The 455,000-nt window shown below is 39.2% G+C and overlaps 14 protein-coding genes, 1 non-coding gene and 3 pseudogenes across 57 annotated transcripts in view; 9 read left to right on the forward strand and 9 right to left on the reverse strand.

Annotated features, from left to right (window-relative positions):
- The window catches only part of lnx2b (ligand of numb-protein X 2b), a 26,694-nt gene extending 333 nt beyond the window's left edge, over positions 1 to 26,361 (forward strand). Inside the window, exons 1-10 of one of the 8 annotated variants that reach the window (XM_088344686.1) lie at positions 1 to 162; positions 7,200 to 7,691; positions 9,404 to 9,597; positions 11,231 to 11,433; positions 13,429 to 13,833; positions 14,271 to 14,402; positions 19,806 to 19,980; positions 20,138 to 20,375; positions 22,366 to 22,524; positions 24,817 to 26,361. The exon at positions 1 to 162 is cut by the window's left edge and continues 63 nt beyond it. In XM_088344686.1, coding sequence (XP_088200812.1) covers positions 7,303 to 7,691; positions 9,404 to 9,597; positions 11,231 to 11,433; positions 13,429 to 13,833; positions 14,271 to 14,402; positions 19,806 to 19,980; positions 20,138 to 20,375; positions 22,366 to 22,524; positions 24,817 to 24,952 — 2,031 coding nt within the window. In that variant the 5' untranslated portion in view covers positions 1 to 162; positions 7,200 to 7,302 and the 3' untranslated portion in view covers positions 24,953 to 26,361. Of the gene's footprint in view, positions 163 to 213; positions 265 to 2,768; positions 3,266 to 5,760; positions 5,885 to 7,199; positions 7,692 to 9,403; positions 9,598 to 11,230; positions 11,434 to 13,428; positions 13,834 to 14,270; positions 14,403 to 19,805; positions 19,981 to 20,137; positions 20,376 to 22,365; positions 22,525 to 24,816 lie in introns of those variants that run through there. The other 7 variants (XM_088344685.1, XM_088344687.1, XM_088344684.1 and 4 more) reach the window with 7 other exon arrangements.
- Positions 2,782 to 3,004, forward strand: LOC148359459 (U2 spliceosomal RNA; annotated as a pseudogene).
- A 6,387-nt stretch (positions 26,362 to 32,748) lies between the features above and the next one.
- Positions 32,749 to 45,074, reverse strand: chic1 (cysteine-rich hydrophobic domain 1). Its single transcript, XM_088344692.1, has 6 exons — positions 44,873 to 45,074; positions 42,140 to 42,194; positions 38,377 to 38,532; positions 38,248 to 38,304; positions 38,008 to 38,067; positions 32,749 to 35,155 (listed from the first exon to the last, which is right to left on the reverse strand). The coding sequence occupies exons 1-6, from the start codon at positions 44,998 to 45,000 to the stop codon at positions 35,105 to 35,107; spliced, it is 507 nt and encodes a 168-aa protein (XP_088200818.1). The 5' UTR covers positions 45,001 to 45,074; the 3' UTR covers positions 32,749 to 35,104.
- Positions 45,075 to 48,360: 3,286 nt separating this feature from the next.
- On the reverse strand, positions 48,361 to 59,151 carry cdx4 (caudal type homeobox 4). Of its 2 annotated transcripts, XM_088344023.1 has the most exons (4): positions 58,665 to 59,151; positions 53,184 to 53,329; positions 48,879 to 49,049; positions 48,361 to 48,797 (listed from the first exon to the last, which is right to left on the reverse strand). In XM_088344023.1, the coding sequence occupies exons 1-4, from the start codon at positions 59,149 to 59,151 to the stop codon at positions 48,726 to 48,728; spliced, it is 876 nt and encodes a 291-aa protein (XP_088200149.1). In that variant the 3' UTR covers positions 48,361 to 48,725. The 2 variants fall into 2 exon arrangements, with proteins under 2 accessions (XP_088200149.1, XP_088200148.1); XM_088344022.1 differs by having other exon boundaries at positions 48,361 to 49,049.
- Positions 59,152 to 73,645: 14,494 nt separating this feature from the next.
- kdrl (kinase insert domain receptor like) lies at positions 73,646 to 151,936 on the reverse strand. 5 transcript variants are annotated; one of them, XM_088344697.1, is made up of 30 exons: positions 151,493 to 151,936; positions 135,374 to 135,464; positions 133,331 to 133,539; positions 132,145 to 132,272; positions 129,977 to 130,127; positions 129,762 to 129,898; positions 129,529 to 129,700; positions 129,066 to 129,186; positions 128,812 to 128,981; positions 124,355 to 124,511; positions 118,810 to 118,921; positions 115,286 to 115,394; positions 111,244 to 111,528; positions 110,924 to 111,070; positions 108,379 to 108,507; positions 105,445 to 105,551; positions 104,797 to 104,929; positions 104,623 to 104,727; positions 99,545 to 99,658; positions 98,162 to 98,250; positions 97,925 to 98,087; positions 94,161 to 94,258; positions 93,598 to 93,720; positions 93,385 to 93,496; positions 90,829 to 90,928; positions 84,814 to 84,919; positions 81,164 to 81,288; positions 79,988 to 80,066; positions 78,746 to 78,849; positions 73,646 to 77,479 (listed from the first exon to the last, which is right to left on the reverse strand). In XM_088344697.1, the coding sequence occupies exons 1-30, from the start codon at positions 151,566 to 151,568 to the stop codon at positions 77,302 to 77,304; spliced, it is 3,930 nt and encodes a 1,309-aa protein (XP_088200823.1). In that variant the 5' UTR covers positions 151,569 to 151,936; the 3' UTR covers positions 73,646 to 77,301. The 5 variants fall into 5 exon arrangements, with proteins under 5 accessions (XP_088200823.1, XP_088200822.1, XP_088200821.1 ...); XM_088344696.1 differs by having other exon boundaries at positions 78,746 to 78,852; XM_088344695.1 differs by having other exon boundaries at positions 129,971 to 130,127.
- LOC148359463 (U2 spliceosomal RNA) lies at positions 140,472 to 140,655 on the forward strand. Its single transcript, XR_015851451.1, has one exon. It is a non-coding gene; the product is annotated as a U2 spliceosomal RNA (small nuclear RNA).
- Positions 140,854 to 141,020, forward strand: LOC148359464 (U2 spliceosomal RNA; annotated as a pseudogene).
- A 10,481-nt stretch (positions 151,937 to 162,417) lies between the features above and the next one.
- Positions 162,418 to 178,624, forward strand: tex11 (testis expressed 11). The gene is made up of 29 exons (XM_088344699.1): positions 162,418 to 162,635; positions 165,090 to 165,202; positions 165,287 to 165,371; positions 165,446 to 165,525; positions 165,586 to 165,666; positions 166,161 to 166,280; positions 166,618 to 166,698; positions 166,832 to 166,917; positions 167,004 to 167,061; positions 167,242 to 167,337; positions 167,416 to 167,497; positions 167,585 to 167,663; positions 167,821 to 167,972; positions 168,045 to 168,130; positions 168,428 to 168,565; positions 168,656 to 168,758; positions 168,877 to 168,992; positions 169,172 to 169,257; positions 169,461 to 169,514; positions 169,579 to 169,619; positions 169,694 to 169,771; positions 169,860 to 169,930; positions 170,590 to 170,703; positions 171,824 to 171,896; positions 171,961 to 172,110; positions 172,270 to 172,382; positions 172,448 to 172,564; positions 173,830 to 173,997; positions 177,973 to 178,624. The coding sequence occupies exons 1-29, from the start codon at positions 162,608 to 162,610 to the stop codon at positions 178,042 to 178,044; spliced, it is 2,721 nt and encodes a 906-aa protein (XP_088200825.1). The 5' UTR covers positions 162,418 to 162,607; the 3' UTR covers positions 178,045 to 178,624.
- A 4,832-nt stretch (positions 178,625 to 183,456) lies between these two features.
- dlg3 (discs, large homolog 3 (Drosophila)) lies at positions 183,457 to 285,188 on the reverse strand. 10 transcript variants are annotated; one of them, XM_088344707.1, is made up of 21 exons: positions 284,802 to 285,188; positions 252,648 to 252,701; positions 249,367 to 249,417; positions 247,029 to 247,153; positions 245,505 to 245,674; positions 241,249 to 241,385; positions 240,055 to 240,199; positions 237,222 to 237,366; positions 218,484 to 218,640; positions 216,014 to 216,116; positions 202,377 to 202,491; positions 199,067 to 199,243; positions 198,853 to 198,928; positions 193,223 to 193,268; positions 190,575 to 190,616; positions 190,401 to 190,451; positions 189,185 to 189,286; positions 188,946 to 189,118; positions 186,615 to 186,724; positions 186,446 to 186,537; positions 183,457 to 184,851 (listed from the first exon to the last, which is right to left on the reverse strand). In XM_088344707.1, the coding sequence occupies exons 1-21, from the start codon at positions 285,183 to 285,185 to the stop codon at positions 184,745 to 184,747; spliced, it is 2,562 nt and encodes an 853-aa protein (XP_088200833.1). In that variant the 5' UTR covers positions 285,186 to 285,188; the 3' UTR covers positions 183,457 to 184,744. The 10 variants fall into 10 exon arrangements, with proteins under 10 accessions (XP_088200833.1, XP_088200834.1, XP_088200830.1 ...); XM_088344708.1 differs by lacking the exon at positions 193,223 to 193,268 and adding an exon at positions 196,286 to 196,385; XM_088344704.1 differs by lacking the exon at positions 193,223 to 193,268 and adding an exon at positions 196,286 to 196,385 and having other exon boundaries at positions 237,222 to 237,383; positions 240,054 to 240,199.
- LOC148359467 (disks large homolog 1-like) lies at positions 275,046 to 312,017 on the reverse strand. 5 transcript variants are annotated; one of them, XM_088344716.1, is made up of 5 exons: positions 311,486 to 312,017; positions 308,267 to 308,398; positions 302,450 to 302,538; positions 296,054 to 296,191; positions 275,046 to 279,327 (listed from the first exon to the last, which is right to left on the reverse strand). In XM_088344716.1, the coding sequence occupies exons 1-5, from the start codon at positions 311,499 to 311,501 to the stop codon at positions 279,319 to 279,321; spliced, it is 384 nt and encodes a 127-aa protein (XP_088200842.1). In that variant the 5' UTR covers positions 311,502 to 312,017; the 3' UTR covers positions 275,046 to 279,318. The 5 variants fall into 5 exon arrangements, with proteins under 5 accessions (XP_088200842.1, XP_088200839.1, XP_088200841.1 ...); XM_088344713.1 differs by lacking the exon at positions 275,046 to 279,327 and adding an exon at positions 285,919 to 286,173; XM_088344715.1 differs by lacking the exon at positions 275,046 to 279,327 and adding an exon at positions 286,019 to 286,178.
- LOC148359468 (U2 spliceosomal RNA) lies at positions 288,920 to 289,064 on the forward strand (annotated as a pseudogene).
- A 2,368-nt stretch (positions 312,018 to 314,385) lies between the features above and the next one.
- Positions 314,386 to 338,291, reverse strand: gdpd2 (glycerophosphodiester phosphodiesterase domain containing 2). 2 transcript variants are annotated; one of them, XM_088344711.1, is made up of 16 exons: positions 338,175 to 338,291; positions 328,220 to 328,424; positions 326,794 to 326,897; positions 326,604 to 326,697; positions 326,443 to 326,502; positions 326,259 to 326,357; positions 326,085 to 326,178; positions 324,853 to 324,998; positions 324,499 to 324,581; positions 324,143 to 324,302; positions 323,740 to 323,946; positions 321,243 to 321,391; positions 318,891 to 319,038; positions 318,726 to 318,808; positions 318,626 to 318,651; positions 314,386 to 315,040 (listed from the first exon to the last, which is right to left on the reverse strand). In XM_088344711.1, the coding sequence occupies exons 2-16, from the start codon at positions 328,295 to 328,297 to the stop codon at positions 314,964 to 314,966; spliced, it is 1,608 nt and encodes a 535-aa protein (XP_088200837.1). In that variant the 5' UTR covers positions 328,298 to 328,424; positions 338,175 to 338,291; the 3' UTR covers positions 314,386 to 314,963. The 2 variants fall into 2 exon arrangements, with proteins under 2 accessions (XP_088200837.1, XP_088200838.1); XM_088344712.1 differs by lacking the exon at positions 314,386 to 315,040 and adding an exon at positions 315,120 to 315,593.
- Positions 338,292 to 342,237: 3,946 nt separating this feature from the next.
- pdzd11 (PDZ domain containing 11) lies at positions 342,238 to 348,795 on the forward strand. 5 transcript variants are annotated; one of them, XM_088344722.1, is made up of 8 exons: positions 342,347 to 342,387; positions 342,940 to 343,330; positions 343,444 to 343,540; positions 344,599 to 344,696; positions 345,192 to 345,332; positions 345,539 to 345,637; positions 346,317 to 346,377; positions 347,839 to 348,795. In XM_088344722.1, the coding sequence occupies exons 3-8, from the start codon at positions 343,525 to 343,527 to the stop codon at positions 347,871 to 347,873; spliced, it is 450 nt and encodes a 149-aa protein (XP_088200848.1). In that variant the 5' UTR covers positions 342,347 to 342,387; positions 342,940 to 343,330; positions 343,444 to 343,524; the 3' UTR covers positions 347,874 to 348,795. The 5 variants fall into 5 exon arrangements, with proteins under 5 accessions (XP_088200849.1, XP_088200850.1, XP_088200848.1 ...); XM_088344720.1 differs by having other exon boundaries at positions 342,940 to 343,540; XM_088344721.1 differs by having other exon boundaries at positions 342,940 to 343,540; positions 345,539 to 345,607.
- Positions 348,796 to 348,800: 5 nt separating this feature from the next.
- stard14 (START domain containing 14) lies at positions 348,801 to 368,200 on the reverse strand. The gene is made up of 6 exons (XM_088344718.1): positions 367,839 to 368,200; positions 362,124 to 362,271; positions 360,569 to 360,675; positions 356,563 to 356,680; positions 354,093 to 354,145; positions 348,801 to 349,828 (listed from the first exon to the last, which is right to left on the reverse strand). The coding sequence occupies exons 1-6, from the start codon at positions 368,010 to 368,012 to the stop codon at positions 349,613 to 349,615; spliced, it is 816 nt and encodes a 271-aa protein (XP_088200844.1). The 5' UTR covers positions 368,013 to 368,200; the 3' UTR covers positions 348,801 to 349,612.
- Positions 368,201 to 369,638: 1,438 nt separating this feature from the next.
- rab41 (RAB41, member RAS oncogene family) lies at positions 369,639 to 380,441 on the reverse strand. Of its 5 annotated transcripts, XR_015851422.1 has the most exons (9): positions 380,232 to 380,441; positions 376,762 to 376,820; positions 375,785 to 375,838; positions 374,846 to 374,951; positions 374,153 to 374,264; positions 372,879 to 372,972; positions 372,504 to 372,597; positions 371,579 to 371,645; positions 369,639 to 371,357 (listed from the first exon to the last, which is right to left on the reverse strand). XR_015851422.1 is itself a non-coding variant. In XM_088344738.1 (8 exons), exons 1-8 carry the CDS (start codon positions 380,308 to 380,310, stop codon positions 371,293 to 371,295), a joined length of 636 nt encoding a protein of 211 aa, XP_088200864.1. In that variant the 5' UTR covers positions 380,311 to 380,441; the 3' UTR covers positions 369,639 to 371,292. The 5 variants fall into 5 exon arrangements, 4 of the variants coding, with proteins under 4 accessions (XP_088200864.1, XP_088200867.1, XP_088200863.1 ...); XM_088344738.1 differs by lacking the exons at positions 372,879 to 372,972; positions 374,846 to 374,951 and adding an exon at positions 375,408 to 375,513; XM_088344741.1 differs by lacking the exons at positions 372,504 to 372,597; positions 374,846 to 374,951 and adding an exon at positions 375,408 to 375,513.
- Positions 380,442 to 382,024: 1,583 nt separating this feature from the next.
- arr3b (arrestin 3b, retinal (X-arrestin)) lies at positions 382,025 to 386,638 on the reverse strand. Of its 3 annotated transcripts, none has more exons than XM_088344733.1 (16): positions 386,545 to 386,638; positions 386,423 to 386,452; positions 385,706 to 385,736; positions 385,496 to 385,556; positions 385,385 to 385,429; positions 385,120 to 385,313; positions 384,977 to 385,036; positions 384,691 to 384,767; positions 384,491 to 384,626; positions 384,328 to 384,412; positions 383,918 to 383,990; positions 383,692 to 383,829; positions 383,440 to 383,517; positions 383,334 to 383,357; positions 382,777 to 383,251; positions 382,025 to 382,404 (listed from the first exon to the last, which is right to left on the reverse strand). In XM_088344733.1, the coding sequence occupies exons 2-15, from the start codon at positions 386,428 to 386,430 to the stop codon at positions 383,191 to 383,193; spliced, it is 1,071 nt and encodes a 356-aa protein (XP_088200859.1). In that variant the 5' UTR covers positions 386,431 to 386,452; positions 386,545 to 386,638; the 3' UTR covers positions 382,025 to 382,404; positions 382,777 to 383,190. The 3 variants fall into 3 exon arrangements, with proteins under 3 accessions (XP_088200859.1, XP_088200860.1, XP_088200861.1); XM_088344734.1 differs by having other exon boundaries at positions 386,549 to 386,621; XM_088344735.1 differs by lacking the exons at positions 382,025 to 382,404; positions 382,777 to 383,251; positions 383,334 to 383,357; positions 383,440 to 383,517 and having other exon boundaries at positions 383,688 to 383,829.
- A 3,423-nt stretch (positions 386,639 to 390,061) lies between these two features.
- inppl1b (inositol polyphosphate phosphatase-like 1b) lies at positions 390,062 to 416,592 on the forward strand. Of its 7 annotated transcripts, none has more exons than XM_088344728.1 (28): positions 390,062 to 390,985; positions 393,416 to 393,479; positions 394,633 to 394,663; positions 394,954 to 395,095; positions 395,316 to 395,436; positions 395,535 to 395,675; positions 396,094 to 396,172; positions 396,250 to 396,327; positions 396,414 to 396,554; positions 397,323 to 397,437; positions 397,520 to 397,620; positions 400,355 to 400,457; positions 400,569 to 400,765; positions 402,308 to 402,425; positions 402,507 to 402,603; positions 402,771 to 402,909; positions 403,043 to 403,142; positions 404,216 to 404,304; positions 405,562 to 405,643; positions 405,737 to 405,826; positions 405,907 to 406,023; positions 406,213 to 406,301; positions 406,385 to 406,472; positions 408,489 to 408,641; positions 409,019 to 409,100; positions 409,439 to 410,240; positions 413,514 to 413,629; positions 413,933 to 416,592. In XM_088344728.1, exons 1-28 carry the CDS (start codon positions 390,925 to 390,927, stop codon positions 414,024 to 414,026), a joined length of 3,630 nt encoding a protein of 1,209 aa, XP_088200854.1. In that variant the 5' UTR covers positions 390,062 to 390,924; the 3' UTR covers positions 414,027 to 416,592. The 7 variants fall into 7 exon arrangements, with proteins under 7 accessions (XP_088200854.1, XP_088200856.1, XP_088200851.1 ...); XM_088344730.1 differs by having other exon boundaries at positions 394,957 to 395,095; XM_088344725.1 differs by lacking the exon at positions 394,633 to 394,663.
- A 3,764-nt stretch (positions 416,593 to 420,356) lies between these two features.
- Positions 420,357 to 430,238, forward strand: LOC148359475 (P2Y purinoceptor 4-like). The gene is made up of 3 exons (XM_088344742.1): positions 420,357 to 420,623; positions 425,681 to 426,323; positions 427,366 to 430,238. Exons 2-3 carry the CDS (start codon positions 425,748 to 425,750, stop codon positions 427,864 to 427,866), a joined length of 1,077 nt encoding a protein of 358 aa, XP_088200868.1. The 5' UTR covers positions 420,357 to 420,623; positions 425,681 to 425,747; the 3' UTR covers positions 427,867 to 430,238.
- The last annotated feature ends 24,762 nt before the right edge of the window (positions 430,239 to 455,000 follow it).

The raw sequence follows: 455,000 nt of genomic DNA on the forward strand, positions 1-455,000 counted from the left end.
ATCGGGACAAAACGCTCCCATTATTAAGTATGTCATCTATTTGACGTTTGATTAGAAAACGAAGCTGGCCGATACTGTTTCCCCTTTCTCCTCATTGAAGCCATTATTAAATCAGGATAAACGAGACCAACGTTGACATGGCGACAGTGAGTTATTTATGAGGTGGGTGGTAAACAAACGAGGGCTGTAAACGTCTTATTTTCGCAACTTTTTACTGCAGGACATGCAAGTTCAGCCTGGCGTTTTGGAAGCTTTTGTGTCTAGGTACGGCCAATTGTGTGACTTTATGGCTTTATTACATTTTGCAAGTACAAGGTTATAAAGAGGATCTAGTATCACAATAATAGTTATTCAGCCAATGATGAATTAAATGTTGCTTACGACTTTTCATCAAGTGCCCTAATTCACTGATTCGAATCACCTCTGTATGTCTTGTCTGCCTTGCTGTTTATGGCTTTGTTGCGCCATTTTTTGTGTTCCAAGAGGCTCAATGGTTCAAGTTCAAGCCGTCAAGCGTTTTCTCGTCACTCCTAGTCTTCTGTAAATATTTGTGAAGATTGGCGATTGCGACTAACCAAGCAATGAGTGTTATTGTGCAATTTATCTGTAAAAGTATTTTTTTTTTTTAATTCTTTACTTTTTTAATGAGTTTCTCATCCGATAAGCGATGTCCTGTTAGGTAAGGCAGGTGCCAGGCTGTGCCACACCTGTCGTCATTGTCAAAATCTATAATAACAATATATAAAACTGATATATTTATTCAGTGTTTTTTGAAATTTAACATTACAATGTTTGGATTGTCATTTTCAAAATTGAATTTTCCCAAATTGTATGATTATTATTGATACAATAAATATGTCACTCTTATGATGGTGAGGGTCATAAGATGCAGAGTGAGGCACGCAACTCTTGCCTCATGGCAGAGGGCGATATAGTAAGACCAAGGATTCTGAATTGCCACACACCTAAGCACCACACAATAGAATTAGTGACGGTATTAGCAAGCGAACAAAAGTCAAGCGTTTCACTATTTTAATGGGCTATTTTAATGATAGAGGATTGACGCCTTTATTAAAAAAAGAGTAGGGCATAGACTCCATTTATGAATTAAGGTAAGATATAACACGTTTTTTTTCCATGCTGCAGTTTATGTATTGCTTTGTTGCTCTGTCAATCATACGATGAAAAAGATGTGGGTGTATCTATTTGTAAATCTGACATTGCCTCCAAGACATGAAGCTCACCGCATGTTACTGCAGCTGATTAATTAAATGAAAAAATTTTTTGTCAGTGAGCAGCTTGGGAGAATTGTTAAACATTATCAGCTAATCCATGTCATCCTGAACCCTCGATCACGAATCAGCATTGAAAGGCATAAAAGTTTGATTAAGTATGTTAATTATATTTGGAACATAGACATTCTCATCCCAACCTGAACTGCCTGAACATCATGGTGTGCGAACAACATGCCACCCTACATCTAAACTTGTTTATTATATAACATTATTAAGCTCTTTAAGAAATAACCTGGTTATCTCTGATAATGTAAAACACTATTTCATCTTGCGAGAAATTGGATTGCTTGTTACATACGCAACAATAGATTAAGATGTTTTGAACTGCATCCAAATTGTACAACTTTATGACCTTCAATCAATTGAGTTGATGAATTGCCTGGCATAGTGAAGGTTTTACAGTAGGGTGTGATTATGATCTTCTAAATAAGAATGCTGTTTAAAAATTAAAATAGAAAATATGTTCCTTACTTCAAATTGCAAGTTTTATTTTCTAAAATAATGATTATATTATTGGTTGGATCAACTTTCCATCATATGTATTTTCCTTTGCTGGTGATCTCAGATGTGACACAATATGACTGATGGTCTGGTGAAATAACTCGTCTAGCTCGGCACCCATCATTTAGGTTATGTGAGGATGTGGAGAGACATTTGACTCACTGGTATGTGCCATCACAGAAAGTGGTTGTGCCCAGACTTGTAATCCGTCGTGAGACACAAGGACATTGTCGGACCACCAACATTCTACCCTGTCCGTGTTGTGGAAAAAGCTTATACTGTCACATGATCGCACGTTGCAAATTTTCAAGGCATTTAATAACCACATCAAGCTCAAGGAAGCTGAGTGGAACAATGTGTATCTAGAAATCACTTTTGATAGAAACAATGCATCCAATCAAACCAAATGTGATCTTTCTCTTTTTTGTTTTGTAGAGTACATGTATTCATTCATGGTATGCAAGGTTTACAAGGATGGCAGTAAAGTTTGTTTATATATCGATTTAAAATGGCAGTACAGGTGTCATAATGTACACACTTTTAGAATTTATTAGACCAAAATAATAATTGAAAAAGAAGTTTGTCTCAGCTCAGTCATATGTCCCTTCAAGTTTTGTCAAATTCCGCCAAGGATTGTAAAATTTTTTTGGGGGGGTTTGAACAAATTTATTGTCACTAATAACAGAAAACAATCATGACAATCTCAACAGCAATTAAGCACATTCACAATATTATATTCCAATATGACGTTTTTAACAGCAAGCAAAACTGTTTCCAATGTAAATTATGTTCCTGCGTTTTATCTTCGAAAGCTAACCACTTACATTGTAGATTTATTTTCTTTTTGGCATCATCTTAAAAGATTGACAAGGCCTTGTCATCATGGAATTGACTGTGTGACCTGGAGGACATGTCACTATTTAACCGCCAATTATTTAGTTTGTGAAGGCTAATACAAATATAGAGCAATGGTATTTCTTTAAAATTCCCTACTGTGGTTGTTAAACTGAGTCCTTTATGCGTAACCCAACTGTTTCGGGCACAAAAAAAGCCATACCGCAAATGCGAAATTCACGGTTGTTGAACTGAGTACTATATGCCGACATTACGATTTGATTTTTGCAATCCGGAGATGGAATAAGAGCTTGCTCTGTCCACTCCACGCATCTGCCCGGTATTGCAGTACTTCCAGGAGCGGTGCATTCGCAATGACCGCAGCAAGGCTTTGGGGCTAGGACCTTAGCTCGGCCTTTTGGCTGAGAGTAAGTGTCCCGGCACCTTGGCTTTGTAGCGTATTATTAACTGACCGATAACGGATAATGGCTAAGTAATAAAGAGAATAGAACAATACCCCTTACAAAATCCCTCCCCCCCTACTTCATGACAATGGGAGATCATCTTTTCAATTTTTGAAAGTGATTTTATACAGAAGCCTCCAATTCTTTGACAGTGAGAGAATGAAAACTTGGGTAAGAAATAATTAAATTCTGTTGTAATTATGGTTGGTCATCTTGAATGTGTTCCATGTCACAAAGAGAAATGGGTGTATGACAATCAATGGGTGGGTGATATTTTTAACATACTTCAATTAGAATTAAAGGATTATTTGGGTTGATAAAATGTATTTCATTAGAAATATTTTTGTCATTGATAAGAATGTAGTAACATTTTATACGAGATTAGACGTGGCACTCCAAGATAAACTTAAAAGAGAAAAATAAGATAGAAAATAATGTTAGGATAAATGGGCAAATATTTAAAGGTAGTACTTTTAGACTGGCCGAAGTTGTAAGTGCATCGGAACAATGGTGTACAGACGCTCCCCTACTTACGACCATTCGACTTACGTAAAATGAAAGATATGAACATTTTATTTCGGGATGTCAAAAAACATCGGAACATTGCTGTAAATCAGATTTTGTATTGAGGGCATCTTTTTCGGAGTACAGGACATTACTGTAGTGCTTCTTTCCGCCGCTACTGGCGTGTGGCGCTGTGGGAGGTCACCCAGCATCCACCCGGAAGTAAAAAAAAAATCTGCTTCCTCTTCCTAGTTCGTGTTTAAACATCTCTCCTTCACCTGCCCGTTATCCCACCGCTGCCACCAAAGTCGAGTTTCGTTTTGTATAATGGAATGCTCCTTGTTCATGAAAAAATACTCAGAAATACTTATAGTCTCTTTGGAGAGCGACAACCGTCAGCACCCGTTTATTGTAAACACACCAAACTCTCTCCAAATCTAAACTCTCGCACTTTCATACACTCTCGCAGCAACCCTGGCGACATTCGTTGCCTTACTGACATTCATGCGCACCTCACATTCTACTCCTACACTATCTCCGGCGCGCTAAGAACTTTGACATTTTTATTGTTTAATATCTCATGCATCCATTCAATATGGTTGGTATAAAGAAGAGGCGAGACATTTCTTTTTAAATGAAAGTGGAATAAGAAAGCTTGATGCGGATGAGAAAATGGTCAGAACGCTTTTTTTCGGCCACTTTCTACCACAGAGGAGGACCCCTTGAAGCGCATCTCCAAAAAGTAAGTTAAACCCAACTTTATTTATCTTTATAGAGCATATTATTTTATGAAATTCTTATTTTTTATTACAAAACAATACAGGTTACTTATACAAGCCTTAAACATACTTATATAAACCTTAAACATAAAAAATACGAACAAATTCAACTTACGAACGATTGTCTTGTTTGTAAGTAGGGCAGCGTCTATAATGAATAATAGTTCCATGTCATTAGCAGCAACATATTTCCTACAAAAGAGTAAATAAATTAAAATTGAATACACACTTTTGTATACATATGCAAGATATTCTTCCTCACAGTTTTGTGTGCTTATTTAGGGTGGTGATGGCTCTGCGAAAAAAAAAACTTCTCGGAACATTTTAATCATTTTTTAAGGGATCTAACGTGTCTGCCATAACGCAGCAGGTATCTAAATTCAATAAATGAGCTTTGCTCGGATTGGGGTGCTGTTCCACTTGCTTCATAACTGACATTCGCAGTCTGTTTGAGAACACTCTTAGAAAACACATCAATGAGCATTGTTGTTTGGTAGTTTTTGCATTCTTAAACACATTTTGAAACGACGGTGAAACCATCCTCCACGTAATATACCATAATGCATTACTATTATGTTAGTCAAAATACTTTGAAGCCGTTTAATTCTTAAACCCCTCAGCTGCTGGCAAAAGTTTTAAGTTTTTGGTTGTCATCACTCAGGAATATTTCTACAGGTGTTTATTTGACATCACAACAAAGCTCATTTTGCAATTGTATATTACACAGTATACTGGTACATTAGCCAAACCACTTAATTTAGATAAACTAAAATTACATCATATGTTCATTGTGGAAACAAATGAGCAACTATTGATTTTCTACTTTTATAGTTAGGTGGGATCAGTAAAACTATTGAGGTTTTTCTTGTATTTTTTAACCCAACTTCAATTGTTCAGATTATTCCAGATCGCGAGGTGACTGTGGAACAAATCTTTGGCGATAAACAGGGCTTTACTGTACCAACTTTTCCAACGCCACGTTTAAGGGTCACCTCTTAGGTGTGTTTGTCTTTCTGTGTGCGTGGCCTGTTTGTGTGTGTGTCATTCAGTCACAGTATCCATGAACAGTATCCATTACAATTGCACGTACTGTATCACCTGTACCAAGTGAAAAAAAGACCACAAATCATACATTTGTTGGCATCAGTCTTTTAGTATACTTTACCTGACCAAAGTGCAACATCAGCAGACCTCTACCCAACTTACACCCACACACATACGCTCGTTACTTGCGGGCACTGACGAGAATAACACTTTCCTCTCGGGTCGAGCTTCGCTCTGCTTAGTTACTCCAAATCACCACTACATTCCTTCCACTAGCCGAACACATATTCTTGCACACTAAGACGCACACACAAAACACACATGCACGCCCCGACATTATCGTCACGGTGTGCAGGGGAGGCAGGGCTCTGGTTTCATTGAGGCTGGAGGCAGCTGCTAGGTTAGGGTTTCACGTTTGCATGCTTAGTCTGGTGGCCACTCCACATCGGAGATACCATCTCAGGTGAGTACAATACGATAATATTAACCCAAGATGTAAGGGTGAAGCAACTTCTCCTCAAGAATGCAGTCTTTGAGTGAAAACCCAAGGTAGTTTTCTGCCACCGTGAGCAAGTCTAAACAAATTACAAAGCAACATTGTGCTTTCAACTCCATGTGTTGATCTTAAGCCATTAACAGCAGCTTTGCGAGTTGTGTTCCTTTCCGAATAAGTGTTATAACTTTTTGTGTGGCTGTTCCATTTAGGTGAAAGGTTCTGTTTACGACAATATTGACATGCAATCCATTTCAAGGTTTCAAACAGAGCACCGAAAATAATAAGTCTTGTGTGATTTGTAGAAAGTCATTTTGTTTACACCTCATTTCTTGATATGTTTCATATTTTTTATTTTTCATAAAGATTTACTGTAATTAGGTTGAGTTTGATTTGCTGTTGGCACTTTTAGGTGAGCAGTTCAGGGTAAAAAGTCACTCAAATATTACTTGCAAGAGCTGGGTTTTGTACAAATTCACTCTACCCCGCAGATGTGGCAATACAAGTACCAGTTAATCAACCTTTATTTTTGTAGCACCACTAAAACATAAAAATACACATCGAATAATTAAAGGAAACATTTCCCCATGCAAATATTTGGAAAGCTGACATTTATCCCTGGGGCATTTTTTCTTGACGAATATTAATTGGATTACTGATAATGGCTCTTATAGCTTTGGTTTGTAATATTCCAGTTTGTGCATGTTGTGGTTATAAATCTCAAAATTGCCATAATGGTTGACAACCACAAGAGATGTGTCTCAAACCCCACAGTGGTTGGTCTGCTTTTGTTAGGTATGTTTGTTGTTTTTGTGTGTCATATAAAATCATCATAACAGTGCAGTGAACTTGTTTTTAGATGTGCCAGAAGTCTGTTTCAAGAATGGTTTTCCATTTAGAATAACTGTTTTTTTAAATGGGTGAATAGATGAAGACTTAAGTGTGTTTATGAAGAGCTGATTGGGTGCTAGGAGCCCTCAGTGACAGGACCTGCATTGCTGCCCACTTTGATAGAACCTCTCGCACTCACGTTTACACCAAGGTTCCGTCGGCTCTCCTTGTTTATTTCATAGTTGGCTCGTCCAATGGAATATAGAACAACTCTATTTTTTGTCGCTGAAATGAGAATTCCTTTTGTCCCTCAGGAAGCCCGCCGAGAGGAAGCAGCTGCAGTTCGCTGCCATGTTGTATTCGCGTCGCTGATTTGTCATTTCCTGTAGCCGCCATGAGCAGGAGAATTTCTTAAACTGCCTCATTACACATCAATGTGTTTCTCCCTCTACAGAAGATGAAGACATGGAGGTAACGCGGTCAGACCTTTATCGCATACAGACTGACCAATTTGGCCCGCAGTGACCCTCACCGATTTTAGGGAATTACGAGGGACAATGTCTACAATGCAAAACAAGACTGCTGGATTGTCTTGGGCAAGGGTCTGCAAGGAGTGTGGGCAGCAGCACGAAGGCCAGGAGGGCCACCTGTACGAGTATCCGGACGATGTGGACGACGAGCTTGTGTGCCACATCTGTTTGCAGCCCCTCATCCGGCCCATGGATACCCCTTGTGGACACACCTACTGCTTTGAGTGCCTAGGCAGCTTCTTAAAAGAAAAAGACTTTTGCCCCGTGGACCGCCAAAAGCTGCAGCTGCACCACTGTCGACCCTCAACCCTGTTGGTCAGGAATTTGCTGGATAAGCTCACCGTCATGTGTCCGTACTATGCAGAGTGCCAGCAACAGATGCAACGCTGTGAACTTCAGCCTCATCTTTACAATAGGTACCATTTTTGCATGCTTGTTTTAATAGGTTGGGAAAACATGTTAAGATGATATTAGCAGTATCATTTGGGATGTTTTGTTGGCAATTCAGTTGACAAATTTAAATTGAGGAAACTTAAGCAAACCAAAACATGTACGCCATCGAAATTAGGCATGATCAATTCGTTTGTTTGTTTTTTTTAACAGACCACATATAAGTAGGGATTATAATTATGGAGGACCAATCCTGCTATAAGGTGAAATAAATGTATAAAAAAATAAATACCTATAAATATATGGCATACAAATAAACAAACAAATCACATAATACCTCTATATAAGACAAAGGTGAAATGTATTTATATATGCATTTTGTCATTTAGTCATTTATTTATTTTGCTATTTATATTATGTATTTCGCCGTTATGTTTTGTCACAATAAAATGTTCAAATGAAGGGGCAGATAAGCGATGAATAACCATCAGGTTAAAAGCTCAGCCAACTTGACCCTCCTCCACATTTGAATAACATTTTGTTTTTACGTTATACAACGATAATAAATGGTACTGAATGTGTCAACGATTACTTGGCATTAGAAAATAATTATTGGCTTGTAAAAAATATGAAGCCCCCTCCCTTCTGTCTGGGTTAAAAGGTTTATAGGTGTAATATGCAGCCCATGCCTGCAGCACCTTGGTTGAGCAGTAAAACTCACAACTGAGCTCATATTTCTACTACCATGCCAAAATTAAACTTTTGTCACACATGTAAAGTGAATGCATGCAATGTTTGATATCTCAGTAACTTCCTTGACTCTTTCTGCTACTTGCCAGGCAACTGTCTAGAAATGTATCCAGGCTATCAAGTCGATTTAGCTTCTGCCTGATGGTGACTTTAATACTTAATGGACATGTACAAGAGTGGTATTGATCTTCTCTAATTGCTTCCAGTCTTCTTTGTTATTCGCATATCATACAGTAAATTCACTTTTTTCAATATTAAGTACTTGCATTTATGCAAAACGGCCAACCCAGCAAATAGAGCACTGTATTAATAGGCTGTAGTTACCAATACAGCAGTAGATTATGTAAGTCCATCGCGTGGATTATAAAAAGATAACACATTCTGCTTCACTTCATTACTGAAAATCATAAGCAGAAGATAAAGTCAACCTCTTTGACTGCTCTCATAAATTGGATTATGTAACATGACCAATACAAAGGCACTTCATATCAGACACACAAACCTTGGGGTTCCAGAGTTGAGTCGAGCTGTTAATCAGTTGCCTTGTTATACACGTGGTTAGAGAGGTGATTCTCACGTCTGAGGTCAGCCGAGATAACGCAGCTTGTTGTGGTTGGCAGACAGTCACCGCTCTGCACAAACACTCGGAGGGGACAAAGTTCAGTCATGAGGAACAAGCACACTATAGTATGCAAAGCATTTAATAATTTCTTCCATACATTTGATAAGGATTAGTTAGGTTTCAGAGAAAATGGTGGCCTTCGCCTTTAATTACCGGTACATACTTTCCATCATTGAGTAGACACCCTGTCTGACATCTGTGCCCATAAACATGTGAAACATAGTCTTCACTTGTAGGCACTACTAGCATGTGTATCATTTTGTTTTTGTTTGGTCCACCCGTTTCATTGCACCTAGTTAACGGGCATTCCTTCTTGCTTATTAAAAGCCATGTAATCATCATTCCCATATGTTTTTTTCCTTTAAGATGCCCAGCTTTTAGGAGACTCAGAGAGGAAGCAGAAAAGAGGAAGAGGCCCCCATGGAATGAATTAAAAGGGCATAAAGGTGATGGTGATCTGTCTAATGATGCTAAACACTCTGAATCGCCACCACGCAGCGCCCCAAGAGACCAACCTGATCCTGGACTCATAAACCCCGCCTTCGAAGAAAGTGAGGACGGTATGGAATTTGTTGTCATCAACAAGCTTCAAGTGCATTTGTCATTACCTAATGATGACTAGATAATATTGAGCCAAGATTAATTTAAATGATCTTGCCGGTATCCCCATCCCTGTCTGCGGGAAGTAATTTTAGACACATTAGAGTTGCTGATTGTTGAGTCCTAAGTCTGCCACTGGTGAATCATTAGCACAGCTGCTGGAACATGCAGCTCTGTTAGGACAAACACTCTTACTGAAAAATTTCCACAGGTTTGTTGCACGTGTCTTAAACTGAATTTCAGCCTGTTTTTTTTTTTTTGCATACAATATTGAAGAAAGTGTTATTTTATGCACAAAAGCAGTTAAAAGTAATATTAGAATATAGTTTGGTGCCTCTTTGGCTTTGTTGCTTCTTGTTCTTAGGTACACGCCATATATCCAATATTCTGTGCATGTGAGTGGGGTTATGTCAAATGCATTTAACAATCAATACAACATTGCTGTTTTTAACCCATAGAAAACGATTGCCTAAATATTTCCAATATAAGATGGATCCAGAATATAACATGTAAAATGATTATTAGTTTTTTTTTAGTGAGTTTGACATTAACTAAATCAACTCAAGCCATGTTTAATGGATCAATGTGAACTGTGTGACAACACGTGGAAGCCCTCCCCTCTGTGCTGTGTGTTTTACCTTTTCTTGGATGACAAGTTGGAATTTCATGTATGTCGCTCCTTCTGTTAGCTTTGTTTCATTTATTTACAGTCCCTTTCAACCTTTTTTTTTTAATACAACTATCTGTAGAAACTGACTTATCAATGTTTTTTTTTCTATATTCTTATCACTGATAAGAAGAAATGTACAGTGCAGACCTCACCACAAATGGATAAACTCCCACAAATTAGTTTCTAACCTTGGGTGTTGTTTCTGACATATACCCGTGTTAGTATTTTCTTTGAGAAATGAAAAAACTCTTTTAAGGGAGTATACCCTCTACAGGGTAGCATTTCATTACAATTAAATATTTTAAAATATCATTTAAAAAATAAACTTAAATATTTAAATATTTCGGGATTTATTCATTTTAAGAATTTTGGATGATTATATGTTACAGCTAATGAAAATCCAAACTTAAATACCTCAAGTTGGAAAATTGCTTTAAAAACACACTTGAAAGTTCAGATTGTACAGTGCTTTGGGAAGTCTTCTGTGCCTTGAAAATCGCTATATAAATGCAGACCATTTACTTTGTACTATGAAACGTACCGTAAATTCCGGACTATAGAGCGCACCTTATTATAAGCCCCACCCACTACATTTTCAGAGGAAAACCGATTTCGTACATACACAAGCCGCACCTGTATATAAACCTGGCACTCAGGTTTCCTCTCACATAACAAAAGGATGCAGGGCAGGTCCATAAAAGATTTAAAAATTGTCCAAAGAATGAGCTTGAGTGAGTGGTTGTCTGTCTCTGTCTGTCCTGTCTGCTCGAAGTCAGCTGGGATGGGCTTCAGCACCCCCGTTGTAGTGACGATAAGCTGCTTTAAAATGAATGAATGAATTAATTAATGAATGAATTGGCTAATGCTATGCTATGATTGCAAGGAAGTTTAAGGCAATTCTGTTTGATCAATTTTGTCATTAGCAGACAACACGCCGCTCCGCTCCAGCCTGGTGGCCGAGTCCAATGTAGTGGAGCTCTTCAGAGAAGAGGCAGACGAAGAGCTAGGCCTGCGGATAGTGGGGGGAAAAGACACACCGCTGGGCAACATCGTCATTCAGGAGATTGTCCGCGACTCACAAGCAGCTCGCGATGGCCGATTGGCTCCTGGGGATCACATTTTAGATGTAAGAGTGATTCCTTTTAAATGTGTACTTGTGCTCTTGTACATCCTGACAGCTTGTGTTATCCTAGTTATCAAAATACCAATCTTTCTCAGACATCACCATCCATCCATTATCTGCATTGCTTCTCCTGATTAGGGTCGCGGGGGTGCCCATCTCAGCAAACTTTAGGCAGTGGGCATGGGACACCCTGAACTGGTTGCCAGCCAGTCACAGGGCACACAGAGACAGACGACTTACTCGCTTATCCACCCTTAGGGACAATTTGGATTGGCCGGGAAACCTACACAGGCACGGGGAAAACATGCAAACTCCGCACAGGAAGGCTCGTAGCTAGATTTGCATATATGACCTCAGAACTGTGCCGCGGATTTGCTAACCAAGCCGCCCCAGACAGCACTACGAGTAAACAATTTTTTTTTTTATAAATATCAGACTTTGTATTAAGTGTGAAATTTGGAACACATATAAGTGCATATATTTTCATAGAAAACAACTGGGTTTGTACGTGCTGGAAATCCAAGTTTTTTCAAGGTCTGAGAAGTGCTTGAATTTTGGTTGAAGTGCTTGTCAATGCTTGAAATTGTTGCCAGTCTGAGCCGATTGGCCACACATTAAATGAGAAGGTGCATTAGTACAAGAATTACACATGAATTATGGACATTATTTATGGGCCATGCAAAAAGAAACTCTAAGAAAATGTAAGTTACACATTCCCTTGAATTTTATGTATGGGGAAACATTTCTCCGAAAAATATTTACACACTTATTGTTCAGATCTTCAAATATATTAGCAATATACTCGAGATCTAAAAATAATTTGTCTTGATTAATTCACACGCAAGATTAATACTTCCACATGTGAATCACAGATATTTTTGTGAATCTGCAAAATGCTCGTACACTTTTTGATTTGAGAGTGGACTGATTAGTTGTCCTCCAAACATTATGTAATTGCTTAGTAGACAAAAATGAAACTGCAAAAAAGAAAAAACGAACAAAAATAAAACTGATCAAACTACCATTTTTTTCACCCTAAAACCTTTTTACCTGAGTATTTTGAAAATAAATCAAAGAACTTATATTTGAATGGGTAAAATATTGGTATTTCATCAATAATAATAATAATAATAATATTGATACTGTAATAATAAATAGCAACAGTCAGTCCAGGGTGTACCCTGCCCACTGCTGGAATTCAAGGGAGGGGTTCCAGTGCCCCGTGACCTGACTCCTGGTAAGTGGTTTAACAATAAATACTAATACTGATAATCATACTAGTGATTATACCAATCAACAAAAAATAACAAAATGACGGTCATGTAAAATGTCCTGTTTTAAAATATTACCGTAATAACAACATCCACATTCTATTAAAGACTAGTCTTGATCGCTATAATCTAATTTCTTGTTTGAAAAAAGACTGCTTTTAAAAAAAAAAATTGCAACAGGATGTACAATTACAATTAAAAATACATTGTACCGGTACTTTTTTTTTGCATAGAACAGCTTTTTGTATGTCAAAATGGCTAGAACATTTTAAAGATTAAATCCAATATATTGTATATTATATATGATATGATATGCACATTAACACTAGTCAAGTAATGTGAGGATGATACTCCTCCACAAATTATTCCCAGTTTTGTAAACAGACTTCTTCAAAGAAGGGAATGACAAGGCAGATATTCAAGATAAACTGGTTTCGTCTCCATGGCAGCAAGGCGTGGTTACTAGCGGCCGTGAGTACTTCAAGTTTAATTGTGGCTGGTGTCACTGATTGAAAAAATGTTATGTAGTGTTCTTTCATCAGATCAGTGGATAAGGTTAAAACAGATTTTTTTTTAATACGGTAGGCAGAGTTCGTGAAAAAAATGTGTTTTTCGCTTTCAAACATGAAGCAATTTTTTTCCATGGCCTAAATCTGTTTCGAATTACCATGTATTGGACGGTGCTGTAACACCTGATGCACCTACAATTTCGTTGTGATCTTTCCAGGTGAATGATGTCAGCCTGGCATCCGTCCCTCATGCTCGGGCCGTTGCTCTTCTGCGCCAGCCTTCCCTTGTCAGGCTCACTGTCATGCAAGAGAAAGGTTTTAAACCAAGGGAGATGCGTTCTGATCAGCAACTTCTTCCGTCCAGCAGCACCCAAGGCAACACCACCACTGGTCACAACCCTTGCACCGTACTGCAGGTGACATTGACGAAGAGTCAGCGCACTGAGCCACTCGGTATTAAGCTGATTCGCAAATCGGACGAGAGTGGCATATTCATCCTGGATTTGCTGTCGGGAGGATTGGCTTTCAAAGATGGCAAATTGAAGAACAGGGATAAAGTGTTGGCAATCAATGGACAGGACCTTAGGCACGGTACACCTGAAAGTGCTGCCCAGATCATACAGGTACATTTTTCCCGGATATATTTAGAGCTAGGTGAAATGGCACAAAAAAAAAAAAATCTTGACTGTTATCGTCATTCTGGATGTATACAATTTAAATTGATTTGAACTAATAAACCCCAACCCAACACATTTTTTAAGGAAAGTATCACGGTTCATCGATCCCTTACAAAAAATGGGATGTTTGCCTACAATAAAAGTTGAATTTCATACTAAAGGTTATGAATTTTTCCAAGCATCATTTATTAAAAAAATAAAGCAAAACATTTTTGTTTTACTGTTATGTGGACTTAAAAAAATGTCAAAGTGGGATGCTTTGAAATTCCGAGATTCCATCAATAGATTTGCATTCCACGTGTGAAACATCTGCATGCTCGCTTACCCATTCAGATAAAGACTGATTTATCTACCGGTGAGAGACACGGCATTTTGTTTTGCAGGCCAGCGAGATGCGTGTCAATTTTGTAGTCCTGAGGCAAGGAGAGACACAAGAGGAAGGCGGACCACAAGGCCGAATGGCCAGGAGGGTACCAGAACCTCAGTACTTCAGGCGAGGCTCCACCTATATGAAGGTACAGCATAAAACATCTCCTGTTTCGTATTCATATGTTAGCCATCAAAGTGCACAATTTTACATGTGTACAGTCTTTGGAAAGGACACAAAATGATTTTAAATGTCCTGAAAGTGTTTTTGAAATTTGAACATGGCTGTACAAAACTTGATGTATTGACCAGATACAAGAGGATTTGTTTATAGATGTGTTTTCTGGATCTACTAAGTGGTTAGCATGTTCATCTCACAGTACATTCATTGAGTGGATTTAGGCTAGGTAATTTGTTTTCCTTATAATCCGAATACTGTACTACGAAACATAAAATGGGAGGGAAAGGTTTTGTATTATTTTGTAGGTGTTGTTAGGCATCAACTGTATAACAGCAGTGTAATACCTTTTTCCAGAACTTTGCGTTACCAAACAACCTCTTCTGAATGTGACATGAATAGGGCTACAACTAACGCCCATTTTTATAGTTGACTAATCACAGAATATTTAAATGATTAGTCGAGTAATGGGATAATTATCTTTTTCTCTCTCGTAATTTTAGCATGCTTGTTTTGATTATGCTCAAGATTATAACAATCACAGGAATTGGGTACTATGAAAAATGCATCTGTTTTTGAACATACTGCTAATTCATATGAAAATTAAAACAAATTAGGCTCAACGCTCGGTCAGTAGAGACATGTAGCGAATCCATAAATATGTCCAGTTTTTTAGGAAAAGGCAAATAAATAATACATTAAAACCAAGTAAACATTCATATCCCTATAAACCAAGAACAGGCTCATTACAGCAGTTGAAAAGTTAATAAAACTAATATTAAGGCCATTTTGTGAAGTACATAATTTGTCAAAAGTGTGTGTTTTGCACTATGACGTCTATGTTTGCACCAATGCATATGCTGACTATTTTTTTTTTTTTTTTTGCACTATGATGACTTTGCACCAAATGCAATATTGCACAACCCTTACGATACCAACGGTATCACGACAACACTGTATGTAACATCCCACATGCCGACATTTCTTGTGTAAATACCATGTAAATTATAACTATAGCCTTATCCCCCTTGTTTTATAACCTTATCTTCTCTGTTCCTTTATCTTCTTGGCTCATACCTCACTGTGAATGTATAAAACTGGAGTGTCATGCCCAATTTCGTTGTCACAATATGTTAACCCATTTTGTAACAATGACAATAAAGGTATATTCTATTCTATTCTAACAAAAGAACGTAACTATTCTCAACAGTTTGAAATTAATTGGTTTTAACAACTGACATTTGTTTTTCGAACTGCATGCATTTAATTTCAAATATAATGGATAGGCACAGTCCAACAAAATGCCCAAGCTCTCTTTTCTAGCAAAATATATGCATACAGAATGTACAATGCATGTTATCAAAACCGTACTGACTTGAACGTTATTGAATCTTACCAGTGCGTGTCCGACTCCTTTTCCCTCAAATCTCTTTTAAAGTTCGTAATGATTGAGCTACTCCCATGATACACAATGTCTGCTTTGTAAACTTTGCAAATAGTCTTTTTATTTCCCGCATCCACGCTAAAATGCTCCCAAACCTTAGAAATGTTGGTACACGTACCAGATGTTGAGGCCGCCATTTCTGTATGTTTATGCATCTGCTTGAGTGACTCTGCGCAGATATTATATTCATGTAGAGATTTCTCATTCTGTTGGAACAACGTGTCTGGTGACAAAATATTTCTATATTGTTTAAAAAAAAAAACATTTTCTGCTATTGATTTTTGTCGGCCAATCGTTGCAGCCCTAGACATGAACAATGCAGGCTGTAGTAGTACTCTAAAACCAGATCCTATGTGTGTTTACACACTGTAATTTTGACGCGGGCCGTTTAGTCAGGGCCACTCAGTTGTTTCATATAGCGTGAGCAGGAAGAATAGAATCCCCCACCCTGCTCCAGTTGGAGGTGCAAAGCTTTGAGAGCAGACACCTGCGTCGCAGCGCAGAGATGAAAGCGGCTGTGCCGGGCCTCCTTCTGTCTTGATCAAAAGGCCCTGGGTGCTGCTCAGTCTGCCACCGCGGGGCCGCTGCCTTGTTGTTTTTTGGTGCTCTTCTTTCTATGGGTGGTGAAGGATCAAAGCGGGTAACAGTTAGCTTTCGCCTGCAGAGTGGAGCCTTTTTGTCTTGCTGGGGGGGAAGACCCCCCGCCAGGTGGAGGAAGAGGCCTCGCCACCTCCCCCGAGCTTCCCCTCTGACGGTTTACAGTCTGCCGAGTGTAGCCAAGAGGCTGCCGGGGGCCGTCGCTTTCCACACGTCTTCCCCATTACGAGACGCTCGCGTGGGAGCTCACACGTGGCCTCCATCTCGCATCTCTCGCATTTGTTACTGCCCGAGGCTTTTCAATTAAGTGATTGGCAGCACCATTCCATGAATGTTAGCTAAAATGCCACCACTCTTAATTGGTCCACTCTTGCAAGTGTTTACTGAAATCAAATGTTTTGTTTCGAGCGGTATACGATCTGTTGTCGGCTGGATCCGGCATGTTTTGGAACACTTGCCCCAAAATTGCTTACTTGATGGACTATGTTATCATATTTGTTTTCCCATTTCAAATATGGCCCATATTAGGAATAAGTCTAAATATGCTAGCCCTTTTCTGTACTATTACTGCATCCACCTGTGACACAACGCCTAGGTATTCTCCACAAAAACTACCAAAACACGCTAGCGTTTCCACAAAAACTACCAAAACTTGCTAGTGTTTTGGTCTTCATCCGAGGACACAGATCAGGATAACACAGACAAGACATGCTGTCTTCAAAATTCATTATCGCGAAATTTTATTTGAATATACCGATGAAATATATAAATTTAAAAAGCCATGACTATTTGTTCGCATTTTGCATGTTTAAGAATTTGGGATGACCTTTAAGACCAATGGACTTTCGTTTTATTCAAGAGAAATAACTTCCAAAACAGATTATTTAAAAATCAGTTTGTTGGTGCCACCACCAGTTGAATCACTGTATTATAATTTAAATTATGTTCACAGAAAGTTTTTTGGAAGCAAAATCCACGCATTTTTATCCATTTTAGTGAGCGGCTGTTTTCTCACCTGCTGTTAGTACCTGCTGGGGCTCAGGTAACAATGACTCTTGGCTTTAGGTGAGCCGTGATTGCTTGTTTTCAGACACGAGAATATATGTGAAGTCAATTTAAATTGACAAGGATAGGCAAAACAGTCTCCCACTGGTCAATTTCTGTTTTCCCAAAACTCAACATTTGTCAGAACATTTGTAGGGGTGAAAAAAAACGTTCATTGGGTAGAACATTTTCAGAATATTGATACAGTACTCGACAAAACGATTCAGTTTTTTCTGGGGCATGGCAATAAGGCCAAAAACGAAATCTTATTTTTATCAGTTTATACAGTTACAATTTCAATCTCTTTTAAGTAATAAACCCCAATCAATAAAAATGTACTTAAGAAATTGTTTATTGATTCAAAATACATCCTGTGCTAATGTTTGGGCAGAAATCCAAAATGGTTTTGTTTTTTTTTGAAAGACAAAATCATTCGACAAAACAGGCAATCGTACATAAAATAAATACAGTAATAAATACATTAATCCCTTTATTTCGGGGGTTACATCCCGAAAGAACCTGTGATGGGCAAAATCTGATTTTTTTTACAATCATTATATAAGAGTGTCTGAGCTTTTGAAGTATGACGCATCTCATGTACAGTGTGTTCCAAAAGTCTTTGGTATATTTGTAGTCCCCATTTCTCCTTATCTATGAATGGTACTAAGACAAAGGTTGTGTCATTTTAAAACTAATTACATAAAGTTTTGTAAAGCTATTCATCTTTTTATATTCTTTCAGACCCATTAATGGCGCTCACTGAACAAGAAAAGGCGTTTCTTTGTGCTTTAGATTGATAAAACCGAATCAGGCAATGTTGACCAAACTGCATTTTGCAGAAAATTCGAAAACAAAATAAAAAAGCCAACAAAGAGAAAGTTTATAGTCAAATAGCATGGTAAATTCATAATGGGTGGGTGCTTATGACCAGTTATAAGAACATGATGCCGCTGAACATCAGAAGATCTTATTTGAACAAGTTTGAACTGCTTTCCAGCAGAGCCCCCATAAATTGGTTTGACGAGCCAGAAGGGAACTTCGGTGTCTTACAACAACTATTTGGTGTGTCTTAAGAAGATGACTGCATATGACACCTTAAAAGCTACAGTTAGTCCAACAGTTGAAGGATACTAATAAACCAGCTCATCACGACGTTTGCATTGCACTATGACCAAGGATGGAAGACAACGGATTTGACAACCGGCTTGTTTTTATTGATAAGGCAACTTCATACTCAATTGGCAAAGTTAATAAGCATATTGGGCACCCACATGAAGAGAGAACTAACATAAACTTCTTGACAATCAGTGAGATTCCTCAAAGGTGACCGGGTTTTGTGCTATCAGTGAGATTTGCCAAAGGTGACATTTTTTGTGCTTTGTCGAAGAAAGCTGTCTCAGATCATTCTGCTTTGAAAGAGCTACAGTCAATGGGGAAACGTTCCTAGACAGGCTGGAAAACATGGGTAATGGATTAATTGAGTGAGTCTGGTGACTTAATTTTCCAACCAGATGAGGTTCCACCACACTGGAGCCTAAAGAGCGATTCCCTGAACACAACACTGCCAGAAAGATGGACTGGATAGTCTGGACAAAATAATCACAATCTCAATCTCTGGCCCAACAGATCTATGGATCTCACACCATGCGATTTCTTTTTGTTGGGATTTGTGAAAGAATTGAACTCTATTTCAAGAGACATGGATGAGCTGAAGGCATGAATAACAGAAACGGTTGCATCCATTGACAATGCTGAGATGCGTTTGGCAAGAATCTGCTTTGTGTGTGCATGTGACCAAAGGTGCTCACATTGAATCATCATTGAATCGCTGAACATTTCATGTACATATTGAGATTACAAGCTTTCTGAAAATACCAGATGTGTAATTATATCCTTAATAGTTTCCGAGATATTAAAGATCAAAATGTGCCCAAGACTTTTGCAACACCCTGTACAGATAAATATTTTTTATGCACTGAAACCTACAAACAGAACCTTTTACAGGCTCAAGCACTTGCTCATCAAATAGAATTACTGTGAAAATATTATTTTTTTATTTTTCAAACCAATAACTACAATACCATCAAATAGTAAGAAGCGGGTGGACTGTTTAGCCAATCACAATGCAAAACACAATGCACGATGTAGATCTGTGAAGTAGCGAAACCAAGAATATTAAGTCGCGTTATAGTAAGAGATTCCTGCATAACCCATACACGTTACATTTACGTTCTCCATAACATAAACAAAATGTTTGTACTGAATGGTATTTATGTCCTCGTCATGCAGGACCCCCCTGGTGGGTTTTCCAGCCAGGAAAAAATTGTGAGCCTAAAGAAGGAGCCTCGTCTCTCCCTAGGGATTACCATTGCCGGTGGAAGGGACTGCCGTAGCCGTCTGCCCGTCTACATCACTAGCGTGCAGCCCGTCGGCTGTCTGTATCGAGATGGCACTATCAAAAGAGGTGAGCTGAAAAATATCAGCAATACAGTGTGGAGCCTTTCTTAAAATAATTTATTTTATGCATATGGGCACTTTTCTTTCTATTCCTGAAACCCCCAAAATAGGGTTTTTCTTCAAAAGTCCATAAATTGTATTATGAATTCCCTGTGCCTCCTCAGGCGATGTCCTGCTGAGCATCAATGGAGTGGACCTTACGCAACTGACCTACAGCGAGGCAGTTTCCACGTTGAAGGCACAGGCCTCCCAGCCTCAAGTGACAGTGCGTGTCATCCAAACCATCTCGGACGACTCGCAAGAGGAAAATGAGGCCGGCGACAGGGCTGACACCATGGAGGACACACGAGAAGACACTTTCAACTGGACGCCGCTCTGGACGCGATGGCTGGGATTACCGAGGTGCAACTCACACACTGTCTAGGATGGATTTTTTTTCTTCCGAGCCACAACTTACAAACTTAGAAATTTGCCTGTGGGAAAATATCCTTGTTCTATTACGCATTTTAAAGGTTTTCCCAGACTTTATATTTTTTTCCAATTAGGCACAAAATGTGTACAGACGCTGCCCTACTCACGAACAAAATGGGTTCCGGACGATCATTCGTAATTGAATTTGTTCATAAGTTGCTCCAGTGCTATATTTTGTATGGAATGTATGTTTAAGGCTTGTATAAGTAACCTGTATTGTTTTGAAACTGAAAAATAAACGTTTAATAAAATAATATGCTTATAACGTTACAAAGCAGGCTGACTGAAAAAAACAAGCTGCACATTAGGTGTTGACATTCTGTGGTCTGTGAAGCCCTTTGAGACTCAAATGTGATTAAGGGCTATACAAATAAACACTTGACTATAAAGATAAATAAAGTTAAATTGAAGTTACTTTTGGTAGAGTTAGGCGACTTCCTCCTCCGTGGTAAAAAGTGGACGAAAAAAAGCGATCCAACCATTTTTTTCAACCGCATTAAGCTTTCTTATTCCACTTTAATTTCAAAAGAAACGGCCCGCCTCTTTTTTACACTTTACACCAACCATATAGAATGGATGCACGAGATATTAAACAATAAAAAGTTTCTAGCGTGCTAGAGATACAGTGTAGTTTGTTTACACACAAACTAGGAAGTAGAAGCCAGATTTATTTGGGGTGGATGCTGGGTGACCTCTCACAGCGCCACGCAGCACTAGAGCACTGCCCTCTACTCGGAAAAAGGTGCACACAATACAAAATCTAACTTATAGCAATGTCCAGATATTTTTCGACATCCCCAATAAAATGTTCGTATCCACCATTTTGCGTCAGTCGAATGGTCGTAAGTAGGGGAGCGTCCGAAGTGAAAATTATACAAACATGTTTCAAAGTATTTTCGCCACGGGAGACTCTGGAAATTAAGTCTCCAAGTTGACCCATCTGGGTATTTTGCTCTAGAGCTATGGTGTCATTGAAGGAACACAACACTTTCCAAACGGCAAATCCCTTTAACACAACATGTGAGGTGAGCTCCGAAATAGACAGATTGTAGTGTCCAGTGCTTGCATACCGCTCATTTCTGCTTGGAGGTAAGCGATTGTGGCATTCGTTTTGTGTTTTTCCCGGGTTGTCTTGCGCTTGGTATAATTTTATCCGGCTATCTCTCTGTTACCGCCGGGGCTGTGAATTGCTTTCCTGTTTTGTTTGCTCCCGGTTGGCACTCATTGGCTGCCCACTGTTCTTTGGCTGGGTAGCATGGCGTTAGAGCTGGTTTTGCCATGTCCCTTTGTTTACTTATGCCTGGCTTCACGTTTATCCGCATAGCTCTTGCCCCTTTTCGTTGTGGGTTCTGGTTAGCCTGTCCACGTGTTTTTTGATCAGCCAGCCTGGCATTACCACCGGTTTTGTCGTGGCTGTTAATTCCTGTCCAGCTTTGCGTTTGCCACTTCATTGTTTGGACCTGGTTACCCTGGCTGCTCACTGCGAGTTTTTTGGTCGGCTAGTTTCGTGTTTTTCTGCCAAGGCTGCGGCCGCCTTTCATTGATAGGTGAAAGGCGCCCGTGTTTTTTATTTGCCACTTAGCCTCTTTTGGGTGCTCGCCCTTAGTTGAAGCATGACTACATCCACCTGCAACAGAATAACTTGCCATTCGCCACAAAAACCTCGTAAAGCACAAAAAGCAATATGGCAAATTTGCTTGCTTGGATGCTGGTGTTCCTTCGATGATGTCACAGCTCAGGATGACAAAGAAAACACATGCTGTCTTTAAAATGCATTAGATATTTTGAATAGCCAATTAAATATATATACATTTTATGCAAAAACACTACTTTCTCACATTTTGCATGTTTTAGAAATTGGGATTACCTTTAAGACCTTTTTAGATGTCTTTTTTAACTAATGTTGCTGTTGTCCCGGCAGCCACATGCACTGGTGCAGGGACATTGTCCTGCAGAAGAGCAACAGCGAGAGCTGGGGCTTTAGCATTGTCGGCGGCTACGAGGAGGCTCGCGGCCAGCAGCCTTTCTTCATCAAGACCATCGTGCCCGGCACGCCTGCTCACTTTGACGGACGCCTCAAGTAAGCTCAAGTAGCCGTTTTCCAACTTTTCTTTTAAACTGTGGTTTCGGGCCGTTTTAAATAGTTACACAAAATTTGTTTATTTGATGTGCAACAATTTAAAAAAAGCAGGGAAATTTCTAGTATAATGTGTACATTGTGCCGCAATTAAGACGCGCGTTTGCGGACCGCAGCTGTCGATCTTAATTACCTAGCGCGGCAGCTAATCTAATTAAATTGCCATTAACATATACACACGAGTGTGAGAAAAATATTTTCGAAATAAAACTTAATGTACTGTACTGACTAAAATTTAGAAGCCCATACAGTCACAACAGCTTGTACACATGCTGAGCCATGCGACTCATCTTAAGCTCTCCCACCCCTTATGCACATGACAAAGTGAGGAGGAGACCAAGTATTGCTGCTACTACTACATAAAAAAATCATGATACATAAATGCTTCCAATCTTTTTTACAAGTAGTGTCGGTTGATTAAATGTATTTAGTGTGGCAGCAGATGACTAATTATCAGGTATATTTTTCCTAACGGGCTGAAAACTGTGACGTCAAATCAGGCCGTTATAGGTCCGATAACTGTTAGCTCGATAATTACCATGTACCCTCCCCAAGTTAGTGTCTGCATGTATGTCATAACTAGTCAGAAATCCCATCGTGTCCTCACCCGTGATGGGCCCTCGGAATGCTTTGTTTTGATTAAACCCTCTGATTCCTGTAGTCTAGTCCTAAGCCAGCTGCTAGGCACCAGGCAAGGCGATTGGTCGAGGACGCACCGCTGACACCTTCGCAACCACCTCGGGGAAAAAAAAAAGAATAAGGCGCATCGTATTGCAATCCGCACTGTTTAAAATATAGAAAAGCAGTAGTCTGGAATTTTTAGTACCGTATTTTCCGCACTATAAGGCTCACCGGGTTATAGGGCGCACCCCGAAAAAATAGTTTTTGGTCCTATTTTTGACATACATAAGACGCACCGGATTATAAGGCGCTACAATGGGAACGTGGACAAAACAGTCGGATAGTTCAGTCCAACTTATTACCCCCTTAACATTCCCAAAGCTTGCAAAGACGCAAATACGTGTCGAGAACACGTGCGAATGCGGTGTCCGTAAGATGTCACTCAAATGCATCGTTCCATCATTCGGAAGGTTAAAGTCTTGGTATTCAAGAAATGATAACCATTCCTTCGTATCTATTTTCTTTTTCGCTCGCAACTTTACTGTGCATATGACAATAAACACTTGGAATTGAGTTGAATTTAAAAATAGACACTCCATACCATCCATTATCTGCACCGCTTATCACAGAAACATCGAGTTCAGTCTGAAACAAGATACAATATAAAACCGGGAATAGCTCACCGAAGTCGTTGTGTTCATAATAATGTGCAGGCAATGTCCTCTTATATCCGTGAGGGTAGTAAATCCAGGAGAATACAATATTTACAAATACAGAATAGGAAAAAAATGCTTTCTCTATGCCGTCAGCCACATGCTATACGCATTCATCTTTTTTGGCCAATTGCAGGCTTTGTTTCGCTGTTTAAGCCAATGGCAGCCTGTAAATTATAAAAAGGATCCGCCTCTTGACCTCCGAATAACTTTAGCCAATAGTGATCGAGTCAACTGATGATTGACACGTCTTTTTCGGCCAATTGCAGGCTTTGTTTGCCGTTTGAGCCAATGGCAGTCTGTAAATGATAAAAAGGATCCGCCTCTTGACCTCCGAATAACTTTAGCCAATAGTGATCGATTCAACTGATGATTGACACGTCTTTTTCGGCCAATTGCAGGCTTTGTTTGCCGTTTGAGCCAATGGCAGTCTGTAAGTGATAAAAAGGATCCGCCTCTTGACCTCCAAATAACTTTAGCCAATAGTGATCGATTCAAATGATGATTGACACATTGGTTAGCCAATGAAACGCCGGTAAATAAATCCCAGCATCCACCGCGTACTACTTGGCGTTCGGGGGAAAATCGAGTCGGCGGCTGCAAGTTAGTTGGAAAACTTAATGTTGATCCATAAATAAGACGCACTGTATTATAAGGCGCATGGTCAGCTTTTGAAAAAAATAAAGGCTTTTAGGTGCGCCTTATAGTGCGGAAAATACGGTACACTTTATTTTTCCTGCTTGGAGGGTCTAGGGTTCCTCCCTCTTGCCTTGAAGTAAGCTGAAGTAAAGATTTAGGAAAAATTTTCTATATTGACCAAAGATTGTATTTCATGGTTTATGTGGACAACTCAGACATGCCTGCTGTCGTCATTGATATTTCACCGACGATTGTCTTTCAGGTGCGGTGACGAGATTGTGGCAGTGAACGGCGCAACTACGGTGGGCATGAACAACTCATCGCTTATCCCCATGCTCAAGTTGCAAAAGAATAAAGTGACGCTCACAGTGGTATGTTGGCCCGGGAGTCTGGTCTAGCCACTAAACTCACTAAATCAGAAAGGTCCTGCATACTTGCAGCAGGTATTTTTGCCCATGACGCACCCCCTGTCCTGTGTCCTTCTGACACTTTGGAATTTGCAGAAATACTGAGTTTTCCCCCAAAAAATATTTTTAACTGGCTGCTGTTTAAATACGGTATCCTCTACACAGATTTCTATTTTGGGGAATTCCATATACATATTCACAACTGTGGTTGTGTGATGGGTAGGTTACCCTACCTCCAAATCGCAGTTTTGAGACAGACCAAGGAGGCAAATGGCAATTTTAACACTGTGTTTTGACCAGTACAGTTGCAGTTCTATTGCTTTCTTTCAGTCTCATTAATACAGGCAGAAGTTGTCTTTAAGTGGCTAGTTCCTCCTACAAAAAAGAAAATAGTCACTGACCTTAAGCAGAATCAGATTTTACCTGTAATTATTATTGAAAATGCATTGGTTCACTCGTTGATCGACCTTTAGAATAAAAATGCTTAAAAAGTACAAAAGCATGCAGGGAATTCAATGTTACGTCACTTCTAAGACATTTTGGGATTCTCGGTTAACCAAATGAAAACATTTCTTTTTTCAAAAGTGAATCGACCATTTCCTAATTGTTCCGTTAGTTTGTTCTAAGAAAAATTATGAGTGAAATGCATGTAAGTAAATGTTAGGGAGCAGTGGCAAACTACTTGTTTTTACAGTTTTTTTTTAATCAGGGTGAAAACGTGCTGGCAATCAGGTCCAGCTGGAGGATTTTCAGACAGTTAGAGCATGTTTTACAGTTTTTATTATTATTTTACTTTTTGCGGGCGGGGGTACACACACTCGTCACAGTGAAGGATTCATCTTTGCCCCTTGTGACCAAATAGAAACGACTCCTGACTGTAAAGACCAAAGTGTCCTTTGTCCACTTTAACTGCACTTTTTCAGAACCATCACAATGAACGCTTCTTTAAGAAGTGGTGGGGACTGCGCGAACCATTATGGGGGGTCTTGACTTTTAAGAAAGGTCCATTCAGCAAGGATATCTCCATATTTGTTTGTATCATCCTGCCATCATAATTGTGTTGTTCTGTCTGTTGTGTCCATGTAATTTATTCATTTATGGTTGCCTCCCTATACCGTGAAAATGTAATTTGTTTACTTTTTCTATGGTAAAATAGTACTGCATTTTCTAAAAATGGTTGTATTGTTTTAAATTTGGATGAATTTCAACGAATCTTTTATTGGAAAAATGAAGATTAGAATTGGTCTATGGAAATTGCCTTTGTTTAGTGGAATTTTTTATTCTGCAATTTCCTATCTGAAATTCACCTGTATATGCTCACCCACATTGATGGGGTGATCCCTTTGAATTTATATTCGTCAATTTCATCTCTTTGCGTAAAATAAAATGCACAATGGTGATTAGTGTTGTTTTTGACTTCTGTATGTTGTATGTTTTTTATTGAAGGGCAATATCTCAGTTTTGAGGAAGAAATTAATAAAAACATGGGACTTTGGCCCTCGAAGACCAAGGTGCCCACCACTGGTGTAAAAGACGCTTTGCAAACACTAATAACGCCCTTTGCTACATGAATAACTTTATCTTATAAGTCTGAAAGATGCGTTTTAATAGTAACCAAATTTAAAGGGACAATGTGTAATATTTGACCACTACATATTGCGGTATTGTGTAGTGCAACCAAAATGAGTGCTACAAGACACAAGGAGGAATACAAACTATGGATCCACAGTGTCCATACCGCGTAATATTTCTCCCCCCATGCCTTTTATAAGGATTTTGGGGGTACCCGGAGCAGCAAAAAAATTGCAGTTTTCTGAGGTTGAGCCTCATGTTATGTTGAATATACACGAATTTCTCTATCACGAGTAGTGTAAAAAAATTCATGTTGTATGATAGTGTATTTTAGCTCATTATTAAAACCATCCTTTATCCGCACAGCTTATCCTCAGTAGGATCGCGGGGGTGCTGGAGCCCATCCCAGCCATCTTTGGGCAGTGGGCAGGGGACACCCTGAACTGGTTGCCAGCCAGTTGCAGGGCACACAGGGACAGACAATTTGCTCGCTCATTCCCTCCTAGGGACAATTTGGACCAGCTAATAAACCTGACATGCATTTTTTTGGAATGTGGGAGGAAACCCAAACAAGCATGGGGAGAACATGCACTCCACACAGGCAGAAAGGTATCTGTATTTGAGCCCATGACTTCAGAACTGAGACGCGCTAATCCCTCAGCCTCCGTGCCGCATTATTTGAATCAATAACTTTTATGTACTCAAACAATACGCGGGTGTCAAAGTCGAATGGACATAGGGCTGAATACAAAAAATGACCACAAGCCAAGGGGTGGATTCATTATTAAATCTGTATGAAGTTGCTAATGTTAGTAGCTAATTTTGTGCTCATTGCAGCTAGCAACCATTAAAGCAGTGGTCAGGAACCTATGGCTCGTGATCCATGTATGGCTCTTTTCAAGAGTACACCTGTGGTATTCCAATCCTGCTAATCTTTGAACAGAGTTATACAATTGCAAAGCTGATGTAACGCTTAAAAAATAATGGTCCTGTCCAGTATAAAAAGGGCACAGTTTCCACTCCAGTTTACAGTCAAGGTGTTACACCAACAGACCCAATTTTGGCTGTAAGCTCATTCACTGTTGAGGCACTTAATGATAACAACTCGCAGAACAAACTAAACTCCCCAACCTAGTACAAAGCCATTTGATTTGGTGAGAGGTAGAGGTGGGCGGATCTCTGCACATACAGCATGGGTGCTTCTGTCTCGCACGCGCTCACTGCAACGAGGGGAAATACTGTATAGCTGGAAACTTTTCAAATGCAATATCTTGCGACATATTTACAAAATAACTGCTTACACCTTAGTTCTAAACCCTTGTTTATAAAAATGAGCCTCAACGGTCTTAAGTAGTTGCAGGAGGAGAAAAGTTTAAAGTGGTCTATTTATTGATACTTCCGGTTCCGGTTTCCAACATGACGGCACGTGTTTACGTTGCGGCTAGTTGCTATCCGGCTATCCTACTATTTACCACTGTCCTTCTGCTTTCCTTTTTGGATACATGCATGGCCAATAAGACCTACAGCCGGGAGGAGCTCATCCGACTGGGTGGGCGTCTAAATTTCGACTTTACGGGCACTTTCTATACCACCCATGACATCCCCAATGAGCTCCAAAGGGACTCGCCCTGCTTTCCCGCTCCACCGAAGAAAAAGAAAAATCGAAGACGAAGACGGCGCAAAGACAGAAAACAGAAGCGGGGATGTCGTGCAGGGAAGCGTGTGAAGTTGAAGGAGCAACGACATGAAGATCTGTCTAATCCAACCATCATTCCTTCGTCGATTCTGCGAGTCAACCGACGCCTGAAGCCCAACGCACACGAACGGCATCTCGTGACGATCTCTACAAAGACTACAGCTAAGTTAAATGATTCAAAGCTAAAATGTGGTCTTTTGAATGCTAGATCGCTTGCTCCTAAAGCTTTACTTGTAGATAATATTATTCGCGATTATAAACTTAACTGTATCGGTCTTTGTGAAACTTGGTTACGCCCGGATGAGTATTTAGCGCTAAATTATGCTTCTCCCCCAGACTACGAGAGTAGCCATATAGCACGCACGTTGAAAAAGGGTGGCGGTGTCGCGCTCATTTCTGAAAAAACGCTCAAATTTACTCCTCGTACCTCTAATAATCACAAGTCGTTCGAGGCTCTTGTTATGAGGTCCTCTCCATTGTCAATTTATGTGATAACTATCTATCGCGCACCAGGACCATACACAACTTTCTTAAACGAATTTGCTGAACTTTTGTCTGAACTAGTAACATATGCAGACAAAATTATAATCATGGGGGACTTTAACATTCATATGAACTCCCCACTCAGTTCACTCACTGTTGCGTTTCAGTCTAAAATTGATGCATTTGGTTTTATGCCAACCCATAAAGATGGAAACACGCTCGACTTGGTTCTGACTCGAGGAGTTTCAACCTCAAACATGACGGTGCTATCGTGTACTACAGTTATCATTATTTAGTTACATTTGAGGTGCTAGCTAAATGTAGTACCAAAAATACTGAAGGATTCACTGGACGCAATATAAGCACGGGCACAGTTTCTGAGCTCTCTGATATTCTTCCAGGAGCAGTTGCGTCCTTTCCTTCCTACATAGGCTCTATCGAACCACTCCTAAATGAATTCAATGCCACCCTGGCTAGTGCCCTGGATTCAGTAGCGCCCATCCGGCTTAAATCACGACCTAAAAGACGCACGCCTTGGTTTAATGATGAAACTAGATCCCTTAAACGAGAATGCAGGAAATCTGAAAGAAAATGGCGCGCTACCAAGCTTGAAGTTTTCCATCAAATCTGGTGTGATAGTTTGTTGAAGTATAAAGCGGCCCTGGCCTCTGCAAAATCAGCCTATCTTTCGAAGGTGATTGCGTCACAAAAGAACAATCCCAAGGTCCTTTTCGACACTGTAGCATCACTCACAAGGCAACAGACTACCCCAAATAGCTCCACTCATTCTGCCCACGACATAATGGTCTTCTTTACTAAGAAGATCTAAAGCATACAGGAAGAAATTGCTAGAGACAGTATTAATTCAACACATACTAAACACTCAAATCTATAGATGCACGACATGGTGGCTGTCCAGGGATTTTGTCCCGTTTTAGTGAACTGTCACTCGATAATCTTAAACAGATGGTGAATACGGCCAAACCGACGACTTGCCAGTTCGACCCGCTTCCAGGTTCACTTATTAAAGGTCTCTTTGGCGTTCTTGCACCTTCAGTTCTAAATATTTTAAACATATCACTCTCCTCAGGTTTAGTTCCAGCGGCTTTTAAGTCCGCCGTCATTAAACCCACACTGAAACGACCCAACCTTGATCCAGAAAATTATAGATCTGTGTCAAACCTACCGTTTCTTTCTAAAATACTTGAAAAAGTAGTGGCACAGCAGCTGAATGATTTCATGTTCGAGAACAATCTCTTTGAATCAATGCAATCAGGATTCAGGGCTAACCACTCTACTGAGACAGCTCTGATTAAGGTAACCAATGATCTCCTACGGGCAATGGACTCTGGCGCATCATCACTTTTGCTGCTGCTGGACCTTAGTGCTGCATTTGACACAGTGGACCATAATATCTTGCTAGAACGGTTGGAAAAATGGATTGGTCTCTCAGGAAACGTCCTCTTATGGTTCAGATCCTACCTCTCAGATAGAACACACTGCATTAAATATGGCGAATTGACATCTGAGCCATTTAGTGTTACTTGTGGTGTTCCGCACGGTTCAGTGCTTGGCATTTATATGCTTCCACTAGGTGATTTTATTCGCAAGTATAATATCAGTTTCCATTGCTACGCAGATGACACTCAACTCTATCTCCCGATGGAGGAATCTGCCACACTAAACTGGAAATTTGGAGGCCTGCCTCACTGAGATAAAAGAGTGGATGTCACTCAATTTCCTGCGTCTTAACTCTGAAAAGTCTGAAATGTTAGTTATTGGTCCATCTAAGTCCCGTGACTTATTCTCTAAAACCGCTGTGAACATAGACAATTGCCACATCACACAGAGCGACTCACTTAAAAATGTAGGTGTCATTTTCGACCCCGATCTGTCCTTTCAAACACATGTGAAGAAAATTACTAGAACCGCTTTCTTCCATCTCCGTAACATTGCTAAAATTCGTCCTATACTTTCTCAGTCGGATGCGGAAATCATAATTCATGCGTTTGTTACCTCCCGTCTCGACTACTGTAATGCACTACTTTCCGGTCTTCCGATGACCAGACTCAAGAGTCTTCAGCTGGTACAAAATGCTGCAGCGAGGCTTTTAACAAGGACAAAAAAGTACGATCACATCACCCCAATTTTGGCTAACCTGCATTGGCTCCCTGTTAGCCTAAGATGCGATTTTAAGGTTCTCCTATTACTATATAAAATCATACATGGACTTTCCCCCTTATATCTTTCAGATCTAATTTCCCCCTATGTCCCGGCCCGAAGCCTTCGTTCCGAGAGCGCCGGTCTCCTGGTGATCCCAAGAGCCAAGAAGTGTTCCGCTGGTTCGAGAGCGTTCTCCATCCGGGCACCGGTGTTGTGGAATGCTCTTCCCCTTGAGATCCGATCTGCAACCTCAGTAGAAATGTTTAAAACTAAGCTTAAAACTCACTTCTATTCTATAACATACAAATAACCTAAACTTCTTATATGTAATAACTTGTGAAGCCCTTAGAGACTATTTGTGATTAAGGGCTATACAAATAAAAATGACTTGACTTGATATGGGACACAGGGTCTGGCATTATTAGTATTCCATAAATTTTTTTGAATCATCTAACGTCACACAGTGAAATAAAAGCACGGAAATCTTAGATTTTTTCTGATGAGCGAGTTTAGGGTTTTTGTTAAATTTTGTCTTAAAGTATATAGCGTGGCTCTCTCAAAAAAAATTGCTATTATCCTGTCTTAAGTCAATGCTAGAGAACACTAGAGCTAAGTGTGTGCCCAGTTCACACTGATAGTCAAAATTCAAAGCTAAATAACACTTTAAATAAAAGAAAATTATTAATTTACTGTTTATTAACTTTCAATTTTCCAATGTTTTAAATGGGCAACCTTCGATGCTAATGTTTGTTTGCTAATACTACTACAGCTAGTTACAGCGTCTGTCGGCTGCTTTAGCAAAGCTAGTTGCTGATGTGCCAGTCATAGCTAGCGACCCAAAAGCAATGACAATACAAATATTAAAGCTGAAACGCTTACTGCTAAAGCTAATTTTGTGCTCCCTACTCAAAATAATTATTTTTATGGTTTTTATGTGCATTCATTTTCAATTTAGCATTTTTTTTAAATAGTTTCGAAGATTGATGCTACAAGCTGCCTAAGTGACGCTAGCTGGTATTATTAAGGCACCATCAGTAGCTCATATTTTCTATCTGAGCAAAAATGGGTGAAAAGTATTAGTATTAATAAAAAATCTTACACCACTCAATTGAAATATTTTTTTTTAAATATGACCGGATTGTAATACAATATAATAATGTGCAATATTTTATTAACCAAAAACCCTTTCTTCAAGGTCGGTGAAAAAAATAAAACAATTCTTGGTGTTTGACACAATAATGAATTAAGATCACCTCAAGGGCCGAAGAAAACATTCTCATAGGCCACATCCGGCTTGTGCGCCTCAACTTTGACATCTTCTCTAACCCAAGTATCACCATGAAGAAGACAAATGCCATAATTGATCAACTGTCCCAGTAGGCTATCAACACTAAATATTCTGACACTTTAATTTGGTGGTGGTAAATGTTCCTGCCTGTCCAGTTCTGGCAGAATTGTGCAATTTATTGTACAGCCTGACACCCAGTGGACGGAAAGGCCAACTGTACAAGGCCTCCTGCTCATGTTGTCTCCACTCATTCCTAACGGGTAGAAAGTGTTCATTACCTGTAAACGTAGTTATTGACTTATAAAACAACAGTAAATGTTTCACTTTCTTATCTACTTGATGTTGGCGGGTGTTGCGCTGCAGGCCAGTGTGCCAGACGAGGTCAAACAGACAAAGGACCATAAAACACAGACTAAGCTTGTATTGCTGGACTCATTCGAGAAGCGACGGCCGGTTATACGGCTGCTGATGCTACTTGACTTTTACCTAATTGTCTTGTTAACGGTAACGATGCCATCTCTACGCCTTCCCTAACAAGATTTGGACAAGGCGGGTTTTGTGGAGCGGAGATAATGGACAGCACACTAAAAGTCCAAATTAGTTTTATTTTCTGATTTGTCAGTGTAGGAGTCCCAAGAGAAAACATTTGGAAGAAGAGGGAACAGGCCAACATTTCAGCCTGCAGGTTGGTGTTTGACAATGAGAGATGAAAGAGGCACTATAGTTTTTTTTTGAAAGGATACAGACAAGAAAGAACACAAAAGTAACATCTGCTCTTCTCATAGCACAGTGGGATCAAACTAGAGGTGTCAACAAATATTTTCAGCACATTAAGTAATAAACGAGAAGAATTTGTCACTATAGAAAACTTTTTCACAGGAATATTTTAAATGAATCTGAAAAATACAACTTTGCGACGCTATACATCAGCAACCGACTGAACGGGGCAGTGAACAGACCTAAAAATTGCCCAACTGCTGTAGAAAAACATGTGGCCAAAGCCAGAAAAGGTCTTTTGAGGCACATTGATGTCAACTTCAATTGATGGTTTATGGCGATGTGAAGTCTAACTGGTTGTGCCCTGCGATTGTCAAAGGTTTCTCTTTCAACACCACATTCACAAGGATCACAACTCAGGGGTGTGCGCTAGATCAAGTCCCCGCAGTTATCAGGCAGCCTACAGTAATTGTTAGCGCCCCGTAATCGCGGGGCAAATCCTTTGAACCATCATTCACATTGCATCAATGCATTTCTTGTAAATCAATGGTCAGCAACCGCCGGGGCATGGACCCGTACCAGGCTCTGGGTAGTATGGTACCGGTCTGCACCGAGAGAAAAATCCATTATCTGCACTGCTTATCCTCTGTAGAGTCACGGGGGTGCTGGAGCCCATCCCAGGTATTTTCGGGCAGTGGGCAGGGGACACCCTGAACTGGTTGCCAGCTAGTCGCAGGGCACACAGGGACATAAGACTGACTTGCTCATTTACACCTAGGGACAATTTGTACTGAGCAAATTACCTGACATGCATGTTTTTGGCATGTCAGGTACCGATTGACCCTGCTATATTTGAAACTGAACTTGAACCGGGGTTTTGAGGTTGCACGTATTAATTATAATCAGTGCGGTGCAACTGTCAACAGTGGCGGATGAATTAAACTAAACTTTTGCGCTTGTAGCAAATCTCCATGGAGAATCGTCAACTACAACAATGGTAAACAAAATATCACTATGATAAAACTTTGGCAACGGAGATGGCGGATGCATGGATCCCAAAGTCAAGAAGACAACAGAGAGACCACATCAGACCAACTTACTTGGCACGCAGATTGACGTTAAACGTTTCAATAGCGACCAGAGTGTGTTGCAGGTCTGCCTCAAATATTAGAGGTACCAAGTTCAATTTTAGCCACTGGCCTCCTTGTGTGGTGTTTGCATGATCTCCCAAGGCTTCAGGCACTCCGGTTTCCAAATACATTCACTCCCGTAACCCCTGTTAGGACAAGCTGTTCCGATAATGAATGTGATTTTGGAGCGAAGCTAAGACGACATCTAAATGTTACAAATAACTACACAATTGATTTACACTCATTATTATTATTGTTTTTTTTTTTAAGTGTTATTATCGTTATTCATATTTTAGAAAAAGTGCAAACATGTCCAATGCTGCCTTTGACTATGAAAATATTGTCAGACAAGGAAACGGTCAGTAGTAAAGAAAAGGTTGCCGACCACTGTTAATGCTGGGAGTTTCCCATATGAACTATTTACATACAATTTCATGGGAATAGAAATTCCCCAGAAAATGGTAGAAAGGGTCTACTATGATTAATTGAAAATACTGTCAAAATCTATGGATATTTTGACACAATGTAAACAAAACCGTATACAAAATGGTTAAAGCAAATTGTTCAATTGAACAAAACCAATTTGTGAAACAAAGAATTACGGGTTGATTATATGACAGCTCAATACTGTGGCACGTTTCAGGTTCTAATGAACTACATATATGCTATATATGGCTTACCAGGTAAACAGTTTCATACACTTTAAAAAAAACTTAGAGTAATTAATTGGCAAAAATTACAGTTAATATGTAAACAATCGACGACAAAACAAATTGGATGTTAACGCCATATAAACAGATGTAAATAAAAGACTCAAACATAAAAGTTGTCGCAGCATTAATATTAACCTTCGATGTTGTCTTTTGACGTAAAGAAATGTAAGGCCGTGATGTCTCACAAGATTTGATCCCCCTTTCCTATGAACCAGGAGTGCAGCAGGCTGAGGACGCGTCTTGTTGGCTGTGCAAAAAGCGCTCGAAAGAAAAGTGACAGAGTGGCAAATTTTCCACATCCGGCTGCACTGGATTAGTCGCAGTTTTGTTTTTCTTTCCCAATCCGAGAAGGCACTGAAGTGGAAAAGAGGGTGTAGGTCTTCAATCGGGTCTCAAGATTGGATACTTGGGTAAGAATTCTATGAGAATCACCTGCACACACACAAACAACAAAAACACGGTAGAAAATTACACTTGATACATGAGATCATCTGATTTGCTGCAAAAACAAATGATCCAGGATGAACAAATTAAGCCTGTTAAGCTGAGATGCTCTGTTGAGACTAAGGGACTGTGGATTGTTGCAGTTCAGTCGTCTTTAATGCTAATTTTGACATAAAGTTGGATCCAACATGGCGGCGCGCATGGATGCTGCAGCTAGTTGCTCTCCAGCTAATCTTCTATTTATTACCGTTCTCTTGTCTTTTTTGCTTTATTTTCTGGACACATGCGTGGCCAATAATACTTATAGTCGGGAGGAACTTATTCAATTGGGTGGGCGTCTAAGTTTCGACTTTTCGGGCACTTTTTATACCACCTTTGATATCTCGAACGAGCTACAAAGAGATCCGGGATCTCCCTGGTCGGCAACCCCACTTACGAAGCGACGGAGACGGCGTAGAGACCAAAAACAGAAGCGGGGTAGTCGCGCTGGGAAGTGTGTGAAGCTAAAGGAGCTACATTGGCGAACAATCTTTTTGAATTAATGCAATTAGGATTCAGGGCTAACCACTGCTGAGACAGCTCTGATTAAGGTAACCAATGATCTTCTACTGGCAATGGACTCTGGCGCTTCATCACTTTTGCTGCTGCTGGACCTTAGTGCTGCTTTTGACACAGTGGACCATAATATCTTACTAGAACGGTTGGAAAAATGGATTGGTCTCCCAGGAACCGTCCTCTCATGGTTCAGATCCTACCTTTCAGATAGGACGCACTGTGTTAAAAATGGCGAAATGACATCTGAGCCCTTTAGTGTTACCTGTGGTGTTCCGCAGGGTTCAGTACTTGGCCCCCTTCTTTTCAGCATTTACATGCTTCCATTAGGTGATATTATTCGCAAGTATAATATGAGTTTCCATTGCTATGCAGATGACCATCAACTATATCTTCCATTGAAGGAATCTGCCACACTAAATTGTGGAAATTTGGAGGCTTGCCTCAATGAGATAAAAGAGTGGATGTCACTCAATTTCTTGCGTCTTAACTCTGAAAAGACCGAAATGTTAGTTATTGGTCCATCTAAATGCCGTGACTTATTCTCAAAAACTGCTGTGAACATTGACAAATGTCACATCACAGTTGAGTGACTCAGTTTAAAATGTGGGTGTCATATTTGACCCCGATCTGTCCTTTCAAACACACGTGAAGAAAATTACTAGAACCGCTTTCTTCCATCTTCGCAACATTTCTAAAATTCGTCCTATGCTGTCTCAGTCGGATGCGGAGATTATAATTCACACGTTTGTTACCTCCCGTCTCGATTACTGTAATGCACTACTCTCCGGTCTCCCAAAATCCAGAATCAAGAGTCTTTAGCTGGTACAAAATGCTGCAGCGAGGCCTTTAACTAGGACAAGAAAGTCTGATCACATTACGCCGATTTTAGATAACCTACATTGGCCCCCTGTTAGCCTAAGATGTGATTTCAAGGTTCTCTTGGTATTATACAAAATCATACATGGACTTGCTCGCCCATATCTTTCAGATTTGATTTGATGGATTTGGCTGAACTCTTTCCGATAATGCTTCGTTACAACTGGCACGGTGAGTAAAATTATTGTGATGATTAGACAAAACTTAACGCCTTTTCTTTTTTCATCTACGATCCTAGTAGCGTAGTGGTTACGATTCAATGCTCTCACTTCCGCAAACTGAGTACGCTTCCCATTGCATCCAGTATTAGATAGATTTGACAATTGATTGCTCAATGATGGAGATGTAATACTGTCATACCTCATTAAGACGTTCACACAAATTTTGTGTTGAGTAGTTTTGGCTAAAAAATAATGCGTGTATATGCGAATAAATTCGGTATAGGCGAAAAAGAAGGATTTATTTTTTCTTTCTGTGCGGCCCGGGACCGCTCCACCACCCATTGGTTGCCGAGCACTGTTACTAAGGACTCTTCTCACTCAGGTGACCAACTCTTTAACCTGTTGCCTTCTGGTAGAGAGCCATCAAAAGCCCGCAAAACTAAATGTATATCTTGCGAAGTTTTGTTGCGGCTAAATTTCATTTTAATTTTGTAATTACTTAAGGCAGTCTCAAAGCACTACATTGTAAATATTTCCCCAATTATCCTGACAGTCTCTTTCCTTATTTTTACCCATTATAGTTTTTATTATGGGTATGAGTTGTCTGTTTCTGTGTGCCTGACGTCTGGCTGGCAACAAATTGTGAGGATAAGCAGTGCAGAAAATGGATGGATGGACGTTGAGAATATTCAATAAAGTACTGTCAAACCTTCTGTTTTTCTCCTGTTATGTATTATATGAATAACGATGACTAAAACATAGGGCGGCAGTAGCTCAGGAGGTAGAGCGATCGTTTTAGGATTAAGGGATCCCAGTTCGAATCCCGGCTTGTCCGTGTTACATGCCGAAGTGTCCTTGGGTAAGACACTGAACCCCCAATACCCCCAATAAGCAGGTTAGCGCCTTACATGGCTGCACAGATCACGGCCGCTATTGGGAAATGTGAAGCACAATGTAAAGCGCTTTGGGAAGTCATTGACTTGAAAAGCGCTATATAAATGCAGATCATTTCATTTCATTTCATATGTTTGAGAGCAATTTTTTATCTTGTCGCATAAAATGTTTCACTCCGTCGTTATCAATGATAATAAAGACAATTCAGTTCAAAACAATTGACAACATTTGGTTAGGTGCGGACATTTGAGACTCTATCAATGCATTAAACACAAACTTTTAAACATCAAGTCAATGTTGAAACACATTTGTTGCCATTAAATGTTTTAATCACACTACAGAACTCTTACTTACGTATTCCATCATGTTACTGCTCTCACATTTCCTTTTGCTCAGCTTCCAGTGCAGGCCCAGCTGAACAGAAAAGAGCTGATCAATACACGATATCCCCCACGTGCAAGTAAACACATGCACCCCCATAGACTGTCTGGCATGCGTGAGGTCAAACTGTGGCCAGACATGCTGAAGGGCATTTTTTATGTCCGCGCGTGCACACACACAAACACTTGTCAGGCAGGGAGGGTGGTTAGCTACCTTGTGGTACAATCTGTTGTTCTCCCATTCTAACAGCTTCTGAATGGACCTTCTTGTCTGTGGTGGGAGAGAACACCAATAAGTCGGGAAAGCTTAGTGGCGCTGGAGCGACCGCTCGGCGAGCCTGACCCTCTTATTGAGACAGATGACGGGCCAAAGGCTGCATCCCGCTGTGCAGCAGCAGCACAGGCACCCGCACAGAAGCCACTTGACGTTGACCGGCACGTTTTTCCGCAAACAGGCGTTCACACGACCCACGCTGGTGCGGAATTCCTCCGGCGCCACCTGCCGAAGGATGCAACAATATTAAGAATCGTGTGCCCTACTTTGCATTTACTGTGCAGATTTGACCGCGTCATACATATTGGCTTAATACTTATAAGCCCTAAACTGATTATAAACTGCAAGCTCAAATTGAAGAGCAATACGCAATTAAAATGAACTCATCCACTTCTAGACGACAGCGCAGGGCAACCGTACATGGGAGAGTAGTGCCAGATTGCAACACAGATGTGGTTTTTATGCTGTTGTCATTGGTGGTTGCCACAGAAATGGATCAAATTGCATTCATTTTTTATCGTTTTTCTAAAACTTTAGTGACCTGACATTGCCGCCGATGATGCAGAAGTGTATCGGTTTTGATGAATCACTTCCACTGATGTTAAGTTGTAATGCATAAGTAGAGGACTTACTAACTTATACATTCCAAAAACAATGCATGTCGGGATAATTGGCCGGTCCAAATTGTCCTTAAGTGTGAATGAGTGAGTGAGTTGTCTGTTTCTGTGTGCCTGACGTCTGGCTGGCAACAAATTGTGAGGATAAGCAGTGCAGAAAATGGATGGATGGACGTTGAGAATATTCAATAAAGTACTGTCAAACCTTCTGTTTTTCTCCTGTTATGTATTATATGAATAACGATGACTAAAACATAGACTAATATCTCCTCTAAAAACGTGTAATGTTTGGAGACGTCACCGTGTTTTGTATTAAAAGCGCTTGCATTGTGGAAAAGACCAAACCGCCATTTTCCTCGGTGCCGCCGCACAAAAAAAGGAATGTATTTAGAATGTGGCCAAAAAGGTAGCGGGTTGTAGTCTGGAAATTAAGGTAGTTAGGCGAACAGAAATCAGTATTGAGAGTCCCTCCAAGTAAATTGAGTTTAAGACACCTGCTATATAAACTACTAATTTAAAAAGAACCAGTTAAACAGCAACATTCAAAGGTACCTGTTGTTTGCTTCTTAATATAATATTTTCCGGACTTTAAACTGCACTGTTTTCCATCGTTTGGCCAGGGGTGCGACTTATACTCCGGCGATTAGTCTGGCGAAACTGACGTAGAAGCAGAACGAGGAATGAGGAAGCAGCGTATCGTTTAGGGCAGACCTGGGCTCTACGGTCCTTAAGGGACGCATGTCTTGCCTGGTTTTTGAGGTTTCTCTTCGTCAACTCAGGTGACGCAAATTATGAGCTTGTTAGCAAGCTGACAGGATTCTGGAATCGCCTGTTTAGGAGCAGGGAAACTTTTAAAAAACAGACAGGGGATTGGGCCCTCGAGGACCGGGGTACAGCGGTCTGGTCTCAAGATTTGGAGTGAAACTGATGGTTTGGTGAACTTGTTGGCATGCTAAGGTTATTTGAATAACTTTTAATATGTCATGTCGTTACTGACATTACCAGGCATGTCAGTCATGTAACGTTATTATGGTTGGATGTGTGGTTGGATCCCTTAACCACTAGGGTGTGTCTTGGGCAAGTACAGCCTGGTGGCCCCTTACCGTACGCTTGATCAGCTTGATGTTTCCCATTTTATCTGTATTTTAAATTGCCCAAACCAGGGCCGCACGGCGGATGAGTGGTTAGCGTGTCAGCAGCACAGTTCTGAGGTCATGGGATCGAATCCTCCTGTGTGGAGTTTGCAAGTTCTCCCCGTGCTTGCGTGGATTTCTTTCGGGAACTCTAAGTTTCCTCCCACATTCCAAAAGATGCATATCAGGTAATTGGACGGTCAAAATTGTCCCTAAATGTGGATGAGTGAGTGAATTGTCTGTATCTGTGTGCCCTGCGACTGGCTGGCAACCAGTTCAGGGTGTCTCCCGCCCACTGCCTGAAGATAGCTGGGATCGGCTCCAGCACCCCCGCGACCCTACTGAGGACAAGCGGTGCAGATGATGGATGGATGGATGGATGGATAGATGCCCTTCAAGATGACATGTATGTTTTGGTGTTGAATTTTATCAAATACATTTCCTCCAAAAATTCAACCTATACTCCCGAGAAGTACAGTTAAGGGTGAGAGAGGTGGAATACAGAAATGGTGTTGAGGAAGTTGCAAATTGAATATAACTTTGCGCTTTGTGCATGAATAAAACTAGCATGAACAGACCCTCATCATGAAAAAGTTGTCAATCGGAAGGGGAGGGCTAGCTACCATATTAGGAATCATTTTACGAGTCTGTTTATTTTCAAATGGAAATAATGTGGCGAAACAAACAAATTACAAAAGAAATGTCCAACAAACAGGAAATGTTTACTTTTATCTATCGGCATTATCGTGTGTTTTGGAATAAATATTTTACACAGTTGGATTTTATGGATTGCCCTTGATGTAACAAAGCCATTTTCACAGATATTCTAAGAAGTTGACGAAGGCTGGGTGATGTAATAGTTACGCCGGCTTAATATTTTTCGGGTATCTTGTTTGAGATTGATCGTGATGTTTCTCTAATGATTATTTTTTTAAATGGTCATCATATCTTGAATCCCAAGAGTTTAATATTTCCAATATTTTGCGTGGCGTCGTTCAGTGACTTGTGACATCGTATAGACATGTATTTGTTTTTAAAAAGTCCCGTGGCCCAACGTCGGGCCGTGAGAACGTTAAGGGGTTAAGGTACCGTATATTATTAAAACCTTTTCTGTGTACCATCTTTCTTTGCAAATATCTCATGTTTTATTGTAGGCACATGCGGCTTATAGTCACGTACGGCTATTGTATGTACAAAATGTTTTCTCCTTTAAAAATGTACTGGGTGCGGCTTATAATTAGGTGCGCTCTGTAGTTTGAATTTTACGGTATGTTTTTTCCTTCCTAATTATGAATTTTCTGGCTGGTGAGACTAATAACCCAAAGTGACTTTTAGTCTGGAAGATAAGGTATATTGATTTTTAAGAACGGTTTAAAGATAAATAGCAGGCAAAATTTCCTTTCAGAAAAGTGGTTCTTTGTGAGAAAAGTCCAGGCCGGGGAAGGAGGCCAACTGGATTTTTCTGCTTAGATGCGATCTTAAAAACGTCATCCCCGGCCTTGCAAGTGCCTGTCCAAAGCCTCAAAGGACAAGATAAGCGGCAGAAATGCGGCCTGTGGTCGCGGCAGGCGGGCCAGTGAGCAGGCTGGTCAGCGCCGAGCTGAATGGATACTCATTCCTTGCCCCGAGTCTGTACGCCATAAAAGGGGGTCGTAATCTTTTATGACAGGATGCAAAGGTCTCTTTGCAAACAAGCAAAGAGCTGGGAATAAAGCCCAGCAGGGCCTGATGCGCACCCTTCAATCATCATAATTGTGAGCTCGTCCATCACATGTCGGCCAGTCTCACAATGGCAGAGGTGCGCTTTATGGCCCCGCACTTCCCTCGGCCTCTCGCGTGGCCCTGCAGCCTTTTTGTGCTGCTGCGTCTGACCCAGGAAGCGTTCCCTTTTCTTTGCGCCCCGGCATTATTTCGTCACCTGGAGTCGGACCCCGGCAGCGGCTTACTCATTGACGGCGCTGCACAGGCAAGACCAATCAGCTGGCAGGGAAGTTTAAATAGGGGGCACAAAAGAAGCTTTGCCTCTTTTGCTTCTTCAACCGGAAAAAAAAGTACAAGAAAAGCCAAAACGTGCAAAAGTACCTTTCCAGTAAGAATGGACGGAAACTCGCTATCAAATCTGTTGCTTAGCCCAAACCTGTACACAAGAGAACACATGTGGATTTAGTAAAAAGAAATGTCTTTTTATGGAGACTTGGTTCAGAAATAAGTATAAATAAATACCTACAAAAGTATGCCACGGAAGACCTAAATATGCCGTTCTGTACATGCAATTTATTCATGTACTTATATTTTTTCCATTTATTTTAGTATTTGATCATGTATTGTAGTGTATTTGCTCACAACAAGTTATTCAAATAGGGAACCGGCTCAATTGCTTGTGCTTTTCACCTATTGGTTGATCAGTGATCAGTTGATTGTTCCACTCATCAATCAACCAATAAATGAAAAACTCAAGATGGTTTGAACCACCTTATTTGAATAATATTTTTTTGTGACAAAATACACAACAACAAAAATAAATGACAAAATGCATAAATATAGAAATGAATTGCAGTCAACCCATATGATGTCCTTATTTTAAAGACCATTTTTGGACATTTTTATACAACTTACATAGAACTGTGAATTAAAATGGTAAATGGTCTGCATTTATACAGCGCTCTTCAAGTCACTGAAGACCTCCCAAAGTGCTTCACGTGTGCTTCACACTTAGCCATTTCCACACACTCACACACCGATCACTGGCAATAACTTTGTGGAAGACTTTTTTTCAATTGTTTTTGTTACGGCACTCTTCTATCTCCGAGCATTGGTCTTCGATTCAATTTCTCCTTTGCTTCCCTCAAGCTTTGTCTGATTTTCTTGTTGGCTGCTTTATACTTGACTGCTCCTTTTTTCTACTGCTGGGACAATTCTCTGAAAAGTCATGCCATTTAAAGGTACATAAAATACAATTATGGGGATTTTTTCCTGGGTTTTTAACAACACAGTGGCGGGTCATTTTGACTCGAGGACATCAGGAGGTTTAAATCTTTTATCTAGGTGTTGAGTGATTCATTTATGTGTTCGTCGTTTATATTACATATTTGTAGGTGTTTATTAATTTGAGCTTTTATTTCTACATATGGCAGGATCGGTTATCCATATTTTAGCCTCGTTAGAAAACAAAAAAAAAAACAATAAATGTGACAACACTGCAGAATTTTTTTTCTGTAATGGGGGAAAAATGCAAGAAACTACCTCATTAAATTGGTATTACAGGAAGGTTTTTTCAATTTTAAACAAGGAATACGTTTGTTTATTCCAAACGATATAGAAACCACAATTCAATAATAAGGCTGTAAGTTATTTTTCTGCCAAATGTTTATGCACATTATATGCTTTCAAAACTCCTTGATGTTCCGCTTATTCCAAGTCATGTTGCTGGGAAATTCCGCCCCAAAAAAATTCTACAATACCATACCTGTCAACCTAAACATTTTCCCCATTGTTTATAAATGTTTTGAACATTTAAAATAGTTTAATATGTACAGTATACGCTTTGAAACAATTTTTGTATGGGAAAATAAAAGATACAATTATTAAAGTAGTTTTTTGGGTTAAACCGATCTCATCCCGCACATTTTAGCTCTAATCTGAATCGTTTCAATCAATAGTAGCAGAAAAAAATGTCAGCACGGATTGCGAATAATATCACGGTACACTAGCAAAGGTCTGGGGAGGGATGGGTGCCCCAGGCTGTATTTGCCCAAGACACACCAAATGAAGTGGTGCCCGACAACCTTGGCGGTTAAGTGATCCGTGAACATGAAGACTGGCAAATGTTATCCTCAATTAGACATTTATTCAAACATATTTTTCACTTTCATGCCGACAGTGAACGTTTTCAGCCATGTGAGAAGAGTACCTACAGAATAAAATAAGACAATGGGCACTGATACTCTCTGATATCTTTGTAGCAAATTAAGCTAAATTGCTTCTGTTAAGGAGTAATAACATGTGTAGAAGAGATGGAGTCTGTGAAATCCTACACTGCTAGGTATAATAAGCAATGCGAAATTTACTGCAAGTGGGGAAAGAGTTATAGAGAAATGCTAAAATAATATTTATGTGGTAAATAAACTACTTTAAAGAAAATTATCTTTGTTACTATGATACATACTTTCTTGTGAGTTAAGAGGTGACGCGTTGTGTTTGGAGGAATCGTTATCGGAATTGCGATCAATAATAAGGGAAGATAATATTTGAGGGTGACAGGCAAGCAATACTTTTTTTTTGTTTTTTAATAGTGATCAAATTGATGCAATTTTGACAATCCTAATGAATATAAGATTTAATTGTTAACAAAAGTGTTTCGAAACGCATCCTGGCAATTCGATCAGTAACAGATGACGTCAGCCACGTAGGAGTTAGGTTAAGCGGTCTGGGCGCCCTCCTAGATGTAAACAATGGCACAAAACGATTTTAAAAAACGTCAAATTGACCTTCACATCAAACATGTTAACACGATAAATCGCCAATAATAAATTTGACCGTCACACTTTAAACGTAACCAGCTGTCAACAAGCCCCCCTCGTCCGGTTGGACCACAACAAAGAATAGCATCCAGTTATCGGTTGCCATAGTGACACCAGGTGCTGGGGGACGCTCGTTTTGTGTCGTAAGAGCACCCGTGCGCATGTTTTTGTCTACCAAGTGAGCTAGTTAGCCACCACACGACTATGCAGGCCACTACAAATAACTGTCACAGCAACAAAACGCAACACGGCGACAAAAACTGGCAACAAGATAACGAAACAATGAATAACTCACACTGTGATGTGTCCAGCGCCTCGCATGACGACGGCATCCGGGCAATATCTGGCTAAGCGCTCCTCGATGACGACATGCTCATCTTCGTCGTTGTCTTCTAACTCATAAATGGTATCAAAGTCCGCCATGTTGGGATAGGGAGCGTGACGTCATCCGCGGGGACGAGCGCGCACGCATGCACGCAATAGCTTCGGAGCGCGCACGCATGATAGAAGGTCAGGCAGAAGAGAGGAGAAAATATTTTCCAATCAAATCATGATCATTTTCCGATCACATCTTTTATGTATGGATTGTCAGTTTTTCCTTTTTGTCTTACTTTTATAACCTCGTGCTACAAACGTTAAACATGCTGTGTGTGTGAGTGTTTTATGAAAATACATTTATTGTTTAATTCCGCTGTTTATCAAAAAAAATCAAATGCATTTGTTTGAAGGTGGGGTGCGTCATTTTAGGTGTCCTCAAAAATGTTGAAAGTAATTTCTCTATTAGGTATGTGTTAACAATGCCAACTGAGTTCAAAGAGCCCTTATGCTTTCTTTTTCACCACACCTATTTGCTTTTATCTTACTTACGGCTGTTTGGAACACATTTGAAATCGGAGGTGGGAAAGAGTGTTGGAAAGTTACGTCGTGGTCCTCCTCATTGGTTTTGTTTTTGTTTTTATTTGTTAGTTTAGCATGAAAATGGTTAAAGAAATATGCAAAGGATGCCTGTTCGTTATTTCGACTGTTATACTACAATGTTGATCATTATTTTGACTATTTTGCTCTGATTATATCATTGTTATTATTGTAAAATCATGTTGCTGTTCTTTGATATCCAACCTCTTTAGGGTGAATCTGATTTTGGTAACCTATGAGATTTAATAAAAAGAGGGGGGGTCAGAGTCAAGTCAAGTCAAGTGGCATTTATTTGTATACCCCTTAATCACAGATGTCTAAAAGGACTGCACAGGATTACAATTACACCATTCCCTGATCTTAAACCAACATGCAGGCAAGGAAAAACGCAAAACCTCAGCATGAGAAAAATAAAGGAGGGCCTTTAGAACATATTTGGAATTTGGCATTGTGAGGGTTTTTTTACAGTCGTCTCCTGTTCTCCTTGCAAGTTCAAAATGTATTGATGTCTTCCCTCCTTATTTTATTTATATGCTAAACTATAATTTTATCGTAAGATTGACACCATCTGTTTGTGACAAGCATTTGTTTCGATTGGCCACTATTATGTCTCATCTCATTTCATCTCATTAGCTGCACCACTTATCCTCAGTAGGGTCGCGGGGGTGCTGGAGCCTATCCCAGCAATCATCGGGCAGTGGGCAGGGGACACCCTAAACTGGATGCCAGCCAATCGCAGGGCACACAGGGACAGACAACACGCTCACTCATTCACACCTAGGGACAATTTGGACCGGCCAAACCACCTAGAGTGCATGTCTTTGGAATGTGGGAGGAAACCTTAGAACTGTGCCGCACACGCGCTAACCACTGCGCCGCTGTGCTGCCCCCACTATTATGTATTCTAAAAAGTGATCTTTATTGCAAAAAATGTTTAGTGACTCTGATGCGGTTAAAGAAAGTCTAATCAATGTAAATACTTCTGTAAAAACTCCTTCTTAAAATTTGAGGAGTCATATATCTCTTTAATTTAATCTTTTTGATTGTCCAAGATTTGTATGAACCCTGTACCTTCCAGATGGCGGACAAGGACCCTTGTTAAAGTGTCTTCATCAACAATGACAAAGGAAAATTTGTAAAATGTGAATTTGATAAATGTTGGTCTTTGTTGTGGACTGCTCGCCTCCCTCACATGACAAACTGTGCAGAGCTTGCTGTGTCAAACAAAGCTCAGAAAACTGTGGAGGAGATTCAAAAATAGCTTCTACCTACTAACAACACCCTCAATGCTGGAAAATTAAAAAAGAACAGGTCACCATGTTGCTGCCTTCATCATTTTTATATTTTTGTCGTCAACTTGCGCTTCAGTATGACCATGTTTTTCGTCTTTGTAAAGATCGAGCCTGGAGAAGGATTTGTGCCGCCAGCCTGTACTTGCTTAAAACACACCACAGGAGGTAGTGCCCCAACACCCTAGCAGTTAAGGGATCCGCGAACCGTCTCTGATTGCATTTTTTTATTATTTAACCTGTGGTACCGTAAAAATCGGATTATGAGGCGCACCTGATTATAAGATGCACCCAGCACATTTTTAAAGGGAAAACCTTTTTTGTTTAAATCTAAGCTTAAGACTCACTTCTACTCTATAGCATATGAATAAACTAGACTTTTTCCTGGACAATATCTCTGTATTATTTGTGATAGCAACATCCTTTGCTGTCTGGTAATCCTGGAAGGGGGATACCACATGTGCAATCCCTTCTCAAGGTTTCTACATTTTCCTCATGTTGAGGTTTTTTGAGTTTTTCCTTGCCCTCATGTTGGTTCCAGATCAGGGGATGGTGTAATAATAGTCTGAAAAAATAGTCTGTGTAATAACCTGTGAAACCCTTTGAGACTCTTTGTGATTTAGGGCTATACAAATAAAAATGACTTGACTTGACTTGACTTGTACATAACTAAGCCATGCCTAACTATTATGAGCCTTCATTGAAACATGAAATATTTACAAAGAAAGACGGTAGAAAGAGTTTTAATATCAAACGGTACACTAACCCCTTAACAGACTTTTTAAAAACAAATAAGTGTCTGCACAATGTCATATCATTGGAAAGCTTAAATTCTTGGGATTCAAGATACACCAATTCAAAATATACATATCAGAGAAACATCACAGTCAGTCTGAAGCAAGATATCCAAAAACTAGAACCGGCGTAACTCTCCATTACGTCCACTGGCCTTCGTCAACTTCTTTGAATGTCTGCGAAAATGGCTTTGTTACATTAAGGACAATCCATAGAATCCAACTGTGTAAAATATTTACTCCAGAACAAGTAGGTGTCCGCCTCAAACATTTCTACTGCATTGGACGTTGCTTGTTGTAATCCTTTTGTTTTGCCACATTGTTTCTGTTTACAAATAAATAGACTATCTAAATTATTCCCAAAATGGTAGATCCCCTTTCGATTGACACCTTTACCATGATGAAGGTCTGCTCATGCTAGTTTTATTAATGCACAAAGCGCGAAGATACATTAAACTTGTGTCTTTCTTGACCCATATATTCCACCTGTCTCACTCTCATCTTTACTGCTCAGGTGCCCCTGGTGGCCGTTAGAAAAAAATGCATAGATCGGCCGCATCGTTGCTTAAACCATTGGGTTGAAAGCTTGGGAAAAAAGTCGCTGCTTACAGTCCGAATTTTACAGTAAACATGCTGGTTTCTTGACGTGCAAAATAATAACAAATATATGTTTGTCATTTGATTTTATTTGTTTGTTTTTAACTTTATGCAAGAAAAAAACATGGTCAAATACAAAAAATTAAACATTTCTTTGCAATTTATCTGATTTATAAACTGGTGATTTTGAACTGCACAAATACTGTTAAATTGTTCTATATACATCGTTACCATGGACACACAACCACCTTTCTATACTATCATAATCCACCTCTTGTTTTTTTTTTTTCAGAAAGTATTCCCTGAAATGTCATTTTATGCACAAACAAAAACATCACATCAAACAAAACCATTTATCTAGTTAAGAATTCCCCAACAATGTCAGGATTTTGAAGGTGAAACCCTCCAACCTATTTTACTCTCTTTCTTTCGTCCTTTCATCCAGCTAAAATAATGTAACTATGTTTAAAAAAAAAAGCCTTGGATGTTGTGTGATGAATCCTGCTGCAGCGTGTCGGAGTGCTCCGTTTGGTTGCGCGTGTTTGCCGCCACATTATTGGCTCACAGTCACTTGCTGTATATTCCGGATGGACGGCAATGTGCTCATGGCCTGTGCTTGAGGGGGCTGCGGGTGAGGATGCGGATGAGGATGCGGGTGAGGATGCGGGTGAGGGTGAGGATGAGCGTGTGGGTGAGGGTGAGGAGCCGGGTACATGGCACCGTGGATGTCCGTGGGGCTGAGTGAGCCCGGAACCGGCAGGGGACTGACAGAACCCGGATCGCTGTGCACGGAACCCCCGCTGCCGTCCGACTGGCCCATCTTCTTCTTGATGAGCTTGCGCTCCTTAGCACGTCTGTTCTGGAACCAGATTTTCACCTACGCGCAAGACACAAAAGCACAAGCATATTTTAAAACAAGCACCAACAGGCTCAGAGACAGTTTCCTCCCCAGGGCCTACAGCACCATAAACAAGCTCACAAGACTGTGAAAAATGTATATCTTGCATTCTACAGTATTTGGGAATTTTCGTTGCAGAGGAATGTTATTGCTCTACATTTCATTGCACTATTTCTAATCCTTGAACTTAGCCCAGTCTCTAAACAATATGTTTTAAATATATTTGGACTATTGGTTCTGATAGTCTTTTTTCTTAATCTTCTCTTTCAAATTTTTATTTTGTGTTCCTCCATGTCTAATTTTGATGCATACAATGTTTTACTAGGTTGTTAGCAATATCAATGAAGATAACTCAATTGAATATTTTTTTTACAACATATTTTTGTTACTATTCTCATGTTTTTACCATTGTGTGACCATATAATACAATAATTTTATGATTTTTTTTACAGTTTTTAATTATTATTCTTATCATTGAGTCCTTACATTATATTTATTAGTTCTAACTTTAATTCCATTATTTATTTGTACTTTATGTTTGATGTCTTTTTTAGCTTTTTATTGTATTAATTTTCCTTTGTTGTGACCACCTTATACTTGATGTCATTTAAGTATTTGTATTTCATTGACTTTTTCTTCAGATTTAGCTTTTTAATCCGGTATTATTTTTAACAACTTTTATTTGATGCAGGTTTTATTATTTGCAATGTAATAATTTATTTAAAACATATTTTCAATTTTTTCAGTTTTGTTTTTGTGACTACCTTTTTTGATGTTCTCATTATTTTATTTTGGAGTTTTTTTCATTTTCCATTTTATTTTGGGATTGTATTATAATATTTGGATTTTTTGTACTCCTTATCTAGAAGAGGGCCTTTAAAAAATGGTGATCAGCAGGAGCTAAAACGAGTACAGAAGGAGCTCAAAGTCCAGCTCCGGAAAGGAAAGGAGCAGTACAGGAGGAAGTTGGAGAAAAAGCTGCAGAACAACAACATGAAGGAGGTGTGGTAAGGGATGAAAACAATTACTGGCTGCAGCACCAAGCAGGGTGTGGCTGTGGATATAGATGTGGGGCGAGTCAACCAGTTGAACAACTTTTTCAACAGGTTTAACCACTCCGCCTCATCCTCACCCCTGAGTGCTGCAGCTGTCCTTCCCCCTCCCCTTCTGGACACTAGCATGGAAGACATCCCCCCACTAAAAATAACTGTAGCCCAGGTGTGTGGAGAGCTGAGAAGGCTGCGAACCAGCAAGGCAGCTGGTCCGGATGGAGTATCCCCCCGACTGCTGAAAGCCTGTGCGTCTGAGCTGGGAGACCCTCTACAGCGCATCTTCAACCTGAGCCTTGAACAGGGGAGGGTCCCTCAGCTGTGGAAAACATCCTGCATCATCCCAGTCCCAAAGAAATCAAGACCTGAGGAACTCAACGACTTCAGGCCGGTCGCCCTGACATCACATGTGATGAAGACCATGGAGCGGCTGCTGCTGCACCACCTGAGGCTACAGGTCCGTCACGCCATCGACCCACTGCAATTTGCTTACCAGGAGAAGGTGGGAGTGGAGGATGCTATAGTATACATGTTACACCGATCCCTCTCTCACCTGGATAGGGCGAAGGGGGCTGTGAGGATTACATTTTTGGACTTCTCCAGTGCCTTCAATACCATACAGCCTCTGCTACTGAGTAGGAAACTGACAGAGATGGGAGTTAGCTCACACCTTGTAGAATGGATCACTGACTACCTGACAGGCAGACCCCAGTATGTGAAACAGGGGGGCTATACATCAGACACTGTGGTTAGCAGCACAGGATCTCCGCAGGGGACCGTGCTCTCTCCGTTCCTATTCACTCTATATACATCGGACTTTAAGTACAACTCTGAGTCCTGCCATGTGCAAAAGTTTGCCGACGACACTGCGATCGTGGGATGTATCAGAAATGGGCAGGAGGAGGAGTACAGGAAATTGATTCAGGACTTTGTCCGATGGAGCGACGCAAACCACCTGCACCTAAACACCACCAAGACCAGAGAGATGGTGGTGGACTTCAGGAGAACCAGAACTCACCCGGTTCCTGTAACCATCAAAGGAGAATGTGTAGAACTTGTCCAGACCTACAAATACCTGGGTGTGCAGCTGGACAACAAACTTGACTGGACTGCCAACACAGAAGCTCTATGTAGGAAAGGGCAAAGCCGACTTTACTTCCTCAGAAGGCTGGCCTCCTTCAAAATCTGCAAAAAGCTCCTGAAAATATTCTATGAGACAGTAGTGGCAAGCGCCCTCTTCTCTGCGGCAGCGTGTTGGGGAGGCAGCGTCAAGAAGAAGGATGCCTCTCGTCTCAATAAACTGGCTAGGAAAGCGAGCTCTGTTGTGGACAAAGAGCTGGACAGCCTAACAACAGTAGCTGAGAGACGGGCACTGAAAAAGCTGCGGTCAATCATGGACAATCCATCGCATCCACTACACAGCATTATCTCCAGACAGAAGAGCAGTTTCAGCGACAGACTGCTGTCACTGTCTTGTACTACGGACAGACTGAAGAGATCTTTTCTTCCTCATGCCATGAGGCTCTTTAACTCTACCCGGCAGAGTAAAAGCCCACAGTAAACCACACCACCTACATTGCATATTACCGAATCTTACTGCAATATGTATTCTGTGTAGCACTATTTAGTTTTTCTATATAACACGCTACAGTGGGCATTTGCACGTCACACTGGGTATTTGTATATTGTATTCTTTTTGCTTTATTATTGTATTGTTCTCAGCTCAGGGATGCTGCTGGAAATGTGAATTTCCCTTCGGGGATGAATAAAGTATCTATCTATCTATCTATCTATCTATCTATCTATCTATCTATCTATCTATCTATCTATCTATCTATCTATCTATCTATCTATCTATCTATCTTCCTTTTTTTTTTTTAAATTCATTTCTCTTCTTTTTATTTTAGTATTTTTGGAAATTTCATCTTAAATTTGCTTATTTTTCCCCAATATTTAGTTTATGATGATCATTTTTTTGCCACCCTCTGTTTTATGTTTTTTTTTTCATTCTTGTCATTTTTATTCTAATACATCTTCAATGTCTAATCTTAATTTTTTTTCCCAAATTTATTTTTCATTGTTTTATACTTTTGGGGTTTTTTGGTTTTCCCTTGTATTTGATGTATTTTTTTAGAGTCTGGCATACCTTCCACTATATCACCCTACCTTTAAAGGGACATTTTTTGTTCGGCAAACAATGTCAGTTCATTTTGAATTTTTCTGTCATCAAATGTGTCATTTTTACTTCCACGCCTTGTTTGTCTGGTTCTCTGTTTGTTCGTTTTTTTGTTTGTGTGTTACATTATTCCGTGTATTTTCCATTTTCAGTCGTTGTTTCTCGTTTGAACGTTGTTAAATGTTTTTTTGTTTCTAGTTTCTTTTTTGGACATTCAGGTTGTTTGCTTTTGTGCCCACTTGTTTGTTTGGTACTTTGGTCTTGATTTTTGTTAATACGTTTGGGTCTGTTCATCAGTAAATATCAAGCTTTTGGGAATGATTTCAACATGATAAATCCCCATTAGATGGCAGGAGTTGGCTTTGGGTAAGTGTGAGGCACATTGTAAAGTGCTTTGGGAGGCCTTCAGTGACTTGAAAAGCGCTATATAAATGCAGACCATTTACCATTTATTAGTTTTGAGAACCTCTTCCTGCAGTTCCTGCCTCCCCTGGTTGGATTCCTCACTACCATGAAATCATAAAAGTAATTTTCTTAATGTTTCCATTTATTTATTTTTTTCATTTCATTTAATTTTTTTCAGTTCGTTTTTTTTCATTGCAATTTTTCATATTTTATGACAATAAATTTGTTGGATTTTTTTATTTTATTTGTATAATTTTTATCATTATTATATTTGAGTTTTTAATTGGACCCTTATTTTATCTGTTTTTTTTTAGCTCATTATTTTGTTATTTTTCCTCTTCTAATGTTATTTTAATACTGTACTTATTTATTGTATACTACCTACATTGTATTATTTTATTGTACCAAATAAAATTTCATATAGAAACTGCAAATCTATTTATTTATAGAATTGAGTAATAAAACGCTTATGGCGTGTCGCACCTGTCTCTCAGACAGGCCCAGGTTGACGGCCAACTCGGCTTTCCTCCTAATGGTGATGTATCTATTGAAGTGGAACTCCTTCTCCAGCTCCAGTCGCTGGTGATCTGTGTAAACCACCCGGTACTTCTCCTTCGTCCTTGTCTTGCCTTTGCGGAAAACATACAAAACAACACAGTTATTACAAAAACATATTCCAATTTCATGCTGACTCATTGGAATCAAAGCAACAAAGTGCAATGACACAATCACCTTAAACATTTTATCAATGGTAAATGTTGTTTTGACGTAGAGAAACGAACAAGGCCCGGTCAGACCAGAAAGCGGCTGCCGGCCTCGGGGCTATCAGCTGCTAGCATCAAATCCACAACTGGGCTCTTTACTCTTCACAAACGCAAATGTCCGCTTTGATGTGAATATGCAAGTCGCCAGCAAAGGATTTCTCAACTCTTGCAGCACACGAGTAAGAAAGCAAATGAAACCAGTCTGCAAGGTCCATGTGACTGTCTTACTGGCAAAAATGTTGTACATGTCACTCATACTTGTTTTTTTCTTCAGAGATTTTTTTTAAATAATTGACGATAGTGCCCACGAGTTACCCTTGTCTTCCTGACTCATGTCTGCAGGTAGATGTTGGTCCGTTGTATGAAAAGGAGGGCATGTCCTATCAGGTGATCATGACGGATTCGTGCTAAAATGCTTCGGAGTGGAAATATTTGAGCTCTTTTTCAGTTTTATGTATGAAATGATTGTCGACCTGGTTTTGTAAGGCCAAGAGTAGTTTGGTAGAGTTTATTTTTTCTGCTTGTGCACTTTGAGTTAGGTCAGAACATGCATACAAAGTTTATGGCCACACACAACTAAATGGCTCCTCCATACAACTTGGAATTGGATGTAAGGTGCAGTGCACACAAAAAAATAAGGCTTGGCCATACAATTCTACTTTTCATGTTAGGCTGACCATATGAGGATGCAAAGTACTAAATAAATTAAAACAAGTCCATCTACTGTCACAGTGGTAGGTAAACACATATGGCCTGTTTTAACCTGGCCTGACAAACAAAAGTGGTTGAAAATATTGCTAACATTTATATGTTAATAAAAAATACTACTGATAAAAATGTGTTGTTGTTTTGGTGGCTTACCTTTCCTCAGTTAATCTTCTATATTTTTCATTGCCCTCATCCCCGACATTGGCTAAATTTTTCTCCTGTACTTTCCGTACAACATTATTTATCAACATATTAATTAATTTTCATGCTATCAGATCTCAAACTAGCCCCATAATATTTTGAGTTTTTCAATGCAAATGGTCAAATTTTGTGGTTTAAAAAAAGAGTAATATTATATTACTTTGTTTAAAATAATCAAAGTTTTTGATGAATGAATACATTTATTTTAAAATGTCTTAAATTAAATTGTCCCGTTATAAACAAATATCCAATGACCTTTTTATGTATATATTTACATGGGTGGGTGGTTTGATCCCTTAACTAGGGTCTTAGGAGCACCATTTCCTGCGGTGTGTCTTGGGGAAGTAGAGCCTAATGGTGCCAATCCCTCTCCATGCCAACAATGGGCGCCACCAGGCTGTACTTTCCTAAGATACATAACGGAAAATGATGCCCCTAGATCCCAGTGGATAGAGGAACCTACTGAAGAAATATATATTGCACCGTAGGGCTTTGCGCAACCACTCACCCGCCATGCCGCATTGTATATTTACTGTATATATATATATATATATATATATATATATATATATATATATATATATATATATATATATATATATATATATATATATATATATATATATATATATATATATATATATACTGTATATATATATATATACTGTGGTTAGCACGTGTGCGGCACAGTTCTGAGGTTATGAGATCGAACCTCCTGTGTGGAGTTTGAATGTTCTCCCCATGCTTTTGTGAGTTTCCTTCCACATTCCAAAAACATGCAGGTTAATTGGCCGGTCCAAATTGTCCCTAGGTGTGAATGAGCGAGCGAATTGACTGTCCCTGTGTGCCCTGCGACTGGCTGGCAACCGGTATAGGGTGTCCCCTGCCACTGCCCGAGGATAGCCCCCTTTTTTTCTCTTGGCCTGCAATTTTTCAACCGAATGCAGCCCACAACTCAAAAAGATTTCCCAGCCCTGTGCTAAAGAATTTCCATGTAGCCAACATTTTTCCCTAATTGTACTTATTACTGTCAGAATAAGGGTACTTCCTCTGCACAATTAAAATATGTCATTCTGGTTTTATCTTCTGGATTTGTGGTTTCAATGATTCTCTTCAAGCCCAAATGTGCTGAAATGTAAATTAAAAAAAATAAAAATTATATTGTCAAATTAAAAAATGCAAATCAGTTGTAAAGTGTGACTTTCTAAAATGTCAAAATAATCAAGAGTAATAGTACATAATTACTTTTTATCTAGAATAATGCCTATATTTCAAAATGTCGGTTTTATTGGTTGCACTTTGGCTTCCATAATCTTTGTAAGGTTAACCATGAAATTTCACTTGAAAATAACTTTTTAATTCCGTTTTATTTTCCTGCCCTAGAATTCCCTTGCGTCATCTGATTTATTCCCCTTCAAATTCGATGTCCCCGCCCCTCCCATGTCGCGCGCGTGCCTCTCTGTGCTGTGGCGAAAGGTGATGTGAAGGAGAGGAAGCATCTTGAGCTTGCATATCAAAGGGAGGCCAGGTGGTGACGAGCGGTCACCTCGCGCACGCGCACTGCAAACACGCTAGCAACACCACGTGATATCCCACTTCCGGACGCCATCGCTAACCTGCAGACGCCCTTTTCCCTTTTTTTCTTTTTCTCCTCCATCTCTTTTTCTGGTGCGCAAACTCCATCAAAATAACGAAAACATCCACTTCTACTTTTCAGTTAGGCCGCCGTCATTTTACCAATTCGATTGAAAAAAATTTATTTGGTTTTGGGGAGCAGGACAGGCCACTTTAAGACTCAAACTAGAAATATGACATAACCGAACGCCAAGAAAACAAACAAAAAAAATATTTTACAGAAATCACAATAAGGAAATGTTGATATGTTATTTACAAATAATTACATTCTTTGATTCCACGGGGTAAAACTTCATTTGACATTTTGGTTATTTACAAGGATTCAATTGAGCAATTTTTGAAATGGAATGAGTCAACTTACTCAAATAATATACATTTATTTGCATGTATTTTCCATTTGGTATTTTGGTTCGTTAGCTGTACCGCTTATCCTCTTTAGGGTGGCGGGGCTGAAAAGTGCTTGACAGATACATTTTGTTTTTGCTTTGAATAGTTTATTATTTTATCGTCACCATTTACTCTATTGACAACAAATTCATTAAGGTTCTATTGTTTGATATTTGATTTTACAGTCAAATTGAATTCCAACCGTCTACTTTTGCACAACAAAACTAAAGTATATAAGTATGTATTCAACTTTATTGCAGACTATTGTTAGTTTTTTTTCTAATTTATTTCCAATTCATTATTGTAAAGCTATAACAATAATTTAAACAATTTTACTATACACCAAGTCAATAATTTAAAATGGCAGAATATTATGGGGAAAAATAACATTTAGTTGCCCAAACAAAAAAAGTAATTGGTTTTGTAATGTTATGCAATGAGTAGTTTATTTTTAGACAGAGGATTTTAGAAATATTTTATTTACATTCATAATTTTCCAAAAACGGTGGAAAGTCGACATGTTTTTGTTTTAAAATTTAGGTGTGCTACATCAAATAATTCAAACAAACAAATAAACAAAGCCATATATTTCCTTAAAACAACATTATTTCATCCCCACTTTTTAGGATCACAAGCAGGTCGTTTGGTACACTATTTTTCTTATTTGAGCCCGTTTGCAAGTTTGTGGGGAAGAAGCACCCTTTTCAAGTTGATCTTTGAGTTTACAAGGAGACAAATTGAGGGTAAATGGCTTATGTTTTTCGAACTGGGGACAGATAAAAACCGACTATGGCTTTTTATTCTTTCAATTATGTTGAAATTTACTCATTTGCAAATATTTTTAAAACCTTTCTTTTAAAAGCCATTTTTTTCCTTTTCAAAAAGGGACAATTTCTCCCAAAATCAACGGCATCCAAAAATGGTTTATAAGCTGGTGAATTAGGTCCTTACACATAAAAACCCAGCCAAAAAAAAAAAAAAAAAAAAAACACTGTATAGGAACCAACCTGTGTTAATAGTTTGTTTCATTGTCTTTGCTAAAAAATAAAAAATACGTTTGAAATTTGTCTGGATCTATGTTCTTTTGGGGCAGAAACAGAAATGTATCCAGCCAAATAGTTTGCCAACATATACTTCCCATTAAGAGAAACGGAACATTTAGGAAGCAAATATGGATCCATTTGACCTAAAACAATAAAGTATACATGTCTTATCGAGAAAGAAAAGAAGGTTTTACGTTTCCAAATTTGTTTTCCAGGCAACACATTCTTTAAAGTAAAACATTAAAAGAAATTGTTGCCCTATTAAAACATGTGTGAGATAATTGGCAACTGACAGTAATTCTGAGGCCAAAGATGTTCAGAAAACTCATTATTGTTAACATTTGCATATGCACAACCTAATTTCTAATTCAATTTCGAAAGGAAATATACTTCACAATATCAAGAATATAAAGTGTACTATTACATAAGTAGAAAATCCATTTAAGAATCATAGTATGGCATCTTAACTTCAGGGGAAGAGTGTAGCAAATAAAAACAAATATTAATTCCTCTACCGTTGCCTTTAAGTTATGGAATTAAATACATTGGTTTTCTAAGGTTGTAAAATAGAGACTGAAGAAACGTCTTTGTTAGTGAATCAAATGCAAGCCTTAAAGTTAAATACACTGTATAATAAGGGGTCAAAAACTATGGATACATAGACTAAATTAATATTGGTGCCAGATTACTGCATACGAGGGAACTGTAACTTTATGAATGAACTCATTGCTAATCAACCAAAACGTCAAGACCTTTTGGATGCGCCCCTCCCAAAAAACGGCGTAGTCATCAGTTATAACCACTTTTACTAATGAGACAGCACTGTGCTATTACGGAAAATCCCTTTGGAGATACTTTATGTTGGATGACAAAACACTTTTGAGGACAAAATATGACTTTTTGGCAAAAACCATTGGAACCAACTTGAGAAATTAATACTTAAATAGCTCAAGGGTTATTACGATTTTGTTTATTTAAACATTTAAAACCTGCCTTGTTATTTGGGATAAGAAAAAAAACTTCTGATATCGTTCAAATGTTATTATATCTTTTTTTTAACATTTAAAATATGCCATGTTCTTCGCTATGGAAAAGAATCGTCAAGATCTACATGTGTTTGTTTCTTTATTTGGTTCTTTCTGTATTTGTTTATTGAAGTGATGACCCGTGCAGGCCCCTTTTGGCATTTATTGTAGGAATTAATATCCCCCCCGTGCCCCTCTCACCTGTGGAGGAGGACTGCGCAGTTTTGCTCATCCACTGGTACGAGTTGCGCCTTTCGCGGTCAGGCGACATTTGCGCATTCCCGCCGCCGTTTCCGCCGCCGTCGTCCGCGGCGGGTGGCGGCGGCGGTTGCAGGAGGGCAGCAGCAGGCGGGGCGTGCATGTGGCCGTACTCCGCCGAGCAGTAGGACACTTGCGCCGGGGACGAGTTGTTGACAGGGGCTGCCAAAGGATTGGGGGGCACCATGCCATAGGTGCCCCAGTCTTCTCTAGGGGCCCCGTAGGTCGAAGGGCCCCAGCCTCCACCTGCAGCCGCAGCAGCCTGGCCGTGGCCGTGCGACTCCACGTTGGCAACATGATGATATCCGCTGAAATCAGGGTACTGCGGGGTGGATACAAAATTCTGGGGGGGCAGACTGATGCTGGATCGCCGCACGGGGCCTTGGTGGTACATGCCGCTCTCTTTATCCAGGAGGTAGCCCACGTACATGGCTTTTGCAACAGGATGGGGGACTTGACTGGTAAACAAGCTACGGTTGCATGCTTGGAAAGGGTGCCCAAAAAGAAGAGAATCCTCGCCAATATGAGGGGGGCTCCCCCCTTTCTGCTTACTTCAAGTCCTTGGTGCACTTTGCAGGCCTTCTCGTGTGCATGACGTGCTTGCAGCTTCTTGACAAGATGACACTAGGAAAAAAAGTCTTCAAGCCGGGGCCGCCTTCACGTCAACTCCTTTTGCACATTTGCATCCAAATGAAAGTGACCCCCCCTTGCACCCATACACTTCTACCCCACCCCCAGACAAAGGGGCACGTCATCAGGTGATTGGGGCCTTTTTATGACTAACATGAGAAGCACCAAACAATAACGTTCATTCCACAACAAAAAATGCATGTCCGATATCTTCATCAAAAATGTTGCTTCAGTAGTTTTATTTGTTTGATTTTTTCTTAAGAAAAAGTGAGATAAAATAAACACTAATTGGGAATACACGCTGGAATTAAGTTTCATGCATAGGTTAAGGACATTTGAGTTGTAAATAAAGATCAAAAGAACAAGAACTCTACCCCTGAAAATTTCAACGAAAAGAAAATCAAAAAGGCCAGAATAATACAGCCAAATTAATATTTATTATTTAGTGCCTCCTAATGGTAAAACCGTAATCCTTTGAACAAAAGCAATATTGATTCGAATAAAATGGAAAATTGCATTAATTGTCACATAAATATGTATTTTTGAGAATACTCATAGGTTGAGAAATATGCATTTATTTTACGTATCAAGTGCCTTTCCTAGAGGGAGCTGACATGATTATCCACAATCTTGCTGCTAGGGTAAAAAAACACTTTGGGAAAGACTTGGAGGGGGGGGAATTAAAAAGGAAAAGGGTGCAATTTGGTCACTTTGAGTCTTTGTAGTATGTATTTGTTCTTGTGCTTTTTAGCACAACACAATATAGCAACATTTAGTGGCCAAATTATTTTAGTAATATGGGAGCATAACACATTTTAGGACGTTAAAAAGGAAACAAATTTGTTATTTTAGTTTATTTACATTAGAAAATGATTTGTGCTTTAATGGCTGTCTATATAACTTTTTTTTAAAAGGAAAACTGTAATATCTGGCCGCTAAATGCCACTTTATTGTGCTTCAAAGAATAAGGAATATCATAAATTGTGGAGATCAGTCCAGGTCATCTTTCTCTTGCCCAGCTTTTTGCTGAGAAAGAAAAATGAAAAATAAAAAATGGGGAGATAATAAAAAGCAGAAGAAAAGAAAGAAGAAAAAAGTTAAAAACAAGAAAAGACAAAAAAAGAAAATCGATAATACAGAAATGGAAAAAAGAAAGAAAACAGCAAAACAAAGAAAACCGAAGAAAAGAGAAAATGAATAAAGGGAAAGAAAACGTGAAATAGGTAAGATAGAAAAAAAATAAAAATAAAAAATTAAAAGGAAAAACAAAAAAAGCAGACGGAAGAAAAGAATGAAAAAGGAGCAATAAAAAGGGAACGAAAAAAGAAAAAGTAACAAAAATAAATAAGAAAAAGAAAGAAAAGAGCACGAAAAGAAGCAAAAAGATGAATCACAAAAGAAAGTTTACATTTTAAAAAGCAGTAAATTTTATTTTCTTAAAAGCGTTGGGTGTACTGAGGGGGCGTACAGCTAGTGAACTCCAAATAATACACACTGTACCTTTAAGTATTAACCAACACAGATACAAATCCAAAGTTCTAAATATGTATTTAGAATTGAACGAAATGACAAATGGCCTCCGGACCTTAAAGCCAAGGTCGGCAAAAGTTGAATACAAAGAAGAAAAAGGTGTTGCCCAAAAGCTGTGTTAGCTAAAAGTTTTCATTTGATAAGCAGATCGTCGCGAACCGTTTCCTTTAACGAACGTGCATGTGCACGTTTGCATGTTCCACGCTCCCAATATTTGCTTGCATATTCACTTGCAAACGAGGTGCAAAGTATTGGAGACCCCATTGCCCCCCACACATCTTCTTTTTTGTGACCCCCCCTCCCTCTCCTTTAACACCTCAAGGTCGCACTTCACAGCTAATTCCGGTTACAAGGATGAAGACACCTCCCCATGCACAAAGTCCCCCCACCCCCAATGAGAACGACCTAATCGCAATTCCAATTCGAAATCCAGTGTGCAAAAAAGTGAATCGCGTGGATGAGGACTTGAAAACGTTTTGCACATTTTTGCAAATCTTCCGAAGCCTCCTTCATTTGTCAGCTGACTAATTGGCTCATAAATGGCGAGCGTTTCTTTTTATAGGCTACAAAATATTTACAAGTGTCCACTGATAGACAACACTTGGACTCGTTATCGCTTGTCTTTTTTCAACAGAACGATATTTATTGAGTGTGAGGCGTTTATAGAACGATATTTATTGAGTGTGAGGCTGCTTTGCGATGTTTTCTTTAAACATTTTTAACAGTTGCAAGAAGGGGATAAAACCCCTGTTAAACTGTCACATTAGTAGGCAGACAAGCAATCCTAGGAGAGGAAATAACGAAAAACGTGAACACTACGTGACATTTCAGTTGTAAATACAAATCCAGCAAGTATTTGAGAATCAAGCTTTCTTCTAAACGCTGCTGCCCTCTGGTGTTTTTTTGTTTCTTGAGAAGTTTTTGCCACTTTACCCCCTATATCACAAGTGAGCACAAGGGAGCAGTAACGCTCTTTCCACAACGGCTTGCAGCAATGCTTGTCAAAGGAAGAGAAAAAAATAGAGTTGGAGGGTTACTTTAAAGATGTAATCCGATTCACTTACTAGTTACCTGTTGAAAAAATGTAATCAGTAACGTAATCCGAATACTAAAATATTAAAGTAATTTACCTGCATAACTTTCATATACTTTTGGATTACTCTAATATCTCATCTCATTAGCTGTACCGCTTATCCTCATTAGGGTCGCGGCGGGGCTGGAGCCCATCCCAGCCATCTCCGGGCAGTGGGCAGGGGACACCCTGAAGTGGTTGCCACACGGGGACAGACAACTCACTCGCCCATTCACACCTAGGGACAATTTGGACCGGCCAATTCACCTGAAATGCATGTCTTTGGAATGTGGGAGGAAACCAGAGTGCCCGGAGGAAACCCACACAAGCACGGGGAGAACATACAAACTCCGCACAGGAACTCGGGAGGTTCCCATGACATGAACTGTGCCGCACATGTGCTAACCACTGCGCCGCCGTGCTGCAAAATACAATACATTTGGTTTTAAACAAATGAACATTGTAACCTTTAAAGGAAGAGATCTGCAGGTTCGAGAGCGTTGTCCACTCAGGCCTGGTGTTGTGGAATGCTCTAACCCTTGAGATTCAATCTGCAACCGCAGTGGAACGGTTTGAATCTAGGCTTGAACACACTTATATTCTATAGCATATAAATAACCTATACTTTATGTTGACGATATCTGTGTATTATTTGTTATTGCAACATCCGCTGCAGCCTCGTCATCCTGGAAGGGGGACTACCTCATGTGCGGTCCTTTCTCAAGGTTTCTTCAGCCACCTCATGTTGAGGTTTTGAGTTTTTCGTTGCCCTCTTGTAGGTTTTAGATCGGGGGATGGTGTCATAATAGTCTGTAGTCTGCAATAATCTGTTGAGTGTGCAGCCCTTTGAGACTCCTTGTTATAAAGGGCGTTACAAATAAACATGACTCGACTTGACATCACATGGCAGATAAGATATGGTCTTTTTTAGTCCACATTAAGAGCACATTAAGAACCCAGTATTGTGTTAAACACACAAAAGGTTCAATTTCTGAAATGGGGATGTCCTGTCATCTCTATCTGTCTCATTGGAGTCTGAGATCAAAATTAATCTAACAGAACATCATGTACATGTCAAGTCAAGTCAAGTTTATTTGTATAGCCCTCATCACAAGGAGTCTCAAAGGGCTGCACAGACGACTGATGATTACAAACTAAAGTCTATAATTTCACCATCACCTGATCTAAAACCTAAAAGATTACAAGGAAAAATTCACAACCTCAACATGTGAAAAATGAAGAAACCTTGAGAAGGACCCCTTTCAGCATGACCAGGCTGCAAGGGGTGTTACAATAACAAACAAACAAAATAAGAAAAAAAGTATGATCAGTTTGCAATGGATGTAGTACAGGTATTAACAAATAATACATAGATATTGTCAACATGAACTCTATAAGATAAAAGTGTGTTTTGAGCCTAGATTTAAACAGTTCCACTGAGGTTGCAGATCAAATCTCAGAGGGCAGAGCAATAAGTTAAACCACATGTTCTAGTTTTAATAATTGTTTGATTAAAACACCTAATAGTCTCACTAAAAGAGTACTTTTCAAAGGTAAAAAAATTAACTGTTGAAACCACCTTGAAGGTGACTCTTTTCTTTTAATATTGTAGTTTCTTTTTCCTTGAGGAGAGGAGGTCGGGTTTTATAACGAGGAACCTTCCTTCCTTCCCTCCTTCCTTCCTTCCTTCCTTCCTTCCTTCCTTCCTTCCTTCCTTCCTTCCTTCCTTCCTTCCTTCCTTCCTTCCTTCCTTCCTTCCTTCCTTCCTTCCTTCCTTCCTTCCTTCCTTCCTTCCTTCCTTCCTTCCTTCCTTCCTTCCTTCCTTCCTACCTTCCTTCCTTCCTTCCTTCCTTAATGGAGTGTCAGAAGTGGATGTTTTTTGCAGTTAAAAAAAGAAGAAGCAAACTTCCGGGGGGAGCTGCGGTTCTGCTTTCCACGTGTGACTGAGAGGCGTTGCATAACCCTTGCGGATGTTGTGGATTTTGTGGAAGTGGCTCCAGCATCTCTGCGGGAATTCAAGCGCGCCAATTCCCAAACGCCAACATCTGCTACTATTTTTAGACCCAGCATGTTGCGTGCCGGGCGGGATCCTGCGAACGCATCACATAACTTTCCCCTAATTGAGTCCAAGCGCACCCAAAATAGAACACAGCGAAGCGTGCGAGCGCGTGCCGCCAGTATGAAGAGAATTGGTATATTATCAGAGAACCATTTGGGAACTTTCACATTTTGTGTTGTGGAAGAAGTGACATTTGGAGACGTAGATGAGATGAAAACAAATATGGATGTAGTTAATTCCCAATATAAACCTGTACATACAGCATCTTAAGCCAAAACAATGTACCTGATTTTGAAATATTTAATGTCCCGGAAATGCTGCACGAAAGCAGCATCGTTTGGCCAATTATGTTTGCATATACAGTATATGTATGGCCAGGGTTGTAGTTTACTAGGGCTCCACAAGATGACAGCACAAGTATTTTCTCAAAGTAGAACACATATTTCTCACCACACTCAAAAAATAAAGAAACACAGCCAACAAAGCATGTAAATAGGACAGCTTTTCAGAAAAGACCCCTAGAAAAACAATGTAACTGGGTAAATTGCAGAGTAATTAATCAATGATGCAGAGCGGGAACATTTCCAATTAATCTAACTTTTTTGACACAATTTATATTGCAAAAAACTCAACTGGTTTCCCCAATTTCATCAACCCAATATTTTGACTAAAATTAGAAATAATACAATTATCACATTATTTTCTTTAATTGGACAAACAATCAGAATAGCAGATACAATTGAAAGAAATGAGAAACGTCTATATAGGAGTAAGGACATTTTGCACAAGTTGTTGCTCCGTGTGACAGTAGCAGCTGTTTGAAGGGTTAGCGTCAATGCTAATTTTTGCTATAGCAACAGACAAATTGCTTTTGATTTTGCGAGTTTGAATAAGAGTATGTATATATATATTTTTTAATACATTATGTATTATTTAGCACCTCATAGTTATGTTTTCATAGTGCAGTGGTTAGCACGTTTGCCTAACATGAGAAAGGGCCGGCTGGAAACATATGTTGGCCTTGAGAGGGATGGGTTGGCTGGCCCAGATTGTACTTGCCCAAGACACACCACAGGAAATGTTACCCCTACAACCCTAGTTGTTAAGGAATCCATCCAACCAACCAACCAACCAACCAATCAACCAACCAACCAACCAACCAACCAACCAACCAACCAACCAACCAACCAACCAACCAACCAACCAACCAACCAACCAACCAACCAACCAACCAACCAACCAACCAACCAACCAACCAACCAACCAACCAACCAACCAACCAGTGGTAAAACCACCCATTCTTTAAAAAAAAATATTGATTTGACCATCCATCCATCCATCCATCCATCCATCCATCCATCCATCCATCCATCCATCCATCCATCCATCCATCCATCCATCCATCCATCCATCCATCCATCCATCCATCCATCCATCCATCCATCCATCCATCCACTATCTGCACCGCTTATCCTCAGTAGGGTCACGGGGGTGCTGGAGCCCATCCCAGCTATCTTTGGACAGTGGGCAGGGGACACCCTCAACTGGTTGCCAGCCAGTCACAGGTCACACAGAGACAGACAACTCACTCGCTCATTCACACCTAGGGACAACTTGACCGGCCACTTAACCTGACATGCATGTTTTTAGCATGTGGGAGAAAACCAGAGTGCCCCGAGGGAACCCAAGCACGGGGAGAACATGCAAACTCCACACAGGAAGGTTTTATTCAAGACCTCAGAACCGTGCCCGGACGCGCTTACCGCTCATCCGCCATGCTGCCCTTGATTTGACTAATGATAATAAAATACACGAGCTATAACATAAATGGCCATTTTATGGGTTGTGCAAGAAATGTGCATTCATTTTACATAACATGAGCCTCATCCAGAGGGAGCTAACTTACTTAATAGTTTGCCATTTTCTGCAATCAAAAAAACAAAAACTTCATGAGAGGCTGCGCAAAAAAATGGGAAGAAAAACATAGTTGTCTGGTCACTTTGAGTCTCCTTAGTTTGTACTGTACGTGAATTTTTTAGACGCTCCATTAAACTTCTTTTTTTAATCTTCCTTACGGTTTGGACTGTATTCAAAGCAGGCCTCTTCTTACTTTCACCAATTCCATGCTACAGTAACAAATTGGAAAAAAAAATCAAGGGGCGACCCAGCCGCCCATTCCGCCGACATAATGTGGTCTACCTCAAACACATTTGCTTAAAGTGACATAAAAGCAGATCGCCGCGGTGGAAAACAAAGCAGAAGGGCTCTTTGAACTCACTTAGGAATTGTTAATACATAACTGGTGAAAAAACATTGAACTTAATTAATGCTCCCCACCTTTAAATATTTTGTAGGTTATTACATTTGTGTTTATTATACATAACATGAGGCTCACCTAGCGGTAGCTTACATGATTGTCCGCCGTCATGCTGCTAATGGTACCCCAAAAGAAATGAAAGAAAAACAGTGCTGTTTGGTCCCTTTGAGTCTCCTTAGTTAGTCTTCTTCCTTGTGGTTTCTAGCATCCCTTTAAGTTACATGACACAATACAGCATCTAGTGGTCAATAATACACCTGAGGCCTCATTTCTAAAAGACTGCGTACGCGCAAAATAAGGCATATGCCATTTGTAAGCATCGTTTGGTGTTTATAAAAAACAAACTTGACCAGAGAATTTGCAGACTTTCACGGGAGCCCTGGCCATGCCGTACAGACAAAATGTGGAAAAACGGGAAACTATCACCCAACGGCAGATGGGTGAAATCAAAGAAAGTATCTGAAGTCGATTTGTTTGTGCCCCAGTAATCAAATTCTACATTTCGCATAATACATATGAGAGGTATGTTTGAAAAAACTGAGATGGAGCACACACAACAACATACCCTGACCCCCATCCTCCAATGTTTGAATGCTGCGGCTTTGTGCCAGCGCCTGGAAGTGACCTATGCGGTAGAGACATTTCTTATTTTTTTTGGACAACTCTTCAAATGTGGAGTTTATGTTTTTTAGGACATATTTTAGACCTCCCAACTCCTTGGCCACCTTCTTGATGGCATCGATTGTGTCGCTCTGTGTTTGCAGGACCGCATCTCTCAGGACATGGCTGCTGTGGGAAGACGCACGAGGCACCAGGGTGTGCCTGTCTCACTCCCCCCCAATGGCTGCAGCACCACCAACTGAGCTGGAATACCGGGGAGCTATAAAAAAGTGTTCGAAATAAAAGCTGTTTTGGGAATGACGTCTGATTTACATTTGTCCGGTAGATGTTGCTAGTTTTATGATAATTTCAAAGAGGGGAATAAAATGGCCTGCATCATTTGGCGCGTCAGGCACATTTCGTTTTGGCGCATCTCAGACCCCCTCAGCCTCTGCCGCCACTCCAATCACGAGGCATTCCCCCATATCCCCACCAGCTTCTCCTCCGTTGGGGTGAACTTATAGGTCACCTTTCCCGCTCTTGTTGCGCACACACTCCTGTGGTGTAGGGTGATCTGCTTCTTGGCCTCCACTTTAATGTCACACCATTTTTTCTCTATTGCAGCCACAGTCCAGCCCTCTGAGGAAACATTATTGACAGCATCTGCATCACACTGCCACTCCTCTGCCTTTTTGGCATTCGTAATGCAAATACTGAGCCCTCCAAATAAAAATTATTTATGACAATCCACGTCACCTACAAGAATTTCCACTTTGTATAGTATAAAATTGCCTTTTTTGGTTCTTCTCCCACTTTAGCCATATTTGCGTTTGGTTCATTGAATATTATTCAAGGGTGTTCCCCTGTGCCTTTTAGAGGCATGATGTGCGCCAACTTCAGAGTTGATTGTGATATAAAAAATAAAAACATTGAAAAGTTCCGGCTAGGTGGCGGAATGAATAGTCACACTTTATCAAGCTCTCGGCATCACATTAGATTTACAGCAAGTTCCTTCAAAGTGAAGGTCTTTGTTTGAACAAAGATTTGATGGAAGAGGACGGACAAAATAGACAAAAGGTTTGGCCACACATCAAGAAGGCTTGTGATGAGGGATGGATCGCCTACTTCATGGGAGGCAAGGCTTTTGTGAACAGTTTGGAAATTCATCATGGTCCATGCACATATTCTTTTGTAGGTTCTATCCAAAAGTGCCTTGCCAAGTTCAGTCTTACTCAGTTAATTTTCTCTGGAATGTTTTTGCCATCACTTGTAAAGGTTCCTTCCACACATTATAATTCACTTGTTGGATTGAAGATTACCCAGTGTTAACACATGAGTTTTGGGTTCATCATCACAAAATACCAAATTCTGAGTTTAAGGGCATCATTTAACTTATTTATGAAAGTGTGCTACATTATATTGTTAGCTACGATGTCGTGCTTGTCAGTTCACTTATACCACAGTCTATGACTTGCGTACATAAGATTTGGGGATAAAACGCAACTATAGCACATTTCTCTGTTGCGTTTCTAATTCTATTAAAATCCTTCCGATCTAAGTAAATGGAAAAGTATGTTCCGTCCGGTACATATAGGGCACATTCTGTTTACAGTCAGGGTGTCACACCAATATTGCGCATTTTGAAGTTGGTCACCAAGAAACCCTCTAAATTGAAGTTCATTGTAATATGCATGTTCACTGTTGAGATGTTTTATGAAGAAAACACACTGATCAAACTGTAAATAAATAAAACACAAGCAAACCCCTCCGATTTGATTGAGTGAGCAGTAGAGGTGGGTGAATCTCTGCACACAGCACAAGGCACTCCCTTCTCTCTCGCTCAATGCAGTCTGCGCTGAAAGTAAATACGACGATATCCTTACCATTTGCAGTATTTTGAGACATTTAAAAAAAACCTTTGCTTGCACCTTGTTTGAAACCATTATTTAGGACAATAATTATGGTGCGAGAGACAAATTTTCAGTGGTGTATTTATATTGATATGGGACACAGATTCAGTCATTATTCTTAATTAAAAGATTTGATAAAATCATCAAATGACACTCAGTAAAGTTAATTGTGCTGAAGAATTAGCTTTTGTCTGGAGAGCAGGTTTGGTGGTTTTGTTGAGTATTGTCTTAAAATATATATATATATATATATATATATATAATATAATATATATATATATATATATATATATATATATATATATATAATATAATATATATATATATATATATATATATATATATATATATATATATATATATATATATATATATATATATATATATATATATATATATATATATATATATATATATATATATATGCCCGCTTTGAGACTGGGAGGTCGGTGGTTCGCGCCCCGGCCGAGTCATTCCTAAGACTTAAAAAGTGGTCGGCGGCGCCCTCTGTTGGCTGCGGCTGCATCGGCTCGCTACAACGGGTCAGGTGCAATCGACATTTCGTTCTGTGTACATTGTTACACAGAATGACAATACAAGGAAATTATTATTATTATTATTATATATATATATATATATATATATATATATATATATATATATATATATATATATATATATATATATATATATATATATATATATATATATATATATATATATATATATATATATATATATATATATATATATATATATAATATTGTGGCTCTCTTAAAAAATTAGAAAAAAATATTTTTGCTTTCATGTCTCTTTTGGTCAAAATGGTTCCCGACCCATGATTTGGATTTTTGGCTAATATCTCATTGTTTTGATGAGAATGGAATTGGGGTTTTCATCTGCCCAACACCTTTAATTGACCAAGTCATCTATATTTCTGTCAATTCATCCACTGCGCCAAAAATCAACCCACATTCAAGCTACTGGAAACTCAACTGCTTATTGTTGTAAAATACAAGCTTTCAAACTAAAATAAGGGAATTGATTTCCTTTTACTAGAATAAAGCAATTAATGAAAGCCATTTTAGGATTAACTGGGAGTTGTTGAAAAATGAGAGAGGAAAATTTTGAAAACGTGAGGAGACAGAATCTATCAAAGCTAGATAAGAGAGGGAGATAAAAATCATATCTGGCATAACCAACTTGTCCAGTAAAGATTTTAACTCCACAACAGAAGAAAAATAAGAATTGTCCCTTTCCTAGTTTCGACAAGATGAATCGTATTGCCAAAAAGCAAGAGGACCTTTCATTAGATCTTGTGCTATGTGGCTAGAAGAGGGGGAGAAAAACTCTCTATATTTCCTTAAACATTACAATTTTATACAGTTAGAAATCATTTTAATATTGTCAAATGATAATGCAACTCCAAACAAATTAAGTTTCTGGTTCAGATGGCCTATCGTCTGATTTTTTTCCGTCCCAGAGTTAACTCATCATGGAAAAAAACTCTTGCCACCACACCAGCCAGTTGACTCTGTTGCCAAATGAAAAAAACATGACAGTCAAGCTACCTCCCAACCCCCTCACCCCACCAACATCCTTCCCTTGTTTGTGTGCGTGCCGACGTGTTTTGCAGCTCACTTACGTGTAAACACGACAAATCCTGTTGGTACTCTCAAGGAGACTCGCTCGCGTTCACCTTTGACACATCCGTTCGACGTCCGGGAGGTGGGTGTGGTAGGATTGGAATAGTGAGGGGGGTAGTGGTGAGGGTGAAAAAGTCTACTACTGCTGTATTTCTGAGTTGTCTACAGTAGACAGGAGTTGTATTTCTATCAGTTTTTACATTACATCCCTCAAAATACTATGATATCTCTGGTACCACGTGTTAGCCTACTGTAAGAGCCTCCAAATGAAAGTAGCTCATAAAAGTACTCCAACAACTGTGGGCACGTTACTGAAAAAAAATGCAATGAGATACAATGACATATAAAAAGTAATTCTGTTACACCACCAGATTACTGAAACCCAAAAGTAGCGAGTCGCTCCGACAGAAACCATGTAGTTACTAAGTATCGTATATACTCACATAGAATCCGACCCCCAGAAACTGCTTCAAAATAGCTACATTCGGTAGTAAAAGAAATAGAAGAAAACGTGTACACAAACCTGTGGAAGCGGTGAACCCTTCAAATTTATTTAGTTTGTGCAATATGGTGAGATTGCAAACCGACACAGAGCTGAGACACTCAATATCTATTTTTCTCTGGGCTTCAAACCACTCAAAGATGTATTTCTCCATTTCAATGTGCAGTCCAAGAGGTTCTTTTTTTTCCATGCATGGTGTATGGCAAAAATATTTTGTAGGAATATAAAGACCAAAATTCAGCACATTTTTACTTTAAATTATATGTTCATGTTTGTCCCAACGATTTTAAATGTTCCTGTATTAGCCACGCCCCTCCCCCTCATACTGCCTTCCATTTGCTATAGGTTACACACATACACTGCAGGAAAGAGGTCTAAATCTTGTGGAAGCTCTAGCTCTTGTTGGTAATAGGAATGAGTGGAGAGGTGTTGTAAAAGGATAGTGGGATGTTTGGACGCGTTCTAAGGGATGGGCAAGGCACCTGTATGATGCAGCAGGGGTAAACCAGTGAAAGCTGTCGGGCCCTGCTGTTGAACAATAGTGTGTTGTGTCACCCTGATCCGAGTCACATGGCCGCTTTCTTGTGTCCCGTTTCATCTGGAGGGACGAAAGCATGACCAACTTGGGTGCAGAGTTGCCTAACTAGTTTGGGTGTTTGGGCATTTGGGTTGGCCATGGTCCAAAAATGTTTGTGTGTGTTTTTGCTATTTTTTTCCCCCTTTTTTTTTCTTTGTTATTGTATGTGTTTGCCTTGCTGTCGGTCACCCCTCTTGAGGGTTATGACCAAGGTAGATACCGAGGATTGCATGAGTCATCGTGGATGAAGGAGTAATAGTCTGCAATCAGAGGACACCATGATGCGTGATCTGCCTTTAAAAAGGTGAAAAGTAACGCACAGTGTTGTAGCGACACTTTAATTCCAGAATTTTATCAATAACACCTTAAGATACAGGTTACTGAGAAAAGTATTTGCGTTCCAGGGAGAGATTCCTTTGTAACACATTAGTCCTCACACTGACTCCAACCTTCAGCAGCACATTGAGGAAATGGAATAATGACTGAAACCGTTTTGCGGCCTCCCAAAGGAAGCCTAGCGTGTGGCGTCCGTCAGTCGCACCGTCGTCATCCCAAGTTACTTCCTCCGTTCCGGACAACAGACACCACGCCGACTACCTCTCCGGACTGAGAAATACCATTGTGGCGTCCGATAAAACACAGCGTTCCTGTCTTGAGGTTCGAATTAGTCCAGGGTTAAAAATTTGGAAGCGACAGGAAAGGAAGGCGTCGAAAACAAACGGGAAATCTTGTGACCTCAGACCCCGTCATCTTCACAATGTCTTTGGGACATGTAGGCTTAAACTTAAATGAAATATTGGTGTGTCATATCATTCCAATGGAATGTTTAGGTGATAAGTGTATTCCTTTTTTTCAACATTGAACACATGCAAATGAGTTTGCATAGTTCATTATTTTGATTTATTATTGCTTACTGTTGATTGTTATTTTGACTAGTATGCACAGTTTACATCATTGTCACTATCGGCCAATAATGTCGCTGTTCTTTGAGCACCAGATCCTTCAGGGCGGATCTGGCTTTGTAACCTACAAAGTTGGAATCAACTTTATTTTACTTCTTAAATATCCCTGTGTGTCAGGACCAGAACGGAAACAGGACTCAATTGCGTTACGTTTTTCAAAAGTTTTAATGAAGGAAAGAGGAAGGGCTGCGCCCACGATGCGGTGTTCGCTGGATGCAGGAAGCAAGTCGCTCTCGTATTCGGATTGTGATCTGAAAACGGAAGTGGATCTTCTGTAGCGAGCGATGGTGGTGTCAGGGACGGAAAAACGTGTCGGTAGCCTGGACTGGGAGAGCAAGGCGTGGTCGGGGTGGGAAACGAGTCGTAAGCCAGAACGGGAGAGTAGATGTAGTCAGGATCAAAACGGGCCGTAGACGGAGACAGACGGGCGCAAAAAACGGACAATTGAGAGTCAGGGTCGAAAAAGGCTTACCTAGTATACACGGAGTTTCGCAGACGGATTGACAACAGGGGACTGACAGGACTGGGTTCAAATAGTGACAGGGAGCCAATCAGAACCCGCGGCGGTTGGCGCCAAATGAGCGGGCACAGGTGAATCACATCAGTAATCATGACACTGTGTTTGTCATTTGTATGATATATTAAACTGAAATTAATGTTTTGAACAACTAATGATTTAGGAAGGGAAATCTTGAAAATTATCAGAATAGCCCAAACCTCTGAATATAACTGTACTTTTAACCAGTATGTAAATGTGAACACTTGGCCAGTCTGGAAATAATTACACTGCCAGTTTGGAATAGATATCTGCTAATAAACAAAAGGGCACAAATGTAAGAATCTAAAGGGATAGTGTGTATAATGTATTTCACTTCAGTGCAGAAAAAATAATTATATAATCTAAAAACTACTATATTGAAATCATCAACATAACAAAAGGCACCTTAGATATCACTTCTAAATTGAAACATGATCATTGGTGAGCTACTGTTCATTGGTCACTTTCATTATTCACTTCCCGCAATGACAACACATGTAAGTGGTGATTAAGAACCTTGGTGAGAACTAAACCTGAAAAAACCCAAAACTTAAACTACAGATGAAAAAAAACATAAAGCATTTAAAGTATAAATATATAAATCTTTATTTCTTTCTTTACTTGATATGCTCAGCAACAGTGTTGTGAAACATTTAATCATAAAACTTGTTACGCTAAACAAATGAAGGTGAATGACAAATAAACTACATGGTTTTTAGTTGTTGCAGGTTATTCTATACATTAAAAACAAAAACACAAAAAGATTCCAGATAAGCTTCATTGACATTTGATTTTGGTTAACTGAAAGTTTCCAACATAAGGTAGCTTAAATCGAGGCTAAAGAAATAATTACTCTTGTTGATAAATGAGTGACCTCCCAGCAATAATATTTTTTAATAAAAATAGAACATGGTTTGAATATGAAAAAAATACATTTGATAAAAAGTATCAGTGCATAAACCATCATTTCACATAACAACAACAAAAAATCCCCACGTTTGGATGCATTTTCAATCTTGGTCACACGATCTGTTGAGTTAGCGTTCGGTCCATGCAACCTAATATTTCATTTAACGCTTATATACAGGTCACTTTGATTTTGACATTTCAGGAGAGATGAGTATGATAAATTTAGCATTGACTTTGGATTTTCCTTACTCAGAAGAGAAAATTGTAAATGATTGCTGAGGTTTGCTGAGGATTTTTTGCAGCCTCCAAAAAATTGGTTTTAATTGATGTGGCCATCCAATAAAGTTGAACGGTTAGCACAAATCAGAAAATAGTCGACATGGTCGGTAATAAATCTTGATTTAGAGTTGTATTCATAAGAAAGACAGTTGTCGAATATGTGCCACATCATGTTTTTGCAGAAAACTTTAAACTGTGGTGGTAAACCAGACATTTCATAGGACTGCGGGCCCAATTTGACGATCGCATTTTATAGAGCAGCATTTTTCAACATTTTGAGCGAAGGCACACTGATTTGTATTAAAATTATCTATCATTTTGTTGTATTTAATTTTTTTTTTAAATCTTTTAACAGAGCAATTTTCTTTTAAATTGTAGTCACTGTGGTTACAGGTTACTTCTTTCGGGCAGTAATTTTGCTTGATTTTACTTGATTTTTAACGCTTTTTACAGGTTGTAATATATTTTTGTCTTGCTTTTTGGGGGGAGGAAATCAACACACATAAAGCTTAAAATGAGGAAAGATTATTTTCCAGTGGAATATATATTTTCACCACGTTCTCCTTTTTTTTTTTTTTTTAGCAAAATAAAAATTTTAATCAGACTTTTACTTTATTTGAATTATTTCATTAGTTTTGCAGCCCATCACAGCTGAAATCAAGCAGTGAGCATAGGGCACACCGACCCGATTGCCAGCCAATCACAGGGCGCAAAATAAGTTATTGAAAATACATACCCTTAAACTCTTAACAAGCATATAATTAGTAAATGAAAAGAAAAGAATGGTAATCTGTGGTCCCCTTCTGATACGAATTAATGTTACAGTTACTCGGCTGATCAATGGAAGGAAGTATAAATACTGACCAATGGCATTTTTTCATGCAAAGATAAAATCAGCCTATTTTTTGCTGCACACTAGATAAGGTCTTGCAGCAGACTTGTCTGCCCTTGCACAATAGTGTGCTGCGAGACTGATATAGGACTATTTTGGCATTGCTCTCAAAATGTCAAAATAAAACAAGTTAAATGGACCCTGAACAGTAGGTAAGAGTTAACATTGATTTCTGCTATAACTCAAAAGACATCGGTTGAATTGCAGATAAGGCTTTTGCCACAAAGTAAGTGACGATGAGGAGGTGGACAAGGAAAAGCAAACATGGCGAATCCCATCAGTGAACACAGCAGCAAAAACGTGTGCATGGTGCCATGACATGCAGCTTTGCTTCAACGTCCCTCATATACACAAATTCCTATTCGACAGTGTTTACAATTGCAATAAATACATACTTTGTAATTGGGAATGTTATTATTCCCACATGAAACAAAAAGCTTTTGATAATAACCTAAATATTTTTGCGTGGTAATTTGTAAATGAGGAACTATACGCATGAGCATGCAGGGTTTTCTCAAATGTATGTAAAAACTTTCTATTGCGGCTTGACGAGAAAATCAGAGTATTTTGATAATACTTAAGTAAATACACTGGAATTACCAGAGTTTTTCACAAAGTAACACACTTCACAGTTCATATTTTCCCTTTATAATGCATGGGCATATTGAAAAAAGGGACTAATGTGCAGGGGATTCAGGGTTGCAATAACAAATTTTGCAAAAATTAACATAAAAACTTCATATGAAAAAAAAGACTTTTAGGAATTGTGCACAATGAGTATTTTCACTGCAAAAATACATTCTTATCCCATTGCAAGAAAACGTTTCAAATTTTAAATGTGTTGTTTTTAGTTGGGACAGTGTGTAATGTTGAGTTCTTTAAAATGATACAAAAAACTTTAATTCAGTAAAAATACGGGGCAAAAATACATGAACTATCATGAAAATGTTAGTTGTTATAAAAATGCACAGTTTGAGAAGTATTTATTCCTTTAACACAGTGGAATCAATACTTAGAACGCTGCCATGTTTGTCCGGAATCCAGTCACCACACTGTGCACTGTGGCATTGTGTCAATCTAGTGGTCAAATATTACACACTGTGGTTTTAAATAAAAATAGAAAAAAAACTTTAAAATAAGAAACAAAAACAATAACTAGCATAGTATATTGTGGCTAATTTTAATCATTTTATAAATATTTTTTTTGAAGATTAAAAATAAATACGGAAAATAGGCAAAATAATCTATCCTCTGCTGGATATGATCATCTTTATGTATTCCATTATATACTCAGTAATAGTGATGTGTCACATTAAATTATAGAACTTGTTACACTACGAATATATTAAGACAAATAACTTTGGCAGATGGTAGATTTTTTTGCTGTATGTATTTCAAATCTTGGAAGAAAACATTCTTAAAACAATCCAGATAAACTCCATCTGCTCGATACGATACTGTAGTTTTGCCTACTTTAAAGATTATTTTTCTTTTTTAATTTGAAAATTGACATAAAACATCAAGAAGTGTGAAAAAAGCATTTATAATTAGCGAAATTTTCAGCCAATGAGGTAAAAATATATTTTCTCAAGATAAGGAAAGGGAATGATGGCCAAATTCTAGGCACAGATATGTTAAATGGAAGTACATTATAGCTAAGAGGTAACTAGAGCTGCAATCACAGTGTTGAAAGTGTAAATTCTTTAATGACTTGTAGACAATTATTTGCATTGTAAGCACCTTTCAGAGATGCAAAATGATATTCAATGTTGTTTTGAGGGATTTTGTTGACACAAAGCTATGTTGAAGTGTGGTCAAGAGTTCACAGCTATTTTAATAGTGGCAAAAACAAGTTGTACTAAAATGATGAGAGAATTACGAGGGGTTATTTGTAATTTTCTTAAACGGTGTTTAGAATTGTGAACAAAAAACTTGGTTCTGGTTCTTTGTGCTCATCGCCAGGCCTCATCCTTTTGCTGTCAGGGCTAGAACAGGCTGGGCCATTTCACAGTAGAAAAGCCTGAAATGGAGCTGACGCGAACACCTGAGCCAGTTTTCAATCGCAAAAATTGCCAAAGTCAGTCCGGCGTTCCGCTCAGACCAGCAAAAAGAGAGCGCTTGTCCATCTTCGGTTTCACAGTTGTCACTAATTTCAGCTTAGACGGGCGGTGTGGAATAGCGCACAACATAGTTGTAATCGGGTGGTGGACTGTGACCCTCCAGATCTGCGTCCAAGGCCGAGTCATCCAGGTGGAGGTCCAAGGGCGGAATGCTGGGCGGGTACTTGTCGGGCTCGCTCAGGACTGACTCTTTGCTCCTGCTCATCACCTTCATGCTGCAAACGACACCAGTCAAATAAAAGTGTTTTAGTGGCGAGTTGTGCATTACACACCTAAGTCTGAATCAATCGAACCCACAATAACCATTTTATGGCTCTAATACATTTACTGCAGCTACTGCTGCAACAAATGTAAAAAAACATGAATAATAACCTCATAAAATTGCAATATTATTTAGTAATATAGCCACATTTTACTCAACAAAAATGATTTTTATTTGTGCGCAATATCCATTCCCCTTTCTTTCTTCATGAAGATTTCAATCACTCTGTTATACAGTTATGCTTTAATTTCAGTTCTATCAAGAAGGTCTTTTGTTGATAGATTTCTTGAAACTAATGCCTTAAGTCAAGCCTGTCTTGTCATATTTATTATTTTATTTGATTTAGGACTGAAAATGTTCGTTTGACACCTTTCTGTTGTGATACTATCGTTACTGCCCCCTATCATCAATAGTTTGTGAAACCCCTAACATATCATGCTAGAAGGCCCTGGCCCACCAATTTGAAATCTGATTGGCTGAGTCAACAGTTTGATCCACACTTATATTATGCCTCAGGGCCCGCCCAACGGATTGTAGTGGCCTGATCCTGATATCTGATCCTGACTACAAGTAATGGCTGAAATGTGATTAACGAGGAAAGCTGACAGACATTTTAGCAATTTTTTAATAACTATTCATGGACAACATATAATTAATATCACAGATTTCTTTAGCACAGAAGGCCTTGCAGGCCCACCACTGCGTTACACACATATGCGCACTGTCACCGATTTAAAAAGTATTTTCTATTTCTCAGCACATTCAAGATAAAGATAAAAGAAGTCACTAGAAATTGTGTTTTTCAAGAAGAATCTTTTCCCCTCATTTTCCACTCATAATGATGACGATGATTAATTTGGACACACTGTGCCAGTGACCAATCGGCACACTTCTTTTGAACAAAAGGAGGCGGCCAGAGCGGAAGAAAGACGAATAGTGAGGGCAACACAAATGGGTGAGAAGGGGGAGTTCTCCTTGTAAAAAGTTCAAAAGCGTTCTGACTGTGAGTGATCACTTGCCAAGCAAGGACACACAAAGATCACTGTCAGCATGCCTGGATTTAAGAACAACAGTTTCATTTCTCACATAAAGACCCTACGCCTCTGTGATCTCTCTTAATCCTTACTAGAAACAGAAAGGAGTGCAACACTCAAACGTTGTCTCAAGGTCTTTCTTCTACTTATGTATGCACGTATGTGGGCGTGTGTGACAAACTTACGCCAGGGCCATAATACTGAGAGGTCGACCTGCCAGCGTCTCCAGCTTCCTCAGAGTGTTCATATTGTCGGACGAGAGGCCCATGCCGCTGTCGCACTGCACGCCCTGCTTATCGTCAACACACAAATAACTTTTAGATGCATTTATACTACAATTCACACCTTTGAAACCTAACCACTTTGATGGACTGTCATCTATCCGCCAGTCCATCCTTTTGTCGCTCCATTCATTCATTCATCCGTCCGTCCATTGCTACAATTTTGAAAATTCGAAAATAGAAATCCTTTAGTTATGTACGAGGGTCTACATGAGGAAAGGAGGGGAGGATGTAATCCCCATTTTAAAGGTGAGGTAGGAACAAATAAAATACATCGCTGACATCAGTGACATTAAAGCCATAATAATGAGTGCCAATAGCCAGTTTCTGGTCTTTGCTTGCTGCAAACAGGACAGGCACGTCAGCGTAGACGACAGACGGGACTTGAGATTATAAATAGCAATTGTTAAAAAGACAGTGCTTGGAAAAAACAAATGTCTCCTTTTCTTTCTTGACTTCTCCTGTGACGATGTGAGTCACAATGGAGAAAAAACTCAATCCAAACGAGTTTTGGCCAGGTTTTTTTCCCTCCCAGGAAAATTCCTCGATTCCTTGGGCGATTGTAAGTATCGGTGATCCGAGCGGTGAGCTACCCCAGATAAAGAATCCACAGCGAAGATCTGTTTCAATAAAAAGCTTTGCAACAAAGTCGCAGGAGGAATTGGATTGCTCGTTTGTTCTTGAGTGTGGTCTCATGAACTTTGAGAAACCAGCAATACCCATGAATTTAGGATCCCTTGTATTGGAAAACATCTTACATTCTTATCTAACACCTAAAACCAAACAGAAATACTATTTTACTGTGATTTATGTTGAAAGCTGTGTATTTTCTTTTCCATTATTCATTTAACTGCTGGCTTTTATTCAATTAATTTTGACTCTGGTATTTCCTTTATTATTTTTACCACTCATCAAACTACTCCAGTTGCTTTTCATGCCTATCATCTTAGGTGCTACAGATCCATCCATCCATCCATCCATCCATCCATCCATCCATCCATCCATCCATCCATCCATCCATCCATCCATCCATCCATCCATCCATCCATCCATCCATCCATCCATCCATCCATCCATCCATCCATCCATCCATCCATCCATCCATCCATCCATCCATCCTCCCATTCACCCATCCATCTGGCCAACCTGTTGGGCATGATCACAGTGGCCATCCACAGTCACCAGGTCGAAGGTTTTGACGCTTTCCGGCCTGATCTTGATGTTCCTGACAGAAAGATTTTCCAAGAAAAGCCGTGTCAGTGTTTACGTCTCGGGGAAGCCAAGTGGCAATAAAACTGCTGGAATTTAATGACATAGAGCAACAATGTCTTGAACGGGCGCCATCCTAAATAGCTAAAAGTCAGCGGGAACGATTCGGCAGAAGGTTTCAACTGTCATCGCTGCTTTTCATCAGCTCATAAGTAAAACATACTTTGAACATACATTAATGCCAGAGGGGTTCATGAAATATGACACGACGGGGAAATAAATATTTCAAGTGTTGGTGTAGTGTGGCACTGAATGTCTTTGAGGGCTCTGAATAAATGACTTGCCGTGCAAATGCAGGCTAAGCACAAATATTCTCTAGCAGTAGAACGTAAAGCACATGCCAACTTCCTCGCCATGGGACTCAGCGAAATATGCCTTCCTTCTTACTATTTCCATGATAACTCTCAGTAACATTTTTACTCGTGTATATTTTAGTGATAATTGTACTTTGTTCAATTGGATTCAATTTAAGTACAATTTCAAGTGATTATAACTACACTTTAATGACCTGCTTTTTTGCCCAACTTATTAACACTTCGATCTGCAACCTCAGTGGAACTGTGTAAATCTAGTCTTAATACACACTTCAATTCTATAGCTTATGAATGACCTATATTTCACGTTGACAATATCTATGTATTGTGTGTTATTGCAACATCCGTTTCAGCCTGGGCATCCTGGAAGGGGATTACCTCAAGTGCAATCCCTTCTCAAGGTGTCTTCATTTACCTCATGTTGAGGTTTTGAGTTTTTCCTTGCCCTCATGTAGGTTTTAGACCAGGGGATGTTGTAAATATAGTCTGTAGTTTGCAATCATCTGTGGTCTGTGCAGCCTTTGAGACTCCTTTTGATAAAATGCTATAAAAATAAATATTACTTGACTCTACTTGATTTAATAGAATGTGTATCTTTTGGAAAGAGAAACAAAAGTATTATGTAAAACAGTGGATTATTTGAAGTAGTTTAAAGTGCCAGGGCAAAAAAACCTCATGGATTAATTCCTATAATTGTGCAAGGGTCCAAATCAGGGGTGAAGCCCCATCTCTTCCTTACCAGGTGCCACCAGAGTTGCGCAGTGAACCGGGCCGGGTGGGCGATTCTTCCGTCATCTTGTTAGTGTCCAAGTCTCCAACTTTGGCCAGCAGAGCTGTGTTGATGGGTATGTAGTGTTTGCCTCCCTTAATGGGCCAAACAAACACACAAGGTCTGAGGATTTGCAATAGGTTTGTGGCTGCCTTCCTCATACAAACGCATGCATTCATACAAAGTCACCCAGTGATATGTGAAGTACAGCTTGTAACTAAAATACTAGACTATTTCGCTTAATGGTAGCAACTGTGCATCCAAAGAAGCCCAGTACTGCGAGATATTTGTGCTGCTACACCAGTGAAGTGCAGTCAGGGGAGGCATGTGAGGATCTGCCTCACCTGTCATCAAGGAAAAATCAAATTAAACATTTACATGGTCATATTTATTCCCTGTTGAAGTTATTTCTCATTTAACTTCACAATCTTGGCAGTTTCTTATCAAAATTGCCATCTTTTCACACTGTATTAAGAATATTCTTAATACAATTAGTAAGTAAAACGTATGTAACGCATTACTGCGCTAAGCGTTTGGTGATGCAGGGTGAGGCACGCAATTATCTTGCCTCATGGCAGTGGGAGATAGTGAGACCAAGGATTCTGATTTGGCACACACCTATGCCACAAACAATAGATTCAGTTATAGTATTAGCAAGCTAAAAGAAAGTCAAGTCGTCCAATATTTTTTTACCTTGACAGACTTTTTTCATAGTTACGGGTGCTTTTATTTAAAAGGACCAGCGCATAAACTTTATAAAAAGTTATTACAATAAAAAATTGTTTTCTCTATGCTGTAGTTTATTCATTGATTTTGTCTCTGCCAATCAATTGATGAATGAGATGTTAATTTATTTTTAAATCTGACTGTGCCTCACCAGACACAAACAACACAGCACGTCACTGTATTACACTGAGGGCGTACAAATAGAAATTTAGACTGATTTGAACAAAACACATTCAAAGTTTCACAATTTCAAGGCTTCACTACAGATACTTTCCATTATTTTTTTTTAATTCTCAAAAAGAACCAAACAATTTGTGAAACATTTGTAACACTGTCCCAAGACACCCTGCTGGAATGTTTTGCCTTTCTTCTGTAGCGTTAATAAAAGGCCGATAGTGTCATCGTCATCCGTGCCAAGTATTTGTTCGCGATGAGTGCGACTTCCTTTTGCCGGCTACTGTAAGCTGCTTGCCTTGACCTCCCGCCCTCCTGCCTGCTTTTCGTCAAGCCATAGGACCAGGACATGCCAAGCCCACTTCCTACTGCTTTGTGGCTTTTGCAACTTGCTTTTGTACCACAGATTTTGCAATTTCTTAACACCATAAATTCATTTCTAAATATTATACGTTTGATTATGGGAATACAAAAAAAATGTTATCAACAACTGCTCTGGTGATATATAAAAAAATATAAGAAAACACAAAATGTTAACGCTGTTAAAAAGCACTTAAAGGCACAGTGTCAATTTTAAAACAGAATATGTCGCTGTATTGGGTTGTGCAAACGAAAAAGAGTCGTATACATATCTCATTTATCAGCTTATTTGGGGAATTCATTGCTGCTAGATGTCATTGCACCACTTTTGATCACACTATTCTTAAGACGCAATATATTTTATTGCACTATTATTACAACTTAGGCTTGTCTCAAAGCACTACCTTATGAATATGTTTGCTTATTTACTCAGACATTCCTATTATCTTATTTTTTCCTTTTAAGGCATTGATTTGTTTATCCTCGAGTGCCATGTTTTATCTCGTTTGCAAACAATGTTTGCTATCAATGACAATAAAGACTATTGTATTCTATTCTATTCTATTCTATTCTATTCTATTCTATTCTATTCTATTCTATTCTATTCTATTCTATTCTATTCTAAACACAAGAAGAATACTAATAAAAGCTTGAAGTGACCAAGGCACTATTTTTCTCCACATTTTCTTCCACAAGGTTTTCGGTTTTTGTTGGTAACCCCCCCTTTAGCAGCAAGATGGCAGACACTCATGTCAGCTCCCTTTAAGTGAGCCTCACAATTTGTATAAATAATATAAAAAATAAATAAATACAATTTCTTGATCTAGGAGTATTTAAAAATGCATGTTTAGATAATGATTAAAGATGGGGTGCATAGTTTCAGGTGTCATTAGAAGTTAAAGATTTTCTGTATTACGTATGTCAACTGAGTTCAAAGAGCCCTTGTAATTACCGTATTTTCCGCACTATAGGGCGCACCCCAAAAAATAGTTTTTGGTCCTATTTTTGACATACATAAGGCGCACCGGATTATACGGCGCTACAATGGGAACGTCGACAAAACAGTCAGATAGTTCAGTCAAACTTATTACCCCCTTAACATTCCGAAAGCTTGCAAAGATGCAAATACGTGTCGAGAACACGTGCAGATGCGGTGTCCGTACGATGTGACTCAAATGCATCATTCCATCATTCGGAAGGTTAAAGTCTTGGGATTCAAGAAATGCCATTCCTTAGTTTCTATTTTCTTTTTCGCTCGCAACTTTGCTGTGCATATGACAATAAACACTTGGAATTGAGTTTAATTTAAAAATAGACACTCCATTCCATCCATTATCTGCACCGCTTATCACAGAAACATCGAGTTCAGTCTGAAACAAGATACAGGGATAATATATAGCCGGAGTAGCTCACCGAAGTCGTTGTGTTCATAATAATGTGCAGCCAATGTCCTCTTATATCCGTGAGTGTAGTAAATCCAGGAGAATAAAATATTTACAAATACAGTATAGTAAAAAATGCTTTCTGTATGCCGTCAACCACGTGCTATACACATTCATCTTTTTCGGCCAATTGCAGGCTTTGTTTTGCCGTTCAAGCCAATGCCAGCCTGTAAATGATAAAAAGGATCCGCCCCTTGACCTTTGAATAACTTTAGCCAATAGTGATCGATTCAACTGATGATTGACACATTTTTTTTTGGCCAATTGCAGGCTTTGTTTTGCCGTTTAAGCCAATGCCAGCCTGTAAATGATAAAAAGGATCCGTCCCTTGACCTCCAAATAACTTTAGCCAATAGTGATCGATTCAAATCATGATTGACACATTGGTTAGCCAATGAAACGCCGGTAAATAAATCCCAGGATACACCGCTGACTACTTGGCATTCGGGGGAAAATCTAGTCGGCGGCTGCAAGTTAGTTGGAAGACTTTGCGACTTAATGTTGATCCATAAATAAGGCGCACTGTATTATAAGGCGCATGGTCAGCTCTTAAAAAAAATAAAGGCTTTTAGGTGCGCCTTATAGTGCGGAAAATACGGTACTTTTCCGTCATACTCAACCCTACAAGGTTTTTTTGTTTCTAGGTGTTAGTGTAAAAGGATAACGGTGAAAGCAAGAAAAGGCCTGCTTCAAGTTAAGTGCAAACAGCGATCAAAACCCCCCAAAAGTTTACTGAGGCTGCGATGTTACAAAAATTAAGAGATGTCCAGTAAATAAAAAGGTTCCAAATTCTGTACAGCTCCCTTAATGCATGCTTATCATTAAACTAAATATATATATTTTTTAAATAATAAGGTTATTTTACCACTGGGAGGTGCTAAATAATACACAATGCCCCCATAAAAGATTTTTTTTTACCTGCTGCACGCTGGCCTGTAGGAGGTCCCCCAACTGCTCAACCAGCTCAGTGAAGGTGGGTCGTTCCTGTGGTTCACCCTGCCAGCACGCCAACATGGTCTGATATCTACAAACACACACATGAACAATACTGAGTAAGAGCATACATTAAGCATGAGGTGATGAAACAAGGTGCCAAAATATTTAGCGTGTTCAAGCACACAAATGGCAGGTCCAGTTTAGATGGGGAGTCGCAACATCTGGTGTGGGCCCCAGAGTGAAGTACAGATACTTCGTGACTATGTAATTCGCTATACTCAACTAAAGGATGGTGGTACATGGAGTTTAGAATATTCCACATGAATATAATTTTAAAATAGCAGACGTTGTTATTTTAGGAAGTTACATTAGCAAAAACGCAGAATGTAAATTGACACTAATCCTAAGCAGCATGTCCAAGCACGTAACAATCTGTTTTTCTCCACTTTTTTCTCTTTATTCTTTTTTTCCTCATTCACCTAGTGAAGTCAAGTCAAGCCATGTTTAGTTGTACAGCCCTTGATCACGAAAAGGCTCGAAGGGTTGCACAGACCCCCTTTACAGTATGCCCCAATTTAAAACCTACATGAGGGAAAGGAAAAGATTCAAAAACCTCAGGTTGAGGAAAATGCAAAAACCTTGCTAAGTGGCTGCACATGAGGTAACTATGTCACGCATCATATTCTCTCTCATCTTATTTTGAGTTTCTGTTAAACCGTAAACTTACTATTTGGTCCTTTGAGCCAGATCTGAACCATCTACCTGTAGAACAGGTTGAAATTTTTTAGGGTATTTGTACAGTTCTCTCCAGCTTTCTTTGAGAATTCTATATTCATTAATGTATTCTCTTTTTGTTTTGAGTGTCTACTAAACTATAAACTAAGCAATTGGTCCTTCTAGCTGGATATTATACATATTAAGGGTTTTGTACGATCCTCTCCTGCTTTCCTCACAAGTCCCACACAAATATAGATTCAAAGTTCAAAGTAAAACATATATCTATTTTCCGACCCAACCTCTTACATTTTTTACTGGATAAAGATTTATTTAATTGTTTATCTATTTATCTGCTTTTTTTTAAACAGCACATTGTTCCGAACAAGATTAGCTTGAGACAGTTAAACAACAATCCAAAACAAACAATTTTCAAGGAAACAATATGACATTGCAGATTTACCAAGAAAACAATTAAGCAAATAGAATTTAAAAAAAACAAAAAAAAAAACAACCCAACATAATGATTACAACATTTATAACTCAACACAAGGCGGATAAAGCAAATACGTGTCTGTATGTTGTCACCAGGTACTGGTTCTTTTGGTATCTCGAAAATACCATTTTTCGAAATGCCTAGAAAAATGTGTATAATACTAATGTTTAGTTTTTCAGATTGTGATCAAATTTGACCTAGGATCAAGTAAGGCTTCATGCTATTGTCTCAGCGGTTTCCTAGCTAAGATGCCCATGCTACACTCTTTTGCAGGCATGTGATTGCAAAAATAAATATATCAGGCAAAAATAAAGGTTTTCTATTTCTGTATGTTCCAACTAAAACACTCAATATTATTAGAACTTGCTGTGATTATTTCAGTCGGGGCCAAAACTTCATAGTGTTGCCTTTCAAAAGAGACCAAAACCAAACTGTTCATCAATAGCATTCAATTTACGTTGGGTACGTCTTGGTTTGGGATTTTAGGTGAATTTTAAAGGACTGTTAAGGGGTTAAAATTTTGCCATAAAGTCAGTAACAATATTTTTTTCATTTTCATTCAGAGTATTTCTGGTATTCCTGTCAGTTTTCATAATGAGTGGAAATTAATACAAAAAACAGATGTTCCAATATCGAAGCCCGCTTCCCGCCACCTTTGTTGCGTTCTGTTTGGCATTTGGGTTTTTTTGTCATTTAGTTATTAACAGGTGGGGGCCCTCGCCACACTGACAGGATGTCACAAGTCTAATGCAGACCATACAAAGTGAGTTGTTATCACCGTTATCACAATGAAAAACACATTTCCTGCCTAAAACGTACTGATGAACAAAAGTTGTATGCGCATCAGTCAGAGTACTATTTTCTTCTTTCCCACCGGAATACAACGCAAAATCTTGAATGACTTGAGCATTTGGCGCCAGATTCGAGCTGTTGCAGAAGCATCCCCTGTCATTTTTGGTGGCCCTGTTTTGAAGCCAACAATCACATATTCGCTTTGCTGTGTTATTAAATGTGTTTGTGAGCACTAATTTGTTAAGACTTTTTTACATAGCTTTTAAAAAGCAAAAAATGCTTATAATTCTTTCAGGAAACATTTCTGTTCTATTAGTTAAATGGACATTGTGTGGTATTTAACACCTTCTGCTGGTAAAAAATAACCTTAATTTATTAATAAAAAACAATATTGATTAAAAAAAGGCAAAGACATAAGAACAATTTCTATCTATACGAGTGCATTTGTAAAAGTAGTTTGAGAAATGTTTTATTTAATTTATTCTATTTATAGTGCAGTTGGTCACTTCGAGTCTCCATGGATTGTATTCATCCTTGTGCTTTTCAGCACTCGGTTTTAGCTGCACTACAGAATACAGTGACACCCGGTGGTCAAATAATCCCCACTGTGCTTTGATTTATTTAGTAATTTTATCAAAAATGTATTTCCAAGTAAACTTGTTACTCAATTGGATTATATACTAATTTTGATTATTTTATTTTTATATTAAATATTATATGAAAATACATATTTTAGTCAAAACAATAATGTCAATTTATAAGATTATTTTATGGAAAATGTATTCAGTAGAAAAATAACAATATCAAAATATAGTCTAATATGAGCTGAACTATCCAAAAAATGCTGTAAAACTAAAACAAAAAATCCATTTTTTCGAATAATTGTGTTCAATCTAAGTGTATTACTTGTTTTAATATATAAAACAAGCTAAAAAATATGGTTAAAAGTCCTTAAAGTAAATAGGTATAATGGTATATTTTAAAGATGAACAAAATGTCCTTGTAAGTGTATCCAAAATATAGTTATAATGCAGTGAAATAAAAACAATTCCTCAAACAAAAATCAAATTCTAAGATAATTGTGTTCACTATAAGAATTTTTTTTTTAATTTTAATTCAAAAACATCAATCTACTGGTTCGTCAAAGAAAAAAAACCTTAAAAAAAATAAAAATATGTGAAAGATGAACAAAAATTTTTTTGACGAGGCATCTGTTATGCCTCAGATGCAACACCAAGAAGAGCCCTCGTTACTTTGCAGAAAAATCCAAGGCCACTAAGGACTTAAAAAACAGCAAAGGCCCAGGACCTGATGGCACCCCGGCAGAGGTGGAATTGATCTACTTGCATGTACATCTTCTGATCACCCAAATCCGTAAATTTGAGATAGTACCCCACGACTGGATACTAAAATAATTGTCCTTTTCAAGCAGAAAGAAGACAGAGGAGACCGTGGAAACAGTTTGAGTATATCACTTCTCTCCACAGCAGGCAACGTTCTTGCAAAAATCATGCTGTCTTAGCTGGTGGAATACATCTTAGCGTGTACTTTAACTGAAATGCAATGTGGTTTTTTAAAGTCCAGATAATTGGTTTGCAGAAACCATTGGAAAAATGTTAAGAGCAGCATAGAGACTTTTACATTGCCTTTATCGACCTCGGTAAAGCATTTGACACCATAAATTGTAAAATGCTCTGAAAACAACTCCACAAACTTCAGGCGCCACCCAGGTTCCTCTCCATTCTAAAGCAAGCCAGAGTTGAAATGGGAGGTCAATGTCAGTGTAAAGCAAGGTTGTGTCTTGGCACCAGTATTTTTTAATCTCTTGCTCTCAGCAGTCACCCACATGGTTCCCCATGCCTTGCAGCACCATATAAAACAAGCTTTGAAATGTACCATATCAGATTTCTTTAAAAAATTCTCAACCTGACTTGGGAAGACCAATACTCTGACACGGACATTCAACCGGCATTGTTAATATGGAAGCAGCTCTAGCCCCAAAAACATCTGTGCTGGGTTGGACACACCATAGACATGCCTTGCTACCGTCTCCCATGCCATGTCCTTTGTGAGCAACTGAATGTGTCGAAGCAAGCTGGTGGTGGCAAAAAGCAATGCTACAAAGACTATACAAAAGAACTCCTGAGGCGCTACTTTATAAACCCAGGGCACCTAAAGAACCTAGCTGCAAGCAGACCAGCCTGGAAAGCAGGAACGCAACTGATATGATAAACAACATTTTTATTTAAAGAAATTTGGCAAGAGGTGCACAGCAACAACAGCAGGCATAAATCAACTTGCTTCAAACATCAGGACATACCGGCTCCGTCTTTGGGATAATGACTAGCTCCAAAATCCACCTCCATAGCTACATAAGGTGGCTTCAACGTCAGAAACACAGAGCCTTACCCGGTGAGTACTGTATACAACAACGTATTCTGCAATGTGTCCTTTTCCAGAACAGTAAGACGGTAGAAAAAAGCAATGTGGAAAAAAAAGATAAATATATATAGTTAATTTAAAAATCCAGGGAAATAGTTTCTCATCCACCAGCCTACAACAGTTGAAACACTCAGATACACCATACATCTTTTTTGTTTTCCAAACAGGTTGTCACAACTGCTCAAACCACAGCAAACACATTTACACCGGTCTCAGCCAAGCCAGAGTAGTTAATTGTTTTTGCTGGAAAGAATAAAAAAAAAAAACAATGTCCAAAATGAAAAGCGGATGAACGGAGGTGGACGGGCCAGTGTGAAGCGTTCTTCCTCTGGATGGATGTGAGACCTGTCTCAGGAAAGTGAGACGAAAGCTGTTGATATCTTGATGAATCTTTTTCAAGTGCTCAAGGTTAATTAGGCACAGTGTGTGTTTGGAGCCGTTCCTGACAGTTTCCAGCCACAACTGCATGGATCTTAGATTTATGCGTAGGAAATAGGAGTTAAGATCAGCCCTTGTTCATCTCTAATGCTTTTTGCCAAACTTGATAAATTACAGCGCTGCAACTTTGCCAGGTACAATGTGAAGACAAAGTCCACTTCATTTACTGTGAAGAATATGTGGCAGGTTCAAAATTGTCTACTAAGTACATGAATCCCCTTCCTTTGTTTTACTCTCACAATAAGTGATTTTTTTTAATGTACAAATTCCTTATTCAAACACTTAAACTCCTTTGAAAACATACAGTCTACCCAAACTTAAAAATATAAAGTATCCAATTGAAAATGCAAAGTCAGAGGATGATTCAAAAAGGTTGTATTCTGCAGTGTAAAAGTGAGTAATCCATTTCTGTGTTGACTAAAGGCTGATCCTGTTGTTCCATCCATCCATCCATTCATTATCTGCACCACTTATTCTCAGTAGGGTCGCGGGGGTGCTGGAGCCCATTCCAGCTATCCTCGGGCAGTGGGCAGGGAAACACCTTGAACTGGTTGCCATCATTCGCAGGGCACACTGAGACAGACAACTCACTTGCTCATTCATTCCTAGGGACAATTCAGACCAGCCAATTAAGGTGACATGCATGTTTTTGGGATGTGGGAGGAAACTGGAGTGCCCAGAGGAAACCCACGCATGCATGGGGAGAACATGCAAACTCCACACAGGAAGGTTTGATCTCATGACCTCAGAACTGTGCCGTACACACGCTAACCACTGTGTTGCCTTGCTGCCCCCTGTTTGTTCCAATTACCAAAATAAAAGAACAGTGTGTATATTTTGACTACTAGTTGTCAGTGTATTGTTTAGTGCAACTGAAAACAAGTCCTGAAAAGCACAATGAGGAATAAAAACTTCGGAAACTCAAAGTGTGGCTCATTAAAAGTGAAAATGTTTTGCGCGTGGTTGGATTGTTTGTTTATCACAAGTAATCAAGCAACAAAATAATAACAATATTATTATAAATGTTGAGCATATAGAATAAAACATTGGACTCAAAGTGCTTGACCCCTGTTTTTTGTCCTCTGCAATAAAGTGAGAGTGAAAAGAAGACTCACATTTCCAAGGATGAGTATTCCGGGGCTCTCATCCTAGTGCCTTCCTTCAGTCTGCAGCAAAATTCTTCATCGATTTGGACGCCAGGATATGGCGACGCACCTGCACGAGGTAAAATTTGTCATAAAATTACATCAGGAATATCTGAATTGTAACTGTGTCAATAAAGTGTAGTCAGGGGAGGCAGGTAATGATGTGCTTCACCGGTCCTTTGTGGTAATGAAAAATCGATAAGATATTAAAGGTTTTATTTATTCAGGGTTGAAGTTATTTCTCATTTAACTTCAACAATTTTTGATTTTCTTTTTGAAAATTGCTGAAGTTTCACATTATATTATGTACATTATTAATGAAATCAAGACGTAATGTATTACTGTGCAGATGTATGATATTTTTTGTACCAGTAAACATGACAATGTTGCCAGAAATGTCCCACCACTCAGACCTTTGTGTAGTCTGTTGTCAGTGTTAGGATTTTCAAAAATTAAGATGTCTGAAATTTTGGTATATAAAAAATCCATACATTTCTTCAAGGAACTAAAATCAGTCATTCATTAATTCAAGCTCCTATCTTAACAAGGGCCCATGTCAGCTTCCAGTGGATAGAGGCTACCCTGGACTGGTTGCCAGCCAATATCAGTCCTAGAACCAACATCAAGTAAAAAAAAATCTATTGATTACAATTAGGGGGAATATTCAAATGAGTAAAATGTGATGGGTCTTATTCATCATCTCTATGTGTCAAACAGAGGGGTTCCATGGTGTACTTGACCCACTAATCCTCATATTCCAGACTGAATACAGTTAAAGGTTCAGTGTTTATTCCAGCGTTAGTTTGGTCTGGATTACACCTCGACTGCTTGAAAAATAAAGGTCATTGGTCTTTTTTTCCCATTTTTTTTTTAAGTTATTTTCTCAGGGGTAGTTGATTTGTTAAGATTATTGATTTTATCACAACTCCTTTAAACCCCTTTTCGGACTAATACGCTGAAAATTGTTACCCTGCAGGTGAGGAGAATGATAATAAAACTAATGTTTCACATAGACAAGTCAAATAAATGAATGACTGACTGATTATGGACTAAATAGTTGCACAGCTTCACACGTTCCCCTCATAACGTGATGATCGTGGCTGCAACCTTTTTGGCATGAAAACATTTTGAGTAATCATCACTCAAAAGCAGGATCTGCAGTTTATTTGCTTCCAAAAAGTTACGGCTAGAACTCAAATGTGAAATGTTTGAGCTCAGATCATGTGGAAAAAGAGGATTTTTAGTTAAAGGCTTTTGGAAGACTTCAACATCTTTGAGACATAAAATGATTGCCGCTTTTTCCATACATTGGACTCTTAAAGTTGTCACCATTTGCCTTCATAACATTTTATTAGCACATGTCAAACTTTGGAACCCAGTAATGATGACTCAGACTGATATAAGGATTGTTTAAATAACATCAACTAAGAGGTGAACTAAAAATATAGAAATGTTTCTTTGCAAAAATGATGAAGGCCCCCACTACTCCTTCCTGAACTTAACTTGACCTACTTTGAACGTGCGCTGCATGGAAAGGAGTCCTCAACCATTTTAATTTTTACACTCAATCAGTGCATAAATGAAAGTTGCTCATTTTCTATGATTCTTTTTTTCCCAAGATTTATTCGGCTGATTAACGTTAGCCAGACGTGTACATGTTTCCGCGCACGTAAGGGCATAAAAACAAATGCATCCAAGTGACGTCGATTCAGGCCGATTGGTCACACTTTTGCATTCAAAATGAGTGTGCTTTGGCCTCCAGGTTTTTTTCTCCCTGTTCTTTTTACATTAGCTGTGATTTTCTCTTGGTTTCCCGTGGTGACGTTCGAACATAAAGTATGTCCTGTTGAGTCCCACTATTGAAGTGTTCACCCTTTCTGCAAAAGCCACGCACAATTCCCTCGCAGTGGTTCAACAGCGGGGTTGACGAGACTTGGCGTTTACAATCTGGACGCGGTTACCAGGCAACAGTGTTGAGCAAGTTTTGCAGTGTAGTGGGTCAGTATTTCAGGTACTTCAATGAGAGGAATTGATTTTGTGTATTTTGGTGAACACCGCTTCAAACAAATGTTTTTCTTTCATTTCATTCATCTTCCAAACCACTTATCTTCACTTGGGTAATGGGGGTGCTGGAACCCATAACAACAAGAATAACAAACTTTATACATTTGAAAAGACCTTGAGGTGTATCGTCCATAGAAAATGTTTAAAAAAATAATTTCGGTTCCAGTTTATGGAGGTAGGAATTTTTTTTTATTTTGAGGCCAATTATCTTCAAAAGGGACATTTGAATAAATAACAAAAAAACTCTTTATCCAATGGCCAATGTTTTTTAAGATAAGATAAAGAAAGTAATACTTAAAATTTATCTGGCAGTGCTGGTGGTTATTTATAAAAAAAAATTTTTTTACAGTGTAAGTTCACTTTTATTCCCTTTCTACTAATAATTTAATGCAAATTGGGTTATATTTGACATACCTGTTGTTAGACTGAATAAAACGGAACTGCAGTTTTGTTAATACACACCCAGTGAGAAGATCTCCCACATGAGAACGCCAAAGGACCACACGTCACTTTGAGTGGTGTAGACCTTGTCGAAAATGGCCTCGGGAGCCATCCACTTGAGTGGCAGGCGGGCCTGGAAAGGCAGAAAAAAAATCACGCACACCATAGTTCATACTATCCATCCATAGCCAATGAAGGCCCAGTTAGGAAAGGGAGGGTCCACCAAAGACTCACATCTCCCTTGCGCACATAGTCAGGGTCTTTATAGATGTCTCGGGCCAACCCAAAATCACAAATCTTCACTACGTTGTTTTCGGAGAGAAGGATGTTCCGTGCTGCCAAATCCCGATGGATACACTGAACAGGACAGGGTAAAATAAAGCCAGTTGTGAATGGTGGCCGCCTGACAGCACTGCACCGCCTTCTGTATTTCATAGCAACTCCAAATGTAAAACATGGTCAGGCAGTCAGCGATTGTACAAAGAAACATAATGCAATGCATGACTAAAATTAAAAGTACCCCATAGGAGAATATATATATAAAAATGGCTGCCTTTCAAAAACAGTCAATTTGAAAAAACAGATAACTGCTGGACTACAATTAACAGGTGTGGTGACCTGAGAATAGTATGGAAAAAAAAAAAAATCTAGATTGGACTTGAGCTCTCTGGTCCTTCTTTTTATGCAACCAAACATGGCAATCAAAACAACATGACCATTGCACACAATAATTTTCAATTGCTGTAATTAAATTGGAGCTGTTGCGTAACACGTTACCAGTACATGATTTTGAATACCTTGCGAGAGGCCAAGAACTCCATGCCCTTTGCCACTTGGAAACTGTAACAGATCAAATCTTCCAAAGTCAAAACGCGCTTGTATAAATCCTCGGATTCTGAAAAACAGAGGAGAAAGGTCCTCGAATGAAAAACATGTTTCCCTCTGGATTTATATGAAGTGCAATGAAAGCGAAAGTATGGTATATCATATACAGTCGTATGAAAAGGTTTAGACACCCCTTAATAGTTTTCAAGATTTTCATTTGTAATTCATTGGTTGTTTGGAACAGCAATTTCAGTTAAATAAATCATGTAGCAGAAGAAACACAGGGATGTTTTGCAAAGCAAAATTAAGTTTACACAACTTACAGAAATTGTAAAACAATTACTCAAACAATATTTGAAACTCAACAGAAAAAATACATTTATATTTAGTTGTTCCTCCTTTTGCAGAGATAACAGCCTATAAAGACTTCATATAGCTTTCAAAGAGGGCCTGGATTCTGGTCTAAAGTATTTTTGACCATTCCTCTCAACAAAACATCTTCAGTTTAGTCAAGTTTGAAGGTTTCCTTCGGTTGGGTAGCCTGCTCTAAATCACATCACGGACTTTCAATAATATTCAGGTCTTGGGGCTGAGATGACCATTCCAGATAGTTGTGGTTGTTCCTCTGCAACAATGTTTTAGTAGAATTGAGCAGTGTCTTATTAGAGTAGCCAGCCCCAGCTCAACTTCTACTGTCACTAGTTCTTGAACGTTGTCCATAAGTATCTGCTCATACTGACTGAAATCCATGCGACTTTCAACTATAGCAAGGTTGCAAATACTTGCGCTGGCCACGCATGGTAGAACCACCACCAAATTTTACTGTAGGTAGCAATTGTTTGTCTTGGAATGCTGTGATCTTCTCCTGCCAGGCATTAAAACTATTTTAGATCCATCAGGCCACAGCAGTTTATTCCAAAATGCTTGCTTGTCCAAATGTTCTTTAGAATACCTCAAGCAGATGCTTTGTATTGGAATATGGGCAAAAACATGTTTGACCAAAATCCAGACCCTTATTGGAAGCTAAACAAAGCATTAAAGGCTGTTAGCTATGGAAAAGAAGGATCTACATTATAATGATGTCATTTTTCTGTTTTGGTGCCCAAATTTATGCAGTAATAATTGGTCGGGCTCGGGCCAGTTGGGCTTTCATACCTGCAGGCCTGGGTCGGGTCGGGCTGATTTTTTTTAAGGCCTGATCTTACCTCAAATATAGATCATAAATTTGTCCTCACAGGGCCAGATGCAGGACACCAAAAAAGTTAGCATTTTCCTATCCTCTGATTCTTCACGGTAAAGCTTGTTCTAACTAACTACAGCCTAGCAAATGACACCTTCTCCACCTATATATGCCCCTCCCACATAGTGCCCCGAACCCACACAGCTACTTCCTTCCCTCCTACGCCACTGTTTGGCCCTTCCCACCGAGTCCCAAACATTCCCCTTCAGATTGTTTTGCAGTCTGTGTCCTGCGGGACGCTTCCTTCTCCTGTCCGGCCGTACAATTGGTCCAGCGGGCGGCCGAAGTTGCCCCACTGGGCCTGGAGGCAGATTTGTTTTCTTCACTGATCCTCACTCTTTCCTTCAGGAATTGCATGGCCAACGTGTTGTTCCGGAGGTGTTATTTAGGTTTGATTAGTTGTGTACTCAGGTGGGGCTTTTTTCAAGTGCTCTCCGGACCCCCAACCTGCACCCTACAGCACACATTTCAACTTACCCATTGTGATATGTACTTCCTGCTTCTAAATTATACACTAAATGCAACATTTATTGACCCCGGAAGGCCTCACCTTCCCCATGAAGACATGAGTGAAACGTTTTTGTTTTTTTTCGAACCAGACAATTTATTATTCTAAACTGTGTCAAACTTGCATTGATCGTGTACCAGTATTGAAATGTTGGGGTTATACCTCCCCCCCAAAAATCAGCCTCCTTTGTCATGGTATTGCTCAAATTGGGCTGATCAAAACCCCAATCATTTTACATACATTGTATAACATACTCATATAGTTAGAAATATACATTTTTTTTTTTACACCTAATTGTGGGTATATGTTTATATTTTTCAGAATCCAGTGCTCAATCTTTCATCACTTCAATAGTTACCAATAAAAATACTAACTACTGGCAAAATCATAATTATTCTTTCCTGATCATAAAATTTCCACTAGAGAAATGCTAATGTTAGTGAGGTTGCGGTCATAAGTACCAATATTTTTGTCATCCGCTAAAAAATTTCATTACTTCTACATGATTGGTTAACAGGAATTCCAGGGCAATTGAATTTATTTTATTTATATTATTTTTAGATATCCATCCATCCATGTCCTCACTCAGGTCACGTGAATGTTGGAGCCCATCCATGGGCAGGGGACACCCTGAACTGGTTGCTAGCCAGTCGCAGCGGACACAGAGACAAACAACTCACTCGCTCATTCACACTTAGAAACAATTTGAACAGGCCAGTTAACCTGACATGCATGTGGGAGGACACCGGAGTGCCCAAAAGAAAACCACGCAGGCACAGAACATGCAAACTCTGCATGGGGAGGCTGCGGTAGCTGGATTCAAACTCTGGACTTTTGCACCGTGAGTCTGTGTCCTAACCACCCATCCGCCGTGTCACCATTATAATGGTTGTTTGGTTGCTTGGTTGGTTTGATCCGTTAACCACTAGGGTTGTAGGGGAACCATTTCCTATGGTGTGTCTTGGGCAAGTACATATTGGTGGCACTCATTCCTCTCCAGACCAACATATGTTTCCAAATGAGAAAGTTTGGGCACCACTTTTTTTCAAGATTGTTGGCCAGATCAGCAATTTAAGGTAAATATATCAATTATCAATTCGCAATCATGAAAAAAAGTTTATAAGATTTGCAGAAAACGAGCTCTAATTCCTAAAAAAATTAAAACAAATTCTTACATAACATTTAAAACAATTCATGAATTAATAAAATGAGCAAATTATTTGCTTAGGAATATGGCGGACATTTTTTTACACATTTTTAATATTCTTGTTATTTCACTAGGAAATATAAATGGCTTTTTTTTTTACCCCCAAATCATGTTGTCTTAGTATTCTGGCTCCAAATTTAAATACGTTTGGATAATAATTTAAATTAATTATATTTTTTTACATTTTATTCACATCACTACAAATACGTCATTAATAAATATATTCAATCTACTAAAACAGTTTCTTTATAACACATAAAACTAAACTAGAAATAATACTAATGAATGACTCAATTATTATTCTTATAAAATATTTTATTTTGTATTTTACTATTTTTCCACCCCGCGACCCTACTGAGGATAAGCGGTGCAGCTAATGAGATGAGATGAGATCAGACTATTTTTCCCATTTTTAACAAAATGTGCTTGCATTGCACAGCAAAAACACAGTTGAAAATTAACAGACTAAATAAAGATATACAATTAAATAAATTATGAAAGCTCATACTAAAATGAGAATAATTATTTGCCAGGACATTCTAACAAACAGTATTTCAGATGAATAAGATCTTAAGCTATGAGGCAAGAAAAATGAGAATACTAAAAAGAAATGCATGCTTTTTTTTGGCATAAATATGAAACAAAATGTAGGTCATTGCTATCTCCAGTGTTTTGCAGCAGCAGGATAGTGGTGATGGTGGCTAGACAGAAGAAACATAGCGATACGGAAGAGTGCATAGTGAGGTTAGGAAAAAAGCCCAAAACGAACGCAGCCTGTTACCTTCTTCCTCTTCCTCCGAGTCGCAATAGCTTTTATCTTCGATGAAACCGGAACTGGCCGAGCTTCCAGTGCTCGCAACACTCTCCAGACGACGCTTCATAAGCTCACTCAGCTCGCTGAGCTCGCACGCCGTCCCGGATGACACGGCCTCGCCGTCCGCAATCTGGATGCAAAATGCATGGCCCGCTTAAAACTATGTAGAGCTTGAGCAATCGAGGAGACGGGCAGGAGACCCACCTTGTAGACAACAAAGTTATCCCGTTTGCTTCGTAAATAGTTGGACAAATTGCCGTATTTACAGAACTCGACGATCATCATCAAAGGCCCTGCAAGGACGAGATGTATCGTAGAATAAAATAATATGGTAAGGGTTAGTGATGGGACTAAAGTGTTAGAAAAGAACGCGTTCCTGCAGTGCAATAACTTTTCTCAATAACGAGTGATGTAATGCGTTATTCGTGAAATGTTAACCCAACTGTTGTTACTCTGCAACTCTATTAATATAAGTAAATCACGCCTGTGACACAATATCTTCTGATTCCTAACCTTTTTTCCTCCACTCACGATGTGACATACCACTCACAAACTGAGGATCTTAAGAAAGGCTGGTGTAAAACAACTGAATACAATGACCGGGGCCCCGTTGCAAGTATAGAGTAGGAGAACACTGAACTTCTCCTCATGGAGATATTCTTCCTACCATATATACTCGCATCTAAGCGTTTTTTACAACTTTTAAATGAAATACTGTAATCAGGGGGTCAGTTTATGTGCGCATATTTAGGTATGTGTCACCAGTTGCGAATGGTAGGCAGCTCATAGAGAGGGGCGTGGCTCATAGAGGAACAACTCAATCAATGGGGCAATCGTGAGCACAGAATTTACTGTAAAAGCGTGAATTTATTTTTACACCATACACCATGATGGGAGAAAAACAAAAACGAAATAAAATAAACAGTACATAGAAATGGAGAAGGAAATATTTAAGTGGTTTGAAGCCCAGAGACAAAATTGATATGGTGTGTCTCTACTAAGTGTTCATTTGCAAGCTCTCAAGAATGAACAAGCCAAAAATTTTAGGGGTTCCCTGCTTCCACAGGTTGGTGTACATGCTTTTTTCTATTAATTTCATGATCTGGCTATTTTAAAGTAGTTCTGGGGGGCCGACTTTGATGCAAGTACTGCATATACGGTAATATATAACTAGACACACTACTTTTGAGTGACAGTAATCTGTGAACTAACATAATTACTTTTTAAATGAAGTAACAAATGACTATAATTACTGTTTTTCAGTAACACGCCCATCATTGAAAAACAATTCAGCCGTAAATGACCAAAAGAACATTTTCTGTTTTGGACGGTTTTCAAGTGCCTCTTAATAGAACAATGCTGTGAAAACATCACTTCAAAAGTCAGGGAAGACACGTGGAGGGGTAGGTTTGTGCATGACGTGGCTACTCATTTTTAATTTTGTTTCTGTTCTTCGGTATTTTGCCAAAATGTTTTACACTTACGGTGTTGGCATCCATATTTTAAGCTGACCCCTTTTTGCACATTTTAGAGAGTGAGTAAATAATTATCTCTGTGTAAAGTAAGGAATTGGAAAGAGATGCTGACCTCCTGGCTTAGTACAAGCGCCAAGCAGGTTGACCACATTGAGGTGGTGTCCGATATGAATGAGGATCTTCAACTCTGACATCAGTGCTTTGCGTTCGTTGGATGTGGCGCCTCCTGTGGGAAGAGACAAACGGCTTTACTATTCCACACTATTGTTTAGGGTCATTTTAATAATATTTGTGTCTTATACTGTAAATTTTGAAGTCCTAATACAAAAAAATTGCTGCCAGATCAGATAACCAAATGACATCTGCATGCTACGGGGAAATCATTTATGATTACTTTAGTTACATATAAAACTGTCAGTTTAGCTGTGCTTGGAAATGAACCGAATATGTGGAGGACCAATCCTCTGTATGTAGAAAAAATTGCATACATAAAAAATACCTACATATATATGCCATATTAATAATAGAAAATGTAACTAAATCACATAATACGTAAATATATGACATAAACGGCATTCATTATTTTTTCTTGCATTTATTTATATAAATGTTTCATGTATTTATTTCTATTTATTTCTGTTTATTCTGTCATGTAATTCAACCAGTTCAGGGTGTCCCCTGCCCACTGCCCGAAGATAACTGGGATGGGCTCCAGCACCCCGCGACCCTACTGAGGTTAAGTGGTGCAGATAATGGATGGATGGATGTATCATGTAATTGGTCATTTATCTACACCACCGATCAAGCAATAGGCAAAAAGCTCAAGAGGTTTGACCAGCCCCCTCATTTGAATAACATTTTGTTTTTTGTGGGTCCTCCTCTTGTTCTGGTTCTGACATTGTTGTGATAAAATACACGATAAAATACATGAACAAATAAATGGCAAAATACATGAACAAATTAATACTAAAATAATGCTATGACCAAATGTGTAAAATATATGAATACATTGCATTTATATTATGTTACTACATAGGTATTATGCTGTGTTGATTTTGCACTCATTATTTTATGTGGCATTTAATAAAATTAATAAATATTTATTAATACATGTATTTCTGCACATAGTAGGATCGGTCCTCCATACAAATATTGTAAGCAAACTTATGGGAAAAGAACAGCAAAACGTTTCAGACAGCTTTCAGTCTTTTGACTTGACTTGACTTTTGTAGATGCACAGCAGTGCTGAAAACCTAAAATGTTATTGGTGAGGCAACAGTGAACCGTCTAGGTCTAGAATTTAACATTGCATGTTCATTAAACAAAAATGTACATAAGTATGATTTAGTGAGCCTTTAGACTCAGTGGGGTTTTATGTTGCATGGCCAAGTCCGAAATTTATGAGCCGCAAAGTCTACACTCGTGCAGCAAAGCGAGTCAGTCTGCTGCTTCCCATTAATGTCGACCTGCGAGTCAGCTAAGAAGCCAGCGAGAGTTTTTCGTTACGTTTCTTGGCAACATCATGAATTCCACATTAGCTGCTCTTATCGTTTCGTCATCTGTGCTGTTACTTTGTCAGCTATTATGAATATAATGATGATTAATGCAGGCAATGATTTATAAAAATATAATATTGCAGTTCAAAATTTGAAGCCATTATAAATAAGACACTCCTTGGACAAATGGACACAATTTTTTGTAGGATGCTTTTAAGAGAGACAATTCCTTGCAAAGGTTCTCAATTTCTGTTTTGGCACCATTTGCAAACTCAGTTTTCAAACTCAAACCTTTTGGGCACCAGGACCTTCTTCCAGCTAAGGGCCCAGTCACACAGCCTTTCACGGGCGTATCGAGGCTGAATGACGGCCAGAAATTTCTGCCTGTGAAGGAGACGCTGTTGGACGCTTTGAGATCGCCATACAGACGAGATACAGCCGTGCTTTACATGCACAAAACTTTAGACCACGTGTAACTGCGGGCGGCACACGTGGTACACACGAGGTAATGACGCGGTACAGACACGGAACGACGTGCTATGGCCGTGGCCAGGGCGTGGTTACACGCGGGTAGGGCGTGAAATTTTAGCGGGTAATCGTGGGTGGAGCACGGTCACAGCACGTTTGTTCTGCGCCTGTATCGTGGTGTTATCACGTGAATTAGCGTGTGTAACGCGTGTGACGGTCAGACGCCTTCCTCTGCGTATATACAGTGCGATTTGCCGAGCACACGTCAGTTGTGCTCGAGACGTCAAGGGGTGAACATGGATCCCCGTCACCGTAGTGACCTCGTCTTAATACATTTTTATTTATTGACATTTCTTTTCATTTCATAACAAGATAATAAAATAAAAATGAAAAACTATTACAATAATAACATATAGGCTTCTTCGGTGCCATAGCTTGAAATCTTGATCTTCACGGGACTGTGTCTTGAGCGGTTATGATTTCTACAGCCCGGTGTTGTGCCGAGAAATGCATCCCTGCCGAGATTTGCATCCCCTCGCTACTATAACCACTTTTACTTTGTTTTATCTCACTTTTATATCATTTTTCGAGAATGTGATGGCAAAGATATAACCAAAACCACTTCGACTTGCATTTGTTGGGAATGTATACAATTTAAACCATTCTGTCTTTGTATTTGTTGTGAATGTAATCGAACGGTAATGCACACCGTATATAAATCACTTTTGAGAACTGTTATGGACTCTACCATAAAGTTTATTATGCTGAAATAAGCTTTATGGTAGCGTGCATAACAGTTTCAATACGAGCGATTTGAATAGAAAAGGGCAAAATAAACATGTTACCTGATCAAAAGTGATTTATATACGGTGTGCATTACCGTTTGATTACATTCACAACAAATACAAAGACGGAACGGTTTAAGTTGTATTACATTCCCAACAAATGCAAGACAAAGTGGTTTTGGTTATATGTCCGCTATTACATTCCTGAAAAGTGATATAAAAGTGAGATAAAACCAGGTCAAAGTGGTTATAGTAGCCAGGGGATGTAAATCTCGGCAGGGATGCATTTCTTGGCACAACAACGGCTCGGCAGCTTTTATACCCGTGGTCCACACGCGGAAATGACGCGATGAGGAAGCGGAACAGTCGCCGGCGTCTGTTTTGCGGGCATACCACCGATCAACAGCGGGTTGGCCAATTTTGTGCATTTTCCATCGCGGGCAACCACGGGCAAAAAAAAAACGGAAAATTTTACCCGCGATACAGACGCAAACTGCTGTGTGACCAGGCCCTGAGATAAGCTGTCCAAGGAACTGCTTGTATTTCTAATATAAATTACTTAAAACCACCACCAGCACACCTAATGACCATAAAAGTTGTGAATTTTTGAGTAAACAAACATCATAAAATGAACATTATAATAAATACTTTTACGGAAAAAAAACCCACTCAATTTTTTTTTTCTTGAGATAAAAACATCTGAGTAAACCCATTTAGAATATTTTACCCATGATGGGACATAAGGTTATCTAGAAAATTTGAAAACAGAAACAATGGAAATACAGTATTTTCCTGTTAATTATATCAGTAATTGCCCTTTTTCAAAAAATATTTTTGCGGTTTGTGGATAATTGTATTTCAGAATTGCATTAAAAAAACTGGTAAGCTCTTTGCAATAATCAGTAAGTAGTGTTAGGATATTGAAATGTATTACTGTGTATTAATGTAAATGGGTGAGTTTTCCAGTTTTATCCTTTTCAATCTTTTAATCCATCATATCATTCTAATCAAGTTAATTATTAAGTGGTAATTATTGCACCTTAATATTATCCATATATTATAATGTACATATTTACTTATTCAGTTATTTTTTATACAACTGTCGCCACAAATTATCAATTAAATTAACCATTATGTCATGATTACCCAAGTGGAGCCACCTGGGGTAATCATCTGACGCGCGGGAATGCGCTCCCTGATTGGTTTATGTTCCCTTTTTAAGCTCGCTACGCCGAGACCTGTTTGTCTGAGGATTACTTCTGTACCCCGTAAGACTCTCCCGATTACATGTGCCTTCTTGTTTACCTGATTCTGCCTGCCTGCCTCCGATCCGACCTGCCTCCGATTCGACCTGCTTTCGTCCCACGCTACGATCTTCTCTTCAGTCCTGGTAAACTCGACCTGCCTTCGTCCCACGCTACGATTGATCACGTCTCCCGCTAACCCTTACGCTTCCCCAAATAAAGACTTGTAACGAACGCTCTGGGGTCCCCTGCTCTGTTCTGGTCCTTCCTGACACATTATGCATTCTTCACATTGTTCCAAGTGGTGTTCCGCAGGACTATGTCTGGACCAAGTGTGAAGCTGGTGCCTTGGGAATTTTCCACTGACGTCTGTGTTCTGCCCCTTTTATATATAAATGATTGTCAGCCATTTTGGAAGCACAATTGCAAAACCATAACAGCAATGTTCAGATTATTTTGTTTTATTTTTTGTATTTGTTATGTTTTACAGCTAAACTTATTAGCTTGCTCTCTGCCTGAATATATACATGCACGTTTTTCACCAAATAGATGATTGTAAATGAATATGGACAGCCAAGATACAGGTGAGCTCACACTCCGCTTTTTGAGAAGCAAGGCTGTAATATCTCATCTCTCATCTCATCAGCCGTACCGCTTATCCTCATCAGGGTCGCGGGGGGGCTGGAGCCCATCCCAGCCATCTCCGGGCAGTGGGCAGGGGACACCCTGAACTGGTTGCCAGCCAATCGCAGGGCACACAGGGACAGACAACTCATTCGCTCATTCACACCTAGGGACAATTTGGACCGGCCAATTCACCTGAAATGCATGTTTTTGGAACGTGGGAGGAAACCGGAGTGCCCGGAGGAAACCCACGCAAGCACGGGGAGAACATACAAACTCCGCACAGGAAGTCTGGAGCTGGATTTGAACCCACAACAGGTTCCCATGACATGAACTATGCCGCACAAGCGCTAACCACTGCGCCGCCGTGCTGCCAGGCTGTAATATCTGAAACTAAATTGTGTGTCTGTCATGTGCAAAAGTAATTGATTTCAAAGATGGATTTGATCACCTTCCATATGAGGCTAATGTAAACCAGTTCATATTTGAACATAAAGGGCCTTGAGAGTTTGCGTGTTACACTAATCCCTCACACTTTATATATTCCAGACAAATAAATGAAAAACTGGAAACCTTTGAGCATCTTGACTGCAACAGTCTTGCATGTGGAGAGTTTGTCAATCCCGAAAGCAGAGGCCTCTACTACTTTCCCAAATGCACCATGACCTAGAGTTTTGCCTGGTCAAAAGAGAAGAAACTTTAGCACATGCTAACTAACACTTTGGTAATACGCTTATGTTTACCCACCTAATCTGAGCCGATCACGGGGGAACTCCCATTTGCTGCTGTCGTACTGCAGGAGATCGCTTTGCTCTTCCAGAGGACACTCGTCAGGGTCGATGATGATGGAAGGACCCATTTTGTAGTGCACTGGCTGTTGCTGGGTGGGGTCGAATGAGAAAAACGTTAAACAAAAACAAAACAAAGCCACTAGCGTTAAGAATAAGGGGTGGACAATACTGAGAATTTTAGAATCGATCTGATCCAACAACACAACTAAAGTACTTTTCCTTTGCACAATATTCTAAAAATAAAGTCACTAACAAAAATAAAGTATGAATTGTCACACCTTGGCTTTGTTACCACAATGACAAATGATTTACAGGTGATGTCCGGGAACAGTAACATGTTAACATATTTGGTACCAGCTCATTGCCCTCTGCAGGATGAGATTTTTTCACTTGTTTCCGTAAATTAGTGGTGTTGCCACGGTAGTAAATCAATCAATAGTATTGTACTTTTCTGTAGTTGAAAAAAGTTCACACCACTCCACTCCAAGTACTTGCTTAGTATCGATAATACCTAATGAGAATGTTTCAAAGTCTTTGTGGAATTCCACAGGCTCGGGTCATTGATGCATATTCATAATATTTTCTCTGCAGTGTCCACTCTTACCTTCCTCAGCTTACGGATGAAGAGAATGAGCATGAGCCAAAGAAGAGTGGCGGCAGCTCCGGTACACACTAGAATGATGACCTCCACGTTGGGCTTTCCTTCGTTCCCTGTGGTGAGAGCCAAACAACAACACAGTTAATCAAATTCGGTGAGCCAAATCCTTCAGATGATTACATATGATTATTATTTTTCATGCAACCTTAATGACACTGACTGTGATCCAAGCTATGAAACTGAAAATGATGACAGCATTTACTTCATTAACTCTCATCAATATAAAGAAGATTGATGCAAAACAATGATCTCTGTGAAACAAAACGGAAAAAAATGATTCCTTCTACGCTCGAATAATTTCTTTGTTTCTGTTAAATAAAGAGTGGGGAAATTATATGTTTTTTTCTGCTTTAATATTGGACACCTGCAAAGGAGATCACAAAACAAGACAGTTTGTCATTTCGACTGTCATTCCTTATTGTTTGTTTGTTATTTTTAGTATTTTACACTATTTTTATCATTTTATCAGCAATTAATGTTGCTGTGCTTTCATTTCCACCTAGGGATTTTTGTACAATCTTTGCGAGTTCAAAATTCATCTGTGTCTTCTCACCTTATTTTGAGTGTCTACTAAACCAGTGTTTCTCAACTGGTGGGACGAGACCCAAAAGTGTGTCACGCACCCATTTTTCTATGTCATGGCAAAATTATGCTACTAAAAGAAAACAATAACCGAAGGTCATTTAAACTCCTTGACAGTATATAACGATAATTCTCTGCAAATGTGAGTTAACACCTGCCATTTCACACGATAGAAAAATACCAATATTGTTTCTTTAGACAGATACTGCAAATAATATGTGAGATATGGATTTTTATTTTTTTGAAGACAAAAACACTGAAGAGAAGCTTTTTGGATTTCTATGAAAAAATGCAGCTGGTCGAGCATTAAAGGGAATATTTGTACTTCAAATTGTTTTGGTTTTGCTGGTTATTTAAAATATATTCAAATTATAATGTGAACATATTCTATTATATCTGGTTCAAACTGCATAATCATTTCATACAATAGATTTGAGAAGTTTTTTCTTGGCTTGTAAAAATTGGTGGATGGTGGGTTCAGAAGTCACACCAGTTAAAAACCACTGGATTAAACAATAAACCAAATACAAAACCAGAATTAATTTCAGTCCTAAAACTTGAAACCACTCATCGTCTACTACAAAAAAAAGAGTGAAAACACTGTCTCATTTTGAGTATGACAACTCATCAGTGCACTTGTCTGTTTATTAACCAGTCAAACAATAGCATCAAACACATGACACCTGAAATTAACTGTATTTCCGCTTTTTCTTCGCAAAACAATCACAAATGCCCTTTGTAGCCGTTGACCTGTTGAGTCATCCTTTTTGTCAAGAGTTGACCTCATCACACGTGTCAGGGGTCATGAGTTCATTGCGACAACCCACTGCATCAGCTTTGATCAGAAACCTCAACAGAATTCAATTCCTCTGCAATGTTAGCCCTTGTACACAAGTACAAATCATTTTGAGTCAATGTTATTGCAATTATTTTGATTATACTCATAATGGTCACTCCACTGATGACGCTATAAACACCGCTCTTCATGGTGCGCTGGGTCATTTAGAAAATGCAGAATTTTGTCAGAACGCTTTTTCTGGACTTCAGCTTTTTGATCAACACCATCGTCTTAGAGATCCTGGTGAAGAAACTCGTCCAGCAGGGGCTCTTCTCCTCCATTTCCAGCTGGATTATGGACTTTCTCTCCAACCGCCCATAGGCTGTGAAACTCGGCCGTTATGTCTCCACCACCCTAAAGCTGAACACCGGATGTCCCAAAGGATGTGCACTGAGCCCTCTACTGTTTACCCTGTATACTTTGGACTGTTCACCAACCCACCCCATGAACAAGATTTGTGAAGTTCGCTGACGACCCCACCTTTGTAGGACTCGTCTCTGATGGTGAAGAGAAAGCAACCAGGAAGGAGGTGCAGACGCTGACGACACGGTGTTCGAAAATTAACTAATACTCAACACCACAAAATCCAACTAAGTCATATTTGACTTCAAGGAGGACACGCACAACCCAGCCTCACTCATCATAAATGGAGACTGTGTGGAGAGTCCACCCCTTCAAATTCCTTTCACTGCACTCCTGTTACAATGCACTATTCTTATTCTTACTCGTATTGTTTTTCATATCATTAGTCTTCTTCATCTTCTTGTTAATATTTTTTCCTAATTATTATTTATCTGCTTTTTATTATTTTTTATTATTATTATCGTATAACTCAGGCCAGTATTTAGAAGCACTGTTTTATTTTTTTTTTACCTGTTCAACCTGATAGTCTTATATTTTTTTCTCTTCAAAGTCTTTATAGTACAGTGCATGTTTTACCCTGAAGTGCCATGTCTAATCTCATTGCATACAATGTTTCACAACGTTGATATCAATGACATTAAAGACAATTCTAATCATAATTCTAATATTGTGGGGGTGAAGAGTTTGAGGGTCTTGTGTGAAAAATAAATATATAAAAAAATATGTATATAATTCATACTTTTTCCAAACTTCAGAGGTGACAACATGAGATATGGATTAATTGAATAGTTGATTGATTCCATCCATCCATTATCTGCACCGCTTACCCTCAGTAGGGTGGCAGGAGGTGCTGGAGCCCATCCCAGCCATCTTTGGGCAGTGGGCAGGGCACACAGAGACAGACAACTCACTCGCACATTCAAACCTAGGGACGATTTGGACCGGCCAATTAACCTGACATACATGTTTTTTGGGGGAATGTGGAAGGAAACCGGAGTGCCCGGGGGAAACCGACACAGGCACGGGGAGAAAATGCGGAACTTGGTACTTTAACATTTACATCTAAAAATAGGGGCCATGCTGAGGGACAACCTTACCAAGCACATTGACAAATGCACCCGTCTTGACGACACCTTCGCTGTTGCTGGCTACACACTCGTAGAAACCCTCGTCGTCTTTTTTCAGTCTTTCGATGTTCAACGTGCCGTCCTTCTTAAGAGTTATTCCTGCGAGTGAGCAGAAAACACGTTAGTTCTGGAACGGTTACGTTTACTTGAAATTGTATTTTAATATCCGGAAAATTGTTAAAGTGATGTTTCTGTTTTTTCTTTAATCTAAAGGATGCAAACACAACGTGTGTTTCACTCGTGTCGTTGGGTCATAATAGAAAAGATTTGAAACTGAGTTTAGTGTAATTTTTAATATATTTTTTAACTTATTTTGTATGGTTGTTTTTATCCATCCATTTTATGCGCCACTTATCCTCAATAAGATTGCTGGGGAGCTGGAGCCCATCCCAGGCATCTTCAGGCAGAGGACAGGAGACACCCAGAGCCGGTTGCCAGCACATAGACAGACAACTCACTCACTCATTTACACCTTGGACCTTTTTGGTTTGTGGGAGGAAAGCGGAGTGCCCAGATAAAACCCACGCAGGCACAGGGTCAACGGAGCTGGAACTGAACCCTGGACCTAACCACTCAGCCGCCGTACCGCTGTATGGCTGTTTTGTGTAATTTGAGTCATGGTACAGATGCTCCCCTACTTATGAACATTCTACTTACACAAAACGGTAGACCCGATTTTTTTCGCGATGTGGAAACATCTGGATTGTGCTGTAAATTAGATTTTGTATTGTGTGCACCTTTTTCCGAGTAAAGGACAGTACTGTAGTGCTTCTTTCCGCTGCGTGGCGCTGTGCGAGGTCACCCAGCATCTACGCTGAAGAAGAAATCCGGCTTCTACTTCCTGGTTTGTGTGTAATCGTAACAACGTGTACTGTATCGCTAGCGCGCTAAGAACTTTGACGTTTTTATTGCTTAATATATCGTGCATCCATTCCATATGGTTGGTTTAAAGTGTAAGGAAGAGGCTAGCCTTTTTTTTTAAACGGAAGTGGAATAAGATGCGTTTGAAAAAAAGGTCAGAACGTTTTTTCCGGCCACTTTTTACCATGGAGGAGGACCTCTTGATGCGCAAGTCCCAAAAGTAAGTAAAACCTCACTTTATTTATCTTTATAGAGCATTTTATTTTATGAAATGTTTATTTTTAGTACAAAAATACAAGTTACTTATACAAGCCTTAAAAATATTTATATAAACCATAGAGATACAAAATATAACACTGAAGCAACTTACGAACAAATTCAACTTATGAACGATCGTCCGGAACCTTCCTCGTACGTAAGAAGGGCAGCGTCTGTAAATATTCATTTGCCCTTGTCTTACAAAAAAAGTTAAAATCATTCACAAATCTCTTTGACTTTTTACATATTGAAGGGTTTTAGGTCATTTTGGTCAGGTGCTTGAGCTCGTGTGTATGACTTTTAAAATCAAACATACATATTTGTGGTTATGTTGTGTTCAGGTGCCAAAATACCAGCTTGATATTGCGTGATTTTGTTTTATTTTGAAATATCATCACTGTCTTTTAATTCCAGAGACAGTTGCTTTTCACACATTAGGGTAGTGCAATAAATCAAATAAATTAGTCTAGTCCGTCATATCAAAAAGTGTCCATTTGAATTATGGAAAGCAAGTGCTGATTACCAGGCAATAGTAACTGTTGCATTTAGCAAGTGAGACACATAATTGTAAACTCAGACTGTCAACTGTCTGTCAAAACTGATAAAATTTAAAAAAAAATGCTTGTCAGAATATTTATATAGGGTTTAATTTGAATAAATACACGTTTTATAAAAATATATTTTCATCAAGTAGGACGTGGCACTCATTTTTTATAATTCGAAATCATCAAAACCGACATTTCATTTTAGGGCCACTTTGACAATCCTTAGTTGTTGCTAGGCAGTTTTTGTCAAGCTTGAGAAATACTGACCTATAGCAAATTTAAATAAATAAAGCAAGAAAGAAAAAAATCAAAATACAGTCTCATTGTACAATTTTTTTAATGCTATTCGATAAGTTTTTGTTTTTTTAAGAATAGACACCTTTAAAGGAGATTGGATGCCAGTTTTTTACTTTGACTATTGATTGTTGTTTGTTCTTTAGGCTTCTATGCACTGTTCACATAATTGTCACTATCGACAAATTATGTTAAGGTTCTTTAAGATCCAGATCTTTTAGGGCGGATCTGGTTTTGTAACCTAGAAGGTTGCAACTTCTTATCCTATGCTTTGGCCATCTCCTGTTCTCCTTTCAAGTTCAAAATCCATTGATGTCGTCTCTCCTTTTTTTGAGTGTCTACTAAACTATTATCCAAACACTACTTCAATAACAACCAATATGTGTCATAAATATTAAATACAAATTAGAAACAAAAGACCAACTTGTGCATGGAAACAAATCCCTTTACCGTTGAAGTAAAATGAAAAACATCATAGCACTGCTGCAGTATCAGCGTGTGGCTGTAAATAAACTCATTTTCTAAACAGCTTTTTTTTGGAATACAGCTTAATTTACCTGGGCCTTCCAGCAGTAGAATGCCGTTTTTGTTCCAGGTGATGGTAGGGTCAGGAACCCCTTGCGCTTGGCAGTTCAGCACCAGCGTGTTGCTGCTGTTTACATTCTGATCAGTAAGATTTTGACTCAGCCATGGCTGCCTCCTTGCTGAAGTACACAAAAACGCACAACTGTAATGACCTGTTCAGAATATTTATACAAATACATCTGCAAAATTTATAATTAAATTCACTGCACTAGTTAAAAGAACAATAAAGCCCTAATAAAAAATAATTGTCATAAAAAGGCTAATACTTACAATAGTACTGCGTATCGCTTACCAATTAAATCCAGCGCGGCTGACTTGACTTCAAGCTTATTTTGAATCTTAAAGGCTCGACACTTGTATCCGGCCACGCTGTATTTGCTGACGTTGTGCAAACGGAGAGAGATGGAGATTGAGTAGCGGTCAAGCTGGAGACGTGACACGTCAGAAGCGAAGGTCCGATTTTGGGAATCCAACCACTCCAGGTTTGTGTAAAGATAACGTGAGGCCCGGCAGCTCAATGTTATGTCGTCTCTCTCAACGGCCGACTTAGGTTGAATGGAAATGGCCTCGGGGTGATCTGGCGGGACAAAGGAGCCTGATGTTACAACGTTTGAACTTTTTTCCAAGGTCATCGAAAGCTAGGAACAAGATTGGGAAGGACTTTGTCGTGTTGACAAGCCCAGAATATTCTGTGTATTTCTTTTTTTCCTTTTCTAATGTAAGTTCTTAACAAAACTGCTTTCCTCAGGTCTTTTTTCACAAATCTGGGAACCCCAGATTTAATTGATTTATTCATTTTAGTTTTTATTTTATTTTAATGAGTGTGTGTGTCTGTGTATATGTCGTTCTGAGTTGTTGGGTCGGAAAAAAGAGGGGATTTTTTCTTATTGTACATTGAATGTATTATACAGCACTTTGAGTTGCAAGTGGATGCCTGAAAATTGCTATATAAATATCTATTGATTGATTGATTGAATGATGGATCGATTAATTGATTGATTGATTAATTGATTGATTAATTGATTGATTGCTGTATAAAATAATTGATGGATCGATTAATTGATTGAATGATGGATCGATTAATTGATTGAATGATCGATCGATCGAGTTACTTGGCAACTTTGAAGATGCTTCTATCTAATCAGAACTTAGCCCTAATGTGTTGCATTGCCAAACAAATCTGCTCATAGCCTTCACAAAAAGTCGGCTGGCTATCCAAAAAAGTAAAGTATGTAGATAAGGAAGCAGCAGCCTCTGTTGCAGCTTTCTCAAGCTTTCCTGAGCACAACTTTTTCATGAAAAACAATATTTTTCCTTTCTTTCTTTCCTTTTTTTGTTTAAATTGTCAGGACAGGCTGTAATGGCCCTGCAAAATGCTGACAAAATGAATTTGTTCTGACCAGATGTATCACTATTATCACTGTAGATTTGAAATACAGACACAATTAAATAGAATATTTAACAATATCTATATTTCCTTTTTATGTGTTTCTTGTCATGACGTATGTACATTTACGCAGTAAATAATGTAATGATTATGTATCATGTATGATTATGTAAGTTTTGCTTGGAAATGGTTTGTGTGGTTTGGGTTTCTGGAAAGTGTCATTTGTTCTTGTCTGTTCAAAACGTGTCTTTTATAGGTCAGTCTTTGTCAGGGCTGTGGCTCACAAGGTTATACACTTGAATTATTTGTTAATTAACATTTGGTGTAGTTTTATCATTTGCTTAATTTCAACCCGTTCTTTAGAATTTTTACTAATTTTCCAGTAAAAAAAAGGAAAAAGCAAAATGATATTAACACTCCAATTAGCCGTGAGAGGAACCATTTTATCTAATCGCCGATCTTGAAAAAAAAAGTTTTTGATCCTGCTAATTTTTCATGAGCAAATGTGTACATCTTTAATGTTCAATCCTTTTTTTTATACTTTTAGAACACAGACCAATACTTGACAAAAAATACTTATTTACTTAGGCTGCCGGTTAAATAGTTATATCAAATATAAATGAAAGGTTGTGAGAACCTTTCCAAAGCGCAAAGATTCATGCATTCCTTGAGTATTTTTCAACACATAAGACATACAATTTGTGCAACACTTTGCACTGCCGACCTGTTATGATGAGTAAAACACATAGCTTCTCCAAATAAACAACATCTTAATGTAGTTTAAGAGAGGGGGCAGAGTAATATATAATGTTATCTTAAAGCGATATGATTTACCAGATAAAATATATGTATATATAGGGAAGCTATGTATTAAATAATGGGTATTCATATCTTATATATCAACTTTTTCTGAAATTCTATTTCTGCAAAATGTCTTTTCATTGCACTATTGTTATGATGCACTTGCAACCGAGGCCAGTCTCCATAAACTACATTGTAAATATTTTATTTTGATAATTTTTCCTCCTGAAAATCTTTTTTTATCTTATTTTCTCCTTTATGTCTTTTTACGTGTTAATACTGGAGTGCCATGTGTAATTTCATTGTAAACGATTTTCATAATAGGATGTTATTAATGACTATTCTAATTCCTATAACAGCAACCAAAAAGACAGTCAACGACTGCATGCTTTTTGTGATTTATTATCAAATTATTGTCACCATTTTTATGAAATTGGTCACTTTCCGGCATCACACCAGAAACCTGCCTCTTGGCACACTGTTAGAGTACCACAGCACACCTGGTGATAAAAACTAAATCTTATTCATGCAACATTTTCAGAGTAGCTTAAAAACAGGGATGGGGGACTATGCGCTGCAGTAACAACCGAATCATTGACACGCGCTGCTCACTCGATATAGAGTTTCTAGCAGTATCGTGTAGACCCTTCTATCTACCGAGAGAGCTAATTGTGGTCATTGAGGTTGCTGTTTACGTTCCACCAGATGCTAACGTTCCACCGGATGCAAACGTTAGCATAGTGCTAAATCTCCTGCCGCTGCTATCAATAAACAGGAGCTTGCCTACCCTGACGGAGCTTTTATCGTCGCCGGCGATTTTAATCAGGCATGCTTAAGGACTGTACTTCCCAAACTCATTCAATACGTGGACTGAGCAACCAGGGGAAAAAACACTTGACCGTGTGTACAGTAAGATCAAACATCTAGTTGGATCCGGCCATCTCTGTATGTCCCTCATCTCCTCATACACCACCCTCCGGAGGAAAAAAAAGCCTGCAACAAGGACAGTACAAACATCTCTTTGTTCCTTTATCTTCTTTCCTTATTCTCACTGTAAAACGTGGACTGGAGTGCCATGTCCAATTTTGTCGTCACAATATATTCAACCCATGTTGTAACAATGACAATAAAGGTATATTCTATTCTATTCTCTGTTCTATTCTATTGTTACGATATTTTAAGCCCGTGTATGCATCATGGTGCAGTATTTATGCCTTCTTGGATAATGGTGAAGTGAAAGCGGCGGTCTTAATTAATGTAAGAGGTACCAGGTAGCTGATTCCCGCCCCGGCCACAGTTAAAGTGAGCAGGGACAGGAATGTCAAAAGTGAGTTATTTCCTGTTTCATCACCGATAATTGGAAGCACGTTGGTGCACGGCGGCGGTGCTGATGTTGCCGCGGCACTCGGCCAATTGCAGGGAAGCTCAGTGCGGGCCCCAGGGGGACCAGACTATGCTTGTTTATTCACATCGCTGGGAAGCATTCTGTGTTCCGTAACACAAGACAGCTGTTGTTACGATTCTGCCCTTGTTTTCTTCTTTTTTTAGCGACATTCCAACATCCCTACTCTTCTGGACCCGAGTCGGATTCCTCTCGAGAACTCTCCTACAGTGGGGTGTAAATAATTTGTGAAGTTTCGCCCGTCACCCCCTCCAAATACCATCCCCACCCCCTCTAACTGTTTAGTGTGATATCACATTTTTCCCTAAGTTGTTTACATTATCATGCCACTTCTGCAAGGGATTATTCAATGTGGGAACATTTGGAAGGGCTCAAATGTATATAAAATGCAAATTCCCATTGCAGCATCCACACAGATTAAAAAAAAAACGCTAGCACTGGAAAGAATGCAGTTATTCTTAGCCATTTTTAAAAAAATGTGTGACATTATGGAGATCCATATGGCTCAGGATGGATTTGCCTCACTTACGCCCTAAAGCCGCCCAGCTGCACAGGAACAAACGTGGTTTCAATTAATGCCCCCCTCTGGCGTCTTTATTGCACAATGTACACTCAACATGCACATTGCAGGTGATTATGATTACTCCTTAAGAATATTGTACAGGAAAATCATCTGGTATCCATCCCACATTACTTTGGAAAGGTGTGCTCATGAAATAAATACGTGCGGGGGCGGTTACTTACCACTAACAAAGAAAGGGATGCTCATCATGCTTTTGCTGTCTTCGTTCTGGGCCAAACAGGAGTAATTTCCTGATACACGGGCATCTCCAACCACTAGGATGCTCACAGTCTGAATTGGGAAAAAACAGCAATTACGGTTAGGAAAAAAAACCCAGTTAATCTCATAATAGCAAAATTTGTGACAAGAATGACATGAGTCAGGGAGGAATTCATGAGAGGTGTTTTGAAAAATTGGACCTTGAAAGATTTTGGGTTATTTCAATTGCTAAATTGAACCAATAGTAAGAAAACTTATAATTACAAAATAAACACCCATTAATAGCTTTGTCTTACTAGTAACAAGAAATTATTCTACTCAGTACTGGATGAGCAAACTCTAAATATTAGGTATTGGGGGTGGGGCATATTTTCAGGGATTTTCTTGGATAAAATAAACTTGTTTTAGGAGTTGTTTTGCATACCATGACTCAATTATATACCATTTGTATTTTAGATAATATTCTATAAAGGATTAATATCAATTCTTTTTTTCAATGTGATAGCAGTCTCTAGCAGCATAACTGCAGGTTCTTTCTTTTCTTTTCTTTTTCTCAAATTCTGATTTGTGTTTCATTTTATTGGAATTTGTTATTCATGCAAGAAAAAAAATAACTATGGGTACTCCCCCTTCGGCACATGTTTATTGTATCATTGTGTGTGAAGCTTTTTTTTTTTACAAATATTTTGTTGTTTCCTCTTGTAAATTAATTTTTGAGGATGTGTTTTTGTGCTTTTCTTAAATAAAAAGCCACAAATAAACAAAAACTTTACCTTGTATACATTCCATGTAAACAAAAAGGTGAAACAAAAAATATGGTATAAGCAAAAACAGGCAATTTTTTTTTTTGTGCGGCCCCGTACAAAACAACCTGTGGCCTGGTACCGGGCCGGGGCCAGGTGGTTACGTACCACTGACATAGATTGCTCGAACATTGATAAATTAAAAAAAACAACAACAGTTAGATATCTACCGATATAATAGAAAAAACTATTGGACCTCCTCTTTAAATGACACTCTACAAGCATAACAACCCTATGCAATTGCTTTTCTGGCTCGAATCAGAAATAAAAGGTTATTTGTAAAAGTCAACAAATATTTCCTCCAACACTAAAAAGGGCTTAAGTTACATTCAGTGTGATACGAACTTAAAACATCATGGTGTTCACTGGACTTAAGTCTGAGTGAGAGACTTCCTTTTTCCCCCCTTCACCGTCTTCTGGGGGAGCAACTTTGCTCGAAGGCCCCCCGTCACGACCGGCGTCTAATTCACGGGCCACCACGATTTATGCAGAGTGACAGAAAGGAATTCACTAGCAAATCCCTCGCCTTTTAAACTCCCGCTTGTTCTCGTTGACCCTTAGCCGTCACCCTTGTAAAGGCAGCGCTCGCGGCCGCAGGTACTTGTAAACAAGTGGGGCTCTGCTATTTATGACGCCCGCACATTAGAATGGATGCCCAGTCAAAATAGCAACATTTACTATTATAAGCCTTGTAAAAATACAATGGTGGGGTTTTTCAAGACAAATTTATTTATGTGGGCGAAATGTTGGAATTAAAAAGATTTAAGGAAGCAACTGAAACTATTTTCTTAGTTTATAGTTTAATCTAGAGAAGCAAAATTTTGCCAGAACAAAATCGAGAACAAAAATAAATCATCTATGTTTTGATGTAGTCAGTGGTTTTCAAATAGTGGGGCGCGAGGCTCCATCAAGGGGGCGCAAAATATTAAATTGCACACAGAACACAGATCAGAGGGGTTCCGGGGGATCGTCACTGCTGTTAAACTGGAGCTTAAAGGACAGTGGATGCCCCTACACATCACTTTTGATGAGTGTCTGCCTCTGAGCCATGTTACATAGATTTTTCCACTCACATATTTAGTTTTTTAAGTCTTTTTTAATTTTCATCATTATTTTCTTTCTTCAATACAGATTGATTTTCTTAACTCGAATATTGTTTTATTAATTATTTTGTGTAAAAAAATCTTGGAGGCCCAACCACACACAGACCTTAAGTAAGTAAGGTAAAATTATGGAACTGATGCTGTTAATTGTTTTACACCTTGTTTGTAAACCAATTATATTTGTATAACTATGCACAAAGGCAAAATAACCCGTATATGCATACTGTATTTTGTTAAAAATGTTTTAATTTTTTTATATCTCACTTCCAGTTAGTGATGCTGATTGGTATTTCATCACTCAATTATTTACATTTTAGGGCAACAGTATGTAGGGCATAATACATTAAAGGGACGATACAGTATTTGGCCACTACATGTTGCTGCATTGTGTAGTGCAACCAAAAAAGAGTGGTACAAAGCACAAGGAAGATTACAGAAACTCCAAAGATTCAAATTAAATCAAATGTATTTGTAAATGAATTGCCACTCAAAGTGCTGTATAAAAACATTCGGGATAAAATAAGACAACAAAATTTCCTCCTTTATCCCTACTTATGGACAATTATTGTCCAGAGCAAAAACAAAAAAAAGATTATTTGTAATGGGCTTTCAAAAGTTTGGGTCACAGATCTGCACTTCACTATTGTTTCATTTTTAGCAGCAAACAATGAACATGTTAACAACAAACAGGCACTCTATATGTTTCTCAAAGGCAGAACAGGTACCGTTTGCAGTAAATATGTATTTCCAATTTCATCCCTCCCAAAAAAATGCACGGTTTACTTTTTCTCAAATTTTGACCAGCCGCTCACAAGGTTTAGGGTTTTCGAGGTACCCTAAACCTACCCTTAGTATCAAGTAGGCAGACAATGATGTCAGCTTTCTGTAGGTGAGCCTCATGTTATGTTAACTAAATACAAATTTCTTGACCTATCTGTATTAAAAAAAATCCATGTTCATATTTTAGTTCATGTGTTTTTGATTATTATTTAAATCAATATTGTTTTCGAGTTTAAAATTATATACGCTAGCAGTTTGGCAGAATATTAATGATAAGTTCATGTAATAAACTAGTTACTTCTGTAACAATCCTGACAACAATTCGCATTACAAAGACAATTTTATTTTATCACATTTTCCTGGTCACGCCATCCAGGAAAACACAATTTCAAATGCATATGGTTGGTTGATTGGATCCCTTATCCACTAGGGGCTTGGGGGCACCGTTTCCTGAGGTGTGTCTTGAGCAAGTACAACCTGGTGGCACCCATCCCTCTCGGGACCAACATATACCAGTTAAAAAAAGTAATCCTGGAATCAGGGCTGGAAATAAGGCACCTCTTGATGTTTTTGTGTCACAGTTGCTCATGCAAGAGTTATGCAGCAAAATCCTTGGAAGTGATTAGAAAAAGGATGAATATTTTTAGATGAAGAATACTTAAATATACTCCTCATGGAAGATTTTCACAAGAATCTAACTTTGCCATTCGACATTGTCTTGAAATTGGCCAAGTCCAGTTTTCATAAAACCCACTAAATAATTAAAATGGAACAAAAAAAGACAGTGAGACCAAGGCCTACCTTGTTTTTACCTTGAACCAACTGACGCTTGGTACTTATACCATTGATCCAGTTGCTGGCATTTCCCATCTCCTCGATGGTGACCACTGTTGGCTCCGAGTAGACCACGCATCTGCCGAAGAGAGGCAACAATGGCCATAAACACGTCCATCGTGTCACATTGTAAGTATAAAGAAAAACACATGTACTTGTGTTAAATTTGAACCATAGAACATGTACTTGTATGAATCGCTTTCCCAGATGGAACAAATACTTGTAAGCTGCTTATGCGATTGTATTTCATTCTAATAGCCTCGCAGCTGTAACCACAGACTACGTGGAGAGAGTACAGTTTTATCTCATTGAACTTTGTTTTCTTGATATCCAGTTTAAGCTCTATGGACTAGGAAGACAATTCAGTGTAGCAGAGCATTGTTCCTCATACATAGGAAGATTTTGGCAAGCCTTCAGGATTTAAATGGTCTCACAAAAGTCCAATAAACTTGCATTATTAAAAATATAAGAATATTTTTAAATATACATAAATATGAAGTTGATATAAATTGCTTTTAGATTTCTCATTATATATATATATATATATATATATATATATATATATATATATATAGACAAACATAGACAACATTTGTTGTTGCGGTTTGTCCAACCCCGCCTGTTGTGTGATTAGACGTTTGGGTAAAATGTGACATTGGCCAGGGTTATGTTTTCCACAAGTTGAACATTTTTCAACTCTTGGGACCAGAAAAGTTAAGCAGTGAGGATTCAATGCAGAAAACCTGCCCAACACCTTGTCACACTGCCGGAATTTTTGCTGCCATTGCAAGCAATCAGAAAAATTCACACACAGCAGCTTTGGTGGACACAGGCTCAGATGTTGCACGTTAAAATCACCTATAAACCATCGAAGAAGAACTGGTATCCTGTCATAGCAGCAATCGCAAAAGCAACTGTATTGGTATATAAAACTGTAAATGACCAAATCATTGATATGAGTTACATTTAATTAAAAATCATATTGGTAATTTGGTCTGTCTACTCATGAATACAATACAGTAAAATAGTACAGCATCGGCGTTGTAACAACACCATATATTTTTAGTTGAAATAGATAATGTGCAGAATTTTTTTTCCTAAAATTTCCGTCTCGTTTACCATGCTTTGTGGCTGTGACTTTTGTTTTCTGTATCATTGTCTTTCATAAGTAGTCTAGTTGTGATTAATTAGTTTACAAGGGGCACACGTTTATTATATCTCTAGCTTCTTGATTTTGCCCTAAATAGGCACCAGGTCGATGCCTTTGCATTCAAAACGTACAAAATCTTTTTCCGGGGGGAGCATGCCTTCGGAACCTTCTTGACTGTCCACCCATCGAGGTCTCACAAAATTCTATGGGAAACACTGGAAAAGACCCATGTTGTTGAGCAAGCCATGCTAATTCCATGGATAGTACAGAAGTAAACCTTATGGGCGAACTACTACTCTATATCAAAAAGCTTTGATAATGTCCTTGGCTAAACGGAGCGTAAGTTAGATTGCCGCCCACGTTTCTCCCCAACCCCAAAAAGCCGCCGCCTGCCGCGCCAAACAATCAAGCTGATGAGACGAGAGGCCGAGGAGGAAACGGCCAGAGTGACAGGAAGGGCCTGGCTGTGCGTCACCTCCAGCAGGAAACGCCGGCGCGATCTGCTCCAAGGAGATAAGGCCAAAACCGAGACCTTGGCGCTACCCAGGGAGATTGCTAATAACTTCTCAACCTGGCAACTCATGAAGACGCCCACCACGCAATCCGGCTTGTGGGCCGTTTGACACCCGTGGGCGGCAATGAGCTCAGGATAAAGCAGAGAGGCTTTTGTCGGGAAGCTTTTATTGGGTTTATTGATTTTATTGGGCAACCAATAAAATCAAGAATCAATCAAGCAAATGTTTTTTCTAAAGGTGGGGTGTGTGGATTTTTTATGGGCACTCAGGTTTTCCCTGAATTGTTCCTAGGAGTGACTGCGTGTGTGAATGGCCATATGTCTATATGTGCCCTTTGATTGGCTTGCAACTTGTCTAGGGTATCCCATTCCTATTGCCCAACATGATCTGAGATGGGTTCTGGCGGTTTGGAAAACTAATTTAAATGAACTGTATTCATACCTGTCCTCCTGTACGGTTTTGCCGTACAAAGTACGTTTTTTAGCATTTTAAGACGAGTACGACGTACAAGGAAATTTGTACGGAAAAACGCAAATTTGTCAATCGCATTATGTGTCATTCAGGAAAAAAAAGGATATAGTGTACTATTATTTTGTATTTTGTACGGGAAAGTATGACAGTATGGGCATGGAGCCGTGGAGATTGACTGGTATGTGTATTAAAAGACCCTGATTTGGCTGAATTAACTTTTAGGAGCTAGTGATCATTATAAAATGTCAAGCCCTCAAAAGCCTTTACTCTATGGCCTTGTTCTCAAGGATTCCAGCCAAATCTAGCGCTCCAAGTAGCAGCTTCTCGCATTCCATAAAAACAACTTTGTTGGAATTTGTATTAAGAACTGTGGGGACCCTATATTGTAAGTTTTTGTTTTTTTTCTCAGCCATCCTCACAGTTATATCAAGGGCATAGATTTTAGTCTTGTCATTGTCTTTAAGTGATCACATTATGTTGGTGGGGACAAAACAATGACTGCTTGATATTGATGAGGACAAGTCTACTCCGTCCATGCCAAAACTATACCCTTGAGTTATACATTCAGTGTTTATCAAGTAAAGCTTATTTGAGAAAAAAATAAGTAGTTGGACGTCAAACACCTGGAATATAACTGTAAAAAAAACCTTCAGACGCAAGAGATTACGTTTTTCTATGAATATATAAAAGTTACGACTGTGTGTTCGATCTTTATATGCACCGAGAATCCACCACAAAACTCCTGTTGGTGCTCTGCTTGGGAGAGGCGTGGTTTCCTTTAACAAGGCATCATACTTCTTGGTAAGAATAGTTTCCACCAAAATAACAAAATGTTTACAAGAAAAGGAGGAGGGGGAAAGCGAAATTTTTTTTTTTTTTACGTGTAAAATATATAAACATCATCATTCAGACAATATAATTATTTCTAAATGCACTGACAAATTATTGTTATAATGATGGAAGATATGATAAAGTTTTTGAGGGGGATTGGATCTATAAGCATTTGGCTTCAACCTTTTTTTTATTTTCAGGTTATTTGTTCATTTTGAGATGTTGCAACATGTATGAACAGAGAAAATAAACGAGCAATACAATACTAGACATGAAAGGCATCACCACTGCATCAGAGGGAATTGAATCATTTATTGCGTATTGTTTAATGGGAAAGGAGTTTAAAAATCAGAGAAATGGCTTATGGTATTGTGTTTTTGATTACATGAATTACATGAAGCAGCTTGAGAGAGCTGTGTACTTTTGTTGTTTTTCATTTTGTTAAAATAAAGGGGAAATATAAATGTGCTCATAAAATATTATTGCTTCCCTGAAACAGCTGAGATACAAGACGAATTTCCGTAAGATGCACAAAATGACTAAGACCTTCAAGGACCTCTGGCTAAAGACTAATTCCATCTCTAACAGCAAGACTAATATTAATCTGGCAACAAAATGATAATACTTAAAAGCTAGAACCTGAAGGTAAATCAAAAACTAAAAAGAATCCTCTGAATGAATTCATTTTTTAAAGGAAAAATATTAATAAATTCTCTAAAAACAAATTGTCATTTAATTTTAAAAGTATGTTGACCCTATCCCATTCATCTCCTATCCTACTTAAAAGCACGAGTAAATGTAGTTGCGAGGCATCCTTCTCCGCGCTCAGGCACTGTTGTTTTTGTTAATGGTGCCAGCCGGGTGGAGATAACCCGAGGCTAATGGCCTATTGTTTGGCTGATCTTACGACTTGCAGGTCTCCCTCCTATCGCTGCATGGCCGGCATCTCGGGGAATGTTCATCTTGTTTGTGGGTTCACTACCAGTCTGGTATTCAGCAGCACTCACTCATCGTACACGTAGAATGACTGGGGGGGTCTGGGGTAATATATCTCCACACCGTTTCCTCTTTGGAATCCAAAATCGCTGACCTCGAATGGGAGGTTGCCTCTCCAGGGCTATTTTACTTTGATTAATGTGCTGTGTACTACAATGCATTAAGTGAAAACGTGTTGTTGCTCTTTTATTAATGTATTAATAATTACTTTATATTTTACCGGGCTTGAGCACAGCTGAGTCTGCATGTCAAATGGAAAAATTATGGATGACTCATAAAAGCTTTGGGATGAGTGATGCTCCCTCTACTGTACATCATAGTTTTTTATGAGGTTTAACTGTATTCCTGGGTAACTGATTTACCATGTGGCCTGTAATTCATTCCAGGATGTTGTGTACATTAAAAAGTTGTAATACCTAGTCTCAGAAAAAACACACCTCCGCTTATTGCAAGATTCCATAAAACACCATCCTGACCGTAGGCCATATGATACCGGGCTGTACATAAAAAAATATAAGTTCAATTTTTTGCCTGTTAGTGTTTTCTTCACAGTCACACCGAACTAGGGGTTTAAGCGGTGCTTTTGATTTCAATTCTCTGTGGCTCACATTGGTAAGCTTAGCTTAGAGTCCCCGCCCGCCGGAGATACATTAAGGGATGAATCAAACCAAATTTCTACGCTTATAGCCGATCAGCATGGAGAATTGTGATTCGCAGCCCCCCCATGTCATGTTACCTGTGGCAGCGGAGTTTGAGGTGGCATGGTTCCCTATGTCAAGAACACGACTCAGAGACCACATAACACATCACATCACACTTTTTGCCAGGGTTATTGCACATGATTACAAATTGGATTTACGCTTATTACTATTGTTGTTGTTATCAATAAAAGCGGGCTGCATCATTTGAAGTGTCCTTAAAAAAGTAGAATAGTTTATGGAGACGATATTTTCACAATGCCCAACTGAGTTCAAAGAGCCCTGTTGTATTTTTCCCATAGTGCCTATCTGCTTTATCATACTTCTGGAAAAGCTGGTTATTTATGTTATGTAACGTTATGATCGTCCCAGTGTTTTATTTTGTTTATATGTGTTAGTGTAGCATGAAATTTATGAAGTAAGTAAAAGGCCTGCTTTAAGTGCACGCCAACCCAAAACCCTAGAAAGGTGAAAAAAGAAGAGTTTATTCGAGTCTGTTTGAGAAATGCACTTATTCGTGCACACATTATAAGGAGCATGACAGAACCTGCAATGATGACACAAGTCAGAGGTGGCAGTCGTGAGTAAACAAAAAGGTTACAAATTCCGTACAGCTTCTTTAATGTAATTATTGTTGTTATTAGTGTGATCATTGTTATTAATTTTATTATTATATACATTTATAAAAAGTGTAAAAAACATGTTTAATACCACTTTTGGCCTTGTTTGAAAATATTTTGTGAGAAATTGAACTGGTCTGTGGTGCAGAAAAGTTTGAGGACCAATGCTTTGAACAGTTAGGATGTAGCAGTTTGGAAAGAGAAATAGTGTCTTAAATGACAAGCACTTACTGTTTGAGGACCGGGCTGGCATGGCAGGGTTGCCAGAGCCAGGTGATGTTTGGCAGCGGTCTGCCGTAAGCGGTGCACGTAAGCTGGTGGCGTTGGCCAAACATGTACGGCTGGATATCCACCGGCGCAAACTCAAGTTCCGAAATATGTGATTTCACTGCAACAATGAAAGAAACAAGACATTGTGAGAATGGGTCGATTAAAAAAAAAGTATTTTGTGGTGAAGTTTTGATTTTTAATAGAATTGATTTATTCCAGTTTATGTTTAGAGATGTAAATTGATCATTTCAATCACATGTATTTAGAAGTTGTAAATTGAAAATATATTTTTAGAAAGACGACCCATGACATGTTGGAGAGTTTATGTCTCCAGGCTGGCATGGGAAAACTTCGGGATCTCGTCAGACAAGCTTGACAAAGTGGCTAGAGGTTAGGTAGATTTGGCCTTCCCTGCTCAGCCTACTGCCCATGCTACCTGACCTTGGATAAAGGGAATATAATAAATAATATATGGATATTTAAAACAATGTTCTCATTTGAAAATACATTTAAACATTAGGATCGTTTTTTTTTTTTGCTTTATCGAACAATTTAGTTAGCCTTAGATGTGATTTCAAGGTTCTCTTAGTATTATACAAAATCATACATGGACTTGCTCCCTCTTATCTTTCAGATCTGATTTGCCCCTATGTCCCGGTCCGAAGCCTACGATCTGAGAGTGCCGGTCTTCTGATGATCCCAAGAGCAAAGAAGTGTTCTGCTGGTTCGAGAGCGTTCTCCATCCGGGCACCGGTGCTGTGGAATGCTCTTCCCCCTGAGATCCGATCTGCAACCTCAGTGGAAATGTTTAAATCTAAACTTAAAAGTCACTTCTACTCCATAGCATATGAATAACTTACTCTTCTCGTCGGCTGAAAAATAGTCTGTGTAATATAGTGTAATAATCTGTGAAGCCCTTTGAGACTCTTCGTGATTTAGGGCTATACAAATAAAAATGACTTGACTTGACTTGACTAGGTGTAAATTGTATATTGTGCAAAGAAGACTGCTTTATATTTTATAAAAAGAAAGGGCTAAGGGGAGCACTTTTTAGAACATGTTGGAATTTCCTATTCCAGAGTTTGCTTTAAACTTCTCCTCTTCTCGTTGCAAGTTCAAAATCCATTTACGTCTTCTCTCCTTATTTCTAGTGTCTACTAAGGTATAAACGTATCAGTTCATAACATAATCAAGGTGCAGAGATTTTGTATGTGTTAAACTGTTTCAATATAATTTCTATATGCTAAATGTGTTTCAATATTGTAGTCATCAAGTAATAAATGTATCTTCAAAATTATTTTTATAGGAGGAAGAGAAAAATACTATTCCTCCCATAAATAGTTTGGGATATATTTTTCTTTATATTGAAAAATGAATAAAAAAATACAGTAAAGTCAGTCATTTTTAAAATTCAAAAGGCACATCAGACATTTTTCTTTAAATTAAAAAAAAAAACGCCAAATGATAATTAAATTAACAAAGACGTTATTATTCAGGCACCATCAGAAGCCTATCTCATTTATTATAGCAAACGTGTTGTAAATTCTCTTAAAAGAAAAAAATTATAATAACTTTCTATCATTCACCCAAATATATATTTTTTTCGAAAATAATTTATTTTAATACAATAAAATAAAGTGCAAAAATCTATGGACCTTTTTGTCCACTACACTTTTTTCAAATATACAATGAAATGAAATACTCAACGATTCCTGGTGTATGATACAATAGAGAATCAAAATCATCTCAGGGGCGTAGGAAACCTTCTTGCGGACCATGTCCTTGACTTTAACATCTGTGCTGTAGAGGGACCATTCAGGAAATAAAAAAAACCATAAACGAAATATAGCACAGAATAATATGCTAAATTTATTTTCTTGTGTTTACCTGCAGCATTAAATTGGAATGTTTTAAAACCATTTCCCAACTTTTTTTTTTTTGCGAAAAGGTTTGGAAGCCTGCCTAGCTCTAGCCTGAGTCAAAAAGGCAGGAAAGCGTGACCGATCCGACACTGTTTAATAAGCGAAATATCCTGCCGTCACCTCTGACATTCCCGGTTGAATAGCTGGATTAAAAAACATAAAGCTCCCTTGCTGTAACCTGCCCAGCAGCTCCGCTGCCACTTAAATGTTCACTGTTTGTGGTGGTACCAATAAATTGGGTGTATTAAATTACTGTAATTTCATTTAGTTTGAGTAACTTCCTCAGTGGTTGACAAGACAATAATGAACTTATTGCAAAGGTTACATTTATCATATTATAGTATTAATTCAAATCATCATGTAATACTGAATTTTGCTTTGTTTGCTGTGGTAGTATGTTTTCAAAATTACACTGTATTGATTCCAAGTATTGCAATTGTACTGTAGAGGGCAGGGGTCTCCAACATACTGCCTACAGGCACTAGGTAGTGTCATGATTACAGATTTGAATTACCTGTGCCCGCTCATTTGGCGCTAACCGCCGCGGGTTCTGATTGGCTTCCGGTCACTATTTGAACCCAGTCCTGTCTGTCCCCTGTTAACAGTCCGTCTGCGGAACTCAGTGTATACTAGGCAAGCCTTTTCCGACCCCGACTCCCACCTGTCCCGTTTTTGCTCCCGTCTGTCTACAGCTACGATCTGTTTTGATCCTGACCACGTCTGCTCTCTTACGATCCCTTTTTGTCCCCTACTACGTCTATTCTCCCGTCCTGGCTTACAACTCGTTTCTGACCCCGACCACACTTTGCTCTCCCAGTCCCGGCTACCGACCAGTTTTTTCGTCCCTGACACCGCCATCGCTCGCTACGGAATATCCAAATTAGGTGATAAAAATGTGGATAATCACAAATTGGAGTTGATCATGCCATTTTATGAAAATTGTATTGGAACAGTAGGTTGCATTTTTGGTCCCTTTTAACGCCAAGAGGCTCATAAGACACACATACTGTACATCTATGAAATGCAAGGAATGGGTTCCCCATCCTAGTGCAGTGTTGGTCCTCATCACTGTAACCCCCTCCCTGCCCAAATGTTCCATTCTTGCGTTCCACAAGTCCCCCTTTCAACCATGTTGACTATATTTGTGATGATAAAAGCTGCCTAGATGTGCACGCATTGTACAGTGTACACATGGCAAGGATGCAAACAAAGGCTGTGAACCCAGGGGGGTCTGAATGTGCAGAATGAAGCCAGGCCCCATTTAAGCACTGCGCCAAGCCTCTTTTAAAGAGGCCCACTAACCAACAACAGCTGCCGCGCCATCGACGTCAATCTCCCCTCTGGAATCAACAAGCACACAAATTCCTCTGATACTAAAGCCGCTACCTTCCATTCAGACACTTTTGCAATGCCACCGACGGTGAGTATAGCATAGCAATACCTTACTTGGTTCTATACACTATCGTTCAAAAGTTTGGGGTTACCCAGACCAGGTGTGTTACCAGAGGGGAGAACGGGTGGGCAGTGCACACCCCAGATACTCTTTGCCCAGCCAACAAAAAATGTCTGTAGGAAAAATTAAACCAAAGAAAAAGAATAATATTGGAAAATGAAAAACAAAGGAAGAAAAAAAGCTGAAAAATAATTAAAAACCTAGGAAAAAAAGATATGGGAAGAAAAACAGTCTAAGATATTGCTTTTTCTTAGTCTCTGCCTAGGAGGCCAGCATCCCGGTGTAGCCCCTTAACTTTAGATGTTGACACGGGTGTTTTGCGGGTACTATTTAACAAAGTGGTGATGGAGGACCTGTAAGGTGTCTATCTCTCAACCTAAAGACTTAAATGTACTTTTCCTCTTGCTTGGTTGTGCACCGTGGCCTCCCACTTCTCTTTCTTCTCTGGTTACAGCCTGTTTGTGCTGTCTCTGAAGGGAGTTGTACGCAATTCTGAAGGAGATCTTCAGTTTCTTGGCAATTTCTCATGTGAAATAGCCTTCGTTTCTTTGAACAAGAATAGGCTTTTGAGTTTCACATGAACGTTTTCTGGCGATTTAATTTAATCACACCCACAAATGTGATGCTCCAGATACTCGACTAGGTCAGTTTTTTAACTTCTTTACCAGCTCAACTATTTTCAGCTGTGCTAACATAATTGCATCCATTATCCTAAAACATTTTGAAAACATAATGTACTTATTGAACACTATTTCCACTGCTGGGACACCTATGTAGATAGACCATTTGTAACTAAAATAGTAATTTAACACATTGAGAATGTATGAGGTGTATTTCTGAAAACTTGAATGTTATGTTCTTTGAACGAAAACAGTGCTTTTCCCTAAAAAATAAGGACATTTCTAAGCGACCCAAAAGTTTCAAATGGTAGTCTATGTGCAAAGAAACACACATTATTTCCAGATGACATTTTCACTTCATCTTTTTTTACTCTAATCTACTGTATTTGATAACTTGTATTATTTGTACTGCAGCCAGCTCACCCTCCACTTCCAAAGTGTAACTTAGGGTCCGGTAAAGATGATGGACTTGGTTTCCAAGGCTTAAGGTGAAAACCCCTTCATGTTTCGGCTGGACTTCAGAGATGATTAGGTTGTATCCAGAAATCTTGTAGCACGTGGAGTTCTTCAGGATGGGGACCCCGTCTTTAAACCTAGAATTCAAGCAAATCAGTCAGTTTGAGGAGGGGAAAATGAAGTTGTTGTTGCCTTTTTATGTGTTTGTTACTACAACATACCATGCCAGTGTATCTGGAGGCGGCACGGCATTGACCCTGGGTTCAAACACCAGTCTCTTCCTGCCCTCTTTGACAACCACTTTCGGTTGGTGCTTGTATGAGACGTTGAGGAAAGGCCGCTCTGAAATGGAACATGCAAAGCATTGAAACTTGTGTTTGGGTTAAGCTGTCATACAGGTGTGAAGGCTTAATCATTGGCGTTTTTACTATATCCTAAAATTAACAGAATACGTGAAAGTTGTAATTCTAATGTCTGCCACAAGAGAAAGCAGACAACATTTTCCAGTGGGCGTCCGTAAAATGTGTTGGACGCTCCTTGGAGTTTTGGTTGTCAATTTTGCAGTAAACTTTAACTGTGACCGATAAACAGAAATAACTCTTTTTATTACAGAGAACTGCAAGAAGTCTTCAATTTGTTTGGTGTACAGCAAAAAAAGTATTGATGAGGTTTTTCTTAACTTACCGTAAATGATGACTTTAGCTGTTGCATTTTTATGCTTATTGGGTGCAATCTCAGCTTTGCAGCGATACAAGCCCTTGTCTTCCATTGTGATGTTGGACAACACTAACGCCTTGCTCATGGTGAACTCAAGAGCCGGGTTGTCTTTGGTCTTGTTTGTAAAATGACGGTTGTCCTGAAAACAGATTTTTTTCACTTGAGTAAGTGCCTTCATAGCTACCCGCATCATGACTTACTTTCTTTCTAGGAAAATCCCAGGTAAATCTGATTCTTTCACCGAAAGTAGTCACACCAGTGCAGTTGAGGAAAAGAGTGTCGCCAACTAACACCTTAACCCGCTCTGGTGTAATGGTCACATGTTCAAGAAAAAGTGCTGTAAACATAGAAATGAGACTTGTGTGAGACTGAGATACACCCTGGTTGATCTACCTGAAAAAGACCTCACACTCACACTGTCTCTTGGGCATGTACATGGAGCTGAACTGACGCCCGTTGATGACGGCGGTGCAGATCAACATATCATAAACAGTCTCTGGGCTGTAGGAAATAATGAAGCCCACTTTGGGGTCCCACTTGTGGGTAATGTTCTCTAATGATGAGAGCTGTAAATCAAGTTGACAAGTACATTAAACTTTTGAAGTTAGCGTTAAATAGATAGATAGATAGATAGATAGATAGATAGATAGATAGATAGATAGATAGATAGATAGATAGATAGATAGATAGATAGATAGATAGATAGATAGATAGATAGATAGATAGATAGATACTTTATTCATCCCCGCAGGGAAATTCACATTTCCAGCAGCATCCCTGAGCTGAGAACAATACAATAATAAAGGAAAAAGAATACAATATACAAATACCCAATGTGACGTGCAAATGCCCACTGTAGCGTGTTATATAGAATATCTAAATAGTGCTACACAGAATACATATTGCAATAAAATTCGGTAATATGCAATGTAGGGGGTGTGGTTTAATGTGGGCTTTTACTCTGCCGGGTAGAGTTAAAGAGCCTCATGGCATGAGGAAGAAAAGATCTCTTCAGTCTGTCCGTAGTACAAGACAGTGACAGCAGTCTGTCGCTGAAACTGCTCTTCTGTCTGGAGATAATGCTGTGTAGTGGATGTGATGGATTGTCCATGATTGACCTCAGTTTTAAGAAAACAAAGAATACATTAAAAACCAACATCAATTTTTTTTAAATAAAAAGCAGCGTAGTTCAGGTTTCTTGTCTTGGATCATCAATTTGACAGAAAAAAAATATTTTTCTACTCGCTTGTTTCCAATTTTTGTGTATTCAAGCCACAAAAACATTGTCACCTTGTAAAACAGAGGTCTCAATTTCTGGTCCTCGAGAGCTGCAGTCCTGCATGTTTTAGAGCATGTCAGTCAAACTGGCAACTTTCCGCCAGCCCACGGGATGACACATAAGTCTGATTAAAAGCAGCCCACAGTATCAGGTAGCCTGTGGTTGCATTTATGCGGCCCACGGGATCACTTATCCAAAGTCTTAGAAGTTTTCTTGCTACAACACATTTGATTCAAAAAGTGTTGGTCATTTTCTGCTGCATTCAAATAAACTGATGCATTAAATTGGCTCTGCTGAAGGAGGGAAACCTCTAGTTGCAAAACATTGGTCCTGGCGAACTAGAGTTTGAGAACCATTAAAAAAAAAAGACAATTCTGAGAGGTTATATTAGATAGAACATGGAAGAAGGTCCGATTGATTTTTTAAACCGTTAATCAAAGTTGGTGATTTGAAACCTATCATTGCTCATTTGATGGTGGTGACTTTTGCACATTCTGATGCCAGAAGTACAACTGGGAGGGAAGGTAAGGACAGGGAAGGAAGGAAGGAGATGTAGAAAGGCAGGAGGAAGGAGGAGCACCATTGATTTTCCAACGGCAGGAAGGTCACACAGCCACTATCTTTTCCATCTCTGACAGTGTATTTGTTCACAAGTGGGCACAAAGTCACACAGTCCTCAATCAGTGCCACAAATAGCGCCATGATTGGCAACTTTACAGCTAAAGGAACTGAGTGCGACCGAGTTGAGAAGTTCACCGGAGAATTTCTTTTCCTGAGCATCTAAGGAAATTTGTATCAAAATTAAAGGCCCCAGGGGCAAGGTTAGTTTGTTGTTTCCTGAGACTGGACACAGTGCATACAGGTTTCGTCCTGCATTTCCTGACAGGACCAAATTTAGCTATAGATTCTATTCCAAGGTAAAATAAAAAAACACTCTTGAGGCACCTTCCTGTTCGTGAAGGAAGCCGACAGACTGACTCCTTTTGTTTCCCCTGATGTGTGTTTTTTTAAGATTGCTCTTGTGGGAACCACAAAGTGATAAGAGTAAAGCTATGCCTAAGATTGGATTCCCAACACGTTTGTACAATAAAAAGTCTGTTGTTTATCGATCATGGATGGAGGCGGTAAACTCGTTGTACATGGTGCTATTGTGTGCAAGGTATCCCACTTTTATGGTAAACAGGGATTGACACAAAAAAGTAATGTGGTGAAACATTTTCCTCTATCCCTTAGCAAAAAATAGGTCAGAAGGATAAATACTTTAAAAAGTGTTTCGAAGAGTTAAACGATCAGAGAGCCCTTACCTGACTTAGAGTCACGACGGTATTAGGAGACGACGTACGACAAGGAATCACGAGGCTGGTCTCCCGTCGGTCAATAAAAAGGACATACGGCGTCTGATCATGGGGCTCTACAAATGGCTGCTCGGGATCTACAGGGAAATAAAGGATAACTTTTTGTTTTGACAAACAGGTGAGATGTTATAAAAATAATTGCTTAGGATTTTGAGGTTTTTCTTAAACAAGGGTTTGAGGTATGAGTTAACAAACATCTGAAACACTAAAAAGGCTGTCAGACTAAACAAAAGCAAAGGAGGCTGCGTGTGTTACAGCAGGGAAATACATTCAACATTGTTTAGTCTGCCTGGTCTAATATCACAAACTAGTGTTCCTTGCTTATTTGTCCACCAAGCTCGTTATGCGTATCTAACAATAATGTCTGATTCCAAACTCAAACCTCACTTCTCATGCTGCCTCCTTTGTAACAATGTTTGAATGCTAACATGTCCCATGTGTTGTTTTCATGTAAAACAGTAGCTAAAGCAGGAAATCACAATCAGAGAGCAGGGCTTCCTTTGCAATCACACACTCTTACCGATGCGCACGAAATAGAAGGGAAAACTCGAGACAATCAAAGACACAATTTCCTCTCTGGCATTCGTTCTTGCTTCTTATCTTTTGCTGTACTGTGCAAGCAGGGACACAGAGACTTACACAGAAATCTGAACCTTCATCTTGAGTAAAATTGGCTCATTGGAACATTTAATGAATTGGAACAATGTGAAGCCTTCAAAAGTAATCTTGATTTTCTTAAATCTTTATGGACCAAATAAACCTGTTAAAAAACGATTTGTTCGGCATAAGGTTGGAATAGCATGCTGAACCTTTTAGAGTTGGTCCCTCAAAAAATACAAGTTGTGCGGCTCGAGTTGGGCTCAACAGATCCCAATCGCCCTGTGAGAACCTCTCGCTCCTCTTTCATCGCAGCTCTAACATGACTCGGACAAAAACAAACGGCCTGCCCTTCTAACAAAGAAAACATTTCAAGAAACGATTCTTATCCATGCTGCAGCTTAGACTTGACTTTCTCATGGTGGAACATTACCTCTGTTTATTCAATCAATACTGAAAAACTAAGGACTGAAATGATGCCAGTGTTGCAGTAGAAAAAAGGACTGTTGATCACATTTTCTGCTGATGAAAGTCTCACCTGAGATGTAGACATATGTGGACGCCACATGGTGTGATCCCCCTCTGGAGTAGCTGCAACTGTACTCGCCTGTGTGACTTGCGTTCAAGTGTGTGATTGTCAGCTTGCTGCAGTGTGATGCATGTCTAGAATCGCACTGCTGGACTTTCTTGCTCCCATGTCGGGAGTCCAACGACTTTGGAAGTGTCCAGTGAAGCTGGCCATGACCCCTAGTAGAGGACACAAGAAACTGAATTTTTGTCAAAGAGCAAATGCCCATAAAAAAAAAAACAATCCTTGCTGTATCCTGGTTGACTTTTCGTGGTTTGGCTACTTTGTGTATTTTCATCGTGCATTGTGTGGTACATTTTGATTGGCTCAACATTGGCCCCGTCTGTTTTTTGCCCGTGTCTGCCTTTGCGTCAATAACGTTGCGGTCTAAGTGGTACACATACATAGAACAGCTCAACGAACCTACGTTCCATACATAAAAGGCATCATGTTAATTAAATACAGAGGACAGACTACGGATAGGCCCCGAAGGCAGAAAGAGATGCTTTCTGTCGCCAACAAAATTAGAAATAGTTTTCCATAACGTCCACATGATGGCAACAAAATATCATGTTAGGTAAAGTGGATTCCATTTGAAACATTCAGGATTAATCTCTCTTTTTTAATACGTCCTGACAAACAAAACTGGTAAAAATATAATGATAATGTATTGTCACACTAATAACATTAGTGCATAATTCACTTTTTTGGGCTAAATTAATATTTTAGCTAAAATCACGTTCCCAATAGAAAGGCGTGCAACTCGGTCAACCAATCTCATTTCATATAACCAATCAATAGTGAAATATAGTTGTAAGAATATTTGTAAAATTATAATTTAACAGAAAAAAAGCAATTTGTAAAAAAAAAAAAAAAAAAACTTTACAAAATGCCCGGTTCAAGCTACCCCTAAACACCTGTGTTGTCAGGGCGAAGTGCAATACTTTTTTTGTTGTTGTTTGGAATGTTTTTTAGGCCGCATATTTGTAGTCTGCATGATGGCGACAAAATATAATTGAAATAAATTGGATTGTGTCCTTAACCAATACAATAATATAAAGTATGAAGTAAAAAGCAGCAAGATTAGTTTAAACATTATAATTTGACAGTACAGAACTCATTTGTAAAAAAAAAAAAAATATTTTTAAAGTACAGTTCTTTTATTTGTGAAACAAATGCTTAAGCCTGTAAATTGGGTTTGTTCTTTGGTTTTAATGCGTATTAGAGTATTTAATGAATAAATAAAGGTTTCTACTACACGGGTTTTGATTATTGCGAACGCAGTACGAGGGATCACTGTAATTGGGATTTGCTAATCTCCTTAACATGTTGCTGACAGCTTCTATTTTTAAAAAAAGGGCCACAGATGGCAAAAAAACCCTTACGCCTTTTAGTTCAGGATGGCGGCGTCAACATCTCCCCTAAGGGGTATTTTGGACCCCGCAACAGCTTTCGCTTTATTCTGAGTCATCTGATAAGGTGAACTCACACATGGGAACATATTTCTTTCAAACGACGTGCTGGAGCACAAGCGCAGGCTTTAAATGGTCTCATTAAAGGCATCCCAAAGGAACATCAAACATATCTCACATACCACATCGAGTGCCTGCAGAATTTTGGGTCAAACATTTGCTGCTCTCATCCAGAGACAGAAGATTGGAAAATGTAGGACAGCAGTCAAAGCACACAATCTCATAGGGAAACATTGCATTAAATACGGTACATATCGTACATGTTCTTAAGAGATTCCCTGTGGGCATGCAAAATGAAGGCAAAAGAGTATGGGTGATGTCAGCAACCCAAAACTTGATCATCTTTGGATCCCCGTTAAAAGTCACTGTGTCACTAGTGGTATTTGCTCTATGACCTTTTCTCCTTTATTTCCCAGGGGTCTTGTTTTGTCACAAAAGAAGTCCAAAAAAGGCAATTTGAACATTTTCTGCTCACTGAACACAAGACTTGATTTTATACGTTGACATTATTTTCATAGAATTAGGATCTCTTGGCACTTACCTGCACATGATATGTAGAGGGTCGCCCGGATGAAGAACGATGGGATTATCAGGGGGCCAAATTTTTGGCAAGTGTTCTCCTGCCAAATACCCTGGAGAGCACACACATAAACACGGTTTGTTAGTTCAAAGAAAGATTTTTGATTGTTTTTCTAAAAAAAAACAAAAAAACTGTTGTAATACAAACCTAGCATTCATAACTTGTGCAAAAAACATCAGTGACTATCTCATCTCATCTCATCATCTGCACCGCTTATCCTCAGTAGGGTCACGGGGGTGCTGGAGCCCATCCCAGCAATCATCGGGCAGTGGGCAGGGGACACCCTGAACTGGTTGCCAGCCAATCGCAGCACCCCCGCGATCCTAATAAGGATAAGTGGTACAGCTGATGAGATGAGATGATTTATATATATATATATATATATATATATATATATATATATATATATATATATATCTCATCTCATCTCATTAGCCGTACCGCTTATCCTCATTAGGGTCGCGGGGGGGGCTGGAGCCCATCCCAGCCATCTTCGGGCAGTGGGCAGGGGACACCCTGAACTGGTTGCCAGCCAATCGCAGGGCACACGGGGACAGACAACTCATTCGCTCATTCACACCTAGGGACAATTTGGACCGGCCAATTCACCTGAAATGCATGTTTTTGGAATGTGGGAGGAAACCGGAGTGCCCGGAGGAAACCCACGCAAGCACGGGGAGAACATACATATATATCCATCCATCCATTATCTGCACCGCTTATCCTCAGTAGGGTCGCGGGGGGTGCTGGAGCCCATCCCAGCTATCTTCGGGCAGTGGGCAGGGGACACCCTGAACTGGTTGCCAGCCAATCGCAGGGCACACAGGGACAGACAACTCGCCAGCTCATTCACACCTAGGGACAATTTGGACCAGCCAATTCACCTGAAATGCATGTTTTTGGAATGTGGGAGGAAACCGGATTGCCCGGAGGAAACCCACGCAAGCACGGGGAGAACATACAAACCCCGCACAGGAAGTCCGGTAGCTGGATTTGAACCCATGACCTCAAAACTGTGCCGCACACACGCTAACCACTGCGCCGCCGTGCAGTGGTTTTATATATATATACAGGACTGTCTCAGAAAATTAGAATATTGTGATAAAGTTCTTTATTTTCTGTAATGCAATTAAAAAAACAAAAATGTCATACATTCTGGATTCATTACACATCAACTGAACTATTTCAAGCCTTTTATTATTTGAATATTGCTGATTTTGGCTTACAGCTGAAAAAAACTCAAAAATCCTATCTCAAAATATTAGAATACTTCCTCAGACCAAGTAAAAAAATAATTATATAACAGCAAAACTAAATCAAACATTTGAAAATGTCCATTGATGCACTCAGTACTTGGTTGGGAATCCTTTTGCACGGATTACTGCATCAATCCGGCGTGGCATGGAGGCAATCAGCCTGTGGCATTGCTGAGGTGTTATTGATGCCCAGGATGCTTCGATAGCGGCCTTCAGCTCATTTGCATTTGTAGGTCTGGTGTCTTTCATCTTCTTCTTAACTATACCCCACAAATTCTCGATGGGGTTCAGGTCAGGGGAATTAGCAGGCCAATCAAGGACAGTGATGCCATGGTCAGTGCACCAGTTACTGGTGGTTTTGGCACTGTGGGCAGGTGCCAGATCATGCTGGAAAATGAAATCCTCATCTCCATAGAGCTTTTCAGCAGATGGAAGCATGTAGTGCTCTAAAATCTCTTGGTACACAGTTGCATTTACTCTGGACTTGATGAAACACAGTGGACCAACACCAGCAGCTGACATGGCTCCCCAAACCATTGCTGACTGTGGGAACTTCACACTGGATTTCAAGCAACTTGGATTTTGCTCTTCTCCAGCCTTTCTCCAGACTCTGGCGCCTTGACTTCCAAATGAAATGCAAAACTTGCTTTCGTCTGAAAAGAGGACTTTGGACCACTCTGCAACTGTCCAGTGCTTCTTCTCCATAGCCCAAGTCAGACGCTTCTTCCGTTGTCTTAAGTTCAGAAGTGGCTTGACCACGGGAATACGGCTATTGTAGCCCATGTCCCGGACACGTCTGTGAACTGTGGCTTTTGATACCTGGACTCCAGCTTCAGCCCACTGTCTTTGAAGCTCCCCCAAATTCTGGAAGCGGCTCTTCTTCACAATTTTGTTAAGGCTGCGGTCATCTCTCTTGGTTGTGCAGCGTTTCCGGCCACATTTTTCCCTTCCAACAGACTTTTTGTGGATATGCTTTGAAACTGCACTCTGAGAACAGCCTGCTCTTTGAGAAATTTCTTTTTGTGTCTTACCCTCCTGATGGTGGGTATCAATGATGGTCCTCTGGACAGCAGTCAGATCAGCAGTCTTCCCCATACTTGTGATTTAGTTCACTGAACCAAGCTGAGTGTTTTTAAGGCTCAGGAAACCCTCGCAAGGTGTTTCGAGTTAATTAGATGATTCAGGTGATTAGTTGAATAGCCTACTTGTATACTTTTTCATGATATTCTAATATTTTGAGATAGGATTTTTGAGTTTTCTTAAGCTGTAAGCCAAATTCAGCAATATTAAAATAATAAAAGGCTTGAAATAGTTCAGTTGATGTGTAATGAATCCAGAATGTATGACATTTTTGTTTTTTAATTGCATTACAGAAAATAAAGAACTTTATCACAATATACTAATTTTCTGAGACAGTCCTGTATATATATATATATATATATATATATATATATCAGCTTTTTATGTACACTCTTTTTGGTAACATATCAACTTATTTGAATAAAATATGAATTGAGTATTTTTTTTCAGTGGTGCACTATTTATTGAGGCTATCACATTATATAAAAATGGCAACCCTTTCAACCTATTCAAAAAACGTACTCAAAATAATTACCTCGTGCTCAAAGCACACCACAAAAACAGTAAGAGCACGTATTTATTCCAACCTGACCAACTGTTAATCTGTTTCATGATGGGGAGCAAACCCCTACCCAAAAAAGGACCTGAAGAGCGATGGGGGCCACCAGGTTGTACTTGCCCAAGAGGCATGACACACCACAGTAACTGGTGCCCCTAAAACCTTGGCTGTTAAGGAGTCTGTAAACGTGAACATGAAACACCATGAACCCACCCTGTGGTCCAGAAGGTTTTACAGGGATCCACATAAAACTGCCTTGTTTCCAAAAAGCCTTCTACTTGACATTAGAACTTCGTTGAGTCAACCTGAGTTGTAGCCTTGAATCAAGAATGCAAATAGTTACACAATAGGACTTACACGCTCTGACCCATGAGTAAGCTAAAAGACTCGCATGCAAACTTACACCTGCAGCTTGCCTTGAGTCGGATTATCATTCAGAACAGCTGTTGTGCTGAAAAACAGCTGACTGTGCCCAAGCTGGTAGTACAACTCAACAGTGGTTTCCCTTCGAAATACTTGAACATCATTGTTTTATTGTCAAAGCCCACACAGAGGAAAAGTTAGCTAAGAACACATGCTTACATCTGCTCATTATGAAAGAAAAAAACCCAAGGTTTCTGCCCTTCACAAACAATGAGATAATATACTTTTCACTAGTTCATAAAAAACTGCTTTTGACGGCTTCTTGTGACAAACACAAACACATTGCCTCATATCTGCCTCTCCTAGAATAGCCGGAAATGAAAACTTTATAGGAGCAACTCAAACAATAATTGGGTCCCGAGCGAAAATATAAAAAAAGAACACATCTGGCTCTGGTTCCAAGAGGAATGCAACACATGCAAAGAATGACACATCTGCTTGCATACGTAACCTAACCAAAAAAGTAACTTGACCTTGAATTGCACTCGCTCATTTTATAAAACAGGCCAATTGCCAACCGATTCTGCATAGTAACCGACTGCAGATGGATGAATCAGCAGGGCCCCTTTGAGAGCAGGATAAAGCAAAGAAAGAAAACAGCCCACGATGCCTTTCAACACCTCCCTAACTCTCAACCTCTGCCGTTGCTCGGCCAGCCGTCACTGACCTCCGCCAGGGTATAGGACTGCACAACTAACCCCCTGCAACAGCTGCGTGCCCCACGTCCTTCCAACAGAAAATGCCAGAAACTGCGCTTATCGGGGTGCTTCAAAGAGTCCTGGGGCTGGTTCTCATTAAGAGCCATTAGAGAAGAGGACCGGCAGGCAACAAACACGCAGAAGGGCAAGAAAAATCGAGATGAATAACCTCAGTTTCATTTCATGTTTCTACAACAGACAGTAATACAGTTTTGAGAGAAAAAAAATAACCTTAAGATTTTGACTTTAAATTCAATAGAAATAAAGCATTCATCTTCATAAATATTCTTAGACAATCTAATCATATGAACGGTTGTCACAAGCCATATGGTTGTTTGTCACAATGCTCGACAGATGAATTTTAGAAATTTTAACGGGTGCGTTGTAATCCGTTGCACCTTACATGCTGACAAATTTGGAAATGCTTCACCATATTTGTAAAATCACTGATCATTCGATTTATTTTATCACTGACCATAATTGCATTACAATGATAGCAACAGGGATCAATGGAGATACCAGTGGTAAGAATAACAAATGCAACGGAAATCGAACTCGGATCGCAACAGGGAGAGTGCAATATATTTTCTTTTTTTTTATAGGTGGCACATTGAGAGGCATTAGAAAGTGATTCACAATCGATATACCTTTTGTGTAAAATTTTCTAAGCTCAAACTAAGTATTAGAGTTGACAAAGAATTTTGAATACCTGCGGATATTTGTTTATTTATATCTTTCATGGCGACTAAATTACCTCCCACAATACCTTTCTCTTTATTCAGTTTAGAACGGCTGAATTACTTCCCACAATGTCTTCCTCTTCCTTCAGTTTAGAATCTTATTAAAAAATTTGCAAGTAGGCGATACAATACTGTATTTCAATGGTCCCCAACCTTTTACTGTACCACAGACCTGTTCAATGTCAATATTCCTCCAGCCCGGCCCTAAAATAACAATTTGGCACCATGAATAAAGAAAGTGTGACAATGACATATAAAACTTAATAGTTTTTCATGTGTCTTATGTATCCCTATTCGTCCAGCTTAGCATCTCGGCTTTTTAGCCAATAACGGACAGTTGGTTGGTTCCAGAATTGTGTATGAACTGACTGATGACGGATAGCCATGATCTTTGATTTTTGCAATCCGGAGATGGAATAAGAGCTTGCTCTGTCCACTCCACGCATCGGCCCGGTATTGCAGTACCTCCGGGAATGGTGCATTCGCAATGATCGCAGCAAGGCTTTAGGGCTAGGACCTTAGCTTGGCCTTTTGGCTGAGAGTAAGTGTTCTGGCTCCTAGGCTTTGTAGCGTATTATGAACTGACCAATAACGGATAATGGATAATTAATAACGAAGATAGAACAATAACCCTTAAAAACCCCATCTGATTTTCAGATGAACTTAAAGGTACATACTCTTAGGGATCATTTCTATAGTTTTTGACTTGTGGAAATGCTATAGAACCCATGTAGTCATTTTAGAAATGTGTACTAACTGATTTTTGCAATCCGGAGATGGAATAAGAGCTTGATCTGTCCACTCCACGCATTGGCCCGGTATTGCAGTACCTCCGGGAACGGTGCATTCGCAATGATCGCAGCAAGGCTTTAAGGCTAGGACCTTAGCTTGGCCTTTTGGCTGAGAGTAAGTGTCCTGGCTCCTAGGCTTTGTAGCGTATTATGAACTGACCGATAACGGATAATGGATAATGAATCAAGAAGATAGAACAATAACCCTTAAACCCCCCCCCCCTCCCTGACACGATTTGACTTTGAGTCCTGTTTAATCTAATGCTATGCAAACGTGATCAGTCATATATTCTGACTGATCTATCAATGCAAAATATGGAAAATCATTTAAATCCAGTTTAACAAAAATGGGAATTACCAGAAAACCAAGGTTAGGGAAATTTCAGCGGGTAATCGTGGGTGGAGCTCGGTAATAGCATGTTCTGCGCCTGTATCGCGGTGTTATTACGTGAAATTAGCGTGTTACGCGTGTGACGTCAAACGCCTTTCTCCGCGTATATACAGCGCGATTTGCCGAGCACACGTCAGTTGTGCTCGAGACGTCAAGGGGTGAACATGGATCCCCGTCACCGTAGTGACCTCGTCTTAATCCATTTTTATTTCTTGACATTTATTTTCATTTCATAACAAGATAATAAAATCAAAATGAAAAACTATTACAGTAATAACATATTGGCTTCTTCGGTGCCATAGCTTGAAATCTTGATCTTCTTGGGACTGTGTCTTGAGCGGTTATGATTTCTACAGCCCGGTGTTATGCCGAGAAATGCATCCCTGCCGAGATTTGCATCCCCTCGCTACTACAACCACTTTTACCTCGTTTTATCTCACTTTTATATCACTTTTAGGGAATGTAATGCCAAACATATAACCAAAACCACTTCGTCTTGCATTTGTTGGGAATGTAATACAACTTAAACCATTCTGTCTTTGTTTTTGTTGTGAACGTAATCGAACGGTAATGCACACCGTATATAAAATCCCCCCTCCTCGCGTGAACACGCATTCTGCCGTAGGAGTCGAATTTGGGCACAACACCGGCTCGGGAGCTTTTATACCCGTGGTCCACACGAGAAAATGACACGGAAATGACGCGATGAGGAAGCGGAACAGTCGCCGGCGTCTGTTTTGCGGACATACCACCGATGAACAGCGGGTTGGCCAATTTTGCGCATTTTCCATCGCGGGCAACCACGGGCCCTAAGTCAGTTTCATGATCCAGAATAAAAAACTAAATCAAGCAAAGATTATTTCTCAAACTGAAAGGAAGGTTGCACTAAACACTGATTTTTGGATACACTGACTCATGACATATAGCATGTCAACACTGTACATTGATAGCCAGACTAAAAAACAATAATTCAGATCAATATATTTTGACAAAACCCAAAATGAATCCAGCAAATGTATGTGAACAACAAGAAAAAAACCTTCTTTAAAACCCTGATCTACCTTTAAAACGCTAATACGCCATTTAACACGAGTTCAAAACATAAATTTTAAAACACCAACTCCACTTTTAAACCATACTTAGGAAATTCATGTTTGTTGCTAGTATATTTTCCAGAGCAAAAAAGTCAGTGTGTCAGAGGATTCGTGAGTTACATCCATTAAAAACTGTTACTGCTCCTGATGACTCTCAGTGTTAGAGGAAATACAAAGAATGAAGAATAATGTTAGGGCTTCCCGTTACTCCTTTACACGCCGTCTCCAACGGCACCATCAAGGTGAATGGAACAATGCAGCCTGATGACGCTTTTGTTTTGGCATGTCGCTCATTTAGAACAGCAGACACAGAAAACGGAACTGAGTGACATATTTAACAAAAGAGGGAAGAGTCACTTGAGTTAGAAAATAAATTGTGAGATTCATGGAGAAACAGTGGGAAACTAAAAGTTGCATAATGTCTTGGCCTCATCCACCCTTTTTAGTGTCGCCATAAGGACCTAGTAGTGATGAGACTAATATGTCTTCAAAAAGAGTGTGGATGAAATATTATTTAAAAAGAATATTCCCAAAAAAATATAGCCTATAGAAGCCTTTTTAATCCGGGCATCCAAAAAAAAGGAAAAGGATAAGTAGAGTACTACAAATAATTTTGTTGTCATTATTTTGGTGCCACTCTTGTCCCCAGTTTCTCATTGTTGCGCTCTCCTCCTTAAAACTATATTCACACAAAAATGCGCACTGCACTGTTTATCACAGTAAATTCAAGTATTGTGATTGTATTTTTCAATTACATTTTTGTGCATTTGCATATATTTACCATGTATTTCAAATCAAATAAAATGTATTTATAAAACTATTTCGTGCACAATAATACAATACAATCCCCTCATTTATCCACGCCCAACAATTCAAAAGAAGGCATACAGTCACACACAACGGTTTAAATAGCATAAAAACTAAATGAACAGTAATGTAAATTAAATGTGATCAGGACAAGGCACAGTCCAACCATGTGAGGAAAGGGACTTGAGGGAGGGTTAACCACACTAATATGGATAGCAGCAGAGGGCCTCAGGATTTCAGCCATTAAACCACACCCAAAAGTGTGGGACTCTAAAATGAGAAAAAACTCAAATATAAAATTATGAATAAAAACAACTGCAGAACAAAACATAAAAATGTGAAGTAAAAGTAAGGAATGATACAATAAAAGATTATAAGTCAGACAAATCAAAGCTAAATGAAAATGATTGGTTACAAGCCATGTTTAAAAAAATGGGTTTGAGCCTCCTTTTTAAAATATCAAGGGTCCCTGCAGACCTGATGTCCTCCGGCAGACCGTTCCATCGGGGCCATTTATTTGTATTTATCAGTACAATTAAGAAATTTCAAGCAACATTTTTTTATCAGTCCATGTCATTAAATTTAGTGCTTAAAAGCGGACATAATATAGTGCTTTGCTTTAATTCTGAAAACCAATTTCATGAAATGGTCTTAATAAACAATTTTAAAACGTTCATATAGATGTCCATATGTGTATTTTATCATGAATATATTTTAGAAGATAGGGTATATTTTTTTCTTCATACATTGCCATGGTACCGAACCGAAACTCTGTTTTAGCAGATATAATCAATCAGGCATTTGTTTCCTGGCCTGGTCACTCTGCCAACTTTTTAACACAACCTGCCAATTTGGTGACAAGAAAGATTCAGTTTTGATTTCCAAAAAACGGATCAAATGTAGTGTAATGCGATGGCCAGGAAGACAGATTTAGCTTTGCATACTGTATGTGTGTTGTAAAGGTCATGTTCAATAATATATTATATAAGAAGATGCTCTTAAAAGCAACGATACACAATAGACAATGTGCTAAGATACTGTAATTGTATGGGTGTCTCCAATATCCCACAACACACACACGGCCGACAACATCCTCGACTAGTGGGGGATGTTGCAGTTTTTGTTTCATCAAATCAGTTTGTGCAGATCAATCTCATGTACGGACTTCAGTGAGTTCATATCTGCTTGGTTTGTAAAGCAGTTACAGAATACGCGCTACCAATCTGTTTTTGACGCTCTTTAGTGGCTGCCAAACACAGCAAAGCAAAAAAAAAAGGTCTCACAAATTCTGACCGAATAAATGTCATTCACGACGTGGTGGAGCAGCAGGTTCTGGCCAGACCAATCTTGTGCCAAGTTGCTGAGTCTCAAAACAATCAGTAAGAAAATAAGAGGTCAATCCTCTAGTTTGAGCTTGGGACTCCCCCTTTAGATCAGTTGCCAAGCTGGTAAGTCTGTGTATGTTGAATTTATTTTACTTATCCCGCTGAAATGTTCCCACTTTGCCAGCGGTGAGGTTAAGACAACAGTTGGCTGCCAGTTTTTTTGCTAAAAAGTAGTCTACAGAGTATTGGAGGGGAAAAAGAGTGAGTGAAACATCTGTGAGTCGTGAAGGTGTCCAAAATACGATAAAGCCTGAAACATGAATCTCTTGGATGAAGCTCTTAAAGCAAACCTAAAAGATTGTCCTTCCATTGTACTTCACCACCAGTCAGCAGCACATAAAAGCTCCTTCAAATTGAATTCTCAGACTGGATTTGTAAGGAAAATATTGAAGGTCACATATGGAACATATGCCTCTATTATTCTGTAGAAGAGAAGCACAGAACAATTTGTCTCAGTAAACATCGTAGCTGGTTAGAATACACTTTATCTGGCACCTCTCGGCACAATAACTGGATCAGCTCTGATTTGAGGTTGTTTGAATATTTGCCAATAAGCAATGGACCTCTATTGGACTTGAATGACCTCTCATTACTCCCGTTTTCCATTCCACCTTCTCAAGTGTCCGAGGCCAGCAGCGACTCAAAAACACCCCGAAACTTGCCAGACGAAAACATAATTAATATGGAGAGAAACATCAAAAAACAGATTCAATTTCATGCAACAGTTTTTATTTATCAAATATTTTCATGGCATGTAGCCAATAATAACGTTACAGTAAAAATACCATAACTTGATTATAGCATCAAATGGTAAATGCACTATGATTGAAAGAATTACAAACTAACAATGGATAGTTTCTTCCTGGGACTCATTCAGTACTTGAGTGGTTTGATTTAAGGTTTTTTAATTATTTATTTTATTGTTTTGTGTGTGTGTGTGTGTGTGTGTGTGTGTGTGTGTGTGTGTGTGTGTGTGTGTGTGTGTGTGTGTGTGCGTGTGCGTGTGCGTGTGTGTTGTTTTGCTTTATTACTGTTTTTTTCCATTAATCCTCAACATCTGTTACTTTGTTACACAGATTTTGTTAAACACAACTCAACAGTTTAAACCAGGAGTGGGACAACTTTTGAGTCGTAGGCCGCATTGTGTTAAAAAATGTGCATAGTGGCTGGGCCATGAGGAATAGAATAATTGAGTGATTGCTTTGAAGTGTTTGTAGTGGTCACATTTGAAATACATGATGAAAATGATCATGTGGATCCATCCATTTTTTCTTATTGCATTTATGAATGAATATGCACACAGTCAATTGCATGTACACGTCATATTTCATTAGATATTTTTTTCATAAATAAATTGATTTCATTAAAAAAAATAAATCTAAATGCTATCAGAATAGCTCAGTACGGAATTTGGAACTTTTTTACTGGTGGTTGCCACTTCCAGCTTGTGTCATCATAGCACCCTTTGTAAAGCATGCATGTTGACTTGAGCCTGATCAAAAAACAATGCAAAACTGGGACTTTGGACAGGGATGACACCTTATGAGGGATTTGTATAATAATAAATGCAGGGAGACTGTATTGCCCAACAAATTGTGCATTGATCTGGTATAGTGACAGATTTTTCATACAGCGCTTCCTGGCGTATTTTATGATGGTTATTGTTGATGTGTTTGGGCGTTTAGCAGGATTAATACTGCGTTACTTTTTTACCAAAGCTTTCAAGTCCATGAAACCGGCTTTAACATACAAACCACAGAAAGAGGAAAACACCTTCTCGAACTAACTCACTATAACAACTTTGTGCTGGCAAACACTCTTGGCAACCACAATAACTCCTTAAAATGGACATGGCACCACCTGGACGGAATTCACTACAGTCAGGTTGACTACATAATGCTTCCACAACGTTTTAAAAGTAGAATCAAGACAGCAAGCATGCGCAGGAGCCTATCTGAGAAGCGATCACGACCTAGTCATGATGAACTTAGGTGTTTGCCAACAGATAGTCAAGAAATCATGGAACCAATGGATCAAGTTCGATCAACTTAAAGACCCTTAGGTGGTCGAGAGCTTCCAGGCCTTAATCGGAGGGAAATTTACTCCTTTGCTCGCCCTGGACAAATATGTCGAAACCCTGACCAGCAAGTTCTCAGAAACGATAACTGAAGCTGAAAAATAAATTGTAGGAAAACACAGGAAGAAGGTAAAGGCCATGGATTACAAATGAAATTCTCCAACAGTAAGACCCGAGGTGAGAACTAAAGAAGAAAATAAACAGCCCTGGAGGAGCAGCCAGGTATATAGCAGCCAACAAGTCTGAAAGAAGAAAAGGAGAAATGGATCGAAGACAAATGGTCGGAGTAAGAAGAATGCCTCAACAAGAACAATTCAAAGAAAGCCTTCCAGATTGTAAAACCCCTCATGCATTCAAAATAGGAAAAAGTTAGCAGCATTCAGGATGAGGCAGGCAATAAGCTAAACAAAGAAAAAAAGAACATGAATAGATGAACAAAATACTGCTCCAAACTCTGTACACCGGTGTTGCAAAGGAAATGTCATTGCCATTTTGAGTTAATGACTATAAAGACAATCTTGAATCACTTTAATCTTAAATCTTACAAAGCCAGTTGGAATTAAGGACGGGCATTGAATGGATATCTCCAAATAAGGTACTAAAAACAAGGTACTTGCTATTCTTTACATGAAATCAATTCTTTTTTTTTTGCCATTTTCTCTCTTTTTTCTGTAGCCTGCACGAAAAATAATAATGCACGTGTGAATGCAAGTGCTGGGATATCTGTTTTTTAAGTAGTGCTTACAGCTATTAACTCTCTGAGGAAACCATATTATTTTTCCCCTTAGTGATTGTTTTTAAAAATTGCAAACTGCTAACCTGTACTCACTTATGTTACCTTGATAGCTAACAGCTTAATGTAGTACGTTTTGTTATTTTCTAGGGCGGAATGTCTTTCAAACAAATGTAGAGCAAATGATGAATCATCCGACATACACTATAGATTAAGAAAACAACAAAAACATGGCGTGAATACCCACATTTTAAAATATAAAGTAAATAAAGTAAATAAAGTATCTATCTATCTATCTATCTATATTCGTTTGGTGAGACGAATAAAAAGTCTTGCAAGCCAAATGTGATCCATGGGCCATAGGTTGCTCAATTCTCGGTTAAATAGTGGGCAGTTTGAAATGTATTGAAAAAAAATGTTCCTCAGGTAGAAGTACTGTACTGTACATTTTTTCTATTCTTTGTTTTTATTTAATTAAACAAAATCAGCAAGGAAGTTAACATACTGTGCTAGGAGGATGGCTTAAAATAAAATATATTCAATTTATTGAAAAGATGTGACAGCTTTTCAATATTTGCAGAACCATTTTGAGATTAAAAAAAAATAGTTATTGTGATATAAACTACCATTTAAAAAATTGGGGTCACCTGGACAATTTTGTGTTTTCCATGAAAAAGTCACACTTTTATTTATCAAACGAGTTGTCCAGTGTTTATATTCTTCTACTCTGGTTAGAGTTTGTTTGTGCTTACTCTAAAAAGAGTACACTATGTTGTGGGAGATCTTAAGTATTTTGGGCGATTTCTCGCGTGGCATGGCCTTAGAACTATGATGGACTGTCGAGTTTCACAGTGAAGTTCTCTTTTTGATTTTTCTGAAAGTTTTATCACACCCACAAACATAATGCTCCAGATTCTCAACAAGCTCAAAGAAAGCTCAGTGTTATAGCTTCTTTTGCCAGCTAATACGTTTTCAGATGTGCTAACATCATTGCACAGTTTTTTTTAATCACTCATAGCTTTCTAATGCAATCAGCAAACACGATTTACTATTTGAACACTGGAGTGCTGCTTGCTGGAAAAGGGCCTTCATACACCAATGTGGATATTGCAATAAAAACACACATTTGCAGCTTACATAGTCATTTACCACATTAACAATGTATAGGGTGTGCTGATTAGTTTCATGTTATCTTCATCGAAGAAAAACTGCTTTTCCTTCAAAAACAAGGACATTTCAAAGTGACCCCAAACTGAAAGAAAAATATTTTATATCTTTTTAAAATATTGTGCATAATTGTTTATAAATATTGGGTATTACCGTTTTTAAAAACATTATTCTTAGAATGCGCAACAGGTCACGGATGCCCCCTTTGAACCAAATTGGTCCCGATGGAACCAAAATATCAGAAGACATCAGCATCACTGACGGTTCAAGACAGCCTGCCGTTACCCCCTTATTGCTCAAACATTTAGAGCAGGGGTCGGGAACCTATGGCTCGCGAGCCATGTATGGCTCTTTCTATGAATATCTATGGCTCAGAGACAAATTTGATTGCATGCAAAATTTCTCCATCCTGTTCGCTTGAGTTGTTCATCCTATTCAGGTACACGCAAATCCAATCCAAAGTTAAATATCCGACGTTACTTCGCAGTATATATAGGGCACGTTTTTCACTACAATTTACAGTCAAGGTGTCACAAAAGGGGGGGAAAAACTCGTTTTGGCTGTACAACGCTAAAGAATCCTTTATAAAGAAGTTCACTATATGATCTGTGTTCAGTGTTCAGATACCTTATGATGACTCCACAGAACACACTGTAAATACGCCAAAACACCGAAAGAGAACTTAGTCTTTTGATTGGGTGAGTGCGAGGGATGGGTGGAGCCATGCAAAAAGCGCAAGCACTCCCTCCCATCTCTCGCCCTACGCCATCTGTGCCAAAAGTGAGCTCATCAGGCTCCCTATTTGCAGAATGTTGTGACGTTTTTACACAATAACTGCTTGCATCTGGTTTTGAAACCAATATGTATGAAAAAAAAGGGTCAAAAGGAGTTTAACCGATCTTGAGTAATTGCAAGAAAGAGACAAGTTTAAAGTGGTATGTTTGTTGATTTTGGGACAGGGGCTCTGGCATTATTCTCTTTTCATATTTTTTATCAAATCATCAAAAATAAATGTGCTGAAGACTAAGCTTTTGTCTGGGGTGCGGGTTTAGCAATTTTGTAAATTTGTCTCATAATATATGGTGTGGCTCTTTCCCAAAATAAAATTAATATTTTTTGCTTTTATGGCTCTTTGAGTCAAAAAGGTTCCCGACCCCTGATTTAGAGGCTACTCCTGTGCTGTTGCAATGCTCTCCTCCCCTCTGCGCTATTGTCCGTCACGGCTTGTGAATTTACAGGATAAATTCTTCGCTCAGGTACATGTCACACATTCGTGACCTTTTATCTGCCTTCAGTTCGGACGTGCGCTTCCTCCTTGTGTCTTTCCCACGCTTTTGTTTGGGGACAGTGAAGGAAACGTCCTCAAAACAACACCATGGACCTGAGGTTTCCTTTGTTGGGATGGGCTGTTTATTTGGAACACTGTGTGTATCATGCTGGCCCGAATGTTGGAAGGACGTCCACTTTCTTACACCCCAACTCACTTTTATCATTGGTGGCCTGTTCTGAGAGGTATAGACATTTGGAGCCCATGGAGAAGAAACACACTGTACATAATTTGAGATTAAATCTTTCTGAAAAAACAATAGCCTAAACAGACACAACCATGGCGTGAGGAATGCATGTGTTTCAAATGTCTTTAAAAAGAAGGGGGGAAACCATCAATCAACACTGCGCTGCCAAAAATAGCTTGACATGAAAAGATTACACATAACTGAGTGTCACAATGCATTAAATTAATCTGCACATATTACAATGGGACACGGCTACCTCTAGTGGAATTGAAAAGAAGTGAAAAGCCAACACTCACACTGGCCGTGACCACTCCAAAATAGGGTTTGGTATTAAATCTGATTAATTAGACTAAATTGTCAGTTCAAACAATGACAGGTTAATAATGTGCTAAATTCTGAAATCAAGCGTAACAATTTAAGCGTTTAATCTAAACTACTCAACACTGGTGCTAATTATTAATCAATAGTGGTATTCAAGCAAGTTAGGCACAACATATAAATAGTTTTGTTTTTGTATCTATGAGGGCTGAGTGCCTTAAAACTGCTATAGAATATTTGATTTTTGTTAAATATAATTGCACAGATATTATATTCAAGTAATGTGTGTTTTGTGAGGTTTATTGTTTGAGATAGATTAAAATCATAATCAACCATATTACTGAGTAATAATTATGAGATGTCATTTGCTTGGAAATACAACAGGGCTGGAGTAGTACAAATGGATCATATAAATGTTACATAGTGGTCCCAAAAACAAAGAGGAATTTGCTTTTTGTCAAAATCATAAAGCCATTATCTTACGCCCCCAAAGAAATCTCTAAGAAGAACAGTTGTGATATGGTGAATTCTAATTTTTAGAAGGGTGATACAATGCAGTACGCATGAGTCTTTGGGACTATTAAGAACCACTTCCCACCAAATATGGGTACACATCAAAATCACCAGTTTTAAAAAGTGTTTACACGGGACCAATCCCATGGGTGTTATCCAACAATTTACAAAGTGTAATTTTTGGCACTGAACCGTTGTTTCCCCAAAACCCAGTGGTGTTGACTATCTTTTATACTACATTGAGAAAAGTTACTCTTTGAAGTGTAAAATTAGCACACAAAGGTATATGGACATTTATGAACACTTTTCAGTGTAAATCCAACCCCCCAGCAAAATAACAACTATTGGGTGATTTTAGATGTTAACAAATAATTTGCGATGTTAAATAGTGCCCATTCTATGCTACTGAACAGCAAAAGTGCCTTCCCAATGTGCATAATCAAAAATATTGTTGGGTAGTATGTAGAAACTTAAATAGATGTAATGTATTCTTCATATGTCTTGAGAAAAAACGTATTAGGGCTATCTACTTACCACTTGTGAGGGATAACCAATTCAAGATGATTGCCACCTTGACGCAGGCACTCAGCAGGGTACATCCATCCATCATCCTTTCAAAAGTCCTCCCTCTAAAAATGCAGTTTTAAAAGGTCCTTTTGTGTCTTTTTAATAATCCGGTTCCGGTAACAAAAGTTCCCCTAACGGACAGTTTTCCGATCAGAAAATCGCAAAAGAAACTTCAGGTGAATGCGCGTCAGGAGGCAGTCGTGCTCCCCGCTGCCATGACGCGTTCTGCGGGGGAGCTCTCCTCCTCAAGCGTTACTGAGTCCCGTAACTCCGCTTTTTTCGGGGCAGGTTCTCTCTTTTGGAAAGAGCAGACAGAGGGACTCAAGAGGATGAGAGGTCTAATCCAGAAATACTATTTTGGATGCAGTGCGCAAAAAAATGAGCCAAAATGAAACAGGGAAGACCTTTGGGTGCTTCTGCGTACACTGAGCAGTGTGCGCGTCAGGCACCTTTTTATGGGGAGGCCGGAGGAAGTGCTCGACGTCACTCTGAAGGGGGGACATTCTTCTACTAGTTCGCCTCCATGCTTTATACACAAGCCGGGCTGAGATGGGGGGGGTGGGGGTGGGGGGGGGCTGGGGCGGGGGGGGTGTTGGGAAGACGATTTGAAATAATTTTCTATACAGCCATCTGGTATAGTCTGAGTACACCAATCAATTGAATTCTAGACATTTTTAGGACCCTGACCATAGGTCGGACTTTATGTCAGATTACTGCAAAAAAATTGACAAAGCTGTACACCAAATTCCTAGTACCGTATTTTCCGCACTATAGGGCGCACCGGGTTATAGGGCGCACCCCCAAAAAATAGTTTTTGGTCCTATATCTTCCATAGATAAGGCGCACCGGATTATAAGGCGCTACAATGGGAACGTCGACAAAACAGTCAGATGACTCAGTCAAACTGATTACCCCCTTAACATTCCCAAAGCTTGCAAAGAAGCAAATACGTGTCGTAGACACGTGCGGGTGCGGTGTCCGTACGATGTCACTTAAATGCGTCATTTCAAATATCATTCGGAAGGTTAAAGTCTTGGAATTCAAGAAATGCCAACCATTCCTTAGTTTCTATTTTCTTTTTTGCTCGCATCTTTACTGTGCATATGACAATAAACACTTGGAATTGAGTTTAATTCACTCAACTCATCACAGCAACATCAAGATCGTTCTAAAACAAGATACCGGGAAAATATAAAGCCGCATAACTCACCTAAGTTCTCACGTTCAATAATGATACGCAATCATGGTCTTCTTACAACCGTGAGTGTAGTAAATCCAGGAGAGTAAAATGTTTACAAATACAGACTAGTGAAACATGTTTCTTTATGGCGTAGTTAATCAAGCTTGCTATTCAGTCATCTTTTTCGGCCAATTGCAGGGTTTGTTTTGGCCCTCTAGCGTATCCGAGGCTCCGAATAACTTCAGCCAATAGCGATCGATTTAACGGATGATTGACACATCTTTTTTGGCCAATTGCAGGGTTTGTTTTGGCCCTCTAGCGTATCCAAGGCTCCGAATAACTTCAGCCAATAGCGATCGATTTAACGGATGATTGACACATCTTTTTCGGCCAATTGCAGGGTTTGTTTTGGCCCTTAAGCCAATCCGAGGCTCCGAATAACTTTAGCCAATAGCGATCGATTCAAATGATGATTGACACATTGGTTAGCCAATGAAACGCCGGTATATAAATCCCAGCATACACCGCGAACGACTTCGCCTTCGGGGGGATATCGAGTCGGCGGCTGTTGCGTAAGTTGCGAGACCTTGCAAATTTAATATTGAGCCATATATAAGGCGCACTGTATAATAAGGCGCATGGTCAGCTTTTGAAAAAAATTAAGACATTTAGGTGCGCCTTATAGTGCGGAAAATACGGTACATTTCACATACCTAAAAGACCATTTGTGATCAGTGTGTTATTGAAAAACAAAAGTGACAGTTACCAATTATTTCATTTAAAATGTAGCTCAGTTCCCCCTCAGTTCTCTGACACACCCAAAAAAAGCGTGTTACTCCAAAAATAAATACACACTCGCATAGGAAGCAACTCCCTAAAATGATTTAAAGTCGCCACACAATAGAAAATATAGAAGAAAATGTGTACACCAACCTGTGGAAGCAGTGAAGCGTTCATATTTCTTGGCTTTGAACAAAAGTTTCTAATTCAAGACACCCCATATCAATTTTGTCTCTGGCCTTCAAACCAGGCAAAGACCGTATTCTCTATTTTTGGATACTCACCAAGACTTTTTCTTTGTTTTTCTTTCTCCAGGCAAGGTGTATTGCAAACATAATATTACAAATAAAAAGACCAAAGTTAAGCATACCGTAAATCCTGTTCCTACATGCTTGTCCCATTGATTTAGTTGGTTTGTTGTTCCTGTATATACAACACCTCCATTCCCATCCACTGCCTATACCGTTCACTACTCGTGATACACAAACAAATATTCTCATATAGCCTGACCCCCTTATTTGAGTATTATAAGTTACACAGTAGTTGTAAACTGGGCTTAAATACGAGTGTATACAGCAGGGAGAATATCTGCATGAGGAGAAATTCAGTTCCCTTGTAAACTGTGCTTGAGAAGGAGCCACCATTAATCTATTCATTTTACTTAATAGGTAGATAAAAACATGCCCACCCTTCCAAAGATTTTGTCAGTGGATCACAACTTGTATGTGATAATATGAGAAATGCTGAATTATTAAGCAGTTGGAGGACATCAGTAACCATGATCTGCATTTAACGCAATAAGGAAAAGTGAGTTTGAAAATGTATTAATAACTCTTGTTATAAAAGTAATTGCATTCCAGGAACGTGTTCCTTTCTAAAGCTTTAGTCCCAACACAGTTTGTAATACTGAAAACTAGCCACCAAAATTGTGCCCCTAATGTTTTAAACTAGCTTTCAACGTTTCAGTTTTGTAGGTTTTTCACCAAAAAAGAAAACAGGGACATAGTGGCAGCATTAAGCAAGCTCCCTCACAATAATTGAATGCTGATATAATCTGGCACTTATCTCAAAGCATTTTTGTTACTTCACTGCTCAAATAGCCATCCCGCTGAGCCATGGAAATCTAATTGGTGTCTCGTCTAAACATAGACCACTTGTTTATAATTGTTCAATTTTGCGCCTGAATTTTAACTTTAAATGTTTATTAATTTATTTTCCATTTGTTTGTCTTCACAAGTGGTGGGGCTGGAGCCTATCTCAGTTCACATCGGGCAGTGGGGAGGGGATACCCTTGACTGGCCGGCCAGTTGCACTTAAAATAAATCTGTAATATACTAATGTATTTAAAGGAAACTGTGTAATATTTGACCACTAGGTGCCTCTGTATTGTTTAGTGCACAGGTGTCAAACAGGCGGCCCGTGGGCCAGATGAGGCTCGCTAAGGGATTGAATCCAGCCCGCGAGACAACACTCAGAGAAGCACAAGAGAAAAACAAGCTGCAGGTTGAAATGTGTCAACATGATGTTGCCAAAGCCAGGTGCCCCGAACAAAGACACTGTACTTGTATTTCTTTCACTCTCTCTCTCTCTTTTCCACCCCTTTTCTCCCACTCTCTGTCTCTGTCTCTTTCACTCTCTGTGTCTCTCTTTTTCTCTCCCTTTGTTGCTCTTTGTCTCTTTCTCTCTCTCTGTCTTTTTAACTTCTTTTGCTCTAACTTCCTTTTTTCCTTTTCTCTTTCTCTCTTGCTACCCTTTGCACTTTCTTTTCTCTTTTCTCTCCTTCTGTCTTTCTATTTTCTCTTTGGATTTCTTTCTTTCTCTCCCTTTTCCCCCCCTTGTTCTATCGTGTGGCCCCTGAGTTAAAATGAGTTTAACACCCCTGGTTCAGTGCAACCAAAAATGAGTGCTACAAAGCACAAGGAAGACACTCAAATTGACCAGACTGCACAACTTACACGTTTTTTTTGCCCAGCCTTTCACAAGGGTTATGGTTTTTGAGGGTACCTGTAGTTGCAAGATGGCAGACATTTATGTCAGCTTGTGGTATGTAAAATAAATGTTAAAATCAATTATTAAAAAAAATAATAATAATGTACGGGTTTTTTTACCACTAAGGAGCTCTAAATAATACACAGTGTCCCTTTAAATATACATATAACCAAAGTGTATCAATAATGGTAATGATTTGGATTAAAAAAAAGTAATTGATCAATGAAGAGTTGTTCATATTTAGACGTCAGATATACGTTCAAATCGAGACATCATATCATGTTTTTATTGATCTAGAAAATATTTTAATCATTGTTGCACATTGTTGCATGGTACACATCTCTAATATTAGTAAATTAAAGGGTCAACAAATTTGCATTGTTATGCCCTTAAAAGTACATTGAAAATGGGAACACAACCAAATAAGGATCACATTCTGAATTAGGAATCTCGTTTTGTTTACAGTAAGTGACCTTTGTGTGGCATTCTCTGATCAAATTAAACCCATGCTTGCGAGGTGAAAGGTATCAGCACTTAGAATATCTTATCTTCGTAGGAAATCCAATATCAATCAAGGATGAAAATATTTACAATTTTATTTTTAACATGAGAAACAGGACGTGGTGCTTTTTATATCAGAGTAAATATTCACCCTTTGTCCAGAATCGCCCCACTGTGTGTAGATATGCAGCAGACGTTTTTCCTTTAATACTTGGCTGCGGGTGGGTCACTATAACATGCAGGCACTGTAAATAAGAACATCCTGCTCACACCTTTCCGTCTAAATCAGGGAGCTTTGCATCCTGGCGGCGCAAAACACGTTACGTAGATAACATCTGGAAATGTGTTAATTCACATTGGGTATTTACTTATATTAATTATATTGAAAACACTGTTTTAGGAGTAAAGTGGACTTACTGAAATATAAAGTGAATCGTTGGGTGTATTAGTACAGTGTTTTTCAACCTTTTTTGAGCCAGGGCATGTTTTTTACATTGGAAACATTTTGCGGCACACCACTAACTAAAAATGTTAGAAAATGACACTGAACAGTACGTTTAATTACAATATAATTTATAATACCCCCAGTTTTTACAGCACAGACACTTGACAAAGACAAAATATTTGCAGAAAATGATTCATAAATGTTTTATAAAATTTCAAATTTCAAAAAGTGACATTGGATAATTTATCACGGCACACCTGACGATCTCTCACGGCACACTAGTGTGTCGTGGCACAGTGGTTGAAAATCACTGTATTAGTAAACTATACTGATCTATGACCATACACAACCATTTGCAATAATGAATCTTAAACCAGTTTACCCTTCAGGAAGATAAAACGCCCCAGGATAATTGCTCATAAAAATCATTTAGCAAAAGAAGTGGGGCCATATGATCTGAAATTCAACATACATTAAATACAATTTAAGACTTCCATTTGGATGCTACAATAAACAAAAAAACACACATCTTGTAAAACATGTATAGTGCGCACATTTTTTTTTAAAAGGCAGTAAGTATGTAAGTGAAGGTAAGAAAAACTAACTAATTGGTAAATCAACAGCAAAATTAATCTTTAGCAGAAAATCTGTAGGGTCCTAAGGTTTTTTTTTTTTTAAGAATCCAATTGTCTTTGCCTTTTTATTTAGGTAAAGAACAAAAAAACAGCACTAATCATTAATCAACAAAAGGAAACAAACAAATATCTGCACAAACTAGCTGCAAGTCAAGTCAAGTCAAGTGAAGTCATGTTTATTTGTATAGCCCTTAATCACAAAGAGTCTCAAAGGGCTGCACAGACCACAGATTATTGCAAACGATAGACTATTATGACACCATCACCTGATCTAAAACCTACATGAGGGCAAATAATACACAGATACAGTCAACATAAAATATAGGTTATTCATATGCTATAGAATAGAAATGTGTTTTAAGCTTAGATTTGAACATTTCCACTGAGGTTGCAGATCGAATCTCAGGGCGAAGAGCATTCCACAGCACCGGGGCCCGAATGGAGAACGTTCTCGAAACTGCGGGTCTCTTCTTGGTTCTTGGGATCACTAGTAGACCAGCATTTTCAGAGCAAAGGCTCCGGAACAAAAAATAGGGGGAAATTATATCTGAAAAATATGAGGGAGCAAGTCCATGCATGATTTTGTATATTACCAACAGAACCTTAAAATTACATCTTAAGCTAACAGGGAGCCAATGCAGGTTAGCTAAAAACGGGGTAATGTGATCAAACCTCTTGTCTTAGTTAAAAGCCTCGCTGCAGCATTTTGTGCGAGCTGAAGGCTCTTGATTTTGGACTTTGAGAGACCGGAGAGTAGTGCATTACAGTAATTGAGGCGGGATATAACAAACGCATGAATTATAATCTCCGCATCCGACCGAGACAGCATAGGGCGAATTTTAGCAATGTTGCGAAGATAGAAAAAAGCTGTTCTAGTAATATTCCTAACCTGTGTTTGAAAGGAGAGATCGGGGTCAAATATGACACCTACATTTTTGACTGAGCCACTCTGGGTGACATTACATTTGTCAATGTTCAGAGCCGTTTTTGAGAACAAGTCACGGCATTTAGATGGACCAGTAACTAGCGTTTTTGTCTTTTCAGAGTTAAGGCACAAGAAGTTTAGTGACATCCACTTATTTATCTCAGTGAGGCAGGCCTCCAAATTTCAACAGTTTAGTATGGCAGATTCCTCTATCGGAAGATATAGTTGAGTGTCATCTGCGTAGCAATGAAAACTGATATTGTACTTGCGAATAATATCACCTAATTGAAGCATGTACATGCTGAAAAGAAGGGGGCCAAAGTACTGAACAGTGTGGAACACCAAAGGTAACACTAAAGGGCTCAGATGTCATCTCACCATATTTACCACAGTGCGTCCTATCTGTGAGGTAGGATCTGAACCATAATAGGTCGGTTCCTGGGAGACCAATCCATTTTTCCAACCGTTCTAGTAAGATATTATGTTCCACAGTGTCAAAGGCAGCACTAAGGTCCAGCAGCAGCAAGAGTGATGAAGCGCCGGAGTCCATTACCAGTAGAAGATAAATACAATACACAATACAATACAATCATACTGTATAATAAATAAACATGTGCCCAAAGGGAGTAGGCTAAGACAGAAGCTTTTAACTGCCTACCCCTATTCATTTTTTTTTTTTGCAGGACAGGTACTAAAGGAACATTTCTAAAATAATAAAAAAAATAAAAAAGACATTTCAGACCCATGTTCCCTCTGATTTTCCACGGGTCTGAGTGTTCACACAAAGTCGGTGAGCAACGCTTGAAACAACAGTGAGCAACCATAATCGCAAGTGTGGCAAGATAATTAATTATCAAACATGTCCAAAACTCGACATCACGTTAGTTTTTGGCAATGCAAAATTATTTTTCTCATTTAAATGAATTGACTCATGTACTATTGCAAAGGTTGTACGGCCTACAAACGTCATTTGTTCTTACAATTCTTTCACAAGATATCCATTTCTTTTTACTACCTGATATATTTTGTTGCATAATATTAACATTTTTGGGGGCTTATTTAGTCGGTTGTAAGATACAGAACTGTACTTAATCACATTTTTTAGTGGAAGTACAATGTTGGCAACAAGATTCACTTGATATAATTGGAAATTATTTGAATGCAACACAAACTTTTTCTTATTTTTTCCATGTTTTTTTCTACTTTTTTTTAAATTCCCTTAAAAAAATCTCATTGTGTTTATTTTTTCCGAGCTGTTACTTTTTTCTTTTTGTTCTCTATTTAATTTTTTCCTACATTTCTTTCTTTTCTTTTTTTTCTGGCTTTTTTCTAAATTTTTCCTTATTTTCCTTCTTCTTTTGTTTCTTTTTTTCTCAGGTTTTTACTACTTTTTCATTTTGGTATTTTTTTCTTTTTTGTTCTATTTCCCCCTTCCTTTAAGTCATTTTGTGTATAATTTTACATAATATTTGGTCATGTTGGGATTAAAGAAGCAAAAACAACCCGAAGAGCCGTTTAGGACCCGAAAGAGCCGGTTCCTTTTAGTGAGCCGAGCCGAAGAAGCCGGTTCTCGACAAACTCTACTAACTTTACTCAACTTCGTTCTACTTCGACTCGACTTCAAAATACCCCATTTAGGACACAACGTGTATTTTTACCTTCATGCACTGTAACTTTGACTTAAGTCACTTCTTAATTAGTAATTTTGAGCCCTCATTTTTGTGCTCTGGCTAGATTTTCTTGTGCCCTGAGAATGTGTGAGCAGTGCGCAACTGCGCACGCACGCAGCTTAGAGGGAACACTGTTTCAGACCTGCAATTATACCGCTAATGATTCCTATAAAATATAAGGTTCTTGTCATGTTAAGAAAACTAAATCACATTTATATATGATTGTGATTAGAAACAATGTATATAAACAAACAAATAACTGTGGAAACACTTTGTGTGCAGTGGCGTCTAAGGGCCCAAGCAAGAAGGGATTGGAGCCCATGGCAAAAAGGGTATGACAGGGATTCATTTGGAAGCACGGCAGGAGACAATGCATTGACGGGATGCATGCAAATTTTAAAAAAGTATATAAAAACAGTGGGGGATAAAGTAAGTAAATGAAGTGTTATCTTTTGTGATGACTGTGTCTCAGGAGGGGTAACAGTTTAACAGCATATTCATTTTTGTTAATAATTTGGGATATTATGGATCTATTTTAATCAGCTAACTCGTAAAATAAATTGGTTTGAGTAGTTTGAATAAAGCGCAGAAATTAAAGACATGTTCGTACGAAAATCAATGGCCTCTACCAGACAAAGAGCTTTCAATGAGTACTCAGGAAAAACACTCTAAAACACAGGATGCTGGTGTCCTTATACAAAGCCACAGTGGATATTCTTGTTTATGGTGTCACGGTGTGGCATGCTGGGAGCATGGCAGCGGACAGGAAAAATATCTTCAGTAGTTGCAGTTCAGTAATCAACACAGCCCAAAAAACATTGGCTACTATCTGCCCAGTCTGGGGGACATTGCCAGCCTGCTATACCATAGCAAAGCCATAAACATTTTAAAGACTCTCCCCACCCAGGCCACAACCTTATTGACCTGTTACCCTATGGTAGGCCCTAAAGGTCCGTTAAAACAAGGACTAAGGCTTTACTTGCCCAAGACACACCACAGGAAGCGGTGCCTCGACAACCTAGGCAATTAAGGGATCCCTGAACCGTGAACCATGAACTCGATGAAAAAAATAATTATTGCTGTTTAGTCATTGCAATAACATTCGCAGGCAGAAGACTGTCTGTTCCGACTAACTAGTGTTAGTTACAGTATGTAACAATATTTTTAAAAAGAAATAAAAAAGATGTTGCATATTTCTGTCCATTTTCCCAAGATGAGAGGAGATTTTTGTTACCACGAAAATTTTTATTAAAATCAATATAAAGGTTTTCACTGTTTTTAACTGAGGAGACTGTGACAATTGCAAGCTAACTGTTCCATTTTAACTTTCAATTACAGCTGTTATCCGTAAATTATGAAAAATAAATACAAGAGACCAAAAACACATTTCACTTGATAATAAGCATGACAAATTTTAATCCGTCTTTTGGGCAGGCATAACACATCCACCCATCCATCCATCCATTATCTGCACCGCTTATCCTCAGTAGGGTCACGGTGGTGCTGGAGCCCATCCCAGCTATCTTCGGGCAGTGGGCAGGGGACACCCTGAACTGGTTTACAGCCAGTCGCAGGGCACACAGGAACAGACAATTAGCTCGCTCATTCACACCCAGGGACAATTTGAACCGGCTAATTAACCTAACATGCATGTTTTTGGAATGTGGGAAGAAACTGGAGTGCCCGGAGGAAAACCATGCAAGCACGGGGAGAACATGCAAACTCCACACAGGAGGGTCGATCTTATGACCTCAGAACTGTGCCGCACATGCTCTAACCACTGCGCCGCCGTCCTGACCCTCATACCACTTATTGTCACAATACAATCACCAATATTTTATTTTTCTCTCCCCCCTCTTTTTACTTATCTTTCATATTTTACACCTTTTGTATACGCAAGAAGAACTTGTTGCATCACAGGGCATGACTCAAGAGGAACAAGTGGGGATGGGGCAGTTTTGGCTTGCAGGGCCCATTAAGTAGGGTTTAAAACGCTCACTCATTTGCACCTTGACAGTTATAAAGTGAAAGTATAGGATATGAACTTTGTCGGTAATTATCAGCCCTGTGAGGGCCTGTGCTGGCTAGGGGCCCCCGAGCAATTGCCTGGTTTACTGAATGGGAACCTACGCAACTGTTTGCACGTCTTCAGACTCCAAAGTGATAAACTGCCTTAGAAACAATTGGTGGATGTTGCTTATCAAGATAAGAATATTTTAAGTATCTTATTTTAGATGAATCCGGTGCACAGAACCTACTGGAGAAGGAAGTGGTTGGACACCAGCAATAAATTAAATAGTGCTTATTATTATTTATTTAAATATAGGTTACGTGCATGCAGTTTTAACATTAAGGAAGGTTCAGGAATATACCATAATAGATGGAATAAGAGCTTGTTCTGTCCACTCCACGCATCGGCCCGGTATTGCAGTACCTCCGGGAACGGTGCATTCGCAATGATCGCAGCAAGGCTTTAGGGCTAGGACCTTAGCTTGGCCTTTTGGCTGAAAGTGTCCCGGCTCCTAGGCTTTGTAGGGTATTATGAACTGACCGATAACGGATAATGGATAATGAATCAAGAAGATAGAACAATAACCCTTAAAAAATCCCCCCCCAAAAAATAATAATGCTATAATCTTATCTCATTTCAGCGTTTCGTTTGGGGCATATTTGCGCATTTAGAATTAATTCACAATTTAAATTATATAGTAATTAATTCATATGATTCGGTGCAAACTGAGAAGGGTAATCAAAACATTGGCTTCAACATTCTAGATTGTAGAATTGTACTGTCAATCTGACTAAATTTAGACATTTTTAATATTTATGTTTATTTTAACATATTTTGAGGGAGGCCTTGACAAGTGGCACACTTCCCTCACACACAGGTGTCAATCGGCATAAAGTTAAAAGGCTAATCTCATTTGGACTAATATTTTACCTGTTCCTAGCTTGAAATGGAAAACTTTGTTTCGACTGTGACCCGTAAGTATCCGGCTAGATATATTTTTAATGCCATTACCGCATTTTAGACGGTTTAATCCACGTAAAAAAAGGACTTGCAGATTAATTTACGTGCTCGCTAACGTGGCTAAAGCTAACCGAAGCTAGTGTTACACTAGTAAAGTTGTGCAGCATTAACTATCGCCTTTTTTTTATTAAATTGCAACACACTCATGGCTTATTAGTTAAAAAACGAGTACATTTGGGTATTGGACTAAGGCAACCCTTATATTTATATACATCAAAATATTGTGATATTAATTTAGAAATGGGCACCTAATTGCCTTGTTTTTGTCATGCAGTAAAATTGCTCTTAATTTCCGTCTTTCAACAGACAGCGCTTTCAACGTGCTTTAAATTGGACGACTAAAGTAACTCTTTAATATAAATTGCTAATCAAAATGTACTTCTAATTTAATAGTCAGAACGAACGCGGAAAGGGGTTGATGTTACACGTATGCTACTTTAACGGGACTCTTGATAGTTCTGAACATTGGCTCTCACAGAAATGTTATGTAAATTTGTTATTAAAACAAGGGCTGCAACTAACGATTATTTTGAAAATCGATTCATCTGATGATTATTATTTTTTTGATTAATCGAAGAATCGGATAATAGAAACAATTATTTCCTTTTCTTTATTCAAATATTGAAATTGTTGGGACAATTAAGAAGATATTGCACAAAACAGAATATTTTATAATATTATACAAGAAAAAATAATCAGTCTTTGTCAAATAACAAACAAATTACATACAAATGTAAGCTATACACCTGCAAATACTTTGGTAATATACTTTTTAAAAAACGTGAAAAAAATAACACATCTTTGTTATTTAAGGGACATGAACTTTTGGAACAAGAAATCATTGAAAATCTGAAAACCCAGTGACACGTATCAATATTAACAATGAAGTGTTTGTCAAATAACGTAACAATAAATAACAATACTTACAAATCAATGGTATATACCTGCAAATGTATAATCTAGTCTTTTGAAGAGTGCCACAACGACAACAAAAATTTTTTGTTGTTTAAAGGAACACGAGTTTTTGATCAAGAAATAAATCAAATGTGCTTTGAGAACTTTGCATTGCAATGCAAAAATGTGAGCGTGTCAATGAGGATCCCAGTGATTGCAGCTGCTTGCTGTGACGTGCATGATGTCTCTTTTTTCTCATGAAACTTGTCATTGTTTGCTGTTTTCTACTGAGATAAGAACGTATAGTATGAGTATTATTAAGGCACTATTTAGATAAACACAATAATTATTCAGAGTGTGCCAGAAAAGTAAAACCTGATGCTTAATCTTACACATATTAACACCATTGTGTGCAAGTTGAGCTTATTTATAAAGCGCAATTAAACACTTCTTAAGCCTACTCCCTTTGGGCACATGTTTATGATGATATTGTATTGTTCAGCTGATTTTTGTGTGTGTTTGGTGTAAATAATTTGTTGTTCCCATTTGTTAATTAGTAGTTGGTACCACTTTTTTTCTGTGCCCAAATAAACCTGATTCTTTCATTTACCTTAAATAATCTTGCTCAAACACATGTTGTCACATTTAAGCTAATAAACGCTCGCAACATCAAGCGAGCGTCAGAGACTAATGTTAGGTTTCCTTAGTTAATCACTCAGACTTTTCCAGAAAATTAAGAAATTAAAACTTGATGCTCAATCTTGCCACCATTGTGTGAAAGTGGGTTTTTCAATGAAGTACAATTAAACACTGCTTAACAGGATTTAACTGAAATAAAAAGTATTTCAGACCCACACCCACACAATTGTTTATCAGCTTAAAACCAAGCGCTTACATCAGCTCAACGAAAGTTACATTTCCACAATTAACTCAAATAACAAATAATGTAGTGGCTTACTCTTCCTCTGAGCTCCCTTCATCCTCGTCGGTGAATCCATGTTTTGGTTTTCATTGCTACCCCAACACCGTAGTGCTCCTGTGCCATATCACTTTTTTTTGTTTTGTGAAGCACGGAGTGCTCCTACACTTTTGCGGACTTCGGTCGAACAGTTTTCTCTCCGTCCATTATGTTTCAAGAGTGGAATTTACTATAGCATTTGAAAATAGTGGCATAGTTGGCACTCTGTTATGGTCACAGAGTCGTGTGGCGTCACTGGCTCTGCGACGTGCTGAATGACACATGACTCACGCGACACAACGAATTGATGAACTCATTTGTTGCCAGCGTTTTTAATCATTGATTTAATCGATTCGTTGTTGCAACTCTAATTAAAACTTAAGTCTGTTGATTGACATAGTGAATAACGAATGTCGACAAAAACTTAGACTGCCTGAAAAAAAATGTCCACCAAGATGAAGTGGGCCAAAAACAAACAATCAGAGAAGGAATCTTTATTGCCAATTTGTCCCTGTTTGTAGATTAATATGTTTGTTTTTTGGATGTATGTTGTCAGGCCTCACAGCAGATCTTGTGCATAGTCACCTAACAAATTCCAGTGAGGTGATTGACATGATCTTCTCTCAAGTATCTGCTCTCAAAGACGATGTGAAAATTGTTGACGTACAGGTAGACTGAAATGCATCAGCTTAAACCTTTCACTTAGCGACTTACAACCTGACTCAAGATCTCTTCCAATTCTGTGAGTCACAGCTCCAAGCCTGTGCCATCCAGCTGTGGAACTGGGCTATTAGTAGGAATGTGGGAGACTCCATCAGTACAAGTCAGAAAGCAAGAGGTACATGGAAGAACTATAACGTTTTGGACCCTGGGTTACAAAATAAGAATAAAAATTCCAATACAATTTTGCAGCACGCCATTCTGCATATTGTCTGATGTTTTGCAGTAACCCCATTAATCCACCAGAGAGTGCCATCCGAAAGCAAATCCTGGTGAGCACCTTGGCCGGTTAAGCAAAAAATGTGAAAAAGTTGAAATTGTTCGTTTATTAGATGGCTTCTAGAACTGGAAAGACCTGGCTTGACTGCAAGAACCCAGAGATGGCAGACCATTTCCTCAAGATGGCAATGGAGGTGACGAAAAAAATTAGAAAACAAATCCAGGTTGAACAAACAAACTGATATATAACGCACCATTCCCAGATTATTGCCAGTGAAGCGATTATTATCATAATTGTTGAAACTCAAATATAAAGGCCATAAAATTAATAGTTTCCTGCCTTCCTCACATGACACGCGCACGGACGCACGCATGCACACGCGCGTAAACATAAAAGCATGCATTTTCTTTGTAGGATTTCAAATCGTTATCGCAATTCACACCGGGTAAATTGCTTTCTAACATTCTTCAGCCCTCATAAAATAATAGGAAATTGTAACATTATGCTGACATATATTGTGTACTCTCATAGAGATGCGAGCACGATTGCATATGCTGTACTGTACAGTAGGTTAGCAACTACATTTTTACCATGAGAAGAGTAGGATCAAATACAAATAACATAGTTTGAAATTATAAACACTATATTGAACTGGATGTATGACATTAAGTAGCCTCTGTTCTTCAGAATTTGGAAAAACTGTATAATGTGCTGACGTCGAGAAGCAACGACGTGCCAGATGTCGACTCATCCAAAAGGGATGTGGAGAAAGACATGCTTCGGATCCTCTCCTTTCAAGCAGAATCGGTTGGTTGTGGCGACACCTTGCATAGTTGTTCTTGTAAGATTTGGCAGCCAAGGAGGTGTTGTTATCACAGACTTGTGAGCCAGCTATAGTGTGACGTGAGAAGCATTGAACAAGAAAACTAGAATGATGGAGATGTGCTTCACTTTAAGCTGAAAAATTGTCTGCCTTGTGATTTTTAGATCGAGATTAATGTTATTCTCAAAATTGCTTTAAAGCCATTATGTCATGTTAAGCAAATGAAAACATAATGGACTTATGACTATGATTTATTTTGGTAATGCTCATCAGGGAACTACAAAACTCATATTTAAATGCAGCCCTCCATCTTCCTTGCAGGCTGTCATGCAAGGCAAAAACCAAGAGGCCGTGTCTTATGTGAAAAGTTGCAAAGACATGCTGGATCGTCTGCCAAACCAAGTACTTTATTTAGCAACATTCTGCCATAGCGAACTTTTCAAAACGACCCCTTGGCATACACTAATTTAATAGATTGATAGTTTTTGGTGGGAAAAATTTAAAAATGAAATATTTTTTTCTCTCTCTGTTTTAGACGAGTTTCCTTTCGTTAATGTGCTACAACTTTGGAATAGACCTGTACCATCTTCAAAAGTTTGAAGATTGCATTATCTGGTTAAGGTACATTTACAGTTTTGTCAAGTATCTGCTTCATACTATTGGTGGAAAAAGCAAGTTATTTTTTGTGTGTGTATTTTTTCTTTTAGGCAGAGTATTGACATCAGCAAGTGTTATGTAAAATATTCCCCTGAATCCCAGGTTCAGGTAAGGATTGCTATGCATGTTTCTACTTAATATATTTTTGCAAAGTCAATCCCCCAAAACTAGATGATCTTCTAAGTAAAAAAAAAACTTCTGATTGGCATAAAAGTCACCATGCTTAAAAGGCTTTAGAACCCTAAAGCAAACAAAAACGTTTTCTTCAAATGTTTTGACTGTCTTCAGTCCAAAGTCTTGCGCCTCATGGCTACTGCATATCTCGAGTGGGATGCTCAAAAGTTTCACAAGGAGGCACTGATGGCTGTTGACTTGGCCAACAAGGTCTGATATTAAAATTAAATATTAAAATGAACAAAAAACAACAGAGCTCTCTTGTAAGTAGTGTGCGTATTTTGTCAGGAATGTGTGTGTGCTTCTGGGCTCTACCTAAAGATCAAGATACTCTTAAATTCTGAAGCCTCCGAAGAAATGATCACCGCAGGTTAATCCGTACAGTTTTCTGGAATTATCCTGTGATGTGTAGGATTTTTCAAAATGGATCCACCCCACTTACCAAACATCTTTCCAGGTCTAGATGAGATGCTGCAATCAGACATTTCTCTAGAAGTGTGTCTCAGTACAGTCAAACTCCTTGTATCTGAAAAACGGTAAGCTCACTTTGCAGGAAAATGGACATTCATGCATACATAAATGGATATATTTCCCTCTTTTGGCATTTTTGTGGGAAAAAAAACCCACCAAAGATTTTATACAATTTTGCTCGTAGAATAAATACGCCAATTATTTTGACACGCCTTCTTCCAGCGAAGGGCCAGCCTTGGAGTTTTTGAAACGCTCCAGTCTTCAGTTTGAGTCGTCCTCCTCCCTGGGAACTGCACTCGTCCTGCACATTGAGCTCCTGCTACATCGAGACAAAGAGCTTCTGGCCAAGCAGAAAATAGAGGACGTCATCAATGGTGCTGCACAACATCATATGTGTCTTTGTTTGACGCATGCAGATATCTAACAAGAAATAACGATTTGCATAGCACACTATGCGGGGAGGCAGTTGGGATTACAGGATCTTTCAAGCCTTCATACCATGTTGTGGGACAAAGCAGCGAAATATGTTGAGGTACCTGGACTGAAATAATTGTTTGATTTGTATTTCACGATTATACAGATTACACAGGGAAGACTCGTGGCTGTTTGGTCATTTTTTTTCCATTGTACAATTGAATTCAGTCGATCTTTGTTGTGCTGATAAGGTAATTACAACATTTAAAAGTATGTAGGTTCATAAAAAGTAAAGTAGGCACCTACATTTCAAATATACTCCAGCATGCATTCCCAACAAAGTAGTAGTAGTATTAATTGTTACTATCTGGCAATGGTTTGCTTATTGCTTCTGCTTTGTTGATGTTCTGCTTAGGCGAAAGATTACACAGAGGCACTGCAGTGGTACAACTACTCTCTGAGCTTCTTTCAGGCTGGTGAGATAGACTCCAACTTGGCCAAACTGCAACGGAACAGAACCTTTTGCTTCATGCAACTCAAACAGCTGGAAAAGGTAGTAAAACTCATTTTAATCAATTTTAACTGGGTTATGAAAGATATCACTAATTTTAAGCTTTTACCTTTCCTGTTCTCACTCTCTCAGGCAAAAGAAGCTGTTAATGAGGCTGAGCGCTGTGATCCCGATAGTATCTTCACACAATTCAATATTTACAAGCTAGCAATACAAGAGAATGATAGGGAAAGAGGTGGCTACATAAAGCATTATCCAACAATCATTTGTATTGACTTTCCATCATCATATTTGTGTCTGTTTTTTGTGTGTGTGTGTGTGTGTGTGTGTGTGTGTGTGTGTGTGTGAATTAGCTGCTAAGTCAGTGAACATGATGGCACGCTTGTCCAAGGATTGCCAAACCACTGGGCCTGTCTCTGAGAACGCTTCATCCAACCTCCTCTGCTGGGCTGTTCAGATTGCTTTGGAGGTAGAATGTATTTACTATTTTTGAGGTTGCACTGAGTACGCAATCAATTTATTTAAGTGTGTTTTGGCTTAATAAAGGGTGTAAAAGTTTGTTAGATTGTTCAATAAATCTGCTACGACTATGAATAATGTTGATTATTTCATTTGAGACTGATGAGCTCATTTTAAATCTAATGGCAGAACAAACAGCAGGACACGGCCATACATGTACTGCAAAATTTATGTGAGACCTGCAAAGATGAAGCTTTGGTTCTGAAGGCCCTAAGGTTAGTGATAACCAAAATATGGAGGGGAAAATGCTTATTAAGTATATTTGAGTAACTGTAATATTTTAAGTGCAGAATAAACTTGCCGTATTAAAAGTAAAGTGCATTAAAAAATCAAGCTGTTTTGACAGCTCATTTTATCTTAGAAATTGCATTTTATTTTAATTTTAAGAAGTATTCGACTGTGCGGACTGGTCTTCTAGGTGTCTGGTTCGACTAGAACTCTCCACCATAGAAGCATCCAGTAATGATGAAAGGTACATGAATAGTGTAAATGTTGATTTGAAACAAATCTATTTCACCTTTGATGCTTTTCTACAGCGTCAAAAGTCTTGATTCGTTGCTGCCTTATCTAAATACAGGTAATGAGCGGAGCTCCGATACGGGTTTGAGCCTGTTGTAAAATAAAACATTTTTTTTCCTGCTGTCACTGCAGCACTCCAAAAGCTTGTACAGCGGTCATGTTTGACTGTGGAGCAGTGCACAGACGAAGCCAACTGGTTCAGAAAAATAGGTATCCCTCTCAAATATTACTTTTTTGCCTGTAGTAATCCCACAACACATTTAGAAGGCATGAGCGTTCTATTTTGCGTCAATTACAGCTTGGAATTCAGCACTGCAGTGTGAAAGCAACCCTGACAAAATGCGAGATTTCTTTGTGTTATCTTACCAGGTAAGTGACAACTATGAGATTTATTATGTATACTGGCATATAGAAGTTGTGGACACTTAAAAAAAACGTACTTTTGACCCCGTCAAGGAAGTATTCGTGTATTTGTAAGTTTATTGTTGTGTTTGTTTGCTGAACATACAAATAGTTATTTCTAAAAATATTCACTTAACTAAACATATACTTTAATATCTATACCTTAGTTGGTAAAATTAAGTTTACATGTTTATTTTATTTTATATTTGGAAAAGACAATACACACTGATAGATACTGGTATTTAAAACGAGTTTACACAAAACATATTTCCAATAAAATTCTATAAAACAAATGAAAAAATTTCATTACATATTTTTAGGGATTTGTGTTTCAAATATTTTACGGTGGAATATAATTTAAACCTTTTTGAAGCAAAAATACATGACTGCAAACATCATGGCACACTTGCATAGAATCAAATCACAGCTATGTGCACCATTAGATCACACAACAGTTACAGATCATCGTCAAATAAGCACTACTTCTTTTACGACTACAAATTGTGTGCCCTTAGTTGAATGACAATGTACTGGAGCCTTTTTTCAGTTAAAATAATGCAAAGAATCGTTGAGTTTTTATGCATTTGTTATGTAAGGGGAGAAAATAACTGCCTGCTCCTCTCCAGCTATCCCAGATGTGTTATCCCGATCGTGGGATTCTCGTAGCCCAGAAGACATGTCTACTCATGGCTGCTGCAGCCGCGCTACAGTTCTGCAGGACCTCTTCTTGTGCTGACCAGGTTTTTGTCTTCTTTTCATAGATGAGAGGAACAATGCACATTATTGAACCCAAAATATTTAAAATATCAAGTAATTGTAGCTAAAAAGCTAAATTTCCATTGATAGTTGTAATATTTACCCAATCTGAAAAACAAATTTAAAAGCTGTTCAGCTGCATAATTTGTGTCATGATTACCGATTCAGAGCACCTGTGATTGCTCAATTGGCGCCAACAGCCTGGACAGCTGACTGGCTGATGCTCTCTTTTTAAACCCCCGGCTTCCGAGAGGAAGCCGTCAGATCGTCATGCAAACTGTTGCCACCAGCTCAGTAAGCCTTTTCGTCCGACTCTGTTCCTGCCCTGCCTTTCTCTGCCTGATCTTCGTTGCCAACCTGTTTCCGGACCTGACTTTGCCCGTTCTGCCTGCCTGTTACCCGACCTCGTTTCCGAAATTGACACCGCCTTTGCTCTCCAGTCCCGGCCAACGACTTGTAATTCCCGCCCCCCTCCTCGCTATAAACGGAAGTGCTACTTCCGCATCGCCTGCTCCCGTTGTCCGTCAGCCATCGATCGTGGAAGCAAGCCCTGCTCTCCCTCTTTATTAATAAAAACTGTGAAAACGAGCGCTATCGGGTTCTGTGTCCGTTTCTGGTCTGTGACAAGTTGAAGGAAATAAACATATTGTATGCGCATTATTAAGGTCATAGCATTACATTCGCAACTTGATTTCTTTTGTAAAATCTCACATTAATAGTGTTTTACCAACTGTTTATTATGTTGCAAGATGCAATTAAGCTACATCATTGAAGTGAATGAGATGGAAAATCTCAATAAGAAGGTGAAAACATTCTTTTTTTTATCAGTTCTCTGAACTATTTGATTGGATCCGGCATTTGGGTTTAAAGTGATTTCAAATGAGATGATCAAAACATCTTTCATTTGAAAATGTTTTAATGTATTAATACATACCAGGTCAGCATCTTTACTTTTTCTTAAATGTAAGACATTTATTTTTTTCCTTTACCACATGTGCTTTCTTATAGCCTGACCTCTGTGTTAGGACTTGAATGGCACAAGTGATACATTTTAAATGGTAGTCACAGGCCTGTAATGTTTACTTGTTGCCTTGTGTTTCCCAGGCGCAAGATCTCCAGCAAGTCCTTGAGCACATTGCGTTATGTAGAGAGGTGTGGAAAGCCCTAAAATCATCAGGTAGCATACATGGTGTCTTTGTTTGGTCTAAGGATCATTACTCACTGAATTGTGACATGGACAGAAAGCTTACCTAAGGACCAAACAGATACACTCTTGCTACTTTATGAGTTTGAGGCACGTGCCAAACTTAACAATCCTGAGGTGGCCAGCGTTCTGGATACAATCTTAGAGTTGGACAACTTGGAGGCCAAAGTGCTGGAGACAGTTGCAGGTAAAATACAATCATGACATGGTGCTGGGCAAATTATCCTCAACACTAAATCTCAAAATATTAGTGGCTTTTTTCTTTTGTCATTAGTTTTTAATTTGTGGGCAGATAAGAAAATTAAAATGTAGCCTTCTCAAGAAAACGCTCTGTGTTTTCTCTTAGCATTAGCCATGGAGCCTCCAGCCCACTTCCCTATGCTATGCAAGAAAGCCCTGAGGATTGCAATGGTCATCCACAAGAAACAACCAAATGTTGACCTGGCTGAGTGCAGGCATGTCAGCTGCCTGAAAGCGTGAAGCCCTGGTTGGCACCTTACACCTTCTGTGTCGTCCTCAGCAAGTGCATCCACAGCCTCATAAAGCTCTCCCTGCCCAGCGGCGCATCTCAACTGGAGGCCCGCCTGCTGAATGAGGCCTGGGACTACTTTGACGAAGCGTTGGCACTGGTCGCTTCTGCTGCAAGTCACTCTTAACATCTTTTTTTTTTTTTGTCATATACAAGACAATAGAAACAATTCGTACTAGCCACCAGTGTTGGGCGCATTACTGGAAAAAAAATCTGTTACAGTTACTAGTTGCTTAATTAAAAGGGAATTCAGTTACCCCCCCAGATTAAAGGTCACTCCCGGGCCGCGCGACGGAGCAAGTTCGGTGGACGCGGCGTCACACGGCGCTACGCGAGAAAAGGCGGCGGGCGTGATCGGGCTACCCCTGTAACTGGGGGGAGCCCGCTCGTCCGACGACCCCAGTAGCGCGGCGTGACGGGCGAAAGGCGGCGGACGTGCGCGGGACCCCCGTAACTGGGGAATCCCCCTCGGCTGATGACCGTAGCACGGCGCGCCGTTCTCGTTTCCCGGCGCGCGGTTTCGGTGCGGCTTCCGCTTCACACATCTAAAAAATAATTTAAAAAAATATATATATATTTTTTTTTTTTTTCCTTTTTGAAGGGTCGTTGCTACTTCACAGATTTTCACTTTTAGCGGGTGGTTTTGATCCCCATTAATCGGGTCTAAAAAAAAAATAACTTAAAAAAATATATATTTTTTTTGAAGGTGCGCCGCTACTTCGTGGACTTTCACTTACACGGGTGATTTTGGTCCCCATTAACCGCTATAACCAAGGTCTCACTGTACTTAATGATCTGCATTTATAAATAGTGAAGTAACGTAGTAAATGATCAAGTAGTATCGTCACTAAAGATACAATGTTGTATTAAAAATGTGTTACAGTACTTGTTTCAGAGAGAGAGTGTTTCAGGAACGCATTTCTTTGGAGTGTGATGGTCCTAACACTGGCCACCTCCATCTCACTCATGATGAAATAAATGCCACTGTATCAACTGCTGATACAAATTAGATCAGAGGTTCAAAATGATCTTCATGTTGCTGGCACCTTTTCCCACTCGGGCTGCCAAAACATGATAGGCCATGCCATTCACTTCTTATACTGGCAATAAATTGGTGTTTTCACTGTCATTACCAACTGTCACGAGACAATGGGTTTGAAGGCTTAGAATTAGCAGATGCTTCTATTCACCATCCTCCTTCCTGCCAATTACCAAGACTGAAAAAGGCGGATTGCACATTTCCCCCTTTTCATTCTACGAGCCGCTACTCCAAAAATGCAGGAATTCTGTGAATGCCCAAGCATGCCTGAAGCCTTTTGACGGGGCCATTCGCATTTTCACCAAGGTTCCAATCTTTCCCATCTGTCCCTTTGGTAGCCGGATGGCCTTGCAGAGACGCAGATCCTGTGGCTGCTGACCCGGGCCTGGAACACGGGCATCCTGCTCTACAGCCTGGCGCGCTACAAAGAGGCAGAAAAGTGGTGCAGCCTGGCCATGAGCTTCGTGCGCCACCTGGGATCTCTGCAAGACAGCTACAAGACGCAGGTAATGGCAGGGTGGCTAAGGCACTTTTCTATACAAACATTCATTCCTGAATAACTCAATCTGTCGAATGGATGCTCATGTTAGGAAGAACAAATGTGTCTAAAATACAGCAAGAAGTCAAAAATGTCCATTTGGAGATTCCTCTTTTACAAATCTATTTTCATTTTCCAGCAGCACAGATATTAAATTGTAGTCTAAGTGTTAACTTTTTTAATTTTCCAAAATTGGATGATTGGTAACCTTTTGGTGGAAAAAAAATGTAAACACATTCTTCTAAAAACTTTATTCCAGACCAAAAAAGATTTCAATAGCTTTGTCAAGTGTTTGACTTGGATATATGTACAGTAAAATATTTTATATATAATATAAATATATATAATATATATATATAATATATATATATATATATATATATATATATATATATATATATATACATATCTCATCTCATTAGCCGTACCGCTTATCCTCATTAGGGTCGCGGGGGGGGCTGGAGCCCATCCCAGCCATCTTCGGGCAGTGGGCAGGGGACACCCTGAACTGGTTGCCAGCCAATCGCAGGGCACACAGGGACAGACAACTCATTCGCTCATTCACACCTAGGGACAATTTGGACCGGCCAATTCACCTGAAATGCATGTTTTTGGAATGTGGGAGGAAACCGGAGTGCCCGGAGGAAACCCACGCAAGCACGGGGAGAACATACAAACTCCGCACAGAAAGTCTGGAGCTGGATTTGAACCCACGACAGGTTCCCATGAGATATATATATATATATATATATATATATATACTGGACTGTCTCAGAAAATTAGAATATTGTGATAAAGTTCTTTATTTTCTGTAATGCAATTAAAAAAACAAAAATGTCATACATTCTGGATTCATTACACATCAACTGAACTATTTCAAGCCTTTTATTATTTTAATATTGCTGAATTTGGCTTACAGCTTAAGAAAACTCAAAAATCCTATCTCAAAATATTAGAATACCATGAAAAAGTATACAAGTAGGCTATTCAACTAATCACCTGAATCATCTAATTAACTCGAAACACCTTGCGAGGGTTTCCTGAGCCTTAAAAACACTCAGCTTGGTTCAGTAAACTAAATCACAAGTATGGGGAAGACTGCTGATCTGACTGCTGTCCAGAGGACCATTGATACCCTCCATCAGGAGGGTAAGACACAAAAAGAAATTTCTCAAAGAGCAGGCTGTCCACAGAGTGCAGTTTCAAAGCATATCCACAAAAAGTCTGTTGGAAGGGAAAAATGTGGCCGGAAACGCTGCACAACCAAGAGAGATGACCGCAGCCTTAACAAAATTGTGAAGAAGAGCCGCTTCCAGAATTTGAGGGAGCTTCAAAGACAGTGGGCTGAAGCTGGAGTCCAGGTATCAAAAGCCACAGTTCACAGACGTGTCCGGGAAATGGGCTACAATAGCCGTATTCCCATGGTCAAGCCACTTCTGAACTCAAGACAACGGAAGAAGCGTCTGACTTGGGCTATGGAGAAGAAGCACTGGACAGTTGCAGAGTGGTCCAAAGTCCTCTTTTCAGACGAAAGCAAGTTTTGCATTTCATTTGGAAGTCAAGGCGCCAGAGTCTGGAGAAAGGCTGGAGAAGAGCAAAATCCAAGTTGCTTGAAATCCAGTGTGAAGTTCGCACAGTCAGCAATGGTTTGGGGAGCCATGTCAGCTGCTGGTGTTGGTCCACTGTGTTTCATCAAGTCCAGAGTAAATGCAACTGTGTACCAAGAGATTTTAGAGCACTACATGCTTCCATCTGCTGAAAAGCTCTATGGAGATGAGTATTTCATTTTCCAGCATGATCTGGCACCTGCCCACAGTGCCAAAACCACCAGTAACTGGTGCACTGACCATGGCATCACTGTCCTTGATTGGCCTGCTAATTCCCCTGACCCGAACCCCATCGAGAATTTGTGGGGTATAGTTAAGAAGAAGATGAAAGACACCAGACCTACAAATGCAAATGAGCTGAAGGCCGCTATCGAAGCATCCTGGGCATCAATAACACCTCAGCAATGCCACAGGCTGATTGCCTCCATGCCACGCCGGATTGATGCAGTAATCCGTGCAAAAGGATTCCCAACCAAGTACTGAGTGCATCAATGGACATTTTCAAATGTTTGATTTAGTTTTGCTGTTATAAAATTATTTTTTTTACTTTGTCTGAGGAAGTATTCTAATATTTTGAGATAGGATTTTTGAGTTTTTTTCAGCTGTAAGCCAAAATCAGCAATATTCAAATAATAAAAGGCTTGAAATAGTTCAGTTGATGTGTAATGAATCCAGAATGTATGACATTTTTGTTTTTTTAATTGCATTACAGAAAATAAAGAACTTTATCACAATATTCTAATTTTCTGAGACAGTCCAGTATATATATATATATATATATATATATATATATATATATATAATATTTTTAACCAGCTCTGTGGCCTTGGGGGTATTGCGCCCGCCCCGAGACTGGGAGGTTCTGGTTCAAGCCTCGGCCGAGTCATACCTAAGACTTAAACATTGGTACCCTTTGCCTCCCTCCTTGGCGTTCAGCATTAGGGGTTGGAATTGGGGGGTTTGGTCACCTAATGACTCCCAACACCTCAGTTGGGTTGGGCGAGGGGGCTGGGAATCCCTTCCTCTGAATCAATCTCCCAAAAAGAGTCAGAAATGACTCTAGCCAGGATATGGCTGTGGTATATATATATATATATATATATATATATATATATATATATATATATATATATATATATATGTATATATATATATATATATATATCATATTTTTAAGAAAATTACGTGAAAAAATCGAATACAAAATTCCCTTGCTATAACGCAGCTTACTTTTCATGGTTTAGCTACTTCACCAATTCGCATCATGCATTGTGTTCTGCAATCCGATTGGATAAACAGTCTCAACATTATTAACTTCCACATAGTAGTAAAGACAACTTCATTTAAAAAAAAATATATGAATTGATTTTAACAATAAGCAAAAATACCTAAACCTTTATATATAAGTACATTTCATTGATAGGTTTGTTTTTATTTTACATAAAATGAGGTTCACTTGATGGGAGGTGAGATGATAGTCCACCATTGTGCTGCTACGGGTACCCCAAATAACAAAAACTCTTGTGAAAGGCTAGGCAAAAAAAATGTCAAGAAAAAGGCTGCGGTTTGGTCACTTTGGGTCTCTGTCGTTCGTAATCTTCCTTTTGCTTTTGTAGCACTCGTTTTTCCATTGCAATACACATAACAACATCTACAGGTCAAATATTACACATTGTCACTTTGACGTTTCTGCAAAAGGAAGGCGTGTTTACCTGAGCCAGTCTCACATTATTAATAACAGCAGATGAATGTGATTGTATGATTACAGCATTTGCATTTCATCAACATAATTCCTTTTTTGGAATCAAAAGAGCACACAGCATAATTGTCCTCTTCTTGCCTTTTACGCCATCACACTTGATTTGAAATTTAAATAGCAACTTGTGCCTCAAATGTTGACTTTTGTCTTTCATTTGAGGACCGGCTGTATCGCTGCTATTTGTTAATGACAAAAGCGGTGCTCACAGGATCAACAATTGACTATCTGATTGTATCCTCAAAATGTTTCAGAACTTGTAGGATGGACAATAACCCGAAATATTCCACAAAAGCATATATTTTACTTTCTGAAAACAATTAATTAAAGGGAAAATGTACCCTTAAGACAAAAACTGAACATAAAGAACAGTTTTAGAATGGGTTGAGGAGGAATTGAAACCATGATCCACATATGCTAGTGTGATTTGGAATGGTTTATTTTGTCCCAATACTTTTAGTCAATTGTATGAACATTTTTGTTTTTTACTCAAAGCGAAAAGTTGGGAGATCGAATATGTCTTTTGTTGAAATTAGCATTGACAAGCATAAGGATGAGAATTGTCCCTATATTTGTGCAGGTGTCCCAGCTGTACAGCACCATCCTTGACCGGTTGGACAACACAAAGAACATTTCGTTAATTGAAGATTGATTGCATTGGGGAGAAGGTTGGTTTTGTTGTAGCAAAAGTCAGGTGTCTTTGGGAGTTATGGTTGAAGATCTGTTTCAAAATCAATTCCCCAAAATGTTTGATTAAAAACAAATGTAGTTCTGTTTGATATAATGTTCCAGTTTAACATTGGAATATGTCAATTTGACCAACAAAGAAAATACATTCATTTCTGACATGAAGGGATATAAAATTCAGACAATAGTATTTCAATATGTTTGAATCTATTTAATTATTAAGTATATTTTGCTCAATTTAAAAAAAAAAACCCGCTTGAACATGGGTTTCAAAGTCATTTTAGTTCAAGGGGCCACATGGTAGAAAAAACACTTGCAAGGATAGGACGATTAAATTAATACTATTAAAAGTGTGCGTTACCTGGGGATCTTTCAGAGGCTCACAATTAAATTACATTTCAGGGGTGTATGATTCCAGTTTAAAAGAATTAAGTTTTTTTTCAACAATATTGTTTTCCTTCACTAAGCTTTAATATGTTGTAACGTTTATCAACTGTGCATTTGTAAAAAGAAAATAATAAATAATTATTTAATCCATGTACTGCTGCTCGTTGCCTGATTGGCTCTCCTCCTATTTAAACTCAGTGCTCTCATTCACTCCTTGTCAGTCCGTCAATGAACCTCTGCACTTGCAAGGCAAGCATTTTGATTTTGTTCGGTATCCTGCTCATGTATCCAGTATTGATCCTGTCCGCATTGTCCTGTCCGGAATCTTGCTCGTGTATCCAGTACCTGGTTTCGATCCCGTCTGTCCGGTATCGGTCCCGTCTTGTCCGGTATCTTGGTTGTGCATCCAGCATCGATCCCGTCTGTCCCGTCCTGCATCTTGCTCGTGCATCCTGTATCCGGTATCGATCCCGTCGGTCAGGTCCGGTATCATGCATCCAATATCGATTCCGTCTGTCCTGTCTGGTACCCTGCTCGCCTGCCACTGGCTTCCTGTTTACCCGCGCCTGACTTCTCTGCCCCACTTCTTCTGCCCAGCAATATCGTTCCCACGCATGACTGCCCTGCTTCCGTACAATAAAGCTTGGTGAGAAAATGATACGCGTTTGGGTCCACCGTCTGTTCGGGTTCTGACAAAGTGTAGTAGTAGACTATCCTGCGGTTAAGAGAGACATCCATGCAGTAGGCGGCAGTAGCTCAGGAGGTAGAGCGCTCGTTTTGGGATCAAGGGATCCCAGTTCGAATCCCGGCTCATCCGTGTTACATGTCGAAGTGTCCTTGGGTAAGACACTGAACCCCTAATACCCCCAATAAGCAGGTTTGCAGCCTTACATGGCTGCAAGGCCGCTATTGGGAAATGTGGAGCACATTGTAAGCGCTTTGGGAAGTCATTGACTTGAAAAGCGCTATATAAATGCAGATCATTTCATTTCACGTTAGTGCAATCGTATTGCCTTAAACAGCGCATCCATGACTTTATTATTGAGTAAACTACGTAAGGGTATTTTTACTGAAATGTGTTCTGGTTAATAAATGATAGTAAGCAAATACAGCTACAGTGAGCGGTTTGCTTTGGGAGTGGCGCCTGGCTTTGGCGGCATCCAGTGGACTGATTTTAAACTGCAGGTCGTTGTTTGACATGCTGTACCTCCTCTTTCTCTTGTGCTTCTAATCATTGTCTCACACTGGATAAAATCCAAGAAACACTAAAGAAAGCAATGCTAATGGTAGATCAGTTTTTCAGTTTCGAATAAGGAACATGCAAAAGTTGTAACTGAGTCACAGAATTTATTTCCAAACAAATGGTCCTTTCAAGTCCCCCTCCCATAATCCCAAAGAAAGATCTTTTTTTCTATGTATATATACATATATAATAACTGGATGACGTCCCCCTGGTAACTAGGACAGGGAAGACCGATTGGGCCTGGAGTGTCCGACAGGTCGTGAGCCACCCGCGGCCACAACAAGGAGACGACTGGACTGTACAATCAAAAGGGTTTACCTTTTCAAGCACTTCCTGCATACATGTGCCCAAAAACACCCCCACAGGAAGTCAATTGAACAACATCACACAGACACACAAGAGGTCATATTTTCCTTTTCAAACAAGACAGCCTCAGAATGGAAAAAGCAGAAAGTGGAGTCTTTGGGCTTGACATTGTCTGAAGTAGCGTGCACACCTTCCTGCTGGTTAACAGTCAGCTCAGATTTCATCTTCTAAGTAGGATGTGACATAAAGTTGAGGCTTTGGTTTGAAATGGTATCGTTGACCAAACATTCCGTTTGAATCCTTCGCTGCAACACCGAAAACTCATTTGTCACTTTAGTCCGAGAAAATGCCCTTTAAAGACGATCCTACCAATTGCGTGTCATAATCGTAGTATGTATTGCTTGTGTATGTTGGCAAGAGCCCCCAAGAAAATATCCTATTCAAATGATTGCTAATTCAAATAATTTGGCACTAGAAATTATATTTATGATCAAAAGATTCACCCTTAAAATTGCAGCTTGAACACCCCCTTCCCATGAAGGAATTATGGGCGAGTGGCTTATACACAAATGCTTGAATTCGGTGTTAATTTTGGACTGACTCATAAGGAGAGGGCCTTGAGAAGAGCTTGGACTTTCTTCATTCCCTATCCTTTAAAGTTCATAATTCAATGATGTCTCTTTTTATTTTGAGTGCACTAAACGGTGACATTCGGCAATGTTGCATTCTTAAGCTTTAGTCAAAAGTGTAATGGCCGACCAACCCTGTTATTTGTAGAAATAGATGTATAAATTCATACTAACATATCACAGATAACACATAAATAAATCTCTTAATACCTACATTTATGACAGAAATGCAATTCATTCATATATTTAGACATTTTTTTCTGTATTTTGTCGAGTAGTCTGTCACAGCAAAACTTTATTAATAGGTGGGGTGGGTCAAACTGGCTGAGCTTTTCACCCATCGGTTGATCAATGAAGAAAGGCAACGCAGTTGATACGAGCACTTGTTGAAAAACTCGGGCAACCGGGCCGTCCCATTCATTGTCGAGTATTTCGTCGCAAGAAAATGTTCTTCAAATGAGGGGGCGGGTCAAACTGTCTGAGTTTTTCACCTATTGGTCGATCGATGAGTGCACCAATCAACTGCAACGCCTCTCTTCACCGATCAACCGATTGGTGAAACGCGATTGACGTGTGCACCATCAGTTGCAATGTTTATTCTTTTCACTGCTCTACCAATAGGTAAAAAGCTCAGTCAGTTTGACCTGCCTTCTCATTTGAAAAACATCTTGTGACAAAATAGCGAATGAAATGACCGAATGCATAAACGTACGAAATTATGTCTACATGGGTCAGGATCGGTGGTCATCCAGTTTCCCTCAGCCAAGAATCACAAAATTTGTGTCATTTTCCTGATTATATTTGTGTTCATTCTTAACACCCAGAACATTTTCTGCCACACTTAACTTAAAGCCCTCTCCACCAAAAACAACCCCCCCCCCCTTATTTTTTGGACTGGTCCATTCTGGAATCACTGTCAAACCTACTGAACATTTTGGTCTATAAAATATATTTTGTCCCGATTTTGAACTACACGTGCCAAAGAGGGGCAGGGTCTATACGTTTGATGAATAAAAGTGGGCTCTGGCTTATTTACATAGTTCAGCTGACACACCCCTTGAAACAGTCTAACAACAGTTTATAAATGGCTGTGTTCCATTCCGTATATCCCTGAACTTGGCGGAGGGCATTTTTAAACACACGTCATGAAAGCTGCTCAGGGTGTGGGGGGACCTAGAGGGGTCCGAGTTGGCACTTGCTGTCGAGAGATTGGCTCACTGGGAAGAAAAAGAAGCGACGATCCCTTTTCACAGTTGAGTCGTACGAGTAGAAGCTCGCGCGTGCCCGGCCGCCGTCCTTTGTTGCGTTTTCGATCGGGGCGTCACAGTCGTTGAGCAATCCCTGAGCTCAACCCAAACAGCTTTTGGAAAAAAAATATCATGAAATCATAATAAACCCCCCACCTCCCACATACAGTATAGACCACGTGAACAACATCCGGGCAACCCGAGTAGCGGCGACCATGCTGGATGGGTAAATTTACCTTATTATTATTGTGATTTTGAGCAAGGGGGGTGGGAATCCCCTCCTCTGTTATCAACCTCCTAGAAAGTCAAAAATATGAAAGTGTTCTTGGCTCTAGCCACCTCCCACCAGGGGAATATGTTTCCGGTATAATATGTATATATATATATATATATATATATATATATATATATATATACATATATGTGATTAATGTAAGATATACGCCGAACGATCAAAGCTCAAATTTGGCTGTTATGACAATAAATGATGTACAAACAAGACCACTATTCTGCAGGGAAAAGCATGTAATGTAGGGGTTAGGGTTGAAATCAAACGATTTCTGGGAGTCTTTTAGCTAGCAAACGGTACTCTAGTATATTTTAGTATGCCCGGGCTATCACCGGGTCACCGAATGGCTTAATTTGGAGCCTATCTGCACTCCACTCACCAAATAAAAGTGCAGTCTTTTCAGCCAGGCTTTCACAGACAAAGCTTTCTTTCCTATGGTTTACGGCAGTGGTGTTAAACTCATTTTATCTCAGGGGCCACATGATAGAACAAACATTCCCTCGAGGGCCAGACTAGTAGATTAGAGAGAAAGAAAACGAGAGGGAGAGAAAAAGAGAGAGGATGGGTCAGAGAGAGAGAGAGATAGAGAGAATGTGAGAAACAAAAGAGATACAAAGAGAAATAATGAGAGAGGGGGAAAGTAAAAGAAAACGAAGGATATTCAAAGTAAATTTGAGAAAAGGAGGGAAAGACAAGGGGAAAACAGGGAGATAGAGAATAGAGAAAAGGAAAATTGGAGAGCAAAAAAAGGTAAAAATACAGAAAGAGACAAAGAGGAACAAAGAGACACAAAGAGTGAGAGAGTAAAGGGGGGAAGAGAAAGTGAGAAAGAGAAAGAAATACAAGTACAGCATTTGTGAGAGGCACCTGGCTTTGGCAACATCAAGAGGACATATTTCAACCCGCAGCTCGTTTTTCTCTTGCACTTCCCTCAGCGTTGTCTCGTGGGCCGGATTAAATCCCTTAGCGGGCCTGATTTGACCCGCGGGCTGCCTGTTTGACACGGCTGGTTTACGGCGTGCCCACTATAATAAGGTTATTGTTCTGGTCTCTACTCATCAGGTAACAGTAATTAGAAATAAACAATTAAGAGACAAGAACCAACACCTATCATATTCCTCCTTCACTTCAACACCCAACAAAATGAATGTAGACCGGTGACAACATCAAACTGCAACTTATGAACCCATCCAATATGGCTGACTTTACATTCGGGGATGCGCGTGCCGTCACGTTGACACTCAATTCCAAGCATGTGATGAATAATTCACATAGATAAGACAAAGCTTTTAATTAGGCTCAACTTTAGTGTTGTATTTTTGGGACAATTCAACTCCTTTTTTTTTGTTAAATGGGAATGACATCCAATACAATTATCATTTTCTACCCGTTATAAGGCTGCTGCCGTGGCAGCAGACAGGACAGTACCATGTGACCAGTAAATCAAGAAAAAGACCTCTTTGGAAGGCAGAGAGTAAGCGAATGGGCTGCTGCTCCACACTCTAGCGACAACTAGTTGAATGGAGGCTAGGAGGGGGGGGTGTCCAATGAATCCCAATGGTTTTAGTAAATGGTGGTGGGGGGCACAATTGCAAGGTGGTCAGTCAGTCAATACGGGATTGTAAGGCAGTTTGGTGTTTTGCAGAGCCCACTTACACGTCTTATCCGCCGCCCCCCCATCCCCCCATAGAACACACAAATCACACAAAAGCAGCCCCTGACCTCCCCCACAAAAAAGACAAATACAAAGAAAAGCACAGGCCAAAGAAAAAGAACCCCAACATGCCCTCCAAACGGACCATTCTAGTGATGTGTAAAACTTTCTCACACGCGCGCTCGCTGTCAATATATATATATATTTATTTATATATATTTATATGTATAGTAAAATTATTATTCATCTTGTGATGTCGTCATTTAAATGTAGGGATTTCTTTTTGTGGAGATGATAAATAATTCCCAAGGAACAGTACCATCAGTTGGGTCCCATTCATCCAGTCACCTTTAGGGGAGAAGAGACTGAATTATATATAAAGATGTATGTGTATATATATATATATATATATATATATATATAGATTTCTAACCAAACAAACAAAAAAAAGCTGTCATCATTTTCAATGTAATCGGATGAACATTTACAAAGTGTCTTGACTTGGTGCAATTTGTCTCTTTTCCCCGTCGTGGAAACGTTCGCATCTTTAGTCTGTGGCCGAAAAGGAGCAATTCCATGTTCCCCTTCTTGTTTTTCATATGATCACCCCCAACCCCCCCAAAAAAATAAAATAAAAAAAATCAAAAGACAAAAACAGACCTCTGGTCCAGTCAGTAATAAATGGCGTCGAAAAACTCATGCAGGAGAGTGCACAGTCACACAATTGTCGGTGATCATAAGACTTTTGTTTTTGATTCCATTGAGAGAGTAACAGAACGATGACACTAAAACCTTCTATGAAACGTAGCTGAAAAAGAGGTGAGGGGGGGGGGGGGGGGGTGCAGAGAAGAATGGGGGAGGGGTACTCTGCAAAGATGGGGGGGGCGTGGTGTTGGAGACGCATCGCAGCTCAGAGCTTCTCCGGGGAGGGAATCCAGATGTAAGGGCCCGACTGCTCCTCGATGATCAGTTTGATTTTGTTGTAAATTTCCTCCAGCGAGTCGCCCTGGACGATAGCTGCCAACGCATGTGGGGCACACGTTAGCTAGGAGCTCAGTTGCATATACAGTCGTACCTCTATATACAGGGTTCGGACGGGTGCTTGCAATCCGTGAAAATTCTTGAATTTGAATGTGTTTCTGAGGTCAGGAAAATGCTTGAATTTTGGATAAGGTGCTGAGAGTGCGAGAGCATGCAAAAAAAAAAAAACGTACCATTTTCACACATTTTGTATGTTCGAGAATTTGTGAATCGCTTTTGGGTCAACAAAAAAGTTCTTTTGATCAGCGCTGGATTTCTTCCTTTGTAGGTATTGGACAGTTTGGCCTTGAAAGTGCTTGAAAAGTGATTGAATATGGCCATGAAAAAGGTGTACGAACCATGTATATATGGGCACCCCGAGACAATAGAATTTCAATAAGCAGCGGTAGCTATTTGTATGAGCACCTCTACACACAAGATTTTTGATACACAACTTGTTTTATTTAAAAAAAAAAAAGCCCTCTTCACAGTGCATGCAGGTAAAAACAACACAGGTTCCCTCGGTGGTGTGTTTTAAATGCGATATTTTGAAGTCAATGTTGCACAAAATTGAGTGAAATCAGTAGTTTTTCGAGAAGTGGCTCTTTCAGCTCGGCTCACTAAAAAGAGCCGTTTTTTTACGGCTCACAAATGGCTATTTGTATCAATTCTGTTGCTTTTATTTATATATTAAACTGATTGTGTAACATTATGCACACAATTACTTTTGGGGAACAAATAAAGCTTAAAATGAAAAATGACAACAATGAAAAAGGAAACAACAACGATGAAGGAAAAAATAGAGAAATAGGAAAAAACAATAACAAAGGAGTGAAAAGGAAGTGGAAATGCTAGAAGAATCAAACATATACAAGGAAATTGACAAAAAGGAAGGAAAAGTAGGAAAATTAAGAAAACGAGGGAAAATGCTAGAGGAAAAAAGAAAGCAAAATGAAAAAGCAGATCCTTTCCTAATGTAACTTCCTAACAGAGGGCGATGAACAGGTAGTTGCCTTGGATGGCAGACGCTGCTATGGGTTAGTGTGTAAAAGGGAAAGTGTGAAGGACATTGTAAAGCGCTTTGGGAGGTCTTCATTGACTTGAAAAGCACTATATAAATGCAGACCATTTACACCCATTTATATTCAGATGCCTACCATGTCATTGGGCTGGCATATAAATTCCTGTAGTGCCTTTCCTGTACTCTGGTTGCATGTGAGCAGAGCTTCTCTGCTTTAAAACATGTGAAAACTAGGCTAAGATGCTCACTGTCTTCATTCTGATGTGAAGTTTTTAAGTACCACACTACAAGTACCACAGCCGAGCCATTTTGTAGCATTTCTGTAGTATTTTGATATTATTTGTGTGCTTTTATTTTGTAGTAGTTTGCAGTATTTCTATTGTGTTTTTGTAGTATTTCCATAGGAAAGTTTCAAAGGAGTTGACTTGGATGTTTTGGGGAAGTCAGGCACAGATACATTTTAGTTTTTAACGATTTCATATAAAGACTAATTCGAGACGAGCACAATCTTTGACCAAATTAAGCCCGTATGTCGAGGAAACACTGGAAATTATTGGGAGTGCGCCGTACCTGTGAAAAACTCTCCAAAGTCTTGCTCCAGCTTGACCGCCTTGTCGAAGACTTTGTTGGCCTGCTCGTACGTCTGCCGTTTGTTCATTTCCCTGCGGCGGAAAAGAAACCTGAGTAAACCCGGCTAGGGAATCGGCTCTCCGGCCGAGATTCGGAACGGCGCACCTACATGAGCGCTTCGATGGATTTTGGTTTGATGAAGATGGCGATGGGGTAAAGTTGTGCTTGCTGCAGTCGTTTGATGGCGTTGCCCGACACGTCCAGGATGCAGTGCTTCCCCTGTGGACGGAATGTTTCATGACGACAAAGCTTCAATTTCAATTAAACAAAAACCATTATACAGTATATAAATGCTTGGAATCTTTCTTGATGAGGCGATTAATTATCGGGTGTATTTTTCATATTGGGCCAAAATAATATTAGGGTGTGATCAGTCTGAGAACTGTCAACCTGACAATATTGTGTACCCCTCACTTTGTTAGTAACTAGGGTTTGCATTTATAATGATTTTTTTGTGTACCGCATTTTCTGTACTATAAGTGTTTTTCATATTTTGGTTGTGGGTGAGACTTACAGGTATATGTGTAAATATTAACATTATATTATTGCGTTTTAAATTGTTATAGCCAGTACTGTATATAACTTAACATGTTATTTTCACATAGAATCGCATGAGGGCGCTATAGGCCTATGTTGACAATTTTAACCTTGACCATAACGTAAAAAAGTGAGGAAACCGGCGCATTGTCTCCCTCCGGGAGTTGTGTACCGGGTGAAAGTGACACAGAGGATGAAGATTTGATTGGATTTAGTGATTCAAGATGACATGTATGTTTTTGGTGTCGGATTTGATAAAATACCGTATTTTCCGCACTATAAGGCGCACCTAAAAGCCTTTATTTTTTTCAAAAGCTGACCATGCGCCTTATAATACAGTGCGCCTTATATATGGATCAATATTAAGTCGCAAAGTCTTGCAACTAATGCAGCAGCCGCCGACTAGATTTCCCCCCGAATGCAAAGTAGTCCACGGTGTATGCTGGGATTCACCGGCGTTTCATTGGCTAACCAATATGTCAATCATCAGTTGAATCGATCACTATTGGCTAAAGTTATTCAGAGGTAAAGGGGGCGGATCCTTTTTATCATTTACAGGCTTGCATAGGCTAAAGGGGCAAAACAAAGCCTGCAATTGGCCGAAAAAGATGAATGTGAATAGCAAGTTGGGTTGACGGCATAGAGAAAACAGTATTTTACTATTCTGTACTGTATTTGTAAATATTTTACTCTCCTGAATTTACTACACTCACGGATATAAGAGGACCATGGTTGCACATTATTATTGAACACAACGACTTCGGTGAGCTATTCCAGCTATATATTTTCCATGTATCTTGTTTCAGACTGAACTCGATGTTTCTGTGATAAGCGGTGCAGATAATGGATAGAATGGAGTGTCTATTTTTAAATTAAACTCAATTCCAAGTGTTTATTGTCATATGCACAGTAAAGTTGCGAGCAAAAAAGAAAATAGAAACTAAGGAATGGTTGGCATTTCTTGAATCCCAAGACTTTTTGTCCAGAAGCGACTTGGAAGTCCAGAATTTATTGTACCCATGCAAGTAAACTGATACTTGCTCAACATTAAAAAACTTTGAAAAAAATTGTAATAACCAGATTAAGCCTAGCACAAGCCTGGTGTCAACTGCCAAAGGGCTGTGTTCTCTCACACTTGAAGCAGTTTTCAGCCGCAACCCTTTTAGCTCTACTCCAAGTTGTTTTCGTCACGTGTTTTTCGATGACATGCACATATTTACTACTGTGCCGAATGAAAAAGCAAATGAAGGCTGTGTTGCGTAAAATGTAATTCCTATATTTATAGGCGGAATGCTAGAGCAACCATACTGTGGAGAATAGTGCCAGATTGCAACACAGATGTGAGGAGTCGCCTTTTTGTGTTGTCATTGGTGGTTTCCGCAGTAACAGAACAAATTGCATTAGGTTTTCATTGTTTCTCAGAGATTAAAAGGACACTCCAGAGAAGTGTAACATTTTTGATGGATGAAGTTCCACTGCTGTTCTCTAATTTGAGGATTTGATTTGTGGGTGAAATTTAAATATTGTATGTAATAAATTTGAAAAAGTACAGCACTAGCAAACCTCACTTTATGCATTATGTGAAAAATGTTAAAAGCATCAAATAATTTATCCTCTAGAAGGGCCTCTGGAATCCTTTCAGTGTTTTGCATTTAGAGTGCATGTGTTGTAGAAAAGGGTAGCTATGTGCCTCACGCACTTAAGGAATTTTGAAAAAAATGATCAAAAATATTTGATACACGACGCCAAAGTACCCATGCACACCTGACACTAAAAGCAAAATGCAATGGCGTCGCACACCGCTGCTGCCCGATGTGCACGGGGCTTTAGTGAGCACAGCAAATTTTCATTATGGGCCCAAACAAAACTGCCAAACACGTCCGGAACAAAGCCCGCAACTTACCCTTTCGGCCACAGTTCTGACGGAGAGGATGCTGGTCCCGTAGAGGTTCTCGTTGAACTGTCCCGCCTCAATGAATTTATTGTCTTGGATGTCTTTTTCCATTTGCTCGCGCGAGCCCACAAAGTGGTAGTCTTGACCGTCCATCTCGTTCTCTCGCCTCGGACGAGTCGTGTCTGCCAGACAGGGAGTCGTCAAAAGACAACGTTTAGAGCGGCCGCGTTTGCCTGAGCTCAACTTACGGGGGACGCAGGAGCCAAACTTGTGAGGGAACTCGGAAATCAGGTCGTCGTTGACTCGGTCCTTCATGGGGCCCAGGATGATTACGGGTCTAGTGTAGTGTACTGAAGACGTAAAAGCAGCACAAATGTCAACAGAAGCCTTAAATCCACTCAAGCACAATCAGGACATCTTGTGTGAAAAACAGGAACAAATTTAGTTTGCAATGATTTGTTCAATTCAGCTTACGGTCCAAAAGTGATATATACAGCAATTCCTCGCTATAACACAGTTCACCTTTGACAGTCTCTGCTCTACCAATTTTTATCATGTATTGTGTTCTGCATTCTGATTGGCTAAACACTCCACAAGAAAGAAAATAAACCCAAAATAAATGATACAGGTACGGTATACAGTACTTTTTATTTGCTAAATAAACGCTTGGACCTGTAAATAGGGTTTAGTCTTAGGTTCTAATGTAAAATCGAGTGTTTAGTTGTATAATAAAAGGTTTCTACTTCATGGATTTTGCGGATCACAGGTTCTTTTAGGTACCTATCGCCTGAAATAAACAATAGTTCACTGTAAAATGTATCATGGTATTTGAGGAAAAAAGCTCATTTTCTCACACGGTATAATCTCTCGTTTATTGAAGTTAATATTTTAGATATGCGTAAATCAACGAAGAAACCCACTGATCCTTAACATGCACGCTGCTGAAAAAAGCAAAACGGAGATGACAGATTGCAGCCGCACATGTGTTCGTTTTAGTCGGAAATAAAAGATACATCAACGAGCCACGCATGATAGAAATTTGCTCTCTTAGCCCCTGCTATCAGTCAACTAGGGATAATAGATTGATGACCAACACGGTGCAGTTTATTTTAGGTGGTCCACAATGGCATACTTCAGTTGCCCAAAATGGAAGATGGATCACAGTTCAAAGAATGCAGGTCACTTTTGCAGGGCCTGACAAAAGTTCGCGCAGCAATATGCTATAGGGAATAATGGATCTCAGCTGCATGAGTACAATTCACTTTTTGGTGGACAGATTGAAAAGAACCAGCAGCAGGCCCAACAAAAAAAATGCACTCCGCCAGCCCCGCTTGATGAAAGACTAATATCGGTCAATCCCTTATCTTGAGAAATCAAATCATTGTTTGAATTTGCCTACAGTACAATATCCAATTTGAGTACCCCACCCACCCCAAAAGAGATACATTTCAAAGATGTTCTCACTTTCTTGCCGTATGACTGGCTCGTAGGAGAGAATAGTGTCTTCTTGGCCCTCTGCAATGATAAAAACAATTAAAATACATACAAGTTTCATCTGTTTGCAGCCTGTGTTGTGCCACAAAGAAACATCAGTGATTCTCTGGTGAATAACCTAACCAAGTGAGGAGGGCCACTCACTTGAGCTGCTTTCGCTGTCGCTCGTGTTGGACGTCAGGCATTCTGAAAGGGAGGACAAAAGTTAAAAATTGCTGACTTGGGTGGGGCTTAGCGCATAGCTACCAACATCATATTGAGGCCCGTGGTTGCATTCTTAATCCCATGTTACCTGTACTTTGGCCCAACCCATTTTATACTTCTCATTTTTCCTATAAGGAGATGAAAGAGTTTCATTTCAAATGACATCGGTTTATTAATGACCGGGCTAAACGGGAGCTGACGTCTGTTGGTTCATTTACATGCATGCAATAATCTTCTTGGAAACATAATATTGCCAGTATTCTGATCATTGAAAGCTATTTCAACGCACGCAGTAATTTGATTAAGGACTGCGTGCAACTGCCGGTATTTTGATTGTAAGGGTAGGGATAGTCACCTCATTTTCCAACTACTTGTGCATACACAGTGCCAAGAAAAGTGTTGCTCCCCCTTCCTTATTTCTGTGTATTTTATATATGTATCACTCACAATGGTTTCAGGTCATCAAACCAATTTTAATGTGATCCAAGGACAAACCAAGGAAATACAAAATGCAGTTTTGAAATGTTGATTCCATTAAGGTACAAAACACAAACATAAAAACCTATCTGGCCATATGTGATAGAATAAATGCCCCTGGACCCAATACCAAGTTGGGCAACCTTGGCAGCCATAACAGAAATCAAACATTTGTGACAAGAGTCTTTCTCAACGCTGTGGATGGATTCTAGCCCAATGTCCTTTGCAAAATTGTTCCAATTCTGCCATATTGGAAGGTTATCTTGCAAACAAGAGTGGGCTGAAATGACTCCACAGCATTGTGAAAGACTTGATACCAATCATCGTAAACGGTTCATTTCTGTTATTGCTGCCAAAGGTTCCCAAATTTGCTGTTAGGTTCAGGGGGCAGTTATTTTTTCCCATAGGCCAGATTAGTTTTCTTTTGTGCATTAATAAATTGAATCAACATTTCAAAAGTGAATTTTGTATTGTTTGGGTTATCTCTGTGTGATATAAAAACATTTACGAGTGATAAATGCATGGTCAGGCACCTTTCTGACCCAAAGAGCTATAAGAGAGCCACACTGTTTAAGACAAAATTTCATTTCATTGAATTTGGTGGACGACACAAATGAAATCATCCTTCGTTAAATGCACAAACAATGTCTAATTGCGTAATTACTTTGTACCAGCTTTGCCCCTGTTATCAGAAAACTACAAATACCGTGAATATTGGATGCCTGTTTTTCACTAGGCATGTAAACTCTTCATTCAGATAGCTCCAGGAATCCAATATTCTGTTTCCAATCAGATTATTGCATGCATGTAAACGTACTCTGATCAAAAGGTGTGTTTAATCTGGTCTTAAAACTTTAATAAATAAATAACAGCTGTTAGAAAAAAACCACGAGTGGTTTTCAGAGTAATATTCAAATTCAAATAATTTCCCACCAAATTGCAAGGTGCCGAGTCCTGTTGCTACATGTCAACACATCAGCGGCGGGCCAAAGAAAACATCAGTGAACATTGTTACGCGGCGGCCATGGCAACATCCAGCAGCAGTATCAAGGATACCATTAGGTTTGTAACAGTTTGACACAACTCCCTCTGTTGTTAGCCAACAGCCGGCTTCCCTCACAATTGCAAAATGTTGCTTCAATTTCAGCACGGTCTTACTTAATCTTCATGGACAAAAGTATTGGGACACTGCGACCAAGTGCATTAACCAAGGCCTAAAAATGTCCTGCTTATCAATAGAAATTTAAGCATTCCACCCTTTCAACTAAAGTGTTCGTAAAATGTCAATTTGGATGATTATCCTGTGTTGTGTAGGAAGTAACCAGGATTCCATCTAAAAGTTTTAAACCGATTTACTGATAATGTGTAAAACGGACAAGCGACTGGTGCCTGTTATCATCGTTTGTTGTTCTTTGAATCAAGAGCCTAGGTTTGCCCTTACCAATCAATGGTGGGGACATAGCACATTTTATCCAGTGATCACATAATATACTGTAGAAGGGGACAAAACAATACTTTGTCAATATTGGTAGGGCCACATCCCCTCTATCCAAAACCAAACTCTGCCCATACTTCAAATAAGGAGGAAACACGTTAACAGTGTCGTCATGAAACGCACTACACAAAGCTCCTGTTTTGTTGAGCCAATAGGCCACCTCTTCTTGCACCTCTGAATAAAATTTTGAGCCAATGACTTGAGAAATGCAGATCGCGCACTGCCGAGGATTATCAAACAAATTTCCTTGTTTGCTAAGAAAGACAGCTAAGACTTGAAAGAAAGACCATTTTTTTAATAGAAAGCAGTCGAAGAAGGCAACATCTCACAAGACTAGCATCCGTGTTGTTTCCCTTCAACGCACCCCTTTACTACTATGACGTTTTATTTCCTGAGCAAATGATCTAACATTAGCAACAGGCTAAGGACAATTTCAAAAGTGATAACATGGTTCCCAAATACTTTTGTCCATTTTTCCCAAAAGGAAATTCTAGGGTAATAATTGCTTGTGTCGAAATGCCACAACACAGCTGCCATGCCCCAAATCCTCCCCCCCAACCCCAAGCCTTCACACCCTGGCTGGACCGGCACGCAAGGGGACAACCACAGGACTTACTCAAACTCTTTGATCCATAAAAGTCATCGCTTAACCCCGGGAAGTCCTAGGTGTCCCGACAGGTGAGAGCAGAGAACAAAAAGACAAGAGAAGACAGCAGACAGGAAGAAGAAGGTTAGTGAGAGTCGGGGCAGAGAGGAAGTGGAGGGTTCTGTACGTGCCTGTGTATCTATGTGTGAAAAATAACGTTAGAATTTAAATCAAACACTAAACAACCTCAATTAAAATCTAAGTTTTGGACAATAGAGGTTCGGTTGTGTTTCACATTGTGTCAAAGCACAGTCTGATGAAGCCTGCCGTGTGTTAGTGCAGCCAACAACTACACACACACACACACACGCACGCACGCAGCTATCCAATTTCTCTTGGAGGATACCGGAGAGGCGGTCACATGCGGCAAAGACGCTAGAAAAATAAGAGTCTTAAATTTAAACTTTGTCCTAAATGCGGGAAAATCGTAGAGTATGCCACATTTTGAGCTTGTCATGAATAAGAGAACAAGGTTACAAGAATCTTGTAGAGCGTTAAGACTTATTCCTAAATTGGTCCATTTGTTGTACGGGGCTCAACACATCCGATGTTGACATCGAGAACGTTTCAATTTTTCTTAGCTTGATGTAAAAAAGTCAGGCGTGTAACCAATCCTAATAGTGTTCAGATTTGTATAAGAATTGAACTTTTAGGTCCAAGAACTGCTTTTCCATATGTGTTGCTCTTCAGGTATGAAAAAAGTTGTAGTAAACCCAAATGTTAAATTGGATGGCATGTTGTCTCTTATGTCATGCATGTGATTGCATTGTGAACAAGTTGAACATGTATTCCATCGTGAAATATGGCTATTTGTATTCATATTTCACTTTCTTGAGTTTCTTTTATTTTATATTTTGTATCAAAAGTTGTGTAATTAATAAATGAATACAGAGTGTTAAAAAAAGATAATGTTATGCTGTATTTTGTGGCATCGTCCAATCTCACATAGGTGTGACTTTATTACACAGAACTATTCCCAAAGTGTTGCGGATGACTTTGTCATGCCAAATAAATCCATAACCAAATTAAAATACGTTCAGCTCAAACAATTCCCCAGGCAACCCCATAATTCATCAAGGCAAAGAACACTTGCCCAAAAAGTTACAATATCAAAAAGATGTGTACACGGTGGGGCTGCGCGATTAACCGAATTCTAATCGGTATCGCGATGTGACATAGCGCAATAGTGTAACCACAAAACACTGCGTTTTCTTTAAAAAAGGATTCATAGTTCCAGTTTGTTATTTGAGTGATGGGAGCGTTTGGTCAACCAGAATTATCACATTTCGTGGTTTGACACTGCAGGCCAATCAGAAACAGTTTTTAATGGCACCAACCAATAAAGGCGAGGCAACGTTTGTAAGACGCGAGTGCACGAATTTGAAAGGCTGGTGTAAGCTTGCCAGTCAGTCAAACAGCCCTTGCACAAATGGCCACAGCTCGTAGCTTTAGTGGCTCGTTACATTGAAAATAATTTTTTTTAATAAATCAGACTCTGAGGAAAATCAAAAAAAGCGCAAAGAAAAGCTGCTCACCAGCGGGTGCCGCCTGGATTTTATCATGTCCGGGAATTGACTGAGGCGGCGTCGAAGGGAAAGTTAACAGCTAGGCTAACAACTCTTAAGCTACCACTGCAGACCGTGGCTAATCAGCAACGCCAGATACATTATCAATAAAGCGGACGACTTGGAGCCACTACTCGAGGAAAACCACTACATTTGTGACTCTAGTATTTTAATCATCACAAAGGCCTTGCAGAAGTCGCGGTTACCTGACGCTAACGTGTAGCTAGCCAGCCTCTCTCTACATTTTCCTACACTGTAAGAAGTAGATCTAATTATTTTGTTACGGTTAAATACTCTCAGTCTCTAAGGATGCCATCTCGAGGAAAGTTTGCATGCCACTACGTTCAAGTTCTTCCTGAAAACAAAACAAGCACAGAAATGCACTTTTCTTGAAAATCGCATTTAAATTGCAATTCAAGTCTGAAAAATAGCAATTAGGTTTTGTTTCCAAAATCTTGCAGCCCTAGTACATGGCATTATCTATACTGTCAAAAAAGGTTGACAGTGCAGATGAGGGGCTGTAAATATTTCATGCGTTCCATTAATAAAATTAAATTGAAAATTTATGTATATAGATATAAATGAGGAATTTCAAATGTTAACAAATGGATGATTAAAGCGATTTATGCCTCACTGAGCACGTTGCAGAGCCTGTGACGTCACGCGCATAGGCGAGCGAGGTTGAGTGCGAACAAAGTCGCTATTTTCAAAGGCTACGATAAATTAAACTCATGAAACATGACGGACACGGAGAAAACAGTTTGTTTTTTTAAAATACTACCTTACACATTTGCAGATGTATACCATTAATTTGTATGCATTTCTGTTTATTGTTAAGTTATTTGACTTGGAATGTTGATGTTGATACGTGTCACTGGGTTTTCAGATTTCTAGTTCCAAAAGGTCCTTTGAAAAAATGTTTTTTTTGCTCTTTATAAAAAAAGGATATATTTCCAGGTATATAGCAGACGTTTGTATGTATTTTGCCTGTTATTTGACAAACACTATTTTTTAATTGTTTAATATTGTAGGTGTTTTGTGTGCTATTTTCCTATTTGTCCACAACATTTCGGAAATTTATAATGAGGTTTTTTTTATATCCGATTCATCAAATGATCGCGAAAACAATAGTCAGATAAATCAATTATTAAAACAGTCGTTAGTTGCAGCCCAAGTTAACAGCCACACTTGTCAAGTTGTATAGTTCAGGTAAAAGACAAGTTGAAGCGTTGACAGATTAAGCGAGACCCGGGTAGTAAAATCGTGCCACCTCTGTGCCGCCGTGAGAGAGGGATGAGAGCAAAGCTTCCGTGGATGGAAGGAAGGATGGAAAACGGATGGAGACAGAACTGAAGTGTGAAAGGAGGAAAAGAAAGGATGAAAGCAACTATACCCGCCAACTTTTCCCTTCTGCTGCACCCCTACCCACCCTGCCACCCTTAGTTTACATCACACAGAAGGTACTCACGTTCAGATTCCACCAACTCCTGCACAATATTCTCCTTGCTCTTGTAAAACGGGAACTTTCGCGACAGGTTGAAGCTTTTTTTGCGCTTTACTTTGACCGGCTGCTTTGTCGGTGTGGGAGGAATGAGGGAAGTGGGGAGGGGGAGATGAGAGGGCAAACACACACACGCACAAAAAAAAAAAAAAAACAGAATGGATTTCAATGAAGGGAGTGGACACACATGCAAAACAATAAAATGAAACATCTGGCAACATCAAATCATAATGAAAATGAGAAGTGGCTAATGGGCGGAAATGAACACACGTGGCAGCTTCAGTTTACAAACGTTATATTGTTTCCGGCAGAAGGCTAATGGGAAAGGCATATCTACATATACTGTCCTTGATATGCACTATTGGGTTCAATATTTCTTTTTTTTGTTCAAACAAAAGGCTGGTTTCAACATTTTTGCACATTAAACAAACAGAAGATGTCCAATATAAAGAACCCAGGAGACTTCAGCACGAGTACACTGTGTGCCCTCAGTCCTAAGACAATTCGACAAACTAGTAGAACAAGAAAGTATCCATAATTCGGGGGAAAAAACGATTAAAGTATTTTCTGGACTAAAAGGCAAACCCAAAACGCCTTAATTAAACAGAGATCTGAACACGCGCCCTATAAATCAGCACTGCAAAATACTACACAAATTTTACGATATACCTCCGCATTGTTACTATGAGTAATCAATCGATAAACATCCCTGACCAATGCAACAGGATTTTAACCTGGGTTGTGGCGGTGAAAGCATGGACACTATCACTGAATCAGCAGTGGTACGGATGACATACAAAAATGTATTAGGGCTTATCTCATTATCACATTATTTTTACTCGTGGTGACAGAAACGAATATTACGGAATGGAGAAAATAGAAAGTCAACAAAATACTGTACAAACTCTTTAACGTACGAATGCATATTTAAATACATTATTGACGCAAAGGTAAAGAAGTGGAGAGACTGTTAAAGAAAAGCGCGGCGAAGTGTTGTAGTACGGTAGAGTAATTGCAAGACATTGCATTTTTTTCAAAGATTTAGAATGTTATCTGGGTGATGGAATGTTTGGCCAACAAAGTTAAAGTTCGGGTCTTAACAGCGCGGCCAGACAGAGGAAAGTTTTAATGGCACTAGCTAATACAGGCGCGGCAAAGTTTTCAAGCAGTGTGCGCGCAACTGTGTAAGGCTGATGTAAGCTGTCAGTCAACCAGCCCTTGCACAAATGACCTAAACAAACGCTTTAGCAGCTGGTTACATTGAAAAGAAATTCATCAACTAAATTGGACTCTGAGAAAAGTCAAAACAACGCAAAGAAATGCGGATGACCAGCAGGTACTCTGGATTGTGTTTGCGTCTGGAAGGGAAAGCTAACAGCTAGTCTAAAAACTCTTAAGCCACCACGGCTGAACGTGGCTAATCACCAAAGCCGGATCCGATACCCATGAAACGGATGACTCTGAGCTAAAACTCGTGGAAAACCACAACATTCCTGACTCTTGTATTTCAATCATCGCGAATACCGTTCAGAGATCGCGGTTACCCGGTGCTAGCATGCAGCTGGCCAGCTGCACTCTAAATCGCTTTCTTGCACTGAAAGGAGAAGCCCTCTATTTTAGTTGTACTTTTGTATAACAACCATTTATTCCACCGCAATCCTGTTTTTATCTGTAGATTTAGTTGTTATTTTGTTACAGTCATATACTCTGTGTCGGTAGTAACGTTATCTCGAGGTAAGTTGGCATGTCACCATGTTAAAGTTCTCCCAAAAAACAACTAGCACATAAAATGCACTGAAAGTTCTGAAAAATTACAATTTGGGTTTCTCTCCCCCAAAATTCTGCAACCCTGTCTTGTTTTTCTGGCACCACGAATAAAAAGTGTGATAAATAATTTTTGTTCTATAAATTTTCATCTATTATCTGTATCACTGGTGGCATAGTAGTTAAATGTCAGCGCTTTCACTACCTCAACCCTGATTCAATCCCCGTTGCATACAATGTTTTGCGGTTATTGTCAGCTACACTTATCGACTTATCGATCATTGCACTAATATGTATCATAAGTGTATATAAAGCCCTACCACAGTAACCCTTACTGCAGTCTCACTTCCATGAACTTTATTACCTGATGTATGAAAAATATCTGATAAAAGCCTTTTTGGGGGTTGAGCCTTATAATGCGAAAAATAGCGTACATGGGGAAGATGGTTTTTAATGCGATGAGTTCTTCCTACGTTTCTAATTACATGAACTTTTAGTTCTTTTAAATGTTCAATTGACAGAATGATGTATTTATGTAAAAATATTAAACGATAATTCTTATTATGTAATTCTTGTCAAATATAAATATGATATGTATTTAATGGGTTAAAGAGATCAAAAGGTTCAGGTTGGTGGCCGTTATTTGAGCAAGTGTGCTATTTGCATATCAGACGGCTACATTTTTTTTTAGTGTGACTGTGTCTTGTCATCCTGCTGTTTGCATAAAAGGTCAGTTTGATTTCTCCTCGTGTGCTCCTCAACTCACTCACCCTGTTGGACTCAATCATGCCTGTTCGGGCGTGGAACTTGACTGTTTTTAACCTGGCACGCTCTTTCTTTTCCACTCTAAACAGAAAACGTTTGAGGGAAGAAAAATAAAATTATTAATGCATTAGATATTATTTATTCACCAAGAATTTCCATGTGTCTAAACAGCACTACATATATTCCTTGAGTTTATGAGTCCCAGAAGCACAACTTTACCTTTTCTTGCTGGGAATGACCCCAATTTGCTCACTCTCCCCATGAGGTGTAACAAGCCGGGCCTGCCACCACTCGTCGTCGGACGCGTTGATGACATGGAGGATATCGCCATAAGAGAAGCTCAGCCCTTGGCTGGGTAAGCAGCTGTCCCTCGTCCGATCGTAGTCAAAAAGAGCTCTACAAAAAACAAAATAAATAAAACAATAAACTTAAGTTTTGAGTGCCGCGGGGCACCTACAACATCATAAACAAAAAACATCTGGTCCATCCGTTTAGGAATTGACATCACCTTTTTGATGGATGTGGTAAAATCTCAAATCTTACCAAGAATGTATTTTTTTGGGGGGGGGGGGGGGCGGTAAGGGGGGGGCAGTGGAAAAGCATCAGAACCCCATCCCCAAGTACAAATCGCCTTAAAATAAAAAATGAAAAAATAATAAAAAAATAAAAACACCCCTCATACAATGCATTGACACAACCAAAACTTGAAACTTTGAAAAGGTTGTACAAAAATAAAAACAGGACAACAATAATGATCCCAAAATATGACAAAACTGTTTTCAAATTGTTTTTATTGTTTTTTTAAGCATTTTTGAGGGGGCGTCGCTACTTTGCGGATTTTCACTTTTCGCTGGTGGTTTTGGTCCCCATTAACCGCGATAACCGAGGGATTACTGTACCAGAAAACTAAACAAAGATGTCACTTTGCAGCAATCACATTCGATGATGGTACGCAACAATGGCCTCCTTACTGCCGCGAGTCTAATAAACCCAACCGTGTAAAATATTTACTCCAAAATACACAATGATGCTGACAGATTTAAAAAAAAAAAAAAAAAAAAAAAAATCTGTCCCAAATTATCTCTGCATCGATGAACATTTCTTGTTGCTAGCTGTCTGTTCAGCCCCATAATTCCAGTTTACAAATAATGAGATGAGTAAAATAATTTTGTTTAGGCCATCAGCATCCAAACTTTTGATTGACATTGTTTACGGCCAATTGCAGGCTCTGTTTCACAAATTTGCAAAGGTTTTAAGAGTTGAAAACTGGTAATCTCCAAATAGGCACTTTTCAAAACACCAAAACCTACCCCTTAGGAAAATGTGTAAAATACAATGTTAAGTTTTTCAGATTGCGATCGAATTTGACAAGGTACCAGGTAAGGCTTCAAGCTATCGTCTTGCCCGTTTTCCAGCTAAGATGCCCATGCTACACTTATCTGCAGGCATTTCATTGCAAAAAAAAATCAGGCAAGAATAAAAACCTTTTTCTGTGTGTTCTCAGATTGTTCAGTGCTAATAGCACTTGCATTAATTTTTCAGATTGGGACAAAGCTTCAGAGCCCTACCTTTAAAAAGAGACCAAAACCATATTCCCTAAATGATTAAAGAACAGCATTTAATTTACTTTGGGTGCATATTTTATTGGGATTTTTGGTGGATTTTATAGAAACGTTAAGGGGTTTAAGGTAGAAAAGCACTACAGCACTCCTGCCACACGCAAGAGAAACACTATGTTGAACTTCTGGCCTAAATACGTTAAAATAGTGATTTTTACCACCAAGCCAGATGTGTACTCATGAAAAGAGCCATACCTGGCAAAGAGGGCGCTGGGCGAGGGAGAGAGTAGTGCGCTATTTAATGTGCTGAGATCCGCCCACTCCTACCGCTCACCCAATTGAATTGCACAGGGTGATTGCCTGGCATTTTCTGGTTTGTTCTGTGGGTTTTCATCAGAAAGCTTCAACAGTGAGCATACAATGTTCAATGTGCTTCCATAGAGACGTACTGCGAAAATTGGATCTGTTTGTGTAACACCGTGCGTGAAAACTGTAGTTGGGATATACGCTCTGGACCGAACCATCCCTCTGAGTTGCTCGGCCTTTGCATATACTAAAGTTGGAACAATACAGAGAAGAGTATCCGGGCTTTCAATTCATCTTGGAGCCAGATATACTCATGAAAAGAGCCATATGTGGCTTGCGAGCCATACGTTCCTGAGCCCTGGCTTCGACTATTGCAGACGATAAGGCATTCATTTGTAAACGAGATGCTACTGCTCAGGAAAAGTCCAGACCTTACATACCATACATAACCCTCTCATATACAAACATGGGAGCAATGCAATCTAGGTCCGTGCACTGACGTAAAGAGCAGGGTGCATGTGTGTGTGTGTTGGATGGAGGTGGTGTATAAGGGGGAAGATGGTTGCTAAGATAACCAAGGCGCAGCAGAGTTACGACAAACGGCGCTTACACCTTAAGCGCCCCGACTCAGGTGTGACTCACTCCTTCCATTGTATGTTTTTGCTGTTGAATGACTCGAGTCATGACTGCAACTGCTGTCAGTCTACAACACTATGTTGTGATGACAACTAGTTTTGGGCATAATACAAAGCAAGAACTCCCTACTTGAAACCCGAAACCTTCACAATGCCATTCTTGTGGAACTTTCATATAAAATTCGGTTGCCAACAGGGGGCAGCAAAATATTGAAATGATGAAGCATAATTGATACATCTTTTCAATACTTTTTTTTTCCCATTCAACACAACACTGAGTCTTCTGCCAGAAAGGGCTACTAAAAATCAAGAGTCAAGTTCGCATTCTTGATCGCGTTCCTTGACCCTCCAACCCTTGTGAGTGGATTGCGACTGAAGAGACTCTTTACGACGCTTGTGCATAGTGGAAGCGCCTGTCACAAGCTTGGACTGGCTTTCCAGCACAATCTTGTGGAATGTTCTCGCTGAAGAGATTTTGTGTTGTTCCAAAAACACGGAACGGCTCGGCCGCTGTGCAAATGATTATTTTTAACTGTGAAATGAGGGAGGCGCGAGGTCATGCGACTTTGAATTAACCAGTGAGACGTTTACCCACAGTGCTGTTTAAAATATTAATTGTATGTCGATGAGTCTACTATTAGAATTTTACCTGAACACTTTCTGTGTATTTTTGACCATGTTGTTAACACACCATTAAAATCCACCAAGTTAATACACCAGTTAGATACATTTACATAAAAACCGTACCCTAAGAAAAATAAACTTGAGGTTTTGAGTAATGCCAATAGATCCAGCACAAATGTTTTGATTCAAACAAAGACAAATGTTTCTTGTGATGGGTCTTTAGATTTATCGAGGAATATCCCCTTCATAATGCAAGAAAAACTTTTAGCCCATACCCCAGAAAGAAAGGTGTAAGAGTGCTCCGTAAAAACAAAGGCTTTACCATAAGGTCCTCATAAACAACATTTTCCCAGTTTTTGTTATTTTGTTTTTAACCATGCTTGAGGGGGGTGCATCCAGTTTTACCTGACGTATAGGGAGCGTTTCTCGCTGGTGCGCAGGGAGCCGGAACCTGAGCTCATGCTGCTGTTCATCATCTGCTCCCTTAGGTCGTGGATCTTGGACTCAAACCGGCTGTACTCTGTGGGTAGCGGAGATAATTAAATTAATTAAAATTATTTTCTTTAAAATAATAATTGAATAAGAAACACACATATGTTAGCCAGAAGAAAGTAAACAGAAATAATTTTCTTGCCCACCACTCAACTTATTAATATGTCAACAGTTTGACTGGAGTAATGCACACAAAAAAATACTAATCCTAAACACTAAAAGTGTGAATGATTGACAGTGATGAACTGATGACCAGTCCAGGGTGCAATCCAAAGTCAGATAGGTCGATTCCAAGTATCTCGCTCTCAAGTATCTTGTTCATTGATGTGTTGGATGTGGAGCATAGCTGCCTTAAACATTTGTACATGGAAATATTCTAAATGGAGCTTGGGCTTTGTGGTGTTAAAATGGAGTGTGGCTTCACGTCAGGTGCACACTTAAGCCCAAAGGCACGCTCCGGTCTGGAAGCCATAGAAGTTGAGGATCACTGTGTCAGAAAAAGAAAACTACATATAGAGCTGGCACACATAGTAAAATGATGTGTGACCATTTAAAAACAGATGGATTGGCAGTAGTCTGAGCAAAGGGAAAAAAAAAGTCTAAAATTAGTGACTGTAGCATTACAATTCACAGCAAAGTGCGAAGATGGTTGGTACTAGTCTACACATTTTAATCCAACACAAGCCTAATTTAGATTTTAACCACTGCAGGCTACTATAGCACAAAAATACATTACTAAAGCATGCATGTTCAATCTACATAGCCCAGGGAGGAAGGAGGAGATAAGATAGGGGTTGGCCGTCAAGAAAAAAGGAGCATCTAAATTGCAACGCATATTTGCACAACCTGAAAGCAGGCGAAACACTGCCACTCGTTCCCCGCCTTGAAAAGTCATTCATCTGTGCACATTCAAGCGAAGCAGGAAGAACAGTGAGCTGCAATCAGCCTGCACACTCCCCAGGGGACTTTGGGAAGGGAAAGCTCAGCATTGCGTAGCTGCCAAGCCCCGGCTACTAATGACAACATCACAATACAGGCTTGTCTCTTTGTAGGACACATCACAAGATCTGTGAAGCTTAGTCAAAAAGAAAATGATCCCTTTTGGAGAAGAGAGGGGAAAAATAACAAGGAGAGAGCATTCCGCATGCTAGAAGATACGGCAGAGCGACACCACACCTGTTAAACGTACTTTACAGGTAGTCTTTTGTTGGCCCACAACAAACAGGAAGAGTCATGGAAACAAATGTTCGTTTATCCCGCCAGGCTGGTGTGTAAAAATAACTTGAAACTCAAAGTGCAGGCCAAACTGTAATGGACCGTATTCACAGGTACTACTTTCCACACCATATGCCAGCCAAAATTTCATTATACTATACATACTGCGGTACAATGACGGAGTAGGGTTGAGTGCTATGGCAGAAAATTCAAACCTCAGTATCAATAGTACCCATTGATAGTATATAACAAATAATTGATTTAATGTCACAAAAATGGCTACAAAAGTGATAGTTGTTATATTGCTGTATAAAGATAACCACTTCTTCCCTAGTTTAATTGAAGAAACTAGGGAAGAAAATAGTTTCTATCTGCTAGTTGAACCCCACACAGCTTGACAAGCTCCAACTGCCTAATGAAATCCGGAAGTCAACAAAGTTATTTGGGCATAGCCAGGGAACGCTACAGGGCTTTATGTGGGTGTAAGGAGAACTTGGTAAATGCAGGTTTTGTGGAAAAAAAACAACTTTCATTAGATCATGCAGAGCCACATAGAGAAGACAGAATATTATTAGTGCATAAAGGTAAAGCATAATAGAAAGGCACCTATAAATATACTTATCCTCATTATCACTATTATAAATATCAATTGTGACGTGGGATACTAGCAGGAAGGGGTTAAGCAAGTTAAAGTAGCCCTTCTGGTAGATGGAAGGCAGTGCATTATTAAGTTCAGTGAGAGTTCTATTATGCAATTTGAAAGTCATTGTTAAATTCAATGCACGTTTGATACAAATTTGTATGGTTGCACTCGTCAAATCCAAACTTGTTAATCTTATTATATCTGTTTTTCCTTTTAGTTTAACATGGTGGGAAATTTGTTAGAAATGAGGAAATTTAGGACTAAAAAAAAACAAACAAAAAAAAACACACCAAATTTATTCTATGTATTCTATAACAGAACATTTGTTCATCTGTAGAACTTGAGAAAACATCAATTCATAGTGTTTAAGTTTACAGTTTTGGCCAATTCTGTGTCTGAATATGAGCAACAACACTTTTTATTTAATTGCAGTATATCCTCCAGAGTGAAATAAAATTACCGTGTTTTCCGCACTATAAGGCGCACCGGGTTATAGGGCGCACCCCGAAAAAATAGTTTTTGGTCCTATTTTTGACATACATAAGGCGCACCGGATTATAAGGTGCTACAATGGGAACGTCGACAAAACAGATAGTTCAGTCAAACTTATAACCCCCTTAACATTCCGAAAGCTTGCAAAGACGCTAATACGTGTCGAGAACACGTGCGGATGCGGTGTCCGTACGATGTCACTCAAATGCATCGTTCCATCACTCGGAAGGTTAAAGTCTTGGGATTCAAGAAATGCCAACCATTCCTTAGTTTCTATTTTCTTTTTCGCTCGCAACTTTACTGTGCATAAGACAATAAATTTAGTTTACCGTATTTTCCGCACTATAAGGCGCACCGGGTTATAGGGCGCACCCCGAAAAAATAGTTTTTGGTCCAATTTTTGACATAGATAAGACGCACCGGATTATAAGGCGCTACAATGGGAACGTCGACAAAACAGTCAGATAGTTCAGTCCAACTTATTACCCCCTTAACATTCCCAAAGCTTGCAAAGACGCAAATACGTGTCGAGAACACGTGCGGATGCGGTGTCCGTACGATGTCACTCAAATGCATCGTTCCATCATTCGGAAGGTTCAAGTCTTGGGATTCAAGAAATGCCAACCATTCCTGAGTTTCTATTTTCTTTTTCGCTCGCAACTTCACTGTGCATATGACAATAAACACTTGGAATGGAGTTTAATTTAAAAATAGACACTCCATTCCATCCATTATCTGCACCGCTTATCACAGAAACATCGAGTTCAGTCTGAAACAAGATACAGGGACAATATAAAACCCGAAGTAGCTCACCGAAGTCGTTGTGTTCATAATAATGTGCAGCCAATGTCCTCTTATATCCGTAAGGGTAGTAAATCCAGGAGAATAAAATAATTTCAAATACAGAATAGAAAAAAATGCTTTCTCTGTGCCGTCAGCCACGTGCCATAAACATTCATCTTTTTTGGCCAATTGCAGGCTTTGTGTTGCCGTTTAAGCCAATGCCAGCCTGTAAATGATAAAAAGGATCCGCCTCTTGACCTCCGAATAACTTTAGCCAATAGTGATCGATTCAAATGATGATTGACACATTGGTTAGCCAATGAAACGCCGGAAAATAAATCCCAGCATACACCGTTGTTTTGGCCAATTGCAGGCTTTGTGTTGCCGTTTAAGCCAATGCCAGCCTGTAAATGATAAAAAGGATCCGCCCCTTGACCTCCGAATAACTTTTGCCAATAGTGATCAATTCAAATGATGATTGACACATTGGTTAGCCAATGAAACGCCGGAAAATAAATCCCAGCATACACCGTTGTTTTGGCCAATTGCAGGCTTTGTGTTGCCGTTTAAGCCAATGCCAGCCTGTAAATGATAAAAAGGATCCGCCCCTTGACCTCCGAATAACTTTAGCCAATAGTGATTGATTCAAATGATGATTGACACATTGGTTAGCCAATGAAACGCCGGTAAATAAATCCCAGCATACACCGCGTACTACTTGGCGTTCAGGGGAAAATCGAGTCGGCGGCTGCAAGTTAGTTGGAAAACTTTGCAATTTTAAAATTGATCCATAAATAAGGCGCACTGTATTATAAGGCGCATGGTCAGCTTTTGAAAAAAATAAAGGCTTTTACGTGCGCCTTATAGTGCGGAAAATACGGTAATTTTAAAAAAGACACTCCATTCCATCCATTATCTGCACCGCTTATCACAGAAACATCGAGTTCAGTCTGAAACCAGATACAGGGATAATATATAGCCGGAGTAGCTCACCGAAGTAGTTGTGTTCATAATAATGTGCAGCCAATGTCCTCTTATATCCGTGAGTGTAGTAAATCCAGGAGAGTAAAATATTTACAAATACAGTATAGTAAAAAATGCTTTCTGTATGCCGTCAACCACGTGCTATACACATTCATCTTTTTCGGCCAATTGCAGGCTTTGTTTTGCCGTTTAAGCCAATGCCAGCCTGTAAATAATAAAAAGGATCCGCCCCTTGACCTTCGAATAACTTTAGCCAATAGTGATCGATTCAAATGATGATTGACACATCTTTTTCGGCCAATTGCAGGCTTTGTTTTGCCGTTCAAGCCAATGCCAGCCTGTAAATGATAAAATGGATCCGCCCCTTGACCTCCGAATAACTTTAGCCAATAGTGATCGATTCAAATGATGATTGACACATTGGTTAGCCAATGAAACGCCGGTAAATAAATCCCAGCATACACCGCGGACTACTTGGCGTTCGGGGGAAAATCTAGTCGGCGGCTGCACGTTAGTCGGAAGACTTTGCAACTTAATGTTGATCCATAAATAAGGCGCACCGTATTATAAGGCGCATGGTCAGCTTTTGAAAAAAATAAAGGCTTTGAGGTGCGCCTTATAGTGCGGAAAATACGGTACTAAGTTAACCAAAACTATTATTCAGCTGAAAAATACATTCATCTCTTGAAGAGTTTTTTTTTACCACTAATAAGGAATTTCTTCATCAACAACGACAATAACTTTTTTCTTAAATAAAAGAAACACTTCGAAATTCTGATTATTTGGATAACTTCTAATCCAAAATATATCAAAGAAATTATTCCATTGCAAAAAAAGTTTTCTAATAATTTGATGATATATTGGGTATTAAAGTATTAGCTGTTGCACTTCTAGTTGCAAGTGTCCGTGAAAAAGGTCTGAGGCTACTTATGTTGTCAAATACGAAATTTCCGAATGCAACTACGGCTCTACGAGTTCTGATTCAAGCACAGAAACTTTGCGCATGCGCAGTTCAAGAAATGGATACCATACATTTTAAGCCCCCCGGAACGGCCAGGCGGGAGCAGCCCACCAGAGTAGATGGTCGGCCTGCAACAACAACAGGGCAGACCACACGCCACCTAAGCGGCGCATGTGGGGGAGCCCAAGACATACACTGGGAAACCCTGAAAACAGTGGCGGCCATAGCAACATCGCAAGGCCGGCCCAACGCAAAGCCAGCAGGGGGGGCTAGCCGACCAAAAAGAACACACAGCGAGCTAGCAAGCGGGAAAACGCAACGTTGATGTCCACTCACTCTTGTTCTTACCGGTCTTGCCCGATCACTTAGCTCAATTACAATGCCACGCGCATAGCAAGAACTCGGGGCCGGCCAAAATCAAACACTGACATGGCAGCCCAGAGCTAATTGGGAGAAACTTAACAAAGGTAACAAACACCTGGCTCACAAGTAAGCAAACCGATGATAATCGGAAACGGCGACAGCGCGGTAGCCACGAAGCTAATGTGAAGGTAGCCGGACAAAAAAGATAGCGGCATGCACACGCCACGCAAGAAGATAAAAAGCTAATGCACCTGTGATGAGACTGCAGTTGATGGACATTCCTAATGAGACAGATGGAATGGAGTGACAAATTTTTCCTCAAATTCCTCAAACTGTGCTTGCGCAAAGGTGAAATTCCGTGCTTGAAGCACAGGCTCAGGCGATCAGTAGGGACGAAAAAGAACTCCCATTTGGAGTCCAAGTGTGCTGACGTTGCATAAACAGACTCATCAAATTTCCTTAAATTTACTCCATAAAAAGGTTTCAGTTCAATTACACATTCCTTACACAAATAAATCAAAGTACACAACTGTTATTTACTTTTAACTTTCTGTGTACACTGTCCTCGAAAGCAAACGGGATGGTTGTTATATGGGGATTGTCTGTGTGAAAAACCTAAATGAACTGTGCTCCTTCTAAAAGTTGCATACCAGTCTGGTATGCCAGAGTTACTGGGGAGAGGCTTAAGGCCACCAGAGGGGTTGAAGGAAGTCAATCATTAGCAAGCACTTGCCCTGCATGTTTGAAGTGCGTAGTTAAATATTGTACACAGATAAGTTGCTTTGCCGGGTAAAGCAGAGCAAACTTTGGAGTATGTGACCCGACCGCATAGCTCAAATGTGGCTGTCGTAGACCATTACAGTCAACTTTGCACAATTTGTGAATTTTGGGCACAGCAAAGACAAAATGGAATAACGGCCCAATTGTGCTGCTCCTTTGACGGTTTCAAGAAGACGGTTAGGATGTTTCAAAAGAAGTGAAACCTAGTGGGCCTACTCAAAGATTGCATATGTTAGGAGATAACGGCCAAATAAGTACCTCCGTTTTAAACTTGAGCCTCATTCCCACAAATGATACCTAGTCTGAAACAAAAAAAAAAACAACAAAAACACAACTTTGGTACCCTTCCTTACTTCGTCAGTAGTGTTATACAATACAGTGACCTAGGCTACCTTGCATTAACGTAGACAAAACCAAAGGAGAGTAGGGTTGTTTGGTTTCAGCCAAAATACCTCAATATAATTTTTATCATCTCCTCAAAAAAAGAGTTTGGGAACAAGTACACATTTTAAATCAATCTTACTGTCACCTGACAAGTTACGTAAAAAATACAGTTGCCTGATCTAATTTATATTGTAGATTTGTATTATAGATTTGAAATCTAATTTGCCTTTACAAATGGATGGACGTTTGCAATCTGTATTTATTGGATATAACAATTAAACTAGTTAAAATGATTAATTTCTTTTGTAGACATAGTAATGCCACAGTTTGAGTAAAAATGACAATATTACTGCGTGTATTTGTTCCTAAACTCCCATGAAAAGATAATTTTGTGTTTACTGTAATATCCTTTTACACATCAAGAATACAGACACATGAGCCATTTTTATTTAACCAGATTAAGACTAGTCAAGAGCATGGATGTAATCTTAGGTAAAGTGCTATGTCAAGTCTAAGGCTGTACTAGTAAAGATTCTGGTTGATCTTGTTTATTCAAATGATTAGAGCTAACAATATCTTTTTTGTTATGTCACTGCGGAATGCTAAAAACACACATGCAAAAACTTGAAAAACTAGAACGTAAACAGGCAGAACCGTGTTACTGCATGGTCAGTAGGAAACAGGCCTGTTTGTATTTGTCAGCATTACTTTGCATTGAGTGAACTTTTAAGCCCCACAAATACGCTAAATAAGGTCAATTTGAAGTCCAAATTTTATGCCATAGCAAAGACCACTTGTTTTAAAACTAAGTTTTAAATTTGCACTAGTGAATAACTTTGTGCTAGAATCTCTTCTAAAAAATAGCACAATTTGGTGTTCTTTGCTTGGAATGTCTAAGTACAGAATGTATCAGCAAAAGAACAGCAGTTTACCTTCCTACATTACTTGTATTTACACAAATACACTGTGCTCAAGGAGTTATTCTACTAGTTTGCTAAAATCCCACCTTGGAAAAAAACTTGATGAGACAAGTGTTCTAATGGTGTGTAATCTATCTTACGAGTGACGACAATGGGCTACTTCTCTCCAGAACTGTATGACCTTTTTGCACAATAGTAAAACATACACGATGACATACCGTATATACTTGCATACAAGCAAGAATAGAACTATTAAATTAAGTACTGAAATCAGGGGGTCTTTTAAATCTGCTTATATACGAACAACACAGCAACTGGAGACCGGTGGAGCAAACATGAGGAGGCAGCCACAGGATTTACTGTAAAATTGTGATAATTTTAATTGTTAATTTTTTTTTGCGATACACTATGATTCGAGAAAAATGAAGTCCATCCTGTACTGCTAACTTCCAAGCTAAAGTGATGAAGGCTGCTGAAGAAAACCACCTGAATGCAGCAAGAAAGTCATGTGCAGAAGAAAACAATGTCAGACCATCGAAAAAGAATAAAAAAGGCAAAATGTGCAAACAGCAGATAAAAACCATGGACAGTACCAAAAAACGAAGAAGGAAATATTTGAGCGTTTTTTGACAGAGAAGCGATCCTGCAAGGTGTAGAAAAAAATGCATTAATAGAAACCAAATAAGAAACAAATGTAATCCATATCAATAAATGAATACATAAATATAAATGATGAATACAATTTATTTTATTTGGGGATCTTGTCGTTTATTATTATTATTATTTTTGTTTTAATATTTTGTCAGAAATCTTATTCAAATTGGGGGCAGATCAAGCGTACTGATAATGTTCCCTGTTGGTTGATTAGTGTAGTAGCTGAATTGTTTATTACTGATCGACTAATAGGTGAAAAGCACAAGTAAGTAGATTGCAATAATGTCATATTTAAGTGTCATTGTTTTTTTTTATGTGTTCATTTATTTATTCATACATTTAAGGCAGTACGGCAGCTGAGTTCTGAGGTCATGGGAACAAACCTTCCTGTGTGGAGTTTGCATTTTATCCCCGTGCTTGCGTGGGTTTCCTCCGGACACGGTTACCCCCACATTCCAAAAAACATGCATTTCAGGTTAATTGGCTGGTTCAAATTGTCCCTCGGTGTGAGTGAGCAAGTGAGTTGTCTATCTCTGCGTGCCCTGTGACTAGCTGGCAACCAGTTCAGGGTGTCCCATGCCAACTGCCTGAAGATAGCTGGGATGGGTTCCAGCACCCCCGCGACCCTACTGAGGATAAGCGGTGCAGATAATGAATAGATGGATATTTATAGATTTATTGTCCTTGGGCAAGACACTGAATCCCTAATGCCCCCAATAAGCAGGTCGGTGCCTTGCATGGCTACACAGCTCGGTAGTACACAGCTCGGTAGCCTAGATGGTAAGGCGCCCGCTCCGAGACTGGGAGGTCGCTGGTTCAAGCCTCGGCCGGGTCATACCTAAGACTTACAACATTGGTACCCATTGCCTCCCTGCTTGGCGCTCGGCATTAAGGGTTGGAATTGGGGGGTTTGGTCACCTAATGGATACACAAGAAGGTTCCTAATGGAACACAGCAGTTGGGTCTAAAAACCCGGCGCCGATCGAAGGCGACGAGTCACGTCGATAGCTTCGCGTGACAAAATAATTTCCGGTAGATATCATGTTGATGGTTGATACCGGCTGAATAATAATAAAAAAAATAATGGCCGCTATTGTGAGTGAATGGGTAAGTGTGAAACACATTGTAAAGCGCTTTGGGAGGTCTTCATTGACTTGAAAAGCGCTATATAAATGCAGACCATTTACCATTTCTGCAAATGGTGGGATTGGGCCTCCATAGGTTCAATGGCCAGATACAAAACGGATATGAGCTGTATTGGCTAAGTATTTGTTTTCAAGCTTTTGCGATTGCGCGAGCCCAAGAAATGAAAAGGTTCACAATTTCCGCGTGTTTGTGTAAATGTTTTCTTCAATTTCATTTCGTAAGTGGCTATTTTAAAGCTGTTTTGGGGGAGGGGGGGCGCGCTTATATGCGATGTATGTATGGTACTTGCAAGACTTATAGCAAGGCTAAAAGTAGTAAAGCGCTTTGTGACTCTAGGAAGCTACCAGGGCACAATTTATACAATACAACTTCTGCAGAACAGTAGTGTAGTCAAAAGCTAGGCCTGGCAGGGCCTTCGTAAGAAGCACAAATAGTGGCAATTACATTGTAAAATGGAGACATTGTAACTGAGCTAACTGATCGGGCGGACCAGTAAGAATAAGAGCGAGTGAACAGCAAAAAAATAACACTCCGCCAACCGCCGTTAAACCTCAAGAAGAAAATATGACACCGAACAGTAGGAAACTAGGAAACGACACGAACACACCTGCCGGACCACACCTGTGCGTCCCCACCTGAGTTACATAAGAACAGAATACAGTTTCGCAGCATAACAACAAGGCACCCCACCACCTCCTACTACAAAGCACGTAATCCTGACTCGAGCGACATTAAGAAGATTTAATCCAGGTGATTTAGTCACAAGTGCCAAGCCAAATAACTACGCGGACGTGTGGAAAAAATGATTGTTGTATGCCTAGTAACAAAACAGCATACGTTGTGAAAACGAAAGCTTTAAATCTAGCTAATTAAAGCATTTGGGCAGCTTCCAAGCTATTTTCTTAACTATGCAAGGAAGTCCAAGTTAAGTCGTTCAACAGGTTAGTAGCCGGCTCCTTTACATTAATTTCTTCAACGCCTCGACGATAAAGGCCCGCTTTGACAAGATGTTGAAAGGTTTCGCCTCGTCTAACCTGGAAGGAGTTTTCGGTGTTCTTCGCCGGCGTTTGGTCGCACGTTCAGCCGGCCACGAGCGACTTCACGCGGCTTGTGCTGGGCTGCTGCGCGCTAGCCCATCCCCCATCCTCTCAACCGGGCTGCCAGTCCCATTCAACTTGCTCGCTTGTCCTATTTCCAGTACTTTTGCTCCCACGCACTTTGTCGAATCAAATTTCCGTTCTTCCAGCTATATTTTTCTCGCTCCTCTTGAGGTCCGTCCTGTTGTGGGTGTTCACCGGCGAAACCAGTCTCCGGCCAGAGAGTAGCGAATGGTAAGGGAGGCTTTACCCGCCTTACGCGAGGCTAACCCGGCTGCATGCTAGCTATAGCGCCGCCCACAATCCATGCTAACAGGAGCGACAACCCACCCTCCCTCTCACAATATCCGTCCGCGCTAACCTCTCGAGAGCTTCCGCAGCTAAACCAGGTAGCGCTACGTCAGAGCAATTCCCTCAGGAATTGAGCACAAAAGCAGAACAAAGATGTGGCACTGCTTGGTTCCAAACCCTTTACGAGCCAAAGAACATGTTTTAATAAAAATAAAATGTTTAAAAATAATTTAAAGGCAATAACAGAATATTTTCAAAACTTAAATTATCATGTTTCTTTAAAGGTAATCCCCAATATTTAAAGATGCAAAACTTGAGACAATAGTGCATGTTTTTTGCATAAAATCTTGACAATTTTCATCTGTATTTTCCAATTATTTTCGATAATGAGATAATTAATTTCATCATTCTGAGCTGTGGAGGAACACCAGCACCTAATAATGGCAAAATAAAGCCCTATAAAGCAGTGAAGCCCTCAGGGGAAATAACACACGCATGCACGCACGTACGGGGTTCAAGATGATTCATTCCCTCAACTGCCCCATCATAATAATAATAATTAATAATAATTTCCTTTGTATTGTCATTCTTTGTAAGAACGAAATGTCGATACACCTGACCCGTTGTAGCGAGCCGATGCAGCCGCAGCCAACATGCGGACAGATGTATATATTTGAAGAATGTATCATGAATTGTTCTGCATTACTTTGTGCCTATACTACAACTGAAAAAGGAGGTAAAACAAAGTGCTTATTCATTTTGATTTAAAATCAATATTTTTACCATAGTTTTTGGACCCAGGCGGTTTCTTTTTTTTTTGCAGAGAATTTCACCTCCTAGGTGAAGCAGTGGGGCATAAATGTGTGATAGCAAGTTTGTAAAGAATTGGAAGTGCATATTTCTTTGATTCCCAGTACTGAAGGGGACTTTCATCTCTGACGCTTTTTTTGGTAACACACTTAAAGCTAGCAAATTTTCGGAATCAGTCACGTGATACACCCGCTTCGCAGGCCTTCAAACGTCAACGCTTGTCATCAAAACACAACCTGACTCGCGGTTCATGAACCACTCATCTGAAATACTCGGCACACGCTTCATGTATTCGAGGAGCACATCACTACCAGCATTCTAGCAAGCCAGTCGCCATATTGTTTTACGCGTTCATTGGTAAAAGATGTTACAAGTGTTTTAAGCAAAGTTTTTGGTAGTTTTTGTGGCAGTGATGTGTCGCACGTAGATGCAGTAATGGTAAAACAAATGAGGAGCAGCAGAAAGGGACTACAGCGGAACCTTGGTTTTCAAACGCCTCTCAGTTCGAACAAATCGGTGTCCGACCAAAAATTTAGAGAAATTCTTCGCTGTTCGGTCAAGAAATCTGAGTTCGAACGCCGGTAATGCGTGAGTGCGTACGCTAGGGTGCGATGCTGAGTGGCGTACAGGTGTTTTAGCCCCTTATTATGCCTCCAAAGAAAGTCAGTGCAAGCAGCAAAGTTGCTACAGGTGAAAAAAGAAAAGTAGTGCGTACAACTATTGCATTTAAGAAAGAAATAATAGCCAAATATGAAGGAGGTGTGCGAGCGCCTTCTGCTGACCACCACAAAGGTAAGAAATCCTATTCATAAGATTACGATAACGCGAACGTACGATTAGCCTGGGTTAGCTTTAAGTTTACGTCCAACATTGAGGGTGTTGGAACAGAGCCCCCTTTCCAATGAACCGCTCACTACTTGTTGTGGAGACCCGGGTGCTAAATGACTTGTAAACGACCTGATTTTTTTTATTTTTACACGTTCATGTTAGCGTAATCTTTCGTACGGAAGATTACGATAGCGCGAACGTACGATTAGCCTGGGTTAGCTTTATGTTTACGTTAAACATTCAAGGTAAACATTCAGGGTGTTGGAAGGGATTAAAACGATTTACATTATTTTTAATGGGAAAAATGATTTCAGTGATCGAACAAATCGGTTTTCGAACAGGGTTCTGGAACGGATTATGGTCGAGAACCGAGGTTCCACTGTAATTGGCAAATTCAAGTTAGCACATGGGTGGCACAGAAGCGCAGGGGTTAGTGCGTGGCAAAGTTATGAAGTCATGGGTTCAAATCCAGCTGCCAGCCTTCCTGTGCGGAGTTTGCTTGTTCTCCCCGTGCTCACGTGACTTTCCTTCCAAAATCCAAAAACATGCATGTCAGGCTGATTGGCCGGTCCAAATTGTCCGTAGGTGTGAATGAGCGAGTGAGTTGTCTGTTTCTGTGTGCCCTGCGACTGGCTGGCAACCAGTTCAGGGTGTCCCCTGGCCACTGCCCGGAGAGAGCTGGCATGGGCTCCAGCACCCCCGCGACCCTACTGAGGATAAGCGGTGCAGATACTGGATGGATGAAAGTTAGCACATGTGTTTCCATTGTGTACCCTTCGTGTCATGAATTTGTAATTGCATTGCATTTTTTGTCCTTCCTCACTCCTCCACCACCACCACACATATACTTTTGTAGCAACTGCTGACTTCCTCCATGGTAAATATAATAACCTAGCATTTTTTTCCGTTAATATGATCTTATTAATCTTAATACTGTATTTTCACGTTCAGCAACTAATTAAATGTGTTCATAGCTATCAAGATGATTTTTTTGTAGCTATTTAGGGTTATGATGATTTGGGAGGCCGGGAACGTATGAATTCCTTTTCAGTTACTTTTTGAACGGAAATTTTTTCTAGAGCCTCAAAATTCTAGATACAATCTCCACCCGGGAACGAATTATTTCTAAATGTTTTTTCTTTTAAGCTCCCCACTTTGGATGACTGTTTTGCTGCGATACGGCAGAAGCGGATGCTCACCTTCAGGTCTGTACTGAGCAATGATTGTGACGGTCTGCCCGGCTCTCTTCAGGGCTGCTGCCGCTTGCTCGTGCGTTGCGTTCCTTAAATTCACGCCATTCACCTGCAATCAAAACACAGATTCCTATTACAAATGCAGACAGCGGGGACTGGTTTGGGACAGTGCTCGGTTTGGGTGGGTGTGACTGCATGTATCCGAGAATCGTCTGAAGCGAAAGCAATAGCCTGGCTGCAGGTCTACCAGACTGCTAGGCTAACAAATCTGCGAAGCCACCGCTGCTGACCCTGTATTTTTCCAATGTCAGGTTCATTAGCCATGAAATGAATAACCCGGAGCTACAATTTGTGAGAAACCGCTACATTCAGCATCGTTTTATTCCAATAATTGCAGAGATGTGGCTCAATTTAAGGACACCAAATGCTAGTGCGCGACTAGCCAGCCGCTCTTTAAATTGCTTTCTTACACTGAAAGGAGAAGCCCTACAATCTCATTTTACTTTTGTTTAATGACAAAAAAATCTGCAACTATTGTAAAATTCACACAACAACTTGTGACATTTTCCCAAGCTTTAAACCCTCCGGTTTATGCAAGAATGCAGCTAATTTATGCCCTTGTACTAATGGCCTAAACAGGCGCTTGAGCAGTAAATGTAAGCGTAAGATACGTAGAATATATGTGTCGAGGAAGACGCAAGTTTAATGTAATTTCCCCCTTTGTGAATGAATACAACTAGCATATAAACCCCCATCATGGGAAAGGTGTCCATCGAAAGGGGAGCGCTAACTACCATATTGGGAATAACTTTACGAATCTGTTGATTTGTTAACGAAAATAATGTGGCGACACAAACGGATTACAAGAAGCAATGTCCAACGAAGCAGATATGTTTAAGGCGGAGTCCCTTCTATCTGTCATACCTATCGCTTGTTTTGGAGTAAATATTTTACATGGTTGGATTGAAATGATCATCATATCTTGAATCCCAAGAGTTTGCACTTTCCAATAATATGTGGGATGATGTATTTCAGTGACTGGTGGGTACTGTATATTATTGAATCCTTTTCTGTGTGTTTTTGTAAATATCTCATGTTTCAATGGGGGCACATGCAGCTAATATTCAGGTCAGCTTATGTACACAATTGTTTTTTTCTTTAAAAACTTACTGGGTGCGGCATATAATCAGGTGCACGTTATAGTTCAAATTTTACAGTATGTGTTGTGTGTTATTATTTGTAGATCTATAATTCTATTCTATTTTATGTTGTTACAGCTGTATACGCTCAGTCTCTAATGACATCATCTTGAGGTTAAGTTTAACCCTTTGGGGGCTTTTATGAAGGTGCGACGCTACTTTACGGATTTTCACTTTTTGCGGGTGGTTCTGGTTCTAGTTAACCCCGGGATCTCTGAAGTCGCAGATAAAAAAAAACAAAGTATCGCAAGACACTTATACAGCCAATTTCAACTTAATACCTTCATTGTGTATTATCTGACCCCCAGATGTTGATGCATTGTGTCAGGCAACCAAAGCGAGTGCCATAAAACGGTAGGAAGAAAATCAACTATGTAGTTCAAAGTGACCAAACCGCGGTATTTTCCTTTCATTATTTGCCTAGAAAAGATGTGTACCTTAGCTTAAAAAGGTCGCGATTTAGTCCAAATCTCAGTCTCTACTTAAATTGTAACGTTTCGCATTCTGAATAAACATGGTGCTAATTGGATTTATCATTAACGAAAACCCTTGCATCTCAAATCGTAGCTGGCAAGTGAACAGATGTGGATCTACTGTAAAGGTTGACTGATAATCAGGCGGATGGATTATCAGCACCGATATCATGCATGTGTATTTGTTCGACGGGCCGACTACTAAGTCTAAGATGCAGCCAAGACTCTCTCCCCATAGCTCACGCTCATCATCTCCCCCCTCTATCCTTGCTACATAAACCACACCTTCTGATTGAATAGGTGACCGGGGGCGGAGTCACTGAAGCAGGAACAATAATGTCGGCTAACTCGTCCAGATATGCGTGTACTGTATTCGTAATAGAAAAGCGTGTTTGCGATTAAAATATACAGTGAAAGTAAAGTCAACTTGTTTTAGGGAAGCACGTTCAGGTGGAGCCTGATATATTTTTCAGTGAGCTATTTAAGTTTGTATGTACCGCTAGACGAGTTGCTGCTAAGCCTAATTTTATTTCCTGCACTGTTAGTTTTTAAAAGATTAGTAATGTTACTTGAGTTGAAATTCAAACTTATTTACTCTAAAAGGTTTTAGAGAGCTATTAAAGTTTTTTTTTTTTTTTCAATGATTTGTTTCTTTTTGAATCATTAAACATTTCCTATACAAATTTTTAAGCTTTTACAGCACATGGATAGCAGCTCCAAGTATCAGTTATCGGCTTTCTCTTCACACAAATAATTGGTATCGGCCCTCAAAAACCCATATCGGTAGATCTCTAATATACTGACCGAGAGAATGCGGTCGCCTCTTCTCAATTCGCCACTCAGGTCAGCTGGCCCCCCGGCCAGGATAAAGGAGACGAAGATGCCCTCTCCATCCTCTCCGCCCACAATGTTGAAGCCCAGACCGGTGGAGCCCTTGTGCAGCAACACCTTTCTCGGCTCCCTGCAAAAACACAAAAAAGGAGAGCCACAGTATTAGCTTTTAAATATATACAATGTGAACAATGTCGGTAAATAAAGAAAGGCCATAGTCATGTACAACCCCTCTAAAAAATTCTTTGTACGTCATGCACTTCATGAACTATCTTTGTTAATCAAAAACTTGAATAGAACCCAACTGTGCACACATTTCACCTTATTGTTTTGCATAACTTCAGAATAGCTAATAGCAGCCCTTTTAAACTCCTTGTTATTAAAGGCTATAAAAATAAACATGATTAATAATATTTTTTTTTAATAGTATTCTTTACACATGCTAAGGTCAATGAATGGTGGCATACATCTGCCAAAAATGGTGTGTTGAATTTGCTAAAATATATATATATTTCCTTCCAGAATTGTTGGATTGAGATTATTTTATTGTGTGTAACCCCTTTACAAAATTATAGTGACTAAATTTCCTTTTTTTTATCCGGGTAGCTCTGGGGAGGATGTGATATACTGAAAAAAATAAAATTGCCCTGATGCTAAACTATATCACCTAGATCAAAAGTGATACATTAAGTCTTTGTATAATCTAGTTACAATTAAAATATATGTAATGTATCTACTTTATTTAATACATCCACTTGAAAGTTTTGACTAGATTCTATTAGCGTACACTGAAAAAATTATGTTGCACTGATTGAATACCGTATCTATTTGTGTATAACATGCAGGTGTTTATAACACGCACCCATAATTTTTGATTACCAATTTTAAAAAACTGTTTAAAATTTTGTTTTACCTTTTGTTAGCTCAAATTAAGCATTGTAAGTGACAAACGTTGAATATGTGCAGCCATGATTACAATCAATTAATGTCAATTTAAATACCAACATGAAGTGAACAATGTAGTTAGTAAATGTCCTCCAAAGTCAATTTCATCATCAAATACACCAAAGAGTTGTTTCCCTTGTAGTGCTTCTTTGCATTTATTTATATACTTCAGAACAATTTTTGTTTTCTCCATTGTCTAAAATTCGTCTCTCGTAGAAATAGTAATGAGATAAAATCAAATGCCTTTTCATGTCATATATACCATGGTTGGTAAAAATGTGCGTTATATACAAATAAAAATGTTACATTTAAGATGACCTTTTCCCTGTGTATTTTGAATTTATTTAATTCACTATATAATGATTTGCATTTTTATATTTTTTAGTTTTTGAAAAGGTTAGCTGCCCTTTTGGATAACCGAAACTCTCAAGTGATCTATTCAAACTTTAAAATATAGTTTTTGTAACAAATGAGCAGAGTAAAAATATTTTTAAAAAATCTGCTTCTTTTTACGTTGCAATTCACAAACTAACCTAAGTTAGTCTTAAATAATGTTCCAAAATAAATAGGGGTACAACCTCTACTGTATTTTTTTGCTTTCCCTCCATGAATGTGTTGTTATGGATGAATATTTCCAAATGCGATTAAAGCTAAAAGACAATTTTCAAGCTTCCACTGCATCATAATGTTGTTTTTTCTTTTGTTGATGACAGCATACATATTAGTACCAGATGCCACTCAAACGCATCCAAGTGTCTTTTTTCCACTGGCTCCACTCAACGCACAATCTTTACCACCCACGCAAATGGACGTATACAGCAGACTAATAACGCAGGCCAACACCATTCCCCCCCAGATACCTCTACAACATTCACTTTTTGCATAAACTGCAATGACTCAGTCTCCAGTAAATACATTTAGAATAGGAGCACTGCTGTCAAACACAAACAAACACAGGAATATTGAGGAGGTCCATGCAACACTTTCTTGCATGCATTCACTTAATAAGAAACTAAACGAAAGCAGCATACTGTACATCCCTTGTCCTTTGTATGCATGAACACACATACGGCACCAATGCCTTCCGCCACGAAAATATTGCATGATTTTAATGAGTGTTTTTCTCTTGCAGTCGACACAAACAATTCCATCTCTGTCCATATTGGCTACGATTTAACTTGCCATTGAAGCGTTTTTTTCCTCTTTTCCTGCTGAGGCAGCATTCCACCCTTTAAGTCATGCCTAGGAACAGCTTTGATTTTAATGCTCAAAACAGATTAGGAGAAATATATAAATTGTTCAAGGAAGCTTATTGGGGTGTACAAACCGTTTCCTAATGAACAGCTGCAAACAAAAACACTAAGTTGAAAGGTACACTTTTGATTATTACAGTACTTGACACTCTGTTAAATTTTAAAGAAGGAAGAAAAGAAAATAAGGAAAAAATCAAAACGGCTATCACCCAGTTTTCTATCAAAAGAGTGAAAACGCATATCGCAAAGCATTTTAGATGTTCTGGCCGTGGTCCTGTGTGGTTTTTTCATAAAACCTAAAAGAATAACTAACCAAAGTGTTTTAACTTATTGAATTGTCTTAACTGTCATTGATATCAACGGTGTGTAACAAAATGGCACTCCAGGGTAAAACATTCACCTGTAATATAGACTTCAAAGAGAAAAAGGATAACGACTATCAGGATAATTTTTTTTTTCCTAAAAATAATTTTAGATGTATAATACATTTTAAATAATTTTCCTATTTTAGAAAAAAATGTCTTGAAATATTTATGCCACAATAAAAAGCCATATTTATGTAAATCATAAACCAAAAAAAAACATGAACTACAATGAAATGTGAATTTTTAAAGTTGGGTAATAGTAGTTAGAGAAAAGAGCCTTTATTTTACATAACACATAAACCCCCGCAAAAGGCTGGGTGCAAAAAAGGAAAAGGGTTGGTTTGGTCACTTTGAGTCGCCGTAGTTTGTATTCGTCTTGTGGTTTGTAGTACTCATTTTCAGTTGCACGACACAATACTCTGACATCTAGTGGTCAAATAATACATATTGCCCCTTTAAAGCCAAAAGATACGCCCCCGACACAGAACAGGAAGGAAATTGAGTCCAATTTGCTTCTACAATGGAATAATCTTTATCCATTTTCTGTCATAATTAGAAAAAAGGTAAATCAACAAATGATTTTATTATATATTTTTTGTATATGGCACGGGTTTTAAAAAAATGAATGGCGTGCCATAAATGACCCTAGTTTGGGACACCATCGTTACAAATACACGCATTCAGGAAAACAAAAAGTAGGCCCCCGACAGCAAAAACTTTACACCCAAGTATAGGCATCTCGAATGTATGTTAACACAACAGAGTATCACAATATAGAAAACAGTCTTAAATAACCAATACAATACAATACAATTAGTGAAAATTACAATAAAAAATAGGGGAATAGGAATGTTTTTATCGGATATTTAGAGTAAAGTATCAGACTGGTCGAGTTTTTGTATGTTTTTTCTGCGTCACAATGCCTTCAAGCTACTGTAAATAATCATGTCTCAAAGAGCCACAAAAACAAAATATTTCCATTTTTTGGGAGAAGCCACACCATATATTTCAAGACAAAATCCAACAAAACCACCAAAGCTGCTCTTCAGACAAAAGCTAATTCTTCAGCAAATTTTATTTCACTATGTGACAATTGTTGAATTGATAAAATCTATGTTAAATAATGCCAGAGCTTTCCACATAACAGATATACGATTTAAAATGTGTCTTTCTTTCGCTGTAACTTGGATCGTTGAAGCTCATTTTGAATGTCATTTTTGTCAGAAATATTGGTTTCAAAACAAGCGTGTTGAGTTATTTCGTAAAAAATGTTCCAAAATACAGCAAACGAGAAGAATACGAATGTATATAGAAGGGGCACTACGTGTTCAAAAATCTGCCTACCCCATACCGCTCACCCAATCAAATAGCTCTGGGTGCTTGGCGGGCAATTACAGGTGTTTTCAGATTGTTCTATTGGTTTTCATCATACACATCTCAACAGTTAACCAACATTGTTTATTGAGCTTTATTATAAATAATTCATTAGAAATGTACAGCCATGAGTGTAAACTGTAGTTAAAACTTTGTCCTATACATTTTGGACCGAACAATGATCTTACTGTGTGACTTCAGCTTCGCTTAAAATAAATTGGAAAATCACACAGACGATCAGTGAGGCCCTCAATTTAAAAGGGCCATTCCTGGCTTGCGAGCCATACCATGGTTCCCCTATGCCTTTTCTATTCAATTTTAAGACTTTTTCAAGACCACATCCAATAAAATTAAAGACTAATCTCTCACCTATTCTGGCATACATAGACGGGTGGCAGGCGCCGAGTCGTGACGAACCACAGCGCCTGACGCCATCTGGCAGTGACATTTTGCGCCCTGCCCCTAAAGAGCGGGAAAGGTACTTTGTATCTGGCGGCTAAGGTTTGGTTTGCGTCGTGTTCTGTGGCGTTCACCGTGGTGAACACGCGGTGGAAACACACCCCGGCGGTGACGACCCAGCCATCCCAGCACGTCGAGGCGACCACTTGCCTTGACACGACTGCTTGCCTTGACCCATAAAGCCAGAGGCAGGTGACTGTGTGGGGGCAAAATGCAAACATCCGGGGTGGCAGAGCGGGATGCCGCGGTGACAAGTTTGGGACGTCAGCCGGGCGACCCCGTCATGGAGGTCAGCGCCCAGCTGCTGCTGTTATCCCCGCCGCTATCTAACGAGGGCAATGGGTTAGAGACTGACTGTGCAAAAGCTCCAACATAGTGCAGCACTCAAAAAGGCGGAAATATGGATTTTCTGACCAACCGATTGAATTCATTGGTCGGAGAGATTGATAAAGTTGGAGAAAATCAAAATAACTTTATGACACAACATTCCATACTTTGTTAGTTTACTTGATATACAGTATTTAGCTCCACTTTTGAGGGTTAAGTTTAAGACTTGTAAACAAGATTTTCAAGGCCTCAATTTGCTGTTATCAAATTTAAGGCATCCTCAAAATGTTAAGACCCGGCAGGAACCTAGCATACATTTCCAAACTCAGCTTTAGAAAATTAAAGACAGCACTACCATAACCCTATTGGTCTATATAACAATCCTTTGAATTGGTGTATGATCCCTTTAATTCTTAAACCTTGAGTAAAAAGATCAGATCGGTAATGGAATGATGGCAGAACGACAGCAAATCAGAAATGGGCTTGTATAGAAAACCACACAAAAAGTCTTGGAACAAAAAGAACTACTAGGTACCCAAAACACGCTCGGAACGTAACTGAAGTGACTCCGTCACGTAATCCTGATATAGCCTGCATCCTTCTCGGCTTTTACCTTCTTATTCCGATGGCACGGCTGCCTCGGGGGATGCATCTTGCGGGGAGCCTCCTCGCCAGTGACACAGAGGACGAAATGTTAACAGCAAACATGGCGATGGTAGCTTGCCGTTTGAATATCCTCTCGTAGGCGAGTTACTTTTTCGAATGACTGCGCTATCTCAAAACGGTCGGTCAGTGTTTGGTGACATAAACCAGCCCCACGCACTTGCTACTCATCATCTTTGCCGGACAGGCTTAACGTTTAACCCAAACAGGCGCAGAGACAAATAAACTAAGCAAGGACTGATTTTTTTTATCTTTCTGTAAACTACTTACAAGACGATTTGAAAAACAAATTGAATAAATACAATTGACAAAATGAAATGAATAGTCCACTTGAGTATTTTGTGTTTCCGTTTTCTTCTTGTCTTGGAGGCAAACAATGAAGTGATCAAAAGCAGATTTGTTTTAAATAGCCTTTGTGCCAGATAACCGGGGGGACATAATCACAGTAATGCACTTGAGTTTGAGACCACCCTATTTTGAGAATAGTGAATACAGTGTTAGGGGGAAAATAACTTTTCCAAATCCTCTGCATTGATTTTTAAACTATTTATGGATTTTGAGAGCAAATACATTTTTATTTACTTTACTTTGCTATTTACCAGGACAAAGTGCAAGTTTCTGGAGTTCCAAGGGACCAATGCTAAGTCTCTGTTTTGTCATGCCAACATTCTTAAGTGTCAGCCTCTTGAGACAAGGCATGTAGGAAGATTCCCAGAAGTCCCTTTCCAAGAGTGTAAACAATGCTCACTAGTTTTAACCTTTAATGTGACACTATTACACCCTGTGACTCCATTCTAGACAGAAAAAGCTTGGGAAACTCAAGTAAATTATATTACATTGTCACAAATACCTAGAATAATTACTATTATATACTCAGTGGTTAAGCAGCGTTTAACGAGTGGTCACCCTTCAAATAATATTTCCATTCCTCAGTAGGGCTGCAACAATTAGTCAACATTAATTTCACTTTTACCAATTGTTGCCAGACACATTTTTCCAACAGAGAGAGGCATCTCGACATGAATATAATCTCTGCTGAGAGTCGCACACGTGTAATAGCCAAAAGCGTCTTGAGCAGTAACATAATCATAAATGAATGGTGGTGTCAACATTACCTACGTGTACCATAACTTCAAAAGTTTTGGAGCATTTAGCCTGGATACTGCCAATGAAAAGACTACTTGCAAAGTTTGCGAGGCAAACCTTGAGATTCATGCGATAGTTTGGTGACGCACAAACATTTAAAGAGCACGTCAGACAGTTAAACTAAAAGATTCAAGTAACATCAAAGCCAATACGGTTTTGATGACATGCAATGTACATTTTATACTCATATATTTAGTTGTAAAAGAGAGCTTGAGCGTTATGCCTGACTGTGCCAGACAAACATATTTTGAAAAAAAAACAAAAAAAAAACATCACTTAAAACTGTTTGATTTCAAACGGTTGAGAATCATTAAGTACATCGGTTTTTGGGGTTGACAACTGAATGTACTTTACAAAGTGGACATCATATTTTTTGCATATACTGTTCAACTGCATCCAATTTGCTTCATCTTGGTAAACAGAGATAAAACATTATTTCATTGATTCTAATTTTTTTTTAATTTTGTCTGTCCCTAAAATAAATGGTTTGTATATGGATTTATTTTTTAGTGACGGAGCACAGTGTCTAACTGGTTTTAGTGCATTTTTATTAAATTTTGTCCAAATCCAGAATAGGTTCAATAAAAGATGTCGTTTTTATTGTGTTTATTCTAATTTTCCACATAATTAAATCAATTTCCTGCTAAATTCAAGAAATTCTAAAAATTATTCTATTGATTGTTTTAATAGTCGGTAACTAGTTGAGTATTAAAATGGCCCTTGGTTGTAGCCGTATTCCTCAGTTGATGAAACTTTAACTTAGGGCGTTTGTATTATTTGCACGAAACTACTTTAAAGGCAGGAATATTTACTTCAACACAAGAAAAGACTGCTTTAGATAGATAGATAGAGATAGATAGATAGATAGATAGATAGATACTTTATTCATCCCCGAAGGGAAATTCACTTTTCCAGCAGCATCCCTAAGCTGAGAACAATCGAAAATAACTGAGAACAATCGAAAATAACACGGGAGCTGCTGGAGTGGCTGCCATTCGTGACGGCGCCGGAGAAACGATTCAATTTGAATCATGTACAAACAAACAAACAATTGAATCATGTACAAGAAACGATTCAATCTGAATCATGTACAAACAAACAAACAATTGAATCATGTACAACAAACAAACAAAATATTTATGTTTCAATAAGTGGAGTGTTAATAAAATGGGGGGAAAATAATTTCTGATACTGATATAACCAGGTAGAGCATGTCTCACCCTTTTTCCATTCATTACAAACACTGAAGTTGATTTGAGTGTTTATGCGTGATGACTGTTGCCATGGTCTTGCTGAAAAAAGCTTTGCTTCAGGAGACAGATAAGCAAATGGAACAGGCAGTCTAATCTGATAAAACGACAGTTAAGGAACCGCTTTTCCTTGTTGGCATGAGCTTAAAGATGAGGAGAATTTCCGGGTGACACCGTCTTCACAGACACTACTAGGCTGCCTTTGGTGTTCGCATCAAAATAATAATACTACTGTAAGCGGTCGGAAGTTTGAGGAGCAATAAATCATCAGCTTAATAGTTTGCACTTCTACTCTACCTGGAACGCATCAAACTTAAATGTTCTGTGAAAAAGAAGGTCGTCTTTTTCTGAGTGCTTGTGAACACAATGTGTGAAGGGATGAGGGACATTGTGTATTATTTAGCACCTCCTGGTGGAAATCAACTTAATTAAAGAATAAATTAGATCAGGGGTTACCAACCTTTTTGAAGCTCAGAGCTTATTTTTGTTACTGACTGGCATGAAGGGCTACAAGTTTTATATGCATTAATAAAATAACTTATGCTGTTGTTACTATGTTATAACCAAGTTGCGAGTTAATACAGCAGGGGTGGCGAACATGTGGCTCTAGAGCCGCATCGGCTCTTGGCCAATAAGAATGCGGCTCTTTGCCTCATCATATTTTCTATATACTGTGGCTCTTTGCCTTCCTTTATGTTTTTTTTAGTGTGTATTGAGGGTGGACACTTTCCTTGAAATCAACACTTGTTGCATTGTAAGGAGAGGAGTGTGTTATGGGAAATAATATGTTTTTAATTGTGTGTGTTTGTGTGTGTCTGTCTGTCATGGCAGGTCGGTGTGGCTCTTTGACTCCCACAGTTGAAAATTTCGTCTCTTTGTGTCAAACGTGTTCGCCACCCCTGTAATACAGGCTTAGTCAACAACTAAAACAATATGCCAGTTCAAAATAGAATTTGCTAGAAAATCACAATGACCCATCACTGGTGAGCTATTTTCAGAACCTTTTTGCGGGCTATTTAGGTGTTCTTAGGGGGCTCTGTGTAGCACCACGCCGGAGACCCCTGATTTAAATGACCAAAAATAGATGAACTATCGTATAATCTTTCATTTTTTTTAAGATATTCATAGGTCGAAATATTTTTATTTTACATAACATGAGGTTCACTCAGAGGAAACTGCTACGTTTGTCTGCCATCTTGCTGCTACATGTAGCACCATAATCCAAAAACCTTGTAAAAAATGTTAAAATGTATTTAAAAAAATGTTGCGTTTTTGTCACTCTAAGTCTCCATATTATATATTCTCCCTTGTGGTTTGTAGCACTTGTTTTTGATAGGATTTAACAATATAGTGTCATGTCCTTCACGGTTGTAATGGCGCCCAGCTGGCCCTGCCCCTTGACACCGGCTGACCTGCATTTTCCTGATTACTCCTATGGGTACTTAAACGCACCTTTTGGAACTGCCCTTGGTCAGATCATTGTTTACCCTTGTTGAAAACCTGTTCATGCCTGTTTGATACCTGGTTATTCTTGTGCTTGTTGGACTTTGTTGCACTTCGGTGTAAGATTCTGAGAGATTCCTGCAAGTTCTGTTTTATCCCGTTAAATGCTTAGTCTGTAGTTTTGCCTGCATTTGAGCCTGCTTTGTTTTGTTTTTGGTCCGTTTGTGTGTTGGACAACTTTTCTTTCTCAATTAAAGTGACATATCGTCTACGCAAACGAGTTCCAACTTCCTGATTCCCGGTCCGTTTCATGACATATAGTGACATTTAGTGGTCAAATATTAAACAATATCCCTTTAAGAATGACAGACTCTCGGTCAATTTAAACAAAAATGTACCTTTTTCATCAACACAACGATTTTTACCGTCCTATAAGCTAGTATCATGGTAAATTAATACTTTATTCGGCCAAAACATTACCACTTACGACAACACAGTGCAACCATACTTAAGTTATTTTTGTGCTGTTCTAAAACTTTGTTCAGCACTAAAAATATAGCTTCTAATGAAATAGTAAATGACATAATTGCTCAGTAAACCCAGTAAAACATTCATTCATTATCTGCATCGCTTATCCTTAGTAGGGTCACGGGGGTGCTCGAGCCCATCCCAGCTGCCTTCGGGCAGTGGGCAGGGGACACCCTGAACTGGTTGCCTTCCAGTCCCAGGGCACACAGAGACAGACAACTCACTGGCTCATTCACACCTAGGGACAATTTGGACCCGCCAATTAACCTGACATGCATGTTTTTGGAATGTGGGAGGAAACCGGAGTGCCCGGAGGAAACCCACGCAAGCACGGGGAGAACATGCAAATTCCACACAGGAAGTATGATCTCATGACCTCAGAACTGTGCCGCACACACGCTAACCACTGTGCCGCGGCGCTGCCCCTCAGTAAAACAAAATGACAAAAAAGTGGTGTCTTGTGTATTTTTTTAAATATACAAATTTGACATTTCACTCACATATATTTCAAGCCTCTTGCTGTGACTAATAATAACATGTAAGCGCTGATTATAACCTCTGACGAGACATCGCCTTAATTTGCTGTGATTACTTTCTTTGTGGCGCCTCTTTTTCCAGCTCGGCGTCTTTGCAAACAGCAAGCAAAAGGTCAGAGTTCCTTGTTATGCAGGCATATATTCATAAAGTCGAAGCTTTTTGTATTTTGGCTGATGCTAGACGCTGCGAATTACTGATTAGCTCGCCCGCTGCCACAATCTTGCAGCTTGTTGTGTTTTGAGCCTGACCAAGCATGCTAAAACATGAATTTTTTTTGCGTATTTGGGCACCCAACTTAGTTATGGGTTCATTGTTATCTTATACACACAATAAAAAATGATTTCTTCTAATTTGGACTAACCTTAGGGTTTGTACACCTTTTTCATGGCCAAATTCAAGCACCTCTTAAGGACTTTCAAAGCCAATTTCTCCAGTACCATTAAAAGATAAAAAATCTGGTGTGAATCTTGGCAGAGCCAAAAATATATCTGTGATTTACTAATGAGACGTTCAATCTTGCGTGTTCATTAAATCGGAATATATTTGTTTGTAAATCAGAATATTCTGGTTTTTGAGACAAATCTCTCCCAATATAGGTGTTGAGTAAAAATTACTTACAATTTAAGTTGCAGCAAGTTCTTCCCATTACAATTTACCACGACAAAACATTACCTTAATTTTTACATGGCCCGTAATAAATGTCTACAAATGATACATAATGCTTGCATTAATCCACATTTCATACTCCCTTGTTTAGGTGTAGCATGCAACTCTCGTCCTGGCGCAGCCCATATGAGCCAATGGCGCTTCATAGGAGAATACTGTACAAACCAATGCCAAATGCAGTTATTTATAAAGGAAGAAGAAATGGAACGTCAAAGCAACCAGAGAGCAATGTCTGTGTCATTTTTAAGCAGTTGACAAACATGGCAACAATTTTAAGCATTTACAAGCACTTCCCCCACAATTTAAGCACTGCCAGTAAGGTGGATGGGTATTTTAAAGTCCTCAGTAGTCTCTTTGTTTTGAATTGTGTGTGACAGGGACGACAACAGCTTGTGTCAGGACGGTGCAAAATATGGGCATTGGGTCGCTATATGCTCTGACTGCACCGTCACAATCAGCCTGTTCCATTTGTGTTTCTAAAATTAGCCCGCTCGCGCTGAGATTCACCGTGGTGGGCATCTACCGAGGTTTCTGTTATCGTGAAAAGTGGCTGTTGCTCATCGGCTGCATGGACCCGATGGACACCTTACAGGGCGGGTACCCTACACAGGTCTGGTATGTGATCACAAGGGTAGAATTACATCAGAGCTGAAGCTTTAGATATGAAAATAATGTAATCTCTCTCACTGTATCACAGTTTACCTTTCATGGATTCTATAGTTTGCGGATCTTCAGCGTGCATTGTGTTCTGCAGCAGACAACACACATCAAATGCTATCACGGAGGCAGGTTGCGGAGGGCTGTGTTTGTGTATGTATGTGTGTGTGTGTGTGTGTGTTGAGTGGGCTGGACTGTCTGTATGCAGGACGGTGATAGGCTGATATATGCTGTCAGTCAAACAGCTAGGCGTGGCGCACAAGTAAACATACCTACACAAAACAAACATCGAAGCACGGAGAAATCCTTTATTTTAGCGGATCATTACATTGAAAATAAATTCATCAATTAAATAAGAAAGTCAGAAGAGCGCTAAGGACTGCTTTTACCGGCAGGTGATGCGTGGATTGTAAACGGATCCTGGACCACACTGAAGTGGTGTCAGGAGGTTAACCATAAGCGGGGTTGCAAGTCCGGCCTGCTTCTGCAGCAAGGCCACGTAAAAACTGTCCTTAGCCTGTATCTTACTAATGCCAGATCTATTACCCACAAGACGGTTTACCTGGAGCTACAACTTGTGGGAAACCGCTACATTTATGACTTGTATTTTATTCCTCATAAAGACCTGGCTCAATCTGAGGACTTCCGATGCTAGCGTGCAGCTAGCTGGTCACTTTTTTTTCCACTAAAAGGAGAATCCCTCAAATTCCGTTGTACTATTGTATAATGACAATAAAGATCATTCAACTGAAATTCCGTATTCTGTGTTTTGATTTATAGATCTATAATTATTGTGTTACAGGTGTATATATGACATGTTATTGATGAAAAAATAAATGTTTCGGGTTTTGACTGTAGCAGGCATTTTTGGAGAAAAAAAAAAAAGGATTACTGGAATTGATTACAACCCCTATGTTTTTGGTCCAAGTTAAGCTCCTCAACTTATTTCAAATAAATTGCCTCACAAAGCAATATTTTTCATTGCTTTGGACCGAGCATAAAAACTGCAAGCATGTTTTCCCGGTGACTACTTTTAATGCAGGGAATATTCAGGTTCCAGTCAGATTTTGCGCTTCTAAAACAATTCATTTTAGAGTTTAAATTTACATTCCTATTTCAAAAGGCATTCCCACAATAAGACATCATTTTCACTTTTAAGTTCATAATCATCAAACTACATCAAATTAATATAAATCTCCACATAAAAATAAAGTAATTGATATTCTTTGACACGTCACCAAATTTGATTTCCTCTACTTGAGAATTACTACTGGCTTGTATGGTAGAAGAACAGATCGGTATACGCATAAAGAATATTTGAACTCATACACACAATGCGTCATTTTCACCACACAGACTGAAAATGAGAAAAATGCAGCTGTGAAATCAATGTAATTAAGTGAGTTCATTTAAGGGAGTTGTTCGTTTGGCAAAAAACATTTAAATGGTTGAAAGAGGTAGCCGAATGTGAGCATATTCAAGTTTTTGCATATTGCCCAACAAAACTCAAATATTAGCAGTATCACCTACATACTACTCCACTAATAAAAAGAACAATGCAAAATAAATAATTTGCCTAAAAACTGAATAGTGCAATGTATTAGTTAAATGAAGAAACATTCAAAATACATTCAGTCCAATTTTCCTATAGATACATTAAAGCACACTTTGTCTAATGTGAACAAAACCATGTGCAAAGAGCACAGCGTAGCAGCGAGATGCCTGACAAACATGGCGCAGACATCTAGGTAAAGACTCCATTATGTAAAATACATTGGTATGATAGTTGAGGGACTTATTCCTAATATTTAAATAAATGTTTTTTTTTTTTTAATGAAAATGTTTTTGTACCACTAGGAGGCACTAAGTATCACACACTGTCCATTTGAACACAATTCATTTCACTGCTAAAACCATTGTGGTGCACCCTTGTTCCTTATACTGCAAGTGAAGCAACATAATCCTGCTGGTTTACATTTAGGAGTGCACGCTGCCTTCCCTTTGAGAACAGTAGATTTCCCTAAACACCAGGAATATGAAAATCCTGCTCATGTGGCTTTTTTTTTTCAGGGAAAAAAAAGAGGAAGCACTGTTCAAATGTTATTCCATGTAGCCCACATACTTGGACATTGACACATATACAATTGAAGTTACCTCCATCCCCCCTCGCTTCGCTTCACCCACACCCACACCCACACACACACACACACACACACACACACACACACACACACACACACACACACACACACACACAGAGACAAAAAGACAAAGGGATGAAAAAGGACTCAATGGAATATAACGACGAAACATTCTCCCATCTGTTCCCGACCAACAAAGGTGGGCACCGCAGCGGACATGCATGGCACACGCTTGAATATCATCTAATACCCACACCTACAGTAGGACACTTGGCCAGAGAAGGAAAATTTAGGTCGATCAACGTCTCTCGACAGATGGAAGTGAGCAGCTTGTGGTAGTGCGAAAGCCCTTTCGTCTGCACTCCTGCTGCAAAGCTGCGCTTGCCAACAGCGGCACGATAAAACAAAAAGATACGGACAAACGGGAGAGGGTGATGCTTTTGGAGTTTTCATCATTGTGAAGTGGAACCTTTCAGGTTGAAAAATAAATGTATTATGTCATTTAGCAGATCATATTGATGAAGCTTTTGTTTATTTTTTTTTAGTCATTTTCTACTCTAAAAATAATGATAAATGTATAGTGGAACATTTTAAAATAAGCACCTCTAAATACAAGAGATTCGGTGTACTAGTGTTTTTTTTTTTTTTTTTAACAAAAACGGTTGCCCGCTATACAAAGAAAAAAATCAGTTCATGAGCAGTTCCAGAGGCTACCACTAGAGACCGCTCGTGACTGCTTACCACTACCATCAGCTCATGCATTTAGCACGTGTAATCTACTACAGGCAAAAAAATTGCCATGATTTTTTTTGTATGTGTACGTACGTTCAAAGTTACAGTAACTTTAATATTAAGTGTACAGTAAGCGCTTACGTGTAATCAACAGTCTCTTGATTTCATTTCTGGTAACCTCCGGCAATTTATTCCCGGGATTAATAATTGCAAATCCTCCATATTAAGCGATATTAAACCTTATAAACACAACACGGCACCTACTCACAGCAAGAAAGAAATAAGATTTTCAGTCTTGAGATTGAGATAGATCTTTACAAAATAAAAGTTCCCGTATTAAAATTGTTATTTGGCGTACACAAAGTGAAATGATTAAAAAATGTACAAAATACAGGAAAACATATAAGTTGACAGGTGTGCAATGTTCCCCCCTCCTCCATGGCACACGCACATATTCATTACGGCGCTCATAATAAACTTGCTTTGTTTTTTTAATATCTTATTTATCTTAATGCTATATTTTTATGTTTGATAACTATTTGAATTTGTTTTTAGTGATTAGTAAGAAGTGTTTTATAGCTGTTCACTCGGATACTTTTAGGAGGACGGGAGCGGACCAACTAGTTTTAAACTATTTCTTATCGGGAAAATTTGCCCGTTACATGAGAAATAATTTAAAATACGAGAACAATCCTGGAACAAAATTAGCCCGTAAGAAGAGGTAACACCGTATTCAATTGAGATGTGACAGTGAAAAGGTCTGCGGTCTGGTTTTGGGGAGAGTAAGGTTAGCTGAGTAAGGCGTGACGCGACAGACTAGGTTAGTACCTGCCAGAGAGGGGGAGCGGAGCTTGGCACAAGGGTGCAGGGGAAGGACAGAAGCCTCTGAAGAGAGCCGGGGGACCTTTGCCCTCCCCAGGTTTGTGGATGACACTGTAAATTGGCTCAGCCCGGCTGTGGGGGTACAGGAATCACAGTGAACGGGACAAAGAGGAGGACAGGAAGAAAAGCACGCATAACAGAGGTGGGAGAAAGTCACAGATGTGAAAGGTAGGAAGGAGCGCGCCAGTCTTAGTTGCTACATTTCAGATGGCAAAGCTCAACATTTTCAGTCCAGGTCCCTTTGTCATCATTTTGTAAAGTTTCTCTATGTAATCAAACCTAAAGCAAATTACTATCTCACTCGCCATCGTCCAAACCTGTTAACAAGAGGAGTCTTTCTGATGGGCTTTGAATGGTGTCATTTTATCAAGAATAGTGTCCAATTTTATTAATAGTGTATTAAAAGCTGAATTCAGTGTTTGTAAATTCTATATGTCTATATTAGGAATATATGCACTATTAAAAATGTCAAATTTATCCTCATATATATATTAATCCTCATATTTTTATATATATATATATATATATATATATATATACATATTATGAATATGTATACAGACACACACACACACACACACACACATATACCAATGTATATCGACATATCCCAATGTATATATACATAATACCAAAGTATATACCTGTATATCAAACGTTTGAAAAAGCACCAGCGCGCCATTAGTGAGCTGCTTGTTGCTGACCTTTGCTCTAGACCAGTGCATTTTTATTATTTTTACCACTAGGAAGCGCTAAATTATACACACCATCCCTTTAAAGTAAGAACAATAAGACTTGAAAAAGCATTACATTACCTTAAAACATTATTCCGTTATTGTTTTATTTAATTCCTTCAATGATTTTCGTGGATTTCTTTTTTTTTTGGCAGTGTATATCAACGATTCGTTTTAGTTTTCTGGACATCAGTCACACAATAAAAGATTTCCCAATGTTTAACATGCAGGACTTGTCCAGTTATGAAATCAGTGCATGTACCATGCAAGTCAAAGTTATGTGGACTTAATCCAAGCAAGTCATAAGTCCTCCAAAGAGCAAATTTGCACCCGGTTAAAATCCGATCATGTGACATATCAGGACCTCCACCGCCCTCCCCCACCTCTGACACAAAAGACATACAATGTAGACAGTTTGCACGAAATGACATTACAGGGCCACGAGACAATAACACCCCTACAACACACTCCAACACTCTGCATGCACACACACATAAACGTTTGCACAAACAGGGAGCCTCCTCCCCACAGCTGTGGGTTAAGATGACTAAAGGCCTCGCGAAACATCCCCTCGCCTCCCACTTTTCCCTCCCGGGTGCTACTTGGGATAGGAGGTCAAAGGCACCACACACTGTCCAACTGGCCCGATAAGCTTGGAAATGTAATTCAACATTTGTGTGGATTCACCATGTGACCAGATGAACATGTGTGTCTTGTTCTCACTCAGAAAGAACCTGGACGACAAGAAAAATGCTACTAAAATACATGCTTGTATTATGATGGCTTGGAATACATAAATATGCAAATGTGACTAGGGAGAAAAACAGTATGTAAGGGTACAATGATTTTTTTTTGTGTGTTCATTTATAGCCTAAATACATTCTTAAATTATTTACATACGTACATACATATTACAACAGGTAGAGAGGATTGAGTCTTCCAGCCAGAGTTGATGTATATGTCTTCACTAGAAGGGCATTTTTTGGCATCCCAGTTCAAAAAAAAGTTACTGTCAGATATCAGAAGACTGGTAATTCATGTGTCATAAAATGCCACAAAGTGATATCTATAGTTATTTATAAACAGAAAAATATCGATTGCAAAAATATGTTGACTATCGCAGTCTATCAGCTAGTAATGTCTTCTTGTTATTGTTGGTATATTTCAGTAAATTGCTAAAATCTTATGAAAAGTAGATATATAAACTAGTGACCTTTTCTTCTACTGTATGACATTTCTGCAGATTAGAAGGGATTTCTTTCTCACAAGGCACTTTCAGTACACACAACTAGACCTTACTAATAAATATCTGCACTTCACCAGTTATACTAGCACCAATCAGCAGGCAGGTTGGTAGTTTGTCCTTACTAAAAATATGCCTTTTTTCTTCAAGTGCAGAAGTTTCCATACTTTTCTTTACTCTATGAGCCACTTACCAATTCGTTGAGGAATACAAGGGCCACTTTTAATCATGTACTATTTTCACTGTGGTTTAACAAAAGTAACAAAATCCACATTGTTTTCTTTGTAAAATGAAACCCAAGTAGCTACCTATATGCTTACAAAATAAGACATATTTCATGAAAAACTATGATTTTCCAAATTCCGAATTTTCAAATTTTTTTTTAGGAGATAGTATACACATCTTTCGTAAATTCTGGACTACAAGCCGTTGCATTTTTGCTACATTTTGTCTGCTGTGGCTTGACTTACGGTGTGGCTTATATTCTTTTTTCATGGAGGCACGAAAGAAAATGGCAAGCTGCTCTTTTCCACAAGGCAAAACACCACGGTTACGTCTAGAAGAAATTACGACGCCCTTCGAGAGAAATTAGCCCATGTGTTTGTCAACACAATTCATATAATACATGATAGGAGCAAACCAGAAGGTTTGACACTACTTTAATCCTTATTAACATATTACTCACAATAATTAAACTTTTTCAACCACAAATCAAGTCCCTAATTTACACATCGGACTGAAACAGCACTGCGCTGCTTTCTAGAAATGTAGGGCTCACATTTTACACTACGCGGCCCTCTTTCGCGCAGTAGTAAATTTCTGCTCATCTTTGTAATCGCTATTTGGAATGGTCACATGATCTAAAATAACGTGATGTAAACTCGGCGCGAAACTGGAAAATTATGCTGTTGAAAATGGTGTCGGGGGCACGGCGCTAATGCCAAATTCCCACGGAGTTGCTGCCAGATGTGCGTCAGGCTTAAAGTAAATGAAATAAACGTGACTTGGTTCATTTTTGTGGCAGTTTAAGCCTGCAGCGTAAAATCCAGGAGGTTTAGACAATCAAAAATTGAGTTCTTAAACTTCAGCTTGCGGCTTTTGATCAGGTGGGCTCCTCAGTCCGGAATTGATGGTAATAGTTTGGACTTCCCTGTTCTAGTGTTTCAATGTTCTCTTACTAGTATGCAGAGATGGCATGTACTTATAACTTTTTTTTACTAGTTACTAATAAATAATGGCTCTAGTTTACTTTTGTAAATTTATTAAATTTATCAACTATTTAAATACTGTACAAAAAGCTAACTAGTACATGGTCCTTTGGCTGGTTTAGGAATGGAATAAGTGGTGTCTGTTGGCAGGGACTAACCTGGTGAAGTCTTCCTCCCCGAGCATGTGGCGGGGGACAGGCGAGTACCTGGACGGCGTGACCTGGGGTGGCGGGTAGGGCGGTTTGGGCTCCATGGCTCCCATGTAGTTGTGGCTCACGTGGTTGTCCACCATGGTGGGGAAGGCTGGAGGGAGGGCCAGGCCAGTAGGGGGGAAAGCGAAAATGATTACACCACAGTCCAAAGACCAAACATAAATGTGCCTGCGGTTCTGTGTGGTTGCCGAACTGACGTTACCAAACATCACCACGGTGCATCCAAGTAAACCAAATACTGAACTCTCTCTAAATGGCAAAATTGCAGCTGACTATGACTAATGCACTAAAAGAAACCTTAAAAGGGCCCGTGTATATTGTTTGGCCACTAGATGTTGCTGTATTGTTACGTGCAACCAAAAATGAGTGCTAAAATGCAATGAAGAATACAAACTCACGAGACCCAAAGTGACCATACAACACCATTTTCTTTTCCTTTTTTTGCCAAGCCTTTATGATATGTTTGCCAGCTCCATCTAGATCAAAGGTCTCCCACTTGTTGCCAGTGGGCACTAGGTATCCCGCAAACTAATTCTGAAAATATATCATGGGTTATTGTGATTTTCTATGAAATATGATTTCTAACTAGCATGATTTTTAGTGGTTGACTGAGCTTATTTTAATCTCAAACAATTACAACTTGGTAATAACATACTAATGACAATACAAGGAAATTATTATTATTATTATTATAATAACATGGAAACAACATATTAATAACCTGATATTTTAGGAATGCATATAAAACTGGTAGCCCTTTAAGCTTATTAGTAAATAAAAGTAGCTCACAGCTTCAAAAAGCTTGGCAACCCTTGGTCTGGGTGAGGCTAATATTATGTAAAATAATTTTTTCGACCAACACGTATTTTTAAAAAATGCACATTTACATGACAATTATTATTATTATTTTTTTTGTAAATTACGTTGTTTTTACCAAAAGGAGTTGCTAAATACCCACTGTCCCTTGAATAACTTTTATTTAACTTTATTTTTATCAACTAGTGTAACACATGTACAGTAGATGGAACACAAGGCAATAGCTACAGGCTTATTATAGCATAATATTTTCAAACTCTACCATGCCTCCACAACATGTTAAAACCTTGAGTGGGGGAATTAAAAAAATAATAACATCAACAGTGTTTCATTCTTTGTGACTAAAGTAGAAATTTCCCCCAAACGTTCGAGAGTTGCCTGCTTATTAAATGCTTCATCTAAGAAGAATTTGGAGACGCTTTGCCTCGAGATTGTGGGCTCCCATGCGCAGGTGGGATGTGAGAAAGCGGCCACACTCAGTGGGAGGCAAGAGAACTGAGCTTCTTGTTGCTGTGGGAAGAATGGCCTGCGTGTGTGCGTCTGTGTGTAGTAGTCACAATGTGGGTGTCTAAGGTGTTTTTGGGCAAGAGAGCAGCGATCCGTGCAAGAAATTCATGCAGGTTCAACACTCTTGGAAGTAAAAAAGCAGTATTATATTCTTTACAAGAGTCACCCCGTTGTCTTACATAATGTTAGATTTATGAAAAGTGTATTTGGAGAGAAACTGGTCTTTGTTTGTGAAGGAACACATTTGGAGCAAGCATTTCCTTCACAAATTAACAAGTGCTGCTCCAATTTCAAGTAAGTGGAAAAAAAGGCTATTTTTTAAAGAATAAATGTACCACATTTTTTGGACAATCAGGCAGAATTTGCTTTAAATTAAAATGCGGGCTTTACAATCTGGTGCCCCTTATAGACCGCAAATACAGTAAATAAAATCAGAAATAAATTTCTATACAATGAAATGCTTGTACTTAAGGTAACCATTTTTGAACGAATCAGGTTGATTTAGTTTGTGAAATTAATATATATTCTATTAAAACGGTGCTGGTTTTTTTTTTATGCAATCCTGTGGTTTTATTTTAATACGCCTCATAGTCACGTGTGCCTTATATTAATAAAATAAGGGGAATATTTGAGGGTGCGTCTTAAGTCCAGAAAATACTGTACCTGTTCCTATACCAGTTATAGGCGTAAGAAAACAAAGCTCTTCTCCTAAATGGCAAAACATGCAATTTACAAAAATATTTTTGGACAAAATCTTTAGTGCAGACCTCCACTAAAGCTGAAAAGTTCAACGTTTAAATTGTGTGTCTTTAATAATAGTTTAGATCTATACTTTATACATAAAAAATGTAATTTGTGGTTTTTGAATAAGAGAAAATAGTATACGAGTTTTGCAATGTAACACAGTAGTAGAGTACATAGAAATCCTCAGAGCTCCTCATTTAGGCACGCTAGTTTTGGACTGAGAAAGAGGAATTTACGCCTCCAAGTATCCAGGAAGTGTCCTGTCAGCCTGACCATGCATTGAAAAAAATGTTGCAATTACACATCTTAACAGTTTGATACAAACTAAAATGTATTATTATTCACTTTGTGCACATGCATGAGAAGGTGTGCCCTTCCATACCATTGGGTGGCAGTAGCCACTCTTCCTCTTTATAGAAAAAGCCAACCGCAAAGCACTATACAGAGGATACATAGTGCTAAGATTTTTCCCCACATTTTTGAAAAATAATAGCGTGATTTTTTTATTCAGAAAAAGTATTCGTAAGTCCTAACATATTGAGAAACATTTATGGTTATTTGTAAGTTGAGTTTAATTTAAAAATTCTAAAGTCCTGATTCAATGTTTTATAATCAGAATAAAAAATAGATGAGGATTCTGTCATACACAATCAGTGTAAGTCAGATACACAGCATAAGCCATTTATGATATATAGAAGTAGTAAATACGTACTGCTGGAATAGTCAGGCGGGGCATACATGTCATTGAGGTGCACGGGCCCTGGCTTGGCCACCTTGAGGTAGACCATATCGGACGTATTCTTTAAGGCGGCCACCGCCTCCTCGTGACGCACGTCCTGAAGCACGATGTTGTTAACCTGCAACGGAAAACAAACCCAGGTAACATTTTACCCGAGGGGAGAAGATACTAAAGCTTAAGTCACCATCGAATTATATTATATTGGCGATGGCGTTACACCCGGCCAACGCGATCTCAACTCGGAGAATGAAGTGGGATTCAGCCATATTGTGAGAGTGTGTGAGTAACAAACAAAAGGCTGGCTGTGTTGAAAAATAAATAAATCCCAAAACAAAACAAAAAAGCCATTAAGCAAGAACTTTTAACTTTAGGTTTTCTGTTTGTGATCAATATTTAAATACATGTTAGCAACTTAAAGGAACTAAGTACCATACTACTTAAGTTACAACTAACACCAGCCATTGAGGTGCTTTCAAAAGGTTCATGCTGTACAGTATGTGCCTGGAAGTGCTACAAGAAGTGCAGATTAGCACCAAAACGAAACTCTGGCAATGATTTGAGTAAACAGAGCTTATTGTTCCTGAATGCTATAAAGTACCTTAGACAAAGATTGCAAAGAAACATGGCTTCTCAGATTGGCCTCTTTGTGAGCATTTGAGTGTGAACTATGGCTTACAGTAGGTCTTTGCAAGTGTTTACTGGGGCGGCAATAGCTCAGGAGGTAGAGCGCTCGTCTTGGGAGAAAGAGATCGCAGTTCGAATCCCGGCTCCTCCGTGTTACATGTCGTTGTGTCCTTGGCACTGAACCTCTAATGCCCCCAATGAGCCGGGCTGGCCTTGCATGGCTGCTATTGGTGTGTGAGTGTGTGTGTGAATGGGTAAATGTGAAGCACATTGTAAAGCACTGTGGGAAGTCTTCATTGACTTGAAAAGTGCTATATAAATTCAGATCTCCTTTTATTTTTTTGTTACCGCAGATCATTTTCATTTCATTACTTCATTTCATTTCATTGTTTTATTTACCAGTTGTTTGTTTTTGACTGTTTCATAAAAAGGAGATGAAATAACCTACATGGCCCTCCTTATCCTAGACATCTAATTTACTCCATTTTAACCCACATTTGAGCAAGGATAACATGCTACAAGATGTATGATGAAGGGTCTTACAGCAAGCAGACGATCTCCCGTCTGCAGCCGTCCATCTTTTTGGGCTGCTCCCCCTTCAATGATCTTGGTGATGTAAATGCTGTTGTCCCCCGGGATGTGCTGGTTGCCAATTCCTCCAGCAATGCTGAATCCCAGTCCTGAAAGAGAAATATTAAAAGGGTCAATCCTCCAACAAGAAGGACAAACAACGCACCAAACCTGACATACATTACATGACTTATTTTGACATACAATCCCAAAAGAACCTGCAATAAACCGTGAAGTAGAAACCTTTATTATTTTCAACAGTCGTTATGCAATAAAATACTTTATTATACATCGAGACCAAAGAAAAAAAAAACGTTTTATAGGCCTTCCTAACAAAAAAGTACTTTTTATTGTCCCTGCTAACATACCTAATCTCTAAAGGACTGTTTATCGAATCAGATGAAGAGTACAACGCATGAGGAAAATCCGCGAATTAGCGAGAAGGTAATAAGTGAACTGCATTATAGCGAGGGATTACTGTAATCCCTTATTTATAAAGGTTAATTCCATCAAGTAGGGTAGACACTGTATTAGACACAAAGGTCATGAAGGCGTTTAAAAATTACACAAAACAAAATAATACATTTCAAAATGAAAGTGTCCTGTAGAAACAAAATGTGAAATAAAATTATATTATCTATGTATTCTTTGTTGAATAGCTATAATAACTATATTTTCCGCACTGTACGGCGCTCTGGATTATATGAAAAAGCTGTAAGGCAAATAAGACCAGAACATCAACTACTCCATTTAATTTCCCCTTTTTTTTTGTTGGCCGTGGACCCAAGATTACTTTCCCTTTTTTCTTTTTAAAGACTCCTTCTTGTCGTTTCCACTGGATAATCGGACTACTTACGCCTTCGTTTTGTAAGGAATACGTTTGTCTCCTTTTATTTTTTTGTTACCACAGACAGAACTGAACATTCGCATTCCACCTCAAAGAACTCAGACCTTTGGGATAGGGGGAATAACTGTGCCCCATGAGGGAAGGTCCCTGGACGTACCTATATCTCCCCAGACAGACCACAAATCTGCAGTGGATTACAATATAATCTGATAACATGAAGCTTGTGATTGTGATTGAAACATTCATGACTATGTATGAATCATGACGAATGATGCTACTTGTTAATAATGTGTGTCGTCTTGGGATAGTTATATGGCAAGCTATTCCAATTCAATCGTCTGCCCTCTATTGGCTTAAAAACAATTTGGGGATGAGATCGTTCCCACATCTAGAAGCCGGTTTATCCCTGAAACACACCAGAAAAGTTTTCCTATAGTGGCCCTTTAAAATGGAACCACAGACGGGATTCACCCTCTCTTTTTGCCTGCCGGGCAAATGTTTATTATTTGTTATTGCAACATCCATTGCAGCCTGGTCATCCTGGTTGGGGGATTACCTCATGTGCAGTCCCTTCTCAGGGTTTCTTCATTTTCCTCATGTTGAGGTTTTTGAGTTTTTCCTTGCCCTCATGTAGGTTTTAGATCAGGGGATGGTGTAATAATAGTCTGTGGTTTGAAATAATCTGTGGTCTGTGCAGCCCTTTGAGACTCTTTGTGATTAAGGGCTATACAAATAAACATGACTTTACTTGAATTCTGGAAGGTCTTTGTGATTATTAAAATACAAGAGTCACAAATGTAGCGGTTTTAAACGGGTAGTAGCTCCAAGTCGTCTGCTTTATTGGTAATAGATCTGGCGTCAGTGATTAGCCAAGGTCTGCAGTGGTGGCTTAAGAGTTGTTAGCCTAGCTGTTTACTTTCACTTCGGATGCAGCCTCAGTCAATTTCCGGGACGCAATAAATATCAGGGGGGTACCCGATGGTGATCAGCTTTTCTTTGCACTCTTTTGACTTTTCTCAGAGTACGAATTAATTGGTCAATTTATTTTCAGTGTATCTAGCCGCTAAAGTTACGAGCTGTAATGTTTGTTTTGGTGGCCAGTTGTGTGCGCGGCTGCATGACTGAGCACCTACATTAGCCTATCAAAGTTGTGCGCACACGTCTTGCAAACTCTGCCCCGCCTTTATTGGTTGGTGCCATTAAAACCTTCTTCTGATTGTCTGGTGCTGTTAAATCCCGATATGTGAGAATTATCAAATAACAAAGTAGAACTCTAAAACCTAAAAAACATGCAGTGTTTTGCAGTTACATTATTGCACTACGTCACATTCGCAATATTAATTAGATATTGATCATGCAGCCCCAGAATAGGTATTACGGCAGTGTTAACAGCTACAGGTGCCGGTGAGGTACATTCACATTACCGTGATAAACTCAATGCGGCACCGTTCTATGGTCTTGGGAACCTCATGTGTGGGTTCAAATCCAGCTACCGGACTTCCTGTCCTGTGAGTTTGTATGTTCTCCCCGTGCTTGCGTGGGTTTCCTCCGGGCACTCCGGTTTCCTCCCACATTCCAAAAACATGCATTTCAGGTGGATTGGCCGGTCCAAATTGTCCTTAGGTGTGAATGAGCGAGCGAGTTGTCTGTCCCTGTGTGCCCTGCGATTGGTTGGCAACCAGTTCAGGGTGTCCCCTGCCCACTGCCCGATGATTGCTGGTATGGGCTCCCGCGACCCTACTGAGGATAAGCGGTGCAGCTAATGAGATGATTTATATATATATATATATATATATATATATGTATATAATATACATTATATACCAATATATGACAACCCCTCACCCCACCAGTCATTTTGTCCTTAATTGTTCCAGATCTTCCTTTTGGTATTGATTTTAACAAAGTGTGTCTTCAGTTTTCATTCCTTCTGGATTATTAACTGTTTTCCAAAATCCATGAAATGTGAAAATAAAAATTAAAAGTAGAATTAATGTAGCGAGTTGCCACCATATTATTACACTGATCCAAGCTAACTAAACTTAATGGTGAATCGCAGGGGCCATCTATTGACCAATTATGTAGATGTAGAATAAAGAAAAGTTCTCCCAAAAGCTGAAAGAAAATATATATTAAAGCAAAGTCCTTACAAGGCGCATAGAATTAAAAGTACAGTAAGGGCTATGGTTGCTCTAAAAGTAGAGAAGTACCATGTTTGTTCATTGATAGAGGAGTGAAAAAATAAAGATGATTGCAAAAATTGGATGCAATGGTAATCGAACCGCAGCACGGCGGCACAGTGGTTAGCGCGTGTGCGGCACAGTTCTAAGGTCTTGGGAACCTCCGACGTGGGTTCAAATCCAGCTACCGAACTTCCTTTGCGGAGTTTGTATGTTCTCCCCGTGCTTGCGTGGGTTTCCTCCGGGCACTCCCGTTTCCTCCCACATTCCAAAGACATGCATTTCAGGTGGATTGGCCGGTCCAAATTGTCCCTAGGTGTGAATAAGCGAGCGAGTTGTCTGTCCCTGTGTGCCCTGCGACTGGCTGGCAACCAGTTCAGGGTGTCCCCTGCCCAATGCCCGAAGATGGCTGGGATGGGCACCCCCGCGACCCTACTGAGGATAAGCGGTGCAGCTAATAAGATAAGGTAATCGAACCTGGATCGCAGGAGGGAAAGCGCCAGATCCTACCCACTAGACTTCAATAGATACATAAGATACATAAAAAAGCATTAGGTTTTATGTCATCATTACACTATTTCTAGTCACTGTACCATGTTGTTGATGTTGTTAATGAGCTGAGCCGCAAAAATATTTTCGGTGGTACAGAAAATGGTAGCGACCACTGAAGTACAGTATTGTTTCGCTGACTTGGGAAGTCTTTATGAGGCGCACAAGATCCTCAACGAATTAAGAAAATAGACCGTAGAGATAGTCCTCTATGGTCAGCAGAGGGTACCTCTCTCAAAATGGTGTCACAAATGAAACATTTTACTCTGAGCTCTCTATGAATTTGTTTTTTTTGTTTTATACAGGGCCCAACAGAAACTAATTCTATTTGAGCCCACATTAGCAATTTCTTACCAAGTTTAAATCGTTTTTTGCCTGTGGCATATGTGTAAACTAAGGGTCTCCCAAGTGGTGTTACCAGTGATGGGTCATTGTGATTTTCCATTAAATTTGATTTCTAACTGCTATGATCTTTTAGTGGTTGACTTGGGCTTTTTTTAAACCCAACTTCTGATCTATACAATCCAGTAAAAACAGAGTAATAACATGATAAGCTGTCATTTTAGAAATGCACACACAAGTAGTAGCCTTTCCAACCAATGGGTTAGCGACCCCTGATGTAAACATTTGTGGTTGAAAGAGTGTGCTGTTACCTTTGGGCCCTTTAAGCAGGTTGACCTCCAGGATAGTCTCGGGCGGGGCCTGCCTCCGCCTCACCAACAAACGCACTACTGGCCCCGCCTCCTTCAAGGCCTCCACCGCCCTGCTGTGGACCACCTCCGACACATCCACGTCGTTCACGCGAAGGACGCAGTCGTTCACCCTGCCGAAGTGGACGGCGGTCATTACATCATCACAACGTTTCGTCTGCTATACACATAAAACTGTGCAAAAGTAATTTCACGCAAATATATCGTCACTGTCGTGAAAAAAGTCAGCTCGCAAATTCAGTTCTTTTTTTTTAATCTAAATCGTTCCTGAATGGCTTAATAAAGTAATTTTTACAGAGGGATTATTTTGCATTGTTGCCCATGTGAAGAAAATACCCTATTTCCCGCACTATCAGGTCCACTGAATTATTAAGCAGAGCTCCCAAAATTAGTCTTTTGTCATATATTTTTCGTACATGAGGGGCACCGGACTATAAAGAGCATGAATGTGAGGCCATAATAAGAGTAACCATATTTATTCGAGTATAACCGTTGGGTTCTTTATACAGTTACGGCATATAACGGTCCAATGATATATGAGGCAATAAGTTTGCAATGGTAATTGAACCCAGATCGAGGAGGTGAGGGCACCAACACTTCACTACTAGACCACCAGTGATACAGATAGCATACAAAAATACATTAAAGCTTCACACTATTTTTACGGTGCCTGAAACATAGATTTGCATAGTGCAGTCCCACCACTTCTTCACCCGATTGTTGATAATCTCTCGGTTTAACAAGTGTACATACGTAAAAATGTTTGTATAGTATTTTGTGGAAAGACCTTCTGACTTTGTCTTTCGTACTGTTACTGACGAAGAGGTGAAAAAGAGGCGAGACAATTTAACTTTTCAGAACACGCAAATCAGAATACGTGTTTCTGGCACTGTGAGTGAAAATCGTGCGATAAGGATAAGCTTTAATGCCTTTTCGTATGTCATATGAAGGTATAGTTTGGCGCCCTCACCGCCACAACCCAGGTTTGAACCTTGTTGAATAGAATTTATTGCAATTTTGGCGAGCAATTAACCGAAAATTCTCTTGTAGTAACTGGATATATATATATATATATATATATATATATATATATATATATATATATATATATATATATATATATATATATATATATATAATTTTTGCCTAATTTAAGGTTTCAAGGCATGCCTTAGAGTTCGGGAAAATTCTGAATAACACAATAACCCTTGGTATGATTGTACTTGTGTAAAAGGTGCATTTATTATTCACAAACATGTGTAAGGAATGCAGTACTTTTGCACAACAACAACAACAACAACCAAATGTTAAAGATTTTTCTTTGCAATATTAAAATATTGAAGTGAAATATCTAAAAAAGTTTCGACATAACAAAACACCTGCATTTTTCTGATGGCAAAATTCTAAATTAAATTAAAATGAACTTATAATATGAGCCTTTTTGAGCAGAAACTATTTCAGCATTACCCGAGCCTTCCGTCCATGGCAGCTGCACCTCCTGGAATAATTTTGGTGATGAAGATCCCTGGATCATCGGGAATATGCGGATTATCGATGCCTCCCGCGATGCTGAAGCCGAGGCCTGAGTTTCCCTGAAATTCCAAGAGGATATGATGCATATACATCAAATATATAATACAGTTAATATATTTTCATATATTCGTCATTCTATATTTCCGTGATGACAGGTGAGGCCCAGCCTACGCTACTTCCCCTGACTGCAGGCCACTGTTGCATGTTATGTTTTTGTTTGCTTGTGGATTTTTATAATGGAAAAGCACTAAAACAAAATCTTTAACTAATCAACAAAACAAAACAAAGTATTTGCACAAAAATAGCTATACAATTAAATTATAAAATATGTAAACTTTTACAAAAATGAAAACATATTTAAGGATTTTAAGCACCCGTACGAACACTGTAGTCACAGGAACACAATTCCATTACAAAACAGTTTATTAATTTTCAGTTGTATCTTGTTTTACGATCGACCCCACTTACGAAAGTTTCGATGTCTGAAGTTCGCGTACGACTAAAATGTTCCTTGTTATGCTATCAGTTTTGCAATATGCGAAGTCATTGATGCCATGACTAAAAGTACGCACAGCGATGCACCAATAAATGTGCGGCAAAGTTCTGAGGTCATCAGATCGAACCTCCTGTGTGGAGTTTGCATGTTCTCCCCGTGATTGCGTGGGTTTCCTCCGGGCACTCATGTTTCCTCCTACATTCCAAAAACATGCATGTCAGGTCAAATGGCCGGTCCAAATTGTCCCTAGGTGTGAATGAGCGAGTGGGCTGTCTGTCCCTGTGTGCCCTATGACTGGCTGGCAACCATTTCAGGGTGTCCCCTGCCCACTGCCCGAGGATAGCTGGGATGGGCTCCAGCACCCCCTCGACCCTACTGGGGATAAGCGGTGCAGATAATGGATGGATGGATGGATAGTTTACTCTGTTAATTAATTGGTTACAGCCAACAGGGCTGAGTTTTTTTTTGCCATTGCACATTGTTTATAGCTATAGCTATAGTTACAGTAGAGTACAGTAATTAATTTTTAGCCATGGGTCCTGCGAAAAGAGGAGAGAAAAAAAGAGCCAGGGCTCCCCCTATGATTAAAAAGAAGCAAAATATTATTGCAAATTATAAGCGGGGGTAAAGTTGCCAATTTTGCCGAAAGTCTGCGACAGTGGCGACAGGTATTACTGTTTTAACAAGCCGGAGGACGGCAATACATTAAGTTATGGAAAAGCTCTCTATAATTTGGTTATGAGAAAAAGCCATAAAATTGGGGATGTGTTTGCCTGCTGGGAAAAACTGCAGGCCTTTATCACAAAAATACATCCAGATAAAGCCAAAAGAGGGTGGTCAATTGAGGTGTTCAATGAAAACTGACTGAAACATTTTAAAAACATTCTGAGATCTAGACAGAAACAACAATCGCTGGATCACTAGTTTATGCGTCCAGCGACAAAAACCAGCACAGAGTGTGGAAAAGCGTGCCAAGTGAATTTAATTGACATTTTACTTTTATCAGTTTCATTTGCTTGTTATTTTGTGTACTGTTCTTGGATAATAAAGCCTTGTGCTGTACAGTAACTTCATCGTTTGTATTTAGCCTTGCACTACGTGGTATATTTATGAACACTGACTGAACATTAGGGCAGTAGCTGTTGATATAATGGAGGTTTGGTTGCATTTGATGACCGTGAAACGGATAAATCCCCTTCTATTTCATTTCAATGGAAAAATTTACAACTGTTTCATTATACAACGTGATTACTGGAACCAATTCAATGTGTAATGTGAGGTACCACTTAAATAATATAGAAGGAAAAAAAACATTGATCGTAATAAAAAAAAACAACAACATGTGTTATCGTTAAATGACTTTGAAAATAAATTTGACAGCTTCATCTAGCCATCTATTATCCGGACCGCTTATCCTCAGTAGGGTCGCGAGGGTGCTGGAGCCCATCTCAGCTGTCCTCAGGCAGTGGGCAGAGGACACCCTCAACTGGTTGTCAGCCAGTCGCAGGCCACACAGAGACAGACAACTCACCCGCTCATTTTACACCAAGGGACAATTTGAGCTGGCCAATTAAACTGACAGGCATGTTTTTGGAATGTGGGAGGAAACCTGAGTGCCTGGTCGTAACCCACGCAAAAACAGGGAAAACATAAAAAATTCGCACAGGAAGGCTTGTAGCTAGTTTTGATACCACTTTTTGACGGCTTCATTAAAAAAATTGAATGACAGCTGAATGATTGTAGAGCTGTATACTTTGACAAGAAGCATTGACTTACCCTCTCCAAAATGATCTCCTCATACTTGTACATGCCATCGCTGCCGTTTACCTGCCAAACACAGAAAAAACAGAAGCTGGTCAGCAAGCTTGCCTTTAATTACAAACTCAAATACGTTTTATCAACAATATATATGGATGATAGTTTTGCTAGCCTTACTATGGAGTGTTGCATTGTGTATTAGCATTTAGCTTATGAATTGGGGTAATTGGGGTGCAAGCTTTCATTATTTTGGTTAGTTTTTCTGTCGATTTAAACTGGATTTTTTTTTTTTTTTTTGTGAAATTCACATCTATCTGACCAAGTGCATCTTCTAATGCTATTGATTTTGTTGTGTTGCTCATACATACAAGCAGTGTTGGGGGTAACACGTTAAAAAGGAACCAGTTCCTAGAAAGTAATTTATTTTCTCTGTAACGAGTAAAGACGCTCCCCTACTTACGACCACTCCACTTACGTAAAACGATTGATACGAACATCTTTTTCAGGGTGTCGAAAAATATCTGGACATTGCTCTAAGTAAGATTTTGTATTGTGTGCACCTTTTTCCAAGTACAGGATAGTTATTGTAGTGCTTCTTTCCGCCGCTACCAGCATGTGGTGGCGCTGTGAGAGGTCACCCAGCATCTACCCCGAAGAAGAAATTTCGGCTTCTACTTCCTAGTTGGTGTGTAAACATAGAGTGCTACGTGTACAGCGCGCTAAGAACTGTGACGTTTTTATTGTTTAATATCTCATCCATCCATTCAATTTGGTTAGTGAAAAGTGTAAAGAAAAGTTGAGTCGTTTCTTTTGAAATGAAAGTGGAATAAATAAGCTTGATGCGGTTGAGAAAATGGTCGGAACGCTTTTTTCGGCCACTTTTCACCACGGAGGAGGACCTCTTGAAGCGCATCTTCCGGAAGTAAGTTAAACTCAACTTTACTTGTGTTTATAGAGCATATTATTTTATGAAATGTTTATTTTTTATATAAGCGTTAAAAATACATTCCATACAAAATATAGCACTGAAGAAACTTACTAACAAATTCAACTTATGAACAATTGTCTGTAAGTAGGGCAGCGTCTGTACTGTAACGCGTTACTAATAAAATTTTCAAACTCAACTGCCGTTGTACCGTACGTTACTCCACAACTATCATGAAATATATTTCCGTCCTTACGTATACTCTTAAACCTTGGCTCATGAAGCATCTTACATATTTTAAACTCCTAACAACATAACACTGATTATAACACTCAAGAGGGGAAGCGCGTTTATATCTACATACAAAACAGAAGTGAATGCAATTTTATAGTAGCGCAGTATAAAGCACAGAGTAGGAGAACGCAGAATTTCTCCCTACTCACATTCTGATACGTGCCACCAGTAGCAAATGGTAGGCAGCATGTGGGGGAAAGGGCGTGGCTTATATAGGAACAACGGAATCAACGAGGTAAAACGTGAGCACAGAATTCACTCTTTAAAAGTAATGAATTTTGGTGTTTTTATTTGTAAAATTATTTTTCCAATACACCAGGCCTGGAGGAAAAAAGATCTGTTCTATTAATTCAGGATAAGTAGTTAGTAATAGGAAAGTAAGACGTGTAAATATGTCTGACTTAATGAAGTACAAAAATCCCTGCACAAATTTACCAAAGTTTGTCATTTCCCTGTCAGAGAACATCGTTTCAAATGACAAAAACATTTTTAAACTTTATTTTACGATGATTTTTCGTAAATTTAGCCGCAATATGACATTATTTATTCTTATTTTTTTTATCATTTTCCTAAAACGTGAAGCACATGTTTTCTGAGTACATTACTTCTCTTTGGGAAATGTGTCGTTTTGATTATGTATTTCAATCCGATCATGTTTCTTTCAGGGTTCGTCATACACCATTTTCAAGGCTAATTTCAAGAACTTGTTAAGTCAATTTCTCAACTTCTCCAGTACCATAAAAGTAGAAATCCAGTGAGAATCGTGTAATTTGCAGAGCCACAAATATATCTGAGGTTTAATCATGCAGTTTTCAATCTTGCAAATGCATTTCTTGGTAAATATGATTTTGAGATCTAGAGTAAATCGAAAAGATATTTGTTTTCGAGACAAATCGCTCCCTACATAAAATTCTCACAATTTCAGTTGCAGGAAGTTCTTCCCATTGAAATTTACCAAGCAGCCTTAGTTTTTTGCATGGACCATAATAAATGTCCATTATTTATACGTAATACTTGCACTAATACACATTTAATAGTGTTTAAGTGTAGTATGCACTTGTCCTTTTAGGTGCGACCCGTAGGGGGTGATGGTGCTTCATAGGACATTGCCAAATGAATTAAGGCCTGTTGCCAATAATCATAACGGAAGAAGAAATGCAACGGCAAAGGCACCAGAGAACAGTGACTGCGTCAATTTTAACTTAACTTTAATTAAAAACATAGCAACAATTTCAAGCATTTTCAAGCACTCAACCCAAAATTCAAGCACCTTGAAAACACATTTAAATGCAAGCATCTTTAAGGATTTCAAGCACCCGTTAACAGTAAGATGATTTGATTAAATTACGACAATAATTTGTCCCTTGAGGTGAATAAAGTACACTTTTGCCAGGGCATAAACTTTTTGGTACTGCTCATGCTTGGACATTACCCAGAAACTGGGAGGAAATGTTAGAGTGGTTTGAATACAAAAGACAAAATGGGTATGGGATGTCTTGTGTGTGTTTTTAAGCTCTCAAGATTGCACAAGCCAAGAAAAATGAGAGGATAACCACTTCCGCAGGTTGCTGTACAAGTTTTCTTCTATTTCGTGGCTTTTTTACAGCAGTTTAGGTGGTCGGCTTTAATGCGGGTTTGTACAGTCATTTGTAACTAGTTACTTACAAAGTAGATAGATAGAGATAGATAGATAGATACTTTATTCAAGTAATGCGCTACTTTAAGGTGACACTAATTTGGGTATTACACAATCATTTTTTTTTAAATTAAGTAATTAGTAATTGTAACTATTATTTTTTCAGTAACGCGCCCAACACTGAGTACAAGAAAAAAATTGTCTGGCTTGAGAAATTATGTCGATAAAATCTTTGCCTTTTTGATGCGAACATAACTACCATTCCTTGATTGGTTGATTTTATTTGTTAAGGTGTTGATGAAAATGTCCAACACGCGAATCAAAAGGAGGGGTTCAAAAGTCAAATGGATCATGGATGCGGATGTCCACATGGCAAACAACCACGCACAGGCACACGTGGAGACAGAGGGCGTGTGAGAGGGGAGGGAGGGAGGAGATACTTACGTAAGGGCCTGCATCTAGTGAGTCTGCGTTGACAATGATGGGGGGAGGGTTGGCCTGTGAATATGAAGAGATACACATTATCTCAGCAGATGACGGCGCATGCACACGCACACAAACGTTATCGCATGGGAGCTGAGTGGAGCCGGCCATTGCCCTCGGGGGGTGCGGGGGATGGCAGGGGGGTGTTAGAGAGGAACCGGGAAGGTGCTGTAAATGAGCATAGGGGGCAAATAGACCACCAAGAGACAAGTTATACTTTTTGAAATATGAAACTTAACTTTTAGTCAAGATTAATCTATAATGTATTGTGAAGTAAAACAATAAAATAATGTTTTGGGTTGAATAATCAGGTACTTTAATCCCTCGCTGTATCGTGGTTTGCTTTTTGCGGTTTGGTGGATTTTTATCGGGCATTGTCTTCCGCATTCCGAATGGCTAAACAGTCGCCCAAACCCTTTTTTGCCCGTCTGCCTGTGCATCAAAAACGTTGCGGTCAAAGTAGTACACGAAGACGAAACCGCTTGACGAAACTGCATTACCTATGCGCAAATCCATTTGCATTTGGAGTTTCTCTTGGGTTTGTCCCCCTTTTTTATGGCCAAATTAAATAACACTTAAAGGCAAATTTTCCAATCTATCCAGTACCCTTAAAAGAGGAAATCCAGTGTGAATTTACCTATAGCCCCGCTGTTTGATGTGACCGAGCGCTGCAAGCAGGAAAAAGAAACAGAAAACTTGACCAAGCCAAATATCCTAAGCCTAAGCCAAATATTAAACCAGCAGCTAAACGGGGCAAAGACAATTTAACTGAGTTTCTGGGGCCTAATCTATTAGAGTTTGCTTTTGTCTCCGTTTGGTTAATGTTGCATCAAACTTTCCAGTTATATTCACCAAGGACAGTACTAGATGACAGCACTTTAGTCTGATGCACCTGTCCTAATGCACATATAGCAGGCGATGACGCTTCACATGACAAAGCCATATAATTTCATCTGTGTCAGCGTCATTTTTAAGCCGACTACCTTACTTTATTGTTCTTTAATTATTCTTTAGTTAATGCATAAAGTCACACTGCCAATAAACACGGTAAGACATTCAAGCGTTTTCAAGCACTTCACCCAAAATTCAATCATTTTCCTGACCATGAAAACACAACATTAAAATACAAGCATTTTCCTGGATTTCAAGCACCCGGACGAACACTGTTCTCTAATAACCATCATGTCAACAAAACCGCTCTGAACCGACAAAAGCACCTAGCGGCTACTCCTAGCCCAATAGGCAGAAGAAGATGCATTCTATGGTTGACGAAGTTGGACTTTTCGACATGCTAAAGGAAGGCAAAAGGATTTTGACGCCACATTTTTGTTTTCCAATAACGTCCACATGATGGCGACTAAACATCACCTAAAAACGCTACAGGTACCTCAAAACAAGGACAAACAGGATCGGAGAGAGCTTCTTCACCAGGGTCATCCCAGCCCAAACGAGTGCACTAAACTGTGAAAACACATCTTGCGACATTTTCTTTTGTTTTTGCTGCTAAATGTTTTTGTACGAAACTGTGAAACGATATACTTAAAATGCATATTGTTATGGTGAACTATCGTTTTACATTGATGAACATTGCACAATTATTATAACTTAGGCTAGTCTTGAAGCACTACATTGTAAAGAATGTTACTGCCTTTCTTCCTGATTTTTTAGTCATGTTTATTTGTATAGCCCTTAATCACAAAGAGTCTCAAAGGGCTGCACAGACCACAGATTAGTGCAAAACACAGACTATTATTACAGCATCCACTGATCTAAAACCTACATGAGGGCAAGGAAAAACTCAAAAACCTCAACATGAGAAAAATAGAGAAATCTTGATAAGGGACCGAACATGAGACAATCCCACATTTAGGATGACCAGGCTGCAATGGATGTTGCATTAACAAAGAACCGCAGGTTCAAGAGCGTCCGCCATTCGGGCCCCAGTGCTGTGGAATGCTCTTTCACCTGAGATTTGATCTGCAACCTCAGTGGAATTGTTTAAATCTAGGGTTAAAACACACTTCTATTCTATAGCATATGAATAACCTATATTTAATGTTGACAATATCTTGTATCCTTTTTTTCTATTTAAAACCTTTTTTAGATGTTTACCCTGGAGTGCCACGCCCAATATTTTTGCATGCAATGTTTACCAACATTGAAATGAATGACAATAAAGACTATTGTTTTCTATTCTATTCTACTCTAACAACAAATAAATGAAAAGGATGGTGTCATGAAATCATTTTCAACCCCGTTTGAAATCAACAGACCATTATAGCAGCAATATTAGTTCTAAAATTATGCTTTGACAGTACATTTTTTTTTGTAAAACAATATTCATGAAGTTCAGTATTTTTATTTGTCGTTTGAAATTTTTCTTTCACGATACATTTTTAAGCCATATTTTGTTTTCTAATAACGTCCACATGATGGCGACAAAAGTGTAAGGTGTTCTGATATCGTTTCCACCCCTTTTTGGAATTTTATAGTGCAATATAGCAGCTTGAATATTTTTTAAATTGTAATTTTACAGTACAGAAGTTATTTACAAAAAAAACATTTATAAAGGACAGTAGTTTCAAACAAATTCTTGACTCTGTACATTGGGTTTGTTCTTTGATTTCAGTATATCATAGAATAATAAATAAATAGATGTTTTCTACTTTACGGATTACGACTAGTGTGGGTCCTTTTAGGAAGGCAACCCCCGAGAAAAATGAGGTGTTACTGTTGACAACATGAATGTAAAAAACTAAAGATAATTATATTTATAGTTCTAATATTTTAATCTTGTACACTTGCAAACAGTAAAATAACCAGTGTTAATTTACCACTCTGTAGATAAGGATTTTTTGTTCACTGAGGGGGTGTTAAAAGTTCACTCTATAAATGTTAAATTGACAGTAATACTAAGTGTCTTAAAATAAATAGGGTTAAACTAACAGTTAAAGAGTAAATATTAACACTACCTCGGTGAACATACGATACTTATCTACAGAATGTTGAATTAACACAAGTAATTGTATTGTTTAGTGCTATTAGAAATAATAGCAAACAAAAAAATACGATATTTTTCGGACTATAGGGCACACTCTTAAATTTATGACAAATATTTGTTTTATAGGTGCACCTTACCTCAGAGTCTGAAAAATACGAAAAATATCTTCCAATGTTTTAAGTGAAATACAAAGTGTCAAGAAAATAAGCGAAGAGTTTTCCACTCCTTATAAAGATTTTCAGCTGATTCCTGGAATATGCTGAGGTGATTTTGACAGATTATGCTTTATCAATTTAATATTATAATATTATAGTCCGTAAAATAGAGGATATAGATTTTGGTATTTAGAGTATGTGTTGGTTTTACATTTATTGTAAATATTGTACTTTAAAATTTTAAAAGAATATTTGACTTCTACAAAATAAGTAATTAATTCACATGAACAGCAAATAAAAATGGTGATGATGATGTGTATATTCCACAATAATATTATCAAATCAAAAAAGAATAAATAATTATATAACAAAATAATAATAATAATGAATTACCTAAATGTGGTGTGCAATGTTCAAGGGTTTACATTTTTATTATGTGCAAATGTATGCCGTTGACAATGCAAAAACCAAAGTAAATGTGGAGTATGTGGATTGAGGTGTCCTTGAAAAGTTTAAAATATATTATTTTATATTTTCTCTATTAAATTTATGTTAAAAATACATAACTGAGTTCAAAGAGCCTTTACATATTTTTTTTACGTCTGCGCCTATCTGCTTTTATCTTACTTTCATCTTCGATGTTCCGACCACACAATTACGCTGGAAGTAAGGTGGTGGAGGGATGGAAAGGGAGAGTAATTTAACGCTCATGCTGGCAGTTTTCTTTTATTCCACGATGAAAAAAGTACAAAAAGGGACAGTTCAAACGCCAACACAAACCCCCCAAAATATGAAAACGGAAGAGTTTATTAGAGCGCATCTAAGCATTTCACATACTTGCACGCACAACAAAAGGAGCTGTAATGAAGATTTCAGCCAGAAGATGGCGTCAGCAAGTAGAATTTTTTCATGTAATGGGCACCACCTTTAACTAAACTCTTTGGAATATTGAAGTCCCATAAATGTAGAGCTGCAACAACAAATCGGGAAAATTGCTTAAAATCAATGATTAAAAGCGCTGGCAACGAATTAGTTTATCGATTCGTTGTGTCGCAAAATTTATGTGTCACTGAGCGAGTCACAGAGCCAGTGACATCACACGCAGTGCACGTTGTTGAGCATAGCAGAGCGAGGTGGAGTGCGAACGAAGGCCTTATTTTCAAAGGCTACGGTCAATTCAACGCATGAAACATGACAGACACGGGGAAAACAGTTTGACAAAGTCCGTAAAAGTGTAGGAGCATTCCGCACTTCACAAAACAAAAAAAGTAATATGCCACGGGAGCACCACGATGGTGAGGCAGTATTCTAGAGAAAACACTGAGTCACCGACGAGGATGAAGGGAGCTGAGAAAAAGCGTAAGCCACTACATTACTTGTTTTTATTCGTTTGTTATTTGCGCTTTTAAGAGAGGAAACGTAATCTTCATCTCTGGAACCTGGCTGATGATAGCGTTTGCATTTTAGCTGATTAATGATTGTGCGAGTGGTTGTGTCTATGTGACAGACGTTTTTTGTTTCAGTTAAATCATCTTAGGCAGTGTTTAATTGTGCTTCATGAAACAAAAAGAAGTGAGTAAGATTGAGCATCAAGTTTTATTTTTTTATTTTATGGCAAAATCAGAGAGATTGAGTAAGGAAACATTAGTCTCTGATCTCTGGCTTGATGTACTAGTGTGTGTATGAGCGAAATACTTTTTATTTCAGTTAAATCTTTATCTTTTTGCTTTCAGATTTAATTTTCCCCTATGTTCTGAAAATGCTGGTCTACTCGTGATCCCAAGAGCCAAGAAGAGATCCGCAGGTTCGAGAGCGTTCTCCATTCCGGCCCCGGTGCTGTGGAATGCTCTTCCCCCTGAGATTCGATTTGCAACATCAGTGAAAATGTTTAAATCTAAGCTTAAAACACACTTATATTCCATAGCATATAATTAACCTATATATTATGTTGACAATATCTGTGCATTACTTGTTATTGCAACATTCGTTGCAGCCTGGTCATCCAGGGAGGCGGATCAACCTCACGTGCGGTCCCTTCTCAAAGTTCCTTCATTTTCCTCATGTTGAGGTTTTTGAGTTTCTCCTTGCCCTCATGTAGGTTTTAGATCAGGGGATGATGTAATAATAGTCTGTGGTTTGCAACAATCTGTGGTCTGTGCAGCCCTTTGAGACTCTTTGTGATTAGACAAAGAAATATGACTTGACTTAAATGAATAAATGAAGTTTATTTGGGCACAGCACAAAAATAGAATCAACCACTAATAAACAAAAGTCAAGTCAAGTCATGTTTATTTGGAGAGCCCTTAATCACAAAGCGTCTCAAAGGGCTGCACAGACCACAAATTATTGCAAACCACAGACTATCATGACACCATCCCCTGATCTAAAACCTACATGAGGGCAAATAATACACATATATTGTCAACATAAAATAGAGGTTATTCATATGCTATAGAATACAAGTGTGTTTTAAGCTTGGATTTAAACATTTCCACTGAGGTTGCAGATCGAATCTCAGTAGGAAGGGCATTCCACAGCACCGGGGCCCGAATAGAGAACGCTCTCGAACCTGCGGATCTCTTCTTGGCTCTTGAGATCACTGGTAGACCAGAACAACAAATTATTTGCACCAAACACACACAGAAAATCAGCCGAACAATACACTATTATCATAAACGTGTGCTCAAAGGAGGTAGGCTTAAGCAGTGTTTAATTGTACTTTATAAAAAAGCTCAACTTGCACAAAATGATGTTAATAAGTTTATGATTAAGCGTCAAGTTTTACTTTTCTCACAAAGTCTGAGTAAATATAGTGTCCTTGAATATTGTGCCATAATATTTATACTATACATTCTTATTTCATTAGAAAACAGCAAACCATGATGAGCTTCATGATGAGAAAGAGACATCATGCACGCCACAGAAAGCAGCTGTCATCACTGAGATCCTCGTTGACATGCACACACTTATGCATTGCAATGCAGAGTTCTCAAAGGAGGAAGAGCGAGTGAGTTAGTGAGCAAAGGTGCTTCAGCTTGTTATTGTTGAAAATCATGTTACTGGTTTTTCAGATTTATAATGATGTCTTGTTCCTAAAGCTCATGTCCCTTAAACAACAAAGATTTCTTTATTTGCACTTTATAAAAACAACGTATATATTTGCAGGTGTATATCATTCATTTGTGTATATTTTGTTATTTATTTGACATTTTTTGTAGAATACTCTGTTTTGTTCCCCAGTCTCTTATTTTTCCACAAAATTTCAATATTTAAATATAGAAGAGGAAATTAATAATGTGTTGTTGTTTTTTTAATCTGATTAAATGACTAATCAAAAAATAATCATCAGATTAATCGATGACTAAAATAATGGATGCAAGAGTTAATTTTTTAACAATAACAAGAAAAAAGTCCGAATTTAAAGAAACACATTATTTGCACAAAAAAATGATTGGAGAGTATATCTTAAAATAAATCCAGGAAATTACCTACACGTATAAACCAAGAAACTTGCCTGCAAGACACCCACTAGACAGGCTGTATAAAAAAAGCAGTTTTCAAAATTACCAATCGATTACCATCACAAGAAAACAAAAGAGAAAAACTCACAAACTAATCTCAGCACGCATAATCTCAACATGCGTTTGTTTAACATTGAGCAAACAAGTCAAGTACCTGGGATTAGCGTGGATTAGCGCCCTCCCTCCGCCTGTTTCGTAGAACGGTCATCCGCTTTTATCTGCCGTCCGCCCCGAGAAAGACCAATACGCTCAATTTGAGATGACGTGAGGTTAAAGCACAAAACCTTAGCGCGCCTTTTTGGCCGACTTTGCTCCAGCGGGGCCGTGCAGGGCCAAATAGCAATTTACAGCATCTGGATAATCTTTTGATGGGAAGTAGGTGAAGGATTATATAGGTCATGTCTATGGCTTCTCGCAGATTGATGGAAATCCAGGTTGCACATGTGCCAGGAGAAACACTCGCTCCGACGACTGTTTTTATATATTTTTTCTCTAAACAATCTGAATAGTTTTTTTTCTGCAGTTTTAAACTGAACATTGAAAAACTGCAACCAAAAAATCTTATTTACTGCACTGAATATTTCAGGCTTCATACATCCTTTTCATGGCCAAATGCAGGCACTTTTTAAGGACTTTCAAAGTTTCCCAACTTCTACAGTACCATTAAAAAAAAGAAAACGGTGTAAATCATGTATTTTACAGTATTTTACAAGTGTATCTGCAATTTACACATGCAATTTTTAATATTGTGTGTGCCTTTATCAAGGGCACAAACCGTAAGAGGCGAAGACGTTTTGTAGGACAATGCCGTACAAACGGATGTGTGCTGGAGGTAATCACGAGGGAAAAAGAAATGCAATGGCAAAGCAAAGCCACCAGAGAGCAGCGACAGCGTCATTTTAAGCAGACTTATTGAGAAACAAGGCAGTCATTTCAAGCATTAACAAGAGATTCAACCAAAATACGAGTAATTTTTAATCCTTTAAACACACAACATTAAAATGCAAGCATTTTCAAAGATGTTCAACACCTGTACAAACTCCTTATATGTTTAAGGACCAAAATCATACGTTGTGAAATATGAACATAAAATGAATAAAATCTGATTTTTACCTTTTATCATACATTTTTTCCTGAATTTTAAAAATAATTAAGTTGTACAAAAACAGACAAGAATTTCGCATGTGAAATAGTAAATAAATATTTCTGTTGTTCTACAGAAAATATCTTTATACAATATTACACTGATACATCGGTACTTGAGTGAGTCTATATTAGAAGAAATTATTCAGATTCAGATTCAGATCTACTTTATTGTCATTCTAAATTGAAAGGAAAAGGAACCGAATTGAAGAAGTAAATTATTGCAAAATACCATAATTGTGTACAAGTGTCTGCTATCAGACAACTTCTCAAAGGTAGAGTAAATGGTTTTAAAATTGTTATGGTTTTATTTTTATTTTGTTTGATATGTACACATTTAAATAATTACTGCTGTTTAGGTTGAATTGTATTACCTTTTTGGGTATATATGGTTTCCTAGGTACATGCTTTATTAACATCTTGCGTAGGAACGTATAAAAATTAAAAGCATTACCTCACATTCGAACAATTCAGTTGTCAAACACCGATTCCAAAAGGATTATAGCACATAGGTATAACTGAACATTTTGAAAACATATTTATGCATGTTTAAAATATAAAGTTTAACGGAACAAACTGTTAACTCCAACTAAATAATTTATTCAACAACATTGGTAGGGTGTGCTTCATTGGCTGAAAATCCTAAAGCGATCTGCTGAAATCCCTATCAGTGTGGATAAGCCTATCTCAGGTCCCGTTCCTTATATGGTTGCAAAGTGCCTTGCCATGATCAAATTTTTTTATATTACAATTTAAAATGTTTTTATTGTATCTTACCGTTGTGTGTGTCTGTGTTGTGTGTGTTTCGGGTTGTTGGGTGGGGATTTTATTGTCTTATTGTACACTGAATGTTTTTATAGAGCACTTTGAGTGTGTATGCCTGAAAAGTGCTTTACAAATAAATTTGATATGATGTGATGCTTCTGCGTGATGCCATTAACTTTTGTCACCAGTAAAAATGATGACGTGTCGACTAAAAATGTGTTAATTTCAACTGAAGGCATAAAAGGATTCGTCCATCGAGCAAATACAGTAACGCTGGAGGCTTTAAACGAAAAAGGAAGCGACAACATGGAAACATCTACAAAATACTGTACACATTCAAGGATATTGTAACATTGAAGCTTGGGTAGCATTGACATGGTAAACGTGCAGCAAATGTGTGGCAGACTCTGGAGACGGTGACGCCACAGACAGAAGCGAATGCGGGGCACGGGCTCCATCCCAATTGTTAAATAATCAATGTGTTACCATGGCGACTGCTGCCTGCACACAGCATCGGCCAGCAGGCCTACTTGTGGCATCCCCCTGCTGCCTGCAGATTCGTCTAACGCGGCGCATCTTTTTGTCTTCCTGCCTTTCCCCTTCACGTAGAAGTTTAGACAAAAAGTATTTCACTAAACCTAAACCGACAATCATGATTTTTATTTCATTATTCCATCCATCTGATGGTCTGGTCCCCCCACATGACGAAATGTTTCCTAGATTTTAAGATTTCCTATGATAGGCATTATATCTAACTTCATATTTGACAACTGGTTAACATCACCCACACTTATAGCAGTTTACTCAAATCAGTCAGGAATATTTTTTCAACTGTTTTAGAGCAATATTTTTTCCCAATTACAAAACATATTCTCAACTATGAGACATATTCTATATTCACACTCTTTATTCCACATTCCTCAACTGACAAACACCAGTTCTACTATTTTTCTAATTCTTTTTTTGTCAAATCTATCACGTTTACCCCATAAAACATTGCTAAATTACTGCAGTAGCTAATCTTGAGATTCTCATTTGTGATGTTTTATCTGATTTAAGCAACTGCAATTTCAAACTGTTCCAATCACTTTCAACATCTTCCACTATTTTAACATCCACTACATCTGTGTTTTAACTTCAAAACGTCTATAATACTGTGCAAAAAATCTTGTTCCATTGCATATAATTCAATGGGGGCGGCAGTACCTCAGGAGGTAGCGCGATCGTTTTAGGATTAAGGGATCCCAGTTCGAATCCCGGCTTGTCCGTGTTACATGTCGAAGTGTCCTTGGGTAAGACATTGAACCCCCAATTACCCCCAATAAGCAGGTTAGCGCCTTACATGGCTGCACAGATCACGGCCGCTATTGGGAAATGTGAAGCACAATCTAAAGCGCTTTGGGAAGTCATTGACTTGAAAAGCGCTATATAAATGCAGATCATTTCATTTCAATTTTAATTTTAATCAGTCTTATTTTGCTGTGCCATTATAGAAAAAGCACAAAATAAACATACCAAAATGAGCATATTATGTGATTTGAACTGAATTTTAAATTCTGCTTACTATGTTATTTTAGTATAAGAATACTTAAAAAAACTCAAAAAAAGAACAGTTATCTGATACTGCGTACAGAGCAAATAATTTTGCTAAAGGATGGGGTGCATCGTTTGAGATTTCCATAAAAAAGTTGAAAGTGAAATGTTTTCTCTAATAAATACGTGTTAACAATGCCCAAATGAGTTTTAAGAGCCCTCATGCTTTGTTTTCTAACGCTCCTATCTGCTTTTATCTTACTTTTAGTAGAGCTGTTAGGGCGACGCACACTAAGTAAGAGGAATTTTGGATGGGGAGATGGAGAGTGTCGTCACGTTCGTCCATACAGATTTGTTTTTGTGTTCATTTGTAAATGGTGAAATTAATAATACGCCTTTTTCAAGTACGGTCCAAACAATAACCCAAACCCCAAGAAAGATGACAGAAGTAAAGTTTTCAAAAGCTTCTAAGAAGAGCATGTACTTGCACGTGCATTATGAATGAGCTGACAAGGCTGCAATGATGACACAATCCAGGAGATGGTCGCAGCGAGTAAAATAGTCCCAAATTTTGTACAGCTCCTTTAACGTAAGTATCATTTTAATATTTTACAAAAAATAGTTTGGAAAATTGCCAACGCATTTTTGAACCGCCAGTGAAACAACAATTCTTAACATCAAAAGATAATTTTCCTAGGTTTTTACAAGTTGACTTCTTGTCCAGTGACTACCGGCATTAAGCGTACTGACCAGCTTTTTCTAAATTTCTATCAGGCTAATAACATTGCAATCATGCCACTCATTAGGTTGATTCAGCGCAATTAAGGAAGAACAACATTGTATTTTTCCACATTTCCAGTAGAAGGTTTTTCAGTTGACCACGTTTCATAAATCAAACATATCGATGGACATTTCAATACTTCAATACATAACACACATTTCCCTTCAGCATACGTTTTTCAGGAATTGCAGTCTAGTTAGTGAAAGTCTTCCTACTCCTTTAACACTTGATGAATGGAAAACAACGGCATTACACACACCGCCTCTCACTTTGGTGCTATGCACTTTAACACACAACTGCAAACAATAAACATATTAAACAAAAAACAGTATAAAATGCATATTATCCTCTGCTTACTTTTCATGGGTACAGTAGAAGGGGAGCAAGGAGCACATTAAGTCTCCAGTATGGCCAAAAATGACAGTCAGAGCCATGCAGACATGTGAGTGACCCGGCCACAAACCTAGAACTCAGCATGAGAGTTGACCAGAAGCGTAGCAGCGATGATGTCATGCGCTACAGAGCCTTGAAAAGTGACAGGCATCTGAAACAACGAATAAATTGACAAAAGCAATAAGATTTACCTCAAGTAAAGATCAGCGTCCTGTTGGTGACCCTCACTTTCTGATAAAAAACCCTATTAGCTCTTAATTTCAAACTGAAGTTTTTAGTTCTTAGTAGTCTTTAGTCCTTAAAGTTGTCAGCTTTGTCTTTCTTCCTCTTCTCCCTCTCTATTTATTGTAATATAAATAAAAGCAAAATAGCCTATTTTTGTCGGCAAGTTGAGTGAGACAAATGGACCCAGGTTAGTTTGGGTTGTTATTTTTTTACAGTATATTTTGAGGTTGTTCTAAACAAATAATATTCTTTTTTCTGGTGCGGGCTTTAAAAAAATGACCCAATTATTCAGGTTTTAAATTGAATTTAAATGATTTGCGGGATTTTTTCAAAAGGCATTTTTCAGTTCGTAACGAAAGGAAGAAATTGGGATTTAAGTTCTTTGTTTTTTTAATATGGTGAATTGGGGTTTTGTACTACTGTTGTTGTTTGTGCACAACAACCTAGGGAACTTTGTCAAATTAACATAAATGGATCAGTCCGCTTATGGTTATATTTACCCCAGCTGAATTTTGACTGTACAGTACAGTACCATATAGTATAGCAGTCCAGCTCAGTTTAAATATGCGGCCGGATCCGGACTTTCTGTTCTCAGGTGGGCCAGATATGTATACAAAATACATTTTAGCAGTGCATGGGCAATAAAACTAGACTATATAAGGTCAACCTTCTCGGCTGGGCCCACTTGTTATGTGGGGTGTGTAGTTTGAGGTGTCCTTAAAAATTTGAAGGTTGAATATTTTCTCTATTATGTATTGAAAACCAAACTGAGTTCATAAAGTCCTTACGCTTTATTTTCCATCGTGCCCATCTGCTTTGATCTTACATTTATTAGGCCTGTTTGGGGGTGTAACAAACACCCCAAAAAGGCGAAAAAGGAAAAAAAAATATTCGAGCACGTCCAAGAAAATCCATGTACCGTATTACCGCACTATAGGGCTCACCGGGTTATAGGGCGCACCCCCCAAAAAATAGTTTTTGGTCCTATATCTTCCATAGATAAGGCGCACCGGATTATAAGGCGCTACAATGGGAACGTCGACAAAACAGTCAGATGACTCAGTCCAACTGATTACTCCCTTAACATTCCCAAAGCTTGCAAAGAAGCAAATGCGTGTCGTAGACACGTGCGGATGCGGTGTCCGTACGATGTCACTCAAATGCATCATTTCAAATATCATTCGGAAGGTTAAAGTCTTGGGATTCAAGAAATCCCAAACATTTCTAAATTTCTATTTTCTTTTTCGCTCGCAACTTTACTGTGCATATGACAATAAACACTTGGAATTGAGTTTAATTCACTCAACTCATCACAGCAACATCAAGATCGTTCTAAAACAAGATACCGGGAAAATATAAAGCCGCATAGCTCACCTAAGTTCTCACGTTCAATAATGATACGCAATCATGGTCTTCTTACAACCGTGAGTGAAGTAAATCCAGGAGAGTAAATTATTTGCAAATACAGACTAATAAAACATGTTTCTTTATGGTGTACTTTAGCAAGCTTGCTACGCCATTGCTAAACTCGGCCAATTGCAGGGTTTGTTTTGGCCATCTAGCCAATCCGAGGCTCCGAATAACTTCAGCCGATAGCGATCGATTTAACGGATGATTGACACATCTTTTTCGGCCAATTGCAGGGTTTGTTTAGGCCCTCTAGCCAATCCGAGGCTCTGAATAACTTCAGCCAATAGCGATCGATTCAACGGATGATTGACACATCTTTTTCGGCCAATTGCAGGGTTTGTTTTGGCCCTCTAGCCAGTCCGAGGCTCTGAATAACTTCAGCCAATAGCGATCGATTCAACGGATGATTGATACATCTTTTTCGGCCAATTGCAGGGTTTGTTTTGGCGCTCTAGCCAATCCGAGGCTCCGAGTAACTTCAGCCAATAGTGATTGATTCAAATGATGTTTGACACATTGGTTAGCCAATGAAACGCCGGTATATAAATCCCAGCATACACCGCGGACTACTCCACGTTCGGGGGAAAATCGAGTCGGCGGCTGTTGCGTAAGTTGCGAGACCTTGTGATTCAATGTTGATCCATAAATAAGACGCACTGTATTATAAGGCGCATGGTCAGCTTTTGAAAAAAATTAAGACTTTTAGGTGCGCCTTATAGTGCGGAAAATACGGTACTTGCATGTGTTGCTCTACTTTCATCTTCTGGCTTCAAGTCATGATTGAAGCCTTAAGTTTTTCAATGCCGTACCCCACCTTTAAGCTGAGAGTGTATCCTTATCTGCCCTACAGCGTTCAGAGGAAGCGTTTAGATTAAATATAGAAATCATAACTTTTGATAGAAAAGAGCTAGGGCCTCGCCTCTTTTTTTTTTTTTTACATTCTTCAAAATTTATGGCAGGCCGCATTAAATCAACCAAAGATGCGTGTCCGGCCTGCAGCCTGTATGTGTGACCTGCATGACTTAATCGAATAACTATCAGTCCGGGGACCATCCTTGCCTCTTTTTCATTGTCTGCAGGTGTTCAGCTACAGTAAAATACAGTGTGTGCAGTGGCTGGGGACACTGATATATGACAGTACATAGTCAGCATTGCCTGTTCTGTGGAGCTGGCCGCCGTTGGCCCTTTGTACGCCACGCTGCAGTCTAATCAATAGCAGCTCAATTAGCATTCGGCCAACATCTCATTCGCGGCATGGTGAAGCAAGGTGGCAGCGGCGGACAGTGCCGTGCCATTGGACTGATGGATGAACGACGCTGTGTCGGTTGTAAAGAACAAAAGGAAAGCTAATGAGAAGAAATGTAGAGAATCTCTTAAGCACGAAGGTCAGCGTCTCCTTTGCTGTCTTTGCTGCCGCTTGTCATCCGTTTATTTATTCCGATAACCATCAAAAATAAAATCACTTACCAGACGTGTAAAACTGCTCCTTTAAAGCTCAAAGGTTTTTCAATAAGATGACCGCCATAGTGAAAGTGATACAAAACGTCATTGAGCACGCCCACACTGGGCTCAATTAATTAAAGAGTCCGTCACAGCTGTTGGCAAGCCACACTCATCATCATGCGTGTTGCAAACGCTTCAAAAATGTCACCTTCAAGGGAAAAGCAGGAGGCAAAATAGAAAAATCGACAGCAGAAATGTGCAATGCCACTTTTTTTCAGACCAATATTAGTACACAATACTGCTCAAGTTGCGTACTCACCAGTCCTAAGAAGCAGTGCCAAGGCTCAATTGTGTTTGTCGTGTAGATGGTTCCTAATCACATAATCTATATCCAGGCAACGCGAGTGGAGGCTATTTTACGACAATAATGCTGTGGAATTATGCTCTTTTATGTCTGAAATATCTGATTTTACAAAGAGTACAAAGCAGATAATTTGACTGTTGAAATTGAGTAAAAAGTTAAAAACAAATTCTAAGGCTATATAATTACAATATGTAAATAAATAAGCATTTCTGTTTTTGACTTAAGCGAGGAAAATTGCCCCGCGACCCTACTGAGGATAAGCGGTACAGATAATGGATGGATGGATGAATAAAATCGGAGAAAAGTAAGCATAGTTGGTTGCTAGCCTCAGGTTGCTGGCACTTGGCAGGAAAAACAAATGTTTGGACTGAGAAGTTACATTAAGTTACCGGTTTACCAAAAAGGCAGTCACCAAGAAATACGACCAAATTTTTCTATGATTCATTCTAAAATGACTGTGCTCCTGATCAACTACAGTTTACGAAATGTTAAGAACCGATGCCTTACACCTTACACTTTTATCTGAACAGCTAACAACATAACAGAGTAGACCTATAATAACATCTATCCGCGTATGTTGGACCATTCCCATGTGGCCGGTTCTTGACGTCACACGAAAACTATATACAAGATTTCCAAAAAAACAATAAGAGCTCATTTTGAAGACATTCATAATGCACTCGAAGCAGATATGTGAAACACTACCATAACCCAGCCGCCTCATCCTCCTTGGATCTGTTTGTTGGACTGCAAGTACCGCCCCAGTAAAGCGCTGCCGATCAGTCAGTGTTGTGCGGCCATGACTGTGAGTCACAAAAAAGTCAGTGCGTCAACGCGGCGAGACGCCAATGACATCATGCTAGTCCGCCAGCTCCGTGTCGGCACCACGAGAGGTCATGAAAGGCCTGCCGGCGAGGCAAGCACCCGGCTCCAGTCGAGTCCCATAAAATTACTACGGTTGGGATTGATTTGCCACTTTGAACAAACAGAAGCTTGAAATGGAAGTATAGAACTACCCTATTTATTTGTGAACGCGCACTCCTGTATAACGTGCACTTATCTTTTTTTTTATTATAACAAATTGGTGTAAAATTTTATTTCATTTTCCTGGCTCAAACTAAAATGTACACTATTTAGTGTCCTTCAGAGTCCGATTCATCATCAGAGACACCCAAGAGTTGGTTCCTTTATCGTTTTTTTTGTTTTATTCATCTTTCAGAATTACTTTGTTTTCTCCATTCGCTGACATTATTCTCTGGCACAGTGATTTTTTGGCTCTCTGCTCGATTTTCATGAATTTCAGCATGATCAGCATTTTTGAGCTTGAAAGAGGCATCATATGCAGATTCCTTCCTCTGCCGAAGTTACAATTTGACTATAACTTTAGATATTGGTAATTGGGCAAGACAGCGATGCTTAACTCATGTTTCAGTGTGAGAGAGGCAAGCAAAGTAATGAAGAGGCACATCACCTCTGCGCACAAGCCATCGAGAATTACCGTTTTTATTATAAAACGTCCGAGCAAGTAGTCTGGATATTGTTACTATAAATTGACTTATTTTGTCGGTCTAGAAATGTGGTTGCATTCAATATTTTGCGAGTGCGGTCAGCGATATTTCTGACTAATCAATTATTGCACAAATGCGGTAATATTCTACAGTAAGTCACCAATGTTATTTTTTGATACTATATTGTCATGTCAGTCATTGTTTCACGTCATTGCAATAGCCAAAATAGTAAATTGAGGAAAATATGTTTTGTCCGTAAGTCTTTTTTTTTCATTATAGTATTGGATTTACAATATGAAATTTTCAAAGGCTTCTGCCCTTTTCTTAGAGCTCTTTTTGTGTACCAAATTCTGTGCACTATACGGTGCACCAGATTATAAGGCTCACCTCCAAAAAATAGTATTTTCTCATAAATTTCCCAGACATAAGGTGAACCAGACAATAAGGCGTCAAAAACGTCAAAAACAGTCGGATAGGTCAATCTTTATCAACCTCTTAACAACGGGCCGTCGAACTGTTGAGAAGCAAATACGTGTCTCAGATACGTACAGACTGTACGATGTCACCAGTCACTGAAATATGTCATGCCACGAATCATTGGAAAGCTTAAACTGTTGGGATTCAAGATATGCTGAACATTTATAAATACTCAGAAATATCACAATCAGTCAAAAACAAGATATCCGAAAAATACAAAGCCGGTGTAACCCACCAAAGATGTCGTCTTGCAGCCATCACATTCAATGACAATACACAATCATGGTCTCCTTACATCCGTGAGTGTTGTGAATCTTACAGTTGAAATTATTTACGTACTCCAAACCATGCGATAATGCGGACAAATAAAAGCAAAATCCACCAAAAAGCATCTCTGTATCTATGGACGTTGCCTATTGCTAGCTGTCATTTGAGCCCCATAGTTCCCATTTACAAACAAAGTGACAAGTAAAACCTTTTTCAGCCAAATGCAGGTTTTGTTTTACCAGGCTTTGGCCCATACGAGCCTGTAAATGCTCCTTCACATTTAAATAACATTAGCCAATAGTGACCAATTGAAATTATGATTGATACAATGGTTAGGAAATGAAACCACGCTCACTATTTCTTCGACAAGGGAAAAACCGAGTGGGCGGATGCTTACAGTAGTTGCGAGACCTGTTGCGACTCAGTATTGAACCACATATAAGGCGCATCGTAATATAAGGCGCATGGTCAGCATTTGAAAAAAATTGAAAGCTTTAAGGAGTGACTTGTGTTTGTTGCATACAAGCCTGAACTCTGTTAGCCTAATGCAAACATATAGACATGTGTGAATACTGAAGGATACTTGAAAGCCAAGTCAACAGGCCCAATTGCGTTTATTTATTTTAATACAAATAAAGTGTCCATGTTCTATCTACACCAGTGACCTATCAGGAGGTCTAAAAAGACAAAAAACAAATATATATTCTTGAAATGGACATACAAGTAACAGTGTTGGTTCAATAAGTTTTGTTAAGCAACTGTTTAATAAATCCCTTTGTAATGATGTATACAAGTTTGACGCAAAATGAAAGAAAGTGAAAATATCTTCACCATTTCCTCTAAATCAAACGCCATCTTTCTTCACAGTCTGTACTCATGATTATTACTGACTGATGAGATTTACTGACGAGCACATGCACAGCTTAGATTTGGCTGATTACATAATTGGGTATTTAAATGGTGAATATTTATCCGCACGACGGCCCATATTGAGTCTAAAAGTGGGTTGATCGGGATCTGCGTGGTTTCAGCGTGCCGAGGAGGGACAATAAAGCTCTATATAATGAATGGGAGGGCCACTGTGCTTCATCAGGATGTTCAGTTTCCATTTGCTAGGACTTTTGACCGAATGAAGCGTCATAAATGTGGACCAATTTCCCAGCATATCCTATTATCGGCTTTGATATGTACACCAAGTAACAACGGACCATATTGAGTATTGTGTGGCTACGAACAAATATTTGTTTTAATGATGCTCTTTTTTCATGAGTTCAAAGTTTTCTATGTTTTTAATACTGTGAAAATTAACGTAAAATTTCAAAATATTTCCTCCGATGTCCTGCAGCCTATGTAAGAAATTCAAAAATATATAGGCTGGGGCAGCACGGCAGCGCAGTAGTTAGTGTCTGTGCCGCACAGTTGAGGTCATGTGATCAAACCTTCCTGTGTGGAGTTTGCATGTTCTCCCCGTGCTTGTGTGGGTTTCCTCCGGGCACTCCGATTCCTTCCCACATTCCAAAAACATGCATGTCAGGTTAATTGGCCGGTCCAAATTGTCCTGAGGTGTGGATGAGCGTGTGAGTTATTCACTCCTGTGTGGCCTTTAACTGGCTGGCATCCAGTTCAGGGTGTCCCCTGCCCACTGCCCGAAGATAGCTGGGATGGGCTCCAGAACCCCCACAACCTTACTGAGGATAAGCGGTGCAGATAATATCGTCCTTCCGTGCTTAATATTACGACACACAATTGTGGAATATACCACAAAAAAGGGACGAATGAATGAGTCTGCCATTTTCATCAAATAAGCTAAAGACAGTAAGCACAAGACACTTTAGATTGGAAGTTTCTTTTCTATCCGTAAAAAAACAAACTGAGTCGTGAACGGGGGACAAGAAAGGCAATAACATTGCAGAATCCACGACCAGACAGACACTGGTGTAATCATGCACGGTATTAAACCGGGATTGCCTTCACTTTCCAAACAACAGTATTGAGGGTTGTTTTTTTTCCTTTACAGATTATTTTGAACTATGAAAAGTGTGCACACAGCAAAGTCTCGCTGAAGTATACGTTTTGTTATTGACGTTATCTACATATCACACATTTTAAGTATTTTTTTTTTCGGTAATACGTTTACTCTTTCTTTAACATTGGACACCTGCAAAGAAGTTTGCATAGAAAGCCAGTTCACAATTTTGACATTTATATCTCACTATTTTCATTATTTAGACTATTATGTATAAGTGTCACTCTTTGATTTCCACACTCTTTAGGATAAATCTACTTTTGTAACCTAGGAGATTTACACTCATCTCCTGTTCTCCTTACATGTTCAAAATTGATTGGTGTCTTCTCTCCTTATTTTAAGTGTCTACTAAGCTATAAACTTATAAATGGGCTTTTATAGTGCTTTTATAATACTTTGTTGTTATTAAAGAACAGACAAAACATGTACATTTTACTGAAGTTTTCTTTGGGGGTTTATACTATGAGTGAGAAATCAGTTAGTGGACAATTTAAAAAAAATAATTGTGGATTTTCACTTAATTTATGAAATTCATTTAAACACGCACACAACAAACATTAGTTTACTGCAATCTGCATGTTCTCCTAAATTGTACACACAACAAAAACTACAAGAGAAACTATGTGTTTTGTTCTAAAAGCACACACAACTATACCAAAGTACATCTGTGGTGAAGTGTGATACCCCAGCATGCATATGAAATAACTTGTACAAATCACACTGAGAGCAAGTGTGTTGCCGCTGCGGCCAATTCTGCTCCGAATCAAGAACGAACATGAAAGATTTAGGAGGGGGACAAGGACTATGAGGGCACCAAGAGACAGGCTGAGGATGACAGAAAGGAAGGATGCTGAAACATATGCGTACCCACACACACACACACACACACACACACACACACACACACACATACACACACACACACACACACACACACACACACACACACACACACAAGGGGGCAGACCAAATGGCTGAAGGACTGTTGGATAATGCATTACGAAGAGATGGCACTCAAACAGCTACACCAAATGTCCTCTTTCTGAAACACACACACATTCGCACACGAACATTGACCAATTTACAAATATTGCCCCAGCAAAAAGTACAATACTTTACGTGGTGGTTCATGCCAAGCCAAAGTTCTTGAATAACAATAGTACACTAGAAATGCTGCATTGAATTAAAGATGTATGTACGAGTTCAAGACAAATGGTGAAATGTGTGTCATGTACTTTACACTCGCAGCAATACATGAATAATACAGTGGGGAAATTGCATACAAAGGTTTTCATGTTCCCAAGTCGGCTCCGCTTGCTCATATATGGTCAGAGTCAGGAGTCAAGTCATATCTTTCAGATGAATGGACAGATGAATGGATAAACGATGGATTAAAAGCTCACTCAGCTAGTTCTGCTTCAAATCCAATTTATAAAAAACAATTCACATTGAAGGCTATTTCCAACCTTACCAGAAAAATAATGCAGAATATGGGAGAATGATGACGCAAGTGCACACATTTATGTGACGGTGCCCTAAAAGCCCTTTCAATTGCCTCATTTTCCTTGTCACAGGTGCGTATGACAGCATTAAAAATGGATCACTTCCATACGATTTCATGGATGCGTAACTGCTCAAAGCTCCCTTGCCGGAGAAGGAACAAATGAAAGGAACTTCCATGTTTTAAAACAAGAGACATGTTGCAAAAAATTACAAGTTCAAACTTTGCAATCAGATAAGATCTGCTTCATCCATCTTCCGTGCCGCTTAGCCTCACTATGGTCGCGGGGGTGCTGGGGACACCCCGAACAAGTTTCCAGCCAGTCGCAGGGCACACAACGACTGACAACTCACTAGCTCATTCACACCTAAGGACAATTTGGACTGGCCAATTAATCTGACATGCATGTTTTTGGAATGTGGGAAGAAACCAGTTTGCCCAGAAGAAACCCACGCAAGCACAGGGAGGACATGCAAACTCTCAACAAGGAGGCTACGGTAACTGTAATTAAACCCTGTACTTCGCACTGTGGGGCTGTGTGCTAACCACACAGCCACTCTGCTTCATTCATTAAGTTATTATTGCTTGTTAGCAGTATTGGACAACAACCTGATATCTGTAAAACTTTGGAGGAGTCATTGGGTAAGTTATATATCGGTGCAGATTTGGAGATAATTGTAAGAGCAGCCTTGCCTTGATAAACGAGTAAGTCGCCTTGCGGGTTTTTTTTGTTTTAGATGTGCACTATGCCCTGTTTGGCAGATGATTGTTCTAAACTTTTGGGCCAATATCTGAAACGCAATTGCTGTGAGGTGAGAATAAACTCAAAGCGAACCAGGAGCATGTGACCAAACTGCAAGAAGACATCTCTCAATTATTTACACCAGCAGCAAATTGCAAGACTAGCAAAAGAAAAAACACAACTTCCCTCCATCTCAACTAAGCACGACATGATTCTTTGCATCGTGGATTTTCCCCACAGGGTTACAACATATCTGATTTAAAATTCAAAATGTTTTATCTTTGTTTTTGTCTTGAATGTTACTTTTATGATAGAATGAAGACTATTGAAGCATGAATTCATATAAGAAATAATTCATTAACCAACTTCAAATCTAGTAGTCATCTCAATTCAACTATGTTCTTGCAGTTTTCAAAGCATTCAGCAAAGGGCAAAATTATATGAAACAAACACAGCTAATTCAGAAGACAGACATAAACGTATTTTATAAAACTAAAGTAACCTAACCCTAACCCTAACCCAAGCACATCTACTGAACATTATGAAGTTTAAGGGGTTTTTAATTTGAACAATTTTAATCATAGGGTCTTGGGGCGTCATTTTTAGGGGGGATTAAGCACAATCTGCAACAAGACGTTTTTTTAATCGATGTTCGACCTTGACAGAAAAACGAGCATCTAAAATGGCCGTTAAAAAAGCAGTAACAGCAAAATCTGCTCCTAAAGCACCCGCACACACCCACAGAATTGAAGAGGAGTCAGAAAGCTTCAGGAGCTCTCTTCTGCTATCGATTGTGATCTGTACACGAGGTCTGCTAACGTGTGGGGGATGTAAGCTTCTACCCCGCTTGCTAGAACATGGCACTGAGTCCAAAAATCTCCGAAGAATATTCAAGAGCGAAACACCCCGCACAAGTAATTTGAAAATAATGGAGCTCTCTTTCCATGTGTGGTCTACCAAAGACAGCGGCACCCAATCCACTCACTGTATTTCCTGACGCCGATCTAAGAAAAAACATAACTTACAATGGCTACACAGATTGACCACACTCTGGAATGAACACACAACAGGTATCAAATTGCTTGAAAATGTATCATTGCCGATCAAGAATGATTTCAAAGCAAGAGAATTGAAAAACATATATAAAGATTTGAAACCTATCAAATCTCAATAAAGGTTTTCAGAAGCATACTTTCTTTTAACAAACATTTACAATACGGCAAAAGTGGACAAAGAACAGTGTTTTAATTCAAGTTCTTCCAAAACTACTTGACTACTGGATGATAAGAGTCCTTTTTTTTAAGTCCGTACTATAACAAAATAAAATTGTTTTAAGAGTTATTTCTTGTTGAATGCATTCTGGAGCTGAATATGACGCAATGACGAAACAAGAAGCACTGGAGCCAACAACAAGGCAAACAAATCAAAAAAGTTGGAACGTAAATGGATGCTGCATTGAATTTGCTGTCCTTTGAAAAAGAAAAAAAACAGGACCAAGAGGTGCCTAATGCATTTATAACTACATTATTTTGGTTTCTTTGATTGTGCTACAAATACTAGGCATTCACATTATCACACTGATTGCCGCACAGCCAATAGAGCTCCAAGTAATGCTTTGAATGTCTTAGCTTTCCCCAACCGGTTTACAGTCATTTAAAAGACACATCTTTGAGTGATTCATGTTATCAACAGCTTCTTCCAGGTTAACATTTAAGGGCGAGAGCAAATGTTACCTTCAACACATACACCATCAATAATCAAGAAAAGAAATGTGGTAAAATACCTCAACTTAAACAGACAGCATACCTCTTTTTGTTTTTTATTGCCCAATGTGCAAATAGATGTGTTTCTTTTAATCAATAGGCTCTTTTTATTTAACACTGAACCACAATCCACCCAAAGTCTCTGGTGTGCAGCTCGTATTTTCTGCCGCCTACATCGCTGATTCAGGAGTCCGGCCTGCTGTCATTTTTCTAGGCCAGGCGCTACTGTGATCAGCAAAACCAAACAAACCAGCTACAAAAAATTGGATAAAACATAGCAGGCAAGCAAACAAAAGGCAGCACGCCCCTTTTATCATTCTATCAGGGAAGAAGCGCCATATCAGTGGCGTTTCATTTACAGTATGAGCGATTTGAAAATCTTTGTTTAAGCACTGTTAAGGGTCAAGTACAGTAATTTTTGGATTATAAATCACACCCACAAACCCTACATTGGCCAGCAATGTATGTGTGTGCCTCATAATTTGTTGTGCGTTAGATGTGGAAAAAAATGAAAATGAGTTTCATATTTGTGCAACTATTTCGTAGCTAAATTTTATCGCCGAGTACAATTTCGTAACAATGTGGGCAACAGAATCGAACCCAATGTTAGGTGCACCGAATCCTAACCACTAGGCTGCTAGAGAGATAGATGGTTGATCAAAATTAGAGAACATTAAAAGGGAAAGGAATCAGACCCATAACGCGGCAGGAAGAATGCCGGATTCTTTCTACTAAACCATAGGAATACAAACAACACATGAAAATGCCGCATCTCATTATCACGCTATTTTTAGTCACAGTACCAGATATAATGGAGTAGAGTAATTGTTGTTTCCGTATTTTCAGCATAAACTAAGCATTGTATGTGACAAGCACATTCAATACTATGCAGTTATTCATATCTTTCAGGAAAACGAAATTTCCACAATGCCTTTTTTGTCATTCAGTTTAGAATCTTGTGCTCTTCGTAAAGACTTGACCAGTTGGGTTGACCTTGGACCAGTTTAATGTCTGACAATATTATCATGGCTCGACCCAATATCAATATAAACTTTTTGGTGCCATGACTAAAAAGAGTGAACCAATGAGATAAGACCTAATCCATTTTACTGTGTTGCCTGTATCCATAGTCCTCTAGTTTACAGGAACCGGTGCACTCAGTGCCGCGATCTAGGTTTGATTCCCATTGTATCTGATGTTAAGCAATTGTAATCAGTGATACATTCTGATCGATCAATCAATGCACTAGAACGGCCTACTTTTGGTTCAACCCTTCCCCTTAAAGTGTTTTTAATTCCATGCGCCTCATAGTCCGGTGTGTTTTATATAAGAAAAACAATATCTATATATATCACAAAAGACTATTTACTGAGGGTGCGCCTTATAATCCAGTGCGCCTTATAGTGCAAAAAAATATAATTTCTTAGAGTCAGACTTATAGGAAAACTCCATTAAGACCTGAGTACAGAGCATGCTTTTTTTCCCCTAAAGGACGAAAAAGAAAGTAAGGGAGCATCCACGGAGCTCCTCCTGCGTTCTCGACACACAGCCACCTCCGCACTAACGCTGCTGAGGTGCGACGTGGGAGTTGAATGCCGCTTGGGTCAATGGCCATCTCGCTCGTATGATGGTGTACTGTACGTCTGTCTTGTTTTTTTTTTAGTCACTGGCTTGCTTACTGCTCATAAAAGGCAAATAACTATTATATTGTACCTTGTCCTTTTCTCATTTTAGTGAGTATTTTCTACACCATAATCAGCAATCTTTTTCATATTATAATGAGGGGAGTGATTCTGAAATTACGTGTGCACACTAACATGGACATTTTTATTTTAAGTACAATTTTAAGTACAATATTAAATTGGAAATTGGAAAATTATATGTATTTTTTCAAATGATGAACACTACTGAAATTGATATAACCTGAGGCAAAACTTGCAGTACAAGAGTGGAGCGGCAAATCAAACAGCAACATGAGAGTGTTGCCGTTCATTTATAGGGGTAAAATGTATCCAACATCAATTCTAATTGGCATGAGTGTTTGTAATTTTCACATGAAAGTGACAATAGTCTAGTTTCACAAAGCCGAATTCTAAACTAGCAGTAGGCCAAGGAAGTGCACGTAGTAATTTTAAAGGGACGGTGTGTATTATTAGAACACTAGGTGTCGCTGTATTGTGAGTTGTAACTGAAAACAAGGGCTATAAAGCACAAAAAAAGGAACAAATTATGTTGAGTCAAAGTGACCAATAAGCACCATTTTTTTTTCCTTTTTTTTTTGCCTAGCCATTTTGAATTTTTTTGTTAATTGTGGCAGCAAGATGGCGGACAATTATGTCAGCTCACTCAAAGTTAGGCTCGTGTTAGGTAAAAATAAATGCAAATATATCAAGCTGAAAGTATTTTCAAAAATAGCATGTTTATATGATAGTTCAGGTATTTAGTCCATACAGACGCTCCCCTACTTACGAACATTCGAGTTACTAAAAACGGTAGATATGAACAATTTTTTAGGGATGTCAAAAAACACTTGGACATTACTGTAAGTTACATTTTCTATAGTGCACCTTTTTCTGAGTACAGGACAGAACTGTAGTGCTACCAGTGTGTGGCGCATTGAGAGCTCACCCAGCATCCACCCCAGAGAAATCCGGCTTCCTCTTCCTAGTTCATGTGTTACCATACTAGACTGTATCTACTGTGCGCAAAGAACTTTGGCATTTTTACTGTTTAATATCTCGTGCATCCATTCAATATGGTTGGTGTAAAGAGTAAAGTTGAGGCGAGCCGTTTCTTTTGGGATTCAAGTGGAATAAGAGAGCTCGATGTGGCTGAGAAAATGGTTTGATCGCTTTTTTTCTGCCACTTTCTCCCACAAACGAGGAAGGCGCCTAAATCTTGAAGCTCATCTTCCAAAAGTAAGTTAAACTTAACTTTATTTATCTTTATAGACTGTATTATTGTATAAAATGTTTATTTTTTTGGTATAACACAATACAGGTTACTTGTACACGCCTTAAACATACTTATACAAACCTTAAACATAGAAAATATAGCTCTGAAGCAACTTACGAACAAATTCAACTTACCAACGATCGTCTGGACCATATCTCGTTCGTAAGTAGGGCAGCGTCTGTATATGCATTTTAAATCTGTTTACAAGCGTTACAGTGTTGTTTCTTCAAATATTTGTATGCAAAAATGGGCAAAAAAAGTGCAACCCTGAAGATGGTTTTGATACCTCTTTTTGGACACTTTGTGAGTAAAATGCTAATGTCTTAAATTTGCATTCTTGCTTGCAGGTAATTACACATGAACAAAATAAAATTTGGAAAAAAAAAATCAATGAATAAAACCTCGAAAAACCAGCAAAAATGAGTTTATGGTACTGCAGAATAAATATACAAATATATTTTCATGAATAAATACATTAAAAAAGGCACAGAAACCCATTAGAAAAGGCTACAAGATGGCAAGATAGCGCTGAACGTTTGCACGTTTGGCATGTGACGATCCTGTTTGTTACCGGCGGATGCTGTTCCAAGGAAGGGCAAATCGCATCAGTGCGGACAAAATCTCATCAGACGGATGCACACGCCAGCGACACCGATAACTCAATGTGACTGTTGAAGACAAGCGGGTGCACGTAAGCATTTCCAATCAAAGCCTCAGGCTTTCAAGCCGTAATCACCTATGGGAGTGTCCGACACGGAACGCCCACTGCGCCTGTGAATTCATTGAAAACCCAGCCACGTGCAAACACGGAGCAGGATGCGAAGTCAAACAAAAAAAGGGCGAGATTTTGATCTTAATCTGCCGAGGAGTCTAAAATAGACGTTGACAAAGACAAAAGTGGCCAATCAAAAAATGTTTTTATGTTAAGTATGGATTGACGTTGAAATTAAAAAAGAAGTACATGAGCGAATCTGATAGGCTGGAAATAGTCGAGGTAAGGAGAAGCAACATTTGCTCCTGACGTTGCATCCACACCGTAATTGTGTTGTTTTATATTTCGGAAATTCCTGGTTCACCAACAGAAATGTAATGCCAATAATTGTGTTTAATTTGGTCCGTTTTTGGGCGGGAGGTCTGAATATCCTGCCAAAGTTTTCTATCAAGAACACAAGCTGACATGGTAATCCACAATGTAAATAAAAGTATCCCTTATACAGATTTTATTTTTTTGTAAGATGAATGTTTTCAATGTTTTTATTTCTTTGTGGCCTTAAAGAGAGACTTTGTATTATTTAGCACATCGTAGTGGTAAAAAAAATATTTATTTTAAACAATATCAGGCGGGCAGCACGGCGGTGCAGTGGTTAGCGCATGTGCGGCACAGTTCATGTCTTGGGAACCTCCTGTGTGGGTTCAAATCCAGCTCCAGACTTCCTGTGCGGAGTTTGTATGTTCTCCCCGTGCTTGCGTGGGTTTCCTCCGGGCACTCCGGTTTCCTCCCACATTCCAAAAACATGCATTTCAGGTGAATTTGCAGGTCCAAATTGTCCCTAAGGGTGAGCGAGTGAGTTGTCTGTCCCTGTGTGCCCTGCGATTGGCTGGCAACCAGTTCAGGGTTCAAGGAAGCTGACATGATTGTCTGCAATTTTCTGCTAAGGGTCAACAATTACCTTTTGTCTCTAAGCAATGTTGCTTTGTGTGAGTTTGAATTGACCTATATTGGTGAAGGTTGATATTTTTCATTATCCATGCCAATTTTTCTTTTGAGCATCTTTACTTTTCGGAATATTTGTTCACAATCAAGCATGTACTCTTTTCTTATTATTTTCTTTGGTTGAAATTGGCTGTTTAACTGGTGATGATTTATCTGTTCTTTTAGAAAATGTTGGTTAAAATAGGGAGTTTGCTAAATATTTACTGTGCACTTTATATTATTGATGTATATCCTGCCTATAGAATGTTATTTTGTATTCTGGAATGAAGCTACAAGCCTATTTTATATTAATATTCAGCTGGCAGTGACAAATTAGCAGGTGCATTTTTCCTATTATTTCATTGACAATGCAAGTGAAAAAGTAATTTGGTGATTCTATTCAATAAAACCAATCAAGATTGCTTATTTGAAGGGCCACATTGTTAATTGCACTTGTTTTATACACAAATGATGGACCAAAATAATGTCATTGAAAGCCATTATTTTGCTCGAAAAAGCTGGCAATGACGACACGAGGGTGGCGCTCCACCTTCTTCCCAGTGTTTGATATAACACCCGCTCCCCAGCCTTGCTTTATGTTCATCAGGGAAGACGGGGGAAATATGCTCAGTCCTGTCCACCTTTTTCAAGTGAGTCCTGGTTTTTCAGGGCAGCTTCCTCTGGCCCGTACACGGTCAGCTTGCTTTAAAGGGATGAAACGACAGATGCTCATCCACACTGTCAGAGGCCTTTCTCCTCTCTGACAACGCGACCGACTCTTACGTAATCTAACACCCACCACCACCACAACTACCGCCAACGCCTCCTCCTCACCACACTGCCTGCCTTTACTGGTGCATTTCTCATGCTTCCAGCCCTTTTGTCACCTGCAGGTTTATTTAAAGGCACATTGGAGATGTATGGATTCTAGAAAGGGTAGGTTAATTTACCGTAGTTTCCAAACAATAGGGCACACCAAAAAAACTCCAATTAACCAGACATTTGAACGTGTGCCTTGTAATCTGGTGCGCCTTGTGTACGGAATAAATTGCAATTATATACAGGTGCGTTATCATATTTTTTCAATTATTTATAAGTCGAAAATGTATCGCTGATAAAAATGGCATAATATTTTGGCAACGGGGATCAAACCTGGATAGCAACGGTATGAGCTCAGAATCGTAAATACTAGGCCTCTAGAGACATAGATGATGTCGTACAAGGCAATAAATAGGTCTCAGCTCATTATTACACTATTTTTAGTAATGGTAGCAGATACAAACCAAAAGTGGTTAGAGTCTGTAATACAATTTTATTAGTCCCCAACATTTATTGTACCATAAACCAGTTAAATGCCTGACAATACTCTCGGGGCCCGGGCCAGTAAAATAATAAACAACTTTGGACTGTAACTAAAACCTGCCTTTTCGTGTGTTGTCTTTATCCCGAGTAGTCTAGTGGATAGGATCTGGCACTCTCCCTGCTTCAGGGTTCTCATTTGCCCGCGTCCTAGACGCATCATTTTTGCTGGTGACGCATAGTCTCAAATCAATGTGCGTCCCTGGGACGCAACCTTTTTGTCACAAAATTGTCATTATTACCCGGTTTCCATTTTTAACAAAGTTTTACTGCACTCCAAACTTTTCTTCAGGCAGATCCGCCATTATTGTTTTGGTCTTGCAGTTCGAGTTTTCGTCTGCACGCCGATCTCGGCCAACGAGATCTCGTTGTGTAGTGTAAGGAAGTCCGTCTCAAACGGCTCACTTGCTTTGATGATTGATATTACGAATTATGTTGCATAAAGAAGTTAAGAAAAAAAGGAAGTATAAAGGAGAAAATTAAAAAAAGCCAGGTTTGTGGTTATCCCTTTAATAGCTATATTACCAACCATAATTTGATGCAGAAAATGATTTAATAATTTCATGATTAAAACTGAATGAATATATAGATCTATATTATATATTTGTCGCCGATTTACAATTTCAACCTTGATAACACTAAATTGTGGGGACCCATAGATCTCTGTTGGGACCCGTAGATTTTTGAGCATGTGAGTCCCCGGGACCCATCACTTTTCAGAGGTAAAATGAACACTGCTGCCTTGATCCAGGTTCCATTCTTTTTGCATACATTTCTTTGCAATTGTTATCGGCAATTAATTTAAACCAATCAGTCAATGCAAAAATACAATACTTATTTATTTTTGTGCAACCCTAGCCTTTATTCTAGTTACATTAATGTGCGTTTTATAGTCCAGTGCACCTTACATATGAAAAAAAAAATCCCCAAACACTCATTTCAGGCGGTGCGCCTTTATAAATCGCTGCGCCATATAGTTCGAAAAGTACAGCATATGATTCAGATAATTTGGCTAAAAAAACATTTTTGGAAGGGTGCCACATAAAATTAACAATGGAAGATTGTCAAGCAGGCGTATTCAAAAACTGGTAAACTACATTGTTGTGTATTTATGGTCATAAGATAAGGATTTTTCAAGACTAACAAGGTTGTTGAAACATGTACTTAAGACACAGATACATACAGAGGCTTTGCAGATGTTCGGAATTGACAAATAGATTTTTAAAACTGAATCCAGATATATGTCATGCGAAATCCCCAAAACGCAAAAGGGACATTATTAATAACATTAGTCATGATTGACTGGGAAAAACTAATTAAATTGTGTGACACAAGTTTTGAATAAAAATATTTTTTTCAGGTACCGGTTTTAAAGTTGGAGTGTGTCTTCACGACCATAAGATTTTTAATCAAATCTGCTGGAAATGAGCAGTACACATTGGACGATAACGCAGATCACTTAGGTGACGGTAATTGCTTACATAAGCGTACATTGTGGCGTATGTGTGACATGAATGCCGAACGTAGTTGTGAAGAGGGAAAAGACTCCGCATTTCCTTATCTCCATCCATGCTGCGTCTCTGCTCAGGGGCATCATTGAAAAACTCAGCCTCCATTTTGCCCCTGTGCTGCTGCTTCTTCTTCATCTTCTCACCTCCCTGCTCTTCCTGCCTAGCCCACAGAGCTTAAAATGTGGCGTAGGACATTAAAAAAGCACAAGCACACGAAAAAAAAAGAGAAAAACGATGCGGCCGCTCCATGCAACGTTGCCACATTTTTGTGCATGGCAAAAAGCCGTTCCTTCAATCTCATGCTCAACAAGCGCGGCCCTTCCCCCACTTGAGCTAACATATATGTACCTTGCTTAACGCTTCAAAAAAAGATTCTGATCTATTTTTTTTTTTTTAATGCTTTTCTACCCACTTTTCTTCAACTGTAATGTCATTCATGTAAAAACAGTCCGACCTAAAATGTAACGCATGTAACGCAACAGTTTCATTCATAATCTGTGCTGGAAGCATGACAGTTGTACAGACGAGCATTGCAGAGGACACGTCTATAAATCGGCGTCCGTGCCGTATAAAATGGAGTCCATTACTACAAACTCGGGCAATGGCATTTTATCATCACAACTAAACCCAGACACGGGTGACTGTTGACTGTTTCTGTTTCTCGGCTCACGATGAGACATCTTTACATAATAATATTCCTGACAAAAAGAAAAAAAATTAAAAACGCACCATTTTCTCTTCGGGCCTACGACGCCTGAATCAGCACTGAAGCCAAGGCGTGCTCCAATCTATAAACGTTAGTCATCAAACGCATAAACATGATCTCCAATGGTTGCACTCAAACTGGATCACTCCTGTTTGGTCCTTTCCGCACTGCTTCCTACCACAGTCAAATGGAAGGCTAAGAGTGCAAAAGCGGGAAATGCAACGCGTGTGGAGGCTCATCACATGAACAATAATACCACAATTACAAGATTGATTTTGCAAATTAAGTACACAGCATTGGGAAAATTGCAAATGGCAGTGAGAACCCCCTCATGGTTCAAAGAAATGCTCAATCTTAGCTAATCAAGGCCCAAAGAAACCCACAGTTTTAGATAGCCTAGTTACAAATGTAGCTTAAAAAATGCTGCTTTAAAAAAAACATACCCTGATACAGGCTCCAAAGAATCCCTAAATCTTAATGAGTTTAGATTGGTGAAAGGTTCACAAAATTTTACCAGAACCATTGTTCCAAAGTAATTTCCAACTATGCTAGCTTGAAGGGGAGGTAATGAATATGTGTGAGAACCATTTCAGGCACCAGGGCAAGAATAAATTTTCAATCTTAGTTACTGAGGTATAAGCCTAAAAAGGGTAAGGGGGCCAGCATGAGAAAATTGTCCCTAAACTCTAAACATCCCAAATAATTTGATCTCGCCTAGGTTTGAAATATGCTAATGAAACACAATCGTTCCCTATAATTAGAGCCAAGAAGACTAACAAGCTTATGTTTTGATGAATGAAGGGGGACGTAACAACTGGGTGTAAGGACCATTCATTCCCTGGAACAATATCTAAGAATACCCTCGGGTCTTACCTGGTCATACCACTCCCGATTGGTGCAGGTGCACTCAGGCCACCATGCTCCCTGTCCACTTGAGTTGTTGCCATTGACTTTGGGTCCCCCTTTGGTTTGGCCCTTTGGATTGGGGCCTCCAGGTCCACCACTAGACATCATCTTGCCTTTACTTCTCCCTAAGGTGCCGCTTCCTCCCCCTCCTCCCCCTCCCCCCATGCCGCCTCCTCCTCCGGTAGCTGGAGCAGGTAACGTTTGGCCTCCTCCATACCCGGGCGGGTATCCGTAGGGCTCAGCTTGCCAGTCTCCTCCCCCGTAGGCCGGGGCGTCCATCCTGCGCAGGGCCGCCATGCGGGTCACCTCATAACATTCTGGGCACTTGCAGCAGTGGTGGTGTTTGTGCATGCTGGCTGGGGCTGACGCTGGGCTGATGTCACACGGCGCCACAACCGGCTAAACAGAACAAAGATGCCAGCGGAAAAGGGCACTAATCACAGGAATTTGAGATTTTATTTCCCGCCCTCTTTTGTCAAATCCCGTTGCTCTCAGCTTCTCGGATGCGAAGCGAGGGGGGGCGGGGAGGAGGAGATAGAATTGGAGAGCGAGACGTGATGCAGCAACAGCAAAAGAAAAAAAAAAATACAAAATGGGCACGGCGTCTTTGTCCTCTTGACGTAGAAGATCAAATGGTCAAAATATAGGGTACGATCACAATCAGAGACCAGCCCCGATGAGATGAGATTCCTCTTGGTTCACAGTGATGCGCATATAAATTCATATATAAGGACATATATATGGATATATATGTTTTGCTTATACATTATATATATTTACACACACAAAGACGTATAAAAATATTATTATAAACAGACAAGCACAAATACCGATATGTACAATGGATTTGATCTATATATAAATATCTAAGCGTGTGTACAAATATATATAGGTATATAAACAATATGTATAAATAAACGACGTCCTCAAATGGAAAAAAAAAAAAGATCTTGCTCTTCAACTCTCTGCGTCTTCTGGTCCGTCCAAATTTGCTCGTCCTTTTTCCCTTTCACGTTGAAAAGGTTTAATGCAACCTCTTCTTCTAGCAGGGAGCTGCAGAGAGGAGCTGAGCCGTGATTGCCTCTCAGCCAGCTTGCCCTAGATGTGGATTATTCCGAGGATGCGAATGAGCAAGGGTGGAGATTGTGACGAGCGAGAGAGAGCGAGAGAGAGCGAGAGAGAGCGAGAGAGAGAGAGAGATATGGGGAGGCGGTGGGGGAGGTTCAACTACGTAGCAGCATCCCTGTCGTTCTGGAAGCCCGATCCTCCCTTCTCCTCGCCGCTGCATAAGCCAATCAACTGCAAGAGCCGCCATCAGCAGCAGAGAGCCATCCACTGGCTGCTCTTAAAGGGACAGATGCAGTGTAAGGTCACTGCTTGAAAAAGGCTCATGAAAACGCACACTGGATCACAGTGTTCCAATGATTTCAAAGGACAAATTTCACAGGGGAAATAGATCAGAATACAATGTTAACTCGACACACGAGCTTAATTCATTCCAGGATAGTGCACGTAGCTCAACTTGCTCATATCATAAGCACATTTCCCCAATAATAAGAATTAAAAACTAATTCTAACAAATTTTTAATGACCACTCTTTAACAATGTTTTTGGTATCCATAGCACCAAGATGACAGACAAACCTCTAGGTGGATCCTCACGGTACGTAAAATAAATACAACTTCCTCAGCCGAGGAGTAATTTTAAAAAATGCATGTCTACATAGCAGTTTATGCATTTTTGCTAAATATTTAAATCTTGAAAGAATTAAGTTTTTGGAACCATTAATATGTGCTAATCATAGTGTCTCTTTAATAAAACACAGATTTTCTGTAAAGAAACATCACATCTTTGAATTGCTTCAGTGGGCCACGAAACCCCGTACATAGAGGGAGAACTCAACATATTTAGCCTTTCATTTCATTTGGTAAAAATCTGCACTACACTGCCCTACCCCACAGTACCCACTACATTTATACATCAAAGCTGCACTGCTATAAAATATTTTTCCCTCTTGCTTGGGTCGAATACAGGCCAAAATCAAGTACTCCCTAAGCGTCCTTGAAAAAAAATGGTATAGTGGGGGTTGGATATCTCCTTTTCCAGTGATGACATTAACACACGTGTACCAAAGCAACAAGATTACACGCTTGGGCTGCAGAGTGGGCGGACGGATGGACAGATGTATAGGGTGTGTGTGTGTTCATGTTTGTGTGTGTGCACATGAGTAAGAAGGGATGCACCCACTGAATCTTTCTCTTTTTTCATTTTATTTTGTTTTTTGCTTGTTACGCACTTTTGATCACATACTCTACATACATTAAGTATCATGACATAACAGGTTTTTGTATTTTAGAGAAAAAGAAGAGGCGACAAAAAGAGACGTATTGTCACCATTATGTCTCTGCATGTATGCATTAATAATAGAAAGTGACGGGAACAGATTTGGGTGCGTCTGGAATGCGAGGGAAGAACATTTGAATATGGCCTGCATGCAATGGTTAACAGATATACAGCAGTGCGGCGCAAAATTCCAAATACTTTTTGTCAAATTACCAATTATAAATGTGGGGACCTTTTAGTCAATCCATCAATTAAGGCAACAATAATATTCTCTTTTAGACTCATCAACATAATGGTACTCAATAACTTTTGACTGGTCATTGATAGCAAGTACTAATAAAACAACTTTTGAGAATTAACGATTATTCCTCAAATATCATTTTAAAGGATCTGCTGATTTTTGTAAAATGTTATGTAATGGCCGGTCCAAATTGTCCCTAGGTGTGAATGAGCGAATGAGTTGTCTGTCCCTGTGTGCCCTGCGATTGGCTGGCAACCAGTTCAGGGTGTCCCCTGCCCACTGCCCGATGATTGCTGGGATGGGCTCCAGCCCCCCCGCAACCCTACTGAGGATAAGCGGTACGGCTAATGAGATGAGAGATGAGGAGATGAGGTTATGTAATGAGAATTTGTTTTTACATTAAAGCTTGTCGCCTTTCCGCCTCACAGGACGCAAATACCATCCGTGATGAAGGCAAAGGTATTATGCTAATTTGTGATAGCAACAGTCCAAAAATGTGGACTTATTTCTGACAAAATCAGGGTGTAAAATCTTGCTCCAGAGATACACGTAAGCTTAATATAATCAGCAGTTCCAAGACCAGATATTTGCCTAATAAATAAAATCGACATTTTAAAGACGGGTTGCAGAAACCTGTATGTACTTCTGTTTAAATGAAAGTCCTTAAACTATCGGCGACATAGGGTTTGTTGTATGCAGAAAATAGTCCAATAAAGATCTGAATTTTTAGATCAATCCAAAAAATCTCTAGTGACAAACACCCCTGTATACATGTCATTAACACATAATCTAATTGGAAGGGGCAGAGCACTAGTGACGTCGTTATGCTAATACAAGTTTCCACATTTAACTTTAAAGGTGTGTTGCGACGTTTAAGGTGTCCTTAAAAGTTGAAAGTAGATTATTTTCTCTATTAAGTATACTGTATGTTAACAATGCCCAATTGAGTTCAAAGAACATTTAGAATCCATATTACAAGGCACACCAAAAAAAAACAATTTGGCCATACATTTGAAAGTGTCTTAATAACCCAGTGCACTTTGCATGCTGCAGAATACGGTCGACAAGATGCATACAATAGTTTTAGGTAAGATTTAACTGATATTATCAGATTTGAGCAGTGATTGGTCAAATTGATAAACATCACTGACCTAAATTGCAAAACATTGTATGCAAACGAGAATCAGAGTCTCTTCACTTCTTCACCCACAAATGTCAGAGAATGGGCACTAAAGAAGGTCTTTCAAAAATTACTCTGTAAGCTCTTTTGCGTCTGTATACAATATTGAACCGTGGGGTCATTGCAAACAGGTGAAGTAGTGGATAGACTGTTTTACCTCTCAGAAGGCACAATGCAAATTAGTCTTGCTGGCACCCTGAGTCAAAATAGTGAGATAATGGGATAAGCTTTCAGGCCGTTTCGTACATCATCTATACCACTGATGGTCTAGTAGTAAAGTGTTTGTGGTCTGATTCTGGAATTATGTACTATCTATGAAGTTCTGCTGCCCGGCCCTGTGGCTAGGCCAATGAGGGACATTTAGTTCCAATCGATTTTTGCAATCCGGAGATGGAATAAGACCTTGCTCTGTCCACTCCACGCATCAGCCTGGTATTGCAGTACCTCCGGGAATGGTGCATTCGCACTGATCGCTGCTGGGCTCTGTGGCTGGGACCTTGACTCAGCCTCTTGGCTGAGAGCAAGTGTCTCGGCCCCTTGGCTTTGTAGCGTATTATGATTCGACTGATAACGGATAATTGATAAAAAATATAGAACAATAAACCTTACAAAATCCTTCCCCCCTCACAGCTAGTACTCAGTTCTAATCCCTTACATACAATGTTTTACGATTATAGTCAGCAACACTTATAAACTCATCAATCATTTTATCATTGCATTAATTTTTTATTGATATGCAAGTGTATATAGAGCCCAATAGTAATACAAAAATACACACAGTAACTCTTACTGTAGCTTTATAGACCGGTGAGCCATCCTTATGAAATAAGGATGACAAAAGACTAATTTGGGGGATACACTTCATTACCTGGTGCTCCTTATACTTCGTAAAATTAGTTATGTTCACTCCACTCTTGCCTAAAAAAAATCACCAAGTTGCAAGAGCAAAACAGAAAAATCAAGAGAACACAATCTTCACTTCAGTGTGTGGATTTGTAGGGCGCTAAGTCACGAGGCTCCATTGGGGCCAATCGGAAGGCTCCTGGGGCGTGGCTTGCAAAGCAGCTTGGGGCGGAAGACGTAAGCATATTGATCACGGCACACAGAGCAAGCACATGTCGCAACACTGGCAGCCTTGGCCTGCATCTACCATCTTCAATGCTGTTTAATGCTCGGATGTTTTTACTATTGAATGCAGTCCCATGAAGAAGCATAGCATTATATTACACCTGGGTTGAAGGTTAAAAAAGGAAAAATGGATAAACATGACTTGGAAGTGAAACTCCAAATTTTTCTTGGCTTTGTGAAAACCAGCATATGGTATGATGTCATCAGGTCTTACCGTTGTAATGAAATACAGTGAACAGCTACGAGCCATAAAATTGACTCATAATACAGGGCTTGACACTGCAGCCAATTTGCCCGCAAATATTACCTGTTACAATAAATTAGGGAGCAAATATGAGTCAAGATCAGTCTTTTTGTCAGACAATAAAATGATGAAATAGGTCATGCTATCCTACCACGAATAATGGAGCCAAGTAATTTGCTTTGAAACAAAATAAGGTCTTTTTTTCAGATATTTGTTGAATGGAAAATAACAAAGAAAAATTTCAATGATGACTGTGAAATAAATTAATCACAATTTTAACAGCTATTATATATTAATATAACATCAATTTCTATTTTTTTGACAACAACCATGATACCATTTTAAGGATATGTTTGGAATAACTGAATACATTTTTTTCCCGTTTTTAGTCCATTGCTATATATAACTGATTCAAAAACCAAATGACTAAATGTCATATTTCAGTTTAGCATATGTATTTTTTTGGTTTGTTTTAGGATTAAAACAAACATGATAATGTAAACGACTGTTATCCTAGATATTGTATTTTTGTTTTTACATTTTTTAGGTAAAATTGACAAAATGCATTAAATTTTGGAGCATCCTGAGATGTTTAAAAATATGTTTGGAAGGTATTGTTTTGAACCGAAGGTGCTCATCTTCCGCTTTTTGTTTTTCGAGATGCTGGTTTAAGATAAGGTAATTGTGTAATTTTGTAATTGTAATCCTGTGCATTTTTGAGACATTTTTGTGATTAAGGGCTATATAAATAAATGTGACTTGACTTGACTTTTCTTTTTTAACCATCCCTTAAACTACCACATGAGAATTTGGGGAATTTTTATGACCTAGCTAGCAAACTAACTAAGATAATTACCATATTTATTTGTGTGTCATGCACACAGATCACAGCTGTAATGCAAACCACTCAACAAAAAGTAAAATAAATTACATATAAAAAGGTATTAGATTTTATCTCATCATCACATGATTTTGACTCACGGTACCAGAGAAGAATGGCACCATGAGTAAAAATAGTGTAATAATGAGATAACATCTTTTTACCTTACATCTGTCAACTGTATCACCAGTGATCCAGTCATTTGGATTCTCTCACCCCCGCAGCCTGGATTTGATTCTTGTTGCAAACAATGTTATACAATTGTGGTCAGCAATGTTTTTTGACTGATAAATCAGTGCATGAATACTGTAATACCACGCGCATAACGCACAACAAAACTGCATTCTTGTTTTGGTAAAAAAAAATGGGGGGGCATTATACATTAACAGATATGGTAAAAACCCTGCCTGGACTGTTGGTCACACTACTGTTTGTTGACTCAGGTGAGAAAATCCTGAGTACGTACAGTAGTTAACGTTTAGAGCAATTCTACACTTGATTGTTGAAAATCCAACTGGTTGACTCAGGGCAGGTTTGAGAAATGTGTGAATTGTGTGTGCACACAAATCTTGACGAACAGCATGGTCAATAAAATAGCTAGGATTAGGGAAACGGCACGAGGTGATTCATCTCGGCAAAATGAACGTGCCGACTTGTGATCAGGGGGCAAAGATTTTGGCGTTTGATTTATGGAACAAGGCGGGCGGAATTGTTTCCTTGGTTTTCTACCCTCTCCGTCTCCCCTTGCTGCCTGGCGGGCACAAAGCCGCGGAATACGCTTGGCATCCGTTTGCTTTATTATATAAACCCACCTGGACCGCACACACACGTGCGTCCGTGCGTGCGTACGTGCACAGAAAAAAAAAAACACGCAGGCATATCGTAATGAGCCTTGCGCACACTTCCCTGCCTCACCCCTGGCCCCCCAAACTGGCGCAGACCTTTGCATTGAGTCATTTGGGAGCATTCCTATGACAAGAAAGCCATGTGACTGTTCCTCTGTCACCTGACCGGACACCACACCTTACAAGGCAAGTCGGTAGTTGGGGGGGCTGGGGGTGTCTTAAAGGGATAGCTCACTTGCAGCTCGGCAGGGGACTCAGCTCTTCCCAGAAAGGGGGAGCACAATGTGTTTGGTAAGCGGGGAGACCAAAACTTGAAAGGCACTCGCCTAGAAAAACTTAAGTCCACTTTCTCTGTATCCATCTAAAGAGGTAACAGCTCCCTGTGCCAAACTACTATCTCGACAACAAGAACTAGTTTGAGAAGCGCACACTTAACAATTGTGACAATAATGGCACTTTTAAGCTTCTTGTATGCAATCAGACTTTCCTCTCGTAACACTGTTAGCTGTAACTAGTAGGCATGCAACATACAGTGTATACTCATAACTTGATTGTGTAAATACTTAATTGGCTCTGTCTGTATTAGGACGACATGCTTGGCGACCCCGTAACTGCAATATATTTTTAGGCGGGATTAAAAAAAAAAAAAAATTCTGCTATTTACAAAACATTACTGTTATTCTGCCCACTATTATGGCTTGATTTAACAAAATTATTGTTGAATATCTAATTAATTTCCCTATAGATAATTTGATCTTAGTTCAGAAAACCATTAATGTATTTTAACATTTACTTTTTATTTTTTAATTATGAGAAAGGCTTGATTTTAGGGGGTATATTACACTTCTGACATTTATATCTGTTTTGATATTCAATAATAATTGTGGACGTCATACTTGCCCAAAATATTCAAAATAATTGGATCGGTTATTTTCTTTCCATTATTTACCATATTTAGTCATGTGTAAGGCTAATAGTTATACAGTAGACCTAAAAATAACTCAAAGTTTAGGTGTACGAGATTTTATGGTAGTCTATTGCCGTAGTTTAGTAATTATTAATCCGGTGAAAATTAGCGCTAAACTCAATCACAAAACATTGGATGCAACGTGAATCGAACCCGGGTTGCTGCAGTGAGAGCGCCGAATTCCAATCACTAGACCACTAGTGATATAGATGACCTACAAAAAGACATATAATCTATCCCCTGATCACACTAATTGAATTTACAGAACCGGAGACTAATTTTAAAGAGTGGAGAAAACAGAAAGTTGTCTTGAAAGATATAAATAAACGCAAAAAAGCACGACAAGACGAAAAAACTATTTGGTGTACAGTATATCATGGGGAACCAACGTGGTGCCCGCGTAAGGACACATCAGGCGCCCGTCGACCAGTTCTCGAAATAGCTCACCAGTGCTGGGTCGTTGTGAGTTTCTAGCAAAATATTTTCTCAGTGGTTGACAGAGTCTATTCAATACTACTTCCAATAACTAACCTGGTAATTACACAGTAAAAACATAGTAATAACATGATATTTTAGAAATGCATAGCAAACTTCTGCTTGAAAAAGGTTGGAGACCCCTGGTCTATTTGATGATGAATCGTCCTTTAAAGAACATTGTACATTTTATGTTGGAATTGTGTTCACAGTTTACGCCGTTACTAAAGGATTTGAATCATGGCTGCACATATTCAACAATGTTTGTCACTTAAATACTTATTTTGAGCTGAGAAAAAGGCAAAGTCAAATTTATACCATTTTGGGGGGAAAAATTAGGGGTGCGCGTCATTCACAATTGCGCGCTATACACAAATAAATATGGTAACTTGGAATACAGAAGGCTCATTAATACCTTGCAGTCAGGATCTGGACAGTAGGGTCCGCAGCCCAAAATATCCAACTGGCACAGCTATTGGTCATGTCAAACCACAATATTCACCAATGTGATTTTTTTTCTATAAAAATTAAGACAAAAAACACGCCCACCGACCTAGTAAACACAGAAACAAGGTTGGTTTAAGCGAGGTAGAGGGGAATTGGTTGTGTGTTTGGGGACAGAATGGCGATGACTAGTAAGAGAATCAGAGAAGCATGCTCTTGAACAGAATCGGAGAGGGGCGCGTAGTTGGGGCGGTATAGGGGGAGTAAAAATAGAGAGAAGAAAATAGACGAGACGCAGAAAAACAAAATGTGCCTGTCAGTTTATCAGAAGTCACTTGAACAAACTCTTTACTGAGCGGTTGGTTTCCTTTCACCTATTGAAGGTGCTGATGAAATGTTGGGGTACACTTGCAGAAAAACAACAACAACAACAGCATTGCAGTGCAGTATGTGGAGAGGTGGAGGTTTTGCCAAAAAGACACCAACATGAAAAAAAGAGGAACGATAGCGAGAGGAAAGCAGAGAGAGCCAGATCGAGAGGCTGAACAGTCAGTAGGGATGCAGGCGGGGGAGGAATGTGGTTTCCATGGCAACACCGGCTGGCCGTTCCAGCTTCGCACTGCACCCACTCTCTCTCTCTCTCTCTCTCTCTCACTTCTCGCTTTCCCCACTCCATCCCACTCCATCCTTCCCTCCCATTCACTGCCTCCTCATCCTCCGCTCCCTCCTTCATGCGATAGAGGGAGTTATCTCCCCCTTTCACTGCCTGCCTCCCTCCCTTCACCCCCTCTTTCTCTTTCTCTTGTGCAAACACACACACAAATGAATCTGGCACCTAACTAGCAAGCGCATCCATCTAGGAATGCAAGTGCCTACAATGTGCAATGAGTCAGTTGCGCGATGCTGTTTAACGCCACAAAAGCGGGGGGAGTTGTCGATTGTCATCACGTCTTTTGTTCTACCCAACAACTAAATTTAACCAAATGTTAAAGAAAAAAAATTGGCTAGTGCTTTTTTTTTAACACTCGAAAGAAGAGGTCGCTAAACTCCAAGAGCCACAAGCAGAAAACTTTGTGAATCATAGGCCTCGTTTTTCTACTGTAATTTAAAAACCCCAGAATGTTTTTTTGCGTCCAACAGTGCGGGTATATTGATTATATAATTGCCTTTCATTCTTACTTCTAATTACAGTTTTAGAGACAAAAAAAATATTCAGATATCAATAAACAAGCAAAAAACAAATAATGATACAAGTCATATGCAAAACATTACATGCAAATGCAATACATTCGAAATATTCATATATTTGACCACTAAATGTCTCTGTATGGTGTAATGCAACTAAATCAAGTGCTAAACTGCACAAGGAAGAATACAAACTACAGGGACTCCAAGTTACCAAACCATTTAACGACTCGGTTTTTTTCCAAGCCTTTTTAAGGTTTTGGGGTACTCGTAGCAACAAGATGGCGGAAAAAATATCAGCTCACTTTAGGTGAGGCACTTGTTGTGTAGAATTCTTGCCCTGTGAGTATTTTGAAAAATGCATATTTGTATCATAGTTCATTTTGCATATTACTTGAATCAATGGTGGGTTTTTTAGTAAATTAGTTGTTTGTAACCACTAGAAGGCAGTAAATGATACACAACGTCCCTTTTAAAAGTGAAAAAAAAAAAACTGAAATGTCTTGGAGAAAAACACTTTCAACAAATACCAAACATTCAGTTCAGGAAAGTTTTTTTTCCTAAGACGGTACGCATTTTCAACGCCTGCATTGACCAGCTGGCAGAGATGAGAAGCTGCGTCGTTGCTGCTATGGACTTTCTGGACTAGTTTAAAGGCTGGGGGCGTTGTTGCTGTCATGCACTTTCCGGACAAATTTTATCATGTTACCTAGTGTTTACTATGTTTGTGTACTGTAATGCTAAATCTATATTTCACCCTGGTCATCCTGGAGGGAGGATTACCACTTGTGAGGCCCCTTCTCAAGGTTTCTTTTTTCCTCACGCTGAGGTTTTGAGTTTTTCCTTGCCTGCATGTTGGGTAGAGATCAGGTGATGGTGTGATTGTAATCCTTTGCAGTCCTTTGAGACATTTTTGTGATTAAAGGCTATATAAATAATTGTGACTTGACTTGATTTATGGGAAAAGGGAAAATAGCTGACATTTTTGTCCAGATGAAATTTTTAAATAGACAGATTTAAACAATTACCTCTTAAACAAATACAAACAAATCAATAATGCATGATTACCTTTTGATACATTTTAATACACATGTAAAATAGATCAGTGCAGAGAGTTCCTAGATTTGAAACAGCAAAGGATCCAGTTTTTGAACCAAACATTTTTGGCCCGTTGGAGTTAAAAATCGGGTCTATTCAAAATATTATACCCAGTTTATTTCAGTGAGTCTTGATGTGCTACAAGCCAGAGAAGGAAAAAAAAAGAAAAAATACCAAACATGCAACTGACCTTCAATGCTTCGATGTGCGATCGAGTCACCAGGCCACACACTCGCTCCACCTTATGATCACTTCCTCTGCACGTCACTCGGACACGGGAAAAGCCTTCCTTGTCCTCTGCATGCTCTTCATTCACTTTCTCCGGTGTCTTACAAAAGACAAATCAACTGTGACTTAACATAAAAGGTATAATCTTAATACATATGGAGGAAATGAGTGTCAGAGGCTGTCAGTCAAATATTTCATCATAATATAAACACATACACTAAAGTAGACCTAACTTTTTCTTCTCTGGGCAACGGTAAAAATAGTATCGAAAAGGGACACTTTTACTTGTTCTCCCATTGTATTTTAACAAGGACCAACAGATTTCTTGGGGCTTTTTGTAAACAAAACCCCAAATCGATTTTTTACGACCAGGTACTTAGATTTTCTTTGGTGGTAGGTAATATTTTATAAATAAAAAGAATCTGTGAGAAAATTACAAATTTACAAGAATGCAGAAGGAAAATGTGTGACTATTTGTATATTATCCATTTATTTTCTGGATCATAAGGTGCTTCTAAAAACCTGCCGTTCAGTGTGTGCAGAGATCTGCTCACCTATACCACTCACCCAATAAAATAGTTTTTCATGCTAGGATGGCGGGTTTTTTTTGGGGGGTGTTTACAATTTGTTCTGTGGGTTATTGACATAAAGTGTCTCAAGAGTGAACATACATTATTTAATGAACTTCCATATAAGGGATTCCTTAGCGAGTTATAGTAAAAACGAGGTGTGTTGGAGTAACACCTTGACTGTAAATTGTAGTTGAGACTTTGCCCCTTATATACTGGACCGGGCCAATTATGTTTAGAGGAAAGGGAATGAGTAGCATTTTATTTCCAAGTCATATGTATTCTTGAAAAGAGCCTTGGTTTCCATTTCCATACCTGAGCATTTTAAAATCTAGCGGTAGTGTGTTTGATTCCCAATGAAAACAATGTTTTGCGATTTTAATTAGAGATACTTATCAAATGATTGATCACTGCATTGTTATATACCGTAGGTACATAACGAGGTTGTGCATGAATAAATATGTTAACTCTTACTATAGTCTCGATTCCATGCGCCTTATAGTCTGGTTCCCCTCATGTATGAAAATAAATGACGAAAGACTATTTTTTCGGGGTGCGCCTTAAAATCTGGTGTGGTAGTGTAAATACAGACGCTCCCTTACTTACGAACATTCGACTTACGCAAAATGTTAGATACGATCATTTTTTTCGGGATGTCAAAAATTAGCCAGAAATTACTGTAAGTTAGATTTTGTATTGTGTGCATCTTTTTCCAAGTACAGGACAGTACTGTAGTGTTTCTTTCCACCGCGTGAAGCTGTGAGAGGTCACCCAGCATCCAGACCAAAGAAGAAATCCGGCTTCTACTTCCTGGTTCGTGTGTAATCATAACTACGTGTACTGTATCGCTAGCGCACTAAGAACTTGGACATTTTTATTGTTTAATATCTCATGCATCCATTCTATATGGTCGGTGTGCAGTGTAAGAAAGAAGCTTGATGCGTTTGAAAAAAATGGTCGGAATACTTTTTTTCGTCCACTAATCATCACTGAGGAGGACCTTTGGAAGCGCAAGTCCCAAAAGTAGGTTAAACTTTACTTTATTCATCTTTATAGAGCGTATTACTTTATTAAATGTTTATATTTTAGTACAAAACAATACAGGTTATGTATACAAGCCTTACACATACTTATATAAAACTTAAACATACATTACATACAAAATATAGCACTGAAGCAACTTACGAACAAATTCAACTTCCGAACGATATTCTGGAACCTAACTCGTTCGATTTGGTTTGGGTTCAAACCTTTTAAAAAAGTTTGGACACTAGAATACAAATAATGATTTTTCCCTCCCCCTTTAGCAGATGAATAGCTTTTGAATTGCTTATTTACTTTAGTATTTAAAAATCCTTCGTGCCGTAGTTCCTGGCTTAACTTGTTACCATTCAGTTACCCGTAATGACACTGAATAACTGATCCAACAACGAACCTCCCACCCGCTTTCCTGTTGCCATTCATAACACAGACTTTCTACGTTTCCTCTGAGAGACTCGTGGTCCCTCTACCACAAGGCCCGATGCCTCATTTGAAGGCAGCAGTATTTGTCCCACTCTTTGCGTCGCACTGAGGAATTTGCAGACTCATTCGGTTTCCCTCCCATTCTCCGCCCAGGTGACGACACGGCAAGCATACTGATGAGTTTCTCGCCGGGTGCCCGTTAAGCATCCTGCTCTTCGCCTCTTGTTTCTCGCTCGCATCCCGGCTGCGGCATCCTGCTGCTGCAGCCCTTCTTATCGGCAGCACGCCACATAGGCCCCCACAAGCGTTTGAGGGAGTGGGGTGTAGCGAATGAGACAGGGTGGATCACAAGAAAGCTGCAAGAAAAAGCTTAGCGAGGCAGAATGAAGGGGAACTTTGCGTTTGTCATGGCTTTAGTTTTGAGCAGATGACTGACGGGGGAGAAATGAGATGCATATGTAGCAGCAGATTGGCTGCAGCAGCCACTACCAGTTTCTACAATGAACTGTTTTTCGGGTGGGGTTCATTTTTTAACGCCATTCCATCAAACATTCTGAATGCTGAGGGACGTGGTTTGGGGTATCCTTAAAAAGCACAAAGTTGAATATTTTCTCTATTAAATATGTGTAAACAATGCCCAACTTCCTTTCAAGCGCCCTTAAGATTTTTTCCCCCCGCACCCATCTGCTTTTATCTTACTTTTAGCAAAGCTGTTTTGACCGCAAAACAGAAAGAAAGAGGAGAAAAAAGAGAAAAAGAGAACAGTTTATTCAAGAGCGCATCTTAGAATTGCACGTAGTTGCATGCGCAAAACAAGATGAAGTTGCAATGATGACCGGACCCAGAAGATGGCGTCAGCGGGTTGAATTCCATACTGCACCTTTAGAATATCAGCATAAACATATTTTCTACTTAGCCTGACGTACAGCTGACCATTTTTCTCCTAAGGCTCAATACAGAAGATTTTAAGAATACAAGGGCTGCTTAAATTCCTTTGAAAATAACACCCAAATTTGCCATAATTTCCTTTTGTTTTGAAACAGAAACCCAAGTAGCATTATAAAGCTTACAATAACCCAAACTGGGTCAAAACAATAAACAATGACAGTCCAGTGGATAAATTCAATCTAACTTCATGATTTGTATTGTACAAAAGAATCCAATCTTTAAATGAAGTTGTTGAAAACAAATAGGACATTTTTTGAGTTTATGTTACACAAGTAAACCAATTTTAACAAAAAGGCATAATTGTTGTAGGATTATCTTTAAAGAACAACGATAATTTGGGGTTTTAATAGAGAAAGACCTACTTTTATATATTTGTTCATTTTAAATTACATGGCTCATTTAGCAAATTTCAGGAGGTGGTTTCCTAACGGACTCATGTTTTGTAAGTTGTTATATTTAGGGAATTTTCTTATACCAAAGAGTCAGGTTTAACCCTAACTTTCCCAAAATACAGTGGAGGTTTAGAATTTCAGTTAAATTTTATATAAAAAAATATGTCTCTTTAAAAAAACTGCAAATCATAGTTGTTCTGTTTTTATAAATCACAATCAAACAAAATCCATCCTCATAAAATGCCGCGTGCTGCTAAAAAAAGGGTCATATGGCGTCAGGGCCATAGTTGGGACAGCTCTGGTCTAACGTTAACAAAATACAAATAAAGAGTGTTCCATTATTCAAGTTTACTGGTGCTTTTTTCTACTTTTTTTTAGTCTTCAATGTAATATGGAAACACAAACATTGAAAATAATCCATGTGCGACTTATCACATGAAAGTCAAAGAACTTAAGTGAGTTGCAGCATGCTGTTTGTGACACACGTAAAAATGACATCAGACTGTAGTTTGATCCTCGCCATCATCTTGACATGATCAACATAAAAGCCTGCTTTTGGCCCTTCCCCTAAACAATCCTGTGTGAAGGCTTTAAAATTCAATCCATGCCCGCTTCCTAATTGTCTCATCTTCTAGGCTGACTGTGGGCAATAGGTTACTAATTGATAGCTACTTTTGTCAAAATGTAGTTTGTTTCTGGGACGGCTTCAAAATGTGCCTAACTTTTTCTTGGCGTTTTTTCCCCATGAAACTCCTCAAATTTAGCATAATTTCAAAACTGCAAAATGCCACAAGATGGCAGAAAAACACTAAATCTACTCAACTATTACGCCAGTTAATTAACCTCAAGATCAACTTTCGCTAGCTAGACGACAAAACAACTTTTTTTTTTTAATTGTTCCATGGTACTTCTGCTGGTTTGAAAATAGACTAATTGGTTTTCCCTAAACACTGTGATCTATTAAAAAAAACTGAATTGATAATTTAAAAACAAAATCTCCAAAATATATTTTTAAGAGTCTTTTCTTTGTTTGCCATTTTCTTCATATTTATTATTCATCATTATTCCAAACTACAGCACTTAAAAGATGATCAAGATATTTTTTTGGTCTATTTCTTTTTTTTAAATTAGTGAACAACATTTAGAAATGTGAGGGTCCAAAGTAGATAGATAGATAGATAGATAGATAGATAGATACTTTATTCATCCCCTAAGGGAAATTCACATCACATTCACAAGTAGGGCAGCTTGGCAGCGCAGTGGTTAGCGCGTGTGCGGCATAGTTCTGAGGTCTGGGATCAAATCTTCCTGTGTGGAGTTTGCATGTTCTCCCCGTGCTTGCGTGGGTTTACCCCGGGCACTCCGGTTTTCTCCCACATTCCAAAGCAGGCATGTCAGGTTACCCTGCTGAGGATAAGCAGTTCACATAATGGATGGATGGATGATTCAAAAAAGGCTAAATCTGTTCACCAGTTACTCCTTCCTAATAATATAATTGGGAATTTAAGTTGTAATTATTTTTTTTATATGTCCGTGAAATCGAAAAAAAAAGAGATTTTCCTTATATGTGCAAGTAAATCATATTTTAATAAGAAGATTAAAATTGAAGCTCATTAAAGGTGGAATGCGTTTTTGAGGTGTATTTAAAAATTTGAAGGTAAATCATTTTCTCTTTTAATTGCAGGATATGTCAACAATGCCCAACTAAGTTCAAAGAGCCCATATGTTTTATTTTTCACCGTGCCGATTTTGCTTTCATCTTACCCTAGCTGTCAGGGGCAGAACACACTAAGTAGGATGAATGGGGTGTGGTGGGGATTGCTGGATAGAGACATCAGGTTCGTCCCTGTGTGTTTTTGGTTTATATTTGTTAGTGTAGCATAAAAATAGTAAAAGCAAGAAAAGGCCTGTTTCATGTCCAGTCTAAACGCCAACCCAACCCCCAAGAAAGATGAATAAAGAAGAGTTTATTCAAGCGTGTCTCAGAAATGCATGTACACAAAACATAAGGATATCTACAGAGGCCACAATGATAACAGCCAGGAGGTGGCGCAGGCGTTAAAACAAGTTCTAAATTCCATACCGCTCGCTTAAAGTCGTTATCTATCGAAATTGAATGGATTAAGCAACTTGGTATTGATAGCCAACACAACACAAATCCCAAATGCCATAAGGTGGTCACAGAGCTATACTTTGGCAAGTCTTGTTAATAAGGTCAGGTTAGCTAGGCCTTTTGAACGGCGCATTGTGTCATAGCAAACAAATAGACCAGTCAATTTAAAATACTTCCACTAGGTCAGTTAAAAGTATTGTGAAGCAAAGGTTATTTTTGGAACCTACGTGTATCTATCTAAACAGATGTTTCCTTAATGGTAATTATGTGAATTTAACGTTTTTCCATCCTTGATGGCATATCAGCTGCGATTTGTTTAAATTACACTCCTCGTTAGTTTTCAATATGTCCTCTGTATTTTGGTGATGCGTCTTTATAGCATATCAGAGACTATTTGTTAAAGTGCAACTCTTCAATTGATTTCAATAGATGTCTTTAGGCCCCGCGATCCTACTGAGGATAAGAGGTGCAGATAACGGATGGATATGTACTCAGGCCCATGATCCCACAATATGGCAGTACAGCACTCCATTTGTCTATAATTAGTTCAATTGACTTAAAATCGATGAGTCTTTAATAACAAATAACAGAGAATAAATTCTGACAAACATCTGGACAGCATGCAGTTTCCTCCTAAATGCATGACATTTTTTCTATGTGAACGCGTGCATAAGCATGTTCATTTGAGTGTGTACGCCAAGCTAAATATACACAGTATTAATGAAAGGACTGGCTGAATTTCCAATGACGGGCAAATGGCCCTCACATCTTCTGAGACAACTTGCCTCGTGGCGAGCGAACTGCCCCAGGATGCAAGCGTCACGTGGCTACAGATGTCAATGCTGAAGCAGGTATTGTGGCGGCACATTTACCTCCCGAACATCCTTGTCCTTTTCTTCTTGCTTTGTCACACTTTGTTGCACATTCAGCTGCAAGGTCACCTCATAACACTCTTGAATATCTATGACAATACAGGAAAAATACTCTTTTACTTTACTATCTGAAAACAAAAATGCTTCGTAGGGGAAACTTGAATGGCTTAGAGTGTCAACAAAGTGTGGCGTGGCGTTTGTCTGGGGTTGAAGTGGAAGTTCTGGCGTCTCCTCAGACAAAAAAAAAGGAGAAGACAGGCCTTTGTTCACTTGGGAACAGTTTTGCTCATTTCAAGTATTATTTTTAAGTTGTTTGAAATAAAAAAGAAAAATATTAAATATGAAGAAAAATATGATGTGTTTGGCCAATACATTTTGCCCTTTATACATACATATAATATTATATATATATATATATATATATATATATATACACACACTATTTCTAAATTATACTTCTATGTCGTATTCATTATTTTTACCTTTCTTGGACTGGGGATGTTTCCACGTGCTGAACGAGATAACTCATCCTTAAGGCATAATTAAAGTCGATAAACCATTTTAATATACACTGGCACCAAAGATGGCATATTTAGATTTCAGATACAATAAGCTTTTCAAGTAGACTTATGGAGGTCAATATAAGATCACCAAGCTTTGGTGAGAACAACCCATTTAAAAAGGAGCAAAAAGGTTAGAGACCGACGTTTTGAGTGTAGTTGGAGTCTTTTGTTTCTTCTGGAAGGTTCAGAACTTTAAAAATCCAAGTTAAGTTTGATTTGACAATTCTTCTTAAGTCACAATTTACTTTTAAACTATAGATTTATTCAACATTCCAACTGAAGAAATTTAAACCCAGATATCTAAATTGAGGTAAAATTACCATAGCACCATTGTGCTACCGGGAGAATAATACAATCATTATCGGAGTGTCACTTTAAGGTTTTAGATTTTGTTTTCATTAATGGCTGAGCTCGTCAAGGCTTAGCTCAATTGGCATTTTCGCTGAGTGGCAGGCGTTTCATAAGAATTAGTTCAGACTATATTGTTCAAGTACACAAAGGAGCTGTTATGATCTTGAAATAAATAGGGTTAACAATCCTGTAAAATTTGCCTAAAATCCAAAATCAAGACGTACCCAAAGTAAATTGAATGCTGTTCTTGAAATGTTTGAAGAACAGTTTTCGTCTCTTTTGAAAATTACCACTCTGAAGTCTTGTCCCAAACTGAAATAATTGTTTCAAGTGCAGCTAACATTGAGTAATTTAAGTTGGAACACGCAGAAATAGAAGGATTTTATTCTCGCCCAAAATGTTTTTGCACTTACATGCAGACAAGTGTAGCATGGGTATCTTAGCTGGAAAACAGTTGGGGCAATATCCTTACCTGGTCCCAGGTTAAATATTATAACAATCTGAAGTAAACATTACGTTTTACATATTTTCCTAAAGACCAAAATCTCTGCATCCGTTTACTTTGGCCAATTTTTAGACATTGTAAAAGTGTTTTAAATGTTTGACTTCTCATTCCAGAAGTCAAACACTGATTGTGCACAACTGTGCATGATAATTGGGCATAAAAATAAATCCTGAGTTGCATTACGCACATTTTCTAAGCTAATTTGAATACACATCGTAAAAATGCATACATTTATGTTGGAAATTTCATTGGCTAACCAATGCTTCAATCAACATTTGAATCTGTCACTACTGGCCACCATTTTTTTGAATCTGAAGTAAAGCATGTCATCTTTTTCAATAGAGGCACTCATAGGATATCGCAGGGTAAGGACCGTGAAAAAAAGCTTCCAATTTGTCGAGAGTGGCGTAAATTGAAATGTCAGAGGCTAACGGCCATATTGGAAATCATCTGACAAGTCCGTTTATTTTTGAAAGGAAATTATGGGGCAAAACAAACGTATTACAATAAATGTAAATGTTCTGCATTTAGAATTTTTAAACAATGCAGAAATGCGTTTAGGCGGATTTTCTTTATCTATCACATTGTCGTATTATGGAATGTCATGAATGCAACGAGGATGTTTGCGGAGAATTGTTTCATGAGTGGAATACAACGTCACTTTTTTGATGAGTCATACAGGCTTTATCGTTTTCAAGTATCTTGTTACAGACTAATCGTGATCTTTTTTTGTAAGTCAATTTTGAAAAGACCATCATATCCTGAATCACAATAGTTTAAGGTTTCCAATGATATGTGACGTGACATATTTCAGTGACTGGGTGGGCAGCAGGGCGGCGCAGTGGTTAGCGCGTGTGTGGCACAGTTCTGAGGTTATGAGATCGAACCTTCCTGTATGGAGTTTCCATGATTTCCCCGTGCTTGTGTGGGTTTCCTCCGGGCACTCCAGTTTCCCTCCCACATACCAAAAACATGCATGTCAGGTTAGTTGTCCGTCTCTTTGTGCCCTGCGACATGCTGGCAACCAGTTCAGGGCGTCTTGCCCACTGCCCGGAGATAGCTGGGATCGGCTCCAGCACCCCTGCGACCCTACTGAGGATAAGCGGTGCAGATAATGGATGGATAAATGGATGGTGACATCGCGAAGACATGTCTTCGCTTTTCAACGGTCTGACGACCCGCCGCCGGAATGTTAAGGGGTTAAAAGAAAGACCACATCCACTTTTGTTCCAAAAGCTAAACATCAGGGCAGGGTTTTTTTGACTCTGCCCAGGAGAGCTTTTTGAGAAGCACCAATAAATGCCAGGTTATTTGTGTCAAAGCTCAAAGTTATTTTGAAAGAAAAAAAGGTAATTTTTTAACACTGGTTTTCATTGATCTCAACTATATATCATCAGTGCCACATAAATTTTGGTTGTTCTTTGCAGAAGATAAATAGTGTATAGCTATTTTTTTCATGTTCTGTTCATGCTTGGTTTGTCCCAACAATACAAGTCTCATACCGGTTATTCTTCATAAGACGGGTGTCTATAACTGTTTTTCAATGTCAGGTGTCCCCAAATAGAGGGGAAACCCGCTGAAACAAAAAGCTATTGCATGCACGATTATGTGTAATGAGCCTCTGTGTCTACTGTCATGCGTCTAGTCCGTTTGAATGAACTTTTGACCACTTTTTGTATGGGGGATATCACAAAAGAAACAATGTGACCCTAACCTTAATATTGGTGATCATTGGGGTATTTCAAAACCGCCCCTGCCCCACAAAAAATATTTCCTGGGACATTTAAGGTCCCATGTAATTTAACATAGGGAACCCCCACCCAGACCATTCGTCATTGCCCTCCACTGTTTTGCTGCAACAAAAGAGTGGATGCAAAGTTCAGGCAGCTTTTGTTCTTAACAGTGCAACCGTGCAAAAATGGACAAGAGCTGCCCTGCCTCCCACATTCACCCAGCACCCATTTTACCACACACAAACAAAAACAAAATTATATAAGTACATATTAAAAAAATACGATGGAGGGACAGATAAAGGAACTTAAGTAAATAAATAAATAATGCAAAGTCATGAAAAAAAAGTTTCAATCCAAATCAGTGTACTGGTTATTAAAATGACTGGAATTAAAAAAATATTATACATTATAGAGATGTAATGTAGATATAGAATGCAATGTAAAAGGAAAAACAATAAACCCCAAATTACTATTTAAAAATGAAACAAAAAAATACATTGATAGAGATGCAAATTTAAATAGATTAAATTCAAACAAAGAAAAACAAAAAACAAGTGTAACTGAATGCCATAAGACTTACAAATTAATTAAACAAAAAAAAAACTCCAAAATGCCACTGGAAGAATAAAAACGCTGTAGAATATAGGAAGAAGTTAAACAAAGAACCACTCACACGAGTTACCATCACTTAAATCAGAGCTAGGTTTGAAGCTGATGGAACTGTCCACTACTACCATTAGAAGTGTTCCACAAGACCACATTCTGGACATCAACAGGCCCCACAAATGAAGTCAAATTATTGAAAAAGTTGCAACTAAGTCCAAGAAAGTCTTAGTGGCAGGCATTTCAAAATAATTTGCCAATTGCATCATAAAACATCAATGGAGATGTTACGTTCCAAGATTAGTCCATGCTCTTGATGACTATGATCTGAAGTGGTACCTCTTACTTACAAATGTAATTTGTTCAGGGAGTAGCTTCGTAGCCTGAAAACTTGTGCATTTTGAAAGTAAATGTGTTAATCCATTCCAAGACCCACAAAAAGTACAGGATGATTTTTTAAACCATAAAAAAAGCATCAGAACATAAAACAATTACATGTTAAAATTAGATAACCGCACAAGAAACATGGAACGCAAGGCACATAATGTAAAAAAAAAACAAAGAATAAAAGGAAATAACAATATTCATTTACTTGTTTGCCTTGCGGTTTTTGAAAAACGTATCCGATGACGTCGGCTTTTGACTATCCGCCGGTAATGCGCGAGGCAGAAGTAGCTATAGCCCGACTTGTCAAGACTTTTTCCAGGTGATTCCTGTCCACAAATTCCGAGACATTGTGGAATTTTGCTAAAATGGCTTTAATTTGAGCTGATTTAATGATGGCTGCGTCCTCCTCTCCTCTATCTTGCCGGAACCCCTCCTCATCCTCGTCTCTGAACTGACGGTGACACGGAGAGCATGCTGGAGCACGCATCCGCACTGGGTTGCCGGGCAGATTTAAGTGATAGACAATTTGTTTATGTTTGGGAAACTCTGGGAGCGCCAAACAGTAGCGCGTACTGTACTGTATTTTTTACTTCGTATCCTGAAACAACTTTGTTACTAAAAGCAATATTTCCCGTTCAGGTACTTTGTAACCTAAAACTTTCGTATGTAAATACATTAGTAAGTAGAGGTACCACTCTACTCTGAGCGATGCAACAAAGATGCAAACAAGGATTGCGTGGAAGGATAAGACCACATTCAAATAAACAGAGACAATTGCACCTACTGGAGACCTGAGAATCAATGTTATGGTTGACTACAATGTAAATTAAAAGCCTTTTCATACTTCAAGTAGCATTTTAGAAAAAATATTTCCTCAAAGTCAGATCTGGCTGCAATCTCTTGGTTCAGTATATAAAAGAAAGAATAAATAATTGAGATACCAGAGGCTAAAATGTATATACATTTTGGGACACCTAGTATACTTAAGTATAATCACTTTTTTTTTTATAAACTGGTGGACTGAATTTACCAGATTTAGTCATTAAAAGATAAAAAATGTCAGAATTCAATGTCAACATTCTGGATGTCACTGATCTTGAACGAGCCTTATGTAGAAATGATTCATACACTTAAGTGCATTGTGGGAATGGTCACAAATATCTAAAAGGATGACTGTTGCTTTCTGGAACTTGGTGAGTCAACATTGCGGTGCAATAAAGGAGGCCGATTGTTGTCCAGCACCCAATCCAGGAAGAAAAAAAGAGAGACTAATGCTATTATTCTATAGATAGTCTGTTAAGTGGCAATGCACATACAAACAGGTGGTCTTGTGAATAGTCGCTTTGATAACCATTGAGACACTTCGAGGTACTTTCCTGTAACAACATGTGACCGACCATAACAAGAAAATGTCCCCCTAACGTCTTCCAATTCCCAGTCAACAGCAGTGCGGAAAAATATTTGCTAATGCAACCAAAATATGTGGAAAAACGTATTGAAACTATCCCTTTCTCAAAAGTGGTCTGGAATGTGTCATCTCATATAGGTTCACTAAAAGTTGTATAAATTTTGGGTGGATTTTTGTGGTATGAATTAGTTTCCCGTCCCTTCTCCTAATACATCGTCAATGCATCTTTTGTATGGATTTTCAGCTCAAAAACATGCTTCCCCTTACCAAGAAGCGCTTGGAAGAGTTGGCTGCCCAGAATGGCGGACACCTTGCCAACACTGGTCTTGAGAGACTGCTCGTCAGGACTGGTCAAGCTGGCCTGGTAGCTTCTGAGCAGACTAGCCGCTCGCGCCGTATCTATGGCAACAATATGAATAGAAAAAAAAACACAGCTTCACAATATTCACAGAAAAGCAGATGTACTGTAATTGTGTATAGTATTCATTTTCATCATTGCTTAAAAGGACATTGTGTAGAGTATGTCACAAAAGTGAGTACACCCTTAACATTCAATCATAATGTTTATTTACTGAAGAAACATCGCTTTGACACAATGAACGGTAGGTAGTCTGTGTAAAGCTCATATATCAGAGTCAATTTATTCTTCCCTTCAAAAAACTCAAAATATAGCCATTAGTAGCCAAACCCCTGGTAACAAAGGTGGGTACACCCTTAACTAAAAGTTCCTGAAGTTCAATATTTTGTGTGACCACTATGATTTTGCAGAACCACTTTAATCTTCCTGGCCATGGATTTCACCAGAGCCTCACAAATTGCCACTGGAATGCTCTTCCAATTCACCACGACAATATGACTGAGCTGGGGGATATTCAAGATTTTACTTATATTTCCCCAAATATGTTCTATTGGATTTAGATCTAGAGACATGGTTGGCCAGTCCATCCCCTTTACTCTTAGCCCCTTTAGAAAATCCTTGGGCATCTTAGAAGTGTATTTGGGGTCATTGTCAGGCTTGAATATTGCCCAGAGACCCAGTTTCTGGAGGGAGGGAATCATTCTCTGATCCAGTTTTTCACAGTATATTATTGAGTTCATGTTCCCTTAATGAAATGCAATTCCCTAATTCCAGTTGCACCCATACAGCCCCAAACCATGATATTCCCAACACCATGCTTGACTTTAGACACGACATAAAACAGGTTTTTACTCAATACCTGGTTGCCACCACACATGCATCACACCATCTGAGACAAATAAATAATATTTGTCTCATCTTTCCAGTAAGCAATGTCCTTTGTTTACTAAGTTCTTTTCATTATGTCAAAGCGATGTTTCTTTAGTGATGTTCTATTAGATATTATAATGAAATATTTTCAGAAATGTGAGGGGTTTACTGACTTTTGTGAGATACTGTATTCATTAGTGTATAGTAGTGGTAACAAAAATGTCATTAATTCATATTAGGCAAAAATACATGAACAATAATATAATTGTGCTTTTTTAAAATACTTGTATGTCGAGAAATGTGTATTTAGACCCAAAAACCTTATGCTTAAGTGCTGGAAAAGTCTAACAAGGCTGTGCAAGGAAATAAAGAGGAAAATGGTGCGGTTTGTTCACTAGAGTCTCTGTAGCTTTTTATCCTTTGTGCTTTGTAGAACTCCAAATATTACAGTGTCACTTAAATGTTAATTATTAAACATAAATATTACGGGTGTGAAAACAAAAGATAAAGCGTCAAATAAAAAATACATTGCAACAAGAAATGACATTTATTAAGATTACATTAAAAGGTATTACATTAAAATGTAAGTTGATTTTTCTCTTTACCAATGGAGATTTCTGTAAAAAGATAATTTATGCTCTCTTGGGATTGCCATATTTTTTTTTTCTTTCAAATTTTGAAGGTACCATTTATTGTCTCTGACTACTCTTTAAAGTCACTACTAACCATCCAAACAAATCCACAAAGTTTCAGATTTTAGGCCTAATTTTCACTGAGGTCCCCATCAGTGTAATGGCTGTCCTCAAAGGGGCCTGATGTAACTAAATATAAATGAATGGCATGTGTGAATGGGTAAGTGTGAAGCACATTGTAAAGCGCTTTGGGAGGTCTTCATTGACTTGAAAAGCGCTATATAAATGCAGACCATTTACCATTTACAATTACTTATTACACACATTACATTCGCATTGAAAAATGTTGCTGTATAATGTATTATAAACTATATACTGTTGATCAAAATAATAAAATCTAGTACATTTTGGGGTCATTTCTTGATTAAAATATCTTCTTGGGGATTTGGGACCTCTCTTGTTCTCCGTGCAAGTTCAAAATCCATTGATGTCTTCTCTCCTTATGTTGAGTGTCTACTAAACTATAAACCTATCAGGAGTTTTTGGTCAAAGCACTCTTTAATTTAAAATTTAGATGCTCAGACATTTTAACCTCTCTAAGCCCATAACAGGCTTCTTGCAGCCAAAGGGAAGTTAAGTAAAATACTTTTAAAAAACTTTTTAATGCCTTTGGAAATCAAATTCAAGACAAGGTAGACAAAAAGCACAATTAGAAACAAACAAAACACAGACAATACATCGTGCTTCGTACAAATTACCTGGAACAGCTTTAAGCCATGGCAAAAAAAAAAACATTCGTCAGACAGCCACTTGACATTAAATGTACACTTTCCCATGGTCCAAAGTAAACGTCTCTGTCTGAAGTTGCTACCTGTATTGTGGGTAGACCTAAGACATACGTCTGCTCTGAAAGGCCTGACTGAAATCACATCTCCACTTTGACAATGCGGTCATGCGATGTTGACTCAAAAGTAAATAGGTGTATTCATTTAAAAAAAGACCATTGATAAATGTGACTGAATCTTTTTAGTTCAAACAAATGTAAATCGTGTTCATGTGTTCACATTTATAAGACGATCAAAAATCGGATTTAAGACAGTTTAATGCCAATTAAAGCCTTATTTTTATAATAATGAATTCAATGATTTTTAAGACTTTTTAGGATTCCGCGGGAAACCCGGCATACGCTTGACGTTGGTTTTATAGATCATGTAGACACATAAATATACAAAAGTAACAGAATAACAACCATGGTGAACGATATTGAAATTCCAGATTTCCCTTCACTTGACGTATTACAACAGAGCGCAGTGAACGCACCACCGGCATCAATAAACGTTTCTAAAGTTTGACCAAAAGGCCAGCAAAAGTTTGATGACAGACACAACATTAAAGTTCTTAAGGTGTGAGATATGATGGTATGTGATTATAATTACAGGAATCTCAACAGTTTTTAAAAAAAACTGTTGCTGTAAATAAGAGACGGTAATGTTCGTAAATTCCACCATTTTCCCTCCACCTGACCTGCCAGTACGGTACACACCTGAACGCACCACCATCCTTTCTGACTACATTCCAACTTTTGACTTTTCGACACGTCAACAAAGTCTTTAAACCGTTACTCACCGTATCTATGCACCATGCCGTCTCAAAATGCATGAATGTTCACGGGTCAAAAGATGTTTTTCCCCTTATAAAAGGAAAAAGGGAGTCAGATATGCAGTAACGGTCGCTAGCTCCAAAAAAAGTAGCCACAAACGAGCTTTTTATGCCCGCCCCCCAAAATATGAGTCACTCGTCCTCTCGCCCGCAACACGTGAGAAGAGTTAATCAGCTCGCAAGAACTTTTTCACCCGAGTTTGTGTCCGGGGAGACGAATTGGCCCATGGAGTTGTTGTGCGGTAGTCGGCCTCCACCTCCTCCTCCTGGTTTCTCCTCCTCTTGCTCCCTCCTCTTCCTCCACGTTGTCGCCATGACGCGCCTCCGTGATTTGGCCTTCTGCTCCCGGAGGGGACCACGCCTTCCTCCGCAGCAGAGCCCCTTCGACTTGCCGCAAAAAGGTTGTTTTTTTACGGCATGACACTCCAACACTGATGCTGTAGGGGTTTTCTTTCTTTTTAAGTACCGGCTTGTGCTATTTTTTTCTTCCTTGCCCGCCGCAAAGCCAACCCGTTCAATGCTGACATTGAAATACTTGTCTTTGACGCCCTCTAAGGGCGGGATGGAGAAAGGCAACCACAAGGCTGTGGTTTACAGTGAAACGTTTATGTTTGAGTCAATAAATTGAATCAAAAGGTATTTTGTAGCACTTTTCAGACAACAAATTATTATTATTATTAAAATATTAAATAACAAAAATTAATAAACACACAAAATGGGAAAATAAATAAATTTATTTTAAACGAAAAAAAAAGAGAAAAACATGACATCCCCCTAAAACAGTCAAATAATTGTACAGGAATAGTCCATATTACAATAATAATAATAATGAATAAATAAAAATATTTAAATAGATAAAAACATTCTATAATACGAAAAAGAGTTCATAATATAACAAGGGGTTGTGTTTTAATTTATAACAAACTATATTAGATAGATAGATAGATAGATAGATAGATACTTTACTGTATGTTTAAGTTTAAGGGAATGGACATTTTCCCTAAGAAATAAGAATTGTTTTCAATTACATCATGTTTTGATTGATATTTGGAATTTAGGAAGGGCTTTTCTTTGTGAGGGAGTTGATCGATTTGAATATATTGTAGTCTATTACTATCTAATGCATTGCATTGTTTTACATCCATCCATCCATTATCTGCACCGCTTATCCTTAGTAGGGTCGCGGGGGTGCTGGAGCCCATCCCAGTTATCTTCGGGCAGTGGGCAGGGGACACCCTGAACTGGTTGCCAGCCAATCGCAGGGCTCGCTCATTCACACCTAGGGACAATTGGGACCGGCCAATTAACCTAATATGCATGTTTTTGGAATGTGGGAGGAAACCGGAGTGCCCGGAGGAAACCCAAGCAAGCACAGGGAGAACATGCAAACTCCACACAGGAGGTTTAATCTCATGACCTCAGAACTGTGCCGCACACGCGCTAACGAGTACGCCGCCGTGCTACCCTTGTTTACATCCGGTTCCTTGAATTCCTACCTTATATTTTTTCGGAGTTAATTTGTTCATTTTACATTTCATGATCAGTATCCTTTCACTGATACATGACTATGTGATGTATTATTTTGACAAATTGTTTCAGTTAGTTTAATTTTTTTATTTTCTTGCACATCATAATCGCCCGGGTAACCAATAGTTATGCAAGGCTCCATCTAGTGCCAACAAATACATAATGAGTGCTCATTCTACAGAACAAAGTTTGCTATTTTTGTTAGCTCAGAAGGTAGAGCGCTCGTCTTGGGATCAAGAGATCGCAGGTTCGATTCCCGGCTCCTCCGTGTTATATGTAAAAGTTTCAGACACTGAATCCCTAATGCCCCCAATCGCCGCTATTGTGTGAGTGGGTGTGTGAATGGGTACGTGTGAAGCACATTGTAAAGCGCTTGACTTGAAAAGCGCTATATAAATGCAGACCATTTACCATTTAACAATGCCCAACTGAGTTCAAATAGTTTTTCTGCTTTTTTCCTCCGCACCTTTCTGCTTTTACCCTACTTTTTGTGCAGCTGTTCGTGGCGGAACACATTTTGTAGGAGGAATGCAGGAAGGGATGCTGTGTTTTTGTTTTGTTTTTATTTTTAGTGTACAGTCCAAACGGCAACCCAAATCCCCCCCAAAAGATGAAAAAAGATACATTTATTTGAGAGCGTCTGAGAATTGCACGTACTTGCACACGCAACATGAACGAGCGGACGTAGGCTACTATGATGACACAAGCCAGGAGATGGCGGCCACGAGTAAAAGAAATTCCAAACTCTGTCCAACTTCTTTAATGATTGCATACACCACAAAATACGTTCACCTTTAGACGGACACATTTGTACCTAAAGTTAATAAAATAAATTATACGTTACTAAGTAAAATACACTTTGGATATTTAATTGAAGTGTTTTAAGGCAAACATTTATATTCCGTGGTTTCCTTTATAATAATTTTGTGTCAACCTTTATGGGAGTCGAGTGTTCTTAATAAACCCCCTAGCAAAACAATGAAAGCTTAGTCGATTGAAGAAAATACATAGTTTTAAACAAGGCACACACACACTAAACCGTTTGTTAGTTTTTTTAATTGTAATTGGCTTGTATGACGTGCGTTGACAGGAAAACAAAAAAGGTTTCTAACCCCAGTCTGCATCTGACTTAAATAAGTAAGGCTGCAATTATCAAATCAATTGCAGTCAATGACCATAATTGAAAAAATATAGATCTGTACACCAGCAGATGAATGTTTGTGTTGATATGCAACTAGGTACCTGTAATAATATCTTCCTTAATCTCAGTAAAAGCAATCTGGTTGATCAATTATAAATCACGGTGTCACGGACCAGAAACAGACACAGGACCCAGTAGCGCTCGTTTACTCAGTTTTATTAATAAAGAGGGAGAGTAGGGCTTGCTTCCACGATCCGATGGTTGACGGACAAGTGTAGCCGGTGGCTGGAGACGCAGAAGTGGCACTTCCGTGTCGAGCAAGGATGGTCGTAGATTTGCAGGAATACTAGTCGTTAGCCGGGATGGGAGAGCAAGGGCAGTATCGAGTTCGGAAACAAGGTCGACAAAAGGTGTCAGGCAGGTAGCAGGGCAAAGCAGGTCGGATGTCGGGATGGCAGAACAGGGCAGAATCAGGTCCGGAAACAGGTTGGCAACGGGTATCAGGCAGAGAAAAACAGGGCAGGAAAGGGTCTGAAAGTGAGAGCTTGCCGGGCTGGGAGCATCGGTTCGCAACGATCTGACAGGGTTCTCTCGGGGGTTTAAAAAGAGTCTATTAGCCAATCAGCTTTCAGGGCTGTTGGTGCCAATTGGGCAGTCACAGATGCCTTGGATCGGCAATCATGACACACGGGGATAAAACATTGTAGTCCTCCATCTCAACGCACTGTCTTTGCATGTTGTCCCTTTTAATCAGGTACAGTAGCAATGACTGCACGACTACACCGTTTGCAAAAATGGGGACAGTTCCTCCTCTTTGCAGGTCAACGGGTTATCCTGTTTATTCTTTTTTGACACTGGAGAAAAGAGTTTTAAAATAAACAAGGGTTTTCATTCAGTTGGTAAGTAGTCAGTGCAACAAAACAAGCCAATGAATTGGATCTGTGTATTTTTATTTAAAAGGTATAGTGCTGTAAATGCCAATATGTTAAAGTGACAGTGTGTAATAATTCACCACTACGTATCACTGAAATGTAGAATGTAGCCAAAGTGTGAGCATTGAGTAACTCGCATCACCGAAGCCCAAAATATATCACTTCGCAAAATTTGCACGCATATTTCTAAAGATTTTTCGTGAGCAAAAGAAAAAGGATCCATTTCTCCAAGTTAATGGACGTGAAATCCGCTGTAGATCCCCGCAACAGACTATAAAAGACCGAGCGAGCTCAATGTGCCCGAACGAGCTGTGGTGTGTTAAAGTTGCAAGTTGTAGTTAATTGGCTAACTTTAGCGTCCCAAAAAGGAAACAAGTGAAAAAAAGAGTCTAGTAAAAATTTGCAAAACAAAGAAAATGATGAGGAGTTCATGCCTGAATCGCAATACTCAGTGTCGATCACATGAAGGTTGCAGCTGTGGAAGGTAAATACAGTAAAACTCGGTTAATCCAAAAACAAATGGACTGGAAAAATTATCCGGATTATCCGAGTATCCAGATTAGCCGATGTCCGATATTCTCGGACCCCATGACCTCAAAATGATGTTTCGTACAAAAAGCATGAATAACTAATCTGGTTTTGATTGAACATGAATTCACGCCTTTATATTCACACAGAAGACGTCAAAGACGGCATGTTGACTTGGAATTCGACTCCGGAATAGACATGGCAAAATGCATAGGAATGGATCGAAATGATTAGGATTTTGATCTAGAATAGCCAAAGATCCGGATTATAAAATCCGCAATATGCCCTTTGAGACTATTTGTGATTAAGGGCTATACAAATAAAAATGACTTGACTTGACTTGATTTTTTTTGTAAGAAATACATTAGAAATTATCCGGACCAAACTTTTTATCCTAATTTTGCAAAGGTCCAGATAAACCGAATCCCAAATAATGGAGTTTTACTGTTGTCATTAAACAAGTGCTTAAGGCCAACTATGCAAAATTGTTATTTTTCCGGCACCCAAAGAGGGAAAATGATAGCTGAACATATAATGTCGAATGCACATCTTAAAGGGACAGTGTGTGATAGTGAGTGCCTCCTAGCTGTACAAAAAACTTTCACTCTGTAAAATAGCAAAACATTGATTTGAATACTAAGCAAAAATAGATGAACTATCATACTAATGTTGATTTTTATATTAAAAAACAGGTCGAGAAATAGGTGTTTCTTTTACATAGTGGAATCCATAACTAAGGTTGCTGCAATGTTTGTCTTATGTCTTGCGCCGGCACTGGTTTTCGTTCACATTAGGCAACAGTGCTATCTAGTGGACAAATGTTATACATTGTTATACAAATGTTTTTTTAAATTAAAAAAAGTCTAGTCTTACATGAAATATATGTATGTATACAATTAAAAGCATGTTTATATGGATCTGCTTTTGATGTTATTTTTTAACGAATTAAGTATTTTTACCCCACTAGAGCTTTGTATCTCTTTAACAATAAAGAAATGTGTTTATTACACAATCTTTAATGTCAAGGCGACAGTGTGTATTATTTGACCTCAAAATGTTGCTATATTGTGTAGTGCGATTACTAACTATGGAAACTCAGAGTGACCAAACAGTACAATTTTTATTCCATTCTTTTGCTCAGCCTTTCTGTGTTTTTTGTTTTAGGTATACGTAGCAGCAAGGTTGCAGACAATTATGTCTCATGTTATGTCAAGTAAATGCAAATCTCTCGACCTACCAGTTTTTTGGCGCGTTTATATGATTGTTGGGGTATTTTTTCTTATTTTTATTTTTATTCAATGCAGTTTTTTTATCACTACGAGGCAATATATAATACACAGTACCCCTTTATGATGATCGCAAAAGTCTACATGTGGTAAAAAAAATATTTAAAATATATTGGAACACATCACATTTTCAATATATTAAATCTTCGTATTTATACTGATATTTATGGAATACAGATCATTTCAATTTCTCTCAAACTTTGAAACAAACATACAGTGCGGCAAACAAGTATTTAGTCAACCACTAATTTTGCAAGTTCTTCCACTTGAAAATAGAAAGGCCTGTGATTGTCACCATAAGTAAACCTTAACTATGAGAGACAGAATGTGGGGAAAAAAATTGAAAATAACACTGATTAAAGAATTTATTTGTAGATCATGTTGGAAAATAAGTTGTGAATACAAATAGTTGATTTCAATGCTTTGTTTTGTACCCTTTGTTGGCAAAAATGGAGGCCAATTTTTTTTCTGTAACTCTTCACACACTGTTGCGGGTATTTCTCCATGCAGATCTTCTCTAAAGAAGTGACGTTTTGTGGTAGTCGTTGGGCAACACGGACTTTCAACTCCGTCCACATATTTTTTATGGTGTTGAGATCTTGAGACTGGCTAAGCCACCAGGACCTTAAAATGCTTCTTACAAAAACACTCCTTTGTTACCCAGGCTGTGTGTTTGGGATCATTGTCATGCTGAAAGACCCAGCCAAATCTCATCTTCATTGCTCTTGCTGATGGAAGGAGATTTTCACTCATATTCTTGATTCATGGCCCAGTTTATCCTTCTTTACACTACTCAGTCATCCTGGTCCCTTTGCAGAAAAACAACCCCAAAGCAAGATGTTTCCACCCCCATGCATCACAGCGGGTGTGGTGTTATTCGGATGGAATTCTGTATTCTTTCTCCTCCAATATTTCTATCCCAAAAAGTTTTATTTAGGTTACATCTGACCATAACACATTCTCCCAGTCCTCTTCAGGATAATGCAAATGCTCTGAAGCGAACAGTTTGGTCCCCTCATGTGGTTCTGGGATTTTCGCTCACCGTTCTTTTTGTTTTGACGCGACGGGGTGAGAGCTTAAATGGAGCCCCAGATCAAGGGAGATTATAAGTGGTCTTATGTGTCATCCATTTTCTAGGAATTGCTTCCACAGTAGATTTCTTTATACCAATGTTTTACCTTTTGCAGATTCAGTCTTCCCAGTCTGGTCCAGGTCTACAACATTGATGTGTGCTTCGATAGCTCTTTAGTCTTAGCCCAAGTGGTGTTTGGAGTGTGACTGAGGTTCTGGACAGGTATCTTTTATACTGATAACCATTTAAAACAGGTGCCATTAATACAGGTAATGGGTGGAGCCTCATTAGACCTCATTAGAAGAAGTTAGACCTCGTTGATAGCCAGAAATATTGCTTGTTTCAATGTGACCAAACACTTATTTTCCACTCTAATTTGGGAATAAATTCTTTAAAAATCAATCGTGATTTTCTGGATTTTTTTTCCCTGAGGTTTAGCCATGTTGTGTACTTTTCAAGTAGGAGAACTTGCACAATTGATGGTCAACTATATGCAGAATTGCCCAACTGCATGTGTAATCTTTGCATGGTTATATTTATTTCAAAATGACATTTCATGATTTCATTCTAATTTCCTACACATACATGATAGCAGCATGCATGTGTTTTAATAAACATTACCTTTTCTAAGGCAGCAACAACCTTTCCTGCAAAAGAGACAATAAAGCAGAATTAAAAATATGGCACCAAATATTTAACAAAAAAGCATGGTTGTACTTACCGCTGAATTAAGTACACACACAAAATTAACAGGATGGAAAGAACATCCACTGAAATCCACACAAATGTATACGTTCGACGGGGCTGAAAGGCAAAATTCCACTCAATCAAGCAATTCGTGTTTCTCTCCGTGACTTTTTCATTCTGTCTCTTGCAAAACTTGTACCATGATCCAGATGGGGTGCTGGAGATCCCTGAGCTGGTGACAAGCGTTGGTTGTGACAGAGCTGACTCCTGCACACCACAGCAGCGAGAAAAGCCACGACTCATTGACCACCCATGTATTCACCGTCACGTTTTGATCGACCAGATCCCTGTGGCACACCAAAATCATCATAATTTCACAAAGTAAAAGCCCATGTTTTTGCATACTTTACATCAGGGGTCAGGAATATTTTTTACTCTAAGAGCCATGAAGCAAAATATTTAGATCTTTTTTGAAAGATAGCCATATCATACATTCATTCTAAGACAAAATTCAACAAAACCGCCAAACCCGCTCTCCAGACAAAAGATAATTTTTTAGCGCATTTTATTTTTCTTGACGTTTATGAATTAATATTAATGCCTGGGTCTGTGTCCCATATAGATATAAATGTACAAATTAATATGTGTCTCCCTCCCACAGTTACTTAGTGTTGAGGCTCATTTTGACTTACCTTTTCAAAACCAGGTGCAAGCAAAGTTGTAAAAATGTCAAAAAATATCGCAAAGCAAGAACCGGCGTATTGTATTTTTTTTTCGGCACAGACTGTGCTGGGCGTAGAAAAGGGAGTGCTCGTACTGTGTGCATAGCTCCGCCACTGAATCAAATTGCTCTGGGAGCTTTGCTGGTGTTTTGGGTGTTTACAGTTTGTTTTGTGGGTTTTCATCATAACCTGTCTTAAAAGTCTACTTACATTGTTTAATAAGCTTCCATATAGAGGATTTCCTAGTGACGTACAGCCAAAACGGGGTCTGTGTGACCACTTGACTGTAGACTGTAGTTGCATTATTAATATTATTATTATATCATGACTTTTATTATCACTATTGTTGTTATTATAGTCATAATTTTGGTGTGTGAATGACATTTAGTGATTAGTAATATTATAGAGTTAATTCGATGGTGCTGATTATTATAATAACTGTCATGTGACTATGAGTATTGATGTTACAATTATTGTTATTGGGATCCAAATAATGTTATTGAGCAGAAGCTTTACACAGTCAAAAGATGGGTCAACAAATAATTAAGCTTGTTAGTATTATCAAAACTATTATCTTGACTATTATTTTGTTGTTGTTGTTATTGTCTTTATTATTATCATTATCAACTATTTGACTATTCTTATTGTTATTTGCGAACGTTGTTATTGCTATTACACTGTTGTCATTTTATGCAAAATCATTACAATTATAAATCTATATTCATAAACAAAAAAATAAGGTGAATAAATATGTTGGTGATGATTGTGAAAACTGACCCAAAACAAAAAAAGGGATAACTTTTAATAAGAACATAAAACAGACATGTACTAGACAACTCATAGTTAGGGCAGACAAGTGGGAGCTTTGATGCTGGAGGTATCTGGCTCAAGCTCCTATGTCTTGTCTTTTTAATGCACAGATGAGGACACTTAGGAATGGATCCTAATGCCAGGGGGAGGCCTTCTTCCAGCAGCAGGTTCAAAGATACTTTGTATGATAGACAACACATACCATATAACAGTCAGTTGTCACCATGTGCACCAATGACAATTATTGTCATTATAATAGATATTATTTTTATGTAGTATGCAGAAACTGTATGGATACAGTAATGGTGACTATGATGACGGTGGAAAAAGTGATGGTGATCGTGATGATAAGATAGGAGACTTTCGACGACTACTTTTTGCATTGAGCGGAACATAACTGTATTCTTATTATTATTATCATTATTTCCCAAATGTCTTGTAATATGAACATATGTAAATATGTATATTTGGGAGGTGTTTGTCATGTGTAAATACAAAGGAGATCTACCTGTAAGACACAATTATTAAGGAAGTCGAAGGTGTAGGATTAAATAAGCATATGCTTCTCCCGACTCGTTTTCATGTTACGTTAACATTGTTTTTGTTTTTTGACTTGATTTGCTTTTGTTATGTTCGAAATAAAGTTTCATTAACTCATTTATTATTTTGATCAATTGTAAACCAGATGTGTAAACTTTTGAAAGTGTGTTTAGAATTTTTTCTCCAAAACATTTGTAATTGTGTTTAACATGTGTGAATATTGTTCATGCAGAGCAAATGTACATGTTTACAATAAATTTGCAGGTGCACAAAGTGGCATTTTTTTCCCCACTCTTTTTTATACCTCCAAGCAATTGTGTTTCAAAACTTTACCACTGGTTGGTGTCGCATGCCTTGCTGTAATATAAACAGTTGAGGGTCACATAAAGATAAAGTTGTTTAAAAAAAAAAAAAAACTAGCGTTGTTGTTGAAATTATTTTGAAGGAAACTTTAGGTGACCATCTCCAGTCACTGTTACCTAATTTGTGCCGCATTCAACTTGCTGTACTGCAAATTGAGGTGGTCACCTCCATCTTCAAACATGTCTTCTTTGTTGTTGTAAATGTGAATGAAGCCTGGTGCAGCTCTTTTCACATAGTCTCGTTCTGCAGAAGGAAGCCACAGGATCTGGACATTTGGAGATAAAATTGGAAAGGTGTTAACTGCAATGAAGGGGCTGTAGACAGTGATTTTCCTCAAAGTTCAATCAATAGTGGTGGTTTGCATAAAAGACACACAATTTTTGCACATAGTTTTGTTTTAAAGGTAAACCTAACACTAACTAAACAACAAATGAGTATTATCCTACTAAATTCTGTTAGCTTAAGGTCCAACATAAGCCATGCCTACTTCATGCATTTAATTATTCTGCATAGTTTGCAATTAAGTTCTATTCTACCCACATAGTGTCTGTGTTCGTGGCAACACGCAAACCAAAATTGCAACTTTTAATAAGACGCGGTAGAACCGGTTTTTAGGCCAAATGTCACATATGCTGCTGTGCCGCATCTCTACAGCATGTCTGTATTTCGCACACACACACACATATATATATATATACTGGACTGTCTCAGAAAATTAGAATATTGTGATAAAGTTCTTTATTTTCTGTAATGCAATTAAAAAAACAAAAATGTCATACATTCTGGATTCATTACACATCAACTGAACTATTTCAAGCCTTTTATTATTTGAATATTGCTGATTTTGGCTTACAGCTGAAAAAAACTCAAAAATCCCATCTCAAAATATTAGAATACTTCCTCAGACCAAGTAAAAAAATAATTTTATAACAGCAAAACTAAATCAAACATTTGAAAATGTCCATTGATGCACTCAGTACTTGGTTGGGAATCCTTTTTCACGGATTACTGCATCAATCCGGCGTGGCATGGAGGCAATCAGCCTGTGGCATTGCTGAGGTGTTATTGATGCCCAGGATGCTTCGATAGCGGCCTTCAGCTCATTTGCATTTGTAGGTCTGGTGTCTTTCATCTTCTTCTTAACTATACCCCACAAATTCTCAATGGGGTTCAGGTCAGGGGAATTAGCAGGCCAATCAAGGACAGTGATGCCATGGTCAGTGCACCAATTACTGGTGGTTTTGGCACTGTGGGCAGGTGCCAGATCATGCTGGAAAATGAAATTCTCATCTCCATAGAGCTTTTCAGCAGATGAAAGCATGTAGTGCTCTAAAATCTCTTGGTACACAGTTGCATTTACTCTGGACTTTATGAAACACAGTGGACCAACACCAGCAGCTGACATGGCTCCCCAAACCATTGCTGACTGTGGGAACTTCACACTGGATTTCAAGCAACTTGGATTTTGCTCCTCTCCAGCCTTTCTCCAGACTCTGGCGCCTTGACTTCCAAATGAAATGCAAAACTTGCTTTCGTCTGAAAAGAGGACTTTGGACCACTCTGCAACTGTCCAGTGCTTCTTCTCCATAGTCCAAGTCAGACGCTTCTTCCGTTGTCTTGAGTTCAGAAGTGGCTTGACCATGGGAATACGGCTATTGTAGCCCATTTCCCGGACACGTCTGTGAACTGTGGCTTTTGATACCTGGACTCCAGCTTCAGCCCACTGTCTTTGAAGCTCCCCCAAATTCTGGAAGCGGCTCTTCTTCACAATTTTGTTAAGGCTGCGGTCATCTCTCTTGGTTGTGCAGCGTTTCCGGCCACATTTTTCCCTTCCAACAGACTTTTTGTGGATATGCTTTGAAACTTCACTCTGTGAACAGCCTGCTCTTTGAGAAATTTCTTTTTGTGTCTTACCCTCCTGATGGAGGGTATCAATGATGGTCCTCTGGACAGCAGACAGATCAGCAGTCTTCCCCATACTTGTGATTTAGTTTACTGAACCAAGCTGAGTGTTTTTAAGGCTCAGGAAACCCTCACAAGGTGTTTCGAGTTAATTAGATGATTCAGGTGATTAGTTGAATAGCCTACTTGTATACTTTTTCATGATATTCTAATATTTTGAGATAGGATTTTTGAGTTTTCTTAAGCTGTAAGCCAAATTCAGCAATATTCAAATAATAAAAGGCTTGAAATAGTTCAGTTGATGTGTAATGAATCCAGAATGTATGATATTTTTGTTTTTTTAATTGCATTACAGAAAATAAAGAACTTTATCACAATATTCTAATTTTCTGAGACAGTCCAGTATATATACACACACACACAATGTGTGTAAGTGTGTGTGTATGCACTGTATTTCTGGACGTTTGGAACTTCTTTTCAACACACTTTAAAGCTATTGTAAGGACGCAGCTTAATTATTTAACTTTTTTTTATTTTTAATGACTATCAGTGCTGTGAGTAGTAAAAGGGTATTGCTAGCTTTTACGTAAAGGATGATGATACAAGGTTTAAGCAGAGAAGAGAATGCTCGGAGAACAACAACACGTTTTTGGTGACGAAACTGAGAGTGTTATTTTCTAAGTATTTCAGTAAAATGAGGCTCAGGTTTACCAGGTTTGGGTCTATGCCAGACATCAGGATGGTTCTAACCACATCAACAGTGTCATTCTCCTGGTCGGAACTGTACAGGTCGAAAATGACTGAGACGTTGTGGGCCTTGGCGAGGCTTAACAGCTGCTGTAAAGACGGGACACTTTGATTCCTGACCTCTTCTTTTACTTTCACAGAGAGCTGGGACAATGAGCGGAAAGGATCCGTCTGGAAAACATTCAATGCATATATCATCACACACACAAAGGCACACACAAAGTCTAGAGTTTGAAATTAACATTTTTTTCTCGCAACAAATTTTATGCTCATACATGGGCAGATACAACTTTTTATGTATTCCTTCAAAAATTTTGTCTCAAATTTTAACTTTTCTGTTTATTTAATCGAACGGTAGACTACTCACCTGTAGGAACCATTCACCTGCATTCAGAGTTTGCAAGTCTTTCCAGTCAATGTCGGTGCTCTGAGTGAACTCTTTGTGTGGGAACTTCTCTTGGACGTCCGTTGTTCTCCTCAAGAAGTCTGAGTTCTGATCATGCATCAAGAATGGAATCCGATCCTTACTAATTTACAAACAGCATTGGAGAAAGCATATGTCAGAACAACACGTGAGTGTGAATCTCGCATAGATTTTTTTGTAAACGTCTAATTTTCATTGACACAGTAAACAAAAATACCTATAAACCTCTTAATTTGTTGACAAAGTGAAAACCTAAACATCCCTACATTTAAAATAAAACGAGTTTTAAGATAAATTACCTGATCTGTACGTCAGTCTCGAAGGCCGTCACGCCACACTGAAGGCTCTTTTGGAATGACATCATTGTGTTCTCAGGGGCTAACTGTTTAAAAACACCAAACATAGTATAATATCAGTCACACACAACATTAAGATAGATCATACAATTCCATTCTGCCAGATCACACAATTTTCGCAGCATGTTCATCTAAGCTTAGTCATTGAGCCAACAATTGACTATCGTGTACAGTACACCTCCGATCAAAGAGCCTTAGTCATTTTTTTTTTTAAGTCAAGCCTTAACATTGCAAGTTGCCAGGAAACATAATGAACGTGAATATACAAGGCCCAAAATGTAGTTGCTGATTACTCACCATAGGAGCGCCACGGTGGCCAATGAGCTTTGGCTTCGGTGGCAAGTCGCTGTAGTCGATCAGACAAGGGGAGTGGATGGATAAAGGGCAAAAGAGAATGGCTGCTGACACAATCCCGAACAACGACGCAGTCAGGAAGCTAGAACCTGGTCAAAGGAAAAACGCAAATAGGCAATTCCGCACAAAATGTCAATTTTGCCCATCTTTATTGACTCAAGTGATAAGGGTGGATAATATTAGATTAGAATGTAAAGAACTTTTAACATGATCATGATTTCAAGAAACTGAAAATTGTTGTTAAATCATATGGAGGGCCAATTTCAATTTAGAATGCATTAGTGACTATCATTTTCCTTTAGTAGCTAGCATCGCCAACATGACAACTAAGTGCCAATGCTAGCGTCGTAGACGATAGCCACTAGCTGCCAGCAATGTGCATTTTTTTAAATTACCTTTTCAAACCATGTCAACCATGAGCAGCTAAAATGTGTCAAGTCAAGCTTAAAAAAATAATAATTTATGCACAACAAAATAGTTAAAGGGGAGAGTGACCATGTACCGTCTTCTGCAAGACTGAATAGGTCAAAAATAGGCATAGAAAGCAGGTAAATCTTCAAAGCAGACAAAAAATGTCCGGTAAATGAAAATCGCATTCATTTTTTAATATGACTATTTAAATAACAATGTGGCATCTTTTTTACTCTATTCGTTTTATTCTTTTAAATCTATTATATCATCATTATTGAGAGTTCGCGTGTCAAATGATTTATTGTATACATCAGTTCATGGATTATACTGACTAAATCAATTTAAAAAAAAAAAGGCTTATTAAATACGACCGAATCCTATATGTTGACACATATGTATAGGAGTTAAAAGTCGGTATTGTGATCTTGAAAACTGAAAGAATATTAGCTCATCTGCAGGGGCCATTTCTTGGTAGAGTGTGTTAGCTAGGAGCGTCGCTTTGTTGAAACAGCTAGCATTGTGCAAAGTAGCCTAAGAAACATACCTTTAAAAAAATTGTGAAAATAGGATATCATGATTTGTCACCAATACAAGGCATCTATTTAAAAAAAAAACACAGGCCACACTGCAAAAAAATCAAACCAGAAATTGGTGGCAAATAACAACTTCCTTTTTTATAAATAAAGCATCAAAAACAGGGTTTCAATTAGAAATTAAGTAGATTTTTAGTGAAATTTGACCATTGCCTGATTTACATGCAGTACATTTTGTTTTGGCTGTAAAGAATCCCTCGAAGACAAATGGGCTCAGAAGAACCAGGCTGCCGGCGGCACCGAACTGAAGAAAAGGAGCAGTCGCCTTCCAGAGCATAAAACACACATCAAATGCAACTCACATGCAACAGACATTACCAGTGACCTTGTAAACTGTATACTGACCTGAAGTGAGAGAAGAACAGTTGGCCATTCTTTCTTCCAATGGAGACTTATTCCGGCGATTCCAAGACAGACAAAAACTAATCCGAAGAAAAGAAGGCACTGCCAGGGAGGAAGAAAAGAATACTTGAAAAAAAAATAGGGAAAAAAAAACATAAACTAATTATATGCAGAGACAGAAACCCACTTTATGCAGCCAATGTAAGTTGAGGGGTTCTCTAAAGGCAATCTGGAACAAGGCAAAAAGCTAAAAAATACATACGATAAAAAGACATTATTTGAATGTGAACCGCCTAATGAAATACCAAAGGGATCCTTCTGTTTGAATCAACATTTCTGTGTTCTCACCAGCAGTAGGAAACAGTAAGTGGTTAAGACAGAAGAGATGATAATCAGCACCATGAACCAGTTCACCCAGCGTTTTAGTTTGATGAAGCCTTTCCTAGGAAACACAACAATCAACTTATTGATACCAAGAACAACAGGGTGTAGGGTTTTGGGCTTTTGGAGAATTTTTTGTGTGATTGTTTATGTTTACCAGTTCACATCCTCCTGGTCATTTAAAGTGACTGCACAGATGTAAATCCAGGACACCGACAGAAGCGTAATGAAACTGAGGAACGCAAACCATCCACACGCACACTAAAGGGAAAAAGAGGGTGAACAACATGAAAGGATAAGAGCTTAAACGTACAATTAACGAATCAAAAATTTAGTCAACAACAGTTTGACTTTTCATCACAATAGGCAATCAAGACTTCAATACTGTAAATTTTATATTCAAGGGTAAAAATGTTTGAATATTTATCAAACCCCTTTCCCAGTGATTGAACTTTACAGTTCAAAGTGGTTTTGTGCAAATAGATCTACACGACCGAGTTGGACAAGCAGGAATGTTAATCTGTGATCGCATGCTTGTAAAATTTCTAACAGTCGCCACAGTGGGAAATGCAGGAAAAATCACTCATTACAAAGATGTTTACCTTTCCTCTAACATAACATATTTCAGAGAACACCGGTACTCCAATTATTAGTGCGCCCACATATATAAGACACTAAAGAAAAAATATGCTGCAATTACAAAATTCACAAAATTATTGCTATCCAGAAATGCTAAACTCACCGCAAAATGTTATTGCTGTAGATACTGAAAGAAATTGGTGGCAGGTTTGCCATATGGAGGTCTTTACTTGAGTTCATAATTGGGAAAGAATAGCTAGCTCTTAAAAGTCACATATTTTCGGCCCATGACTTAGTAATTACTAATTGGTATGAATACCATTATTATATAAAGTTCCCTTCTTTTTGTACCATAAGACATACATATCCCAAAATTATATTCTCAAAAATGTATTATGGCAGTATATAATTTCCAGTTCCTGGAATGTTAAACAGCAACAAGAAGAGAGTCAACACTGGTATTCAGCACCATTGAGCGAATCGATGTATTAAATAGGCTGGAATTGGCACCAATATCTGGTATTTGGACTTAACTATCCCTAATACAAATAGTTTATTGTATTCTTTCAACATGATTAAATTCTCAGACATCATAGTTCAGTCAAAAAATTGGAGAGTCTATTTACTTTTGGAAAGACACAGAAATTTAATTTGACACACAAGAGATTAATTAACATGTTGCTTGCACACACATTTTTTAATCTAAAATGTCAAAAGAAAATTATCTGATGGCTTAATGCTACTTTATAATGAAAACCCAATATTCTCAGGCTGGCCTAGTACCTAAGACCCCCCCAAAAGTGGGGGTATGCCTCTTTGCAGTTATTTGACAACCAAAGTTAATGAAATGCCAAGGATGGGCTAGCTTAAATCATATCAGGTTAACTGTCCCTGATAAAAACCGAATGTAATTAACATTAGAGACTGGTATCACGATTAAGAGCAATGTAAATATAAAGTACACAAGACAGTATGACAAAAGTGAGAAAAAAAGTATTCTTTACTTTATTTTTACCGCCTTTCTTGGAGTGTTTGCAGCGGCAGCTATACAAGACTCTGCAGCAAGTGGCGACTGGCGACATCTCTTTGTCGTCCTCCCCTTCTCCTCCTCATTTGCAGCGGAACAAGTGGATGAAAAACTTGGCGAGGGACAGCAGGGCACGTTTACTGGGTACCCACAAAAACCAGGCCCCCATTCACTGCATCCACCTATGAGAGTGAATGGCAGGGGAGGAAACAGACAGGGAGCCAATGAGGATCCGAGTGGTGTTTGGGAAACCCGTGCGTAATTGGCTTAACTGACAATGGAAAGTCCGTAGGAGCTTTTGCAGCACACAAATGATCTCACGGCACAGGCCGAAAGTAAGGGGGAACTGCTCCACTATTGCAAGCATTGACCCGACCTACATTCTGTTGCTATGGGGATGCAACTGTTTTAGTCGAAATGCAGGGGCATTTTCGAAATTTTAAAATTCAAGACTGTCCCTGAATTATATTCATGGGGTCTGAACTTTGGTTATTAAACGTCTAAATAGCCGTTTTAACACCTTTGGATGTAGTTGTTCAAACACAGATAAAATTAATGTTATTCTTGCTGTCAGATAAGTTAAAAAAAAGAGTAATTGGTGGTTAAGTGCAAAATGTTGCAATTTTCCCTCCTGGTGAAATGCAGGGACCAATACCGGGTACTCCTTAATTTTTAATCAAAGATTGTGTATTCTCACACAATAGGACAAATGTGCCACACCAGCAAGCCCTTGCTGACTACGTGAAAAGAAAATCACGCTATGGAAGATATTTCAAACAGTCTCCTGGGCAAACATGTGTCCTGGGGAAAGGACACATAGGAGTGAAATGACAGAGTAAATTTAGAACTGCAAGACAGGACCAGGCTCATACAGTCCGGAGAAGGACAAAACAATGGTCGAAATTGCAACTGTAATAACAATATCAGACAAAAACAATTACGCTGCAAGAAAAAAAAGAGTTGTGATGTTATTTTGTGCAATTAAAATTAGTCATACACGACTGAAAAAACTTTTCTAGCTAATAGCCATTTAAAAATGCAAAATTCATCACTAAAAACCCGTCAACAGGGTGTTTTGGGCCAATCGCTCATCTGCATGTTTCGGGTCAAACTTGCACTACAGCGCCCCCTCTTAACTTGTGAAAAGGCAGCGTGCATACTTGGGTGTGTAAAACTGTGGCGATTGTTCACTGGGAGTTTTTATCACCAACGACCTCAGTATCATGATATAATTAGTATTTGTGCAGTAAAGCGGTTTTTAAACACGTGTTTTCAAAGAAATACATAGACACCACACCACACCACACCGAGTCCCTATGGTGAGGGGCCCTCTCCTCGTGAGAGGTAAAGAGAATTCTCCCACCGTGGTCCGCTGCGTGTCGTAAGAGGCGACTAAAGTGGAGGGAGCGAGGGGACTGGGGATCCTCTCCTCTCTATCTCTACTCCCTAAGAGACAGCAAGGCAAAGAAAGGGGGGCGGGAGACCGAAAGGTTCCGCAAACCCTAGTTGTAGGGTCAATGTGAGAGGATATGGAAGTAAAGCGACTGAGTGGAAGAAAGAGGAGATCGAAAGGATGATGAATAAAAGGAAGGTTGATGTGTTAGCCTTGAGTGAAACAAAGATGAAAGGAAAGGGTGAATTACAGCTTGGAGGTATGTATGGTAGAAGGTCTGGAGTTACGGGTGGACATGCTAGAGAAGGAGTGGCTGTGCTTGTGAGTGAGAAAGCAAAGGAAAAACTGATGGAGTGGAAAGAGATATCTTCCAGATTGATGTGGGAGAGGTTGAAGTGGGGTGTAGAAGTATGGATATTTATGAGTGCATATGGACCTGGTTCAGAAAGAAGCGCTGAGGAGGGAGAGGAGTTCTGGAAGGACTTGCCCAAATGTGTGGCAAGTGCGAAAGAAGGGTGGAAAGTGGTAATACTAGGTGACCTGAATGCTAGAGTGGGTGATGAAACGGTTGAAAATGTGATTGGTAGATATGGAATACCAGGAAGAAATAAGAGTGGGAAGAAATTGATGATTGAGTTATGTGTGGAAAATGAGTTGGTGATTGGAAATACATTGTTTAAAAAGAGGGACGTGAATAAGTATACCTTTGTCAGAGTGGATAGTGGCAAGATGGTGGACAGAGCACTGATAGATTATGTAGTGGTTAGGAAAGGGATGTTAAATAGATTGTTGGATGTGCATGTTTACAGAGGTGAAATGAGTGGTATGTCTGATCATTTTTATGTGGAAGGAGAACTGAGAATAGATGGATCGTGGAGGGCTAGTTATAAGAAGAGTGTGAGGGAAGAGGTGAAAATGTCAGAGTTGAATAAGGCAGAAAAGGAAAGAGAGTTTAAAGAGAGGATAGAGGAAGAGTATGAAGGGATTAGTAGAAGAGAGTGTCGAAATGGAATGGAAGTGGTTTAAAGAGGCAGTGTTGAGTGCAAAAGAAGTGTGTAGAATGAGAAAAGTTGGTCGAGGTATTGGGAAAGGAAGTGAATGGTGGAATGATGAGGTCTCAGAGGCTGTGCCAGAAAAGAGACGTGCCTTTGAAGAGTGGCTGCAAGATAAGAGTGGCGATGCGTATGAAATATATAAAGTGAAGAAAAGGTTGGTAAAAGCGGCAGTGGAAGCAGCGAAAAGGAAAACAAATGATGAATGGTGTCGAAAGATAGGAGTGAACTTTGAGGAAAAGAGAAAAGTGTTCTGGAAAGAAGTGAAAAGAGTAAGAAACAGTTAGTCTGGAAAGGAAGAGAAAGTGAAAGATAAGGATGGTAGATTGCTGGTAAGCGGTAGTGCAGTCAGGATGAGATGGGCAGAGTATTTTGAGGAGTTGCTAAATGTGGAGGATGGCAGAGAAGTGAAAGTCGAGGCGATCGATGGTATGGAGAGAATGCCGGTGTTGGGTGATTTAAATGTGAAGCCTGTGGAAACATGGGAGGTGCAAGAGGCAGTGAAAGAAATGAAAGGGGGGAAGGCACCTGGGTTGGATGGTTGTACTGCTGAATGCCTGAAACAAGTTGGCACAGCTATGATTGACTCGTCAGTACGCTTGTTGAATGTATGCTTTTTAAGTGATGTGGTTCCTGTTGATTAGTGTAGTGCATGTGTGGTGCCATTGTATAAGGGTAAAGGTGATAAGTATGAATGTAGCAATTCGAGAGGTATCAGTCTGTTGTCTGTGCCGGGTAAGCTGTATGGAAGAGTCTTGATTAAGGGAGTGAAATGAGAGAAAGAACGAATGAGGTGGTAATGGAGGAGCAGAGTGGTTTCAGGAAACAGGATGTGTGGATCAGGTGTTTGCAGTACGACAGGTGTGCGAGAAATATTTTGCAAAAGGTAAGGATGTTTATTTGGCTTTCATGGACTTGGAAAAGGCGTATGACAGAGTTGATAGAGAGGCGTTGTGGCAAGTAATGGTAATGTATGGAGTGGGTGGAAAGTTGTTGGAAGCATTGAAGAGTTTTTATATGAACAGCAGAGCATGTGTATAAGTAGGGAGAGAGACAAGTTAGTGGTTCCCTGTGTTGACTAGTGTGAGACAGGGGTGTGTGATGTCACCATGGCTTTTTAATTTGAAAATGGATGGCGTGGTGAGAGAAGTGAATGCAAGAGTATTTGGCAGAGGTGTAGCGATGATGGACAACAGTGGAACAGTGTGGCAGGTAAGTCAGTTGTTGTTTGCAGATGACACAGCGCTTGTGGCTGAATCTGAGGAAACATTGAGAAGGTTGGTAACGGAGTTTGAAAGAGTATGTCATTGGCATAAGTTATGTGTCAATGTTGGGAAGAGTAAGATGATGAAGTGTTCACGCGATGGTGTGGGCATGGTATTAGAAATAAGGTTGCATGGACAGGTGCTGGAAGAAGTTGAAAGCTTTAGGTACTTGGGTTGTGATGTGGCTGCAATTGGTGGAATGGAGTGCGAGGTATTGCACAGAGTTAATCAAAGAAGCAAGGTTTTGGGTGCTCTGAGGAGAGTGATGAGTAACAAGAGAATGAGTATGGATGTTAAGAGGTGACTGTATGAGAGTGTGATTGTGTCAACTGTATTGTATGGTGCAGAGACTTGGAGCCTGTCCCATTTCATCTGAAGGGACGAAAAGCATGACCAACTTAGGTGCCGAGGTGCCTAACTTGTTTGGGTGTTTGGGCATTTGGGTTGGCCATGGTCCAAACATTTTTGTGTGTGTTTTTTTGCTATTTTTTTCCCTTTTATTTTCTTTGTTATTGTATGTGTTTGTCTTGCTGTCGGTCCCCCCTCTTGAGGGATATGACCAAGGTAGTCAGATAGATAGACATAGACACCAAAGATCTAGACCAAACATTTAGATGTCAGAGCTTTTTAAATGAACTTTTGAAAGTTCCGACTGCATTTGTTGTCTTACAATGTATCGCAGCCCAGCACAGAAAGGCACTGGTTCCTGTGAGGTGTGGTTGTTGTGAACAAGGCGTCCTACTTTCCGGGAAAAATCGTCTCCTCCGAAATTACTTTGTAAAATGCAAAACCATTGCAAAGGTAACATATATTCCTCTCATCCCGGCCACCACTTCTTTGACTTGCTGCTTTCTGGTAGGCGCTACAGGTCCCTTAAAACAAACACTAACAGACTCTGAAACAGTTTCTTCATCAGAGCTATCACCCTACACAAGAAAACTAGACTGGGAAAAAATAGGTACTAATATCTTATGTAGTCAAGTCATGTTTATTGTATAGCCTTTAATCACAGAGAGTCTTAAAGGACTGCACAGACCACAGATGATTGCAAACTAGATTATTATTACACTATCCCCTGATCTAAAACCTACATGAGGGCAAGGAAAAACTGAAAAACCTCAACATGAGGAAAATGAAGAAACCTTGACTTATAGTGACAAATTTACGAATTATGTTGCAGCTTAATGTCATTCCAGTATTTTTCATTGCAGTATTGTTTTAATGCACTTAAAATGTAGGCCAGCCTCCAAGTGTCAAGAACCAAAAGAGGATCAGGACCTAAACGAGTGACGTTCTCACACAAGCCTTTTATTTTACGGAAAATGGGGAGTCATGCACATTAGGCAGCGGTCTGGCATGGAAAGACAGGAAGCCAGAGACCGACGAGATTGATTCCAATTGCGCGAGTTGATATTGGACAGATGGGGTCGATATCGGACAGGACAGACAGGATAGATAATGAACAGGAGAAACTAGACGGGAACGAAAACTGGAGTAAAATAATAAACAGAACAAAAATAGACGAAAACAAAACTTGAAACTGAAATTAAATAGGACAAAATAAAAGGAAAAAATACCAGACAAGAAATACCAACAGGAACAGGACTAAGTCGAAGCCCACGTCTTGCGGGGCAGAAGTTCGTTGACGGGCTGACAAAGGAAGCGTGACAGCGCTGAGCTTAAAATAGACAGAAAGCCAATCTGTTATCGAGCCGCAGCTGGCGCCACACGGGCGGGGCCAATTGGGCACCATGGCACCCGTGACACCAAGCACTGCCTATTTATCCTGACATTCTTTATACTTCTGTATCTTTTTTTAGCCTGAATAAACGTTTATTGTGGAGTGCCATGTCTAGTTTTGTTGTAAACAATGCTTATGATGTTGTCATCATATCATTGACACTACAGACAATTGTAATTCTGAATCTGAAAATCGGATTATGCTTATAAATAATTTTGAGAGTGCTTATAATCACAAGGTATTTACAATTTCTCCTAAACAGTACGATTAATACAAGCCATGGTTCTTACAGAGCATCCATTGCTACAGTTTTGAAAGTGCAAACTGTGTATCTAAGGTACAATTTGCAAGAGGATGTCGATTAAGTCAAAATGCGCACACCAAAACTTTAGAAGACAGCAGGAGCTGAGCTGACCATTCCAAACAAACGCAATGAGATCTTTGATAAGTTGAAAAACAACAAAAGCAGCTTATTCCGTGTGCGCCTTTTCTGCGAAACTCTGAAAATGAGCCTCTGAAAACATCAGAGCTCGCTTTGTTCGGGGTTATTTCAGGTCTCCATTGTGAAAAATTTCAAAGTGGCATCTTGGTGAGCCAGCCAGCATGCAGAGCAGGAATGCGCAGGTTAAGCCACAATAAATAAACTGACGTGATTGTTTTATTTAAAATGTTTTGCATTCGGGTTTTGCTACATTTAAAAACGCCTACGCAGCTTCTGAGCAGAAACTAGCCGCAATCAGAAGAAAGCATTTCTGGGGCTCAGCCAAGGTTGCTAGTTAGGTGTGGTCCAGGGAAATGTTTTTAATTGGTCTCTCATGCACACACCCAACTTATATTGTACAAACACTGCAATTAATGTTACAACTCAATATTTTGGATTTGATAGTTTGTGAAAGCCCTTTCAGAAAAAGGTAATCTCAGGAATTGTCAGCAATCAATAAAATCAAAATTACCATGGCTATCATTCTGATATTTTCACAGGATGAATTCAGACCTTAGCTTCTCATTGACCTCTTATGAAGCCTGGTGGAAAACAAATATGTTACCGAAATTACCGTTGTCAAAACGCACAAGACCAGAAATATATGAATAAAATGTGATGGGTTTTAGGCATAGCAGAGTATTTAAAGTGATTGAAAATTACACTTGTTATTTCATTTGAATTGTTTAATAAATGTTCGACAAAAGTTGTCTGAATTGCAATAAGCAGACTAATTTTCAAAGTGTTAAAAACAAGGGTCTACAACATGCTGCCCGTGGGCACCAGGTATTCCCCTAAGACCACCTGAGTAGTCCGTAGACTGGTTCTGAAAATATATAATGGACCATTGTGATTTTCTAGAAAATGTAATTTCTAACTGGCATGTTTAATGGTTGATTGAGCCTATTTCAACCTCTAATAATTACAACTTAGTAATAACATACTAACTAGTTGTTTTAAAAAATGCATATCCAACTGGTAGCCCTTCACGCAAATCAGTAAACATAAAAGTAGCTCCTAGATTCAAAAAGGTTGAGTACCCTTAAAAAATCGTAAGGCCCAGAATAATACTTCAGCTATATACTAGTTTTCTTTTAATCATTTTGTTGACTTTGATGTGCTGTAATGTGTGATGTTACATAATGCCTGAGGAATAAAAATAGTTGTGTAAGAATTAAAACAATGGTTTGAAACTGTACATAAAACAAACAAAAGCCTGTTATCATTTTACAATTTTTGCTGGTAGAATGTGACAGGATAGTTTTGGGTCAAAAAATGTTTGTTTTATTTTCATCACCTAATGCAGGGGTTCACAACCTAAAATGTTGAAAGAGCCATATTTGACCAAAAACAAAACAAAACAAAACTATGGTTAAATTAAAAGCTTTATTTAAGAATCATAAGAAAGGCAACAGGTATATACAGTGGCTTGCGAAACTATTTGGCCCCCTTGAACTTTGTGACCTTTTGCCACATTTCAGACTTCAAACATCAAGATATAAAACTGTAATTTCTTGTGAAGCATCAACAATAGGTGGGATACAATCATGAAGTGGAACACATTTTATTGGATATTTTAAACTTTTTTTAACAAATAAAAAACGAAAAGTGGGTGTGCAAAATTATTCAGCCCCTTTACTTTCAGTGCAGCAAACTGTGTCAAGAAGTTCAGTGAGGAACTCTGAATGATTCAATGTTGATCTAAATGACTTACAATGATAAATGGAATCCACCTGTGTGTAATCAAGTCTCTGCATAAATGCACCTGCACTGTGATAGTCTCGGAGGTCTGTTTAAAGCGCAGAGAGCGTCATGAAGAACAAGGAACACACCAAACAGGTCTGAGATACTGTTGTGGAGAAGTTTAAAGCTGGATTTGGATACAAAAATATTTCCCAAGCTTTAAACATCCCAAGGAGCACTGTGCAAGCAATAATATTGAAATGGAAGGAGTATCAGACCACTGCAAATCTACCAAGATCGGGCCGTCCCCCTGAACTTTCAGCTCATACAAGGAGAAAACTGATCAGAGATGCAGCCAAGACGCCCATGATCACTCTGGATGAACTGCAGAGGTCTCCAGCTGAGGTGGGAGCATCTGTCCGTAGGACAACAATCAGTCGTTTATTGCACAATTCTGGCCTTCATGGAAGAGTGGCAAGAAGGAAGCCATTTCTTAAAGATATTCATAAAAAGTGTCGTTTAAAGTTTGCCACAAGCCACCTGGGAGACATACCAAACATGTGGAAGAAGGTGCTCTGGTCAGATGAGACCAAAATCAAACTTTTTAGCAACAATGCAAGACGTTATTTTTTGGCGTAAAAGCAGCACAGCTCATCACCCTCAACACACCACGCCCACAGTCAAACCCTGTGGTGGCAGCATCATGGTTTGGGCCTGCTTTTCTTCAGCAGGGACAGGGAAGATGGTTAAAATTGATGGGAAGATGGATGGAGCCAAATACAGGACCATTCTGAAAGAAAACCTGATGGAGTCCGCAAAAGACCTAAGACTTGGACGGAGATTTGTCTTCCAACAAGACAATGATACAAATTATAAAGCAAAAGCTACAATGCAATGGTTCACAAAAAACATATCAAGGTGTTAGAATGGCCAAGTCAAAGTCCAGACCTCAATCCAATTGAGAATCTGTGGAAAGAACTGAAAACTGCTGTTCACAAACGCTTTCCATCCAACCTCACTGAGCTCGAGCTGTTTTGCAAGGAGGAATGGGCAAAAATATCAGTTTCTCGAGGTGCAAAATTGATAGGGACATACCCCAAGCGACTTGCAGCTGTAATCGCATCAAAAGCTGGCGCTATAAAGTATTAACTCAATGGGGCTGAATAATTTTGCACACCCACTTTTTCGCTTTTTGTTTTGTTAAAAAAGTTTAATATATCCAAAAAAGTGTGTTCCACTTCATGATTGTGTCCCACTTATTGTTGATTCTTATCAAGAAATTACAGTTTTATATCTTGATGATGACTTTGCACCAAATGCAATAGTGCACAACCCTTGAGATACCAACGGTATTACGATAACACTCTATGTAACATCCCACATGCCGACATTTCTTGTGTAAATACCATGTAAACTATAACTATAGCCTTATCCCCCTTGTTTTATAACCTTATCTTCTCTGTTCCATTATCTTCTTGGCTCATACCTCACTGTGAATGTGTAAAACTGGAGTGTCATGCCCAATTTTGTTGTCACAATATGTTAACCCATCTTGTAACAATGACAATAAAGGTATATTCTATTCTATTCTATTCTATGTTTGAAGTCTGAAATGTGGCAAAAGGTCACAAAGTTCAAGGGGGCCAAATAGTTTCGCAAGCCTCTGTATATTCATTGTTTGTATCATTTTGACCTGACCTAATGTCACCCTACGAGGTGATGACCTTTGTTTTGCCACTTTTCTTTGTTAGTTTCTTTATGTCTTGTTTTGTTGAAGTCTCATAACACAGATGAAAGCCGATGTTTTAACTGTCACCTTTTCTGTTGGCTTGTTTTGCTAGAACACTCATTTGACGGTTTTATTTGGTTCTTCTCAATCAATCACGCTCCTTTAATTAGAATTGTCTCTTTTATCACTGATAACAGCGTAATGAACGTTGTTTACAAGGGGATAAGACGTAGCACTCCGGGATAAACATGTAATAAAGACTTAAAAGAGAAAAATAATATAGAAATAGGCCAAAAATATATAATTCACAAGGTACTGCTTTGAGACTAGCCAAAGTTATAAATGCATCAATATAAAGCAACATAGCATGGAGATTATGTATTTATAAGATTTAGGTTCAATAATAAATTTGAAACTATTAAATACCCTCTTTGAAATATTCAAGAATGAAAAAGAATTCAAAATTATACAGCACAGAGGTATTTCTCCAATCTACTGGATTAAGTCCCCACAAATGTAAACAAACTTCTTACAAATATTCAACACAATTCTAGAGTTCTTTTAATTTAAAGTGGCGTGAGTACTCACCCGAAATTCCACTGGGCTATGGCAGGGACGTGCGAAAAGTGTTTGTGCCTGTGTTTTTCAGCACTGACTAGCTCTGCGTGCACCCGTGAACTGAATATAAAATCCCCAGTGAATAGGCGCAGTTTGTGGCGGGAGTGGGAGGGAGGATTTCAATTACAAGTTTATTAGGCCGGTACATTTGATATGCTATTTTGTTTTTCCCCACCCACGTCGTTAGTATTTGCTCACACGTACTTCACAAAATGATGTTTTTGCAACTTTTTTAACACCGTTTTTTAATCAAAGATAATACAAGTACTCACATGGTGAAGATAAGTGTTACAGAAACAAAAAATAAAAACCGTAACAAGCACTGATTTCTACCTTCATTTGAGGAAAGTTAAGGTACAAAGTACAGGTAGTGTTGCCAGTTCATGGCTTTCCATGGCAACTACAAAAAAATAACAATTATTTTCATATAAGCTACATTGTCACGGTTGCCCATTGCCCTCACTTGGGCCCGCTCGTTTGGCGCCAGCTGCTGCTCATTGGCTGATTGGCTCCCCTCCTATTTAAACTCAGTGCTCTCATTCACTCCTTGTCAGTCCGTCAACGAACCTCTGCGCTTGCAAGACGTGTATTTTGACTTTGTCCGGTATCCTGCTTGTGTATCCAGTATCCGGTATCAATCCCACCTGTCTCGTCCTGTCCGGTATCTTGCTCCAGTCTCCAGTATCGATCATGTCTGTCTCGTCCTGTCCGGTATCTGGCGCCAGTCTCCAGTATCGACCCTGCGTGTCCGGTATCTTGCTCCAGTATCCGGTATCGATCCCATCTGTTCCGTCCTGTCCGGTATCTTGCTCGTGTATCCAGTGTTTGGTATCGATCCTGTCTGTCTCGTCCTGTCCGGTATCTTTCTCCGGTATCAATCCCATCTGTCCTGCCCTGTCCGGTATCTTGCTCATGTATCCGGTATCGATCCCGTCTGTCCAGTCCTATCCGGTATCAATCCCGTCTGTTCCGTCCTGTCCGGTATCTGGTATCGATCCCATCTGTCCTGTCCGATTTCGATCTTGTCTGCCTCTGGCTTGCTGTTTTCCAGCGCCTGAGTTTTCTGTTTCACTTCTTCCGCCCAGCAATCGCAGAATCACTGGCGTTTGTGTGAAAACGTTACGCGTCTGGGTCCACCGTCTGTTCGGGTTCTGAGATACATTTTAATAGTCCTGCACAATGCAAATGGGTTATGTTAATTACACGTAGTAATTGGCGGGGTTTTTATATTACACAACAACTTGTTAATCCTGTCATGGTCGCCTTGGCGACCGGTCTGCCCCGCCCCCTGGGCACCAGCTGAAGCAGTTCAACTAATTGAGTGTCTGCTATTTAAGGCTGGATTGTGGGTTTTGCGGGTGCTGGCTCATTATACCTATTCTGTTCTGTCATGCCTTGTCCTGTTTAGTTGAGTTGGAAGAAACCTGTGTTTGCACGTTTTTGTTAAAGCCTGTTTGTTCTGTCTTGTACCTAAGTTTTGGACAACTTTTATTTTGGTAAATAAAAGTTTTTGATCGTCACGCAATTGAGTTCTCCCGTTCTGGTCCGGTCACCCCTTCCATCCCGTGACAAATCCTGATTTTTGCAGATCTAACCTTTTTTGTGGTAAAGACTTCAAAGTGATATAACATCTACAGGTTTACATCAAATGGTCTGGTTGTTGGTTGGTTGAATCCACAAGGGGCGTAGGGGCACCATTTCCTGTGGTGTGTTCAGCAAGTACAGCCTGGTGGCGCCCATCCCTCTCCAGGCCAACAATTTTTTTCCACCGGGGACCTTTAACTTGTTAGGCGAATGTGCTTACCACTGCACTACAGAAACCCCTTTAAAAGAAGAAATTCACGGTCAACTTGATTTTTATACTTTAATTATCCAAAAAGTAGATGGCTATTTTGTTTGTGACAATTACATGTCTGTAAACCCATTTAATTTTATATGATTTTTTGCTTACATATTTTGATATGATCAGGTTCAGAAATGACAATAAATTTCCTTTAACGAACGGTTTTTGCCTACCTTAAACCGACTGTGTGTATTATTTGACCACTAGATGTCGCTGTGTTGTGTAGTGCAACCTAAAATGTTACAACGCACAAAGAAGAAACAACACTACAGAGACTCAAAGTGACCAAACTGCACCATTTTGCTTCTCAATATTTTTGCCCAGGCTTTTTGAAGGTTTTTGGTTTTTGGGGATGCCCTTAGCAGCAAAGTGGTGGACAATGATGTCAGCTCCGTTTATGTGAGGCTAACGTTTTGTCAAATAAATGCAAATTTCTCAACTTTATACATGGGAGGACCTTAATAACACACACCATCTCTTTAAATGGAAATTATCTTATTTCACTAATCATCATTTTCTTTGGCCATTGTGTACAAAATCTTGTAAATCCTGCAAAATTTTGCATGCACATTGGTTTGTTTCTGTGATTACTTCTGTCACTGAATTTGGACATTGTGGTAAAAGTGGAAGAGAAAGACAATTAGTGGGTCTACATTTTGCAAAGGTGTCTTAAAAATTGGAGTATCGGGTACATAGGCAAAATCAAGTCAACATTTAGTTATCGTATGGGCACTTCTATATTATTCTACTAATAAGGTGATACATAATGACCCAGCCCCACGCTTGAAACAGAAACTATACAATTTTTAGTAATCTATCCATCAATCCATCCATTATCTGCTCCGCTCATCCTCAGTAGGGTCGCGGGGGTGCCGGAGCCCATCCCAGCCATCTTTGGGCCGTGGGCAGGGAACACCCTGAACTGGTTGCCAGCCAGTCGCAGGGCACACAGAGATGGACAACTCACTCGCTCATCCACACCTAGGGACAATTTGGACCGGCCAATTAACCTGACATGCGTGTTTTTGGAATGTGGAAGGAAACCGAAGAGCCTGGAGGAAACCCACGCAAGCACGGGGAGAACATGCAAACTCCACACAGGACGGTTTGAGCTCATGACCTCAGAACTGTGCCGCGGACGGACTAACCACTCAGCCGCCGTGCTGCCCTTTCGTAATCTACTTAAGCATTCATTTTATTTGACATTGTGTATTATTACCGTGTCTTAAAAAATAATTAAATGATAATAACTTAGTCCATTTGAAAAGAAAATGATGTGAACAATAAGCAAAACAAACATATAAAGTGCTTCTTTTTTCAATACACAAAGGTCAAATAATTTATTTTACATAAGACTCACCTAGAGGGAGCTGAGATTATTGTCTGACATTTTGCTCGGGTACCACCCATAAACAAAAAACCTTGTGAAATGCTGGGCAAAAGAAATGAAAATAAAAATGGTGCGTTTTGGTCACTGAGTCTCCATAGTTTGTATTCTTTGTTGTGCTTTGGAGCACTTGTTTTCAGTTGCCAGCAAAATACAGTGACATTTAGTGGTCAAATATTACACAGTGTCCCTTTGAGAAACATATTTGAGAACTCTCCCACAAAATATGTTCCAAACTTACAATGATTTTCAAATCAAGATTTCAGCTTTATTGTCAAATATGCTTAATGCGCAACATACAGCAGAGATGACATTACTTACTCTTCCCCAGATACAAACATGCATTAAACAAGACATAATACAGATAATAAATAGTTATTTCTTTATAACCAAGAGAGCATGAATAAATCCACAATATTACACACACACACACACGCACAAAGAGAACCAGAAGCTGTATGACCCCAAAACGTACAAAGCAATAAAACTAAAACGGCATGATTGTTTCCGTGCTGAAGGACTTCGTCAAAACTGATAACAGGAAAAAAGTGCACCCACAAATACAAACAAAACTCGCAGGTAGATAACTCATGATTTATCAGCGCAATTGAATGACACTTGTGTTACTTGGGGCTCAATGAGCCAACTCCGGTACGCACTTCTGCTTCAATTGCACCTAAATACCCAGTTATTTGAGATGAGCCTCGGGTCTGCAGCAGGGTACTTATCATGCAAATATTTATGCTTCAAAATAAATATAAAGTGCACTGTCAATAGTACCCACCTCGAATCCATATGCTTCCATCGTTCGCAGCCGCTCGTGTCAATTCAGCCAACAGGTGACGCTTATGCATTTCGCCCTCCACTTGACAGGAAGCAGTATCGCGCGCATTGCACTCTCATGAAGTAAACGAAGAAGAAAACCTCTTCCTGGTTGCTCGAGGAGCCCTTCGGTGAGATAAATTCCATATTTTATATATATTTTTTTATCCGTTTGACGTTGTTAAAATATGCTTTTTGTCGTTTTCATACGCCAGATGATTATAATTGTGAATTGTAGTTGCTCCAAGGAGACCTAGCTCACGTTTTGCTTGCGTCTGCTTCCAAGCTAACGTTTTTGTTTACAAATGGTGTAATGGATGTTTTCCGACAGTTTTTCGTGTTTCACACAACTATGAAACATAGACCATTCTCATTTTTAGTTGAACTACCATTTGCACGGGTAAAAAAGTAGTCGGTCGTTTACATGCATGGTGGACCACCTTTGACAGTGATTGCACAAATCAAACGTTTCTGATAATTGGTCATGAGTCTCTTCAAGCCGCTGTGAAATAATTTTGGCCCACTCTGCTTTGCAAAATTGTTTAAAATCTGCCCTATTGGAGGGTTTTCTCGTATGAGCTGCCTTTTTACGGACACACCAATGTGTCTCAATTGGATTTAAATCCGGACCTTTGACTTGGCCTCTGTAGAACCTTAATTTTGTTTTTCTGATCCATTCTGAGGTGTACTTGATGGTGTGTTCCGGAACGTTCTCCTTCAGGATCTTCATTATTCTATCAACCACCGCAAGTTGTCCTGAAAGAGGAAAGCGGCCTGGATCATCACAATGATATACTGTTGCCATCATGTTCTATTGTCGAATGCTATGCCATTTCTATGCTGGATTTATCTCGCTCCACACATTCCAAAAAGTTTAAATTGTGACTTATAAGTCCACTGAATGTTTCTCTAAAAGTCTTCAGGATAATTAAGATGCTTTTTGGCAAAATTTTCAGACAACTCTTGGTGTTCTTTTGTGACAGCCATGGTTTTTGCCTCGGAACTCACCCATGGATGCCATATTTAGCCAGTGTCTTTCTTATAATGGAATCATGAACACTGACCCTAACTGAGGCAAGTGAGGCCTGTAGTTCCTTTGATCTTTTTCAATGTTTTTTGTTAACCTTCTGGGTGAGCCGCTGTCGCACCATGTAAGTAATCTTTGTTTGTCGACCACTCCTGGAAAGGTTTGCCATTTTTCCCAGTTGTTTCCATTTGTGGATAATGGCTCTCTCGCTGGAAATGGCTTTGTGACCTTTTCCGGACTGATGGATTTCAACTACAGTAGGTTTCTTGCACTTAAATTCAAACCAACATGTAAACATTTGCATGTAATCAATTTTGTCACCCAGCCATATGTACTCATGAAAAAAAGGCATTTATGGCTTGCAAGCCATAGCTTTTTGACCCTTGGTCTAGCAGATTCAATTCAAGTGACAACACTAGCTGTGGCAATCAATTGTCAAATTGAACTCAGTTTTCCAAAACTGTGGTTAGTTACATTTACATTGTGATTTAAAAAGGAGGGGAGGGCAATTACTTTTTCAAATAATGCCAAGCTTTGATTTTCTTTTTTTGTGCCTTGATAAATGGGATCAACATTTCAAAACTTCATTTTGCATCTCCTTGGGTTGTCTCTGTGTGATGTTAAAATTGGTTTGATTATCTGAAACCCGGATCAATGCGCAAAAATCACAGAATTCAGGAGGGAGGCAAAACTTTTACACAGCACTGTATCTGCTCTTGTCTTACTTTAAGCAAAGCTGTTCAGGGCAGAAGACATCAGGTAGGAGAAATATGGGAGACAGGGGTGCGGTGGGGTGGGGAGTAACTGTATGCACATCTTGTATTTTGTTTCTATATTTCGTGTTACATCAAAATGGTGAACATAAGAAAAAGACTTTCAAGTACAGTCCTAACGCCAACTCAAACACCCAGGAACATGAAAAAGAAGTGTTTATTCAAGCACGCCTAATTAAAGCACATTGTTGCACGCACAACATAAGGGCCTTGACAGAAACATTTGGATTTATTTTACATAACATGAGCCTGACTTAAAAAGAGCTGACATAAATGTTCGCCATCTTTCTGCTATCCAGAAACATCAAAAAAGGCTAGATAAACAACGAGAAAAATTTGTGCTATTTGGTCACTTTGAGTCTCCGTAGTTTGTATTCATCCTTTTGCTTTTTAGCACTCCTTTTCAATTGCAACACATGATACAGCAACATCTCGTAGTCGAATAATACACACCGCCTCTTTTAACCTAGAACAATTGTGTGTTTTGATCTGTGATATATTTGTGAAGGCAATGTCATGTTAACTGATTTTTGTTCATGCAGAAGCAATGGATCAGAAGATTCCGTATGACGATTACCAGCTTCCAGTAGTCTTCCTCCCTTCTTATGAGAACCCTCCAGCCTGGATTCCCCCTCAAGAGGCATGAAACCAGATTTTGTTTTAGCAAGACCATCTACAAGACTCAAATAGAGGATACGCTTTCTTTCTTATATAATTGTAATCTCATTGTCATACAACCAAATTCTGTGGTTGCCCCAGTGAAGTTTTTTTTTTAAAAAATACATTAATTTGTTTTTATCATTAATAGATTGTGAACAATACTTCTGTCCTTCCCTTCAAAATTGGACAACGCATGGACAATGCTTTAAAAACAAAAAAAGACATGTTGTGACATGCAAACATTTTAGTATATGCATATAACTATAAAATTATATGATATCTTGGCCCTAATTATTTGAGGGTGTCTTAACATTTCTCTGATCAGTTACCTTTTCTGTTATTAGGAAATTATAAACAATTGCGATTGAGATGTTCTAATGATGTGAAGGGAAATCATCAACTATGGCTGTTTGAAATATTCAGGAAGTGAAATTAAGCTTCATATTTACCTGTTATTAATGTTCTGTTGTTTTAGCGGGTCCGCCACCCTGACTACAACAATGAACTGACCCAGTTCCTCCCTCGCACCGTGGTCTTGAAGAAACCACCCGGAGCGCAATTAGGCTTTAATATCCGCGGTGGCAAAGCCTCACAGCTGGGAATCTTCATATCAAAGGTGCATTTCGCTTAACTTGTGTGTGTATTTGTGTGTGTGTGTATATTATTTTTTCACACTCTTCCATAGTTGGCAATATTCTGGTGTGAGTTGCTGTATGCATGAAGCTGCAGATATTTCTAAAAAAAAAAAAAAAAAACAATTCCTGTTTAGAGGCCCACTTTAATCAATGAAATGTACTGTTTTTCTCTGTGCATTGTTGTTAGGTGGTTCCAGACTCTGATGCCCACAGAGCAGGACTCCAGGAAGGAGACCAAGTTCTTTCTGTTAATGAGGTGGACTTCCAGGACATAGAACATTCTAGAGTAAATCCCGTTTCTTTTCCCCGGTGTTTGAAATGTTTTCGTTTTGTTTAGCATTCTGCACAGATTTGTTTCAAGTATATATCATTTATAAGTGATGAAAACGTACACCAACCTTTGATTAAAAAGTGTATTGACCTGTTTATTGTTTAAAATCAGAACATCATCTTACCTAATTGACTATCTGAGAAAAGACAATTGCCCCTGCCTAATATATACCACCAGAATAGATACAGTGCCCCCTTCCTGATCAACATTTCAAACTACATTTTGTATTTCCTTGGATTGTCTCTGTGTGATATTAAAATTGGTTTGGTGATCTGAAACTTTTGTAAGTAATAAATATGAAAAAAAAACACATAAATCAGGAAGGTTACACATACTTTTCCATGGCACTGTATTGAGTAGGGGCAAGATATTTGGCCCGAAGTTGGCCCAAAACACCCCTCTTTTTCCTCCCTAGTCCTCATAAAGAAACACATTAATGTGGGTTTGTTTCGAGCTCTGTCCTTAGTATCAAGTCAATTAGTCGGACTTAGGCTTTAATTCCCGTGGGTCTGGGTCGGATTTTTCAGGTCCAATCTTACCTCTAATATTGAGTCATTTGTATTTTACTAATTGCTGTCCATTTTAAGGAATTAACAAATTTTGTGTCTGTTTGTGTAATCGTACATATCTCCAGGCTGTGGATATTCTTAAAACTGCTCGAGAAATCCTGATGAGGGTCCGCTTCTTCCCTTACAGTACGTATTCCACATGCCTTACACAAAGCTAATTAGAAAAAACTAAATATTAAGTTTTAATTGTGTTTTTTCAATGCATTTATAAATATGTGTATTGGATATGTAATGAATCTAGTTATGTGTCTGTTAGCAAATATGAGCTAAATTAAGCTTGCAGCTCTGCTTGAATTTGCTTTACTTTTACCATAACAATTGATGTTATTTAATGAAGTTCGGGTTAGTCATTTTGCATACACTGGTACTGCTCATATAGTTAAAGTAGTGTACATAAAGTCTATTGGTTTCATTAATTTGTATCACATTAGATTAGTTCAGCACACACATAGTGAAATATTTTAAGTCTTTGAGTTTGAGTTCTGTTGACTACAGCAAAGATTAACATATTTCTATATATCATTGAAATTTCAGTTTTAGAAAAAGGTTATTAATATGTATTATTTATTCCATTTACCGTATTTTCAAGACGATGGGGTGCACCGTGTGAAAACACTGTCACACAACACTGTCTCCATAACTGGTTCGATTTCTGTATTTATCACGTACGTTAGGGCTTTACAACATCACAGATAAGCATACAAGTGTGTGTATTTAAAGACACACCAGAAAGAAATTTGAATTTTGTTGTTTTTTTTTTTATTAAGGTATTGATTACAAATTAAAACACAAGAATCAAACTAATTAATAAATAAAAGAAGAGCTTGTGCAAAACAGTTTGGTACTCAAATTTCCATCCATATCATAACCGTCAAAATCCTCATCCTCTTTTTCTGACCAGAACAGCTTTGCTAAATCTCCATTTAAAGGTTCATTTTTTCATTTTCAGTCACTTTCCAAAACCCCTAATAACAGTCCCGGCAGATGCGTTGGCCCAAGTGTCGATAATCCAATATTTTCATTATAGTTTCTGCGCCATCGAAGTCCTGCTCTGGGTGAAAAAAATTACCCGTTTCAGCTAACAAAAGCACCAACACAAAAACAACTTTCAAATTGCACAATACGCTACGGCGTTAGCATCTACGAGTGGTACTTCTGCAACCAGTGGATGCACAGCGTAATGTGTCCTTTCCTGCTTGTGGAAAACACAAGAGATACAGGCATTTAGTTGAAAATGTATACGATCTCATGAAAACATCCAAAAATGTTTTAAGTCTTGACTCGGCTAAAGCTTGAACCTGTGACCACCTTGTCTCGGGGTTGGGCTCCTAACCTTAAGGCCAACAAGCTGGTGTGACTATTCATTTATATAAGACACAGGGCGAACTGCACGATATGGCATGCCGCACAATTTGAAGAAAATCTGATACTTATGTGCACCTTAAGGTCGTGAAGATACGGTATATGACCGACATTGGTATGCATTTTATGATTCTAAGTCCTGTCTTAATTGTCAAAATGTTTACACAATTACCTTATTTGTCAGTGTTGTAAATTCATAATACCTAAATGTGTTATTCGATTCAGATTACCAGAGGCAGAAGGAGAGGACCGTCCACTAGGAGGAATCACGAAGTCAAAAAGAGATGAAGCATGATACCCTGACGTTCTTACCCCCTTTACATTTGAGCATGCATACACAATCACTTTTTGAGACTCATCTTGCTCAGTCTTTGTAACTTATTATGAATCTTACTTTAGATTGTTCATTAACAGGGAAACAAAGATAGATTGATATATGTATAGATACTAAAAAAGCAGGAACTTTCTGTGAAAGTTAACTAAGTTAATTGCAAGCACGTTGCTATTCTACATGCATTTCATCTTGCTGCAGTGCTACCTTTTATTCCTGGTTTTATTTTTTTTTTCTTGAAAATATATGAATATAATACATTTTCATATCCGTTTTTCTTGTGGATCAAATACTTATTTTCTGCCACTCTACATACATATAGACATACTGTATAACTATTTTTCTACATTATTTTTCAGTATGGAAAAATAATTGTTGCAGCCTAATTCAGTTACGCTGTTATAAATGCATGGGACGAGTGACTCAAAACTGAACTAAGGATGCTGCTACTTCCAGTTTTGTGAGTATATTCAATGATCTTATGAGAGAGGAAAAATGGTGTAGTAGTTCATGCACTACTGGTGTTTTTGTCATTGAACTATTTTTCTGATGCACTTACAATTTAGGCCAGTCTCCATGTACTACATTGTTTAGATTCTCGCCTATTTATCCTTACATTGACTCCCCCTCTCTTTTAAGTCTTTATTTTGTGCTAATCCTAGAGTTCCATGTTTATTCTCGTAAACTATGTTCACTGCGTTGTTATCAATGACAAAAAAGACTGTTCTATTTCTACATCCTTCAAAGAAGTTCTCAACACTGTGAGCTTGTGCTATGTTCGCTATCAGTCCCATAGCGCATATTTATTTGTATGCAAATACTTGACAACAAAAAATGATTCTCTATTTCAACAGTGTTTTGTTGCTTAATTGTTTTTCTTTATTGTTTTCTCCCAAAAGCATTGAGACCAAAATCAGCTGAACATAGCAGAAAATTCAGTCTGCCTCTGGGCTTCATATGTTTCCCTCAATATTAAACCTCAAATAAATACAACAGAGCAGTAAAAGTCGTGTCTAGCAATAAGCTAAGGTGATCACAAAATAATGTTGTACATAAGTATTTATATTTACATAAATGCCATTGTGCATCACTTCAATACACTCTACAAAGTGTACATTCTGAAAGAAATAACATATTAAAATATAAAATTGAAAAATATATCCTTGTAAAATGTCTTGGTTTTGGCAAATAATTTATTTTAGGTGTTTGCGTTTTTATTTATCAGAATTAAAAAAACTAAGTTGTACTAGAGCAAATATGTTTTGACCAATAATATTGTCTAGTAATAAAATTACAAATATAGTAAGTCATCTTCCAACAAAAGCGTTTTACAGAAAAATATTTTCATGTTGTAGTTGCATAGAGCCATTTGTCTAGTTACAAATTGTGGGGAAATGCTGGTACTAAAATTGTGGAAGACATTTTGAAATATAATAAACTGTGAACAGGTCCACAGACCTGCTAACAAAACAGGAGCACTTTATCAGGAAAAAAAATGTTTACTTGTTTTACAACTTTTTTTAACATCACTCGTTGCATTGCATTGCTTGTAAAAAAAAATCAGAAATCCTTCAAGTATAAACCATATTGAAAAATGAAAGTCTATGCTGAAACTAACATTACCGGGGGGGGGGGAACCCTCAAATATATCACTCTACAACATTTGCTTCAACACTTTTCTTGTCCGACGTCCAACGATTCCTCATCCTGTGTGGCGCTCTCGTCCACATTTTCGAGAGAATCACCTCGCTGGATGGCAAGTTCAGCTGGGTTCATTTTGGGCAATGTGCACTGCTTGGGGTGCAGCCAGGGTTTGTGATCCGGGGCATTTGCCTCCTTCCACTTGGTGTACTTCCGCCCTGCTTCGTGCACACCCTTTAACACCTGGCCGCGGAAGAAAAACATAGCTCATTTTAGGGACTGCACTACCCACAAGAAAAAACTGCACACTTTCACATGACGCATCAGGAGATATGCGTAATACCAAACTTGAGAAGCTTAATGCTCGGCACATACAGCAGACTCCACACAGGAATGTTCGATCTCATGATCTCAGAACTGTGCCTCACACGCGCTTACCACTGTGCCGCCATGCTGCTCATTAAGTAGTACCATTTGCACTAATTAGCAGATATTTTACTCCGTGTTTGATGTAGAATTGTCCTTGGGCAAGACGTTGAACCCTTTATGCCTCCTATATGCTGGCTGAATCTGCTGTTGGTGTGTGAGTGTCTGTGTGAATGGGTAAAGTGTGAAGTGCATTGTAAATCGTTTTGTGACTGGTAAAGCACTATATGTAGTCCATTAACCATTTAGTGTCTCGCAGGATATTACCCAATTTGATCTTTGCAAAAAAAAACATGCCACTGTTTAGTAACTGAAGAAAGTAACTAAACTTTAGTTCCTTTGCTTTCTTCCAGTCATTAGTCGATTACCATTCGTCCTTAGTAGGTGGTAGCAAATTACCAAATATTTTTTAATATGCTAAATATCTACTTGAAACCCCGGTTTGAGTCAAGGTGGAAACATATGTTGGCTTGGAAAGGGATTGGTGCCACCAGGCTGCACTTGCCCAAGAAACACCACAGGGAATCGTGCGCTTAAGACCCTGGTGGTTAAGGGATCCAACCAGAGTAGGACAGCGAAAGCAATGACATTGATTTATTAACTTTTTGTTTGATGGAAGTTGTTTAAAGGAACACCTAATGTCACTGTATTGCGTTGTGCTACCAAAAATGAGTGCTACAAGTCACAATGAAGAATACAATCTAAGGAGAGTACAATTGACCAAACCGTAACATTTTTATTTTTTTTGCCCGGCCTTTAGCAGTGTTTTTGGGCACCTGTAGCAGAGAGATGACGGTTAAGTCAGCTCCCCTCTCAATGAAACTCACCTTATTTCAAAATAAATCCAAAATGGACCTACGGTTATTTATAAAATATGCACGTTTATCTGATAGTTAATGTATTTTTGCTTGATATTCAAAACAATAATTCATTATAAATTACGTTTTTTCTTTTACCACTAAGAATAAATTAAAAGCCTCTCGCATTATTTTACTGAAACCCCTAATGTTGGAACGTAGTAAAACATTTTGTCTCAGGTAAATACATTTTTGTCATTCTAAATATTTTATTGTTCTAAAAGAAATAGTAAAAAAAAATGATTCACCAAAATCAATACATGTTGTATTACCTCTTGAGCCACGGTGATCACAAAAATATTATATTGTCAAATTAGGCATCATGATAACCTTTAAATGGACAACGTGTGTTATTTATTTGACCGTTAGATGTCACTGTTTGCCGTAGTGCAGCCAAAAAAGTCCCTAAAAGCACAAAGAACATTACAAATTACAGGGACTAAAAGTGATCAAGATGCACCATTTTATTCCTCACATTAACATTGTTTAGGTGAGGATCATGTAAAGCCAACTAAATGTTAATTCTTTGACCCACGAGCATAAAATTCCACATTTATATGATAGTTCATGTATTTTTCCAATTATTTAAACAAATAGTGTTTTGTTTTTTAATTCAATATCGAAATTGGTCCCGGGACTTAATTTTGAAATATTTTCGAGGACTGCGTGCCTCCAGATTTTTTTAAATCAAAAAAGTGCCTTGCCTCGAAATATGTTGGGGAAAAAAACAGTTTAAAAGCCTCTCATAGGCACTTCCTACTTCCATCTACGTTCCTCGCGAAATTGTGCCCTCCAGCACAAAATAAAAATTCAGTTACTGTCAAACTGTGCCCTCTGGAAGCCACACATCCTTGATCACATTTCACGCCTCTGTGTCAACAAATCCTTTTTACTCTGCCTATGCAGCTCAGAGGTGTCATCTAATATCACACACGTGACGATGCCATCGTTTATATCAACACGCATAAGAGTACACATACAAGTACAAGCTTTGCCGTGCAACGGTTGGAGAGCACACTGCAGCATGGAATTCCAGACTAACAGGTTTTGCCGGCTCTGACTTCAACAGCTTTTCGTCAGTAACTTGAGCAAAACAGGCTTTTTAAACCAGTTTCTGTGGTTACTATTGTTCTTTCAGACACACAAAACCGTTCTGTTTTTTTTTGCACACACATGTAAGGAAAAAGAAACCACACATCGATCATTCTCACAGATCAATAGTAAACAGTTTCATTTAGCTTGGGTGTGACCAAAACATACAGTTTGATGACGTAGCCATCCTGGAAAAGAGCAGTATATTGGCACAAGTTGGATCATAGTCGGTACTTTTTGGTCACAAAGTAGACTCAACACAAAAACTTTTTTTTAGGGTATTTTAACAAAGTGAACCTCTTTTTTTTTAGAATAATATCGCCAATTGTCAATTGATCTCAAGCATTATTAGGATGTGTAACAGTGATCAATTATACAACTACATAGCCTGTGAGTGTTTTTGAAGGCACATGCGTCAACACTTGCCATCAAAGAGAGCAAAAACAAACTTTTACTAACATATCACTACCAGGCATATATTCCTTATCCCAAGAGTCAGGGGTTGCAAGTGAAGCTGTGCCTCACCGGTCTTCGTGGAAATATAAAATTAAAAATATAGTAAAATGCTATATTTAATCAGTGTAGAAGTTTTTCTCATTACACGTCAACATTTTTGGATTTTCTTTTTCAAATGTTCACATCATATGAATATTATTAATGCAATTAGTATTTAACTTATTACTGTGATGAGGGTCCAGCGAGTGAGGCACGCAATTCTCTTGCCTCATGACAAAGGGGATTCTGATTTGGCGCACACCTCAGCCCCAAACAAAATGTGTGATAGTATTAGCAAGTCAATCCAACCAGTATTTTTTTTCTTGTTGCATCGGCTCTTGTTAATTTTGGAGAATTACTCATCTACGAATGCTTCTATTCAAAATGAGCAGTATGTAATGTATTACTGTGCTGATCGTCTGCAGATGCAGAGTGAGGCATGCAATTCTCTTGCCTCATGGCAGAGGGTATTGTAAGACTAAGGATTCTGATTTAGATGAGCACCTCAGTCCCAAATAAATAGAATAGAATGGATAGTATTAGCAAGCGAATAGCAAGTCGAGCCATTCAGTAAGTTCTTTCTCGTTGCATTGACTTTTTTTCCAAAATGAATGATTGGGGACTGTGTTTCATGGTGCAGAGATTTGGTGCCTAAACGCAGATTTGAGAAGGAAATTAAATGTTTTTGAGATGAAGTGTTTGAGGAGTATGTTAGGAGTGACAAGATTGGATGGATTGAGAAATTAAATTGTGAGAGACAAAACTGGAGTAGTAGTGGAACTGAGCAAGCGTGTGGATAAGAGTACTCTGTTGGTTTGGACACATGGAGAGAATGGATGAGGACCGAATGTTGAAGAGGATTTACAGAGCAGAAGTAAATGAAACGAGACCAAGCGGAAGGCCGCGATTGCCATGGATGGATCTTATGAGTGCACTGCAGGAAAGAGGTCTAAATATAGTGGAATCTATAGCTCTTGTTGATGATAGGAATGAGTGGAGAGGTGTTGTAAAAGGATAGTGGGATGTTTAGACGTGTTCTAAGGGTTGGTCAGGGCACCTGTATGATGCGGCAGGGGTAAACCAGTGAAAGCTGACGGGCCCTGCTGTTGAACAGAAGAGTGTGTTTTGTCACCCTGACCTGAGTGACATGGCGGCTTGTCAATTGACACCAACTTATCCTCTAGGAAGAGTCAATATTCATGCTGTACTGAGAAAGGAGTGTGAGCTGAAGTATATCCAATTTGTACTGTATGTTTTTCATCCAATTGCCCAAGGCAGCCGAAAAGGGAAGATAAAAATGAGCAGCGCAACATTCAGTTGACACGAAAGTGCCAAAAACACCATTCATTATAGTTAATGTATTTTACTACAACGACACAAACGAAGCCTGCCTGCGGCATGTTTTTTCAGCATCATACTTTGAGGAAAATTCACAAATACAAGACCCTCACTTCACCCCCAAATTCATAACTTGTATAATGTTCTTTGTGTGCCTTAGGACATATTGTATGCAAAGTTTGTTTGAACGCCCTGCACTGCATTCGTCTGAAGAAATTCATCGTTCACTCGTGTTGAGGAACTGAGTGCAAAAATTTTGGGACAGCCTTGATTTAGCTCACTTGTGTGGTTAGTCTTACCCTGGGGGCCAACACTTCAGAAGCTTTGTTCACTAACCACTTTGGGAGAGAACCTGAAAAGTAAATACAGGGGAAAAATAATTATATTATTGGTGTACAATTCCTTTAGGAATGCAAAGAAAATGAAAAGCATTTCATTGTCTGTTTTCAGTTGCTACTGCCAATTTCAAGGGTAAATTTAAATGGTCTGCATTTATATAGCGCTTTTCAAGTCAATGAAGACCTTCCAAAGTGCTTTACACTTACTTATTCACACTAACTCACACCGATAGCAGCGTCAGCCATGCAAGGCAAACTGCTCATCGGGGGCATTGGGGATTCAGTGTCTTGCCCAAGGACACTTCGACATAACACGGAGGAGCTGGGAATCGAACCTGCGACCTCTTAAGCTACTGGATCAACTAGAACCAGCAGGCCAACTGCAGTCCGTCAAGTTTGATAACCAGCCAGCAAAACAAAATGTCGAATACGATACATAGAATAGTAAATAAAGTAATACAATGAAAATGTGTTGTTCTAGGGCCACTTTTCTGCAGTGTCCCTTTATTTTATCTCATGTATGCTGAGGTATCATACTCCAGACAATGTAGCGGCAGATCCAAAAAATCAAATTCATATTTTTTTTCCCCAATTTTCCCAACCAAGTGCAACCACGACTTAAAAAGTTTGCCCACTCCTGACCTATATTTTTACTACACCTATAGGTTCACTTATAGGGGCACCTCCTTGTAGTAAAACATTTCAAAATGGATTTGAAAATCAAGCAAATCCATGAACTATCATATAAGAGTGCATTTTTTAAATAATCATGGGGGGAAATGTGTGTTTTACATTACATTAGCCTCACTGGCATAGTTGTCCGCCATCTTGATACTTAAGGGTACCACAAAAAAATCAGAACTTTTGACCACCATAGTTTTCATCTTACTTGTGCGTTATACCACTCGTTTTTGTTGCACTACACAAACAGCGGCATCTAGTGGTCAACTATTACTCAGTATTCCTTAAGAAATGTTTTGTATTAATCAGAACAGTTTGACTAGCCTTTTTTCGAAACGTCACTGATACCAAGTATTGACACCACTATTCTAAGACACGTCAAATTTAAACCCCATAGAGAATAGAGCCCGTTTTCCTAAAATTCCATGACATTTGAGAAGTTTTGGTTTTCTTCAAATGTCCAGTTTCTCATCTGAACACACCCATCACAAGTAACAATACTTTGAATTAAGTATCAGCCCAATTCAATGGATGGTTTTAGTACTCGTCCATCCCTACGAATCTCTTTTTCAAATGAAGATCACACCCTTAAGTGCACAGTTAAGCGCCATTTGAGCCCTGCCCAAAACAATCCAAACGTCTGAAAGTGTAAAAAAAACAAAAAAAAATGTAACCCTTGTAATAATGAAATATGCCACTGCTTATATTTAGTCATGATTATATAATTTCTTCATTTATAACTTCTTCATTTGTTTAGTCGTAATTATCGAGCTTCAATTGTTTAGTTTTTTTTTATATCTCCTTACTTCCTTGAATGGAATACATAATGTAAGACAGGAAATATGAATTTTAGTTCATGCGGACATGTTTAAAGAAGGACTATCACAATAAGCAAAGTCCAGATCTCCCGCCTGTTATCAAACTACAATTGATTTACTCATCAAGGGTTGAGCGGCTTGAGTAAACTTCGCTTAACGATGACAAGGAGGTCATTTGTAGGATAGTGCACCATTCAACTTTACAGTATGTTTATCTTGTAATGGATTTTCAATCAGCTACCCTTTTAGTATAAGAATGAAGGTAAAACACGTCAGTCTTCTCATAAGTGAATTGCCAAAGCCATTGTCTGATAGCTCATTTATGCATATAATACATTCTGTAAATCAAACCTTTGAAGAAACTATGTGCTACTTAGCACAGAGAAGAACACAAACTACGGAGGCTTTAAAGAGACCAAACCTCACAAGTTTTTTGGGGGTACCTGGGCAGCAACATGGCAGACAATCATGTCAACTCCCTCAAGGGGAGCCTCATGTTATATAAAATGAATACACATTCCTCGTCCAACAATTATTTAAAAAAATGCAATTTCATATGATAGTTCAACGTATTTGTGCCTATGATTTAAATTAAAATGGTGTTATTGCACCACTAGAAAGCTCTAAATCCTGCCAAATGTCTCTTTGATGAGACTTAAAAATGTTATGTTTATTCAAACATTTGCATAGAATTTTGTAACACAAGGGAAAAAAAACACAAAAATTTGTCTCCTAACATGAAGGACATCAGAACTTGAAAATGATGTACAGGTAAGAAGCTCAAATTTGAATCAGAAAGGTATTAACACATAACGGACTATAAAAAATATCTAAGCCACAGTAATTCAGTTGTTGATCTGTTATCACTTTACGAAGGGAACAACCCCCACCCCCAAAAATCTCCCAAGATTGTGTTTTGGATTGTATTTTACCTTTGGGGTCGGCTTGTGAGAGATAAATAAAAATGCAGCTGTTAGGGCCTATGGGTTTGATGTAATAGCCAGTCAGGAGAGAAACTGCTCGCACCAGGCCGCTTTTCGGAGGGTAAGCCTGAAATGCACAACGTGGCACACATCAAATGACAGCTTAGGCGTTCTTGCACCTTCAGTTCTAAATATTTTAAACATATCACTCGCCTCAGGTGTAGTTCCAGCTGCTTTTAAGTCCGCTGTCATTAAACCCACACTGAAACGACCCAACCTAGATCCAGAAAACTTATGTAATTATAGACCTGTGTCAAACCTACCGTTTCTTTCTAAAATACTTGATAAAGTAGTGGCACAGCAGCTGAATGATTTCATGTCCGAGAACAATCTCTTTGAATCAATGCAATCAGGTTTCAGGGCTAACCACTGTACTGAGACAGCTCTGATTAAGGTAACCAATGATCTCCTACGGGCAATGGACTCGGGCGCATCATCACTTTTGCTGCTGCTGGACCTTAGTGCTGCATTTGACACAGTGGACCATATTATCTTGCTAGAACGGTTGGAAAAATGGATTGGTCTCTCAGGAAGCGTCCTATTATGGTTCAGATCCTACCTCTCAGATAGGACACACTGCGTTAAATATGGCGAATTGACATCTGAGCCATTTAGTGTTACTTGTGGTGTTCCGCAGGGTTCAGTGCTTGGCCCCCTTCTCTTCAGCATTTATATGCTTCCACTAGGTGATATTATTCGCAAGTATAATATCAGTTTCCATTGCTACGCAGATGACACTCAACTCTATCTCCCGATGGAGGAATCTGCCACACTAAACTGTGGAACTTTGGAGGCCTGCCTCACTGAGATAAAAGAGTGGATGTCACTCAATTTCCTGCGTCTTAACCCTGAAAAGACTGAAATGTTAGTTATTGGTCCTTCTAAGTCCCGTGACTTATTCTCTAAAACCGCAGTGAACTTGGACAATCGCCACATCAAACAGAGTGACTCACTTAAAAATTTAGGTGTCATTTTCGACCCTGATCTGTCCTTTCAAACACATGTGAAGAAAATTACTAGAACCGCTTTCTTCCATCTCCGTAACATTGCTAAAATTTGTCCTATACTTTCTCAGTCGGATGCGGAAATCATAATTCACACGTTTGTTACCTCCCGTCTCGACTACTGTAATGCACTACTTTCCGGTCTTCCAATGACCAGACTCAAGAGTCTTCAGCTGGTACAAAATGCTGCAGCGAGGCTTTTAACAAGGACAAAAAAGTACGATCACATCACCCCAATTTTGGCTAACCTGCATTGGCTCCCTGTTAGCCTAAGATGCGATTTTAAGGTTCTCCTACTACTATACAAAATCATACATGGACTTTCCCCCTCATATCTTTCAGATCTGATCTCCCCCTATGTCCCGGCCCGAAGACTTCGTTCCGAGAGCGCCGGTCTCCTGGTGATCCCAAGAGCCAAGAAGTGTTCCGCTGGTTCGAGAGCGTTCTCCATCCGGGCACCGGTGTTGTGGAATGCTCTTCCCCCTGAGATCCGATCTGCAACCTCGGTGGAAATGTTTAAATCTAGGCTTAAAACTCACTTCTACTCTATAGCATACGAGTAACCTAATCTTTTTATATGTAATAACTTGTGAAGCCCTTAGAGACTAATTGCGATTAAGGGCTATACAAATAAAAATGACTTGACTTGACTTGACTTATCATTGATTGCATCATTGGTTTACAATGTTTTTTTTTTTTTCACGATAATAGAGGCCATCTTCCCCCCACTCATCTTTATGATATTATGTTGAATATTGCCGCTTTTGTGAAAGTAGGACATATGCAGAACCCACCAATTATTATCCATTACAGCAGGGGGGCAAGCACCTATTGCTCAAAAGCCATATATGGCTCTTTTCATGAGTACATCTGGCTTGGAGCTAATTTAGAAATTGCGCAATTATTTACGGTGTTGTTCCATGCAAAGCCGATTATCACATACCATCTCGGACAACACTATCTGTGTAAGGTTCGGCCCAGTAAATATAGAGCAAAGTCAAGGTGTCGAACCAACAGAACCCTTTCTGGTTGTACTTGTCAATAGAATCCTTTAAATGGAAACTCATTAAACATCCTATGTTCACTGATTTTATAAAAAACAACCACAGAACAAACTGTAAACACCCAAAAACTCTACAAATGAATGGGCAGAGTGATACACGCAGCGTAGGCACAGCTTCTTCTTCTAGTGTCATCATTTGCAGTATTTTGTGACATTTTTTGCCAAGAGCTTTGCTCACACCTTGATTTCAAACCATTATTTAGGACAAAAATGACGCTCAAAAAGAGCCTCAACAGTCTTAAGTACCGTAACTCCAGGAGGGAGTCAAATTTTAGGTGGTATTTTTCTGTTGATATAGGACACAGGCTCGGTCATTATTCTTTATTCCAAGATTTGATAAAATCATCAAATGACAAAGTAAAATGTGCTGAAGAATAAGCTTTTGTCTGGATAGCAGGTTTAGCGGTTTTGTTGAATTATGACAACAAATATGATGTGGCTCTCTCCCCCCCAAAAAATCGAAATATTTTATTTTATATGGCTCATTGGGTTAAATAGGTTCCCGACCCTTGCATTACAGGAAGTGACATCACTGTAAGCGACGGTTCATTTTGGGCACTGCTCCACAATTAGGCAAAAATATTGCAAAAATTTGGATAGGATTATTGAACTTGTTTCCCGCTTTTAATATTGAATACCTGCAAAAAAAGATTTCAGAGGATATTTACATCATTTTCACTATTGGCCAAATGTGTTGCTGTTCTTTGATTCCACACCCTTTGGGGCAGATGTGCTTTTGTACCCAAGGAGATTAAACAATTCGAAATACCTCAAGGGAGGACTTTAAGAACGGATCGGAATTTCTGCATCTTGAGGGTTTTTGTAGAGTCCTCACATGTTCTCCTTGCAAGTTCAAAATGCATTGATGTATTTTCCACTTATTTTGAGTGTTTTTATACTAAACGTATTACATGTAATAATGTATAACAATAATATATCCTAGTTAAATTTTAATGTTCTGATTTTAGACAATTTTGTTCATATTAAGTATTGTTCTTCTTGTTTTACTGAACTATTTTTTTCAACTTTATTTTCTTTATTTTTTAACTTGACCTTTTGCTGTAGGCGTCTTAATTACTAATATTTAAGATAAGCAAAATGTTCTGTCTAAAGAGCAGCACAGTGGTCACTGGTTAGAACATTCGCCTCACAGTTCACAGGTCCTGTGTTCATTTCTAGCTACCAGTATGCCTGTGTGGGGATTGCCTGTTGTCCCCGTGCCTGAGTAGGTTTTCTCCTACCATTTATCAAAAATTGTTAAAACATAATGATAATATATGGTAAACATTGAAAAGGGTGGCACAGTGGTTGATTGTTTTTTCCCGCCTCACAGTTTAGAGGTCCAAGTTACAATTCCAGCTACTGGTCTCCCTGTGTGGGGTTGCATCTTCTTCTTAATCATGAGTGGGTTTTCTCTGTTTTTGTCCTATGTATTAAAAACATGCAGGACAGGTCAATCAACAAGTCAAAATTGTTCTTAGGAATGAGTGTTAGAGAATGTTTTTGTTTGTACTGTGATTGGGTGGGAACCAGTCTCCTGCCAAATGCCCACTCCCCAAAGTCCTCGGAAGGGCTCCCATGACTCCAGTGAGGATAACAAAATAGAATGAATGGATAAATCTGCCTAAAACAATTTTCTTGATTAATATAAAATTTTTGTTGGTTTACCATACATTTATTTTCTAGTCAATTAAATACAGTACAGGGGAGCCTAGATAGATCGATTTCTTAACTACTGACCCCACACAATATATTAAAAACCTTTTTGACTTTGACCTCAATTCGAATGTTCAAATAAAATCAAACAATACTTTCAAGCTGGGTCCCTAAATTTTGAAAAAAAATGTGTGTGTCATGAATTTGCCTTTTGTAACAACTGTACACGTACCGGATGTTTGACTGAGAAGTTTATGACGAGGTACTCTCCGTCGTCTGTCACTCGCCACGAGCGCAGGGTCACCACATCCCGGTTCTTAATGGGCTTCGGACAACGCCCTACACCAGACAAAGCAGACAGGGTAAAATTGGAGGCTCTTTGGGGTTGTCCACAAATGGATCTTATTTTCACATCAAACACACTTGATAGGACCGAAGGATTTCCTGCATCCTCTTCAAAGTATCGATGAAAATCTCATCAGCAAAAGTAAATAAGGAGAAAGCATCCTGCGTGATCTTTGTCTTTTGCCTAACGTCAGTTGTGAAATGCGCCATCTCACTGACATGCCTATGAAAGCTCTTAGTGGACAATTATGTATGCGCCTTGATTGGTTTATACTTAATGTTGAGTTTTTGGGTGTGTGTGTGTGTGTGGGGAGGGTTGAATTCCAAATCTAAAACATTCTCTTTGTCATTAAAAAGGTTTAATTAATCATTGTATTACATTCAAAGTCACACCAAGTAATATGTGGCCACAAGATATCGCTGTTTAATGTACAAGGAAAATTACAAAGTAGGGAGACTCAAAGTGACCAAACCAATTTTACAGTCAGTTCTGTCACAGCAGAACGTGTGCCAAATGGCCTATTAACAGCACCTGATTTAAATAATTAGCGAAAATACTTGAAATATAATATAAACATGCACCTATTAAAAATACCCATAAGTCGAGAAATTAGTATTTATTACACATGAGCCTTACCTAAAGGTAGCTGACTTGATGGTCAACCATATTGTTGCTACGGGTACCCAAAAGCCTCAAAAAGGCTGGGCTCCCAAAAAAATTGATTGGTAAAATGGTGTGTTTCGGTAACTCTCGTAGTTTGTATTCTTCCTAGTGGTGTTTAGAAATTGTTTTCGGTTGCACTATACTATGCAGCTAGTGGTCAAATAATACACACTGTCCATGAAATATCTTTTTGGGGGGTCTTAATTGAGACAACTCTTGAAAAAATAATTCTAGGAAATGTAACTAGCTAGCGTTATAGCTAATGTGTTGGGGTGGTCAACTGCTTGTATCCCAAAGACCTAATTCACCCCGTTATCCAATTCCCATCTTCACGTTCCCAACTTGGGCAGCACGTCAGAACAGTGGTTAGCGCGTGTGCGTCACAGTTCTGAGGTCATGAGATCGAACCTTTCTCTGTGTTTGCATGTTCTCCCCGTGCTTGCGTGGGCTTCCCCCGGGCACTCCAGTTTCCTCCCACATTCAAAAAACATGCATGTGAGGTTAATTGGCTGGCCCAAATTGTCCCGAGGTGTGAATGAGCGAGTGAGTTGTCTGTCTCGGTGTGCCCTGCGACTGGCTGGCAACCAGTTCAGGGTGGGATGAGCTCCAGCACCCCCACGACCCTACTGAGGATAAGCGGTGCAGATCATGAATGAATGTATATTCCCATCGTGCGGTAAACGAACAATGAGGCCCCACGTGCCATTGTTTGGACCGGATACCCTAGTGTACGCAAAAAGTGCCTGGCGACAGATCCAGAAAAGTTAGGCTCACTCACATGCATAGTATCCTACGTCTGCGCAGTCGGCCACGCGGGCAATGTCGCGGCTGTTCAACATGTTTTGGTCCCACGTTACTCGGTACTTGCTGTCGTGGATCGTGTCGTACATGGTTGCTGCCGAGACGTCTTTGATTGTGATTTTGCACTGGAAAACACACACAAAGATCAGCAACTACAAAATTGGGGGGTTGCAGTTTGAAACAGTATTTACTGAACCACACGGCAACATTTTTATTTTGGCTTAGTTATCTAATATTATTTATATATGCATAGTAGATAAATGTATTCTGTAGTTTCTGTTTTTACAATTGGAGATTGCATAGGATGCCAGTTTTTTATTTCACCTTTTTTTCTTCTCTATTGTTTGTTATTTTTACTGTAATGCATTGTTTACATCATTGTCAATATTGGCCAATTATGTAGTCGTACTTTGATTTCCACACCCTTCGGTCGGACCTGCTTTTTGTAACCTAGGAGATTTAATACAAAGAAAGGGCTCACGGGAGGAGCTTTAGAACTAATTGGAATTTTGCATCTTGAAGATCTTTGCAGTCGTCGCCTGTTTTCCTTACAAGTTGAAAATGAATGTATGTCTTCTCTCTTTATTTTGAGTGTCTACTACACTAAAAATGTATCAATGAATGACTGGTAAGCACGTCTGCCTTACTGTTCAGCAATTCTGTGTTCAATTCCAGATACTGTCCTGTGTGGGGTTTGCATGTTCTCGCCGTGCCTTAGAAGGTTTATCTGGACATTCCAGTTTCCTCTAACGTCCCAAAACATGCATGTCAGGTCATCTGCTGAGTCAAAATTGTCCCTAGGAATACGTTTGTGAATTAATTTCTGTCTCTATGTGCCTTGTGATTGGCTGGCAACCAGTCCAGGGTAACCCATGCCCACTGCCCGAAAACGGTTGGATGGGCTCCAGCACTCTTGCGACCCCTGTGAGGATAAGCGGCTGGAAAAGGGATGAAAGAACGAATATTTAATATGGAATTGGTTTTTTTGTTTTTTTTTGACAAACCTTGGCATATCTTACCTCCAACACATACCCCATTCGTCCCAAAAAGTATAATTACATTTAAATTCAAAAACAAACAATGAACCAGACTTATTTTTTAAAAATTGTGAAAAAGAAGTGAATTCAAAACAGCTTGAAACGAAACATATCAAACAAAAAAGGGATGGCCTGGCACGCCCATAAATGGTCACATTCCATGTTTACCTGTTATGTAAACTGGTGTTCCGTCTCACGGAAATATTTTAGAGTGTGACTTGGTCGAATGAACCTTCACACATCCTTGTACTTAAATCATCATTCTTTTATATTTTCACTCACCCTTTTGCCAATCACCAGGGAGGCCGGGTTACCATTAGCATAGTGATCGCGGGAATATCCACCAATCTTTGCCCGAAAATAATCAGCTATCGATAATTTCACAAAATAAAGTCCAAAGTTGTTTGTATTTAACATCAATCTAAGTCATTGCAGCAGAATTCACAACTGCATTAATTTGAAAAGTGAAAAAAAAATCTATGGAAACAAACAAGATGGCTATTTGCAATTATAGAATCGCGAATTTAAAAATCAAATTTACATAGCTGTCCTGAAAAATGGACTTAATTTTACTTGAAATAAAAAATTGTCTTAGGGCTTGACAACCTAAAATGTTGAAAGAGCCATATTGGACCAAGAAACAAACATATGTTTGGAGCAGCAAAAATTAAAAGCTTCATATAAGAATATTAAGGATGACAAAACATATAGTATGCATACACAGTACTGTGTAAATTTACATTTTTTTGAAAACATTTGTGCCATATTTTTCTTAGTTCAGAGACCATATTATTTTCCAATATCAAACATTTCTGAAATAGCGCCTGGGAGCCACTACGAAACAACAAAGCCTCGTGGAGCTCCAGAGACGCTTGTAGCTGACCTTCGGTTTCTACCAAAAATACAAAACTTCTGAAGAAGATGGGGAAAATGACATTAAATAATTAAGGAATTCTATGTTGAGGTTGCAAATAAAAAAGCATTCGCTCATGTACTTTCAATCTGGAAGACTTTCATTTTATTTATTAATTTATTCATCCGCTGAAAAACATTTTCATAAAGCGTATCCACAAAAAAATTAGGCTTTATCGCTAATGGATTTTTTTTTTTAAATCACTCAAATAATTTATTCCAATTTCTTTGTTTGTATGGAGCTTTCTAAACTGCAATGGAGTGTCCAAAATACTTAAAACATACACAAGGGTCTACTGCAGTAAACCAATTGGGGTTCAATGTCTTGCACAAAGGCACTTCAACATGGCTGCCAAACTACAGAATCAATCCCACAATACTTCAGTTTGGATCCACGTTCCCTATTTCAATCAGATCAAAATGTTTTAAATACTTTTTGTTTCTGTTTTTTTTTCCAGTCATTTTTGGCACTTTTTCATTTGTTTGTTTTTTTGGTATTTTTTTTAATGTCATTCATTTGATTACTCATGAGTGTTGAGTATTATGTATTTATTTTTTTATTATTTTCAGAACTTCTGCATTTATTCCATCACCTTTCCATGCGTTTTTAGTACTTCTTTTATACTATTTAGTCCTGTTTCAGTACTTTTTCATACTCTTCAATAGCATTTAGAATTTTTCAGTACTTTGTCAGTTATTTTCATATTTTTAGTACATTCTTCTAATTTTTAAATTTTTGGTTTTTGTTTTGTTTGTGATACATTTCGGGTCATTTTTCAGGGGTCAATTTGAGGTCGATTTTCATTTCAAGTTTCGTTTTTGAGTAAGAGAAACTATGTTCAGAACCAATTATGTTTCCTGTTCCATTCATGTTTGAAAAGTTAAAGAACTTTTGTTATAAGCAGTTGAACTGAATATTTTTTTTCTAGTCAGAAATTATGGGATTTCTTCAGTCCTTTATATCACTGGTTCTCAACTGGTTTGACTTCATGGCCCACCACTCCACCCTAATATAAAGCTGCGACCCAAATCCACAAAACTATTCCACTTCTAGTCAAGTCAAGTTTATTTGTATAGCCCTTAATCACAGGGAGTCTCAAAGGGCTGCACAGACCACAGACTCTTACTACACCATCCCCTGATCTAAAACCTACGTGAGGGCAAGGAAAAAAAATCAAAAACCTCAACATGAAAAAAATGAAGAAACCTTGAGAAGGGACCGCACATGAGGTAATCCTCCTTCCAGGATGACCAGGCTGCAACAGATGTTGCAATAACAAATAATACAGATATTGTCAACGTGAAATATAGGTAATTCTAAAGCTATTGAATATAAGTGTGTTAAGCCTAAATTTAAAAGGTTCCACTGAGATTGCAGATGGAATCTCATTGGGTAGAGCATTCCACAGCACCGGGGCCCGAATAGAGAACGCGATTGAACCTGCAAATTTCTTCTTGGCTCTTGGGATCACTAGTAGACCAGCTATTTCAGAGTAAAGGCTCCATCTATTTTGTGACTTGCGCTTCAAGAGGTCCTCCTCCATGGTAAAAAGTGGCAGAAGAAAAGCGTTCCGACCATTTTCTCTAACGCATCAAGCTTTCTTATTCCACTTTCGTTTCAAAAGAAACGGCTCGTCTCTTCCTTACACTTTACACCAACCATATTGAACTGATGCACGAGATATTTAACAACAAATACGTCAAAGTTCATAGCGTGCTAGTGATACAGTACTCAAATGTATCCAATGAAAGGACTCTGCAGTTAAAAGCAGATATAGACCAGCAAGCCAAAAAAACTTCAAGTACCATCGATATACCTCCATACGAGCTTAAATGGCATACAAGCAATTCCCTAAAACTGCTATAAAATAGCCACATTCCTAAAGAAATAAAGAATGATAACAAAGCAATTACCTGAACATCGATAATTATTTAATGATACAGTTAATAAAGATAAATATCATGGTGAAAAGCTGAAAATGTAAAATTTTTGAACCATTTACTGTACCTTCCAGAAGCGCTTCAAAGCAGACGCTCTTACGCCATTTTGGTATTTCACAATCGTTTCATTTTTTGACTCGATCATTGTTGTGACTGTTTTACATTTTTCATTCCTGTTATCACCAAGCTTCCCGTGACTCATTATTATGAGCAGAAAAAGGAAGTAAAACCAACACAATCACGACAAAATGAGATGTTGTCCCTCTCAAACAGGTATAAGAAATCGAGCCTTTTACCGTTTTTTTTTCTCGTTAATATTATTTTGGAAGGGCAAAGGCCTACGACCTACTGAGAAAAGGTCTGAGACCTCATTTTTGGTCCCGATGAACCAGTTGAGGGACACTGCTTTATAACTCCTGTATTATTATTTATTTTTTTCTATTCCTGATTGATGTATTGATTTCCTTCTCAATTTCTAATATGTTTATTTGTTTTTTTCTCTTATTATGTGTCAAATAATAAGGAGATTTGAGAGCATTGGAATGTTTACATTATAGCTTTTGTTGTGAAAAACCCGATGCGTCCCAGCCTCACCGAGAAACATTTTGAATTGAGTTTGAGACTGGTTTGCAGTATTATTAGCGTTTGTAATTTTTTTGTCGTGCATCTGAGCCGGCCCAAGGCACAAGCGAGCTAAGCAGCTGCTTAGGGCTCCGCAATACTACACGATCACTACAAAACTAAATATCAAATATAGTGCTTAAACAGGCACCTCATATATCATTTTGCTTTAATTCTGAAAATAAAGAAAATTGTATAGAATTACTACAAAAATACTACCACAGTAATATTATATTACAGAATACTACTACAGATTTATTTACTCCCAAAATACTACGAAAACTAGAAAACTACAGTAATATAAAATAAATAATAAAGAAATATGATGAAAATACTACTATGGAAATACCACACAAAAAAAATACAAAAACAAAACTTACATACTTCTTTGGAAATACATCAGTTATACTGAAATACAAAAAAAAATTACCAATACATAACACTATAACATAAAAAAACTACAAGAGAAATATGACTACAAAAATACTACTACAAGAGGCTTACAACAGAAATACTGAAAATTACATCCATGGCGATACTACAAAAATGATCCAACGGATATAAAACAAAAATACTACAAAAATAAAACTACATTATATACAACAAACATTCTTATATGGAAATACTATAAAATACAACAGATAGAACAAAAATATTAAAAATAATAATAATAATTCTGTAATGCTACAAAAATACTATAACATAAAACCCCTGTAATTATACAAAACTACTACGACAATACAACAGATATACAACAAGAAAATCTACTTTCAAAATCAACGAAAGTACTACAGAAATGCTAAAAAATTACCACATAAAAATTACTTCAGAAATACTACAAAATCAGTACAAAAATGAAACTACAGTAACACTACAAAACTTCAATAAAAGTCCGACGTCAGAAATACTACAAAACAATATATATAGTTATGCTGTACTTCAAAAGTAAATAACAAATGAAAGGCTTAAAACAGGGACCTAAAATACTATTTTGCTCTCATTGTGGTCGTTTATAGGTATGCAATTTATCAAGTAAGAGGGGGCCCCAAATCTAATTTTGTTTAGGGCCCCATGAAGGCTTGGGCCGGTGTCCTGACCTGAGTGTTACTGTCAAGGTGTGATAACGTATGCAGCTATGCGTTTTTCTTCTTCTTCAGGATGATTTCGTATTTTGGACTTACTTTGATCTTGTGTACTTTGGAGCTTCTTGTGTTGCTCTTGTCCGAGGGTATTTCCATCCACACTTGCATGTCGTTTTTGTCGAACTTCTTGTGCCAATTCTCTGAATTGGACAAACATTGAGCCTTGAAGTCAGCAAAGGCATTTTCGTCCGGTAGGATGCTGACGAAAGACATTCTGCCGATCTCCCTGATACTAGCGATCGAAGGAAGGAAATCGATCGAATTAGGCTCCGGTTCTGATCAATACCCGACGGCAAATGGCGCGTTTTACGGCTTGGAGTCTGATTATAAAGAGGTCGATCGCCGATCGAGTTGAGCAGGATTCTTGCGGGCGAATTCCTGAGCCATGCCTTGACTTCACGCACGCATAGATGGAGGAACACACCTCCATTGTCAGTGACGTCACACAACTTACAGGTACAACGCACTCAGTCCCCGCCCTCTAAAAACAATATGATTGCGTTAAGTCAGGTCACATTTATTTCTGTAGGCCACAATTACACCATCACTGATGGTGGCCAGGTTAATAATAATGATATATGTGACCATATTAATATTCACAAGAAAAAAAACTACCTACTTTCATTCAAAGATTCGTGCATTTACCTACAACCACGAAACGTGTGCACAATTCTTGGACAATTTGGTCCATAAATGGAACGCACCTTTACTGCAAGTAGATAGTTGTTTAAGTGCCCAACCACGAAAAAGTGCGTTCGATTTAAGTCCCACACTCGGCCAAGTTTTACATCAAATTTCATAACTACCGCTTTACGTCTTAGGTTACCACTTTTCGACCCATTAAAACCCTACAGATTTTTTCCAATATACACCGACAGTAAGACAAACACATACAAAAACAAAGAAAATTAAAAAAGGGAAAAAGTAGCAAAAAACACACATTTTTGGACCACCCAAAACAAGTGAAGCACCTCGGCACCCAAGTTGGTCATGCTTTCGTCCCTCCAGATGAAACGGGACAGAAAGCGATCATGTTACTCGGGTCAGGGTGACATAACACACTCTTCTGTTCAACAGGAGGGCCCGACAGCTTTCACTGGTTTACCCCTGCCGCATCATACAGGTGCCCTGCCCATCCCTTAGAACGCGTCTAAACATCCCACTATCCTTTCACAACACCTCTCCACTCATTCCTATCACCTCCATACATGTAGTTTTTAAATGATTTGGTTATCAAACCGAGCACGGCTTTCTAGAAAATCTCAGGAAGGAAAGGTGACGTAGATCTTTTGAGGTGTGCTTTACTTCTTCAACTTAGTCTAAAATTCAATGGTTAAATTATTTTTTTCAAATCGTTTGAGCAAGATTTAATGATTGGTATTTACAACTGACTACTTTTGAATAATTTTGTGCAGTTATCTAGTAACAAAATGTCCATTTATTGTCATCTTCCACAAATCCAAAATAAGCTTGAGTGTGATCAATTATAACACATTTGCTGTGTTAATCGCTTACTGACTCACTGTCAGCGTGTGTATTGCTTAGTCACTCAAGTGTTCTGCTCACCTGGGCACACCTCAATGTCGCAACATATTTTACATCATGCATAAAGAAACAATAGTTTCGGTCTGAGTTCTCAGTATGAGTCTAACTTGGACGGTAGATGTGTTGCTTCCTATACCTTGAGGGCTGAAATCTAACATTTTGTAGGATTAGAGCACAAATGTAAAGTGCCATACGTAGAAGATGTGTTACAACAGATCATCGATTCCAAAGGACTGCTATTGTATGTTGATATTTTGTGGAAAAACAAACCCAATAGACTAAAGAATCAAAATCTTTGGTGAAATAATCTTTATTATATTCCATGTGATAGGCCTACACTTGTGTGCCATTACCTTTCCTTTTTACACACCAGATAGTAATAATATTCACACAACGTTGCTAAACACGAGTAGACAGCATAGTTAAAGTGGACAGACACGATTCCCAAGAGCACGAAGCTGAGTATTAAGTTGTGGCATAGAAGAGCTGAAAATCCTTTCTTCAAATGTTGACACACGTTTAAAACCAGGCAGTGACGGCTAACAAAGATCAATGTTTTAACTTGCGCCGAGGCTAAAGAATCTGTTAGTGGTCCACTATGTTTGTGAGTGTGTGCGTAGCCTTCAGGGCCTTAACTGTAAACAGTGTTACCGTGACAACAGACCGCAAGAAGTCCTTTCTAGCTGTATGACATTGCTTGAAAAAAGATGAGAGCAAAGATCCCTGGCAGATAAGCAAATAAATAAAAGCTAAACGTCATGCGCTTCAACATTTGCACTTTTGGTTAAGCCGACAATTTTCCTGTATGTATATCCAGGTTACTGAATAAATAATCACATAAAAACACGCGCGATAATAGCAATACGGCAAAGGATACTGGGAATGACGTGGCCATTTTACAGTATGGCTGTTAGTAAGCTTTTTTTCTCCTTGCTTGTGGGGTGAGAGGTGGCGAAAATGCGCTTTTTGACTTGCTGAAAACGAGTCGTAGCCATCGAACGCTCGTCCGGCTTCTTGTTTATCGTCTATTTTACAATGTTAGTGGCTCTGTTCAGTGCACAACGTCGGTGAACGAAACAAGCAAGGCATTTGTGTCGTCTGTAAAAATCCTGCAAGGAGGATCAATGGTTGACAAGAGTCCTTCTTAGCAGTGCCGCAATGGTAAACATATATGCGTTAAAAAGGTTGTATTAAGGGCAGTTGGGCATTTACGTGGAATGGATCAAAGGTAAATATTAACGCACAAAGTGAATCTTGGTGATCAGGAACTGCATTGCGCATCAGGGCTTCCACAAAATCAAATCCATCAAATTAAATGCTCAAATGATTTAACATATCATTAGAGCATTTATAAGGTTTCCTTCAAAACAATAATACTCAGACTTGTGTAAAACATGCCTACTCGTGGCATATTGAAAAAGGCTTTATGGAGTGCAGCACGTTTCGCTGAATTGTGGTTATTGACAAGACAAAAAAATGTGTGTGATGGTTAAGATCCTGTCTGTACTTCCTTAAAATATATAAAAAAAAAATTAAAACTATCAGATATTTGAGAGCTTCTCAGATGCTGTTACAAAACAAAGAAAATGGTGAGAGCCAGAGATTTGGAGTCATCATTACGATCCCAATATTTTTTTTAACGTGGCGACATAAAGAAGAGTCACAGCACGAAGACTCTTAACTTGTGCGATAACCCGAAAAAAGCGGTTAGCTAAGTCAGTCTGCGCTTTTATGTACTGTAATGCCATGCAAGTCATCAAATGATCACGTATCCCTTTTGTTTCAACGCGGGCCTTTGTTTGGATTCAGTAACTCGCTTATCTCTCCAGTGTCTGTTCCCCGAGTGGCCACTGAGAAACAAGCTGTAGGTGATGGTAGTGGATGGAGAAGGGCGTTTAGGGTGACGAGTGGTAGGGTGCGACGGGCCGGGTTCTAGCGCCGTGATGTACTAGCACGAGCAACTGCTCTCGGTGACAGTCATCTCGGGCTGCTTCTCCAGTTTGATGTCAATCACTGAGGCGAGTCCAGTTAAGCAACGTTGGCTATCAGTTTGCTAATTCTCAAATTCTGAACTTTGGGTGTCGTGCCGAGGGGTATCAATCTTTTTTGTGCCCAAATGTATTAAAGTGCTTTATGAGAATTAAAAATTGGAGATTTAAAAAAACATTTGTTGTAATATATTTGGTGAGGGTCCATGAATATCCTATTATCATACATTTTAGCGGTAAGGATACTGTCTTCTTTGCTCTTCTCTGCTGTACTGTCCATACCAGGTAATGCAGCCGCAACCCGACGGAACAGCTGCAAAACAAAACATTACGACTTTGCAAACAACGTAAAGACGTCAACATGAATTGCATTGCATACCCCCCCAAAATCACTCATTTATTTATGGTTAGCCAACCTGTTCATGGCGTTTTATTTGTCAGCAATAATGAGTTAAGAAACAATTGAAGCAACAAGGTTAAGTCATTATAATGGGAAAATTTGTCAAACATATTGAGATACAGAGTCGTGAAGAGAAACAACCGTGCCTTGCATGCTTGAGTCCGTAATTATTATTTATCACTGGTGCTCAAGTGGTTACGATTTGGTGCTCTCACCCCTGTGACCATGGTTTGATTCCTGTTGGATCCAGTGTTTGGCGATTGTGCTCAGTGATATTTTTGACTGATCAATCATTGCACAAGTACGGCAATATACTACCGTAAAACCTTGTGTACGGTCCAAATTTTGAGTTACTTCTTCAGGTAAAAAAAAAGTGCTTAGTATACGAAAAAATACGTTATATCTATCTGAGTTCAAACAGCCCTTATGCTTCATTGTCCATTGCGCCTATCTGTTTTTATCTTACTTTTATCTGGCCTGTGGCCTGTTCAGGGTGGGAAAAAAAACACCAAAAAGATGAAAAATAATTTATTCCAGCACGTCCAAGAAATGCACGCAAATCATCTGTTGAGCTGCCGCCATCTCCTGGCTTAAAGTCATGACTGCAGCTTTGTTTTCATATCCCGCACCTCACCTTTAAGGAAGTTTTAGCATGGAATTTGTGTGACTTATAAGTGAATGTTAGTAAAAAGGTGGAAAGAGAGTAGAGTGAGAAGCTGTTTGGCCAAATGGGTATGGTTAGTGATGAGCCAGAGGAAGCCAAATCTCTACCTGTTTGACATTGTAGCCAGTCTTTGCGCTGGTTTCAATGAACATGACATTCAGCTCCTTAGCTCTCTGCTCGCCCTCCTCCGTGGTGATCTGTCTGCTCGAACCAGGGGGCAGGGAGAAACAATGCAAAGGAGAACGTGCCCCGAAAAGAAATAAAGGGCAGAGAGGAGAAAGAAGAACATTTGTTCAGCTATGCTTTGAAACAAAAGAGCTGTTAGTTTGGTTATAACAGACACAGAAAGCAAAAGCGAAGAAGGGAAGCAGGAAAATGACTCATTTCATTGATCAATCTGCGATCTCGCCTTGTGGAGATGCAGACGAGATTCACGACCTGGCTGCAAAAACAACAGGGCCGTTTCGCTGGCCGCAACCAACCTGTTTGACGTTATAGCCAGCCTTGGCACTGGTCTCTATGTACATCACATTGAGCTCCCGAGCTTTCCTTTCTGCCGCCTCAACAGAGACTTGCCTGCCGCAGTCCATGGGAAAGGCAGAGGCGGGGGATGGGAGGAGGTTGTGGGTGGGGAGAAGACAAAGTGGACAATCCAAAAACACAAACAGACACAAAAATCAAATCAAATCAAAAACACAGAGTTAAACAAAGGAAAAAACTGAGGCAATGGAGAAAAAAAATGAACACCCCTGGACCACAACTGGTAAACATTTGAGTTTTACGGAACCATACTTGTATAAGTGCACAATTTAAAATTCCAGTTATTTGTATTCAGTGTCAAGGGCGAGGACCTAGAGTATATTTGGTAATGATTGCTTAGCAGCCTACAAGGAAGTAAATTACTTCATGGTTTTTAACACTAGTTGGAATGTTATCCTCATGCGTCAATACTTTTGAGTCGCAAAGCTCATAATATCACAGTCTCCCATCAGTTTTCAACGGGCTCTTTTAAGTCTTAATATGCATCATAAAACAAGCCAACTAATAAAAGATAATACTGGACCAAGAACATTTATTATTATTATTATTATATTATTATTTTACAGTGGAGAAGGTACACAAGTCATTGTACCCACAGAGAAGGGGTTGGCAACACAAAATGTTGAAAGAGCCATTTTAAACAAAAACAAAACATGTTTGGAACCATTTATACACTGCATATATCTAGATTCATTGGAAAACATTAATAATATTTATGTCATGCTAGTCCTCCTACAGAAACATCATTTTTCATTATCAAGCATTTTTGAAAAAGCACAACAAACCCCTAGGGAGCGCCTAAAGAGCCACAAGTGGCTCCAGAGCCGCTTCTAAACCCCCAGACACAGAGGAAATTATACAAAAATTTTTGTGATGTTACTTAAAGGTGGTGTCCGTAACTCAAAATTATTGTAATGGCTGATGCAGTCTTCTAGCTGAAATCATGATTGCAGCTGCTTGTGTTATGCCTAATTATGGTAACTGTTTCATGTAACAGGGGTTCACTGTTCTAAGTATGGCGTCATAATAAAAACAGCAAATAAATTATAAAGACAAACAATGATGAATGAGGGGCCCTTTCGGGGGGAATCTGGGATTGTAGGCTTTGTCAGAGGTTCCTCACAGCACAAAGCGTGTATCGCTGTCTTTTTCTTATTCATTTTGACCAACATGTTATTTTCTATTAGTGCAGTCCTCACAACCAACAGAGACATACCTTTTATCTGCCAAGTCTGTTTTATTCCCAACAAGCATGATGATGACATCACTCCCTCTCTCCGTTCGTACGTCGTCAATCCATTTTGATGTTTGTTGGAAGGAGTTGAGATCTGAAAAGAAAGTGAAAAGAGATTAGTGTCATTTTCAAGTTACATGTAATATCTCCTTTAGACGCTTTCAAACGACGTTAAAAAGGCACGTACATGCAGGACATAAATTTCACACGTGTCTGATTGGCTTCTGCTATACTTATGTGAGTAAGCGAAAGTATCAAGCATTGAAAGGAAGAAACAGATGTTTGTTCAAAAATTTTACAGAATTTACTTTCAACAATACATCCACACAACATTAGGTACACCCAGACAACCAATGAGAGAGCTATGTGACAGGCTACTTCCGTTTTACTTCGTAAAGAACTGTTTGAGTGCCAGCCGAGATGCGTCTCGAAGATTCTAGCCTTAACAGAATAGCGACTTTAGTATCCCGCCAAAAAGACCAATATAAGATTGGAACTCATTAAAGCAGGGGTCCACTTGTTGCCAAAATGCCTTAATGTTTACGTTTCTTTAGAGTCTAATGTAATGTTTAACATAGGATGTGCTTACCCACTTTGGACCGTGCAGGTGCACCTAATGCATCTCAATCGTTTTACAACACCTAAAACCAATATTAGTGAACAGCCCTGACTCACTGGTGATGTCATATACAACCACTGCAATGGTGGAGTCACGGATGTAGCTGGGAATTAGGCTACGAAAGCGCTCCTGTCCAGCAGTGTCCCAAAGCTGGAGTCGCACCTATGGGAGGTTTGCAACGGTATGGGGAGGGAGATTGGAGATAGAGACGAAAATGCAGATTAAGAAGAAGAACTGCGAGCAGAGCTGTGTTTTAATGAAGAGAGGGCGGGGATGATTGAAATGAAGAAATACAAGTGAACAGCTTGACGCAAGAGAAGAAAAAAAGAGGCCCTTGTAAATCTTTCTTATTTACGTCCCATTCAGAATATTTGTATCCCTTTTCAGGAAATATTAGTCCCATTAGCCTCTTTACCAATACAGCCTCTCACGAAGAGCATCGAACAACTTTGGACACCCCCTGGACACTTCTGGTGACATTTTCAGCAGCCTGCTGGATGTTGCCTTTCACTGCAATCTCCAGTGGGGTTTCCACAGCGTCAAATGCTCTTGCGACAAATGCCCTTGCAGCCGTTCGGGTACAAGCAAAGGACAAGGAGGCGAGGCCGCGATACCTACTGGCTATGTCATAAACCACAACGGCGGCAGCAGAGTCTCTGATGTAACTCGGGATGAGGCTGCGGAAACGCTCCTGTCCTGCCGTGTCCCAAAGCTGGAGCCGAATCTTTGGCCGCCCGTCACACATAAGTGAGGATTTTGCGACACAGATAGAGGATGGGAGGACAACAAAAAGAAAACAAAGAAAAAAAGGGAACTGAAAATATGATCAGGTCTGGCAAAATGATGACAGGGAAAGGTTGGGACTCAAAAAATATAGAAGGGTGACAATGTAGAGATGGTGGATGCTCTAAATAATAAAGCATGCTTGAAGCATTCTACTAAAGTTTAATAATCTTTCTGTAGAAATGAGAAACGTAAAAAATTATATAGCTTACCGTTCGATCCTCAAGGTACATTGTTTTTGACAAAAAGTCAATGCCGATCGTTGCCTGCAAAATAATCGTAGCATCAAAACTTGTCCTGAGTAAATGGCACACTGAGGTTGGAAGAGAGGAAATGACACCTGATAGCATGTGCAGTTTTAGAGCCATCATGTCAGTTGTTTTCTAATGTTGACATGAATAATTTTAGCGATTTTTAACTTTATAGATATTGGTCCACCAACTCATCTGCATCAATTATTTACTTACAACCAGTCATATACATTTTTTTTCTGTGACTTTCCAGGGTTCCTACAGCTTAAGGCAAGTTAAGTTCTTTTAGGACTTTTAATATGCCTTTTGAAATAAAATTTAAGACCAAGTCGACAGAAAACATAATTGAAACTAACAAACAACAAAACAAAACAAAAATTATTGCACACAATACATTGTGCCTCGTACAAATGACCAAGCACAGCTTTTAGCCATGGCAAAACATGTTCGTCAGACAGCCACTTCTCATTAAATTCCCATGTTTCAAAGTAAACGTCTCAGTCCGAAGTTGCTATGTGTATTGTGAGTAGAACTAAGTCATGCATCTGCTCCGAAAACACGACTGAAACCACATCCCCGCTTTGATAGTTCCGTTATATTGTGGTGACGCCATGTTGCCACCAAAGTAAATTGGTGACTTATTAAAAAAGACAATTGATAAATGTCACAAAATCTTTTTAGTTCAAACAAATATAAAAACCAAAGTGTTCACATTTTTAAGACTTTCAAAAATTGGATTTAAGACATTTTAATGCCAATTAAAGCCTTTTTAAAAAATAGTGAATTCAATTCTGTGTTTTTGAATTGTGAATTGAATTGTAAATTGTGAATTGAATTCATTGTGAATTCAATTCAATGATTTTAAGACTTTGAGGCTCAGCGGGAACCCTGCTTTCAAAATCAAGCCAATACCAAGCGAATTAATCTACAGTATTTACCTGATAGGTGTTGTCAAAGCTGTCGTACATAAACCTGGTGATGAGTGAAGTCTTGCCCACTGCAATAAAACCACAAATTTGAGAATTATGATGGAAAATATGAAGTGTAAACATTATATATCAAAATGAGCTAGGAAAACACAAAAAAAGTCCTCATTAATACCACAAAAATGTGTACTTCCTAAAAAGTTGCAGTTTCGCTTATGTGCAACTTTCGTTCCTAAAACCCATAAATGATGATTTAACAAATGTGGGATGTTGATGAGAGGTTTTAATAGTGAGAAAAATGTGTGCAATAGTGAAGCCCGTGAGCTAATCAGCACTAACATTCAAGCAATGAATGTATGATAGTAAAATTATGCCACTCGTTTTACTCGAGTCACGTTTAATTGCCAAATAGTGCAGTTAGTTTAAATTTAGCATCTTAGGTAAAATGTATTTGTTTGTCTAACAAAAGTATACTTAATGTCAAAATGTGTGTACTATTTTGAGAATATATTTTATACAAAAGTGAAAAGGTGGAAATGGGGGCAGGGGGTGTCCCATTAGAGATTACGATCCACTCCAGCGCCTTAGTCGTTTTAATGTATGCTAAATTGTGTAAATTAGTGGGGAATAACAGTTTCGCAGATTGCTAACCTGATAATGCATTTCTATTAAATGCTAAAAATATTTTTTGCAAATGTGACATGCTTTGTGTTGGGGCATTTCAGTTCATCTGGAGAGTATTTACGACGCTTCCGTTATCATTAATTTTGCTCAGTTACAGACAGATTTCAAAATGGATACATTATTTTGGTAAGGGCATTATAAAGAAAGGTGACTAGTACACAGTGGTCACTCTGTGGAGTTGAAAACCTTCTATGAGAAAGAACATCTTTGCAGCAATCCACCAATCAACCTTGGAAGGTGAAGTGGTCAGGTGGAAGCCATTTCTAGGTAAAATGAATGTAATCGCCCAATTGGAGTTTTCCAAAAGGCATTGGAAGGACTCTAAGCTCACAACAAACAAAATTATCTGGTCTGAAGAGACAAAGACTGAATTCATTAATGTGATTGCAAGTTGTAATTTTTGAAGGAAACCAGGCCCCACGAGGTCAATACAAAAGTGAAAACATGGTTGTAGCAGCATTAAGTTGTGTGGATGATTCTCAACGACAGGAACTGAGACTAGTCAGGGTGGATGGATGGAAAAATGACTGTGGCATTGTACAGACACACCCTGGAGGAAAACCTGCTCCAGAATTCTACCTGAATGTGATGGTTCATCTTTCAGCTGGACAATGACCCTAAGCATACAGCCACTATATCAAAAGTGTGGCTTCTAGACCACTCTGTAAATATGCTTGTTGAGTGCCACAACCACATCCCAGACTTGAATCTGAATGAGCAACTCTGGATAGATCTGAAAATGGCTCTACAATGACACTTCCCATCCAACTTGATGGAGCTTGAGAAGTGCTGCAAGGAGGAATGGGAAAAACTTCCCAAATGTGTGTCCAAAGCTTGTGGTATCTGTGTTCTCGTTTGCCCGCGTCTCTGCGTCCTAGACGCATCATTTTTGCTGGGGACGCATAGTGTCAAATCAACCTTTTTGACACAAAATTGTCATTATTACCCGATTACATTTTTGTTCAACAAAGATTTACCGCACTCCAAACTTTTTGTTAGGCAGATCCGCCATTGTTGTTTTGGTCTCGCGGTTCGAGTTTTCGTCTGCACGCCTATCTCAGCAAACAAGATCTCGTTGTTTCGAGGTTACGTCATTGTTGTGGTGGTTGTCGTCGAGCGAAGGTAGGGTATGCCTCCGAAAAAACAGTTAGTATTAGGTGAAAATCAACTCAAAATTGGCAATTTCTTCAGTGTCAGTAATAAGTCAAGAAAAGGACTTTTCTGCCAAAATGGACGAAATTATATTCCTGGTGACGCTATGAAGAGGATGATAATGGGTTGGACCTTGAGAAGGCATTGCAACTGTGGCGCGACAGCAAACCACGAAGAATATATGAACTGAAAAATCTGAAGTGATAACTGCTTTGTATTACCAATTAACTGTGATGATTAAACTGCATGAATATATAGACTAATATTTCAGCAATATTATTTTGTATAATGTACAATATTGTTGTGAACTGAAAAATCTTGAAGTGATAACTGATTTGTATTACCAATAAACTGTGATGATTAAAACTGAATGAATATATAGATTTATATTATATATTTGTCACCGATTTACAATTTCAACCTCGATAACACTAAATTTTGGGGACCCATAGATCTCTGTTGGGACCCATAGATCTTTAAGCATCCGAGTCCCCGGGACCCATCAATTTTCAGAGGTAAAATGAACACTGTGGTATTATATTCAAATATATTAGAGACTACAATTGCTGCCAAATGCGAAGTAATCAAGTAATAAGCGAAAGCTGTGAATAATCATATGCGAGCAGTTTTCTCAGTTTTTAATCTTGATACATTTGCAAAAATCTCACTCATCTTTTGACGCACAGCATCTAGTAAATTTACATCTGCGAGAATGTACACCTCCAAGTATCTCCAGGTTACCGTGTTAAACAAACTTGCACTTATTAATAGAAGAAAACACCAATGCTTCAGTGCAGTATTTTTGCTAATGCATTTAACTACATTACGAAAGTTTTTATTTTTAGTTGGACAATGACGTGATTCATTGTTGACAAGGGTCGATCTCACACGCTGAGCTGGCAAAATGGGTGGAGTCAGAAAATGGACGGCGATAAAATATCTAAATTATAGTTAGTACGAAGCGCAACATTTGTATTTGAACTGCGCCAAGTAACCGCTGGCGCATTATTTGTATTTTACTGTCGAGAATATAATCCAGCTTTGTAAATTGCCGAGGAAGGCCGGAGGCTGGTTCAAACACCGACCAGCCGACGTGGCTAAGCATGATCCAACTGTGTTGAAAGCTAAAAACAAGAATGTTTCGCACGCCTCTCCGTCAAATATTACCGTCAAGAGTTGAAATATTTCGGTATTAACTCGGTAACTCTAATGAGAGAATCTGTGGCCAAAATGTCTAGCCTGCTCGTTTAGCCCAGCCAACTGCTACTAGCTAGCTAATGTAGGCTAACGTTTCAGTGAAGAAACACGATTGAAAGTCAAATACTTCTTTAAAAGGCAAGTCGACGTTTTTCATTTGTACAACAGAACGGCAATGCATTTTTTAATTCACCATGAGAGACTCACTCCTCGTCCGATGACATCATCGCTAGTTGAGGTTAACTAAAATAGCATAACGTTCTCATAACCACCTATTTAGAATAACAAGCCCACAAATGTGAAATTGTTGGTAAGTGTTTCAACTGGACTTTTTTTTTTCGTTCGTTGAAGACGTGTAGCCACAGGCTAACTCGACAGGCTAGTTAGCCGGATGCTAACTTAATTCTCCTCCACATCGTCAATTCCGGAAAACGGCGACCAAAACTCACCACTCTGTTCGCCCAAAAAGACGAGCTTAAACTTCCGCAGAGGGTTGCCGAACTCCCCGCCGCCTGTTGTGGTCGACATTGTAGCCCCAAATAAAATACGAAGCAGCTAAGTAACCGGCGTTGAGTTGTGATGTCTAGACTGGAAAGAGGGGAGCAGTCACAGCGCAGCAGCAGATCGTCATCCCTTCACTACAGCCTCTCTCTGCCTTCGTATATTTTTAAAAATACGAATAAAAGTAAAACAGCGCAACCCCGAGGCCTTGGAGAAGATAACTAGCACTTTGGTGACAGGCTCAGCGGACAAATTGCATACGTAAAATGACCTTGTCAGAGTTTAAAATCAGTACTGTATTGCAATATCAGTGACATGACATTTAGTATGTATAAACACTAAATTACAGACGTTACTGACTCACCTATCAAGGAGACAATAAATATTTCAGTGTGCTACAACTTTGTTTCCCAACCCTTTTTTGAGATTAAGGGACACATTTTTCATGAGAAAAGAAATTATGCTTTCAGCTTGATTGACTAGATACACCACAGAAAATGGTGCCTCAACGACCTTCCTGTGTGGAGTTTGCATGTTCTCCAGTGCTTGTGTGGGTTTCCTCTGGGCACTCCGGTTTCCTCCCACATTCCAAAAACATGCATGTCAGGTTAATTGGCCGCTCCAAATTGTCCCTAGGTGTGAATGAGTGAGTGAGTTGTATGACTACGTGTGCCCTGTGACTGGCTGGCAACCGGTTCAGGGTGTCCCCTGCCTATTCCCCGAAAACAGCTGGGATGGGCTCCAGCACCCCCGCGACCCTGCTGAGGATAAGCGGTAGAGATAGATATATATATATACCGCTTATCACCACTCTATCTGCCTGTACATGTTTACTGGTATTAAGATAGACGACTTCTTTTTGTCTCAAGTTTTACACATTTAATTGTTAGAGAGCAACGAGGAGACGGTTCGAAGGGGTGGCGGGAACCCTCCCTAGATTTCCGAAACTGTAAAATATACTGTATATTGTCATTTAACTGATGCCGTCATTTTTGAATGGACCAACAAATGATAGTTATCATAACATTAGAAAATGTTAAATTGTTTAAATGATTGATAGAAGAAGCGTCCCAAGTTGTTTTTGGAACGGGTCTCTTATCAGCTTTTGGCTTCGTCCTGTCATCCAAACACAAACAAGAAATGCAAATACAGATGATCATGTTGACATATACGGATTAGCAGATTTGCCTTGGTTGTGTTTCTCAAAATGAAATATTTTGTGTTATAGTTTTACTGCATTTTTGTCATACATTTTGTATTAAAACTGTCTCCTTAGACTTGACAAAATATATGTAGAAAAAAAGACTCATCTTTGTTTGAAAAAAGAACCTTCATATTTTTCTGTGATAAGAAAAGTTTAGGAAGAACAAACAAATTAATAGGGAAAGGACAATATTGCTAACAGGTTTACAATGGCAAAGCCCACATCTTTGAGGTTAACCAACTTAAGCCTTTGTATATTTAACGTGGTCGATAATGTTGATCTGTAACTTCCACGAAAGCCTAATTCAGCTTCTTTAATCACCAATCTAAACTATATGCGACATAAAATTGGGATGATAGGACCAACAAAGTTCTTAATGAAAATCTGGACCTACAGACAAAAAACCCCTCCTTTTTTATATGTATGCTAGCTTTTCTTCAGATAGCCTTTAAACCCAGTTGTTTACAAACACTTGACAGTACATTTTCCTTAACATCTGTCATTTAATTGTGGCGATAAGCAAAACAGGCACCAAAGTAGAAACAGGAAAAAAATTGTTTTATTTTCTAACATTGTTTCTAAAGAAACTTGTATGTGATCATTCCAACATTTAAGATTCACTCATAGTATCTGTCTCTATGTGCTGTAGTGCTAATGAGCATCCCTGAAAGTTTAAAAGTAAAGTACTTATTTCTTGTTATGAGACATGTCCAGAGTCAAAGCAATATTAAGTATGCTTATTTCTGTCAGAAGCTATTGAACATCCTTTAGATGCTCTCAAATAAATTCCTCTATAAATATTGTTTTTACATGTGCCCAAGGAATAAGTGATATTTGTTGTTGAGATCCATTCTTGGTATGTTGTTTGTATCAAGGTGACATCTCAGTCGTTCATTGGCTCAATGACGATGTCCGTTCTGCGAACACAAAATGGGAATATTAGGGGTTTTTGGAGTCCACATGTGGTTACTATAATTTATAATCCATCTAAACATGAACTATGTGTTGAAATAATAAACATCTTTTTTGGGGTCTAAACCGTGTTACTGGTAGTTTTCTTTTTCTTTTAAGTTATCAAGAGCAGTACCTTTATATTTAGGATTGCATGACCATTGCTAATCTTTGCTAGACTAACAGATTACTGAGATTAGCAATCTGTTTATATAGATTAACTAATACCGAGTGGTTTGCTGTTGTTTCAATGGCTGCAAACAGTCAGAGATAAAGTTTGTTTTGAAATTTGTCATTGGCATGACAAGAGAATGCATTCACACCTATGGTGACCTCACCTGAACTAAATAGGCCTTTAGTCCAATTGTCTGTTGTTCATAACACCACAAACACACAAAAGAAAATGTATCAAATATCACATCACAAGTATCACAATACCAAAGGAATGTGTTTGCTTTGAGCCAGGGATTACTTACACTTCTGCCACACGAAGCATTGGAGGTTAAAAGAAATTCAATCAATAACATTCTTCATAATGTTGTCATCAGGCCCAAATGAGTCTGATTTTGGCCTTATTAAATTTTTCTCAAATTTATATAAATTTGGTCGGTCATCACTTTTAGTTATTATCAAGTGTTGAAATCAATATTGAAACAACAAAGTTCTTGGAGTCTCTAAAAAGTGATGATCAATTTGGAATTTTGAAAGTTTGAGCCTGTTACAAGTAATACATATTTAATTGAGTAGAAAGGTTAAGGCTCACCTGCTGGCTTTGGAGACATCAGGGTCAAAGGAAGCTCCACAGTGACGTCACTAAAATCCAGTGATACATTCGGTCAAATGGTATGGGAATATTTCTCTTCAGAATTGTATAAAAAGGCAGAGTTATATTTACCTTGATGTCAGACCACCCAACAAGCTTTTGTGGAGACAAACAAAACACAAATAAATTTTTTTTTATCATGTGGCACAGCCTTAATCAACTTATAGTTCCACCTTACCCTCCGCCAGACACCAGTAGGTTGACTTTAACTTTGTAGGATACGATAATTCCTTGCATATCTTTATTATCTTGACTCCTAAGGGAAGACAGAAATAGTTGACCTTTTACAACTTGAGGATTTGCTCTTAAGAACCCGATAAGTGGATGACACAACCTGGCGTTGTATCATTGCCACCCAATAAGAAGATGAAAAGACTGTCCTGGAGCTCAACATAAGCCTTAGGGCCAAAAGCTGTGTGACAGGGCTTACAAGGTAGTGGAAGCCAGGTTTGTGTCTTCATCTTTTAGCCGCCCATCTACTGACAGCCCTCGCTTCTCTTTGTTGTTGGCCAGCAGTGGAGTCACTTTGAAGGACTTCTCAAAAGAGGAGTTGGCATTAATTGTCTCTCTGTGTGTAAAAAAAGTCACATGCAGTGACTGATGAGTGAACACTATTTTAATTTGAAAGCTTGGTGAATTGTCTGAACAAGCTATACCCAAATTCCTCTGTGCAGACAGCCTTTGTGTAAGTGTCAGAAGAGTACAGCACCACACTTGTCAGCTGCTCAACTAAAATAAGACACAAAAACGTTTATTAGCCATGAAGTGTATGTTTTTATAATTCCAAAATGTATTCAGGTAAGTATTTCGATAACCTGTTATCATTTGCAAAGCTGGTGTAGGGTGCTATTTCCCAAAAAGTGCGTGCTTTTGTGCCTTTGCAACAATTTTGTAGTTATTTGTTGCAGAAAATTGCAAATTGCAGAAAATTTACCAACAATTGTGTGTACTTTAGAAACCAAAAAGTTAATCTTGTGAAGGTGATGGTATGTATGGTTGGGCAGGTATAGGATTGGGGCACAGGGTTGTAGTCAACACTTGTTAAAGAAAAATTCCTTATCCTCACCTATAACTTGGATTTTCTTGACAACTTTAGTGGTTTCATTGTTGATTTTGACATTGACAGTGATAGGGTCCCCATGATAATAGACCTGTAAACAGGGACGTGGTCATATTTGATATCTTTTCAGTGTTATTGTCAAATATAAGTGTTAACATTGTTAAGCCACCTCTTTGTCAAGGGAGGCCTCCATGTGAACAGGTTTGTCCGACATCATGAACTGCTTGGTGATCTCAGACTTTGGTCCAGGATTATTTTTGGTTGGTGCAAACTGGATTTTTCGAATCATCAGGCGACAAGTGTCCCTAATAAAACACAGAATGTTTAGTGCATTGTTTTGATAGGGAACACTTGGTTGACTGTACATACTTCTTCTCGATGGTTTCGTTCACACTGTCTGGCTCGTTGGCAATGTATGCTTTGACCTCAAAGTCCACCCCGCAAGCCTACAATTTGTATGCAATGGTTAATATTAGATTCAGATAGTATTGAAACCAAGAATAAATATTCCGGGATTATAGTATAAAAATATCTAATTTAAAGTGGTAACATTTCCATCGTTTTTTGTTAAGGAAGCAAAGTCAATTATCACTGTGGTCAAAGGACTATGCCAGACAACTAATTCAAGTGGAAATCAAGACCTAAACAATAGTACCTTCCCCGAATCATTAGGCCCCGGCTGTAAGGCAACTGAGCATGGAAGATTAGGTGGCATCTGAAACAAGGGAGAGGATGATGTTTTATTAGTGATAATAGACATTCTGTTGGTCAGTTCAAGATTGAAATATGCTGTTTCACCTGGAACGCAAAGGGACACCCTTGCTCTCCCACTTTCTTCATGAGGGATTCCTGCATCGGGGATTTCGTTGCATTTCCTTCTTGGGGTGGATAGACTTGAACACGATTTATCCAGATATCTTTCCTGCAGGACAGCCCGATCACATCCAGATCATCGCTTCCGTAGCGGAAAGCACAAGCAAGATATACGAAAACTGCAAAGTAAAGAGCACTGGTTTTGGCAACTTGTGAAAATAAAACAACTGTACCAGTGCTAATTGAGTACCTTTTTTGCCGTTAAGTCCAGAAGGATCCACTTTAACAACGCCATCTACGATTGAAAATCAACTGTCATTACACATCACAAATGTAAGAAAAAATGACATTTGACACTTACCAACAACCTCTACTGAGTCAACATTGTCCACAAAGTCCCTTTTCCCCAAGTACAAGGCGATCTGAGGTAAGTGCAAAACAAAGTGTTGAGAAGAGTTGCTCCTCAACCAGGTTGCATGACTTTAGGGTTCCATCATTTTAAGTGGCTCAAAAATTGCTCCTTCTGTCACTATAAATGCTCAATAGTAAGTATCTGAGTGAGGCCACTTACATTTCCATTGCCACTAGTCTTCTTGAAAACCCTAAGGTTGAGGAAAAAATAATTTCACTCAAACTTTACTTTTCAATACTCAGTGCAATTCCTTTGAACACATATATTATATCAGTTTTTACATATTTCAGTAATGGTTGTTTAACATCCCCCTAGGATTATACTGTAATAAAATCTAACAAGGTAATTCCCCGCTCTCATCTAAAGAGTGAAACAAACACCATATTCTCTGTGGTTTTGCTGTCAGTTGCCATATAATTGAGTTAAAAGGTTCCCCTCTTTATTGTAAACAGTGAGATCAATCAAATTACAGCAATCCAATGTAATCAGGATAAATAAATGCTCGAAAGTACCAAGGTGTTAAAAAGACGCAGAGAAGGTATTAATCCGTGAACTAATCCGTTTGTTTGTGTGAAAGAATTTCCTGTCCAATCCACAAATCAACACGTAGTGATTTGGTGATCTGAAAATGAACCCTGCTTAGGTAAGTCTTTTTAACAGGGAGTTTTTGCATACATTGAATCAAGACAGCAATCATATCACCACACACTTTTTAATGTGAAGTGATGTAGAGTAATTTTACTGCAAATCTTTTCTTAAATCAATCTTCAATTTTCTATGAACATCAACTTGTTCCTATTGGCTGCTTGCAATTGTTGAAATTAAACAATGACTGTGTGTAAATAAACATTCACATTATGTTATCAAAACACTTACTTTGCCATGTTGAAGGTGGAAATGAACTGTCTGCATGTGTTAAAAGAAATGTTAAATATGAGTCTCTACAAAATAGTGACATATAATTAACATTGTTTTTTATATTAAAAAAAAGGACTCACCCACTTCAATCAGTTTTCTCCTCTGCTGTTTGTCTCTTGATGGTTTGCAGTGTTTGAGCGACGGTCACTACCTCCCAGTTGTCTTTATAGGTTGACCTCTGACATACACAGCCCTCTCGTCAGCTTAAACCATGTTTCAAAGAAGGCTGTTTTCGAGCAAATCTAATTAATTGATTACAACGCTGCACTTGAGTGCTTGCAGAGTATACACATGATTTATGTGTTACGTGACATAACCGTACAGACATAAAAAATAAAAAATTCACAGCCCATCTTTTGCTTAAAATGTTGTAGTTACCTGGTTATGTGAATTTAGGCAAACATTTTCTGCTGCTGAATCCTATGATACATATCTGTTTATTTTTCTACAGAGAAACAAATGTTATTGAACAAAGAATAAGTAAATTAATCATAAATAATACACACATAGATAGAGTGTATATCCATCTGTCTGTTTGTCAATCTTTCTATCTGTCTATCTGCCTATCCATCTCTCTGTCTGTCTATCTGTCCATTTGTACATCTGTCTATCTGTCTAACAGTCTATGTGTCTCTCTGTCCTATGCCAATCTATATAATGGATAATAAATTCATTTAACTAGGATTTTAGAGCGTTACAAGAGACTATTCTTTAATGATGATCTAATAAATAGGCCAGAGCCTTGTTTAAGAGTGGTGTTAGTTGGATTTGGTTGTAGCAGCCAAAGTGACAGATGGTTACTCAACCAAGCTGCATGCAGTCTGCATACCTGTACGGTTTTGCCGTACAAAGTACGTTTTTTATGCATTTTAAGACGAGTACGACGTACAAGGAAATTTGTACGGAAAAACACAAATTTGCCAATGATAGGTACAATCCGGTATACACCGACTATCACGAAACGGCAAATCAATCAAGTCAAAGGAGTTCGTCGCGGAAGCCTCTATCTTGGCATCTTTTTTTCGTTGCAAACGAAGCGAGAGGTTTGATGCTAATGTGTGCATGCGTCTGACACCTGAGGATTTCCCATCATGCATCATTCCGAAAAAATAAAATATGGTGTACGACTATTTTGTATTTTGTACGGGAAAATACGACAGTTTGTACGAGCATGGAGCCGTGGAGGTTGACAGGTATGAGTCTGTGCACATATTCATAAACACTTGTTTGAATGAGACTTATCACACAATCAAGATGGCAAAATAATCATAGAAAACACAACACAAATGAAAATGGACTTTTATAACAAGGTAAACCAAAATACTCTTAATGTTAAAATAAGAGTCTTTGTGTAGTCGAAATTCAAATGTATGGTTCAGGATCTGATCTGATTTTACTGTTTACATTCTGATGTGCATGGTGATGCCTCCCTTTGGTTATTGACCTGGCATCCGGGTCAGGACCCACAGTCACCTCTCGTGATCCTCTCATGCAACTACTGTCTTAGTTGGAACTTTGCGGCTTGGCACAATCTGCTTGTGGATCGTGCCGGATTTTCACACTTCCTCAGCCAAGTGTAATGGATTGATTAATGAATTATGTGGATCTGTGAAAGATTTGGACACCTTGACAGTCAAAGATAATGAAAATATTGGCCTCCATTCAAAGTTGTACAGTAAGAAGGCATTAGGGCCACTTGATGTGGGATTGACGTAGTGGGCAATGTTATCTCAAATGAATGTCTAGATTTCATCATGATATAAAAAATTAAGCCAAGAAACAGTTTTGTTTAATTGAATGAAGCAGGTGATTATTGCAAACCATCCGCTTTGGCTGTCAAAGGTGTAACTTTTGCTGTTTAAAGAGCTAGACAATCCCTGACTTTGCAGTCATGTTGTGCAAAGCCGCACATACCCAAAGAGCACGCTTTTGACATTTGACCACACTGTTTTATTATACTAAAATCATGTTGACAATTTACGAAAAAGAAGAAAAAAACCACTCTTAACCACAACCTAAATCTCCTGAGCAAAAAAATAATTTCACCAATGTTAGGGAACATCTTGTTACTTTCCTTAAATAAAATAATATTTGTGCTCAGTGGATGTTATGCAAATTATCTATTGATACTGTTTATCTTGCTGTTTAGCTTGAATTCACATTTCCTCACATCGCCTGCCTTCGTTCACGTATAAAGCACATAAGTCTCTTAATCCCCTTATGGTTAAGCTGGTACTGTTTTAGGTACACGCTTAATTTAGACTGTCACCTTTGCTGGTTGTTCCCAATACATTTGTTGCTTAGAGTGACCTTGTATTGGTAAGCATGGTCTTCAGCGTGTTAAACTTAGACAATTATGCAGCTTTTGCTGCTATAAAAGGAACAAAGTCTTTTGCTAGGCTAAACTAAACAAGTTATGTCTACAGGGTTTCTGCCTAAAAAACTGGACAATCCCATCTGGATCTGGTGGTATGGTTGGGGTATATTGTTTTTTGTGCTATGTGTGTGACACTTTCATCTGTTAATCAACACTCCTGCATTTTACCCATTTCGTTAATATCGCTGAATACAGTGAGTATGTCTACTTAGTTTTTGGAAGATTGTGATTAACTTCTTACCGGTAATATTTCAATATTTAAGGACTTTGTTTTGAAATCAGTGGCTGGGCATAATCTTTGTGTGTGGTGTGTCCAGGTTAACCGAATAGCTTACAAAAGTAATGAAAAAAAATTTGGTACAAAACAGTTGAATGCCAGAATGCTTTCCTGTCTTCAGCAAGGTAGGTCACTCCCCCCAGAAAAAAAGGAGGGAGAACATCTACTAGTGCATCAGGTCGATAATGCTTGATGAATGAAAATACACAAGTTAATCATTTTACTATAATGCCAGTTTTCCACCTGGGATTACTAGGCGACCCATTGAATCCAGAATTGTACCATGTTATGAGAGATTTAAAGCATGTTTTAACATGTAGAAATTTGGATGAAATCGCCACCATAGGAGCAAAATTCAGTCGTTTTCTCAGATACTCAATGCAGAATTCTATACAATACAAGGTTGCCAGGTTAGTTGCATAATTATGGATCTTTAGCGAATTACAGAGATTAGTACAACAGTTTGGATCTATTCCTGTTTTGTTTGACTGGTACTGGCAATTTCTGCATTAATGCTAAGTCTGAAAAGCAAATACAAAGCTAAATAACATCCCACTGAGTTCCATACTCTGACTAACAAAAAAGGAGGGAAGTAGGAGGGCTCAATGGGCAATGTTCAAGAAAGGCAAAAATAACATAGTCAGGTTTGATCATAACCATATGCGGACTTCTGTTTTCCATTACAGTTAAAAACAATAAGGGATTTGAACACTTAAAATCCTTAGAGGAACATAAACACAAAGGAACAGATAATGTCCTTGAATAAGCGGTGAACAAAAGTAAGGGGTGCCCAGGCGGCACATCTGCAAACTAATTTTTCAGTTTGAATGTCAGGAAAGAGACAGGGCAGGGCCTGTGGTAGCGGAAGTGATCTGCTATTTCACACTCTGCCGGTGAAGTTTAACTCGACTATGGTCTTGGTCATCTGGAATGTGGAGTCGCCACCTTCGTTTGTGCTACACTCCAAAGAGGCTGTCTCTTCCTGTGTTCAACTGCCACCCCCTAACATCCCGTCTACTCTGTCAGCACGCTGCATAACCGCTGGGCGACACGGACAAGACACACCGGCATGAAATCAGGAGAAAGCCACATCTGACTAGACTGCCTCCGAATGGAATCTGGCTCTGGAAAAGAAGAGTACAGTCATCAGCTGAACATTTGGGAGGCTGTTCCTATTCCCTAATATGGCAGCGGAGCTGGGAAATCATTTGAAATTGTCTGGATTCTGCCTGTGTGCCTGCTTGTCTGCTAACTGAGTTTCATCTGAAACAGTTGTGCTGCTACATTTTCCTCTTTGAGGGTTTAGACATTCACTGTACGCCTGCGTTTGTGAGAGGCCTACATATGTTGTTTTGTCGTTCTTGATGCTACCTTTCCTGTTTGCGTGTTTAGTATTTTGTGGGGGACAAGAGGAGGGCTTGTTTTTTGGTTGGCTGCTCAAACTGTTTTTCCCCTCTCCCATGCGGCTGGAATAGAAAAACACACCTTGGAGCCAAAAAGCCAAATAGCCTCCGTATACAGGGACGGCACCTCCCAAACATGGGTTGATGTTTTTTTCTGTTTTTGCTGCCCAATTCCAATGCTTCTGAGAGCTAATGGGGATCTAGGAAGTAGTTTTTCACACAGTTTGACATGATACCCAGGGTGATGCACCTGGGGGACACTTTTCCAGAGGTACTTCCTCCTCATGCAGACTTCCTTCGATAAACATTCTCTCAACCTCAGTTGCCATGGCAACAGCAGCATGGTATCATCGTGACATCAGCCGAGTGCACGCAGAGGACCTGCTGGCACGTGCCGGGAAAGATGGAAGCTTCCTGGTCAGAGACAGTGAATCTGTGCCGGAAGCATATGCTCTGTGCCTTCTGTGAGTATATTTAACACTTAAAATAGTTGGAAAGACTGTATGTAATAGGATGTAACACAAGTGTTTGCCCACTGTGGAAGGACAACATGGAAGGTACATTAATTCACATTTTGCAGACTACGCTTTTTCTGAAGTAAAAAAAATTTGAGTTTCTCATACTTTGACCAGTATTGAATTGAGTTGTCTATGTCATTGGTATCAGTGCAGTAAAACGTTTCATGAAACGAGATAAATAAGCCAAAATATTCAGAATTTATCGCTAAGAGACTATAGCAGTAACAAAAAAAAATCCCAAATGAGTTGCCAGAAATGTATATTTTAAAATTTTCACTTGTATAGGGTGATCTCTGAGTCTATTGAAGTAATTCACATTATTCCATCACAGCAAGTAGTGTTTTCATATTTTGCATAAAAGGCACTATTTTTAGTGGTGTAATTTGTTATTAGATGAGGCATTAACAATGATCCTTTAAAATTGCTTTTTAAGATAAATTTAACTGTAGTACAGTAGTATTCAACAGAATGCGTCAGTCACAGATTTTGAACTACATCACATGAACCAAATTTGACTGCATGACATTAAAAAGGTAGCTAAGATAAAAAAAAAAAAAGACAGAGTTTAAAAGCTGTAATGTTACACAACCAGTTCTGAGTGATACCACTTACAAAATAATTTATAGTCTGTACTCGCATGATACGAGTGATCGCCACTATCAACATTAGGCGCTTTAAACGCTGGCAAAAGACTCTCCTTTTCCCATCATACTGCTTCTTTCTTCCCTCGGGCCCCACGGAGGAGGGCGGGAACTCCTCTGACCGCACTATGCTGACTGGTCTTCAGCCTTTGCCAGACACATTCCTGAGAACTGAGCCTATCCGCTCCGTACTACACCCCCACCCCCATCGCCCAGTATTCTCTGAACTAGCTTATTCTAGGTAGGGAATCACCCTATTTAAAGTGTGAGATCTGCCAAGTAGATCATCATATAACAATGTTATAGCAACCACTAAATTTGAGACATTTAGAAATAATAATACATTTTATTTCAATGCACCTTTCAGGACACTCAAGTTCGCGGTACACAGATTATAAAACAGTGATAAAAATAAAATAAAATAAAAACTCAACAAACAAGCAATAAATACAAAAATATCTTCGAGTACATGTTGATATATTAAAAAAATTACATCAGCATGGTCACTGCATTGTAGTCAGCTAAACAAACACTAAATCAGTGATTAATAGTTGTAGTTCGGCAAACTTTCATGTGATAAAAAATGATATTTAGCTCCTTAAGCCCCAGTGTGTAATATTTGAGCACGAGATGGCACTGTTGTCTAACGCAAACAAAAACCAGTGCCACAACAAGCAACAACACAACAGACAAAAATAGTTGTGACTTACTCAGTGGGGATTCCCCTATGTTAAATAAATACCCATTTTTTTTTTCAACTTATGATTTGTTACATAAAAATTACCATTGGTATGCTACCGCAGACTCCCCGTGCGGAGTTTGCATGTCCTCCTTGTGCTTGCGTGTGTTTCCTCCGGACGCTCCAGTTTCCTCACAGATTCCAAAAACATGCATATCAGGTTAATTAGCCGGTCAAAATTGTCCATAGGTGTGAATGAGCGAGTAAGTTTTATGTCTCTCTGTACCCTTTGACTGGCTGGCAACCAGTTCAGGGAGTCCCCTGCCGACTGCCTGAAATTAGCTGGGATGGGCTCCAGTGCCCCCGCGACTCAGTGAGGATAAACGGCGCAGAAAATGGATGGATGTATTTTTGCCAAGTATTCAAACAAATGTTTTTTTTTTACTGAATGCAAGTTTTTTTTTTTACCACTGGGAGGCACTAAATATTACACTCTTTCCCTTTAAGTACAGTATTTGCCGATGTATTTAAACATTGTCTATTACAGAATAACAGAAAACATTCCTGTAGAACATGTGAAACATACAATGTATTTTCTTGCACTGTTTTCATTGCAATTTAGTTTGATTAAGTAATAATAATGTCTTATGCTTTCTTATAGATCAGGGGTCTTAAACTCAATTTACTTGAAGGCCGCCAAAGCAAAGGTCTAGGCGGGATTGGGCCAAGTCAGGTTAGCCACAAGAAAAGCTCTGATTAAAAAAAACACTGCTATATTTTTGATCATTTTCACAGAATGGGATGTAAAAAGATAGGTTTCAAAATCAATATAAAATAAATCCGTCATCTGGGCCAAAGTTTGAGACCCCTGCTATAGTTCATCAGTTTAGCAAAACACATTTGTATTTAATCACACACATGACACACAATAGCTTCAAAGCTAACCTAGATATAGTAAATATCTGATAAAGTATACGTTCTCAATGGTTAACTGAGCCTGATTTAAGACAGGTTCCTAATTCTTTGTTTTGTTAAGATATTTGAGTTCTTTTCTAGATTCCAACGCCATGTTCATACATATCGCATCCTCCCTAATGCAGATGGCCTCCTTGCAGTCCAGGTGAGTGTCGACTATTCTTACGCTCTACACTTGACTGTAACAAAAGCATTGTCCCTATTGTCAAAACGGCTGAAGTAATAAAATACATGTTTTGTATTTCCAAAAAACAATGTTTAGATTACTCTTTCTGTAAGGTGAACAGGAAGATGTTTGTCCTTCCTCTTCGTGCGTAGCTTTGCCGTGTCAACGGCTTCTCCACCGTGTGTCCGCATGCTTGTAGGATGAGCTCAGCAGCTCAGTTTTTTTCAAGTGTCACACATTTTTCACCCCACAACAGGTAAATGGCTGGTGTGTTTGGGTGTGTTTCTGTATTGTTTTTGTTATCGAGGTCTTTGCACACACCACGAATATTTTGGCTAAATCTAGGAACATTGTTTAGGCATAACTACTTTGGAGGCAGAGATATTTTTAAGAATATCCCTTGGAGTCATTTCTGTGACAAATGAAAACTTCTGTTTTTTCCATTCTTATTTTTCAAAGCTCCCAGACACATTTTTTTCTCTTCTTGAGTTTACCTCTTTGAGTCTGCTTTCCTTTCCCCTCCTCATTTTTCCAAGTGAACAAGTAGGATATTTTGGGCCCAGTCTCATGTTACACTTGAAATGTGTTTTATTGGGTTTCAAGAGATCTTTGTGGGCTAAAATCCTATTTGTATACAGACCGCTCGCACCAAATATCGTTTTTTCACCAACTTGAAAGGGACCTGAGGAAAATATGGTCTACTTTCATGGTTTGATTTACTCACCTTGTTTCTACTGACTTATACATCCCATTTACAGACTTAGTTTAATGTATTGTATGTTGACAATTTTTTTTTTGCACTATGATGACTATTTTTGCACCAAACGTATAATTGCACAAACCCTTACCATACCAAACTGTATTACGTTACCAAACTGTATGTAACATCCTCCATGCCGACATTTCTTGTGTAAATATTGTGTAAATTGTAACCATAACTAACCTTATCCTCCTTGTTTTATAACCTTATCTTCTCTGTTCCTTTATCTTCTTGGCATTTTTACCTCACTGTGAATGTGTGAAACTGGAGTGTCATGCCCAATTTCGTTGTCACAATATGTTAACCCATTTTGTAACAATGACAATAAAGGTATATTCTATTCTATATTCTATTCTATCTTCCTTTGAGCAGCAGAGTGGAAAAGAGATGTTTCTGCTTCACGGTCAGTAGTTCTCAGATTTCAATCTCAACTATTATTCTCTTCCTTGTAAGACATTTCTTTGGGTGATTAAATTTGCTTCTCTCTATTCAGGGGGGTTTTGGGTTTTTTGTCTTTGTGTCTAGTGATATGCTAACAACTACTTTTAATTTTGATTTGATAGGGCAGAGCAAGCAATAAAAACTGGTTGGAAAAAAATTGCTATTCAATGTTTTAGCACATAATTTAATAGGACGTAAAGTGCAATGTATGATAAACATGCAAAATGATGGTTTTATGTGTTTGAGTACCAGCAGACTACACATGGACTACAATTCAACTGTTTCCGGACACTTGAGGACCTGGTTACTGGATACCAGCATCCACACAAAGGCTTGGTCACTCCTTTGCTTTACCCAGTTCCCCGTGACACCGACTTTGGAGATGAGAGCTCAGGTGGGCCCTTGGGATTTAGAGATAAAAACATAATAGTACAGAGAAAAAGCCTAAGTAATTAAACTTCAGCATCCATTGTGTGCATGCAGTTCATAAAACCGTTTCTTTCCATGTGAGGTAGTAATGTACTTCAATTGCAATGCTGTTCCTTGAAATTCAAAGACTGACATATGCTGCATCGAAGAAATGATTCCAATTGCTCACTCTTGTGTATGTGAAGATGATGAAAAGACGCCTATAGGTTCAGCCCCCATCAGCACCTTCATCTCTACGACATCTCCGACAAAACCAGAACCTCAGGCTTTGGTCCTGGATAAGTTGCAGGAACTCAACACATCCAGGTTTCATACATATTTTTGAATGAAGGAAAATATGTAATGCTCTCCAACTGGAGAATGCATATCACACTTCTAATAACCTTTCTTGTTACCTTTTGCAGTACTGCCAGTGATGTAATTGGACTGCTCAATGATTATCTCTTCAGCAAGTTACCGCTGGACATCGAGAATGTGTATAAAGGGGCGACAAGCCTCTCTCACCTCAAGCGGACTTTGGGTGTTGCCTGCCAGGGCTTGAACAGGTCAGCAGTTGTTAGTAACATTTAAGCGACTGAGGGAAATTGCACGTGGACTGGAAATGGCACACAATGGTTTCACTGTTAGCATTTGTATTAATATTAAACGACACATTTACCAGAGCTCTGTCCTAGAATGGCTGCCTTTGCAATGGAACTGTAGCTCATATTCATAAGCACTGTCAGGAAGGTGCTATTTTTACAACTTGATAGATCTGCAAAGTAATCACAGGACTTTACTTTTTCAGTATTTTTTTCTAAATTGACTTTTTTTTTCACTGTTGCATATTGATTGCTGTTTTTTTGTGGGGAATAACATGTGGGTGAAAGTATCATTCAATGTGAAAATGTGAATAACCACTTTTTAACTTAATGTAGTAGCAATAGCAGTAGTAACATTTACTCACCTGATTCTGATCCACAGTGAGCTCGACCTGACTCTCTCAAGTCTTGAAACTTTGGCAAATGTTTTTGGCTGCTCGCTGTTGTGTACAAATTCTCAGGTGCGATAACCCTAAGTCCTCCCTCCCTGTTATGATACATTTCAATCTGACAAATTGTGGCTTCTTCATGCCACTAGGGATCTGAGATGGAGATGGATGTCTTGCTTGCTAAAATTTCTGCCTTGGTCAACCTCCTTTCATCTCTGGAGAGAAAGGTTGGTGATAAAGAAACAAAATAAATACTTTTGTTGACAATGCTTGACCAAACAACAAACAATGGACCTCCTTTGTGTGTATGAAGGTATTGAAGGCTCTACAGGAGGCGGTAACAAATCATAATTTGGCTGTTCATCCAAATCCTTCACCTCTAGAACCATCGCCCGCTGTTACGATTAATACCAAGACAAACGGATGTCGGAAACTTCCAGTCCACTCATTTCAGGTTAACTGTGCATTTATATTGTTACATACCTGAGACCGCTATCAAGGATTTTGAACTGAAATTGCCATCAACCTGTTCAAGTACTTATTTAACATTAATCCTTAGTCCATTTATTAACTTTCTCTTTTTCTGGGTGGTAAAGTTTGGCCAACTATCACGACAGATACATGTTATCAGTCAGCAAAAAAAAAAACACTGGATAGTTGACCATTTTTACATATTTGTGACATTATGACATTGTCCAAGTAGTGTGGTAAACTTTTCCTAGTCGTGAGAATAAGAAACATTTTAAAAAAAGGGGACCTTATTAGATACTAAAATGGATTTATATTAATTAGTTTTAGAAGGCTGCTTGTATTTAAAAACAGTGGCATCAAGTCCTATTCATGTGCAGGTCAATGTTAAGATATATGCTGGCCAAAACGAACTATTAATTACTGCCACGTAAATTTGCTTAAATTGTTACAAGTACGTTTTTGGGGAACTCCCCATCTAATTGTTTATTTTATCTGTTCATCACATTTTGAGTTGCAATCCTCCAAAAGAGTATAACAATAATGATGGGTAAATTCAGTGCAATGGAATAGGAATTGAGCCCTATAGCAAAGATTGAAAAATCTTGGGGCAACGGATGTTTAAAGCCTCTGTTATCGTTTCTGTGGGTGTGCAACAGTGCATAATGCCACAAGACGGTATCTGAGCAAACTACTTTAAAGTCACTACTTTTCAGACTTGTTGACTGCATTAGAAATGCATTTGCATTTGCAGGTAAAGATGCTGCGCTACGGCAGGCAGACTATTTCTGTGGATGTGGATGCTGGTGTGCTACTCTTTGACAAGAAGGCCTCCTCGTTTGATATTGAGCGGGTCTCGCATGACAGAGGTACTTAATTAATTCTTTGCTCATTTGGACTTTAAAAGCCCGGATATTTTTTTCCAATGTCTTCCATCATTTTGTGCATCAGTCCTTCAGGTTGTCAAATACCAGAGTAGCCCTGCCAAGGTACGCATGGTGATCGACAGCCATCACAATGCACCACGGGAGATGATATTTGAGAGTACACGGGTAATTATTACAATATTTTCTTATTTCTTGCCACTTTGCACCATAATAATGTTCCCTACCTACTGACTGAGCTAACTTTCTTGATTCATTTGAGTTGAAACTTTACTTTGAAATCTGTCAGGGAGGTTAAATTTTAAATAGGCATGGCATATTACTTAGCGCCTTCCAGTAGTTAAAAAAAAATAAAAAAAATTACATGAACTATCATCCATCCATCCATTATCTGCACCGCTTATCCTCAGTAGGGTCACGGGGGGTTCTGGAGCCCATCCCAGCTATCTTCAGGCAGTGGGCAGGGGACACCCTGAACTGGTTGCCAGCCAGTCGCAGGCTACACAAAGACAGACAACTCACTCGCCAATTCACACCTAGGGATAACTTGGACCGGCCAATTAACCTGAAATGCATGTTTTTGGAATGTGGGAGAAAACCGGAGTCCCCGGAGGAAACCCACGCAAGCACGGGGAGAACATGCAAACTCCATACAGGAAGGTTTGATCCCACGACCTTAGAACTGTGCCACACACGCCGCCGTGCTGCCCATGAACAATAATATGAACAATATTTTTTATAAGCAATTAGAGGTCGAGAAATATGGATCTTTTTTTTTTTTTACATAATATAAGTCTTAGGGCTTGCGTCTGTATCGCGGGTAAAATTTTGCGATTTTTTTTTGCCCGTGGTTGCCCGCGATGGAAAACGCGCAAAATTGGCCAACCCGCTGTTCATCGGTGGTATGCCCGCAAAACAGACGCCGGCGACTGTTCCGCTTCCTCATCGCGTCATTTCCGCGTCATTTAGGCGTGTGGACCACGGGTATAAAAGCTGCCGAGCCGGTGTTATGCCAAGAAATGCATCCTTGCCGAGATTTGCACCCCCTCGCTACTACAACCACTTTTACCTCGTTTTATCTCACTTTTATGGAATTTAATGGCGAACATATATCCAAAACCACTTCGTCTTGCATTTGTTGGGAATGTAATACAACTTAAACCATTCCCTCTCCGTCTTTGTATTTGTTGTGAATGTAATCGAACGGTAATGCACGCCGTATACAAATCACTTTTGAGCAGGTAACATGTTTATTTTGCCTTTTTCTATTCAAATCGCTCGTATTGAAACTGTTATGCACTATACCATAAAGCTTATTTCTGCATAATAAGCTTTACGGTAGAGTGCATAACAGTTCTCAAAAGTGATTTATATACAGTGTGCATTACCGTTCGATTACGTTCACAACAAAACAAAGACGGAATGGTTTAGGTTGTATTACATTCCCAACAAATGCAAGACGAAGTGGATTTGGTTATATGTTCCCTAAAAGTGATATAAAAGTGAGATAATATGAGGTAAAAGTGGTTGTAGTAGCGAGGGGATGCAAATCTCGGCAGGGATGAATTTCTCCGCATAACACCGGGCTGTAGAAATCATAACCACTCAAGACACAGTCCCGTGAAGATCAAGATTTCAAGCTATGGCACCGAAGAAGCCAATATGTTATTATTGTAGTAGTTTTTCATTTTTATTTTATTATCTTGTTATGAAATGAAAAGAAATGTCAAGAAATAAAAATGGATTAAGACGAGGTCACTACGGTGATGGGGATCCATGTTCACCCCTTGACGTCTCGAGCACAACTGACGTGTGCTCGGCAAATCGCGCTGTATATACGCGGAGAAAGGCGTTTGACCGTCACACGCGTAACACGCTAATTTAACATAATAACACCGCGATACAGGCGCAGAACATTCTATGACCGTGCCCCACCCACGATTACCCGCTGAAATTTCGCGTCCTACCCACGTGTAACCACGCCCTGGCCGCGGCCATAGCACGTCGTTCCGCGTCATTTCCGCGTCATTACCTCGTGTGTACCACGTGTGCCGCCCGCGGTTAACACGTGGTCTAAAGTTTTGAGCAGCGCAAAACTTTTTTGCGCGGCCAACCGCGTGTGAATTTCCGACCGCGTGTAAAGCACTGCTGTATCTTGTCTATATGGCGATCTCAAAGCGTCCAACAGCGTCTGCTTCACGGGCAGAAATTTCTGGCCGTGATCCAGCCTCGATACGCCCGTGAAAGGCTGTGTGACCGGGCCCTAAAAGTTTTGAGCAGCGCAAAACTTTTTCGCGCTGCCAACCGCGTGTGAATTTCCGACCGCGTGTAAAGCACTGCTGTATCTCGTCTGTATGGCGATCTCAAAGCGTCCAACAGCGTCTGCTTCACAGGCAGAAATTTCTGGCCGTGATTCAGCCTCGATACAGTCACAAACGGCTGTGTGACCGGGCCCTAAGATCAAGCTGACATACGTTTTCGCCATCTTGCTGCTACAGGTACACTTAAAAAACAAAAACTTTGGAAAAGGCTGGGCAAAAAAATGAGAAGAAAAATGGTGTAGTTTTGTCACTTTGAGTCTCAGTCTTTTATATTATTCCTTGTGCTTTGTAGTACTCGTTTTCAGTTGCACTACACAGTAGAGCGACATTTAATGGTCAAGTATTACTCAGTTTCCCTTTAATATTGCATCAAAACTATGTTTTTGGAACTTTCATAGTTTTGCCTAATGAACATCAAGAGAAGTTAGCATGATTTATTCGCTTCTGAGGGCCACATACTTTGATAACTGTTCTTCAAAGCCTTTTTTTCCAAAATTATAAATCTATAGTTTTTTAAATCTTTTATTTGTTTTCAAAATTTAATTTTATTGTAAAAAACACACTTTTCTGTTACTTTTCAGAAGGGCGATGCTTTTTGCCAACTCATTCAGCTGATGAAGACAAGACACTCTGAACTGAGGGAACCTGATGTCATCTCTGTTTTCGTCGGTACCTGGAATATGGGTAACCCCTGACCATTTTTTTTTTTAATCATGGGCCCTGACATCACCACTCACTTGTTGGCTACATCTAAAACATTTTTGGGTCATAAATCGTACTGTTTTGTGCCCACAGGTGGTTCAACTCCACCTCGCAACTTGCAGTCATGGGTCACCTGCTGCGGTTTGGGGCACACCCCTGATGAGTCTGTGGCATCACTGCCTCATGAGATTTACGTTTTCGGCACACAAGAAAACACTCAGGGAGAGAAGGAATGGGTAGAACATATACATGCGACACTTCGTAGCCACACCCAGATTGATTTCAAACAAGTAGGTATTTAATCCCAATTTGCATTACCGTATTTATTTATTTACTTGTGAGTGTTATGAGTGTGCAACCTTGTGCTCCAATATGATTGAATAGACTAATGCTAGTTTCATTCACCCCAAGAGGGGTAATCGTGAATAATAACAAAACAGAAACGACTTACATTTTGAATGATAGGTGGACAAACTACGTTCCGCGAGCGAGATCTGCCGATTTAATCTGCCCCGTTTGACAAAGCTGAGAGAAGCACAAGAAAAAAAATTGCCGCATTGTCAAACAATGACCTGCAGTTTAAAATATGCCCAATGGATGTCGCCAAAGCTATCCACATTCCCAAAACTGTATTTGCTGCCTACCATTTATCAACCAGAGAAGATTTGAAAAAACAACCCATCGCAATGTCACTTTACTTAAAACAAAAGTCATGAACGTGCTTGCTGTAATATGATTGCACTAACCTGGAAATAAAAAAACACAACTATAAAATAGCACCTAGGTGTACTTGTAAAAGTTTAAAGAGTACTTACATATATTAAATCCAACAGTGGAGTTCCAAAATTCAGGTAAACATTTTCATTAGGAAAATAAAAAGCAGAAAAAGACTGTTAGTAATTGTTAGTAATAACAAAACAGAAATGACTCATACCTTAAATGAGAGCTGGACAAACTACGGTCCGTGGGATGGATCAAGCCTGCCAATGGATTAACACTGCCCTTTAGACAAAGCTGAGAGAAGCAAAATGAAAAAGAAATAGCTGCATTGTCAAATATTGACCTACAGTTTAGAATATGTCCACTGGATGTCACCAAAGCAAACCACCACTCCCAAAAACTGTTATTGCTTACCACTATTAATCAACTAAAAAACATTTGAGGAAACAAATCATCCAAAATTTATTTTATTTGAAAAGGATGTCGTGAATGCGCTGTTTTCATCAATATGATTGCACTCACCAGGATTGAAAAAAATAAATAAACAATTATAAAATAGAACCAATATGTAAATGTAAAAGTTTAAAGAAGCTTAATTTTGTTTCTATAATTGATGACAAATAACAGTGAAACAGTGAGACTCGAGTAAACATTTTTATTAAGAAAATGAAAATAAAGAGCAGAAACTGACTTTTAATCATTAATCAGTCATTTAATATAATTTTAACATATATGTTAAAAAGTACTAAGGATAAACATGTGTTTTTCTTATCCTATGTCCCTTTGTGTGCCCCCATATAACTATATTTCTCATAGCGAACATTCAAATAGCTGGCTAACTATTTCTGTACTTGTATTTTTGAATTACCGTAATTTTATCAATCAAGATGAACAATTTCATAAATAATAAAATAAACCACTTCTGAAGAATCCCTTTCCTATTGAGGGTTTAAATGATCAAATTTAGTGCTCTAACAAGGGAGATATTACTTTATTTTTAATGTATATTTTTCAAACCAAGGCTGACTGCAACTAAAACATTTTGCCCACCTCCTTTGAATGCCGTTCAAGCCATTTTTGACCTAAATGTAAGGTAATGTTTTTTCCTGTAGGTGGCAGTGCAGTCCCTTTGGAACATGCGCCTTGTTGTGTTTGTCAAGTCAGAGTATGAAAGTCGTATCAGCCATCTGAGCACTGCCAGTGTGAAGACCGGCCTTGGCAACACTTTGGGTAAGGGCAACTCGATAACTAATTCACATATAAGCATTGTATTGTACGACAAATATAAAATGCAGGGTTGCTTTGTGACAGGGAACAAAGGAGCCGTTGGTGTGTCATTTCACATCAATGGAACATCTTTTGGCTTTGTCAACTGCCATCTGACCTCAGGAAGTGAGAAAGTTCTGAGGTACTTGTATCAATTTTGCCTTTCAGATTATGTTAAGAATATCTAAAAACATGCAAAAAATGGAATATGTATTTATAAGGGAATGCCAGAATGGCATTTGAATGTGTTAGAGAATTTACCCCAATCCACTCTTCACTGACCTTTGTTGCATTTTTTACTATCTTAAGGCGGAACCAGAACTTTGTGGACATCCTGAGGCTGCTTTCACTAGGCGATAAACATCTCGGCGCCTTCGACATTAGCCTGCGCTTCACTCACCTCTTCTGGTGTGGAGACCTCAACTATCGACTGGACCTGGATGTACAGGTGCAAATGAAATCTATGCATTCTTTCATTGTATGCATCCATATGTTGTCCCTCTCAGACATGCCAGTTGTATATTTGAGTAACAACACAAATATTAATGGTACCAATTGACTGATTTCCCCCTTACCTACAGGACATTTTGAAGCACGTGTCAAAGAGGGAATTTGAGGAGCTTATGTGTGCAGACCAGCTGACCAGAGAGAGGCACAAAAGGAAAGCCTTTCTATATTTTAGTGAGTAGCAGTTTTCAGATTCCTTCAGATTCAGATCTACTTTATTGTCATTCTAGTACACGTGTATACAGAACGAAATGTCGATACATCTGACCCGCACAGTTTCCTTGAATGTACAGATATAAATAAAATGTTGTATTGAGTTGGAGTATTGAGTACTAATAATATACTAAATATTTATGGCTATGTATAGTATTTTACAGTAGCGGAAACTGCTCTTTGTTGATGAGCCATCCCGTCTATTTGGCGTCCATCTTCATTTGTGTCAAGGTTGTCAAGTCATATTCATTTGTATGGTCTTTTAACACAAAAAGACTCAAAAAGTTGTACAGACCACCAACTCAACATCCCCAGATCTAAAACCTACACAAAAGTCCATGCAAACATGCAATATTCAGGCTCATCCTTCTCCCTCAAGAACAAATAAAAAAAATATGGGGTCACATCACTTTCAAGCTATTGCATGTAAATGTGTCTCAATTCTAGATTTAAACAATTCCACTGAGGCTGCAGTTTTATCTCAGAAGGCCGAACATTCCATAGCACTGGGGTCAAAAGGAAAATGCTCATGAACTGCAGATTTCTTCTTGGCTCTTGGAATCACCAGTATTTTCCAAGGGAGGCTACGAGCATTAACATTAGGCGCAATCAAATCAGAATAAGAGGTGGCAAGTCAAAGCAAACGTATGTTGGCAACAGAACCTTAAATATCACATCTTAAACTGACAGATTTCCACAAATTAACACAGCAGTTTACTCCAATGAAAGATACAGTTAAGTGTCATCTACGTAGCAATGGGAATTCAGATTACACGTGTATATAAAAACACCAAGTGGAAGCATGTAAATACTGCAAAGGAGGGGCCCAGGTACTAAGCCTTGCAGAAAGACAAAGGTAACACCAAAAAGCTCAGAGGTCATATTGCTATATACTAGTAAAACTAAGGGGTTGGTGTAATCGAACAGTTCCTTTGCATTCATTAAACCTGTTTGTTACATTGTTGCTACAATAATTCTTAATTTTGTATTTCTTTCTCTTTTTTCCCCAATTGCTTTAATAATTATTTTTTAAGAGGAAGAGAAGATTGTATTTCCACCCACTTATCGCTATGAAAGAGGCTCCAGAGACTGCTACCTGTGGCAAAAATACAAGACTTCAGGGGTGAGTAAGCGGGCAGGTGTTACCTATAATATATAATATATGCAACATCGCATGGACATCTGGTACAGTACCTCTGGACTGGCAGACTGGGGTAGTGGTCACCCTTTTCACGAAGGGGGGCTGGAGAGTGCGTTCGGACTACAGGAGAACACACTTCTCAGACTTCCTGGTAGGATCTATTGGGGGTACTGGAGTGGAGGGTCCATCAAGAAGTCGAACCTCTGAATTAAGAGGAACAATGTGGTTTTAGTCCAGGCCGTCAAACAGAGGACCAGCTCTACACACTCAAGGGTCCTCAAGGGTGCATTTAAGTTTGTTTATCCGGTCTAATTGTTTTTTTTTCGGACTTAGTGAAGGCTTTCGATCGTGTTCCTCGGGGAGCCCCGTGGTGGCTGCTTCGGTAGTATGGGTACCACACAGTCTTATCTGGGCCGTGCGGTTCTTGTATGCCAGGTGTCAGAGTTTGGTTGAGATTGTTGGCAGTAAATCGAATGCGTTTCCGGGGGAAGTTGGACTCCACCAGTTGTCACCGATTCTGTTCATAACTTTTATGGACAAAATTTCTAGACGCAGCCTTGGCGGGGAAGGGGTCCGGTTTGAAAGCCTCAGTGTTGCATCTCTGCTTTTTGCAGATGATCTGGTGCTGCTGGCTTCCTCAAGCTGTGATTTTCAGCTTTCACTGGAACATTTCGCAGCTGAGTGTGAAGCTGCCGTTATATAGATCAGCATCTCCAAGTCCCAGACCCTGTTTCTCAACAGGAAAAGGGTGACATGCTGCTTCCGGGTTGGGGAAGAGATCCTGCCCCAAGTGGAGGAGTTCAAGTATCTCTGGGTCTTGATCATGAGTGAGGGTAGGATGGAACGGGAGGTCGACAGACGGATTGGTGCAGCGTCTGCCGTCATGCAGACCCTGTACCAGTCCGTAGTGGTAAAAAAGGAGCTGAGCCAAAAGGCAAAGTGCTCGATTCATTCAAATTTCTAAAATGTGTATTACCAAATGATAATAAATGGTTAAAAATAACACACATTTTAAGCATGCAGCCTTCCAGCCCTATGAGAGTTCTATATTTGATGTCAAATAATCCCAGTTAGGGTGACCTTAATTGATCAACCGCTGTCACACCTTCTTAAAGTAGCATTTACGTTATTTCAAATAGGAATGTTTGCCACAGTTAAAAAGAAAAATCATTGGGCGCACTGCCAATAAAAGAAACACCTTTTTTTAAAACGATTTACTCACTTGTTCTTTTTCTTCAGGTGCGGGTAAATGTTCCGTCATGGTGTGACAGGATTTTATGGAAGTCGTACCCTGACACGCACGTGTTGTGCACAGCATACGGTAAAAATGAGAAGATATTAGTGAGCTGATTTATTAGACAATATTATTCTGGAATTTATAAAGTGGGAATAAATTATTTTGTCTCTTACCAAGGGTGCACGGATGACATTTTTACTAGTGACCATTCACCTGTTTTTGCCACCTTCCAAGTTGGCGTGACATCTCATTCCAACTCCAAAACAGGTGCGCCTTTAAGAACATTTTCCACAAGGTTAGAATATTAGCAGCTCTCCTTAACATGTGTTTTGTTTTTTTATGTCAAGCAGATCCAAGTCCGGGTGTGGAGAAAGCCTGGATTGAACTTGAAGGCATTGAGGCCATCGTGAAGACAGCCAGCAAAGAAAAGTTCTTTATTGACTTTTCATCACCTTGCCTTGAAGGTACCATATGTTTCGATAAAAAGAGGCCTTGTCTGGGTTGCCAAGACAGTGCAATACCTGAATGTTTAAACTTCATTTTGTATGTCCTTAAGACAAGTTATTAGCAACATTCATTTAAAAAATGATCCATGATATTTTTATGTCTTTATATTGGCTGTTATTTATTGCAATGCTGTATCCTGTCACCAGATATCCGACGTTCAAGTGAGAACGACTCACAAAGCTGCGACATTCCTGGCTTTCTTAAACTGGCCTGGTCCTTCAAACAACTGCCTAAGGTCTGTGGCTTTGAGACACCGGCAGTTTTTTTTCTTTGTGACTGCTAATGCTGTAGCTAACCAACCTGACACTGTTTATTTAGCTGTTTCCGCACAGGTCTGGCATGGAATATCTCCAGGATCAGCACCTTCTGCTGTCTGTCAAGTCATGTGATGGTTTTGAGTCTTACGGTAAGGTCATTTTATTAATACACCAGGAATTTATCTCACTGAATATACTATACATTATACTATGATGGAATGTTTCACATCCTTTATTGGACAATATGTGTTGTATTAGGAAAACAATAATATCTCCCACTCCCTCATATTTGTCATTGTGAAATATTGACATTTTGGTCTGAATTTATTTGTTACAACTGAAACATGCTGTTGATTGTCTAGCTAAGCTTACCCTGTAGAAATGAGTCTTTTATTTGAACAATGTACCGGCATGGTCACTTCGGATTGCCTTTTGTTTATCTTGAATTTTGTAAGTCAAAGTTCTCCTGCCCCTCAGAGTGGTTTTCTTTGACCTTGAGATGATATTGATAAATTATTGTATCATGCACTAGGAATTGTTGTGAATTTGTTTTTACTGTATGTTATTTCTCCTTGTACTTTATGTTATTGGGGCTTAGTTAAGGATTTTAATATCAAGGACAATTTTTGTGCCTTTTGGAGGTAGGGGAATACTGAAAGAGCCATTTAAAATATTGTTTTTTGTTTTTTGAAAAAGACCACAATGGAATATATTTGTTGGCTTTTCAGTAGGTTCATTTGGGTTCAACAAAACAGGGTTTGGCAACCCAAAATGTTAAAAGAGCCACAAAAAATAAAAGCTTTACACATGCCTTATAAGGGAGGCAACACATACTTACTTTAAATATTTCTGTCCATTGGAAAATGTTAGAAATGTACAGAAAATTCGGACTATAGAGCACACCTGATTGTAAGCCACACCCAGTACATCGTTAAAGGAAAAATAATTTTGTACATACATAGGCCGCACCTGACTATAAGCCACATTTACCCAAATTGAAACATGAGATATTTACAAAGAAAGACAATACACAAAAAGAGTTTTAATTATATATGGTACCTCAATCCATTAACGTTCCGCCGGACCTCTGGTGGGCTGCTGGACAATGTCACCTGTCACTGAAATATGTAATACCACATATCATTGGAAAGCTTAAACTCATTTCAAAATATACTCATAGTAACATCATTATCAGTCTGAAACAAGATAGAAAACTATAAATCCAGCGTAACTCACCATTGTGTCCCCTGGCCATTTTCAACTTCTTTGAATGTCTGTGAAAAGGGCTTTGTTAAATCAAGGACAATCCATGGAATCCAACCGTGTAAAACATTTACTCCAAAACAAACGATAATGCCAACAGATATATAGGAATCCACCTAACACATTTCTGCTTTTTTGGACGTTGCTATTTGTAATCAATTTGTCTCGCCACATCTTTTCTGTTTACAAATAAACAGACTCGTAAAATTATTCCCATTAAGGTAGTTAGCCCGACCCTTTCGATTGACACTGAATTTTATTCATGCACAAAGCGCGGAGTCACATTAAACTCGACACATATATTCCACCTGTCTCACTTTCACCTTTACTGCTCGGGTGCTTCTGGCTGCAGTTAGAAAAAAAATGCATAAACTAACCTCATTAGTGTATACGCCGCATAGTTGAAAACCTGGGATAAAAGGTGCGGCTTATAGTCCAAATTTGAAGGTAGGTACCATGTTTGTTCTCCTACAGAAACCAGATCATTTTCCATTATCAAACATATTTGAAAAAGTCCCAGGAAGTCACTGGAGAGCGCCGAAGGGTTGCATGCGGCTCCAGAGCTGCTTGCTGCTGACCTCCGCACAAGACGATATGCGTCATTTAAAGAAAATTAATCAGCCCTTCCCTTGGCTTGTCCGTTTTATTTTGACCCTCATTTCTTAAATCATCCATGTCATTTTTGAGAAAGCTAAGAGTTTTATAATTGTGTATTTATTGATTTTCCCGTGACTTGACCACCATTGTTGTCATTTTGAGTAGGGCTGTGCCATTAAGTATTACTTCCATTGCAAGTATTCCAAATAACATTATCAAATTCCTGAATTTTTTCTTAACATGTCAATCGGTAGAGCACCTAAAAAATGTTTCATGCACATGACCCAACATATGTTTTTTTTCAGGTGAATGCTGTGTGGCCCTTCGCTCTCTTGTGGGCGCCTCAGAGCAGTTTGAGACGTTTTTGAGTCACCGGGGTGAAGAAATCGGCTCTATCAGAGGACGGATCCGCATTCACGTGCCCAAAGACCGCCGAAGAATCTGTCCCAAGACATATGGTGGGTTAGACGAAATGCTAGCTCCCTTGCAGTCTCTTGCCTGCTTGCACTTTCTTTCTCTTCTCAGCTTTCACCCCCACTGGCACTGCGTTTCTTGTTCTCTCCTGTCAGACTAACATTACTTCCTCTATTTGGTTCCTCAATGGACCCTGCTGGCTTGGCTTTGCACTACCGCTTCCTCTTTTGGCTCCCAATTGACTGATCCTGACCAGATGCATCCTGAGAAAGGACACATGGTATCATGACTGAAGGTCAGCTCCCTCAAACACTTGCATGTTGTAATAATCTACACGCTCATGACAAAACTGTATGGTGCATACATTGAGGATGCCCATTTTGAAATATGCTTAATGCTTTTGTGTGTTTGCTTCTTTTAGAGTGGCTGTGTTTTGAGAAAAATGATAAAGGTCCGTGCAGGGCACACATGTCTCCTGCATCTACACAACTCCAAATAAACAGGTATTCATCATCTTTCTGTTTCCAGTTCAATTTCTTTGCAGCTACATACGTATTTGTCTACTAAAAAGACTTTTGGCAGCAATTCAGCTACTGTAATCAGCCTCAAAAGCAATAATCTTTTTTTTTATTGAAATACCTTAAAGTACTGTATTTTCCTCACTATAAGGTGCCCTGGATTATAAGGTGCACTTTCACATTTCTGGCGAATTTGGGGTTTTTAAGCGCGCCTTATCTGCAAAATACATTATGTTAATTGGACAATACGGAGCTATACTTTTTTTCGTAGGCTCTATCCTCTTAACTAAAAGCAACTTGACTGAAGTATATATGTATTACAGATCCTTAGTAGCAACTCCCAAGCCAACTCCAAGCAGCTACACCAACCCGGCGTACTTCATCTTCGAGGGCGTGTCAATGGTTCGGGGCATAGGGGAGGTTCTCCCCCAGCAAAAGGACTCGCAGGTGATCTGGGCAGGAAACGAGGCACTGCAGCTCCCCAAAATCTCAGGAAAGCACGTTTTTAAAACAAGACCATTCTGCCGAGCGGACTTTACAGAGATTGAAATCCCGGCTATCCTTTCCCCATATACTACTCCCACTCCACATCAGACGCCTCAAGTAAACTCCTCCTATGAGCTTTTTCCTGCCAAGAGACCTTCTCCCATAACTCCGCCTTCTAGTAAAAGTATCTCCCAGTGTCAGGAGAACACGTCAAAGCCTAAATTCGAGACAAAAAACATTTGCCACAACTCTATTTTACCAGAGAAGAATCTGCGGAACATGTACATGAATCAGTCTGCAATTATGCGTCAAAAAGCCAGGAGGGAGTTCCCTGAAAGGACTGATCCCATCAGTAAAACAAAAGCCCTTCCCGTTTTCCAATTCACACCTGTTCCTGTTCCTTTGGGACATTGTCGGCCAACTTCTTGGGTGGCAGAACAACAACATCGGCAGCAGAAGCAGCACCACCCAGGGCCAACAGGAGACAATTCCCTTACTGCTCTGCAAATTGCCAAATCCCTCAGTGAAGTTGACTTCTTTCCTTCAAAGCAAGGCGGTCCCTCCTTTCTGTGCCCGAAGCTCTGCTACAGGAATGGTCCTGTCCTGCTCACAGAGAGATGCCAGAGCTGGGAGAATGAGGTATGACATCAGTGGTTGTATTTTTATCCATTTTGACCTAAACCAAGACTATTTGAATTCATATTCAACACTTGCAGATAAAGAATTATGAATACTTCATATAAAAAAAATCAGAGATGTATTAAGATTCATTGTTCACGCCTGAAGAGGGGGGCACAAGGATTGCGTAAACAAAAATGTTGTTTTTATTGTGTTGTAATAGACTAAATGCATATCATGTACCACAACTACAAACCACACAGGGTTATATTGTTTGACAATGGCATATTGTAAATTTTTAGAACACAAATGTCTTTTGTGTGACACCATCAGTCATTAAAAACAAACGGATCTCAAAAAGTCCAATCATCAGACTTAAGCTGCTCAGAAGAATACAATAAACAGGACTCTCAAAATAAAACTACTTTATGATTATTATCCCTAATGTTGCTTCACTTTTTGAAAGATCATTGAATTCAAACATGAAAAAATCCTTTTTTCAAGTTTTCTTTTTTGTCAAATTGACCTTTGCAGTGTGAAATGTTTTCATTTTACATTTGCATTACTGTACAATTGTTTTTTTATCTGCATGGGACAATTTACATTGACAATTACCAACAGCCTTTGTAAAGGTGCCGCACAGACAATTTATGTGCATAAAACATAAATACATAGACTCAACGTATCAACAATAAACAAAAACTGCAAAAAACTTTATCATTTGCATTTTATACATTGTCGATGTATGTAAATCCTGAGCAACAAAATCCAAGCAGAATCTAATTTAAACAACTTTGGTTGCATCTGATTCAGTTTGTTACATCTTACTTTTATCATTCAAACTACAGCATAGAAAATAAATATTTGGTCTTACCTTAACTTATAAATGAAGTCTATGCGCGCTTCTTTTGCATAAAAGCATCACCTCTGTTGTGACAAAAAGTCCATGTGAAGAGGAAATAAATAGTGGATGAATTGGCTTGCTGTCCTCTTGCTAATACTATAACTATTTCTACTGTTTAGGGCTGAGTTGTGTGGCAAATAAGAATCTTTGTTCCTACTAACCCTGTCTGCCATGAGGCAAGAGAATTGCGTGCCTCACTCTGCATCTGCAGACACAGCACAGAAATATATGACATATCACTTCTTTTCGTGATCCGGGAGGCACAGGAGCAAAAGAGACCTGACAGTCCTTTGGCTTGACCTCGCCAATGCCTATGGGTCTATCCCTCACAAGTTGGTGGAAGCCTCACTTGATCGACACCATGTCCCAGACTAAGTCAAGCACCTCATTTTGCACTACTACAGCTGCTTCATTTTAAGAGTCACTTCTGGAGCTGTAACATCTACATTACATTGACTTAAGATAATCACAGGATATACCATATCTGTGGTGTTGTTTTACTTGGCTTAGAACATGCCGGTGAAGTCAGAAGAGGTGGAGTGAAGAGGACCACTAACTAAATCAGGTACGCCACAGCCCCCCGTCAGAGCTATCATGGATGATCTAACTGTAACTCCAACATCAGTACTGGGCAGCAGATGGATCCTACAAGGTCTCTAGCACCTCATCAGCTGGGTTAGGATGAACATCATGCCATCCAAGTGCAGGTCTCTGGTGGTGTGGAAGGGGAAGGTCTCAGACGAGTTCCATTTTTATAAAAAAGACACCCAGATTTCATCAATGGGAGACAAGCAAGTCCAGAGCCAGGAGAGGTCTATAGCAGCACCTTAAAGGACACCACAGCACTCCATGCAATTTCAGAGGGGTTGGGAGCCCGCCTGACAGCAGTGGACAAGTCGGGGCTAACAGGAAAGTTTAAAGCCTGGGTTTGCCAACATAGCATCTTGCCCTGACTCCTCTAGCCACTGCTGGTCATTGATGTGACAATGACCACTGCCAAGCGCCTCGGGCGGAAGGTTAGCTCTTTCTTAGGGAAATGCCTGGGCCTCAGCAGCAATCACACTGTACGGGAGGAACAACAAATCGACTCTGTCCTTCATCAGTCTGAAAGAGGAGTTTATGGTTACCCAAGCAAGAGAGGTGCTGATGTACTGGGACTCAAGTGACAGCAGAATCTTCTCGGCTGGCATACAGGTGAGGACCGGCAAAAAGTGGTGCGCTCAAGAGGCAGTCAACCAGGCTGAGTCCCGCCTGTGGCACAGTGTGCTGTTTGGAGCAGTGGCACGAGGACAGAAATTGGTAGTATCCCAAGACCTTCCTACAACAAACACAGGGAAAGGAAAGGTGCTTATCCAGAAAGAGGTTTGGGCAGTGGTGGAGGAAATGCGCTGCAGCGGGCCAGTATGAATGAGGCAATAAGGAGCATAGACCTGTCTGAAAGAGGCAGTTGAGAACCTGCTGTGCCCACTCTGCCAAAGGGTCCAATCGTTGAAGCACATCCTGACCTACTGCTCGCGAACACTGGCAGAGGGACACTCCCACTGGTATCATAACCAAGTGCTGCAAGTGATTGTTAAAGCCATCAGCTCGGGGATTTCCACCATCAAAAACCAACAGCCACCAAGGCAGTCTATTGCCTTTGTCAGAGCAAGGGAGAAACAACAACAGCACCGGGGTTAGGTGAGTGGTCTTCTGGCAACAGCATGAGACTGGCAATTAAAGTGGAACTAGGGAAAGAAGGGAAAGAGCTCAACTTCCCAGGGAACATTGTGGTGTCCACAATCAGGCCTGACAGAGTCCTTTCAGAAACAACATGGCAAGTGGTCCTGCTGGAATTTCCTGTTCTCTGGGAAGACAGGATGGAGGAGGCTTTTGAAAGAAAGAGAGCCAAGTTTGGGGAACTGGCAGGCGAATGCCAAAGCAGGGTACGGAAGACCTGGTGCAATCCCATAGAGGTCAGGGGCAGAGGATTTGCCGGTTAGTCAGCACTCAAAATGCTGGGAGAGATGGGACTCCACAACAGGCGAGCCTTCAGGAACATCAACGCAGCAGAAAAAGGCGTCAAGATGGCTGTGGATCAAACGGGGAGACATGTGGTTACAGGCTCTTAAGGCACAAACCGGAACTTGATCAACCCCGGCTGGGTCCCCTTGACCCAGTAAACCCAGTTGCACCAAAAGTGTATAGTAGAACTAAATAAAAGCATCATTAGTTTTGGTATTCCTCATTATTAAATACATATAACCATTCAATATATTTTTGATTGTATATTTTCCCATGACAGGTGAGACATTGCCTCACCAGCCTGCCTTGGCTGCACATTACAGGAACCACCTATTGGTAAATTAAGAAAAACAAAGTAAAACAGTGTCTGCTTTACTTCACCTCAGGTATCTGTGCTCCAAGGCGCTCCGGAGACAGTCTGTGAGCTTCTCAGTGCACTGGGCCTTCAGAAATACACTCTGGGACTAAGCCTCAATGGCTGGGATGATCTGGATTACTTCAGGTAACACTCTTCTATGTTATCTTTCTTTCAATATGTTTAGAAAGATCTTGCACTGCTAGGGTTTCTTGTCCATCACTGAGTGATACATCAGTAATACAATCCCGCAGATGTTAGGAAGTGCCTTTTGAGGCAAAAATCAAGCAAGTCAGGACGAGTCCTGAGTAAATTTCAAACGACAGGAGTTAAGTCATGACTTTGGTTGAACAGGTCATTTATCAAGCAAGTCGCAAACATTTCCACAGTTTCCTTTGTCTTTTATTGTTTACAAAGGCCACAGTAAACTAATAATTGTCCACTTCACAGTGGCATCACAGATGATGATCTGCGCGCTGCAGGAGTCACCAACTCTTTCCATCGGCGGAGAATCTTAGAGAACCTGCCAAGAAACTGGAACTGACCTACACTCAATGAAAAAACAAATATTAACGGGAAGAAAATACATTTTCACCCCAAAAAACAAACATCATTCAAGTTTCATGCTGAGTGAGGTTAACTCATGAGGCATTTTGTCGACTGTATATCAAAACGTCCAAAATACAAGACTTTTTGAGGTACAACTCGTATATTTTGATTTTTCCAGTATCCAAGCAACAAGCTCAGGAAAAAAACATCTGCTTCCAATACAATTGAATTCCATCACTCCATTTGTGTGCTTTCTGCTGCATTTCTGTGGTTGTTGTTTTGACCCAATCAGAGCAGGGTCATGTCACTTGTCTCTTAGTTTCTTGTATAGTGAAAAGTTGCAAAATGTAACCAAAATGATGGACTACAAACCAAAGGATTTGTAATCGATCATCAATAACAGGTGGTAATGAAAGCAAATAACTGATCTTCCATGTCTAACTTTCGGAACAACCAGAATATGTTTTTTTGTGTTTGCATTGAAAGTAACGAGGACAAAATGGTACATTGAAGACTTATTGAATGTTTTGTACTTACCGTAAATTCCGGACTATAGAGCGCACCTGATTATAAGCCGCACCCACCACATTTTAAGAGGAAAACAAATTTTGTACTTACACAAGCCGCACCTATACATAAGCTGCATGCGCCCACATTAAAAAATTTAACACAAACACAAAATTAACCCAAACCTCACTTTAAGTCCCGTGATTGAAACAGAATTTTTTTTTGGTTTGAACAATTTTATTGACACTAGTAACATCAAATAAACAATGTGAGGTTTGAACATTTTTTTCTCGACAATACTAACAGCAATTAAGCATATTCACAATTTCGTTATTCACAATTTCGTTATATCTGACAATATGACGTTTTAACAATTGTTTTAACAATTTTTTAACACACAATTTCATTATATCATATCCCAGCAATATGAGTTTTTATCGACACTTGTCCTTCATTACAGTACACAGTCCGAAAATCACAGCCGGCAAAATGAACGGCAAATGATACAGGTACTTAAGGTTTGATGCAGACCTGCAGAGTCCGGGTCCCATTGAAAGTAATCCAAGGAGAAAAGTGTATATTTCCAAAGGTAATGGTAGGAAAAAAATATATCCACTATTGTCCACCGCGTCCACAAACACGTCTTACCTTTACTCCACTTCCTGTCAGCCCCCGCTTGTTTTGCCCCTTCTTTTTGATTCGCCCGTTCAAAACATATCAGAATAAGTCTCTAAAATAAATACATTACAAAAATATACAGTTGCAAATACATATTATACATGGTTACACATTTTTACAAAGAAAGACGGTACACCGAGTTTTCAAAGCTTTAATAATAATAATATAACTTTCATCCCAAACGGTGCATGTGACAGGGGAGTTAATGGTAGCAACACGCTAGCAACACGCTCGCAACCCAGTAAACGGATCTGTTAAAAAAACATACCGTACGTGTAAAAATCCCGGTAAACCGTCCACATCTTCCTCCTTAGAACTGAAGCCATCAAAGTCGTCTTCTTCATTGTCGGAAAGAAACGTTGTCATAAAGACGTCGCCCTACGCTCCTGCAGCCGGACTCGCGCTGTCACTGTCGCTTGAACTCTAATCCACTCCTGATTCTGTGCCCTCCTCTCCGTCATGCAGCAGACCGGCTTTTCGGAACCCATTGGTGATGGTGGATTTTTTGATGTGCCTTTCTTTTTGCATTTTGCATGATGAGGGTATGTTTACGCTAATTTAATCTGTGCACAAGCCAAGAAGTTGCAGTCTTCTTCGGCGTATATATTCCACCGGTCTAAATCTTACCTTTTGTACTCGAGCGCCGCTGGCGGCCGTTAGAGAAATTACATAAATTGGCAACATCACTGAATAAGCCGCAGGGTTGAACGTTTGGGAAAAAACTATCGGCTTATAGTCCGGAATTTACGGTAATAAACATCCCAAATTTAAGATGTAGTTGTTCCACATATCCATTCAATGAAAAACGGGTGAATGGAATATATTCTACTGTCAGTGAATTCTTGCTTTTAGGTCCCGTCTTTTTTGTGTATATCCGCAGTAAACAAGTGTTAATTATTTGTCGTCTCTAGCCGCCTCATGATGTTGTTTTAACCAAGTTTGCAAAAGCTCCCACAAGTAAAACATACACCGTGGCATCTAATCCATACTGCACATACATTGTCAAGTCGATTCAGCACTGTTTACCGTCCCGTACGCTTTGCATCATTTCACCTAATCGGCATTTGTGTCCTCTGTCTGTCCACAAGTAAAGTGCATTCAATAAGCTTCAGCAAGCAGAACAGTTTGTCTCACAGTTGAATTGTCAACGCAGAAGATAATATTCCCTCTGTTTGAATAGGCAAAGTACGCCATTGGGCAGCTCCAGGCAACACTCCCGATCACCCCATAGATTGTCATGCTTCAATCATATTTTCCTTTTTTATTTGGGGGGGCTGCAAAATGAAGCGCTCACTATTGTGTACCTCGTGAACTTGTAACATATTACCAGTGTGACAGTGACTGCTGTAGTTACTGATTAAAGCACAGCCAAACAATTCTCGTCTATTTACTGACCTTGAGCCGCTCGATCTATGATGTCATCACCTTGACCAGAACAAAATTAAATACCTCTAAAGTGTGTTTTTGTTCACCAGTGGTCTGCCGCATCGGGTGTCACTGCTACTGACATTTTGATCTGTGCACTTGTATCTTCTGCAGCATCCACTCTAAATTAAAAAATACAAACAGCTATATTTTGGTTGACCGTTTTATGGTTAGCGCTCATGTAAACAATTAATAATTTATATTATAGAAAAAGTCTGTTGAATTAACAAAAGGGATCTTCCAGTCATCTTCATACATTTATTTCTTTATGATCTGTTTGATGAGAACAAAACAGGTGTGTCCAAATGGGCTGCCTTCCAGGTATCTAGCCTTCCTAACAATAGACTTGAAAGACGCAAATGCTGCAGCTGTTCAAATATTTTATGCATCACATCATGGGAGCTTTCTTGGAGGGTCTTGGGAGAATGAAATTAAATGATCTGCATTTATATAGCGCCTTTCAAGTCAGTGACTTCCCAAAGGGCTTTACAATGTGCTCCACATTTCCCAATAGCGGCCTTGCAGCCATGTAAGGCGCTAACCTGCTTATTGGGGGTATTAGGGGTTCAGTGTCTTACCCAAGGACACTTCGACATGTAACACGGACGAGCCGGGAATCGAACTGGGATCCCTTGATCCCAAGACGAGCGCTCTACCTCCTGAGCTACTGCCGCCCTAGAAGAGAAGAGAATGACGACCACCGCAATGTAAGTTGGGCTATTTGCTTGCTGCATTTGTTCCTGTTCAGAAATTTGTGTTGTACAATGCAAATTTATTCACTCTTTCTAATTATACTATTAGATTTTTTTGTAATTACACATCATAATAACTCTTTTGAACAATTTCTAGCCATGGGCTATCCTTGGAGTTTTGGTATTAATCTAATACAAGTAAATACAGGGTATTATTGATCGATACCCGTTCAATACCAATACCCTTTGCTTGGGAAGGTTATGATCAATAAATAATTGACTATTTGCCCTCAACCCCTTCCTCGGATTAATTTAACCCCTTGATAAACAAAGTCGTATCTTCACGATGTCACCGGTCACTGAAATACGTCATGTCACATTTAATTGAAAATCTTAAACTCTTGGGAGTCAAGATATAATGACCATTTCAAAGCATGCTCATCACAGAAACATCCCAATCAATTTGAAACAAGATACCCGGAAACTATAAAAACGGGATAGCGCATCCAAAAGTGCTGGGAACATCTGCTCATGCCAAGATTCACTGCAAATAAGGATGGTTGCATTCACAAAAGTCCAGTGAATCCAACTGTGTTAAATATTTACTTTAAAACACATGATAATGCTCACAAATGAAAAAAAAAAAAATCAGCCCAAAAGTATGTCTGCTTCGTTTGACGTTTCTTGAAATTCGTTCGCTTTGCTCTAAAACTTCCCTTTAAAAATAAACAGACTCGTCAGCTTATTTTCCATATTTCCGTTAGCCTCTGACCTTTTGATTGACAGCATTTTTGGCCAATTGCCAAAGGTTTTTTACAGTCTGTGACAACCTATGATGCCTGTTTTGAAAAAACAAAAAAACGTCATGACCGATTTGGCTCCAAATATCTTTAGCCCATAGTAACCGATTCAAATCTGGATTGACACATTGGTTGGCCAATACAATTTCCAACATAAATATGTACACATTTACGGTGTGTATTCAGATCAGAGCAGAAAGTAAACATGCACAAAACCAATCGTGATTCATTTCAACGCACCGTTATTATGTGCAAGTGTGCACAGTCATGGAGTCACTTCTGGGAAGAGAAGTAAATATTTACATCTCTTTCACAATGTCTAAGAAATTGGCCAAATTAAAATACACAAACGCAATATTTTAAAGGCTGTGAACTGATTGTGTCCAAATGGCCACTTTTGGAAACGCCTAAACTTACCATTAGAAAATGTGTAAAATACAATGTTTAGTTTTTACGATTGTGATCAAATTTGACAAGGTATTAAGTGAGGCTTCAAGCTATAGCCTCACCTGTTTTCCAGCTAAAATGCCCATTCTACACTCTTTTGAAGGCATTTGATAGCAAAAATAATAAAATTCCAGCGAGAATTAAACCTTCTATTTCTCTGTGTTCCAACTCAGATTACTTTCAAGAGACCAAAACAACAACAACAGCATTCAATTTACTTTGGGCAGGTCTTGGATTGGGATTTAAGGCAAATTTTACAGGTACTTAGGCCTTAGGCACTTTATTTTTTTATTTTTAAGAAATAACTACAAAGCAAAATTTAAAAGAATAAACATAAACAGAATTCTTGGACAAAAGTCAAGTCCAACCAAAGAAAGCAGCAATGTAACTAAAACACGAATAAAACAATGTAGCCATGACACCTACAGTATAATACCTTTCATTGCACAATATTTTGACAATAAATTCAAAGTGCAAATTGTAAAAACAAAATGGAGGACCGAATCCTGCCATTTATAGAAATAAATCTATAAATAAATACTGACAACTAACAACATTATCATAGTGATAGTTAAAATGGGACGACAGCATCGATCCCAAGACATTAGTATCGATCTTATCTAAGTACAAGTAGATCAAGTGTCTACAACCTATTTGAAGCTAAACTGCTACGTTTTGTCACTAATTAGCGCAAAGGGATAGCAGTTTGATTTGCAGTTCTAAAATAACTTATCATATTTTTAACTCGGGGGCCACACGATAGACAAAACGTTCTCTCGGGGGCCGGACTAGTAGATTAGAGAGAAAGAAAAAAAAGAGAAAGAAATAAGAGCAATAGAGGGAGAGAAAATAGAGAGAGTGGGGCAGGGTAAGAGAGAAAGGGAGAAAGAGATCAAGAGAGAAAAGAGAGAGAGAGAGAGATAACATGAGTAACAGAAGAGATAAAAGGGAAATAGTGAGAGAGGGGCAGAGAAAGAAAGAAATCCAAAGAGAAATGGAAAGAGAGAAAAAGAGGGGGAGCAAGAAGGGGAGAAAGAGAGAAGGGGAAAGCAAAAGAGTGAGAGATAGAGAAAAGAGGGAGAAAATGAAAAGGGAAGAGAGAGGAAAATAAGGTAAAAATACACAGCGAAATAGACAAAGAGGAACAAAGCAAGAGAAGAAGAGATACAGAGGGAGTGACAGGGAGAGAGAGAGAGAGAGAGAGAGAGAGAGAGGGAGAGAGAGAGAGAGAGAGAGAGAGAGAGAGAGAGAGAGAGAGAGAGAGAGAGAGAGAGAGAGAAATACAAGTACATGGTCACCTGGCTTTGGCAACATCAACTGGACATAATTCGACTTGCAGCTCATTTTTCTCTTGCGCTTCTCTCAGCGTTGTCTCACGGGCTACCCGTTTGACACCCTGGCTTAAATAGACTCAGTCAACCACTACAAAAAAATCATTTTATTAGATAATCAAAATGACCAGGCACTGGTGAGCAATTTTCAGAACCAGTCCGCTGGCTACTCAGGTGTTCTTAGAGAGGGTTCCTGTTGCCTGCAGACACCATGTTGGTATTGATAATATCGATATTTGAATCGATCCACCCACCTTTACTATTTCCATGTCATTCAAAGTTTATCAGCAACATAAATCTCCACCGTTGTAATGCACTTGATCTTTGCTCTGATTTTACACGGACGAATACGTTTTCGTGCACGTCAATAAAGAAAGATGACACTGAGTTTTTGTTCACGCTTAAGTCAAATAAAGTGTACACTTTTGTGTCCGATCAGCAGCACGGTTCCTGCGTGAGGGCGCACAGAGCTCTTTCCTCTGTGGGAGGAACGCACACACCCCTGCCTCAGAACCCCCCTCCCCAAAAACTTCTCAAACACTCCGGTCTGGCTTCCAAACATCAGCAGATGACTTTGCAATCAACAGGACATCGCTTCTAGAATATAAGTTTCAACTATGTCGAGGATTCCCCTACGGCGCTTGTGCAGGTCGCCTCACGACGTCTCAATCGAGGAGGACTTCGATGATAGCAGGAATCTCATTTCCTGCAGGTAGGCTGACAAAATTTCCTTACTGCGTGTTTATCTTCCTCAAGAAGTTTTTTTTTCAAACTTCAAGATGTTGAGACACGCGGAATGCACGGGACGATTTCTGCTTAGTTGTCTGAACATGCAAGGAAACATTCATGATGTCATCGGCTGGACGTCAACAACAGTAAACCTGTACTTTCTCCGTTTTGTAACTAAAACTACTAAGAAATGTTATTTCCGATCAGAAGTGTTTTGCTGCTGCACTTGTATTCTCGAAATGAATTGATGCCAAACCTGAGAGCGTTTGTTATGACGAGCAGGCCCAATAAAATAACAAGACAATCTTTAATGGTACTGGCCCAAGTCTTCATGGGACCCTAAGCAATATTAGATTGGGGGCCCCACTATTACTTGTTAATTTGCGTACCTACTAACTATTTGGAGTCAGGGGTCCGCATGTGACATGTTATACTTATTTTTAAATAGATTAATATAATCAAATTGGTTTTGAAACGACCACAATGAGAGCAAAATGGTATATCAGATCCCTGTTTTAAATACTTCATTTGTTATTTAGTTTTGAAGTATTACTGTTTGTTTTTTTAAGATGGATTTTTATTGAATTTCTGTTGTTTTTTTGTGTTACTTATTTTTTTCCGTACTATTTCGGTGTTAGTATTTTTTTAGTATTTCTGTAGTACTTTTGTTGTATTTCGAAAGTAGATTTTTTTGTTGTATATATGTGGTATTTCCATAGTATTTTTGTATTTTAACAGTGGTTTTATGATTATAGTATTTTGTAGTATTACTGTGGTATTAATTGTTTAGTATTTTTGTACTATCTCTGTTGTAGTTTGTAGTTTATCCATATAAGAATGTTTATTGTATATATGGATTATTTCTGTGGTATTTTTGAAGTACAGTGTTACTGTAGTTTTATTTTTGTAGTGTTTTGTGATATTTCCATAGGAGAATTGTTGTAGTATTACTATAGGTGTAACCGTGTAATTTGCAGTATTCCTGTTGTAAACCGCGTGTAGTGGGATTTTTGTAGTGTTATTTCTCTATTAGTTTTTTTATAGTACATTATTACGTATTGGTATTTTTTTGTATTCCAGTACAAGTATAGCAGATGTATTTCCAAAGCAGTATTTTAGTTGTATTTTTGTAGATTTTTAGTAGTATTTCCATAGTACTATTGTTGTCATATTTCTTTTGTATTTTTGTAATATTACTGTAGTTGTCTTTTTGTAGTAATTTTGGAGTAAATGATTCTGCAGTAGTATTTTTTAATATAGTATTACTGTAGGAGTATTTTTGTAGTAATGCTATACAATTTTCTTATTTTCAGAATGAGGGCAAAATAATATATGAGGCTCTTGGTGTAATTTGCAGTATTTCTGTTGTAAACCTCTTGTAGTAGGATTTCTGTAGTGTTATTTTTCTATGAGTTTTTTATATATTATAGGATTACGGTATGTATTGTTTTTTTTTCGTATTCCAGTAGAAGTATAACTGATGTATTTCCAAAGCAATATTTTCTGTAGATTTTTTGCAGTATTTCCATAGTAGTATTTTTGTCATATTTCTTTTGTATTTTGTAATATTACTGTAGGTGTCTTTTCGTAGTATTTTTGGAGTAAATAATTCTGTTGTAGTATTTTGTAATATTTTTTATTTTCAGAATGAAAGCAAAATAATATATGAGGTTCTTGTTTTGAAGCACTATATTTGATATTTAGTATTTCCGTGATTTCATACAAAATCACAATTCACGGTTCAGATACCTTAACCGCTAAGGTTGTAGGGGCACCGCTTCTTGTGCAAGTCTTGGGCAAGTACAGCCTGGTTGCGTCCATCCTCCTCCATGCATGTATTTGGGGGTAGGGGTTTGCTCCCCACATGAAACAGATTGTACTGGTGGCCATGTTTACCAGTAGCTACAGAGGCCTCTGATCTGACTTAGATACAGCACCTTCATCATCTGGTCGACGTGGTTTTTTGTTTTAATGCGTCATTGGGCCTTTCAGAGATGAGCCAGACCTCAGCATTGACGGGCAGCGGCGTGTGACAATACTGATACTAGACCCTAAATCAGTGGGGAAAAATTGTTTGTTGTCACAAATAAATGTGACTTGACTTGACTGAATTTTTGAGTATCACACTGTACCATTGGTGGGCCGTCAAGGCCTGAAAGGCCTTCTCTCCTGACCCAAAATATATCTGAATAATGTGATGTACTTATATTTTGTCCATGAATAATTCCAAACTGTCTGTTAGCTTCCTTTCATTGCTTTCCCCCTGGTTGCGCTGCTTTCAGATATGTGTTTTTATATTTGAAGGTACATTTTGTAATATTTGACCACTAGATTGCACTGTATCATCTAACTAGTGGCAAATGAACACAGCAAATCTGCAAGATGCCACACTAACAATGCAGCCACTGATAGGTTTGGATTCCAATATGTAAATGAAATGCACATTTCTTGAACTTTGCAAATTTATTCAGATTCAGATTCAGATTCAGATTCAGATTCAGATCTACTTTATTGTCATTCTAGTACACGTGTATACAGAACGAAATGTCGATACAACTGACCCGCACAGTTTCCTCGAATGTACAGATATAAGTAAAAGTTGTATTTTATTATGGCTACGCATAGTATTTTACCATAGTGCCGATAGTGCAAGAGGAGTAGCTAACCAGATGTGCAAAATGGGCAGTCAGGTTAACAAGTCAGGTAAACAGTAACATTAACACTGTAACAATAACGCTGTAAGTACAATAGTGCAGAGAGCAAATGTGCAAGGAGTGGCAAGCTATAAAGAACTGCCAGTAGTGCAAAAAGTCAGATTAGCAGCCGTTTAGATTTAGGTTAACTATATGTTAGATTGACCATTTAACAGTCTAATGGCCAGGGGGACTAGACTACTGTGGAACCTGGTGGTCCTGCACCGCACACTGCAGTACCTCTTCCCAGAGGCTAGCAGAGTGAACAGTCCATGATGTGGGTGAGAGGGGTCCCCGATAATGTTCTTAGCATGGGATAGGCAGCGCTTCTGGCCAATGTCCTGAATGGAGGGAAGTGTAGTCCCGATTATTTTCTCTGCTGTCCTCGTTACCCTCCTCACACTACCCCAGTCGGTAGCGCTGCAGCCTCCACACCACACAGAGATACAGCTGGTCAGGATACTCTCTATGGTGCCCCTGTAGAATGTGATGAGGGAGGGTGGGGGCAGGTGGGCTCTCCTCATCCTCCGCAGGAAGTACAGGCGCTGCTGTGCCCTCTTAACCAGTGATTCAGTGTTCACGGACCAGGTGAGTTTGTTTGTAATGTGCACCCCTAGGAACTTGATACTGCTGACAACCTCCACAGCCTTGTTGTTGATGCAAAGTGGGGCATGGTTGGGCTGGTTTTTCCTAAAGTCGACAATGATCTCTTTAGTTTTGTCGACATTCAGGACCAGGCTGTTGTCCCTGCACCAGGCCACCAACTGCTCCACCTCCTCTCTGTAGGCCAGGTCGTTGTCGTCCCTATTCATATAATAATTCATAATTCATTTATTTTCTGTGATATATCAGCCATTATTGTTGCTAGGCTCAGAAATTTGCCCAGAGGCCTTCACTAGCAGATTATCAGGCCTTGAGACATGACATAAGTGATAATGAATCTGTAGGTTTAGCCAATCAGATTTCAAGTTGGCGACACCAACGCCGGGGCAGCACGGCAGTGGTTAGTGCTTGTGCGGCACAGTTCATGTCCCTGTCGTGGGTTCAAATCCAGCTCCAGACTTCCTGTGCGGAGTTTGTATGTTCTCCCCGTGCTTGCGTGGGTTTCCTCCGGGCACTCCTGTTTCCTCCCACATTCCAAAAACATGCATTTCAGGTGAATTGGCCGGTCTAAATTGTCCCTAGGTGTGAATGAGCGAGCGAGTGAGTTGTCTGTCCCTGTGTGCCCTGCGATTGGCTGGCATCCAGTTCAGGGTGTCCCCTGCCCACTGCCTGGAGATGGCTGGGATGGGCTCCAGCCCCCCGCGACCCCAATGAGGATAAGCGGTACGGCTAATGAGATGAGATGAGACACCAACGCCTGCTAAAAGGTGTGAGCTGATGCAACCAAGTCCGAAATCTATTATTTTACAAAATTGTCATAGCATTTATTTTTTTCATTCCTCTGTGAACTTTTAGCTCATTTAAACTTTGAACGCTTTTCTTCTTAGCAATCTTAAACAAACAACACACAACAAAATATTACAGTATTTCAAATTATTGACTTTTCAGTGCATCAATTATAAAATAAAGTAATGAACTTTACATTTTTATTGAAACAAATTATCGCGGAAAAACACAGGAAACATTGAATATTTACACGTATACAAAAAATAAAATACGAGGTAATTTGAACCTTTTTTAGACTCAAACAATTTAAATTAAACAACTCAGAAACCCTGAATATACAATCACAAGAGAAAAAACAGGCTCTAAGGGAACCGGCTTTTGATTGGCTCGTATCGTTCGATTCCAAGAGACCACCACTGAAGGCTTTAGTCTTAAATTCACGGCAACCCACTGCATCATACACTACGCATTGCCGCTTACAAAATTAAATTAATCGTCAATTCATGTTTATTCGTATAACCCTGAATCACAATAACAATTTAGGGCTGCACAGACCCTATTTACAACATCCCTTGATCTAGAGCCTACACCAGGAAAAGGAAAACCTCAAAAACCTTAGTAGAACTCATCCATCAATTATCTGCATCGCTTGTCCTCAGTAGGGTCGCGGGGGTGCTGGACCCCATCCCAGCTATCTTCGGGCAGTGGGCAGGGGACACCCTGAACTGGTTGCCAGCCAATCGCAGGGCACACAGGGACAGACAACACACTCGCTTAGTCACACTTAGTGATAATTTGGACCGGTCAATTAACCTGACATGCATGTTTTTGGAATGTGGGAGGAAACCAGAGTGCCCAGAGGAAACCCACGAAAACACAGGGAGAACATGCAAACTCGGCACAAGAAAGTTAAGTAAAACACAACATATTAATTTTTTTTTCTGTGTGCCTATCCCAGAGCTTCTTCATCCTCGGATGGTTCCCCGAGTACCTTTTGAACTGGACCTTGGGGCTCAGTGTCAACCATGGCGACTCCGGCGTACGAGCTGACAGAGCCCAACCGTTCGGTGCCTTTCACGTCGGTTTTCAACGCTAGTTGCCGCTTCGATGAGGAGTTCAAATATGTGCTGCTGCCCGTCTCCTACTCGCTGGTTTTCGTGGCGGGCTTGGTGCTCAACGCCGGTGCCCTGTGGACGTTCTTCAAGATGCGTCCGTGGAGCCCCAACATTATCTTCATGTTCCACCTGGCGCTCTCTGACTTTCTTTACGTGCTGTCGCTGCCCACGCTGATCTACTACTATGCCAACCGCAGCCACTGGCCCTTTGGAGTGGCAGCGTGCAAGGGGGCACGCTTCCTTTTTTACGCCAACCTGTACTGCAGCATCCTTCTGCTCACGTGCATCAGCCTGCACCGCTACATGGGCATCTGCCACCCCATCAAGGCGCTCAGCCTGATCAATCCCCGGCATGCCCACTTGGCGTGTGCCGCCGTCTGGTTGGCAGTGACCATCTGCCTGCTGCCCAACGTGGTTTTTGTCACCACGTCCAGGCGGGGCAACGACACGTTGTGCCACGACACCACCAGCCAGGATTCTTTCCAGGTAAGGGTGGGAAATATGACAATGATAGACCTTTACGGACTGTAAACTCTCAATCTCAATCTAATAAACTGAGACAAGGTCTCATGGTACTCTGGTCTGAGAACGGTGGTCTATAGTGCCCATTCTACCATGATTTTTGGACTACTGTGGGCACCCGATAAAAGCTGCATGCTCAATTTTGTTTTTGTACAAGCACCAGATTGTAAGCACATAACCAGTACCTACGAACGCTAATATGTGCAGCTACACGTTTCTCACTCTTTTCACTCTTCACTCTCTTCATCCGATACATACTGACCATTCAAAACCAACGCGTTGATATTTTTAGTAAGACCAGGTTTTAAGGTGTGTTAGACAGAGGCCTCTTTATAGTCAATACGAAGCGTTTATTTTTGTTAAATGCACTAAGTTAGATTGTGGGTATGCCACCCTTGTTTGTTTTTTTGGAAGTTAGTTTGGGACTTGCTGTATTTATTTCATTCTTTTATTTGCCTGATAATTTATTTTGTTTTCATTTTATATAAACCTTGAATATAAGCAGATAGGCAGAATGGAAAATAAAGCATACGGTCTGGGCATTGTTAACATTTACTTAACAATGAAAATATTTTACTTTCAACTTTTTAAGAACACCTCAAACGATGCACCCAGCTTTTAAAAACGTACCGCTGTTGTAGTGAATAGTCAAATTTTCAACTCATCAAAATGATGGACAGCCTTAAATTTTTCCTGTCAACGCTTAAAAAAATTCCCTCAACGAAGTTTTTGGTTTATGTAACTGCTGCATACACAGAAATATAAGTGTAAAAGTTTATACAGTATTGTTTGACTTAGATTTTGTTTCAAAAGACAGGCTTTAATTTGTCATCTAAATTGCCTTTTCCTCCTGAGTCCTCACAAACAAAATGTAAAATTTTGAATTTGCTTTGAGCTCGGACCTGATAATCAAGTTAATTGGTTAGCCTCAGGCTGTGTTGGGCTGGATTTATCTTTTTTTTTATATATAGATAAATTTTGACATGTCATCCCACCTTCCTTCCAGGACTACGTGGCCTATAGCTCGGCAGTCATGGCGCTCTTGTTCGGTGCCCCCTTCCTAGTCATCGTGGTGTGCTACTGCCTCATGGCACGTGCCTTGTGCCGGCCCGGTCGGGCCCTTTCGTCCAACCCGGCCTCACGCCGCAAGTCGGTCCGGCTCATTGTGGTGGTTTTGGTCGTCTTCGCCGTCAGTTTTGTGCCGTTCCACGTCACACGCACAGTCTACTACGTCGCCCGCGTGCTGCAGCTGGACTGCCGCACCCTGGATGCCGTCAATTTTGCTTACAAGATCACCAGGCCGCTCGCCAGCCTCAACAGCTGCATCGACCCCGTTTTGTACTTCCTGGCCGGGGACCGTTACCGCGCCCGGATGCTTTCTTTGCTGATGGAAAGGAGGCGGGTCCCCGGGAGCCGAGCGCCTGCCCGGACCGATGCCAACGGGAATGCTGACATGGCTCTAGTCTGTGATCGCTTGGATACTGACAGTCGAGCGCAAAAGTTGTAGAAATATGAACCGTGAAAGCAGAGTCGAATTTAAACAGCAGACCGCAGGTGTCAGAATAGAGGTCTGGAACGCATGGCTCGTGAGCCAGATATTGCTCTTTTCATTTGTTCATCTGGCTAAGAGATCAATTAAAGGCTAAAGTTTTCTTGCCTGTGATTGTCCAATGTCAGTGTATGCGAAGCCGAAGGAACGCAGTAGACCAGGGGTGTGGAACTCTTTTAGCTTGGGGTGGAAAAACATTTTCACAGGGGCTGAAATAGTAAATCAATGGCATAAAAAGTGTGCCTTAGCTAGAGCGCTAGTGGTATTTTCAAAGGCTCCCATTTAAATTATAGTTCAAGGGTGTAAGATTTGATTTTAAACAATTATTGAAGTGTTTTATTTTCTCATTGTTTGTTTCCTTCACAATTGAATTGAACTTGTTTCCACTAGTTTATTTAACTTAGGAAAATGTGTGCTAGATTACAAGTGAAAAAAAATTGCCACACAGACATTGAGTGCAAATTATTAATGATTTAAAAGTGTTTTTATGTATTTTCTTCCTGAAAATATTTACCCAAATGCGAGAACTTCACTGTGAGTCAAGTCAAGTCATTTTTATTTGTATAGCCCTAAATCACGAAGAGTCTCAAAGGGCTTCACAGATTATTACACTATATTACACAGACTATTTTTCAGCCGACAAGAAGAGTAGGTTATTCATATGCTATGGAGTAGAAGTGAGTTTTAAGCTTAGATTTAAACATTTCCACTGAGGTTGCAGATCGGATCTCAGGGGGAAGAGCATTCCACAGCACCGGTGCCCGGATGGAGAACGCTCTCGAACCAGCAGAACACTTCTTTGCTCTTGGGATCACCAGAAGACTGGCACTCTCAGATCGTAGGCTTCGGACCGGGACATAGGGGCAAATCAGATCTGAAAGATAAGAGGGAGCAAGTCCATGTATGATTTTGTATAATATTAAGAGAACCTTGAAATCACATCTAAGGCTAACTGGGAGCCAATGCAGGTTAGCCATAATCGGTGATATGTGATCGTACTTTTTTGTCCTAGCTGAAGAGACTTGATTCTAGACTTCGAGAGACCAGAGAGTAGTGCATTACAGTAATCGAGACGGGAGGTAACAAACGCATGAATTATAATTTCTGCATCCGACTGAGACAGTATTGAACGGATTTTAGCAATGTTACGAAGATGGAAGAAAGCGGTTCTAGTAATTTTCTTTACATGCGTTTCAAAGGATAGATCAGGGTCAAATATGGCACCTAAATTTTTAACTGAGTCACTCTGTGTGATGTGACATTTGTCAATGTTCACAGCAGTTTTTGAGAATAAGGCACGGCATTTAGATGGACCAATGACTAACATTTCGGTCTTTTCAGAGTTAAAACACAAGAAATTGAGTGACAGCCACTCTTTTATCTCAATGAGGCAGGCCTCCAAATTTCCACAGTTTAGTGTGGGAGATTCCTCCAACGGAAGATATAGTTGAGTGTCGTCTGCGTAGCAGTGGAAGCTGATATTGTACTTGCGAATAATATCACCTAATAGAAGCATGTACATGCTGAAAAGAAGGGGGCCAAGCACTGAACCCTGCGGAACACCACAGGTAACATTAAAGGGCTCAGATGTCATTTCGCCATATTTAATACAGTGCGTCCTATCTGAGAGGTAGGATCTGAACCACGAGAGGACGGTTCCTGAGACACCAATCCATTTTTCCAACCGTTCTAGTAGGAAATTGTGGTGCATTGTGTCAAAAGCAGCACTAAGATCCAGCAGCAGCAAAATTGATGAAGTGCCAGAATCCATTGCCAGTAGGAGATCATTTGTTACCTTGATCAGAGCTGTCTCAGTAGAGTGGTTAGCCCTGAATCCTGATTGCATAGATTCAAAAAGGTTATTCTCGGATATGAAATCATTCAGCTGCTGTGCCACTACTTTTTCAAGTACTTTAGAAAGGAAAGGTAGGTTTGACACAGGTCTATAATTACATAAGATTTCTGGATCAAAGTTGGGTCGTTTCAGAGTGGCTTTAATAACGGCGGATTTAAAAGCTGCTGGAACTACACCTGAGGAGAGTGATATGTTTATAATATTTAGAACTGAAGGTCCAAGGACGCCAAAAAGACTTTTAATAAGTGAACCTGGGAGCGGGTCGAACTGGCAAGTTGTCGGTTTGGCCGCATTCACCACCTGTTTGAGATCATCAAGTGACAGTTCACTAAAACTGGACAATTTCCCTGGACAGCCACCCTGTCGTGCATCTGTAGATCTCAGCCCTTTAATATGTGTGGTATTAATAATGTCTTTAGCAATTTCTTCCTGTATGCATTGAATCTTCTTAGTAAAGAAGACCATTAAGTCATGAGCAGAGTGCGTCGAACTATCTGCGATAGTCTGTTGCCTTGTGAGCGATGCTACAGTGTCAAAAAGGACTTTGGGATTGTTCTTTTGAGACGCAATCACCTTCGAAAGGTTGGCCGATTTTGCAGAGGCAAGGGCCCCTTTATACTTTAACAAGCTGTCACACCAGGTTAGATGGAAAACCTCAAGCTTGGTAGCGCGCCATTGTCTTTCCAATTTCCTGCATTCTTGTTTAAGGGTTCTAGTTTCATCAGTAAACCAAGGCGTGCGTCTTTTGGGACGTGATTTAAGCTTTATGGGCACTATTGAATCCAGGACACTAGTCAGTGTAGTATTGAACTCATTCATGAGTGAGTCAATCGAGCCATTGTATGAAGGAAAGGACGCAACTGCTCCAGGAAGGAGTTCAAAGAGCTCAGAAACTGTGCCAGTGCTTATATTGCGTCCGCTAAATCCTTCAGCTTTTTTAGCACTACATTTAGCTAGCACCTCAAATGTAACTAAATAATGATCCGAGATAACGGTAGTACACGGTAACTCTATAATGTTTGAGGTTAAAACTCCTCGAGTCAGAACCAAGTATAGCGTGTTTCTATCTTTATGGGTTGGCAAATCAACCAGTTGATTAAAACCAAACGCATCAATTAAAGACTGAAACGCAATAGTAAGTGAACTGAGTGGGGAGTTCATATGAATGTTAAAGTCCCCCATAATTATAATTTTGTCTGCATAGGTTACTAGTACAGCAAATTTGTCTAAGAAAAATGTGTATGGCCCAGGTGCGCAATAGATAGTTATTACATAAATTGACAATAGAGAGGACCGCATCACAAGAGCTTCAAACGCCTTGTAACTATTAGACGTACGAGGATTAAATTTGAGCGTTTTTTTTTCAGAAATGAGCGCGACACCGCCACCCTTTTTCAACGTGCGTGCTACATGGCTACTCGCGTAGTCTGGGGGTAAAGCATAATTTAGCGCTAAATACTCATCCGGGCGTAACCAAGTTTCACAAAGACCGATACAGCACGGCAACCATGCTTCTGTTTTCTGTCTTTACGGCGCCGTTGTCGTCGTTTATTAGGAGGAATAGTTGTCCACAAGGATGCCGGATCTCTTTGAAGTTCGTTCGGTGTATCAAAGGCGGTGTAGAAAGTGCCCGAAAAGTCGAAATTTAGACGCCCACCCAACCGAATAAGTTCATCCCTACTGTAAGTATTTTTGGCCACGCATGTGTCCAAAAAAGAAAGCAAAAAAGACAAGAGAACGGTAATAAATAGAAGATTAGCTGGAGAGTTACTAGCCGCAGCCATGTTGAATCCAACCATGGGATTACATGTATTTTGTAGAAAAGATCCCAAGCTTCTTTAAACATCTGCAAAGACTCCAAGGTGTTCTTTTTTAATCTTACAATTTTCATTTTTTCTTATTACGGCTGTGGCCTCCAACTGTCACCCCGCAGGTCGCAATTGCCCCTGGGCCACGTATTTGAGACCCCTGATTTAATGAACCTCAACGAACCTAAGCAACTGCGGGAGAGAGACTAATTTGAAGAGGTATATGTGTTTATATGAGACATAGGCTCTGACATTATTATTTTTATTTATTAGATTTAATGAAAGGGCAGCACGGCGGCGCAGTGGTTAGCGCTTGTGCGGCACAGTTCATGTCATGGGAACCTGTCGTGGGTTCAAATCCAGCTCCAGACTTCCTGTGTGGAGTTTGTATGTTCTCCCCGTGCTTGCGTGGGTTTCCTCCGGGCACTCCGGTTTCCTCCCACATTCCAAAGACATGCATTTCAGGTGAATTGGCCGGTCCAAGTTGTCCCTAGGTGTGAATGAGCGGATGGGTTGTCTGTCCCTGTGTGCCCTGCGATTGGCTGGCAACCAGTTCAGGGTGTCCCCTGCCCACTGCCCGATGATTGCTGGGATGGGCTCCAGCCCCCCGCGACCCTACTGAGGATAAGCGGTACGGCTAATGAGATGAGATGAGATTTAATGAAATCATCAAACTTCACATAGCAAAACGAAATGTGCTGACGAATTAGATTTTGTCTTGAAAGCGAGATTGGTGGTTTTGTTGAATTTTGTCTTAAAATGTATGTTGTGTCTCTCAAAATCTAAATATTTTGCTTGCCTACGATTTTTGAGTCAAAAAAAGGTTCTAGGGCCCTGTGTTAGAACATCAACTTAGCGATGATGAGGTGTACCTAATTTTGTGTGACCGCCAGCTGTTTTTGTTCATCCCTGGAACATCTGTTCATTTGCTCTGGCAACGAGGGCGGAACATGGCCTGTCTGGATCTTCCCACACAATTCCTTTATCAGCTTTTAGACAGAGAGTGTGCTCTCAAAAGTCAAAATGTTTGCCAGTGCTGACAAACAGTGTTGGGCTTGTTACTGAAAGACAGTAATTAGTTACAGTTATTAGGTTAATTACTTTCTCTAAAAATAATTCGGTTACCTCCAGGAGTACTGAGATTACTGACATCCAAAAGTAGCGTGTTATTGTAAGATTTACTGATTAGTTACAAATTACCATAAATATTCGCATAGAGGCAGACTCCCCAAAACTGATTAACTCTAACATAATAAGCACATAATAAAATAAATACAGGGTGTTTCAATGTTTGACCCCTATTTGTAAGCCAATCATTTTAACAATTTTCATTCGAACAACCTCAATTTTTACAAGTTGTGTACAAATATTTTAAGTTGTTGTGTGTAACTTTTGGCAATTCTATCTTTTCAAGTTAAGAAATGCCGTTGGCCCCGCCCATCTGGTGCCAGCTCGTTGACAGATTGGCTTCCCTTCTTTTTAAGCTCAGTGCTCTCACTCTCCCTTTGTCAGTCCGTCAACGAACTTCTGCCCCGCAAGACATGGGTTCTGACTCTGTCCGGTTTCCTGCCTGCGTTTCCTGTCCGGTATCGTTCCCATCTATTTTTGTCCTGTTTATTATTCTCTCCAGTTTTCGTTCCCGTCTAGTTTGTCCTGTTCAATTTTGATATCCTGTTTTGATATCAATCCTGTCTGTCCCGTCCTGTCCGGTATCGACTCCATCTGTCCGATATCTGCTCGGGCAATTGGTATCGATCTCGTCGGTCTCTGGCTTCTTCTCATTCCACGCCAGACTGTTGCCTAACGTGCATGACTCCCCAATTCCCGTAAAGTAAAAGGCTTGTGTGAGAAACGTCACGCATTTGGGTCCAGATCCTGTTCCGGTTCTTGACAGTTCACTTTAAAAGAAAAGGCATTTTGTTCACCAAAGACAGTTCAGCGTGCCTTTTTCACAAATTTTCTAAAAAAGTTATCAACTACAGAACAAAAGAGGACATGGAACCAGCAATTCAAGAAAATGGCTGCTTATATTAACAGCAAGTTTGACATTAGCTCGACTATCGATTCGATGTCTGCAGTCAGAGACAGCGCTCATATTGAACATTTACAGTTGTGACAAAAGTGAGTACACCCCTTCCATTTCTGCAGAGAACAACACTGAAGAAGCTTCACTTTGACACAACGAAAAAAAATATTTGTAAAGCTTTTACAGCAGTGTGATATGATTTCCCCCCTAAAAAAACCCTCAAAATGCAACCATCAACAGCAAAACCCCTTGTAACACCCCAAAAACACTACACGCCTAAATGTTCAAACCAAGCACTGCTTTTCTTTTCCCCTGAAAAATACCATGTGACTTGTTTCTCTTACTTTTCATCAGTGAGTAGGGTTTGTGCAAGTGTGTTCAGTTTGTAGTACAACTCTAACACTCTGTCATACTGGTCACTGAAACCCCCAAGATGGCACACAATGGCAAAGAACTCTCTAAGGACGCTAAAAATACATGTGGCATACAACACCCTAAAATTAAACTGCAGTGCAGTGGCCAAGATCTTGTAGCGTTTCAAAAAAATCCGGATGCACTCACATCAGGGCATCGTGTTGGACGTCCAAAGAAGCCGAGTGAACGTGCACAGAGTCACATCCAGAAGCTATCTAAGAAAGATAGGGGCAGTAGTGCTGACACTCAAAAGGTGGGGTTGTTAAGCTTGTAAGTGATCAGACCATCACTGCAGACTTTATCAAATCGGTCTTTATGGCTGTCGCCCCAGACAGAATCCACTTCTAAAGGCTGTCCACAAGAAAGCCCACCAAAGGTTTGCTGAGGATACGTCAACAAAGGCCATGTCTTACTAAAAAATACCCTCTGGTCTGATGAGACAAAGATTAATTCATTTGGCTCATATGGTGTGAAGTACGTGTGAGAGCAACCAGGTGAAGAGTACAAAGAGGTTGGTGCCGTGCCTACATCAAGCATGGTGGTGGGAACGCCATAGTTTGGGGCTGCATTAGTGCAACTGGAGTTGGGGACTTACATTTAATTGGAGGACACAATGACTCAAGCATGTACTGTGAAATACCAGAGCAGAGAAAGTCCCCCTCCCTCTGGAATCTGGGTCACAGGGTTGTGTTACAGCACGACAATGACCCCAAACACATCTACAAGTGGACCATGGCTTTTCTAAAAGGGCTAAGGGTAAAGGGGGTGGACTGGCCAAGCATGTCCCCAGAAAACATTTTTGGGGCAGCCTGAAGCGGGAGGTGGAGAAGCACACGATCTCGAACACCCCCCCACTCCCCCATGGAAGACTAGAATAGCATTACAGTGCCAATCTGTTAGTCTGTGGCCTAAACCATGACCAGGTGGCCACACAAAGTATTGACACTTTAGGAATTTTCACTTTAGGGTGTTCTCACTTTTGTTACCAAGAGTTTAGCTACTAATGGCTATATTTTGAGTTTTTTGGGGGAAAAAATAATTTTACACTGATATGTAGGCTTTACAGTGTTGTTCTCTGCAGAAATGTAAGGGGTGTACTCACTTTTGTGACATACTGTATGAAAATCTGTCATAGAAGCAATACATATGTGTACCTTTCTTTCTTAATTCAACCAATAAAATGTATTACCTACATGAAGTCATTTAAATCCATCGAGTAGTTTACAAGATATGGGCATTTAGAATGTGGTCAACCATTTTGGAATCCTATGGGAGAAAATTGAATTGATATTGATATCACCTTGTTTGTGCAATCTTGAAAGCTTGCAAACAAAAACGTAACTGTGTGTGTAACAGGACCAGAACGGAGACAGGACCCACTTGCGTTACGCTTCTCTCAGTTTTATTGGAAGAAAGGAAAGGGTTGTCCCCACGATCCGGTGATCGCTGGGCACGGGAAGCATGTCGCTCTGAACGCGGAAGTCCCACTTCAGCGGGGAGCGATATCGATGTCGGGAACAGAAAAACAGGTCAGTAGCCAGGACAGGGGAGCAAAAACGTGGTCGGGGTCGGAAGCGAGTCGTAAGCCAGGAAAGGAGAGTAGACGTGGTTGAGGACAAATAAAGGTCGAAATCTGGGACGGGAGAGTAGACGTGATCAGGATCAAAAACGGGTTGAAGCCGGGGGACAGAGAGGGGCAAAAAATAGGTTGGAGTCTGGATCACACAACAAAATATGTGGATATAAACTGCCCACCAGGTTTCAGTATTTTATTTCGTAGTTGTAAATGCGGCTTACATGCAAGTATATACGATAGAAAAATTATCTGGATGAGGAAAAATTCAGCCCTCTTGTACCCTGTACTGTATTCAATTACATACACTTTGTAGGTTAACTCATCCACTATGCTTTAGCATTGCTGGCGGATTAAGTGTTTTGTGTTACAGTGTGCGTGAACAAGGAATAATTAGCGATCAGAGAACGTTGTAAATCATGATCTGTTTTTAATAGGTTTTATTGATAACGCCTTACAGTACTCGTTTCCAAGAAAAGTAATTGTGTTCGAGGGACGCGCTCCTTGGTTACGTGTTAGTCTCAACACTGTTTAAAAATATGTTTAAATGTCAGAAAGCTCACTTGTCAAAGATTTCCTTAATGGTTGGATGACATAAAATTTGCAATCCCTCATCCTGTGGTCTTGTGTTGTCTTAAAAATGAACTACAGTATAACAAAACTGTAGGAGCCTCACTAAAGGGCATAGATTGAATTTGCTCATCTGGCTAAGAGATATTCTTTCAATTGTATTTCAAAAAATATGTTAAAAGGATTAAAAATAATAAAAAAATAAACCAACAAATAACTGGTGTTAATTCGATGTCGTTTTACATGTCCTGGGGAAAGGTTAGGCATTAAAACGCTCCTCTGCTATAACAGTTTTAGTTGCGCACGTCCTCTTGTGGTCAGTACGTGCACCTCAACTGTGTGTAGGCCCACGTGTTTATTTCCCAAATATGTATACAAGATTTTTCGTTTCTAAAATGTTCTCATAAAATCTCAAACACTGCCTCCCTATCAAAATATTACGTAACAAGTCCACCTGTATAATTTTTGCCAATAACTAAGTATCAATGTAAAGAAAATATTTTTTTTATTTGAAATGCTTTCTATCTATCTATCTACCTTGGTCATATCCCTTGAGAGGGGTGACCAACTGCTAGACAAACACATACAATAACAAAGAAATTAAAAAAGGAAAAAAAAATGCAAAAACACACACACAAACAATGCTAATGCGATTATTTTTTGCTCTCCCAGTAAAATATTGATAAAAAATGAAAATTGTTTTCAAAACACATTTTATGGAAGAGGAGCTCGAAATATCTGGTCTCATTTCATTTTTTTGCAGTTTTTTTGTACTCATTTTACCAAGCACTAGAGATGAATGTACCAATTTTTCTGATGTGTTTATATCCTCACTTTCATGTATCCTATTAAATTACAATTAAAAATATTAAAGGGACATTGTGTAATAATTGATAACTGCATGTCGCTGTATTGTGTACTGCAACTGAAAACGAGTGCTAAAAAGCACAAACTAAGGAGGCTCAAATTGACCAGACCCCACCATTTTTCTTCTCATTTTTTCTGCCCAGCCTTTCGCAAGGTTTTTGGTCTTTTGTGTACCTATGGTAGCAAAATGCTGGACAAATATGTCAGCTCCCTGTAGGTGAGCCTAATGTTATGTAAAATAAATACACAATTCTTGACCTACAAGTATTTTTTAAATGGAAATTCATACAATAGTTTATGTGTTTTTTGCTTATTCAAATACTGTTTTGTTTCTTTTTTTTTTTACCACTAGGAGGCGATAAGTAATAACCCATGTTTCCCTACAGTATTACATACCAGCGACTCAATATGCTAATCATTATATTTGACACATTTGTAATTATTGCAGACTCAATGAAATATCGAAAATGAAAGGAAATATTGTCTGTGTTCGCTACATTGGTTTTAACACAATGGCCTTAATGAAACAACCATCTTTTTAGCGTCCAAACTTTTGAAGAAAACAAATCCTTCCAATGATTACTAAATCTACACTGAACAGCTCCTTAATTTTGAATAAAACTACAATTACAACCAAAACTGATTCCAGGAAACTGGAGCTGTCAGCTTTAGAAATTGGCTAATGGTGTCATGATTACTGATGTGACTCAGTTGTACCCGCTCATTTGGCACCATCCACCACGGGTTCTGATTGGCTCCCTGTTAATATTTGAACCCAGTCCTGTCAGTCCCCAGTTGTCAGTCCATCTGCGAACCTCTGTTTTTACAAGGCAAGCCTTTTTTTTAAAACCCTGACTCCAACCTCTCCCGTTTTTGCTCCCGTCTGTCTCCGGCTACGACCCGTTTTGATCCCGACCACGTCTGCTCTCCCGTCCCGAGTTATGACCCGTTTTTGATCCCAACTACATCTACTCTCCTGTTCTGGCTTACGACTCGTTTCCAACCCGACCACGTCTTGCTCTCCCAGTCCCGGCTACCAACCAGTTTTTCGCCCCAAAATATTCAAAAATTGGGTACCAAGACAACAATAATTACTTAAATGTGTAGATAATATTGATAAATGATTGATAAAAAAGGTAGATATAACATTTTTAAACCATTTATTGTACCTTCAAGCAGTCGTACAATATTTTTTGTATTTTTGCAAACATTTCTTTCTTCGACTTGATTGCTGTTGTCAGCTTTCTTTAAAAAATGAGACGTGGTCCCTCTCAAACACAATTGAGATGGCGCCACAACTCACTGAAAACAGATCTGCGAGCCACTTTGGGTCCCACCTCACCAGTTTAGAAACACGACTCTACTTCACATGCACAACACACATTTTGAAGGAAATAAAATTCTTTAATGTGCGCCCTATAGTCGTGAAAATACGGTTCTTAAAATATAGCACAAATTTTCTACTATGCGACATATCTGACAAAGTTAGCCAAAAACTATGCCTGCATTTTTCACAAAGAAGTACACACTGAGCCAAATTTTGTGCCGCTTTGGCAGAATTGCTCTTTTTTAACAGCAACAGCAAAGAAAAATCTTTAAATTTGAATCCCAGCAAAACAAATATTTAACTTGGTGCACTTGCAGGGGGCTGCAAGCCGCTGTACGATCGGGGATTTTTTTAACTGTCCAAGAATAATGTGCTAATGCGCCCCACGACATCAGGGGGTAGTAGCGCCCTCATTGGCAGAGTGCCCGTGGTGAAGAAGTTTTCGTTACTGCCGAGTAGGTTGTGTTGACACAAATTGTAGGAAACCCTCAAGTTGAATGAAAAAAATATTTAATAGGGATGAGAAGACAGGCGCACAGAAACGGGGATGAAGCCCGTCCAAAAAGTGTGCTTATTGTGTGAGAGGTTTTCTTCTTCCTAGGTGGGGCAGGACAGAAAATAATTGAGAAGCACTGCCTTAATTGCGTGTTTACCATCAAAATTGAACGGTAATGTTCATAAAAGAAACGTCACGGGTCTGTAATGATAGCGACAAGCCAGCACCTTGCACCTGGAGTGCGTTTATCAGACACGTTTCTCCCTTTTCATTCTTTGGCGTCTTGTTAGCTCTCCGAGGTTGGAGCGTGAGGCGAGGAGCGCGAAGCGTCTCAAGGACGGCGACTGAACGTCGGTTGGAGTGCAAGGAGCGAAGCGGCGAGGAGGGAAGCTCATTATCCGGATGAAAAGGAAACGGCTGGCTTTGGTGGTTGCCACGGCGACGGGCCCGTCTTTTGCCGTTGGCCCGGCGATAAGGTACACCGCGGCGTTAAACACAATTACGGTGAGGTAAAAAGGGGAAATATTGCTTCTCGTCGAGCGCGGATGTCAGCCATTGATTGGCGAGGCCTGTCCTTAAAAAAAGTCCGGAGCCTCTCGCCGCGACCTTTGCCGCAAAGCCGTGATGGACTTGGAGGGGCTGTTGTGATGCTCGCCGCCTAGGCTCTCCTATCTTTGCTCTGTCTTCAAGCGGCTAGCGGGAGGCTGAGTGCGATAAAGATGCTCCACTCAGAGAGAAAAATCCTAGATTAAAGAAAGAGCTTGACTCTAGTAAAGATGACTATGATGATATTGCATATATGGGAGCAATGTTCCCTCTAATCTTCCACGGGTCTTAGCGTTCACACAGACTGTGAGCATCACTTGGAATAACGGCGTGCAGCAATTAAATCATTATCAAAGTAGAGTATTCAACGTTTGCTCAGAATTCTGTTATGCAATGTCAGAAAATTATCAAACAATGTCAAAACATGTCAAGTGAATAAAGCGTTCAAAGTCAATCACATGGATATATTATCTGACTGATACTCCTGGAATGTGAGGTTGGGGACGTCGGCGTTGGCTTCATTTGCGCATCAAAGGTTGCCTTGATCACTCCACCACAGGGGGTCCGCCCCTCCCAGGAGACCGTAAACCAGAGCTGATACACGTCTCACCTCACAAGGGCAGTCTGAATTTAGCCAGCAACAAGGAAAAAGGGCATATCCTAACAAGAAGAACTGGACCAAAACCCTGTACGGTCCTGACCAAGTCTCAGCTCAACAAGAAGCCAGAGAACCTTGCCAAGTCAGCAGCCAAGCTTGATCAAGCTAGCGGCCAAAGCGGTGGGACAAAGCCAGCAACCTCAGAGAAGCATCAAGCCACCAGCAGTCAATGTCTGCCTCAACACCCTGCATCATGTGGTCCTCGTCCCAACCGTCTCTCAAGCGTACCAGGATTCCTCATCACTCTACAGCCGAGGACCTAAAGACTGGGCCATCATTTTCATCGAAGCAAAACTTTGCAGAACATCTTGTGTTGCTTGGTATTGGTATTGGTGTGACGTTACAGGGGAATTTCTATCAAAATACAATAACGTAAGAATCAAGCCAATGTTGTTGTCTATCCAAATGTGCCAGTTTAGGTTCTCAACTGTTCTATTCAAGCTTCTTTAGTAAATGATTAGTCAAAGAAAAGCCCATAAATCCAAGAGTGTGTGTGTCTTGATTAAAGTATATTGAACTATCAAAAACAGCAGAAAGAGTTCACCCTAAAGTGTGTGTAGACAACCTTCAGAATAACTAAACAAGGTTTTTCATCCGTTTTCCTGACATATTGATCTGAAAACGTCTGTGGTGCTCCAAAAAGGCGAGATAAGTTTTTAAAAGAATTAACTCGGCTCTTTAATTCAATTGGTCAATATATTGTTGAAAAGAATAATTTATTTACCTGCCATATTCGCTACATCAAAACCTGACATCAAGTTATGTTTTGCCATGTTTCCGGCAATGCTAAATTATTTTTCGCATCTTAAAGAATTGACTAAAAAGTGGAAAGGTTGTACAACCCACAAGCATCAGTTGTTTTTACAGCCACTATTACTTAAGATTTTCGATTTTTAAAAAGTATCTTTGGTTACGTAATACTAAAATTTTGGGGGAATTTATTTATCTGGTTGCACAATGCAGAACTTTATCATACTTTTTAGTGGAAGGATCATGGTGGCAACCATATTGATTTGAAATTGTTCGAATGCAACACAAGACCAATCAAAGAGACCCCAAAACCCGTTCTTTTTCCTCTCTTTTTCTGTAATTTCTTTTCTTTATCCCTGCTTTTTTTTCCTCCCTTTTTTTCTCGAAAGAAAATCCCTTTTACTCTATTTATTTCTCATTTTGTTATTTATATCCTAGCTTTTCACTTCTTCTCTTCCTTGCTTTTTCATTCTTTTCTTCTATTGTCTTTTATTCTTTTCTTCCTTCATTCTTTATTTCAAGCGTTTTACTTCTTTTTCTTTGTTTTCCCTCTTCTTTTATTTTTTGTTTGCTTTTTTCTTTTTTTCTTCTCCTTTTGTTTATATTTTTTCTCAGCTTTTTACTTCTTTTTCATTTTGGTATTTGTTTTCATTTTTCTTTTGCATTTTTTCATTGTTTACATTTTGAATTTTCATACAAAATCACATTTCACGGTTCTCAGATCCCTTAACCGCTAGGGTCGTTGGGGCACAACTTCTCATGATGTGTCTTGGGCCAGTACACCTTGGCCGTGCCCATCCCACTCCAGGCTTTTTTTTTGGGTTGGGGTTTTCTCCCCCACATCAAACAGATACGACTAGTTTCCATCAATACCAGTAGCAGGAGGTGCCTCCTGATCCGACTCAGATACAGCACCTTCATCATTGGTCAGTTACACATTATTCTTAATTCTGCTTTTCAAGCCAACTGTATTTAATCTCGGAGATTCATTTTCAGTTGTTCATTTGTGATTATAATTGTTTATAGTTATATTAAAATGTTTTAATTTTCTTTTTTTATTGCATATGTTTTGAGTAGATTAAGATGGATATTTTGAAAGGGAAACTGTAATATTTGACCACTGTGGCTTTTTTGAGTAGTGCAACAGAAAACAGGTTTTTCAAAGCACAAGAAAAGATACCCACTACAAGGAGTCAAATAGACTGAACCACACCATTTTTTTTCTCTTCTTACCCCCCAGCATTTCACAGGGATTTTTTGGGAGTTACCTGTAGCAGCAAGAGAGTCAACAATCATGTCAGCTCCCTCTGGGTGAGCCTCATGTTATGTCAAATAAATACACATTTCTTGACCTAGGATTATTTAAAAATGCACGTTTATACAACAGTTCATGTATTTTCGCTTACATTTGGAACCAATTAAAACGAAATTTTATTCAAATTAATATTGTTTTGTCTGTAAATGACGTTTTTTACCGCTAAGAGGCACGATGTTGCTTCAAAGAATGCATTAAAATAACAGTAACAATACAGACGCTAACCTTATATTTTTTCTTGTCCATCAGTCTTTCAGTCCTGCAACATATTGCACATTTGGAAAAAAATCTTTGCATTATTGTCAAAAGTATGTTTACTAGATTATACGATATTCAGTATTATGACTTCTTTCCTCGATTGTTCATTTTACACAGAAGGTTGATGTTGCACTCGATTAGCGCACAAAGGCGCCTCGGTCTTAGCCGTTTGCCCTCCGTATGGAAACGCAGGATGAGTGTGTGCGTGTGTTGACGTAGTGCGCCGTGGATTAGTATACCAGCAAGTGTATTTGGGAAGGTTGGGGGCAAATAGATTTAACCCCTATTATAGCAAGTGCGGGGCGCTCGCCTTATCAAGGCCAGCGCAGCCTCTCATTAATATTCCCAACATATGGCCGGCCCGCGTGTATCATTGTGTATTAATGGGACGGATAATCGCTCATTCAATTATCAGGCAGTCAGCAAAAGAACATCACTGCCCCCCCCGGCAGCCACCGCGGAGGTGAGCGTGATAGAGGTGGATTACAACATATTAGCGGCCCGATGCTACGGGTAACAGGCCTTCACAAACATGCCTGGAGCCTTTTTCCCATGTGTGTCGTAGGTTCAGCTTTTCTCCAATTTCCGGAATGAGAGAATTCCTTTTGGAATGCGACAAGTTTGTCAGGAAACAATGCTTTTGTCTAAATGCAGCTTGAATTGTCTTCTTTAAGCACCACAATGCTGCGAAATAGTAGAAAGTGACTCTTTTGTGCAAATCAAGGAAGGAAGGAAGGAAGGAAGGAAGGAAGGAAGGAAGGAAGGAAGGAAGGAAGGAAGGAAGGAAGGAAGGAAGGAAGGAAGGAAGGAAGGAAGGAAGGAAGGAAGGAAGGAAGGAAGGAAGGAAGGAAGGAAGGAAGGAACGATAGAAGGAAGTGACGTAGGAAGGAAGAGAGGGAGTTGGGGAGGGAGTGAGGGAGGAGGGAAGGGAAGTAGGAAGGAAGGAAGGAAGGAAGGAAGGAAGGAAGGAGGGATGGAAGGAAGGTAGGAAGAAGGAAAAGGAGTTGGGGAGGGAGAGAGGAAGAAGGGAAAGGAAGAAGGAAGGAAGGAGGGAAGGCAGTCTTCTAGCTTATTATTATTTAACGGTACAGTAGTAAATGTAAAAAAATGAATACATGTATATAAACCTTTATACAGTACTTTTATTTTTTATTCAGTTTTTTGATACATTTGTGAAGTAAAAAGTACCTTTGACAGTTATACAGATTTTTCCAGTAATTCAGGCTCGAGTATCAAAGTTGTCACATAACGCAGCCCGTCAGTGCCGAGGTCAACTCATCTCTGAAGAGCTGGATGTCGCTTTACACCGAAAAACAACAGCATCCAGATGTCGAAGGTGCTGTATCTGAGTCGAATCAGAGGGCTTCTCCTGCAACTGTTAACTATAGAAATCAGTACTGTCTGTTTCATATTGGGGAGCAAACAGCTACTTAAAAAACTGCCTGGAGAGGGATGGGCACCGCCATGCTGTACTTGCCCAAGACCCTGACAGTTAAGGGATCCGAGAACTGTGATATTTTCATCCTCTTTGGGAACAGATAAGAATGTTTGTGTCATTTTTTAGTTCTTCTGCCATTGACATCCTGGTTGTCATTTTTACTTGGACGTGTCTTTGTTTCTAGGTTTCTTCTACAGACACCATATCATTTTCTATTATCAAACATTTTTGAAAAAGTGACAGGGAGCTTCCAGGGAGCCACTAGGAGGTGCCGAGGAGCCGCTTGCAGCTCCAAAGCCACTTGCTGTCGACCTCTGTCCCAGAGTGTTTGTTTTTGAGATGTTCACACGAACTACTCGAGTGACGAGCGGAAACGTTAGCCAAAAACTTGTTCAGTCCTCCCAGTTTGATCAATTTTCACACCTCAAATGTAGTGCAGAGAAAAGGGAGCCTTTGTGAAAACTCCCGGATTTTCATTATAGTTCTTTGAGGGCGGATGCCGGCAGGGTCAGCCAAGTTAGGAAAGTCATTAAATCTGCAGTGCGAAAAAAGAAACGTGGCTGTTCTGATTTGGAAAAAAAATAAATTACCGTTTTAATAATGTGAAAGGGGGACGAGCTAGAGGACGGAGAGAGAGGACGTCTCGGGAGGGAGAAGAGTCGGAGCTGGAAGACTGCTGCCTACTTATCAATAGTTGCTTTAAAAAAAAAATTAAACAGCATCGCTTGTACATCGGCGGGGCACAAGTGGCCTTGGAAAAAAAAGAAAGAAAAGGCGGGAACATTAACATAGTGATTTGACGCACGTGGCAAAGGGCCCGAGCCAATATCACAGAGGACTCAGCACTCCCTTTGTCTGCAGGGACTCTGCTCCCCTCTGATATGAAAATTCAATTATTGGCCAACTCCATCTTGACGCTCGCCAGCTGCATCTGCGCACGGGGGGCCGCCGCCTCCTGATAGCGAAGGGGGAGGCCTTTTCACGCCGCCACGTTTTTAGGAAGGGGCGGACGCTTTCGGGGGGGAGACAAGATTGCCTAAATGTGTTGCATTTAAGGGCTGAAAGTTAATCTAATGTGGAGGCCATTATCTCACCAGCGGTTTCCAATTGGCGTCTCCATCGGTGTTTACGTGAACCGCCGCTGCTGCTCAATCTTCTCATTCATTCTTCAGCATCTTGCAATAACGTTTTCATGGTTTCTGCATTCAAACAGCTAATTTATGTATTTACTTTTCAGCGCCAGGTAGGGGGTGGGGAGGTGAAAGACCTCACAGCAAGGAAACTACGCGAAATAGGAAATACATTTGTCAAAGAGGCCACGTCAGCAATTTTCAGACCGGGATTGACTTATTATGGAAGTGTGATTCTGTCAAGATGCACTATTGAACCTTCATCAGGACTTCTTCCAGACTTTATTTTCATCAATGTCAACTATCTGCATCCAGATGCCTGGCATCCAAACTCTGCAGCACCAACATGGCCAAATTCTCTCCGTTGTTCTGCTTTTAAAAACATCATAGCTGACGAAAATACCATTGTGGGTTCCAACCTGCTCCTGAGCAGAATTTGGCTGTTCTACAGTATGTCATTGAGTCTCAAAGGAGCTGGATGGAATTTAGAACATTTTAACTCACAGCCGCCATCTTCTGGCTCATCTTATCATCATATCTTTCACAGCTCGTTCATGACGCGCGTGCAAGTAAGTGCATTTCTTAGACCAGTCAAATAAGTCTTTTCTTTTTTCATCTTTCTTTGGGTTTAGGTTTGCATGTGGACTGTACTTGAAACGGGCCTTTTCTAACTTTTACCATTTTCATGCTACACTAACAAATGGAAAAAAAAATCCTACTGGGTTGAGCATGACATCACTCTCCAGCACTACCCTCTCACCCTGTTCCTCTTACCTAATGTGTTCTGCACCAAACAGCTTTGCTAAAAGTAAGATAAAAGCAAATAGGCGCGCTGGAAAATAAAGCATAAAGGCTAATTGAACTCATCTGGGTATTGTTAACGCATACTTAATAGAGAAAGTATTTAACTTTCAACTTAACTTTTCAACTTTTTTAAGGACACACACATACACACACATATACACGTGTATATATATATATATATATATATATATATATATATATATATATATATATATATATATATATATATATATATATATATATATATATATATATATATATATATATCTCAGCTCTCATCTCATCTCATTAGCCGTACCGCTTAGTCAAGTCAAGTCATTTTTATTTGTATAGACCTTAATCACAATTAGACTCTAAGGGCTTCACAAGTTATTACCTATAAGAAGTTTAGGTTACTCGTATGCTATAGAGTAGAAGTGAGTTTTAAGCCTAGATTTAAACATTTCCACCGAGGTTGCAGATCGGATCTCAGGGGGAAGAGCATTCCACAACACCGGTGCCCGGATGGAGAACGCTCTCGAACCAGCGGAACACTTCTTGGCTCTTGGGATCACCAGGAGACCGGCGCTCTCGGAACGAAGGCTTCGGGCCGGGACATAGGGGGAGATCAGCCCTGAAAGATATGAGGGGGAAAGTCCATGTATGATTTTGTATAGTAGTAGGAGAACCTTAAAATCGCATCTTAGGCTAACAGGGAGCCAATGCAGGTTAGCCAAAATTGGGGTGATGTGATTGTACTTTTTTGTCCTTGTTAAAAGCCTCGCTGCAGCATTTTGTACCAGCTGAAGACTCTTGAGTCTGGTCATCGGAAGACCGGAAAGTAGTGCATTACAGTAGTCGAGACGGGAGGTAACAAACGCATGAATTATGATTTCCGCATTGGACTGAGAAAGTATAGGACGAATTTTAGCAACTCGCTTATCCTCATTAGGTTTGCGGGGGGGCTGGAGCCCATCCCAGCCATCTCCGGGCAGTGGGCAGGGGACACCCTGAACTGGTTGCCAGCCAATCGCAGGGCACACAGGGACAGACAACTCATTCGCTCATTCACACCTAGGAACAATTTGGACCGGCCAATTCACCTGAAATGCATGTTTTTGGAGCGTGGGAGGAAACCTGAGAGCCCGGAGGAAACCCGCGCAAGCACAGGGAGAACATACAAACTCCGCACTGGAAGTCTGGAGCTGGATTTGAACCCACGACAGGTTCCCATGACATGAACTGTGCCGCACAAGCGCTAACCACTGCTAATCATATATATATATATATATATATATATATATATATATATATATATATATATATATATATATTTTTTTTTTTTTTTTTTTTTAGATATTTATTTTTTTTAGAGCCAGCATTTTGAATCAGGCTCGTCTCTTAGCATACACACAAGGTTTTTGTTTTTACCCCGATTAGCCATTTACTCCGAACGACTCCATTTTGGATGAGCTGTGTTCAAACTCTCATTTAGGGATTTGAATGAGCACCTGAGCCGCCTTCTTGGTGGCATCCACGCGGGCATTCATCCCAACCTCCCACTTTTTTTTCTCCTAATTTCCAAGTTTCAGGCGCAAATCTTTTTCATTAGCTCCTCAGCCCATTGTAAGCGCTTTGAGGGGGTCTCTTCAGATTAGGGAACAGGAAGAACACCCCCCTCGACAACTCCAAGACCCCCCCCCCCCCCCCTCCCTGCCTCTTTTTAAGCTGTGTGGCCCACTGTGCACCGTTTAGAAAACCCTCCCTGGGAGAAGACGTACCTGGTGCTCCCTCATTAGGCTGCCGTGGAGTGGGCGCACAGAAGAATGAAACCTTAATTAGTATTCTCTGCAGGGGGCTTGTGGTGGGGCACCATTAGCACTTAATTAACAGTAAGAGTAGCGTTCAAATGGGCCGGCTGGTTAACGCAAGATGCTCCTTCGAACTGAGTCATTGTGTTTTTTATGATTTTTCAGAAGCGTCACACAAACGAAGCGAGTTAGAAACGATTCGGAATAGGATTTTTAGATTTCATTTTATTGAAATTTTAATTTGACCAGTGAAGGTTCTTGTGCATTCGTGGTTCCTTCTGGATTATCGGCTGAAATGCAACAGTGTGGCTCACTTGTAGGTTTAGTGAGCTATAGCGGCCTACAAGGCCAGGTGGGGAGTCTATTATTTATTTTTAAGGAAGAATCGAATGTGTATAAAATATGGTAGAAGGCTAAATCAGTTGTAATTTCATTAAGAAGTAGTTTACATATAAATTATATATCATACAAATTTCTTGTTTACTTGAGGTTTTAGCTGTTTAAGTAAATCAAAATTATATTTTCTTCAAATTACAGAAAAAGTGTCAAAATAAATGCTCATTTCAGGAACATTTGTCTTTTATGGAAAATAGTTGAACTACCAAATACACATGCTGTACAATTAGTTGATTTAAAATGAATTATTTTCTGTCTTAAAATACCAATTACTACTTGTTTATCCAGATAATACGTTTTCTAAAATAATGTTTTTTCTGTTTTTAACATGAAAATGAATTAAAACCTTACAATCTTAATTTTTGGGGATAATGTGTGAGCAGCATTCGCTAACAGTGTTAAAGAAATGATTGATCATTTCGTATTTGATATAGGTTTACAGGTAAGTAGACACTCAAAATACTGAGAGAAGACTCCAAACCTTAAAAGATTGCTATCTGTTCTAAAAACCTTCCCCTGAACCTTTTTTTTTTTAGTTAAATCTCCCAGGTTTTAAAAAGTAAATCCACCTTAAAGGGTGTAGGTATCAAAGAACAGCAACAATAATATATAGTAACAATGACGTAAAAAGTGCATACAAGTCAAAATAACAAATAACATTGAGGTATAATGGTCAAAATAACAAACTGGCATCCTATTGTAATCTCCTTTGCAGGTGCGCAATATTAAAAAAAAAAATATATATATATATATATATATATATATATATATATATATATATATATATATATATAGTGTACTGTATAAAAGGTAATTTTAGATTGGTTTTGGATATATTTAGTAAATGTGAAAAACTAACATTGATAATTCTTAGGTTTTTTTTTTTTTATGAGAATGATTTATTTTGAGGTTGGCACAGAGAATGAGTGGTTAGTGAGTCTGCTGCACAGTTCCGAAGTCATGGGATCAAATCCAGGAACCAGCCTTTCTGTGCAGGGTTTGCATGTTCTCCCCGTGCTTGCATAGGATTCCTTCGGGCACTCTGTATTTTTCTTCCACATTCCAAAAACATGCATGTCAGGTTTATTGGATGGTCACTGCCCGAAGATAGCTGGGATGGGCTCCAGCACTCCCGCGACCCTAAGGAGAACAAGCGATGCAGATGATGCATGGAGGGATTTATTTTGAAAAATAGGTTCATTGGATCTGCATCTTTATAGGGATTAATATGAAAAATAACATCAGACTTCATTGGAGAAAATATTTAATTTCAGACACCACCAATTAGATTCGCTGCTCTTAAACAAATATGAGTCAGGTTGTGCTATCGTCCACACTGTAATTTGCTTGTCAGCTTCAAGAAGGACCAAAAGAGTTTTGTTCCCACCTCCGTTCCGGAAATCTGAGCAACAGAGAGCTGTCATTTGCCAATTGAGCATGAATAGGATTGAATGTTGTTTTCCATTTAGGAAGGAATGGATGGAGGTACACAGGCGGGGTATGTGGGGAAAGGGAGGCAGTTCAGGTGAGCGTATGTATGTAATGCTATAGTTAAATTGGAACTTTGATGGCAGCTAATAGCATGTGATGGGTGGCACCCATGTTGGTTTTCCTGGAAAAATGCTTCATGTTTACAAAGACAACCTCCTTCTCCCTGTCCGTCAAACAGGCACTGACACACCTCCTAAATTATCAGCCTTCCTTCCTCTTGCTGTGATCTCTGCCCGATAGGTATAATTGCACACATCCAAATTTAAGCTGGCCTCGTGTTACTGTGGACCTGTGATAAGTTCCTAACATTTGCGCCCACAGATATTTGCGGCAACCGCTATAGCAGCTTGCTAACTAGCGTGCCTACATGGTGGTCATATTGGTCAGGCCAACGTCCCTGTTAAGGCAATGTATGTATATTGAAAATACATCTAAACTTGCTCATTTGCCAACTGATTTTCATGCGGGTAACTTTTTTGTCAACACGTGCGTTAATACGGATGTATAATTGAAAAGCATAAAAACGAATAAAAACTTTCTAAAATAAAAAACGAACAATATTAAAAAAATTATACAAGTTACACACAACTGCATTGAAACATTTAACACTTTCTATTAACCTAGATACAATTTAAAATCAGTGTTAAAGGCTATTTTAAGTTTTTTTTTGTTTTTGTTTTTGTTTTGTTTTTTTCAAAAACTTACCTTGTTTCATCCATCCATTATCTGCACCGCTTATGCTCAGTAGAGTCGTGGGGGTGCTGGATCCCATCCCAGCAATCATCGGGCATTGGGCAGGGGACACCTTGAACTGGTTGCCAGCCAGTTGCAGGGCACACAGAGACAGACAACTCACTTGCTCATTCACACGTAGTGACAATTTGAACCGGGCAATCAATGTGGGCGGAATCGCTAGTGCCCGGAGGAATCCTACGCAATCACGGGTAGAACATGCAAACTCTACACAGGAAGGCCTGTAGCTGGATTTAATCCCATAACCTACTATATACCGGCCAATTAACCTGACAGGTACGTCTTTGGAAAGTGGGAGGAAATCGGAAGGCTCAGAAAATACCCACGCAGGCATTGGGAGAAAATGCAATCTCCACAAGGGGCTGGACTTGAACCCTGAACCTCCACAAGATGCAGCTCTGCACTGACCAGCCAGCAGTCCCAACCTTTTTTGAATAATGTTTTATTTTGCAAATCAAAGTAAATAATAACCATATATACACATACAACCATAAACTCAACCCTATATAACCCCTCTGAAAAAAACAAAAACAAATCCTCTATGTATAAGAATATTTAAAAAAAAGAAAAAAACACAAAGTTGAAGGAAGTTATTCATCTTGTTTTGATATCTACTAAAGTGACTATATACAGTATGGTCACTTGCCACATGAAGGGTTAAAACGATAAAATGTTTCTAGAAACCGTGAAAGAGGTACAATTTTTTTCTAGTATTCCCACCTTGTGAATCAAGGGAAGTGATGTAGTGCGGTTTTATTTTTAAAAACATTGACGCATTGTAGTAGCTATTATAGCAACTTGATTCTATTCTATCTAGCTACCCTGGTCATATCCCTCGAGAGGGGTGACCGACAGCAGGACAAACATACAAAAACCAAAGAAAATAAAAAATGTAGCAAAAGACACACACAAAAATGTTTAGACCATGGCCAACCCAAACACCCAAACAAGTTAAGCACCTCGGCACCAAAGTATATCATGCTTTAGTCCTTCCAGATGAAACGGGACACAAGAAAGTGGCCTTGTCACTCAGGTCAGGGTGACACAACACACTCTTCTGTTCAACTGCAGGGCCAGACAGCTTTCACTGGTTTACCCCTGCCGCATCATACAGGTGACCTGTTCATCCCTTAGAACGCGTCCGAACATCCCACTATCCTTTTACAACACCTCTCCACTCATTCCTGTCACCAACAAGAGCTCTAGCTTCCACTATATTTAGACCTCTTTCCTGCAGTGCACTCATAACACCATCCATCCACTTCCTCTTGGTCTCCTTCCATTTACTTCTGCAACATGATTGATTAATTAAAACAATTAGGGCAAAAAAAAAAAGAAAATCAATTTTTTGGTGTAACTGATTATGATTTGGACTTTGGAGGACACTAAATATTTCCGGTGTAAATCTGATGTTGGTATTGTGTTCATCGTTTACGTTGTCAAGAATTTATTTTAATCGTTCAAAAATGTTTGTCACTTACAATGCTAAGTGCGAGCTCAGAAAAAGTGAAACAAAATTTTACACTTATTTTCAATGAATTTTTACTATTACATTTTGGTTTTCTATTTATTCTTTTACTTCATTTAACTCAAGCCAAGTGACTCTTATGATAGCCCTAAATCCCCCAAAGCTTCAAAGGCTGCACATTCCACAAGAACAACATCCCCTGATCTGAAACTTGCATGCTCGCAGAGAAAACTCATTCACTTTTTTAAAAGTTTTTTTTTATAAATACATTATTTTATTTACAAATTTATGAGTGTTTCCAATCCAACTGGATAAAATGGTCACTTTAGAAAAATAATAACGATAAAATACAACTTGTTCACATAATGCAAAAGTCATGATTACTGGTTTGGATCACATTTGGCGCCAGCCGCTGCGGGCTACCTGATTGTTCCCTGTCCTTTTTGTAGCCCAGTCCTGTCACTCTCCGGTTGTCAGTCTGTCAGTGAACCTCTGTTGTTACAAGGCAAGCATAGTGACCCAGACTCCCGCCTGTCCTGTTTTTGCACCCGTTTTTCCACCTGTCTGTTCCTGATCTCCCCGTTTGTCTCCGGCTCTGACCTGTTTTTGATCCCGACCACGTTTGCTCTCCCGTCCCGGCTTACAACACGTTTTTGATCCCGATCCTGTTTTTGCTCTCCTGTCCCAACTATCGACCTGTTTTTTCCGTCCTTGACAACGCCATCTCCTGCTTCGGAAGATCCATTCCGTATTCGGATCACGATCCGATTGTGAGAGCGGCTTGCTTCCCGTGTCCAGCGATCACCGGATCGCGGGCGCTGCCCTTCCTCTTTCTATCAATAAACTTGTGGTTAACGCTACGCATTTGGGTCCTGATTCCATTCTGGTCGTGACAACAAGTGGGGAAAAATGAATCGGTTTATGTTATAAATATTTTTCATGTATTACCGAGGTATATTCAAGATTATGTAACAACATATACAAAAATTTAAACAAATCAATCATCCATTTTTTCCTCCTGGATAGCAAACGTTTATAACACATTGCGGCCTTTGAATCAGAAACTTTGCCTTCCCCTGGTTCACACCATAATTGAAGTCATATTTGAGAAAACACTGAATTAAATTTTAGATGATATTCATCAACATACAATATTCACTTAATAATTGACAGATTATTTGAGTAGCAAAATCAAAAATCAAATATCCTTGCTTTAAATCGACACATTCACATATGACTTTTGAAGCCTTTTGTAGAATTTTATTTTAAAAAGAGAGTCTAGGAGAGTGTGTTGGGGGATGCACAGTTAGCGTTCATGTCACATTGCTAGCCTGGCTCCGGGTCACTTTTCCTGGCCAAGTTTTGCAGACTGCTATGTTGTCTATTCTGCTGCCCTTTTTAAATAATGTTGAACATCAACAATGGCCCTTGCTGCAGCATTGTCAACTTTATATAAGGGCAACCTGGGGCGAATGCAGTTACACCCGCAGCTCCAGCGAAGGCTTGGCTAGGAACTGCCTGCACGACTATTCTTCTCTCCGCAGAACTGGCAGCTGCAACCAGAACCGGCGGTGGGCTGCGGACATCGCGGAAGCTTTTTCTAGCAGTTTAGGAACATCCGATTTTCCCGCCACTGGGCGACCAGTCACTGCTCGGTGAGTGATATTCCTTTTTTAACACAAGTAGGGGGAGAGGATGAGGAAAGACGGAGGGAGTGTTTGGAGGTCAGGGAGTTGGGGCCCATTTGCCTTGCAGCTTCATGTGGGATATGGGATGTTGAAGGTGCGTGCTGAGAGTGTGTAGTGATTACAGACTTGCATTTCACATGCCAGATTTCGAATTGAATTTTTTCACAAATAGGTTCAAAAGGTTGAAACAGGTAAGGAAAAAATTGTTTAGGGAAAAATATTGGACTTATTTCAGAATAACGGAAATGGGATTTAAGGATGTCCACAATTAAAGTGAGTAATGAGTTTATAGTATAATAGACACTTTAAAATAAGAAGAGAAGACATCAATGGATTTTTATCTTGAAAGAAGAACAGTAGGACTGTACAAAAATAACTCACAATGCAAAACTCAAACTCTGTTCTAAAACCCCTCCCCTGAGTCCTTTCTTTTAATTAATTCTTACAGGCCATTAAAAGCAGGACCGCCTTAAGGGTATGGAAATCAAAGAAGAGCAATATTATTGGCCAATAGTGACGATGATGTAAGCTGTGCATAATAGCCAAAATAACAAGTGAGGAATTATAGACAAAATACCAAACTCCTTAGCAGTGAGAATACTGTCAATAAAAATGTTTTTGAATTGTATACAAGTGTCCTATCAATTCTTAACCTAAACTTACCTGAATTTGTTGTCCTCCGCCATTTTTTACAACTTCAAAATTGATTTCCCTGCGACGTCTGCAGCCATCACGTCACTTGTGTCAGGTTTAGATGTCATTACACTATTTTTATTCACTGTACCACGTTGTACAACCATGTTTTGGCAGAAGTTTTCCCCATAACGCTCAATTACAACATTGTATGACGTGGCAGCGTAGATAAAAATAGTGCGAGGATGAGAAAAAATTGAATGCCTTTTCTTATGTTATATATATATAGATTATTAGTGGCCTAGTGGTTGGGAATTTGCACTTATAACCACCACGATTGTATTCCGTTTGCATCCAATGTTGAACAAATGTCAGCTGTGTTTGTCAACTCATCCTGCAATGCTCAACTTTACTGTAAAACCTGAGTTTTTTGGGGGGTGGTATGAACAATGCGTACACATGAATGATAGTGTAAAAGCAAAAATTAAGGGTACTTATTTTTCTTACTGTGCGGCCCGGTACCTAACGACCTCGGACCCGGTACCAATCCGTGGCCCTGTGGTTGTTGACCGCTGCTATAAATAATCGTAATCCCGTTTCAAAATGAGCCGGGGAGCACATTTTCGTAAAAACTACATTTTCAATATGACTTTGTCTTTCAAATTGTTACACAGGATTTGACGTCTCCCTCGGTCACCTGTGTCGTCCTCTGCCTCACCTCTCGTGGCTCAAGTGGGCGCAAGCTGAGCAATTTCCTTCCTGGCCATCCGTTACCTTGTCAACACGACCCCCCCTTAACAGCACATTCATGATCTCCCCACCCACTTGCAAGCTGTAGAGCGCTAATGAAACGTGCCACAATCGTTGTGCCCATCTCCCCGCGCTCAAAGTAATTAATATATTTAGAGGGCGATGGCTAACTCTTAATGAAAGCCACCCCTCCCCTTTGAATGAGACCTTGATGGGGGGCACAAATGGACGAGAGCTATTGGAACCATCAAGAGCCCACCTGGCACGTAACATATTAGTCAATTCAGT

Source organism: Urocampus carinirostris, chromosome 9 (assembly GCF_059441175.1).
Source record: "Urocampus carinirostris isolate Australia breed hairy pipefish chromosome 9, RoL_Ucar_1.0, whole genome shotgun sequence".
Lineage (NCBI taxonomy): Eukaryota > Metazoa > Chordata > Actinopteri > Syngnathiformes > Syngnathidae > Urocampus > Urocampus carinirostris.

Coding starts and splice junctions, on each gene's coding strand:
- chic1 (XM_088344692.1), bottom strand. CDS start 45,000: ATGGCGGACTTTGATACCATTTATGAGTTAGAAGACAACGACGAAGAT. Junction 38,068..38,247: donor ACAACAGATTGTACCACAAG/GTAGCTAACCAC, acceptor TTTTCTGTTCAG/CTGGGCCTGCACTGGAAGCT. Junction 35,156..38,007: donor GCAGTAACATGATGGAATAC/GTAAGTAAGAGT, acceptor GTGTGTGTGCAG/GTGATTCTCATAGAATTCTT.
- cdx4 (XM_088344022.1), bottom strand. CDS start 59,151: ATGTACGTGGGCTACCTCCTGGATAAAGAGAGCGGCATGTACCACCAA. Junction 53,330..58,664: donor TGCGCAGTCCTCCTCCACAG/GTGAGAGGGGCA, acceptor TTTTCCGCAAAG/GCAAGACAAGGACGAAGGAG. Junction 49,050..53,183: donor TGGGCCTGTCTGAGAGACAG/GTGCGACACGCC, acceptor TCTTGCGCGTAG/GTGAAAATCTGGTTCCAGAA.
- kdrl (XM_088344693.1), bottom strand. CDS start 151,568: ATGATGGATGGATGTACCCTGCTGAGTGCCTGCGTCAAGGTGGCAATC. Junction 129,701..129,761: donor GGGATTTTCCTAGAAAGAAA/GTAAGTCATGAT, acceptor ATCTGTTTTCAG/GACAACCGTCATTTTACAAA. Junction 124,512..128,811: donor TTACACTTTGGAAGTGGAGG/GTGAGCTGGCTG, acceptor TCATTGTTGCAG/TGAAATCACATATTTCGGAA.
- tex11 (XM_088344699.1), top strand. CDS start 162,608: ATGGAAAACTTTGTTTCGACTGTGACCC. Junction 166,918..167,003: donor GATTGCATTATCTGGTTAAG/GTACATTTACAG, acceptor TTTTTCTTTTAG/GCAGAGTATTGACATCAGCA. Junction 167,062..167,241: donor CCCCTGAATCCCAGGTTCAG/GTAAGGATTGCT, acceptor GACTGTCTTCAG/TCCAAAGTCTTGCGCCTCAT.
- dlg3 (XM_088344700.1), bottom strand. CDS start 285,185: ATGCACAAACACCACCACTGCTGCAAGTGCCCAGAATGTTATGAGGTG. Junction 198,929..199,066: donor GTCATTCCCAGCAAGAAAAG/GTAAAGTTGTGC, acceptor TTTTCTGTTTAG/AGTGGAAAAGAAAGAGCGTG. Junction 186,725..188,945: donor TCAGAACTGTGGCCGAAAGG/GTAAGTTGCGGG, acceptor TTCCGTCCACAG/GGGAAGCACTGCATCCTGGA.
- LOC148359467 (XM_088344713.1), bottom strand. Junction 302,539..308,266: donor ACTCTTCCAAGCGCTTCTTG/GTAAGGGGAAGC, acceptor GTATTGTCATAG/ATATTCAAGAGTGTTATGAG. Junction 296,192..302,449: donor AGGACAAGGATGTTCGGGAG/GTAAATGTGCCG, acceptor GTCTTTTGTAAG/ACACCGGAGAAAGTGAATGA.
- gdpd2 (XM_088344711.1), bottom strand. CDS start 328,297: ATGTCGCCAGTCGCCACTTGCTGCAGAGTCTTGTATAGCTGCCGCTGC. Junction 324,582..324,852: donor GCCACCGTGGCGCTCCTATG/GTGAGTAATCAG, acceptor GTTTTTAAACAG/TTAGCCCCTGAGAACACAAT. Junction 318,652..318,725: donor TGTGTGTACTTAATTCAGCG/GTAAGTACAACC, acceptor TCTCTTTTGCAG/GAAAGGTTGTTGCTGCCTTA.
- pdzd11 (XM_088344720.1), top strand. CDS start 343,366: ATGTTTTTTGTTAACCTTCTGGGTGAGCCGCTGTCGCACCATGTAAGT. Junction 344,697..345,191: donor CCTGGATTCCCCCTCAAGAG/GCATGAAACCAG, acceptor CTGTTGTTTTAG/CGGGTCCGCCACCCTGACTA. Junction 345,638..346,316: donor AGGACATAGAACATTCTAGA/GTAAATCCCGTT, acceptor ACATATCTCCAG/GCTGTGGATATTCTTAAAAC.
- stard14 (XM_088344718.1), bottom strand. CDS start 368,012: ATGTCTTTCGTCAGCATCCTACCGGACGAAAATGCCTTTGCTGACTTC. Junction 356,681..360,568: donor ACTTCTCAGTCAAACATCCG/GTACGTGTACAG, acceptor TGTGCATTTCAG/GCTTACCCTCCGAAAAGCGG. Junction 349,829..354,092: donor CTGAAGTGTTGGCCCCCAGG/GTAAGACTAACC, acceptor TTCCGCGGCCAG/GTGTTAAAGGGTGTGCACGA.
- rab41 (XM_088344738.1), bottom strand. CDS start 380,310: ATGTCGACCACAACAGGCGGCGGGGAGTTCGGCAACCCTCTGCGGAAG. Junction 375,514..375,784: donor TGTACCTTGAGGATCGAACG/GTAAGCTATATA, acceptor GGGCGGCCAAAG/ATTCGGCTCCAGCTTTGGGA. Junction 371,646..372,503: donor CTGGCTACAATGTCAAACAG/GTAGAGATTTGG, acceptor TTTGTTTTGCAG/CTGTTCCGTCGGGTTGCGGC.
- arr3b (XM_088344733.1), bottom strand. Junction 383,830..383,917: donor GTCTGCACAGAGGAATTTGG/GTATAGCTTGTT, acceptor TTTTACACACAG/AGAGACAATTAATGCCAACT. Junction 383,252..383,333: donor TTGGGTGGTCTGACATCAAG/GTAAATATAACT, acceptor ACTGGATTTTAG/TGACGTCACTGTGGAGCTTC.
- inppl1b (XM_088344725.1), top strand. CDS start 390,849: ATGGCAACAGCAGCATGGTATCATCGTGACATCAGCCGAGTGCACGCA. Junction 396,555..397,322: donor TTCCAGTCCACTCATTTCAG/GTTAACTGTGCA, acceptor TTGCATTTGCAG/GTAAAGATGCTGCGCTACGG. Junction 402,426..402,506: donor CGGCCTTGGCAACACTTTGG/GTAAGGGCAACT, acceptor GCTTTGTGACAG/GGAACAAAGGAGCCGTTGGT.
- LOC148359475 (XM_088344742.1), top strand. CDS start 425,748: ATGGCGACTCCGGCGTACGAGCTGACAGAGCCCAACCGTTCGGTGCCT. Junction 426,324..427,365: donor CCAGCCAGGATTCTTTCCAG/GTAAGGGTGGGA, acceptor CCTTCCTTCCAG/GACTACGTGGCCTATAGCTC.